The sequence below is a fragment of the Parasteatoda tepidariorum genome, chromosome 6 (assembly GCF_982258835.1).
Source record: "Parasteatoda tepidariorum strain Cologne lab strain chromosome 6, Ptep-v5.0, whole genome shotgun sequence".
Taxonomy (NCBI): domain Eukaryota; kingdom Metazoa; phylum Arthropoda; class Arachnida; order Araneae; family Theridiidae; genus Parasteatoda; species Parasteatoda tepidariorum.
In genome coordinates this window covers 27,973,084-28,549,799 of record NC_141760.1, presented here as the reverse complement: position 1 = coordinate 28,549,799, position 576,716 = coordinate 27,973,084, and the positions used below count along the sequence as shown (strand labels likewise).

At 29.2% G+C, this 576,716-nt stretch overlaps 3 protein-coding genes and 7 long non-coding RNA genes across 12 annotated transcripts; 2 read left to right on the top strand and 8 right to left on the bottom strand.

Annotated features, from left to right (window-relative positions):
- Positions 1–8,305: 8,305 nt before the first annotated feature.
- On the bottom strand, positions 8,306–34,528 carry LOC147807727 (uncharacterized). The gene is made up of 8 exons (XR_015434562.1): positions 34,375–34,528; positions 28,253–28,273; positions 27,529–27,543; positions 21,066–21,089; positions 12,811–18,932; positions 12,665–12,682; positions 9,477–9,524; positions 8,306–8,406 (listed from the first exon to the last, which is right to left on the bottom strand). It is a non-coding gene; the product is annotated as an uncharacterized LOC147807727 (long non-coding RNA).
- Positions 34,529–52,081: 17,553 nt separating this feature from the next.
- On the bottom strand, positions 52,082–54,477 carry LOC147807726 (uncharacterized). Its single transcript, XR_015434905.1, has 3 exons — positions 54,303–54,477; positions 54,090–54,200; positions 52,082–52,275 (listed from the first exon to the last, which is right to left on the bottom strand). It is a non-coding gene; the product is annotated as an uncharacterized LOC147807726 (long non-coding RNA).
- A 46,518-nt stretch (positions 54,478–100,995) lies between these two features.
- Positions 100,996–122,645, bottom strand: LOC107446723 (uncharacterized). Its single transcript, XR_001584424.5, has 8 exons — positions 122,522–122,645; positions 117,267–117,284; positions 114,928–114,942; positions 111,849–111,866; positions 110,524–110,538; positions 106,117–106,134; positions 102,330–102,377; positions 100,996–101,098 (listed from the first exon to the last, which is right to left on the bottom strand). It is a non-coding gene; the product is annotated as an uncharacterized LOC107446723 (long non-coding RNA).
- A 30,011-nt stretch (positions 122,646–152,656) lies between these two features.
- Positions 152,657–158,815, bottom strand: LOC147807725 (uncharacterized). Its single transcript, XR_015434561.1, has 2 exons — positions 158,466–158,815; positions 152,657–156,010 (listed from the first exon to the last, which is right to left on the bottom strand). It is a non-coding gene; the product is annotated as an uncharacterized LOC147807725 (long non-coding RNA).
- A 38,794-nt stretch (positions 158,816–197,609) lies between these two features.
- LOC107453745 (uncharacterized) lies at positions 197,610–220,063 on the bottom strand. Its single transcript, XR_015434560.1, has 9 exons — positions 219,914–220,063; positions 214,872–214,889; positions 211,592–211,606; positions 205,819–205,836; positions 204,337–204,351; positions 204,245–204,259; positions 200,848–200,862; positions 199,374–199,427; positions 197,610–197,704 (listed from the first exon to the last, which is right to left on the bottom strand). It is a non-coding gene; the product is annotated as an uncharacterized LOC107453745 (long non-coding RNA).
- Positions 220,064–246,890: 26,827 nt separating this feature from the next.
- On the bottom strand, positions 246,891–270,079 carry LOC147807724 (uncharacterized). Its single transcript, XR_015434904.1, has 5 exons — positions 269,998–270,079; positions 268,258–268,275; positions 253,293–253,304; positions 248,266–248,313; positions 246,891–246,993 (listed from the first exon to the last, which is right to left on the bottom strand). It is a non-coding gene; the product is annotated as an uncharacterized LOC147807724 (long non-coding RNA).
- A 12,942-nt stretch (positions 270,080–283,021) lies between these two features.
- On the top strand, positions 283,022–284,229 carry LOC139425272 (zinc finger MYM-type protein 1-like). Its single transcript, XM_087166778.1, has 2 exons — positions 283,022–283,303; positions 283,366–284,229. The coding sequence occupies exons 1-2, from the start codon at positions 283,022–283,024 to the stop codon at positions 284,227–284,229; spliced, it is 1,146 nt and encodes a 381-aa protein (XP_087022904.1).
- A 20,410-nt stretch (positions 284,230–304,639) lies between these two features.
- On the bottom strand, positions 304,640–316,094 carry LOC147807723 (uncharacterized). Its single transcript, XR_015434559.1, has 6 exons — positions 315,948–316,094; positions 315,108–315,125; positions 311,335–311,352; positions 308,462–308,482; positions 306,022–306,069; positions 304,640–304,740 (listed from the first exon to the last, which is right to left on the bottom strand). It is a non-coding gene; the product is annotated as an uncharacterized LOC147807723 (long non-coding RNA).
- Positions 316,095–335,023: 18,929 nt separating this feature from the next.
- LOC107453740 (uncharacterized) lies at positions 335,024–398,998 on the top strand. Of its 3 annotated transcripts, none has more exons than XR_015434557.1 (3): positions 335,024–335,482; positions 373,788–374,000; positions 395,455–395,586. XR_015434557.1 is itself a non-coding variant. In XM_087165575.1 (2 exons), exons 1-2 carry the CDS (start codon positions 384,622–384,624, stop codon positions 398,683–398,685), a joined length of 3,249 nt encoding a protein of 1,082 aa, XP_087021701.1. In that variant the 5' UTR covers positions 384,465–384,621; the 3' UTR covers positions 398,686–398,998. The 3 variants fall into 3 exon arrangements, 1 of the variants encoding a protein (XP_087021701.1); XR_015434558.1 differs by having other exon boundaries at positions 373,788–373,996; positions 395,455–395,583; XM_087165575.1 differs by lacking the exons at positions 335,024–335,482; positions 373,788–374,000 and adding an exon at positions 384,465–384,639 and having other exon boundaries at positions 395,455–398,998.
- A 10,271-nt stretch (positions 398,999–409,269) lies between these two features.
- LOC139425167 (uncharacterized) lies at positions 409,270–543,318 on the bottom strand. The gene is made up of 12 exons (XM_087165574.1): positions 542,946–543,318; positions 536,508–536,553; positions 424,429–424,659; positions 422,718–422,927; positions 421,394–421,510; positions 419,472–419,712; positions 418,281–418,442; positions 417,873–418,190; positions 416,458–416,902; positions 413,778–413,876; positions 411,412–413,272; positions 409,270–410,508 (listed from the first exon to the last, which is right to left on the bottom strand). Exons 1-12 carry the CDS (start codon positions 543,012–543,014, stop codon positions 409,847–409,849), a joined length of 4,461 nt encoding a protein of 1,486 aa, XP_087021700.1. The 5' UTR covers positions 543,015–543,318; the 3' UTR covers positions 409,270–409,846.
- Positions 543,319–576,716: the final 33,398 nt, after the last annotated feature.

Here is a 576,716-nt window from a genome sequence, read left to right as displayed (position 1 = left end):
TTATTATCAGTTCTTTATGTTTCTTATTGTTTGGATTTTTTCAGTTTTTTCTGTGAAAAATAATGAATTTAATAAAAGTTTCATATTTGATATAAAAATTATATTTAGGAAAGGAAAAATTTGGAAAATTTAGAATTATACTTGCTGAGTAGTTACAAAAGTCAAGACTGATCTGCGCAAGAAATTACAAAATATTCTTAAAGAATGTTGTCTTCAAATTTTTTATAAATTACATTTTAGATTTTTAAATTGCATGAAATGTAAAATTTGTTTCAAACGAAATTATAATTTTCTTTTAGTTTTAAAATTCGATTGCTGCCGAAAGCAATAAACATGGAGGAAGTGGATCATAGGGGCCGTGGTGGACTGTGCTCAGTAACTGCCGAAATTATAACCCTCACCCCTAACAGTATGCTGATTGCGCTTCTAGTTGGTTACGCTTCCATGCAGGTCTCTCTTCTCATTGACATGTGAGAGGTGCACTTTATAAAAGTCAAGCACTATTTTGGCAACTGGCTCCTACTTGTTCGAGAAATATATCAAAATATATTATGCAAAGTTATTAATTTTGAGACATTGCAATTAGGATTAGATTTACAATTAGAATAAAATGCATTTAAAAATGCTTTATTTAAGAATTAAACGAATTATTCTCAGTGAATTAAAAAACTGCTTTAAAAACTTACTCTTTTTTTTCTTTTATTATTTTTTCCCACACATGTTTATAGATATTTTTATTTCACGACTTTTCTCACTAATTTAGCATATGACATTATTTATGTCCTTAATTAATAGATACTTTCCCTCTGAATCGAATTTTTTTTTTCAATAAGAAGAGATTTCCTCATACGTAACTAACTACTTATCATTTTAAAAATCTTTTCAGTATTTTTATTTAATGATAATTTTAGGGCAAAATGACATTAGCTTAAATATTTTTATATCAATATGAGTGTTTGTATAAATGTTTGTCTAATTTATGGAAGTCAGTTAGATTTAACAGCTTTAAGAAAGAATTTTCAAAGAATTTTGTTAATTTATCCTTAGATGTATAACTATGCCTAAGAAAATGGATGCTTAAATATTTTTCTAAATATGTACTTTTATGCGTATACTTTTTTATTTTAAATGTAAGCCTTTCATGTAATTTATGATGCTTATAAGGAAAACGTTAATATAAAGTCGAATTATTTAATCTATTTTTAATTTTTTTCACGTTGGAAATGATTTTTAATTCGTTCTTCTTTATTCGTTGGAACTTTGTAGTTAATATTTGATTCTAAGCATCCTAAAATTTTTTTTCTATATATAATGAGAGTTAAATTTTTACTACAAAGCTACAGAAAGCAAATCAGAAGGAATTACTTAAAATCATTTCAAATGAAAAAAATGGACGAAATAATTCAAATTTAATGTTTTTCTTTAAAAACATCATAAATTAAATAGATAAGGTATACTGAATTTCTAAGTTTTTGATCGCTTCTGTTTGTGTTGGCATAATTTAAATCACTTGATTTTAGTCATGATTAAAATCGTAATAATATCATTCGAATTTTTTTAATGAAATCACTAATTTATATCAGCAGTAATTTTTTTAATAAAAACATTAACTTAAACAGACATAGTTTTTATAACATTAATTATGGATTAAATTTGAAAAAAATATTAATATATGTTTTAAATATTTTCATGCAATATAATTAATAAATACATGCGCTAATGCTTTTTAATTAATTTTTTTAAAGAATAATTTCTTTGATAATGTATATATTTATTAGGGAAGTGATTCTTTACTACGAAATAATAAAAGGCAAATGCATTGAAATTACTATATTATCCTTTTCATGATTTCATTATAAAATACATTAATGAAAATCAAAGCTTTTTTTTAAATAAATCAATAATTTCAATAAAATGATGAAAAAATATTAAACGAAAAAAATATTTCTTTTCAATTAAATAAATAAATTTATTACTTTGAGAGCTATTTCTGTAAATACGATTTTATTGATAACGAGGATATCTTCACTAAGAAATATCGAAAATGATATGCATGTAAGTTATTTTGTTTCAAGTGTGATATGAAACTTTTAAATAGTAGTTTTTCATTTAATATATTGAAAATAATTTTCTGACTAAAAACCTATTTGAATTAAACATATTTACTTTTTTGCTAATTAAAATGCAGTGCCTTTATATCTTATTGAATACGTAGTTAGAGTGTATTAAGACTTACTCAAACTAGAAAGATGTTTTTTTTTCAGATATGCTTTCTAATCTAAAGAAATAAATTTTCTTTAGGTATCTAGTTGAAAAACTGTCTCCCGATTTTTAACAATCATTTTCAAGTTGAGCCTGAAAAATATAACTGTGGTTGTTTTTTTAACTCAGTGATTAGTTTGCAATAATATAATAATTTTATCCCTTTTAGTAAGAAGTATAAACTATTTTAGTTCTATTTCGTTCACACAGTAGTATTATTAAAATCTTTTATCAGTTGTTTTAAATGGTAAATTTTAAAAAATCCCATAAATTTTATTTAAAAAAAATCCGATTCATATTTAATTTATACAATTTTGGAGTAAGAAAAAAATGTTTGTCAACCATGACTTCCGGTCAGAGTAGTAGTCATTAACAATCTAGTGTGTTAACGGTATAAATTCGAACATATAACGCGGAAATATTTTTTTAAAAAATAATATGTGGAAGTTTGGACTGGTTTAAAATTCATTAAAATCGAAGCTTTAAATATAAAAGTAAGGTTTTCACAAATTAATGAAAATTTGGAGCTGAACCTGGAACTTTTACTCTTTATTTAATTTAGAGGATAAATTGACAAAATTTTTTCCCAATATTTTTGAAAAAATTGCGTCAGTCTAATTAAAATTTAAACCGATTTTCAGAAATTTAAGCTCCTCGTCAGCTTAAAATGAAAAAACATTTTTTTTCATAGTTTAAATATAGTTTGCATTTTAAAATTACAGAAATATAAAAAATTACAACATATAAAAAACTAATTTTAATTTAAAATTACCAAGAGATGAAACTTATTGACATATCCCCCCCTCTAGCCTCTGGCGAAAAATGTTGCCGAGATGACGTCTCTATCAGAAATTGTTTTACTGCATAATTGAAGTACGGATGTCATAAGGGTTACCTTGAGCGCAGTACACAAACCTTTCTCAAGGGGCATATGATGTTAGCAGCACAGTCCACCATGTTTTCAAAACACATTAGAGCAATCTCCAATCACCGGGGTCATAGAACTTTCGTAAGTAATCAGACAGGAGTGGTGATTTGCCTATTTTTGCCGACAAGGGCAAAGTATCCACAATAGCCAAAAAAATAAAAAATAATTGTTTCTTATTAGAAGGACCTTTTTTTAAAATTTCAATTTAATTAAAAATGAAAGAACTTTAATATTAAAAACTAAATATTTTAACTGAAACTATTTACCTACCATGCTAAATAAATATCGCGTTTCATGAAAAAAAAATAAGAAAAGGTAAAATATCGTATTTTCCTAGCCAACTAAATTCTATAAAATGAGCGAAATTTTTAAAAAATATAGGAAATCTGCAACAATAAGCTTCAGTAAATTGTTAAGCTTAAAAAATTGAATTCGAACAGCATATTGAGTATTAAAAACCTAGGGTAGGAAATATGTCTAAAAGTATTACATATTAGTATATTTCTCCCCACAAATATATCACGATGGTTGAACTATTTTGCTTAACAAATGCTAATTATAAAAATACTTTACAATCACTATATCACTATATAATTATATGCTGAGTTTTAATTTGTTACAGCTGTTTAAACCACCAAAATATGAGGTATGTGGATCAAACTTGAGAGTGATTTTTCTACCTATATTCACACACTAAAACATTTATGCGCATCAAAAGTTTAAAAAAATTTAAACCAGTCAAAAATTAAAAGTAAAAATTATTACTTGAAAAAAATTATTTTAATTATTTTAATTTAATTATTTTAAATTTAAATTATTTTAATTATTTTAATTATTAAAATTATTTTTTTTATAACACGACGAGTAGTATCACGCAAGTAATACCCCAGACGAATCATCGGAACGACGAATAGTGTCTTCGATTAAACAGCCTGAATTTTGACCCACAAGAAACTTTTCTTTTGACAAATTGTTTCCACAACGAATTTTGGCAACAGCGAATTATTGCCGTAACGAATTATCACTACGACGAATAACGCCCACGTCGAATCGTTTCCAGGATGAATTGGTACCGTGACGAACTAATTTTCAAATTGAACTACTTTTTTTAAGTGTGTCATGAAATTTTATACAGAACTAGTCTATATAACACTCGATCTGTTATTAAATATTTGTAGAAGCAAATATCTCTGGGGAATGGTAATTGTATTAAAATAAAAGAGAAAAAATAAGGAAAAGAAAAAAAAATAAAGACTATTGTATACTAGTAAACTCTGTATTTTTGGGTCAATTATAGCATTTTCATATGATTAAAAAAATGTATTTAATTGTTTTTAAATATTACATCAATAGTAAATTTGAGAATTTCTACAATCTTCTGTCTAGTTTAAAATAATATGAAAAACAATAGACTAAAATCAAAAGTAAATCTACTGACTATATTTCTTTTACTTTCAAATATATATTTCATATACCGCATATTACGTAGTAAAAATATATTTTTACCTTTTTATGAAAAGTTAGTATAAAATAGTTTTTATCAATTGTTTTATGCGATGGTCAAAACTTTTAAATTTGAAGATTATTAATTAAATATAGTTTTCTACTGCTTTTCTATTTCTTATTAGTACTATTAGTATTAGTGGTATTATGCTGTTTCTAATAGTTGCCAAATATACTACTAAGTTCATGAGTAGAACGGCATGAAGTAGGATGCATTTACCTAAAATCTATTTTCATTATTAATAAACTGCTGTTTGTAGAAAATGCAACACCATGAAAGAATCATCAGAATCAAATGAAATTTAATGCAGAAACGACTTGTACTGATACAAATAAATGATGAAATTTTCAAAACAAAAGAAACAAATTAAGCGTCCGAAATCAGTATTTGGTGCAGCCACCACGCGCTGCAATAAGTGCTGCTATACGACGTGGCATGGAGTCAAACAGATGTTGAATATCTGCTTGAGGAAGAGAATTCCATATCGCTTGTATGCGCAACCAAAGTTCGTCTTTGGAAACTGCAGGACGCGGATCACGAGTGAGACGCCGACCAACCATATCCCACACGTGCTCAATAGGCGACATATCCGGCGAATAAGCAGGCCAAGGAAGCAGTTGCATGCGTTGTGCTGAACAGAAGTCTCTAACAGTCCGCGCAACATGTGGGCGTGCATTATCCTGCTGAAAGATAGCTCCAGGGATGCCTTGAAGGAAAGGAACGACTTCGGGCAGTAGCACTTCACGGACGTATCTGTTGCTATTGAGATTACCCTCAATTCGTATCAAATTGGATCGTCCATGATACGAAATCGCACCCCAGATCATAACTCCGGGTGTTCGACCACTATGTCGTTCAATAATACACTCAGGAAGGCAGCGTTGACCGGCATAACGTCTAACACGAACACGGCCATCATGGGTCCACAAATTGAAGCGTGATTCATCTGAAAAGACAACTTGGTGCCAATCAGCTCGCCAGTCTCTGTGCTCAAGAGCCCACTGCCGACGCAGCCGTCGATGATCCGCCGTGAGGGGAATCCTGTATAATGGCACCCTTGCACGCAATCCACGGCGCAGCAGACAACGACGAATTGACGAAGCCGACAATTGTACACCTGTAGCAGTAGACCAATGTGCTGCCAGCTGCCTGGAGGAAGCTGTGCGATCATTCACCGCCATGCGGAGCAGGTGTTGATCATCGCGCTCTGACGTCACCTTCTGTCGTCCAGGGCCTGTTTTTCGAGTTGTTCGGTGCTCGTCGGTCCACTGCTTCCAAACTCGCATCACTGTGGAACTGTTCCGCTGCATACGAGCTGCTATTGCGCGATAGGAAAATCCTCCTTCTCGAAGGCCGATTATCCTCCCTCGTTCAAACTCCGTAAGTTGCTTGAATTTCTTATTCTTCCGTCGTGGAGGCATACTCAGGTCTCACTAAACGTTTGCCACTAACAAATAATCATAGACTATTTTCAACGTCCCGCTACAGCACTTTATTTATACGCTTTCAGCATCAATTCAGAGGGCGCTGCGCGCGCCACGCACGCGCGATGGCTCTGAAACTTTATTAATTTGCATAATATCCTATAATTGACATTTGCTGCGAATTTCATTTGATTCTGATGATTCCTTCATGGTGTTGCATTTTCTACAAACAGCAGTTTATTATACCTCAGCTTCTACTGTAAAACTGTTATGTGCATAAATCTTTTCCATTTCCTATTTGTATTATTGGTCTTATGTTGTTACTAATAGTTGCCAAATTTACTGCTATAAGTGCTAATATAGGTGCTGAGGTGAAAGAGTTTATATGCAGGTTAAGGAATGGAGAAAATCGTTTGATTGAGGTAATTTTTAATCATTTCACTTCTATCAATAGCATCATGCCTAATAATGCGGATTTCAGTTAATAATGAATATTACGGAATAATTTTGATAAAAACGCTTTTTCTTAACTTGATTAAGTAAATGCATCGGTAAGGGCAACAAATAAAATAATATTTTGCTTTATTTTACTGATCTCAAATCAGGGATTACTACCGTACCATAGTTGCAAAGATGAGAAAAATTTTTGAAAAACATAATTCTAAATTCTTTTGTATTATGATTTACTTATAAATTATTTTGAAAGTTTTTAAAGAATTTCAGATTGAAATGAATGAAACAAAATTATTTAATTAAAAAAAAACTTTTCTATTGCTCTGCACAAAGAATTACAAAGCAAATACTGCATGTAATTATCATGGAGTTGTTAACTCAGTCAATTTTCCGAGTATTACGTTCCTTGCACTCAAATTTGATCTAACCTTTTAAATTTATATTTCACTCAGTTCAACTGCTCATCGAGCTAACTCAACTGTTGCTGCCTTAGAGGGGTGGATGAAATTAACTCTGTTTTCCCAACAATCCATCCTAGGATTTCTTTTATAAACATAGTCCGATTTGTAACAATTGAATCAGTGAGCTAGTTCAGTTTTTGTAGAAAAAAAACTTTAAATCCAGTACAATATTACTTGAAGACTATTCACTCTGACATCATCGTAACACTTTTCTAAAATATTTTGCAGACCAAACGAATCCCATTGGACTCTAAAAGCAAACATTTAATATAGTAGAATATTTTAAACAACAACTAATTAATTTAGGGTAATTAATACAGAAGATTTCCAAAGTTATTTTCATCTTTTCATTACAGTCTCTGTCTTCACTGATAAATGTTATAGAAAAAATATAGGTTTGCTCAAATTGACAGTAGTGTTACGAAATGCATCCATAATGTGTATTTATGCTGAAATATAAAATGTTCCATTTCGATTCAAATCTTTTACTTTAGATTTCAATTTTGTTATGTGTTGAAAATGTTTCTATGCTTTTTATTCACTTCTATTTAATTCTATCATATAATAAATTGTATTATAAAAAGAGGAAAGAAAAAATCTGCAGGACTGATCGTTTGGGGAATTATTTCTCTACTTGAGAAGATCGATTTTGCATTTCAATATTACAAAAATATATTTCTTTCAAAACTGAAATCAGTCTAAGATAAACGGTGCGAAATTGAAATATCTCAAGTAAACCGCAATTTACTTATTAAAAATATGCTATGTAATTATTTTTAGAAGCAAGTTACAACAAATAATCAAAAGACTCCAAACGTCTTTGCAAATTCCATTAAAAATTATATAAGGATACGATAAACTCATCGATCAAGCTAGTGGTTATTATCTATCTAGCTTCTTTCTCGCGCTGTGGTGCTGAAACCGTTTCGGCTATTTACAATTTTGCCATGCGTTGTAAAAAAAATGTGTCGCATCTATATATGCTCTAACATTAAAGTGGAAACTAATTACATTTTCCCTATTGTTTTTAACTCGTTAATTATGAGAAAATAGATGAACAATAATTAATAAAATCTCCTTTGGAACGAGTTGAAGGCTGAGTAAACAAATTAAAGTATAATATTAGTAATATTTAGATGGAACCTAAATGCCCTTTATTTCTTAAAAAAAATATTATAATAACTTTAAAACAGTTCTGAAAAATAATACAAAAAATAATGAACCCATGATTTACGCAAATATCGAAAATTTAAGTGAGCAAAAAAATTCAATCTCAAGGCAAACTACAAATTTTTATTTGCAATAACACAAGAGAAGGATCGACAGGCATACAGATGCAGTTGAACCTAGTTCATTGTAAGGGGTTGCCTCAACCTATAGAAAGTAGAAAATAAAGCAGTTGTAGAAAAAAAATTTTTTTTTGAAAACAAATCAGATTTATTTTTATATCATTGTTGAAAAAAGATATTTTAATTTATGACTAAAAATAATACAACGGCCCAAAATAATAAATGATAATCAAGCTCGATTGAGTTAAACCATTGAGAGTCAGATTGTGTGATGGGAGGCACAATATTGAAGAACTGAATTCAACAATGGTACACGTGAACTTTATTGAATTATTAAAAGGGAAAAACGAGCTCCTAACTTTAATACCATTTCTGCCTTCAGTAAAACTCCCACAGCTCAAGATGTATTTCAATTTAGAAATTTGTTTTCCTAACTTACAGGATTTCGCTGTTAGATGTTAAATTTAACTTTTTATGGATTTTGTCTTATCTCCATAATTTTTTAAACAAATTGAAAAAAAAATTCACTCTGATGTAATTCGTTTATCCAGTTATATTTCCAGGCAAAAAATATATTGCTTAGAAATATTTATCAATTTTTCATACTTTATTTTATAATAAACAAAATTTTTTTTAATTGTAATGTATGCAATTTTTTTCATAATTTTGAGAAATGTAATTTTATGTGTAAAATATAAAATTTCAACAAAATAACTCGACTGACATTCTCTAAAACTGTATTTTTTGTTTTAGACAACAAAAAAACGCAAATTTTTTTAGCTATTAATAGATACAAAATTATAAGATATTTAATTGTTATTAAAATTTGTTTGAATGGAATTATATTTGGATAAATGAATTTTTTTCAATGGATGAAAAAAAATTATGATTTTCTAAAAAACATTCTCGAGGTAGGGCGAAATGCGCAAAAAAGAAATTAACATTAAATGGTCTAAACATTTAATCACTCTCCTAACCAAACTATTAGGACCGAATTTCGAAACTTATGGAAACCCCCAATGTTGTGAGAGAGGCAAAAAAAAATTCGCCGAAAAAAGGTGTGTAGGGTAATTTTTTATTTTACTAGAATATTGCAAATTTAACCGTTTTTCTTAATCAGCATAATTTATTCTGTAAGAGAATTATTTAACTTACCATTTGTATCTGATGAAAATTCTACAATACTTCATTTGCCAAAAGCAGCTAAATTGACAAAAAAATGTTTTAAATTTTTTTAAATAAATATTTAAAATTCCTGTAAAAATAATTATTTACTCCTAAATTTCTTTTAAAGTTTTTTTTATCCAACTAGACTATATGAATTACCATATTTGATGTTTTTCTGAGCATTAACAAGCATGCAAGATGAGTCCAGTGGCAATGGACTTTGAAAAAACTGTAAAATTTGCTATTTTTTTAGTAGAAAGGTTTTCAGTGTTTGTTTATTTTGTTATTTGTTTTGCATCTATACATTAGAGAATATTTCTTTTTATGATCCAAAAGCTTACATTTTAATTGTTTTTTTTCTTCCTCTTTTAACCTTAATGAAAAGTTTTAGTTATAATCAATTTAGTTTTTACCTCACAGTTGTTGGGTTTTATCATTACTAGATCCGAAATTTATCGCTATCGCTGCTATTGATTTTTTCAAATAACTATATTTTGATGATTTATAAGATTCTTTTTTGCATGAATGAAATTATGTTAAGCTTATACGTTTAAAAATTTCCCATATTCTCATTAAAATTTTGATGAATTTATTTTTTCACGAACCAAATATATTTCAACATCTTTAAAATACATCTTTTTTCAGAAAGTTGTAGTTTAATTTATCAGCTACTTGGCATTATTCGCGAAAGTTGTAAATTTTGCGGCATCTGTTCCTCTAACCATGGGCGCCACTATCCGCATGCCCCATCTCTGGGATTAAGTAGTCATAAAAGATGCAAAATAGATGCACACAAGCAAAATTTCAAAATGAAATTTATGTAAATAATAAGGAATAAGATGTGAATATTTAGATAACTTTATTAGTTGGAATAACTGAAATATCAAAATTTGTGCTGATTCACTTAGATTATTAAAAAAATTATATCAACAATGAATCTCGTCATCAGCTTTCATTATTATTTTTAAGAGCTGTATGATAAACTTTTCAAAGAAAGAGTGCTTTCTAATATTGCATTAATATAGCCAAACTAAGCAAAATATATCAAACCAACGGATTTGCTTGAATAAAATTCGTACTAGGTGAAAGTATAAATTTAGTTAACAGAGAAATTTTTAATTATAATATTCATAATTATAATATTTCACTTAACGATTTTACATAGAATTTAACTACATTATTTTGAAATTCTTTTATTTTGTATTAAATTTTGTAAGAGTTCGTCTATTTGTTTTTTAAATCAATAAACATGTCTGCATATTTTTCTTATGATATTCAGTTGATTGAAAATGGTATATATAATTACTGTTTTTAAAAACATTAGAATACCATGTAATTAGTTTATTTATATTAAATTTAATATTATCTAGCAAATCCGTGACTAAAGTTCTGCCAATATTAACTAAATAATTTTTTTTAAACTAAAAAAATATATATTTTTTTACGAAGAGTTAATAATTTCTCTCAATATAAAACTTTTTAAAATTCAACCGCATCAATATTAAAATTTTCTAATTAAAATTCAATCTTATTACTTATGAACTTTAAATTATCCAGTATATTACGATAACCTTGTGCATATTCAGATTCGGGTCCATTCAGATACGAGTCAATCTAATACAACTAACAAATCAAATGAGCCTCTCTACTTCAATAATAACGTGTCATAAGTTGCTCCCATCATTCTCGATTGAAACTTTTAATTTCGTTTTTTTTTAACCTGGCAAGATTGTTATGGAAGTATTTTAAATCATTTATAAAAAACTGTGTTTAGGGTACATACATTTGGACGCGCTGTTGGCTTTATTTATAATAATTAAAGTTTTTTACCGTATTTTTTTAGTTTTTTTTTGCTTGATTAATTAATTTTGAATTTTTTTTTGTTCAGTTTCACATTTTTAATCTTTGCATGATCCCTACTTTATTGTATTGATATATTTTGATTGATTATTTTATATTAATACCATGTTCGAATTTAATTTTCTGGATAAAATCGTGAGAGTTCATGACAAGATTATATATTTTTCTTATCTGTATTTTTTCTTTCTGTCTCTAGGGAAGATCTGATTTTTTTAAAAATTTTTAAGTTATAGAGAACGTATACAGCAAATTGTTCGTCATCAAAATCCCTTCGAGGTTTGAAGTATTGATTATTTTATTGTACCTTTGGGAGCGAAATTCAAAGAGTTTCAAAAGTCGAAATTCAAAAAAATTCAAATTCAATAATAATCTGCGCTGAAAGTTTACAATTTTCTTTAAGATTTTCGGGTTCATATTTGACTGCACTCTTGCTTTTAATACGTGATTAGTTATAAGTTATTTTTTTTTTTCATTGTATATATACATTTTTTCGTGTCAGTTTTAGATAGACACTTCGTCTTCTTCCGAAGTTAAAGGTCTCTCTAAAAGACATAAGAAGGAAATTCGGAACTATATATAGTGGAATATCAATTTCGTGACTGGGAGAACGATCAGACTTTTCCTTCAAAGAGGAACAAGAACTCCTTTTCTTTCTTTTTAGATTGGTAGAAGATTCTATAGCTTAGGCTAGTTTAAAGATGTTATGTTCTTGTCGTGATTTTTACTTCATGTATTTATTTTTGTTTCATTAAATTTGTTGCGAAATTTAAAAACGGTATCTTCAATGATCCGTTTTAAGAATAAACACATCGAAATCCTTATTAATCGCTCCCCTGATTATGCCGAGTTAACTCGGTAATATATAGACTAAAAATATTTATTATAGCGAGTAAATTCAGGCTTAGCGAAATTCGTCATTCGTTTTGCTTTATCACGCCTTATTCGACAGGAAGCAATAATTATCTGCAGTGATTGGAAGTTAAACAATTTTTCCTTGAGAGTTTTGTGATTTGATGGATTTTTGACGGGCTTTGTACAATTCTATGTACGATGACTGATTAATTTACACAGAAACAGAAATGGCGTTCGTGATAGAAAGTAAAAGTAATGCAGACGATTTTTCAGATTATGAAGATTTGAATATATACAAAAGCTAGTATTTAACTTTTTTTCATTTGCCCGAGATAGTTTGGGATAGTAAACTGATGGTAAATTAATCATTTTTTGCGCTTAAAGAAATAACATTTTAACTAAGAACTTGTGTATTATATTTTGTTTTATATCCTTATTAAAACTCAATTTATAATTCTACTTACCCAAAGGAATATAGTTACCTGTAATGTTGCACCAAAAATAAGATACGTCACCATAATTTAATCACGCAAAAACAACAAGCAAATTCAAAATACTTATTCAAGAAATCAAAAAATTGTGGAAAAACTCAATTTATAATAAAATTTACCAGTATTTTGGAGACCTGAAATGTTGCCAATAAAAAAAAACAATGATATTATTAGCTCACATTACAATAAGTAGAAAAACATTTAATCATTTTTATCTATTATTGATTTAAATGTCTGTAAATTACTTTTCAAATATAATAAAATTACAAAACTCAAATTTCACTACAATAAATAAGAAAAGCATTTCCTCACATTTATGTATAATTTATTTAACTCTTGTAAATTAACAATATTGTGAATGGAAAATGGAAATAGAGACCTTATCATTACTATAATTAAAATGCGTATTTAATTTTTATGTTATGAGTTATATAGAAGTTTTGAGCAAATAGGATGTTAAAGCAAAGCATGGAAGCATGTTGAGCAAATAGGATGTTTGAGTAAATAGGATTTTAAATTTAAATCATTGGTGCGTACAAAACCGCAGCGTGGTAGAGTGAAAACTCTTTTTACGGATGATCTATCACAAGTAACAAACTCTACACGAAACGAATGAATCATTGTAGTTCCATCCAAAAGGCAAAAGCTCTTTTTAAAAATTCTTTTAGTTAAATTGATTTCTAAATCTTCCTTAAAAAGTTTTAAAATACTTCAAAATGGTTAGTGTTCAATGGTTAGCTTCAAAATGGTTACAATTATGCGAGTGTGCTTTATGGAGAATATGATAACCCAAGTAGAGGAACGAATTTTCCTAAAGACAGAAAGAGGATTAACTAATACTTCTTAATGGCAATTGAACAATGATTGATTGCTCTTTTCTGATTTCTTTATTGTATTATTGTAGTGTGAAATCCTATAGGGCAGCGGGTCGATATATTTAATAAGTGGTTGTTAGCACAGATTTTATAACTAAAAAGTACTTCCATCAGGTTGAGCTGAATACAGAACTCTTCATTAGTAGCTCATTCCTAAAATTTACAACAATAGTTCAAAGATGATTGCATGGTTTAAAAAATTATGTATACTTAAATAGCGATATTTTTCCGGATTTTATGCAATAAAAAGTTAATTCGTGTAGATGGTTTACTAAATGTAGCATCGAAGCGATATGTTTCCATAGACTAAATGACCACGGTTAGGAAAAAAGTTCTATTTCTCTAATTTGTAATTAAATTATTAATGCTGATAGTTGAGAGCAATGTTACCGCCGAAAACCAATAACAACAGGACAATGTGAAACTCGAATTAAGCGACAAACTTTTTCTTCTCATTATTTAAGTAACATGTTGCAAAACATATTTTTGCAAAAGACTGTCCACATTTTAAACATTCCAACGTTCTTTCTCGGGCCATGCAAAATTATTCTAGCATAAAATATTTATTTTCTATGAATTGGTAACTTCAAATAAAAAGATATTTGTTAAGTTTTTATATATTGTTTCCTTTTTCGCATTATTGTATTGAATTCTTTTTCGCCGAATAGGATATTTACAGATAAATTAAAAACAAGAATTGCTAGAAACGACATGTATGCAGTTAAAAACATAATTACTTACCAGACGTCACTGCAATTAAATTTGGTTTAATAACATACTTATGACATAAATGAAAGAAATAGTCTTTTTGTAACAATTATTAGATGGTTTTACAAAGTGAAATGCTGTTTAAGAGATCTTGGATAACAAAGATCACATTCTAAAAGTCACATATTTTAAACAGAAATATGTCCCTTTGAATTATTAATATGATTATAAATATATCAAACTTTGTAACATTGCTTACTGGAAAATTCGAATTATCTTATGTTTTTAATAATAATCCTTACTGAGCAAAGTTATTTTTATTTAAATAGATTGAATATCACAAGGATCTCTTGTTGTGTTTCCCTCCTTCACAATGAATATCAAATTGGTTGAGTATCAGATTTCAATGAATATCATCACTGAGCGTCGGATTTATTCAAAGTTTAATTATTTTTAATTTAATAGAGTATAGATATAATGTAAGTCTAGGCAATATGGCAGTAGAGGTGATATGGCTAATTTAAATATTCCCGATATTTCTTTTTTTTCTGTTACAACTGATGTGATTTAGAAGGGAGCAGTTTAAAATGTTTATCAATTTGGACAAGGTATTGTTTGTTTTGTCAATAAAAAATGTGTAAAATATAAATTTTTTTTAATTCAGGTGTATAATATTTTCTATGTGAATAAGATATTTTTTTGTTTTTTAATACGTTGTTTATTTTTGTTTTTAACTAGCTGGATTTTAAATGCACATGTATAGTCCAAACTTTACTCATGAGTAAGAGCAAAGGAATATAATAGCGGAATGCTGTTATAAATGGGTTATTCTCACGAAACATGATAATTCGGGCCAAAAAATTTCCTAAAATTAAAAGTCTTCAAAATAATCTAAATTTTTTTTCTATGCTTCTTTAGGTACACTTATTAATATCTTATAGACAGTAGTGTAGTTTATTGACATTTGCTCGAGAAAAAAAGTAAAATAGAAATTCACCAAATTTTGAATGCCAGGAAAATGACATATTGCTTTAGAAGTTTAAAAAACAGTCATTTTAAGTTAATAGTAAGTAACTCAACTTAAGCCTTTATGTCAGATGGTCCATAAATTGCTTTGATTAATTCTTTTTATCCACTGTAGAAAGAACTAAAAAATTTTTTGTTGCAGATATGAACAGAATGAAATTTTACATAATAATCAATAATTAAGTAAATAAATAACTTTGATTACATCCAAGCATAATACAATCATACATAAACTTGGCATTAGGTTAATATTTGCTTTCCCTCGTTACAGTATTAGCAGTTAAAAAGAATTTCTGGTAACACTTCAATGACCTGGCATTCATAAGCCAGGATAATGACAAATTCGCCATTTTATAGCATATAACTTTACTTTAATTTAATATTTTGGCCGAAGAAGTTTATATTGTGAAGAAAACAACAGTATTTCTTGAAATAACTCAGATAAATCTATGTAGTTTTTGTTATTAATGATTTCAAGAAGCCAGGAAAATGACAGCATGAAAACCTACTTCCCTTGAAAATTTTTTTAAATAGATTTTGAGCCAGAAAATTGGTTCTTTATTCATGCAACAGGATATGTTCAGATTGGAGGGTATCTCATCAATCTAGTAACATAAGATATTGATTCCTGGCGATATCTATTTTGGTTATAAATCACTAATTAAAAGTAGCCAGGAAAATGACAGATTTCCATGGGACAAACTAGTTATAGACAGAAAAAAATATTTTAAACGAAATTTTAGTAAACAATACCCTCTGCATATATTCTAGAAAAGCTTACATAGGATAAGTTTTAAAAAAGTTAGATTTTGAAAAATGTATGGGAAGTTTTGAAGCTAGTTATTATTGGAAATATTGTTTGGGACATGCCAGGAAAATGACATTTTGATATTCAATTAAATTTAAGTATACAAAACAGTCAATGCTAATGCAAATTCACTGTAAAATGCTAACAGCAATGCTATTTATTATTTTTTTTTTAAAAAAAGTTCTTTTAGTATTATAGTATAAGATCTTGGAGCAAGGGACAGTGAATTGTCATGCTTCGTGAGAATCACTCAAATATGGTGGCTATCACATCTTCAATTTTGAGAGAGATGACCACAAAATTTGAACAAATCTTTTCCTATTATTATTATTAAGTATAAACGTATAAGGGATCGAGAACCAAAATTAAAAAGTCCTATAAAGGTTCATTTTTTTAAAGTGATGGATAAAATAAGTACATTAAGATTTGTTTATAATGTTCTTTTCATTTTATTTCTTAGATAGAACTCTTAATTTGCAGCATATTTCAAGTTATACATGGTTAACTATATGTAATGCTTTATTTTCATTACTTCAACTTTCGATTGGATGACCAATTCACCTCGAAATTAAGGAGAGAAGACCTCTTGCAAATATTTTTTATTTCATGCATTTTTTTCTTCCTATTTTATGCTCAATATTTCGCAGTTGTTTGCCCAAAATTTGTTGATTGCATGAATGATAATTTAAAATATGCTTAAACAATTCTTGAATTTCAATTCTTACTACTTTTATTTCCACTTCAATATACTATAGCATACCTGCCATTTTTTTATCCTTTCGAGCGTGATTTTCCCAAGTGGTAGTAAAATGAAATTGAAATTATAATTTTATACAGATACATATTTTATATTTTGAAAAAGCTCATGCTGACAATCAGGATAGTTTTACATGTTAATATATATATACTTAAATTTTCTATAAAATAGTGGTGGTCAAAAAAAATTATAAACTAAGTTTATAAATGCCAGAAATATATGGAAAACATACATTTTACTACCACTTTAATGATAGAAGTAAAATTCTACGCCAAATGCGTAAGGGTTGGCAGGGGTTGTGCTATAGACATCTATTCTAAATTTATCCTATATTTTTTTTAAATAATATTTGCCACGAAAACAAAATATTGCACCATTATCATAACGATAATATTAATTTTAATCTCCTGAATTTAAGCTTTAAAAAGGAAAAAAAATTATCTGCATTGTTATTATCTACGATAACAAAAAATGATTTTACGTTGATCTTATGGAATAGAATTCTTATGTTTCAAACAAATGTTACAATTTATTATTACTATTTTAAAGAAAGGAATAGAAACAAAAGAATTTGTAGCAATAAAGTTTTATCGAAAAAAGAAAGAAACACACTTTTTCAAAATTTGCTTAGCAATTTATTCAACAAACTTAATTAAAATCCTCATAAAATCATTGAGGTAATTTCATATTGAAATTAATGGCGGTTATTTAAATTTTTAGTTATCTAAAACTTTAGTGATCTGAAAATTTTTATTTATCTAAATTAATATTTTTCCCTGTTGAAAAGCAATTCTGCCAAATCTTGTTGCAACCAAAAATTAAAATTCTGTCTGTACTTAATAAGCAATTTTAAATTTTATACCTAATTTACAAGGTTTTCCTATATTCGATTAAAACAGTAATATTATATAATAAATGTTATAATTTTTATGAAAATATATATAAAATTGAAGCATTATTTAGTAAAAAATAATTTTGAATTATTTAGTATAATATATTTCAATACGCAAATTTTAGGCGAATTAAATGTAATGGACAAATCAATTTCTGTTCTTGATTTCAGTATGAACGTGTATGTAAAATATATCCGTCTACCTCCAATTGGTGAATTTCCTCCGCTTCCTAGTTTCTTAATTTGTAATATGATAAATTTATTGCTAAAATATTTTTTAATTATTTTTGTAAGTTATTCATTAAGTTCATAACATCTTTCTCTGTTCTAACTATTTACGTTCCATGTTGTGTTTTTGTCCTTTTTTTTATTTTCACTTGAATTTTAGTGATAATGTTACTTGATTAAATAATGCGAACGAATCAGTCTCACTTTTAGATGATCTTCATAATTTTGGACTAGTGCTATAAAATTGAAATATTTTGCTTTGTTTCTTTTAATACGATGTTAGAAAGGAATCTTTTTATATCTTCGAGTACCTTCTTTGAATTTTCATTTCATATATCTAATGTTTTTTTTTATTAAATATTATGCATTTTATCACTAAAGAGTTAACTTCGCATGCAAATAAAAATTTAGGCAGTCATATTCCATTAGCTGATTGGGAATTAAAAAAAATTACTATACCTGATTATTATCTGTCAGTAGATATAATTTCTCGGCAAATAAAATTTTATAAATCAGACAGTTTTATAAATCCAAAATAGCTCAAATTGTTTCTGTATTTAAATATGATATTAATAAGTAAGTGTTTCTTCATGTCTAAATTTTCATAACTTGAGAATAACTTAACTTTCTCTTCATAACTAAGCAGTTTGCATAGTGATTATAACTCCTTACACGGAGTAGTCATGAACAGTTTAAATATCTGAAAGAGAAAAATGATTTTAAATATTCTTGCTGTTGGTTGTCTTTTTTTTTTTACTCTGAATAATTTGTCGATCCTGCGAGACTACCAGAAACTTCTTTTGTATCCTTTTCTTAAATAATTATTTTTCTAAATAATTTTTCAAAGTTATTCTTTGACAAATTATTAAAAGAAAAAATTTTTTCCAAACAAATTTGCAAAACATGATAATTAAGAAATTGCAAGTACTTACACTTCTTGCAGGCTTCTGAAATATTATTAGTTGTGAAAGATAAAAGTAAAATACAAAAACAAAGTTAGTTTTAATAAGTAAATGATTTTAAAATTGAACTACAGATTAAAATATTTAAACGTATCTATAAAACGTTAGTACTCAGTTTACCCTTAGCTATATTTGGCTTGCCAATGACGAATTAAAATTCGTTATGGACCTAATATGCGAAATATTTGTTACATAAATACTTAATTATTTATTAGCTGTTTTAATACAACTGTCCCGTTCATACTGCCCGTACTTTGATGATTTGAAAGTCAATTGTCACTGCCTGGTTTAAACTATACTACTGATTATTTTTAAGGTCAAGTAGCCCAATCTCTACGGTTGAGGCACCTATTCATTTCTTTAGGAACTCCGCAAGTAGATATACACATTGCAATAATGCCTAAAATCCAATTCATTCCTATGCAAATTGTATATATTTAACTATGCGCTTTATTCTCTTCAAGTTTCTTAGCTATATATTCTGGGGTCAACAAAAGTTCAAAATCTCTAGAAGCCAACGTTATTACACATGTTTTTTAAAATTAGAACTAATAAGTTTTGTCTTATAAAATGTTACTGATATAATAATTTTTAATATAATACTATCTACAAATAAATAAAAACTCCAATAATATATAATATATATTTAATATAAAAAGTTTCTAATTCAAACTTATAGAAGAAACTGACTTGAACTTTCGAAAAGGAATTGGCTCGAATCTGAAATTATTGCACTTTTTTTATTCTACATACTCTTAACCACAACATGAGAACTGTCCGAGAAATTTAGTACTAGCGTCGATGAACGCTAGAATTTATATTTGCTCATGCAGCATAGGTATATTTGTGTACTAATCACTTTGTTGTGCATTTTGTGCTAATAATACAGCATTTGCACCTTGGGCTGATTAACTCATAAAAGCGGTAGCTTAAATGCAATCATTGCTGATTTGACAGATTTATTTTGCTCTTAATTTAATAAATAACAGCCTGATCACTTATACGATTAATATCATTTCAAAAGTCAGCAATATAATTTTTATTTTGAACTGTGTTTGTCATGAATTGTGAATCAAACTATTGTAATCCCGCCATCAAAGAAACTGTTAATGAATTAATTATGTAACCAGTTTTATTTTATTCCTCTGAATGATAACTGAATGATTTCATGCTGGCGCGCATTTGTGACAGACGTCACGAAAGGATTGAGTTTTCGGTTTATTCTCAAGATGAATCGATTTTTGGATACGGTTAAATTAGATACCTGCAATTGACTTTACGCAGGCGATTCAAACTTGATTCGCTAACCCATCCCTGTCGTAACTTTTATTTATCTAATTGCGGATTTTTAAAAAAAAGTTTTGGTTAAATGGAGTGTTTGAAAACCATTCACTTTCACTTAATTTAATAATACTTAATCTTTCCCATTATTTTATTTTAAACGGGATTATCTGAATTTCTGATTAACTTTTACATTTCAAAAAATTAAAATATGGAACAGTAAGTTCAGATCTTAAGTTATCGGGAATGGTTCTGTGTCAATACTTTGTACACAATTTGTCGTGGTTCAATTCGTAGTGAGATTAATTCATATCAGCGGCAATTCAGTGTCATCACAACTCGTCGCAGTGACAAATTATAGTGATCTGAATATGTCGCTTTCACAATTAGTTGCAACGACAATTCTTCATTGATAAAACTCGTTGCCCCAACTTGATCGTCAGCACAATTCCTTACGGTTTCAGTGAAATAGATCTTTGTTTAGTAAATGAAATATTAAAAATGGTGTTTCTTCACTAAATGTTTAAATTTGGCAGCAAGCTTTGTAATATTATTCTAAATCTTATCTGAAACTCTTCTACGCACTGCTATGTGTTTCTCACATTTGACGGGAAGAATTAAAATTCGTCCAAACAAGCTAGCTCGACGACATTTTCTGTGATATTTTTTCTTTACGCTAAATTGAATGATACCTTACAAGATTCATGTGATTGAATAGAGAAAAAGTTAAAATCACTTTACTTTTCACATTGTTATAGAAGCATTCAAGGTACATTTTTCAAACTAGTTTTCATGCTAATATAAAAAGTCTACCCAATTAAAAACATAATTACTTACCTATAACAGTCTTAGCGTCTGCAACTAATTGAGACTTAAATAAATATTGATGTAAAAAATCAAAAATAATAAATTTTTTTTAGGGAAGATGTAGTAAGAAGTATGAAGAGATGTAGTAAGATGAAATGTTTGTAATAGAGATTAAATAGTAATAACAAATATTTGAATCAGAAAAACAAAACTAACCCTTTTTCTAACGTTCTAATATTTCAATATATATTTGTTTTCATCCGACGAGACCCAAAATATGTCCAAAAATAATACTTTTAATCCGAAATGTTTCTTTTTTTACATTTTATAGCATGTATTTTTTAAATGAATGAGCTATTTTAGTATGTGAATAAAAAAATTAGGTTACTGTAAACACTTTCCTTCTAGCAAGAAAACGCTGCCAATGAACTCTTGCAATTCAATGAAAATTGTGCGAGCGTTAAAAGAACATAAATATAAACCATGTACAAATTGTAGACAGCTAAATTTAGGGTAGCAAAATAATAATGAATATCTGTTAAAAAATCATACAATTATCAATCTGGAAGAATGGAAAACAATATAAACTACACAATATTATACCTACCAAAAAATTTATAAAAACCTAAGCATTTGTAGAAATCTTGAAGCATTTCGAATTCTCTCGCGTATTAATCATACGTGCATTAATCATAAGCATCCCTTGCTAAACAAACCTGCAGCTGATTGCTCCCCCTCTTATAAGAAACCTTTTATTTCTAAGCATATTTTGAACTCAGTGCAACCGATTTAAAATTCAGACCCAACGAAATTTCAGTAACCTAAATCCATCATTAATTGGTGATGATTCTTACTATAATATTATTCGCTGATTATATAGACATCCATATAGCTTTTAAACCCTACCTAAGTGTATTATGATAACTTTGTTACTATAGAGACTGACATTTGCGCCAATAACTCCTAACTAACTACTCTGCTAATACATAAGGAAATAAAAAGATTTATATAAGGTTTTTCTTTTTGGTTGTAGGTAATACAAATAAACATAACACTTTTTATCAAATTTTAAGCCGACAGGTCTGTATAAGTGTTAGGTAACTGGTCTTGCATCAGAAAGACTCTAGGTTTGAATCCTGGGCAAGGCATGGATATTCTTTCCTTCTCTATACTATCTGCCCTTTCCGTGCGTAACAACGTTGGATCACCTAATATGGCGCCTTTAGAAAAGTAGCCAACAATTCTGCGCTGCAGATGCCTGTAATGACGTAAGTCATTCCCCAGGAGGGCATTGGGAAAAAAGAATGTCGAATTTTACTTATCTATACTAAATTTATAAAAATATTGGGAAAAAAATCTTTTTAGAGTTGATGAATCCTTAAACGGAAAAATAAGAAATCATATAATTTTAAATATTTATAACAACTATTCTATGGTTTTCGATAAAAAATATCGAAATAAAATTTTGAGAGTTTAACTTCAAAGAATCTAGTTGATGTAGTATCAGTTAATTTTTCAAAAATAATGACCATATTTTTTTAAAGTTATCTTAAAATGTGTTGAAAGAATTTCCCATGAAAATTATAAAGAAAGAATTCTAAGAAAAGTTTCATATAAAATAAATTTAATATCTGGAAAATTAACAAAGATTAACATCTTGATTTTTATATTTTACACTCTATATTTTATTTGTTGCTTTTTCATAAAAGTTGATTTTCTATATTTTTAAATTTTATTAAACATTTTTCGACTTCTCTACATAGTTCATAAATATATAAACAAGTAATAAAACGGTAAGTAGCTATGTGGTTCATATCTTATTTCTTTTGCTTCAATTTGCAATTGATAATCTACGTAATTAAGCATCGTTGGTGTCAATAGTTTTTTAGGTGTCTCATAAACAAATAAATACCAATTTTTTTATTAATTTTGCTTACAAATACGAAAGAACTTTTAAAATTTTTTTATCACTAATTTTAAATTGTTTATTTTATTCAAACATGCTTTAAAAAATTACTATGAACAAAATACACATGCGATACCAGGTAATCACTGAATACTAATTTGGTAATGTAGCCTAAGCGGACTGATCTGATAATGCTGCTCATTAAATTCATCGGACACAGTAACAAAAAATATTTAGAGTTTATTATACTTGCAATAAACATATTTCGATTAAATAAAGCCTCAAGCTAAAAAATGTCACAGAAGTTATCTTTAAGATATTTGAAAAATTGAACAGCCAATTTAAATTTAAAGCAGTAACTAACTCTTAAACAATCAGAAAATTTCATTTCATCGTTCATCCTGCTCGAACTGTTCGTCATAGAATTTTGTAAGGAAGGATAAACCTTCTTTGTGTTAAATCATATTTGATGAATAATAAAATGAAAGAATAATTTTAAATTTTGGCATCCTGAAAGAAAATTGGAATTTAAAGAGAAACAATAAATTTTACGTTTTACGAGGATTGTGAGAAGTTGAATTCAGTGAGTTGAATCATAATTGATGGTTGAATATACGAAACTGTTTTTGGTCATAGCATCCAATCAAGAAGTTGAACTCTAAATAAGAATGTTTATAATTTTCTTTTCATTTGGGAATATTTTATTAATTTAAGAATATTTTTTTTGATGATTTTTATTAAATCTTTATTTAAATTTGCAAAACTGTCAAAAAAGTTGTTAAATTAAAATAGATGACTGATCATTCAAAACTCAAAAAAGTATTTTTTTGAATGTAAATAATTAAAAAAAAAGACATTATTTTAAACACATTTTTCATATTGCAGAATATGAGAAAATATTTTAATTTATGCGTGGGGAAATTTTTAAGGTACAAGTTCTGAATACTTTTAAAACTAGTTATGTATATTTTGAAAAAATGCAATTTTTCACTGCCTTTGTTATATTAACTATCACATAATAAATTTATATTTTTATGGATTGTCCTTTGAACAATCAAATTCGATTGTCACTCTGTTTCTCTTTTTTTTAATATGTGCCCTATAGTCTTAGAATTTTCATTCGAATATTATGGTAAAGAAATTTGAAGCAGATTGAACATCAAATTAAGTATAAAGTAAGGAAAACTTTAATTGTTTAAAATATGAACAATCAGCATTTTTAAAATATTGCGAATACTAAACAACAGTTTTGTAACCATTTTCAGCTAGTATGGTTTCAAAGCAATAAAAAGGAAATTTAATTGGACATCGGAATTAGCTGGTATTAAAATTTTTTCAATAAACATTGACATTAGGTTGTGGAAGAGATGTGTCTTGTCAAGTGAACCAAGGAATGTCATTTAATTGGTTTACCTAAAGTTGCTATTGTCAATCATGAAAGATGGAAAATACAATAGTTTTTTTTTTTTTAATAAACAGTTCTTTGGCACTCCCATCTAAGCAGTAATTTACTTTCGTACAATAATATTTCAGAGTTACCAATTTGAAAAGTGAAGGACACTGGAAACATTCTTGTGTGTTAAAAAAATAAAGGAAATGATGTTGTGTCAATGTTAGGATTTGAGGTCTAGCTCAAACCGTCATAAGATTGGCAAATTGATTCTCTCGTCCAAAGTATATAAAACAAATTCAAAATCCCTTATGCAAAAACCAAGTGGCTTCATAAGGTGTAGCTTTGCTCGCGAAATTTAAAATTCTGGTTGTTTAATCGTATTTGATAAAAACGACTAGCAAATTCTTTTTTATTTTTTTAACTGAAATAAACTTTTGAACACCAACTTTTTATCACTGACTGTTTCAAGATGATAAAATATCGATTTTGTTATTTAATTATTATTTAACCACTTTTTGGAAAAATTTCTAACAGTGTAATTAATTTCTAATTTAAGAATAACCCCTTTTATTGTGAATTTCTGCGAAAGTTAAGTGTTTCACTTTTTACTTTGAGCATTATGCATATTGCTTACAATTCTGAAAAGGTTATTGCAATTTGACAACGCTTAACCGCCATTTGACATCGTTTAAATTAATATTAATATCAAATAACTGGAAGAAAAAATTGTGAAAAAAATCACTTAAGCGTGGACTAGGATGACAAGTAAAACGAGCAACAGAAATACTTTATTAAAGTCATATTTTTAGCCTGAGCAGGTACTAAATTATGCAGATACTAAATAAGTATTCAATAAGTACGACTCTTTCCCTTTATATTGAAACACCGATACGATAAAATCAAGTAATTTTATAACTAAAAAGAACTAATAAAGAAGCAACACGAAGAACTGCACGAGGAAATAGCATCTTTACGAAATATTTTAAATAGATGTAGAAGAATCCACTGGACAAAAATAAAATATTCAAGCTCACTTAACTTATAATTTAAGTGTAGAAATAGCTATTTAGAAACAAATATGTAGGCAAACATAAGTTTTCGAAAATTCAAGACATAATTTTATGCCATTATGCCATATAAATCAAATTTAAAAACAATTATGATAAATATCATTTATCTTTATACATAAAAATAAATGTATGTTTCAGTGTGTCCTTTATTGGTTCTTATACCATCTAACCGAAATTGACTTAACTTGGTATACAGATAGTTTTAAGTTCGATATGTTTTGAACGAGGAAGCTCACAGTAGACATTAGCGACAAACCGCTCAAACTGGCAGAGCGAAAAACAAAATGGATTTTTCTGATTGGTTAAGCGTTAGCCATTGTTTTAAATTTAGCGATTAAATTTATCTTATATTTAAAAAATAACAACAGTGATAATTTTTTGCTTATAGCGCTATTTGTACAAAAAATAGTGTATTATACGTATTAAAATATTTAACTATTTATATTCGCAATGTCTATTAGCGATCGCAATCCCCGAGTGCGCCCTGTAGCGGGAGCCTGAAAATATCGGTCATTAGTTCCAGCATAACCATTGGCAATGACGGAAGCCATTTTCTTAGCATCAAATAAGAAGAAAAATTTCCCTGAAGAAAAGATAGAAGAACTTGAAAAAACTAGCCAGAATATGCCCATCATTGAAGCAGAACACGCCAAGCATTTGAAGAACAATTTCTCCATAATTTTTACCTTTCTATTACCAACAACATAACTTCTGATTTCATGATCACTTGCTGTTACAGATGTGAGTATTACGGTAAAAAAAATTTTTATGTATTCAATTCATTAAAAAATAAAGTGAAGTCAGCATTGCTTTCGTCATTCCAATGAATAAATGTGAGTTCAGAACGTACAGATCTGTAATAGTTATAAAATATTCTTCTTCTTTATAGAATAGTATATATTTCTGTATCCATATAATTTCGAAAACAACAATAAATATTCAACCAAATTACTTGAAATAGTATCATTTGTGCTGCTTATTAATAAACATTTACCGTTTTCTTGGTAAGTATTTTTTAGCTTGGAAAGAATAATTTCAACTAGAATTCAGCTATTCTGTTTTTAAGCTACATATTCAAATTCATATGTAGATCACACAATTATAAAGTTTTGATGTCTGGTATGTTATCTAAAAGAAATGAAGCAATAATCTATGTACATAATATTTGCAAATAAAGTTTTCAACCGAAGAACATTTCATTTGGAATTCTGCGGATTTATAAAGAAAGTAAGTGTTATGATTTTTATAATAAAACATTTTCTTGTAAATAATTCTTTTTCTTATTTGATGATCGTTCTCTACAGAACAGTTTTTTACGTCTGATCAAGAACTGTAAGAATAAAGAAAAGAAACAATATGAAAATTTTTATTTCAATACGAAAAATTTTTAAAATCGTTTTTTTTATAATAAGAATTGTCTATTTTAAGTTTTTAAATTTATAGTTTTTTGATAAAAAAAAATGTTGTCTAAATTCTCTTTTAGAAAAATTAAAAGGTATAACATTATGTATTTATGTATACTTCTTGCATATTCTAATGTCTGAAGTACTGAAGTAATATTATTCAGAAAAGTATTGAATAAAAACTCGGTACTTAAGTATTAGCGCCATCGCAGCTACAGCTTTGGCGGTTTTTAAGTGCCGCCAATCTACACTTAAAATTTTTGCGACAAATCAAAAAATAAAACACTTTATTTAAAATCAAGGTACTCAATCGGATTTCGGTGAAAAATGGGTAGTTCAAATCTTTTCTGTACACATATATCATATCAATAAGATATTTCTTCATGGATAAAATTTCATAACTTAAATTTTTCTTCATAACTATACACGTGAGCTGACGTGGCTCAGTTTGCAGAGCAATAATAATACTTAATAAAGAGTCGTCGTGGAGAGTTTAAGTGTGAAATGAAAAAAATGACTTTAAATATTATTACTATCCGTTGCCTTTGTCTTAATAAAAAATTTGCCGACTTTGCGAAATTAATCCAGATTTCTTTTGTATCTTTTCTTTAATCTTCCTTTGTATCTCTTTTTCAAAGTTACTTTAGCAAAATGTAAAAAAAGAAGCAATATTCAAAACAAATTTGCAAAACATGGTAATTAAGAAATTGCTACTACTTACTATTCTGATTAGAAACTGAAAAATTATTGATTATGAATGATAAAAGTAAAATTACAAAAACAAAATTAGTTTTAATTAGTCAATATTAAAATTGTCTTACAGATCAAAATCTTTAACTCTTGTTGCAAAACTTTAGTACTCAGTTCCTCTTTAGTTATATTAGTCTAGCCAATGACAAATTAAAATTCATAATAAGCCCAGTATGGGTAATATTTGTTAAATAAATATTTAATCCTTTAATACCTTTAATAGTTGTTCCAACTTCCCCTTTTATACTGCCCGTACATTGAAGTGTTTAAGATAAATTACCACTGTTTGGTTTAATATTACAGTACTAATGGTTTTTAACGTTAAGTATCACTATCTTTATAGTAGAGACACCTATTCATCCCTTTAGAACTCTGCAGGTAGATCTCACATTGCTCCTCTCCTGTTTTCATAGCAGCAGAGCGACTTATACTTCTGGTCGAAAGGTTTTCTTACGTAAGCTGCAGATTTTTTTTATTCACACAGTTTTGCTACCATATATATTTTTTAAATTCAGTTAAAATATGATAAACTCGTTTACAAAATAATACTCAATTAGTAAAAATTATAGACAAAGGATAGTCAATTTCAATGATTTTGCAACGTTATATAAAAACTGTGTGGTACATTCTCATTTATTACTACAAGACAAATTACTATAAACAATGTCTACCAAATTAAAAACATAATTACTTACCGGCAGCATCTACACCAAACTCTGCAAAAAATCGAAGTTTAAATAAATACTGATGCAAAACAAAAGCACAATTTTATCAAATATCTGATATATATATATATATATATATATATATATATATATTTATTCTTATAGTTCTTTCCTGTACTACTGGCCATTAAAATTGTTACACCTGGAAGGGAAGCAAATAACAGCGTGATACTTTTTGGGCACATATATTGTAGTTGGAGGAATAAGTGATTAAATTTTCAGGATAATTGTATGTATAGATCATGAGGAATCAGTACTCAGAACAGTCTACCCTGGCAGCAATAACAGCAGTTATTCTCCTAGTCATCGAGTCGAACATAGATTGGATAGCATGGATGGGTATAGCATTCTATGTAGCTTCGTAATTATGCCACAATTCATCGACCATAATGACTAACGAATGGAGGCATGCCAGTCGCTTGGCAACTATTGACTAGACGTTTTCAGTTGTTGAGAGATCAGGAGAACGTGCTGGCCAGGGCAACATGCGAACATGTTCTGTGTCAAAGAAGTTCAGGAGAGTGATGGCAACATGCTGTCGTGCATTGGCCTGCTGAAACGTAGCGTTATGGAGGATTCGAAGATAAGGCACAGTAACTAATCCTAACACATCAGTAATGTAATGACTGCTGTTCAAAGTGCCGGTAAAACGAACAGGAGGTGATCGAGATGTGTATGCAATGGCTCCCATGCCATTACCCATCGTGATACTTTACCAGTATGACGATGGGGAATGCTAGCTGCCAATGAGAATTCTCCACTATATTCTAAGCACGGATGCGAACTTTATGAGACTGCATACAGAACCTCAATTCGTCTGAAAACATGACGTCACACCATTCCTGCATCCAGGTTCGTCGTTGAGCACACCGTTGGAGGCGCTTCTATCTGTGAAGCAGCGTCAAGGAAAACCGAAGCCATGGTCACCGTGCTGACAGTCGACGCTGCTGCAAACGTCGTCGAACTGTTCGGAAGGACCATCTTTGTCTTGCAAATGACCCCATTTGTTGACTCAGAGTTCGGTAAATAGCTGCACTACCCCTTAAAACCATATGACTGTCATGAATTCGTCCATTCCGTATTTTTGTAATAGTCATGAGATCTCGACCAGCGCGAGTAGCAATACTTCGGTATAAAAAGACCGTAATCCTGGTAGGCCACAATTCGACCTCCATCTAACTCAGACACGCGCTGGTAGACATTTCTCCATCGTACACGAGGCATAACAATATTTTTTTACCCTAGAACAACACTCAAATTTAGTTTCTGTATGAGAATCTTACTGTAAAATATAGTTTCTTTTATACACATTGTAGACGTCGCTACCGTCACCTGCGCTGCATGAATGTGCTAATAAGCTAATCATTTGCATATCACAAGCATCCTTTATCCGTCCTGCAATTTTTACGTTCGTGGTGTGTCACCTTCCTGGTGTAGCAACAATTTATAATGACCAGTAGTGCATACATATATATAATTGGATAGATAGATTAGATAGTCATGACAAATATTTGAATCAGAAAAACAAAACTAATCGTTTTGCTAATGCTCTAATATTTCAATATATATTTGGTTTTATCCGACAAGACCCAAAATACGTCCAAAAATAGTATTTATTTTATCCAAAATGCTTTTTTCAACATTATACAACATGTACTTTTTGAACGAAAGAGCTAGTTTAGTATTTAAAGATAAATTTAGGCAACTATATTCACTTTGCTTCTCACAAGAAAGCGCTGCCAACTAAACTCATGCAATTTAATGAAATTTCTGCAAGTGTTAGAAGAATATAAAAATATACCTTGTACAAATTATTAGCTGTTAAATTGCTAGTAGTAAAGTAATAAAGAAAATTGGTTCATGGTTAACATATTCATACACTTATCAATCCCAGGTAATTTTTTAAAAAGTCTAAAAATAATGTGTGAAATAATTTCTTACAACTTTGATAGATGTTTCTGACATATTAATATTATTTTCCTCTTCTAGAGAATGTTTTTAAAGACTGTTCTGTTCTGATCAGTTCTTACGAACATTTTCATCTTTCATTTATGCTTAAAACCATTTTCCTGAAGCTTTACATGGTAATTAACAGGGGAGAATTGTCTACTCGCAAAGCAAAAAGAAGTAAAGTGATAATGCGTTCCGGGACATTCAATTATGAATTTTTTCCCCACATATATAAATGATCCATATTTTTGACAAATTTATACCCAATTTAAGCAGATAGTTACAGCAATATTTATTTACTTTTTTTCAGCAACTTCAATTTTTCCTTAAAATGAAATTTTTTCATGTTTTTCCTGTACAGACACTTTAGCTACAAATCTTGCATCAATTGAATTGCTTCTGGATTACCAAAATCCAAATCTTCAAACTCCCTTTTATCCACAGTGTTATCGAACTCATCGCTAAACATTTCGCAAATAGATCAAAATGCCTTCAAAATAATTTTTTTTCCAACAATTATTTCGTGTTTACAAGGTATTTTTTTTACTGAACGCTCTATCGGATCCAAGCGTATTAGTCCAAGCGTATTTCAGTCAGAGTTCGTATCAAAAGTCAATTCACAATATATCGCAAATTTCACTTTCTCACTCAGATATTTAAAATGCTAATGACCGAAATTTTTATTTACGCTGCCAAAATATCTGGAGGAATGAAAACGAGATGAACTTCTCAGTATGAAACCTACCACAAAATCTTATAAAAACCAAAACATTTCTCGAAAGCTTGAAGTATTTCGATTTCGGTTGGTCATACACACATAAATCATAAGCACCCCTTGTTAAGCAAACCTGCACTCGATTGTTCTTCTGTTAAAAGACTTGTATCACTAAACATATTTTTGATCAAATGCAGCCAATTTAAAATTCAGAAACAAAGTAATTTCGGTAACTTAAATCCATTATTAATTGGTGATAACCTGCACTATAATATTATTCTTTTCTCAAGGACGCTGATTAATTATGCATTCATATAGCCTTTAAACCGAGCCTAAATGTATTATGTTAGCATAGTTGTTGCGCTGGCACTTGTGCCAATAACTAACGAACTATCTAACTACTCTGCTAATATTTAAGCAAATAAATATATTTATATAAGCTTTTATTTTTAGTTGTAGGAAATACTAAGAAAAATTACACTTTATATCAAATTTTACTTATCAATGCCAAATTTATTGAAGTATTGGGAAAAAAAGAACAATCTTTTTAGAGTTGATGAATTTTTAAACGGAAAAGTATGAAATAATACAATTTTAAATATTTAAAACAACAACTATTCCATGGTCTCTGATGAAAAAGTTTGAAATAAAATTTTGAATATATCAGAATTAAGTTGATGCAGTAACAGTTAATTGTTCAATTATAATGACCATTTTATATTAAGTTAGCTTAAAATGTTTTGAAAAAATTTTCTATAAAAATTATAAAAAAAGGATTTACGAAAAGTTTTATATAAAATAAATTTCATGCCATTAAAATTAACAATTACATTTGCTCGAATTTGATATTTCACACTAAATATTTTATTTGTTGCTTTTTCATAAAACATGATTTTTTAAATTTTATAAAACTTTTTCCAGCTTCTCTACATAGTTTATAGGTAATAAAACGGTAAGTAGCTTTGTGGCTCATATTATTTCTATTACTTCAATTCTTATCAGATAATCCACATAATCAAGCATTGTTGGTGTCAATAATTTTTTACGTGTGCTCAAAAATAAATTAATACCAATTTCTTATTAGTTTTGTTATATTATTCTATATTTCTTATTTATATTTATTAATTTCAAGACAATTTCTTATTATCATTGAATTTGAATTATTTATTTTAATGAAAATCATTTTAAGAAATTACTATAAACGAAATACACATGCGAGACCAGGTACCTTGAGAAATACAAATTTGGCAATGTACCCCACGCGTGCTGATCTGTTAATGTTGCTCATTGAATTTATCGGACACAGTAATCGGACACAAAATATTTAAAGTTAAGTATACTTGCAATAAACTTATTTTGATGAAATAAAGCTTTAAGCTAGAAAATGTCACTGAGGTTACCTTTAAGATAATTGAAAAATTGTACCACCTATTTAAATTTAAAGCAGCACCTAACATTTAAACAATCTTTTCATTTCTCTTTTTGCTCATATTGCTTAAACGGTTCGTCGTAGAATTTTGTACTGTAAACATTAACTCTTCTCGTGCTATGAACTATTTTTATGGGTAAAAACTATAGCTTTCAGTTGGATGGTTTGGGAGTCCATAGAGGACACTCAGGCAGGCAGACTGTCTAAGTATTAACCTTATAATATATCTAAAAATATTTTTTGCTTATGGAAACAATGCTATAATATGTATTGGTATATGTTTAAAAATTATTAACCATGATAAGGATTTTGAGATGAAAAAACTGATTATCAATGATTATTTCTAAAAACAAAAAAAAATATAAAATTCACTTTATATTTCACTTTATATTTAGAAAACGTTTTGCTGTATGAAAGTTTTTTCTTTCACTTTTTCTTAGTTTTTTTTCATGAACCAGCTAACATACTGTAATTATTTTTCTCTCGTTTTCTTTTGGTCTACCACCTACTTCAAGCTTTGCATAACGTTCTATTGAACCTATAAGAGCAGAGGCAATTTTAATAAGTACGCAGCAATGATTTTGCTGCCACTTGCAGATTATACTTATTTGTAGTGCTGCACTTTTCAACAAAAATATATTTCCTCGAAACAAAACGTAAAAAAAGAGGATAAGAATTTTTTGTAGTAATTCATACTTGATACATGAATAAAATCAAGTATAATTTTTAAATTTTGTCATCGTATACAAAACTTTGAATTAATAAAAAATCAATTATTTCCTTTTATTTTTTGAGGTTAGAGAAAGATATTCATTCAATCAATTTATTTACATTTGATAAATGAATAATCGAAGTTTCGGCATGAAAAAAGAAGTTAAAATGGGAAAGAAATCTATAATTTTCTTTTAATTTTTGAAGACACTAAGATGTTTAGTGTTAATTCATATTTAATGGATGAGTGGATAAATAATGAAAAAGGAATAATTTCAAATTTTGGAATCCAAATAAGGATCTATAACTTGCTTTCAATTTCAAAGACAATGGGAGGGATAAACCTTCCTTAAGTTCATTCACAATTGATGGCTGATAAAATGAGAGAATAATTTTAAATTTTGGCTTCTATAAGGAAGTTGGAATAAAAAGATCAATAACTTTTTCATTTTATGAGGAATGTTGAAAATTAGGTTCACTGAGTTGTGTCATAATTAATGGTGGAATAAATGAAATTATTTTTGGTTTTAGCATTCCATCAGGAAGTTGAAATCAAAATAGGAATATTTGTGGTTTTTTTTTATTTGGGAATATTTAAATTATTTAAGAGTATTTTATTTTTTAAGGATATTTTTCTTAAATAAATCTTTATTTAGATCAGAGTTATCAATTGAGGAGAACAGTACCCTGGACACTTCTTATATGTTAAAAAACAATAAGGAAATAATGTTGTGTCAATGCTGGGATTCGAGACTTTGCTCAACCTGTCATAAGAATGACAGCTTAATCCGCTCAGCTAAAGTATGCAATACCAATTCGAAATTCCATCTGCAAAAACCAAAGTGTCTTCATAAGATATAGTGCTGAAGGCGAAATTAAAATTCTGGTTATTTAACCGTATTAGATAAAAACTGTCACAAACTTTTTTTAAGAAAGATAATTTTCATCATCACCTTTTTATGGTTGACTGTTTAAGGTGAAGAAGTAAAATAGCAACATAATGCATTGCTATTAAACCATTTTTCCAAAAAATTTCTAACTGTGTAATTAATTTCCATTTTAAGAATAACCTCTTTTATTACGAATCTGTACAAAATTTATTAATGTGTTTCACTTTTCTATTTTTTATTTTGAGCACTAAACATATTGCTTAGGTTTCTTAAAAGGTTATTGCCATTTGACAACGTTTAAACGCCATTTGACAACGTTTAAACTCCTTTTAACATCGTTTAAATGATCATTATTATCAAATAACTGGAAGAAAAATTTGAGTAAAAAATTACTTACGTGATTGAACTAGGATGGCTAGTATAACGAGTAAGACAAGTACTTTATAAAGAGTCATATTTTTAGCTTTTCTAAACTGCGCAGATAGAAAATATGCATTCAATAAGTACGACTCTTTCCTTTTATATTGATACACCGATACGATAAAATCTAGTAATTTCTTTATTAAAATGAGTAATAAAGGAGCTGGACGTAGAACTTCACGAAATAGATTAATATTATATTGATACATCCATAAGATAAAATCTAGAAATTTTATGATTATAATAACTAATAAGGAATCAGAAAGAACTACACGAAAAATAAATTAAATCGATTTCGTAGAAATTGCATTTTGATAACCATCGCATAACATTGATGACATCATGACAATTATGTTTCAGTGGAATTCTGGATGTTTCAAAAACTCTGTATGACAAAGTTTTGCTTCAAAAAAGACCAGGAATAATATCCAACCCAAGGTGAGGTTGATACTATTGAACAAGCTCCTTTGTTGGGTGTCCTCTATTATTTTTTAACTATTTGTAGCAAATAATACCTGTTGACTGCTTTGTAAACTTTACGAAGATCTTAACTCTCCATCTTGATACAATAAGCATTCTTGAATAAAAATTCAAGCGAATTCATGAACAAAAAGTTCGAAGATGATTGATTTAAAAAATAGGATTACATTTCTGATAAAAATATAATAATATTCATATATATTTACACTATTACACAAAAATTAAATAAATTTTAAGATTAAAAATATAGTTAGATTTATAATTTTTAAAAAATAAAGATATAAAAAATGGGAGTATCCTTTTTTATTCAAAAGCACATTGGTTCATTAGTATAAGTTACCCCTCTTCCCTCTACTGTCACAGGTTTGGGAGTTAACGCTAATCCATCGTAATTGACATAATATTTTTTTCATTGGAGTTGACAGTCATGACGCGTTTAACTCTCATTGGCGATGTTTCGTCATAATTTGGAATAATTTGAAAATATTTTTGTACACACCATTTTATAAAACATAAAATAAGGAACTTTTTCACAGAATTGTAGTGTGACTATTAAAAACAATATTTATTATTTACAAAATGTTATGATTTTACAAAACAAAAAGTAGATTAAATTCGGAATTTTTAAAGACGGCTTATTTGTCAGTTTGTTTATTTTTAAAAATATATTTATTGCAATTAAACTTGAGTTATTCGCTCTATTTAAACGTGTTACTGCTTTCAAATCATATATGTACAATAGAAAGTTTACCATTTTGAGTGACAGTAAACCGTTGGCACATTATCGGAAAATTACTTCCCCTGCTGATATAATTACACGTTGGCTTTTAGCGTTAAGTGAATATTCTTTTGATTTTATTTATGTACAGTCCGCAAAAAAAAAAAAAGATATCACCCTGAATAACTTTCGTTCTAATGATCGGATTTTCACGAACTAAGTGTTAATCTTAATGGTTCTTGGGGGTGACCTCAAATATGCTAATTAATTAGTGCTAACTATTAATTAAGTTACGAAATCAGACACAAAAACGTACTTTCTCTGAATAAACATATATTTTTTCTTACATATTTGGATTCTTAACATTCAAAATATAGGAGGTAGCCGCAATCTGGGAAATATGGTCCCTATAGTTTGGTCAGGAGAGTGATCCAAAGTTCGTACCCCTTAATGTTAATTTCACTTTTTACGTTTTTAGTCATATTTTACAAACTAATAAAGCAATTCGAAGAAAATTTCACCCAGTCATAAAACTCATTTACCCAAAGATAATTTCACGAAAAAAATAATTTTTAATAATTGTTAATTATTTTTTATTATTTAATTAAATTAAGGATGAAACATTTTTGAATTACAAGGTATGAATTTTTTTATACCATATTAATCTACATATTTTTCAATTGAAAAATCTAAAGTTTCAACTGTTTTTATTTATTAGAAGTTGAGAAAAATTAAAATTAATTATTTTTAAAAAAATAATTTGGCGACAATGAAGAAATGATTAAATGGGGCGATTAATATTAAAATGTGATAAACGTGCGAGGAACTTGACTTCGCGCGCTTAGCATAAAATTTCATTCATATTTTTTTCGCTAATAATCGTTTGCTTATCTTTTCATTTTTATAAGCTATAAAATACGATGTTTCTTTTGTAGTCGTCTAAAATTCTATTTGCAATTTAGTAAAGAAATTTGAATAAAACATTTTATTCAGAGAATGTGGAGTTTTATAAAAGCATGCTTCTGATAGAATATGATTATACAACAGATTGTGCTTCTTTAATGTGATTATTTTTCATTTTTTAGTTTTTTTTTCTCAATAACTGATAAAATTTCAATAATATACATACGAATTAATAAATTTGGAATAAAATATTCATCAATTTCTTGAATATATATTTTATAAATATTAATAAAAATACGTAGTCAACATTTTTAAGCATCTCTCACAACATCGCAAATTTCTCAAAATCTTATAGGGTAAACTAACCAGTGATGGAATACTTAAGCTTAGCTTGTCTCTAAAAACAAATCATAAAAATTTCAAAATTTGTAATTTTAGCTAAATGACATATTTGTTATTAAATGCATGTCGACATATTTGTTAATAAATGCAAATTATGTAAAAAAAATTTAGATAACTTACATAATATTGTTTTAAGCTTTTGGTGGTTTAAATAATAAGTAGTAAGATAACCAAGTGAAGGAACAGTTCTTAAATTGAATTAACACTAAATTTTCCAGTGAATGAACACTTAATTTTGAGAATGTTTGATGCTCGTTAGGAATCCTTAGGCCACACAGATATCTGTCGCCCTGTAGATGCCTGAATTGACGGATGTTAACACAGGCGGGCATTAGGAAAAAAAAATCTTTTAAGTTTTCGTGCCCCCATTTCAGTATCTTAAGGGCCTTACGAGCTCTGTTTAAAAAGAGAGTATCATATCAGATATATATATATATATATATATATATATATATATATATATATATATATATATATATATATATATATATATATATATATATATATATATATATATATATATATATATATATATATATATATATATATATATATATATATATATATATATATATATATATATATATATATAAGTAAGTTATGTTTTCTTTTTTGAACATAAATGAACTTAAAAATTGTCTATTGCCTAGAAAACAAAAATAATCATAGTAGCAGTATTTGGTGGTAAATGTAGCTTATCGTAATTGAAGAATATGCTGTGCGACGTTTTATGGTGAATTTGCGAACGTAAGTTTCAGAATGTATCGAAACATGTGAATGCTATTTGCTAATCATCTTTATCCAAAGAAAACCATGTAACGTAAATATCTAGCAAAATGAAGCAATTTTTTAAACAATGAATCATACAATGTCACTAAACATTCAGCAATTCATTGAGTTATAGAAAAAAGAAATATCGTAAATTATAGAAAACCTTGTGAATGTGCATTAGAATTACTATACAATCTACATTTTATTTTTCAAGCACTTTTTTTTTCTTCAAACTTTCATGCCTAGAAGACTCGATTAAAATTGTAAAAATCATTATCCCTAAAATTTTGTATATAGCTAAAATTTTGTATAAGTTATGTTAATTTGATTTTAGTATGAAATCCTCGAATAAACATAGCAAAAATAGTATAATTTAAATAATAGCAGATAAAAAGTTCATGTATTTAAATTCTAAAAACTTATAAATCGATTCAAATTTTCTTTTCAAAGGAGAATAAAATAATTATTATTTTTTTTTGTTGCTTTTTGGACATAAATGAACTTAAAAATTGTCTATTGCCTAGAAACTTCGAGATGTTTTCTATTAACTATTAATTAAACCTCTCAGAGCAATCACAAAACATTATTTCAATTTTTTACAGTCAGAAATTGGTTGCCTAGCAACCTAGTAAAATTAAGCGTTTCTCTTTTGAATCAGTCAATGGGTTATCTTAAAATATTTATTTGCGCAGGCGACTTTTTTTGGCGGTTTTCTGGACTATCGCCAAATATATAAACCTTTATTGCAACCCAATTTACGACCCAATTGTTTTAAAATTTTGTCTACCCCCCCTAATTCAAGTGTCTAGATTCCAAATATGTAAAAAAAAATATATGTTTATTCAGAGAAAGTACGTTTTTGTGTCTGATTTCGTAACTTAATTAATAGTTAGCACTAATTAATTAGCATATTTGAGATCACCCCCAGGAACCATTAAGATTGACACTTAGTTCGTGAAAATCGGATCATTAGACCGAAAGTTATTCAGGGTGATATCTTTTTTTTTTTGCGGACTGTACCTGGTCCTGACAATGTTTTTGCAGACTGGTTTAGTCGTTCTCCTGATCCTAATTTTCATCAAAATGCATTAAATAATAATGAGTCTGAATTAATTTTACCCTTTACTGATATAAATGATGACCATGTTATTAATAATTTAACTTGTAATGATTCTCCTCTAGAAATTTCCTTAAATACATTTAAAAAATGAACAAAGTAAAGATCAATACATTCAAGAAATTGCCTGTCTTTTAAGTAAACAAACCCTATTCATTCAGTCAAAAAGTGAAAATTTCTTTTTAATTGATGATATTTTAATGTATGCCACTCATATTCCCCCCCACAATCATAGAATAGTTGTTCCTAATTCTTTAAAATCTAAGGTCTTAAATATTTGTCATGTTTCTCATACTGGAATTCAAAAAACATATGAACTTGTATCTAATAGATACTTTTGGAAAGGGTGTTACACTGATACTCTTAATTATGTTAAATCATGTGAATTATGCATTAAACATAAACAGTCTTCGAGCAAGCCTGCTCCTTTAAAATCCATGTGGCTACCTTAAAGACCTGGTCTATTTGTTTAATGGACATTGTGAGGCCTATTAAAAATTGCAATTACATTCTAACTTTTATTGATCATTTTTCTCGTCATTTAATTTTAAATCAATTAATAAATTTAACTTCTGAGACGGTTTCTAAACACTTCATTAATTACATTTCCCATTATGGTAGAATGCTATATCTCTTAATCGATCTTAGTACTCAGTTTAAGGCTGAAGTGTTTGAATTAATCAATAAGAAATTAGGAGTTAAATTAGCCCATAGTAGTGCAACTCATCCTCAGAAGGAGTGAGAGAATTAATCAAGCTATTAAATCTTCTGTTTTAACTTTACATGAAAAAGGTGTGTCATTTGCAACCAGTTTAGCAATTCATTAAAATATTTATAATGGCACAATTCACTCTTCAACTAAATTTCCCCCTAATATGTTACATTTTGGTCGTAATTTGGCATTCATTTTTGATTGTTTTGAATCTGGCATAGAACCAGTACATTTAGATAAGTCCCATTATTTATTTGATACATTATATCAACTTAATATTGCATATGAAAATGCATACAGTAATTCGGAAAGGGCTCAAGTTAAACTAAATTCTAGACAAAGTGCAAAAGCCAAGTTAAGATCACTTGATGTAGGTGATATTGTTTATTTAAAGTACACTAATGTTTTTAAACCGAAATTTGACGGTCCTTTCACCACTGTTTCCAAATTTGATGATGTGGATTATGTTATTCAAATTTTAGACAACTCCAATGCACCTAAACAAACTGTGCATATTGATAGCTTACGTCTGTGTCCACATAGGAGATGCCGTGTTTAATTATGTCAAATAGACGAGAGAAAATACAAATAAGGGCTATTCAACTAATAGACAAGATTGTTTTCGGCAATTTTAGGTAACTCTCATCCTTTCAGCAGAAATAAGAAAATTACATTCCCTCTCACATGCTTACGTATATAAGAGGCTCGAAATAGAGGCTGTACCATAATAGTTCAAAATAAATTAAACCAAATGCTGTTTTTAAATAAGGGCATCAATAGAGAAGTAAGGGCTCAACAATTTGACAGAACTAAAAATTTCTTATTTTAACCCCACAAAGTTTCCAGGCACCAGGGCAAGAGGTCGGATCAATATGAGATAAGCTACAAGCATATGCTCTTTCTTACCAGGTCAAAATAAATGAAAACCAAATGCTGTTTTTATATTGATCATTAATACAAAAATGTTTTAGAATAATAGGTTTAAAAACTTTAAAAAAACTCACAAATTCTCTACTTTACCTATGCAAGTTTATTTACGCCGATAAGGTGAATCAATGCGAAGCGAAATGGTAGTATAGGTTAATAGGTCAAAATCAGTAAAGCCAAATGCTGTTTTCATATTTACATTCTAGATTCTATTCTATCAATATTCTAGAATCATAAGAAGTGAGGCATATTTAACTAATGTCGAATATATTGCAAAAAGAGGCTAATATTAAAAAAAAGTTCGTTTTTCTAAAGTTGCATTTTAAAAAGTAAATTTCAAATCTTAACGTGTGTAATGAACAAAAAAAAGGGGGGGGGAATGTCTGCCGTCCAAACGTGGTGAAAACTTTCTTTTTTTTTCTTTCCTCCAAGCCCTGAGCATGTACCTAGATTATGAAAACCCTTAACCATATAGCCCAGGACCTGGCCACTGGTCCAGCTCTACTCCAGCCTAAATAACATAATATTTAAAAAAAAAATTTAAAAATTAAAAAAATTTTTTTTTTACTGAAAGTGTGGAATTTAAGAAGAAATAAGACAAAAAATATTATACATGTGAAATGGGAAGTTATTAAAATTTTAATAGATAGTCATTATCCGCTAAGAAGTTCATTACTGTTATTAATATTTTGTTTAAAGTATTGTTTGTAATAAAAGTTTTCTGCCAAATTTCTAAATTTGTTGGGCTAGGTTGACGACTATGCCAGGAGACAGTGTAGGAACAACTAGTAAGATAATGTTCAGGCGAACCTTGTTGGCCGCAGGTGCAAAGATCAGTATCTGTTATATGCAGGTAATTAAAGAAGGTTGGAAATGGTCCATGACCCGTCAAGAACCAGATGACTTGTTTTGGAGGAATTGTTTTGAAAAAAGTAACATTGTTAATAATTTTGAATAGACGTCTGCCTCTGTCTGAATTATTCCATTGAAATTGCCATTTTGTTAGAAGAGAATCTTTAATACGTCGTTTAAGGTATGAAACTGGAAGTGGGTACACATAATTTTTCGGTTGTCTCGTAGATTGTTTAGCTAAAACGTGGTAAAAACTGGATACCCTTTATTGGGCAACTAAATAGCAGTTAGTTTTTAATGATGAGTCATAGAAAAGCTTGTGATACGGCATCATCCGTCGCGTCGGTTAATAAGAGATGCGTTCAGGAATTAGGCAGATGTTCTTGTTCGAAAAGTATGTTACGGTTTTCAAAAGCACATGGTAATCTTTTGGTGGAGCCCAGTGCTAATAGTTGCAGTCTACAGATAGTAATGCTGGTGATGAGAGGTTCAAAAGCATAGGTCTTGCTTCTGTTGGAGTTTCTGACCTTGGCCAGAGATACTCAGGAGACAGTATGCCTGGCGCCACTGGACTGTCCAAAGCCAGAGAAGGAAACAGAGGAAATATTGGAAAGCCTCTGAAAGAAGTGGTTTAGTTAAGAGACCTAGTCCTTCGTATGGCCTAGCAACCCCCTCCCTTAGTGTTCCGACCTAACTTGGCAAGAAACGAAAGGAGGATGTTACTCCTGGGAGAAGAGTCCAATCCGAAGAGGAGGCTCCACGTTGAGGGGATATCTAAATTCGGGAGGCTTAAATGCTTGATGAAATTGGGAGACGTTTCTATGCATTGCAATATAGAAGGTTAACAATATCATATTCAAAAATAAAGTCAAAAATGTACGGCCATTAAAGATCTCAAGTAATTATTTGAGCTAGGGGGGAAAGAAAAAAAATGATAGAGAAATATGTCGAATCACTTTTGTGGAATATGGGATCACAATGATGGAAGAAAGCCATCATTGTGATCCCATACCGGAGGATTTTTTTACAACCGGAGGATTTTTGCTGGTGTTTCTAGAAGTCCTCTTTCAACTTCTCTCAGTTTCTTTTTCAATCTAGCAGACTTTCATGTTTTTAATCACTCTTTTCTCGCCAATGATTCTTTTGGGTCTTAACAGTGATTTACTTACTTATTTATTTTCAAATACATTTTTAATATTCACTCAGTGTGGTTATAATTTGTAATTAAGTTTTGACAGGATTTCAAAAACTATAAATTGAGGTTTATGATACAACCTGTAGATAGATACTGAATAATTTAGGAGGATATTTATTCAAATAGTAGTAAATGCCAATTTTTTGATTCATTCCTTATACCCGTTTACTTTCTGTTATGTTTGTTTACTTTACGTTATAAAATAGAAAGAATATAGTAATTTGTTTGAAACCCTCCCTTCTTACATTGTTAACAATTCAATTTCATATGAAATATTTCAGCGTGTAATACTAATCAAGGAAATACATGCTAAATAAAAAAAGAATTTTTTTTTGCAAATATTTTTTTAACAAATATTAAATTCAAAGCTCCTTGAATAAAAGTAAAATTTAAAAGCGATTTTAAAACTGTGTTTATTTATGCTAAGTAGACGGGAAAAACACAAATAAAGGCTGTTCAAATAATAGACAAGATTGCATTTGGCAATTTTGGGCAACTCCTATCCTTTCAGCACAAATAAGAAATTTATATTCCCTCTCACATGCTTACGTAAATAGGGGGCACAAAATAGAGACTGTACCATAATAGGTCAAAGTAAATGAAAGCAAATGTTGTTTTTATATAAGAGTATCAATAGAGAAGGCTATTAGAATAACAGGCTCAACAATTTTACAGAACAGAAAATTTCATATTTTTACTCCACAAAGTTGTTCAGGTACTAGGAGGTCCGGGCAATATGAAGCAAGTATGCAAGTACATGCTTTTTGTTAGCAGGTCAAAATAAATAAAAATCAAATGACGTTGGTATCAATACAGAAATGTCTTAGAATAATAGGCTTAAAAATTTGAAAAATCTCAAAAATTCCTACTTTACCCCGACTAGTTGTCTACAAGATGAATCAATACAAAGCGAAGTGGTAGCAGAGTTGGCCAAAAATGTAATCGATTACATTTTTTGATTACAGTAATCAATTACTCATAATCATGATTACAATTTTCAAAAATTTTGATTACGGCTGTAATCATGATTACAATATTAATTACAGTAATCAATTACTTGTAATCGTGATTACAATTTTGATTACAGCTATAATCATGATTACATAGTCGTTTACAGTAATCAATTATTTGGAATCGTGATTATAAATTTCAAAAAATTTTGATTACAGCTGTAGTCATGATTACAATATTGATTACAGTAATCAATTTTGTTGTAATCGTGATTACAACTTTCAAAAAATTTTGATTACAGCTGTAATCAAGATTCCAAGTAATTGCGATTACAAGTAATCACAACAAAAACGATTACGGGTAATTATGATTAAAAGTAATCAAAATATATGATTACAAGTAATCATGATTACATGTAATTTGATTACATGTCATTATGATTACATGTAATATAAATACACGATTACAAGAGTATTGCATTCTTATAAATGATTATATCTTACAGTAGAATAATGTATTTTATAATGATACATTTTGCACGTGCTTACACGTATTGCATTTTGTGCGTATTTGTATACGTATTAATGAATGTAACTAAAATGTATGTACATATGATTTTATCTAGTGCATATGTACAGACATTTTAGTTTCACACGCATGTACCTACACTTATATTGTAAGTATAAAATATATGCATGTATGTATATAGCTAATAATTACGTATGTCTGTGCAAACAATGTAGACATGTACATTTATACACAATGAATATATGCATTTCATGCAAGTATTTGTGTATGTAAAATGTATATCTATGTTCATGTACGCATGTATATACAAGTACTTGTTGTTTGTACAAACATACACTGTCTGTACAATGCATGCCCCATGCATGAATGTAGTATTCATTTATGAACATTATAATATATGTTAACATGTACAATATAGATACATATGTAGTATGTACAATATATGTGGTATGTACAATATATGTATGTATACATGTACATGATATGCATGTCCAATGTATGGATGTACACATACCGTCATGTGGGGCTACTTTGTGCAAATTCGAATTTGGCACTTTTCAAGTGCTGCTATTCAGTACTATGTTTTTTTCACGTTAAAAATGAGTGGAATTCGAAGTTAGAAGTCTCCTCTATTACTACAAATATTTTTTCGAATTTTAAAACAATCTCAAAGTGTGTTTTGTTTATCCAATGTCAACAACTTTCCGAAAACGTAGAACGTCGAAAAGTGTGCGTGGAAACTTTAGCTGTGAAATACGAAGACGTTGATGAAACAATTGTTTGTAAGTGCAAATTTTTTTATTTATATATTAATAAACAATTATATCATGTTAGCGTTCACGTGAAACGTGCTGGTAAACTATTATTTTTCTTCTACAAAGATTTTTCGAGTGAATTAATCAAACGATTTAACATATGAGAATATATTTTATAAGACATTGGGTGATTTTGACAGAAACTGAAGAGCAAGTTTTGTCTAATTATTTTGTACTTCTGACCGAATGGAGCGTACCTTTGCAACTTTCTGATCTAAGGCTCATTATTATTATTTTTGAAATTCCATCCATTTCAATGTTCAAAAATGCAAATGGTTTCCTTTTGTTTGAACTCAAATGTTTTGAAATAAACATTCTTTTTAAGAAAAAATCCTTTATAAAAAATGTTTTTTTTAACGCTGAAAATTATTTTCAAACTAATATCTTTACATATCTTGATGTTTTTGTCATTAAAAATGTCAACAATTAACTTTTTTAACAATTTTATATCAATATTTTACTAAAAACATGATTATTAAACTGAATTCCTATCGCTGCACAAAGTAGCCCCACTTGTATGTGTATATTGTAATTACATATATCTAAATGTACGCATGTAATTATGTACATGTATACGTTGTATGTACATACGTACATTGTGCATAGAACTATTTCTTTTGTACATCCATACATTACATACGCATAAGTATTAACAAAGTATGTATTTATACAAGTACATACGTACGTTGTACATAAGTGCATACTTACGTTGTTCATAAGTACATACTTTGCGTGTACATATATCGAAGTACATATAAATGTACATGCATACATGTATGCATTTTATTTATGCAACTATGTGTATATATTGTACCTTTAAACAACATTTTTACATATTGTACGTAAATACTTATAATTTAATATACATACGTACATTAGAAAAAGCTACTTTTAATCGTGATTACAAGTAATTGATTACATTACTGTAATTCTCTGTAATCAATTACAGTTGTAATCGAATACTGTAATCGACGGCCAATTCTGAGTGGTAGTATAGGCTAACAGGTCAAAATTAGTGCCAAATGCAGTTTGAGTTGAGTTTGAAATGCAGTTCTTACAAGCTCAGTGATCAACGCGAATGGCTGATGGTGAATCGGTGCTATGCCACTTATTTAGTATTCCTGAAATTGTCTGAAGACTTTTATTTATTTTCTTACTAGTTGTACTTTTAAAACATGTTCCCTTGCAACTTAATACTTTTAAATCAGTGGTTGCTGAAATAAAGAAAAATAAGTTATTAATTAAAGAATAAAATCAATAGAAAAAGCTACTAATTCATTACGGGGAACTGTAAGCAAATCATGTATTATTGTCACAATAATGCATACTTAGTTTCTCTGATAATTAGTACTACACTGCAAAAAATCTGGGGAAATGTTTAACCAATACTTGGTGCAAAGTTTCTAATTGCACCATAAATTGGTTAAATAAAAAATTGTTCCAATTAGGTTGCCCCATAAATTGGTAAATATGGGCTCAACTTATCATATTTTAGAATAATTTTCACTGGCTCCAAATATCAGTAGAAGGTTGATCCAAAAATAATTGTTTTGAAGAAACAAAACATCGATTTTCATTCTTTCGTCTTTTATTTTCTTTTATAAAAGCAGAGGAAATTTGCACCATTATTAGATATTTTTAAAGCGCTCAAAAGCAAGCCAAGATTGCTATCTATAGGAAGTAGATTAATTTATAACACGCCTCTAATCCTTTTGTATCACCAACCAAATTTACAAAGGGAACTTTTATAAATGCAATATTTATTAATGATATATTTTGAACTGTAATTAAAGTAAATGAAACATCTACCTACCACAATAAGTTGAACTTGAAACGGCATGCATTAGTCTTCCCAATACACCGAGACCGAGTTCTAAAGAAGACATGGCGTCGTAAACAAATATTGTTTAGTTTACTGTCAACGTCAAAATTTTACGTCTTTTAACAAATTTTGGTGCAGTCAGTTGCACCATGGACATATTTATCGATCATACTCCACAATTTATGGTGTAACTAAAATAAAATGATCTTTTATATCTTCTCGCTCCCATTAAAATGACGGGGTGAGGTTTCGCCCTCTATTTCTTGCTCCCGTAAAATTTCCGGGCAGGAGTCTTCAGTAGTAACGCACCATTAATAATAAAACTAATTCATTTCTTTTGCCCAGAAAACATTTTATTTCTCATTTTACGCACCAGATGGCAGTACCAGGATATTTTTAAGGTAATTGTAGATAGTTTATTTCAAACCGAATGTCAGCACTAATCAAATACGTGTGTTTGGCAAAATAGGCCCTTTTATGACCATTTTCATGAAAATTAACCGATCGGGTTAACTAAACTTTAGGATAATGAGAAATTTTGCACCAAATACTGGTTAAAGATTTATCGAGTTTCTTTTCAGTGTAGTACTTTACACAGATAGAAATTAACGCAGTTAAAACATTCACTAGGAAAGGACTAATAGAAAAGAACATCTGAGTTAAGGTTCTATGTTTATTTATAACCTTTTTCAGGCTCAAACTCATCATATAATCAAAGTATTCTCGTAGCATGCACTCGTAGATGAAATCTGCTTTATATAAATGCGATCACAGTTTTTCCTCAACATAAATAAACCACAAATTTTTTTTAATCTAATTTCTTTAAACACTATATAAGAAATTATTACAGCCCAATTTAAGAATAAAATTTAAATGAAATGAACAAAATATATGAAAATTTAACTCAGATTTCATTAAGTCGATTCTTACAAGTTACACTCAATATTTTATTTCTTACTTTTACGCTCAAAACCATTGAAATTTTGCTTAGTAAAATTTTTTAAAACTGTTCAATTTTTCAGTTTTCTTTTGATTTTTAATCATTATAGTTTCATTAAGTTTGAATATCAATGCTACTCCCTGTTTCTTATTTGTATTTAACTATTATCTTTATTTACTTAAAATAGTTTTCAGCGTTAGATTTCTAAATTTGCAAGTGCTTCTTTCCAGCGGACACCCTTCTTTAGCGGACACATTTCTCTTTCTCAAAGGCGCCCGCTTTATCAAAGTTTCCCTGAGTTAAAATTCTGTATAAGATAAAAATGTGTCATGCATAAACCAGTTATTTCAGCATGATTATTAAGAAACTTAAGAAGCACGTGGAATAAGGATTTTGATGCGTTTATAATTAACACGGATCATTGAAGATACGCTTTAGTAACACAACAATTTTAATAAAACAAAAATGAATCCAAAAGTTTAAAAGTAAACATTATGAACACGACATTTCCATGCGAGTGCAACCTAGGCTACCAATAAAAAAAGGGAAATAATTAAAAATTTTCTCTTTTGAAAGCAAAAATTAAAAATAACTATCGAAAAATTGTATTACGGTAAATTAATTGAATTTTTATATCGCATTTATGAATTTATTTTCTTTCATATTTCTACCCAAAACTCATATTTTAAACCTTTATTTAAAATTTGCATCTTTGAAGGGCATAAGTCTCAAGTTAAATAGGAATAACTTTTCTCAGGTTTTGCACGAAAAAGAAAGGAATGAAATACTGAATGTAACCCATAAGAGCCGAGTTGAGTTGACAATCTTAGTTAATTTTCCAGTAATTTTATTCATTTTATTTAAAGTTATCTTAAAAATTGTTGCAAGAATTCCGTATAAAATTTTGAACGACATAAAATTAAAAGACGGTGATTCATTTGATATTATTTATGTTGTTCGGTAAATTACCGACTTTCCACATTTCAAACTATATCCCCTCAATTGTTCTCCTTAAAAATTTTACGGAAATTCCAGCAACAATTTTCAGGAAAAACTATAATTGAAATAAACATAATATAGTAAAAATTATCTGAGACTATAATATAGTATTAGTTCAATTCAATCGATCAATTCAATCCTTATTAATTAATCTCAATATTTTATTGCTCATATTTTTCGTGCAAAGAAAGTTGCTCTTTTAAACCTTTTTTAAAATTATTATATTTCATACTTTTCATCTTGAGATTCGTCAAGCTTTTCAAAAAATTGTGCTCATTCTTTTTAATATTTTATAACCTTTCTAAATTAAAACTAGATGCGAGTTCAAATCTATTTGTATAATTAACTAAAATATTAATTAAGCTGCGTTACGAAACAGATTATATCCTAACAACTAAGACTTTCCTGATATTAGTTGGAAATTTTAGTTGAGTATAGGTCGAAATAAGGGAAGTTGGTTTCGAACATTTCCGTCACAAATAATAAACCAAATATATTTTCGCTTTTTTTAAAAATATTTATTGCCCTTGCATATGGCTTTATGTTATTAGATTAAGCATAATACATTCTTAGAAGTTCATTTCATGAAAAGAAAGATTAACTGTAGTTTGAGTCATTTGGCATTTGCTTGAGGCCACCTCATGCAAGTCAAAATTTACCACAATAAAGCATTTTTTTAACGGTACCTATCCCTTTTAATGAACCTTAAAAAACCTTTTACAAGAGTGCAGTATTACCTATATTGGTATATTTTGAACCTATTAAAATCCGAACTAATGATACCAAAAGTAATAATTACTAAAAGTAAAGAATTAATGACGTCAGTAATGTATGACGATTTGTTTACATTTCTCCTTGACGAACAAGTACCATTTCGCTATTGATTTTGCTTTTTAATACACAACTCATTTTCCTTTTATTTCATTTACCTTTGATTTAAAATTATTTATCTCTATGGAAACACGTTTCAAAAACACGACTATCATCATATTGCTATAGAAGTATTTATTCAGTGACATAGCACCGATTCACATTGATTACTGAACTTGCAAAAAATTAATAAACATTAAAGACTATGCAATAAAATCTTATTGAATTGAATTTTATTGAACAGAATTGTTTATAACGATGGATAATATCAAACCGATGTAAAAAAAAAAAAAAATTCAACCTTTTATTTCAAACGGACAAGAAAATTTTTTTATTACAGGTGTGACATTAAGTCACAGCCTAATTTCTAAATATCCCGTTTTGTTAATCAAAATACTTATTTTTTCCGGCTTACTTTATAATTTTATGATACAATTTTTATTGTCTTCACCTTTTTCTTCTCGCCCCTTAACGCGTTAGCGCAATGAGGACATTTTCCCCAGGAAGTTCCTTGCACATTCCTCAGACACTCCTTTTCTTGGAAAAAAAGCTGTCGGCGACCTTTGATGTCAACACATGTTTTTAGTTACTGTACGGTCGCCGTTAGTATTTAATTATGCTTAAATTTAAGGGGTTAGTCAACTCACTTCAATTCGCTCCTTAAGCTAGATTCTTTTGCTTTTTCAGGAAGTTTAACTTCCACTTCTAGCTATTTCTTTAAATACCGCCCATTTCTGGGAGCGGGCAGCATTCGAAATTCATTCACAACACAAACTTACGATCCCTTAACAGGGATTTTTAATTTTTACCCCCTCCTCTCCTTGAGAGACGGAGATGTTGCATAGTTTTTCTTACACCCTCTCGTGGGTGTTTACGCTGACATTTCATGGCGATCATCATCATGTATAATTTCATTGAAGCAACCATCTCTTCTTGAAAAGTCAATTTATGTCTTTTTTGCTATAGTCAACACTCAAAAAGAATAATGGAAGTATTCCGAGATAACATCGACGCAGTTCGTGGTGTCTTCGATTCTTTATGCCTTGCCCACCGCTCCAGATCCACACCATTGTACCACTGTTGGTTTTAAAGAAAACAAATTCTCCCATTTTCCGGCTGTTGATGTGCTATCAAATTCCTGTTGAATAGTGTGACGTTGTGTTATGTCAGTGATCTACATCAAATAAAAAAAATTTTAGTGCCCATAACATGGACTCGCTCATTCTTATAGTGGACTAGATGTCTTTTTTCCTTGCAGCCTAAAAAAAAGGAGGACAACTTCCAAGGAGAGCAAGAGGTATGTCTTTTATGAAGTGTATTTCTTCAGGATAAGTATGAACATTTGCGGCATGATGTGTTGTGCAAACCTATACAGATTCGTTTCGGCCCCAATTTATCTCTTAAATTCTCATCATCATTAGTATTTTTTTATTTTTATAACAACCCAGCAACGAGCCAAGATAACAACAGGGGTCTAAAATTGCCCTTTGTATTTGATGTCCTAATACCAGAGTTTTAGCGCAAGTGGCTGTAGAGATATATGAGATTGGAAAAAGCGTTCCGATACTGATACCAAATGAAAATGGGGTTTGCCTTTAATTCTCGGGGGGGGGGTCTCTCTTTTGCGATGGCAGAGGGGAATCTGGCTTTCGTGAGTGGTGTTTATAGCTTATACTTACAGGCGTATTCTACTACAGCAACAATCACCAAGAGCAGTACTAAGTTCTTCATTTTCTGTTGATATCTGATTGCAGACGAAATCTGATCATCTCCTTTTATGTGTTTTGATAATAATGGAAGTCATTTTAAGAAGTCAATTTCAAATTATCAGATAAGTTATGATATATTTTGGAATCGTGACAATTTCAGCATGATTTTCAATCCTTTAGTAACGAGTGCTTTTCTATTACATCTCACTATGTCAATAAAAAGTTAATTTACCTTAACGGAATTGTTTACAGTACAAAATAGAAATCCAGACTGTTTTGAAAAGTTAACGAAGATCGCCGTTTTGTAAAATAAATTTGATATTAGAAACAACGCAAGAATCTTTTGAAAGTTTTCACGCAAACGATCATCGTTGAAATTTTTAATTTTACTTTGAAAACATGGCATTTGGAAGGTTTTAATGAATAGTAACAGTGGCATGCAGTAGTGTGAGACTTCCTGGACAAATTCTCCGATTAAAAGTCCCTGACTGAAAGTCATTTGATTTTCACCCAATGCAATCATATTTTCTCCGTTAATTATAATCGGATTCGATTTTACTTTTAAATTTTTTTTAGTTCTCAAATTTAGCAGGATTATAATTTATTTTAAAGTGATAAATATTTATTTAACAAAAGTAATTTATATTAAAAAATAAAAATTCATTAAAACTTTTAAAAAATTGAGTAAAATTTATTTCCCCTTGAAAAAAAAAACTTTTTCGCTTTGTTAATTTTTCCATGTGTGTATATGTATAAGAAATGTGCTATATAAAAATAAAAATTTTCAATTATGTATATACTTAGAGTTTTAAAAAAATGAACAAGAATTTTTTTATCTTTATTAAACGTATCTAAAAATATTCTTTTTGGTTATATATTTTAAGAATACACTTTTCAATAAAATAAAAATTACACAAATAAAATTGTATACATTTTATACAATAAATAAATATTTGAGCAAGTTTATGAAATAAAATGACATAAAATTAAAAAGATGCAATATTGGTTCATTGGAACTGCACTAGGAACAAGTCTGCATTATTTTTGATACATAATCTTTAATTTTAGAATGTCTTGAACACAATCTACATCTGTTGTGTAGTCAGTCTGTCAGTATCAACATTCCGTAACGATACAATTTTGCTGGCCTCTAATCATTTCGTGCACCTAATATTAAAAAAAATCACACAGTAAGATTAAAGTGCTAATATGACATAAGAATGCTGTCTAATTCGAGAACGGAACTTAAAATGTATGGCATTAATAAATTATATGTATTATTTTTCTTAAGTATTAATATTTTATTAAATAGTTTTAAAAAAGCAGGCAGTGTTTAAGGAAAATATTTAGAAAGGAAATTTAATAACAAAACAATTCATTGGGGGATTAAATAACAAAATCAATTAAATTTATGTTTTACTGGCAGTATCATCTTCATAGCATGCAGGGGCCCAGGGCACAAAAATATTTTAGACCTATAATGTGTCGTAATGCTTAAAAACAAACTAAAAAACTTCACATACAAAAAATAAATCATTTTTAAGATACAGTCCCTGGCCAAATTATTAGACGCACTTTAAGATTCTATGTAAAATTATAATTATCAGGTAATACTATACAGCTTTATTGTTTTTACATAGCTGAAACCGGTTTTCACTTCTTTACGTTAGTGTATCAGTTGGTTAACAATGAAATGAAATACGTTAAAAATAAATACAAATAGGAGGTGAATGAAAAATCTCCTGAATAAAAATCTATTTGTATGTTTAATTATAAAAGTATTAACATGTATATTAATACTTTTATAATTAAATACATTATATTAATAAATTAACGCGTATGTTTAATTATAAAAGTATAGTATGCAAACTCGTGAAAATTATGTCATTACTAAAAAACTACAGTGATTCTATTAATTTGACCTAATTATTATAATATTATAATATAGTACCTGATACAATAAATAATCTGTATTTTTATCACATTTTGTCGAATTTATATTACATAGCGCCTAATTTAACCAATTGATACACAAACGTAAACAAGTACAAACCGGTTTCAGCTATGTAAATACAATAAAGCTGTGTAGTATCACCTGAGTAATTAAGATTTTACATAGAATCTTATAGTGCGTCTAATAATTTGACCAGGGACTGTACAATGCATTAATTTTAACTAATTTTGATTACCACAAAAACTCAAATAAAGTACTTTTAAACTATGCATAGTTTAAAAAAAATTGATACTCTAACCAGTTGTAATCCTCATATAATAAAATAAGAAAAATAGTTTTCGGTTGACTTTTTAAGTTTTCTTGGTGATAAACTACTCCAATTATTGGTGTTTGATAATCAATGACCATTTGTAGAAAAAATATGCATACTCTATAAAAAAAAATTTTTTTTTAATATATAAGGTAATGTTTTTAGTCTTAAATTCTTTTTAATGCAATTTTTCAAAAAAGTACGATTCTCTAGGGCCCCCTCAGAAAATGGGGTCCCCGGGCATTGCCCTGTGTGCCTATAAGTAAAGACGGTACTGTTTGCTGGACATTTAGAGCTAACAGACAATAAAATATATATATCTACTATAAACCACTCTATAAATATTATATGAATAAAAAGTAACACTTTTTACACTTAACACTATTTAAATAATTTCATATATGTAATGAACATTCAAAAATTTAAAATGTCAAATTTATAGATCTTTTTCACATTTCTTGAAAAACATTTAAATTTTTACTTAGTTATATACATAAATTTCATTTCTGAATACTTAATTCCGAGCAAAAAAGATAAACGCACTTATGGAATTATACAGAATTTAAAAACCAAATGAAATTAAATTAAAGTCAGACACTATAAATTAGTCACACATTTAGTTGCAATTCTAAGTCAGTCTTATCTAATAGGTTCATATAATCAATCATTGAAAAATAATTTACCGAAATCTTCGAAAATGCTTAACAATTTACTTACATTTCGATATTTTGAGGAAAGCGAAACAATTTCAAATTTGGATAACCCGCTCTATTTACATTGCAGTAAGCACATCTATCATAATTCTTTGCTTTGCGCACAGAAGAATCACTGAAAAATATTGAAAGAAAAAAAGAGAATTAGAATCTTTATCAAAATTGAAAACAAGGAGAAAAAAATCAACAGAAGATAGGTTATACAAAGCGCTCTTACTTGTTAGGGATAATTGTCAAATTAACGTCCGCCATTGATTGATTTCTCATGTGCTTCTCTCTCCAAACTCTCCTTCCAAAACTAAGGATGATAATGCGCATGCGCTGCACTGTGCCCCTGGAGACAAACTTCTCCGCCGTACACGAAGCGCTGGCATTGTGCCAAATTTTGTTACGACTTTCGCGAATTTCCCATCTTTACACTTATACAATCTTTGCTATAACATTGGTTTCCATTAATGAAATACTGTATTAATCATTTGTCCAAAATATGCAAAGCCGGGAAATGGTCATTGTTTGCGAAATCCTCCATTAAAATTTGCCTCTCTGCAGAAAAAGCATTTTTATATTGAGAATATTATTTACATTTTTTTTTGGCTCAACCAAATTCATGATTATTAGAAGTTAAAATAAATATAAAATTGATTCTAATAATAATAATTTAAATGCTACAAGTATTAGGCACTTTTGTACAAAGTAAATAAGCAAGGTGCGTTAGGCAATTTAAAAGGGGAAAAAATAAAGCATATCATAACTTCAAACTAAAATCAAAAAAATTCTGTTTTTATTACCGAAGACAAAATTATCACTGAAATTAGTCTTCTACTAACAAAATTGTTTAATTAAATCAAATATAATTTATCATTTTAAAATACCGAAAATATATCTAGTTTCTTATGGAACTACTGCAATTAGACAGCCTTAATAACAAAAACCAATATTTTTTTTAAAATTGAATCAGCCAATTGTTGTAATATCACAAGATTCATTTCATTAACTTATTTCTCAAATTTGTATTCCATGTTCATGTTTTCAGTTCGAAGGCAGACTTAAAACAGAAAACAACATTTAACAGTGTTTGTAGCTTTGTCTTTGCAGCGTTAATCACGACAACATAATGTAAAGTTACGTAGCATCTAAAATGAACACGAGCATGCGCAATTGATTCAAAATCTTACGTACGGGTGCGTACGGAAGGTAACGTCAAAATGAGAAATCTCCTTAATAAGTAAAAAGGATATAAAAAACAAAATTTAATGTATGAAATTAATCATTTACTTTCGTATGAAGTTTGTATTTGATCCACGAAGCCATTAAGTGCACCTTGCACATCTTAAACAGTCTTCAATTTTTTTGTGATATTTTCTTCTTCTCCACAACTAATTAATATACTGATATTCATCATATTCTGAGTACGCAGAATGAGATAAAATGAAGGATTCTGTCGAGTAGGTTTTAAAATTATATAAGTTAATATGTTATTTTTGTGGAATCGGAACGTAAGGTGAACGTTTTTGTACAATTCCTAAAAGGAATTAAAATAGTGCCTTCCATATTATAATTAAAGAGTTGAAGAAATATTTTTATCCCTTTTTGTCATAAAATTTTGAAATCAATCCAAATGAAAACTTTGAATGAAACCAAAGACTTTGTAATTGGATTTCTCTTATGAAAATGTGAAGCGTTCTGGTGAATACGAATTTACTAAAATACATTTTATTTTCTTACCTATTTTACCAATTTTTAAACTTTTTAAGCTCCCTACGATCAATCGTATGTCTTTATACATAAATAAAATGTGTTAATCATCTAACCGAATTCATGTGGACTCTCCTGAAGATGAAGATGAGATGGCCACCGAATTGTTAGCTTCATTTCGCCATTATATTCCTTTTTTTTTACTTAAGAGCAAAGAGTAGACTATGAATAGGGCGAAAAAGAAACAGGACGAAAAAAACAATAATAACTTTTGATCCAGTGATCGAAGTTAATGTTCAGTGCTTAAATTTTAATGGTTAGTGAGAATGGCCACAAATATATTAATTATATCTTCTTCATTGGCCTGACAGCCCAGGATGGGCCCTTGCCTTCCGCGGAGTTAAACTCCAGGCTCTTCTACACTTGCCAGAGGCATTCACTTTGTGACTTTTAGAGTATTTAAATCACTTTCGAGGCAGTCGAGCCATCTAAGTCTAGGTCTTCCTCTTTTTCGAGTGCCTAATGGTCTGGCAGAGAAGATCTCTTCTGTAACGCGGTTATTATCCATTCTTAATAGGTGTCCTGCCCATTTGATTCTCTGAAATGCAATATATTTGACTACGTCAAGTTCTTTAAATAGTATGTAAAGTTTGGAGTTAGTTCTTCTTCTCCAGATACTGTTACATTTAAGGCCACCAAATATGCTTCTTAAAATTTTTCTTTCAAACACAGAAATAGTGTGCTTTACTTTTTCTATCATTGTCCAAGTCTCAGCAGAGTAAGTAAGAATGGGTCTTAATCAAACTTTTGTATATCAGAATCTTTGTGTTTCTGCTGGTGAAGTTAGATTTCAGATACTTTTTAAGACCGAAAAAACATCGATTAGCTGCTGTGACTCTACTACGGATCTCAGGCAGGATGTCGTTAAGATTATTGACTTCAGATCCCAAGTATTTAAAATTGTTCACGGTTTCAAATTTATAATCCCTAATTACAAGATAAGGGCTGGTATAATTGGAACAGGTCATATACTTAGTTTTGTCTTGGTTGATTACAAGATGCATTGTGCAGGCTGCGGCCTCAAGTGAAGTAAAAGCCTCTTTTAGTGCCTCAATAGTTCGTGCAACAATATCAATGTCGTCAACGAATGCAAAAATTTGGACAGATTTATTAAAGATTGTTCCGCGGGTATTTATATTCGAGTCTTTCACAATCTTTTGCAAAGCAATATTGAAAAACAGACATCCCCTTGTTTAAGTCTATTAGAAACAACAATAGGATCGGAAAGATCATTCTGAACTCTGACTCTGAGTTTTGTTTCAGTTAGGGTAATTGCTGTCAGATTGACGAGTTTTTCTGGTATTGCAAACTCTCTCATTGCTTCGATAAGTAGAGTCATAGGCAGTCTTGAAGTCAATAAAAAGATGGTGTGTTGCTATGTCAAATTCATTGGTTTTTTCCAAGATTTGCCTTATGTTGAAGATCTGTTCTGTTGTCGATCCTTCTCTACGAAAACCGCATTGGTAATCGCCTACAATGCTGTCAGCGTAGGTTACCAGTCTCTTGGAATGTATATTGGAAAAAAGTTTGCCAAATACACAAAGGAGACTAATTCCCCTATAATTAGAACATTCCAAAATGTCTCCCTTTTCGTGGATAGGGCATATAATGCTTAGCTTCCAGTCATCGGGCAAAACTTCTTGATTCCAAATTGATTCAATGAGGTTTTGGATTTCCTCAATGCTCTGATTCGCTGCACTCTTAATAAGTTCTGAGGGAATCGAGTCCTGACCAGGAGCTTTAAAATTTTTGAGTTTTTAATCCCTTCTCTGACTTCTTCCAAAAATGGTGGTGGGATATTCTCGATGTTTACAGAAGTATTAAGGTAGACTAGCGGAGCAACTTGTATGCGGTCATTCAACAGGTCATCAAATTGCTCATTCCATCGATGAAAAACCGAATTAGGGTCATTAAGGATGGTGCTGAATTTGTCTATGCAGGCAGTAGACTAAACGACTCTGCACTAATTAATTAGAGCAGATGATAATTTAAGTTATGAAATCAGATACAAAAACGTACTTTCTCTGAATAAACATACCTTGAATTCGACGAATTCAGATGTCTGAAATATATGAGGTAGTCACAATCGGAGAAATATGGTCAGAAAGGCGGTAAATCTTATTTTAATTATTTTTTAATTACGGTTGAAAAAATTTAAAATCGTAAGACATGCAATTTTTTACATAATTTTAAAATATTTAATTTTAATCAGAAAAATTCAAATTTTGAGCGAAATGTGAGAAATAGAATATTATAAAAGTTCTATTTATGAATTTAGATTTTTCAGGAACATTTCAACTCTTTTGGCTTAAATTTATTATTTGAAATTGCATTTTTAAATTGATTAAAAAAATGTATACCTGACAATAAAAATTTTTCTGCTGTGGTGAAACAAAAAAATGTGAATAATTTTTTTTTACTGAAAGGTTTATTTTGCATGAATTACACTTGAACAAAAGAATTTTATATTGGTGTGCAAAAATTGTTGGATTCAACTAAAAAGTTCCCGAAATATTGTGAAATACGCAGAAAGTTAAATTAATATCGAAACTTTTATCGCTCTCCTGACCAAATTATTGTGACCATATTTTCGACATTGTGGCTGCTCTCTATATTATGAAGATCAAAAATCCGAAATCCTGTAAAAAAAAAAGGTGTGTTCATGCAGAGAAAGTATGTTTCTGTGTCTGATTGCGTAAATTAAAATATCGCCGCATAAATTAAATAGCATATTTTATTTTTTTTATAACCGACATTGGGCAGGTGATCCAATTTTGGGTTTGCAATTAATGATGTTCAACTCCGTAGTCTTGTAATTTTAAGTTTAATCCAGAAGACAAGGGAACTCCTGTATTAAATATTGGGAGAAATCTGCCATCGTGGAGAATTTTTTGAAGGAACTTATCAGTATTTACGATACATGGAGAGGGAAAGCACGAAAATCTTCCCCGTTTAGTCTGTCAGCAAGGGGACTCTAATCCATGATCTATCTACCACTGAGGATATTTCACGTCAGCACTGTAGTCGGTGCAAGCCGGAATTCGTTTTGACCAGCCATCGCCAGGTTTCGAACGATTCGAATCCGAGACACCTCATTGGGAGAGGGGTGCTCTATCACCTGAACCACCACGGCTCTAATTAATTAGCCTACTTGAGGTCCGACTCACGAACAATTATGGAAGTGAAAATTAGATTATAAGATCAAAAGTTTTTTAGGGTGGTTCGGTTACTTCTTGCGCACATCTTTAACAGTTCATCTAGTTCAGTGATTCTCGACCACTGTGCCGCGGCACTTTTGTGTGCCGCCAAATTCTTAAAATGTGCCGCCAAATATTAGAAATAATACAATAAAATTATAAAGCTTTTTTTATTACGAGTAAAGTTTAAATTAAAGAAAAGTGTATACACAGTGGCGCTCACGTACTTAAGAACTGTGTTTTCAAAATAAATGCGTCATTATATTGGATGAATATTATGTTTCAATCAAAATATCTATAATGACGAATTCTACCTTAGTTGAACTTCAATCCTCAAATAATTCATTCGTGGTCACAAGTGCTTCATGAAAGTTTATTTAAAAAATATAGTATTTTGTTAAGTTTCTTATACTTAAGGACAGTTTGTCTAATCGTGAGTTATTGAATGATTACAATCAATTTATCGATCAATGTAAGTGTAATTTACTACATTATGTTTGTTTGAGGCTTCAAACAATATATTAATTTTTTTTTATTTTTTTTTAGTACAAATTTCAACATTATTAGGAGTAAAGGAAAAAATGTTTGCAATGAACAGAGATGCCGAATAGATACTCGGAGAAAAGAAGGTTTAATCATTAGAGAAATTGGTAGGCGGTTAAATTTATCAAAAACAGCAGTTTGCCAAGCATTGAAATCTATTCAAGTGACGAGAGTATTGAAAAAGCATGCCGAAAACCACGTCCTCACAAAACTACCGAACGAGAAGATCGAATTATTCATCGAATTTCTGAGACTGATAGTCACAAAACCGCCCCGGACATCAGAAAACAATTCGCTGAATTAACAGGCAAGCACGTAGGCCATAATACCATCAAACGTCTTTTAAATGAGTTTCGGCTTATGGGTCGCGTATGTAGGAAAAAACCGTTGATGTCAAAGAAGAATATAGCAGCTCGATTAGCTTTCGCAAAAAGACACCGAAATTGGACATCGGCTGACTGGAATCGAGTTATATTTACAGACGAATTGACGTTCAACAGAATGGGCTCAGATGGCAAAAGTTATGTGAGGCGTCGAGTCGGTGAAGAATTTAATGTACGGTGTTCAAAATCAACTGGAAAACATAGAAGCGGCTCGGTGATGGAGTGGGGTGCCATGACACGTTCACGATGTGGTCCAATTCTCAAAATCGAAGACATCATGGATCAGCATGTATGTGGACATTATCAAGACTGTTTTTCTGCCTTATTACAGAAAACATCGCTCAAGAAAACCGATCATGCAAGCCGATATTGATCCAAAGCACACGAGCAAAACTGCGAAGGCCTTCTTGTCAAGTAAGAAAATTGAGGTTTTGCAGTGGCCTTCCCAATCACCAGATCTCAACCCGATCGAGATGCTGTGGATAGAAATATTCATTTTGTTGTCCTTAAGTACGCGGAATGCATATTTTTCTAAAATGTTGCATAATTTAAGTATAACAGTTAGACAAATGATTTTCATAGTGAAAATATAATAAAAATAAGTTATTTGTTCCAATACATAATTATCAATTCAATAAACTTATGCTAGAACCTTAAATTTTGTATTTTACTTTTCATAAGGACATGTCCTTAAGTATGTGAGCGCCACTGTACATATAATATTATATATATATATATATATATATATATATATATATATATATATATATATATATATATATATATATATATATATATATATATATATATATATATTTATATATATATACATTTTAAAATTTTTCCACGCTTTAACCGAGTGAACATCTTTGCCGGCGAATGTCTTTGCTCTGACTATCTTAAAATAAGAGGGAAGTGTTTAAAATGTCATTGACAGTTTTGAAAAATTTTGAAATAAATAGGAAATTTAATGATTATTAAAATTATCAATTTACGGAGCAAAGCAAGCTAAATATTAACTTTCAAACGGAAATAAAAGCTAATCATTAAAGTAAGCTATGAAATTAATAGTTATAAAAACAAATTAACAAAGAATAACTAACAAAGAAATAAGCTAACAATTAATAATCATCAAAAAAACTAGTTAACAAGAAATCACAAAAAATAACAGTTATCAGCTATAGAAAACAAGCTAACAATTAATAATTAGCAAAAAAAGAATAACTGTTACTAACTAATAAAAAATTATTCGAAAGAAATAATTAATCCCTTAATAAACGTGCTTTTGTAGTACATATTATTTTATTTCACATTCAAAATTATTATCAAAAACAATTTAACACAGTGTATTATAGTTAAGTAAACAACTTTTAAACTAATTTTTTTCATTCTGTGTCGCCAAATTTCGAAATCGTTGAAAGTGTGCCACCCCCAAAAAAAGGTTGAGAATCGCTGATCTAGTTGAACATATAGCCTAGGCCTTGAAAAATAACAAAAAACTTATTTTACGAAAATTATTTGACTTAATAAAAGAATAAGATATTGGACTAAATAAAAGAAACACTTAAATTTTTTATTCAAAATTTTATTAAATTTTTATATTAAATACAGCTTTATATAAAAATTTACAGCTTTATATTAAATTTTTTAAAATAAAGCTTTCTCCAAGTTGATAAGCAAGATAAATTGCTTCCTATGATACTGCATTTGCTGCACTATATTTACAAATATCGGAGATATTTTAACTGGTAATTTTTCTCTCTTTGTCCTTCTAACCTAGACTTACCTTATATAGAGATAAATTCTTATTTTAAATTATAACTTTTGCTTAAGATTCGTTCCTTGAATTCTCGTTAATACGAGTTTAGTTAAATTCTATAACTTACTGCGAACAATTTCCTATTATAAAAAATCTTACGCGCACGATTTAATCAATGCTACTTATGCACTGAATAAATATTATTTTGAATGCATTACATTATAATTTCCTTTATAGAAACTGAAGCAATAAAAAGAAATTGCTGATTTTTATCTGAGCTGCTGTCTTTTATACGTAATACAATTGATCAGAACCGAATCTGAGTCGAAACACGGACTCAAAATCTCGTTGATTCCTTACTGCTTAGCCGGTAAACTTAGCTTGGCGCGATTTGTCACCGAGGGTTTATTGCCAATGAAATATATAGAACAAAATATGTAGAGAGAAAGAGCATCCTCATACTTGAGAGATTCGCTCGCAATCTTTTTGACAAATTTTTAGTTATAAGCCTTTCAACTTAGAAAAAAGAGTATACAAGATCATACACTTAGGATGTTTGAAACAGCAAGAAGAACTAGTAGAATTATCTCTCTATTCTAAAAAAAAGTTTTTGCAGTTAATTTTGTCCCCTGAAAAACTTTTTAACTACGTGATGAAAATCTAAGATTAAGGAATCAATTCATTCAGAATCTTTCAGGGAAGACATTTAGGGCATTCAAATCTTTTACATAATTTTAAATTTTTATTTATTTTAGTTTTAAAGCACGATTTTGCAGTTAATAATGAAGAATAACCGCCGTTCACAACAGCCAATCACATGTCTGAAAACGGCAAGCTTAAAAAAGCGATTTACAAGTCTGAATTTTCTTTTTCAGAGATGCAAACAATCACAAAATAGTTAGAATTTCATTCTTCAGTTTTACAACATCTCAACTTATTTCGTATTGATATATTGATTAATCTGATTATTTGTTTTCTAAAACGTTAATTCGTAAGTTTAATCTGGTTTTAAATCTTAATTCGATTTGTTTATTTACAAGTAATGCCTAAAAAGAAAAGACCTAACATTACTAAAAAGTCGCAACTCAATGCGAAAGCTAATCCAAAGCGGGAAAAACGTAAACTTCATAGTATAGAACATTAAAATATTTATTAAAGATGATCCTGTCATTAACAATATTGTATATAGAGAAATATTATAACATATACTATATATAATGTCAAATTTATAAATGTATTTAGCGTAAAGAAAATGCTATTGGTGCATTGTTTATTTTAATTCCGCAAAATTAATGTTTTCATTTATAGTTATTTTGCTGAATATTATTAAAATATTTTTTTAAAAATTACCCTGTTCTTAACAATATTGCTTATTGAAAAATATTATAGTGTTTGCATATATATATATATATATATATATATATATATATATATATATATATATATATATATATATATATATATATATATATATATATATATATATATATATATATATATATATATATATATATATATATATATATATATATATATATATATATATATATATATATATATATATATATATATATATATATATATATATATATATATATATATATATATATATATATATATATATATATATATATATATATATATATATATATATATATATATATATATATATATATATATATATATATTGAATTAAATGTGTTAAAAATATATTCATTTCTTTGGGACAAAGTCTGTATTATTGTGATTATCATTTTTTTTAAACAAGTTTCATATTAAGATTATATCTGCACATTGATGTTAATTTCTGACAATTTTGGCTCATTTAGAGAACAAATAGGACATAGAAGGAACTGTAGTCAACGAAAAAAAGTGACATTGATATTGACACACTGCTTATTCTGCATTTAAGAAAATTAATTCTTTTCGATGATAACAGTTAATATTCAGTTTAATATTGAAATATATGAAATCAAAGCATTCTTGGTTTTGCGAAGCAAACCAAGCAAGAATTGCGAAGCAATTCTCCGGGGGTTGGCGAGCGTCAGCGAGCAGGGGGCGGAGCCCTCTAGTATTTTAAACAATCAAAAAAGTTTTTGCACATTTTTCTTTAATTTTTTTTTTTCGTAGTAATATTTATTTTTGAAAAATGAATGTTAGTTTAATTAAAAAAGCATTTTTATAGGAATTTCTTGCTTTAAAAAAACATGCGTATTCTTCTTAAAGGGAATTCTTAATTTAAATAACATTATTTGTTTTTTAATGTAAATTCATATTAAAAAATTAATAAGTAAGTAAAATATATATAGGGGGCGGAGCCCTCTAGTATTTTAAACAATCAAAAAAGCTTTTGCACATTTTTCTTTAATTTTTTTTTTCGTAGTAATATTTATTTTTGAAAAATGAATGTTAGTTTAATTAAAAAAGCATTTTTATAGGAATTTCTTGCTTTAAAAAAACATACGTATTCTTCTTAAAGGGAATTCTTAATTTAAATAACATTATTTGTTTTTTAATGTAAATTCATATTAAAAAATAAATAAGTAAGTAAAATATATATATATATATATAGGTCATGTTACGTCTTTAAAGGCTAGATAATTGAAGAGACTTCGGCTGCTTCTGTTAAAAAGGCATTTTGTTAGATGGAGTATTGCAAACATTATGCGTGGGATATTTACATCAGGTTTCCCCCTTTACAGGGATTGTTTGGGTTTGGCCCAACTTTATCTAGCCATTGAAAATATGAGAAAGACATGCAATTTTGCCTGTCCTGAGCTTTTAAAGTGAGATTCTGAGAGGGCGTGGTTGCAAGGATCTTCTTATCTTAATGAAACGTCATTCAATTTATAAAATTTAAAGGTTTTGATTCGCTAAAAGTCTTACGCCACTCTGACGGTGGGAAGTTTCTGGGACTATCTTCATTGATGAATTATTGCCCATAACTTCAGAACATAATCTTTTATCTGACCTTATCTGGTTCATCTTGACTTTTTATGGCTCTTTGTGAGAGACCGACTTCTACATCTTAAACTTGATAAGAAACATATGTTTTAAGCTTACCAGTTAATATAGAAAGACTCAAATGAGAAATTCTATATTACATATATATATATATATATATATATATATATATATATATATATATATATATATATATATATATATAATCTCAAAAATAAAGTCTGGTTTTTAAATACATTTATAAGTAAAAATTTATATCTTTTCAATCTTATTATACTCTTCTTACTAGCGATTTTTCCAAATAATTTTATTAAAACGCACTTATTAAAGATGATTACCTCTTCTAATATTAGTATTTTTAGAAACTATCATCTCTAATTATATTAAAAAAAACGTAGCTAAATAGAAGTGATAAATTTTAAAAATAATAAACCCGCAACTCCTGCGGTGGGGGAGGGGGTGTATGATCCAGAAATTATACACTAAGATGATAGAGGTGCCAAATTTGCGGCCCATGTCAGGACCAGAATATAACGAGAAAAATTATAATTTTTTGGGGAAAAATTTTTTTTGGAAATTCTGAATTGCGTATTTTTTAATAAGCCAAATCTAAATAAATGTAGTCTTTCGATCGCTTTTTTCAGTGGTTATCGCATCAAATTTCCGACGAAAGAAGTTTAAAAATCCCAATATTTTTATTTCGACAAAATTATGATACTTGAATTTCAAATTTCAGTAATCACTTTTAAAGCTCTTTATTTGTGTCCAGTTTACAGTTAATCTGATTAATTTTCGAACGTGTTTTAAAAGCTTATCTTCGGATTTGCACTGTTTTTTAAAAGCCTGACCTTTTAAATGCATACATTATAACCAAATTTTATATCTTAAAAATAAGTATTTATCACTCAAAATTTCCTTTAATAAAATTGTTTTAAGAAAATTGTACTTACTTGTGTAAAATTGTACCACTTAAATTATGCTGAATATCCGTTCTTCGTACGAGGTGAACAAAAAAAAAACAATCTGTACTGAACAACACTACGAAATCATGCACAAATCTGAAACGCGAATGCAGACGCTATTGAAGAACTTAGTGGAAGAACCAGGCAAGTGACATTCTTAGAGGTAACTTAAGAATCAGTGAAAAAAAACAGGGTGGTTGTCTCAATATGAGTAAGTTAACTGTAGCAGAATTGTTTTTGATTTCACTTTAATCGAAACATAACTTATTTTATTTTATTTTATAACCGTCGTTGAACAGCCGATCCAATTTTGGGTTTACGAATACTAATATCAACTCCGTAACCTAGTAATTTTGAGCCCTACACAAAACAAGGGAGCTCCTGGATCAAACTAGCTTTCGTGAAAAACTTTTTGATAAAACTGACCCCTATTTGCTTAACGTGGTGTAGAAAACCACGAAAACCACCCACGGTTACTTTGACTGCTAGAGAACTCTAATCCATGATCACCACTGAGGATATTTTACGTCAGCATTGTGGTCGGTACAAGCCTGGGGCGGAATTCGTATAGATTAACTACATTTATCATCACTTGCCGTGAGGCTATTTCTCGCGACCAACTCACAGTCGAAATTTACTGCTATCAAGTAAATTCCTCCGGTTCATATATATATCCCTTTCAATAGTTAGAAAGACACTTATTTCCACAGTATCGATATTAAAACTGCATATAGTTTTAATACTATTAATTAATATTTGGTGTTTAAACTGCTCTTTCTTAGCGAATGAAAAATTATTAATTTTAAAGTACGTGCAATAAACTCTTTTCTTGATCAAATAGCAAGCAAATATCACACTCTTATTGGATAAAAACTTTAAATATCGATATCTCGGTTACTTTTTAAAGTAGGATAAAGTGATGTCAACCATTCTTATTATTCTTTTTACAAGGGGCTATTATAATACATTATTGTATTAACATTTGTCTCTTCGGGGTCCATATAAAAGTTAAAAAGTTTAATCTAAAATTTGAATTTTTACTATTAAAATGATTTTTAACTACAATGGATGTGTTAAACAATATAATTTCTTTTAATCTTGTAGAAATATGAAAAAATTACGAAAAAAAATGTCAAAAAATAATTTTATAGACACTTTTTTAGCGATTAATATGCTGACAAAAAATAGAGCAAATGTACAATTTAAAACGCATAAGGTTTTATTCATTAATTTATTATTTTATTAGATTTTATTCATTAATTTATTATAAATTTATTATTTTAAGCAAGCAAAGAATATTTCAAAATAATGCTTTTAATAGATATCTAGCATCTTTGGTACTCATAGACCTGCAAATTTGTGACTGGAAATTTATTTATGAGTAATAAAAAAGAACTCTGATGTATCTGTATCAGAGACAATCCGCACACCACATAGATCAAATAAATATCATAATTTGGAGTATAACTCTTGAGAAGAAATCCTTTAGAAACTCTTTATATTATGCTTCACCGTTTAAATATGAAAGTATATTTAAAGAAAAGTTTCCTTCAAATTTTAGTATTGAAAAATCAATAAAAAAAATGAAGAAAGATGAATAAAAAAATTTACCTTATATATGAGGTATTTTCATTATTATGTTTCCTTTATTGACAGCCTTAAAAATATATATAGTAGAGCGCCGATTATCCGAACCCTTATTATCTGAACGTACAATTATCCAAACTATGTCTGAATTTTTTTTTCAAGTTCAGAATACTTTTTAACTTATCAACAATTTTTCTAAATTTCTGAACCTTCCGGATGAAAAGATGCCAGGTTATGCAGCAGAAGAAAAAGAAGACTGGTGACGAGTTACACTGAAAACTTCTCAGGATTTCAAATTTTAAATGACGATGAAACTGTTGCTGAAATTTTGAACGAAAATCGGAACTCCACAGACGAAGAGGAAGAAATAGGTGATCAAGTTCAAGATAACAGATCTTCTCATATAGAAGCATGCTATTCAATACATATTGTAATGAATTGGCTAGAACGTCAAAGTGATGTTGATCCAGTTCAGTTGATTTATTTAAAAAGAATAATGAATGTGGCTGCTTAAAAAAAGCATCTTCTTTGAAATAAAAGCCTTTGCTGGATTTCTTTTGCAATGGAAAATAAAGAAAAATGTGTTAAAAGCAGTCATTGAAAAAATTTTTACAAAAAGCTGAAATATGTTTAAAAAAATTCAAAATGAAAAAAAGTTAAAAAAATAAATAAAAAATATTTAAAAATTAAAAAAAAAACTTTTAAACAGAGCTATTTTAGACATTACTGCCTGTCCTAAACCTGGAAAAAGTGTGAAGGGAAGTTAGTGCATAAATAATAATCATTTAAACTAGATTTTAAACAACTTTCCAATTATCCAAACTTTTCATTATCCGAACCACGTTCGGTCCCGAGCAGTTAAGATAATCAGCACTCTACTGTATATATATTTTTAATTCTTCAAGGTCTAAGAAAATTTAAATGGTTTCTCTACATAACATATATGTCAGTCAGGCATATGCCTTGAAAATATATCCAAACACAAAAATATAAAATCATAAAATATTACTTCAGAAAAAACAGTATTTTAGAAAAATTAAAAAGTAATGCTGTTCAGAAAATTAAAAAGTCCAGCTGTCTGGAAAATACCACAAAACCATCAAAGAATGCCTTTCCAAAAACAAAAAATTCCTCTTCGACCATATTTCATAACTGTGCGAAATACTCTAAATACAATGTCACCATTTAATATATCTATTAAACATTTTTTATTTTCACGGAACGCAACATCTGTTATTTTAAACTTGGTTTCAATTTTAAACTTCGTTTAGCTTCAATATGATGGTGAAAGTGGAGTTCTCATTCCCCGTTCCTTACAAGCAAAGTACACGCACAAAATCTAAATTAATTTTTCACTTTTTTTAGTTCTTTTTTTTCATTTTATATTAAATAAATTGCTAAAAATAAAGTACAATTTCTACTTATAATTAATTTGAAACACCAATTTTTTTATTAAGTATTTCTTGAAGTATCAAAAATTTCATTTAAAAATGTTATTTCACATCCAAAAAAATTGAATTTAATATTTAAAACATCATAAATTAGAATTAATTATGTATTCAAAAGCTGCTTTTTAGAACATTTATTTAAATTTGCTGCTATAGAATATGTTATTTTAATAACTGCATTTAAAACTTTAGAAATTTTTTAACAGAATTTTAAAGAATTTTCATTTATTTTACATCTTATTTAGAATTTAATAGTAATAAAACACAATTTTGTTTTATGTCTAAAGTTTTTGCCAAAGTGCAATGAATCTGTTACAAGGACAATCTCCACATTACAGTCTCTCCACACCTCATATTGATCTTAATTTTTTCTCCATTTTGCAGTTCCGATTTCGCGCAGTCAATTCGTTTAAGAGAAAAAGGGTATATTTTTACGTTATGTGCCGCCAAGTTGCGAATCCCACGTTAGCGGAATTTATACATGATCATTGGCACGCCAAGTGACCATAATCTTACAATATGCCCTGAGCAGCCACTCCCTTTGAGTGATTGGGAGGGGTGTGTGAAAAATTATAAATTATACATTTAACTATATTTTTAATCTTAATATTTTTTTGTTTAATAGTTTAATTATATATGTATATTACGATATTTTTATTAGAAATGGAATCCAATTTTTTAAATCAATCATCTTCGTACTTTTTATACAGAAAATTCGTTTGCATTCTTATTCAAGAATGTTAATTGAATCAAGATGGAGAATTAAGAACTTCATAAAGTTTCGAAAGCATTCAACAGGTAGCATCTGCTACATTTAGGTAAAAAATAATGGAGGACAGAGGAGCTTGTTCAATAATAGCAACTGCACCTTGGGTTGGATAATATTCCTGGTCTTTTTGAAGCAAAACTTTGTTATACAGAATTCTTGAATCACGTAGAATTCCACTGAAACATAATTGTGACGTTTTAGATGGCATGTGATTGTCATCAAAATACAATTTCTACGAAATCGATATAATCTATTTTCATTTATGTTTTCGTGTAGTTTTTCTTGCAGCTTCTTTATTAGTTCATTTAATCATGAAATTACTAGATTTTATCGTATCGGTGTATCAATATAATATTAATCAATTTCGTGAAGTTCTTCTTCCAGCTTCTTTATTAATTATTTTAATTATGAAATTATTAGATTTTATCGTATCGGTGTATCAATATAAAAGGAGAGTCGTTCTCATTGAATTCATATATTCTATCTGCACAGTTTAGAAAAGCTAAAAATATGACTTTTAATAAAGCAGTTCTCTTACTCGTTTTAGTAGTCGTCATCCTAGTCCAATCACGTAAGTAATTTTTTACTCAAATATTTCTTCCAGTTATTTGATAACAATAATTATTTAGACGATGTCAAATGGCGTTTAAACGTTGTCAAATGGCAATAACCTTTTAAGAAACCTAAGCAATATGCTTAGTGCTCGAAATAAAAAATAAAAAAGTGAAAGACATTAATAACTTTTGTACAAATTCATAATAAAAGGGGTTATTCTTAAAATGAAATTAATTACACCGTTAGAAGTGCTCAAAATAAAACTCTGAAATATTCTAGTACGAAAGCTCATTAATGCCAAATGGGAGCACCAAAGAACTGTGTACTAAAAAAAAGGTAGCATTTTCCATATCTCACGATTGAAAATATCAATTTTATATTAACTAAGAAAATCACATTCCTTGGTTTATTTGACAAAACACAACTCATCCACAACCTAATATCAATGTCTATTGACTAATGAAAATCTTAACATCAACTGAGTCCAATGTACAATTAAATTTCCTTTATACTAGCAGCATACTAGTTGAAAATAGTTACAAAACTGTAGTTTAGCATTCACAATTTTTTAAAAATGCTAATTGTGAAAGTTTTATACAACTAAAGTTTTCTTAACGTTATGCTTAATTTGCTTATAACTTTATTCTTAAATTCTTAACTTTATGCTTAATTCAAAATGCTTCAGATTTCTTTACGCTAATTTTAGAATGAAAATTCTAAGAGTATAGGGCACTATTAAAAAAGGCGAAAGGCAGTGACAAACGAATTCGATTGTTCAAATTGCTATCGTTAAAAATACGAATTTATTAGTACATGAGATATTTTAAATAACGAAAGCAGAGAAAAGTTATATTTTCCCTAAACAAACGAAACTTTTTTTAAAAAGGATTTAGAACCTGTACCTAAGATATCTTCCCCTCACATTAATTGCCATATTTTCCCATGCTCTGCAATATGAGAAATATGTTTAAAATAATAATGCCATTTTTTAATTTCGTATAAGAGTGCATGATACACATGATACAGGCTCTTAAAACTATAGACTTAAACAAAACGTTTTTTACCCTGTAATTACCATTTTAAAGATTCAGGAAAATTTCTCCAAGATTAAAAGAAATATGAAAATATTCGTAAGAACGGAATAGAACAGAACAGTCTTTAAAAACATGATCTAGAAGAGGAAACTAATATTAATATGTCAGAAACCTCTATTAAGATGGTAAGAACTTATTTTATATATTTTTTAAACTTTCAATTTCTGAAAAATTACGTGGTATTGATAACTGTATAAGTTTGCTAGCAATCAGCCAATTTTCATCATTATTTTATTATTTGAAATTTAGTAGCTAATAATTTTTACAAGGTTTATCTTTATAGTCTTCTAACACTTCCAGAAGTTTCATTGAATTGCATGAGTTTAGTTGGCAGCGTTTTCTTGTGAGAAGCAAAGTGAATATAGTTGCCTAAATTTCTCTTTAAATACTAAACTATCGCTTTCGTTCAAAAATTACATGTTATATAATATGGAAAATTGGATAATAAATATTATTTTTGGACGTATTACTGGTCGGATAAAACCAAAAATATATTGAGCATTAGAAAACCGGTCAGTTTTGTTTTTCTTATTCAAATATTTGTCCTAACTATATATATATATATATATATATATATATATATATATATATATATATATATATATATATATATATATATATATATATATATATATATATATATATAAGATATTAGATAAAATGGTTCTTGATTTTTCACATCGGTATTTACTTAAACTTTAATTTTTTGCAGAGACTGGTATTGTTGACGGTAAGTAATTATGTTTTTAATTTCATATACATTATTTATAGTGATTTGTTTTGTGGTAATAAATGAAAATGTACCACACATCTTCTTATATGACGTTTCAAAATCATTGAAATTGACTATCCTACGCATGGATAATTTTGTAAACGAGTTTATCATATTTTAACTGAATTTAATAAAAAAAATTATATGATAACAAAACTTCGTCAAATTTAATCTGCAGTTTACGATAGAAAGCCTTTCGGCTAGAAGTCTACGTTGGTCTGCTGCTATGATAACAGGAGAAAGACTATATCCAATTGGAACAATTGAATAAATGCCCGAGCTTTCTTTACCCAAATTAATGCGAAACATTAACCCTACACTCATAAGCGTTAATTTATTGCCTGTTTATACGGAATTGATTAAGATATAACTGGAATTGATAAGATGAACTGGTAAATAAGACTTTTGTGTACAAAAATTGCAATCGTATACTTGCATTTATTTACTCATCTCATGTTGAAATGCTGGTAAGTAAGGATTTGTTCTCTATGTTTTTTTCTCGCTAAATTGAATGAAAACAAATACAAATAAAAAGAATTAAAATTACAGTAGTTGGAGCTGTTGTTAATAGAATGCACTAGGTTTTATATTGTAATTATTATGAAAAAAATTCCTTGTAATTTCTAAGCTATACTATTGAAATTTTATATCCTTCCTTTTATCTCAGCGCGAAAAATTACTTTTGAAAATGTACCTTGCATGCTTCGATATCTATTTAAAAAGTAAAGTGATTTTAACTTTCAAACTATTCAATCAAATGAATCTTGTAGTGTCTCATTCAATTTAGAGCCAAAACAATAACCGGAAACTAGCTTGTTTGGAAGGAATTCAATTCGTCCCGTCAAGTTGGAGAGTTTCAGAAATCGTTTATAATAACATAACAAAGCTTTCTGCCAAAAAAATAGGTTTAGTTTAGAAACACCATTTTTAATGCTTCATTTACTGAACTAAGATCTAATTTCACTGAAACTACAGTAAATTGTGCTCTCGAGCAACGAGTTTTACCAATGAAGAATTATCGTTGCAACTAATTGTGATCTGTGATAAATTGTCACTGCGACGAGTAGTGATGACACTGAATTGTCGCTGCCACGAATTATTCTCACGACGGATTAAAACATGACAAATTGTGCCCGAAGAATTGTCACAGAACCATTCTGGATACCTAAAGTACTGAACTTACTATTTAATATTCTAGTATTTTAAAATGTAAAAATGTCTCAATTTTAATATGACTAAAAATTCAAATAATTTCCTTTTAAAATAAGTGAAAGATTAAGTTTGTTAAGTTATGTGAAAGCTTTTCAACCATTCAATCGAAACTCTTTTTAAAAATCCGCAATTAGATAAATGCAAGTTACGTCAGGTATGGGTTAGCTAATCAAGTTTGAAAAACCCGCGTGAAGTCGATTGCAGGTATCTAATTTAACCGTATCCAAAGATTGACTCAGGTTAATAATATTTTCAAGCCTTAACCCTTTCGCGACGTCTCTCTCAAATGCGTGATAGCATGAAACGTTATCTATCAGGGGGAAAAGATAAAGCTGGTTACTAAACTAATTATTTATCAGTTTCTTTGAGGGCGGGGTTACAATAGTTTGATTTGTTTAATTTATGACAAACTCAGATCAAAATAAAAATTATATAGTTTACTTTTGAAATAATATTGATCATATACGTGATCCAACTAACATTGATTAAAGTGAAAGAAAAATAAATGCCTGCATTTAAGCTACCGCTTTTATGCATTGGTCAGCCCTAGAGAGCCTAGAGTAAAAGAGAGTGGACAAGGGTGAAACGATTCCTGATTGGTGGACAGAAAAACTTTACCGCCGGAGGCGAGAGTGGAAAATTCGCCATTGAAATAACATGGAGTGAAAATTAGCTGCCTCAAAAAATTTATGTTCTGCATTAATAAAGGTATGTAATAAGTTCATTACTTACTTTTTTTCAATAAGAAACTTCACAGTTACAGTAAATGTAAAAATTATGGCTGAAAATTTGGATAATTATTAGTTATTTGAATTAATCCTTATTATTACTTACTTGCGTGCATATAAAGTTTTGTTTATCTCATTGTGAAGAGAACAAGGTGATAAAATAACTAATGATTTCATAAGAATAAATGTATTTAATTTTAATAAACGTAATTTCTATCTAAATTACCTATAAATTTTAAGATTTGCACATCTTTTATAAAAACTTCAGAAGTGCAGAGTTTGGCGATATTACTTTGAAATGTTGGCGCTTTACAATGTTCGCAAAGTAGCATTTGTTTACTTTTCGTTACCAACTTAAAATGCACGTTTGTTTTAAATTTCAACTAATTATCGAAATTTTGCTTACAATTTGTTGAAATAAGCAATACCTTTTTAGGTGAATATGCGATAATTTTTTCCTGAAAAAGTAATTAAAAATAATAAATTATGCAATTTGTTTTGTTAATTATTATTTCTGAAATGAATAACATAATCATATTAATTTTTATATTTTATTTGTAGCATTTATTTAAAGAAGTCTTTTCATCAGTCTTTTTTTTAACAATGTGAGATGCTAATTTTTCTTACTATGTTTCTTAAAAATCTGTAATAACATGTGCTTTCCAATCTTAAAGTTTATATTACTGATACTTTAGTATTTACTCTTAGGCAAATGGATAGAGTTAAATAATCAGTTAGTATATTCATTTAGGATTGAAATAACTTCAATATATTTTATATATTTTTTTTATATGAGATAATGTATTAAATTTTTATATTTTTGCTTATAAAAAATGTATTTTCTCAATATAAACTTTAAATGTATCGATTTATTTAATTATTTATTTATTCTTTTATTAGCAAAATGCCTGGATGCTCTGCATATGAATGCAGTAATAGGTCTGAACAAGGCTTTAAATTAAAAGTTTTTCCCAAGGATCCTGAACGAAGAAAACTTTGGGCATCTAAAGTTAAGCGCTTAAATTGGGAACCTACTGATTCTAGCTGTTTGTGTGAAGTAAGTTTTTATATAGTTTCTTTAAATTGAAAGATTCTACTTAACTTTTCAAAGAAAGTAAAAATTGGATTTTTAGATAATTAATCAGTATAATTTATTATCTTTAAATGTTAAGTGTTTTAAATAATAAATCTGAACTATTCTTATAATAAGCATTATTTCTCTTAACTACCAATATGCAAAATATCCAGGTTGCTTATAATTTTGTAAAAACGCCAAAAACTGAAAAATATTCATGTTGAGTTATGAATTTATTTAAAATTCTATTTATTTTATTTCTTTAAGTTTTATAAAATTGTTTGTCATTAAGACATAAATTTGTTTTGCTTACTTTTGAGAATGGTTAATGTGTTAAATATTTTGAAGGTTAGTTGTTTTATTAGTTTGTTTATTTTGCTTTGAAAGTTTGTTATATTATGTATGAATATGAATGTAAAATACCTTGGTTTTTGTAGTTCAGGTTTAATATCCTGTATTCACAAACATAGGTATTTATGAATTCAAAGAATATTCACATTTCAATTTCTCTATTTAGTTTTACTAATTTGTATATATTTAAAATAAAAGCAAATTTTGCTTACATTGACAAAAGTTAATTTGGTATTAAATAAAAACAAATATTTTCAACTGATTTAATAATTAATGAGACCAGTATATTTTGTTTATCTTATTTGACTGTTTCAATCACATTATAAATTCACATTACTCCCATAATTTCCATTACTTTCAGTTATTACATTTTGCAAAGTAGCTTAACTTATTTATTTATATGTTGGCTTAAATTATAAAAAGAAAAAAAAATCTTAATTTTAATTCATGGTTCATATGCACAGAGTTCATGAGTTTCTATGTGGTTTTTTGAAGAAAATAATAAAAGAATTTTTAAAAATACTTTAAGAAATTTAGTATTTATTTTGTATATTTTCAATATATGTTTTGAAATTTTATTGAAAATAAACTAGAAATATATTTAAAACTATCTAGCTATATAAAAGTTCTTTTAAAGTTTTTTTTTCAAATGCAATGCATTTTTAAAAGATGGACTAGAAAAATAATCTTATGCATAATGAAACAAATAAAAGAAATTTTTTTTGAAACTTTTGAAAAGCTATAAAAGGAGGATTTTTTCTATTATATAAGTGACCAAGTGAAGTGAATCAAATGATTTTATATATGTATATATATATATATTTTTTTTTTACTTTTTCTATCTGTCAACTTATCTGTAAATTTAAAATAATCACTATCTATTAAAAGTTTTTCTTCATTCATCTATTCTGGAAACTACTCCTTGTGTTAGCCTTTTAATATTTTTTATTTGTTTTCACATCATTCATATTTTTACATCATTTTTTACATCAATATTTGGATGATTTTTATGTGTATAAGAATATGAATCCTAACTGAAAATTTTCAATATTAATGAAAATCTATGTTATATTTATCGTATTATATTAAGCTACTCAAATCTTATTGCATTATTTTATTTTTTGGGTTCTTGTAGATTTTCCAGAATTCTGAAAACAATTTTTTTTCCTGATGATTATCTAGCTTTCAGTTTAAAGTACTCAAATTATTCACTAATTTAATTTAGCTATATAAACCATTTTGCTTTATTATCTCCCTAATTCTTATAGTTTTTGAATATTTTCTGTTGTGTTGTATAATATATGGTAAATATGTAAGGATCTAAAATATTTCTATTTATACCAGAACTATATTTTAGAGGAATTATGATTTTACACTAAAAAATTAAAGATAATTATAATAAGACTTTGAAGTTTATAGGTAAACGCCAATTTACAAATAACTGTCCTACCACAAGTGATCTTTTTTTATTTTAAGCATAAAATGCTAAAAAAGTTTTTTTGTATTTTAGGTTCATTTTGATGATGACCAGTGGGAGCTTGACACAAAAAATGACAAAAGAAAGCTAAAAAGGAATGCTGTTCCGACACTTTTTAGTTATTCTCCTTTGCATGTGAAAAGGAAGCTTCCCATTGTAAGACCACTCCCTCAAATTTTCACAGAAACTGTTGTTTCACCAAATGACACGATAAGTGAGGTGAAAACTGAGCTGCATAAGTCTCAATCTGAAAATAAAAAATTGAAGACTGCAAATTTACTCTTAAAAGCTAGACTGAAAAAAAAAATCCCTAGAGCTATTTAAACTTAAAAGAAAACTAAAACAAAACTTCCAGCCCCTGGAAAAAGTTTTTAACGCAGACCAAATAGAAGCTCTTGGTCAATCAAAAGTATCGAAATGGTCTAATACAACCATTCAAACTGCTTTGGGCCTAAAATTTTCTTGTGGAACTAGTGGCTATGACGCTTTTTTGGCGAATAATCTTCCCTATCCGTCAAAGCGCACGCTCCAAAGGAGGATTGAAAGCATAAAGTTTCCTTCTGGAATTTTGAAAGAAGTTTTGCAGCTCTTGGAAGTAAAAGTGAAAAACTTTAAGTATAGCCAGGAAAAGCTGAGTAATTTAGCCATTGATGAGATGGCTATAACTCCTAGCGTTGAATATGACCCTTCTTCGGGAACATACTTTGGGGATGTGACATACCCCTCTCAAGAAGGAAAAGCCAAAAATGCTTTGGTTTTTATGCTAGGAGGAATTAGCACGCGCTGGAAGCAGGTTATTGCTTATTATTTTAGCAATGGTAAAGGGCTGGGTATTGATTTTAAAAACATCATCATAGAAATCATACAAGAATGTCACAAGATAGGTATCTGTGTTGTTAATGTTACAACAGACATGGGGTCCTCAAATAGAGCCACCTGGAAAGACTTCGGCATAAAGTGCAGCCGAAACGGTGTTGATAAATCATCCATACCCCATCCTTGTGATTCCACAAAGATGTTGACTTTTATGGCTGATGTTCCTCACCTTATAAAGAACATCAACTCGTGCCTTCTAGCAAATAAGTATTTTCTTCTACCTGAATATTTTTTAAACAAGTATGATTTGTCCTATCCTAAGGTACAATCAAAGCATTTGGGTAAAGTTCTTTACCACCAAGAAAATGCTGAATTGAAATTAGCACCAAAATTAACGTTAGGGCACTTGGAAAACAATCATTTTCAAAAAATGAAAGTTTCAAATGCAACAGCTGTTATTTCACACGAAGTAAGCTGTGCATTGAAACTTATAGCTGAGGAAGAAAAAGATGAAACGTTAAAAACTACTGCATGGTTTTTGCAGCATGTACATAGATGGTTTACTTTAATGACATCCAGACATCCCATTATTGCCATCAGTAACTTTAATAAACAATCGTATTTTGAAACAATAACTTTTTTAGCCGAGACCATAAATTTATTCAAAAACCTAAAAATTGTAAACCATCAAGATAAAATAATTTGGAAACCCATACAGACTGGTGTCATTATATCAACTATGTCGATGCTGCAATTACAATAAGTTCTTCTTGGTGAAATGAATGTTAAATATATTTTAACTTCTCGTTTCACACAAGATTATGTAGAAAACTTCTTTAGCCTAATAAGATCAAAGCAAGTTATACCAACTGCTTTGCAGTTCAAAAATAACCTTAAGTTAATTTGCATTTCCCAGTATTTTAAAAATTGCTCTGGCAGTTATGAGAATGATGATCGGGAGTTGGTACCAGGATTTTTGGAATTGTTTTCCACATCCATAGTAAATAAAGAAAATAGAAAAAAATCAACTGACTTACAAAAAAACAAAGAGATTGTCTTACCAAAAGATTGGGACAAAATTCCTTCCAAATTAAGCAATTTAGAAATGAATTGTCTTTATAATATTGCAGGCTACATAATGTCCAGAATAAAAAAGTTGAACACCAGCTGTGCAGTATGTTTAAATCACATTGTTAGTGATGAAAATGTTTCCGCCTCATTTTCCCCATTAGTATACCTTAAACAATATAAATCAAATGCTTTAACTTTCGTCAAAGAGAATATCTTTCTAAACTTATTTTATCGAATGGAAATTTTGTTTCGGAGTCTTGAATCCCATTTAATCACTTACAAAGAAAATTGCTCTGTATTTTTACGAGAGAAATTTGAAGCTGATGATACCATTAAAGTTTTAAATGTACCCTCCTGCCACAATATAAAATTAAAGATAATTCAACGTTTTGTCAGCTTCAGATTAAAAATATTTGGAATGAAGAAAAATAGGGATTTGAGAAAAATAGTTAGAATGAGCAGTAAAAGTTGTGCTATGCGTGATATAGTTGGTAACGTATAAAAATTTTATTATTAATTTTTTTTACTATTCATTTTTATTTTTAATTTCTGAAAACATTTATTATTAATTTTTTTTCCAAATACTTTTTTTTATGAGAAATTTATGTGCTACTGATTTTTCTGCAATCTTCTATTCAAAATAAATTTGAATTAATTAAATTAATAAAATTATTTAAATTCAAATAAATTTAAGTTGAGTAGTATCCTGTGGTTTATACTTCAGGTTGGTTGAAATTAATATATATGTCTTCTTTTTTAAATGTGACTTCTCTTTGGTACTTTTAATTAAATTACTTGTGAAATATAACTGTTTTGAATCTGCTTCTCTTGTGGTAATTAAGGTTAACTGACTTTAAAATGTTTTACTAGTAACAAAATTATTATTTTTTTCGAAATATAGAATTTCTTTGAATTGGAAATTATGTTTTTTATAATAAGCTTTCCCAATGAGTTTTGGAGAATTAATTAATATTTCAGAGGGAAAATGTCAGCTGGAGAATTAGGTTTTATATAAATTTTAAAAACTATTTTTTACTATTATTAATTATTAAATTTGTCATTTTTCTTTGCCCTCCATTGTGCGAGACTGAAACATATATATTTCTAAATCTTAAAACAAAGGTAGAAGTAAATACTTATTTGAACAATTTTCATTTTACTTTTCACTTAAAAATACATTGAAGTAAAAGGTCAAGCTATTGATTGTACTGAATTAATTATTTTGTAAATAATGTAAATACTTTGTACCATTTCTTTAATATGTTATTAATATGTAATAAACTTTGATTTTATTTATATAATTTCACTTCATAATATTTCAATATTGTTGCTTGCTATTTCAATAAATGTGTAAATACTGGTAGTTGTAATAAATATAGTTTTCGAAATATAGAATTTCTTTAAATTGGAAATTATGTTTTTTATAATAAGCTTTCCCTATGAGTTTTGGAGAATTAATTAATATTTCAGAGGGAAAATGTCAGCTGGAGAATTAGGTTTTATATAAATTTTAAAAACTATTTTTTACTATTATTAATTATTAAATTTGTCATTTTTCTTTGCCCTCCATTGTGCGAGACTGAAACATATATATTTCTAAATCTTAAAACAAAGGTAGAAGTAAATACTTATTTGAACAATTTTCATTTTACTTTTCACTTAAAAATACATTGAGGTAAAAGGTCAAGCTATTGATTGTACTGAATTAATTATTTTGTAAATAATGTAAATACTTTGTACCATTTCTTTAATATGTTATTAATATGTAATAAACTTTGATTTTATTTATATAATTTCACTTCATAATATTTCAATATTGTTGCTTGCTATTTCAATAAATGTGTAAATACTGGTAGTTGTAATAAATATAGTTTTCGAAATATAGAATTTCTTTAAATTGGAAATTATGTTTTTTATAATAAGCTTTCACTATGAGTTTTGGAGAATTAATTAATATTTCAGAGGGAAAATGTCAGCTGGAGAATTAGGTTTTATATAAATTTTAAAAACTATTTTTTACTATTATTAATTATTAAATTTGTCATTTTTCTTTGCCCTCCATTGTGTGAGACTGAAACATATATATATTTCTAAATCTTAAAACAAAGGTAGAAGTAAATACTTATTTGAATAATTTTCATTTTACTTTTCACTTAAAAATACATTGAAGTAAAAGGTCAAGCTATTGATTGTACTGAATTAATTATTTTGTAAATAATGTAAATAATTTGTACCATTTCTTTAATATGTTATTAATATGTAATAAACTTTGATTTTATTTATAAAATTTCACTTCATAAATATCAATATTGTTGCTTGCTATTTCAATAAATGTGTAAATACAAGTAGTTGTAATACCAATTTAAATAAATACTTATTTCTATAGTTTTCTCTAGCCAAATTATTTTGTAAATAATGTAAATACCTTGCGCTGTTTGTTTAAAATGTTATTAAACTTTGATTTTAATGATAAAATTTCACTTCATAAGTATCAATCTTGCAGCTCGTTATTTCAAAGAATGTGTAATTACGAGCAATTAGGCTTGCATACTATGTAATAAAGTTTACTAGAATAAAAATTTGTGCTGATTTTTTTTTCCACTTATAAATTTGGAGCTTCATCATAGAAGGTAATGTTTTATATAAGATAAAGTAAGTTATCATTTATTAAAATATATCTTTTTTTGTCCTGAAAAACCCAGATGCAAATATCGCTAAATAATTTTTGTATGAAAATATTAAAAAAAAATTTATATTTAAAGAAACATTTCATAAGAAAAGATTATGGTATCGAATTGCATTACAGCTCAATTATTTTGCAATAATAAAATGCAATTAGGCTATCAAAACTAGATCATTGCATTTGGGAATAAAATTTAAAAAAAAAAATAGTGAAAATCATATGTGTTATATTTGATATGAACCCTACAGTACAGATTGCAGTGCTATTAAATTTAATTTCTTAAACTAATACAGTTAACAGGTTATAGATCTAGCTCTTCATTAAAATGCTTAACTTTGATTTCTAATTGAGTTGTAAAGTAACTTTTTTTTCACTCAAATATAAAAGAATGACTTTACATTATATTTTGTAGAATTTATTTTTAAAAACATTTGATAGAAAGTTTCAGAAGGAGACTTTCTTTTCATTCATTTATATATTAGCAATCAACCTTGGATTACGGACTAAATTCTTCTTTTTTTACAGTCATATGAGAATTATTTTAAATATTTAAGCAAATATTAAAACAATTTAAAACAAATTTGAGCAGTTATTAAATTATTATTATTTTCCATCTCTTCTTTTTTTGAATAGTTAAGATTTCTTCAATATTATAATTTTTAACAAGGGTTTCAGCGGTAAAATTTTTAAATTATTTTATTAGAAAATCTGAACTTGAATGAAATATAATTGCTTGATTTAAATCAAATTGATTGAATTCTATATATACAGGGTGTTTATAAATTCCCGGACCCATTTTGCTGTTTAATAACTCATAAAATAATGAAGATATAAACAAACTTATGGCATTTATTTATGGAATAACTCATATATTTTCCTTTTCAGGTTTGAATATCTTTACTTTTGTAAATATCGTCTGCGCGTGTGGTTAATTTCAGATAATTTCATTTTCCTGTCTAAATATCTGTACTTTTCTAAATATCGTCCTCTTATTAATTGCATTTTTTTGGCAACTATTGCAATGTTATGTTTACTTTCTATGTGATGTTTTATTCGAGCGAATATTAAGGAGAATGCATACATCGACATGCTTGCCGCTACCTGGCGTGAAATTGACTATCGACTTGATATTCTCCGTGCGACGAAGGGGGCACACGTGGAAGTTCATTGACAGGGGTCATGAAACTTTTTGAGTCTATCTAACGATTTATGTTATTAATTTTAATCTATCTTTATTATTTTACTAGCCGCCTAAGGCGGCCAGCTGTCCACCACGCTGAAAGTTTTCACAAATAAAGTTTTTTAAAACATAGCAGGAAATCTGAAGATTAGTGGACAATTAAAGTGTTCCTGTCCAGCAATTTTGTCTTCATATCCAGTTCTGCTGCAGATGTGTTATAGCTCTTGAGGATGTTTGAAATTATATAGCCACAACGCTTAAGAAAAAAAAAAAACTAAAATGCTAAATACATGAAAAGAACACGAAAACGAATAAATTTTTTATGGTATCAATTTCTATTTCTATATAATTTTTTATGGTATCAAATTCTATTTCTATATCTGTTACGTCAAGCACTCAGGTATTATAATTTGATCTAGTTGTGCTTGTATAATTTTGATCTAGTTGCGCTTTCTACGTCATTTTGTTAACATCGTTTGTTTTGTTATTTAACATCGTTTGGTTTGTTATTTCTAAGTTAACTTTCAAAAAATTGGCTGGCATCAGCATTTTTATTCTTTAAGTTGTTTATTTTTTCTTTTGGAATTCGTTCCTTTTTAGCGAAATGTTTTTCAACCTAATCGAATTCTTTGCCGACTGTTCTCTGTATATATAAAGAAAATAAAGTAAATATTTTTAAAGTGTTGTGAAAAGAATTTTTAGTTGTACAAAATACTACAATATCGCTATAAAAATTATCGTCTTCGCTTAAGAAAAAAAAATAGAGCGTGAAAAGAAGAAGAAAAACTTATTATAACAATTATGAACAGCGACAAATATATCAAAGCGAAGCGTTCTATTTACGTATCGAATATGTTGCCACATTTTTAATACAAAAGTTAAACTTTTCTCCACTTTAATAAATGTAAACTAATGCGAACTTTACAATTAAATTAATAATTCCTTCGTATATTATTGGTTTAAGATGTCGAAAATTAATATTTCAATTGTGAGGTTCGCATTAGCATTCATTTATAAGAGTGGGGAAAAGTATATGCATTTTTTAATAGTTTTTTGAATATGGCTCTTTGAAGACGAAAAAGCAGACGAAAAGCATAGACTTATAAAATGACTGATAACTAAATAAATAATCAAAATTTTTGAAAAAGAAAAAAAATACTTCTTCATAATGTCAAAACACAATTATGGGCCGAGTTTCGTGCCCGGGCGAGGCTTCTGGGGCGATATATTGTGATTACAGACACACACACACACAGCCGCGTTTATTATTATGTATAGATGAGTTATTAGACATCAAAATGGGTCCGGGACTTCATAAACACCCTGTATATTAACAATCAAGCTTGTATTACAGAGTAAGACTAAAACATACTAAAAAAATTTTTTTATTTAAAGAGACCTGTCTAATATGGCTTTACCTAAGCTAATTCTTACTCATACCTTAATCTTAACTTCATTTTTATCAGCTCTAATTCATTATCCAAATACTTATTATACATCCTTATTTATACTATATATTAATATTACATATTAATAAAGGCTTGTTTACTTGTCATGATTTTTTGATCTAAGAATATATTATTTCGAATTTCAATTGGGAAAAAATTTTTTGAGCTGGAATTTTTAATATTTCGAAACTTTGTAAAACACTCGTATATTTAAAAGTGCGTGATAAAAGCGCATGATGTTCATGGGTCAAGTATTAATTTTACTTTATTATTACTTGGTATTATTTTAGATTAATTCTTATTCACTGACTTATATTTTGATTGTGAGAATCAAGATATGTCGTAATATTTTAATAAATTCTTAATAAACTTCGTAATTTCTTAATAAAATTAGTAGGTTCAACTTTCATAATTTCACTTCATGAGTAGTACAATTTTCTTAGTTTAGAAATAGGAAGATTGGCGAAATAAATGTGTCAATAGATTTTTATTTTTTTAAACAGTTTTTTAAATAGTTTTTTTAGAGTATATTAATAAATAGTATTTTTTAGATGTCCAAATTGACTGATTAGGGGATTAATTATAAAAAAAAACTTGTCAAAATGAAGAAATAATATTTATTTTTATTTATTGCTAAAAATCCATTCGTTTATAGTTAAGAAAAAAGGATTAACTGATTATGAAACAAGATTAAAATTTAGAATATGATATAAAATTGTTCGATATTTTTTTAACTATTATTTATTTTAACCGAACTTTAATTTTAACTGAAATAACTTCAATATTTTCATACTTCAAAGTATCTGTAAAATACACTTTACAAAATTTATAAAATAGTTATTACTTAATTGAGATTTCAGTGTTTTAATTCTTTCTTATTTTCCTTGGGCAATTTTCATAAATATGCTTCATATTATTAAGCGAAAGTTTTATTTAAATATTTCAACAAAAAAAAAGTAAATAGAAGTAAAATTTTCATTATTTCTTTCAAATTTATGAAAAATTGCTAACTGCCAACCATCAACTTCGAGATAAACTTTGTAAAAATAATTAAATATTAATTATAACTATTTTCTTTCTATCAATGCATTTCATTTATACATTTTTCAGTGCTAATAGCTTTGGATAATTTCAACCAAATAAGAATAAATTTTATAATGCATTGCATTTAAAAATCTTTCATTCTTAGGTATTTCAATTTTAAACTTTTCATATGTTTAGTCCCACTTCAACTCCGTATCCTTGTTATTTTGAACCCAATCCAGAAGACAAGGGTACTCCTGAACCAAGTGTTGGGAGAAATGTGTCTTCGTCGAGGACTTTTTGATGGAACTAATCCGTATTTGTGTTACATGGGGAGGAAAACCGCGAAAACCTATCATGGTTAGGCTGACGGCAAGGGTTTTGAAACCTGTTCATCTAATTTGAAGGCGAGCGCTCTTTTCCTGAGCCATCATGGCTCTTATCATGAGATTAAAATATTCAGTTTAGTGAAGTTCAATTTAATTTTCATTAGTTTGCAGTTCAGTTAAGCTTGCAACCATGTTAGTGAGAAAGTTTTTATTGTGGTTTCTAAAATGTTATGCTCCTTTCTCCTATTTCTTTGTGAGAAAGTAATAAAAGATTTTTTTAATTCTTTTTTGGGGTAAATTTTACCATTTTTTTAAAAAAACTTTTTTTACAGACTATTGTATAAAAGTACTTAATGAGCATTTTTCTGATATTAGGTTTAAGCATTAAAACAAGGTTTAAAAAGGTTACTTTTCTAAAAACTTACTAAAACAAGTCACGCAATCATAACTATTATATGATACTAACTTAATTTGAAAAATATTTGCAATTTTAACCATGTTTCTATAACCCTTAGATCAAGAGGTATTCACTGCACAGTTTTTGACATCCCATGTATAGAAAACTCAAAGTCTAATTTGATTAAAAGTTTAAATATTTAACCACAATTTTTTTAAAAATTTATTAACTTAATTTAGCTGTGTTTCGATATAAATGAAGATAATAGTTTTTAAAAATATTAAGATATATATATATATTCATATTTTGAAAATATTAATATAAAATATTAATTAATATTAGAAGAGGTAATCATGTAATCAAATAAATGTTTGAATAAAATTTACTAGAAAAATCGTTAACAGGAAGAGTAAAATAAGATTTAAAAAATAAAATTTTTTACTTATAAATGTACCATGTAATTAAAATCCCCAAACAAGTAATAGTTTTAAAAAATAAATTATATTTTAAAATAAAGAATTTCTTTTAAGAAAAATTTAAATATAGAAAATAATGTTTTTAAATAGAAATAAGATTTTTAAAAAACAATTAAATATTTATAAAACAAAGAATGTTTTTTGAAAATAAATAATATTCAACAAAATAAGAATTTTCTTATAAACAATAATAAAAATTTGGTTTTCTTTAAATAAAAAAGCAATATTTATAAAATAATAATAATAATTCCCTTCAACCAGTAATAAAAATAAATAATGATTTTAAAAAATCAATTTAGATTTTTGAAATTAAGAATTTCCTTAAACTTATAAATAATGTTATCAAAAATAAAAATTCCTTCAATAAGAATGCTTATATTTTTAAAAACAAGAAATTCCTATTAAATTTCTTTTAAAAAACAAACTTTTATTTTAAAAAATATAATTTTTAAAAACAAAATTTAAAGAAGTATGTCTCTAACTTCTTGATTGTTGAAAACATAATACCGTTAGTTCCCCTATTAGTTTCAAACAAAGTAAGTACATGATCTTGTAATATTTTTTCCCCCCAAGAAATTGCTGAAAAGGTTACAAGCGCACCACCCAAATGTGAGGAGGAGAGTCATGCTCTTCCTCGTTATATATTTTATTCTATAAGTTTCATCGGCAATAAAGATTTGGTGTAAAAGCGGCGATAATCGCGCCAAGCTAGTTTACGGGCTAAACCTGGACCCGAGGATGAAACAACTACGACACTAATAATAGATGATAACTACTAGCTATACAGATGAGTTTATAGTATCCTTTATCATTTTTTAATTGAATATGCGAAGGTGCTTGGAATCATTTGGTTATTTGTTGTATCTTGTTTCCAAAAATATTTAGATAGCATAATTTTTTAAGGATGTGTGGTGTTATTGATAAAGAGAGTAAATTGCGGTTTACCTGAAATCTGTCAATTTCGCACCATTTTTCTTACATTTATTTCAGTTATGAATCAAATATATATTTGTAAGAATGAAATGCACAATTACTCTTTTCAACTAGAGAAATAATTCTCCAAAACACTGATCATTCAGATTTTTTCTTTCTTCTCTTTATAATACAATTTATTTTATGATGAAATTAAATTGAAGTAAATAAAAATAGCACAGAAACATTTTTAACACATAACAAAACTAAAATTTAAAATAAAAGATTTGAAACTGAAGAGAACATTTTATGTTTCAACATAAATACACAGCATGGATAAATTTCGAAACACTGCTATCAATTTGCGCAAACCTATCTTTATTCAATAACTTTTATAAGTGAAGACAAGACAGAGGGTGTAACGAAAATTGAAAAATTATTTTTGAAATCTACTATATAAATTAACCTATATTAATTAGTTGTTGTTTAACCCATTCTACTATATTAATTAGTTGTTGTTAGAGTTCAAAGGGATCCGTAAAGTCTGCAAGATATTTTAGAAAAGCATTGCGATGATGTCAGAGTAAATCGTCTTTAAATAATATTATACGTGATTTAAAGTTTTTCATCTAAAAAAACTGAACCAGCTCACTGATTCAATTGTTACAAATCAGACTATGTCTATAAAAGACATCCTGGAAAGGATTGTCATGAAAACAGTGTTGCTTTCATCCAGTCCTCTAAGGCTGCAACGGTTGAGCTAATTCGTTGAACGATTGAGCTAATTCGTTGAACGGTTGAACTGAGTGAAAGATAAATTTAGAAGGTTAGAAAAAATTTGAGCGCAAAGAACGTTATACTTGGAAAATTCACTGCGTTAACAACTCCATCCTTGTTAATTACAGCCAGTATTTGGTTTGTTAATTCTTTGTTCAGAGCTATAGAATTTTTTTTTAATTAAATAATTTTATTTCATACATTTCTATCTAAGATTCTTTAAAAACTTTCAAAATAATATATAATTAAATAATAACATAAAAGAATTTTAGCATTATGTTTTTCAAAAATTTTCTCATCTTTGCAAATCTGGCACTGGTAGTAATCCTCGATTTGAGATCAGCAAAATAAAGCAAAATATTATTCTATTTATTGTTTTTACTCATGCATTTACGTAATTAAGTTAAGCAAAAGAGTTTTTATTAAGTTTCTTCCGTAAAAACTATTAACTGTAATCCGCATTATTAGGCATGATACTATTGCTGGAAGTGATATACTTACATTAGCACTTATAGTAGTATATTTGGCAACTATTAGAAGCAGCATAATATCAATAATACTAATAGTAATAATAGCAAATAGAAGCGCAGTAGAAAACTACATTTCATTATTGTACAAATTTAACATTCTTAACAAATAACAATTGATTAAAACTATTTTATACTAACGCTTCATAAAAAGTAAAAACTATAATTTTATTACGTAATATGCTGGTATATGAAATATATTTTTGAAAATAAAAGAAATATAGTCAGTAGATTTACTCTATTGTCTATTGTTTTTCGTATTATTTTGAACTATACAAAAGATAGTAGAAGTTTTTAAATTTGCTATTGAAGTAATATTTAAAAACAGTTAAATATATTTTCTTAATGGTAGGAAATTGCTGTAAATTGACTCACAAATACAAAGTTTACTAGTATACAACAGTCTTTATCTTTTCTTTTCCTTATTTTTCTCTTTTTTTTGTAATACAAGGGCCAATCCCTAGCGATATTTGCTTCTACAAATATTTAATAAAAGATCGAGTGTTAACAGACAAGCTCTGTATGAAATTACGTGACACACTTAAAAGAAAATAGTACAATTTGAAAATTAATTCGTCACGGTAACAATTTAGCGTGGAGACGATTCGACGTGAGCGTTACAATTCGTTACGGCAATAATTCGTTGGTGCCATAATATGCCATAATTCGCTGTGGAAACAAAATTTGTGGAAAGAAAACTTTGTTATGGGCTAAAATACAGGCTGTTTCACCGAAGACACTTCGTCGTGGCGATAATTCGTCTGAGGCACTACTTGCGTGGTACTACTTTTCGTGTTAGTAAAAAGTTCCAAATTTAGTTTTTTCTTTTTAAGCAATAATTTTTACCATTATTTTTAACTCATTTAAATTTTTTTAAATTGTTAAGCGCATAAATCTTTTAGTATGTGAATATAGGTAGAAAAATCACTCTCATGTTCGATTCACATATCTCATATTTTGCAGGTTTAAGCAGTTAACGGCTGTAACAAGTTAAAACCCAGCATATATTATTTTGAAAAAAGTATAAATTGAGTGTAAAGTATTTTTATAACTAGCATTTATTTTGGTTAAGCGAAATAGTTCATCCATCGCAATATATTTGTAGGGAGAAATGTATTAATGTATAATAACTTTAGACATATTTTCTACCCACCGCTTTTAATACTGAAAATGCTGTTCGAATTAAATTTTTTAAGCTTAGTAATTTACTGAAGCATATTGTTGCAGATTCCCTATATTTTTTAAGGGGACAGTGAAGTAAAATTCTTTCAAAAATTTGATTTTTTGAATTTGACATCATCTATTAGCCTATACTTTTCTGATTAAGAAAATATATAGGTTTGCTAATTTTCATAAATTTAAAGTGCTTTAAAAGCAATAAAACAAAAGTAAACAAAAGTGCCACGCCCACATTTCAAGGTTTCGTTTTCTGTTTACTTTAGAATTCTACTGTTTTTTATGTTTTTTTACATTCTGCCTTGCGCCTAGAAACGAAATAAAGAAAGAAGCTCTTTTGTGGATCGTTAGTGACGGAATCTAACTTATTTATTGATTTATTGAAATTACATGCATTTGCTGACTTGTGTGCTCAATATAGGCTTATAAGTCATTGTCAAGTAGAAAATACAGATAGAACAATTCAGAGAAAGACATCACAAAGAATACATCCAGGGTTACGGTGGGATTCGAACCCGCTACCTCGAGATAAAACAAGTTATGGTGCTGGAGAGCTTTAAATTTATGAATTATTTTTAACTATATGTTTTTTTACCTTTAAATCTGTTTTTCTCGAAACATTATTTTTTGTTACTTAGGTACATATATCTCTTGTTCTATACAATTTAGAAAGATAAAACTTGGTAGGCTTATACATCATTGATTGTTTTATACAGTAAACCTCAAATTTAGTTAAAAATTTAAACATTCTGAAATCTGGAGTAAAATTTAGTTGCCGAAAATCAGCAAAAATTGGTATTTTGAAACAGTCAATTTTTTATTCTGCAAAAAATTTTGCATTTTAGTCTAATTTTAGGTATACTGTATACTCCAGGCTATATATTGTGTGTATAATTTTTTTCAGACAATTATATTGAGTAGTTGTAGTTTTATATGTACCTTACTGATGACATAATTTGAAAATTTAACAAAAAATTTGCCTATAAATTGTATGAATAAAAATTATTGTCTAACTTAATTTGTATATTTTACTGCAGAAATACATTAAAAAAAACCCAACAAATAAATATTAAAAAATTTAGAAACCTATCATTAAAATTAAATTTTTTGTAGCAGTTATTGCAAAAGTCACTTCACGCCGCATTTTCGTTCAGCGAGATGTTCAATGTCCCCTTAAAAATTTCGCTCATTTTATAGAAATTAGTGGCTGGGGAAATATGATATTTTACCTTTTCTTACGTTTTTTTAATGAAACACGATATTTTATTTACCATGGTAAGTAAATTATTTAAATAATAGTATTTAAATTTTAATATTAATGTCCACTTAATTTTAATTAAATTGAAATTTAACAAAAATGTCCTTCCAATAATAAGCAAGCTTTTTTTTTGTTGTTTATTGTGGATACTTTGCCCTTGTCGGCAAAAATAGGCAAATCACCACCCCTGTCTGATTACTAGGTTTTATGAACCCGGTGATAGCGGATTGCGCTAATGGTTTTTAAAAACATGGTGGACTGCACTGCTAACATCTTATCCCCCTTGAGAAAGGTTGGAGTATTACGCTCAAGGTAACCCTTATGACCATACTTCAATTATGCAGTGAAACAATTTCTGATAGAAGCGTCGTCTCGCCAATATTTTTCGCCAGAAGCTAGAGAGGGGATATGTCGATAAGTGTTCCTCCATCTTTTGGTAATCTTCAATTAAAAGGAGTTTGTTATATGTTGTAAGTTTTGATATTTCTGTAATTTTAAAATGCAAACTATATTTAAACTATGAAAAACAAATTTGTTCATTTTAAGGTGACCAGTAGCTTAAATTTCTGAAAATTGGTCTAAATTTTAATTAGGCCGACGCAGTTCTTTCAAGAATATTGGTAAAAAGTTTAGCCAACTTGTCCTCTTAAATGAAATAAAAAGTAAAAGTTCTGGGCACAGTGTCAAATTTAAATTAAATTGTAAAAACCTTAGTTTAATATTCAAAACTTTGATTTTAATGAATTTTAAGCCAGTTGAAACTTCTGCATATTATTTTTTAAAAAAAGATTTCCGGGTAATATGTTCGAATTCTTACCGTTAACACACGAAAAAGTTAATGACTACAACTCTAATCAGAAGTCATGGTTGTCAAATATTTTTTTTTACTCCAAAATCGTATATATTTAATTTGAATCAGACTTTTTTAAAAAAAAATTTATTGGATTTTTTGAAATTTACCATTCAAAGCATATGATAAAAGATTTTAATAAAACTATTGTTTAAAAGAAATAGAACTGAAATAGTTAATATTTCTTATTAAAATGGATAAAATTATTATATTATTACAAACTAATCACTGAGTTAAAAAAAACCACAATTATATTTTTCAGGCTCAACTTGGTAATGATTGTTTAAAATCGGGAGACAGTTTTTCAACTAGATACCTAATGAAAATTAATTAGTTTAAATAAGAAAACTTAAGTGAAGAAAAAATGTCTTTCTGGTTTGAGGAACTCTTGATACACTCTAATTACATATTCAAAAAGATATAAAGGCACTGCATTTTAATAAGCAAAAAAGCAAATGGGTGTAATTGAAATATATTTTTAGCTTTACCATTATTTTAAATGTATTAAATGAAAAACTACAATTTAAAAGTTTCATATCACACTTATTCACGTATGTTGTCTATTTTGAAACATAATAACTTACATGCATATCACTTTCGGTATTTCTTAGTAAAGATATTCTCGTTATCAATAAAATCGGACTTAAAGAAATAGCTCTCAAAAGAATGCATTTACTTATTTAATTGTATAAAAATATTTTTTTCAATTAATATTTTTTCATCATTTTGTTGAAATTAGTGATTTATTTTTTTAAAAAAAAAGCACTTTTGACTTTCGTTAATGCATTTTTTAATGAATTAATGAAAGGGATAATAAAGTAATTTCAATGCATTTGCCTTTTATTTTTCCGTAGTAAAAAATCACTTCCTTGATAAATACACATTATCAATTAAATTAGACATTTAAAAATTCCAACATTAACGGCTGTATTTATTAATTACATTCCATGAAAATATTGAAATCTTATATTAATAATTTTTTTCTAAATTAATCCATAATTAATATTCATTACTATGCTCATTTAAGTTAATGTTTTTATTAAAAAAATTACAGCTGATTTAAATTAGTGATTTCTTTAAAAAAATTCCAATGATTTAAATTGCGATTTTAATCATTACTAAAATCAAGTGATTTAAATTATGCCAGCACAAACAGAAGCGATCAGAAACTTAGAAATCCAGTATAATTTTTCTATTTAATTTATGATGTTTTAAAGAAAAACATTAAAGTTGAATTATTTCGTCCATTTTTTTTTCATTTGAAATAATTTTAACTAGTTCTTTTGGTTTTGCTTTCTGTAACTTTGTAGTAAAAATTTGATTTTTATTATGTATATAGAAAACTAATTTTAGGATGCTTAGAATCAAATATTTACTACAAAGTTGTAAACAATGAACAAAGAAGAAAGAATTAAAAATCATTTCAAACGAGAAAAGAATGAAAAATAGACTAAATAATTCTACTTTATATTAATGTTTTACTTAAAATCATCATAAATTAAATGAATGGTTTACATTTAAAATAAGAAAAGTATGCATATAAAAGGATAAGTTAACAAAATTGTTAAAAAAATCTTTCTTAAGGCTGTTAAATACAACTAACTGACTTCTATAAATTAGACAAAGATTTATACAAACACTCATATTTATATAAAAATATTTAAGCTACTGTCATTTTGCCCTAAAATTATAATAAAAATGTTTAAAAGATCTTACCGTAAGTAACCGTATGAGGAAACCTCTTCTTATTTAAAAAAAAAAAATTCAATTCAGAAGAAAAGTATCTATTAATTAATGGCATAAATAATGTCCTATGCTAAATTAGTGAGAAAATCGCGAAATAAAAATATCTATAAATATATGTGGGAAAGAATAATAAAAGGAAAAAAAAGATCAAATTTTTAAAGCAGTTTTTAAATTTGCTGAGAATAGTTCGTTTAATTCTTAAATAAAGCATTTTTAAATGTATTTTATTCTAATTGTAAATCTAATCCTGATTTCAATAACTCAAAATTAACTTGGCATAATATTTTTTGATATATTTTTCGAACAAGTAGAAGTCGGTTGCCAAAATAGTGTTTGACTTTTATAAATTGCGCCTTTCACATGTCAATGAGAAGAGAAACCTACATAGAAGCATAATCACCTTACTGTTAGGGGTGGAGGTTATAATTTCGGCTGTGATTGAGCACGGTCCACCACTGTCCCTATGACCCACTCCCTACATGTTTATAGCAATCGAACTTTAAAACTAAAGTAAAATTGTAATTTCGCTTGAAACAAATTTTACGTTTCATGAAATTCAAAAAACGAACATTTAATTTATAAAAAATTTGAACACAGCATTCGTTAAAAATATTTCGCAATTTCTTGCGCATATCAGTCTTGACTTTTGTAACTACTGAGCAATAATTCTAAATTTTCCAAATTTTTCTTTCCCTAAATATAATTTTTATTTCAAATATGAAACTTTTTCATTATTCTTCAATGAAAAAACTGAAAAAAAAAACCCTGAAGAAACCTTAAAAAATAAGCATATAAGAAACTGAAAATACGAGGATTTTTACGTAATGTTAATTTAGCTTCCCTGTATATACCTATGGTCTACTACGAATTGTGATTACGATAAATTATCTCTGTTAACGATCAATTGTCGCACCAACGAATTGTGCTTGTAACGTGTTGTGCTCTCGACAAAGAATGCGTAACCAATCGAAGTAAAAACTTTTTTACAAAGCACTTTGGTAATTAGAAAAAAATTCTATGTTTTATTGAAGTTCTGAAAGGATTGCATAATGTCAAGATTAGGAACACCAATAACAGGAAAATTTTTTGACCAGCATGCAATTTTGTTTTCAGAATTACCAATAGAAATTATTGCTTTCCAAAATAACAAATACTAAAGCAAACAGGTGTTGCGATTTATATATTTACGCATTAAAGTTAGTTTCGAGAGCTTATAATTAAATGACTAAATAATATTCCGGAAATGAAAGTTACCGATCGGTTGCAAAGGAGCTTTTAAAAAGTAGCCGTAGGCTACTAGTAACTATTTTTTTCTTTTTTTTTTTTGCGAAATATTTTTTTTTTGGTATTGTAGTGAAACTATCTACTCTATAATGGTAATTGCTGAGTAAGTTATAATTGTTTGCGAAATTTTATATTTACATTCTATATAGAAGGCATTGTTTTTTAAGGCATTTAATAATAGAAAGCACTGTTTTTCAAAATAACAGTGGAATGTTATATTCAAACAGATTATGCAATTCCTCTTTCAAATCCTTAGTATCCCTCGTTTAATTTTTCCGGAAACCTCACGCGTCACATGGAGTGCAATGTACTAATAAGAAGCAGCCAGTGATTTAAAATTATTTTGTGTCACAAAACATTTTTGCTGATATTGTAGTGAAGTGATTCATTCTATAACAGGAGCAACTGAGTAATACATAATCTTTTTCCGAAATTTTATATTTACAGTACCTATATATATGTTTTATAAGTTAAATTCAATATTGGGAGGATAAATTAGCTGCTTATATTTGATATCATATTAATTGCTTAAATATATTGCTTAAAACTTCCATTATTATTAATGTAATTTTTTCAATTTTTGTTTTAAATTTGCAATGAAACAGAAAGTTTAATCCACTGCTTTCTTTTTCTACTATAATCGCAATAAGTCTAATTATTTGTATTAGACATTATTAATTTTTAAAACAGAGAATTGGACAATACTAGAAAGCAAATTGAATATAATGATTTAAATAAAAAATATTATAATTAATTCAAAGTGGTGAACATAAGAAATTTGATCAGTTCTATTAAGCAAATTCACAAGCTCAGTTTATTCTAACAACATTTTTTATCTATGAACTATTCTATCAAATATCATTTTAACTTATAAACTTTTATGTAACTAACCAAACATCTAGGCATGAATTCTTAAAATTTTTTTTTTAATATTTGCACAACTTCTAAGACAGCAAATTATAACACTATTGACTATCTACTGTTAAAATGTCCTGAATTTAAAATGCGTTGAAAACTTTCAGTCAGAATAGCGCCTTTTGAGTTTAGTTTTGTAAATCATTTTATAATCTGTCTTAATTTATCACCTGCTTAAATTAGTGAGCTTATTAATGGTATGCTTCTAACTACTCCTATTTTTAAATTATATCAAATTAAAACAATTTAAAGTTGATTTAATTATTTGTGACCATATATGGCAGTACTTTTACTTTCGTTACTTGTACCGCCGGAACAAGTAAAAAGTACGTACTTTTACTTGTACTTCGTTACTTTTTAAATTTAGTACTTTTACTTGTACTTTCGTTACTTTTTTAGGGAAAAAGTACAAGTATTTGTAACGGAAATGTCGAATGAAATCGTTACTTTTTTCTGAAGCTCGGTAAGCTTTCTAAAAAGAAAAAAAGGAAGAAAAAAATTTAATTTAAAAAAATGCTTATGTTTCTTTGATTTATAAAATTAATGTGCAATATATATGCATTCACAGCTAACTTCGTGTTTAAATACCTTGACCTCCCGTGGAGCGCTTATTCAGCGTGGATAAGCACGTTCTGAGAAATTCTCGCAGTAGACTCAGTGACACCACTTTCGAAATGCAATTATTTTGCAAAATGAATAAAATATTAATTAGCAAGTTATTTTAATTCATTTTCGAGTTTTATGCATTTATTTAATACATTGTAAATAAAAAATGTTGGATTTTGTTATTAAGTTTTTTAATTTTCTTTTTGAACTCACTAATAATACATTAATGACTTAACACATTTTTTACTAAATACATTTTTACCTAGTACATTTTTTACTAAAATTATATTCATGCCCGACCTTGTCAAACAACGCCCAGTCAAATCTCTAAGAACTTCAAAACTATTTGAGCTATTGAAAACTATTATAATTACTATTTTAACTCTTGAAAACTCGAAGGTATTAATTTAGCCGCTGATACTAAAATTCGTTTACAAATTTTTATTATTCCACTAGGCAAAAATGTTCGGAAAATGATTTTCTCGCATGACTTCAGCATACAAATAAAACTGTAGACTGTTCTGTTTCAGCTTATACTGCACATTCAATTATTTTTTACTAGCTCAAACATCACAAAGGTATCTATCTGAAACCCCATGTTTGCTTTGTTTATGTTTGCGCTTTTAAAACGCGTTTCTATAGAGTAAAACAATTTTAAATCAATGATAATTTAAATAAATAAAAATAATAAACTAAAAATTAAAATCAATAGATAAAATTTCTTTTTCGTGCAAATCCATAAAAAGTTTGATATTAAAATCTTATTTGATTTTAAAATTATATTATACGATTATATTATAAGATTATATTATAAGATTATATTATAAGATTATATTATAATATTCTTCCGAATTCAAAAATAAATTAATGCCCATAACTTTCAAAATTAAAATTAATTAAATAAATAACAAAAATTTTGCAAAAGCATTAAAGAACATAAGAATATTATTCAATAAAATTTTAGGTTACTTTGAATTTTCGATTTCCTAGAAATGTACTTTTAAATCGTTACTTTTTTTGTTTGGTACTTGTACTTTTACTTGTACTTTTTACTCGTTACTTTTTAAAATAAGAACTTTTTACTCGTTATTTTTCTTAAAAATACTTGTACTTTTACTCGTTACTTTTTAAAAGTAACGTTGCCATATATGTTTGTGACTGACTGACTTCATTTTAATACTTACATACATCTCTGATTCAAAATTGAGCCTGTGTAAAGAAAAAACAGCTGTATAATAATAAGATAATTAAATTAGAACAGTTGATGGAAATTTTATGTACTTTGGTTGCACCAAAGTACATAAAATTTCCGTCTCACTTCTTCAACGAGGAATTTTAATGTATACATGTGAGACGTTAAATCACGCTTTATCACATTTAAGATTTCGACAATCAGCATTGATGTTATTTGAGTTATGGCAATTTTTTTCTCTAAATGAATCAGAAATGATAAATTATAAGTACTTCTAAATCAATTTGAATGGGATTGTTTTAAATCGAAATGCTTAGACTGAAAATCATTATTTTTAAGGAAATGGTGGTAAGGAAACTGATGTTTTGAAAGTTCGACAGCGTCAATCACTTAAAAAGTCCTAGAAGTTTGTTTGAGTTCATTCTTAACTTTAAATATGTATGCATATAATTCAGTACCATTTTGCAAGGAAATATTCGAATTTTATAATATCTGATTGTAATAATTGTTCACTTATGGTTTTATAACAAGTTTAACCAAACATTGTACACTCCAAAATCCTAGCTTATTGATTAGATCCACACTTTTCTTAATGATCATATTCAATTAAATTATGTCGAAAGAGGTAGGACAATTCATCAATGGAATGTATTTTCATTTGCAACATTGTAGGAAATTCTGGTTCAAATTTCGGCTTGAAATAGAGTGCATTTACCTGAAATCCATTTGCATCATTAAATATTATACGGCAGCTTTTACTGTAAAACTGTTATGCGCATAAATCTTCTCCATTTCCAATTAGTACTACAGTGAAACCTCGATTTTACGTCCCCCGAATTTACGTTTTTCCCGCATTTTACGTTTTTTTCATCAGGACCCAGTTTTTCCGTATACCTCCAATGTTAATTTTACCCGGATTGTAAGTTTTTAATTTACGGAATTTCCCGCATTTTACGTTTTTTGTGGAAAGAAAAAAAATAAAAAAACGTTTTAATAAGCAATATTTAAGGTTTTTTACAGAAAGCAACTTGTCCGGAAAGCTGTAGCTGAACTAGAGAACGGAAACCTAAATGACGCCTGCAAACTAAAGTTAAGCGCTCTGGAGGCTATGCATTTTATTTCTGCTGCTTGGAGAAGCGTTACACAAAAGTGCATTTCCCACTGCTTTGAAGAAAGCGGAATCGTAGCTTCTAATGAACCGTTAGCAGATGCAGGATTAGCTAGACTAGACCCGGAGAATGACAATGAAACAGTTAGCTATGACTTCGACGAGTACATCCGAGAAAACTTAGCAACATGCGAAGCTGAGAGAACCACTGCTCCATCCGTGGACGATGTTATGGACTTTTCATCCGCCAATGAAGATGAACAAGAAGGAACAGAAGCACAGCCCGTTCCTTCTTTCAACACAGCATTGAGAAGTTTGCTAATAGTGAAAGACTATTTTCTATCATACAAAGACCAGGAAAAAAATTTGCAAAAGATTTCAGTCCTGGAAGATGAGGCATTTACTTTGAACTCAATGTCTAAAAAACAATCTACTATTACGCACTATTTTGCACCTAAATTACATGATTCTTAACAAAAATTGTAAAAATGATCTTGAACTGGTATGTTTTTTTCTTTAAATACTAATATTCTTTTCGTAAAATATAGATTTTAATAGTACCTTTTGAAAGAGTCATCTTTACTACCTTTCGTTTGTTTTATTTTCCCATTATTATTATATGATGTTTTGCTATCTAAGTATTTCCCGTATTTTACGTTTTCCCGGATTTTACGTTTTTTTTACCCAGTCCCCTGAGAAACGTAAAATCGAGGTTTCACTGTATTAGTATTATTGGTCTTATGCTGTTTCTAATAGTTGCCAAATATACTACTGTAAGTACTAATGTAGGTGCTGAGGTGCAAGAGTGTATATGCAAGTTAAGGAATAGAGAAAATTGTTTGATTCAGGTAAGTTTTAATCATTTCAGTTCTAGCAATAGCATCATGTCTAATAATGCGGATTTCAGTAAATAATTATTTTTACGGAATGAACTTAATAGAAACGATTTTGCTTAACTTTGAAATTTTGCTCCATTTTACTGAGCTCAAGACGAGGATTACTACCGGTACCAAATTTGCAGAGATGAGAAAATTTTTGAAAAACATAATTCTAAATTCTTTTATATTATTATTTACTTTTATATAATTTTGAAAGTTTATAAAGAATCTTAGATGAAAATGAATGAAACAAAATTATTTAAATTGAAACAAAGTTTTTCTGTAGCTCTACACAAAGAATTAACAAACCAAATACTGCGAGTAATTAACATGGATGGAGTTGTTAACTCAGTTAATTATCCTCGTATTACGTTTTTTGCACTCAAATTTTATCTAACCTTTTAAATATATCTCTAACTCAGTTCAACCGTTCAACGAGTTAGCTCAACCGTTGCTGCTTTAGAGGGCTGGATGAAAACAACGCTGTTTTCGTAACAATTCATTCTAGGATTTCTTTCATATACATAGTCTGATTTGTAACAATTGAATCTGTGAGCTAGTTCAGTTCTTGTAGATGAAAAACTTTAAATCATGTACAATATTATTTAAAGACGATTCACTCTGACATCATCGCAATGCTTTTCTAAAATATTTTGCAGACCTAACAGATCCCTTTGGACTCTAACAACAACTAATTAATATAGGTTAACTAATATAGTAGATTTCAAAAATTATTTTCATATTTTCGTTACAGCCTCTGTCTTGTCTTCATAAAAGTTATTGAATAAAGATATGTTTGCGCAAATTGATAGTAGGGTTACGAAATGTATCCATAATGTGTGTATTTATGTTGAAACATGAAATGTTCGATTCAGTTTCAAATCTTTTATTTTAAATTTCAATTTTGTTAGGTGTGGAAAATGTTTCCGTGCCATTTTTATTTAATTCTATCATAAAATAAATTGTATTATAAAGAGAAGAAAGAGAAAATCTGAATTACCAGTGTTTTGAAGAATTATTCCTCTGGTTGAAAAGAGTAATTGTGCATTTCATTCTTACAAAAATATATTTTATTCAAAACTGAAATTAAAGTAAGAAAAATGGTGGGAATATATTATAGCACCAAACAACCTTAAAAAAATTATGCTATCTAAATATTTTTAGAAACCAGATTCAACAGATAACCAAACGATTCCCAACAACTTCGCAAATTCAGTTAAAAATGATATAAGCATACGATAAACTCATCTATCTAACTAGTAGTTATCATCTGCCTTGCTTCTTTCTCACAGGGTGGTGCTGAAACCATTTTGGGTATTTGCAATTTTACCACGCGTTGTATAAAAAATGAGTCGCATTTATATATGCTCTAACATTAAAGTGGAAGCTCATTACATTTTTCCATGTGTTTTAAATTCGTTAATTATGAGAAAAGTATTTAACAATAATCAGTAAAATCTCCTTTTATATTAGTAATATTTAGTTGGCACCTAAATGCCCTTTTAAATTATATTATTTTGATAAAAAATTAAATATTATAATAACTTTAAAATATTTCTGAAAAATTATGCAAATAAAAATATGATTTACGCAAGTTTCGAAATTTTAAGTAAGCAAAAAAATTCAATCCCAAGGCAAACTACAGATTTTTATTTGCAATAACACATGAGAAGGATTGATAGACATACAGATGCAGTTGAAGCTAGCTCATTGTAAGGGATCGCCTCAACCTATAGAAAGTAGAAAATGAAATTGTTGTAGAAAAAAATAATGTTTTTAAACAAATCAGATTTATTTTCATAACATTGTTGAAAGAAGAATTTCTAATTTTTGACCAAAAATAATACAACGGAGTAAAATAATAAATAATAATCGAACTCTATTGATATAAACCATTGAGGGTCATATTGTGTGCTAGGTGACACATTATGGAGTAACTGAGTTCAACAATGATACATGTGAACTTTCTTGAATTTTCAAAAGGGAAAAACGAGCTTTAATGCAATTTCTGCCTTCAGTAGAAAACTCCCACGACTCAAGAAATGTTTAAATTTAGAATTTTGTTTTCCTAACTTACAGAATTTGACTGCCAGATGATAATTTTACTTTCTGCGTATTTTGTCTTACCTCCAGAATTTTTTTAATTGTGATGTATAAAAATTTTTACATCTTTTTGAGGAACGTAATATTATGTGTCAAATTCAAAATTTGAACAAAATAACTCGATATAATTTAAAATATACGATTCTTTTAAATTTTTCTATTTTGCCATATTAAATAACATTCTTTAAAATTGTATTTTTTTGTATTAGACAAAAAAATGCAAAACGTTTCTAGCTATCAATAAGTAAAATATCAAAAAATATTATATTGTTACTAAAATTAATTCTGCCTGGAATTATATTTGGATAAATAAATTTTTTTAATAGGTGAAAGAAATATACGATTTTCTAAAAAACAATCTGGTTGCGAGGTACGGTGAAATGCGCAAAAAAGAAATTAACATTAAAGGGTCCAAACATTTGACCACTCTATCCTATCCAAACTATTAGGATCAAATTTCCAAACTTGTGGCAACTCCCTATATTGTGAGAGTTGGAAAAACATATTCGTCATAAAAAGGTGTATATAATCAGTGAAGGTATGTTTTCGTGGTTTGTTTTATTTCGGAACTTGAATTATGATCTGAATTAATTAATTAGCAAGTTAGAGATCTACCCTGCGAACTATTGAGAATAAGTCTTAATATTTGAAGATCCGATAATCAGAACAAAAGTTATTCAGAACGTTTTTTTTTTCCTTTTTAGCACTGTATGTCATATTCCGTTTATTATATTTACTAATTCAAAAATAATTCCAGAGTAATTTTTTTTTATACTAGAATATTACAAAGTTAGCCGGTATTTTTATTGTTTTGATTAATCAGCATAATTTATACAGTAACAGAATTATTTAACTTACCATTTGCATCTGAAATAAATTCTACGATACTTCATTAGAGTATCCCACCTGTATTGAAAACAAAAATAATGCTTTAAGTTTCTTTCTAAAACAAAAATTTTAAATGCCTGTAAAAATATTTATTTACTCTTAAATTTCTTTTTGCGATTTTTTTTCTTCTACTAAACTATATCAATTACCGTATTTGATGTTTTTCAGATCATTAACGAGCGTCTGTAAGATGTGTCTAGTGGCAATGGGCTTTCAAAAAACTGTAAAATTAGTCATTTTTTTAGTAGAAAAGTTCTCGGGGTTCGTTTATTCTATGATTTATTTTTCATCTATACATTGGAGAATGTTGCATTTTATGTAACAAAAGTTTATATTTTAATTATTTTTGCTTCTTTTTTTTCCTCTTTTAATTTTAAAGAAAAGTTTTGGTTTTAATCAATTTAGTTTTTAAGTCACAGTGGTTGGTTTTTATCATTACTAGATCTGAATTTTATCGCGATCGCTGCTAGTGATTTTTTTCAAATAACTATTTTTTGATAATTTGCAAGATTCTTTTACAAATGAACAGAATTATGTTAAGCTTATACATCTAAAAATTTCCAATATTCTCATTAAAATTTAACGAATCTATTTTTTCACTAATCAAATATATTTCAACATCTTCAAAATACAATTGTTTTTAGAAAATTACAGCTTAATCCATCAACTCCTTGTCATTAATCGCGAAATTGTTAATTTTTGAGGAACCATCCCTCTAACCGTGCGTGCGACTACGCACATCTCTGGGATTAAGTAGTCATAAAAAGTGCAAAACAGATGTGTACAAGCAAAAATTTTAAATGTAATTTATATGAATAATAAGGAGTAAGAAATGAATATTTATACATTTTTATAAGCTAGAATAACTAAAAAAATCAATCTCTTAGATTCTCAGATAAATCACGTCAACAATGAATCATTATATCGGTACCTTTGACCTTAATCCTTTATAGTAGAATTTTAGGTTAAGTAAGCGAAAATTTTTAAATTTAGCATTTTAATAATTTATGGTAATGAAATACAGTTAGAAACATCGGAATCTTTATTATAGCAAACGGTAACATTTATCAAATATGGTTCACTTCAAAGTATTAACTTTCCTAATTTGCACTTATTTGCAGTTTTTTAGAGCAATGAAAAATAGTTATTTTTCATTGAAATTACTAGGGTAAACTAACCAGTGAAGGAACACTTAAGCTTCGCTTGCATTTTTAAAAATCATAATAATTTTAAAATTCATAATTTTAGTTAAATGACAGTGTCAACATATACGTTACTAATTGCAAATTATGCAAAAAAATTGTAGAGAACTTACATAATATTGTTTTAAAGCTTTGGAGGTTCAAATAACAAGTAGTAAGGAGACCAAGTGAAGGAGCAGTTCTTACCAGTGAATGAACACAAAATTTCCCAGTAAAGGAACACTTAATTTTGGTTATTTTTTAATGCTCTTTATGAATTTATAAGCCATACAAATATCTAAAAACAAGACTATTCTTGAAATTATAACATACAAATACTTGGAAAATGTTAAAATTTTTTTATAATTATGAATTGGAAAGTAAAGTGTCAACATATTAGCACATACTGTTCTAATTTAGATATTCAAACAAATATTAAAGCAGGAAAAAATGATAAAATAGAATATATGTGGGTTTGTAAGACAGCACTTCTTCAGGTGACGCACTGTCTAGAAACACACAGGAGCCTTTCTGTTGTCAGTGGAAAAACCAAAACTGACAGTACCCCGAGGCCCCATAATGGATAGACAAATAAGGAAATTATTACCAAAATTGAAAAGCATTGAAAAATAATGAAGCAGCAAACACAAAGTAAGACTTAAAAATGAAACGCCACTTAAATCAAAATATAAATATAGTAACAGCTACAGTTAGATTAACCAAATCAAAATAGCATAAAACAAAATTAAATTGCCGAATCAGTAAAGAAATATTAAGTGCTGACACCTGGTGTAAAATCTTGAACAACGAAACGAAAATATCCAATGAGAAAAAAATTCCTCTAGTGCTGCCATCTACTTTCAAAAAGAAAATCCTTAATTTTCACCGCATAGGCCTATTTAAGCGGGCTTCAATATCGGCCAAACCATTTTAATGTATTTAAAATATTTTGAATTAAAACATTAAAACTATAGTAATTGAAAGGAAAATTATTATTCATTAAGGTGATCCAGAAAGTCCCAATAGCTAACAGAAAATCTGTTCTATTATTACAAATAAATTTAAATAAAAATAAAACTCCTCAGGGGACAGTGTGTCCCCTGAAGAAGTGCTGTCTTACAGACACATATATATTCTATTTTATTATTTTTTCCTGCTTTAATGCTTGTTTGAATATCTAAATTAAGATAAAGCAAATTTGGTTTTAGCTGGTTTAGGCACTTTTCCATTTTGATTTCATATTTTAATAGTTAATTTACTTCTTGGTCTCTTTTTTGCTTTTGTAAATTGGATTCATTTTCTGATCAGATTACACATACTGTTCATTCACTGGAAAATCTATGCCCAGTAAAGGAACATGCCTGTTCCCTCACTCGTTAGAAGTTTTTTGTATTTTTAACATACTTTTGATGCGTAACATTACTAAAGGTACAAGAAAATTAAAGTTTTAATTTTATTTCCATTAACTTAGAAGAAACCTAGTAAAGGAACACTTGTTCCTTCACTGGTCTCTCATCGTTTGATCTTTGCTTTGGGCAGTAGGGGGGCGGTGAACTTGTTTAGGGCTGTAGGGGGGCGATGAGTATGTTTTTTCATTCAAATTTAATATTAAAACTCCCAAATAAAATTATTAAATTAAGGTTTTTTTAATAAATAAAATTAATCTAAAATTAATATTAAAAAAATAATAAATTATTATAATAAATTTATCCGATTCACCATTTGTATCAGCAATAAAACGAACTTATTCGACATTTATTCTCCAATTCGAACCAGTGCATCGCATGAGTGAGTTGTTTTTGCCCCAGACTCATTCAAGCCATTTGGCGGAAATTGAAATGCATGTACTTTCAGTATGAATGTTTGATTTGAACGATGTTTCTTATGATGGTTTTCGTTCACTTCCTTTTAGTTTGCCCCCTTAGTTTCGATTCAATTTAAGTATTTATTTGACCAGGAACGTCAGCGAATTAGTTCTTTATCGCAAATTATTTATTAATTATGAGAAATAGTTGATTTTCTTTCATTGTTTACGTTGGCCAACAATGTCGATTAGCAAAAAGAAGTGCCGTCCAAACAGTGTCACGTGCTTGAAGTTCGGATTTTCTTAAATCGCCGTCGAACTCTTAACTACGCATGTGTTTAATTTGTAACAAAGTTTTATCTAATAAGGCAATGAAATCTTCCCGTTTTGCATGAGTATTTGCAAAAAATGGCAGCAATGAGCAATTGGCGATGGTGTGAGAAACATCCCTGAGGATGATCAGAAAACGCGTCATCACAATTTTGGATGGCACCCCCGCTTTGGTATCCCGATGACTTGCACGCGAAGTCGAGCACTTTACTGTAGAACAGTTTAACGAGGACCAATACCGCATACACTCGGTCCCTACGCAGCCTGATCCAAGTGGTCATCTCCCGCACAATGACCACAGCCAGTGTTGCTTGACTTCGGTGATCTGCTGGGAATCGAGTCTTAACGATCAGTCCACAGCAGGACAAGGATAATTAATGACTAAACGAAAAAGTAAATTGCTATAAATGAAACATATGCAATTCAAATCATTGTTACTTACCCTGTACGACGGTGTCAACTACAAATATATTTGGTTGAAGAAAATATCGATGAAATCAAAGAAACAAATTGTTATTTTTGTAAGAAGTAGGAGTTAATTTAAATTAAACATAACGAGAGGAATATATATATATATATATATATATATATATATATATATATATATATATATATATATATATATATATATATATATATATATATATATATATATATATATATATATATATATATATATATATATATATATATATATATATATACAAAGGAGTGTTTCCTTGTTCGTTAAATTCGGTTGGCCCGAGTCTGGATGTGCGCAAGGTAATCATAATATTCTGGTTAATTCAAAATTTAGAATTTTCATTATAAAATTTCAAAATTAAAAAGGTTGGATTCTAATTATGAAATTTTAACATTAATTAGGTTGAATTTTAATTTTGACATTAATGAGGAAAAAAATATTGATATTTTTAGAGAAATTATTAACAATTAGAGGAGAAAAAATATTTTTAAAAGAATTCTTTATTAAATAATTTGAGATGTTTGGAAACGGATTTGCCTGAATTCGATTTGTACTAGGTAAAATCATAAATTTAGTTAACAGAGAAATTTTTGATTATAACATACATTTAACTTAACAATTTTACATAGAAATTATTTACATTATTTGAAAATTTATTGTGTTTTTATTAAGTTTTGTTAGAGTTCGTCTATTTGTTTTTTAAGTAAATAAACATGACTACAAATTCTTTCAATTCTAATCATTTCATTGAAAATTGCATTTAAATAACTCTTTTTTAGAAACATTAGAATGTCATGTAATTAGTTTTTTCATATTAAATTTATTATCATCTAGCTAATTCGTGACTAAAATTCTTCCAATATTTACTAAAGAATTTTTTCAAAATGAAAGAATTTTTTTTTTCACAAAATGTTAGTAATTTCTCTAAAATCATCAATATAAAACTTATTAAAATTCAACATTATCAATATTAAAATTTTCTAATTAAAATTCAACCTTATTAATTATAAATTTTGAATTATCCAGTATATTATGATTATCTTGCACACATTCTGATACTGGTCCATCCAGATACGGGTCAATCCAATGTAACTAACAATTCAAATCTACTTCAATAAGAACGTGCCATAACTTGCTCTTATTATTGTCTTTTTACGTTTCTAATTTCATGTTTTTTAAACTGAGTTAACTGTATTTTTTAATTGCATATATATATATATATATATATATATATATATATATTTGTGTGATTAATTTATTTTGAATTTTTTTTCCGTTCAATTTTTCATTTTTTCAATTTTCTAGGTGATCCTTACTTTATTGTATTGATAAATTTGAATTAATTAGGTTATAGCAGTGTTTCTCAAAGTGTGGTACGCGTACCCCTAGGGGTACGGAAACAGCTTAGCAGGGGTTCGCGTTCTTATGCGAAATATCTTGCAACAAACGAAAATTTCAAAAAATTTTATTCTAAGGCAAAGCTAGCCATGAAAATTTACGATAACGTATATTTCTATTGGCTATTTTTTACAGAGTTAACAGTTAATAATTAGTGGTGTCAACAGCTAGCTGTGATTTTTAACTTTTGTGCAATTTCTTTTAGTAAAAAATACATTCATTTTTTTGTTAGTGGTACACATGTGTACCATTGCGAAAAATTTAGAAAGGGTACGCAAAAGTCATAAGTTTGGGAAACACTGGGATATAGTAATACAATGTTTGAAAGCACTCTTTTTTCTGGATATAATCGTGTGAGTTCATGACAAGATTATACATTTACCCTATCTTGTTTTTTTTTTTTTTTTTTTTTAGTTTTTTAAACAAACAACGCTTGATGTTCTAATGAAAATATTCAAACAAGCATGGTTTCCAAAAACCATTTATACAGATCAAGGGACAAATTTTACAACCATGTTAAAAAAAAGCGTTTGTTAACATTTTGGCTAAAACTCCAATGTTTACTACTCCTGGAGATCCTGAAAGTATAGGAGAAGTAGTACGTTGGAATAGTACTCTAAAAGACTTGTTAAATGAGAACATTCAAGAAAATGTCAGTGACCGAGACTCTCACCTCCAATATCAGGTGTTCGCCTATCGAAAAGTACCACATAGTACCACTGGTATCGAAAAGTACCACATAGTACCACATAGTACATCAAAGGAAAAGCAATTTAAAATTGCAGATCAGGTTTGGATCCTCATCTTCTCACAAACTGTTGAGAACATGGATGGGTCCAGAAGCGATTGTTCAGTTGCCAAGGCATCACACCGCACTAGTAAAAATGGACAGAAGAATCAGAAAACTACATTTTATCAAACTTCAACAGCATGTAGCGGGAGTTGGTCAAATAATATGATTTTTGACCAAGAAAAAGAATTTGAAGATTTACATCAGTCACCCTGTGATACCATAAAATTGATTAAAGATGATATTCGAAAACATGTACTTAATTCTGTAAATTTAAATTATTTGCAAAAACAGAGGCTAGTCAACAGATTGCAATATTTTGCTGATGCTTTTGATTACATCCCCAGATTAGCAAATGTGAATGAACATTCAGTGTTTTTATCTCCAGATTTCCTTCCAAAGAAAATGAAACCTCATCGAATACCTGTTGTTCCACAGGAAGAAGTGGATTAACAAATTCAAGAACTACTTTGGCTAGGGCTGATAGGAACGAGTAATAGTGAATGCGCTAAAAATCAATTTTCAAAAATCGGTGGATAAAGCTAATTTCCATCTTGCAAATACTATCGATCATATATCGATGATATTGCAATATTTTATGACTCTAGGAATGATAACCTTTATCATATTAACCAAGTTTTCAGAACCTTGAACGAAGTAGGGCTGAAAGTGAATCTTAAAAAATGTGACTTTGGAAAAAACTCAGTAAAAGTGTAAAGTCATATTATCGAATACGAACATCATTCCACCGATCCCGAAAAGGTTAAGGAAATACAAAAGTTAGGCCGACCATCCACTAAGGAGGAAGTCAAATTCTTCTGCGTTTGGCTAGCTATTATAGATTATATTCGGAAATTTTCAGATATAATCTTACATTTGACCAAATTTCCCAAGAAAAACAAAAACGAGACACAAACAATACTCTTTGAGACGACTCAGCTGAACAGTCGTTTTCTACACTCAAAGAATGTTAACTGAAATGCCTTCGCTGTACACTCCCAATATGGAACGACCATTTCAACTGTTTACTGACGCTAGTACAACTGTCTCAGGAGCCAGCTTATCATAAACTGATAAACATGGAAAAGAAATGTCAATTGCATTTTTGAGCAAGAAATTATCAGAAAGCAAAAAAAAAAAAAAAAGACTAACTTTCGATCGAGAGGCCTTTTCAGTGTTGGAGGCGTTAAAACAGTTCAATACATGAATTTTTAATTCCCAAATCGAAGTCATTTCCGATCATGAACCACTCACATATTTGACATACAGTGCTGAGCTGACAAAGAGGACCTTAGCATTTCAACGCTAAAATGTTAAAATTGCAAATGGGAAAGGTATTGCACATGCAACGCAGATGCCTTGTCAAGATTACCTGTCAAGTGAAATAATATAAGTATAATGCATATAATTTCATTTGTTAAAATGTTTAGAATGTAATCTTTAAATTTAATGATCTGTGCTTAAAATTTCCAACTTTGTTTAGGGTTTTCGGAGTCATATTTCACTGGGATCTTACATTTTATATGTAAATAGCTAGAAGTAAATTTTTTCAAACGTGTATATTTTTTTTCTTTGTAGCATTTTCAGTTAGACACTTCGTCTCCTTCCGAAGCCAAATGCTTCACCAAAAGTCATAAGAGTGAAATTCAGAGTTATATAAAGGGAAATATCAATTTTGTTATTGAGAGAACGATTAGACGTTTCCTCCTAGAGGGAAAAAGAACTGTTTTTCTTTCTTTTTAGATTGGTAGATGAGTCCATAGGTTGAGCTCGCTTAAAGATGATATGTTCCTGATTTCTGCGTTATGTATTTATTTTTGTTTTATTGAATTTGTTGTGTAATTAAAAAAAGGCATCTCCAATGATCCGTTTTAAGCATAAACACATCACAATCCTTATCAATAGTAATACTTTAAAACTTTAAAGAAAACTAAGACAAAAATTATTTTAATTAAAAACATTTACATTGAAATCATATTATCTCCTCGCCAATTCCCTTAATTTTATCCCCAAAAATACTGTAATCTGATATATTATTCATAAAGGCAAAGCAGAAAACATCATTATAATATTACGAGGAACACCAAAGAATGAGATACGTTATCATAATTTAATCAAGCAAAAGGATCAAGCAAATTCAAAATATTTATTCAAGGTATCAAAAATTGTCGAAAAACTCAATTTATAATAGAACTTACGATTATTTTGGAGATCTGAAATGTTGCCAATAAAAAAAAAACAATGATAATATTAGTTCTTATTACAGTAAGTAGAAAAGCATTTGAGCACACTTATCTGTTATTGATTTGAATGTTTGTAAATTACATTTCAAATATAATAAAATTACAAAAGTTAACTTTCATTACAACAGATAGGAAAAGCATTTCATCACATCTATATATAATTTATATAACTCTTGTAAATTAATATTATGGTAAAACAGAAATTAGAAATGGAATCCTTATCATTACAATAATTTTTAAAATACGTATTTAATATTTATGTTATGAGTTATATAGAAATTTGGAGCAAAGGGGATGTTCAACTTGCCTTATCATTTTTAAATTTAAATAATTGATGCGTACAAAGCTGCAGCGCGGTATAGTAAAACCTCCTCTTTTTACGGACAATCTATCAGAAGTAACTAACTCTACACGAAACGAATGAACCATTGTATTTCCCTCCAAAAGGCAAACGCTCTCTTTAAAATATCTTTTAGTTAAATTGTTTTTTAAATCTTATGCAAAAGCTTTAAAATACTTCAAAACGGTTAGACATAAATTTTACAATAATGTGAGTGTGCTTTATGGAGAATATAATAACCCAATTAGAGGAACGAATTTTCCTAAGGGAGACTGAAAGAGGAATAACTAATATTTCTTAATGGCTTTTGAACAACGATTGATTGTTCTATTCCGATTTCTTTATTTTATGATTGTAGTGTGCTTGAAAAAAAATTCTTTTCCTAAAGGACAACGGGTCGATATATTTTATAAGTTGTTGTTATCACAGAATTTATAACTAAAAAGTACTTCAGCCAGGTATTTTATTATGAACTGAATGCAGAACTATTCATTAGTAACTCATTCCTAGAATTTACTACAATAGTTCAAAGATGATTGAAAAAATTATGTCTCATAAAATAGAGATATTTTTCCAGATTTTATGCAATAAATGAAACCTCGAAGCGATGAGTTTCCATACACTAAATTACCACCGATGGTAAGTTTGGGAAAAAGTTCCATTCCCTTAATTTGTAATTAAGATATTAATGCAGACATTTCAGAGCAATGCTATAGAATACTAATTACAGCAGACAATATGAATCTTTGTTTTTGAACAAAGCAACCAAATTTTTCTACTCATTAATTTAATGACATGTTGTGGAATTGTTTTTTGGCTAGTGACTACCAGCATTTTAACCACTCTAACGTTCTTTCTCAGCCCATCCAAAATTATTCTAGCATAAGATATTTATTTCCCACGAATTGATGTGTGCGCTGTTAAAAACATAATTACTTACCAAACAGTCCATCCTTAGCTGCAATTAAACTTGGTTTAATTAAATAATGAAGACATAAAAGGAAGAAATAGTTCTTAAAATTATTAAAATTTTTAAACGATTTTACAAAGTGGAATGCTATTAAAGACATCTTGGATAACAAAGATCACATACTGAAAGTCTAAACAAAAATATGTTCTTTTCAATTATTAATATGATTATAAATATATCAAACGTTTTAACATGATTTACTGGAAAATTCGATTCATCTTAGTTTTTTTAATTTCAATCTTTACAGAGCAAGCTTTTTATTTAAATAGATTGAATATCACAAGCATCTGTTGTTTTTCACTTCTGGATAACATATTGAATATCAAATTTGTTGAATATCAGATTTCAATGAATATCATCACTGAGTATAGGATTTATTGAAAATTTAATTAATATTTATTTTAATTAATTATATTTCTTTTTTATCTATTACATTTGATGTGATTTAGAAGGAGGCAGTTTAAATTGTTTATCAATTTGGACAAAGCGTTGTTTTTTTTGCTAAAAAAAATGTGTAAAATTTAAATTTTATTTTATTTCGTTGTATAATATTTTTCGGTGAATAAGATATTTTTGTTTTTTTAATAGTTAATTTATTTTTGTTTTCAACTAGCTGGACTTTAAAGGCGCACGTATAGTCCAATCTTTATTTATGAGTAAGTGCAAAGGAATATAATAGCTGAATGATGTTATAAATACGGTGGCTATCACATCCTTCAATTCTTGAAGAAATGACCACAAAAGTTCAACAAATATTGTCCAAATTTTATTATTGAGTATAAGCCTATAAATGATCGTAAACACCTTCAAGAGTTTAAGAAAAGTTTAAAAAAAAGTTTTAAAAAAATTTATTTTAAAAAAAATTCTTATTCATCTCGATGCTTCATATTTTTAAATTTATAAATCTAGAAGCAAATGTTTTGGCTTTTTAATGGTTTTTATTTGGTAATATTCAAAATTTTAAGATTAATGCTTACAAAAAAGAAATCCTCAGCATTTTTTTAATACTATTGAATTTTTTCATAAATTTATAAAAACAGTACAAAAGCATGCATATTTGATACCGATTTTAAACATTTAACACATAATCCAAGAAATCCCTATGACCAACTACACAGAATCTTACAAATTATCGAATTCTATAGACTCAGAATTGGATGACTATCAGCGTGCTAGCTGTGGTGGAGAAGAAAACAGTATGCCATCAAAAAATTATGACTGGATAAAAATTATTAGTAGCGCAGTGGCCCCATAAAACTTGTACGAGTTTTGAAAACCATTGGAAAAAAATCTGACGAAGTTTTATTTTTCGAAAGTGATGGATTAAATAAATACATTATATTTGTTTAGAATGTTCGTTTTACTTTATTTCCTTGATAGAACTCTTTAAGTTCAACATAACTCAAGTTAAACACGGTTAACTGCATAAAATGTGCGAATTTTCACACTTCAACTTTTCTTTAACTCAGTTGGATGACTAATTCACCTCGACATTAAGGAGAAATGGCTTCTTGCAAGTTTTTTTATTTCAATCATTTTTTTTTCTTCATATTTTGTGCTCAGTATTTCTTTGTTACTTGCACAAAATGTGTTGATTGCGTGCATGATAATTTAAAATATTCTTGACATTTGATAATTTAAAATATGATTAAAATTTAATTGATAATTGATAATTTAAAATATTCTTGACCTCTATTCTTTGTACTTTTATTTCCACTTCATAATACTATGGCCATCTATCCTAAATTTATCCTATAATTTTTGAAATAATATTTATCACTGGAAATAAATATTGCACCATTAACAAAACGATAATATCAATTTTAATCTCTTGAATTAAAGCATTTAAAATGAAAAAATATCCGCATTGTTGATATCTACGATAAAAAAATGCTTTTACGTTAATCTAATATCATGGAATTCTAGTGTTTAAAAAAATGCTTATTTATTTACGATTTTAGTCAAATAAATAAAAATAAAAGAATTTGTATCAATATTGCTTTATCGAAAAACAAACACACACACTTTTTCAAAATTTCGTTAACAGCAGCATTTATCCATCAAACTAAATTAAATTCCATATAAAATCATTGAGGTAATTGCATATTGAAATTAATGGTGGTTATTTATATTTTCCGTTATCTAAAACTTTTAGTTATCTAAAAACTTGAAGTTATCTGAATTAATAAGTTGATTTATCAAACTGAATTTTTTTAATTAAATATTATGTATTTTTTCTTGAGAAAGCATGAGCAAGTTTTTTTTCATGAAAAATATTTCATGACAAAGTTTATACATGAAATTCAGCTTTAATATAAACGGGATTCAAAAAATTTCCCATTTGTTTAATCTTTCGGTATATATTTGACAGTCTTAAGCTGTTTTATTGATAAAAAAAGTTTAGCTCTGTTCTTCCCCCTATAATCATAAAGTATTTTTTCTTAAAATTAAGGTGAGATATATTTTATCTTTTTTCAAATAATTTGAATTATATTTAACGATTGTTTTTACTTTACAGAAATTATTTTATGGTTTAGAACATCATATGAATGAAATTGTGAATCATTTTAATAGTCAAATTGATATTTTATCAATTATTATCTGTCTTTAGAATAATTTTTCGGTCATTTGAATTGACAGACGATTTTATAAAGCCAAGATAGTTCAAATCAATGCTGTATTTAAATATGATATCCATAAGATCTTTCTTCATAACTAAATTGTCATAACTTGAATTTGTCTTCATAACTAAACACTTGAGCTGCCATGGCTCAGTTTGCAGAGCGATTATAACTTTTAATAAGGAGTAGTCATGGACAGTTTAAGTCTCTGAAATAGAAAATAAATTTAAATATTACTACTGCCGGGTATTTTTAATGAAAAAGTTGCCGACCCTGCAAAATTACCCGGGATTCCTTCGTATTTTTTCTTTAATCTTCTTTTGTATCTTTTTTTCAAAGTTACTTTAACAAAATGTTTACAAAAAAAAAACCCAACAAATAAAGACAAATTTGTAAAACTTGGTAATTAAGAAATTGCTACTACTTACTGTCCTTAACAGTGTCTGAAAAAATATTGATTATGAAAGATAAAAGTGAAAATACAAAAATAAAACTAGTTTTAATAAGTCAATATTTTTAAAATTGTACTACAGATCAAAACCTTTAAACATTGTAGCAAAACTTTAGTACTCAGTTCATGTTTATTGTTTTTAACTCGCCAATGACAAATAAAAATTCGTTATTAACCAAATTTGTGAAATATTTGTTAAATAAATACTTAACCCTTTAATAGTTGTTTTGATACAACTTCACCCTTTATACTGCCCGTACATTGATGTTTTTAAGGAAAATATTCCTACTGCCTGGTTTATACTATACTACTGATTGTTTTTCATGGTTAAGTATCACTATCTTTATTGTTGAGGCACCTATTCATCCCTTTAGGAACTCTGCAGGTAGATCTCACATTGCGATAAAACCTAAAATTCATTTCATTCATATGTAAAATAGATATATTTAATTCTGTGCTTTATTTTCTTCGAGTTGTATTAGTTATGTATTCTGGGTTCAACAAAAGTTCACAATCTCTAGGAGCCAGAGTTATGACACATGCTGTAAAAATTAGCACTAATACGTTTTGCTATAATGATATAAGAATAAGGATAAATATGTTAATGACAATTAATGTTTTTAATATAATACTATCAACAAATAGATAAAATATCTAAAAATATATAATATATATTTAATATAAAACGTTTCAAATTCGAACTTATAGAAAAAGCCAATATTAACGTTTGAAATGGAATTGGCAATAATCTGAAATTATTGCACTTTTTAAGAACATTAGAATTAATTTTTACAAGAACATTAGAATTTATTTTTGCACTTGCAGCATAGATATATTTGTGTACTAATCACATGGTTGTGCATGTTGTGCTAATAATACAGCTTTTTACGCCTTGGAACTGACCAATTCATAAAAGTGGTAGCTTAAATGCAGGCATTTATTTTGCTTTCACTTTAATCAATGTTAGTCGGATCACATATATGATCAATATTATTTCAAAAGTAAATTGTATAATTTTTATTTTGAACTGAATTTGTCCTAAATAATATAAATCAAACTATTGTAACCCAGCCCTCAAAGAAACTGATAAAGAATTAGTTTAGTAACCAGCTTTATCTTTTCCCCCAGATTGATAACGTTTCATGCCGGCACGCATTTGTGACTGACGTCGCGAAAGGATTAAGGCTTGGGTTTATTATCAGGCTGAATAAATTTTTGGATACGGTTGCAACGACAATTTTTCATTGGTAAAACTCGTTGCTCCAACAATTCCTCGAGAGCACAATATCTTGCCGTTTCTGTGAAATAGATCTTAGTTCAGTAAATGAAGCATTAAAAATACTGTTTCTTCTTTAATTTTTTTTTTGGCAGAAAGCATTGGTATGTTATTATAAATGATTTCTGAAACTCTCCAACTCATTTCTATACGTTTCTCACATTTGACGGAAAGAATTGAATTCCTTCCAAACAAGCTACTTTCCGGTGATTATTTTTACGCTAAATTGAATGAGACACTACGAGATTCATTTGATTGTATAGTTTAAAAGTTAAAATCCCTTTACTTTTTATATTGCTAGCGAAGCATGCAAGGTACATTTTCCTAAGTAATTTTTCATGCTGAGATAAAATTCAAGTCAATAGTATAGCTTGGAAATTACAAGGAATTTCTTCATAATAACTACAATTTAAATTATAGTTCATTTCATAAAAAAATTGCAACTTTTGCAATTTTTATTTTCTCTATTTGTGTTTGTTTTCATTCAATTTAGCGAGAAAAAGCAAACATAGGGAACAAAACCTTACTTACCTGCATTTCAACATGAGATGAGTAAATAAATTTAAGTATACGACTGCAATTTTTGCACACAAAAGTCTTATTTATCTGTTCATGTTATCAATTCCAGTTATATCTCAATCATGTCCGTATAAACAGGCAAGAGGTTAGAGTTTATGGGTGTATGGTTAATGTTTCGCATTAATTGGGGTAAAGAAAGTTACAGCATTTCTTCAATTTTTCCAATTGGAAATAATTTCTCACCTGTTTTATAGCAGCAGACCAACTTAGACTTCTACGCGAAAGGTTTTCTTCGTAAGCTGCAGTTTTTGTTTTATTGACGCAGTTTTGTTATCATATATATTTTTTTTCAATTCTGTCAAAATATGAAAAACTCGTTTACAAAATTATCCCCGCGTAGGATAGTCAATATCAATGATTTTGTAGCACCATATAAAAAGCTGTGTGGTACATGCTCATTTATTACCACAAGACAAATTACTATAAACAATGTCTATTAAACTTAAAACTTAATTACTTACCGCCAACTAAACCAGCCTCTGCAGATAATTAAAGTTTAATTAAATACTGATGTAAAATATCAAAGACAATTTTATCTAATATCTGATATATACATACACTACTGGTCTTTAAAATTGCTACCCCACGAAGGAAAGCAAATATCAGAATATATATTTATTGGGTATATACATTATAGTTGGAAGAACAAGTGATTGAATTTTCAGGATATTTGGATGTAAAGATCCTGAGGAATCAGTACTATGAACAGCCTCCCCTGGCAGCATTAACAGCAGTTATTCTTATGGGCATCGAGTCGAACAGAGATTGAATAGCATGGACGGGTACAGTATTCCATGCAGCTTCAACATTATGCGACAATTCATCGACAGTAGTAACTGACGAGTGGTGGAGTGGCAGTCGCTTAGCAACCATTTACTAGACGATTTCAATAATTGAGAGATCAGGAGAATGTGCTGGCCATCCTCATATTTTTTTAAAAACAAATTTTTGAATTTCGCGTATTTAATGCCTTTTATTTCCAGAATTAGGTACTTGCAAGTCCAGAAGAAGTAAAGTGATAATGCATAGTCAATAATTTAAATTAGATTTAATCGGAAACATGTGAGCAGCGTCACGCGTGTGTATCGAACCTGATTCGCTTCTGAATCCACAAATGCCATGATTCACATACGCTGATGTTCCTGGACATTCAATTATGAATTTGTTTTACTTACAAATATCAATGATGAATATTTTTGACAAATTTATACCTGTTTTGAACAGAATATTATGTGTAATATTTATTTTTTTACCTTTTTTCAGCAACTTCACGTTTAGCTTAAAATAAAACGTCCTTACTGTTGTGACTCTTCGCCTACATATCTTACACCAATTTAATTTCCTCTGGATTGTCAAAATCTAAATCATCATACTCCCTTTTATCCACCGTAGAGTTAAAATACAGAGTGCCATCTAACTCATCACCAAACATTTCACAAATAGATTAAAGTTTCATCAAAATATTCATTGTTTTATTTTATCACCTTTTCTTTTGTTGCAGAACACTCTATCGAATCTCTTATTAGTCCAAACCTATTTCGGTTAGATTTCTCATCAAAAGTCAACACACAATATAATGCAGATTCCACTTACTGACTCAGATATTTAAAATGCTAATGACTGAAATTTGTATTTACGCAGGCAAAATATCTGGAAGAATGAAAAACGAGATGAACTGCTCAATATTAAACATAACACAAAACCTTATAAAAACCTAAACATTTGTCTAAAGCTTGAAGTATTTCGATTTCGTTCACGTATTGGTCATACGCGCATAAATCATAAGCATCCCTTGTTAAACTAGCCAGCAACCGATTGTTCCTCTTTTAAGAAACCTTTTATTACTAAGCATATTTTTGACCTAATGCAGCCAATTTAAAATTCAGAGACAACGTAATTTCTTTAACTTAAATCCGTCATTAATTGATGTGATAATACTGAGTATAATGTTATTCTTTTCTCAAGAACGCTGATTATTTATGCATCCATATAGCTTTTAAACCCTACCTAAATATATTAAGTTAACTTACAAGGGAAACTAGGGAAGTCTGACTCGCCAATTTTGAAATAAACTAGTGGGATGTATGCCTTATGAGGAATAATTTTAGGGGGCAACATTCGTTTCGGCCATAGAAGGCCCTGTGAGAGAGGAAAAATAATTCAATATATAAAAAAATCGGTATTTCATTACTTCAATGCAGACTATTAGTTATCGTAATTATCTCGTACTCCAATTAATTTTGTGGTACTTTCACGTACTATATAATGCATATTTATTGTTAAAATTGATTTCGAAAATTTTATATATCTGTAATTTTTCAGAAGAACCTGTTAGATTAATTTTTGAAAAGAATTTGACATCAAATTTTTGTAAATTTATTTTCCCAATTAATTGGAGTATGTAATTGCAAATCAATTAATTAATAATTAATTAATAACTGATTAATTTGCTATTTAATTTATTAATTTGCTAATTTATTAATTTACCAATTAATTACAAATTAATTGGAGTATGAGACAATTACAATAACTAATAGTCTGCATTGAAGTAATAAAATACAGATTTTTCTATATATTGAATTATTTTTTATCTCTCACAGGACCTTCTATGGGCCGAAATGAATGTTGCCCCCTAAAATTATTCCTCATAAGGCATACATCCCACTAGTTTATTTCAAAATTGGCGAGTCACACTTCCCTAGTTTCCCTTGTTAGTTGTTGGTGCGACTGCCAATTATGCCAATAACTAACTAACTATCTAACTACTCTGCTAATATTTAAGCAAATAAACAGATTTATATAAGCTTTTTTTTTCAGTGTCGCTGGCAATACAAATAAAAATAACACTTTATATCGGATTTTCCTTATCAATACCAAATTTATCAAAATATTGGGGAAAAAAAGCACTACCGTTTTAGAGTTTAATGAATTCTTAAACTAAAAAGTATGAAATAATATATTTTTAAATATTTAAAACAACAACTATTCTATAGCTTTAATGAAGAAGTTAGAAATAAAAATTTGAGTATAACTTATAGGAATCGAGTTGATGTAGTATCAGTTAATTTTTCAAATAAATTGACCATTTTATATAAAGTTATCTTAAAATGTGTTGGAAGAATTTCCTATAAAGATAATAAAAAGGTTATTCCAAGATAAGTTTTGATATAAAAGGAATGTAATGTCTGAAAAATTAACAAAGTATTAAAATAACATCAACTCGATTTTTATATTTTACACTCAATATTTAATTTGTTGCTTTTTCATAAAAGTTAATTTTTAACTTCTTAAAATTTTATCAACCTTTTTTCAGCTTCTCTACATAGTTTATAAGTAATAGAACGGTAAGTAGCTTTGTCGTTCATAACCTATTTCTTTTGTTTCAATTTGCATTAGATTATCGATATTACTAAGCATCATTGGTGTCAATAATTTTTTAGGTGTTTCATAAACAAATTAATACCAATTTCTTATTAATTTTGTTTTCAATACAAAAGAATTTTTGAAAATTATTTATTATAAATATTAAAATTTTTATTTTATTGAAACATGCTTTAAAATATTACTATAATACTCATGCGGTACCAGGTACTTTACGGAATACTGATTTGGTAACGTAGCTTAAGCGTGCTGATCTTTCAATGTTGATGATTGAATTAATCCGACACAGTAATAAAAAATATTTAAAGTTTAATATAGTTGCAATAAACTTGTAATAATTTCCAACTTTGAAATTCAATAAGGAAGTTGAAATCAGAGGAAAAGATCAATAACTTTCCTTCAATTTTAAAGACATTGGGAGGGATAAACCTTCTTTGTGTTAATTCATCTTTGATGGATGATAAAATGAGAGAATAATTTTAAATTTTGGCATCCTACAAAGAAGTTGGAATTAAAAGAAAATCAATAACTTTTTCGTTTTATGAGAAATGTGAGAAGTTGAGTTCACTAAGTTGATTCATAATTAACAGCTGAATATATGAAACTATTTTTGGTTTTGACACCCCATCCGGAAGTTGAAATCTGAATAAGAATTTTTGTAATTTTCTTTTTATTTAGGAATATTTATTTATTTAAGAGTATTTAATTTTTTATTAATATTTTACGTTAAGTCCTTATTTTAGACTTTATTTAGATTTCTAATAGATGGATGACTGATCATTCAAAACTCAAAAAAATATTTTTTGAACATCAGTACTAAACAAAAGACATTATTATTTTAAACATGTTTTTCATGTTGCAGAATATGAGAAAATATTGCAATTAATATTGCAAGATTTTTGAGGTACAGGCCCTAAATCCTTTTTAAAAAAGTTAGCTATTTTTTTAGAGAAAAAACAACATTTCTCTGCCTTCGTTATTTAAAATATCACATGTATACTAAGAAATTTGTATTTTTATGGATATCCCTTTGAACAATCAAATTAGATTGTCACTATGTTTCGCTTTTTCTTAAATATGTGCCCTATACTCTTAGAATTTTCATTCTAAAATTACGGTAAAAAATATGAAGCATTACATGAAATTAAGCATAAAGTAAGGAAAACTATAGTTGTATAAAACATTCGCAATTAGAAATTTTTAAAAATTGTGAATGCTAAACTACAACTTTGTAACCATTTTCAACCAGTATGATTCCAAAACCGTAAAAAAGGAAATTCAATTAGACATTGGACACAGTTGAGACTTTCATTAGTAAATAGACATTGACATTAGGTTGTGGAGGAGTTGTGTTTTGTGCACTGAACCATGGAATGCAATTTAATTAGTTAACCTAAAGTTGCTATTGTCAATCATGAAATATGAAAAATACTATGCTTTTTTACTAAGCTGTTCTTTGACTCTCTAGTCTGGGCATTAATGACCCATCTTACTATAATATTTTAGAGCTCTATTTTGAGCACTTCTAATTAATTAATTTTTATTTAACAGTAGCCCCTTTTATTATGAATCTGTACTAAAGTTATTAATGTGTTTCACTTTTTTATCTTTTATTTTGAGCATTAAGCGCACTGCTTAGGTTTCTTAAAAGTTTGTTGCCATTTGACATCGTTGAAATGACTATTAATAACAAATAACTGGAAGAAAAATTTGAGCAGAAAATTGCTTGAGGGGTACAGGAGTGCAGGACTCTAGAAACTTCTTATATGTTAAAAAAATAATGGAAATAATGTTGTGTCAATGCTGGGATTCGAGGCCTTGCTCAACCTCTCATAAGAATGACAAATTAATTCTCCCTGCTAAAGTATGCAAAACCAATTCAAAATCCCATCTGCACAAAACTAGTTTCTTCATAAAGAGTAGCGTTATTGGCGAAATTAAAATTTTGGTTGCGTTACCGCATTAGATAAAAAACTGTCTTCAAAACCTTTTTTTTTTAAAAAAAAAAATTTGAACACCAACTTTTTGTGGTCGACTGTTTCAGTTGAAGATAGTAAAATAACAATATAAAGAATTGCTTCCTAACCATTTTTCCGATAAATGTTTAACGGTGTAATTAATTTCCATTTTAAGATTAGCACCTTTGATTATAAATCTGTATGAAAGTTAATAATGCGTTTCACTTTTTTGTTTTTTATTTTGAGCACTATGCATATTGCTAAGGTATTTTAAAAGGTTATTGCCATTTGACACCGTTTAAATACCATTTGACATCGTTTAAATGACTATTTATATCAAATGACTGGAAGAAACATTTGAGCAAAAAATTACTTACGTATTTGGACTAGGATGACAAGTAAAACGAGTAAGAGAAGTACTTTATTAAAAGTCATATTTTTTTCTTTTCTAAACTGTGCAGATAGAAAACATGAATTCAATGAGTACGACTCTTTCCTTTTATATTGATACACCGATACGATAAAATCTAATAATTTCATGATTAAAATAACTAATAAAGAAGAACTGCACGAAAAATAGATAAAAATAAATGTAATCGATTTCGTAGAAATTGTATTTTGATAACAATCACATGCAATTTAAAACGTCACAATTATGTTTCAGTGGAATTCTACGGGTTCTAAAAATTCGGTATAACAAAATTTTGCTACAAAAAGACCAGTAATATTATCCAACCAAAGGTGATGTTGCTATTATTGAAAAAGCTCCTTTGTTGAGTTTCCTCCATTATTCTTTTAACTATTTGTAGCAAATGCTACCTGCTGACTGCTTTATAAACCTTACCTAAGTTCTTAATTCCGAATCTCGATTCAATTAACATTCTTGAATAAAAATTCAAACGAATTTTCTGAACAAAAAGTATGAAGATGTTTGATTTAAAAAATAGGATTACATTTCTAATAAAAATATAATAATATACATTTATAATTAAACTATTACACAAAAAAATAAATATTAAGATTAAAAATTTAGTTAAATTCATAATTTAAAAAAATTAAGATATAAAAAAATATCAGCAAGAAAATTAATAGGAAAATAGTCCCCTTAAAAATTAAACATAACTCTTCTGTGATGGTAGAGTTGTCACATTTGATTGATGTAGTTACATGCAGTTTTCATCCTCATACCTGTGTTTGACACCAATCCAATCGCTCAAAAAGAGGAGCTAGTCTGAACCTTAGAGAAGAAATGAGGTAGAGATAGCCAGTCTGTTGTTTGGGCTCTGAAAACTTGTTCAAAGATGGGGGTTACCTTTTTGGCGAAAAATTTATAACTGGCGGTCGCATTGTACCAACACCTCCTAGATAAGAGCAGACCTCAGCATGGGTTACCATAAATATCCTTTAATAATGACATATTTCGTATTTTCAACCATTGCCCAGCTTAGTACCCTTAACGAAATGACATCTTTCTTATTTTTCATCTACTGCGCAGTTAACTTCGTTAGATTGGACTGCTAAATTGATCCGTGCTGAGGCAACACCTCCTGGATAAGAGCAGGCCTCAGCACGGGCTACCATAAATATCCTTTAGTAGTCCAAACGTAATAATGACATATTTCGTATTTTCAACCATTGCCCAGCTTAGTACCCTTAACGAAATGACATCTTTCTTATTTTTCATCTACTGCGCAGTTAACTTCGTTAGATCGGACTGTTAAATTGATCCGTGCTGATAGGCAATACCTCCTAGATAAGTGCAGGCCTCAGCACGGGTTACCATAAATATCCTTTAGTATTCCAAACTTAATAATGACATATTTCGTATTTTCAACCATTGCCCAGCTTAGTACCCTTAACGAAATCACATCTTTCTTATTTTTCATCTACTGCGGAGTTAACTTCGTTAGATCGGACTGCTAAATTGATCCGTGCTGAGGCAACACCTCCTAGATAAGAGCAGGCCTCAGCACGGGTTACCATAAATATCCTTTAGTAGTCCAAACGTAATAATGACATATTTCGTATTTTCAACCATTGCCCAGCTTAGTACCCTTAACGAAATGACATCTTTCTTATTTTTCATCTACTGCGCAGTTAACTTCGTTAGATCGGACTGTTAAATTGATCCGTGCTGAGGCAATACCTCCTAGATAAGTGCAGGCCTCAGCACGGGTTACCATAAATATCCTTTAGTATTCCAAACTTAATAATGACAGATTTCGTATTTTCAACCATTGCCCAGCTTAGTACCCTTAACGAAATCACATCTTTCTTATTTTTCATCTACTGCGGAGTTAACTTCGTTAGATCGGACTGCTAAATTGATCCGTGCTGAGGCAACACCTCCTAGATAAGAGCAGGCCTCAGCACGGGTTACCATAAATATCCTTTAGTAGTCCAAACGTAATAATGACATATTTCGTATTTTCAACCATTGCCCAGCTTAGTACCCTTAACGAAATGACATCTTTCTTATTTTTCATCTACTGCGCAGTTAACTTCGTTAGATCGGACTGTTAAATTGATCCGTGCTGAGGCAATACCTCCTAGATAAGTGCAGGCCTCAGCACGGGTTACCATAAATATCCTTTAGTATTCCAAACTTAATAATGACATATTTCGTATTTTCAACCATTGCCCAGCTTAGTACCCTTAACGAAATCACATCTTTCTTATTTTTCATCTACTGCGGAGTTAACTTCGTTAGATCGGACTGCTAAATTGATCCGTGCTGAGGCAACACCTCCTAGATAAGAGCAGGCCTCAGCACGGGTTACCATAAATATCCTTTAGTAGTCCAAACGTAATAATGACGTATTTCGTATTTTCAACCATTGCCCAGCTTAGTACCCTTAACGAAATGACATCTTTCTTATTTTTCATCTACTGCGCAGTTAACTTCGTTAGATCGGACTACTAAATTGATTCGTGCTGAGGCCTTCCTTCTTCTAGGAGGTGTTGATCGTACAGCAGTATTTTTAAAAGTACCTGAAGATTTTTCTCTCTTTTTATTTTATTTTATTCGTGATTGTAAAAGATAAGTTTTAAATCAGAATACATCATAATATGCACGCTACGTTTAATTATTGACTTTTAATTTCTTAATCATACAGAGCTAATGACACTAGTTAAATATGATTTTACCAGACAATGAAATAAAAATAATGATTGTTTGAATCGGAGATACAAACCGAATTGAACCAAAGTTATAAATTACGTGATTATAAGAAACTTTGATCAATACGTATTTTTTTTCTTATTGAGATTACGTATAATAGTAAAAAATGCATTAACAGGACAACTAAAATCGGGTATCACACACACGGGTATACAATTCATCCTTTGCATAACTTTTTTATGATTTTAGTGTTATTTATAATTTTTCGGATAAAAACAAAATATTTTTTTAATTTTTAAAATAAATATTAATATTGCTTAATGCTCCACAATTTGGGTTTCAAGTTTGCCTTTATGCTATAATAATTTATTTTAAACAATGCATATTATAAAAATTTTAGTACGTTAACGTAAAATTATAAAAGTATTTGAACTAAAATAACAAATTTTGATTTTGTTATTTGTCTCTTTATTTAAAAAAAAGTATTACTAAATACCTGATAAGAAAATACTATCTACTTGTTGCTTGAAACATTGATAGTCCTCGACCTCATTAGCATTCTATATTAAAAAAAAATGTAGTGACAATCAAAACGAGAACTAGTCCCTTATTATTTCAGAAATCAAAATAAAATACATATAATAATAACAAATGGAAACAGCTTTGACAACCTATAATAATTAGTTAATAATAGGACCTATTATTAGTAATAGAACCTATTTAATATTTTAGTTTATTAACCTATTTAATATTTAACTAGTTAATATTTTCCTGAATAAAAATATACAGTAATGAATATAAATATAAAATTTCCTAAATAGAAATCACTATCCAAAGAATTTTTCCTATATAATAAAATAATTTTCTAAATAATAAAAGAAAAGTATTCTTATAAATTTTATTTAAATATAATTTTATTTTGATCGAAAAAAAATCTATATTCCATGAAATGGACTTTTTACATTTTTAAGTTCATGCAACTAAAATATATAATTAAATTAGCTTGAAGTTATTAGAAAATATATATATTTTAACGCATCAATATTGGTTACAGAGCGAAAATAAAGAGCGATTTGATTGCAAAATATTGGTGTGAAAAAAATGCGCCAAATCCAATGCATGTGCTTCATCAAAAATGCAGTAAATATATCAGAATATTTATATCAATATGAAATTTAATTGTAATGAAAATATCTACAAATGTTAACTATTAATTTAAATAAAAAAATAAATAGGTATATATCGTATGTTCCGTGTGAAACATGCGCCAAATTGTGTTCGAAGATTTTCGCGAGAAAATGTGAGACAAAACTTGGCGAATTTCAAAATACGGCGCCAAAGAGGTGCCTGGGAGTCGACAAAGTGGAAAGTCGCTGTCAGGACTTAGGGGATAAGATTATGGTCTCTTGGCTAGCCAATAACCATTTATACATTCCGCTAATGTGGTGATCGCAACTTGGCGTCACATAACGTAAAAATATACCATTTTTCTCTTAAACGAATTGACTGTGCGAAATCGGAACTACGAAATGATGTAGAAAAAATTAAGATCACGATGAGGTGTGAAGAGACTGTAATGTGGAGATTGTCCCTGTGACAGATCCATTACACTTTGGCAAAAAATTCGTTTAATTACTTACGAAAAAAAACAAACAAAATAGCGTTTTATTACTATTAAATTCTAAATAAGATATGAAATAAATAAAAATTCTGTAAAATTCTGCTAAAAATACTAAAGTTTTAAATGCAGTTATTAAAATAACAGATTCTATAGCAGCAAATTTATATAAATGTTTAAAAAAAACACACACAGACGGTAGTGGACTGGTAGACCTAGCTGGTAGCGGCGTTTTCATTGAAAAATCTGGACAAAATTACTCCATCTGTCTCCGTAATCCTGATTTCACTTCAGTCTTTCGAAGTGAATTAATCGCAATTGAACAGGGCATCGATGCTATAATCAACGAGAGTGACTTTGGAGATCTTTGGATCCTGTCGGACAGTCGCAGCTCCCTTCAACACCTACACAATTGGACTAAAGTTGGAGACAAAACAAGCATCTCCATCCTTCTTAAACTTCAACTTATTTCAAAGCACCACGACGTTCATCTTCAGTGGATACCATTCCACGTTGACATTTTTGGCAATGAACAAGCGGATCGCTTGACCAAGGAGAGCTGCAGGCATTTAACATCTTCGTCCTCAGCCCTTACCTACTCAGAGTATCAGTCCGAAATCAAAAGCCATCTGTAGAAAAAGTGGAGGATCCCCCCCCCCTCTCATCATTGGTATGCGGCCAAGGAAGCGGACTCTTCATTTGCTCATATAGGTGATAGAGCATCTCAAACAACTATTTCCAGATTGGCAAGTGGACACACGAATAGTCTCTCGTACTTTGAAGGACTTATGCAGTCTGCTCCAAATGTGAAGCCCAGCAGGCCTCAGCCGAACATATCCTTGACTGCTTTGGCCTTTCCAAGGAGGACTTATATGCTACTCCACTTCTTGTCATCGACTTTTTGAGGGTGAACAACCTATTGGATCTTGTCTGACTTCGTCAGACAATTGGAGGATAAGAAACAACAACAACAACAAAGACAACTTTTAATTATAAAATTAATTCATTTTTATGATGTTTTAAATATTAAATTCAATTTTTTTTGTTTGTGAAATAAAATTTTTAAATTAAATTTTTGATGCTTCAAAAAGTACTTAATTAAAAAATAGGTGTTTCAAATTAATTATATATAGAAATAGTACTTTATTTTAAGCAATTTATTTATTATAAATTGAAAAGAAAGGAACTAAAAAAGTGAAAAATTAAAAGCGTTTTTAAAAATGTATTGTAAATAATGTTCTCAAAAATAAATACAGTTTTTTAAAAATAACAATTTTAAAAGATAAATCTTTCTAAAAAAAAACAATATTTTTGAAAATAAGAATTTTTTTCAAAATATAAATAATGTTATTTAAAACAAGAATTCCCTTTAAAAAGAATACGTATGTTTTTAAAGCAAGATATTCCTACAAAAATGCTTTTTGAAACTAACATTCATTTTTGAAAAATAAATATTGTTTCTAAAAATGAAATTTGAAGAAAAATGTGCATATACTTTTCGATTGTTGAAATATAATTCTACTAGCTTTTCTTGCTGTTTCAAACATCCTTAGTGAATGATCTTGTAATCTCTTTTTTCTAAAGCTCTAAGTTGAAAGGTTTATAACTAAAAATTTGGCGAGAAGATTGCAAACGAACCTCTCAAATATGAGGATGCTCTTTCTCGCTATATATTTTATTGGCAATAAATCCTTGATGATAAATCGCGCCAAACTAGTTTACCGGCTAAGCACTAAGGAATCAAAGAGGCGTTGATATTCCCGAAATTATTTTGAATCAAACCTTTCATAATATTGCAGAGTGTGCTCTCACCGATCGAAATTTGAAAAGTTCATTTCTTATTGACCAAGAATGAATGTCCATCACAAACGAAAATTCATAAAACATTGCCACAAAATTAATTTAATAAAACTATACTTTAAATTCATTATTTACGTATTACTAGTATAGATTTAAAATATTCAAGTTTAACATTCTATTTTTATATTCTATTGATATTCTACATTATTAATATTATTATATTCAATCTTTTATGTCTCATAAAAATTATACCTTGTATTTTTTAAGAACTGTGATATCTTTCATAAAAATATTCTCCTTATGAAATGAGTTTTTTTTCAAAGTAATTATTAAATGGGTACAATAACAAATAAAATATCACAATGGCTGCATATGCACTTATAGCCACGAAAAAGTTTATTGACTCGAACTACTTTTATGTGCTTACAACATTGTTTCCTTGCTTTATATTTAGCTAATTTGTTTTATCTACGTAAGTTTTTGAGGAAAATAAACCTATCTTCAATTGTTGGCTTTTCCGAAATTATGACGAATGTTTCATATTAGAAAAAGAATAAAAAATGTGACATTATTATTAGATGAGTAGAAAAAAAAATACTCTAGACAAAAAATTCTAGTCATTTTGTATTGTATTGTATCGTATTGTATTGTAGCGTATTGTATTGTATCGTATCATATTGTATCGTATTGTATTGTATTGTACTGTATCGTATTGTATTGTAACGTATTGTATTGTATTGTAGTGTATCATATTGTATTGTATCATATCGTATCGTATTGTATTGTATTGTATTGTATCGTATCGTATTGTATTGTATTGTATTGTATTGTATTGTATTGTATTGTATTGTATTGTATTGTATTGTATTGTATTGTATTGTATTGTATTGTATTGTATTGTATTGTATTGTAATTTATTGTATTGTATTGTATTGTATTGTATTGTATTGTATTGTATTGTATTGTATTGTATTGTATTGTATTGTATTGTATTGTATTGTATTGTATTGTATTGTATTGTATTGTATTGTATTGTATTGTATTGTATTGTATTGTATTGTATTGTATTGTATTGTATCGTATCGTATTGTATTGTATTGTATTGTATTGTATTGTATCGTATCGGATAGTATTGAGTGGCACGTCGTGGCATGGCATATGACCTTTTAAGTCTTCTCATATCATACCATCCCCTGTACAAGACCATTCCGTCGCTACTGCAACTGACCTTAACTGTGATGGCCAGTTTGTCAATAGACGTCTTCGTGCCGTCCTTTTTTTTCTGATTCAATTATTTTATTCTTCTCATCAACTGCCACGTACTGTTCATTGAATTCATCTGACATAGCGAATATAAAATGATTAAATACGTGCAATAAACTATTTTTTGTTCAAACAGAGCTATATGCTAGCAATTTTCACTGATGTTATCTCTAAAATATGTGACAAATTGAGTCACTAAATTTGAAACAATGGCTAATGCTTCGCCAATCAGAAAATTCCATTTCGTTTTTCGCTCATCCTGCAAGAACGATTTGTCGCAGAATGTTCTAATGTTGACAGCGACCTTCCTCGTGCTTGAAATTATGTGTATGGCAAATTTCATCGCTTTCTGTCCCATGGTTTAAGAGTCTATAGAGGACAAACAGACAAACACACATTCATTTTTATATATATAGATTTAATTAGTTATTGGACTTGTTCAACGTTGTAACTTTACAAGGTAACTATCACTCCCTGAAACAATTGAAAGGTTTCTTAAAATTAAATTTGGGTAATGGACTTGCCTGTTTACAATAATCAAAACCAAGTTCAGTCTTGCTCTTGTAAACTATAATACATTGAATATTATAAATTTTTATATAAAGAGAAATATGTTTTGTACCTTCACAGTTTCACATATATTAGTATATTTGGTACCTATTAGAAACAACACTTTTCATAACGCTAGTAGTACCAACTACAAATAGAAATCTCTCAGTTCTATAATAACCTGCAAGTATTAACATTTTAATGTAATATTTTTTTAAGCTTAATAAATTATACAAATTTTCATAGTAATTATGTATTCTAATAAATTTTCTTTGGTTTTTCAGAAAATAGTTGTAGAAAATATAAAAATTTAAAGTTGTTTAGTTTTTAAAATAAAATGAAATTTTTAAAAAAGAGTCATTTGAATGCTAAGCAAGCTTATTTTTGACAAAAAAAATTTTACGCAATAATCTTTTTTCAACTAATTTGTTAATTCAAAAAATATTTCTATGTTCGTAAGAGGTTAAGAATAAATTGCATAAAGTGAGGATTGGGAAGACCAATTAGTATATGACTGAATTTCAACCTTCAGGCATTTCTGTTTTTAAAATTATCAATAGAAGGCCTTTCTTTTCAATAACTGTATGGCGTTGTACGCAAATAGGTTATTTAATTCTTCTTTGAAATCCTTAGATTATAGTTAAGAGAGCTTATAATAAATTATTAAATAATATTCCGGAAACGTAAATAGTAGCTGTGTTACAAAGTGTATAATAAACTGATAGAAACTAACCGGTGGTGTGTCAACTGGCTTTTGCTGCAAAACAATTTCTTTGGTATAACAGTGAAAGGTTCTATTCTATAACAGGTGCAGGAGACATAATTGTTTTCGAAATTTTATAATTATATTATCGATGTGCGGGTAATTTTCTGACTTAAATAGAATATTGGGGAGATAAATTAAGGAAGAACGTGCTTGTCTTCGATATGAATTCGATTGTGTAAAGTGAAGATTGGGAAGATTTCTGCTTTTCAAATTATCAATAGAAGGCCTTTCTTTTCAAAATAACTGTATGACGTTGTACGCAAATAGGTTATTTAATATCAATAGGTTATTTGATATCAATACGGAAAACTTTTACTCAATTTTTTTTAAAATTTGTAATGGCACTGAAAAAAAAAGTTAATTCATTGTTTTCTGTTTTAATTACGCTCGCCATTACTCTAATGATTTGTATCAGACATTATTATTTGTCTCAACTGAAAATTGGACAACAGAGAATTAGACAATAATACAATGGGAAGGGAATGTAATGATGATGATGATAATAAAAAAAACTGTGGAGACTATAAGAAATTTTATCATTTACAGTAATCTATGATCAAATTTTATCTATCAGCACTATGATTTTTTATTTTAACTGATGCCCTTTAAAACATTCAATGAGCCTTCTAGGAATAGATTCATAAATATTTATTTTCTGAAGAAAAGTCTAACAAATACGAAAATCTTTGACACAGCAGCTACTATTGACTATTAATCCACTTGTTAAGTGTCAAGAATTAATATGTGGTGAAAATTTTTAGTCAGAATTAAAAAGTTTTTAGCGTTTAAAATTGTAATTAATTTATCATCTACTTTTTTGTAACTCTATTTATTAATGGCGTGCATAATTTTTAACTAATGCAACTTTATTTTGATATCAAATCAAATTAAGACATATTTAAATTGATTTCATTACTTTAAAAAGACTGACCTATCTTAATATTAATACACATCTCTAATTAAAATTTATTTTTTGTAAGAAAATAATAATAAAAAAACAGCCGTACTTGAGTTATGGTTATTTTTTTCTCTACTTTAGGCAGAAATGATCAATTATAAGTGCGTCTTAATCAATTAGAACGGCTTTTGTTTTTAATGCAAAAGTAAAAGTAAGGAAAAAAACAGCTGTATAATAAGAAACTAATAAAATTAGAGCATTTAATGAAAATTTTATAGACTTTTGTTGCATTATGCTCGTTTTTCCTGCCAGGAATTGTGATATATACTTTTGATACGTTACAGATGTTTTGACAATTTGTTTGTATCAATCTCTTAAAAAAGTCCAAGAAGCTTATTCGAGTCAATTCGTTACTTTAAATACGTTTTAATTCTAATGCAGTAGCGTAGTGTACGAAAAGCTACAAATTTTATAATATCTTATTGTAATAATTTTAGTTACTTAAAATTTAAAATTCATTTATATTAAAATTAACTAACAATTGTGTTCAAAGATATACCTCTGAAACAGAGGCTCCTTGATAGCGGTAAAAAATTACATTAAATTACTAAGTGGTTTAAAGGATTCGACCTATTCATCAATAGATTGTTTATAATTTGCTGCTCAGTTTAAAAATAATGTTGCGATACTACAATATTTTTCTCTAGTATCAACATGTCAAAATTTTTTGAACAAATTTAGTACCTTCAATTTCTTATGTTGTTTTTAGTACCAACGAAAGCATTTACACAAACATAGTGCATTGTAAACAAATAATAAAAGTACATTGAAGTTACGCTTTCGCTCTAATTAATAGTATACTTTCTAGAAACTTTTTAAAAAAATCTACTCATATCTTTAACATGATTTTTATAACCTGAAAAGGATTATTATTGTTATGAAGAGGAAAAATTTATTCATGAACAGAACAAAGAACGGCTGTCAAAACACAAAATTCATTATGCAAGGATCTTCAGGTCACGACATCATTTATGATGCTAACTAAGATTTGAATTCAATTTAAATAAAAGCCCAGTTGATTGGTTGCATTCTGAAAGCTGAAATAATAAAACGAATTCTCAAAGGAACTTTGTTGCCATAAACCTCATATCAAAATCCTACGAAATAATAATGTCAATAATAAATATATAAATGATATTTTTCATAGTAAATGGTATTACAGAAATAGGATGAGGGCAGCTAAGAAAGTAAATTTTTCTTAAAAAGTTTTTTTTTAATTCAGAAGGGATGTTTGAAATTGTTCAAAAACTTAAATTTTAGTTTGACGATATGTGGCAGGGTGGCGCAGTTGGTTTGTCGTCGGCCTTCTGAGCCCAAGCCTGCGGGTTCGATCCCCGGCCCAGACATCGGAAAATCCTCAGCCGCCATGTCGTATGATTATGCGGCATGTAAGAGATTCCTGGAGTGCCTTATTGGCTCTTGGCATTTCCGGCAAAATTAAATTCCTAGTGCACTTTAGCATCCAAATAGAGTCTCGGTGCTGCCATCTAGTGTGGCAGAAACTAGACGTCCAAATTAGCATGACCAACGGTATCTCACCCATTGTGGTGGTCCTGAAAGAGTGGTTACCACCTCTGGAGAATGCACTAGGTCTGCGCATCGGCAAGACTGATTGTGCACCTCATTGGAAATTTTAATAAATAAAAAAAAGTTTGACCATATTATGGGTTTGTTGCGCACATGACGTATGAAAATAATTATATTATTTTGGCAAAAAATATTTTATAAATATATAACTACGCGCGAAACATCTTGGCACCAAATGTGAATAAACCAAAAAAAAATTCATTTATATTCACAAAAAAGAGTGAAATTACAATTCTTATTTCCTTAGACCCATAATATCGTTGGAAATATTATTAACACAACATGGAAATATTATTTATAAATACCTTATAACATTCTGTCACGTGTTCACGTTTAAGTAATTCCCCCATGGTCAAATACAAGTCTTTGAAATTGTGATAAACAGTGAAGAAATGCGAAATTGAAGTATTGCTAAAATCTCAGTGAAACAGATTTTAGGTTAATTTCTAATTGCTGACTACAAAACACATGCAGGTTTGAACTTCTGGGGTCGCAAACTCTTCAGAGGATGTATAATCAAGTGTGCCACTCTCTGTTATATTCTAGTAAAAAATTAAATAACAAAAAATAAAAAAATATAAAAAATAGTCGTTTAGCAGAATTAGTTTAGTAGTTAAGTTTTTTAAACCTTCACTCTATGAATCTAACTAAACTAAAATAGGGGAATAAAAAAATAATGTGGCTAAAGTCTCAAAGGCTCTCATATTTATTATAATACAAATATTTTGTCCATATATCATCTGCTCATTTTTTGAACACAAAGAATAATAATCTTCAACAATCAAAGTAATTTAAGAACCTCTTTTTGAAACAATCAGGCAGGATGACGATACTTGACTTAGTTAATTTTTTTCAGTTTTTCAGGATATGTCCTTTATTCATCTATTTTTTATTTATGTGTAATTTTTTTCTGTCTATGGAGATCGAAACTGAAATTCATCTGAAATTTTTAGAAAAAACCATCCATTTACAAATGACAATAGTTTTATTGTAAAACGAGAGAATTGTAATACTTAAAAAAATTATACTACAAAATTAGTAAAATAATATCTTTTTATTCTGCACGGGTGGGTAAGAACTAATTTAAAAACGTATGTATTCCCCAATTTTATACGATTTTTTTTTTCAAATTTTAAAATGCTTGTTTTTTATGCTTGTCGTTACTTGAAAAATTTATATAAAACATTTATTTTATTGAATATTTTTGATGCTTTAGAAAAATAAATTGAAAGACAATCGTTTTTTTTTTCAAATATAAAGATGTCCATATTTTCATAAATATATAAGCTAAGCTTACGAAATATTACACAATTCTTACAAATAATAACGTGTCCTTTGAGTTATTAGGTTGATTGTTACATTCTCGGGTATAAGATGATACAATACTTGTTTTCGCTCGTAATTTATTGCCGGCCCCTTAGATCACCTCTGAGGTTTTTAAAATTTATTAAACTCTTGAGAGTCTTCTAAGTCAGTGGCGAAAGCAGAATTTTTTCAAGGGGGGGGGGGGAATTTTTTCAAGGGTGATTCATAATTTTCTGAAATTACTAAAAAAAATTCGAGAATGTTACAAAGCACTATTATTTCCCCAATTTAGACGGCTAGACAATTATGACTTTTTATTTAGACAACATTGTTTAGATAAATTTTGATTTTATTTTTTAAGTTTAAGAACATAATTTTTTTTATAATAAGGGCAAAATATTTTATTTTTATTAAAAAGTAGGAATTAATCAAATCAGAAAAAACTACTCAAAATGCAACAGCTACCTAAATAATAACCGTTAGAGAAAACCAATGAATTTGACCAAAAAATAAGAAAAAATAACTTACCAACAAATTGGGAATTTAACCAGTATACAGACACGCTAAATATTTATTGACTTATACAATAATATCCAAACGAAGGTTTGAAAATGTTTGGTGCTTTATCTTTATTGCACATTCCAAGAGCATCTGCCGCAGTTTTAGGAACACTACCTCAGTCTTCACTAATCCTTTTTAATCTTTTATGCCAGAGTTTTAGTTCAGGCTTAAGGCTTTCTTTACAGGTAACCAAATCTTGAGCGTAAAATTCCACTAGTGCTTCAAAAGCCTTTATGTTTGAAGGTTGGTAAATGAAAGGATCGGCAGGAAGAAGGCACTGAAATCCTTTCAAAATATGACGATGCGATACAACTATTAAGTCTAATTGTGTTTTCTATAAATGGAAAAAGTACACTAACTTTGAAATATGTTTCGGGTGTCGATGAGGGAAAATTAGCGAGATTTTTCTGTCTTCCCGTTATTCTAGGGATTTGTATGGAAGATCCAATGTTTGCTAGCGTAAGAGAAGAGGAGCTGAATATTTCAGAGAATGTTTCAGTGGCATTTTCACGCAATAATTTTAGTTCTTTAATAACAACTTCTGCAAGACTCACTGCCTCTATCATATCTATGCTTGTTTCTTCTAGGTTTCTACAAAGATGGATTGTTATGGTGAAAACCTTATAAATGCACAAAAGAGATATTACGAACTGGCAATTAGATACTATGCACAGTAAAGAATTAGCTTGAGTTGCTGATTCCTTATCCTTCCATTCTGATATTTTTTGAACAGTTTCAATGATAGGCTTGAAAAATTCCACCACAGCGGTTACTGAGTCGTATCTTTCCGTCCAAAGGGATGCACATAACTGTTTAATTTCTCCCTCTTAGAGCTGGTTTCCATCTCCTCTATTTCTGAAGATAGGACCTACTATCTTTTTGGCGTATTTAAAAATTCGTACAATGTTTTAATTGTCCCTGAGCAATTTCTAATGCCAGTTATTTCGCACGCCTTTGATACAGCCAAATTGAGGATATGAGCAGAGCAATGTACATAGAGTGCTGATGGGACAATACTTCTTTCTTGGGCTTGAGCACCATTAATTTTTCCACTCATTGATGCAGCACCATCGTACCCCTGTCCACGTAACTTTTTTATATCAACTTTTATAGATTGTAATTGGTCTAATATTGTTGTTGCTATTGCTTTTCCGGTTAAGTCATGCACTGGAATGAATTGCAAAAACTGTTCGGTGATGTTAAATTTTTTTTTATCGACATATCGAACGTATAACGATAATTGCTCTTTACCTGCAATATCTGTTGTTTCATCTGCAAGTATGGAAAAACAAGTTACATCATTAATCTTGCTGACTAGTTTTTGCAGTATTAAAATATTACAAACCTGAATAAATCGAGGGCTGGTACACTGAGCATTTCTTCTGCTTGACTTGGTTTCAATGTTTGGATTAATGTTTTTTCTATTTTCTAATTTTATTCTGCTTACTGCACTGTCAACTTGTTTATCCACAGGTTTCATCTTTCCAAGTAAAATATCGCTTTATGTCCCTGCAGTTTCGGTCGATTTTTTGTGATAAAGGCATTTCTCGTGTTCAGAAAATTGCTCTACTGCTTTTTTCCAGTTGTCAAATTTTACATTGCGTAGTTGGCCTAAATGTTGATTGCCAGAACCGGCACCACTTGGGGCGAAAAGTACACAAAATTTGCAAAAAGCACCACTCTTAACCTTTGAATAATCAAGCCATTTCCGGCGATAAAGCCATTTGTACTGAAATTTCAATTTTCTTTTTCCTTTTTCAGGAAAAAAAAATGCTGGATTGGGTTCACAAGCATTTTTTAGTATATCCAATTTCTTATCCTCGCATGTACTATCTTCTGAAAGTCCAATGTTATATGGGTGGGAAGTAGCATTTTGAGGGCCACTTTCACATTCATCAGATTTTGTCATGCTAGAAACGATTTTTTCAAGGGAAGTATCACATTTCTGTTCAACAGAAAAACTTACATTGGTACTAGATGCTGTCACCTCACTAATTTCAGGTCGTGATTTTTTCTCAAAATAATTAAAAATTGTTAAATTCCTGCGTTTTGATTTTTGATATCCTGAAGATCCAAAAACAGCAAAAAAGAAAAAAAAAAAAAAAAAAAAAAAAAAAAAATATATATATATATATATATATATATATATATATATATATATATATACATATATATATACATATATATATATATATATATATATATATATATATATATATATATATATATATATATATATATATATATATATATATATATATATATATATATATATATATATGACGGCATGAGTGATCGTCTTAAATAAAAGACACGTTCTTAAACAAAAACATATATATTGAAGATTAAATTTACATAAGGACGGACGATTAACAATCACACGAATAACAAAAATAATAATAAGTAAGAGTTCGTCTTTTAATGTTTGGTATAATCATAACTCCTCTTTGGAGTCCATACGTCTTTTTCGGTTCGTTGTCAACCCAGCTCTCTCGTCTTAGGGAAATTCCCATTGCTTCCTAGTCGTGCACAGGGATCAGCTTCCAGCTTACATTGACTGGCGGGACTTCTAGCTAAAGGCGACTTCTAGCTGTCGGATCTGAGAACTGGGATCAGCTTTGTATACAACAGTATCTCCAATGGTATTGTTACTTTGTTACTGATTTCTTCACTAGTCGAAATAGTGTCGCGACGACGGGTTCGGCGTTTGAATGGACTTTTTGTTAAGACAAAACAGAACAGATTTAGCGATGAGCTCCGAAAGACAAGCTTCAGATATAACTCTTAGTCCAGGGATGGCGGACCAATGGCACGCGTGCCATTTATGGCACCCGACACAATATTTAGGGCACGCCACCGATCACATTTGTTATTACACAAATGGTATTACACTATGAAGCATATGTAACAATTAAATTAAAATTCACAATAAACACACAAAATAATAAACAATTAAATTAAAATTCACAAAAAACACACAAAATAATAATTCTCACAATTAATGCTAAAAAAACAATAACCATAAAAAATAAGCTAACAATAATTAACTAGCAAAAAATTAACAGTCCTGCTTAAACTAGCATCTTACAACCTAATATAAGTTATTTGTCATCTAATCTGCAACAACAGAAGTCACTCTGATGTTACTTTAAGTTGAATTACGCGTATAACTGAGACATTGCAAAATGTTTTTTTTTTCAATGTAAATAAAGAGTTTTGAGTTGATAGTATTTAGTATTATTCTTTTCCCAATAATCACGAAGTCAAAATTATTTGACGGCACGTCTATGACCTCAAACAATTTTTTAGAAAGAATGGCACGTTGGTGTATAAAGGTTCGCCACCCCTGTCTTAGTCTGACTGCCTAACTCCAATGTACTCCGTTTCTCCTTTTATATAATTTTTCACCGTATCTCCAAAATTCTGGAATTGTCTCAAGGACGACAGAATGTCTAGGATTCCAGGATCATCGCGTAAAGACCTCGCGAATGCCAGCCAGTCTCGAAAACTATCGTGACTGGCAGGGCAGAAAGGAACCAGCGATCGGGGCTCGCCCGTGACCGTATCACTTGAATTTGGTTTCAAAAGTACACCCTATTACAGTAAATGTTTTTTCAGTATTCTGAGAAATACCGTGAGAAAAAAAAGTAGGCAAGAGGCAAGTAAAAGTATATAGTCTTAAAAAGTAATTGTCCGCATAATTTCTACTAAAATTTTTATTTTTGCTTTTTTGTCTGAGCTCAAGGGAGGTGTTTAAAAACCTAAACCCCCCTTGCGTAGGCCCCTGTTCTAGAAAATCTTTTGAGAAATTCAAAAAAGGAAAAAAAAGAAAGGAGTCAAAAACTGAAATTGTATTATTTATTATTTCATGGTAGTGTATATTTAAATTCTTTAGTTTTATTTCATAGGTGTTTTATCTGCTATAAAATGCAAAGTGCTTCGATGTTCCATCTAAATTTTAGAGACATGCAAAAAAAATTTTTTTCTTAAACACCACTCTTCGCTAGCTTTAAAATTTTTGTCAAGGAACAAATATTTGAGGAAGTGATAGAAATTCATAAAAGATTATCCTAATTCATCACAGTAGAATTAAATAATTAAAATACAATTTCATTATTCAAGTAAAAAGTGGTACATTATTCATCATTCAAGTAAAAAGAATCGAACGAAAAGCGAACAATTTTGAAATGCGTTAAAAAGGAATTACTTTTAAATATTTTTATGGTACATTTACTGTAATCGAAGATTAGTCAATCTTTAATAATTTTCTTTTTTAAAATGTCACTTTAAGACTATCTATGTTTAGTTTTTCTACATTGTCATGAATTCTAAAAATAATTGTCGATATCGCAATTACGAAACAACCTTGGTATAATTAAATTTCGTAATAAATTAATATTAAAAATTGAGTGATGAAAAGGATGCTGTTCTTCGTACAGCTTAGTTCCCAGTATGTCCCAATAATATGCTAATTTCGCTGTAAATGATCAATAAATAAATTTCAATAATAAACACATTAAAAAAATATCTAAAGAAATTCCATATTTAATTTACTTTATGTTTTATTAAATGATGTTAGCAAAGTTGATTAAAAATATTACAAAATAACTCCAAAATATGACTTTTTTAATTACAATAAATTTTTTTTTTAAAAATAAGTACACTGAAAAATAAGATGTCTCTAGAAATTCCGAATTTAATCTACTTCTTGTTTTGCAAAATCGTAACATTTTGTAAATAATAAATAATGTTTTTAATAGTCACTCTAACATTCTGTGAAAAAGTTCTTTATTTTATGTTTTATAAAATGGTGCGTACAAAAATATTTTGAAATTATTGCAAAATATGACGAAATATCGCCAATGAGAGCCAAACTCATCACGACTATCAACTCCAATGGAAAAAAAGATTATGTCAAGTACGATGAATTAAGTGTTAGGGAGAAATATATTAATGTATAATAACTTTAGACATATTTTCTACCCACCGCTTTTAATACTGAAAATGCTGTTCGAATTAAATTTTTTAAGCTTAATAATTTACTGAAGCATATTGTTGCAGATTCCCTATATTTTTTAAAAATTTCGCTCATTTTATAGAAATTAGTGGCTGGGTAAATATGATATTTTACCTTTTCTTATGTTTTTTTAATGAAACACGATATTTTATTTACCATGATAAGTAAATTATTTAAATAAAAGTATTTAAATTTTAATATTAATGTCCATTTAATTTTAATTAAATTGAAATTTAACAAAAATGTCCTTCCAATAATAAGCAAGCTTTTTTTTGTTGTTTATTGTGGATACTTTGCCCTTGTCGGCAAAAATAGGCAAATCACCACCCCTGTCTGATTACTTAATAAGGCTTTATGACCCCGATGATAGCGGATTGCGCTAATGGTTTCTAAAAACATGGTGGACTGCACTGCTAACATCTTATCCCCCTTGAGAAAGGTTGGAGTATTACGCTCAAGGTAACCCTTATGACCATACTTCAATTATGCAGTGAAACAATTTCTGATAGAAGCGTCGTCTCGCCAATATTTTTCGCCAGAAGCTAGAGAGGGGATATGTCGATAAGTGTTCCTCCATCTTTTGGTAATTTTCAATTAAAAGGAGTTTTTTATATGTTGTAAGTTTTGATATTTCTGTAATTTTAAAATGCAAACTATATTTAAACTATGAAAAAAAAATTTGTTCATTTTAAGGTGACCAGTAGCTTAAGTTTCTGAAAATTGGTCTAAATTTTAATTAGGCCGACGCAATTCTTTCAAGAATATGGGTAAAAAGTTTTGCCAACTTGTTCTCTTAAATGAAATAAAAAGTAAAAGTTCTGGGCACAGTGCCAAATTTAAATTAAATTGTAAAAACCTTAGTTTAATATTCAAAACTTTGATTTTAATGAATTTTAAACCAGTTGAAACTTCTGCATATTATTTTTTAAAAAAAGATTTCTGGGTAATATGTTCGAATTCTTACCGTTAACACACGAAAAAGTTAATGACTACAACTCTAATCAGAAGTCATGGTTGTCAAACATTTTTTTATACTCCAAAATCGTATATATTTAATTTGAACCTGATTTTTTTTAAATAAAATTTATTGGATTTTTTGAAATTTTCCATTCAAAACATATGATAAAAGATTTTAATAAAACTATTGTTTAAAAGAAATAGAACTGAAATAGTTAATATTTCTTACCAAAATGGATAAAATTATTATATTATTACAAACTAATCACTGAGTTAAAAAAAAAAAACACAATATATTTTTCAGGCTCAACTTGGTAATGATTGTTAAAAATCGGGAGACAGTTTTTCAACTAGATACCTAATGAAAATCAGTTAGTTTAGATAAGAAAACATAAGTGAAGAAAAGATGTCTTTCTGGTTTGAGGAACTCTTGATGCACTCTAACTACATATTCAATAAGATATAAAGGCACTGCATTTTAATTAGCAAAAAAAGCAAATGGGTGTAATTGAAATATATTTTTAGCTTGACAATTATCTTAAATGTATTAAATGAAAAACTACAATTTAAAAGTTTCATATCACACTTATTCACGTATGTTGTCTATTTTGAAACATAATAACTTACATGCATATCACTTTCGGTATTTCTTAGTAAAGATATCCTCGTTATCAATAAAATCGGACTTAAAGAAATAGCTCTCTAAAGAATGCATTTACTTATTTAATTGTATAAAAATATTTTTTTCAAATAATATTTTTTCATCATTTTGTTGAAATTAGTGATTTATTTTTTTAAAAAACAAAGCACTTTTGACTTGCGTTAATGCATTTTTTAATGAATTAATGAAAGGGATAATATAGTAATTTCAATGCATTTGCCTTTTATTTTTACGTAGTAAAAAATCACTTCCTTGATAAATACACATTATCAATGAAATCAGACTTTTAAAAATTCCAACATTAAAGGCTGTATTTATTAATTACATTCCTTGAAAATATTGAAATCTTATATTAATAATTTTTTTCTAAATTAATCCATAATTAATATTCATTACTATGTTCATTTAAGTTAATGTTTTTATTAAAAAAATTACAGCTGATTTAAATTAGTGATTTCTTTAAAAAAATTCCAATGATTTAAATTACGATTTTAATCTTTACTAAAATCAAGTGATTTAAATTATGCCAACACAAACAGAAGCGATCAGAAACTTAGAAATCCAGTATAATTTTTCTATTTAATTTATGATGTTTTAAAGAAAAACATTAAAGTTGAATTATTTCGTCCATTTTTTTTTATTTGAAATAATTTTAACTAATTCTTTTGGTTTTGCTTTCTGTAACTTTGTAGTAAAAATTTGATTTTTATTATGTATATAGAAAACTAATTTTAGGATCCTTAGAATCAAATATTTACTACAAAGTTGTAAACAATGAACAAAGAAGAAAGAATTAAAAATCATTTCAAACGAGAAAAACATGAAAAATAGACTAAATAATTCTACTATATATTAATGTTTTACTTAAAAGCATCATAAATTAAATGAATGGTTTACATTTAAAATAAGAAAAGTATACACATAAAAGGAATAGTTAACAAAATTGTTAAAAAAATCTTTCTTAAGGTTGTTAAATACAACTAACTGACTTCTATAAATTAGACAAAGATTTATACAAACACTCATATTTACATAAAAATATTTAAGCTACTGTCATTTTCCCCTAAAATTATCATTAAATAAAAATGTTTAAAAGATCTTACCGTAAGTTACCGTATGAGGAAACCTCTTCTTATTGAAAAAAAAAATTCAATTCAGAAGAAAAGTATCTATTAATTAATGGCATAAATAATGTCCTATGCTAAATTAGTGAGAAAATCACGAAATAAAAATATCTATAAATATATGTGGGAAAGAATAATAAAAGGGAAAAAAAAGAGCAAGTTTTTAAAGCAGTTTTTAAATTTGCTGAGAATAGTTCGTTTAATTCTTAAATAAAGCATTTTTAAATGTATTTTATTCTAATTGTAAATCTAATCCTGATTTCAATATCTCAAAATTAATAACTTGGCAGAATATATTTTGATATATTTTTCAAACAAGTAGAAGTCGGTTGCCAAAATAGTGTTTGACTTTTATAAATTGCACCTTTCACATGTCAATGAGAAGAGAGACCTACATAGAAGCGTAATCACCTTACTGTTAGGGGTGGAGGTTATAATTTCGGCTGTGATTGAGCACGGTTCACTACTGTCCCTATGACCCACTCCCTCCATGTTTATAGCAATCGAACTTTAAAACTAAAGTAAAATTATAATTTCACTGGAAACAAATTTTACGTTTCATAAAATTTAAAAAACGAAAATTTAATTTATAAAAATTTTGAACACAGCATTCGTTAAAAATATTTTGCAATTCCTTGCGCATATCAGTCTTGACTTTTGTAACTACTGAGCAAGCATAATTCTAAATTTTCCAAATTTTTCTTTCCCTAAATATAATTTTTATTTCAAATATGAAACTTTTTCATTATTCTTCAATGAAAAAACTGAAAAAAACACTGAAGAAACCTTAAAAAATATCTACTCTATAATGGTAATTGTTGAGTAAGTTATAATTGTTTGCGAAATTTTATATTTACATTCTATATAGAAGGCATTGTTTTTTAAGGCATTTATTAATAGAAAGCACTGTTTTTCAAAATAACAGTGGAATGTTATATTCAAACAGATTATGCAATTCCTCTTTCAAATCTTTAGTATCCCTCGTTTAACTTTTCCAGAAACCTCACGTGTCACATGGAGTGCAATGTACTAATAAGAAGCAGCCAGTGATTTAAAATTATTTTGTGTCACAAAACATTTTTGCTGCTATTGTAGTGAAGTGATTCATTCTATAACAGAAGCAACTGAGTAATACATAATCTTTTTCCGAAATTTTATATTTACTGTACCTATATATATGTTTTATAAGTTAAATTCAATATTGGGAGGATAAATTAGCTGCTTATATTTGATATCATATTAATTGCTTAAATAAATTGCTTAAAACTTCCATTATTATTAATGTAATTTTTTCAGATTTTGTTTTAAATTTGCAATGAAACAGAAAGTTTAATCCACTGCTTTCTTTTTCTACCATAATCGCAATAAGTCTAATTATCTGTATTAGACATTATTAATTTTTAAAACAGAGAATTGGACAATACTAGAAAGCAAATTGAATATAATGATTTAAAAAATAAATATTATAATTAATTCAAAGTGGTGAACATAAGAAATTTGTTCAGTTATATTAAGCAAATTCACAAGCTCAGTTTATTCTAACAAGATTTTTTATCTATGAACTATTCTATCAAATAACATTTTAAGTTATAAACTTTTATGTAACTAACCAAACATCTAGGCATGAATTCTTAACCATTTTTTTTTAATATTTGTCCATTTTCTAAGACAGCAAATTATAACACTATTGATTATCTACTGTTAAAATGTCCTGAATTTAAAATGCGTTGAAAACTTTCAGTCAGAATAGCGCCTTTTGAGTTTCATTTTGTAAATCATTTTATAATCTGTCTTAATTTATCACCTGCTTAAATTAGTGAGCTTATTAATGGTATGCTTCTAACTACTGCTATTTTTAAATTATATCAAATTAAAACAATTTAAAGTTGATTTAATTATTTGTGACTGACTGACTTCATTTTAATACTTACATACATCTCTGATTCAAAATTGAGCCTGTGTAAGGAAAAAGCAGCTGTATAATAATAAGATAATTTAATTAGAACAGTTGATGAAAATTTTATGTACTTTGGTTGCACCAAAGTACATAAAATTTCCGTCTCACTTCTATAACGAGGAATTTTAATGTATACATGTGAGACGTTAAATCACGCTTTATCACATTTAAGATTTCGACAATCAGCATTGATGTTATTTGAGTTATGGCAATTTTTTTCTCAAAATGAATCAGAAATGATAAATTATAAGTACTTCTAAATCAATTTGAATGGGTTTGTTTTAAATCGAAATGCTTAGACTAAAAATCATTATTTTTAAGGAAATGGTGGAAAGGAAGCTGATGCTTTGATAGTTCGACAGTGTCAATCACTTAAATAGTTCTAGAAGTTTGTTTGAGTTCATTCTTAACTTTAAATATGGTATGCATCTAATTCAGTACCATTTTGCAAAGAAATATTCGAATTTTATAATATCTGATTGTAATAACTGTTCGTTTATGGTTTTATAACAAGTTTAAGCAAACATTGTACACAAATATACACCTCCAAAATCCTAGCTTATTGAATGGATCCACACTTTTCTTAATAATCATATTCAATTAAATTATGTCGAAAGAGGTAGGACTATTCATCTATGGAATGCATTTTCATTTGCAACATTGTAGGAAATTCTGGTTCAAATTTCGGCTTGAAATAGGGTGCATTTGCCTAAAATCCATTTGCATCATTAAATATTATACGGCAGCTTTTACTGTAAAACTGTTATGCGCATAAATCTTTTCCATTTCCAATTAGTACTATTAGTATTATTGGTCTTATGCTGTTTCTAATAGTTGCCAAATATACTACTGTAAGTACTGATGTAGGTGCTGAGGTGAAAGAGTGTATATGCAAGTTAAGGAATAGAGAAAATTGTTTGATTCAGGTAAGTTTTAATCATTTCAGTTCTAGCAATAGCATCATGTCTAATAATGAGGATTTCAGTTAATAATTATTTTTACGGAATGAACTTAATAGAAACGCTTTTGCCTAACTTTAAAATTTTGCTCCATTTTACTGAGTTCAAGACGAGGATTACTACTGGTACCAAATTTGCAGAAATGAGAAAATTTTTGAAAAACATAATTCTAAATTCTTTTATATTATTATTTACTTATACATAATTTTGAAAGTTTATAAAGAATCTTAGATGAAAATGAATGAAACAAAATTTTTCAAATTGAAACAAAGATTTTCTGTAGCTCTACACAAAGAATTAACAAACCAAATACTGCGAGTAATTAACATGGATGGAGTTGTTAACTCAGCTAATTGTCCTCGTATTACGTTTTTGCACTCAAATTTTATCTAACCTTTTAAATATATCTTTAACTCAGTTCAACCGTTCAACGAGTTAGCTCAACCGTTGCTGCCTTAGAGGGCTGGATGAAAACAACGCTGTTTTCGTAACAATCCATTCTAGGATTTCTTTCATATACATAGTCTGATTTGTAACAATTGAATCAGTGAGCTGGTTCAGTTTTTGTAGAAGAAAAACTTTAAATCATTTACAATATTACTTAAAGATTATTCACTCCGACATCATCGCATCGTTTTTCTGAAATATTTTGCAGACTTTACAGATTCCTTTAGACTCTAACAGCAACTAATTAATATAGTAGAATAGGTTAAACAGCAACTAATTAATATAGGTTAATTAATATAGTAGATTTTTAAAATTATTTTTAAATTTTCGTTACAGTCTCTGCCTTGTCTTCCCTTATAAAAACTATTGAATAAAGATAGGTTTGCGCAAATTGATAGTAGTAATACGAAATATATCCATAATGTGTATATATGTTGAAACATAAAATGTTCTATTCCGTTTCAAATCTTTTATTTTAAATTTCAGTTTTGTGATGTGTTGAAAATGCTTCTGTGCTATATTACATCCAAGAATTTCTCATGCGAATCATTCTATATTAACTGATATGCTTGAAACATATGTTTCTTATCAAGTTTAAGATGTAGAAGTCGGTCTCTCACAAAGAGCCATAAAAAGTCAAGATGAACCAGATAAGGACAGATAAAAGATTATTTGCTGAAGTTAATAGGCAATAATTCGTAGATGAAGACACTTTAAGATAGTCTCAAAAAGTTCCCAGAATCAAAGTGGCGCTATCCTTTTAGCGAATCAAAACCTTTGATTTTTATCAGTTGAATGACGTTTCATTGATATAAGAAGATGCTTGCAACGCCCTCCCCTTCAGAACCTCACTTTAAAAGCTCAAGACAGCGAAAAATGCGTGTCTTTTTCATATTTTCCATGGCTAGATAATCAGGGCCAAATTCAAACAATCCCTGCAAAGGGGGACACCTGATGTAAATATCCCACGCATAATGTTTGCAATACTCCATCTAACGTAATAAAATGCCTTTTTATCAGAAGCCGCTTAAGTCTCTTCAATTATCTAGCCTTTAAAGGCATAACATTATATATATATATATATATATATATATATATATATATATATATATATATATATATATATATATATATATATATATATATATATATATATATATATATATATATATATATATATATATATATATATATATATATATATATATATATATATATATATATATATATATATATATATATATATATATGTAACATAAAAAGCTTTTATTAATCTTTTTATGTTAGTTTCTTTGCTATAAAACAACTCCTACTTTATTACTAATTAAATATTCTATTTGAAATACTTTTTCACACTTTTAAAAGCCACATCCTGTTTCTAAATCTATTTTTAGCCAAAGTATGCATACATTTAAATAAAGATCTTTTTTCCCTTTTAAGCCGTGGGAATCACTCGAGCAAGTTCATTAACCAATTGTAAGTTCTGAGATTTCCCTCTTTTCCCTAAATAGAGACATTTTAGGATTTTTTGCAAGATTTTCCCTACCAGAAAGACTGTTTGCTGATGGAGTAAACATGACTTCTTCGCTCCCACTCAACTAAGAATGTTCAAATAAAAGTTACTCTGATTTAATTAAAATCCTGTGTCTGTTTTCCTGCTCGGTCCGACTGCAACATTTTACAAGCCGAGCAGGATATTAAGAACTGATGAAACGGGCGCAGGATAATAATTGCTAAAATGCTTCTTCAAAATATAATTCAAAAGTGAAAATAAAAATACAATTGGCGGAATCATAAAATTGCTGCTGAACTGACATTGTTCGTGAAACACATATTATTCTTTTGAAACAGGACTAAAGGAATTTGATGCCAAAAATAATTAAAAGAAGATTTTTGGGACTTCTCTTTCAAGTATCCATTGGAGTGGTCTCAACTGTATTTTAACAGTGCCTGACGTCTTCGTTTCCGTTATTACAGAAGTGGATCTCAACGCGGCCTGGTTTGATTCTCCCCCACTTGAGTGCTAGAAGCACTTTGACGGAATCCCATTTGTGTATATCAACTTGATGGAAATGTCATCATATAAAATAATAAAAAAAGAAAATGATTTTACGATAGGTTTGTGCAACGCGTGCGTCGTCAGAGGTCAGATAGTCTGTCTGCTCACATGTTCAAAAACAAAACCTTGAATGGTTTTCAACACCCGTTAACAAAATCCTCAACTATTGGTGTTATGTGTTCAGTGTGTGAACTTTAGTGGATCGTGCTTAGTGATGAAATCTTATGAACAAAAATGGATGAGTGCCATGAAAATCTTCTTTGGGGGGGATTGATATTTTACACATTTTATATCAATTATACTTACTTGACAAATCGTGCTCTGATATTTTTAATGATTGATATTAATGATGAAATTTTTAATTGATTTTTAATGGTGAAATTTTTAAACGTGAATGCTTTCTAATCATTTACGTTCATATCTCGAAATTTAAACAAACAAATTTATGGCTATTTATATTTTGATAATATTTCCATTTATTGATATTATTATTCAATGGTTTACCATATTATTTGTTTAAATTAAATAATATTAAAATTTAGTGTTATCACATTTTTTTTTCCACTTTTGATTCAGTATGATTATAATTTTAATTATTTAAGGAATCACTCTTTTTATTGCATTATATATCACAGTGTATATTATATAAATTGTAGAAGAGAAATTTAAATTTTTATTTTATTATGGTGTTTAAAAAAGCAAAAGATGTGCTATTCACATACTTAAGTTTTTTTTCCCCTTCTAAATGTTATATTTAATTATTGAAATTTGATTATTATTTGAATGCCCTTACGGAGTGGCAAAAACTACAATTTTAACATGGATGAAAACGCTAAAAGCAATACAGATAATTCTGAAACAGAATTGAGTGATAATTTACAAAAATTAAGTATGGATCAAAGTGTACAGGATAAACCAGACATACTAGTCTTTGAGCCTGACATTGGTGTTCAATTCACATCCTGGCTCAAACACTTCGAAAAACAAACTCTAGATGCTAAATGTAATGACGAATGGAAAGTTAGAAATTTTCAAAAATTCATTAAAGGTTCAGCTTTGAAATTGTATATTAATAACTGCCTTAATTGTAATTCATATCAGGAAATAGTTGAAATTTTTCAAGAACATTATTTTTCACCTCTCTTTGGCTTAAACGATTTTCAAAATGTTAAATTTTCAGGCCAAGCTAAAGACCTTAACTCATATTTTACTGAAAAGGTAGAGTTAGGTAGAAAGATAGGTTTAAGTAATGAACATATAATTGAGGGTCTATCTATAGATTTGCCTCCCCAAATTAGGACACTTTTGGTTTTAAAAGAACCCAAAACCCCGATTGAATGGCTCACAATTGTTTCGAAAATAATTCATGATGTACCTACGGTCTTACCCCAAACTGAAACTAAACAAAAATTACCAGAATCCAAATTTAATGGGTATGGACCACAATATCAAGGCTGGGTACCAAGGCGGCCATTCTTTAACAACTCGGGTAATCCAAATTATAATCCTCAACAAAATCAAAACTTTTTCCGGTCTAGTCAAAGTTATAACCAACAATCCCAATTTAGACCTAGAATTCGAAATGAAAAGTTTCATATAAATGAACAACAAACAAGTCATTTCGCCCAAGCTTCCCAGGAGTTGCCTCCTAAGCCATGTGAATACTGTGATAAGCTTGGTATAACCAATGCTTATCATTGGGGCCAAAATTGTATAAACAAACCTAATATTTTTACGGCTGAGAATCAAACTCAGCCTAAACAGGAAAGTGACCAACAACAAAATTGTCAATTAGTGGTAACTGGATATTTACAAAATAAAAATGAAAACAATATAAGTGACAAAAACCCAATTTTGACAAATAAAACTATCCTGTTAAACATTGATACAGGAAGTACTTTAAATATAATTCCGGCTAAGCTTTTTGAAAAACTTAATGTCCTAAAAGAAAGAAAAGACTTTGTTAATGTAAAACAAACAAAAGGTATTTTGCAACTTAACCACTCTTGTACTTTAAATTTAAAAATTGGAGATATAGCTAGGTCAGTGGAATTTTATATTTTAAATACTGATCTACCTTATGCCATACTGGGTTTAAAGGAATGTAATGGGTTTAAATTAGTGATAGATTGTGTTGAACGAGTTGTAATGCAAAATCAGAGGAAGCTGATAGTTTTTTCGGATTATAAAAGCAACGTGTCTTTACACATTTCTCCTGAAATCCAGGTTAATGATTGCAACAAAAATGCCAATAAAGAAAATAAAGCTAAGAATAAAAATAAGGAAAGTAGAAATAAAAGAAACAATGTTAAATCAATTAAAAATAAACAAAATGAAATGATTATGGAAAATAAAATTTTGGATATAAAAGTAAACAAAAATAAAAATGTAAACAAAGAGAATTTAAAGAAGAATAAAATAAAAAATAGACTTAAAAATAAAGATTTAAATAGCAAAACTGAAAATAATCTTGAGTTTTCAAATGTTCTTGAGACTAAATGTGATAATGGTGCGCAACATTGTCAAAATCATGTTGACGGAATTATGCAAATTCAAGATGATGAAAAAAGTTTCCAACTTCAGGAAATTTTAGAAGATTTTTCAGATATATTTTCTAAAGATAAATATGATGTAGGGACAATAAGAATTGAACCTCAAAGGGTAAGATTAACATCAGACTTACCAGTATCCTTACGAGCATACAAAACTTCCCCAAAACAACAAGAGGAAATAGATAAACAAATTGAAGAATTGTTAAAGCATAATATAATTAAAGAAAGCTCTTCTCCCTATTCGGCTCCAGTAACTTTAGTTTCTAAAAAAGATGAAAATAAAAAAAGTAGATTGTGTATAGACTTTAGAAAATTAAATCAAATTACTAAATCAGATGCAGAACCGTTGCCTCTTATAGAAACACTTATAGATAAATTAGGGAACAGTGTTTATTTTAGTACACTCTAAAAACTGTACCGCTGATTTCAGAGGCACATTTGGATCGTTTGTGCCTTTGAATTTTAAGGGCACAACGTGCCTTTAAAAATGAAAGGCACAATGTACCTCTGATTTCAGAGGCACATTTGGATCGTTTGTGCCTCTGAATTTTAAGGGCACAACGTGCCTTTAAAAATGAAAGGCACAATGTACCTCTGATTTCAGAGGCACATTTGGATCGTTTGTGCCTCTGAATTTTAAGGGCACAACGTACCTTTAAAAATGAAAGGCACAATGAACCTCTGATTTCAGAGGCAAAATCAGATGTACCTCTTAGCTTGAAAGGTACATTGTACCTTAGATTTTGCTTTTATGAACCACTCATTGAAATAAGCATTTAGTGGTATCAAAACCTGTTATTTACCAGATTTGAACACACTTTTTTTTTACCCATTTGTAATTTGCTTGCACTTCATATAAAAAGGGGTTTACACTATTACCAAGATATTAATTATAATAATTCTTAATGAAAAATATTTCTGAATTCTTTGAATATTGGCCACTTGAGGTGATCATCTCAAGGGATTCCATCTAAGGCTTTTTCATAGGCAATTATAAAATATGTAAATTTACACAATTTCTTTAATCATGTAGCGTTTAATGATACTTCAACAATTACAATGATGTTTTTCTAATCAGATATAGGTATAAAAAATAATATTTATTTCTGTTTATTCCAAGTCAATATAATTCATGGATTTTTTTCCAAAAAGTATCCTCAAAATGGAAATTTCTTATAAATTTAGATATTTTTTAAATATTTAGAGATTTAATAAAATAGCTTTATAAGAATCAAAATTAAACACTAAATATCATGAAATCTAATATCTTTTATTTTCACACATAAAGAACAATATTACATAATTTAGTAACAGTTGCACACAAATATGGAAAAACATAGAACTTTCACAATATTTTAAAATTATAGATGTAGATTTTGAACAATTTGTATGTTTTATAACATCAAATATGTTTAATCAAATGACTTAACAAGTGTAAAATCAAAGATTTCTTTCTATTGAAATGAATTTTTTTTTTTAAAAGCCTGATTTTGGCGAAGCATATTAACCCATTAGGCGCCATCATTCCCATTTTGGGAACATTAGCTTTCAATTTATTTAGAACTAACTGTACTTAATATTATTTAATTGACAATTTTATTTGAGCTCTGAATATATGAAAAGCATTTTGCAATTTTTTTTGAAAGCTTGTTTCAGAATTTTTATTTTTTATAGTATTTTAAAAATCGTGAAATTCCGCATTTTTATCCCCAATCATTAAACATGCATTTGTTTTATAAATATTATTAAAATAAAAATTATTTTAACTTAAACTTGATTACAACAATCTAATGTACAAAATAAAACTAATCCATAGAGAAAATGTACAATGGCTAGTTTACAATTGAAGAAAAAAGACCTTGTTCCCTTTTGGGGGAAAATATTGGCGAAAGCTGTTTTCAAACGAAAAACAAGATGCAGATTATTTTAACAGAAATTTTTTTTTTCATGACAATAATATATGCACTAATTTAATAACGCAGCACATAGCGTCGATTCAGGTTTATCTTTATATTACTACACTAATCTAATACGTTGCCAAAAATAAACCTCAATCTATGTTTATTTCCTCCCCTCAAACACGATAAAACATCTGCATTTTTCAATCTCTCCCCCATTCATTACACGTTTACTCCTCCCCAACAGCAAAATGACTCTAAATTTCTATTTGCATTTTTATAAAATAATTAATTTATAATAAATTTGTATTATGTTTAAAAGTTTCCTACAGAAAAAATCTATCATAAAAAATTTCTAACATTTTCCTTTGGCTAAGAATTTTAAAATCTGGCAAATAATTTGAAACAGGGTTCGTGATTTTTTTGATTTTTTTAAAAAAAATCAAAAGAATCAGATTTTTTTGATTTAAATCGGATTTTTTTGATTTAAATCAGATTTTTTTGATTTTTAATAAATTCACTGTAAGAACTTCAATTTATGATTAAAAAAAATTTTAATGTTTAATCAAATTAACTTAATACTAAAACTATATTGTAACAATATTTTAGAAGCTCTAACTAAAATAATTTTTCATTATAATACATGACTTAGAATGCATAGCAACCATTTTGAAACAAATGCATGATTAAAATTTAAAGACTAGATGAAATAGAGAATTTAAAGAATACTTCAGGGGTCTGTCTGGGTTTTTCTGAGAGGTACCTATTTTGTGAAAATTAAAAATTATATTATAGAATCAACACAAATATAGTAAAAATATGGATTTATCGTTTCTTACAAGACAAAAAAATAAAATTTTAAGAAAAAGTATTTTGTGTGATTATTCTATCATTTTTCCTAAAGGTGAATTCGTAAAGGTACCATTAAACGGTAGTAAATTTGGCTTGGACAGACCCCTGTACTTTAACTATTAAAACAAAGTTTCAGTTAGCAAACCGTAACTTTAATTTAATATTGTGATTTCTTTTTTTTTCTCTTGATTTTTAAAATGGCAAAATAAATGAAGCAGATTGTGTTCATAAATGTAGTCATTTATCAAAAAATAAATAAATATTTAATCTATATATTTTTACATTAAAATATTCATTTTTAATTCTATATCAAAATAGATAAGTTAAGCTTAAAAAAAAAATTAGAAAATCTATGTACTCATTGGAATTTTTTTTCACAAAATTTCTTTATAGAAAATCAGATAATGTCAAAGATACTGTAAACATATTATGAGAAAATACCAGTTAATAACCCTACTGCATCAAATAGACTTTGAAAGAGTTTGAAAGGGAAGAATGACACTATATTACGAAAAAAACATCTGAATTCATCAGCCCTTTTTTTTTCTTTTTCTGTTTTTGGCATATTAGGGTAATTTCTTTTTAATATAACCTCAAGCTTCAGAAATATACATTTTCCACCAATAAAATATGATGTAGATTTTAATTCACACTTTTTCATTCAAAAGGTAGAATTTTATTAACATTATTTGGATTATTTTTTGAAAAAAATTCATGTTTATTAATTACTTTCTACAGCTATGCAAGTCTATATTAAGACAGCATTAAATGTTTACTTTAATCTGTGCTTTCAATCTCAAGAATCAAAATATTTTTAAAAATGTAATTTCAAATGTGTTGGAATTTAATACACACCAAGAAAGAAAGTAATTTCGTTAACTAAAATTAATTAATGCAGCAATTTATTTAAATTAAATTTTAATACTAAGAAAAGAAAATAATAAAAGTATCAAAAATTTAAAACACTGTTTTTTAACTTTTAAAATCAATATATATATCGATAAAAAAAATTAATTGATTTTAAATCAATGATTTTTTTAAAAAAATCATTTGATTTAAATCAAGCTGATTTAAATCAACGAACCCTGATTTGAAATACTTAGTATAGGCTATGTATATATATATAGTAATATCATAATTAAAGGTCAATAAAGAAAAAGTGCAGGTAAAAAAAGAAAACACAACACCAGAAGCAAAATTATAATGGTAAACATACTTAATACAATGAGTAATTTAACCAGTGAGAATAGCCTAAACCAAATTTACAAAAATTATAGTTTAAAATCAAACAAAATTAAAAAAAATTAGCACTATAATGAGAAAATAAAATATCATAGTAAAAAGTGATAACATATAGATAAATTTGCTTTACAGAGTGGAACAACTGTAAGTCAATTTTACTTGGAGATGGTAAGATTCGTTTAATGCAGACTCTTATAAAAAAAAGTCCACATGTTTCGCAGAGAACTTTTATTAAAACATTTTCCAAATTTTGAAAAAAATAAAATGACACACATTTTTCTTTCTTTTAGTTTTCACTAGTTATTAATACAGAATCACAATAATTCGGAGAAATAGCAACGGGCATTTAAAGGTTGTATCCGGAAGAAAAAATGCTCAAGTTAAACACTTTGCCGGGGGAGGTACATGGGCAAAGCATTTGCAGAGGAGGCCTGATCAAATCCTTCCCACAGCATCCACATTATTTATAGTTTAGCATTGACCACAGTGCTGATGTAAAATACCCTCAGAGGTAGTTGGATCATGGGTTTGAGTCCCCTGGACGCCAGACTAACTGTAGCAGGCTTAGTGGTTTTCCTCTCCATGTAAGTGTTTTATCATGCATTCAGCTCGGCTAGAACATTTAAAACAGGACTTATCAATGTAAGAGTATTTTATTTGAATAAGTAGTTAAAAGTTTCTATCACAATGTACACAAATACATTCATGAAGATTTTATTACATTAAGAATAGGTTTAGCTAAAATAATTTTTATATATAATATTATTGAACTAATTTAACACGTTGAATGCCATAGGGGTCACCGGTGACTGGTGCTGAGTTTTTTCGTAGCGCCACTGGGGTCACCGATGAACGGCGAAACCTAGATTATTCGAAACACATAATTCGAACAAATTTTTAATGCTCTAATTTTTTTTTATATTATTATTATTACTAAAATGGTTTATATACTGAAAAAATCATTTCGGCCAGACGGGCAAGTCATGTAAAATTAGTGTGGCATTCAACATGTTAAAGAAAAAAAATGTAAATCTATCTAAGCTTAAATACATAAGAAAGTGCAAGGATTGTTTTTAACACAAAACAAAATTGGAGTCAACAAAGAAAATTCAAATGTAAATCGAAAAGTTATTATTTATAAAAATAATTATTTACAAAAATATTTAATAATTAAAAACATTTTTTTGCATTTACTGGAACACAGTCAAGACAGAAAGTAACAGCAAAAAAAAAAAAAACTATTAATCATTTAGTTATAATAATAATATAAATTTAGATTACACAAACATTAAATTGCCTTTCAGAGAGCAAAAAAAAAAAAAAAATTTCACTGTATCAAGTTTATACACATATCAATCCTTACAATCAATATATTTTCTTTCTAAATATTGTTATCAAAATTGCTTCGCTTCATATTTTTTTTACTACAGTTCAGGAAAAGCATTAGTTATAGATTAATAAAAGTTTTTTGATAATGTTATTCTAAGTAACACAGGTAAGGTAGCAATAACAATAAAATAAATAAAGGTTTCTTAAAAATTATTATCACTGATGCTGAATTAGAAAGTTTTACTAGGTAGCTTTTGTAGCAAGAAAACATGGAGTATAAAGTGTTGAGCATTGAATATGAAGTACCAAATATTTTTTTAATAAATTATTCAGTATATATCGCTAAAGCATTAAGAATATATCTTGGAAAATGCCAGTGACACAACAGCGATTCTGCATATCTAATCCATTTGTGATCCAATGAATGTGATGCAAATAATTTTTTTATTTTTTATATATAGTTATTGATATCAAAATTATGTAAATTAAACTGCTCAAGTTAACAATACTTTAATATTTTTTAAAAAGTTCAAGCTGTTAAGTACTTGGCATTATATTATTTTAAACAAAGAGCAAGGTACTCATCACCGCCCATCACTCAACCATGACCAAATATCTTATTTCTAGGGCTTTACTTTTTAACGGCCATGGTTAAAATGCCATGTAATTTTGATACTGGTCAGATAAAGTGGACTCCGCTTGAGCTAGCTCGTTTGAATCTTCTGCATGATAACCAATGAGAGAACTTTCAGTTGTGGCAGAATTTATATGCAAAGTATACACGCCAGTTGTTTTATACATTGCCAGGATCTAACTCATTACCCTAGTTCTCTAATAAGCAGTGTGAAAGATAATTTAACCAGCTGTGCCACAAGAGCACCCTGGAGCAAGCTATTAATCCTTTTTAAAAATCAAATAAATTAAATTTCAATTTGAAATGTTAAAATTTTTAAAAGGAGTTTCACAGTCGTAAATAATTATATATCCCATGTTATCTATTTTGAGTCATAAATTCAAAACTAAAATTTGAAATTATACACTGAAAGCTGTGATGTTAGAATAAAACATTTTTAAACATTACTTTTTCAAAAAAAAAAAATAACTAATTAAAAATTTATAAATCATTAGAAGATTGCCTTTTTCGCCCATGCTTACACCATATTTAAAATATAAATAAAGCATAATCTTATTTTTTTCTTCAGGTTTATATTAACTGTAAGTTTAGTAACAGTTTGAAATAATTATAATTAGATATCAATGTCAATTGTTTTCTAAAATAGCTAATGATTGAAAGTATACTTTTCATAATTATAATAAAAATTCGAAAACATTCTTCGTTGTTTTTTAAATTATTCGATCATTCTGTGAGAGAATTTCTGTGATAGCTCTCGAATGTAAACTAAGATAAACAAAAAAGCAAATTGGTAGTTCAAATAAAAATGATTTCTTATTCATAGCAATCGCCTCATTGAAAACCTCATACAAAATTATAATCAAACACTACAGAACAAATATAGGGCACTTTAAAAACATTCCTCTTAATATTATAATGATAAAACATAAATAATACAACTACAACAGAAATGTAAACATAACTAGGGTTAGCTCTCTCGCTTAAACATTTTTATAAGATTTGTAGCATTAATAATTCACTAATAAAAATTGAAATGTATTAATAAAAAAGATGCCGTCGTTACTTAGGAATTAATATAAAAATAAGATATAAGTATTAAACTTACCAAATTCAAGCATTTTTATAACATCAATAGAACATATTTATAGACAAACTTCTTCCATCGGTAGCGTGGATGAGAGGGGACAGAAAACGTATTTCGTCATAAAATTTTTCACTGATGTGCGCATGCGCTTGTTCTCCGTTACATGATCGTACCGAAGAAAAAGAAATGAAGCGAATTTGAGAGGCACGAATGTCTTTTTGTACCGCGCATTGACTGGCGTTTGCTTTGGTGCCTTCAATTTGTTGTGGTGCCTCTCATTTTTAAAGGCACATTAGTTATGTGCCTCTTACGCGAGAAAATACACGGTACATTTAGCCTGTGCCTCTGAAATCAGAGGTACAGTTTTTAGAGTGTAGACTTGATATGGTAAGTGGTTATTGGCAAATTCCAATCAACCCTGAAGACACTGAAAAACTTGCTTTTGTCACCAACAGTGGCTTATATGAATGGTTAAGATTGCCATTTGGGTGGAAGAACGCCCCTAGTATTTTTCAAAGAACAATACGTAGAATACTCACTAAACATAAAGTTTCATTTGCAGCTAATTATTTTGATGATATCATAATTTATTCTAATAGTTTTGAAGAACATTTAAATCATCTAAAGGAAATTTTTGAAATATGTAGATTTGAAAATTTAAAATTAAAACCTTCTAAATGTTCTTTTTTGCAAACTAAAATTCAATTTTTGGGTTATGAAATATGTCATGGTGTAGTAACTCCTGATAACAACAACATTGAAGTAATTAAAAACTTGAAACCTCCAACTAATGTTAAATCTCTTCAACGATTTTTAGGTTCAATAAATGTGTATAATAAATTTATAAATAATTATGCTAAAATTAGAGAACCTTTAAATAATCTCTTAAAGAAAAATACAACCTGGTGTTGGACTCCCAAATGTCAAGAAGCATTCGAAATTTTAAAGAATGCTTTAGTTTGTAAACCAATTTTGAAAATATTTAACCCTAAATTACCATGTCATATTTTTGTTGATGCAAGTCAAAGTGGTGTTGGAGCAATTTTGAAACAGCCAGATGTTTTAGGTGTCTTACATCCAATAGCATTCCATTCTCGTTCTCTTAGAGACTATGAGAAAAATTATGCAATCACAGAACTGGAATGTCTTGCTATTGTTGATGCATTAAACAAATTTTATCACTATTTATTTGGAAATAAATTTACCATACATACAGATCATGCGGTTTTAGTTTGGTTAAAAAATGTTAAAAATCTGAAAGGTAGATTGTTCCGCTGGTCTTTACTATTAAGTATGTATGATTATGATATAAAATACACAAAAGGCACCTTAAACTTTGAAGCTGACATGCTATCCCGAGATATTCCTGACAATATTGAAAACAATAGTATTTTGAAAACAAATGTTGATTTAAATAATGTAAGCCATTTTTCACATCTTTTGCAATTAGACGAAATTCGCGAAGCCCAACAAAATGATAATTTAACTGGAAATTTTATTAAAATAGATAATGTTTTGTGTTTACGTAAAAAGGGTTTTACCAAAATTGTTGTTCCATTTTCTTTAAGGCATAAATTACTTGAAATTACTCATAAAAAATTTGGCCATCCGGGAATTCAAAAAACCATTAATTTGCTTACTCCTGTTTACTATTGGGAAAATATTACTTTGGATATTACAAGTTTTAACAAACATTGTCATACTTGTCAAATTAATAAAAAACCTAGACAGAAAAGATTTGGGTTACTTCAGGAAATGCCCCCAGTTGACAAACCTTTTGAAATAATTGCAATTGATAGTGTAGGTGGTTTTAATTATTACAATTCTACTAAAAAATATTTAACTTTAGTAATTGATCATCACACTCGATATATGTGGTCTTTTGCATCGAAATCAATAACTACGGAAACTTATGTAAATTTTTTGCACCAAATTTTTCAAATTCAAACCCCTAAAAGTATTTTGAGTGATAGAAATGCCGCGTTTACTTCTTCCCACTTTAAAAAATTCCTTAAACATAGCAAAATCAAAAAATTGTTAACTACAGCCCATAGACCCGAAACTAATGGAAAAGTTGAACGTTTAGGACAAACCATTGTAACACGTTTAAAATGTAAAATTAATGATTCTTCTAAAAGAATTCCTTGGCCTAAATTATTAAAAGAAGTAACCGAAGAATATAATTTAACTCCACATTCAGTAACTAAATTCCCACCAGCTTATTTAATGTTTGGCACTCTCCCATTTAATCATCCTTTATCTGAAGAAATTTTTCCACCAATAGAAGAAGCAAGGAAAATTGCAGTTGAAAGAACTCAACAATATCACGAAAAAAATAAAATTTATTATGATGCAAGGTTCACTCATATTGAATTTTCCCCAAATGATACTGTAATGTATGAAGATTTTAAATACCCCAATACTAGGAAACTTACCCCAACCTTTTCCGGTCCATATACAATTCTTGAAAAAATTTTTGATGTTAATTACAAAATAAATAAAAAGAATATTCATAATAAAGAAAATACAGAAATAGTTCATATATCAAAATTGCGAAGGTACCACCCACCTGACAAACTTAAATTATGTCACGAATAAAAAAATATGTAATAGTTTAAATAATAGAATTAATTATATTTTATATTGAAATTTTTTTTGATAAAAAGTGTCAATTTGTATTTTTATATCTCATATCACTTGCATTTTCATATTTTTTTTTTATCTTTCATGTTGTTGAATGTGAATATTTACATCTTTTAGAAAATTTTTATAGATTTTCTTGTCTTAAGTGAAAAGTTTATTTTAATTGTATTAGTATGAATAATAACTTTATTTACTGTGATTATCAAGAAAGACTGAAAAAACTTAATCACAAAAAATTATTGAAAATGGAGATCTAACACTTCATTTTGATAGTAGTGTGTGTTTTTTTTTATGATTCATGTTACTTTATATCTTGTTGATATTACAGATATTATTATTATTTTTTTTATTTTAATTGTGTCATCATAGGGAAAGTTTTGCAAAGGGATAATTTTTAAAATTTATTGATGTTGGTCAAAATTTTTCGGCGAGGGGGGATGTAACATAAAAAGCTTTTATTAATCTCTTTATGTTAGTTTCTTTGCTATAAAACAACTCCTACTTTATTACTAATTAAATATTCTATTTGAAATACTTTCTCACACTTTTAAAAGCCACATCCTGTTTCTAAATCTATTTTTAGCCAAAGTATGCATACATTTAAATAAAGATCTTTTTTCCCTTTTAAGCCGTGGGAATCACTCGAGCAAGTTCATTAACCAATTGTAAGTTCTGATATTTCCCTCTTTTCCCTAAATAGAGACATTTTAGGATTTTTTGCAAGATTTTCCCTACCAGAAAGACTGTTTGCTGATGGAGTAAACATGACTTCTTCGCTCCCACTCAACTAAGAATGTTCAAATAAAAGTTACTCTGATTTAATTAAAATCCTGTGTCTGTTTTCCTGCTCGGTCCGACTGCAACATTTTACATATATATATATATATATATATATATATATATTATTTTATTTGTATATTTATTTTTTAATACGAATTCACTTTAAGAAACAAGTAAACAAGCAATGCTTTTTAAAAATAAATACTAATTATATTATTAATATAAAGAATTTCATTTAAGAAAAAGGAAAAAAGCGTTTATGAAAATGTTTTATAAATAATATTTTTAAAAATAAGTACAGTTTTTTAAGAATAACAATATTAAAAATTAAATCTTCCTTAAAAAATAATATTTTTGAAAAGAAATTTTTTTTTGAAATTATAAATAATGTTATTTGAAATAAGAATTCCCTTTAAAAGGAATACGTATGCTTTTTAAAGCAAGAAATTCCTATAAAAATGCCTTTTAAGTGAAACTAACATTCATTTTTCAAAAATAAATATTGCTTCTAAAAATAAAATTTAAGGAAAAATGTGCATAAACTTTTTGATTGTTGAAAATATAATTCTACTAGTTCTTCCTGCTGTTTCAAACATCCCAAGTGTATGATCTTGTATGCTCTTTTTTCTGAAGTTCTAAGTTGAGAGGCTTATAACTAAAAATTTGTCGAAAAGATTGCAAGCAAACCTCTCAAATATGAGGATGCACTTTCTCTGTATATATTTTGTTCTATATATATTTTATTGGCAATAAACCCTTGATGATAAATCACGCCAAGGTAGCTTACTGACTAAGCACTAAGGAATCAAAGAGGCTTTGAGTCCGTGTTTCGGTACTCTCAAATATACTTTCACTATTCCTTTAAATTTATATTTCGCTTACTTCCTTTATATTTCCTTTATATTTTACTTCTTATTTTACTTTATATATTTCCTTTAAAGTGCAGCACCCATTGCAATAATTTGAAATGTCTCATCTATATATTTCTCTTACACGGTGACAAAAAAAAGCCTCATTACAACGTTGCCCCAAATGGCGACGCTAGAAAATCGACCAATGATTGCCGCTAAAAATGTCAAATGCCTAATCTAGCTGAGATGGCTCAACATATAGCGCTTTTAAAAACGCAAACTGAAATAGCCAGAGAGAGCATAAGCTAGGCAGAAGTTAGTAGTCTCTGTCGATAGATCTCTATTTTAGTATTTTGTCGAAAGTGCTTTTTTTTCACGAATTTATATATTACGAATTTATTTGACGATTTTTGATTTATATCGCGAATTTATTTGTTTTACTAGAATTTATTTGTTTATGCACGTTTTTCCATTGCAATTCACTTATTTCAATTTTTAATAGACTTAATTATAGCTAAAATTTTAACCTTTTTAAAGAGATATCAGTTTTAGAAATTTAATCTTAAGATTTTATACTATAGCACAGTTCTAATAGGTTTAACGAATTACATATCATTTATTTGAATTCAAATTTATTTTAATGACTTAGTATTTACTAAAAAGATGCAATTTTTTTTTTTTAAAAAAAAGTTGTTATATGGATTTGAATGATTGTTTTGAATTCTTAGAATTTTGTGCATTTGCAATGCACCTAAGTTAGCAACGAGCGAAGCGAGCTTGGTTTGCGAAGCAAACCATATAAGATTGTGCAGCAATTTTCAGGGGTTGGCGAGCGTTAGCGAGAAGGGGGCGCAGCCCTCTAGTTTATTATATTTTAATTTATTTTATTTTCAAATTTTTAATCGAAAATCGAAACTTGCGGAACAAATCAATTTTGTTACGTATAAAAGAGGGCAGCTCAGATAAAAATCAGCAATTTCTTTTTATTGTTTCAGCTTCTATAAAATAAATTATTTTGTAATATATTCGAAATAATATTTAGTCAGTGCATAAGTGGCATTGATTAAGTCGTGAACGTAAGATTTTGTATTATAGGAAATTTTTCTGCAGTGAATTATAAAATTTAACTAAACTCGTATTAAAGAGAATTCAAGGAATGAATCTTAAGCGAAAGTTTTAATTTAAAATAAGAATTTATCTCCATATAAGATAAGTATAGGTTAGATTGACAAAGAGAAAAACATGACCTGTTAAAATATCTCCGATATTTGCAAATATAATGCAGCAGATGCAATTTTATAGGAAACAATTTATCATGTTTTCTCAACTTGGAGAATAATTTTCAATAATAAGTAATTTAGTAATTTTAAATTACTTCTAATAATTAAATAAAATGATTTTCAAATAATTTTCGTAAAATAAGTTTTTTTTTATTATTTTTCAATATCTAGGTAATATGTTCAACTAAATGAACTTTTAAAGGAAGTGTAGTGCACAAGAAGTAGCCGGACTACCCTAAATATCCTTTGATCTTATAATCTAATCTTCACTTCCTTAATGGTTCGTTAGTTTGACCTCAAACATGCTAATTAATTTGAGCCGTGGTGGCTCAGAGGATAGTGCACCCCTTTCCCATTGAGGTATCTCGGGTTCGAATCTTTGCGATGGCTGGTCGAAACGAATTCCACACCCGGCTCGCACCGACTACAGAGCTGGCGTAAAATATATTTAGTGGTAGATGGATCATGAATCAGAGTCCCCTTGCGGTCAGGCTAAACAGGGAAGATTTTCTGTCTTTTCCTCTCCATGTATCGTAAAAACGGGTTAGTTCATGAAAAAGTCCACCACAATGGCAGATTTCTCCCATTATTTAGTCCAGAAGTTGTCTTCTGGAATAAGCTCAAAATTACAAGACTACGGAGTTGAACATCAGTCATCGCAAACCCAATATTGGGTCACCTGCCCAATGTCGGTTATAAAAAAAAATGCTATTTAATTTATGCGACGATATTTTAATTTACGAGATCAGACGCAGAAACATACTTTCTCTGCATAAACACACCTTTTTTTCTCAGGGCTTCGGATTTTTTATCTTCATAATATAGAGAGTAGCCACAATGTCGTAAATATGGTCACAATAATTTGGTCAGGAGAGCGATAAAAGTTTAGATATTAATTTAACTTTTTGCTTATTTCTCAATATTTCGGGAACTTTTTAGGTGAATCGAACAATTTCTGCACACAAATATAAAATTCTTTTGTTCAAGTGTAATTCATGCAAAATAAAACTTTCAGTAAAAAAAATTTTATTTACTTTTTTTTGTTTCACCACAGTAGAAAAATTTTAATTATGAGGTATACATTTTTTTTAAATCAATTTAAAAATGCAATTTCAAATGAGAAATTTAAGCCAAAAGAGTTGAAATGTTCTTGAGAAATCTAAATTCATAAATACAAGTGGAACTTTTATAATATTCTATTTCTCACATTGAATTTTTCCGATTAAAATTAAAAATTTTAAAATTATGTAAAAAATTGCTTGCCTTACGATTTTAAATTTTTTTAACCGTGATTGAAAAATAATTAAAATTAGCAAAGATTTATCAGCTTTCTGACCATATTTACCCGATTGTGACTACCTCATATATTTCAGACATCTGAATTCGTCGAATTTAAGGTGTGTTTATTCAGAGAAAGTATGTTTTTGTATCCGATTTCATAACTTAAATTATCGTCTGCACTAATTAATTGGCATATTTGAGGCCATTCTCACGAACCATTAAAATTTAAGCACTGAACATTAACTTCGATCATTGGATCAAAAGTTATTTTTGTTTTTTCGTCATGTTTCTTTTACGCCCTATTCGTAGTCTACTCTTTGTTCTTGAGTAAAAAACTATGGAATATAATGGCGAAATGAAGCCAACAATTCAGTGGCCATCTCATCTTCAACTTCAAGAGAGTCCACATGAATTCAGTTAGATGATTAACACTTTTTATTTATGTATATAGACACATAATTGACTTCTCTGCCGTTACTCGTTAGTCTAAATGAGTCCTTTAGTTTTCTAAGCGCTTTAAACATTTACCCCAAACGTTGCCATTCTCAGGGCTCGCTGGAGGCTAATGACTCGCTACGCGAATTTTTAAGTGCTCAAAACATGTCGACGTTTATTAACATTTTCAAATTTTTTGAAGATAATGAAATTTTTATATTCCCGCTTTACTTTCAAGGTATTATACATTAAGTGGGACTGTATATTAAATTGAAATACTTAATATGATACTAAAATTAGTTTGGCGTGAGATAACAGTAGCGGCTCTTAGATTGAAAAAAATATTAGAATCTATAATTCATCAAACTTTGTAAAAAATTCAAAGCAGTACATTTTAATTTATCCACTTTATTTTTATTTTTATTTTATAGTACTTTGCTTTATTTATTTATTTTTGACTGCTGCTCTGAAAAACATTTCTTATTTTATTTTATCTTTTTTGCTTAAATAACTCAAGTTATATGATGAAATGAATGAAAAATAAGTGTGATAGTAAAAGGGGTTTTTCACAACTTTTTCTTATTTTGCCTGTCTCTCTTAACAAAATGAAAGAAGAGGTAAATTTTTAATAATTTTAATAACTTTAATTGTTTCAAATTGTCTCACGCAGTTAAATGTTGCGTCCAAACAGATTTATATTCTGGCGCTACATGATTGCCATGTTTCAGTTAAGAATAAAAGAAAAATTAACATTCTTGCTTTCTTACGGCGAAATAAAAGAACAATTTCTAATTTTAATTTCTAAAAAATGTATATCATAACTATTTGCTAAACTTTTTAATTATATCTATAAAATAATTTGCTATCCAAGAATCTCTTAATATATCTTATTTTAGTATTAGGTAAAAAGAATAATAATTTTTTGATACAATGATTTTAAATGTACCAAAATTTTAGAATTTTTTTACAATTTTCTATATTTTAGTAGCTGTTTTACAAAATAAGGTACACCGAGCATTTTACAAATATTGCTATATTTCTTTGAATTGTGCTTAAGTTGAAAAATACTATTAACAACTTTTGAAAACAAACTTTTTCAACATTATCCTTTTTAAAAGGGCAATTTATCTTAAAGTTCATGGGCAAGAATAAATTTAAATGTCAAAATAAAATTGTGAAATCATAATTTTTTGCTCATTTAAGAAACAAAGCAAACTGTTGTATTCCTTATTGCGCACGCATACGCATTTACTTTTCATTACTCAAAAAAATAAGAAGCAATAAAAAGTACCATCAATAATTTATCCTTATTTTTTTGAAAAAAATGGCAAGCTTAATAAATAGTCAGCTGTTCTGCATCGTATAATCTTGATCAACAGACTATTTTTTATTTAATTTCTTAACAAGATTTAATTCTCAGCTAGAGAGAAACAATTTTAAATTCTCTCTTAATAAAGACTTAACAATAATTTAAAAAGAGAATTTTACTTTAATGGAAAACATAAATTAAAGTACTAAAATAATTGATTAGTATATTAATGTAAAATTAATATAAGTAGCGTAAAGAATAAGATGTTGAGAAATGTTAAAGATTAGTTAAGTAGTTGATAAAATAGTTCTGCGAAACACCCACGGTCAGGTAATTAACAAATTTATTTTAAGATTAAGACGATATATAAGACGTTGAGAAAATTTTAGATGCTTAAAAATGTTGATTATGAATTCGTATTAATAATTATAAAATATAAATTGAAGAAATTGATAAACCTATTATTCCATATCTATGCACACGTTTATTGAAATTGGATCATGGAGAGAAAAAACTGAAAAATAAAATTACAAGAAAACTAATGTATAATCTCATTATATAAGAAGCAAACTTTTATAAAACTCAACATTTGTTGCATAAAAGGATTTTTTTCAATAAAATGTTGTATTCAAATCTCTTTATTAAATTACGAATAAATTTTTAGATGATATTTATTCCTTAAATTCTCTACTTCATCTAGTCCTTAAATTTCAATCATGCATTTGTTTCAAAGTGGTTGCTTTGCATTCGAAACTAATAAAAAATTATTTTAGTAAGTTGGAGCTTCTAAAATATTGTTGTAATATAATTTTAATATTAATTTAATTTTTATTAAACATTTAAAGAGTTTTTTTAATCATAAATTAAAATAAAGTTTAGCAATAAAGTTTTTACTTACAGTGTATTTGACTAAAAATCAAAAAAATCTGATTTAAATAAAAAAAAACAATCTGATTTAAATAAAGAAAATCACGAATCCTGCCTGGTGGTGTACAGCCAAAAGGGAGTGCATCTCTTGGAGGTGATCAATCAAATGTGAAAGCTCTACCCATCACCGAATGGCTATGTTTAATTTTTAACGGGACTATTTTCCTATTAATTCTTTTATTAATATTTTTTTATATCCTAATTTTTTAAAAATTATAAATATAACTAGATTTTTAATCTTAATATTTATTTTTTTGTATAATAGTTTTATATTTATATTATTATATTTTTATTAGAAATGTAATCCTATTTTTTAAATCAATCATCTTCGAACTTTTTGTTCAGGAAATCCGTTTTAAATTTTTTTCTAGAATGTTAATTGAATCAAGTTGGAAAGTTAAGAACTTCATAAAGTCGATAGGTAGCATCTGCATGTGATTGGTATCGAAATACAATTTCCACGAAATCGATTTAATCTATTTTTATCTATTTTTTGTGCGGTTCTTCTTGCAGCTTCTTTATTAGTATTTTAAATCATTAAATTATTGGATTTTATCCTATCGGTGTATGAATATAAAAGTAAAGAGTCATTGAATACTTATTTAGTATTTATTGAATACTTATTTAGTATCTGCACAGTTTAGAAAAGCAAAAGATAGGACTTTTAATAAAGTACTTCTTTTACTCGTTTTACTTACCATCATAGTACAAATACGTAAGTAATTTTTTACTAAAATTTTTCTTCCGGTTATCTGTTATTAATAATTATTTAAGTGATGTCAAATGGCGTATAAACATTTTCAAATAGCAATACACTTTTAAGAAACCTAATCAATATGCATAGTGCTCAAAATAAAAAATAAAAAAGTAAAACACATTAATAACTTTTGTACAGATTCATAATAAAAGGGGTTATTCTCAAAATGGAAATTAATTACTCCATTAAAAAATTTTTCGGAAAGATGGTTAAATAACAGTTCATTATATTGTTATTTTACCATCTTCAGCTGAAACAGTCAATTGCATGAGTTTAGTTGGCAGCGCTTTCTTGTGAGAAGCAAAGTGAACATAGTTGCCTAAATTTCTCATTAAATACTAAAATAGCTCTTTCGTTCAAAAATTACATGTTATATAACATTAGCTAAAGATGGAATGACAAAAGATATTGTACACCCCATTGCACTAAGCGATTAATATTATTGACTAATATTTTCAGAATTCATTGTATATATAATTTATAAAAAAAAGTTTTCAAAAATTAAAAAAATTATTATTTTGTGGGTTGTTATTTTCACATTTCGTCATCGTTCACAGCGCTCCATGCCTCTTCCACTCATATACCACATACGCACATACTTGCAATAAATAAGATATATTTTCATATTCTAGAAATAATTCATATGGCACAACAATGTCCTGACCTTCCTTGATACAGAACATGTTCGCCTGCTGCCCTGCCCAGCACGTTTTCCTGATCCCTCACCGACAGAAATGCCTGCCGAGCGACTGGCTCGTCACCACTCGACAGTCACTTTGGTCGATGAATTGTGGCATAATGTTGAAGCTGCATGGAATGCTTTACAATCTCTATTCGATTCGATGACGAGGAGAATAACTACTGTTATAGCTGCCAGGGAAGGTTGTTCTGAGTACTGATTCCTCAGGATCTATATATTCAAATATCCTGAAAATTTAATCACTTGCTCTTCCAACTAGAATGTATGTGCCCAATAAATATCATTCTGTCATTTGCATTCCTTCAGGGAGTAGCAATTTTAATGGTCAGTAGTGTATATATATATCAGATATTAGCTAAAATTGTTTTTGATTTTTTACATCAGTATTTATTTAAACTTTAATTTTTTGCAGAGGCAGGTGTAGTTGACGGTAAGTAATTATGTTTTTAATTTGATAGACATTGTATATAGTAATTTGTCTTGTGGTAATAAATGAGAATGTACCACACAGCTTCTTATATGATGTTGTAAAATCATTGAAATTGACTATCTTATGCGTGGATAATTTTGCAAATGAGTTTATCATATTTTAACTTAATATAACAAAATAAATTATATGATAACAAAACTGCGTCTATAAAAAAAATCTGCTTCTTACGAGAGGAAACCTTTCGACTAGAAGTCTAAGTTGGTATGCTGCTACGAAAACAGGTGAAAAATATTTCCAATTGGAACAATTGAAGAAATGCCGTAACTTTCTTTACCCAAATTAATGCGAAACATTAACCATACGCCCTAAATCGCCAACCTCTTGCCTGTTTATGCGGAATTGATTGAGATAAAACTGGAATTGATAAGACGAACAGCTAAATAAGACTTTCATGTACAAAAATTGTAATCGTATACTTGCCTTTATTTACTCATCTCATGTTGAAATACAAGTAAAAAAGGTTCGGTTCCCTGTTTTTTTTTCTCGTTAAATTGATTGAAAACAAATACAAATAAAAAGAATTAAGATTGAAGAAGTTGCAGTTCTTTTTTTAAAATACACTATATTTGAAATTGTAATTATTATATTATGTTATAATTCCTCATAATTTCTAAGCTGTAATATTGACTTGAATTTTATCTCAGCATGAAAAATTACTTTGGAAAATGTACCTTGTATGCTTCGATATGTAAAAGGTACAGTGACTTTACTAGCTTGTTTGGGAGGAATTCAATTCCTTCCGTTAAATGTGAGAAACGTATAGAAATGAGTAGGTAGGTTTCAGAAATCATTTATAATAACATAACAAAACTCTTTACAAAAAAAAAAAATTCATTTAGTGAAGAAACACCATTTTTAATGCTTCATTTACTGAACTAGGATCTATTTCACTGAAACCGCAAGGAATTGTGCTTACGATCAACTTGGGGCAACGAGTTTTACCAATGAAGAAATGTCGTTGCAACTAATTGTGATAGCGACAAATTGAAATCATTATATAATTGTAGCTGCGACAAATAGTGATGACACTGAATTGTCGTTGCTACGAATTATTCTCACGACGGATTGAACCACGACAAATTGTGCACGAAGAATTGTCACAGACCCATTCTGGATACTTAAAGTACTGAACTTATTATCTAAAATTTTAATAATTCAAAATGTAAAATTGACTTAATTTTAAAATGACTCAAAAATTTAAATAATTTCGTTTGAAATTGAAGAAAATGAAAGATTAAGTTTATTAAGTTAAGTGAGCGCTTCACACCATTCAACCGAAGCTTTTTTTAAAAATCTGAAATAAGATAAATGCAAGTTACATCAGGTATGCATCAGGCTAACCAAGTTTGAAACTCCCGTCTGAAGTCGATTGCAGGTATGTAATTTAACCATATCCAAAAATTGATTCAGCTTGATAATAAATCCAAGCCTTAACCCTTTCGCGACGTTAGTCACAAATGCGTGCCAGCATGAAACGTTATCTATCAGGGGATAGAGATAAAGCTGGTTACTAAACTAATTCTTTATCAGTTTCTTTGAGGGAGGGGTTACAATAGTTTGATTTAATTAATCCATGACAAACTCAGTTCAAAATAAAAATTATAGATCATATATATGATCAGATTAACATTTATTAAAGTAAAAGCAAAATAAATGCCTGCATTTAAGCTACCGCTTTTATGAACAGGTCAGCCCCAAGGTGTAAAAGCTGTATTTTTAGCACAACATGCACAACCATATGATTAGTTCACAAATATACACTAATATAGCTATGCTGCACGGGCAAAAATATATTCTAATGTTCATTAACGCTAGTAATAAGAATCTCGGATTGTTCTCATACTGTGATTAAGAGTATGTAGAATAAAAAAGTGCTATAACTTCAGATTATAGCCTAATCCTTTTCTAACGTTAATATTGGTTTTTTCTATAAGTTGCAATTTGAAGCGTTTCATATTAAATATATATTACATATTTTTAGGTATTTTATTAATTTGTAGACAGTATTATATTAAAAATATTAATTGCCCTTATAGCATTAAAATTTTAATCCTTATCTTTATATCATTAAAACAAAGCGTATTCGTGCTAATTTTTACGATATGTGTCATAACTCTGGCCCCTTACATCTTAACCTTTTTAATCTTTGTCTTTATATCATAAAACAAAACGTATCAGTGTTTACGACATGCGTCATAACTCTGGCTCCTGGAGATTTTGAACTTTTGCTGACCCCGGAATACATAGCTAATTCAACTCGTAGAAAATAAAGCGCATAGTTAAATATATCAATTTTGCATATGAATGAATTGAATTTTAGGCTTCATTGCAATGTGAGATCTACCTGCAGAGTTCATAAAGGGATAAATAGGTGCCTCAACTATAAAGATAGTGATATTTAACCTTAAAAATCATCAGCAGTATAGTATAAACCAGGCGGTGGCAATTTGCCTTAAAAACATCAATGTACGGGCAGAATAAACAGGGAAGTTGTATTAAAACAACTATTAAAGGAATAAATATTTTTTTAACAAATAATTTACATATAGTGTTATTAACGAATTTTAATGTATCATTGGTGAGCCAAATACACCTAAAGATGAACAGAGTACTAAAGTTTAGCAACAACGTTTAAATATTTTGATCTGTTGTACAATTTTAAAAATATTGACTTTTTAAAATTAATTTTCATTTTTGTATTTTTACTTTTATCTTTCATAATCAATAATTTTTCAGAAACTGTTAAGGAAAGTAAGTAGTAGATTTTTCTTAATTGCCATGCTTAGCAAATTTGTCTTGAATATTGTGTGTTTTTTTTTTTAACATTTTGTTAAAGTAACTTTGAAAAATTTATACAAAAGAAGATTAAAGAAAGGATAAAAAAAAGAATCTCGTGTAATTTCGCAGGGTCGACAGCTTTTTCATTGTAAAGAAAGGAATCGGTAGTAATAATATTTAAAGTCATTTTTCTATTTTAGAGACTTAAACTGTCCATGACTACTCCTTATTAAGAGTTGTAATAGCTCTGCAAACTGAGCCACGGGAGCTCATGTGTTTCGTTTCGACAAAAAATTCAAGTTAAAAAAATTTTGCCTTGAAGAAAGATCTTATTGATATCAAATTTAAATACACAACGATATGAACTTACTTGGCCTTATAAAAATGTCTGGTAATCTACTTTACCGAAAAATTATTCTAAATACAGATAATAATTGATAAAGTATCAATTTGACTATAAAGGTTTTTCATAGTTTCCTTTATACAATGTTCAAACCATAAAATAATTGCTAAAAAGTAAAAGCAAGCATTGAATAAAATTAAATTTATTTGTAAAAAGATAAAATATATCTTACATTAATTTTAAGCAAAAATACATGGCAAACTTAGAATTTGAACTGACGGTTTTCATCTATTTATGATTAGGGGAAAAATAGAGCTAAGCTTTTTTGTCAGTAAAACAGCTTAAGACTTTCAGATATATAGAGAAGGATTGAAAAAAACAGGAATTTCTTGAATCCCGTGGCTAACAATAGGAAACAGTGTATTTATCAATGTGTATTTATCGTTACAGAGATTTTTCCGAATTCGCTTAAACAGGGTGATTCTAAAAAGATGGGCAAAATTTTAGGAAGTGATAGTACTCACCCAAGCAAGCAATTTTTATCAAAGAATGCAAGGTCGAAAACAAAACGCAAAGGTGACGGCGCATTTGGAAAGTTGTTTGATGCAAACGTGAAAGCTCCAATCCTGTTGCGAGTTACTGCGCTGCGTTATTTGTCACCAAGCTTTCGGCCGCTGCAGGGAAAGTTCGTGATATGCCTGGCGTGTTTCAGAATATTCACCTATCTTTTCTTCGCCGTTGTACTGTGCGTAGCCGCTGCCGGACTCTGTTTTGAACACTTATTGTAATCACATGCCATTAAATTTGCTTTTATAACTTAACTTCATCGTTCTTTGTGTGTTTCTGAATCATATAAGAACATAAACTTTGACGCCCTCTACGGGTTTTGCGTTAAAAAGGATATGACAAAATTATAAATTATGTTGCAAATATTACATTGCCCGGTCATTATGTATAATGCTAAAAGTCAAGTGGGCAATTTAAAAATCAATAACAAATAATAAATTTTTTTTACATACCTAACTGACAAAGTAACAAACGAAAAATAACAAATAAAATTTCACATGCTGACAAACAATCCGGTGGCGATGAAATAAGTACAAACAAAACTTAAGTCCAAATAAAAATAATGTATTAGATATGTACATAGTTACAAATTTATATTTACACAAAATGTCAATATGCAGCAATACATAGAGGGTCTATTTATTAGAGCAACTTCCACTTTAGTGACATTTCGAGTTAGATAGCTTTTTTTCTTTACGACACTTGCACTTGTCGGATTTACAGCCACCTTTACAGCAACATCGACTATAGCCTTGGCCCCCTGTCTTGGATGACAATCTTGCACATTCTCTTAGTGAAATCTCTGTCTGTGGAATATCTTTGCCATATATAAACTTCTCCTTACATATTGTAAATTGGTTCGTAAGCCACAGGTACAGGCACAGGCGACAAGCGACTGAAAATGAATGCTGATTGGCTCGCCAGAATCACACCACACGCACGTGGTTGTCCCATTGCTGTCAATTAATCAAAGTGCCCAAAGAAATAATAGCGGTATTTATAATGACCGGGCAATGTGAGAATTTATCGTAAAGTAATTCAAATTTATCAAATTGCCCAATTTTAATGGTCATTATTCATAATAACTAAGCATTATGAATACTGACCTAAATAATTACATTGCCCGTAACATATATATATATATATATATATATATATATATATATATATATATATATATATATATACATACATGATGTATATATATATATATGATGACTCAGTGATGATATTCATTATATCATCCAGAAGTGAAAAACAAGAGATCCTTGAGGTAATCAATCTATTGAAATAAAAAATAATTTTGCTCTGTAAAGATTAGTATTAAAAAAACTGAGATAAATCGCATTTTCATGTAAACCATGTTACAACGTTAGATATATTTATAATCATATTAATAATTGAAAAGAAAATATTTTTGCTTAAAATGTGCAAGTTTTCGTATGTGATCTTTGTTATCCAAGATCTTTTTAATAACATTCCACTTTGTAGAGCCATGTAATAATTTTCACAAAAAAACTATTTATTTCTTTTATGTCATCAGTATGTTATTAAACCAAATTTAATTGCAGCTGTGGATACAGTTTCGGGTAAGTAATTATGTTTTTAATTTCAAATATATCGTTTCTAGCAATTAACGTTTTCAATTTGTCTGTAAATATCCCATTTGGCGAAAAAGAATTTAACACAATATTGCGAAAAACAAAACAATAAATAAAAAATATACAAATATTTTTTTATATGAAGTTGCTAATTCATGGACAATAAATATCTTATTCTAGAATAATTTTGCATAGCCCGAGGAAGAACGTTAGAGTGGTTAAAATGTAGGCTGTCACTAGCAAAAAACAATTTTGCAACATGTCTGGAAAATAATGAGTAGAAAAATGTGGTTGATTAATTTAAAAACCGAATTTCATATTGTCCTGTTGTAATTAGTATTCGGTAGCATTGGTCTGAACTTTCTGCATTAATATTTTAATTACAAATTAAGGGTATAGAACTTTTTCCCAAACTTACCATCAGTGGTATGTCAACCACCTATGCAAATTCACTTTTTCACAAATTTGTTACACAAAATCTGGAAAAATATCTCTATTTTATGAGACATCATTTCTTACATCAAGCTATCATCTTTGAAGTATTACAGTAAATTTTAGAAATGAGTTACTCATGAACAGTTCTGTATTCTGTTAATAAAAAAATACCTGGCTGAAGTACTTTTTAGTTATAAAATCTGTGATAACAACAACTTATAAAATATATCGACCCGTTGTCTTTTAGGAAAATAATTTTTTTCATGCACACTACAATCATACAATAAAGAAATCGGAATAGAGCAATCAATCATTGTTCAAGACCCATATAGAAATATTAATTAATCTATTTTCCTCTATCAGTTACTCTAAGAAAAATCTAGTCCTCTTATTGGGTTATTATATTCTCTATAAAGCACACTCGCATTATTGTAAAATTTATGTCTAACCGTTTTGAAGTACTTTAAGGCTTTTACAGAAGAATTAAAAAACAATTGAACTAAAAGATTTTTTTAAAGGGAGAGTTTGCCTTTTGGAGGGAAATGCAATGGTTAATTTGTTTCGTGTAGAGTTAGTTACTTCTGATAGATTACCCGTAAAAAGAGGCTTCACTGTAGCACAATGCAACTTTGTACGCACCAATACTTAAATTTAGAAATGATAGGTTAAGTTGAACATCCCCTTTGCTCAAAACTTCTATATAACTCATAAACCTAAATATTGAGTACGTATTTTAATAATTATTGCAATGATATATTTGATTTAATATTTATTTCCGTATTTAAATTTATTAAGTTGACTGCTCTACTGGATCAAAAATTATAATTTTACGAACATAAGATTTTCCAAGTAAACAAATGAAATGGTAAATTTGGTTAATATATTTTTTTCTTCGTGTGTGTGTTAGAGTAAATTTTAGTCAAATTTTTTAAAGCAGAAAACTAAAAAATATGCATTTTTTAAAAAAATAATAAACCTGAAAGCATTTTGGAAGAGTAGATAATTTCAAGCAAACAGTTTGGAAACATGGACTTAGAGAGAGCAGTAGCGCAGACTTCTTAATTATTAATTTGAACTGAAAAAATATCATATCTCCTCCATAGGGGTTGTGAAAATCATGTAAGTATTGAGTAATTTTTTCTTCTACCAATTCTTTATAATACAAACTTTTAGGCATGAAAAATTTTAAAAGTTCTTGAAGTTACTTGAAAAACCTTTTATTTAGTGTACTTTTCCCCGTTCTCTTAGAAGTATATTTTCCCAGCTAAAATGGGGCTAAATGTTGAGGCTTTTACTTCATATATAAATGTAACTATGATTAAAAATGCACATTAAAAAAGGTGTACTAGAGACATGAAACTTCGTAAATAAACTGCTATGTTGCCATGAAGAGGTAGAAAGATTTGCATTCCATATTCGTTGAGTTATAAATTGAATAGTAAAAATTTACAAAAAGTGTGAGATTAAAAACATAAATCTTTATCTAGGAATCTAGGAATCTTAAAAAAAGCATGAATATCAGCTATTTTCCGTTTAAAATGAATTAAAAAGTTTTTTTCTTTAAATAAAAAGCAAATGCTATATATTTTAGTGTAATTTAGGCAGCGTAAACATTAAAATACGGAATGGTTTCTTTCCTTCTTAGTTGAAAAAAAAACCTTTCAAAATACGTAATTGTTAACAATTTGGTTAAAAATACGTTAAATGGAAATTAATTTAGCTAAATTTACGTGAAAAATTAATTAATTCACCAAACTCAAAATAAGCGTTAAAAATATTCATGGTAATAAAACGTTAATTGTATGGATAAAGTACGTTTGTATCTTGGTTAAAATAATGTATAATTTACGCTAAGAGTATTCCCTATAGTAAAAATAAGCGTTAAAACATAAATATTCATGGTAAAAAAACGAATTTATATAACCGGAAATAAACGTAAATAGTTTGGTTAAAAAAACGTAAAATTTACGTTAAAAGTCTAGTACGAAACTCCCTATCATAAAAATAAGCGTTAAAAACAGTAAATATTCATGGTAAAAAAACGATATTTATATAACCGAAAATAAACGTAAATAGTTTGATTAAAATAACGTAAAAAATAAGTTAAAAAAAACCTGCTTGGTTAAAATAACGGGAGAAATTTGTTACGAAATTCACTATAGTAAAAAAAAGGGCAAAAAAATAACCCAAATTTTAACGTTTATATAACGAAATTCGAGACTACCACTTGAAACGGAAATAAAAAGTTTGGAGAAAACGTTTTTTTGTTCTTAACCTCGCGGGATTTTAACGTTATTTTCACGTTATTAATACTTATCTCTACTGCATGGGAAGGTTTCTATTTCTAATTTCTGTTTTATCATAATGTTAATTTATAAGAGTTAAATAAATTATACATAAATGTGACGAAATACTTTTCGTATCTATTGTAATGAAAGTTAACTTTTGCAATTTTATTATATTTGAAATGAAATTTTCAAACAATCAAATCAATAATAGATAAGTATGATTAAAAGTTTTTTTACTTATTGTAATGAGAAATAATATTATCATTGTTTTTTTTTATTTGCAACATTTCAGATATCCATTATAATGGTAAGTTCTATTACAAATTGAGTTTTTCGAAAAATTTTGATTTCGTAAATAAATATTTTGAATTTATTTGATGTTTTTGCTTGATTAAATTATGATAACGTATCTCATTCTTTGGTGTTCCTCATAATATTATAGTGATGTTTTCTGCTTTGCCTTTATGAATAAAATATCAGATATCACTTTTTTTGGGGATAAAATTGAGGGAATTGGCGAGGAGATTATATGATTTCAATGTAAATGTTGCTAATTAAAATAATTTTTGTCTTAGTTTTCTTTAAAATTCTTAATTATTACTATTAAGAAGAATTGTGATGTGTTTATGCTTAAAACGGATGATTGAAGATGCTTTTTTTTAAAAACAAAAAAATAAATACATAACGTCAAAATCACAATAATAACATCTTTAAACGACCACAACCTATGGACTCCTCTACCAAAGAAAAACAGTTTTTGTTCCCTCTAGGAGGAAAAGTCTAATCGTTCTCGAAATAACAAGTTTGATATTTCCCTTTATATAGCTCTGAATTTCACTCTTCTGACTTTTGGGGATGCATTTGGCTTCGGAAGGAGACGAAGTGTCTAACTGAAAATGCTGCTAAGAAAAAAACGTATATATATATGTAATACAAAAATTAAATACTTTTGTATTAATAAAAGCATTAAAACTTTATTCGTTTTCATAAAATATCTTTAGTAAAAGATAAGGGTAGAAATTCTATTTTGGGACTTCAAGGCTAAAAACATGCCAATGAATAATAATTAGATTTATACTTCAAAAGAGAAGTTATTTTAAGATCTTTCACTTCCATATATGGAAAGATTAAACGATTTGCTATGAGTAATAAATAAATTGATGAGGCGTAAGAATACACAGAAAAAGGCAATATGACTAACCTCTTCACAACCTTTAATCATCCTATATAATGCAGGAGCAATGTTTTAGCTTGGCTTTTTGGTGTATAATGTTTACCAACTAAACTCCGTCGGATCTGACTGGAACTCTGTCCCCCCCCCCCTCTCCAGCCGGGAGAGCGGGGATGTGACTTCGGCTTCACGATCTATTTAGTAAATAAAATCTTGTGCACAATATGTTCTCATTATTCCTGCTTTCTTGACAAATAAATCCACCAAAATATAGGGGTTGTTGCCCTTATATTAGAAGCCGGCAGGATCAGTTGCTTGCGGAGGAAACTTACGCATTTCTATCTCAAAAACTAAGATTAGCGGAGCCCGGCTGGGACTTCGGAAAAATCAGCGGTGACAAAATGCATCGAAAATATCGAATATCTCATTCGCATGGACAGTTGAAAATTTATCAAGTCAAATTTTTCTGCAACTCATGGTAATCAATAATTCATCGAGTATCTTCAACAAAAAACAAATTCTTCAATCGTCAAACTTTTCATTTGTTTAAATGATACCTACATCCAGTGGTACTTTCCGTTCGTGTACTACCTTCCGTTTGTGTATGCTGCATTTTATGACTAACGTTCTGAAGGCGAAGGATGCAACTAGAGAGTTGAGCTTCAATATTTCACCACCCTTGGACTCCCCACTGCTTTGGATTTAATCGTCGATGAAGTGTTATTACACTCGGGAATGGTTTACGATGGTCTACTTAGATGTTCGACATTCCCTACTCAGAACTCAAAGAAAAATAAGCTTCAATTTCTCCTTCTCTCTCGGTGAATTTATGAACTATTTTCACGAAAAGAAAAAAAAAATGTATAATTCTTTCCTATCAACTTTAAATTGATGTTGTGGCTTTCAAGATATGTTTTGGATTAATTCGAACTTTATCAAGCTATGTATCCTTTAATTTTTTTAAAAAACATTTATTTCTTCGTTTTTTAGTGATTAATAAGAAAAAGAAAGTAAAGTGCGCGAATGATTTTTTTTCCCTCTTCGCCGAATATTAAAGAAGAAAAAGTGATATATAAATTAATTTTTATCTTTTTTCTCAAAATTTGTGATACTGTTATGATTACATATTTTAGTGATCAAAAAATTTTTTTTTATTCTGATTAATTGAGTATATTATTAATGTTGGATTGCATTTCTTATATTTATATTCGTTTTATTTTTAAATTATGATATATATTTTTTTTTCTCTTCAACGAAATTGATGAAGGTCGACGTTGGAGAGTAGGGTGTTCATATTTTATTGAAATTAGATATGAGTAATGATAAAACTTTTTATTATGAATAATTGAATAGAATGTTTTTAAGAGTTAGATTGCATTTCTTGTGTTTATATTGCTTTTTTTTAAAATATGATATGTTTTCATATTGCATTTAAAATGTTTTTGAAGGAAATAAATGCGGTTCAAACGTCAATTAAATTAGTAATGGCAAACAAAATTAAGTTTTTTTTTAAACTTTTGTTTCCTAATGAATTATCACGATTAAATCGAAAAAAATAAAGAAATAAAAAAAAAAAAACTTAAAGAAAATTTGTAAAAATTTTGCTTTTTCGGACTTGGTCAAAACTAAATGTTCCTATGAAAAAAAAATGTAAGGAAATAAATGTTACCCAAACAAAAGGACGTAATACAAAAATTAAATACTTTTGTATTAATAAAAGCATTAAAACTTCATTCGTTTTCATAAAATATCTTTAGTAAAAGATAAGGGTAGAAATTCTATTTTGGGACTTCAAGGCTAAAAACATGCCAATGAATAATAATTAGATTTATACTTCAAAAGAGAAGTTATTTTAAGATCTTTCACTTCCATATATGGAAAGATTAAACGATTTGCTATGAGTAATAAATAAATTGATGAGGCGTAAGAATACACAGAAAAAGGCAATATGACTAACCTCTTCACAACCTTTAATCATCCTATATAATGCAGGAGCAATGTTTTAGCGTGGCTTTTTGGTGTATAATGTTTACCAACTAAACTCCGTCGGATCTGACTGGAACTTTGTCCCCCCCCCCTCTCCAGCCGGGAGAGCGGGGATGTGACTTCGGCTTCACGATCTATTTAGTAAATAAAATCTTGTGCACAATATGTTCTCATTATTCCTGCTTTCTTGACAAATAAATCCACCAAAATATAGGGGTTGTTGCCCTTATATTAGATATATATACGTTTGAAAAAAATTACTTTTAACTATTTACCTATAAAATGTAAGAGCCCTGTGAAATATGACTCCGAAAACCCTAAACAAAGTAGGAAATTTTAAGCACAGATTATTATATTTAAAGATTGCATTCTAAATATTTTAACAAATGAAATTATATGCATTATACTTATATTATTTCACTAATAGGTAATCTTGACAAGGCATCTGCGCTGAATGTGCTCTACCTTTCTCACTTGCAATTTTAACATTTTAGCTTTGGAATGCTTATGCCCACTTTGTTAGCTCTGCACTGTATGACAAATATGTGAGTGGTTCGTGATCGGAAATGACTTCGATTTGTGAATTAAAAATTCATTTATTGAACTGTTTTAACGCCTCCAACACTAAAAAGGCCTCTCGTTTGAAAGTGGATAATGTTTTTTTTCTTTGCTTTTTGATAACTTCTTGATAAAAATGCAATTGGCATTTCGTTTCCGTGTTAATCAGTTTATGATAAACAGGCTCCAGATGCAGTTGTACTAGCGTCAGTAAATAGTTAAATTGGTCACTCTCTATTGGCATTTCAGTTAACATTTCTTTGAGTGTAGAAAACGACTTTTCAGCTAAGTCTTCTAAAGGGCAAAAATGCAACTAGCATTTCTTTTCCGTGTTAATCTGTATAATAAATATATATATATATATATATACTCCTACTTTCCACAAAAATAACTATTGGTTTCTCTGATTTCATCTATATTTTCTTTAACCAAATATATTCGTAGTTGACACTGTTGTAATGGGTAAGTAACTATGATTTGAATTGCATATATTTCATTTATAGCAATTTACTTTTTCGTTTTGTCATTAATTATCCTTGTCCCGCAGTGGACTGATCGTTAAGACTCGGTTCCCAGCAGATCACCGAAGTCAAGCATCACTAGCTGTGGTCAGTGTGCGGGTGGTGACCACTTGGATCAGGCTACGTAGGGACCGAGGGTATGCGGTATTGATCCTCGTTAAACTGTTCTACCGTAAATTTCTCGACTTCACGTGCAGGTCATCGGGCTACCAAAGCGGGGGCGCCATCCAAAGTTGTGATTGCGTGTCTTCTGATCATTCTCAGGGATGTCTCTCAAACAGTCACCAGTAGCTCATTGTGCAGCTCTAGTTCGACGTAAATGAAATACAAAAACAACTTTAATTATCCTTTTTAGCAATAATTCATTAAACTTTTTGTACAAGAAAAAACAAACAAATAAGGGTTGAACGGATTGTTTTAATAATTAATTTGCGAAATTACAGAAACTGAATATCTTATGGTGGGATCATTTTGCATGGCCTGAGAAAGAACGTTATGGCAGCTTGCAATGCTTGGTAGTAATTTTTATTATCTAAAATAATTAAAACAACTTCCAAATGTAATTATTATTACTTCCAATGTAATAATATTTACATTTGGTAGTAATTTAAATGAAAAATAACTATTTTTCCTAAATCAAAATAACTGATGCTAATAAGTGCAAATTAGGATAATATTTTGAAATGAGCCGTTAGGTTAATATTTTGAAATAAGCCGTATTTGATAAATGTTACCTTTTACGATAATAAAGATTCCGATGTTTCAAACAGTATTTCATTACCATAAATTATTAAAATGTTAAATTTAAAATTTTTCTCTTATTTAGCCACAAATTCCACTTCAAAGGATTAAGGTCAAAGGTACCGATATAATGATTCATTGTTGACGTCATTTTTCTGAGAATCTAAGTGATCGATGTTTTAGTTATTCTGACTTATAAAGTTGTTTAAATATTCATTTTTTGCTCTTTATTATTCATATAAATTCCATTTTAAATTTTTGCTTGAACATATCTATTTTGCATTTTTTATGACTACTTAATCCCTGAGATGGGGCATATGCGTAGTCGCGCACATTGTTAGAGGGATAGTTCCTAACAATTTCGCGATTAATGACAAGGAGTTGGTGGATTAAACTGCAATTTTCTAAAAAAAAATTGTATTTTGAAGATGTTGAAACATATTTGATCAGTAAAAAAATAAATTCATTAAATTTTAATGAGCATATTGGAATTTCTAGATGTATATGCTTAGCATAATTCTATTCATTTATAAAAGAATCTTGTAAATTATCAAAAAATAGTTATTTGAGAAAAATCACTAGCAGCGATCACGATAAAATTCAGATCTAGTAATGATAAAAACCAACCACTGTGACTTAAAAACTGAATTGATTATAACTATAACTTTTAATTAAAATTAAAAGAGGGGAAAAAAGCAAAAATAATTAAAATATAAACTTTTGGATCCTAAAATACAACATTCTCTAATGTATAGATGCAAAATAAATAATAAAATAAACATATCTCCATATTGTGTCACCTAACACACAATATGACCCTCAAAGGTTTATATCAATAGAATTCGATTATTATTTATTATTTAACTCCGTTGTACTATTTTTGGTCATAAATTAGAAATTCTTTTTTCAGCACTGTTATAAAAAAAAATCTGATTTGTCTAAAAACATTATTTTTTTCTGCAACAGTTTCATTTTCTACTTTCTATAGGTTGAGACGATCAGTTACGATGAGCTAGCTTCAACTGCATCTGTATGTCTATCAATCCTTCTCTTGTGTTATTGCAAATAAAAATTTGTAGTTTGCATTGGGATGGAATATTTTGCTTACTTAAATTTTCGAAACTTGCGTAAATCATCGGTTCATTTGCATACTTTTTCAGAAATGTTTTAAATTTACTATAATATTTCATTTTTTTATCAAAATAATATGATTTAAAATTGCATTTTGATACCAACTAAATATTACTAATTTTATACTTTAGTTTGTTTACTTTGCACTTAACTCGTTCCAAAGGAGATTTTATTGATTATTGTTAAACACTTTTTTCATAATGAAAGAATTTAAAGCACAGGGGAAAATGTAATGAACTTCAGTTTTAATTTTAGAGCATATATAATTGCGACACATTTTTTTAACAACGAGTGGTAAAATTGCAAATGCCCCAAATGGTTTCAGTACAACGCTGAGAGAAAGAAGCAAGGCAGATGATAACTACTAGTTAGATTGCTGAGTTTATCGTATCCTTATATCATTTTTAACTGAATTTGCGAAGTTGCTCGGAATCGTTTGGTTATCTGTTGAATCTCGTTTCAAAAAGAATTTTGATTGGATAATTTCATAAGGATGTGGAGTGTTATAGCATATTCAGACCATTTTTCTTACATTTATTTCAGTTTTGAATAATATATATTTTTGTAAGAATGAAATGCACACAATTACTATTTTCAACTAGAGAAATAATTCTCCGAAACACTGGTCACTCAGATTTTCTCTTTTCTCTCTTTATAATACAAATTATTTTATGATAGAATTAAAGAGAAGAAAATTAAAATAGCACAGAAACATTTTCCACACATATCAAAATTCAAATTAAAAATAAAAGATTTGAAACTGAATAGAACATTTCATGTTTCAACATAAATACACACCTTATGGATACATTTCGTAACACTACTACCAATTTTCGCAAACCTATCTTTATTCAATAACTTTTATGAGTTAAGACAAGACAGAGGCTGTAACGAAAATATGAAGATAATTTTTGAAATCTACTATATTAATTAATCTATATTAATTAGTTGTTGTTTATCCTTTTCTCCTATATGAATTAGTTGCTGTTATGGTCCAAAGGGATCCGTTAGGTCTGCAAAATATTTTAGAAAAGGGTTGTGATGATTTCAAAGGGAATCGTCTTTAAGCAATAATGTACATGATTTAAAGTTTCTTCTCTACAAAAACTGAAATAGCTCACTGTTACAAATCAGACTATGTATATAAAGGAAATCCTAGAATGGATTGTTACGAAAACAGTGTTGTTTTCATCCACCCCTCCAAGGCAGCAACGGTAGAGCTAACTCGTTGAACTGAGTTAAAGATAAATTTAAAAGGTTCGATAAAATTTGAGTGCAAAAAAAGTAATACTTGGAAGATTAACTGAGTAAACAACTCCATCCTTGTTAATTGCAAGCAGTATTTGGTTTGTTATTCTTTGTGCAGAGCTATAGACAAGTTTTTTTTAAATTAAATAATTTTATTTCCTTCATTTTTATCTGAGACTCTTTAAAAACATTCGAAATAACATATAAGTAAATAATAATATAAAAGAATTTAGCATTATGTTTTTCAAAAATTTTCTCATCTTTGCAAATTTAGTACTGGTAGTAATCCTCGATTTGAGATCAGTAAAATAAGGCAAAATATTATTTTATTTATTGTTTTTACCAATGCATTTACATAATTAATCTAAGCAAAAGAGTTTTTATATAGATACTATTAGTACTAATAGGAAATAGAAAAGAAGTTGAAAACCACATTTCATTAATAATTTACAAATTTGACATTTTTAACCATTACATATAACAATTGATAAAAACTATTTGATACTAACTTTTCATAACAAGGTAAAAATGTATTTTTGCTGCGTAATAAGTAGGCACATGAAATATATTTTTGAAAGTAAAAGAAATATAGTCAGTAGATTTACTTCTGATTTTAATCTATTGTTTTCATATTATTTTAAACTAGACACAAGATTGTTACTATTGAAGAAATATTTAAAAACAGTTAAATATATTTTCTTAATGGCATGAAATTGCTATAATTTAATCTCAAATTCAACGTTTACCAGTATACAACACTCCTTACTATTTTTTCTTCTTTTCCTTATTTTCCCTCTCTCTCTCTCTCATTTTTTTTAAATTTTTTTTTTATTTTTAATACAAGTATCAATTCCCTGCGATATTTGCTTCTACAAATGTTTAATAAGGGATCGAGTGTTACAAAGACAAGCTCTATAAAAATTGCATGACACACTTAAAAAAAACAGTTCAACTTTAAAATTAGCTCGTCACGGTAATAATTCATCGTGGGGACGATTCGACGTGGGCGTAACTCGTCGTAGTGACAATTCGTTATGACAAATAATTCGTTGCTGCCATAATTTGTTGTGGAAACAGTTTGTCGAAAGAAAACTTTGTTATGGGCAAAAATTCAGGCTGTTTCGCCGAAGACACTTCGTCGTGGCGATAATTCGTCTGCATGGTACACTACTTGCACGGTACTACTTGTCGTGAAATTAAAAAGTTTAAAGTTAAGTTTTTTTAAGTAATAATTTTCACCATTATTTTTAACTCGTTTAAATGTTTTTAAACTTTTATGCGCATAAATCTTTTAGTATGTGAATATAGGCAGAAAAATCACTGTCATGTTCGATCCATATTTGCAGGTTAACACCTATAAAAAGTTAGAATCCAGCATATAATTTTTTGAAAAAAGTATAAATTAAGTGTAAAGTATTTTTATAACTATAATTTATATTATTTAAGCACAGTAGTTCTTCCACCGCAATATATTTGTGGGGAGAAATATATTAATATATAATAATTTAAGATATATATTGTACCCACCGCTTTTAATACTCAAAATGCTGCTCAAATTAAATTTTTTAAGCTTAATAATTTGCTGAAGTTTATTGTTGCAGATTTCTTATGTTCCTTAAAAAATTTCCTTCATTTTATGGAAACTAGTGGCTGAGGAAATATGATATTGTACTTTTTTTCTTTAATTTTCTCTTTGAATGAAACGCGATATCTTAATTACCATAGTAAGTTAATAATTTAAATAATAGTATTTAGTTTTTAATATTAAAGTGCTTTTATTTTTAATTAAATTGAAATTTTTAAAAAAGGGTACTTCACATAATAAGCAACTTTTTTTTAATATTTTTTATACTCTGCTTTTGTCGGCAAAAATAGGCAAATCACAACCCCTTTCTGATTACTTAAGAAAGTTCTATGACCCCGGTGATAACGGATTGCGCTATTAAAACATGGTGGACTGCGCTGCTAGCATCTTATCCCCCTTGAGAAAGGTTGGTGTACTACTCTCAAGGTAACCCTTATGACCATACTTCAATTATGCAGTAAAACAATTTCTAATAGAAACGTCGTCTCGCCAATATTTTTTGCCAGAAGCTAGAGAGGGGATATGTCAATAAGTGTTCCTCCAACTTTTGGTAATTTTCAATTAAAAGGAGCTTTTTATATGTAGTAAATTTTGATATTTCTGTAATTATATTTAAACTATGAAAATTTTTTTTTAATTTTAAGGTGAAAAGGAGCTTAAATTTCTGAAAATCGGTCTAAATTTTATTTACACTGACGCAATTCTTTCAAGAATATTGGTAAAATGTTTTGCCAACTCATTCTCTTAAATTAAATAAAAAGTAAAAGTTCTGGGTGCAGCACCAAATTTTAATTAAATTGTAAAAACCTTACTTTAATATTCAAAACTTTGATTTTAATGAATTTTAAACCAGTCCAAACTCTGCATATTATATTTTAAAAAAAGTTTTCCGCGTAATATGTTCGAATTTTTACCGTTAACTCACAAAAAAGTTAATGACTACAACTCTGACTAGAAGTCATGTTTGGCAAGTATTATTTTTTCATTCTAAAATCGTATATATTTAATTTGAATCAGATTTTTTTTTAAATAAAATTCGTTGGATTTTTTAAAATATACCATTTAAAGCATCTGATAAAAAATTTTAATAATACCATCGTTTAAAAGAAATATAACTGAAATACTTCATATTTCTTACTAAAATGAATAAAATTATTATATTATTACAAACTAATCACTAAATTGAAAAACAAAATCACAATTACGTCTTTCAGGCTCAACTTGGTAATGATTGTTAAAAATCGGGAGACAGTTTTTCAACTAGATACCTAATGAAAATTAATTAGTTCAGATAAGAAAACATAACTGAAGAAAAAATGTCTTTCTGGTTGAAGTCTTGATACATTCTAACTACATATTCAATCTATATATATATAAAAGTGAATGTGTGTTTGTTTGTCCTCTATAGACTCCTAAACCAACCGACACAAGGCTATGAAACTTGGCATACAGATAGTTCAAAGCACGAGGAAGGTTTCTGTCGACATTAGAACATTCTGCGGAAAGCCGTTCCGGCGGTATCAGTGAAAATCGAAATGGAATTTTCTGATTGGTTAAAAGCTAGCCATTGTTTTAAATTTTGATATAAACGATTCAGTTTTCAAATATCTTGAAGATAACAACAGTGATATTTTCTATCTTATAGCCCTGTTCTTTTAGAAAAGTAAGTTACATATACCTTAATATTTAATTATAATTAGCGCAAGTTTCTTTATGCCAGGTGAGCACAGGCACGTAAAATCAACGAGAATAGATTTCGTAATTATTGGTCGTATCACGGATTTAGTATTCGCGATCGCAACGCTTGAGTACGCCTTCCAGCGGGAGCCTGAAAATATCGGGCATTAGTTCCAGCATGACCATTGGCAATGACGGTCGCCATTTTATTAGCAGCAAATAAGAAGTAAAATTTCCCTAAGGAAAAGATAGAAGAACTTAAAAAAACTAACCAGAACATGCCAAAACTTTGAAGCAGAACACGCCAAGCATTTGAAGAACAATTTCTCAATAATTTTTACCCTTCTCTTACCAACAACATAACTTCAGATTTCATGATCACTTGCTGTTACAGATGTGTGAATTACGGTAAAATAATTTTTTCTGTCTTCAATTCATTACAAATTAAAGTGAAGTCAACATTGCTTTCGTCATTTCAATGAATAAATACGAATTCAGAACGTACAGATCTGTTATAGTTATATAGAATACCCTTCTTTCTTATAACATAGTAAATATTTCTGTATCTGTATAATTCGGAAAACAACAATAAAGAATCCTCCGAATTACTTGAAATAGTATCATTTGTGCTGATTATTAATAAGTTTGAATCGTTTTCTTGGTAAGAATTTTTTAGTTTCGAAAGAATAATTTCAACTGGAATTAGGGTATTCTGTTTTCAAGCTACATATTGAAATTCATATCGAGTTCATACAATTATAAAATTTTGATGAGTGGTACGTTATCTAAAAGTAATGAAGGAATAATCTATGTAGATATTATTTGAAAATAAAGTTTTCAAACGAAAAACATTTCATTTGGAATTCTCCGGATTTATAAGGAAGATGAGTGTTATGATTTTTACAATAAAAAATTGGCTTGTAAATATTTTTTTTTCTTATTTGAAGATAGTTCTCTACAGAATGGTTTTTTACGTCTGCTTATGAACTATAAGAATGAAAAAAAGAAGCAATATGACAGTTTTTTTTATTTCAATATGAGGAATTTTTAAAATCGTTTTTTATCGTAAGAATTCTTTGTTTTACGTTTTTTAGTTTATGATTTTTAAATAAAAATTGTAGTCCAAATACGTTTTTTGAAAAATTAAATCGTATAACATTATGTGTTTATGTATACTTCTTGCATATTCTAATGAAGTAATATGATTCAGAAAAGTATGGAATAAAAATTCGGTACTTATGTATTAACGCCACCGCAGCTACAGCTTTGGAAGTTTTTAAGTGTCGCCAATCTGCACCTAAAATTTTTGCGACAAATCATAAAATAAAACACTTTATTCAAAATCAAAGTAGTCAATCGGATTTCTGTAAGAAATGGGCCGATATAAAGTGTAACATAGATTCAAAACAAACTCTTATTTTTGTTCACCTGATGATATCGCCATATTATATCTAATAGGATTCCAAATGAGATAACATTTTCCAAAACGTACGCTTACCAAGATAAAATTTCATGTCATGGGAATTGGTACATTTTCGTTTTTTTGGAAAAATATTTCGCTCCTGAAAAAATAAAATTGCATCTTGTTTTGAGTTTGGCAAATCTCAAAGGCGAATTTTCGAAGCACTTAAAAATAGCGACAAAAAATAATTGTTTTTTTGTTTTTTTTTTCTTGTTTGTTTGTTTCGTAAGCATTCTTCATTTTACTTTTTTTAATTTCTAAATAATTATTTTTATTGAAAATTAAAATTTTTTGATAAAAATTGTTGTCAAAAAACTTTTTTTATTAAATTTCATTCAAGATTAAATTTCATAAAATTATGAGGCTTATGTATACTTTTCGTTCATTTTAATTTTTGAAGTAATGTTTTTCTTAAACCCATGGAATGTAAAGTTTAAATAAGCCTTTCATGTTATATCTATAAATTTAGTAAAGCTATTTCTCGGGCTTGGACTTTAACTCTTATAAGAATATACATATTTTTTTTCTGTTAATTTACAAATATTTTTCCGATGTGTTTTGAATGTTCCTACTCTAAATAAAAAGAGATACCATTTTGTTTTCGTTTGTATAAGAAAGAATATCAAACATTCTTCTTTTTTAAATTTAATGTGCCACAATAAAGAAGGAACGTTATAATGCTACCAGCTACATTAAAGACATCTCCAGACTAACTGAATGACTGTTCATAAAGAAATCGCAGGTATTCGTCTCATACAACAACGCCCCCTATAATTCATTGCGATCGCGAATTATGAAAACTGTTTAATAAGAATATAGGCAAAGCAAATTTCCTTCAAATTGCACGTTTTCAATAATGATTTATGCAATTTTAGGTCGGCACAATTAGATATAGTTTTGTCTGTTTTCTGTTCATGAATAAATTTTTCCTCTTCATAACAATATTAATCCTTTTCAGGTTATATAAATCATGTTTAAGACAAGCGTAGGCTTCTTTAAAATAGTTTCTAGAAAGTATACAGATATTGTAGCAAAAGCTTAACTTAAATATACTTTTATTATTTAGTTATATGCACAATATTTGTGTAAATGCTTTCGTTGGTACTAAAAACAACATAAGAAATTGAAGGTACTAAATTTCTTTAAGAAATTGTGACATGTCGATACTAGAGAAAAATATTGTAGTACCGTAACATTATTTTTAAACAGCGCAGCAAATTACAAGACAATCTATTTATGAATAAGTTGAATCATTTGAACCTCTATGTAAATTAATGTAATTTTTTTACTGCAATCAAGGAGCCTCTGTTTCAGAGGTGTATCTTCTTTGCACGCAATTTTTAGTTAATTTTAAAATAATTAATTTTTGAATTTTAAGTAAACGAAATTATTACAATTAGATATTACAAAATTTGAAGCTTTTCTTACACTACACTACTGCGATTGAATCAGAACGTATTTAAAGTAAAGAATCGACTCCAATAGACTTTCAGGACTTTTTTAAGAGATTGATACAAACAAATTGTCAAAACATCTGTAACGTCTCAAAAGTATATATCACAATTCCTTGCAAGAAAGTGAGCATAATGGAATAAAAGTATATAAAATTTTCATTAACTGCTCTAATTTAATTAGTTTATAAGATGTCTTTTCCTTACTTTTACATTAAAAGCAAAAACTGCTATAAAAGATTAAGAAACACTTATAATTGATCATTTCTGCTTGAATTAGAGAAGAAAAAAAATAGCCGTAACTAAAATACAGCTGTTTTTTTAATTATTTTCTTACAGAAATTAAATCAAATATGTGTACGAAATATTAAGATAGGTCAGTCATTTTAAAATGATGAAATCAAATTAAATATGTCTTAATTTGGATTTAATGTTAAAATAAAGTTGCATTAGTTAAAAATTATACACACCATTAATAAGTCGAGTTAAAATAAAGCAGATGATAAATTAATTTCAATTTTAAACACTATAAACTTTTTAATTCTGACGAAAAAGTTTCAACACATCTTAATTCTTGACTTTTAGCAAATGAATTTATAGTCAATAGTAGCTACTCTGACAAAGATTTTTGTATTTGTTAGACTGTTGGCCAAAAAATGATTATTTATGAATCTATTCCCGGAGAGCTCATTGAATATTTTAACGGGCATAAGTTGAAATAAAAAAAATCATAGAAGTGATAATAGATAAAATTTGATCATAGATTACTTTAATCGATAAAATTTCTTATATTCAGGACTTCGAGTTTTTTTATTATTATCATCATCATTATATTCCCTTCCCATTGTATTATTGTCTAAATCTCTGTTGTCCAATTTTCTGTCGTGACAAATAATAATATCTGATACAAATCATTAGACTAATGGAGGGCATAATTAAAACAGAAAACAATGATTTAACCGTTTTTTCCGTGTCATTACAAATTAAAAAAATTGAATAAAAGTTTTCCGTATTGATATAAAATAACCTATTGATATTAAATAACCTACTTGCGTACAACGTCATACAGTTATTTTGAAAAGAAAGGCCTTCTATTGATATCTTGAAAAGCAGAAATGCCTGCAGGTTGAAATTCAGTCATGTAATTGATCTTCCCCAATCTTCACTTTGCACAATTTATTCTTAACCTCTTTAGAAGTTTGAAATATTTTTATAATTAACAAATTAGTCGGGAAAAAGATTCTTGCATACAAATATTTTTGTCAAAAATAAACTTGCTTAATATTTGAATAATTCCTTTTTTAAAGAATTTCACTTTAATTTAAAAGCTATAAAACTTTAAGTTTTAAAACTAAATATTATTACTAAATATTATTGGTACACTAGCTTTTTTTCTGCACTTTCTTTAAGTAGTTTAACCTTTTCTTGGTACTGGAGGAAATGTTTTGAGAAATCGTTTTTTCATCTTTTTGTACATTGTGCTCTCGGGTGTTATGATAATTAATAATCAAATTTTCCTAGCAGCTCTCTTTTTTTATATTAAAATTTCTTTTTTTTATTGTAAAACCTTTTCTCCATATTTATCCCTTCTGCTAATGAATAAGGGCTTTTCAGAGGGTAAAAAGTCTTTAAAATTTCGAAATAATTTACGAGGCTTTAATTTTTTTTCTTTCTTTTCTACACACTTTCGCTTTTTTCCTTTTGTGACTTTTTTTTAAATTATTTTTTTCTTCTAAAATTCGATGATTTACACAAATGCGCCTCCGGGATTCGAACCCTTATCATTCTGTTAAAGAGCGAGTACGCTAACCACCATACACAGACAGCTATTGCAAAAAATCCTTTATACGCTATTGATATATTGTTTTCAGACAAAAGAAGTATGTTTTATACCGTTTTCTACACATTATTTTGGTTATTTTAATTTTGTATCTAAATGGATTTATTTTTATAATCTCTACCGTTTCTTTAATAATCTTTACTGAAGGTTTTTGAAATAAATTTAAACCATTCAGACGCTGAAGTCTTGTTTGAATATATTTGAATAAAAAGCTTATTTTAAATATAGGAAATTTTTGCTCTGATATACTTTGTGAACATCGTGGTAAAGATCAAAACTTATAGCGCTGAAAGGAGGTCTGATTTCAGTGTTCAAAGAGAATTTTAAATGTTTTAAAAGACAGTTTCCCTGAACATTTTAATTAATCTTTTTTGAAATTTCTTTAATAGTACTAAAATAATATATGTTAATTAGCAATTAAAATTATATTTTCAATTCTAATACATATTATCACTCATAATATATATCTTGAATGATAATACATATTTTATATGAAAATATACATTTCACACGATAATATATATTTTATTGGATAATATATATTTGTTGTAAAATATTATTATTTATGAAAGGAAAAATGATCCAAACCCAATAGTAATTAAAAAGCAATTGACGTTATGACAAAAAAACTGATTTGGCGTTAAGATAAGTATTGTGTGCTGTCCACGGTCAAAATTTGATTTAGAATATAATCTACATTTCTCAAGCAATGCGATTATTAACAGAGCGTTATACACCTTGTTATATAAATGAAATATATAAAAGAGGAAGTAAGATAATTAAGAGGAAGTTCAATTATCACTAAATGATATCAAGTATTTATCTATTTTCTTTATAGACATCATATTGAGTTCCAATTTTTTCCAATTTAATTCTAGTTTTGTCTATACTATACAAGATTCGGCAGTTCCGATTTATAACAATGCTATAGATTCAATTTTCTTTTCTTTTTACTGCCTTTATCAAAACTCTTTTTACTTACACTTTATTCAATTTGTTTAACCTTTTCTTCATATTCAAGAAATTTTTTTCAGAAAACGTTTTTTCACATACACTTTTTGACTTTTTGTTCATATAGGTTTCGATGGCCATGATAATTAATGATCAATTTTATCACTAGCTCTCTTTTTTGTATTAGAATTTCTTTTTTTGTTTTTTTTTTTGTTACACCGTTTATTTATGCTTATCCCTTCTACTAAAGAATAAGGGTTTCTCAGCGGGCAATAATTGTTTAAAATTTGGAAATAATGTATGAGGTTTTGATTGATTGTTTTTTTTGTATTTCTTTTATTCGATCTTTTCTTTTTTTACACATATTTTTTCTTAAAAAGTATTTTATTTCAAAAAATTGATAATTTTTTAATGTACAAAAAAGCACCTCCGGGGTTCGAACCCTCATCTCCCTCGTTGGTGGGCAAGTATGTTATTCATCATACACATAATGCACGTTTAGAAACATGTTTACACGTTATTGATAGATTGTTTTCAGAAGACTGAATTGTGTTTCATAACGGTTTCTGAGAAATTTATTTCAAATAGATTATTGGACATTTGTTACTTGCAACTATTTCAGTGCTGCCGGTGACAGCGCGTGGCATTCGATTTTTGTATTCTTGATTCTTGATTTTTACTCCTCCGTTAAACGGAGCCCCTTCCTTTTTTCTACTACTTAATGTTAAATCAATAGAATTTGGAAGTGCTTAAATAGCTTTTTTTTTAAGGAAAAAAGCATACTTAGCATAATATGATTCGTAAAACAAAAGCGAATTCTGACAAGTACGTTAACTATTTCTAAATTGACTACACGCACAAAGAGCTGAAAAATATTTTGATTTCATTAAAATAGCAATTCAGATATTTCATGCTGTTTTAAGCAATTATTTTCATTATCCTGAAATTATGCTTAACCAACAAAAATTAATTACAACAAGTGTAACAACTATTTTTAAATTCTGTACTCCCACAACGAGTTGAAAAATATTCTGCTTTGTTTAAAATAGCATGCCTATAGTCCCGATTTCGATTTTAAATTCTACTTTTAATTGTTAAATTTTATTTTAATTTAATCCATAATGACTGACTCATATATTTTGATTGTTTTAAAAAACATTTATTGATTTTTTTTCAAAAATTTATCAAATTGTTTTCTTTTTTCCCCTTTTTTTTTATTTTAACTTATCAGTGCAATTCTGTCTCAGGACCGTTTGCAAATCATCCAGCATGGCTTTTTTTTACTTGTGTAACTTTACAATCAAGCGCAAATATGACTAGTCAAAATTTGAAAAGATTTTTATTAGACAAACAAATGCAAAAAATAAACTCGTACTCACAGTGCACAAAGGAATAAAGAACTGAGTAAATATTTTACTAACTTTTGATCTGATTATTTGATTTTCGCCTATTAGAAGTTATTCTCAATGATTTGATGAATTGTCCTTAACTATGTTATAGTTAATTAATATATGCGACGTTTAAAGTTATGAATTCATAAAAAAAACATACAATCTTTGAACAAATATATTTATTTTCTTCAATGAATTAGGATTCTTAGTTCATACTATTTTTAAAATAAGAGAACTTCTTTTAATTTATGCTTCTATCTATGTATTTTAATTATGGTGATTATTTTAAAATAACAGGAGAAAAAGAAGTCAAAGATAAATTTGCATGTTACTGGTCTACATAGCAGCATCGAAGTATGGTAAATTTTTAAATTTTTGAAAACAATATAATTTTTGTTAATGTATTTATTTAATATTTATTTTTATTTTGTGAAGAAAAGCAGACTTTGTGAATAACTTTAGTTAACACGGAAATGACGAATATTGCGTCGCTTAAAAATTCCAATATTATTTTCCATGACATTTTCGTAATATGTGAAAAAGCTCCCTTATGTAAATCTTTTTTTTTTACAATAAAAATATTCAATGACACTTTATTACAAGGAGACTAAGTTGTGGAAATAAAACTACACGTTTAGTCGTGCATTTCGTTGCTTCCTCATATTCGTATATGAATCTAAATTCTAATACTATTGTCCTGAATATTCAAATAAACCCACCTGATTAGAATAAATAATGACCGGACCACCATAAAAATTTTCGATGCAAAACAAGTTGGAGCCCGAAAAAGGGGAAAACTAATAATCCGGAGGATCAATTGCTTAGATAAAGATTTAAGAGTTCTCAAAGCAATAGAGTGGAAGAGTTTGACCAAGAAAAGGGCAGCTTGGTACTTGTTTCTGAGGAAGGCCAGGCGCCATCCTGGGCTGACACTTAATGAAGAAGAAGAAGATTCAAATGAAATTCATGAATTACTTAAAAATGAACAATTTAATAATTACTGTACAACTTTCATTAAGAAGCACAGAGTAATTTTTTATCATAAGTTCTCTTTTTTAAATTTAAAATAACGTTTTAATAATAGGTATTAACAACATTCTTAAATACCCTTTAACTACATTCAAACATGCAATGCATTTTTTTATATGGAAGTCAGTTGTAGCAGAGAATAAAAATATGTTTTCTATGCAAACAAGAAGGTTATTAACTAACCATGGTATGATTATTATATTATTAACCATAAGTTTATTAACTAACCATAGTAATTAAAATAATGCTTGTCGTTAAAAAAAAAGTAAAATATCGTATTTCCCCAATCACTCATTTCTATAAAATGAACGAATTTTTTTAAACAAATATAAAATATCTGCAACAATAAGCTTAAGCAAATTATTTAGCTTAAAAAATTGAATTTGAACAGCATTTACAATATTAAAAGCGGTGGGCTGAAAATATGCCTTAAGTTATTATATATTAATATATTATAACACCCCACATCCTAAAAAATTTATGCTATCTAAATATTTTTAGGAACAAGATACAACAAATAACCAAATGATTTTAAAAATCCTCGTAAATTCAATTAAAAATTATAAAAGGATACGATAAAATCATCTATCTAGCTAGTAGTTATCATCTATTATTTGTATTGTCTCTTCTCGCGACATTGTGCTGAAATTGTTTGGACCATTTGCATTTTTTCCTTGAGTTGTAAAAGGAAAAATGTGTCGCATTAATATATGATCTAATTTTAAAGTGGAAGCTCATTACATTTTCCCTCGTGTTTTAAATTTGTTAATTATGAGAAAATTGTCCAACAAAAATTAATAAAATCTCCTTTGGAACGAAATAAATGCAGAGAAAACAAACTGAAGTTCCTGATGCCTTTTTAAATTATATTATTTTGATAAAGAAAAAATATTATAATACCTTTAAAATATTTCTGAAAAATTTTCGCAAGTTTCGAAAATTTAAGTAAGAAAAAAAATTTAATACCAAGACAAACTACAAATATTTATTTGCATCAAGACAAGAGAAGGATTGGTAGACACACAGATGCTCACTGTATGGTACCGCTTCAACCTGTAAAGTTGAAAAAAAAAGCAATTTTTGTAAACAAATCAGATTTATTTTCATAACATTGTTGAAAAAATAATTTCTAATTTATGATAAAAAATAATACAATGGAGTTAAATAATAATTGAACTCTTATTGAGTTAAATAATTGAGGGTCATATTGGGGTGATGGGTGACACAATAAGGAATAACTTAGTTTAACAATGGTGCAAGTGAACTTTATTGAATTTTCAAAAGGGAAAAAGAGCACCCTTACTTTAATACAATTTCTGCCTTCAGTAAAACTCCCAATACTCAAGATATATTTGAATTTGGAAATTTGCTTTCCTAACTTACTGGGTAAGGTTAATTTTTCTTTTTGCGTGTTTTGTCTTATCTCTAGAATTTTTTAAACAAATTGAAAAAAAATTACACTCGAGATAATTCGGTTATCCAAATATAATTCCAGGCAAAAATTATATTATTCATAAATATTTATTATTTTTTCAGACTTTATTTGATAATAGACGATTTTTTTTTTAATTGTAATGTATAAAAATTTTTACATCATTTTGAGGAATGTAATTTTGTGTCCAATTTAAAATTTGAACAAAAAAACTCGATTAACATTCTATAAAATTGTATTTTTTGTATTAGACAAAAAACGCTATTTTTTAGCAATTAATAAATAAAATAAAAGATGATTTTAAATTGTTTCCAAAATTAGCTTTGCCTTGAATTATATTTGGATAAATAAATTTTTTAATGGGTGAAAATTTCTCAAGGTAAGGCGAAATGCGCAAAAAGGAAATTAACATTAAAGCATCAAAACATTGGACCACTCTCCTAACTAAACAATTAGGACCAAATTTCCAAGCTTGTGGCAACCCCCTATGTGATGATTGATGATAGTCGGAAAAACAAATTGGTCAAAAAAGGGTGTGTATAATCAGAGAAAGTATGTTTTCGGGTTGTGTTCGGAAGTCAAATTATGATATGAATTAATTAATTAGCATGTTAGACATCAACTCCTCGAACTATTAAGAATAAGTCTTAGTATTTGAAGATTTGATAATAAGAACAAAAGTTATTAAGAACGTTTTTTTTTTTTTTTTTAAGCACCGTACGTCTAGTGTTTGCTGATTAAAAAAAATAATTCCTGGTTAATTTTTTATTATACTAGAATTTTTCAAAGTCAACCATTTTTTTAAAAATTGTTTTGATAAATCAGCATAATTAACCACAGCTAGTGATGTTTGACTTCGATGATCCACTGGGAAATTTTTCTTAACGATCAGTCAGTCTACTGCGGGACAAGGATAATTAATGACCAAACGAAAAAGTAAATTGTTATAAGTCCCGCAGTGGACTGATCGTTAAGACACGGTTCCCAGCAGATCACCGAAGTAAAGCATCACAGGCTACGGTCATTGTGCGGGTGGGTGTCCACTTGGATCAGTCTGCGTAGGGACCGAGAGAGTGCGGTATTGGTCCTCGTTAAACTGTTCTACCGTAAAGTGCTCGACTTCGCGTGCAGGTCGTCGGGCTACCGAAGCAGGGGTGCCATCCCCTCTGCAGAGCATCAAAATTGTGATGGCATGTCTTCGGATCATCCTCAGGGGTGCTTCCCACACCGTTGCCAATAGCCCATCGAGCAGCTCCAGTGCGACGTAAATTAACTACAACAACAACTTACCATTAGTATCTGAATTAAATTCTAGGATGCCTCATTTGCGTTATAAAGCTACACCTAAAAACAAAAATAATGCTTTAAATTTCTTTTTTAAACAAAAATTTTAAGCGCCTGTAAAAATAATTATTTACTCTTAAATTTCCGTTTGAGGTTTTTTTTCGTCTTCTAGACTATATCAACTGCCATATTTGCTGTTTTTCTGAACATTAAAAAGCATATAATATGTGTCTAAGGGCAATGGACTTTGTAAAAACTGTTAAATGTGTTACTTTTTTAGTAGAATGGTTCTCAGGGTTCGCTTGTTTTATGATTTATTTAACACCTATATATTAGAGAATGTTGAATTTTATGACCCAAAAGCTTATATTTTAATCATTTATATTTCTTTCTTTTTCACTTTTAATTTAAAAGAAAAGTTTTTGTTACAATCAATTTAGTTTTCCAATCACAGTGATTGGTTTTTAGCATTACTAGATCTGAACTCTATCGCGATCGCTGATAAAGAATTTTTTCAACTAACTATTCTTTGATGAAAAGTTTCATGAATTTATTTTTTCGCAAACCAAATATATTTCAACATCTTCAAAATACAACTTTTTTCAGAAAATTATAGTTTAATCCATCAACTCCTTGCCATTATTCGTGAAAGTGTTAATTTTTGAGGAACCTGTCCCTCTAACCATAGGAGTGATTACGCATATGCCTCATCTGAGGGATTAAGTAGTCATAAAAAATGCAAAATAGATGTGTACCAGCAAAAATTTAAAATGAAATTTATATGAATAATAAATAATAAGAAATGAATATTTAAATGATTTTAAAAGTTAGAATAACAAGAAAAATCAAAATTTGTTGATTCACTTAGACTTTCAGAAAAATCACATCAACAATGAATCATTATATCGGTAACTTTGACCTTAACCCTTTGAAGCAGAATTTTTGTTTAACTTATTTTTCAAACTCTTTTAATTAAAACTTAAATTAGGTTAAAATAAGAGAAAAATGCTAAATTATGGTTATGGAATACAGTATGAAACACAGGAATCTTTATGATCGTAAAAAGTTAAAATTTTTCAAACACGGCTCACTTGAAAAAAATAACTTTCCTAATTTGCACTTATTTACAGTTATTTAGATCTAAGAAAAAAGGTTATTTTTCATTGAAATTACTACCAACTGTATCAATTATTACATTGGGAAGTAATTTTTATTATTTTCAAACAATAAAAATTATTACCAAGCACCTGCAAGTGGCCATAATGTTCTTTTTTAGGCCATGCAAAATGATCCCAGAATAAGATATTCAGTTTTTGTGATTTTACTAATAAATTATCAAAACAATCCATTCTATCCTTATTTGTTTGTTTTTTTGTACAAAATGTTCAATGCATTATTGCTAAAAATGATAATTTAGGACTAAACGAAAAAGTAAATTGCCATAAATGACATGTATGCAATTGAAATCATAGTTACTTACCCAAACGTTCCGAAACTACAAATATAATTGATAAAAGAAAATATAGATGAAATAAAAAAATATAGTTTTATTTTTATGGAAAGAAGAACTTAATTTAAATTAAAAATAACGAGAAGAATGAAACAAAATATATATAGCACAATTTTTCCATGTTTTCTCTACATTTTGAACTACATTTAGGTATATACGTATCGAATATTTATTTATATATGAAAAGATATAATCTCGTCATCAGCTTACGTTATTATTTATGAATGCTTTCTAATAATTTTTAAAAAAAAAACGAGTGTTTTCTAATATTGTATTAATATAGCCAAACTAAGCAAAATATATCAAAACAATAGTTTGAGGAGACAGTTCAACTTTGAAGGAAGGTAAAACTTGTTAAGCAAAAAATGCAAAATGAGGCAAAAAATTCAAAATAGAACAATAGATTAAAAAAAATGAACTTTAAAAAAAAAAAAAAAAAAAAAACTTCAAGAAAATGCAGAATTGAAATCAAAATTTTATATCTAAAGCGAACAGCAAGTACAGATGTACTTACAATTAACGGCGTTTGTCAAAAATGTTTAAAATGTATCAGAAAAAAGTTTGTCAGATAACAGAATATGATAATGGATGCATAAATTCAGAATGATGGCATCAACTTTTGACAAGATCTTAGTGAAGTACAAAGCATTTATTTTTTAGTTTCTTTGGGTAGGCTCGAGTTTGGATGCGTACAAGGTTTTCATATTATACTGGATAATTAAAGTTAAGAATTAATAAAGTTGAATTTTAATTATAAAATTTTATATTAATAAGGTTGACTTTTAATTGCGAAACTTTAACATTAATAAGGATGAATTTTGATTTTAATATTAATAAGGAAAAACAATAATTGATATTTTTAGCGAAATTATTAACAATTAGAGAAAAAAACTATCTTTAAAACAATTCTTTGTGAAATAATGGAAGATATTTTGAAACTGATATGCCCGAATTGGATTTGCGCTAGGTAAAAACATAAATTTAGTTAACAGAGAAAATTTTAATTATAACTTACATTTAACTTAACGATTTTACATAGAATTTATTAACATTACTTGGAAATTAATTGTTTTTAATTAAATTTTGCAAGAGTTCGTCTTTTTGTCTTTTAAATCAATTGACATGACTACAAATTCTTTTAATTCTATTCATTTGATTAAAAATGGTATTTAAATTGCTGTTTTTAGAAATATTAGAATGCCATGTAATTAGTTTATTTTTATTAAATTCAATATCATCTAGCAAATATGCGAATAAAATTTTTCCAATATTTACTAAAGAATTTTTTTTAAATAAAAAATTATTTTTTTCGCAAAATGCTAATAGTTTTTTCTAAAATATTCAATATAAAACTTTTTAAAATTGAATCACATGAATATTAAATTTTTTTAATTAAATTTCTACCATGTCACTTTTAAACTTTAAATTATCCTGTAAATTATGAATAACTTGCTCATATTCAGATTCGGGTCCATCCAGATACGGGTCAATCCAATGTAACTAATAAATCAAAAGCGTATCTCTACTTCTGTAAGAACATGCCGTAAGTTGTCCAATCATTCCCTATTTACGCTTCTAATTTCATATTTTCTGACCTGGCAAGATTATTACGGAAATATTTTAAATCATTTTAAAAAACGATGGTAAGTGTACATACATTTGGATACGCTGTTCGCTTTATATATTAAATAATTTATATTAATAAAATGTAAGTTTTATATCGTATTTTTTTATTATATTTTTTTTCGTGATTGCTTTGTTTTGAATTTTTTTTTTGCTCATTTTTATATATTTTCACTTTTTTGGGTGATCTTTAACTTATTGTAATGTGTTTTAATTAATTAGGTTATATTTATACAATGTTCGAAAGCACTCAGTTTTCTGGATATAATTGCTTGAGTTCATGACAAGATTATATCTTTTCCTTATCTTGTCATTTTTTTAAAAAAACATTTCTGATTCTAGGATAGATCTGATTTTTTAAAAAATTTCTAAATTATAGAAAACGTATACTCATACAGCCAATTGTTCATCATCAAAATTCCTTCGAGGTTCGAAGTGTTGATTGCAATGAACCACTTGGGAGAAATTTAAAAGAGCTCATGCCTTATTTGTGCAGTTGATCTTAGCACATGATAAGGAAGTCAAGTCTTCTTTGTTTGGCTAGCTATTATAGAGATTATATTCTGAATTTTGCAGATATAATCTTACCTTTGACCAACCTTACCATGAAAAACGAAAACGAGAATCAAACAATATCCCTTTTGAAGACTTAGCCGAAAAGTCGTTTTCTACACTCAAAGAAATGTTAACTGAAATGCCAATATGGAGTGACCAATTCAACTATTTACTGGCGCTTGTACAACTGCATCTGGAGCCTGTTTATCATAAACTGATTAACACGGAAAAGAAATGACAATTGCATTTTTTAGTTAAAAGTTATCAAAAGGCAAAAAAAACTGAATATTTAATTCACAAATTAAAAACAATTCCGATCATGACCTGGTCACTTATTTGAAATATAGTGCAGAGCTGACAAAGTGGGCCTTAGTATTCCAGAGGCAAAATGTTAAAAATGCACGAGGGAAAGGTAGAGCACATGCAACGCAGATGCCTCGTCAAGATTACCTGTCTTGTGAATTAATATAAGCATAATGCATATAGTTTCTTTATATAAATGTTTAGAATGTAATAATCTGTGCTGAAAATGTACAACTTTGTAAATAGTTATCAGTTATTTTTTTCAACGTATATATTTTTTTTCTCTCTAGCATTTTCAATTAGACACTTCATTTTCGTGAGAAGTCAAGTGCTTCTCCAAAAGATGTAAAAGTGAAATTCGGAGCTATATAAAGGAAAATATCAATTTCGTGACTGGGAGGACCTTCTAAAGGGAACAAGAACGCTTTCTCTTTATTTTTAGATTGGTGGAAGAGTCCATAGGTTGTGCTCGTGTAAAGATATTATGCTCCTGATTTTTACTTTATGTATTTTTTTTGTTTCATTAAATTTGTTGCGTAATTAAAAATGGTATCTTCAATGATTCGTTTTAAGCAAAATAGACATCAAAATCCTTGTAAATATCAACAATCAAAAACTGAGACAAACATTATTTTAATTAAAAGCATTTGCATAGAAAATATATATTATCTCGTCTCCAATCCCCTTTATTATATCCCCAAAATTAGTGTTATCTGATATTTCATTCATAAAGACGAAGCAGAATCATCATTATAATATTATGAGAAACACCAAACAATGAGGTACGTTATCATAATTTAATCAAGCAAAAACATCAGACAAATCCAAAATATTTATTCAAGAGATCAAAAATAGTTTAAAAAAATGCATTTATAACATAGCTTACGTTCTTTAAAGATATCTGAAATGTTGACAAAAAAAACAATGAAAATATAGTTCTCATTACAATAAGTAGAAAAAACATTTAATCGTACTTACCTATTACTGTACTGACTGTTTGTAAATTACATTTCAAATACAATAAGTTACAATAAAGTTATCTTTCATTACAATAGATAGGAAAAGCATTTCAACACATTATGTATTTAATTCTTGTAAATTAACATTATGGTCAAACAGAAATTAGAAATAGAAACCTTATCATTACAATAATTATTAAAATACGTATTTAATTTTTGTGTTTATGAGTTATATAGAAGTTTTGACCAAAGGGGGTGTTCAACTTACCCTATCATTTTTAAATTTGAATAAATGGTGAGTACAAAGCTGCAGCGTGGTATGGTGAAACCTCTGTTTACGGACAGTCTACCAGAAGTAACTAACTCGACACAAAGCGAATAAATCATTGTATTTCCCTCCAAAAGGCATACGCCCTCTTTAAAAAATCATTCAGTTAAATTGTTTTTTAAATCTTCTTTAAAAAGCTTTAAAACACTTCAAAACGGTTAGACATCAATTTTACAATAATGCGAGTGTGTTTTATAAAGAATATAATAATCCAATTAGAGGAACGAATTTTCCTAAGGGAGACTGAAAGAGAATTAACTAATATTTCTTAATGAACGAATTTTTCTAGGGGGGACAGAGAGAGGAAAATAGATTAATATTTCTTAATGGGTTTTGATCAATGATTGAATGCTCTATTCCGATTTCTTCATGGTATGATTGTACTGAGAATGGAAAAAAAAAATTCTCTCCCTAATGAACAACGGGTCGATATATTTTATAATTTGTTGTCATTGCAGATTTTACGACTAAAATAATGTTGAACGGAATACAGAGTTCTTCATTAGTAACCAATTCCTAAAATCTACTTCAAAAGTTCGAAGATGATTGCATGATTTAAAAAATTATTTCTCATAAAATTGAGATATTTTTCCAGATTTTATGCAATAAAATTGAGAAGAAGTGAATTCGTGTAGATGGTTAACTAAATGAGACCTCGAGTTTTCAAAGATTAAATGACCACCGATGGTAAATTTGGAAAAATGTTCTATTCCTCCAATTTGTAATAAAATATTAATTCAAAAGGTTCAGAACAATGCTACCGAATACCAATTATATCAGGACAATATGACACTTTGTTTTCGAAATAAGCAACCAATTTTTTCTTCTCATTATTTTAATGACATGTGGCAAAATTGTTTTTTGCTAGTGACTGCCAACATTTTAACCACTCTAACGTTCTTTCTCAGGCCGCGCTAAATTATTCTAGCATAAGATATATATTTTCCATGAATTAGCAACTACATATAAAAAGATATTTGTTAATATTTTATTTATTGTTTTTTTTTCGTTTTTATTTATTGTATTGTTTTGTTTTTCGTTTTTATATTTATTATATTGTTTTGCTTTGGTTTGTGTTAAATTCTTTTTTCGCCAATTATAATATATACAGATAAATTGAAAGCGTTAATTGCTAGAAGCGATGTGCATGCAATTAAAAACATAATTACTTACGTTGAAGTGATACCGAAACTGCAATTAAATTTGGTTTAATAACATATTGATGGCATGAAAGAAATAGTTCTTTTTTTGTGGAAATTATTAGATGGTTTTACAAACTAGAATGCTATTAAATAAATCTTGGATAACAAAGATCACATTCTAAAAGTCACACTTTTTTTTAATAATAATCTTATTTTTTACTTAAATAGATTGAATACCACAAGGATCTCTTGTCTTACACTTCTGAATAACATATTAAATATCAAATTCGTTGAATATCAGATTTCAATGAATACCATCACTGAGTATCGAATTTATTGAAAATTAATTATTTTCAATTGGATAAATTACAGATATAATGTAAGTCTAGGCAATATGGCAGTAGAGGGGAGATGGGTAATTTGAATATTCTCGATGTTTTTTTTTTTAGCTATTACAACTGATGTGATTTAGAAGGAAGCTGTTTAAATTATTTATCAGTTTGGATGAAGCGTTGTTTATTTTCGTGTCATTAAGAAATGTGCAAAATTTAAATTTTATTTTATTCAGGGTTATAATATTTTTTTGTGGATTAGATATTTTATTTTTTATTTTTTTAATACTTAGGTTATTTTCGTTTTCAACTAGATGGACTTTAAAGGCACATGTATAGTTCAATCTTTATTTATGAGTAAGAGCAAAGGATCGTAATAGCGATATACTGTTTCAAACACGGTGGCTGTCTCACATCTTCTATTTTACGAGAGATGATCACAAAAGTTCGCCAAATGTTGTCCAATTTTTATTATTAAGTATAAACGTATAAGGGACCGTAAACACCTTGAAGAGTTTTAAAAAAGTAAGAAAATAAAATGTATTTTAAAAAAATTCTTACTCATCGCGACGCTTCATATATTTAGGATTATTTATAAATCTAGATGTTGGCTTTTTAATTGTTTCCAATTAGTAAGATTCAAGATTTTAAGATAAAGACTTACAAAAATTAAATCCTGAGCTATTTTTATATTAATATGGAATTTTTTTTAAATTTATAAGAAAAGTAGAAATGCATGCATATTTGATTCCGATATTAAACATTTAACATAAAATCCAATAAACTCCTATAACCTACTACGCAGTATCTTATAAAAATTACCCAATTCTATAGACTCAGAATTGGATCACTATCAGCGTGCTAGATGTGGTGGAGAAGAAAACAGTACCACATCAAAAAATTATGACTTGATAAAAATTATTAGCTGCACTCAGTGGTTCCATGAAACTCTTACGAATTTTGAAAACTATTGAAAAAAGATCTGATAAAGTTTTATTTTTTGAAAGTGATGGATTAAAAAAATACAATATATTTTGCTAAGAATGCTCTTTTTACTTTATTTCCTAGAAAGTTTTGTGATCAATATTTCATAGTTGTTGACACAAAATGTGTTGATTGCGTGTATGATAATTTAAAATATGCTTAAACAATTCTTTAATCTCAATTCTTAGTATATTTATTTCCACAAAATACAATAACCATCAATCCTAAATTTATTCTATATTTTTTTAAAATAATATTTATCACTAGAAATAAATATTGCACCATTATCATGACGATAATATTCATTTTAATATCTTGAAAAATGGAAAAAATATCCGCATTGTTGATGTCTACGATAAAAAAATATGATTTTAAGTTAATCTAAAAGCGTGGAATACCAATCTTTTAAAAAAATGCTTATTTATTTACTATTTTCAGAGATGCCAACGTGCTCCGGACAACGAACTAATATTTTCGAGTGGTATTTTATTAATTGTGATTATTTGCTTAATAAATTCAATTTATTAGGTCATTATCCACCGCTATTTTTAAATAATTCGGAGACTTATAAAATTCTCCTCTTTATTTCAGCTTAGTCATGCTGAACGTATTAAAAAGTGAGCAAGATTTATCAAATATTTACAAATTTTAATTTGAAGTTATTTATCAATTTTAAAATTATTTTGACGTGTTCGGAGCAGTTGGAATCTCTGTATTTTAGTTTAATAAATAAAAAAATTAAAAAGAATTTGGAGCAATATTATTTTATTGAACAAACAAACAGACATACTTTTTCAAAGTTTGGTTAACAGCAACATTTATTCAATAAACTTAATTAAAATCCATATAAAATCATCAAGGCAATTGCATATTGAAATTAATGGTGGTTACTTATATTTTCAGTTATCTAAAACTTTTATTTATCTAAAAATTTTAAGTTATCTAAATTAATATTTTTTCATGTGGAAATCCAATTCTGTCAAATCTTGTTGCAACCAAAAATTAACATTATGTCTCTACATATTAAACAATTTTAAATTTCATACGTAATCTACAAGCTTCTCCAATATACAATTAAAACATAAATATTATACAATAAATGTTATAATTTCTATAAAAATGTTTGATCTAAAATTGAAGCATTATTTAGTGAAAAATTATTTTGAATTATTCAGTATAATATGTTACTTTATGCAACTCCAGTTTTTAGGCCAATCAAATGAAAGGTATGAAGCAAATGCTGTTCTTGACTTCAGTATGAACGAGTCTTTAAAATATGTCCGACTACCTCCTGTTTGTGAATCAAACAGCTTTCTAATTTCCTATTTTGTAATATGATAACTTAATTACGAAAATAATTTTTAATTACTTTGGTAAGCTATTCATAAGTACATAACATCTTTCGCTCTTCTCCCTTTATATGGTCCATATTTTGTTTTATTTTAGCTTCTGCTTGAATTTATATTAAACTTTTACTTGATGAAATTATGCTGACGAATCAATCTTACTTTTTGATGATGTCCATTACTATTGTACTGGTAGTATTGAATTGATATATTTTGCTTTGTTTCTTTTAATACAATATTAGATAGAAATATTTTTTCCGGTGTAATCATGTGAGTTGATGACAAGAATATATATTTTCATTGAAACTTTTTCTGAAGTTTACCGAGCAATTTTATTTTAGTTTTTTTTAATCTTTTATTTTTTATTCTTCCTCTTTTATACAAATTCTTTTTTTTCTTTTACTTTTTTGCATTATTTTCTCTTCTTATTTTATATTATGTGTTCAATGTACTTGCAGCTTATGAGCAGTAAATAAAGCTTAACGCGAAATAAAATCCCTAACTGTTAAACACTATCCTCCATTTAACGCCTTAATTTTATATTTTGTAATCTAACTACGCAAACTAACGACGAAAATATTTTTAAATCGTTTTTATAAGTTATCAGAAAGTAATTGTGCGTCTGCTCTAGCTTTATATGTTGCTATCCGTGTTTCATTTTGAATTTTTCTTTTATTCTGTATTTTCTTATATTTTAGTGTATTTTGCTTATTATGTTTTACTTTTGTATCAATATTTTGGCACTCCTCACATTATTTTATTGATATATTTTTCTTTGGCAATATCAATACAGTATTAGAAAGCACTATAGTTTGAGGATATAATAGTGTGAAATGACAACAAGATTATACATATTTGTTATTTTTTATAGCTTTTTAAATTTTATTTAAATTTTAAAAGATTTTTTAAAATAAATGTATTACTTTAGTAATTTTTCTTCCACGTTTTCGGTTTTGCTTTTTATTTCTTCAAGTACTTTCTTCGTATTTTCGTTTTATATATCTAATATTTTTATAGTTATATATTATGTATTTTTTCACGAAAGCATGAATGCAATTCTTTTGTTGTGATAAAAATTGTATTCCATTTATTGATAATAAGCAAGCTGTAAATATTTAAGTATAAGTTATTTTATTAAATTGTCACTTGCTATCATAGGAAGTTATCTATTTAATACTCTGATACGACGTAACATAATTGTCCGACAATCTGGTGACCCTTAAAATGGCGCTTGCAGATGATTGCGATAAGGAAAAAAACACGGATAGCAAACAGGAGCTAAACAAAGTAAGTGTAAAAATTCCGTCATCTTAGATTGAAAAACTGGAAATACGAGGCCTGTCTGGAAAGTATCCGACCTTAATTTTTCCCTCACAAAGTAGTGATTCTAAGGCGGCGTAGCAGTGCACGGTGGAAGGAAGAACCTTAATGCACGTGTTTGAATTTTTTCACCGCGTTCGCTTGTGCAAGTCGCTGGATGGTGGACGCCAAGTAAGGTGCTGTTCGTAGTGTTCGTCGGATTTAGTTTTCTCACAAGATGACTGAGCGAATTGAGCAAAGATACTGCATCAAATTTTGTCAAAAGCTTGGTGATTCTCAAAGCCAAACAATTCGTAAGATTCAACAGGTGTTTGGAGAAGAAGCGATGGGTGTAACACAAATTTAGGAGTGGTTCCACCGATGAACAACTGGCGAAGTGGACGGCTAACAACAGGCACTTGCATCACGACAACGTCCCTGAGCATTCTTCCCAATTGATTCACACTTTCTTAGCCAAACATGGAATTACAACCATTCACCAACCTCCCTACTTCCCAGACCTGGTTCCCTGCGATTCCTGGTTGTTTCCAAAATTGAAGACGCCACTGAAAAAATCCCGTTTTGAGAGTAGAGAAAATGGCTACTCAGGAGCGATGTCATCGTTCCGGTCCTTTTAGTGCGAATCAAGTCATTGCAAGTACAAATTTCGAAGTTAAGCTGTATTCGTCCATCAAGAGCAACATTTGAAGATGCAAAAATCCAGATTTTGAACGTTCCCGGTCAAGAAGTCAAAATCACAAGAAGCAATTCAATGAAAAAGGAAAATATTAGTTAAATTAGTTGGTGCAGGCACCACTGTAGTCTCTTGAAAGCATTCCGCGCTGAAACTAGCGGTTTTGGAATAGCTACTCTGCCATGAATGTTAGCGGCATGCAACTCCCGTTGAATAGTTTTCATAGATACTGGGTTCTGAAGGTGGGTATTCATCTCGGACGTTATCAACGGCAGTGAAGACTTGCTTTTTCGAGCGAAAATCCTCTTCAACACCCGTCTATCACGGTCCGACACCTTCGACTTACTGAAGCTCTTGTGCTTGACAGAAGACACCTTACCCAACTTTGTGCATGCCAACAGAGTCCTTGATACAGTGGTCCTTTAAACATCCACAAAATTTGATTTTCTGGACATGGACGCTCCAGCAAGGCAAGCTCGGATTATCATGCATCTTTTAAGGTCAGAGAGGGCGGACATAATCTCTTTTCTCATGCAACTCTCACACAGCCAAATGCTAGACTGATACCTTTCCTTTCATCACCACTAAGTGGCACACTCTTGCGACAAGTGCTTACCGGTTATTAGAGGGTCGAAGGACGAATCCACTCTTTCACAGGTATTCCTATTTTTTGTCCTAAACTTGTATATATATATATATATATATATATATATATATATATATATATATTGGTAAGTTGAATTGCCAGACATTCTGATAAAGCCAAGATAGTTTAAATCGTTTTTGTATTCAAATATGATATCAATGAGATCTTTCTTCATGACTAAATTTTCATAACTTGAAAATTTCTTCATAACTAAAGAGCTGCCGTGGCTCAGTTTGAAGAGAGATAATAGCTCTTACTAATGAGTAGTCATGGACGGTTTAAATTTCGAAAATAGAAAAATATTTTGAAATATTCTTACTGTCTTTTTTTCCGGAAAAAGTTACCGACTCTGCGAAATTAACAGGAACGCCTTTTGTAACATTTTTTTTTTAATCTTCTTTTGCATCTTTTATTCAAAGTTAATTTGACAAAATATTAAAAAAACAGTCAATATTTAAAACAAATTTGCAAAATATGGTGATTAAGAAACTGCAACTACTTACTCCGCTTAAAAAAGTCTGAAAAATTATTTATAATGAAAGATAAAAATTAAAATAAGAAAACAAAATTATTTTTAATAAGTCAATTATTTTAAAATTGTACCACAGATAAAAACCTTTAAACATTGTTGCCAAACTTAAGTACTCAGTTCATCTTTAACTATATTTGTCTTGCTAATGACGAATTAAAATTCGTTATTAACCCAATAGGTTAAATATTTGTTAAATAAATAATTGTTCCTTTAATAGTTGTTTTAATACAACTTCCCCATTGATACTACCCGTACATTCATGTTTTTAAAGGTAATTGCCACTGCCACGTTTATGCTATACTACTTACGGTTTTTATGGTTAAGTATTGCTGTCTTTATAGTTGAGGCACCTATTCATCCCCTTAGGAACTCTGCAGGTAGATCTCATATTGCAATAAAGCCTGAAATTCAATTCATTCGAATGCAAAATAGATGTATTTAATTTTGCGCTTTATTTTCTGCGAGTATTATTAGCTATGTATTCCAAGGTCAACAAAAGTTCAGTTTCTCCAGGAGCCAGAGTTATGACACATGTTGCAATAATTAGCATTAATACGTTTTGTTTTAATGTAATAAGGATAAGGATCAAAATGTAATGATATAAGAACGATTAATACTTTTAATATGATACTATCTACAAATGAATAAAATATCCAAAAATATATAATATAAAACATTTCAAACTTCTAGTTTATAGAAAAAAAAACAATATTAATGTTCGAGAAGGAATTGGCTGAAATTATTGCACATTTTTATTCTACATGCTCTTAACCGCAGCATGAGAACAATCCGTGATTCTTAGTACTAGTGTCAATGAACACTTGAATTCATTTTTGTTGTGCAGCATAGATATATTTGTATATTAATCACATGCTTGTGCCCTTCGTGCTAATAATACAGCTTTTACACCTTGAGGCTGATCAATTCATAAAAGAGCTGCAGCTTAAATGCAAGCATTGCTGATTTGACAGATTCATTTTGGTTTTACTTTAATCATTGTTAGTCTGATCACATATATGAACAATATTTTTTCAAAAGTAAGCTATATAATTTTTTTTGAACTGCGTTTGTCATGACTTAAATAAATCAAAATATTGTAACCCCGGCTTCAATGAAACTGATAACGAATTAGTATAGTAATCAGCTTTATCTTTTTTCCTCGATTGATAACGTTTCATGCTGGCACGTATTTGTGTCAGACGTCGCGAGAGGGTAGAGGATTGGATTTATTATCAAGCTGAATCAATTTTTGGATACTGTTAAATTAGATACCTGCAATCGACTTCACGCGGGAGATTAGCTAACCCGTACCTGACGAGGCTTCCGTGATATAGATCTTAGTTCAGTAAATGAAGCATTAAAAAAAATTCAAAGTAAAAAATATTTTTAAAAACCACATTTTTATAGTGGAGAATAATAATTAAAAAAATTGAAAAACGAAAAACGTGGGGCGCATGAAGTACATAACAGTAATGTTATATTAGTGTTTGTATGTGTGCTCTTGAGAATATGTGTATGTATATCTGTAATTGCAATTGTATCTGAATGTGGATGCGGAGTATGTTTGTGTATATGCATATGTATGTGAATGTATATGTGACTGTGCATGTGTATGAGTAAGAAAATGTGTATATGTACTGTTATGTATTTCATGCGCCCCACGTTTTTCGTTTTTCAATTTTTTTTAAAAATTATTATTCTCCACTACAAAAAGGTGGTATTTAAAAATATTTTTTATTTTGAATTTTTTTATTTTAAATTATAATTTTTTTAATTTTTATTTTATATTTTATTTAAATTATTACTTTTCAATTATTATTCTTCACTACAAAAAACGTGGTTTTTAAAAATCTATATATTTTTATTTAGATTATTTTTCTGAGTCAAGAGTAGTCAAGACTACTACAAGACCACTACTAAAATAATAGAACTTTTATTTTAAATTAGGGATACAATAGGGAAAAGAATTTGATACCTACAATACCTTTACGACTTTCATTAGTTTTATGCTGATGACAACCAAAACAATCTGGAAATGAATGAGGAAAAACTGGATCCTGCCACGTGATTTTTCAGCCAATAAAAATACTCCGACAATAAAAATCTTTTCACCTGACACGTAATACTAATTTGAGATAATGGAATCGACAACAAAAGACAATCTCGAAAATAATTATTTTTTTTTAAATTTTAATTTTATTTTACTTTGTATGTCTTTTTTCTCTTCATTTTCATGCATTGTCATCCAATTCTGAACTATGTGCAAAATTTGAAGTTTGTAGCTAGTCGGGAAGTTAGTTTAAAATCGATTACAAAATTCCACCCGGACAGACATACACGAAGGCAAGTTTATATAAACGTGGTAAAATAAAATGGTGTTTCTTCACTAAATGTATCTTCTTTTTTGGCAGAATGCTTTGTTATGTCACTGTAAATGATATCTGAAACTCTCTTACTCACTGCTGTGCGTTTCTCACATTTGACGGGAACAATTGAAATCCTTCCAAACAAGCTAATGAGGCGATATTCCCAGTGATTTTTTTGGAACCAAAATTGAATAATACTCTACAAGATTAATTTGATTGAATAGTTTAAAAGTTAAAATCACTTTACTTTTTACATTGCTCTTGAAGCATGCAAGGTACATTTTCCCTAGTAATTTTGCATGATTAGATAATAGCATAGCTTAGAAATTACGAGGAATTTCTTCATCATAGTTAAAATTTAAAATATAGTGCATTCTATAAAAAAACTGCAACTTCAGAAATTTTAATTCGTTTTATTTGTATTTGTTTTCATTCGATTTAGCGAGAAAAAATATATAGGGGATAAAACCTTACTTACCTGTATTTGAACACGATATGAGTAAATAAATACAAGTATACGATTGCAATTTTTGTTTACAAGTCTTATTTAACTGTTCATCCCATCAATTCCATATAAACAGGCAAGAGGTTAACGTTAATGGGTGTATGTTAATGTTTCGCATTAATTTGGATTAAGCAAGTTACGGAATTTCCAGCTGGAATTAGTTTTTCTCATGCTTCCATAGCAGCAGACAAATGTAGACTTAAAGTCCAAAGGTTTTTGACGAAGTTTTGTTATTCTATATTTATTTTTTAAATTCAGATAAATTTAATAAACTCGTTTGAAAAATTATCCCTGCATAGGATTGTCAATTTGAATGATTTTTTTGTTGTCATATAAGAAACTGTGCGGCACATTTTGATTTATTACTACAAGACACCTACCTGAACCTTCATCAGCCTCTGCAAATAATTAATCTTTAAATAAATAAGGATATAAGGATGTAAAAATCAAAAACAATTTTATCATATATATATATATGGGTCATTCTCACAAAAACAGTCATTTTCATGTCCCCAGTATATTTTATGTTTGTTTTACAACTTACGAAAAAAAAATTTTCATGGAAAGTGTCCTTCAGAATGCAAGCTAACAAAAGAATAAAAATAAAATTATAAATTTTTATTTTTTATTAATTTTAGGTAATAAAAATATACCAATATGTCATTCCCTCACTTGTCCCCACTGCTGATTTAAAAAAAGAAAAAAATTGTTTCTGAAATAAAAAATTTTTTTTTACAAATTTGTGTTTTTTATTTGAGAATATTGAAATACAGAATTCAGAAAATAAATTTTAAATTTAATTTCTGATAAAAATATTAACACAGCACTATTTTAAACTTTGTCCCCAGTGTTTCGCGTCATTCCCTCACAACAATGTTCTTATTACCTGTAATCATCTTAGAATAAAAATATTTTAATAAAAACTTCAGAAGTTAACAACTGGCATCATAGAACAAAATTGCAGTATGTTTCCATCTTCAACTTAAAGAAGCTTTGCTGTGGAATAAATTTGAATGAATCAAACCAGGTAAAATTTTTTACATTTGTCATTCCCTCATGTCGTTTTTTATAGTAAAATAAAATACAACTTCATCGAGAAAGTGGATAATTATATGTTGCTTTCTTGTATGAATATAATTGTATGTGATTGACTTCAGAAATTAAGAAAGCCTAACTGTTATTTTTAAATTTTATTGAATTCGTCATTCCCTCACTAGTGTATAAAGTGAGGGAATGACGCTGAAGTGAGGGAATGATTCAAGATGATTATATTATTAAATTTTTTTTTGTTCAATCGTGCCAGCCAATTTTATTTCCCAAACCTGTAAAAACTATTAAATATATAAGACTAAATTATAATAAATATTAGATATACTTAGTATGTTATCATTTTCAAACTTTAGGTAGATGTAACTTAGATAAAAACATGTATTAAAATAAAATATCATTCCCTCACTATTAGTGCCAGTCCCTCACTTTTTAAATAGTGAAAATAATTAATTTACTTATTAATTAATTTGAAAAATAAATTAATAAATTGATTTATTAAACTAATTTATTTATTTATTAAATTAATTAATTAATTATTAATTATTATAAATTAATAATTATAAATTAATTATTTAAGAAATTAATTAATATAAATATTAAGTATAATTTATAGGATATATACTTTCTTTATAATGCCATTACATATTTCTATTAATATAGAAAGTTTCAGAGCTTTTTATTCACTTTACTTTTTTGGGATTTTATGAACTGAAAAATGACAGTTTTCGTGAGAATGACCCATATATATATATATATATATATATATATATATATATATATATATATATATATATATATATATATATATATATATATATATATATATATATATATATATATATATATATATATATATATATATATGCATATATACAGTGGTGGCCGAAGGTGTGGACATTTTTTTAAAGTTTCATGTTTTTCAACTTTGTGTTCTTGTAGAATATTTTAATTTTCACTTAAATACAAACGTTTACGCATCAAATTGAAGATAATTTAATGTAGAATTTAGTAATAAATACAGTATTACAATATCTGTATTACAAAGAACGTTATGCAACTAATAGTCAGATCTAGCTTTAATTTGCATTTTTTAAAGTGATACTTCCACAATCAATACTTAGTAGGATAACCCTTATTTAAGACAGCTTCACAGCGTCTTTTCATCAAGTGAACGAGTGTTTGCAATTCATCTTTCGTAATCACATGGTGCCTAGAATCAATTATAGCTTCAATAAGTTGTCTTTTATTGGAGGGACGTTTTTTTTCGTACAGGAATTTTCTAGCGCAGCCACAAATTTTCAATTGGATTGAGATCAGGACCGTTTCCTGGCCATGGTAATATATCTACGCCTTTATTTTGAAACTATGCTTTGCATACTTTTGCTGTGTGGCTTGGAGCTGAATCCTGCTGAAAAATAAATGGTGCGCGGTTGGGGAAGAGGTTCCTGATGGAAGGTATCAATTTTGGTTTCAGGGCAGTTTCGAAATATTTTTTGGTATTCAGTATGCCATCAATCACTTGAATTCGGCCCACACCATCTGCAGACATACATGCCCAAATCATGACATTTGTTGGATTTTTTGTAGTTGCTTCAATGCAATCAGGATGAAGTGCTTCCCCTACTCTACGCCTCACGTATTTTCTACCATCACTACCAAAGAGCAATATTTTACTCTCATCTCTCCAGATTACTTGCTTCTATTGATTTTCTGACCATTTAATGTGTTCTTTTGCCCAATTAACTCGTTTTTTGCGTTGCTTTTGATTTAAATATGGTACTTTCCTTGTAATTCTTGCTTGTAGTCCAAATCCCGAAAACCTTCTTCTTATTGTTCTTGAACTTACTGCAATACCCGCTGCATTCATTTCACATCTAATGGCATCTGATGAAATTTTTCTATCTTGAAGGCATAGCCGTTTAATTTTTCTATCGGTAGTAGCACTTGGCCTGATTTGGCATCCTGAATTCCAAAAAATACATCGAAATTATCCTGAAACCAAAATTGATACCTTCCATCAGGGATCTCTTCCCCAACAACGCACCATTTATTTTTCAGCAGGATTCAGCTCCATGCCACACAGCAAAAGTATGCAAAGCATGGTTTCAAAATAAAGGCATAGATATATTACCATGGCCAGGAAACAGCTCTGATCTCAATCCAATTGAAAATTTGTGGCGACGTTTGAAAATTCTTGTACGAAAAAAACGTCCATCCAATAGAAGACAGCTAAGTGAAGCTATAATTGATTCTTGGCACCATGTGATTACGAAAGATAAACTCCACACACTCGTTCACTCGATGAAAAGACGCTGTGAACCTGTCTTAAAAAATAAGGGTTATCCTACTAAGTATTGATTGTGTAAGTATCACTTTAGGAAAATAAAAATCTAAGAATGATCTTACTATTAGTTGCATAACTTTTTTTGTAATACAGATATTGTAATACTGCATTTATTATTAAATTCTACATTAAATTACCTTCAATTTGATATGTAAACGTTTGTATTTAAATGAAAATTAATATATTCTACAAGCACACAAAGTTGAAAAACATGAAAATTTCAAAAAATGTCCTCACCTTTGGCCACCACTGTATATATAGGGGTTTGATGGATGAGTGAATAAAAATGATCGAAAGAATCATTTCAAATTTTGGAATCCAATAAGGAAGTTAAAATTTTAGGAAAAGATTTTACTTTCTTTCAATTTTGAGGACATCGAAAGGGATAAACCTTCGTTATGTTTATTCATATTGATGTCTGATAAAACAAAAGAATAATTTAAAATTTTGGGATCCTATAAGGAAGTTGGAATAAAAAAAAATCAATTACATTACCGTTTTATGAGGAATGTGTGAAATTGAGTTCACTGAGTTGATTCATAATTAATGATTGAATATATGGAACTATTTTTAGTTTTGGCTTCCCATCAAGAAATTGAAATCTAAATAAGTATTTCTCTATTTTGGAATATTTATTTATTTAAGAATATTTTAATTATTTTAGATTTTTATTTATTATCCTTATTTAGATTTGCCAAACTAGCAAAAACGTAGTTAATTTATAATAGGTGGATGACTGATCATTCAAAATTCAAAAAAATATGATTTTGAACATAAATATTTAAAAAAAAGACATTATTTTAAACATATTCTTCATATTGCAGAATATGAGAAAATATTGCAATTAATGTGAGGGGAAGATTGTTTAGGCACAGGCTCGAAATCTTTTTAAAAAAAAATTACGTTTGTTTAGAGAAAGTACAACTTTTCTCTGCATTCGTTATTTAAAAGATCATATGCACTAATAAATTTGTATTTTTAAATATAGCCCTTTGAACAATCAAATTCGGTTGTTACTGTGCTTCTCTTTTTTTTAATATGTGCCCTATAGTCTTGGAATTTTCAATCTAAAATTACGGTAAAGAAATCTCATGCATATTGAACATCAAATTAAGCATAAAGTTAGGAAAACTTCAATTGTATAAAATATTCACAAACAGCATTTTTTAAAAATTGTAAATGTTAAACTACAGTTTTGTAACCATTTTCAGCAGGCATGGCTTCAAAATCGTAAAAAGCAAATTTAATTTGACTTAGTTGATGTTAAGATTTATTCAACAGACATTGGCATTAGGTTGTGGATGAATTGTGTTCTGTCACGTAAACCATGGAATGTGATGGAATTAGTTTACCTAAAGTTGCTATTTTCAATCGCGAAAGATGAAAAATACTATACTTTTTTTACAAAACAGGTTTTTGCTGCTCCCATCAGCGCGTTAATGAGCTTTCGTACTGTAATGTTTCAGAGTTACCAATTTAGGAGTGCAAGATACTGGAAACTTCCTATGTGTTAAAAAAAATAAAGGAAATAAAGTTGTGTCAATGCTGGGATTCTAGGACATGCTCAACCAGTCATAAGAATGACAAATTAATTCTCTTGGCTAAAGTAGGCAAAACCAATTCAAAATCCTAGGTGCAAAATCCAAATGGCTGCATAAGGTGAAGCGTTGCTGACGAAATTAAAATTCTGGTTATTTAACTGTATTTAATAAAAACTGTCAGCAAACGTTTTTTTTTTCGGAAAAAATTTTAAACGCCACCTTTTTACGGTTGACTGTTTAAGTTGAAGATGGTAAAATAACAATATAATGAATTGTTATTTAACCATTTTTTCGAAACATTTCTAACGGTGTAATTAATTTCCATTCTTTTATGAATCTGTGCAAAAGTTTTTAATTTGTTCACTTTTATATTTTGAGCACTATGCATATTGCTTATGCTTCTTAAAAGACTATTGCCATTTGACATCGGTTAAAAGATTATGATATCAAATAACTGGAAGGAAAATTTGAATAGAAAATTACTCACGTGATTGGACTAGCAGGACAAGTAAAACGAGTAAGAGAACTACTTTATTAAAAGTCATATTTTTCGCTTTTCTAAACTGTGCAGATACTAAATAAGTATTCAATAAGTACAATTCTTTCCTTTTATATTGATACACCGATACGACAAAATCTAGTAATTTCATGATTAAAATAACTGATAAAGAAGTTTTAAGAAGAACTACACGAAAAATAGATAAAATCTATTTCGTGGAAATTGTATTTCGATAACAATCGCATGCAATCTAAAACGTGACAATTATGTTTCAGTGGAATTCTACGTGTTCCAAAAACTCCGCATAACGAAAATTGTTTTCAAAATGACCAGGAATATTATCCAAGCTAATGTGTGGTTGCTATTATTGAACAAGCTCCTTTCTTGGGTGCCCTCTATTATTTTTTTAACTATTTGTAGCAAATGGTGCCTGTTGACTGTTTTGTAAACTTTATGAAGTTTTTAACTCTACATTTTGGTTCAAATAACATTCTTGAATAAAAATTCAAACTAATTTTCTGTACAAAAAGTACTAAGATGATTTATTTAAAAAATAGGATTACATTTCTAATAAAAATATAGTAATATAGATATATAATTAAACTAATATACAAAATAAAATCAATATTAGGATTAAAAATATAGTTAAATTTATAATTTTTAAAAAATTACCATATAAAAAAAATGGGAGAATCCTTTTTTATCCAAAAGCACAGGTGTTCAACAGTAGAAGTTACCTCCCTTCCCTCTACAGTCAGCGTATTGACAAAACATACCGTAGATTGTAAAGGGGTTGGCGAAAATATCTATCGGCGTTGAAGGAGCGTCTCGCAAATAGCCAAACAGCTGTGTGCTTATGTTTTTGTTTTGTTTTCGATATCACGTATCTATCATTCACCAAGTTATATATGGGTGTCACATTTCAGAGTTTCAAATAAGCTGATCTTCATTAGATTCTTCTGCATTAAATGAAATATAAAGCGTATTTTTTTGTTATAGCTCCGACATAATCGTTTGTATTTGTTAACATAATTGTGTTTATTAGCGTTTTTTAGAAGATCGTAATAAAACTAAGATTAAAAAAATTATATATTATTACCTCCATAGCCCCCTTCTGTATTTTCATAACTTTCATTAAATGTATACGCGTATTTCGAATAGTGAACTTCTTTACCTACTCATCCACTTATTAAAATTAATAATTTCACAATAACCTCTAATCCTTAATAATGAAATGATTATTACAATAAAGTTTGTTTACTTAAAGAATTTTTTTTTAAAAGATTAAAAAAAAATTATTGTTCAGCAGTGACTTTGTTACTAATTCTATATTCATTAATTAAACTTAATGGTTCTGCTCGATAACCATTTTCAATTTTTTTTAAATTTTATTTAATTTTCAGTTATTATGGAATTCCTTAAATATTTTTTGACGTAGAGGTTATTTAGCAATAATGCGAAAAGCTGAAATTTATAAATGTTTAAGAGAATTATTAGCAGCTATTTTGTACTAATTTTTTTAGTTGAAATGTTCATTATACACAGTTTTATAAAAATAATCGTAAAATTCATTGAACGATGGATACATTGACATTTTAAAATGCAAGTAGAATTCAATAATCATTTCATTTTATAACTGTAAAACGGTAGATATGTAACTTCGTTATCAAGTTTTACATGATACGAGAATATTATGCTATTGCTTTATAATGAAAGAACAACATTTTAAGTTCTAAACTTTTTGTGGAAAAGAAGAAAAAAAACGAAATTTTTTTCCTTTGATCGGTGTTAGCGATTAGAGAGTGTTTTATCGTATAAATGTTAAGTCAGTACCGTTCCATTTTAAATAAAAATGCATTTTGTTCCGGAAAAAAAATTACTTGAATTTGTCAATAGAAATTCCAAAAATTATTAAAGCAAGAACTTTTAAATTTCTAATCAAACTTTCCTCTATTATAATTTTGTGCAAATAATTATTATTAATAATATAAATGACTATTAAAAGGAATTAATTGAGAATGTTCAATTTTAATAAATTAACTGTTTACGCAATCAGATTAATAACTTTTTTCATAATTTACAAATGGAGAAAAAGTCTTTTACAGTTTAAAAGTGAAAAAAAAAATAAAGTTGAGATGAAATTTATAAAGTAAGCATAACTCGAAGGAGGTTGAAGTAAGGGCATTAGACGAAGTGATTGTGTTTTTTTTAAATATTATTTAGAAAGAATTTTTCTAAAAGTATTTCTTTTAAAGTTTTTATCAAACTTTTCTTTTTTATTTATCTATAGTTATTGAAAGTTAAGTTGATGATTTTTAAGTTGAAATGAATGCCGCCCTGAATTGCATATTTCAAATATTATTTCTAAAGAAATGTATAACTTAACATTAAACACCCAGGACCTTACAATTGTAAATCAAACTATCACTACATTTATTTATTAAAAAACACTCTTATGACCTGATAATAAATTGATCTAAATCTTAAATGTGAGTTTTATAACATGTAATTTATTTAAACTCAGCACATACATCTAACCTCGGTTGTCGCCAGTGTCTCAATTTTAAAATATAGTTTTTCTTTTATAAATTTTCTGATATTTTCATATAAAGGATAGTATTAAGTTCGAGAATTAAAAATTTGTGCCCAAAAAAGTTGCTAAAAATTATAATTATTATTAATATATATGACAACAGGAAGTTTTTAATTGAAGGTTGAATTTTTTTTTAATTATGTTATTTTTTAATTATGTTATTTTTTAATTATATTTTTAATTACCAAACTCATATAACAGTATTTAGGAATCTATAAATTTATGTTACATTATAACCTGTACGCAATGCGTGTAAATAAAATATATTTTTAAAATTGTGCATTTTCTATTAATTGCATTTATTATTCTTATATTGAAAAGGTATCAAGTTATCTATGACCTCCATAATGAATGAAGTATTTACCGACTTTTATATATATTAAGGAATTGAATCAATTTTTCACAAAGTTTAAAATCTCATCTCATTCCAAAAAAAAGTTATTTCATAAAATTATGCAAAAAAGTAATTTAATATATATATTTTTTTATAATGAATGCTTCTAGTAATGAAACAAACACTTTCAAACTTTATTTTAAAAATATTGATTATTTCGTTTACAAGAAACTATTACTTTAAAGCGTGATAACATTTTTGAATATTTTTTTTCTAGTAAATAATATGTCTTTGTTAATTTCTAAAAAAATAATCTTTATAAAAAAGCTTACATTATTCTTTTATAGAGAATATTGATTTCATAGAAAATATCACTAAAATAAAACTGGTTATGTTTTCTTACAATGAAAGTTAAATAGAATTAATTCTTCAAAATAGCGTTTCAATAAAACATAGTATTCAAATGTTACGTTATTTTTTGTGATTGGTTCATTAATAAATTATTTTTATTTCTTCGCAAACACAATTCTTGTAAAAAAAAATTAAAAAATTGAATCTGTTTTATCAAAAAACTAGATCGTTTTATAAAATATAAATTATAGCGCTTAATAAAATATGAATACAGTGTATTTGTAAAGTAATCCTGACAATAAAAAGGTGTTATTTTCTTTTTTATTATCTCTGCTAAAAGGAATTAATGAGTTATTTTTATTCATAATGGCTAGTCGAGGAGGAGAAGAAAATATCGAATTACACTGCTTAGGTTAATGTAATTTCGTTCTCCCACCACATTTACGCGTAATCCATCGCCATCTCCACCTGCAATCGCCACGTTTACAATCTACGGTATGTTTTGTCAATACGCCTACAGTCACAGGTTTGGAAGTCAACGCTAATCCATCGTACTTGACATAATCTTTTTTTCCATTGGAGTGGATAGTCATGATGCGTTTAACTCTCATGGGGCCATTTCTTCATATTCTGGAATAATTTCTAAATATTTTTGTACGCATAGATAGTCTTAAACTGATATTTTAGAAATAAAAATTATTAAAGATTGACAAACCATCAATTACTGTAAATATAGCATAAAATTATTTAAAAGCAATTTCTTTTTAGCGCATTTTAAAATTGTTCGCTTTTCGTTCGATACCATTTTTCACTTGCAATAATAAAATTGTATTTTAATTATTTAATTCTACTGTGATGAATCAGGATTATCTTTTGTGAATTTGCATCATTTTCTAAAATAATTACCTTTTGACAAAAATTTTAAAACTAGCAATGAATGGTGTTTACAAAAAAAAAAAAAAGAATTATTTTGAATGCTTCTAAAATACAGATGGAACAACTGTGTTTATCGAAGTACTTAACATTTTGTAACAAATAGAACACCTATGAAATAAAACTAAATAATTTAAATATACACTACTATGCAATAATAGATAAGACAATTTCAGTCTTTGACTTGTTTTTTTAATTTTTTTTTGGAATGTCTCAAAAGATTCCTAGAAGATTATTTTATTACTTTCAAGAGTTTAATTAATCTTAAAAACTTCATAGATGATCTAAGGGTCCAGTAATAAATTACGAACAAAAATAAGTATTGTGTCATCTTATGCCAGAAAACGTAACAATCATCTTAATAACTAAAAGGGCATTTTGTTATTACTTGTAAGAGTTGCATAAAATTTCGTAAGCTTAGCTTACATATTTATGAAAATAAGGACATTTTTATATAAAAGAATGATTGACTTGTGATTTTTTTTTTCTAAAGCATCAGAAATGTTCAATAAAGTTCAACAAAACAAGCACTTTAAAATTTTAAAAAAAAATCTTTAAAATTGAGGAATACAAACACTTTTAAAGTAGTTCTTTCCCACCCGGGCAGAAAAAAAAATTATATTTTATTAATTTTGCAGTATGATTTTTCGAAGATATTCAAATCGGTTTTTCCTTCACAAATACTATTCACGCTAAATACTATTCACGACGAAATTCTTCAAAAAAAGTTTTCATTTTAGTACTTTTTTTCCTGATCATATGCAATATGAAAAAAAAATACTTAATACGCTCATATCTTGCGCAATTTTAACGATTTTTTTTTTCAATTTTAGAATCATAATCTTGTAATTAATTAAAAACTGTTTCAATTCAATTCCATTGAATTTAATTCATTCAATTTCATTGAATATTTTAAAGCATTCACTCCTACTTATTTTTTTATAGTTACTTCTGATTGATATATATTTACAGAAGTATATTTAATTTTTTAATAGATTAAGAAGCACTTAATTGATCATTTCTGCTTAATTTAGAGGTGGGAAAAATAGCCATAACTACAGCTGTTTTTTTTTTAAATTTTTTTTTATTTTCTGATAGAAAATAAATTTTAAATTAAATATGTGTACGAAATATTAAGATAGATCAGTCACTTTAAATTAATGAAATCAATTTATATATGTCTTAATTTGATTTGATGTTAAAAGAAAGTTGCATTAGTTGAAAACCATGCACACAATTAATAAGTAGAGTTGAAATAAAGTAGATGATAAATTAATTACAATTTTAAACGCTAAAAACTTTTTAATTCTGACTAAAAATTTTGGAACACATATTAATTCTTGGCTTTTACCAAATGGATTTATAGTCAATAGTAGCTGATATGTCAAATTTTTGTATTTGTTTGATTGTTGTTCAAAAAAATAATTATTTATGAATCTATTCCTAGAGCGCTCATTGAATATTTGAGAGGGCATAAGTTAAAATAAAAAATTATAGAAGCGTTAATAGATAAAATTTGATCATAGATTACTTGATAAAATTTCTGACATTCACCACTTCGAAATTTTTTATTATTATCATCATTATTGTATTCCCATTGTATTATCGTCTGATTCTCTGTTGTCTAATTTTTCTGTCGTGACAAATACTAATGTCTGATACAAATCATTAGACTAATGGTGACAAATTAAATAAAAGTTTTCCGTATTGATATCGAATAGAAGTACGTGCTTCGTTAATTTATCACCCCAATATTGCATTTAAGTCAGAAAATTCCCCTCTCATCGATAATATAATTTCAAAATTTCGAAAAAAATTATGACTCCTGCACCTGTTATAGAATAGAACCTTTCACTGCAATAACAAAGAAGTTGTTTTGCAGCAAAAGCAAGTCGACACACCACCGGTTAGTTTCTAACAGTTGATTACTAACGTTTCCGGAATATTATTTAATAATTTATTATAAGCTCTCCAAACTATAATCTATGGATTGAAAAGAATTAAATAACAAATTTTCGTACAACGTCATACAGTATTTTTGAAAAGAAAGACTTTCTATAGATAATTTTAAAAACAGAAATGCCAGCAGGTATAACTGTGCACAATTTCACCGTACAAAGCAGGAAGTCAGTTTGCTCCATTTCTTGCCATTTCAATTTTTCCTTTATTATTATAACAATGCTTAAAAAAATGTATGAGATTTTGATTGATTTATTTTTTTAGTCTTTTTTACGCACACATTTGCTCTTTTTTTAACATATACTTTTACTGAAACCATTTTCTTATTTGAAGGAATGGACGATTTATCAGCATCTTTAATAGTAATTTTTTGAATCATCGAATGACAAGATCTCTCTTTATAAATGGAAAATACCTATGAAATTGGGAATTGAAAAATGCCACGAAATGCAGAAACATCAATTAATTTTTCCTATTCTAAAATCTTTTATAAACTTCTTTCATTATTATACATAAACGCTACCACGGCTCCTTCCCTTATTATTGTTTTTGGTAGTCGAGTACGCTAACCACCATACACGATGAGAATTCTTAAGAATTTGTTTATACAATTTACACCCTATTCATTTATTATTTTCAGAAGATTGGATTGTAGTTTATAACATTTTTTTAGATATATTTTCGTGTTTCTAATTTTGTATGTATATGGATTTGTATAGCTTGATATTTGTATAATTTGTATTTACCTAGATAGTAGAACTGCGAGTAATTTAAAATCTTGTAAAAAAGACGACATTTGATGGAATTTGAAAGACTTTCAATAGCAATGCAGCATATTTTCAAAAAAAAATTATAAACAAATAAAATAACTATGTTCACTATTATTGTTCATGTTGTCTTTCGTAAATTGTATAAAATTTATAATTAAAACTATTCTTTGAATAAAATCAATCAATCAAATAGTACAATAGTTAAATTAGGTTTCAGAGATGATAAATTAGCAAGTAAATTTTCAAAAAGCTCATACAAATGTAAACTATTAAATAGTTATTCCAAATTCTATACGATCTATTATATTATCATTTTATTAAAGGACATTATAGGTTAAAATGATCCATGAAATTAAAAATAAATTATAACCACGATTACGAACCAATATATAATTTAAATATAACCCAGGTTAGTTTAACTTTCTTTAAATATAACAGTATAAATTTTTTTATAAATTATACCTGAATTTCTTTTGCCAACACTGAATACCAATTTTTAAGTTATACCTGGTTTTGCAGTATAATTATTATAATAAAAAATAATATTTTTGTAATTTAACACTGAATAAAATAACTATATTTTTTAAATATAGCAGTTTCTATTTTTAATAATCTTTATGATATACACTTTAGGAAAATGGGTACATTTAAAATGTTTACTATGATGGATAATTACCAAATTTTATGGTCAGTAGTTTAACTTTAAATAAGTTAATTAATTAGTTTTGGCTATTGATTAGGTTACGGAATCAGACACAGTTTCTCTGAAAAAACATATTTTTTTAACTTTTTTCGTTGATAGATGCGTTTTTTTTCCTTCTTTTTTTTCTTTCTTGAAATCAAAATATAGGGAGCAGTCGAAATTTGGAAAATATGATCCCAATATTTTAGCCACGAAAGCAGTTTGAAGTTCTGACCCTTTTGTGATAATTTCTCTTCTATCTTATTTCGCCATAGTTCGGTAGATTTTTGATGGAATCTGAAAACTTTTTCACTTAATTATAAAATTCTCTTGTTAGTAGAGAAATCAGGCTTCGTGAAAAAATAATTTTAAATATCTATTTATTAGTTTCAATCGTTTTATTTAGTTATGTTCGAAACATATTTAATTTCAAGGGTGCAATATTTTTTCAATTATTTTAAATATGTAAAATTAAATGACGAAAACATTATTTTAACAAAATCGGCCAAATAATTTTTGAGTTACAAAATTTCAAAAGAGTTGTATCTTTTAATATTCATTTTCGAAGAGCCATTTGGCCGACGTGTATTCTATACTTTGTCATATCTATACTTTGTCATATAACAATACCTGTTATAAATATAGTTATAGGTTTTTATAACATGAATTGAAGTGTTCTACTGTTCCCTGAGAAATAAGAGATTATAAATTTAATCAAATAAAAGGTATAAGATGGGACATCAATCGTAGAAAAAGAACAAATTTTCTTCTTTGTTTAAATTATTTGTAAATATTTAGCATAGATAGCAGCACTACAGTTTCCATTTCTTATTCTTAAAAGACATACTACCATTCCCGAAATTATTTCGAATCAAACCCTTCATAATATTGCGGAGTGTGTTCTCACCGATTGAAATTAGAAAAGAAGAGAGTTCACTTCTTATTGACCAGGAATGAATGTCCATCACAAACTAAAATTCATAAAACAATGCTACAAAATTTATTTTAATTTAGTAAATCTATATTTTAAATTCATTATTTGCGTATTACTAGCATAGACTTAACATATTCAATTTTAATATTCTATTTTTATATTCTATTTATATTCTATATTATTTATATTATTATATAAAATTTTTAATGTGTTATAAAAATGATACCTTGTATCATTGTGATATTGATGAACTGTGATCTCTTTCATAAAAATATTCACCTTATAAAATGAGTTTTTTCAAAGTAATTATTAAAAGTACATATTAACAAATGAAATGTCTGCATATGCAATTAGAGTCACGAAACAGCTTAATGACTCTAACTATTTTTATGTGCTCACAACATTATCTCCTTGCTTTATATTTAGCTCATTTGATTTATGTACGTGTATTTTTGATGAAAATACATTATACCCATTTAATAATTCCTTTGAAAAACTCATTTCATAAGGAGAATATTTTTATAAAATTAAATGATATCACAGTTCTTGAAAAATACAAGATATAATTCTTAAGCGACATTAAAAATTGAATATAATATTATAAATATTATAGAATATAAAAATAGAATATAAAAATTTAATATTTTATGTCTATACTAGTCATGCGTAAATGATGAATTTAAAATATAGATTGTAACAGTGTGACAACTGAGCTAAAAGCATCAATTCCTCGAGAGGTAATGCTAAAATGATGTTGCTTGAGAGACACACACGAGAAGTGATGTTCTTTTTTTGTTGTTGAAGAAGAGAGTTTTTTCTGAGAAGAGATATTTCGTTTGGGTAATATTTTGTGATTTTTCGTGTGAATGTTTAAATAAATTGTTTGGTACAACTCACGTCTTATTTCTGGTTGTTGTGACACAACAAGATGTACTAAATTAAAATAAATTTTGTGGCATTGTTTTGTGAATTTTAGCTTGCGATGAACGTTCATTCTTGGTTAATATGAAGTGAACTCTCTTCTTTTCTAATTTCGATTAGTGAGAACGCACTCCGCAGCATTTTGAAGGGTTAGATTCAAAATAATTTCGGGAATAGTAATAATGTCTCTTTTGAAAATAAAAAAAAGAAACTGTAGCTCTGCCATCTGCGCGAAATATTTTCAATTAATTTAAAGGAAGCTTAAAATGTGTTCTTTTTCTACCATTGATCTCGTTTCTTATACCTTTTAATTGATTAAATTAAGAATCTAAGATTCTCAGAGGTCGTTAGAGCAATTCAAACTATGTTTAAAAACCTAAATATACATTTAAAACATGAATTGTTTTATGACAAAATATAGATTTTGTATCACGTCGGCATAATGGTTTTTCAAAAAGGAAAATTAAGAGATACAGCTCTTTTAAAATTTTGTAAATCAAAAATTACTTGACATATTTTGTTAAAATATTGTTTTCAAAGAACAGTTTTAACTATCAATTTTATAAGATTTACGAAAACCGACATGAACATTTATTGAGCACATATTTGATTTATTTGTTTATGCATTTTTATTTGAAAACATTCTGCATTGCTATTTAAAGTCTTTCAAATTCGTTAAAATGTCGTCTTTTTTTCAAAATTTTAAAAACCCACAGTTCTACAATCCAAGTACATAAAAATTATACAAATACCAAGTTATACACATCCATATACATAAAATGTTAGAAACATGAAGATGTATCTAAAAAGATGAATAAGAAATGAAAGTAGAAGCGTAAATCGAGAATGAAGGGAGCAACTTATGGCACTTTCTTACTGAAGTAGAAGCATTTGATTTGTTTGTTACATTCGATTGACTCGTATCTGAATGGACCCGAATCTGAATATGAGCAAGATAATTAAAATATGCTGGATAATTCAAAGTTTATCAGTAATACGGATGAATTTTGATTAGAAAATTTTAATATTGATTAGGTTAAATTTTAAAAAGTTTATATTGATGATTATATATTTATTTTATTAATTTTAGAGAAATTAACATTTTAAAGAAAAAAATTTTTTCTATTTTTAAAAAAATTATTTAGTAAATATTGGCAGTAGTAAAACAGGTCATTGACTATTAAATAAAATATATCACGCATTTGCTGGATGATATTAAATTTAATATAAATCAACTTATTACATGAGTTCTTATGTTTCTAAAAACAGTATTTTAAATACCATTTTCAATCAAACGAATAGAATTAAAAGAATTTGAAGTCATGTTTTTTGTTTTAGAAAACACGAAGACGAACTCTTACAAACTTTAAAAAAAAATAATTGAATTTCCAATTAATGTAACTAAATTCTATGTAAAATTGTTAAATTAAATATATGTTATAATTGAAAATTTCTGCGTTAACTAAATTTATGTTTTTATGTAGTACAAATCCAATTCGAGCAAATCCGTTTTTGAACGTCTTCCATTATTTAATAAAGAATTCTTTTAACTATAATTTTTTTCTCTAATTGTTAATAATTTCTCTAAAAATATCAATAATTTTTTTTCCTTATTAATGTTAAAATTAAAATTTAACCTAATTAATGATAAAATTGCACAATTAAAATTCCACCTTGTGGTGTGGCTAAATCAAAAAAGGGGGGTGACTAACATTAAGTCAAATTAAGATTGAATGCAATTTAGAAAGTAATTATGTAAAGGCTGAAAAGGTGATAGTGGCGAACATTGGAAGTGGGTGCAAAATTTCAGGTAAGTGCGACAATGGAACATGCTGAAAAAAAAAGGAAGAGAAAACAACTTATACTGTAAAATTACTCACCAGATACATTCTCTAAGATGCAAAATACAATTTATTTCACAGCTGAAGACATTATTAAAAAACTGGACAACTTAGCAAACATGCCAACAAAAAATAAATCGGCTTCAGCCGAGTACAGAGATAAACATACAGTAATATTAAAAAAAAAGAACTACTGACTATTTCTTCGTTATAAGGATAGGGGAAAAAACTCTCGCCAAAAAATTAAACTTTTACGAATAGCGCCTTGGTTGGTTGGAGAAGGATCAGAGGGGCAAATCACAGAGCTGCAAATATTGGCCAACTGGCGAAATTAATTGTTAAGCTCCATGCCAAACATGAAGCAGGGTTGTCTAAAGTGGTGACACACCTGGTAAAGAATTTTGTGGAATGTTCTGGAACATTCTCTACGCCATCATAAAATCAAAAGGGGCGCTTTGCATTTGATGCAAGCCGAATCGTGGGAAAGCGGACTTGGTGTCACTCCTTCTCGATCCAACAATGGGGTTTGCTGACTGGACATACATCTTGCTGTCAGCAAGTAACAAAAGGAGGAATCTTCTTTTAAAGGAAGAACATAAATGCAGAGAAAGATTACTTTCCCAAGGTTGCAAAATAAATTGAGGCTTAAAACTTAAATATTACATGAAAAATATTGCAAAGAATTATTGAATACTGATAAATAAATAACATTAATTACAAGTGTAAAAAGAAGAAATTAAAAAACATACAATTAAAAGTTTATCACAAATTTAACAGTTACAATTATTTAAGCGTTTAATACATTATTAACAAATTATCAATTAACAAATGATTATTAAATTAGATGAATGATGATGATTAAATAAATTAAGATGATAAGATATTGAAATTAGATAATTAAATTAGAATTAACAAATGATTTTACTTAATATGTAGTATACCATACTACACACCTTATTAATTTTAAAATTTTATAATAAAAATTCAAATTTATTAATTCTAAACTTTGAATTATCCAGAAAATTGAATCATCCCAAATTTTTTTTTTTTAACTCATGAAAGTTTTTTGTCTAGTAAGTTCAATCTTCGTTCCAAAGTTGAACTGTTGTCACACTATTGTTTTGATATATTTTGCCTAGTTTGGCCATATTAATACAATATTAGAAAGCACTATTTTTTAGGATATAATCCTGCAAGCTGATGACGAGATTACATTCTTCTCTCTCTCTCTCTCTCTCTCTCTCTCTATATATATATATATATATATATATATATATATATATATATATATATATTTAACTCTTTCATTCCGGTAGGGTCTGAGATTTTGAGTTCCCCTGTTACGGCAGTTTTCAGAAGGAAGGTTTTTCACTTGAACTCGACCACGGTTCCCACCCAGTGAGATAAGTAAAAGGGGTGTAAATGATTCTCTTTTCTCTTCATTGAAACTCAGTCAAGTGGGGAAAAAATGCATGCAGCAACAAATTGTTGGATAAGTTTAAAACACCCCATTTACCAAAACGTTAGTTCAGCACTTTTTTGGGGACGAATAACTAGAATTGTAAAAGTTCCCTTCCTTCTTTTTTTGTTTTCTTTTTGCATCTTTTCTATTGTTTTTTTTTACTCGATTTTTTTCACAAAATCAAGAAATGTAAAAAGTTTAGATAAAAATTGCTCTTCAATAAATTTTTTATTACATTGCATTATTTCCAATAATTCCTGAATAATTAATTTAGCTTTAAATAATATGTATACCATACCTCACAAATTTCTCTGTTTTACCACTTCCGACATCGAATCTCGAGACTTCTTTACTCAAATTTTATTTAACTTAAAAATAATTTGAATAATCTATTATTTTTTATTAAATGGAGATTTTTATTAAATAGTTTTTTAGTAGTATATTGCATTAAATTTTTCAGAATCTTAAAGATTAAATTACAAAATTTTGCTCAATCTTAAAGATTAAAGTTTAAAGATTAATATTTTGCAGAATCTGAACGATTCAGCTATCTTAGTTTTGTAAATGAGAATACCCATGGCTCGAAATGATCAGTTGAATAGTCCCTAAAAAATACTAGATTTTATTTTTTAACCGTTTGACGAAGATGAGACACCGGTGTTCCTTTTATATATACTTTTTCTTGCACTCAAATTACCATTTATAACTTATTTCAGTATTTTTTAATTGTAAAAAAACAGTATGATAGTTTCTAAAAAACTCTGTTAGATTATCAGAATTAAATTTATACTAAAATATGAAATATGAATATAATAATTTGAACAAAAATTTTATTTTCATACATGTAAAAAAGTTATCCGAAATTGATTTTCAAAATTAAAGAAATTGTAAAAATTGAAAATTAAAGAAAATTGTTTCTTTTAGATCAAAATAACTGTGTGTGAAAATAAAGGCAAACTTTAAAAAAATATATATATATAATGTTTGGAAGTGATCTGTGTTTGGAAGATTTTATCTAACTCAGAAAAAGATACGGGTGTTTCATGCTCTATTTCATAACCATAAATTATTAAAATGCTAAATATAATATTTTTCACTTATTTTCAACCAAATTATCTTAGTGTAAACAAATTTTAGACTATTTGAGTAATACTTTTTGATCCCCATAATTAGATTCAGAGAGAGTAATAGAAAGGCATAATAGTTAAACGTATAAGTTTCAATCTTTCTCTTTACTGATCTATGAAGGCCATATATTCCAAATTATCTTTTCCTTTCTGACAACAATATTTTGAAAAATATTTATTTTCATTCTGAGGAATCACCTGTGTATTGAATTTTTCATAGAAATCAATAGTTATATGAAATAATATGCATATTCTAAGTGGACCTCTTAAGACAAAAATATTATTTCTTTTCATTAAATAGAATCATCACTCAAAATTATTAAATTTTGAGTGATAATATTTAGAGCAGCATTTTATTGCAGAGCACATCTTATATTGTTCAATAAATTAGTAATAAAACTGAATGATATCAAGACCTGCGTTTTCATCTTTAAGAACTAAGCCTTTACATAACGTGCTCGCTATCTTGTAGGCAAGAACATTCGGATAGTGTCATCGGCTTCATTAACTTTAAATTAAATTATAACAAAAACTATTCCCGCATCTGGTGGCCACAAGTTATCACATTTTATTTGTGTGTATTATTATAGATATATGGTTAGTTTATAATTGAAGAATCAGAAAGATGGATTAGTCTGTTTAGTATCTTTTTTTTTTCAGTGAAAAGAAATCTGAAAAAATAGAATGCTATCATCTTAGCTAATTTGTATATAATTATCAGGCATAATTTACTTTTAACGGTATAAGTGTAATATTAAGCAATTTGTTGACATTAATATTTGATAATGGAGAATTTCAAAGTTGTTAGAATTCCTTAAATTCATATTTTAATAAAAATAAAAGAATTTTCTTTTGTAGTTTGAAAGTATATTATTTAGTCTAAGTTTTAAAATACAAGTCTAGTTACAGATTCTTTTTTTTTTCTCCCAATAACCACTTTTGACGTCGAATCGGAATTTGTTTGCGTAAACGTTCAACAATAAATTAAAAAATGTGGTTAGTTCTTCACGGTTAAATGAAGCCCAACTGTTATTTTTCTAAGAAAATGTTTCTTGCTGGTTGCAATCCTTTTCAGCAAAAATGGCCAAAGTAAAATAAATATTAGCTTTTACTATCTTATGTCAAGAAGTGTTTTGCATAGTATATTATTATATTCTCATTGCGCAGCAGGTATTCGTCTTACACGTCTCAACTCAGTACCCTTTCCAACCGGCTCAATCATTCACAACACACATCGGGAATTCTTTCCCTATTGTATAGCGATTGACACCACTATATTCTTCGATCAAGGTGTGCTGGCCTCCTTCTCCGAAAAAAAAAATAAATAAAACGGAAACTGTATGTGAATCCTTCTTGCTCGTATATTTTTAGAAACATTTCGCCCTAGATAATTTTAAAAAAAAATAATTGCTGTCGTAATTTTACAAATGTTATTAATTTATCTATTTAATTATCTTTTTCTTATTTATTTCTTACGTTAGAATGCTTTAATAAGTCACATAGGTGCTAAGCATTGTTTATTGTTGCAAAAACAAAAGTTTATATAAAACAGAACTAAAGTAATTCAGTTGTTTTTAAATTTTCTCTATAGAAAAAAAGTATAAACGATAAAGAAATTAATACAATTAAAGATACTATCTGATTAATTTTAATATTTTGGAAGGCTTTTTCTAAATTTTAAAAGTATTTTTTATTACACTCAGTTTTTTTAAAAAATTAAATAAATGAATAAAGTAAGCAGCACATTGGAGCGGGAAGCGGGAAGGTGATAATGCCCATTCCGTTATATTAACATTTTAAATAAAACCTGTTGATACTTGAGTTTTTTTAAAAGTAAAATGTTTCATTTGTTGCGAAAATGACCAAAGAACATTTGTTCAATGTTCTTTTTTTAAATATTAACGTGGATAATTTTAATAAATAGAAATAGTAGTAGTATGTTGCATGGTTAATAGCATTAAAATAACTTAAATCTTGAAAGAAAATAATAATAATAAATAAACACACTGAATAATTTTTTTTTAAATTTAATTAATGAGGTAAAAACATTTCTAATTTCTTAAAACAAAATAAGAAGAGATGCATGCAATGTCAGAAAAATCAGTGCAAGATTAAATTTGCTACAACCGCAAAGAAACATCAAGTTAAGCCATATTTTCTATTCAACTCTAGCCAAAGTATTGTGCGATTCAAAATTTGATTGACGCAAAATGAAATTCATTTATACGTTGCAAAAAAGAATTACAATTTTTTTATAGAAATATATCACTTTTTAGTCTTAGACTTACTTTGAATAATTATTGCTAAATTATTTGAAACATGCACCATTGTTTTTTTTCGCAATAAAATTTAAAACATAATATTTACTTCACTGATAATTTGAATATAAATTATTATATTATACTCGATATGATTGTTTTAATGCAGTCATGTTTGTATATAATAATATTTTTTTTTTATATTTTGCTATATTGGAGACAATAGTTACAGACAGAAATCATACGTTTTGGGGCGGAAAAAAAATAAGGCACAAATCGTTAGTCTAGAAAACTTCTATAAGTTTTTATTTTATACTTTGGTTGATTCCAGGCGAAAATAGTTTAATATTTGAACGCGTAGGTAATGGGTGAAAGCCTTTATATAGCAAGACGGAAAAGAGAAAAACCTGGTACGTAAAACATTTCATTCCAGCATTTTTTCGAAAAAAATGAAATATCTGTAACTATCAAGATTTCTTTTATAATTCTGGCATATATATAAAACTGCTACTTTTCCAAGAAAAAGTAGATATTGATGAAAAATTTAAAAAAAGAATAAGTAAACTCCTCCCCAAAGCTAGCTATAACTGGAAAGGTTTTACTACTAGCCTTTCCTCGTTTCCGTCTCGCTTTCATCCCTGGCGTAGTTAGTGATTCTAATCAATGACATAGCAAGGTTTTTGATTTTCATTCACAGATAGGTAGCGTCTTAGGTACAAATTGTGGATTTTTATTAGATAGCTCAGTTCTTGTAAGTATTGCGGCAAAACTTTTCGTGAACATTGTATACAAATTCAAGAAAATTCAGTTGGGAGCAAAAAATAATACACTGAACTCAGCAACCACCAAAAAATAAAATGATTGGTAGAACAAACTGGAAGATATTTGGGGAAATGATTAAACGTCTATTGGTGATGAAGGAAAATGCCCAAATATCATTTTAATTACTCACAAAAGGTAGATAAGGACAGAATAAGATAGATAGAGGAAGCTACGAATAAGAAAGGGATGAAAAGGTTCCTTTCCTAGTTTTTCAGGAATACGAACTTATAGAATGCATGGTGTCATAAAATTATCCCCGCTCGTTCTTCCAGGCTAACAGTAAATACTTTTATACGTCGTCTAGAACAATCAAACTTTCAAAATATTTTTGAAATAGAAACGATTTTTTAGAAATTTTATCCGTTCTTCATATAAGAAGAAAAATTATTGCACTTTCTCCTAAATTAGAACACATAGAAAAACGGCAGACCACATTCAGTCATAACGAAAATTACTAGACTTAGTCCCCCTCGTTTCCTCTCTCGTGAAACAGTTGATTTTTATTTATTTTTTAATTTAAGCATACATAGACAAAGAGGTTATTCAAAAGAAAATAAAAGGAAAATTATGACTGACTAGAACTAAAGTCTTTTTAAAATTGTATTCAAATGATTAATTTATTGACAAAATTTGAAATTTATTAAAATTGCTAAAATCGAAGCAGAACAAAAAACTTAGGTAACTGTTTCCAATTGCGTTATTAGAAAAAAAAAGAAAATTTAAAAAAGAGAAAAAAAAAGCTGAATAGACAGCAAAACAACTATTGTTTTCTTTTTAAGAATTTTCTTTAAGAAAAAAAAAAGATTTGATTACATAAAATATGATAGAGTTTTCTTATGTCTACCAATATTAATCATCATATTTTGAATAAATTGTTTTGAATTAATTTCAATTGAATGGTACCATTGAAATAAATTTATTTTATGAATATGCTTACATTTATTTAATGGTTGATTTTGTGAAGTGATTTAAAATTTAAATATAACTATACAATGTAATTTCTTATATCATTGAAATCTTTAAAGTTTTAAATTATAATTTCTGCGCAATTAGATTTTTTTGAACAAGTATTTTAAATTCCATAAAAGTTCTGTTTTCAAAATCTTTATTAAATATTCCAAATATTGTTAAATCTGTTTTAAGATTGGCTGCCAGCAAAAAAAAAAAAATGCCCACAATATTTAAAATCTTTTAATTTTTAAGTATTAGTTTTTAGACATTAAATTTCATTATTTCTTATAAAAATCACATTTCTTATTTTGAAAAAAAAAAAAATTTAAGAAGAGAGAAAAATAACTAAGTAGAGGAAGTTTATTTCTTATAATTTTCTGTTTCTACTTTGCATTAGTAACAATATATGTCTCTGCTTAATTATTTACTTACTTAATTATATTTTTTTTTTTATGTGTGGATAAAAATTTTTTCTATTTGTTTTCTTAAATCTATGGGAAACACCATAAACTAGGGTACGTAGTCGATCAGAGAAGGTATATATATGAAATTGAAAATGCATGAAAAATTTGCACTTAATAAATTGAAGTATATATTATTTTCCCCTGATTAAAACAATTAAAATTTAATTAACTCATGTTATTGTTTAAAGAGAGAGAGACTAACAGTTGAATTATTAGACATTATTTACTAAAAGAAACTAATTAAATACAATAGAAAAAGTGTAATATAAAAAAGGCTAGATATCTTTAATTTTATCACCATAGAAAAGCCAACAGTACTTAGTTAATATTATATTTATAAATCTGATGAAAATTGCACGACCTTTTGGTGTGACAATGTTTGAATATGAATTTCTCTAACTTTTTTTTCTCCAATATCAGTTTTATCTATATCTTTTTCTTAAGGTGTTCCTTTTTCTTAAGGCTCCCTTATTTTTTACGATGATCGCTAATCTCTCTCTCCCAGAAAAAAAAAATAGTATAATTTTTTCTTGAATTTTAAAAAAAAACCCAACAGAAAATGAAGTGGTTGAATTTTGTGTATTTTTTTTTTGGTGACGTTTACTGTGTGCAATATCTTACAATGCCTTTCCGCTTCTATTGTAATTCCACAAGTAACAATGAAGAAGGAATAGACAAGTATTGAAAGAATTTCTGCCTCTGGTAACAGTGGGTTAGCGGGATAGTTTAGATGTCCTGGGGTGAAGAGGAGTCAAAAAGCTTTGTGAAATTTTTCTATGTAAAGCAAATAGTGGACAACCGTATTGTGCAAATCATTACTCAGAATACTTACAAACATTAGTCTTTCCCTTGCCGCGAAAAAAAAAGAAAGAAATATTCCTAAGGGAGTACTACCACAGTAATATAAATTTGAAATAGAACACTCAATGATTTTTATGAAAAAAAAATGATTACGCATAGTTAAGAAAAAGAAAAAAAAAAAAGAAAATATTTATTATTTAAAGTTAGTAAAATATTAACACTAATCATTAGCATTTTGAATAACATTAAAACGGTTTGATATCAATGAGGTTGAGAATCAATGAGAAATTAAAGTAGTATTTTGATCGATAAAAACTTGATTTTTGTATGACAAATGAAAGGCTTTCAAATATTTTCGAAAATTTGTTAGGTCGTCTATTTCTAAACATTGTCTGAACAAAAATAAACGAAAAAGATATTCAAAAAAGTAGAAATACTGAAAATTCCTTAGAATAAATTCGTATCTTTTCTTACATTGAAATAAATTTGTAGACATTAATGTATTGTACTTTCAATATTTTTACGCACCATAAAATATTAAAAGATAATGTCTAAGTTTCTTTATTCGCGATCAATATCGAGTAACATAACGACGCATATCATAATGAAAAATATAAGTTTTAATGTTGTTATACATTTTTAAATTTAAAAAAGTAACTAAAACAAGAAATCAGTCCTTTTTCAATTTCAAACCTTTTTTTTTTCCTTTATCGATTTATGCGGCGTATTATTATTTAACAATAAAGCATTGATCTTTATCATTCGAAAGTTTTTTGTAAGTGTTCCTGAGGTTTCCTTGTGTACCTGCTCAAAAGCACATTAATTCGTATATGTACGTATAAAACAGTACATTTCCTCTGTATACTAGATATATTGTTTTGAAAAAAAATTCCGCGAGAAACTATGTAATTAAAATTTGATTCCACTTTTTAATAAGAAAAATTAAGTATAAAGTAATTGCTCAAGCATCATAACCTCCAAAGACTTGAGAATAAGAATTGTATTAGGTAATTAAGTTGAAATATCAAACAAATTTCTGTATGCGCTAATAACAAACGCTTTTTTTTTCTATTACAAAAGTGTTTTTTTTTTCCCTTCCTTCTTTTATTTATTCATTTTTTTTAACCACGGATGTATTTTAACAAGTGTAAAAGAAATGTTAATCAATGTTTGACAGAATTAATTAAACAACTTTCTTATTCCTATGAATAGCGAATATTTAATGTGGTTAGAGTGAAGTACAGTTTCGTCAGTTTAGGCTATTTTGTCAGTAAACTCGACATGGAAATCCAATATGGCAACAGTTTATTTTACGTTTCAGTAAAAAGAAAAAATTTTAAATTCATATATACTTATATTTAGCACGATTTTAACAAGTCAAATTGCCACAAATGAACATAGCCGTTGATTAAATGGTTCTTCTTCTTTTTTTTTTTTTTTTTTTGCTTCAAAAATAAAATTCTATTATGTGATATGAAAAAAATTATAATTTCGTTTTGAAGTTTATAGTGTTAATGCAAAGAAAAATTATTAAACCGAAGAAATTAATATATGTTCCATAATTATTCGAAGTTTGCTTAACGGTTGCACTATGACAAACTCTTGTGGCTAAGAGAAAAGAATTATTAAAGTATAGCAGCTCTTAGGAATTCCCGCGAAGAATAAAAAAACGCTATGCTTTAGTTTTAATTGTAATTTGACACAATTATAAATTCTTATTGATTAAATAATTGTAAATACTTTAACATCAATTCTGAAAAACATTTATTTATTTATTTATTTTTTATAAAAAAGGGCTGTGAAGCATTTCGTTATAGCCACAGGATACGTCCATTTGTTGATTTAAAACAGTGTCTTTTTTGTGAAGTTTGCATTAGAAGATAAAATTTGGTGTTTGGCGTTTTCTCTAAGAGCCATGCCTGCAATTTTTAAAGTTAAGAATAACAACCTTAGGAGAAAACTTTTCAACAATGCATAGGGAGGGAACTAATTGATGTTAACTGACAATCCTATTTTCTCCCCTCCCCCAATGAACCCCAACAACGGCGAACGTTGGAACGTTGGAAATGTATAGTAGCTCAGTATTCGGCGCGAAGCGCCGCTAACTGATTCATCTAAATTTAATAGGCATAGATTAGGTAGTCATAAATTGAATAAGGTACAATGATATGATTGAGTGAAAAAGGGATTGGAGAGACTCCATTTAAGAGATAAAACTATATACAAGCACTAGCACAGTTAATTAGTTAATTATTTACAGGATGAATAATATTAATATGCAAAAATATTAAAGTCAAGATAAACTATATACAAAATTATTTACAAATTACTTGAATAGATACGAAATTATTTACATTATAATACATGGGTTAATCTAGGTATCAAATAATCATTGGTGTTATTGTTAATATAGTGACCCGGCCGTCCCGGCAAGTCACCGCTCGTGCCGGGTTGCTCACTATTCTTAGGCTTACAGATCTCTGGCTCCCCCAGATCGGACCCTGCGAACAAGGTTGCTCCTTCACCAGGTTTACCAGAGTTCAGGTGTAAATGTGTTGTTTGCGTGTGTAGTGTGTATTGGGAATCATGAGCTGTTATAATACTTAGATAGAATGCAATCTGATGAGAGAAATGCAGCGAGTGGGCTGAAATTTGAATTTTCACTGATAATATCTGTGTCGAAAATCTTATTGAAGTTTGCATCAGTGCAGTCCTGGGCTTTGTTGTAGAATTTCGTATTAAGGGTGGCCATATAGTTAGCAATATCATCTATTTTCATGTCTTTTTTCAACAATTTATTACTTATTGCCCTTGGGGCCCCGAGCATGGTCCTTAGAATTTTGCCCTCAAAATTTGAGAGTTTCTTTTTTAAGTTTTCAGACATGGTCGTAAGGGCTGGGCATGCGTATGTTAAAATTGGCCTAATAATCTGTAGGTAAATTGTTCTTTTATTATTCAAGCTAAGTGTAGAGTTTTTGTTCAGTATTGCATAAAGAGCAAAAAATGCTCCTCTGCCTCTTTTTATTATGTCGTCGATATGCTTACTCCAACTAAGGTTTTGTGATATTATAATACCTAAGTATTTAACTTGTGTTGTTGGGGTGATAGTGACATTGAATAGCCTTAGATTGGAGATTTTGTGGGCTTTAATTTTGGAGTTTATGATCATGAATTGACTCTTGTCGGGATGTAATTTGGTTCTCCATTTGGCACACCAGTTTTCTACTGTGTGGAGTTTATCTTGAAGTAAATCAACTGCCCTATTTGTATTTAGCGATTTAGTAACGATTGCCGTATCGTCTGCATAAAGGGCCACTAGTTCATTATTTCTGTTGTCCTTATTGATGGGAAAATCGGCAGTATACAGAATATAGAGGATGGGGCCTAAAATTGACCCCTGGGGTACGCCTGCTCTGATTAACTTGTACTCTGAGTAGTTGTTATTAATTTTGATTCTGAAATATCTATTATTTAGATATGAGTTCAGGAGAAGCAGTAGATTACTTTCGAGATTCATCTCATTTAGTTTTACAATGAGACCCTTATGCCATACCCGATCGAACGCCTTGGCGACGTCGAGTAGGATAAGGGCCATTGTTTCTCTTTTGAATTTTCCGTTGCTTATAAATTCCATAAGAGTACAACAACGGCGAAGCTACCTTCCCCACCTTATATACCTGGAGAGTCACGAAACAACACCTATCCGGAGTTTGCATGTAGATGTTTTTTCGTGACGCTTTTTTTTGCTTCAAAAATAAAATTCTATTATGTGATATGAAAAAAATTATAATTTCGTTTTGAAGTTTATAGTGTTAATGCAAAGAAAAATTATTAAACCGAAGAAATTAATATATGTTCCATAATTATTCGAAGTTTGCTTAACGGTTGCACTATGACAAACTCTTGTGGCTAAGAGAAAAGAATTATTAAAGTATAGCAGCTCTTAGGAATTCCCGCGAAGAATAAAAAAACGCTATGTTTTAGTTTTAATTGTAATTTGACACAATTATAAATTCTTATTGATTAAATAATTGTAAATACTTTAACATCAATTCTGAAAAACATTTATTTATTTATTTATTTTTTATAAAAAAGGGCTGTGAAGCATTTCGTTATAGCCACAGGATACGTCCATTTGTTGATTTAAAACAGTGTCTTTTTTGTGAAGTTTGCATTAGAAGATAAAATTTGGTGTTTGGCGTTTTCTCTAAGAGCCATGCCTGCAATTTTTAAAGTTAAGAATAACAACCTTAGGAGAAAACTTTTCAACAATGCATAGGGAGGGAACTAATTGATGTTAACTGACAATCCTATTTTCTCCCCTCCCCCAATGAACCCCAACAACGGCGAAGCTACCTTCCCCACCTTATATACCTGGAGAGTCACGAAACAACACCTATCCGGAGTTTGCATGTAGATGTTTTTTCGTGACGCTTCGGAAATAAGGGGATATATATATATATATATATATATATATATATATATATATATATATATATATATATATATATATATATATATATATATATATATATATATATATATATATATATATATATATATATATATATATATATATATATATATATATATATATATATATATATATATATATATATATATATATTTGTGTGTGTGTGTTTAATTTTTAAAAATATTTTCAGCATGCTCCATAACAAGAGTTATAATACATGCATTGAAGAATAAGAATAACAAATTTAGATCAAAAATACAGAATGAAATAAAAATATAAAAGATAAAAGCAGACAAATAAAACCAAAAAGAAAGAAAAGGAATATTATGAACAAACTTTTGAAAAATTGGTAGACAGTCAGTATTGATCAGAGTTTGACAGTTTGGTGGCCATTGTGTGCGTGCGTGTGTGATTCCAGCCTCCACTGCAGCAGCGCCATACCACTTTTGTAACACTTCAGCCAAAACGCTCAGACGGAGCGGTTGTTTCATATCTCTTGTTTTTTTATTAAATTTGTCCATTATAAACCCGTTATGATTCCTCTTATACCTGACGCCAACCTCCACATGAGAGTTCAGGCCGTGACCTTGGTTTTGTGAAAGATAATTAGCACAGACGGTGCTAATCAACCAAAAAATAATTAAGAGCAGACGGTGTTTACCAAACTTACCAGACGGGTTAGTACAGCTTTCGATTTGAACTGTCTCTCTTAAATTTTATAAATAATTATACAATGACGTCTCTTAACGATATTGAGTCAATTGCAAATTTTTTGAAATCAGGAAATATAAAAACTGTGAAATTGCCGAATAGAATTATATTTAACGATGTATTTGATCGTAACTCACGTAAGAAATTGCTATCATTTTCTTCTTTCCCCCCTGACGTAAACATTGAAGAAAGAAAAAAGTTAATATCTGATACTTGTTCCGAACACGAATTAGTATGTATGTTAAATGTACTAGATATGGATATTGAAGGGACAAAGCCTGAATTAATTGATAGAATTTATCAATCGCTTATGAACTTAAAAGAATTAAAAGCTTTTAATACACAATTGAGCGAAGAAGACAAATACGAAAGTGAAACTGAAGTACACGTACTACATGACCCAGAAGCCCGCACCCAAATGCTTATCCAGTAGTAACAAAATAAAGAATGAAGAATTTGATTCTTCGAATTACTTTCTTTTAAAAGAAATATCAACTACAATGAAACATTTCAATGCTTCTTATTCTTATGGGATACATTTGTTTTTTAAACGATGTTGAGGACGCGTTTAATTTCATTCCGCATTTAAGTGATACACAGAAAATAATATTTTGAAAAACTTTACTTGATGGTCAAGCAAAAACTTTAATTTTCACACAACGTAATTTAACATCGTGGTTTTTTATTTTTATTTACACGACTTAAAACTCCTCATGCACCACAAAGGATAGCATGAGGCTTACAGTTGTAAGTAGAAAACAAAAAGAAGAAAAATTTACAAATTTTCATTAAAAACAAAATTCCGCAAGGCCGCAAGACTTTCAACAATTTTGACCAGTTCTGATAAGACAGGTGGCCAATAAATAGAAAGACGTCTCAAATCAGTCTTTAAATTCATTCGGGCTCTCGCATACAGACTACAATGAAGAAGAATATGTTCAGCATCTTCATCAGCATCACCGCAAGCACAAATTCCACTGTTCCGTGGTTTTTGTTTAAGAATGCTTTATTAAATGAGTTTAGTCACCAATTAAATGCCGCCGAAATTCATCGTCAATTAAGTTATCGTAAAAAAAATCCACACGAATTTTTTTTATGAACTATTTTTTTGCCGTACGGGAACTCGCGTGTGATTGTAAAAACCCAATAGACGATTTTTCTTTATTTGATTATGATTTTGACAGTATTCCAGATTCCTCCGCTAATAAATCCCTTTTGTAAAGCGCGAAAGTCTATTCCTGAATTTAAGGATAAATTGCGTATTTATGAAAAATTAGTTAACGATGGAAACAAAAAATCCTTTTTCCGTGCAAATCCTCGCTTCCCCCCTGAATTTCCCAAACGAGAGCGTAGTAATTTAGTACTTGACAATGTACGAGGATATGATTTTCAGAATGATATTAAGTTTGATAAACAGAAAACTTAATATAATTGTGGTGTGACTGGACTTATTTCAAGTTTGTGTCCTAATAAACAACGAGATTTGAAATGTAATTTATGAAAGAAGTTTGGACATATTGCTTCTAAGCGTAGTAATAACCAATTAACCAAACTGATAACATTGTAAGCGCAATTACACATTCACCTTCTTTGATGTATAAAACTGTTAATGTCAATGATACTTCATTTAATGCTCTTATAGATACTGGAACTATGGAAGCAATTTTGCGGGAACAAACTTATCATAAAATAGGCTCACCTCCATTAACTTCTTTTTAGGGTACACTAGCAGCGTTTGGTAACGGACATATTAAACCAATAGGTAGTTGTATTCATGAATTTGTAATAGATGATAAAGAGTTTAAAACAAATTTTTGTATAGTTAGAGATAATATTATGTCATATGATGCTATAATTGGCATGGATATTGTAACACAGGCAGAAATAAAAATTAATACCACTGGTATCACTTTAACAAAGCTAGAAGATAGTAGAACGGAACCCGTTGGTCAATTTTCCATTTCAAATATTTCCATTAAAAATTATTTCCAATTCAACGTATCTTCCCACTAGAAATTCAGGCCGATGAAAAGAGCATCATTGCTGATAAGAAACTTGATGTAGAGGAATCGAAAAATCAAAGAATGTAAAATCAAAGGTGGCTCAACTCCTGATAAGACGATAATGCAGCAATATACTTCATCTGGAAGATGTGTAAGAGTTCCCAAAAGACTTGATTTGTTTAATAATGTATTTTATGAGCTTGAGACTCTGTGCTTGGCGTTCTTTTCTGTCATTCAATGCTATGATTCCTTCGGAAAAGTACGCTCTGACTTTGGAGCTGTTTATTTTTGCTGAATAAATGTTCTTTTGTGTTTCGAGGGACTATGTGTCATTTTATTTCCTATGCTCCCAGCATCTGGTAGATGCAGCCCAAGAACAATCTGGATTAATTATTCTCCTTTGGTTTCTAACAAGTAATATTTAGTTGTCACCTTAATGCAATTTTAAATTACATTAATTTGATCGGAAATAAAATATTATAATAGCTTTAAGACATTTCTGAAAAATTATGCAAATGAACCTTTGATTTAAGAAAGTCAAGTTTCGAAAACTTAAGTAAGTAAAAAAATTCAATTTCAAGGCAAACTACAAATTTTTATTTGCAATAACACAAGAGAAGTATTGATAGACATACAGATGCAGTTGAAGCTAGCTCATTGAAAGGGGTTGCCTCAACCTATACAAAGTAGAAAAGAAAACAGTTGTAGAAAAAAAAACGATATTTTTAAACAAATCAGATTTATTTTCTTAACATTGTTGAAAAAAGAATTTCTAATTATTGACTAAAAATGATATAACGGAGTAAAATAGTAAATAATAATCGAATTCTATTGAGTTAAACCATTGAAGGTCATATTGTGTGATGGGGGACACAATATGGAATAACTGAGTTTAACAATGAACTTTATTGAATTTTCAAAAGGAAAAAACGAGCATCCTAACTTTAATACAATTTCTGTCTTCAGTAAAACTTCAACTACTCAAGAAATATTTAAATTTAGAAAATGTTTTCCAAACTTAGAGGATTTGACTCCTAGATTTTCACTCTGATATATTTCGTTTATCCAAATATAAGTTCAGGCAAAAAATAAAATATTTATTATTTTTTCATACTTTATTTGACGACGAAAATTTTTTTAATTGTAATGTATAAAAATTTTTACATCATTTTGAGAAATCTAATTTTATGCGTCAAATTTAAAATTTGAACAAAATAACTCGACTTAATTTAAAATATACGATTTTTTTAATATTCTTTTACTATGCCATATTAAATTACATTCTTTGAAATTGTATTTTTTGTATTAAACCAAAAAATGCAATTTTTTTAGCTATTAATTAATAAAATAATAAAAGTCATTAAATTGTTACTGAAATTAGTTGTGCCTGAAACTTTATTTGGATAAATAAATTTTTGTAATATGTGAAAGAAATATAAGATTTTCTAAAAAAATTCTCGAAGTATGGTAAAATGCACAAAAAAGAAGTTACCATTAAAGGGTCCAAACATTTGACCACTCTCCTAACCAAACTATTAGGACAAAATTTCCAAGCTCGTGTCCCCCCCCCCCTATATTGCGAGAGTCGGAAAAACAAATTCGTCAAAAAGAAAAAAGATGTGTATAATCAGAAAAAGTATGTTTTCGAGCTGTGTTTGATTTCGGAACTTGAATTATGATCTGAATTAATTAATTAGCATGTTAGAGATTAACCCCTCGAACTATTAAGAATAAGTCTTAGTATTTGAAGATCCGATAATTAGAACAAATGTTATTCAGAACGTTTTGTTTTTGAGCACTGTACGTTATATTCCGTTTATTATGTTCACCAATTCGAAAATAATTCCAGGGCAATTTTTTATTATACTAGAATATTGCAAAGTTAACCATTTTTTTATTGTTTTGATTAATCAGCAAAATTTATACTGTACCAGAATTATTTAACTTACCATTGGCATTTGGATGAAATTCTACGATACTTCATTTGAGTATCGCACCTGTATTGAAAAAGAAAATAATGCTTTAAATTTCTTTTTTAAACAAAAATTTTGAATGCCTGTAAAATTACTTATTTACTCCTAAATTTCTTTTTGAGATTATTTTTTCTTCTACTAGACTATATCAATTACCATATTTGATGTTTTTCAGAACATTAACAAGCATGTGTAAGATTTGTCTAGTGGCAATGGGTCTTGAAAAAACATTAAAATTTGTTATTTTTTTAGAAGAAAGCTTCTCAAGGTTCGTTTATTTTATGATTTATTTTGCATCTATACATTAGAGAATGTTGCATTTTATGTAACAAAAGCTTATATTTTAATTATTTTTGCTCCTTTTTTTTCTCCTTTAATTTTAAAGAATTAATTATGTTAAGCTTATACATTTAAAAATTTTCAATATTCTCATTAAAATATAATAAATTTATTTTTTCACTAATCTATATATATATTTCTCTTACACGGCAACAAAAAAAAGCCTCATTACAACTCCCCGAATGGCAACGCTAGAAAATCGACCAATCATTACCGCTAAAAATGTCACATGCCAAATCCAGCAGAGATGGCTCAACATATAGCGCTTTTAAAAACGGAAACTGAAATAACCAGAGAGAACATAAGCTAGGCAGAAGCGAGTAGTCTTTGTCGATAGATCTCCATTTTAGTATTTTGTCGAAAGCGCTTTTTCACGAATTTATATATCACGAATTTATTTGACGATTTTTGATTTATATCACGAATTTATTGGTTTTGCTAGAATTTATTTGTTTATGCAGGTTTTTAAATTGCAATTCACTTATTTCAATTCTTAATAGACTTAATTTTCGCCAAAATTTTAATCTATTTAAAGAGAGCGCATTTCTTATAGATTTAACGAATTACATGTCATTTATTAGAATTCAAATTTATTTTAATGACTTAGCATTTACTAAAAAGATGCAATTTTTTTAAAAAAAAAAGTTGTTACATGGATTTGAATGATTGTTTTGAATTCTTAGAATTTTGTGCATTTGCAACGTACCTAAGTTAGTAGCGAGCGAAGCGACTTTGGTTTGAGAAGCAATCCATATAAGATTGCGTAGCAATTTTCGGGGATTGGCGAGCGTTAGCGAGCAGGGGGCGCAGCCCACTAGTTAAATATATTTCAACATCTTCAAAATAATTTTTTTTTAGAAAATTACAGTTTAATCCATCAATTCCCTGTCATTAATTGCGAAATTGTAAATTTTTGCGGAGCCATCCCTCTAACCATGTGTGCGACTACGCATATGCCCCATCTCAGGGATTAAGTAGTCATAAAAAATGCAAAATAAATGTGGACAAGCAAAAATTTAAAATGGAATTTATATGAATAATAAAGAGTAAGAAATGAATATTTAAACAACTTTATAAGTTAGAATACCTAAAAAATCAATCACTTAGATTCTCAGAAAAATCACGTCAACAATGAATCATTATATTGGTATCTTTGACCTTAATCCCTTGAAGTAGAATTTTTGGTTAAATTAGCAAGAAATTTTAAATTTAGCATTTTAATAATTTATGGTAATGAAATACAGTTTGAAACATCGAAATCTTTATCGTAAAAGGTAACATTTATCAAATACGGCTCACTTCAAAATATTAACTTTCCTAATTTGCATTTATATGCATCAGTTACTTAGATTTTGGAAAAATAGTTATTTTTCATTGAAATTATTACCAAATGTAATTATTATTACATTTGGTAGTTGTTTTAAGTATTTTAAATAAAAAAAATTACTTCCAAACACTGCAATTTGTCATAACGTTCTTTCTCAGGCAATGTAAAGTGATCCCACCATAAAATATTCAATTTCTGTGATTTCGCAAATTAATTATCAAAACAATCCGATTAATCCTTATTTGTTTTTTTTTGTACAAAAAGGCTAATGCATTATTGTTAAAAAAGATAATTAAAGTTGCTGTTGTATTTCATTTACGTCGCACTAGAGCTGCACTATGGGCTATTGGCGACGGTCTGAGAAACATCCTTGAGGATGATCAGAAGACACGCATCACAATTTTGAAAGGGACCCCCGCTGTGGTAGCCCGATGACCTGCACGGTTCTGCTTTACAGTAGAACAGTTTAACGAGAACCAATACCGCATACCCTCTACCGTAAAGTGCTCGACGACTTCGCCTGCAGGTCGTCGGGCTACCGAAGTGGGGATGCCATCCCCTCCGCAGAGGATCAAAATTGTGATGGCATGTCTTCGGATCATCCTCAGGGATGCTTCCCAGACCGTCGCCAATAACCTATTGTGCAGATCTAGTGAGACGTAAATGAACAACAACAACAAATTGTTATAAATAAAATGTATGCAATTCAAATCATAGTTAGTTACCCAGACGCGCTACTCTGGCAACTACAAACATATATGGTTGAGGAAAATATAGATGAAATCAAAGAAAAAAATAGTTTTTTTTTTTGTAGAAAGCAGGAGTTAATTTAAATTAAACATAACGAGAAGAATATATATATATATATATATATATATATATATATATATATATATATATATATATATATATATATATATATATATATATATATATTATATTAATTTGGGTTGGCCCGTGTCTGGATGTGCGCAAGGTAATCATATTATTCTAGAATCTAGATAATTCAAAGTTTAGAATTAATAAATTTGAATTTTCAATATAAAATTTTAAAATTAATAAGGGTAAATTTTAATTGTGAAATTTAAACATTAATAAATAAAAAAATTATTGATGTTTTTAGAGAAAGTAGTAACAATTAGAGAAAAAAATATTTTTAAAAGAGCTCTTTATTAAATAATGGGAGATGTTTAGAAATGGATTTGCCCTAAATGGATTTGTACTAGGTAAGAACATAAATTTAGTTAACAGAGAAATTTTTAATTATAATATACATTTAACTTAACGATTTTACATCGAATTTATTTACATTATTTGAAAATTTATTATTTTTTCATTAAATTTTTTTAGAGTTCGACTATTTGTTTTTCAAATAAATAAACATGGCTACAAATTCTTTTAATTCTAATCATTTGATTGAAAATTTCTTTTAAATAACTCTTTTTGGAAACATTAGAATGTCATGTAATTAGTTTATTTATATTAAATTATCATCTAGCAAATCCGTGACTGAAATTCTTCCATTATTTACTGAAGAATTTCTTCAGAAAAATTTTTTTTTTTCGCAAAATGTTAATCATTCCTCTGAATTTATCAATATAACACTTATTAAAATTCCACTTTATCAATTTAAAAATTCAACCTTATTAATCATAAATTTTGAATTATCCAGTATATTATGATTATGTTGCGCATATTGTGATTCTGGTCCATCTAGATACGGGTCAATCCAATGTAACGAATAAATCAAACGCACCTCTCTAATTCAATAAGAACGTGCCATAACTTGCTCTTACCTTTCTCTTTATACGTTTCTAATTTCATGTTTTTTAACCTGGCGAGACTGTTTTGAAAACATTTTAAATCATTTTTTAAAAACGGTGGTAAGTGTACATACATTTGAATACGCTGTTCGCTTTATTTATTAAAATTTAAGTTTTACACTGTATTTTTTTTTCCTGCGTGATTGATTTATTTTGAATTTTTTTCCGTTCAATTTATCATTTTTCTTCAATTTTTCGGGTGATCCTTAACTTATTGTATTGATGTATTTGAATTAATTAGATTATGGTAATACAATGCTCGAAAGCACTCTGTTTTCTGGATATAATCGTGTGAGTATGACAGGATTATATTTTTTCCTTATCTTGTTTTTTTAGGTCTTTTTAAACAAACAACGCCATTTTTTATGAAAATATTCAATCAAACAGGGTTTCCAAAAACCATTTGTACAGATCAAGGGAAAAATTTTACTGCCGAGTTAACAGAATCGTTTGTTAACGTTTTAGCTCTATCTCCTGTGTTTGCTACTCGTATACTAGTATAGGAGCCGCAGAATGTTGGAATAGTACTCTAAAAGACATGTTAAATAAAAACATTCAAGAAAATGTCAGTGACAGAGACTTTCACCTCTAATATCTGTCTTTCGCCTATCGAGAACTACCACATAGTACCACTGGTATTTCACCATATCAACTAGTGGATAGATCAAAGGAAAAGCAATTTAAAATTGCAGATCTGGTTTGGATCCTCATTCCCTCATCTTCTCATAAACTGATGAAAACATGGATGGCTCCAGAAGCGATTGTTCAGTTGACAAGGCAACACACCGCACTGGTAAAATTGGGCAGAAGCACCAGAAAACTACATTTTAACAAACTTCGACAGCATGGTATTTTATTATGAGCTGAATACAGAAGTATTCATTAGTAACTCATTCCTAAAATTTACTACAACTGTTCAAAGATGATTGCATGATTTAAAAATTTATCTCTCATAAAATAGAGATATTTTTCCAGATTTTATGCAATAAATTTGTGAAAAAGTGAATTCGTATAGATGGTTGAATAAATGGAACAACAAAACGATGAGTTTCTATAGACTAAATGACCACCGATATTAAGTTTGGGAAAAAGTTCTATTCCCTTTATTTGTTATTAGAATATTAATGCAGGAAGTTCAGAGCAATGCTACCGAATACTAGTTACAACAGGACAATATGAAACTTTGTTTTTGAATTAAGCAACCGAATTTTTCTACTTCTTATTTCAATGGCATGTTGCAAAAATATATTTTGCTAGTGATAACCAACATTTTTACCTCTCTAACGTTCTTTCTTGGGCCATGCAATATTGTTCTAGCATAAGAGTTTTTTTTTTCATGAATTAGCAACTTCATATAAAAAGATATTTGTTAATTTTTAATTTATTGTTTTGTTTTTCGCAATATTGTGTTAAATTCTTTTTTGTCAAAGGATATTTACAGGTAAATTTGAAACGTTAATTGCTAAAAACGATATGTGTGCATTTAAAAACATTATACATTTAAAAACATTTACCTGAAGGTGCCGCTGCAATTAAATTTGTTTTAATAACATACTGATGACATAAAAGAAAGAAATAGTTTTGTTGTGAAGAATATTAGATGGTTTTACAAAGTGTAATGCTATTAAAGAAATCTTGGATAGCAAAGATCATATTTTAAAAGTCGCATATTTTAAACAAAAATATGTTCTTTTGAATTTCAATTCTCAGTACTTTTATTTCCACTTCAAAATACTATAGCCATCTATCCTAAATTTATCCTATAATTTTTTAAATAATATTTATCATTAAAAATAAATATTGCACCATTATCATGACGATAATATAAATTTTAATCTCTGGAATTGAAGCATTAAAAAAGATATCTACGATGAAAAAAATGATTTTACGTTAATCTAATATCACGGAATTCTAATGTTAAAAAAAGTGCTTATTTATTTAGTATTTTAGTTAAATAAATAAGAATAAAAGAATTTATAGCAATATTGTTTGATCGAAAACAATGAGACATACATTTTCAAAATTTGGTAATTGCATTTTGAAATTAATTGTGGTTACTTATATTATCAGTTATCTAAAACTTTCAGTTATCTAAAAACTTTAAGTTATCTAAATTAATATTTTTCCAAGAGGAAATCCAAGTCTGGCAAATCTTGTTGCAACCAGAAATTAACATTATGTCTGTACCCATTAAACAATTATACATTTCATACTGTAGGAAGCGTATTCCACACTTCTTGCGTACGCACATCATTGCGCACCTCATCACGCATCCCATTGCGCTCATCCTAATCCTAAACAGAGGTTGGATTATCTTTCCTCTGATTCTTCCCATGCAGCGAATGCGATGAAAGCTGACGAGGCAGACGGCCTCCTCTTATATGTTTAATGTCCTGTATTATGTCCTATATGTTAATAAATTGCTGTTAATTAAGTTAAGTTTCTCCAGTATACAATTAAAATATAAATATTATATAATAAATGTTATAATTTCTATAAAAATGTTATATCTAAAATTGAAATAATATTTAGTTTAATATAATACTTTCGCGAATCCAGTTTTTAGGTCAATCGAAGGTATGGGACAAATCAAATGCTGTTCTTGATTTCAGTATGTACGCGTCGTTAAAATATATCCGACTACCTCCTGTTTGTGAATCCACAGCTTCCTAATTCCCTATATTGAAATATAATTTTATAATGAAAAATGTTTGCAATAATTTTTTTTAATTTATTTGTAAGTAAATAGCATCTCCCTTTACATGTTCCATATTCTGTTTTATTTTGGCTTTCGCTTGAATTTATATTTTAATTCTACTTGATTAAATTATGCTAAAGAATCAGTCACACTTTTTAATGATCTTCATTACTATTATAGTAGTGCTATTAAATTTATATATTTTGCTTTGATTCTTTTAATACAGTATTAGATCGAAATATTTTTTCAGATTTAATCATGTAAGCTGAGGACAAGAATATATAGTTTCGTTGAAAATTTTTCTGAATTTTATTAAGCTATTTTCATTTAGTTTTTAAGCTTTTATTTATTATTCTTCCGCTTTTATTTATTATTCTTCCGCTTTTATACAAATCCTTTTTCTTCTTTTACGTTTTTTGCAATATGTTTTTTAAATTTTATTTTATGTGTTCTATGTACTTGCAGCTTATGAGCACTAAATAAAGCTTAACACAATTACGAAACAAAATCCCTAACTGTTAAACACTATCCTCTATTTAACGCTTTAATATTATATTTTGTAATCTAACTACGCAAAATAACTACGAATGTATTTTTAAATCGTTTTTATAAGTTATCAGAAAGTGATTGTGCTTCTGCTCTAGCTTTATATGTTGCTTTCCGTGCTTCATTTTGCATTTTTCTTTTATTCTGTATTTTCGTTTTTGCGTATTTTTGTTTATTTTACTTATTATGTTTCACTTTCGTATCAATATTTTGGTACTCCTAGCATTATTTTATTAATATACTTTGCTTTGGCACTATTAATACAGTAGTAGAATGCACTTTAGTTTGCGGCCATAATCGAGTGAACTGACAACTATATAATTTATATTTGCTATTTTTTATAGCTTTTTAAATTTTCTTTAAATTTTGAAAGATTTTTTTAAAAATATATTTGTTTTTTTGACAATTTTTCTTCCTCGCCTTTGCTTTTCCTTTTTTTTTCTTCAAGTACTTTTCTTGAATTCTTATTTTATATATCTAATATTTTTTTAATTAAATATTATGTTTCTTTTTTCATGAAAGCATGAGCATGTTTTTTCATGAAAATTATTTCATGAGCACGTTTATTCATGAAATTTAGCTTTAATTTCAACAGAAATTTTAAATTTGGAAAAAAAGAATATTTTTCTTTCTTTCTAACTTTTTAAGGGAAGTTAACCATCTATTTTTTTTAATGTAAAATACTCAGTGTTAAAAATATATAAATCTAGCTATATATGGTTCTATTTTATGGTTTTGAACATCGTATAAGGGAAATTGTGTATCAACTTTATAGTCAAATTGATACTTTACCAATTATTATCTTTCTTTAGAATAATTTTTCGGTAAGTTAAATTGCCCGACATTTTTATAAAGCCAAGATTGTTCAAATCGTTGTTGTATTTAAATATGATTTCAATAAGATATTTCTTCATGGCAAAATTTTCATAACTTAAATTTTTCATCATAACTAAACACTTGAGCTTCCGTGGCTCTGTTTGTATAGCGCTTGGCCAAAGAATACCTAAAGAGGCCTTTTCATTTCAATTCTAACCTTCAGTAAGGATAGGTTCGAAAAGGGACGAAATATATTGCACCTCCAAAACCCGTTCTACTGTCTCCCCTACATTTTTTGTGGGGGTGCATGTGTGTAACCCGAAACTAATCGACTAACCACTGTCGCAGAAGGGGGATTGCAACCTGCGGGGGTCAACTAGCTTTCAAAAGATATCAGAAGAAACTCACTCTTCATCTTATATTATGCTTTTTCTCTTTCTAAGAAAAACTTAAAAAATATTTTTTTAACTCTAAAACGACTTTATTTTCAAAATAGTTTTATCATTTTATTTAACATGCACTTTTTCTAATTATATCTTGAATTGTTTATTATTTTGATTTGATTATTTAGAGAACTAATAATAACCAGGGTATTTAAATTTATAAAATTTTACTATGTAGTCATATGAAAGTAATTCATATAAAGTAACTACATTAAAAATAAATTTATATTTTCTCTATAGATCAAATAAAGTTTGTTAATTTTTTTAAAATTGATTTGCTAATTTTTAAAACTTTTTATGTTAAAGTAAAACCTTGAGTTCAAGATTTTATTTTTTTATTACGTATTTAATTTTCTTCTTTCAATTACAATTCAAATACAAATATTTTTCACAATCTTTTTTTAATTTTAATTATTTTTTTCAAAGATTGTTACACCGTTTTGAAACTAATTAAATTCTACCACTTTAAAAAACTATGTTAACATTTAATCCATTGTTTAAGCAAATATGGTTGCTTACTATGTAAATTTGATTTAGACTTAGATATTTGAATTTCGCAATTTGAAAAAACTAAATTAACCTTCACTAAAAACTCACTTCATTTTAATTATTACTTTTGCTAACTACAATTATTATTGTATAAATAACTCCGAACTGGAATTATGATTCGATCTTAAAAAATAAACACCGGGGTTATTTGTCACAAACAAATTGAAACATCAAAATTGAAAATTATTCGATTTAATTATCACAAAATTTTAAATCATATTAAGACAGATCTAGTTTCCGATTATATCACTTAACTTATTCAAATAATTTAGCTCGGATACATTTAAAACTTCACCCATAAACTCATATTCATCATTTTTACTTACATTATTTCTTCTCAGTTATAGTTACTTAAAAAACTTATCGCCAGAGATATTATTTAACAATAATACAAAAGAAATTCCTTATTGATCTAAAGCAGTTATTTAGTATAAATTTATTAAACTGCATATTTTGAGAGCGCAGTTTTATATGAAGTTTATTTTAAAGGAATAAAGGAAAATATATCTTATTAAAAAGTGAATATATTTTATTTATCAGCTTTTGCTTGTTAAAAGGTATTTATATTTTATCAAATAATTTTTATCAAGTAATATCTTGTGATTACTTTATATAATAAAGGAACTTCATTTTTAATTAAATTATTATAACCCTAATAACAAAGAATAATGGTAAAAGGGGGTAATGAACGCATTTTATTTGTAAATGTCGTAAATAAAAGGACAAATAAATAACTTACAAAAGTATAACTTATTTCTAAGAAATTCCTTAAAAACTATCTTTGATAAGCTTTATAATTTTCTAAACGTAGAAGTAATATTATAAGAAAATTGATGTAACTCTTTCATTTCAGTTATGAGGATTCATAAAAAAATACCATTATTTCTGTCGTAAAAATAAATTATAACATTTTCGACTAATAAGCTGAAGTGACAGTTTAAATTTATTTTTCTAATAGATCATTTCGATGGATCATTAAAAACAACAAAATAAAACAATTCTATGTTATTTTACATTTTAGTACATAGATTTGTGAGACTGCTCACTATAATTAATATAAAGATTTATCAAAATAATCGAAATTAATTTATAAAAAGTACGATAACGAAATTTTTGAAAGAAAAGGCATTTATTGGTTTTGATTAAAACTTACAACATAACAACAGATTGAGACAAGTTTACTTTACAAAATTTTATCAAATACAAAAATACAGAAAATTATGGTTATCTAGGAGATATATTCATATAGATGGCATGCTGGCTAACCCTGGGAGGTTTTCGTGTTTTTCCTCTTTATGTAATGCTAATGACGGTTAGTTTTCTTATATTTTAATTAACTATAATTACACTAATTAAAGTTTGCAGTATAGAAATTTCTACTAAAACTCTTCTCCATGAATGGCAAAAGAGGGTCAGGGAAGAGAAATTAAAATAACACATTGATTACATACTTTGTTCTAGCAAAAAGTTATGAATAAAAATTACATTATACACTTTTAATATGAATTCGAAAAATTTCTCGTTATTAAATACATAAGATATTGCATAATTACTACTCTTAATATATATTTTTAGAATATTGCGAAAAAAAGTTTTAAAAAGTGTATTAATTAGGAACTACAGATCAGGGAATCAACTAAGGAATCAGGTCTGAAAACATCAAAACCAGTTTGACTGTCTGAAGTAACAAAGAGTAGCTTAACTCTAAGTATTACAGCTTATTTTTATTTTTTAATTTATCGTGATGAAATTTCGTGGTGTTTATAATAATCACATTTCTCATTCTTTCTATTTCATCTGGCAATCAAACTGGTTTCAATATTTTCAGTGTTGCGTTCCTAAGCATCGATTCATTATATTTTGATATCGTTTGTATTTTTCTCTCGTGAATATTAATTATGACCACTAATGTTCTTTTACTTCCTTTTTTTTAAAAAGAATTTTACAATACATGCGTGTATTTTCATATTTTTCTTCATTTGCTGATTAAAATGAAAATTTCATAATACTTTAGTGTTCTTCTGTATTTACATTAAAGCACTAAAAACAGGGTTAAGTGCTTGTTCATGTTTGGATAATGCATGGTCTTGTGTACTAGCTATTTTTTTTCCTTACCGTGAAAAAACATACTATCCCAGCTATTGGAGTAATTAAAACTATTTACGGAATGAAAAAATTGGAACCTTTTAAATTTTTTTAATGTAAATGTTTTTTTAAACCTACAAATGAGTGCACGATATATTTTTTAAAAAAAAAAGGAAAACTGCAGTTTTGTGATGCTTTATAGTATATTGGAAGATCTTTACGTCATTTATTCGATTTTAATTAATCTCACTTTATTCAGCAGCTAATTTTTTTAATTCTGAAACATCTCTAAAAAACAAGAAACAAAGTTTAAAAAAAGGGGAATCATGTATTTAAAAAATGAATTCCATTCTCAAAATAAATAAAAACAAGAAAATTATTACTACTAAATAAATAAAATGTATATAGAATGAACGAATTATCAGCAAATATAATTTTCATAATAAATTACAAGCTTATAACTAAAAAGAAAGCTATCGGTTTTTAAAGCGTTCCCCATATCAGTTTTTCAGGAGGAGAGAGAGAGAAAAAGATTTTCAAAAGGGAGCAAGACCTCCCACCGAGAAGATTAGTGAACTTGGGGGTGGAAGTTGCCTTCCTCCCTTACTCAAAGGTAGAAAGTGACTTGTGTTTCAAAGGCAATATTACAAAAATTAATAAAGATTAAAAAAATTAACCTACATTTTTGTGGATAGGAAAGATTGAAAAAATTATTAGTATTTTTTTTTAATTGATCACTCCGATTCTTGAACAAGAAAAATCGATTCAAAGTATGGCAAGCCCGCCATAGACTTTACATGTTAAAAGCAGAATTGAGGAGTCTGCTTGGTACAACACTTTTCTCCCGGCAACCACGATTGTGGACCCGACTTTCTGATCATTTGAGCACGCCCCTTGTTTTTTGTTCGCCAAGGTATAGCGATAATAACTCTTAATAAAGAGTCGTCTAGGAGAGTTTAAGTCTCAAAAATAGAAAAATGGCTTTAAATATTATTACTACCGGTTGCCTTTTTTTTCTATGAAAAACTTGCTAACCCTGCGAAATCACCCGAGACTTCTCTTGTATCCTTTCTTTAATCTTCTTTTGTATCTTTTTTTCAAAGTTACTGTACTAATATGTTAAAAAAGAACAACAATGTTCAAAACAAATTTACAAAGCATGGTAAGTAAGAAATTGCTACTGCTTACTCCTCTTATCAGAAACGGAAAAATTATTGATTATGAATGATAAAAGTAAAAATACAAAAACTAAATTTGTTTTAATAAGTCAATATTTTTAAAATTGTACTGCAGATCAAATTCTTTAACTGTTGCTGCAAAACTTTAGTACTCAGTTCATCTTTAACTATATTTGGCTCGCCAATATCAAATTAAAATTCATTATTAACCCAATATGTAAAATATTTGTTAAATAAATACTTAATCCTTTAATAGTTGTTTCAACTTCCCTGTTTATACTGCCCGTACATTGATGTTTTTAAGGAAAATTGCCCCTGTTTGGTTTAATACTACACTACTGATGGTTTTTAAGGTTAAGTATCACTATCTTTATAGTTGAGGCAAATATTCTTCCCTTTAGGAACTCTGCAGGTAAATCTCACATTGCGATAAAGCCTAAAAATCAGTTAAATCACATGCAAAATGGATATATTTAACTATCTTTATTTTCTTCGAGTTGTATTAGCTACGTATTCCGGGGTCAACAAAAGTTCAAAATCTCTTGGAGCCAGAGTGATGACACACTTCGTAAAAATTAGCACTAATATGTTTTGTTTTAATGATAAGGATTAAAATGGTTATAATATAAGGACAACTAATATTTTTAATATAATATTATCCACAAATAAATGAAATATCCAAAAATATATTATTTTTAATAATAACGTTTGAAATTCAAACTTATAGAAAAAACCAATATTAACGTTTGAAAAGGTATTGGCTATAAACTGAAATTATTGCACTTTTTATTCTTCGTACTCTTAACCACAGTATGAGAACAATACGAAATTCCTAGTACTAGCGTTAATGAACACTAGAATTTATTTTTGCCTTTGAAGCATAGATATATTTGTGTACTAATCACATGGTTGTGCATGTTGTGCTAATAATACAGCTTACACCTTGGGGCTAACCAATTCATAAAAGCGATAGCTTAAATGCAGGCATTACTGATTTCCCAGATTTATTTTGCTTTCACTTTAATCAATGCTAGTCTGATCACATATATTATCAATATTATTTCAAAAGTAAACTATATAATATTTATTTTGTGTTTGTCATGAATTAAATAAATCAAACTATTGCAACCCCGCCCTCAAGAGAACTGATAAATAATTAGTTTAGAAACCAGCTTTATCTTTTCCGCCTGATGGATAACGTTACATGCTGTAAATTGCAGCAAACAAATAAATTTCACGGACGCCTTTTTAATGTTATTCAAATGAACTACTAGTTCTACAGATGAATAAACAGATACAAATTAAAACATAATAAACATTTATTAATTCTAAAGCAATCTCAATTTAGTGATATTTTCAAAACCTAACTAATTCGAACACTAAATAATCAACACAAAACATTTCAAGAAGGTTGCCAACATGAAAACCAAAGTTAAAGAATAAAAATTAAATGAAAGCAGCAGCAGTCAGAGTCACGTGACACCAACTATAAAAACATATTACAATCTCTAACACATGCTATCACGCATTTATGAGAGACGTCACGAAAGGGTTAAGGCTTGGGTTTATTATCAACCTGAATCAATCTTTGGATACGGTTAAATTAGATACCTGCAATCGACTTTACGTGGGTTTTTCAAACTTGATTGCCTAACGTAACTTGTATTTATCTAATTGCGGATTTTTTTAAAAAAATTCTATTGAGTGGTATGCTTGAAAAACTTTCACATAACTTAACAAACTTCATCTTTCACTTTATTTTATTTAAAAGGAAATTATTTGAATTTTTAGTCATATTAAAATTGAGACATTTTCATAATTTAAAATACTAGAATATTAGATAGTAAGTTCAATACTTTAGGTATCCAGAATTTGTCGTGGTTCAATCCGTCGTGAGAATAATTCGTGGCAGCGACAATTCAGTGTCATCACTACTCGTCGCAGCGACAATTTATAGTGATCACAATTAGTTGCAACGACAATTCTTCATTGGTAAAACTCGTTACTCGTGAGCACAATTTTCTGCGGTTTCAGTGAAATAGATCTTAGTTCAGTAAATGAAGCATTAAAAATGGTGTTTCTTCACTAAATGAATTTTTTTTCTTTTTTTGTAAAGAGTTTTGTTATGTTATTATAAATGATTTCTGAAACTCTCCAACTCATTTAAATACGTTTCTCGCATTTGACGAAAAGAATTGAATTCCTTCCAAACACGCTAGTTTCCGGTAATTTTTTTGGCATTAAATTGAATGAGACACTACAAGATTCATTTGATTGAATAGTTTAAAAGTTAAAATCACTTTACTTTTTAAATGGATATCGAAGCATGCAAGGTACATTTTCAAAAGTAATTTTTTGCGCTGAGATAAAGGAAGGTGCGCTGAGCACTTGAGTTTCTGCTTCTTTGAATTCTTCATAGCTCAAGTTACCTTTTAATTTATTTTCATGTGATGTGTTATGTATGAAACGAAGAATCCATGACACCACTCTGATGTTTCTACTGTAAGAGGAAAAATGATCGCTCCATATTTCTGTAACTTCAATATTTACAATTGAAGATACGATCGTTCTTCTTTTTTCTCTAATCACTTCTTCTTCATTGACATCTTCCTCTGAGTCGTTAGTTGGCCATTCACGAGATGGAAGGTACAACCAACAGGGACCCTCCCACCATTTTGACTGGCACAATTGCTTAGCTGAACAACCTCTACTTGGCCGATCCGCGGGATTCAAGGATCCAGGTACATGTCTCCATGCTTGAACTGGTGTCAGTTTCCTAATTTCTTGAACACGGTTCTGTACGAATACACCCCACGTTTCTTCTCTTTTCAACCAAGCTAACACTGTGGTGGAATCTGTCCAAAAATACACATTGTGGGTTTTAAACTCTTTTCGTACCTCAGTGGATAGACGAGCAGATATTGTGGCACCAAGAAGTTCTAATCTTGCAATTGTTGTCTCTTTTTTCCCACAAGGGGCAATTCTTGTTTTACTTTGTACCAGCTGTACATAAACATTAGTCATATAACAAACTCGCAGAAAGACTACTGCCGAATAGGCATACTTGCTTGCATCACAAAAAAAATGAAGTGAAATATTTTCAACTCCCTTATCGCAGTGCAACCATCTTGCTACCTTCACATTCTTCAAACATTCAAGCTCATTTAACCATCTTAGAAATTCTTCGCCCGTTTTTTGATCAACTTCAGCGTCCCAACCAATTTTAGACTTCCACAAATTTTGTAACAAAAGTTTTGGACGCATCATCACTGGACAGGTTATCCCTATGGGATCAAAAACTTTGTGTGAAGCTGATAAAATATTTCGCTTTGTGATCACTTCATTCTTTGTTTCATTAACATCAGGAATATTTATGGAAAGAGTATCACTTTGTCTGTCCCATATCATTCCTAGAATGTTTGTTGACCTTACAGTGGATTCAGCGGGATTAGTGAACTCCCACCCTCTTAAATCAAATTTTCTTTCAGCCATAATTTCTGTGGCAACTTCAATAAACTGTTCTAACTCTTGCTCAGTTTCAACACTAACTAAACAATTATCTACATAAAAACTGAGTAGCAGTTGGCGGATAATGCCTTCAGGATATTTTCCATTTCCTTGTGTGGCTTCATCTAGTTTGTTTTCTAAGTGGTATCGTATGGTTGACGCAAGCAAAAAGGGACTACAAGAAACACCGAAGACAACTCTTCGATGACGGTAATGTTTGAGCTCACCTTGTTCGTCGTGCCATAGAAAACGTAGAAAATCTCTATCTGGCTTATGGAGACCTATTTGCAAAAAAGCTTTGCGTATATCTGCTGTTATGCCGAACTTATGGAGGCGAAATCTTGTCATTATGGAAGGAATTAATTCGATCAAATTTAGGCCCTTTTCAACACAGTCATTAAGACTGGGATGTCCCTTTTGTTTAGACGAAGCATTAAACACCGGCCTAATCTTTGTTGTACTGTTCTCCTTCACTACGTGACGATGTGGCATATAGTGACAAGTCAATTTCAGTTCTTCTACAGGAACTTCTTCGATGATGCCTTCTCGTTCCCATTCTTTGAAAACATTTCCATATTCCTCAAACAAATTTTCTGCTTTAAGCTTCCGAGTTGTTACTTGCAACCCTTTTAGTGCTAAATTAAAATTGTCGGGCAAAGGCAAATGTACGTCAAGCCAAGGTAGACTAACAAGGAAACGTTGATCTTCAACTTTAACAGTCTTTAAGAAATGATCTACCGAAGCGTTATAAAGTTCTTTTTTAGTCTCCTGTTCTGATGGATCCTGTATCCCTATGGTATCCAATGTCCACATATCTGATATATCCATTTCTTTCACTAAAAGAGAAGTTACCAACATAGAATTGCATAAAGATGTATCGCTTTCAGGCACTTTTCCCGACAAAGTCCAACCAAGTAAAGTTTCTATGGCGACAAGTCCACAAGTTAATACTTTACGCTGACCTGTCATAAGCTTCCCTATCACGTCAGCTCCAAGAAGTACTTGTACAGGTTGCAATTCATTACCAATATCTGATAAAGTTATCTTCATTTCCTGAAGCTCCTTGATCCACGGACCTGAAGTTACAGGTGTAATGTTATCACATATAGAAGACTGATCCAAAGCTTCCATGTTACAAGTTATGCTGCTTTTAGGATTTCTTAATCGAATTCTATAACATGTGTGTTCATACTTATCAGAGTTAATACCACCAAATAAAGAATGTATAAGTGTTTCTTTTCTTACCGGAGTATATCCCATTTGTTCCACGAGACTTTTCAAAATATACGTTTTTTGGGATCCGGAATCTAATACAGCTCTCACTAGAATTTCCTTGTTATCTGAAACCAGTTTGATTTTTAATGTCTGAAGAAACACTTTGGGACCATAAGTAATGTTAGACATGTTAATCTCAGAACTTTCACATTTCTCACCACTTTCTCCTGATTCTTCACCTTGGGTATCTAGCTTCTCACACATAAGTGGCACATGTCTTTTACCGCATACAATACATTTGATAAACATTTTGCACTTACGTACTGGATGACCAGGATTCAAACACGCAAAACAACACTGGTTTTTTCTTACTATATCTTGTCTCTCGGCTAAACTCATCCTTTGAGCGGTGAAACAGTCTGAGCTGGAGTGCTTTCCAGAACAAAAAACACATAATTTCTTTACCTCTTTTGAAGCCACAGTAAGTAAATTGGCAGCTGTAGGCACTCTACCTGAAATCAAAGGCTTTCCTTTTTTCTTAAAAGTTTGGAGATTTTCACTTGAACCCAAACCAAACCCAGCCATGGCTAAATTTATTCTTTCCTCTCCTTCAGTTTCGGTTTTCAGGAAATTCATCAAATTGTTCAGTCGTTCTTTAGCATCAGTTGAAGCTGCGTAAGAAGGACTTCTGTTCCATGCTTTCAGGAACTCTTCTTGAAAACAAGATTCAACCATTGGATAAAGTGTTGAAGCACATTTATCAGTTGTTACTCCTAGTGTCTCTAATGCTCTAAGGTACGATTCAAGCTTATCATAGAGAGAAGTCATTAAAATTTTTTCATTTTTCTGAACCGAAATTATTAATCTTAATAGTTCGCGAACATAAACTTCTACCAAAAGTTCATCTCTTCCAAACCGAGCTTTCAGACTATCAATTACCTTGGCGTAGTTAGCTCCGGTTGGCGGAAAGCTCTCTACAACTTCTCGCGCTCTAGATCCGCTTACAGTAGCTTGAATAAGGTACTGAAATTTATTTTCGGGAGCAATATCTACATCTTGATGAATCTGTTGGAATTGGCTCCAAAAAGGTAACCATTCCTTGATATCCCCACTGAATTGTCGAAACTCTAATTTGGGTAAATTAAATTTCCTCCTAGCACTAGTAATCATAGAATTTTCGGACTCACCTGCTATTGCCACTGGCGAGTTTACTTGAATTCGCGCCAACTCCAGTTCATGTAATCTTATTCTTTCCCGTTCTTCATATTGCTTTTGCTTTTCATCACATTCTAACTGTTTTTGCTTTTCTTCATATTCTAATCGTTTTTGATCCGCCTCTGCCAATTCTTTATGCTTCCGGTCACTAACAGTTGTTACCAAAATATCTTCAACAAACTGTGGATCTTCGGAATACTGCTTACTTTTCAAAATTGCTTCTTTCAGTTCCGATATTGTGACCTTTTGTGGTAATGTTGCGCCAATTTCTTCAGCGACGAACAACAAATCTTCTTTTTTAAATCCTTTTGCTGCTTGAAACATTGTTTCGAATCGGAAAAAATGTCCTGTCACGTACGCCAGAAAATGTAAATTGCAGCAAACAAATAAATTTCACGGACGCCTTTTTAATGTTATTCAAATGAACTACTAGTTCTACAGATGAATAAACAGATACAAATTAAAACTTAATAAACATTTATTAATTCTAAAGCAATCTCAATTTAGTGATATTTTCAAAACCTAACTAATTCGAACACTAAATAATCAACACAAAACATTTCAAGAAGGTTGCCAACATAAAAACCAAAGTTAAAGAATAAAAATTAAATGAAAGCAGCAGCAGTCAGAGTCACGTGACACCAACTATAAAAACATATTACAATCTCTAACACATGCTATCACGCATTTATGAGAGACGTCACGAAAGGGTTAAGGCTTGGGTTTATTATCAACCTGAATCAATCTTTGGATACGGTTAAATTAGATACCTGCAATCGACTTTACGCGGGTTTTTCAAACTTGATTGCCTAACGTAACTTGTATTTATCTAATTGCGGATTTTTTTAAAAAAATTCTATTGAGTGGTATGCTTGAAAAACTTTCACATAACTTAACAAACTTCATCTTTCACTTTATTTTATTTAAAAGGAAATTATTTGAATTTTTAGTCATATTAAAATTGAGACATTTTCATAATTTAAAATACTAGAATATTAGATAGTAAGTTCAATACTTTAGGTATCCAGAATTTGTCGTGGTTCAATCCGTCGTGAGAATAATTCGTGGCAGCGACAATTCAGTGTCATCACTACTCGTCGCAGCGACAATTTATAGTGATCACAATTAGTTGCAACGACAATTCTTCATTGGTAAAACTCGTTACTCGTGAGCACAATTTTCTGCGGTTTCAGTGAAATAGATCTTAGTTCAGTAAATGAAGCATTAAAAATGGTGTTTCTTCACTAAATGAATTTTTTTTCTTTTTTTGTAAAGAGTTTTGTTATGTTATTATAAATGATTTCTGAAACTCTCCAACTCATTTAAATACGTTTCTCGCATTTGACGAAAAGAATTGAATTCCTTCCAAACACGCTAGTTTCCGGTAATTTTTTTGGCATTAAATTGAATGAGACACTACAAGATTCATTTGATTGAATAGTTTAAAAGTTAAAATCACTTTACTTTTTAAATGGATATCGAAGCATGCAAGGTACATTTTCAAAAGTAATTTTTTGCGCTGAGATAAAAGGAAGGATATAAAATTTCAATAGTATAGCTTAGAAATTACAAGGAATTTTTTTCATAATAATTACAATATAAAACCTAGTGTATTTCATTAATAAATGCTCCAACTACTGTAATTTTAATTCCTTTTATTCGTATTTGTTTTCATTCAATTTAGCGAGAGAAAAACATAGGGAACAAATCCTTACTTACTAGTACTTCATCGTGAGATGAGTAAATAAATGCAAGTATACGATTGCAATTTTTGTACACTAAAATCTTATTTACCAGTTCATCTTATCAATTCCAGTTATATCTCAATCAATTCCGTATAAACAGGCAAGAGATTAACGTTTATGAGTGTAGGGTTAATGTTTCGCATTAATTTGGGTAAAGAAAGTTCGGGCATTTATTCAATTGTTCCAATTGGAAATAGTCTTTCTCCTGTTATCATAGCAGCAGATCAACGTGAACTTATAGCCGAAAGGTTTTCTTCCGTAAGCTGCAGATTTTTTTTGACGCAGTTTTGCTATCATATAATTTTTTTGTTAAATTCAGTTAAAATATGATAAACTCGTTTACAAAATTATCCACGCGTAGGATAGTCAATTTCAAAGATTTTGCAACGTCATATAAGAAGATGTGTGGTACATTCTCATCCATAGCCACAAAACAAATTACTATAAGCAATGTATATGAAATTAAAAACATAATTACTTACCTTCAACTATACCAGTCTCTGAAAAACATTAAAGTTTGAATAAATACCGATGGAAAAAATCAAAAATCATTTGATCTAATATCTTATATATATATATATATATATATATATATATATATATATATATATATATATATATATATATATATATATATATATATATATATATATATATATATATATATATATATATATATATACTCTTCTGGCCATTAAAATTGCTACAACAGGAAGGAATGCAAATAACTGAATGATATTTATTGGGCACATGCATTATAGTTGGAAGAACAAGTGATTATGTTTTCAGGATATTTGGATGTGTAGATCTTGAGAATCAGTACTCAGAACAGCATCCCCTGGCAGCAATAACAGCTGTTATTCTCCTTCTCATTGAGTCGAATAGAGATTGGATAGCATGGATGGGTACAGCATTCCATGCAACTTCAACATTATGCCGCAATTCATCGACTATAGGGACTGTTGACTGATTGGTAGCAAGCTTATACAGTTATTAATATCACGTAGTTTTTCAACAATTGAAAGTTCAAAAAATGTATAAAATAAGCTCTTACAATTTTTATAGAGGTTTCTGACATATTAATATTATTTTCCTCTTCTAGAGCATGTTTTTAAAGACTGTTCTGTTCTGTTCCTACGAACATTTTCATATTTGTTTTAATCTTGGAGCCATTTTTCCGAAGCTTTAAAATGATTATTACAGGGTAAAAAACGTTTTTTTTAAGTCTATTGTATTAAGAGACTGTATCATCTGTATCATGCACTCTATGCGAAATTAAAAAAAGGCATTATTATTTTAAACATATTTCTTATATTGCAGAGCATGAGAAAATATGGCAATTAATGTGAGGGGAAGATATCTTAGGTACAGGTTCTAAATCCTTTCAAAAAAAAGTTTTGTTTGTTTAGAGAAAATATAACTTTTCTCTGCCCTCGTTATTTAAAATATCACATGTACTAATAAATTCGCATTTTTAAGGATAGCAATTTAAACAATCGAATTCGTTTGTCACTGTCTTTCGCTTTTTTAAACATGTGCCATATACTCTTCGAATTTTCTTTTTAAAATCAGTGTAAAGAAATCTGAAGCATTTTGAACATCAAATTAAGCATAAAGTTAGGAAAACTTTAGTTGTATAAAACTTTCACAATTAGCATTTTTTAAAAATTGTGAATGCTAAACTACAGTTTTGTAACCATTTTCATCTAGTATGGTTTAAAAACCGTAGAAAGGAAATTTAATTGGACATTGGACTCAGGTGATGTTAAGATTTTCATTAGCTAATAGAGATTGATATTAGGTTGTGGAAGAGCTGTGTTTTGTCAAATGAACCATGGAATGTGATTTACTTAGTTAATCTGAAATTGATATTTTCAATTGTGAAATATGGAAAATACTATACTTTTTTTACTAAACTGTTCTTTGGTGCTCCATCTGGGCATTAATGAGCTTTCGTACTAGAATATTTCAGAGTTTTATTTTGAGCACTTCTAACGGTGTAATCAATTTCCATTTTAAGAATATCCCCTTTTATTATGAATTTGTGCAAAAGTTATTAATGTGTTTCACTTTTTTATTTTTTATTTTGAGCACTAAGCATATCGCTTGGGTTTCTTAAAAGGTTATTGCCATTTGACAACGTTTAAAAGCCATTTGACATCGTCTAAATAGTTATTATTATCAAATAACTGGAAGGAAAATTTGAGTAAAAAATTACTTACGTGATTGGACTAGAATGACGACTAGTAAAACGAGTAAGAGAACTGCTTTATTAAAAGTCATATTTTTAGCTTTTCTAAACTATGCAGATGAAAAATATGAATTCAATGAGTACGACTCTTTCCTTTTATATTGATACACCGATACGATAAAATCTAATAATTTCATGATTAAAATAACTAATAAAGGAGCTGGAAGAAGAACTTCACGAAATAGATTAATGTTATATTGATACACCGATACGATAAAATCTAGTACTTTCATGATTAAAAAAAACTAATAAAGAAGCTGCAAGAAGAACTACATGAAAAAATAGATAAAAATATCGATTTCGTAGAAATTGTATTTTGATAACAATAGCTTGCCATCTAAAGCGTAACAATTATGTTTCAGTGGAATTCTACGTGATCCAAGAATTCTGTATCACAAAGTTTTGCTTCAAAATGACCAGGAATATTATCCAACCCAACGTGAGGTTGCTATTATTGAACAAGCTCCTTTGTCCTCCATTATTTTTTACCTAATTGTAGCAGATGCTGCCTGTTGAATGCTTTCGAAACTTCATGAAGTTCTTAATTCTCCATCTTGATTCAATTAACGTTCTTGAATAAAAATGCAAACGAATTTTCTGTACAAAAAGTACGAAGATGATTGATGATTTCTATAGACGGCTTTTTTTTCTGAGTGATTATTTTTAAAAATTTATTTAATGTAAATGAAAAAACTCATTTTTTAGAGTTATTTCGTAATATTTATAATCACCTTTGCGCACAGCATTTCATAAAACATGAAGCAAATTAAATGTGGAATTTCTTTAGATATTTTTTTAATGCGTTTATTATTAAAATTTATTTATTGATCATTTACAGCAAAATTAGTACATTATTGAGACATGATGGGAACTTAACAGGACGGGGAACAGCATCCTCATTTTTTAATATTAATTTATTGCGCAATTTAATTGTACCTAGGTTGTTCCGTAATTGCGAGATCGACAATTTTTTTAAAAAATTCTTGACAATGTACAAAAACTACACATAGATAGTCTTAAAGGGATATTTTAAAAGAGAAAATTATTATATATTGTCAAACCATCAATTACAGTAAATTTAGCATAAAAATATTTAAAAGCAATTCCTTTTTAACTCAGTTTAAAATTTTTCACTTTTCGTTCGATACCATTTTTCACTTGCAATAATAAAATTGTATTTTAATTATTTAATTCTACTGAGGATGATCTTTTATTTCTCAAATATTTATTTGTTGACAAAAATTTTAAAACTATCGAAGAGTGGTGTTTACGAAAACAAATTATTTTGAATGTTTCTAAAATATAGATGGAACATCGAAGCACTTAATATTTTATAGCAAATAAAACACCTATGAAATAAAACTAAGGAATTTAAATATACACTACCATACGATAATAAGTAAGACAATTTCAATTTTTGACTTCTTTTTTTTATTTTGAATTTCTCAAAAGATACTTAGAAGATTATTTTATAACTATCAAGAGTTTAATAAATTTTAAAAACTTCAGAGGTGATCTAAGGGGCCGTCAATAAATTACGAACGAAAACAAGTATTGTATCATCTTATGCCAGAAAATGTAACAATCAACTTAAAGCTAAAAGGACACTTTGTTATTATTTGTAAGAATTGCATAAAATTTCGTAAGCTTAACTTATATATTGATGAAAATATGTACATTTTTATATAAAAAAGTTAATGTCTTATGATTTTTTTCTAAAGCATCAAAAATATTCAATAAAATAAAATTTTTGATGCAATTTTTAAGTAACAACAAGCATAAAAAACAGACATTTTGAAATTTGAAAAAAAAAAATTAAGGAATACATACGTTTTTAACACTAGAAAGACGGAAAATTAGTATATACCTATATTGCCTAAAAGCAGTCAAAATGACTGGATTGTGAATGCGTAAATAAATTTGTTTAAAATTAATTTTTAACATTTTTTATATTATTTACAGTTATATAACAAGTTATTAGTAAATATTAACAATAAAAAATTATATGTTGTACAAAAAGTCACAAAATTTTAAGAAATTGTGTCATTAAATACATCATTGTTTTTCTAATTGAAATTAAAGGCAGTCAAAATGACTTCCTTAGGCAATCTAGTGTTAAAGTAGTTATTTCCCACCCGCACAGAAAAAAATTTTTTTAAATAATTTTGCAGTATAATATTTCGAAGTATTGTAATTCTCTCGTTTTACAATAAAAACTATAGTCATTTGTAAATGGATTAGTTTTTTCTGAAAATTTCAGATGGATTTCAATTTTGATCTCCATAACAAACAGCAAAAAATTTCACATAAATAAAAACATATGCATAAAGGACATATCCTGAAAAACTGAAAAAAATGACTAAGTCAAGTATCGTAATCCTGAATGACTGTTTAAAAAAGAGATTCTTTAATTCCTTTGATTGTTGAAAATTATTATTCTTTGTTTTCAAAAAATGAGCTGATGATATATAGACAAATTATTTAGAGTATAATAAATATGAGAGCCGTTGAGACTTCAGTCTAATTATTTTTTTATTCCCCTTTCTTAGTTTAGTTAGATTCATAGAGTTAGGGTTGAAAAACCTTAACTGTAAAACTAATTCTGCTAAACGACTATTTTTTACATTTTTTATTTATTGTTATTTAATTTATTACTAGAATATAACAGATAGTGACACATTTGATTATATATCCACTGGCGAGTTTGCGAGCCCGGAAGTTCAGGCCTGCATGTGTTTTGTAGTCAGCAATTAGAAAGTAACCTAAATTCTGTTACTCTGAGATAGATTTAGCAATATATCAATTTTACATTTCTTCACTGTTTATCACAGTTTCAAAGAATTTGACTTGACCATGTGGAATTACTAAAGCTTGAACAAATGATAGAATGTAATATGGTATTTATAAATAGTATTTCCATGTTATGTTAAAATTTTTGATGTTTTTCATGATCCCTGATATGTGTCGTACGTAATAATGAAATAAATTAATTTTGGAAAATTCGAATCGGTAATTCTTTCCATTTAAATATTAAAAAAATGTTGTATGTCAATTTACTTGTCTAAGGAAATAAGAATTATAATTTTGCTCTTTTTATGAATATAAATGAAAATTTTTTAGTGTATTTGATGTCAACATATTTCGCGCGTAGTTATATATTTATATAATTTTTTTTGCCAAAATAATAGAATTATTTTCATACGTCATGTGCGCGACAAACCTATAATATCGTCAACTAAAATTTAAATTTTTGATCAATTTTAAACATTTTTCCTACATTAAAAAACACTTTTCAAGAAAAATTTACTTTCTTAGTTACCATATTCCAATTTCTGTAATACTATTTACATTGAAAAATATTATTTATATATTTATTATTGATATTACTATTTCGTTGGATTTTGATATAATGCTTATGGCATTTAAAATTATTTTCAGAATTCGTTTTATTATTTCAGAATGCAACCAATCAACTGGGGTTTTATTTAAATTGGATTCAAGTCTTAGTTAACATCATAAACAATGTCGTGACCAGATGATTCTTGCATAATGAATTTTATGTTTTGACAGCAGTTATTTGCTCTGTTCATGAATAAATTTCTCCTCTTCATAACAATAATAATCCTTTTCGGGTTATAAAAATCATGTTAAAGATATGCGTAGGTTTCTTCGAAAAAGTTTCTAGAAATTATACTGATATTGTAGCAAAAGCTTAACTTAAATGTACTTTAATTATTTGGTTACAATGCATTATGTTTGTGTAAATGCTTTTGTTGGTACCAAAAACAGCATAATAAATTGAAGGTACTAAGTTTCTTTAACATTTTTTGACATGTATTAAATATTGTAGTATAGCAACATTATTTTATACAGCGCAGCAAATTATAAGGCAATCTAATAATGAATAGGTTGAATCCTTTAAACCGGTATGTAATTTAATGTTATTTCTTTACCGCAATTAAGGAGCCTCTGTTTCAGAGGTGTATCTTTGCACACAATTTTTAGTTATTTTTAATCTAAACGATTTTAAAATTTTAAGTCAACGAAATTATTACAATCAGATATTACAAAATTGAAAGCTTTACTTACACTACGATACTGCGTTAGAATCAAAACGTATTTAAAGTAAAGAATCGACTGTAAAATCTCAAATGTATATATCACAATTCCTGGCAGGAAAAGTGAGCATAATGCAACAAAATTTTCTTAAATTTTCATTAACTGCTCTAATTTAATTAGTTTATTTATTATACAGCTGTTTTTTCCTTTCTTTTGCATTAACACCAAAAGCCGTTCTAATATATTAAGAAGCACTTATAATTGATCATTTCTGCCTAAATTAGAGGAGGGAAAAATAGCAATAACTCAAATACAGTTTTTTTATTATTTTCTTACAAAAAACAAATTTTGAATTAGAGATAGGCAAGTCACTTTAAAATGATGAAATCAATTTTAACATGTCTTAATTTGATTTGATATTAAAATAAAGTTGCATTAGTTAATAATCATGCACCCCATTAATAAGTAGAGTTAAAATAAAGTAGATGATAAATTAATTACAATTCTAAACACTGAAAAGTTTCTAATTCTGATTAAAAATTTTCAACACATCTTAATTCTTGACTTTTTACAAATGGATTAATAGTCAGTAGTAGTTGCTATGTCATGGATTTTTGTATATGTTAGACTGTTGTCCAAAAAATAAATGTTTATGAATCTTTTATCGAGAGGGTTCATTGAATATTGTAATTGAATTAAATTGAATGTAGGGTTTCAAGGAACAAAGTACACAGGAGGACATGCTGCACCAAACAAATGGTTTTAAAATAAATCGTATGTATAATGCAAATTTTTCTTATTAAAAATCACATGGAATTTATAAAATTTAATACAATGAAACAAGCGTTCTCAAAAGTGAGTAAAATAAGATAAAATTTAATTATAGTTAAGCATCATAAAACAGTTGCATTTAAAGCTGAATAAAATCAGATAAAAGTGTAAATAGGATAAAACAGTTGTATACAGTATAAAAGGCTAATTGAGCGTAGAAACGAAAATTCTTTGAGAAAAGTTTTTTCATCTTTGTGTACTCTCGGGTGCCATGATAATTAATAATCAAATTTTCCGTGTAGCTCTCTTTTAAGTATTGAAATTTATTTATTTTTTATTGTAACACCTTTTCTCCATATTTATCCGTTTTACTAAAGGATACTCAGCGGGTTCATTATGATTTAGAAATAAAGTATGAGATTTTTATTTATTTATTTATTCCTTTTATTTCTTTTATACTCACATTCGATCTTTTCTTCTTTTACATATATTTTTTTTCCAAAGAATGGAGGATTTTTTTTAATACACACATAAATGCCTCCGGGAATCGAACCCTTATCTTTCTTGTTGGTAGGTGAGTACGCTAACCACTATACACAGAAAGCACCTTTAAGAATTCCTTTATACGCTATTGATATATTGTTTTCAGAAAACTGAAGTGTGTTTTATAACGTTTTCTAAGAAAGATTTTTGTTGTTTTAATTTTTTATCTAAAAAGATTTATATAACTTGGTATTTTTATAATCTTTACCGTTTTTTCAATATTCTACACAGAAGATTTTTTAAATAAGTTTAAATCATTCACTCGCTGAAGTCTTGTTTGAATATATATTAGTATAAAAAGCTTATTTTAAACATGAGAAGTTTTTGCACTCTTATACTTTGTGAATATCACGGTAAAGACTTGAATTTATAGTGTTGAAAGGACGACTGATTTCAGTGTTCGATGAGAATTCTAAATGTTTTAAAACCGTGATTCCATGAACATTTTAATTAATGGTTTGTGAAAAATTTTTAATAGTAATAAAATATTACATATTGATTAGTAATGAAAATTATAAATTCAATTCCAATATATATTACCATATATAATATCTATCTTATTATATAAAACGCTAATACGTACGTATGTATCAATAAAACCGATGATATTTCTTTTCTCGCGCTGGCAACAGTTTTCATTTTTATTTGATTGGATTCGGCGCGCAAGAGCACGTAGTGAGCATCATATGGCTAATCCATGTTATATAAAACGCTAATTCATTTTAATTGATAGGCTTCGGCGCGCAAGAGCACGTAATGAGCATCATATGTCTATCTATCTCCGATTGTCACCGAGAAAAAAACGGTTGGTTGGTTGGTTATGAGTACTGAAATAGTTCCTTTTCATTGGCAGAATTGAGAAGTGTTATGCTATTGCTATTTTATAATATATAAAACGCTAATACGTATATATCAATAAAACCAATGATATTTCTTTTCTCGCGCTGGCAACAGTTTTCATTTTTAATTGATTGGATTCGGCGCGCAAGAGCACGTAGTGAGCATCATATGGCTAATCTATATTATATAAAACGCTAATACGTTTAAATTGATAGGCTTCGGCGCGCAAGAGCACGTAGTGAGCATCATATGTCTAATCGGGTGAATTCTCACAGAATTAGCAAAACAATTTTCACAAAATAATCTTCATCGAAGCCGATGCTTTACATCCGGCTTTCAATACTATTTCATATTGTTTTACAACACATGGTTTTAGCTCTCTGGTGGGAAAGACTTTAAAACAAAACTTACAACAGTTACTTTTCGCAACAACTGAAATTTAGAATAGTGTGATTAAGAAAAATATGCGAAATGTTTGCAATTTCAAATTAATATTAAAATGCACAGATTTAGAATTTTCTACAGTGAAATGTTTTCGGAACTTCAGTGTTCAAAACAGTATACAAAAGCTAGACGTTAAGAACGTATCCAATGAGCGAGCAAAGCGAGCATCGGATTGCGAAGCAATCCGAAATGAACTGCGAAAGCAGTTCCGGGGATTGGAGAGCGCCAGCGAGCAGGGGGCGAAGCCTCCTAGAATTTTTTAAATGACAATACATATTTTATATGATAATATATATTTTATATGATAATATATATTTTATATGATAATATATATTTTATATGATAATATATATTTTATATGATAATATATATTTTATATGATAATATATATTTGTAGTAAAATATTATTATTTATGAATGGACAAAGGATTTAACCCCAATGATAATAAAAAAGCATTTGACTTTATGCCAAAAAATTGAATTTATGATGATAAAATAAGTATTGTGTACTGTCCACAGTCAAAAATGCTTTAAGAAGATTTTAGAATTACAATTTTCTAGTGCTCAATTCAACCGTTCAAAGCAGGAAGTTCAGTTTTACCGTCTTAATTATTATGTTAATACTTAATGCTGTAGGACCTGTTTAAGTTGTACACTCTAGGTACATTTTCTGGTCATTTTAAACTGGTTTTCAACTTAATGCAAGGAATGAGACTTTTTTTTCTTTCTCATTTCTACCTTACATATAAACAAGTTTTTGGTGTTACTTATATACTTCTTATTATGTTATTCACAAAATTATAAATAAATGGCATCAATGTTGTTTTTTAAACATGAACTTCAAAATTTGATTTAGAAAATAATCTATATATCTTAAGCAATGCCATTATTGACAGACCGATATACACCTTGTTATGTAAATTAAATATTTGAAGATAGAGAATTAAGAGAAAGTTAAATTTCTCTAAATGCTATCAACTATTTTCCTTTTTTTTTTTTTTTTTTTTTTTTTAAAGACATCATCTTGAGTTCCAATTTTTCCAATTTAATTTTATTTTTGTCTATACTGTTCAAGATTCAGCAGTTTCGCTTTATAACAATGCTATAAAGTTCATTTAATTTGCTTTTCCTTTTACTGCCTTCATCAAAATTCTTTTTATCTACACTTATTTCAATTTGTTTAACCTTTCCTTCATACTGAGGAAATTTTTTCAGAAAATTTCGCATTTTTCACACATGCTTTTTAACGTTTTGTTCATAGCTATTTCGATATCCATTATAATTAATAATCAATTTTATTACTAGCTCTCTTTTTTATATTAAAATTTCTTTTCTTTTTCTTGTAACTCCTTTTCTCCATATTTATCCCTTCTACTAAAGGATAAGGGCTTTTCATCGGGTAATAATTCTTTATAATTTAGAAATAATGTATGAGGTTTTGATTGAGTGATTTTTTTTCTATTTCTCTTTTACACACATTCGATCTTTCCTTTTTCTTTACATATATATTTTCTTAAAAAATTTTTTATTTCAAAAAATTGATGATTTTTTCAATATACAAAAAGGCTCCTCCGGGGTTCGAACCCTCATCTCTCTATTAACAACCTCCTCGAACCTCCATCTCTCCTCACCTCACGCTATTGATATATTGTTTTCAAAAGACTGAATTGTGTTTCATAACGTTTTCTAAGAAATTTGTATCAAATTGGTTATTGGACATTTGTTATTTCAATTTTGTATTTAATTGGTTAATGAACTTTTGTTATTTTAATTTTGTATCTAATCGGATTTATATAACTTGGTATTTGTATAATTTGTAAGGATTTGGTTTATTTAACTGTGGATTATTTGAAGTCGGATTTGTGTTTGTCGGAATTGTGGATTGATTGAAGTGTAGACGACATTTGATTGAATTTGAATGGCTTTAAAAATGGCGATGTAGCATGCGTTGAAATAAAAATATGTAGACAAATAAAATAAAAATGTTTTCCATTAATATCCATGTTAGTTCTTGTCAAGCTTATAAAATTTATCTTTAATACTGTTCCTTGAATAAAATCAATTCATCAAAAATTTGGAAGAGTTAAATTCTGTTTGAAAGATGCTAAATTATCAAGTTACTTTTCGAAAAGCTCATAAAATTTAAAATTCATATAAGTCCATTTAAGTTTTTTTTAAATATTACTATGTGTAAATTGGTTGATATTGTACTGAATGAAAGTGTGACTGTGACTATGAAAGTGTGATATATTATAAATATTTTCATTAGATTTGACGCATGAAAAATTTGTAATTATACAATTTTTTTCATTAAGAAATGCCATTTTGATCATGAAATTGAGTATATTAAGAATAGTTAAATATTAGTGACTAGGAGGCTTTGTCCCCTACTCGCTGGCTCTCGCCAATCCCCGGAACTGCTTTCGCAGTTCATTTCGGATTGCTTCGCAATCCAATGCTCGCTCATTGGATACGTTCTTAACGTCTAGCTTTTGTATACTTTTTTGAATACTGATGTTCCGAAAACTTTTCACTGTAGAAAATTCTAAACCTGTACATTTCAATATTAATTTGAAATTGCAAACAGTTCACATATTTTGCTTAATCACACTATTCTAAATTTCAGTTGTTGAGAAAAGTAACTGTTGTAAGTTTTGTTTTAAAGTTTTTCCCACCAGAGGGCTAAAGACATGTGTTGTAAAACAATATGAAATAGAAGTCTGCCACTGAACGCCGGATGTAAAGCATCGGCTTCGATGAAGATAATTTTGTATTTTTAATTCTCTGAAGGGCACCACCCTAATAATATGGAATTTGTAAAATAAATGTATATATTTTTGATTGTTGATGAAGCCCATCATTTTGGGTTTTCATCAGTGTTCAGAAGCAGAACTACTATAAGTTTTTTATTTTATCACAAAAATATAAAATATATAAAAAACAAAGAAAAGAGTAAGAAAATGAGTATAGTCAAAGAAAAAGTTAAAATTATAATATAGTATTTGTCAGTTAAAATATAACTTTTTGTTTAATTCATTGTTAACAATTCAAATTTCTCCGAGGCAATTCTAAACCTTAATTTCGTTCTAAATGTCAGTATTCAGACACACAACAGAAGTTTAATATGAAGTTCTAAAATGCATATATATATACATATATATAAAAAAAAGGAATCATAGTAATTATATAAGTAAAAATTAAGGTAGTATTGTTGAGTTGAAACACAATATTTTTAGTTTAGATGTCAGCAATACAATTCAATTTTTCACGAAAATGATTGTTTCCATTATTAAATTCAGTGTCAACAATTCAAATTTTTCTGAGGCAACTCTTAACCTCTAAATATTTTTTTTTATGTATACATTTCTAAATGTCAGTATTCAACCACAAAACAACTTAAAGTCCTCAAATTTAGCATAAAGTTGTAAAATGTAATGAAAGAGGGTCATAGCAATAATGTAAGTAGAAGTAAAGTTAGTACTGTAAAATTAAAACAATATTTTTAATCAATGAGCCAAGTTCTTCAAGAAGCAGTTGTAGAAGTAGCTGGATAGAAGTTTTTTTATTTAAAACTTTTCATAGAATTTCTTTAAAAACACAATTGTTAATCTGGGCATTTGGCGATACAACACTTATAGAATTGAAGGATTTGTTACGTCAAGCGCTCAGGTATCATAATTTTGATCTAGTTGCGCTTCTATGTCATTTTGATTTTTGTTGCTAAGTTAACTTTCAAAAAATTCCATGGCTGGCAACAGCATTTTTATTTTTTAAGTTGTTTATTTGTTTTTCTTTTAGAATTCGTAATTTTTTTAGCGAAATATTTTTTAACCTTACAGAATTCTTTGCCGACTGTTTTCTCTATAAATGAAGAAAATAAAGTAAATATTTAAGTGTTGTGAAAAGAATCTTATTTACTTGTACAAAGTACTTCTTTAAAAATGAAAACTGTTGCCACCAGCGGAAAAGAAATACAGCCAAAATTTGGGAGCCACGTAAGAGAATTATATATAATAGATATTTAATTTTTTTGAATAATATTGTAAAATGTTGTATCGAAACTATAGTTATCATACGCATGATATTTGTTTGCTTTTTGCATGTAGTCTTATAGATAATAGATAGATATTATTCAATCATGTTTGGTTTTTATTGCTTACAAAATAAACGGGGCAATTTTTATAGAAATGTTTTAAAATTTGCTCCTTTTTAACAAATATTCAGTAATAATTCTTTTAAAGCAGTTCAAATAAAAATTTCAACTTCGCTGAAGTGAACGTGTTATTTTTATAACACGATTATAATATCCTGCTATGTTTGTTTTTGAAGGTATTTCGCACCTATTATATCAAAAATTTATATATTGCTGCGATCTATATTCAAAATTTAGGAAAACAAAAAATTTTTTTAAACATGTTCCATTAATTTTTTTGCATGTACTATTGCCATGATAACAGTTTTTAAATGTGGTTTTTGTGTATGGCGTGATAGTATAGTGGTTAGTACATTGCGTTGTGGACGCAATAACCCAGATTCGAATCCTGCTAACAGCAATGATGGTTTTTAAAATAACGTTAAAATATTCAAATCTGTAGTCTCATTTGGATGCATAAAGTCTTTTTTGAAAATATTTGGATTCAAAGATTAATTTAATCATGAGAAGTATTGTTTTTGCGTAAACATGCGTTTCTATGTGCATGGAAAAGATTTGAATTTATAACTTTGAAAGTACGATTGACTTCAATGTTTAATAAGAGTTTTTAGAATTGAAAAACTGAGCTTCCCTGGAAATTTGATTAAAACGTTTCGAAAATTTTTCATTAGGATTAGGTATTATATATTAATAAGCAATAAAATATGATATTTCAAATAGTTGAGAAATATTATACATATATGTAATGCAAAAATTATAAATAATTTTGTATTAATAACAACATTAAAACTCTTTCGTTTTCGTAAAATGTCTTTGCTAAAGAATATGTGCAGAAATTCTATTTTGGGACTTCAAGGATGAAAACATACCATGGAATTATAATCAGATTTATATTTCAAAGGTGGAGTTATTTTTAGAATCCTGTGCCTCTTTCAATTCCATATCAGGAAGCATTAAATGATTGTCGATGATGCGTAGAGTTTCAAACTATGCAGTGACTGAGCATTTTCACCTCCATATCTGTTAGTATTTAATGCGGGAGTGATGGTTTTCGCATGTCTCCTACTGAATAACGTGTTCCGTAAAAGATCTGCCGGAACCATCCGGAGTTTTATCCTCACCCCCTCCCTTGTGGAGTGGAGATGTGAGCTGTTATAACCACCAGCCTACCTTTAAATAAATCTTTTGAGAACGTATTATAGCTTGCGACTAAATTATGCAAGCTGAATACAACAATGATAACAGGGATGTAGCCTTGTTATATATATATATATATATATATATATATATATATATATATATATATATATATATATATATATATATATATATATATATATATATATATATATATATATATATATCAGTGACGTGGCGTCCGGTCATCGCACGATACGGCGATGACCAAGCAATATTTCAGAGAATTAGATAGAGTATTTTGAGTTTAAATATAATTTTAAAAATATGATTTTTCCAAAAAACAAAAAAAAATCCTGATAAAAAATGTGTGAAAACCAAAGAGAAATCTCGTGCGATCCGCAAACTTTAGCGCATCCAAATAACGTTTTTGTTTTCCCTGCCTTAGTCATTCATCTCCAGTCCCCACCCACTCCGCGCATCTTTTTGCCCAACTAAAAGTACGCTACTCACCGCAGATTTTTGCGCTTCTGTTGAACAGAAGCCAAGAAGCTCTCGCACTCTTCAAGTGAAGAGGTTAGATTTTAAACAAAAACAGCGTTGCTGTTCCGTTATCCACTGTACTTCCCTGCTGTTATGAAATGTTATTCAGTTAAAATTTCTCCTTTTTTAAAGGGTGTTTTTTTATTTTGCAGGACTTCTTGATTAATTTTTCTCTTTCATTATATTGTATATTCTACTTTTTAACTGAGATGGTTTAGTTAATATATTGAAAGTTTTGTGAAGGGAGTTAGAACAGCCAACTTCCGATATGCACGTGTTGTTTTTTTATAGATATTTCTGCTTGTTTGGCTGGTTTGTTATTCAGCGATTTTTGTGTCTTGCTGTGTCATAGATATTTTCATTAATTCAGATGGTGTTTTAATTATTTTTTGGTAAGTTTTGGCATCGTCTTTGAATATTCGTATGTGATAATGCAGTGTTTTCCTTGAATGATCTGAAATTTTTTCCCAATTGATGCTCATTTTACTGATTCACTGATTCGTACATGGCTGAATCGGGTATTATACAAGAACTCCAGAAAAAACCTCTCTGTTCTTTAAGATTTGAGGATAAACTGCATATTGTCCAAAATGTTAGACTTTGTCCATCACTCAAAAATTTATCGTCTAAAGTAAAAGAAAGAGGCAGAGAATATACCAGACACTTTACAGTTTCTAATTATGATTCTCATACTTGGCTCTGTGGCAGTGAAAGTTTGTCCAAACTTTTTTGCTGGCCCTGTCTTTATTTTCCAAATCCAAAAACGTTTGGAATTTTAGTGGTTTCAGTAATTTGAATAGATTAACCAAATCAACCAAGGCACACGAAAATTCTGAATCACATCTTCAGTCTGTGGTAGACCTGTATAATTTTGGAAAGCAACGAATAGATGAATTAATAGTCAAAACCCTCAAAGTAAATAACAATTTGCACAACCAAAAAGTTAAGAAAAATCGTGAAGTTTTAAAACGACTCATAGATGTGACATGCTTTCTTGCCAAACAAGAATTACCCTTCCGAGGGCACAATGAAAAAACCTCCTCTTTGAATCAAGAAAATTATGTTGAAACTTTAAATCTTTTAAAACTCTACGATCCAGTTTTAGCAGAACAATTTGAAAATTCCACAGTTTTTAAAGGCATTTCAAATGATATACAAAACGAACTAATTAGTATTATTAGTGAAGAACTGATAGAAACTATTAAACAAGAAATAGAAGAAGCAGATTTTGTAGCTTTAATGTTAGATGAAGCGTCGGATATTAGAAGAAGGTCACAGCTCTCTACAGTTTTGAGATATGTTGTGAAGGGAGACAGCAGTGTTACAGAGAGGTTTCTTGGATTTACCGACGTAAGTGTAAACCGCACATCTAATGGTTTACTCAAGCACGTACAGAAAGCAGTAAGTGAATATAAACTGACTGATAAATTCGTTGCTCAGACGTACGATGGTGCTGCAGTAATGACAGGCCATTTGTCAGGTTTACAGAAAAAGGTTACAGATATATATCCAAAAACTCTATTCACGCACTGTTATGCTCACTGTCTTTTTATTAAATCTGTTTTCACCTTTGTTTTCCCGAACAGATTTATTATTTCAAATGTTGCAGGCAGACAGTATCAATATATTGTCCTGCTTAAATGTTATCAGAGACTTTCAAGAAGTCTTGGAGAGTCCAATGCGATGAAAGTGACATTATCAGATTTCCCGTAATTTGGGAAAAAACTGTTTCAGTGGCAGGATTACCAAAAAATTCAAGAAAAAGAAAAGTTCGTGCTAACAACGAAAGTTCAGTGACTTTAGAACAACGATATAGAAAGCTGTTTTATGAAGTAACAGATAATTTACTTAACAATTTAAGCAGCCGGTTTTCTTCTCTGAATAAACTGGCATTCTTTGATTTACTAAATCCTAAACAGTTCAAGAATTTTTCAGAAAAAAATGGCTTCCCTACAACTTTTAACTAATCTAGGAGAATTATATCCTCAAACCTTTGATATGACAGGGTTGAAAAGTGAACTGATTGTATTTCACCGGACTTCTACATTTAACGACAAATCACCACAAAAACTAATAAAATTTCTGAAAGAAGAAAATTTACACTGTTCTTTCAGGGAGATTTTTAAACTCTCCAAATTAATTTCGACCATTCCTGCAACAATAGCACCAGTAGAAAGGAGTTTTTCCGACCTTAAAAGGATTCATACATACAAGAGGTCCACACAAACAGAAGACAGGCTCAGTAATTTGGCTTTGTTGTCCATTGAAAAGGAACTGTTGATGTCTTTGAAGGAGAAGGAAGACTTCTGCATCAAAATCACAAACAAATTCGCTTCAAAAACAAGAAGGCTGGAGTTCATGTATAAGTGAAGGTAAGATTTAAAGTTTCTTTTTTGAACATTCAACCATTGCATTTTAGAGTTACTAATTTTTCACCACAAGCTTAAATAATTGCGATGACCACCGAAAATGTTCACGCCAAGCCACTGATATATATATATATATATATATATATATATATATATATATATATATATATATTTATATATATATTAACCGTCCCCAAAGATAACAAATAAGTATTTGATTTGATGTGAAAACTTGAATTTATGACGTTGATGTAAGTATTGTGTACTGTTCAGAGTCAAAACTACTTTCAAAAGTTTTTAGAATTACAATGTTCTTGTGCACAATCCCACCGTTCATAGCAGGAAGGCAGTTAGCTCCATTTCTTGCGATTCAAATTTTTCCTCTATTATTATTACAATGCATAAATAAAGTAAATGAGATTTTGATTTATTAATTTTTTTAGTCTTTTTTACGTATATTTTTACTGAAACCATTTTTTTATTTGAAGGAATGGACGATTTATCAGCATCTTTAATAGAAATTTTTTGAATCATCGAATGACAAGATCTCTCTTTATAACTGGGAAATATCTATGAAATTGGGAATTGAAAAATGCCACGAAATGCAGAAACATCAATTGATTTTTCCTATTCTAAAATCTTTTATAAACTTCTTTCATTATTATACATAAACGCTACCACGGCTCCTTCTCTTATTATTGTTTTTGGTAGTCGAGTACAGTACATGAACCACCATACACAATGAGAATTCTTAAGAATTTGTTTATACAATTTACACCCTATTCATTTATTATTTTCAGAAGATTGGATTGCAATTTATAAAATTATTTTAGATATATTTTCGTGTTTCTAATTTTGTATGTATATGGATTTGTATAGCTTGATATTTGTATAATTTGTATTTACCTAGATAGTAGAACTGTGAATAATTTAAAATCTTGAAAAAAAAAGACTACATTTGATCGAATTTGAAAGACTTTAAATAACAATGCAGCGTGTTTTCAAATAAAAATCTATAAACAAATAAAATAAATATGTTCACTATTATTGTTCATGTTGGCTTTCGTAAATTTTATAAAATTTATAATTAAAACTATTCTTTGAATAAAATCAATCAATCAAATAGTAGAATAGTTAAATTAGGATTCAAAGATGCTAAATTATCAAGAAAATTTTCAAAAAGCTCATACAATTTAAAATAGTCCTTTAAAAATTTAATAGTCCCTAAAAAAATAGTCCCTAAAAAAATTTAAAATAGTCCTTTTAAATTTTTTTAAAAAAATATTACTATACTTAAATTGCCTTAGAGGTATGCACCTGATGCACCTTAATCAGAATTCCATCATTATGTTTTGAAATTTATTTTAAGAAATTTGGCAAATTAAACATATTTTGTTCTCTTTTAAAATAATTGTCAATCTATATTTACTTTTGAAACATATGTCGAAAACGAGGGTGAATTCGAAATGTTTAGTTTCTATTTTTAATAATCTTCTTGATATACTCTTCATGAAAATTGTTATATTTAAAATGCTTACTATGATAGATAATCTAATTACCAAATTTTATGGTCAATAGTTTAACCTTAAATATGCTAATTAATTAGTTATGTCTATTGATTTAGTTACGGAATCAGGCTCAGTTTCTCTAAATAAACATATTTTTTATTTTTTTCGCTGATAGATATGTTTTTTTTTCTTCTTTTTCTTTCTTGCAATCAAAAATATGGGGAGCAGCCGAAATTTGGAAAATATGATCCCAATATTTTAGTCAGTAAAGCAGTTTGAAGTTCTGACCCTTTTGTGATAATTTCTCTTCTAGCGTATTTTGCCATAGTTCGATAAATTTTTGAAGGAATCTCAAAACATTTTTCACTTAATTATAAAATTCTCTTGTTAGTAGGGAAATCAGACTTCGTAAAAAAATAATTTTAAATATTTATTTAATAGTTTCAATCGTTTTATTTAGTTATGCTCGAAGCAAATTTAATGCCAAAGGTGTAATATTTTTTCAATCGTTTTAAATATGTAAAATTAAATGACGAAAAACAATATTTTAACAAAATCGGCCAAATAATTTTTGAGTTTCAAAAGAGTGGAATCTTTTAATTTTCATTTTTGAAGAACCATTTGGCCGACGTGATTTAAAATCTATACTTTGTCATATAACAATACCTGTTTTAAATATAGATATAGGTTTTTATAACATAATTTGAAGTGCTCTAGCGTCCCCTGAGAAATAAGAAATTATAAATTTAATCAATTAAAAGGTATCAGAAACGACATCAATCGTATAAAGGAACACATTTTTGCTTTGTTTAAATTACTTGTAAATATTTTGCATAGATAGCAGCACTACAGCTTCTTTTTCTTATTCTTAAAAGAGATATTACGATATCCGAAATCATTTTAAATCAAATCCTTCATAATATTGCGAAGTGTGTTCTCGATGATCGAAATTAGAAAAGAAGAGAGTTCACTTCTTATTGACCAAGAATGAATGTCCATCACAAACTAAAATTCATAAAACAATGCCACAAAATTAATTTTAATTTAATAAAACTACATTTTAAATTCATTATTTACTTATTACTACTATAGACTTAAAATATTCAAATTTAATATTCTATCTTCATATTCTATTTTTATTGTACATTATTTTTTTATTATATTCAATCTTTAATGTCTCATAAAAATGATATTGTATTTTTTTTTAAACCTGTGATATCTTTCATAAAAATATTCTCCTTATGAAATGAGTTTTTTCAAAGTAATTATTAAATGGCTATAATAACAAATAAAATATCGCAATGGCTGCATATGCACTTATAGTCACGAAACAGATTTTTGACTCGAACTTTTTTTATGTGCCTACAACATTGTTAACTTGCTTTATATTTAGCTAATTTGTTTTATGTACGTAGGTTTTATATGCGTTTTATGTACGTAAGTTTTTGAGGAAAACAAACCTAGCTTCAATTGTTGGCTTTTCCGAAATTATGGCGACTTATAAAAGAATTATACTTAGAAAAAGAATAAAAAATGTGTCATAATTATTAGATGAGTAGAAAAAAAGATACTCTAGACAAAAAATACTAGTGATTTTGTATCGTATCGTATTGAGTGGCATGGCATGGCATATGGCCTCTTAAGTCTCCCAATATCGTACCAACCCCTGTACAAGACCATTCCGTCGCTACTACAACTGACCATAACCGTGATGGCCAGTTTGTCAATAGACGTCTTCGTGCAGTCCTATTTTTCTAATTTAATTATTTTATTCTTCTCAACTGAGCATAGTATCCGGCAACCACGATTTATCCTAACAGATAATAATTCCTTTAATTTTCCACTCTTTTTAATGCCTCCACCGCTTGTGCCGCGTTCATTGTATTTTTTTCGCAGGATTTCTTCCAGTTCATTCCCCTTGGTGACAGGAAGTGGATGGTTTGTCAGAAATCTTGCTTTCATCTTTCAGTAAGATTTTCCTGTATCAATCACAATCCAGAACATCATGATCGGCCTCCTTTTATCCCTTTGATTTTCTTTACTCGCATTTTTCGGTTGTTAACAATTAATTTCAATATATATCACATCATATCATATCGTATTGTATCGTATTGTACTGTATCGTATTGTATTGTATCGCATCGTATTGTGTCGAATCGTATTGTATAGCATTGTATCGTATCGTATAGTATCGTACTGTGTGGCATGGTATATGGCCTCTTAAGTCTCCCCATATCATACCAACCCCTGTACAAGACCATTCCGTCGCTACTACAACTGACCGTAACCGTGTAGGCCAGTTTGTCAATAGACGTCTTCGTGCAGTCCTATTTTTCTAATTTAATTATTTTATTCTTCTCAACTGAGCATAGTATCCGGCAACCACGATTTATCCTAACAGATAATAATTCCTTTAATTTTCCACTCTTTTTAATGCCTCCACCGCTTGTGCCGCGTTCATTGTATTTTTTTCGCAGGATTTCTTCCAGTTCATTCCCCTTGGTGACAGGAAGTGGATGGTTTGTCAGAAATCTTGCTTTCATCTTTCAGTAAGATTTTCCTGTATCAATCACAATCCAGAACATCATGATCGGCCTCCTTTTATCCCTTTGATTTTCTTTACTCGCATTTTTCGGTTGTTAACAATTAATTTCAATATATATCACATCATATCATATCGTATTGTATCGTATTGTACTGTATCGTATTGTATTGTATCGCATCGTATTGTGTCGAATCGTATTGTATAGCATTGTATCGTATCGTATAGTATCGTACTGTGTGGCATGGTATATGGCCTCTTAAGTCTCCCCATATCATACCAACCCCTGTACAAGACCATTCCGTCGCTACTACAACTGACCGTAACCGTGTAGGCCAGTTTGTCAATAGACGTCTTCGTGCCGTCCTATTTTTTCCAATTTAATTATTTTATTCTTCTATCAACTGAGAACAGTATTCGGCAACCATGTTCTTAAAAGACAACAAACTCCCCAATTTTCCACGCTTTTTACTGGCGTCACCACTTCTGCCGCCCTCATTGTATCTTTTTCGCAAGTTTTCTTCCAATTCATTCACCTTGGTGACATCTTTTGGCAAAGTTTGGTTTCATTCACAATCCAGAACACCATGATTTTCCTCTTTATAATCCCTTTGTTTTTCCTTGCGAGCATTTTTCGGTCGGTTTGATGGTTTTTCGGTCTGTCATGGTTGGTTGGTCGGTCGGTTGGTTGGTTGGTCGGTTGGTTCGTAGGTTGGTCGGTTTGTCGGTCTGCCGGTCGGTTGGTCATACGGTCGGTTGGTCGGTCGGATGGACCGTCGGTCGTATTGTATCGTATGATATGTTATCGTATCGGTATCGTATAGTACCGTATTGTATTGTATTGTATTGTATTGTATTGTATTGTATTGTACTGTATTGTATTGTATTGTATTGTATTGTATTGTATTGTATTGTATGGTATGGTATGGTATTGTATTGCTTGTATTGTATGGTATCGTATGGTATCGTATGGTATCGTATCGTATCGTATCGTATCGTATCGTATCGGTGTCAGTATCGTATCGTATTATACTGTGTATGATCGGCCTCTTTATTAGGCCTTTGATTTTCTTTACTCGTATTTTTAGGCTGTTAACAATCAATTTCAATATATATCGTATCGTTTCGTATCGTATTGTACTGTGTCGTATAATATCGTATCGTATCGTATCGTTTTGTATCGTATCGTATTGAGTGGTATGTCGTGGCATGGCATATGGCCTCTTAAGTGTCTCCATATCGCACCAACCCTTTTACAAAACCATTCCGTCTCTACTACAACTGAAATTAACTGTTTGTCAATACACGTCTTCATGCCGTCCTATTTTTTCTAATTTAATTATTTTATTCTTCTCATCAACTGAATACATAATTCGGCAACCACGATTTATCTTAAGAGATAATAAACCCGCCAATTTTCCACGCTTTTTACTGGCGCTACCGCTTCTGCTGCTCTCATTGTATTTTTTTCGCAAGTCATCTTTCATTTCATTCACCTTGGTTTCGAAATGTGGATGGCTTGTCAAAAACCGTATTTTCATCTTTTGGTAGGATATGGTTTCAGCCACATCCCAGATCACCATGATTGCACGGCCTCTTTATTATCCCTTTGTTTTTCTTTGCGAGCATTTTTCGGTTGGTTGGATGGTTGGTCGGTCGGTCGTGGTTGGTCCGTTGGTCGGATGGTTGGTTGGTTGGTCGGTTGGTTGGTCGGTTTTTTGGTCAGTCGGTCGGGCGGTCGGTTGGTCGGTCTGTCGTACTGTATCGTATGATATATTATCGTATCGTCTCGTATCGTATTGTATCGTCTCGTATCGTATTTTATCGTATCGTATCGTATCGTATCGGTGTCAGTATCGTATTGCGTTATACTGTGTATGATCGGCCTCTTTATCTTTCCTTGATTTTCTTTACTCGTACTTTTAGGCTGTTAACAATCAGTTTCACTATATATCGTATCGTATTGTATCGTATCGTATCGTTTCGGATCGTATCGTAACGTATTGTATTGTGTCGTATAATATCGTATCGTATCGTATCGTTTTGTATCGTATCGTATCGTATCGTTTTGAAGCGTATCGTACCGTATTGTATCGTATGATATGTTATCGTATCGTATCTTATCGTATCTTATCGTATCGTATTGTATTGTATTGTATTGTATTGTATTGTATTGTATTGTATTGTATCTTATCTTATCTTATCTTATCTTATCTTACCTTATCGTATTGTATCGTATCGTATCGTATCGTATCTGTGTCAGTATTGTACCGTATTATACTGTGTATGATCGGCCTCTTTATTATGCCTTTGATTTTCTTTACTCGTATTTTTAGGGTGTTAACAATCAATTTCAATATATATCGTATCGTATTGTGCTGTGTCGTATAATATCGTATCGTATCGTTTTGTATCGTATCGTATCGTATTGAGTGGCATGTCGTGGCATGGCATATGGCCTCTTAAGTGTCTCCATATCGCACCAACCCCTTTACTCTACTACAACCGAAATTATCTGTTTGTCAATACACGTCTTTATGCCGTCCTATTTTTTCTAATTTAATTATTTTATTCTTCTCATCAACTGAATACAATATTCGGCAACCACGATTTATCTTAAGAGATAATAAACCCGCAAATTTTCCACGCTTTTTAAGGGCGCCACCGCTTTTGCCGCTCTCATTGTATTTTTTTCGCAAGTTATCTTTCATTTCATTCATCTTGGTTTCGAAATGTGGATGGTTTGTCAAAAACCGTACTTTCATCTTTTGATAGGATATGGTTTCAGTCACATCCCAGATCACCATGATTGAACGGCCTCTTTATTATCACTTTGTTTTTCTTTGCGAGCATTTTCCGGTCGGTTGGTTGGTTGGTCGGACGGTCGTGGTTGGTCGGTCGTGGTTGGTCGGTCGTGGTTGGTCGGTCAGTTGGTCGGTTGGTCAGTTGGTCGGTCGGTCAGTTGGTCGGTCGGTAGGTTGGTCGGTTGGTTGGTAGGTTTGTTGGTCTGTCATTCTGTTGGTCGGTCGGTCGGTTGGTCAGTCAGTCGGTTGGTCGGTCAGTTTGTCGGTCGGTCGTATTGTATCGTATGATATGTTATTGTATCGTATCGTATTGTGTTGTATTGTATTGTATTGTATTGCTTGTATTGTATGGTATCGTATGGTATCGTATCGTATCGGTGTCAGTATCGTATCGTATTATACTGTGTATGATCGGCCTCTTTATTAGGCCTTTGATTTTCTTTACTCGTATTTTTAGGCTGTTAACAATCAATTTCAATATATATCGTATCGTTTCGTATCGTATTGTACTGTGTCGTATAATATCGTATCGTTTTGTATCGTATCGTATTGAGTGGTATGTCGTGGCATGGCATATGGCCTCTTAAGTGTCTCCATATCGCATTAACCCTTTTACAAAACCATTCCGTCTCTACTACAACTGAAATTAACTGTTTGTCAATACACGTCTTCATGCCGTCCTATTTTTTCTAATTTAATTATTTTATTCTTCTCATCAACTGAATACATAATTCGGCAACCACGATTTATCTTAAGAGATAATAAACCCGCCAATTTTCCACGCTTTTTACTGGCGCCACCGCTTTTGCCGCTCTCATTGTATTTTTTTCGCAAGTCATCTTTCATTTCATTCACCTTGGTTTCGAAATGTGGATGGCTTGTCAAAAACCGTGCTTTCATCTTTTGATAGGATATGGTTTCAATCACATCCCAGATCACCATGATTGCACGGCCTCTTTATTATCCCTTTGTTTTTCTTTGCGAGCATTTTTCGGTCGGTTGGTTGGTTAGTCGGTCGGTCGTGGTTGGTCGGTCGGTCGTGGTTGGTCGGTCAGTTGGTCAGTTGGTCGGTCCGTCAGTTGGTCGGTCGGTTGGTTGGTTGGTCGGTTGGTTGGTAGGTTTGTTGGTCAGTCAGTGTGTTGGTCGGTCGGTCGGTAGGTCAGTCAGCCGGTTGGTCGGTCGGTTTGTCGGTCGGTCGTATTGTATCGTATGATATGTTATCTTATCGTATCGTATTGTATTGTATTGTATTGAATTGTATTGTACTGTATTGTATTGAATTGTATTGTATTGTATTGCATTGTATTGTATTGTATGGTATGGTATGGTACGGTATCGTATTTTATCGTATCGTATTATACTGTGTATGATCGGCCTCTTTATTATGCCTTTGATTTTCTTTACTCGTATTTTTAGGCTGTTAACAATCAATTTCAATATTTATCGTATCGTTTCGTATCGTATTGTATTGTGTCGTATAATATCGTATCGTATCGTTTTGTATCGTATCGTATTGAGTGGTATGTCGTGGCATGGCATATGGCCTCTTAAGTGTCTCCATATCGCACCAACCCCTTTACAAAACCATTCCGTCTCTACTACAACTGGAATTAACTGTTTGTCAATACACGTCTTCATGCCGTCCTATTTTTTCTAATTTAATTATTTTGTTCCTCTCATCAACTGAGTACAATATTCGGCAACCACGATTTATCTTAAGAGATAATAATCCCGCCAATTTTCCACTCTTTTTACTGGCGCCACCGCTTTTGCCGCTCTCATTGTATTTTTTTCGCAAGTCATCTTTCATTTCATTCATCTTGGTTTCGAAATGTGGATTTCTTGTCAAAAACCGTACTTTCATCTTTTGATAGGATATGGTTTCAGTCACATCCCAGATCAGCATGATTGCACAGCCTCTTTATTATCCCTTTCTTTTTCTTTGCGAGCATTTTTCGGTCTTTTGGTTGGTCGGTCGGTCGTGGTTGGTCTGTCGGTCGGTTGGTCAGTTGGTCGGTTGGTTGGTTGGTCGGTTTTTTGGTTGGTTGGTCGGTTGGTTGGTAGGTTGGTCGTTTTTTTGGTCAGTCGGTCGGTTGGTCGGGCGGTCGGTTGGTCAGTCGGTTGGTCGATCTGTCGTATTTTATGGTATGTTATATTATCGTATGATACATTATTGCATCGCATCGTTTTGTTTTGTATCGTATCGTATCGTATTGAGTGGCATGTCGTGGCATGGCATATGGCCTCTTAAGTCTCTCCATATCGTACCAACCCCTTTACAAAACACTCCGTCTGTAATACAACCGAAATTAACTGTTTGTCAATAGACGTCTTCATGCCGTCCTATTTTTTCTAACCTAATTATTTTATTCTTCTCATCTACTGAGTATAGTATTCGGCAACCACGATTTATCTTAAGAGATAATAATCCCGCCAATTTTCCACTCTTTTTACTGGCGCCACCGCTTCTGCCGCTCTCATTGTATTTTTGTCGCAAGTCATCTTTCATTTCATTCACCTTGGTTTCGAAATGTGGATTTCTTGTCAAAAACCGTACTTTCATCTTTTGATAGGATATGGTTTCAGTAACATCCCAGATAAACATGATTGCACGCCCTCTTTATTATCCCTTTGTTTTTCTTTGCGAGCATTTTTCGATTGGTTGGTAGGTTGGTCGGTGGGTCGTGGTTGGTCGGTCGGTCGGTTGATCAGTTGGTCGGATGGTCAGTTGGTCGGTCGGTCAGTTGGTCGGTCGGTTGGTTGGTTGGTTGGTCGGTTGGTTGGTAGGTTTGTTGGTCAGTCGATCGGTAGGTTGATCGGTCGGTTGGTCGGTCGTATTGTATCGTATGATATGTTATCGTATCGGTATCGTATAGTATCGTATCGTATCGTATCGTATCGTATCGTATCGTATTGTATTGTATTGTATTGTATTGTATTGTATTGTATTGTATTGTATTGTATTGTATCGTATCGTGTTGTATTGCATCGTATCGTATCGTATCGAATTTTATCGTATCGTTTCGTATCGTATCTGTGTCAGTATTGTACCGTATAATACTGTGTATGATCGGCCTCTTTATTATGCCTTTGATTTTCTTTACTCGTATTTTTAGGGTGTTAACAATCAATTTCAATATATATCGTATCGTATAGTGCTGTGTCGTATAATATCGTATCGTATCGTTTTGTATCGTATCGTATCGTATTGAGTGGCATGTCGTGGCATGGCATATGGCCTCTTAAGTGTCTCCATATCGCACCAACCACTTTACAAAACCTTTCCGTCTCTACTGTTTGTCTGTTTGTCAATAGACGTCTTCATGCCGTCCTATTTTTTCTAATTTATTTTTTTTATTCTTCTCATCAACTGAATACAATATTCGGCAACCACGATTTATCTTAAGAGATAATAAACCCGACAATTTTCCACGCTCTATACTGGCACCACCGCTTCTGCCGCTCTCATTGTATTTTTTTCGCAAGTCATCTTTCATTTCATTCACCTTGGTTTCGAAATGTGGATTGCTTGTCAAAAACCGTACTTTCATCTTTTGATAGGATATGGTTTCAGTCACATCCCAGATCACCATGATTGCACGGCCTCTTTATTATCCCTTTGTTTTTCTTTGCGAGCATTTTTCGGTCCGTTGGTTGGTTGTTCGGTCGTGGTTAGTCGGTCGGTCGGTCTGTCAGTTGGTCGGTTTTTCGGTTGGTTGGTAGGTTGATCGGTTTGTTCGTCAGTCGTTCGGTAGGTCGGGCGGTCGGCTGGTCAGTCGGTCGGTCGGTCGTATTGTATCGTGTGATATGTTATCGTATCGTATTGAATTGTATCGTATCGTATCGTATTTTATCGTATCGTATCGTATCTGTGTCAGTATCGTATCGTATTATACTGTGTATGATCGGCCTCTTTATTATGACTTTGATTTTCTTTACTCGTATTTTTAGACTGTTAACAATCAATTTCAATATATATCGTATCGTATCGTATCGTATCGTATTGTGTCGTGCAATTTCGTATCGTATCGTATCATATTGTATTGCATCGTATTATATCGTATCGTATAGTATCGTATTGTATCGTATCGTATCGTATCTGTGTCAGTATCGTACCGTATTATACTGTGTATGATCGGTCTCTTTATTATGCCTTTGATTTTCTTTACTCGTATTTTTAGGCTGTTAACAATCAATTTCAATATATATCGTATCGTATTGTACTGTGTCGTATAATATCGTATCGTATCGTATCGTATTGAGTGGCATGTCGTGGCATGGCATATGGCCTCTTAAGTCTCTCCATATCGTACCATCCCCTTTACAAAACCATTCCGTCTCTACTACAACTGAAATTAACTGTCTGTCAATAGACGTCTTCATGCCGTCCTATTTTTTCTAAATTAATTATTTTATTCTTCTCATCAACTGAGTACAATATTCGGCAACCACGATTTATCTTAAGAGATAATAAACCCGCCAATTTTCCACGCTTTTTACTGGAGCCACCGCTTCTGCCGCTCTCATTGTATTTTTTTTCGCAAATCATCTTTCATTTCATTCACCTTGGTTTCGAAGTGTGGATGGCTTGTCAGAAACCGTACTTACATCTTTTGATAGGATATGGTTTCAGTCACATTCCAGGTCACCATGATTTTTTTTACAAAACAGGTTTTTGGTGCTCCTATCAGGGCGTTAATGAGCTTTCGTACTATCATGTTTCAGAGTTACCAATTTAAGAGTGCAAGATGCTGGAAACTTCCTATGTGTTAAAAAAAAAATAAAGGAACTAATGTTGTGTCAATGCTGGGATTCTAGGACTTGCTCAACCAGTCATAAGAATGACAAATTAATTCTCTTGGCTAAAGTAGGCAAAACCAATTCAAAATCCTAGGTGCAACATCCAAATTGCTGCATAAGGTGAACCGTTGTTGGCGAAATTAAAATTCTGGTTATTTAACTGTATTTGATAAAAACTGTCAGCAAGCGTTTTTTTTTTCAGAAAAAATTTTGAACACCACCTTTTTATGGTTGACTGTTTAAGTTGAAGATGGTAAAATAACAATATAATGAATTGTTATTTAACCATTTTTTCGAAAAATTTCTAACGGTGTAATTAATTTCCATTTTAAGAATAAATCCTTTTATTATGAATCTGTACAAAAGTTTTTAATGTGTTTCACTTTTATATTTTTAGCACATGCATATTGCTTATGCTTCTTAAAAGGCTATTGCCGTTTGACATCAGTTAAAAGATTATGAATATCAAATAACTGGAAGAAATATTTGAGTAGAAAATTACTTGCGTGTTTGGACTACTAGCAGGACAAGTAAAACGAGTAAGAGAACTACTTTATTAAAAGTCATATTTTTAGCTTTTCTAAACTGTGCAGATACTAAATAAGTATTCAATAAGTACCATTCTTTCCTTTTATTTTGATACACCGATATGATAAAATCTAGTAATTTTATGATTAAAAAAAACTGATGAAGAAGTTGGAAGAAGAACTACACGAAAAATAGATTAAATCTATTTCGGGGAAATTGTATTTTGATAACAATCGCATGCAATCTAAAACGTGACAATTGTGTTTCAGTGGAATTCTACGTGTTCCTAAAACTCCGCATAGCAAAAATTGCTTTAAAAAGACCAGGAATATTATCCAAGCCAAGGTGTGGTTGCCATTATTGAACAAGCTCCTTTGTTGGGTGTCCTCCATTATTTTTTTAACTATTTGTAGCAAATGATGCCTGTTGACTGTTCTGTAAACTTTATGAAGTTTTTAACGCTCCATTTTGATTCAAATAACTTTCTTGAATAAAAATTCAAACGAATTTCTTGTACAAAAAGTACTAAAATTATTGATTTAAAAAATAGGATTACATTTCTAATAAAAATATAATAATATACGTATATAATTAAACTATTATACAAAAATAAATCAATATTAAGATTAAAAATATAGTTAAATTTATAATTTTTAAAAAATTAAGATCAAAACATCTGTGCTTTTTATCAAAAAGCACAGATGTTCAACATTAGAAGTTACCTCCCTTCCCTCTAAAGTCACAGGTTTGGGAGTCAACACTAATCCATCCTACTTGACATAATCTTTTTTTCCATTGGAGTGGATAGTCATGATGCGATTAACTCTCATGGGGGCCATTTCCTCATATTCTGGAATAATTTCTAAATATTTTTGTACACATAGATAGTCTTAAAGTGATATTTTAAAATTGAAAATTATTAAAGATTGACAAGCCATCAATTACAGTAAATGTAGCTTAAAAATATTTATAAGCAATTCCTTTTTAACGCCCAAATAAATTTGGTGGCATTGCTTTGCGAATTTTAGTTTGTGATGGACATTTATTCTTGGTCAATACGAAGTAACTCTCCTCTTTTCTAATTTCGATCAGTGAGACCACACTCCGCAGCATTTTGAAGGGTTTGATTTAAAATAATTTCGGGAATAGTAATGTCTCTTTTAAAAAATAAGAAATAGAAACTGTAGTTCTGCCATCTGTGCTAAATATTTTCAAGTAATTTAAAGGAATCTTAAAATTTGTTCTCTTTCTACTATTGATCTTGTTTCTTATACCTTTTAATAGTTTAAATTACGAATCTAGGATTCTCAGAGGTCGTTAGAGCACTTCAAATTATGGTTAAAAACCTAAATATATTTTTAAAACATAAATTGTTTTATGACAAAATATGGATTTTGTATCACGTCTGCATAATGGTTTTTTGAAAAGGAAAATTAAAAGATACAGCTCTTTTGAAATTTTGTAAATCAAAAATTACTTGACAGATTTTGTTAAAATATTGTTTTTTGTCATTTAATTTTCTATATTTAAAATGATTCAAAAAAATTATTAAATCTTTCAAATTAAATTTGCTTTAGACAACTAAATAAAAGGTTTGAAAATAACAAATAAATATTTAAAACTATTTTTTTACAAAGCCAGATTTTCCTACTAGCAAGAGAATTTTATAATTAAGAGGAAAAAGTTTTCAGATTCATTCAAAAATTTATCGAACTATGGCGAAATGCGCTAGAAGATAAATTATCACAAAAGGGTCAGAATTTCAAACTGCTTTCCCGACTAAAATATTGAGATCATATTTTCCAAATTTCGGCTGCTCCCTATATTTATATATATATATATATATATATATATATATATATATATATATATATATATATATATATATATATATATATATATATATATATATATATATATATATATATATATATATATATATGTATATATATATATATATATATATATATGTATATATATATATATATATATATATATATATATATATATATATATATATATATATATATATATATATATATATATATATGTATATATATATATATATATATATTATATATATGTATATATATATATATATATATATATATATATATATATATATATATATATATATATATATATATATATATATATATATATATATATATATATATATATATATATACATATATACTAACATACATACTAAACATACGTACTAAACATTTTAAATATGTCAATTTTCATGAAGTGTATACGAAAAGGATTATTAAAAAGAGAAACTAAACATTTCAAATTTGCCCTCGTTTTAGAAATATATTTCTAAAGTGAATTTAGAATGACATTTATTTTAAAAGAGAGCAAAATATTTTTAATTTGCCAAATTTCTTAAAATAAATTTCAAAACACAATGATGGAATTCTGATTAAGGTGCATCAGGTGCATACGTCTAAGGCAATTTAAGTATAGTAATATTTTTAAAAAGAAATTTAAAAGAACTATTTTAAATTGTATGAAATTTTTGAAAATATTCTTGATAATTTAGCATCCTTGAATCATAATTTAACTCTTGTAATATTTTTTTATTAATTAATTTTATTCAAAGAACAGTTTTAATTATCAATTTTATAAGATTTACGAAAACCAACATGAACATTTATTGAGCACATATTTGTTTTATTTGTTTATACATTTTTATTTGAAAACATGCTGCATTACTATTTAAAGTCCTTCAAATTCGTTAAAATGTCCTCTTTTTTTCAAAATTTCAAATTACCCACAGTTCTACAATCCAAATACATAAAAATTATACAAATACCAAGTTATACAAATCCATATACATACAGTGCTAGAAACACGAAGATATATCTAAAAAAATGAATAAGAAATGAAATAAAGAAGCATAAATTGAGAATGACGGGAGCAACTTCTGGCACTTTCTTACTGAAATAGGCGCATTTGATTTGTTAGTTACATTCGATTGACCCGTATCTGGAAGGACCCGAATCTGAATATGCCCAAGATAATTAAAATATACTGGATAATTCAAAGTTTATTAGTAATAAGGATTATTTTTGATTAGAAAATTTTAATATTGATTTGGTTGAATTTTAAAAAGTTTATATTGATGATTATATATTTATTTTATTAATTTCAGAGAAATTATTAACATTTTGAAAAAAAAAAAATTTTATTTAAAAAAAAATTATTTAGTAAATATTGGTAGTGGTAGTAAAACGGGTCATTGAGTGGTAAATAAAATAAATCACGAATTTGCTGGATGATATTAAATTTAATATAAATAAACTAATTACATGCATTCTTATGTTTCTATAAACAGTAATTTAAATATCATTTTCAATCAAATGAATAGAATTAAAAGAATTTGTAGTCATGTTTTTTGTTTTAAAAGACAAGAAGACGAACTCTTACAAAATTTTATAAAAAATAAAAGAATTTCCAAATAATATAACTACATTATATGTAAAATTGTTAAATTAAATATATGTTATAATTCTGTGTTCACTAAATTTATGTTTTTACCTAGTACAAATCCAATTCGAGCAAATCCGCTTCTGAACATCTTCCAGTATTTAATAAAGAATTCTTTTAAAAATGATTTTTTTTTCTCTAATTGTTAATAATTTCTCTAAAAATGTCAATAATTTTTCTTTCCTTGTTAATGTTAAAAGTTAAATTGAACCTTATTTTTGTTAAAATTTCACAATTAAAATTCAACCTTATTGATATTAAAATTTTATAATTAAAATTCAACTTTATTAATTCTTAACTTTGAATTATCCAGTATAATATGATTACCTTGCGCACATCCAAAATCAGGCTAACCCAAAGAAACTAGCAAATAAACGCTCCTTTTTACTTCGCTAAGAACGTCCCAAAAATTGATGCCATCATTCTCTATAACGTCTTTTATGACGTATTCTATTTCATATTCTGTAATCTGGCAAACTTTTTGCCGATAAATTTTAAGCCTTTTTGACAAATGCTGTTAAGTGTAAATACATCTGTACTCGCTGTTAGCTTTATATATAAAAATTTGAGTTTATTTCTGTATTTTCTAAAGTTTTTCCTTTCTTTTTTTATTAGTTTCTTTTTTTCCCCTCGATTGTTTTATTCTGCATTTTTTTGTTTTATGAACTTTGTTTTTAAAAAATATATACAAAAAAATATTTTTTTTTAAACACATGAAAGCTTTTTGCTTAGTAAGTTCAACCCTCGCTCCAAAGTTGAACTGTTTTCACACTATTGTTTTGATATATTTTGCTTAGTTTGGCCATATTAATACAATATTAGAAAGCACTATTTCTTAGGATATAATCCTGTAAGCTGATGACGAGATTACATCCCTTCTCTATATAAATAAATATTCGATATATATATATATATTCGATATATATATATATATATATATATATATATATATATATATATATTATATATATATATATATATATATATATATATATATATATATATATATATATATTATATATATATATATATATATATATATATATATATATATATATATGTATATATATATATATATATATATATATATATATATATATATACATGTGTGTGTGTGTGTGTGTGCGTGTGTGTGTGATTCCAGCCCCCGCTGCAGCAGCGCCATCCCACTTTTGTAGCACTTCAACCATAACGCTCAGACGGAGCGGTTGTTTCATATCTCTTGTTATTTTTTTTAAAATTAAATTTGTTCATTATAAATGCGTTATGATTCCTCTTATACCTGACGCCAACCTCCACATGAGAGCTCTGGCCGTGACCTTGGTTTTGTGAAAGATAATTAACACAGACGGTGCTAATTAACCAAAAAACAATTAAGCGCAGACGGTGCTTACCTAACTTACCAGACGGGTTAGTACAGCTTTCGATTTGAACTGTCTCTCTTAAATTTTATTAATAATTATACAATGACGTCTCTTAACGATATTGAGTCAATTGCAAATTTTCTGAAATCAGGAAATATAAAAACTGTGAAATTGCTGAATAGAACTATATTTAACGATGTATTTGATCGTAACTCACGAAAGAAATTACGATCCTTTTCTTCTTTCCCCCCTGACGTAAACATTTAAGAAAGAAAAAAGTTAATATTCTGATACTTGTTCCGAACACGAATTAATATGTATGTTAAATGTACTAAATTTGGATATTGAAGGGACAAAGCCTGAATTAATTGATATAATTTATCAATCGCTTATGAACTTAAAAGAATTAAAAGCTTTTAATACACAATTGAGCGAAGAAGACAAATACGAAAGTGAAACTGAAGTACACGTACTACATGACCCTGAAGCCGCCACCCAAATGCTTATCCAGTAGTAACAAAACAAAGAATGAAGAATTTGATTCTTCGAATTACTTTCTTTTAAAAGAAATATCAACTACAATGAAACATTTTAATGCTTTTTATTCTTATGGGATACATTTGTTTTTTAAACGATGTTGAGGACGCGTTTATTTTTATTCCGCATTTAAGTGATACACAGAAAATAATATTTTGAAAAACTTTACTTGATGGTCAAGCAAAAACTTTAATTTTCAAACAACGTAATTTAACATCGCAGTTTTTTATTTTTATATTTAAACGACTTAAAACTCCTCATGCACCACAAAGTATAGCATGAGGCTTACAGTTGTAAGTAGAAAACAAAAAGAAAACAAATTTACATTAAAAACAAAATTTCGAAGAACGCAAGACTTTCAATACTTTTGACCAGTTCTGATAAGACAGGTGGCCAACAAATAGAAAGACGTCTCAAATCAGTCTTTAAATTCATTCGGGCACTCGCATACAGACTACAATGAAGAAGAATATGTTCAGCATCTTCATCAGCATCACCGCAAGCACAAATTCCACTGTTCCGTGGTTTTTGTTTAAGAATGCTTTATTAAATGAGTTTAGTCACCAATTAAATGCCGCCGAAATTCATCGTCAATTAAGTTATCGTAAAAAAAATCCACACGAATTTTTTTATGGACTATTTTTTTGCCGTATGGGAACTCGCGTTTAATTGTAAAAACCCAATAGACGATTTTTCTTCATTTGATTACACTTTTGACGGTATTCCAGATTCCCCCGCTAATAAATCCCTTTTGTAAAGCGTGAAAGTCTATTCCTGAATTTAAGGATAAACTGCGTATTTATGAAAAATTAGTTAACGATGGAAACAAAAAATCCTTTTTCCGTGCAAATCCTCGCTTCCCCCCTGAATTTCCCAAACGAGAGCGTAGTAATTTAGTACTTGACAATGTACGAGGATATGATTTTCAAAATGATATTAAGTTTGATAAACAGAAAACTTGTTATAATTGTGGTGTGACTGGACTTATTTCAAGTTTGTGTCCTAATAAACAACGAGGTTTGAAATGTAATTTATGTAAGAAGTTTGGACATATTGCTTCGAAGCGTAATAATAACCCTATTAACCAAACTGATAACAATGTAAGCGCAATTACACATTCACCTTCTTTGATGTATAAAACTGTTAATGTCAATAATATTTCATTTAATGCTCTTATTGATACTGGAGCTATGGAAGCAATTTTGCGGGAACAAACTTATCATAAAATAGGCTCACCTCCATTAACTTCTTTTTAGGTTACACTAGCAGCGTTTGGTAACGGACATATTAAACCAATAGGTAGTTGTACTCATGAATTTGTAATAGATGATCAAGAGTTTAAAACAAATTTTGTATAGTTAGAGATAATATTATGTCATATGATGCTATAATTGGCACGGATATTTTAAAGCAGACAAAAATAAAAATTAATACCGCTGGTATCACTTTAACAAAGATAGAAGATAGTAGAACGGAACCCGTTAGTCAATTTTCTATTTCAAATATTTCCATTAAAAATTATTTCCAATTCAACGTATCTTCCCACTAGAAATTCAGGCGGATGAAAAGAGCATCATTGCAGATAAGAAACTTGATGTTGAGGAATCGAATTCTGGCGCTGAATGTAAAATCAAAGGTGGCTCAACACCTGATAAGACGATAATGCAGCGATATACTTCCTCTGGAGGATGTGTAAGAGTTCCCAAAAGACTTGATTTGTTTAATAATGTATTTTGTGAGCTTGAGACTCACTCTGAGTCACAAAGGGGGAAGGATGTTGTGAAATGAACTGATGTGAAGAAAGAGTAGGCGATGCGTGCCTCTGTGCTTGGCGTTATATTCTGTCATTCAATGTTATGATTCCGTCGGAGAAGTAGGCTCTGACTTTGGAGCTGTTTATTTTTGCTGAATAAATGTTATTTTGTGTTTAGAAGGGCTATGTGTCATTTTATTTCCAATGCACCCAGCATCTGGTAGATGCAGTCCAAGAACGATCTGGATTAATTATTCTCCTTCGGCTTCTAACAAGTAATATTTAGTTGGCACCTAAATGCAATTTTAAATTATATTATTTTGATAGAAAATAAAATATTATAATAACTTTGAAACATTTCTGAAAAATTATGCAATTGAACCCATGATTTACGAAAATTTAAGTAAGCAAAAAAATTCAATCTCAAGGCAAACTACAAATTTTTATTTGCAATAATACAAGAGAAGTATTGATAGACATACAGATGCAGTTGAAGCTAGCTCATTGTAAGGGGTTGCCTCAACCTATACAAAATAGAAAAGAAAACAGTTGTAGAAAAAAAAAACAATGTTTTTAAACAAATCAGATTTATTTTCATAACATTGTTGAAAAAAGAATTTCTAATTATTGAATAAAAATAATACAACGGAGTAAAATAATAAATAATAATCGAATTCTATTGAGTTAAACCATTGAAGGTCATATTGTGTGATGGGTGACACAATATGGAATAACTGAGTTTAACAATGGTGCAAGTGAATTTAATTGAATTTTCAAAAGGAAAAAACGAGCATCCTAACTTAAATACAATTTCTGTCTTCACTAAAACTCCAACTACTCAAGAAATATTTGAATTTAGAAATTGTTTTCCAAACTTGGAGGATTTGACTCCTAGATTTACACTCTAATATATTTCGTTTATCCAAATATAAGTCCAGGCAAAAAATAAATTATTCATAAATATTTATTATTTTTTCATACTTTATTTGATGAAGAAAATTTTTTTAATTGTAATGTATACAAATTTTTACATAATTTTGAGAAAGGTAATTTTATGCGTCAAATTTAAAATTAGAACAAAATAACTCGACTTAATTTAAAATAAACGATTTTTTTTTTAAGCCATATTAAATTACATTCTTTGAAATTGTATTTTTTGTATTAGAAAAAAAATCAATGTTTTTTAGCAATTAATTAATAAAATAATAAAAGTCATTAAATTGTTACTAAAATTAGTTGTGCCTGAAACTTTATTTGGATAAATAAATTTTATTAACAGGTGAAAAAAATATACGATTTTCTAAAAAAGTTCTCGAAGTATGGTAAAATGCGCAAAAAAGAAATTACCATTAAGGGTCCAAACATTTGACCACTCTCCTAACTTAAACTATTAGGACAAAATTTCCAAGCTCGTGAGCCCCCCCCCCCTTATATTGTGAGAGTCGGAAAAACAAATTCGTCAAAAAAAAAAAGATGTGTATAGTCAGAAAAAGTATGTTTTCGTGCTGTGTTTGATATCGGAACTTGAATTATGATCTGAATTAATTAATTAGTATGTTAGAGATTAACCCCTAGAACTATTAAGAATAAGTCTTAGTATTTGAAAATCCGATAATTAGAACAAAAGTAATTCAGAACGTTTTGTTTTTGAGCACTGTACGTCATATTCCGTTTATTATGATCACCAATTCGAAAATAATTCCAGGGTGATTTTCTATTATACTGGAATATTGCAAAGTTAACCATTTTTTTATTGTTTTAATTATTCAGCATAATTTATACTGTAACAGAATTATTTAACTTACCATTGGCATCTGAATTAAATTCTACGATACTTCATTTCAAAATCGAAGCTGTATTGAAAGAGAAAATAATGTTTAAATTTCTTTTTTAAACAAAAATTTTAAGTGCCTGTGAAAATATTTATTTACTCCTAAATTTCTTTTTGAGATTATTTTTTCTTCTACTAGACTATATCAATTACCATATTTGATGTTTTTCAGAACCTTAACAAGCATGTGTAAGATTTGTCTAGTGGCAATTGGCTTTGAAAAAACATTAAAATTTGTTATTTTTTTAGAAGAAAGGTTCTATTTATACATTGGAGAATGTTACATTTTACGTAACAAAAGCTTATATTTTAATTATTTTCGCTTTTTTTTCCTCTTTTAATTGTCAAGAAAAGTTTTGCTTATAATCAATTTAGTTAAGTCACATTTAAGTCATATTTTTACCATTACTAGATCTGAATTTTATCGCGATCGCTGTTTGCGATTTTTTTCAAATAACTATTTTTTATTGATTTACAAGATTCTTTTACAAATGAATAGAATTATGTTAAGCTTATATATCTAAAAATTTCCATTATTTTCATTAAAATGTAATGAATTTATTTTTTTACTAATCAAATAGATTTCAACATCTTCAAAATACAATTTTTATTAGAAAATTACAGTTTAATCCATCAACTCTTTGCCATCAATCTCGAAATTGTTAATTTTTAAGGAACCGTCCCTCTAACCTTATTTTGCATCTATACATTGGAGAATGTTGCATTTTATGTAACAAAAGCATATATTTTAATTATTTTTGCTTCCTTTTTTCCTCCTTTAATTTTAAAGAATTAATTATATTAAGCTTATACATCTAAAAATTTCCAATATCCTCATTAAAATTTAATGAATTTATTTTTTCACTAATTAAATATATTTCAATATCTTCAAAATACAATTTTTTTTTTAAAAAATTACAGTTTAATCCATCAACTCCTTGTCATTAATTGCGAAATTGTTAATTTTTGAGGAACCATCCCTCTAACCATGTGCGCGACTACGCATATGCCCCATCTCAGGGATTAAGTAGTCATAAAAAATGCAAAATAAATGTGTACAAGCAAAAATTTGAAATGGAATTTATATGAATAATAAAGAGTAAGAAATGAATATTTAAACAACTTTATAAGTTAGAATAACTAAAACATCGATCTCTTAGATTCTCAGAAAAATCATGTCAACAATGAATCATTATATCGGTACCTTTGACCTTAATCCCTTGAAGTAGAATTTTTGGTTGGATAAGCAAGAAATTTTAAATTTAACATTTTAATAATTTATGGTAATGAAATACAGTTTGAAACATCGGAATCTTTATCGTAAAGGGTAACATTTATCAAATACGGCGCACTTCAAAATATTAACTTTCCTAATTTGCATTTATATGCATCAGTTATTTAGATTTAGGAAAAATAGTTATTTTTCATTGAAATTACTACCAAATGTAATTATTATTGCATTTGATAGTTGTTTTAAGTATTTTAAATAAACAAAATTACTTCTAAACACTGCAATTTGTCATAACGTTCTTTCTCAAGCCATGTAAAGTGATCCCACCATAAAATATTCAGTTTCTGTGATTTCGCAAATTAATTATCAAAACAATCCGTTTAATCCTTATTTGTTTTTTGTACAAAAAGTTTAATGCATTATTGCTAAAAAAGATAATTAAAGTTGTTGTTGTATTTCATTTACGTCGCACTAGAGCTGCACAATGGGCTATTGGCGACGGTCTAAGAAACATCCTTGAGGATGATCAGAAGACATGCATCACAATTTTGGAGGGCACCCCCGCTGTGACAGCCCGATGACCTGCACGCCGTGTCGAGCACTTTACGGTAGAACAGTTTAACGAGAACCAATACCGCATACCCTCAATCCCTACGCAGCCTGATCCAAGTGGTCACTACCCGCACACTGACCACAGCCAGTGATGCTTGACTTCGGTGACCTGCTGGGAAACGAGTCGTAACGATCAGACTTCTGCGGGACAAGGATAATTAATGACTAAACAAAAAAGTAAATTGTTATAAGTCCCGCAGTGGACTGATCGTTAAGACACTGTTCTCAGCAGTTCACCGAAGTCAAGCATCACTAGCTACGGTTAGTGTGCGGTTGGGTGACCACTTGGATCAGTCTGCGTAGGGACCGAGGGTGTGCGGTATGGGTCCTCGTTAAACTGTTCTGCCGTAAAGTGCTCGACTTCGCGTGCAGGTCGTCGGGCTACCGAAGTGGGGGTACCATCCCCTCTGCAGTGGATCAAAATTGTGATGGCATGTCTTCGGATCATCCTCAGGGATGTTTCCCAGACCGTCGCCAATAGCCCATTGTGCAGCTCTAGTGCGACGTAAATGAACAACAACAACAAATTGTTATAAATAAAATGTATGCAATTCAAATCATAGTTACTTACCCGCACGCACTACTCTGATAGCTACAAATATATATAGTTGAGGAAAATATAGATGAAATCAAAGAAACAAATAATTATTTTTGTAGAAAGCAGGAGGTAATTTAGATTAAACATAACGTGAAGACGTGAAGAATATATATATATATTATTATATTATGTTAATTTGGGTTGGCCCGAGTCTGAATGTGCGCAAGGTAAACATATTATTCTAGAATCTAGATAATCCAAAGTTTAGAATTAATAAATTTGAATTTTCATTATAAAATTTTAAAATTAATAAGGTTGAATTTTAATTGTGCAATTCAAACATTAATAAGGAAAGAAAATTATTGATATTTTTAGAGAAATTATTAACAATTAAAGAAAAAAATATTTTTAAAAGAGCCCTTTATTAAATAATGGGAGGCGTTTAGAAATGGATTTGCCCGAATTGGATTTGTACTTGGTAAGAACATAAATTTAGTTAACAGAGAAATTTTTAATTATAATATACATTTAACTTAACGATTTTATATCGAATTTATTTACATTATTTGAAAATTTATTATTTTTTTATTAAGTTTTGTTAGAGTTCGTCTATTTGTTTTTCAAATAAATAAACATTTCTACAAATTCTTTTAATTCTAATCATTTGATTGAAAATTTCTTTTAAGTAACTCTTTTTGGAAACATTAGAATGTCATGTAATTAGTTTATTTATATTAAATTTATTGTCATCTAGCAAATCCGTGACTGAAATTCTTCTAATATTTATTAAAGAATTTCTTCAGAAAAAAAAAAATTTTTTTTCACAAAATGTTAATAATTTCTTTGAATTCCTCAATATAACACTTATTAAAATTCCACTTTATCCATATTAAAATTCAACCTTATTAATCATAAATTTTGAATTATCCAGTATATTATGATTATGTTGCGAGTATTCTGATTCTGGTCCATCTAGATACGGGTCAATCCAATGTAAGGAATAAATCAAATGCTCCTCTCTTCGTCAATAAGAACGTGCCATAACTTGCTCTTACCATTCTCTTTATACGTTTCTCATTTCATGTGCTTTAACCTGGCAAGAATGTTATGAAAACCTTTTAAATCATTTTTAAAAAACGGTGGTAAGTATACATACATTTGGAAGTTTTATACTGCATTTTTTTTCCTGCGTGATTGATTTATTTTGAATTTTTTTCCGTTCAATGTAAAAATTTTTCAAATTTTTGGATGATCCTTACTTTATTGTATTGATATATTTGAATTAATTAGGTCATAGTAATACAATGTTCGATAGCACTCGGTTTTCTGGATATAATCGTGTGAGTTCATTACAAGATTATATTTTTTCCTTATCTTGTTCTTTTTAAAGTCTTTTTAGACAAACAACGCCTGATGTTCTAATGAAAATATTCAATCAAACAGAGTTTCCAAAAACCATTTGTACAGATCAAGGAAAAAATTTTACTACCGAGTTAACAGAAGCGTTTGTTAACGTTTTAGCTCTATCTCCTGTGTTTGCTACTCCCGGATATCCGGAAAGTATAGGAGCCGTAGAATGTTGGAATACTACTCTAAAAGACATGTTAAATAAAAACATTCAAGAAAATTTTAGTGACAGAAATTTTTTGGTCCGAATTGTCATGTTTACATTTTTTACACCCACATACATTTTTTTCTGTCTGGCATTTTTAGTTAGTCACTTCGTCTTCTTACGAACCCAAATGCTTCACCAAGAGACGAAAGAGTGAAATTCGGAGCTATATAAAGGGAAATATCAAACTTGTTATTGGGAGAACGATTAGACTTTTCCTCCTAGACGGAACAAGAACTGTTTTTCTTTCTTTTTAGATTGGTAAATGAGTCCATACATTGTGCTCGCTTAAAGATGTTATGCTCGTGATTTTTACGTTATGTATTTATTTTCGTTTAATTAAATTTGTTCTGTAATTAAAAAAAAAGGCATCTTCAATGAGCCGTTATAAGCATAAACACGTCACAATAAACAGATCCGTTTTAAGCATGAACACATCACGTAATTAAAAATTTTAAAGAAAACTAAGACAAAAATTATTTTAATTAGAAACATTTACATTGAAATCATATATTCTCCTCACCGATTCCCTCAATTTTATCCCAAAAATAGTGTTTTCTGATATTTTGTTCATAAAGGCAAAACAGAAAACATCATTATAATATTACGAGGAACACCAAAGAATGAGATATGTTATCATAATTTAATTAAGCAAAAGTATCAAACAAATTCAAAATATTTTTTCAAGAAATCAAAAATTGTCAAAAAGCAAATTCGTCAACAAAAAAAAATCAGAGAAAGTATGTTTTCGTGTTGTGTTTGATTTCAGAACTTGAATTATGATCTGAATTAATTAATAAGCATGTTAGAGATCAACCCCTCGAACCATTAAGAATAAGTATCAATTTATAATATAATTTACAATTTGTTTCAAAATCTGAAAGGTTGCCAATAAAAAAAACAATGATAATATTAGTTCTCATCACAATAAGTAGAAAAACTTTTAATCATGCTTATCTATTATTGATTTGATTGTTTGTAAATTACTTCTTTCTTCTTATTTCAATGGCATGTTGTAAAAATGTTTTTTGCTAGTGATTACCAACATCTTTACCACTCTAACGTTCTTTCTAGGGCCATGAAATATTATTCTAGCATAAGATTTTTTTTTCATGAATTAGCAACTTCATATAAAAAGATATTTGTTAATTTTTAATTTATTGTTTTGTTTTTCGCAATATTGTGTTAAATTCTTTTTTGTCAAAGGATATTTACAGGTAAATTTAAAACGTTAATTGCTAGAAACGATATGTGTGCATTTAAAAACATTTTACATTTAAAAACATTTACTTACCTGAAGGTAGCGCAGCCGCTGCAATTAAATTTGTTTTAATAACATACTGATGACATAAAAAAAAGAAATAGTTTTTTTTGTGAAAATTAGTGGATGGTTTTACTAAGTGGAATGCTATTAAAGAGATCTTGGATAGCAAAGATCACATTCTAAAAGTCGCATATTCTAAACAAAAATATGTTCTTCTGAATTTCAATTCTCAGTACTTTTATTTCCACTTCAAAATACTATAGCCATCTATCCTAAATTTATCCTATAATTTTTTAAATAATATTTATCACTGAAAATAAATATTGCACCATTATCATGACGATAATATCAATTTTAATCTCTGGAATTGAAGCATTTAAAAGGATATCTACGATGAAAAAAATGATTTTACGTTAATCCAATATCATGGAACTCTAATGTTAAAAAAAATGCTTACTTATTTACTATTTTAGTTAAATAAATAAGAATAAAAGAATTTATAGCAATATTGCTTAATCGAAAAACAATGAGACATACATTTTCAAAATTTGGTTAACAGCAACATTTATCTGACAAACTTAATTAAAATCCATATAAAATCAATGAGGTAATTGCATATTGAAATTAATTGTGGTTACTTATATTTTCAGTTATCTAAAACTTTCAGTTATCTAAAAACTTTAAGTTATCTAAATTAATATTTTTCCGTGTGGAAATCCAATTCTGGCAAATCTTGTTGCAACCAGAAATTAGCATTATGTCTGTACTTATTAAACAATTATACATTTCATACTGTAGGAAGCGTATTCCACACTTCATGCGCATGCACATCATTGCGCTCATTCTAACCCTTTAACTAAACAGAGGTTAGATTATCTTTCCTCTGATTCGTCCAACGCAGCGAATGTGATGTAAGCTGACGAGGCAGGCGGCCTCCTCTTATATGTTTAATGTCCTGTATTATGTCCTATATGTTAATAAATCGCTGTTAATTAAGTTAAGTTTCTCCAATAGGCAATTAAATTATAAATATTATATAATAAATGTGATAATTTATGTAAAAATGTTGTATCTAAAATTGAAATATTATTTAGTTTAATATAATACTTTCGCGAATCCAGTTTTTGGGTCAATAGAACGTATGGGACAAATCAAAAGCGATTCTTGTTTTCAGTATGTACGCGTCGTTAAAATATATCCGACTACCTCCTGTTTGTACAAAAATGTCGCCATGCAATGGGTACCAGCGCATTGTGAACTTCAAGGTAACGAAACTGCAGATTTCTTGGCCAAAAAGGCCGCCAAGATTCTACAAATATCTCTTAAGCCAGTTCCTTTCCACACCGCGAAAAGGCTAATAAAAATCTCTCTGCGAACAACATTTGAAGCAAAACTCCAAGAAGCAAATAAAAATAAGGACTGGTTGGAAGGAATTAAAGATATTCCGTCATGGCCAAGAGAAAAATCTGTGACCCTTTTTCGCCTCGCTACTGGCCATGACTGTTTATCAAAACACCTGTATAAAATTAAAATCTTTTCAAGCCCCCTTTGTCCATTATGTAACCAACAAGAAGAAATGGACGCTAACTATCTAAGACATTGCCCTGCACTTCCTCCTGGGCCCTTGTGGGAACGATATTGGCGGGCGAGATGCATTATTACAGACCTATAGACTCTTTATTTTTGTAGCTCTTGTTTCCGTTTTTTGTTCTTTCTTTATATTGTTCTTGGCTACAAATTTGTCTTTCATGTCTGCCATTGGAAATAAAAAAATAAAAAAAACCCTCCTGTTTGTGAATCCACAGCTTCCTAATTTCCTATTTTGAAACATAACTTTATAATGAAAAAATTTTTAAATAATTTTTGTAATTTATTTGTAAGTAAATAGCATCTCCCTTTATAAGTTCCATATTTTGTTTTATTTTGGCTTTTGCTTGAATTTATATTTTAATTTTACTTGATTAAATTATGCTAAAAAATCGGTCGCAATTTTTAATGATCTTCATTACTGTTGGACTGTTGGTATGAAATTGATATATTTTGCTTTGTTTCTTTTAATACAGTATTAGATCGAAATATGTTTTCAGATGTAATTATGTGAGCTGAGGACAAGAATATATAGTTTCGTTGAAAATTTTTCTAAATTTTACCAAGCTATTTTCCTTTAGTTTTTAAGCTTTTATTTTTTCTTCTTCCGCTTTTATACAAATTCTTTTTTTTTTCTTTTACGTTTTTTGCAATATGTTTTTTAAATTTTATTTTGTGTGTTCTATGTATTTGCAGCTTATGTGCGGAAAATAAAGCTTAACACAATTATGAATCAAAATCCCAAACAGTTAAACACTATCCTCTATTTAACGCTTTAGTATTATATTTTGTAATCTAACTACGCAAACTAACTGCGAATATATTTTTAAATCGTTTTTAGTTATCAGAAAGTGATTGTGCTTCTGCTCTAGCTTTATGTGTTGCTTTCCGCGTTTCCTTTTGTATTTTTCTTTCATTCTGTATTTTCTTTTTTGCGTATTTTTGTGTAATTTCCAAATTATGTTTTACTTTCGTATCAATATTTTGGTACCCCTCACATTATATTATTGATATATTTTGCTTTGGGAAAATTTATCGTGGTTCAATCCGTCGTGAGAATAATTCGTGGCAGCGAAAATTCAGTGTCATCACTACTCGTCGCAGTGACAATTTATAGTGATCACAATTAGTTGCAACGACAATTCTTCATTGGTAAAACCCGTTACTCGTGAGCACAATTCCTTGCGGTTTCAGTGAAATAGATCTTAGTTCAGTAAATGAAGCATTAAAAATGGTGTTTCTTAACTAAACGTATTTTTTTGGCAGAAAGCTTTATTAGGTTATTATAAATTATTTCTGAAACTCTTCTACACACTGTTACATGCTTCTCACATTTGACGGGAAGAATTGAAATCCTTCCAAACAAGCTAGTTTCCGTTTTTTTTTCTTTTGGCACTAAATTCAATGAGACACTACAAGATTCAATTGATTGAATAGTTTAAAAGTTAAAATCACTTTACTTTTTGCACGGATATCGAAGCATGCTAGGCACATTTTCGAAAGGAATTTTTCGTGCTGAGATAAAAGGAATGAAATGAAATTCAATAGTATAGCTCAGAAATTTCTAGAAATTTTCTTCATAGTAATTACAATATAAAATCTAATGCATTTCATTAAAAAAACTCCAACTACTGCAACTTTAATTCTTTTTATTTGTGTTTGTTTTCATTCAATTCAGCGAGAAAAAAAACATAGGGAACAAATCCTTACTTGCCTGTATTTCAACATGAGATGAGTAAATAAATGCAAGTATACGATTGCAATTTTTGTACACAAAAGTCTTATTTACCTGTTCATCTTATCAATTCCAGTTATATCTCAATCAATTCCGTATAAACAGGCGAGAGGTTAACGTTTATGGGTGTAAGGTTAATGTTTCGCATTAATATGGGTAAAGAAAGTTACGGCATTTGTTCAATTGTTCCAATTGGAAATAGTCTTTCTTCAGTTATCATGGCAGCAGACCAACTAAGACTTCTAGCCGAAAGGTTTTCTCTCGTAAGCTGCAGACTTTTTTTGACGCAGTTTTGTTATCATATAATTTTATTAAATTCAGGTAAAATATCATAAACTCGCTTACAAAATTATCCAGGCGTAGGATATTCAATTTCAATGATTTTCCAACGTCATATAAGAAGATGCGGGGTACATTCTCATTTATTACCGCAAAGCAAATTACTATAAACAATGTATATGAAAAAAACATAATTACTTACCGTCAACTATACCAGTCTCTGTAAAAAATTAAAGTTTCAATGAATACCGATGTAAAAAAACAAAAACCATTTTATCTAATATCTAATATATATATATATATATATATATATATATATATATATATATATATATATATATATATATATATATATATATATATACACAGAGAGAGAGAGATAGTTATAACAAATATTTGAATCAGAAGAACAAAACTGACAGTTTTTCTACTGCTCTAATATTTCAATATATATTTGGTTTTATCCGACCAGACTCAAAATACGTCAAAAAATAATATTTTTTATCTAATTTTCCATATTATATAACATGTAATTTTTGAACGAAAGAGCTGGTTTAGTATTTAAAGAGAAATTTAGGCAACTATATTCACTTTACTTCTCACAAGAAAACGCTGCCACATGCAATTCAATGAAATTTCTGCAAGTGTTAGAAGAATATAAAGATAAACCTTGTACAAATTATTAGCTGCTAAATTTCAAGTAATAAAGTAATAATGAAAATTGACTGATGGCTAGCAAACTCATACAATTATCAATCCCACGCAATTTTTCAAAAATTGAAAGTTTAAAAAATATATAAAATAAGTGTAATTAACCGTGTAGTTAAGTTCCATTTTAGGAATAACCCCTTATATTATGAATTTGTACAAAAGCAGTTAATGTGATTCACTTTTTTATTTTTTATTTTGAGCACTAGGCATATTGCTTAGGTTTCTCAAAAGGGTATTCCCATTTGATAACGTTTAAAAGCCATTTGACATCGTCTAAATAGTTATTAATATAAAATAACTGGAAGAAAAATTTGAGTTAAAAATTACTTACGTGATTGGACTAGGATGACGACTACTAAAACAAGTAAGAGAACTGCTTTATTGAAAGTCATATTTTTAGCTTTTCTAAACTGTGCAGATAGAAAATATGTTTCCATTAAGTACGACTCTCCTTTTATATTGATACACCGATGCGATAAAATCTAGTAATTTCATGATTAAAATAATTATTAAAGGAGCTGGAAGAAGAACTTCACGAAATAGATGAATATTATATTGATACACCGATACGATAAAATCTAGTAATTTCATGATTAAAAAAACTAATAAAAAAGCTGCAAGAAGAACTACGTGAAAAAATAGATAAAAAATAGATTATATCGATTTCGTGAAATTGTATATAGAAAACAATCACATGCCATCTAAAACGTCACAATTATGTTTCAGTGGAATTCTACGTGATCTAAGAATTCTGTATCACAATGTTTTGCTTCAAAAAGACCAGTAATATTATCCTACACAACGTGAGGTTGCTATTATTGAACAAGCTCCTTTGTCCTCCATTATTTTTTACCTAATTGTAGCAGATGCTACCTGTTGAATGCTTTCGAAACTTTACGAAGTTTTTAATTCTCCATCTTGATTCAATTAACATTCTTGAATAAAAATGCAAACGAATTTTCTGTACGAAAAGTACGAAGATGATTGATTTAAAAAATGGGATTCCATTTCTAATAAAATTATCATATTATACATATATAATTAAACTATTACACAAAAAAATATTAAGATTAAAAATATAGTTAAATGTATAATTTATAATTTTTCAGACACTCCTCCTAATCACTCAAAAGGAGTGGCTGCTCAGGGCATATTGTAAGATTATGGTCACTTGGCGTGCCAATGATCATGTATAAATTCCGCTAATGTGGGATTCGCAACTTGGCGGCACATTAAAAATATACCCTTTTTCTCTTAAACGAATTGACTGCGAGAAATCTGAACTGCAAAATGGTGGAGAAAAAATTAAGATCAAGATGAGTTGTGGAGAGACTGTAATGTGGAGATTGTCCCTGTAACAGATTCATTACACTTTGGCAAAAAATTCGTTTAATTACTTTAGACAAAAAACAAAATTGTGTTTTATTACTATTAAATTCCAAATAAGATGTAATATAAATAAAAATTTCATAAAATTCTGTAAAGAAAATTCTAAAGTTTTAAATGCAGTTATTAAAGTAACATATTCTATAACAGGAAATTTAAATAAATTTTCCAAAAAACGACTTTTGAATATAAAATTAATTCTATTTTATGATGTTTTAAATATTAAATTCAATTTTTTCGGATGTGAAATAACATTTTTAAATGAAGTTTTTGATACTCCAAGAAATACTTAATAAAAAAATTGGTGTTTCAAATTAATTATAAATGGAAATAGTACTTTATTTTTAGCAATTTATTTATTATAAAATGAAAAAAAAAGAACTAAAAAAATGACAAATTAATTTAGATTTCGTGCGTGTACTTTGCTTGTAAGGAACGGGGAATGAGAACTCCACTTTTACCATCTTATTGAAACAAAACAAAGTTTAAAATTGAAACAAAGTTTAAAATGTGCGTTTGGTGAAAATAAAAAATGTTTATTAGATATATTAGTTGGTAACTAACATGTGTAAATTACTAGTTTGTTCGATCTGTTAGGCTGATAAAAAGATAGTCAACCAAGCATATGATATTATAACTGGTTGTTTACATTTTTATCCGGAATTATTATCCCTTTATTGGTCAATCCATACATTCATAAAATTCAATTATGTAGTTTAAAAAACTTAAATAAGTGTAGAAAAACAGAAATCCCTGGCCGCAGTAATTAACTATGCGAAAACTTATATTTTTATTAAGTTCTCTTATGATATTGTATTTAGATTATTTTACACAATTATGAAATATGATCGACGAGGATTTTTTTGTTTCTGGAAAGTCATTCTTTGACCGTTATGTGGTGTTTTTCAGACAGCTGGAATTACTTTTTAATTTTTCTGAAATGTTATTTTATGATTTTATATTTTTGTACTTGAATATGTATTCAAGGCATATGCCTAACTGACAAATGTGTAATGTAGAAAAACCATTTAAATTTTCCTAAGCCTTGAGGAATTAAAAAAAATATATATATACATATTTTTAAGGCAGTCAATACAAGATTCATAATTATGAAAATAACTCCTATATAATGTAAATTTTTTTATTCATCTTTCTTCATTGATTTTATTTATTTTTCAGTGCTAAAATTTTGAGATAACTTTTTTTTAATTATATTTCCATATTTAAATGGTGAACAGTTCTATGAGTAACAAAGATGTTAGATATTTATTAAAAGCAATATTTTAGAATATTCTCTCCTTGCTTAGACTTAATGCATTTGGATAAAATCTTATGCTTTTTAAATTGTACATTTGCTATATTTTTTGTCAGCATATTAATCGCTAAAAAAGTGTCTATAAAATTATTTTTTGACATTTTTTTTCATTATTTTTTCATATTTCCATAGATTAAAAGAAATTATATTGTTTAACATATCCATAGTAGTTAAAAATTATTTTAATAGTATAAATTTAAATTTTAGATTAAAATTTATAACTTTTATATGGCTCCCGAAGAGAAAAATGTTAATACAATGATGTATTATAATAGCCCCTTGTAAAAAAATAATAAGAATGGTAAAAATCACTTTATCTTACATTAAAAAGTAACCGAGATATCGATATTTAAGGCTTGTATCCAATAAGAGTGTGATATTTGCTTGCTTCATTTGTGATATTTACTTGCTATTTGATCATGAAAAGAGTTTATTGAACGTGCTTTAATATTAATTATTTTTTATTCGCTAAGAAAGAGCAGTTTAAATAATCACCAAATATTAATTTATAGTATTAAAACTATACGCAGTTTTAATATCGATACTGTGGAAATAAGTGTCTTACTGATTTTTGAAAGGGATATATATATGTACCGGAGAAATTTACTTGATAACAGTGAATTTCGACTATGAGTTGGACCGAGAAATAGCCTCACAGCAAGTGATGTTAAGTGTAGTTAATCTATACGAATTCAGCCCCAGGCTCGCACCAACCACAGTGCTGACGTAAAATATCCTCAGTGGTAGAAGATCATGGATTAGAGTTCTCTTGCAGTCAAACTAACCGTGGGAGGTTTTCGTGGTCTTCTACTCTACGTTACGCAAATACGGGTTAGTTTTGTCAAAAAGTTTTTCACGAAAGTTAGTTTGATCCAGGAGCTCCCTTGTTTTGTGTTGGACTCGAAATTACTAGGTCACGGAGTTGAAATTAGTTGGCGTAAACCTAAAATTGGGTCGGTTGTTCAACGGCGGTTATAAAATAAAATAAAATAAGTTATGTTTAGATTAAAGTGAAAGCAAAAACAATTCTGCTACAGTTAACTTACTCACATTGAGACAACCATCCTGTTTTTTTCACTGATTCTTAAGTTACCTCTAAGAATGTCACTTACCTGGTTCTTCCATTAAGTTCTTCAATAGTGTCAGATTTGTGCATGATTTCGCAGTGTTGTTCAGTGCTGATTGATTTTTTATATTCACCTCTTACGAAGAACGGGTATTCAGCATAATTTGTGTGGTACAATTTTACATAAGTAAGTTAAATTTTTTTAATTCAGGACAGGGAAATTTTGAGTGATAAATACTTATTTTTGAGATATCAAATTTGATTATAATGTAGGCATTAAAAAGGTCGGGCTCTTAAAAAACAGTGCAAATCCGATAATAAGCTTTTAAAACACGTTCGAAAATTCACTCAGATTAACTGTAAACTGGACACAAATAAAGAGCTTTAATAGAAAATGAAATTTGAAATTCAGGTATCATAATTTTGTCAAAATAAAAAAAAATTGGAATTTTTAAACTTTGTTCGTCGGAAATTTGTTGCGATATCCACCGAAAAAAGCGATCGAAAGACTACATTGATTTAGATTTGGCTTATTAAAAAATATGCAATTCTAAATTTCCAATACATTTTTTTTTTTTCAAAACATTTTTTTCCCAAAAAAATCATAATTTTTCTCGTTATATTCTGGTCCTGACATGGGCCGCAAATTGGGCACCTCTACCATCATAGAGTATAATTTCTGGATCATACATCCCTTCCCCCACCGCAGGAGTTGTTGGTTTATTATTTTTAAAATTTATAACTTTAATTTAGCTACGTTTTTTTCATATAATTAGGGATGATAGTTTTTAAAAATAATAATATTAGAAGAGGTAATCATCTTTAATAAGTGTTTTAATAAAATTATTTGGAAAAATCCCTAGTAAGAAGAGTAAAATAAGATTGAAAAAATATAAATTTTAACCTATAAATATATTATGTATTTAAAAACCAGACTTTACTTTTGAGATTATATATATATATATATATAATTTACCTTGAAAAACAAATAATGCTTTTAAAAAATAATATATACTATTAATATAAAGAATTTCTTTTAAGAAAAAGGAAAAAGCATTTTTAAAAATGTATAGTAAATAATATTTTTAGAAATAAATACAGTTTTTTAAAAATAACAACATAAAAAATTAAATCTTCCTTAAAAAAAAAAAATAATAATATTTTTGAAAAAAGAGTCTTTTTCAAAATATGAATAATGTTATTTAAAATAAGAATTCCCTTTAAAAAGAATACGCTTGCTTTTTAAAGCAAGAAATTCCTATAAAAATGCTTTTTTAATTAAACTAACATTCATTTTTAAGAAATAAATATTACTTCAAAAAAAATAAAATTTAAAGAAAAATGTGCACAAATATTTTGATTGTTGAAAATATAATTCTACTAGTTCTTCCTGCTTTTTCAAACATCCTAAGTGTATGATCTTGTATACTCTTTTTTCTGAAGTTCTAAGTTGAAAGGCTTATAAATAAAAAGTTGTCAAAAAGATTGCAAGCGAACCTCTCAAATATGAGTATGCTCTTTTTCTCTATATATTTTGCTCTATATATTTCATTGGCAATAAGCCCTTGGTGATAGGCTAAGCAGTAAGGAATCAAAGAGGCTTTGAGTCCGTGTTTCAGTTCAGATTCGGTTCTGATCAATTTAATTACGTATAAAAGAAAGCAGCTCAGATAAAAATCAGACATTTTTTGTTATTGTTTCAGCTTCTATAAAAAAAATTATAATGTAATGCACTCAAAATAATATTTATTCAGTGCATAAGTAGCACATTGATTAACTCGTGAGCTAAGATTTTGTATAATAGGAAATTTTTTGCAGTAAGTTATAGAATTTAACTAAACTCGTATTAAAGAGAATTCAAAGAATGAATCTTAAACGAAAAAAGAATCTTAAGAAATAAATAAAAGAACACGTTTTTAAATTATAATTTAAAACAAGAATCTTTCTTTATATGAGATAAGTCTTGGTTAGAAGGACAAAGAGAAAAAAAATGACCAGTTAAAATATCTCCGATATTTGTAAATATAGTGCAGCAAAGGCAGTTTCATAGGAAGTAATTTATCTTGCATATCAACTTGGACTTTATTTTCCGAGACAACAAGAAGTATTAAAAATTTAAGTGTTTCTTTTATTTAATCCAATATCTTATTCCTTTTTGTAAAATAAGTTTTTTGTTATTTTTTAAGGCCTAGGTTATCTGTTCAACTAGATCAGCGATTCTTAACCTTTTTGGGGGGCTGCACACTTTTAACGATTTCGAAATTTGACAACACAGAATGAAAAAAATTAGTTTTAAAGTTGTTTACTTAACTATAATACACTGTGTTAAATAGTTTGAGATAATAATTTTGAATGTGAAATAAAATTATATGTACTACAAAAGCACGTTTATGAAGGGATTAATTATTTCTTTCGACTAACTTTTTATTAAATAGTAACAGTTATTTTTTTTTCGCTAATTATTAATTGCTAGCTTGTTTTCTATGGCTATTAACAGTTATTTTTTTCTGATTTCTTGTTAAATTGTTTTTTTGCTGATCATTAATTGTTACCTTATTTTCTGTTAGTTATCCTTTGAAAATTTGTTTTTATAACTATTGATTGCATAGCTTACTTTAATGATTTGCTTTTATTTCCGTTTCAAAGTTAATATTTTGCTTGCTTGGCTTTGTAAATTAATAATTTTAATAATCATTAAATTTCCTATTTAAACACTTCTTTCTTATTATAAGATTGTCAGAAACAAAACAATCGCCGATCGATGTTCACGCGGTTAAAGAGTGGAAAAATTATAATATATATATATATATATATATATATATATATATATATATATATATATATATATATGTGTGTGTGTGTTTTTTTTTAATTTTTTTTTTTATTTTTAATTTTTAAAAAATATTTATTTTCAGCATGCTCCATAACAAGAGTTATAATACATGCATTGAAGAATAAGAATAACAAATTTAGATCAAAAATACAAAATGAAATACAAATATAATATATAAAAGCAGACAAGTAAAATCAAAAAGAAAGAAAAGGAATATTATGAACAAACTTTTGAAAAATTGGTAGACAGTCAGTATTAATCAGAGTTTGACAGTTTGGTGGCCATTGTAATCCACTTGTGATTACATATTTGAAAAGTTCACTACGATGAGAGTCTAATTCAGGGCAGAAGAATAAAATATGTTCAATACTTTGAATTTTATTTTGGTCACAACTGCAGAGTGGAGAATCTACGTGCTTGAATCTATGTAAGTATTCTTTACAACGAGCGTGTCCGGATAAAATTTGTGTTAATTTGAAATTGGGAATGAAATTTTGGGTCATTCTTTCTAGCACTGATGGAAAAAACTTCTTTGTTATATTGCCGTTTTGTGTGGAGTCCCACTCACCTTGCCACATATCCCTGGTCTTTCGAAGAATATCATTTTTAATAAAAGATTTAGGCAATTTACTGAAGCTGATGGTGAGATCTGATTTGGCTGCCGCTTTTGCAAGATCATCAGCCTTATCATTTCCGATTACTCCAGAATGGCCCTTGACCCAATTAATGGTTATATTTATGTTTCGTGTAGAGAGTTTCCAAATCATGAAACGGATATTTTCAGTAGTATCGTCATGGCACTTCCTATCTTGAATTTTAGATATGTTGACTTGGCTATCTGTGAATAGTATGATGTTATTGAATGAGAAGTCATCCCTGGAGTTCATCCAGTTCAAAGATTGGAGAATAGCAAAAGCCTCTGCTGGTTATTAGAAAAATTAGGGTGAAGCTTAAATGATCCTTCAGCAACAATATTATCATTGTAATACGCCACAAAAGCGCAGCCTGTGCAATTATTGATTTTGCTTCCATCTGTATAGATGAGAAGATGATCATCACTATCTAAATTATTGTTAGTCGAAGCGACCCTTCCAGGGTGCAGCCAATATCTTGGGGCAAGATTTGACTCCGTATCACTCAATGTATCTGGTTGCACCTTAAAGTAAATGTCTGCACATTCCTGTATTTTAATACAGATTGGTACAAGTCCAGCTAGGACACAAGAAGCCTCATATGAGATCGTGCGAAATCCTTTAGTAATTCGTAGGGCTATTAGTCTCTGGATCGATCTTAGCTTGCGCGTGTTATAATTATAGCGGATGCCATCAAACCATGCTGGTGCAGCATGAGTTAGCTGAGGCAAAATTACTCCATCATAAATAATTTTTAAGGCCTTTGAACCCATGCCCCAGTTCACCTTTGCCAATCTGGCAAGGGCATTGAGGGTGTAGCTAACTTTTTTGAACATATTTGTAATGTGCGCATTCCAGCAAAGTTTCCTATCAAGAATCACGCCCAGATATCTCATCTCACTAACACTATTCAATATACTGCCGTTCATATATATTTTAATATCTCTTCTAATTCGTTTTTTTTATAAAAGCAAGATATTAGATTTTTCTGAGTTAAATGTTATTTTATTTTTGTTTGACCAGTCCAAGATTTTTGACAGACTAAAATTACCGTCCGCTTCCAATTCTAGTGCAGACTTTGCAGTAATAACCATGAGCAGATCATCGGCGAAAGCAATTATGTGAACATTTTGTGGGAAACCCAGCTTCAGTTAGGAGTCATAAATCCCGGACCGCAGCAAGACCCCTGAGGGCAGCCCATTGTAACTTTTCTTCTGATGCAATTCGTTGAAGTACGTAAGCAAGCCGAATGTTCGGAAAAATAGCTTCTAGCAACCAAGTAAAGATTATTGGGACATATAAAATTTCTCAATTGATTCAATATCGCCGACCACCAAGCAGCGTCAAATGCCCCTTTTACATCCAAAGAAACAGCTAAAACCTGGAAATTATTCCGTAAGTTTTCTTTTGCAAAATTGGTAACATTCAAAACAGCATCAGTAGTTGACTTTCCCGGTGTGAATCCAAACTGATTTGAGCTTAATTTATCATTTGAATACAAAAAATGCATAATTCTTTCAATAAGCAATTTTTCGAGTATTTTTCCACTGACAGGAAGCAAACTACTAATTGGTCTAAATTTTGATACGTTGAAGGATGTTTCTTTACCAGGCTTTGTAAAGTATCGAAGGCAAGAATGTTTCCACTGGCGCGGAAACTCTCCTCTAGATAAGCATTCATTATAAATTGCTGAAATAAATTTAGGATAACGCCTAAAAACTTCAGACACAATTCTACTAGATATCCCATCTTCTCCTGGAGTCTTCCCCGGGTTCATGCTAGTAATAGCAAACTTAATTTCCTCTTCAGAGAAGTTCAAATCATCTTGAGTATTCATGGGAATATCTATTAATGTTCTTAAATTAGCTTGGTACGAATTGTCTAAACTGATATCGTCCAGAGGCACGAATTGTTTGGCAAGAGTCTCCAAAGTTTCGTCAAGATCCGATGTATATAAGCCAGTTGGAGTGTGAACAGTTGTTAATGTTGTTGGATTTTTAAGCTTACCTGAAGCGATCTTATGTAGAATAATCCAAGGTTGTGAGCCAATATCTGTGCAAAACTCCCTCCATGACTGAATTTTTGCAGCCCTGAGTTTTCTACCATAAATCTGTTTACAACTAAAATAGTCAATTTTCCTAGCATCTCTTAGAGTCAAATTGTTAAAAGTCCTTTGGTACAGTCTTCTTTTGGAATTAACAAGTTTTCTCATCTCCGTAAGTTCATTGTTCCACCACGGAACTGTTCTCTGTCTATTTTGTTTAGAATTCAGTCTCTTAACTGGCATTGACTTGAAACAAGCAACCTTAATACAGTTAATATATTTAGAAACAAAGCTATTCAAGTCACACACTTCTCTTACAATACTGATTAACTCTGTATCGAGATCCTGGACATGAGTGTGCTTCAATCTTGGATTAAAATTGATCAAAAGTTTAGTGAATTCTCACTGTAATTAACAAACTGGTCCATGAAAAGTGGACCAGTTTGCTTTATCAAAGTTAAATTTTAGCGTAGTATTAGCTGTGCATATAGTTGAATTATTATTAAAATTGATGGAAAATTCAATAATTCTGTGGTCAGAACAGCTTTCCTCGTCCAAAACAGACCAGGAACGAATACATTGCAGTAATGAGTTAGATGTAACAGTCAAATCAATAAAACTCTGTCCATTTGGTGAGCAAAAAGATGGAGTATTCATATTGTCATTAACAATCCAAAGACACTTTGAAGATAAAAAAGATTCCAAAACTCTACCGCGAGAGTTTGTTTGTGAATCGTACCATGAAAGTGAGCGAGAGTTAGTGTCCATGGCCAATAACAAATGTTCACGAGCACAGAAGTCAGTGATGAGATCAATTTTTGAAACATCTAGATTGATATCTCTATGATAGTCCATGTACACACTAGCAGCATAAAAATGAATGTTATTAATGATGAATTCTACAAGAATCATATCTTCACTGGAATGTTGACTAATTAGGATAGCATCAATATTCTTGTTAGCAACAAGAATAGCAGCCCTCTTTAGACCAATGCCCATTTCAAAAATTCTGAAAGATCTAGAAAATCCAGCCACCTTTTTATTAATACAATAAGGCTCCTGAATAAAAACAATGTCAGTGTTATTGTTCTGGATTATAGCAGAAAGATTAATAGCAGCCTTACGAGATTTCTGAAGATTGATTTGTAAGCAACGAATATTAACATTATTTGCACTAGTTACCATAGTCGATATTCTGTTTTTTTTCTCTCAATCTGTTTTAAATATGTAGGGCATCTTCTATCCAAGGCCGCGTGCTTAATATCAACTCTCATTTCACCTTTGACATACTTATTATAGTTTATGCAATTAGAGCAATTTAATTCATTCCGCGATGAGCAATCTCTCATTAAATGAGTACCAAAACAAATTGGACAAGTGGTCTGAGATCTACAGTTAATTGAATCATGATTAAATTTGTTGCATTGGAAACATTTCTTGACACTAATGTAATCTGAACACCTGCACATTGACCCCTTCAATTTGATTCCATATTCAAGAAAATATTTCCTAGCTCCAGGAGAAACTTCAGCAACTAAGAATCGTCTATTTATATTTTTTTTCATTGCCCTAATAAACTTGACATTAAAAGTTTCCCCTTTTAAATTATCTTGATTTTGATTTTTAGCAATCATTTCAGCATTATTTATGTCTATTTCTTCCGGTATATCAAATATAATAATCTGAGGTAGGAATATGTGTGTGTGTTTGTGTGTGTGTGTGTGTGTGTGTGTGTGTGTGTGTGCGTGTGTATGTATATATATATTACTAGTGGGCTCGCTGACGCTCGCCAACCCCCGAAAATTGCTACGCAATCTTATATGGTTTGCTTGGCATACCAAGCTCGCTTCGCTCGCTACTAACTTAGGTACATTGCAAATGCACAAAATTCTAAGAATTCAAAACAATCATTCAAATTCATATAAAAAACTTATTTTTTTAAATTACATCTTTTTAGTAAATACCAAGTCATTAAATTAAATTTGAATTCAAATAAATTACATGTAATTCGTTAAGCCTATTAGAAATGTGCTATAGTATAATTCGTGATATAAATCAAATATCGTCAAATAAATTCGTAATATATAAATTCGTGAAAAAAGCGCTTTCGACAAAATACTAAAATGGAGATAAAATAGTATGAGATTGCCGCAGCTGATGCTCTCTGATTATTTCAGTTTCCGTTTTCAAAAGCGCTATATGTTGAGCCACCTCAGCTAGGCTTTGGCATGTGGCATTTTTAGCGGCAATCATTGGTCGATTTCCTAGCGTTGCCATTCGGGGAGTTGTAATGAGGTTTTTTTTGTCGCCTTGTAAGAGAAATAGTATTGAGTATTGAGAAATAGTAACGTAAACAAAACAAAGCAAACGTTGCCACCGGCGGAAAAGAAATGCAGCCGAAATTTGGGAGCCACGTAAGCGAATTATATATATTAGATTATTATTATTTGTATATACACTTTCCTTTCTTTAAACTTTACTCGTAATAAAAAAAGCATTTTAATTTTTATTGTATGATTTCTAATATTTGGCGGCACATTTTAAGAATCGCGGCACAGTAGTTGAGAATCACTTTAACTAAATGAACTGTTAAAGGAAGTACAGTGCTCAAGAAGTAACTGAACAACCCTAAACAACTTTTGATCTTATAATCTAATCTTCGCTTCCTTAATTGTTCGTCAGTCTGACCTCAAATAGGCTAATTAATTTGAGTCGTGGTGGCTCAGGTGATAGAGCACCCCTCTCCCAATGAGGTGTCTCGGATTCGAATCGTTCGAATCCTGGCGATGGTTGTTCGAAACGAATTCCGGCTTGCACCGACTACAGTGCTGACGTGAAGTATACGCAGTGGTAGATGGATCATCATGGATTACAGTCCCCTTGCTGTGAGACTAAACGGGGGAGGTTTTCGTACTTTCCCTCTTCCATGCATTGCAAATACTGGTAAGTTCCATCAAAAAGTTCTCCACGATGGCAGATTTCTCCCAATATTTATTCCAGGAGTCCCCTTATCTTCTGGATTAAACTGAAAATTACAAAGGCTACGGAGTTGAACATCATTAATCACAAACCCAATATTGGATCACCTGCCCAATGTCGGTTATAAAAAAGAAAAAAAAATATGCTATTTAATTTTTTGCGACTATAGTTAAATTTACGAAATCAGGCACAGAAACATCCTTTTTCTGCATAAACAAACCCTTTTTTTACAGGGCTTCGGATTTTTGATCTTCATAGTATAGAGAGTAGCCACAATATCGTAAATATGGTCACAATAATTTGGTCAGGAGAGCGATAAAAGTTTCGATATTAATTTAACTTTTTGCGTATTTCGCAATATTTCGGAAACTTTTTAGGTAAATCGAACAATTTTTGCACACTAATATAAAATTCCTTTGTTCAAGTTTAATTCATACAAAATAAAACTTTCAGTAAAAAAAATCTTATTTACATTTTTTTGTTTCACCACAGTAGAAAAATTTTAATTTTAAGTTTTTTTTAAAATCAATTTAAAAATGCAATTTCAAATGATAAATTTAAGCCAAAAGAGTTCAGATGTTCCTGAAAAATCTAAATTCATAAATCGAACTTTTATAATATTCTATTTCTCACATTTCGCTCAAAATTAGAATTTTTCCGATTAAAATGAAATATTTTAAAATTATGTAAAAAATTGCATGCCTTACGATTTTAAATTTTTTAAACCATAATTAAAAAATAATTAAAATTAGTAAAGATTTATCGCCTTTCTGACCATATTTCCCCGATTGTGACTACCTCATATATTTCAGACAAAATATGTTTATTCAGGGAAAGTATGTTTTTGTATCTGATTTCATAACTTAAATTATAGTCTGAACTAATTAATTAGCATATTTGTGGCCATTCTCACGAACCATTAAAATGTAAGCGCTGAACATTAACTTCCATTATTAGATCAAAAGTTATTTTTGTTTATTCGTCCTGTTTCGTTTTCGCACTATTCATGGTCTACTCTTCGTTCCTGAGCAAAAAATAATGGAATATAATGGCGAAATGAAGCTAACAATTTGGTGGCCATCTCATCTTCAACTTCAATAGAGTCTACATGAATTCGGTAAGATGATTAACACTTTTTATTTATGTATATAGACATACTATTGATCTTAGGAAGCTTAAAAATTGGTGAAATAAGTAAGAAAATAAAATGTATTTTAGTAAATTCGTATTCACCAGGACGCTTCATATTTTCATGTGCGAAATCTAACCAAGGGTAATGGAATTGAAAAAAAAAGTATTTATGTATTCAAAATCATAATTCATGGGAAAATGGTACTGATTAGTTTACGAGAAACATAAAAAAAAACACGTCGATGAGACTCAGTTACACCGATAATGCTTTATTAATAAATGTAAAATATGCATATTAAAATAAAAGAAATGAGCTATGTACTAGAAAGCAAAAGTAATGGAGTGAAGGTTTTTATTTGTCTAGAAGATCTATAAGAAGTCGTCATACTATCATTGACAATAATGAAGCTTAATTAATGCTGGTAATATGTATTGATTGAAATAAAAAAAATAACTAAAAAGCAATAATAAGGAGAAAAGATACTTATTCGCGCTCTGAGTAACCGTAAAATATATGCATATTATTGCTGACACCCATGTTCAATTAATATTGATAATGTGTATTATTGGAAATAAAATAAAATACCCTATGTGCTAAAACGCCAAGCTCATGGAGGAAAGATAAATGGAAAATTCGTTTAATAAAAAGTTAACCACATTTAAATATTAATGGCCCCATTAAATATTTCTTCCTTCTCGCTAAATTATTTTTTTAAAAACAAATAGTTTTAACTTTTCTTGGATTCTACCAATTATAAACTTTTGAAACTTTAGATTTTGCAATGGCGAAATACTTATATCAATATGGCATAAAAAACTTATACCTCATAATTCAAAATTTTTTAATCATTAATTAAATTAAATAATCCAAAAAATCATACAAAATAATAAATAATTATTAAAAGCTGCTTTTTGCATGAAATTATCTTTTGGTAAACGGGTTTATGAGTAGGGGCAATATATTAAGGTCAAAGGGGCAATATATTAAGGTATATAGTAGGGGCAAATTGCTTAACTAGTTTTAACAATATGACTTAGAACACAAAAAGAAAAATAAATATTAAGGAATCCGAACTTTGGATCGCTCTCCAGACCAAACTATGGGGACCATATTTCCCAGATTGCATATACCACCTATATTTTGAAGGCAAAGAATCTAAATATGTAAAAGAAAAATATTTGTTTATTTGTTGTTAGCTAGCACTACATAATTAGCATATATAAGGTCACCCCTAAGTGTCATAATTTAGGTTGACACTCAATACGCGAAACTTTGATCATTGGAACAAATGTTATTCAGGGTGATTTCTTTTTATTTATTTATTTATTTTATGATCACTATACGTAGGGATGGTAAAAATCGTAAATTAAGTTTGTAATAAAAGGAATTTATCAAAAAAAAAATTATAGTAGTGATATTTGAAAATAAATATAAATAATCATAATTCAAGAAAATGTTGAGAGACATTTTATGGCAAATTCACGAACATCCTTATTAGAAAATATCGAAACATCATAACTCTATATGCAAATAATCTTTATACACATAACTCTCATATTTAACAAAATGAAACGATATTTAAAAAAAAAAATTCCAATGCCCGCCTGGATAATGACCTAGGTCATACAGGCACCTGTAGGGTAGATTTGTTGGCCACTCTTCCATGGGCACCATATTAGTTGGGCCAATGTTGCTCCCACAGTAAGGACAGATAGTATAGAGAAGGAAAGATCATCCATGCCTTGCCGAACACTGAACCTTTCTGATGCAAGGGCAGTTCCCTAACCCTTACACAGTCACGTCGACGCGTATTTAAAAAATGAATCATTCAATATTCTAAAGACATACAAATTTCAATATTTTCAAAACGCCACTTAACATTCACTAATTTCTTTAACTATATAAATTACAAATAGAGTAAATTATATAAGACTTTGTGAATAGGCATAATAATTATAATTTCTCCCAGATACTCAACAATGTTTTCGGTATTTACCCTACAACTCTGTATACAGTTAAAATATATAATGCAAATTCGGTTTTCGCGTAAAATATTTCAAATATTCTTATTCAATAATTTAAAAAAAACTTAAAAATAACAATGAATGCTTTATAAAAAGTTCATATGTTCCATTACTAATGTCTTTAAGAATCATAAATTATTTGTTAACCGATTCTAATTTTATTTTCAAAAGAAATGAAAACGAAAAAATGTTTTGCTTTTAAGTTTGAAATCAGTCCAAAAAATATTTATAGCCTAGAAACTTCGAAGGTTTTACGAACGTAATTAACATATTTAAAATCCCCACCAGAGAAATTAAAGATTGACACTTAGTTCAAGAAAATCCAATTATTAGGAATGAAAGTTATTCAGGGTGATATCTTTTAATTTAAGTACTGCACAAAACTGCATATTTATATAAGTTTTAAAACTTTTGATATATTGGTTATATCGACATGGTTGAGGTTTTATTCACTGTTAGAGTTTTCATTCTAAAATTAAGGTAGAATAACCGGCAGCAGTCTGTCCATATAATTAACAGTAAATTTTACAGTAAAGAGCATTTTTTACCCTTACGGTTTTGAAACCGTTTCGGACTACTAGTATAGTTATAAAACCATGAATACAAAACTATACGGTTTTTTAACCATTTAGAACTGACACGGTTTCAAAGCAGAACAAATGTATATGTAACTGGCTTTTCTTTTTTGCTAGGCATTTCATTAGATAATGGACATAGGAGATTGTAGGACACAAATAAAATAGTGCAGGACACTGAAAAGTCTTCATATGTTGAAGGGAATAGGGGAAATAATGTGGTGCCAACGCTAGGACTCGAATCCATTTTCTGTCGATAATGGGATTGACAGACTAGCCTTCTCGGCTATAATATGTACGTAGTTACAAGAAACTATGTGGTTTCATCAGGTGGGCTTAGTAGGTACGATAAAATTCTGGTTGTTTAACCGTATAAGGTAAAAACAGTTAATAAACTATTTTTCTCACAGTTAACAATTTTCCTACCATCTTATTTATCATTATTTGACTGCTTTGTTTAAATATGGTAAAATAACAATTAAAGAAAATGATGTTTAACTATTTTTTTTTCGAGAAAATTCTATTAGTGTTCTATTCAGCGTAAAAAAAAAATATATATATAAATAAATTACAAGCAAAGTCTCCTGCCTTGGACCGGAACATCTAGTAGAAAACCAGTTTGTTTGATGTAAATGAAAGAAAAGGAAATCACGAGAAATCGTAAAACCATCTACCCCATTACACAAAATAAAGAATAAATTTTCATATCATAAATTTACATATGACCATTTACTGGTTTTTATTTGTATTACTATTTTTTTTGTCGTATGCCTGTTTATCAGTGGGGGTACGATTGTTGCTGTTTTTCAGTGGCGCCATCTATGGCCAGGAATTCGACTTCTGCCACGCCATTCACACAATCACAACCCGTTCATAGGGCGGGGCACATTCACACACAAAGGAGAAAGGATATAGAACACACAGACAGAGAAAGAAACATCCATGTCTTGCCCGGGATTCGAACCCAGGACCTTTCCGATGCAAGGGCAGCTATTAATTCTGCTATTAATTCTGGTATAAGGGAAGTATAAATGAAGTATAAATGAAGTTGCGTCCTCTCTTGTAGAAAGTATTAGATTGAGACTACAGCTCACCTAGGAGGAAGGTGTTCATATATTTAAACTGCTGTTTGTAGAAAATGCAACACCATGAAAGAATCATCAGAACCAAATGAAATTTAATGCAGAAACGACTTGTACTGATACAAATAAATGATGAAATTTTCAAAACAAAAGAAACAAATTAAGCGTCCGAAATCAGTATTTGGTGCAGCCACCACGCGCTGCAATAAGTGCTGCTATACGACGTGGCATGGAGTCAAACAGATGTTGAATATCTGCTTGAGGAAGAGAATTCCATATCGCTTGTATGCGCAACCAAAGTTCGTCTTTGGAAACTGCAGGACGCGGATCACGAGTGAGACGCCGACCAACCATATCCCACACGTGCTCAATAGGCGACATATCCGGCGAATAAGCAGGCCAAGGAAGAAGTTGCATGCGTTGTGCTGAACAGAAGTCTCTAACAGTCCGCGCAACATGTGGGCGTGCATTATCCTGCTGAAAGATAGCTCCAGGGATGCCTTGAAGGAAAGGAACGACTTCGGGCTGTAGCACTTCACGGACGTATCTGTTGCTATTGAGATTACCCTCAATTCGTATCAAATTGGATCGTCCATGATACGAAATCGCACCCCAGACCATAACTCCGGGTGTTCGACCACTATATCGTTCAATAATACACTCAGGAAGGCAGCGTTGACCGGCATAACGTCTAACACGAACACGGCCATCATGGGTCCACAAATTGAAGCGTGATTCATCTGAAAAGACAACTTGGTGCCAATCAGCTCGCCAGTCTCTGTGCTCAAGAGCCCACTGCCGACGCAGCCGTCGATGATCCGCCGTGAGGGGAATCCTGTATAATGGCACCCTTGCACGCAATCCACGGCGCAGCAGACGACGACGAATTGACGAAGCCGACAATTGTACACCTGTAGCAGTAGACCAATGTGCTGCCAGCTGCCTGGAGGAAGCTGTGCGATCATTCACCGCCATGCGGAGCAGGTGTCGATCATCGCGCTCTGACTTCACCTTCTGTCGTCCAGTGCCTGTTTTTCGAGTTGTTCGGTGCTCGTCGGTCCACTGCTTCCAAACTCGCATCACTGTGGAACTGTTCCGCTGCATACGAGCTGCTATTGCGCGATAGGAAAATCCTCCTTCTCGAAGGCCGATTATCCTCCCTCGTTCAAACTCCGTAAGTTGCTTGAATTTCTTATTCTTCCGTCGTGGAGGCATACTCAGGTCTCACTAAACGTTTGCCACTAACAAATAATCATAGACTATTTTCAACGTCCCGCTACAGCACTTTATTTATACGCTTTCAGCATCAATTCAGAGGGCGCTGCGCGCGCCACGCACGCGCGATGGCTCTGAAACTTTATTAATTTGCATAATATCCTATAATTGACATTTGCTGCGAATTTAATTTGATTCTGATGATTCCTTCATGGTGTTGCATTTTCTACAAACAGCAGTTTATATTGTGCCTAAACCACATTTTTTATAAATAATTTATATTTTTCCCAGAACTACACCTATATTTATTTATTCAGGTATGGGTTTAAACTTTTGCGCCATATTATTAAAATGTTGAATCAGTAACCATAATGTCTGTAAATTGATTTTGTTTCTGCTAGACTCACTGCTTCTTTCTGGCAAACTTCATTCAACTTTCCGAATTTTGGCGAAGGCAGTTAATGTCCCTGAAAGTTCTGCAAAATTACAGTTTCTTGCTACTTTAGAGTCAAATTCATGATCAATCAGATTTATTTTTTTTAGTTACTACTGATTGATACATATTTATAGAAGTATAAATATCTTGGTGGTTCACTGTTGGCACTAGTAAATTTTGACGGTCAGAAATCTAAGAAAATAGTCTTTTTTCGAAGATTTTTAAATGACCTTTGACGTTCGATTCAAAGGTCCTCTGAATGTGTTTATTTCCTAATAGTTAGTGTAAAAGTAGTAACGTATATGGTAACGTAACGTAAATAACGTAAATAATAATCACTATTACAATTTTCTCGTTTTACAATAAAACCTTTATTAATAATTTTTGCCAAAATAATATAATTAATTTCATACGTCATGTGTAAAACAAACCCATTATATCGTCTAACTAAAACTTAAATTTTTGATCAATTTCGAACATCCCTCCTGTATTGAAAAAAAAGCTTTTTAAGACAAATTTACTTTCTTAGTTACCATCATCCTATTTCTGTAATACTATTTACTTAGAACAATATCATTTATATATTTATTATTGATAATATTATTTCGTAGGATTTTGATATAATGTTTATGGCAATAAAAATTCTTTTGAGAATTCGTTATATTATTTCAGCTTTCGGAATGCAACTAATCAACTGTGCTTTTATTTATATTGGATTCAAGTCTTACTTAACATCATAAACAATTTCGTGAACTGAAGATCCTTTCGTAATGAATTTTGTGTTTTGACAGCAGTTGTTTGTTCTGTTGATGAACAAATTTTTCCTCTTCATAGCAATATTAATCCTTTTCAGGTTGTAAAAATCCTGTTAAAGACATGCATAAGTTTCTTTAATAAAGTTTCTTGAATGTATACTGATATTGCAGCAAAAGCTTAACTTAAATGTACTTTTATTATTTGGTTATATGCACTAAATTTGTGTAAATGGTATAAAAATAACATAAGAAATAGATGGTAATAAATTTGTTTAAAAAAACTTGACATGTTGATACTAGAGAAAAATATTGTAGTATCGCAACATTATTTTTAAACAGCGCAGCAAATCATAAGACCATCTATTGATGAATAGGTCGAATCCTTTAAACCGGTATGTAATTTAATGTAATTTTTTTACTGCAATCAAAGAGCTTCTGTTTCAGAGGTGCATCTTTGCACATAATTTTCAAATAATTTTAATATAAGTGATTTTTAAATTTTACGTAAACGAAATTATTACAATCAGATATTACAAAATTTGAAATTTTTCTTGCATTACGGCTACTGCGTTAGAATTAGAAAGCGTTTAAAGTAAAGAATCTACTCTAATAAACTTCCAAGACCATTTTAAGAGATTGATACAAACAAACTATAAAAACATCCGTATCGTCTCAAAAGTATATATCACAATTCTTTGCAGGAAACTGAGCATAATACAAAAAAAGTATATAAAATTTTCATTAACTTCTCTAATTTAATTAGTTTATAAGCTGTTTTTTCCTTACTTTAACTTTTACATTAAAAACAAAAACCATTCTAATAGAATAAAAAGCACTTATAATTGATCATTTGGGCCTAAATTAGAGCAGAAAAAATAGCCATAACTCAAATGCAGCTGCTTTTTTATTATTTTATCACAAAAAATAAATTTTAAATTAGAGATCTGTACGAATATTAAGATAGGTTAGTCACTTTAAGATAATAAAATAAATTCAAATATGTCTTAATTTGATTTGATATTTAATAAAGTTGCATTAGTTAAAAATCATGCTCACCAATATGAATTAGAGTTAAAATAAAGTAGATGATAAATTAATTACAATTTTAAACACTAAAAACTTGTTAATTCTGACTAAAAAGTTTCATCGCATCTTAATTCTTGACTTTTAACAAGTGGATTAATAGTGAATAGTAGCTGCTATGTCAAAGATTTTTGTATTTGTTAGATTGTTGTCCAAAAAGTAAATATTTATGAATCTATTCCTAGGGGGCTCATTGAATATTTTAACTGGAATAAGTTAAAATAAAAAATCATAGAAGTGTTGATAGATAAAATTTGATCATAGATTACTTGAATCGGTAAAATTTCCTATAATCACCACTTCGAACTTTTTTATTAGTATTATCATCATCATTATATTCCCTTCCCATTGTATTATTGTCTAATTCTCCGTTGTCCAATTTTGCCGTCCAATTTTCTGTTGTGATAAGTAATAATGTCTGATACAAATCATCAGACTAATGGCGAACACAATTAAAACAGAAAACAATGATTTAGCTTTTTTTCCGTGTCATTACAAATTAAAAAAAAAAAATAAAAGTTTTCCGTATTGATATCAAATTCAAGCACGTTCTTCGTTAATTTATCGTCCCAATATTCCATTTAAGTCAGGAAATTCCCCTCACGTCGATAATATAATTATAAAATTTCGAAAAAAGTCTGATTCCTGCACCTGTTATAGAATAGAATCTTTCACTACAATACCAAAAAAATTGTTTTGCAGCAAAAGCTAGTTGACCCACTACCAGTTAGTTTCTAACAGTTTGTTATGCACTTTGAAGCACAGCTAATACTTTCCAGAATATTATTTAATAATTTATTATAAGTTCTCTAAACTATAATCTAAGGAATTAAAAGAATTAAATAACCTATTTGCGTACAACGTCATACAGTTGTTTTGAAAAGAAGGCCCTTCTATTGATAATTTTAAAAACAGAAATGCCTGCAGGTTGAAATTCAGTCATATAATTTGTCTTCCCAATCTTCCTTTTATACAATTTATACTTAAGCTCTTTAGAAAATAGAAATATTTGCATAATTAAAAAATTAGTTGAAAAAAAATTTTTGCGGACAAAAATTTTTGTCAAAAATAAGTTTGTTTAGCACTTGAATGACTCTATTTTCTTAAATTTCACTTTAATTTAAGAACTAAACCACTTTAAGTTTTAGAACTAAATATTATTACTTACATTGCTGATTTCTTCTACCACTATTTTCTGAAAAATGAAGGAAATTTTTTAAAATATATAATTACTGTAAAAATTTGTTTAATTTATTAAGCTTAAAAAAATATTGCATTAAAATTTTACTTTTGTAGATTATTATTGAGGAGTGAGTTTTCTATTTTTAATTGGTACACTAGCTTTTTTTCTGCACTTTCTTCAATTTGTTTAATCTTTCCTTGGTATTGAGGAAATTTTTCGAGAAAAGTTTTTTCATCTTTGTGTACATTGTGCTCTCGGATGCCGTGATAGTTATAAATCAAATTTTCCGAGTAGCTCCCTTTTTCATATTAATTTTTTTTTTAATTGTAATACCTTTTCTCAATATTTATCCCTTCTACTAAAGGATAAGAGCTTATCAGAGGGTAATAATTCATTATAACTTAGAAATAATATATGAGGTTTAGATTTTTTTTATTACTTTTATACACACATTCTATCTTTTCTTTTTTTACTCTTTTCTTTAATTTATTTTTCTCCAAAAAATGGAAGATGTACATAAATGTGCCTCCGGAATTTGAACCCTTATTTTTCTGTTGGTAGGCAGGTACGCTAACCACCACTTAGCTCCAAAACTTGACATTCCAATTTTCCTTTTTTTTAATTCTTAATTACTATATTAATACTTAATGCTGTGGAGCCTGTTTAAGTTGAACCTTTTAGGTACATTGCTGGCCATTTTAAAATGGTTTTCAATTTAATGGAGTGAATATGTGACTTTGTTTAATATAAACATGCTAAATGAGTTATTAATATATTTCTTACTATGTTATTATAACTTAATATAATAATAATTCCTTCAATAGATATGTGATGCCAATACCAGACAAGGAATACATTAGAAAATATTTAGCTGCTATGTCAGCATTAAAAATAATCCATTTAAATGCTGATAATTAATTTCTTATTGCTGGTTTTGCACAGTATTCTATTTTGAAGTCTGCTGTTTATTCTTGATGACGATATTTTAAGAAGGATTTTTCATTGAATACATTGATTCTTATGATTCGATTTATTTTGCTTCTTAAATACCGTTGCTTCAAAGTAGAAAATTAAAGATACTACTAAAGAAGCTTATGCCTATCATTGTACTTGAATGATAATAACGTCAAATATAACAAGACGCACAGCCCTGTATATCTTTGTGTACACGTTAAAATTGATATTTTTCATTAATAGCCATCTTTAGCGACCAGATTAATTACCATTCAGAATTATCATGTACAATATATAAATTTAATGGTAATCAAAAAGAATGCTTAACACAGCTGTTTATTTAAATATTCTAATTCTTCTACCAGGATCCTCAAATCCAAGTACCTTGAGCATAAAAAAAAAATTATGGTTACTTTTGCAAGCAATGTCCAACCCTCTATGTCAATTTTGATTAAGGTGCTATGTATATCCTCTATGGCTAAAAATTCAAAGCTGCTGTTAAAGATGTAACAAATAATGATAATAATATCAACAATTATAAAACTAATAATAATATTACTTTGATTTATTAGGCGAAAGACAGCAAATTAAAGCAAATTCTCTATTTTTCAAATCTATTACAATTCTCTATTTACAAATTCTCTTATTTTTCTAAAGTCATTGCTTCAATGTCGAAAATATGTATGCAACTTATTCCTATCATTGTACTTGGACAATAATCACGTAGAATATGACACGATATGCAACCCTGTTTATATTTGTGTACACGTTGAAATTGAGATCTTTCATTAATAACCGTCTTTGGTTGTCAGCTTAATTACCTCTCAAAATTTTCTGCGCAACATATAAACTGTTATGGTAACTAAGCCGAATGCTGAGAAAATGATAATGTTAATGAATGATATGCTTAATGATATGATAATGTTTATTTAAATATACTAATTTCTCAACCATGATCCTCAAAATCTAATAACTTAAGTGTCCAAAAAATATGGTTGCATTTGGAGGTGGCATCATACCCTCTATGTCAATTCTGTTAAAGGTATTATGTGTACCCTCTATTGTTGAAAATTCAAAGTAATTCAGAGTGAGCTTCTGATCAAGGAGAAGCGCATATATTTCTTTCATGCATAAAGAATTGCGTAATTGGAATTGTACAAATATAAGTGCTTTTTGAAAATATGTCGAATTTTAAAAGGTATATCGTTTTCAAATTGCAGAGGTATTTTTAAAAACTCAAAGGAATTAAGTTTTTTTAATCACTTTCATAAAAATATTTTTTAAAATAAAAAAATTTTGACTTATGATTGAAAAGTGGGCAGATTCCATAGGTTACTGGAATTGCGTTGTCTAGAATATCTTTTAGAAATACCAAATTATAAAATACAAATTCGAAAAGAAAAAAAATGATTTCAAGAAAAATAATATTTCTGTCATTCTAAAATTTGGACACAAATAACCTGGCGAAACATTTAGTGATAAAAGTTATACAGTAGTGCTGCCTCTATTACCTAAAACAAAACAATTTTAGAGCATGCAAAGTGGCTTCTTGCTTTAATAGTTAAATAATAAAAATTATTTAAATTTCTTCTTAGAAAACAACCCGCACCTTGAAGAAGTGTTAGTATAGTGGTTAGTTCATTGCGTTGAGGCGGCAATAACTCAGGTTCGAAACCTGATCCTTCTTTTTCAACAATTTGGCTTTAAATCATTAAAATCCATTATTGTAGAAGCATTTATTTTTCTCCCAGAGAGACTTAATTCAAAAAGCTCTTGCTTGATTTGATATTAAAATCAGCCGAAAGTAAATAAATATAACGTAAAATAAATAAATACTAGATAATAATAGGAAGAACTCTTTCCTATTTGACTTACTAAACAATATAAGTTTATTATTATAAAGTGTAAAGAAATAATAGCTTCCTACTTAATATTTTTCATTCCGTAACACACTTTGTATTACTAAGTAAAAAAGAAATTTCTAATACAGTTGGGTTTTTCCCTCATAAAGGTAATCTCTTATTTCGTTACGATTAACATACTAACGAAATGATCTCTCTTAAAAATGTAATAATTATATACTTTATAAAAAAAATTTTATTCATTTTTTTAAAATAACTACTTTAAAGGGGGGGGGAAGCAGCAGTCATGTGGGATGGCGAGTGGAGAGGGCAGAAGATGGGGGTCTCCAAGCCTTAAAAATAACTGCAGATATTCCAAATCAATTTACATTTTTGACATGCTTGCAATACTAGAGGCAAATGACTTCTTTTTTGTGGTAGTCATTAACGTAAATTTTTTCTTTTATATTACTACAACAAAATTAATACATGAGTTGAGTTCGAAAGAATAGTAAATCTGACCGTCGATAATTGCTTAGACACGCTGTATTTTGAACTTTCAACCGAAATAATTGACAATTCAAGAGGATAATTCTGGCACAGAGACAAATAAATAAAATAAATAAAAAAATAAAATAAATAAATAAATAGATAAATAAATAAATCATATAGCTCGCTCTATCCTCAACGTCAAGTTAAAATTTAATTTCGCCTTTGAACCAAACATTATTAAATTTTTTTTCCTTCCATTTTATTTAGCTGAATTAGTGTCATTCTATCCTTGTGTTGTGAAATTTATTTTAAGAAATTTGGCAACATAAAAATTTTTTAAATAAATGCCATTCTATATTTCTGAAACGAGGGTAAATTCGAAATGTTTAGTTTCTCTTTTTAATAATCCTTTTGATATACACTTTAATTTCATTTATATTTAAAATGCTTAGTAGGATAGGTAGTCTAATTACCAAATTTTATGGCCAATAGTTTGACCTCAAATATGTTAATTATTTGGTTCTGATTATTGATTAGGTTACGAAATCGGGCAGAGTTTTTTTGACTAAACATATTTTTTTTTTATTACGAGATTTGGAATTTATTTTTTTTGCAATCAAAATTATAGAAAACAAGAAATAATGATTTGGAAAATATGATCCCAATAACTTAATCAGAAAAGCAGTTTGAATTTGAGACCCTTTTGTGATAATTTCTCTTCTATCGTATTTCACCATAGTTCGATACATTTTTGAGGGGAACAGAAATTTTTTTCATGCAATTATAAAATTCTCTTGTTAGTAGAAAAATCAGGCCTTGTAAAAAAATAGCTTTAAATACTAATTTATTAATTGCAATCGTTTTATTTAGTTATGTTCGAAATAAATTTAATATGAAAGGTGTAATGTTTTTTCAATCATTTTAGATATGTAAAATTAAATGACAAAAAAACAATATTTAAACAAAATCTGCCAAATGATTTATGAGTTACAAAATTTCAAAAGAGAGATTTCAAAATTTTTGTATCTTTTAATTTTCATTTTTGAAGAACCATTTGGCCGACGTGATTCGAAATCTATATTTTGTCATATAACAATATTTGTTTTAAAAATATATGTAGGTTTTTATAACATAATTTGAAGTGCTCTAACGTCCTCTGAGAATAAGAGATTCTAAATTTAATCAATTAAAAGGTATCAGAAACGAGATCTATCGTAGAAAAAGAACACATTTTTTGGCTTTGTTTAAATTACTTATAAATATTTAGTATAGATGGCAGCACTACAGTTTCTATTTCCTATTTTTAAAAGAGACATTTCTATCGAAAAAATTTTAAATCAAACCCTTCAAAATACTGCGGAGTGTGTTCTCACCGATCGAAATTAGAAAAGAAGAGAGTTCACTGCTTATTGACCAAGAATGAAGGCCCATCACAAAATAAAAGTCACGAAACAATGCCTCAAAATTTATTTTAATTTAGTAATTCTATATTTTATATTCATTATTTACGTATTACTAGTATAGATTTAAAATATTCAATTTTAATATTCTATTTTTATGTTCTATTTGTATTCTATATTATTTATATTATTATATTCAATTTTAAATGTCTCAAAAAATGATACCTTGTATTTTTAACGAACTGTTATACCTTTTATAAAAGTATTCTTCTTATGAAATGAGTTTTTCCAAAGTAATTATTAAATGGGTATAATAACAAATAAAATATCACAATGTCTGCATATGCACTTATAGTCACGAAACAGTTTAATGATTGGAATTATTTTTATGTGCTCACAACATTGCCTCCTTTATATTTAGTTAATTTGTTTTATGCACGAACATTTTTGGGGAAAATAAGTCTTTCTGTAATTGTTTGCTTTTCAGAAATCATGAAAATGTCTCATATTAGAAAGAGAATAAATTTTTTTTTACATAATTATTTGATGAGTAGAAAAAAAAAAAACCTGTAGACAAAAAGTACTAGTCATATTTTTTTAAATGTTGACCTTAATAAATTCGGAAAATTGGAAAATTCAATTAACATAGGCATGCATATTTATCTGTTCGTGCCAAGAAGTAATTTTCAATCATAGTAACAGGCCACGCGTTATAGGGGGCGGAAGTGACGTCATCATGGAAAGTAAAAGGGTGCTTATTTCTGCGGAGATTCAAACGAAAGTTTTTCACATTTCAAAGCAAAGTATTTGTATCATAATAAATTTTATTGAAAAAAAATAAGACAAAAAAATTAGTTTTTCATGAAAATGTCCTCATCTTGATAAATATTTAAGCTAGGCTTAAAAAATTTTAAAATCACATGGACTAAACAACTCTACAAATACAAAATAATCCTCTGAATTTTCCTTCAGAAATTTAAAAAATTTTCAAAATCTAAAAATGCCTCATCCATTACAGTATGCAATGTAACGTATAAACCACAATAATGATGGCTTGATATCATTGCCAATAAGAAATCTGAATAGAAATTTTTATTTTACAATTTCATTTGACGTATTTACAATTTTTTGTCAAACCTTTAAACATAGATGGCAGCACTACATTAATTCTTTCATTTTAAAGTTGCTATTTCTATTCTACAAAATGGTCTTTTTGAAGAACTGTTTTTAATTTGAAAAATTACTGTGGTTCATGTTCAAAAACAACAATGCACTTAACATTGTAGCATCAGATTCTACCATATTTAATGATTGTAATATTTTTTTTAAAAATTAAGCAAATTATTAAATTAAGCAAGGAAATGTCGAATTCTAAATTCTATAATATTTAATAAAATTAACTTTATAATAGTTTATTCATGCATTTCTAACCACATAAAATTTTGTAATTCTTGCTTAAATATTTATTGAGCTATGGACATTTTTATAATAAAAAAAAACTTTTTTTTTCTAACGTTGTTTTGCTATAATTTTAAAAATATTCATTAAAATTAAATAAAATTTGCAATCAAAATTAAAAAAACAAAATTAAAAAAAATTTTAAAAAAAATTTGTGAGTGGATAGCTTAAAACTATACAATCTATGAATATTTAAAGTAATTCCATTGCACTGCGCATGCTCGAAAGTTTTTTTAAAATTTTTTTTCATAATTTTGCAGTAAATCTTATTTGGCAATTAATAAAAATAGTCTTATTTGAATATCATAGAAAACGTAAAAAGTTTCAATCAATTAGCTATGTAATTTGTGTACTTTTTGAAATAAAGGTCAAATTGATCAGGGGTTTTTCAGAAATTTTATTTTGTTGTTGCTGTCCGGTTGTAAGGTAGTGTCATTTGCAATTCTACACAACAAAATTTGTATAAAACCCCTCATCCCTTTGAGCTTTAATATGAAAAATACAAAAACTACATAGAAAATTGCTCGACACTTTTTACCTTTTTAAGATATTAAAATAATAATTTTTCATTACTTTTCAAATACAGTTCTCTACAAAATTATGGGGTGGGGGGGGGATATTATCTTATTTTATTTATTTATTTATTTTACCATGCACAGTTATAAAAGAATCACTTTCAGTAGTCAGTTCTTGATTAGTTTTGAGAGAGCCTTTTTCAAATTTTAAGCCAAAATTTTTGTATTCAAGTTTAAATTGCTCCATAAATTTTGTTTAAAACAGACATAAAAATTAGTTTTTCATAAAAATGTGCATATCTCGATAAGTATTTAAGCTAGGTTTACAAAATTTGACAAATCACATGAACTAAACAACTCTACAATTAGAAATTAATCATCTAAGTTAAAAAATTTTAAAAATTTTCGAAAACTGAAAATGCCTCTTCGAAGAAATTATAAATTAAAATGATGGAGCCCCTAAGGTTTTATACTACTTTAAAAAGCATTATTGCCGTAGCGGGTTTGGAGCTTGCGCCAATGTTATCTGAATGTAAAGTATAAACCACAATGAAAAAGGATTGATTTCATTTCTAAAAAGAAATATGAATAAAAGTTTTAAAATTAATTACGGTGCTTAAGACAAGGTTATTTTCTTAAAAAACACTAAATATAGATGGCAGCACTACATTTATTCATAAAATTAATTACGGTGTTAAAGCCAAGTTTCTTAAAAAAAAACTTTAAATATAGATTGAAGCGCTACATTTATTCTTTTATTTAAAAGTTCCATTCTACAAAATGGACTTTTCTAAGAACTGATCTAATTTTAAAAATAACCGTTTTTCATGTTCAATTTTTAAAACGTTTCCACACTTCACTCTTAGTTGTAGCATAACATTCTACCATAATAAATCATTGTAATATTTTTTTAAAAATTAATAGTATTTAAGGAAGTGTCAAATTATAAATTCTGTAATATTTAGAAAATTATCTTTATAATTGCTGCTTTATGAATTTCAAATCTATTTGTTTTCTTTACTTGAAAACATACTGTATTGTATTGTATTTTGTCTTTCAAATCGATCAAAAGATGTTAATGTTCCAAGATTTTAAATAATCCATAATTAAACAAAAGTGGAAATATAGAATAAGTATCAACTTGCCATAAAAATAAAAACTTCTAGCTGTTGACGGTAACAATTTAGAACCTAAAGAAAACGACGTCAAACTTTTAAAGCTTATAAACAAGTGATATCTATCTTAAAAGTTGCCCATACAGTATAGTGGTTAAGCTGCCACGCTTCCATCCTGGAGGTCCTGGGTTCGAATCCCGAATGGGCATCAGTAAACCAATTTACTATTAAATTAAAAAATTTCATAGATTCCTGAGATTCAGATTCTGCTAAGATTATAAAATTAAAATTTAAATTAATAGATTTCAAAAGTAAAATAAATGGTTTACCTTGTTAAAAACGCGTTCAGCATAATAAAATTAATATATCTTGAAAATATTGTTAATAGACATAGCAGCCGAAAAATGCGATTAATGATAAATAAAGATATAATAATGTTGGCGTGCAATCAATATGAACGTCTGGATTGTGAATGAAACCACAACCTATCAAAAGATGAAATTACGGTTTTTGACAAGCCATCCACATTTCGAAACCAAGGTGAATGAAATGAAAAAAGGCTTGCAAAAAAATACAATGAGAGCGGCAAAAGCGGTGGCGCCAGTAAAAAGCGTGGAAAATTGGAAGGTTTATTATCTCTTAAAATAAATCGTGGTTGCCGTATACTGTACTCAGTTGATGAGAAAAATAAAATAATTAATTTAGAAAAAATAGGACGTCACGAAGACGTCTATTGAGAAAACTGCAGGGGTTGGTATGATATGGGGAGACTTGTAAGGCCAAAAGAATGGCATGACATGATGTGGCATGGCGTAGCGCAGAATAACGTATCGTGGCACAACGTTGCATGGCGTTGCATGGAAAATATTGTTAATAGACATAGCAGCCGAAAAATGCGATTAATGATAAATAAGGATATAATAATGTTGGCGTACAATCATATGAACTTCTGGATTGTGAATGAAACCACAACCTATCAAAAGATGAAATTACGGTTTTTGACAAGCTATCCACATTTCGAAACCAAGGTGAATGAAATGAAAAAAGGCTTGCAAAAGAAATACAATGAGAGCGGCAAAAGCGGTGGCGCCAGCAAAAAGCGTGGAAAATTGGAAGGTTTATTATCTCTTAAAATAAATCGTGGTTGCCGCATACTGTTCTCAGTTGATGAGAAAAATAAAATAATTAATTTAGAAAAAATAGAACCTCACGAAGACGTCTATTGACAAACTGCAGGGGTTGGTATGATATGGGAAGACTTGTTAGGCCAAAAGAATGGCATGACATGATGTGGCATGGCGTAGCGCAGAATAACGTATCGTGGCACAACGTTGCATGGCGTAGCATGGAAAATATTGTTAATAGACATAGCAGCCGAAAAATGCGATTAATGATAAATAAAGATATAATAATGTTGGCGTGCAATCATACGAACGTCTGGATTGTGAATGAAACCACAACCTATCAAAAGATGAAATTACGGTTTTTGATAAGCCATCCACATTTCGAAACCAAGGTGAATTAAATGAAAAAAGGCTTGCAAAAGAAATACAATGAGAGCGGCAAAAGCGGTGGCGCCAGCAAAAAGCGTGGAAAATTGGAAGGTTTATTATCTCTTAAAATAAATCGTGGTTGCCGTATACTGTACTCAGTTGATGAGAAAAATAAAATAATTAATTTAGAAAATATAGGACGTCACGAAGACGTCTATTGACAAACTGCAGGGGTTGGTATGATATGGGGAGACTTGTTAGGCCAAAAGAATGGCATGACATGATGTGGCATGGCGTAGCGCAGAATAACGTATCGTGGCAGAACGTTGCATGGCGTCGCGTGGTATAAAACTGATTAAAAGTTAAAATGTGCTTGGCTCCTTCATTATATTATGCATGATTAGTAGTAGGCCACGCGTTATAGGGGGCGGAAGTGACGTCATCATGGAAAATTAAAGGGTGCGTTTTTCTGCCCGGGTGGAAAGCGGAAATATGTCGTAAACCGGAAGTTGCTTATTTCTGCCCACCCGTAAACCGGAAGTTGCTTATTTCTGCACACCCGTAAACCGGAAGTTGCTCTGTTCTGCCTGCTTTCAAACCGGAAGTTGCTTTTTTCTGCCCGTATGCTTGTTTCTGCCCGTATATAGTTGTCGATTTTAGTTCCGGTTTCTGTTTATTGTTTAATTTATTAGTTTTTTGAGCGTGGCAACACTTATGATTTTTAATATTAGTTTTTAAGGATGGCAGTACTTATAAACTTTGTTATTTTGGGGTGAATTCGTATATTATGAAGTATAATGAAGTAATGACATCTTTTATTACATAATAAATAAATGATATCACGCACATGCTTTTACTCTAATGGCGCCATTTATACTTAAATGTTAGAAAAAGAATATATTAATAACTCTTCATTTTAGTTATTTCTTAACGTAAATATAGTTGATATAAATAACTATAATTATTATTATCCTAATCAAAATGAATTTATTAATATTCAATAAATTGAATTAATATTAAAAGAAAAATTGTATTTATTAAGTATGTCTACTGTGAATATTAAAATTATTAGAATTAAAGGTATATTAATTTTAAATCAATGAATATTAGTTTATAAGATTAGATATTTATCAATTGTAGATTTAATTTATCACCGTCGTTCGGATGTACGGCTATCAACGTAGTCTTGTCACTTTTGAACCCCGAAGAACGGAACTCCTAGATCTTGAGACAATACATGTCTTCGAAGAGGACTTTGCGAGTGCCCACGTTATATGAAGAGGAAAACCTCCTAGGCTTCGTCCGACGACAATTAGGGAGCTTGGTTTTGTTAAATGCTTCATCATTTTGAAAAATTCTAACATAAATAGTAGACGCGAGAATTCGTTATTCATGTGAGAATTCGTATAGTATAATGTCATCTGCTTTTAATAAAGGAAACTGTTACATAATTAGTTAAATTACGAATTTATTTATCTAATGCGTAATTTGTAACATAATTAATTAATCTATGATTTAATTATTCTATTACGCAATCACACTAATGAGGGAAAAATTCATTTGATATTAGTAATGATTGGTTTTTAGTTGAAAACTGGACAGATAACTTTGGTTACTCCAAATATTTAGTTAGCCGCTATTTTGCATGATTTTCAACACGTATTAATATAGATATTTAAGAAATATAAATTATATTGATTTTATTTTTATTTTTATATAAAAAAATTATTATTTAATTAAAATACTGATATATAACAGGATATCTATGGTGTTCATTCAATCATATTTTTAAATACATTAATAAACTTGTCGTATTTTTAAACTTATAAATTTGTCAACTAAACTAATTTAATTATATTAAAGTATAAAATTACTTATTTCTTAGCATCTTGAAAACAAAAAATACTTGAATTAACATTATTTTCTGTTAGAAAAATTAATAACTACATGTTTACATTACATTATCAATTATAGATTAAATTATTTTAAAATTTGAAATGGATTATTTTAAATTTAAGAAACATATAATAGGAATTTTGGCAGCAATAAACATATTCATTTTATCATTTAATACCATAATAATGCAAATAACTTACTTTATTTTGCAAATACGAGTAAATTCCAAAGTATATTACCTTTAACGAATACGTTTGGGCTTATCCACGCTTGATCAATTAGTCATATTATAAAGTACAACATAGTGCTTCATACTTACTATAGAACGTGGGAGTAGTATACTGCGCGGTTCGTGCTACGAAAGTGACGTCATCACACAAAGTCAACCGGAGCTTATTTCTGCCCTAACCGGAAGTTGCTTATTTCTGCCCTAACAGGAAGGTGCTTATTTCTGCCCACCTTTATACTGGAAGTTGCTTATTTCTGTCCATCTATAAACCGGAAGTTGTTTATTTCTGCCACCTATAAACCGGAAGTTGCTAATTTCTGCTCTCATGCTTATTTCTGCCCGCTTGCAGTGTTAGTTTCGGTTTCTGTTTTTAATTTAGTTAGGTTTGTTAAATATTATTTTCATTTATTACTTTTTTAAGGGTGGCAACACTTATTATTTTTAATATTGGTTTTTAAGGATGACAATACGTATGAACTTTGTTATTTGGGGAAGAAATTGTATATTATGAAGTAATGGCGTTATCTTTTATTACATAATAATTAAATGATATCATGCTTTTACTGTTGTGGAGCCATCTATGTGGGAATGTTAGAAATAAAATAACTTTAAATCTATTTTAATATTTAAATCTGCTTTAATATTATTTATTAAATATAATTAATGCTGAAGATCGAACTCACGCCAATCAAAAAGCCTTCGTGGGTCAGTAGTTGGATATCATAACTCCTGACCTACGAATGCTTGCTAAGATATGAGTAAATAAGTTGAACTTTTGCTTTCTGAACACGTGTATAAATGAAAAGGATTTGATATCGATATCATCCTACAATTTCATCGATATATTTTCCGTCGCTCCTTGACAGTTATTAAATAATTATTTCTGCCCCTCTTAATGCTATTATAACTTTCTCAGGATGGCAACGGTACTGAACACACACGTGCTAAGATTTGACGTGTTTTGTGTGATAACACAACTACTGATTACCGAGCGAGTCATTCTGATAAGATATAACAAACTAGATCTTGGTCTATGATGTGTGCGTTGAATTCAGTTCCTTTCACTTGCGCTGGTATATAGTTAAGCGTGTGACAGTTTAATATTTTTCTGATTGGTCGTTAGAGTTCATGGTTTGGCAACTAGAAGGATAGAGTGACTTAATTCCCCCTCTTATATTAGTATTTCACTTGTTCTTCTGTTGTGTCTCGATTAAGTTTTGAAAGTTTTTTGACTCACCAGGTCGTTATGGACAGATGCTTAAAAAGAAAACATGCTGAAACTGAAGTAAGTACTATTGATTTCTTTGTTATTTACTATGCTTTTAAATTTATTGTTAATAGAATTGTTTTATTGTAACTTCCAGCACTTATTCGTTGCTAAGAAGAGCATGTGACAAAACTTAGTTAACTTCAAAAATTCTTTAATATTATTTTAATCGAAAGGTGTAATTAAGTTAAGTTTAAAACATAATTATATTCCGTTAATAGTTGTTACTTATTTTATTGTTGTTCTTAGTGACTCAAAAATGTTTCTTTTTATTTTATTAGGATGAACTAAAGAGGAAAGGTTTGTTCCAGGAGGTAAACTTTCCAGAATATTACTATCCAATTGCTGAGGACTTATTCGTTTTGGCCAGCACGTATAACAAGAAATCAGCCATTCAAATACGAGGGTTTAACTGATATGGAGACTCATACTATCCTTCAGGATATGGTATAACTCTACAGCCTGAACAGTATAATGCTTGCTTCTGTCATGGTCCACCGACTTGTATCCTCGGCATTGCAGACATCAACATGGCTTTGGAAGAGATCCCTCCAGCTAATCCCCGTGAAAAATTTTATGTGCTGATGAATGACGAGAGAAAGTATCTACTAGTGGACGAATATACCTGCAGAAGTGGCCGCGTATACAAGCACGAGACGGAAATCAGTTTCAAACAATGGAGAGAACTACAGAAGTGTCGAGATAGTGTGACATTCAGGTATATAAGTTTAAAATACAGGTCCGTGGACTTTTTGAGCATTTTTCAAGAAACCACCCATCAACAGTGTCCAGTGGTTGCAAAGAATTCAGACATCAACTAAGCGAATCCTGTTATGAAAGATTGCCTGCAAATTGTGTTGTATAAACATATTGGACTGAAGAAAGTTCTGAAGCCAGTAGACAGGTCTGGTGACTTTCTTGACTAGATTGTGTGCAGTGTTCATGATTTCAATGAATCTTGCTTGGACTTACGTGTGGAGAATATTGCTCAGGATTTTAATAATGAACAAAATGAACGAAGGCTGTTTAGACAACCGCTTAAAGACTTTTTGTGTGAAGCTTTTTTAAAAGAAATTAAATTAGATGCTTTATTAACTGCTGCTAAAAATGATTTTTGCAAATAAGATAACTTAAGCTTTAAAATATTTTGTTTTTATTTTGTTGTTATTAAGTTTTAAAATATTTGTTCGGATGCGTTTCATCAAGGAATATAAGTAAATATCATGATGCTACCTCACTTGGAATAAGAGTCCCTTTCTTGAACACTTCTAATGCATTTTCACAATTCTTTTTCATCTTTTTATTGTTATTTGTGGAATGATCTATCTTCCTTTTTTCTTGAACAAGACGGTGCGCGAATGGATCGGATATGATTGAGTAAATCAGATTTTAACTTAAAAGATTCACTACACAAATTAAACTTGTGCGAAACTAAATGAGTCAGTAAGTGTCTCTTTAAATTATCATTTCGAAAAAAGGTCTTTTTACATTCTTCACATTCGAAAGTTTCTCGACTTTGCATGAGTTTTTAAAAGTCTATTCAAGTTACACTTTCGATTAAACGCCTTATCACATAAACGACATTTAAAGTCTTTTTTCATTAGAGTGAATTTTCAAATGTTGAACCAGATTTTTTTTATGCGTGAATATTTTTCCATTATGTCACATATCTACAAAGTAAAATGAACGCTGATTGAATATCACTCTACATTAACTCAATAAACTATTATAAAAAAAGTTAAAGTATTCTACAGAAAAAGATTATTTTTTTTAAATTGCTAGGGTTTTAAAGTTAATATCGATTTTTTCCATTGTTCTCTGTTATTACTTAGAACAAAATAAATAAATGATCTTTCTGTCAAATAGCAATTTTATATCACAAACAGTAACAATTTTAACTATATACGCATATTAAAATCATCAAAAGTTTTCAAAAATCCTCGAAATGTTAATATTCAACTAGTAATTTAAAGTTATACAAAATTTAACTAGTAAAATTTCAAAAATGAAATTTGCTATTTTTAACAAAAAGCAGAAATATTTCCTTAAAAGAGAAAATTTTTTGTAAAAACATAAATATTTTCTTAAAAGATAGAAAATTTTGTTAAAAAGTTTGAAACATGCTTACGAAAATAAAAATATTTTCTGAAAAAAATTTTTCGTCGAATAGAAATAAAAATGTTACAATATTTTCTGCCTAACAATATTTAAATGTAAAATTTTATAGTAATGACATGAAAGACACTAGATTTAGTTTCATACTTTTTATTTTTTTCTAAGCACAAATATGAACCACATATATATAACGCAAATATATAACACATGTATATATAACACAATATATATAACACATATATATAACACAAATATAACATTAATATAAACCACAAGTATAACACCATTTTTTTCATATAATTGATTTGAAATATGATACATAGAATAGCTTTGACAGTATTTGAGTAAATACAATATTGTCCACATACAATGGAATGAAACACTTTGGAATTCCATTGTACTTCCGTGTAGGAAGAGGTATTCATGTTGTAAAATCCGGGAGGCTTCCATTTCAGCCCGGGACTCATTGGCTAGTGTTAAATTGTGAATGATCAAAGACAGAGTTTTATGAGTCATATAGGAAGTCTCTCGTTTAACCACTACAATGAAGAGGCAATATTCGATATATGCCGTTTATTAACTATTTTAAAAGTATATAGTCTATTAACTATTTTGCAAGTCTTATGTGGGTTTTAGGCTCTAGATTCTTACCGTCAACAGTTCGAAGTTTGTCTTTACATAAATTTTTTTTTTTAAATTCTATATTTCCACTTTTGTTTCATTATGGATTATTTAAAATCTTGAAATATTAACATCTTTCATCTTTTGATCAATTTGAAAGTACAATGCAGTATGTTTTCAAGTAAAAATATATAAGCAAATAAATTTGAAATTCATAAAGCAACAATAATAAAGTTAATTTTTCTAAATATTATAGAATTTATAATTTGACACTTCCTTAAACACTATTAATTTTTAAAAAAAATATTACAATGATTAAATATGGTTGAATCTTATGATACAATTTTAAGTGAATTGTTGAAACTTTTTTAAAATTGAACATGAAAAACAATAATTTTTAAAATTAAATTAGTTCTTCAAAAAGTCCATTTTGTAGAATGGGACTTTTAAATAAAAGAATAAATGTAGTGATGCCATATATATTTAAAGTTTGTTTTGAGAAATTTTGTCACTAACACCGTATTTTTTTAAAAAATTTTAGTCGTATTTCTTATTAGCAATGAAATCAAACCGTGATCATTGTGATTTATACATTACATTGAGGTAACAATGACGCAAGCTTGAATCCCGTCACGGCAATAATGCTTTTTAAAGTAATATCAAAACATTAAGATATTAAAATGCTGCACCAATATACTCTGCCCTACAGTAATGGAAGAGGTATTTTCAGTTTTTGAAAATTTTTAAAATTTTTGAAGAAAGCTCAGAGGTTTAATATATAATTGTTTAGTTCATGTGATTTTTTAAATTTTGTAAGCCTAGCATAAATATTTATCCAGATATGCAAAAATTTAAGAAAACTAATTTTTTTTGTCTGTTCTAAAAAAAAATTTATGGATCAATTTAAAATTGAATCCAAAAATTATGTTTTAAAATTTGAAAAAGTTCTCTTAAAACTAATCAAGATCTGGGTACTAAAAGTGTTTTTCCCCATAATTTTGTAGAGAACCGTATTTGGAAAGTAATGAAAAATTATTATTTGAATATCTTAAAAAAGTAAATTGTTTCGAGTAATTTTCTATGTAGTTTTTGTTTTTTTTCAAATTGAAGGTCAAGGAACTAAGGGGTTTTACACAAATTTTGTTTCGCAGAATAGCAAATGACAGTACCTTACAACTTGACCTACAACTTGACGTGGACACAGTGCAACAAAATAAGATTTGTGGAAAACCCCTAATCATTTTGTGCTTTATTTTAAAAAGTACAAAAATTACACAGGTATTTGCTTGAAACTTTTTACATTCTCTAAGATATTCAAATAAGACTTTTTTTTAATTAATTGCCAAATAAGATTTGCTACAAAATTATGAAAAAAATTAAAAATTTTCAAGCATGCGTAGAGTACAAAGGAATTACTTTAAATATTCATATATTGCATAGTTTTAAGCGAACCTTTCTCAAATTTTGAAAAAAAGATTTTGTATTTAATTTTAAATTGCTCCAGAAATTCTGCTTAATTTTAATGAATATTTTTAAAGCTATAGCTAAACAACGTTAGACAACAAAAAATAAAAAAATAAAAAAAAACAATTTTTTTTTTTTATAAAAAAAGTCCATATCTCTATAAATATTTAAGCAAGAATTATGAAATTTATGCGGTTAGGAATGCATGAAGCAGCTATAATAAAGTTAATTATATTAAATATTATAGAATTTAGAATTCGACACCTTAATACTATTAATTATAATAACTTCCTTAAATACTATTAATTTTTAAAAAAAATATTATAATGATTAAATATGGTAGAATCTGATGATACAATTTTAAGTGTATTGTTGTTTGTGAACATGAAAAACAGTAATTTTTAATATTAAAATCAGTACTTCAAAAAGACCATTTTATAAAATAGAAATCACAATTTTAAAATTAAATAATTAATGTAGTGCTGCCATCTATGTTTAAAGGTTTGATAAAAAATTGTAAATAAGTCAAATGAAATTGTAAAATAAAAATTTCTATTCAGATTTCTTATTGGCAATGATATCAAGCTATGATTATTGTGGTTTATGCTTTGCATTGAGATAACAAAGACGCAGGCTTGAAATTTGTCACGCCAATACTACTTTTTAAAGTAATCTCAAAACGTTAAGATACTAAAGGGCACTATCAATATACAGTAATGGAAGAGATATTTTTAGTTTTTGACAAATTTATAAATTTCTGAAGAAAAACTTAGAAAATTATTTTGTAATTGTAGAGTTGTTTAGTTCATGCGATTTTAAAATTTTGTAAGCCTAGCTTAAATATTTATCGAGATAAGGACATTTTTATGAAAAACTAATTTTTTTGTCTTAATTTTTTTTAAATAAAATTTATGGGGAAATTTAAAATTAAGTACAAATATTTTGCTTTGAAATTTGAAAAAATTTCGCTTAAATCTACGCAAGATATGAGTACATATAGTGGTTCTTTTATACTGTGCATCTAAAAAATTTAAAAAATTCTCGAGTATGCGCAGTGCAAAGGAATTACTTTAAATATTCAAATATTGCATAGTTTCAAGTGAGTCTTTATCAAATTTTAACAAAATAGAATTTGTATTTAATTTTAAAACGCTCCAAAATTTTTTTTTATTTTACTGAATATTTTTAAAGCTATAGCAATAAAAAGAAAAAAAAAGTTTTTTTTTAATAAAAATATCCATTACTCTATGAATATTTAAGCCAGAATTACTGAACTATATGCAGTTGTTGCAAATAACAATTAAAGTAGTTGACGGAAGTTACAAACTTATTGCCTGAGTTTTTGGCATAGGGTGTATCATGATGTATGTTCCCTTTAGTAATTTATCGTCAGCCCCTAAAATCACTAAAAGCTCTTAACCTTATAACAAAGTATGAAAAATTGCTTGAACTAAATAACTTTAAAGTCACAAAATATCATTTCTAGTATTTGTTGCGAAATAAAAAAAAAAAAAACGTCAAAACGTGAAAGTGCCTCTTCCATTAATGTAGGGAAGTGTACTTGAATTACCGAATTAATTTAAATGTTAGAAATGTTCGCAAATGTTGCTTTTTTTTTAACATAATTTTTGTTTAAACATACTTTTTTTGATTACTATTGAAAAACAATAAGGAAGTAGTTTCTTAAAAGTACTATACATTTCTAAATACCCGTCTCCGGTGATAATAAGAGAGCAACTACTCGATAACATTACCATAGTTCTCTCGGCTCAGTTGCGAATAAGTTATGAAACACTGTTATCCCTTTATTGACTGATTGTACTTTCATTATTTTTATTTATTTTCTTTTAAGATCTTCCATTTAAAATAAAATCTCTAACTTACTAACTGTACTTTAAATAAAATTAAATAAATATTTAAAATTCATAGATTTTTTGCATTTAAAATTCATCAGTCAAAATATTGAGAAGACAAATGTAAGTGCTTTTTGAAAATGTGTTGAATTTAAAAAGGTAAATCATATTCAAAGTATAGTTTACTTTTGAAAGCACAAACAATAAAGTTTTTTTTTTATTCACTTATATAAAAAAAATTTGGTAAATAAAATACTTTCAACTTATAATTGAAATGTAGACCGATTCCATATGTTACTGGAATTGCGTAGACAGGAACATCTTTAGAAACATAACATTATTACATACAAATTAAAACAAGGAAAAAGAAAAAAAGAAGAAAAAACGATTTAAGGAAGAATAATATTTCTATGGTTCTATAATTCGGACACAAATTACATGGCGAAGTATTTATTTACGAAAATTTTACAGTAGTGCTGCCCTCTATTATCCAAAATAAAATAATTTTTATAATTAGTAGAGCGTGCAAAGCGACTTCTTCCTCTCTTTAATAGTTATACAAATTATTTAAATATTTTCTTAGAGAACAACTCACACACTGAAGCCGTGATCGTATAGTGGTTAGTACATTGCGTTGTGGCCGCAATAACCCAGGTTCGAATCCTGGTCACTGCAGTACATTTTATCAAAACAAAGTTCATGAACGTTGTCACAAATATAATCCTGAAAAAAATTAAAATTATTGTTCACAGACACGAAACTATACTGTTGCTATGACTGGTTGTTTTCTTTAAAGTAAACTTAAGACATGAAATTGCACAGTTTTTTTTTAGAAAGAAATAATTGGACAAAGACCAAATAAAGAAATTTAACAATCGATAATTAATTCGTGAATCGTTAAATTTTAAACTTACTTTAAAAAGTACTATGCGGAGCAATTAATTTTGATCATAAACGCATTGCGAGCTTTTTTTTTTTTTTTTTTTTACTTCGAATTTCTAATGTGTTTGAAAGTTATTGCAATTTTTAGCGTTTTTCACCTTTTTGGCTTTAAATCATTCAAATCCATTGTTGTGGAAGCATTCATTTTTCTCTCTCTAAGGCTTCATTCATAAAACTCGAGCTTGACTTAATATTAGAATCAATAAAAAATAAATAAATGAAATGAAATAAAATAAAATAAATCAATACTAGATAATAATGAAAAGAACTCTTTCTAAATTAATTTATTTAACAATATATTATTATTGTTATATAGTATAAAAAGAAACAAACTTTCATACAATTAAGGGAAATATTGACTACAAAATTCAATATAGTCTAAATAAGGGTAAAAACGGGTCATTTTTATGGCAAAAAGCAACGAAATTTTAACGCTTATTTAACGGATTTGAAACTACCACTTCAATCCAATAATAAACGTAAGCTTGAAACTTTAAAATGCTTGTAGTCTTGCAGTCTTTCCCAAAGTGTGGTACTCGTACCCCCAGGGGTACGGGAACAGTTTCGCTGGGGGTACGCGTTCTTAGGCGAAATATCTTGCCACAAACAAAAAATTAAAAAAATTTTATTTAAAAAAAAAAGCTAACCATGAAAATTTACGATTACGTATTTTTCTATTGGTTATCCTTTGCAGAGTTAACAGCTAATTATTAGTGGTGTCAACAGCCAGTGTGATTTTTTTTATAATGAAGGTTTGTCTTCAGACGGATTCTAGAAAAATAAACATGAGGAGTGTACTTTATCATCATTCTGGTTGCAAATGCAAAATATGTATCCATTCTTAACAGAAAAGGTAGTGAATTATATTTTGTCTTTTCCGACTTCATATTTATGTGAAGTCGCTTTTTCAGCATTCCTGGACATTAGGTCGGAAAAAAAAAATATTGGACGTGGAATCGCTTCTGAGACTAAAACTGACCACAAGAGAACCGAATTACGACGAACTGTTATCACAGCAAAAACAATATCATCCTTTTCACTGTTGCAAATAATCTTATTAACAAAACTTAGTACCAAAAAAGAAAAAATAAACATATTTTTTAAAAAATACATTAATTTTTTTATTAGTGGTACACAGCGTTGCGAAAAATTTAGAAAGGGTACACCAAAGTCATAAGTTTGGGAAACACTGCCTAATGGCATTATAACTTTATTTTCACGTAAATTTTACTTTTTTCTGCTGCATGGGGTATAACTCATTATTTTTCAGTCGTGACTATATCAAACACCAAAATCTATTTTTAATTACTTTATTTCTCTAACCACAAAGAAGTTTTAGTTACAGGGTACAGTTACAGTTATTAATTCGCATGGTTTTTTAGGCGATTATGTTATAACCAAATTATTTAAATTTTTATGTTATTTATGCGGTGTTGGTTTTGTTTTTGACTATTTTATCTTTCGATAAATAGCCAACTATGGATATCTTCCCATGTTGTTCGTTGGGAAAACTGTACGTTAGGAACCATCACTTTTGGTTTTAAATTCTTGGCTTTGGGACCGAAGGGTTTCTTTTGCATTCCATATTAATACGCACGCATAATTAATTATGAGTAAGTATGTAACGCATAATTAAGCATAAGTATAACGTGATATAAAGCACTGTATAGTCGCGTGGGTAGGTTAAATAAAGAGATTATTCATAATTATGTACGTGAACGTAGGTACGTAATCATAAGCAAGTATATGACGTGTAATTTATCATTAGTATAACATTACATGCAGCACTGTATTAGCCTTGTGCATACGTTAAAAAAGGAGATAATTTATAATTATGCTCGAGTTAACCATGAGACAAATGCAAGAAACTTGAATCTTTTATCTGCAATATTTTAAGAGAAAACTAAAACACATTTTGATTTCATTTATAACATCAAATGGTATTTAAGTTTAATGCAGTACAATTTTAGCTCTCGTACCTTTAGTCTCATAGACATCACATGAGTTTCAGCGCCCATCTTTTTTTCTGAGAAGTTTAGAATGATTTAAATAACAATGTTACTTTCATATTTTGTTAATAAAAACTTATTGTTAAAACTTTATTTCGAGCAATTTTTCTACCTCTCTCCCCTTTTTACAATCTGTCAAAAATATATATTGGTATGAGGTAACAATATACTTTCTAATTCTTGTAAATGTACGAAAAATCATATTTATTTTTCATTCATTTATTAAAAATAAAATAAAATTTACTTTCGTAAAACTCAGTAATTTTTTTAAAATCAAAGTATTCAGTATTATTCATAAAAACATCTTTAATTATGATGAAATGCAGCGCCGATTGCAAATGCACGTACCGATTGCTAAAATTTCATTAGCATGTGTATCTTCACAGTTCAATCGTAAAAAAGTAAATGTACCAAACACTATACGAACACGGGTGAAGTAGTCAAATATTAAAATCTTTATGTTTCTAAATTTATGCTAAATTAAATCTTGTGGTAAAGTAAATTGTTATGTCTTCAATTACGTTGCCTGAATAAATGCTAATATCAAATTTGAAATAGATTATTTATAAGCAACTAACATTTTGAATGTTACTGCAGCATGAAGAACAAACGTACTCTCAAACATATATTCTGTTTTATTACTATTTTATAGTCAGAGCTATGTTGTGAGAGTTCTGAAAATATGATACAATATTAAAATATAGAAAGATGTTTAATATATTATATTTCTACTTTTATCATAAATAAAACTTTTCACTTTATTAAGATATGTTTAAATGATATAATAAGATATGTTTAAATGTGGTTTATTAATAATTAACGCTATAATTCAATGCTACTGATTTAAGTGCATTTAACAGAATTCTTCAAAAATTTAATACATTATGTAGTGCTGCCATCTAGTGACAAAATTAGTAAAAACCTACGGAATAAAAATTTTCAGAGATTGTTTGGTATTATATGAGACAGATGGCAGCACTATGCTTTGTTTTAGGCTTATTTAAATGACAGCACTAAATCTTTTTCCATTCTTAAATTCCTTTTCTAACAGACCGTCCGAGATTAGGTAATACAGTATCATAAACATTACAACATTAAACCTAATAAATTAATAAGTCTAATTTACAACACTAGAGTAGAATACTTCTTTTTCTGGTGGGTATTATAAAGTTTTTACAAAACAATTATAAAAATTGTATAATTTTCTATCGGACAAATATTATACAGGATAAGTTTGAAGGAAATATATTTCATGCCTATATAAATAAAAACTTTTAGATTTTTTTAAACTGAAATTTAAAAAAAAACTTTTTCTATGATCTTAAATTTCATGTGATAGTTCGGATTTAGAAATTAGTTAATTTTCATTTGATTTACTTAAATTTTCAATTACTTTTACTAATGTAGTATTTATTAAAAGCTGGATATTATCAAAATACTTCAATAAAATGACTGATGAATTGAATGAAAAATGTGTTAGCTATCATTGTTTAATTTTTTAATCCCCCGATAACTACAAATGTAATTTACGTGCAATGGGATCTACTTCAGTACAATCTCTTAAACTTTCTAATTCTACTTTATGATAATTTTAAATGACATTATGTTTGTAGTCTTATATATATATATTATATATATATAAGTTCAAAATGAAGAATAAAACAAAGAAAAGTATAGAAAAATAATAGACATATGAAAAAAAGGGGGGAAATAATAAGTAAAAAAATAACAAACAACAGTTTAAAAAAAAAGAAAGAAAAAAAAAAAAGGATGAAATTTTATTTAAAAAACCGGAAAAAAAGATATAATCTTTTCCTCGTGTTTTCTTGTATTTATTTATTATATATATATATATATATATATATATATATATATATATATATATATATATATATATATATATATATATACAAATAATATATATAAATATATATATATATATATCAAATATGTGAAAATAGTCTCTCATTGAATATATTTTAAAAGCTATCACCCCATCTACTGTTGACAAGGATCTAACTCTTAAATCCTGAATATGAAACACTATTTTTTATTGCAGATTTGGATTCTCCAGAATAAAGTAACATTGTTTACGCATTTTGCTTCTAGGTTTATGCGTTACGTTCAAAAAATTTTGATCGATTTTTTTTTTATCTATTTACTTACTTATTTACTGTTATTATTTTTCTTTGTTTGAGAAAATGCAGGAACATTTTTTATTTTATTAATACTTGCCTTAAAAATAGACACTTTGAATTTTTTAAAAATTTTTTTTCGAAAAAAAATTCTTGTTACATTTTTAGTTTTACTTTTTATCATTTCATTTATAATCTGATGGGCCCCGAGTTAACACCTTTTTTAAATAGTCTGTACCTTTTTTTGATTTTCTTGTTTATGCCACCATCTGTGAAGCAAAATACATAAGCCTGTCACTCAAATAGGGTTACTTTTTTCTGGTGAATCCGAATCAGCAATACCTTTAATAAAAAATAAAGGTTTATATTTAAGAATTTTAACTTTAACCTCGCTGAGCCTCAGTTTGTTATCATTGGATAGCTTTTAAAGAATATGGAATATGCCTAGTTTCACTTTTCGATCTGATATACATTTCTCGAGATCGTTTTCAAACTCTTTTTTTTACACTCTATTGGTAATCTCAAAAGGTAAGTGGGATTTAGGTACTGTGTTTAATTGTCAAGCAACAAGTGAAACGCATTTTATTCTTCTCTATGAAATCGATATTAATATTTTTCTTAGTACACACATTTTATATTTTCCATATGTGGAGTGTAATAATGAAATCTCACTCAAAAATATAAAAATAACCCTAAGTTGGTATAAATTTGCGTATTGATTTAACCGTTAATAGGATCAATAACTTTTTTTTCCTATCAAATCAATAATAATTTACAATTTTGTGATATTAAGCATTATGTAAATGTAAAAGACATCAAAACCACGATTAAACTGAAGGTGTTGTAACTAATCTGCACATGAAATCCTTTTTAACTAGTAATCTAATCAAAGTTTCATTCAACGGAAAAATCATTAACATAATACTAACTATTATAACAATCATAACTATTAACATAAATAAAAAAGTATACTTATTAAGCTATAGTAAACTGATTGTACTTGAATCAACATTATATTTTTTACTTCAGTGTCTTTTGTTGGGTCTCTGTTATATCAAACAGACGGTCTTTTTTTTGAAACAATTTTCTTTTCTTTAATCTGCAAATTTCTCAACAAAACAAAACAATCAAAATAAGGTTCTTTCTCCATCGATATTATGAAAGATATATTCGATCTGGCTTCATCGATATCATATGTACCTGAATTTAAAAATGTGATTTCATAGGTCATATTTCAGGGATGTCATTTCTAATGAATATTCCCAGAATGTTTACGAAACCATAAGACTGGAGAAGGAATCGGAGATTCCAAAGTTATATACAGATAAATATTGAAAATAAAATAAAAAGGCGACATCAAAATCTGACGATAACTTTTCGAGCTTTAACACAAATGGGAATTTGTTAAATGTTAAAAATCTGTTAAAAGTCTGTTTATATGAGTATGAAGGTGAAAGGCGGTACTTAACAAAAAACAACAAATAACTTAAATGTACTTTGATAATATTAATTCGGATTTATCTCGATAATGATTCGTAAGCAATTGACAACATCTTTTCTTCACTTCCCTATTATTATGTGTCTCCTAATGTATTTCTTTCTTCATGTTTATGAATGTTCTAAAAAGTGTACCAATTGCAATAATAGTATCATAACATCTTTTGGCATTAAATTAAATTACAATAGAGTGTGTTACATAAACCATTAACTAAATTACCATAGTACATTTACCATATAATTACCATAACTTACATCTTTAAGTTTGTAACTTGAGTCTATTAAAGAGAGGTATCCGATAACAGCAAAAGATTTTGCTCTGACATTTAAAAATTCTTCAAAATAAAAAGTGTTGTTATAGTATCTAAGAAAAATTGCAGCGTGAATTAAAAATTTTTTGTATGCTTGATATATAAATACACCAGTTTCAATTTTCGTTGACTAGATAATTTAAGTAATGAATCATATCACAAGTGGTAGAGCCTGATTATAACTTTTGTCACAAAATTTTGTAGATTCTGGGCAAATGGTGAATTTTTCCTGGTCAAATTCTTCTTTCTGACAAAAATTGTTTTTGTCAGCTTGAAATATACTTGTATCTGCATAAACTTCCGGTTACTAGATCATTTAAGTAATGAATCATCTTAAAAGTGATACAGCCTGGTTAAAATTCCTGTTTCTTTCAAAATCTTGCAAACCCCAAGGCGAAATTTTTCATGTTTATGCTCTTATAAAACGCAAGAAAAGAATAAGTATAATAAACATATCAAGGAGAAAAATGCATCAGGAAAATAGAACAAATTTTCTAACGAAACTTTAGTGATTTTTCTCAAATTCTATGATATTTTTTACAGGTTGTCTGCCAAGTTGCCTTAATGCCAAATTGAGAGTTCACAGGTATAGATATCGGTAGTATAGTTTCTTTCTTTCTTTACTTTCTTTCTTACTTTGCTATCTTTTTGTGAGTAAGTAAATTGTTTTACCACACATAAGTTTAATGAATGTCAACACGATAGGCATTGATGGCTCATTTAGAATACACAGAGAAAAAAGTATGGCCAATTTATTAGGAAAATAGAATGGTAAAATTTACCGTGTTCCTGGCTCTATGGGGACACCAAAAAACTCGGTAGTGTTTATTTACCGAAGCGCTTCGGTAATGATTTTGGTAAAATTAACAATAAAATGTGGTTTTAAAATATGTGATACATTTGGTAAATGTGATAATTTTTTCATGATATCTTAGAGAAGCGGTTCCCGAATGGTTATGATATCTCAGAGCAGCTGTTCAAAACTCTTCCTCGGAACTGCATGGTTCCGCGGAAGAGTTGAAGGGGGAACCCCTTCAAGTGAGTCAGTACTTTTTACTACCAATGATGAATTTTAAGACCTCTGATTATATTTAGATACAATCTATAATTCAAAATTTATTTAATGTTTCGTTTAAATTTATGAAATTATTTCAAGTGACAATGGAATAAAAATGTTATTTTATTAAAAGAGAACATGATATTTCCAATAACAGTATATTAAATAAATTATGAAAACAGCAAGCCGTTGCAAAATATTATATTAGTGTTTCCTAGCGCGCTTTTCAAATCAAAACAAAACGATAAAATTCTTTAATAAAGTTTCCTTAATACCAATTTTCAACGTTTATGGCAGTTTTTTTAAGTTGTTGTCTCGAAGTAATCCATAACTAGGTTTATTTTTTTCAATTTGAACTTATATATAACAAAAATAAATTCATAACTATACTCGATACAGCACAAGGGCAGTAAATTTAACTATAGGACATAAAATCTAGTTTAAGATTATTCATAATACGATAGGAAACGATAAAAAATTTTCATTCCTCAAATTAAGCATTTTAAAAACAGTCTTTTATAGGTTATAACATTCATTAATACCTTAATAAATTGTATTAATTTGCTCGGTGTTCCGTCGAAGGAAAGTTGATTATTTAGCGTTCCCAAGCCGAAAAAAAAAAAAAAAAAATTGGGAACCGCTGCCTTAGAGCATGACATTAGACAAAGCCAATAAACATTATAGTATCACGTGTATACTTGATTTTCTGAAGAAAAAAAAACAGAGCATTTAAGGATTAAAGATTATTTTAAGTCGCTGATAAAATAATAATTTTGTAGTTAAGATTCCCATATTAAAGTTGTATTATTCATAGTTGTTTAATTTCCTTAAGTAGTTTTAAATAATTATTAGAATAACAGTACAAGAAAAACATGATACAATTTGACAATACTCTATATATTATAAAAATTTCATATACATTATAATAATATAATATGATAAGCAATAAAAGGTAGTAATATGCTTTTAAAAAAGGGCATTTAAGGATTAAAGATTAGTTTAAATCTCTTATAAAATAATCATTTTGTGGTTAAAATTCCCATTATAAAGTTTCATATGTATCATTCTTAGTTGTTTAATTTCAAGTAATTATTAGAATAATAATTACAATCAAATAATAATCAAATAATTATTAGAATAATAGTACAAGAAAAACATGATACAATATGACAATAGAATATTTATTATAACAATTCCATATACAATATAACAATAGAATATGGTAAGAAATAAAAGGTAGTAATATGCTTTCTTAAGTATTGTAAATATAAGCATTTTCTGATCGTATCTCACGAAATACTTATTTCAAAATTGAGCTGTTTGCCTTCTGGAAATATTTTATTTACAAACCAAGATACTTATAACTTTATATTTGTGTGATATATTCGGTACGTATTCAAAAAGTAAACATAGAAAATTCTTCTTACGATAACAAGATAAATAGTTAGGGGAAAAAAAGAACTAGTTTGAAGAAAAACGGAAAACAAAATTCGAACGTTTCGTTTTTTTACCGTAAATTTACCCCTTTTTCCTTCCACTTTACTTTTTCACCATTCTCAAAATGACCAACATTGCTCATGTATTTTTCCACGGCCTAGATGGCAAAAATATTCCTTTACATGTGTTCAAGCTGCACGAGAGAAAATACAATTCAAAACCGATGGAAAAACATGTATTATTGATAGAGAAACGGAGAAAACGAAATTTTCGCAACGTTGGCATTTCGAGTTTGATTCTAATATTTTCCCTCTTCTTCTTACCGCCATTTTTTTTGCCGATATTTTTCATATTTTTTTTTCTTCTCAAAAGCAGACGATAAGAAAAAAATGCGAATAGAAGCGATGCCAGAACAAAATGCATAAAACAAAGGCTGTAAAAATGGAATATTGAATGACTTTTTTGCTGATGGTGCAACAAAAAAAAGGAAGAAAAAAGAAAGATTTCTGCCTTTAAAGTGAAATAAAAAATGGAACAAAAAATATATGTCTTTTATTGTTTGCAAGCGATTTTTTTTTCGTTCTTTACTTTTGGTTTGAGACAAGTTACTTAAAACCGCAGTATCGGTTTTTAAACGCGAGTTATAAATCAACAGTTTCGAGGCATCTGTTTTAAATAGAAAGTTCACAAAATGTTCTTTTCCTTCGTCAAAGTTTCGAATATATCTGAGTTTTTGACAAAGTTGAATGTCTTTCAGCATGTGGGAATGATAATTCAATTTTCATTCTAGAAAAAAGATGAAAGCAATTTCTTCGATTTAAACGGCTATTTTTCTTATTTGCTTCATGCGAAGTCAAAGAGTTTTGCATTATTTTAAAAAAATTCTTTTATTCTTCTTTTAAATTTTAAAAACAATTATTTAAGTTTTCTGAGTAAGCCAAGTTGAAATAATCTATTTTATAAAAAATTAATATATGGTGGGAGCAATTTTTATCTATTGCTCCCATAAAAGCATTTTAAGGAGCATATTACTTTAAAAAAGGAATCAGAAAATTCTAACTTAAAAATGGCTTCTCTACTATGAGAATTAGAAATTCTTCAATTAAATTTTTTTAAAAACTTTTTGCTGTAAAAAAATATTATGTTTTTGCTTAAATGGGTGCGATTTTTTTTAGAAAACGTATGTACATTTATTATATCCTGTTGATATGCTATGTCAATTTAACGCTTTTCCTCATTCGGAAATAGAAAAGAGGCATAACAAAGATCTCTTCCTGATGAGAAATTCAGAATTCCGCATAACTTGGAAGAGATCTATCTATAAGAATCCTAAGTTGAAACAGAAGGCTACCAACCTAATTAATTTTTGAGAAGAATACGAAGAAATCCTTGTGCAGTTTTTGTGAAAAAATGACAAATTATGCAATGGTGAGCCCCAACCACTACGAAACTTGATCAACTAGCTCTGGATACTTTCTAATCAAAATGCCTTAACTAAAACAAAAATCCTTTCTTTTTTTCATTTTTTGTTCTTTTTGTCTTTGTTTTTTTTTTCTTTTTGTTTTTTTGTTGCCATTTGCTATTTTTTCTCTTTTTTTCTATCTGTCTTGTCCTCCAACCTTAACCAATAACCAATAAAAGCTCTTTTAGGGGCATGAGCTCTGAGTTAAATGTTGGAGCGTGTGTGCAGCATTAGTCTTACTTTTTGCGTGAAGTATAGAATAAAAAAATTCAAATTTAAAAAATGCCGAGCCCCGAACTAGCTCTCCTCTTCTACTTAGTTACACAAAATAAAATTATTCGGAAATCTGATTTTCACTTTCTTTAAGTCAGTTTATTTAGTCATTATTCAGTTTAATAAGGATGCATTTAAATGCATTGAAAATAACTGAAAACAATCAGTTCTAAAATGCATGTTACAATGATATTACCCAACTAAGTGACATTAAGTATAAGCAAACTGTAGCCCAATATGGTACCAAAAATTGCACAAGTCATGCTTCGATTAAATGGTACTACATAACATGCGGATAGAACAAAGTCTGATTTACTCACGACGTTTCTTGTTTGACTTATTACAGCATCGCAAAGCTTTAAACGTCTTGCATTTTCATCAAATGACTCTAAAGCACGACGGCATAGTAATTTATTACGAGACATTTCTATGGAAACTTGAGAACCAACAGCCATAGCACAAAACAAATAAATAGCAGGCAATACAATTAACTTTATGTCGTTGAAAATTGTTGAACGTTCAAAAAACATTTTGAATATGAACGCATAAGATAATCCAATGAAGAGGTGGAGTGATATGCTGATTGTGAACAGAAGAGAAGGTGCAGAAAATATTTTTTGAAGATCTTCGACGTGCTCCAAAAGGATGGAATACCTCTTGAAGAAACGCGGGGTGATCATTTCTAAGTTATCCGAGATCAATACAAAATTCAGTCTCTTTCTCCAACCAGATAGCATTCTGGAGAAATGAAAACACACGGTGCAGTACAAAACAGTAAACAATCCAGTTATCACATGGTGCATTGTACAGTATTCAACCAACTTAAAATACAAGTATCCGTTTAAAACAGATTGGGATGTGGTAATGACTGAAAAATACTTGAAGTAAGCATAGAATGTTTCATTTCGCTCAGATACTTGAAACACTATTAAAATAGCGAATAGTTGAGTCCATATGAATATTAAGATAATGGCGAAAGTTGCGAATGGTATTTCGCATTGCCTCATTGAACTGAAAGTCCGGGAGAACGGTTGCATGCGTGAGATAAGATCTCTTATCTTCTTTTGATTTCTTATTACAAGCAACCACATAGCGAAAGTTACAGTGGTGATAACTATGTTAGAAAGGTTTGATAAAACAAGCCAAGGGTCAAGGTACCACAGACACACGTGCATAGTAAAATAATCGATATATATAAGACAAAAGAAAACGATGAAGCACTTTTTAAAAAACAGCGCAATGAATTTTCTGAATTTCGATTTTTTATAAGCGAAATTTACTCCAAACAGCAGGTAAGTTATTTTGAAGCAATTACTTAGGATCATTTTATCATATGGTTGATTTTTTGCATTGAATACAGATCATGAAGCCTTGAAAAGCTATAAAAAAACTTTGTAGCCAGCAGACTAGTTTTTATTTCTAAAATCAATCAATATCATTGCTAGAATTTTTCTAAATCTCAATTTTTGAAAGGTTCTCCTATAATGAATTTAAAGCATTATCCACAATGCCTGGAAAAGTCATGAAAAATTATTTGCTGGCCAGTTGATTAGCTTTACTTCTAAAACCACCAAATACCATTGTCGAAATTTTTCTAAGTCTTAATTTTCGAAAGGATCTCCGATTATGAATTGAAAGCGTTCTCCTTGGAAAAGTCAGCCTTGAAAAAGTAATGAAAAAATTATTTGTTATCCAGCAGATTAGCTTTACTTTTAAAACCCACAAATACCATTGTCGAAATTTCTCTAAATCTCAATTTTCCAAAGGGTTCTCCGATTATGAATTGAAAGCGTTCTCCTTGGAAAAGTCTGTCTTGAAAAATCTTTGAAAAAGTAATGAAAAAGTTATTTGTTATCCAGCAGATTTGATTTACTTTTAAAACCACCAAATACCATTGTCGAAATTTCTCTAAATCTCAATTTTCCAAAGGGTTCTCCGATTATGAATTGAAAGCGTTCTCCTTGGAAAAGTCTGTCTTGAAAAATCTTTGAAAAAGTAATGAAAAAATTATTTGTTATCCAGCAGATTTGCTTTACTTTTAAAACCACCAAATACCATTGTCGAATTTTTTTTAAATCTCAGATTTTGAAAGGATTTCCCATTATGGATTGAAAGTGAATCCACAATGACTTGAAAAGTCATGAAAAAATTATTTTTTGGCTAGCATATTAGCTTTAATTTCTGAAATCACAAATGCCATTGTCGAAGTTTTTCTAAAGCTGGAAAATATAAAAACATTTAAATTCCAGCCAGGCAGTTTTCAGCATATAGTATAGTACAAGAAAAAATATCTTTATAGTTTTATCTAAACATATAATTTTAATTTCAGAGACATCCAGTTCTGTTATAAATATATTACACATTTACGTGTTTCAGAATTTGAGTGCCAGTTAAATATATCGTAGAACAACATATTTTGTTTTTCTGACAACCGCCTAGAAACAGAAATTAAAAGAACGTGTTCTAGCTAGTTTGAAAAATACAAATTAAATACTAATATAAGCCGTAACTAACGAAGGATTTTTAATTGCTTCAGTGGTATTGATAAAACTTAGGTAATAATTACCATAAATTTGCATAATACTTGTCATTATATTGTACGGTCCTTATTTTTCTTTTACTGAAAGAAGACTGGAATAAACTGAGAAATTTGTCAAAAATCAATAAAATTTCTCGTTTTGACGTGTAGTTTTATTATGCAAATTAGCTGTAAAACTAGATAAATATTTATATTATCGTAACTAGTCGTTCAGACACTTTTTTGCCCTTTAAAAGTTAATAAAAACCTGAGCACAATATTTATTCTTTTGTATGAATAGTGAAAAGGCACGAAGCTTTTTAAAAAACTTAGGACAAGTTTTTGTAATCGATATTTGAAGTTGCGTGAGTCAGTTTCACCGACTTTCAGTTAAAAAATTTTCCTAAATGTTAAAAATGTTGGTAAAGTTTATACTTTCCCCTACCATTATTATTTTTTTAATAAATATGATCAAAAACTATTTGAATCTAAACGGTTTATAGATAATTCAAAGGTAAAGATTGAAAATCCTAAATTATCATATTGTGACATTAAATGCTCCAGGGAAGGAATTTAAAAAAAAAAAATCTCAACTCACTGAATCGCTTACTATAGAGGAAAAAGATGTAATACTAGATAGATGATGTTCGAGTTGGAGCTAAACTGTGTGACTTTGAAATTGTCTGATTCAACCTATATGTTAATTGATTAATTGTGTACAATATATTATTTTCGGAAAGTGATAGATGTATTACTTTCTTTACAAATAGTCCCGCAGTGGACTGATCGTTAAGACATTTCCAGCAGATCACCGAAGTCAAGCATTGTGCGGGTGGGTGACCATTTGAATCAGTCTGCGTAGAGACTGAGGGTGTGCGGTACTGGCCTTCGTTAAACTGCTTTACCTTAAAGTTCTTGACTTCACGTGCAGGCCGTCCGGCTACCGAAGCGGGGGTGCCATCCCTTCCTCAGAGGATCAAATTTGTGATGGCATGTCTTCGGATCATCCTCGGGATGTTTCTCAGACCGTCGTCAATAGCCCATTGTGCAGCTCTAGTGCGACGTAAATGAACTACAACAAAGTACAACAACTTCTTTACAAATAATTTTTTTTCTAGAAAAGTCATGTAGTCAAGATTTCGCACTTAGGGAAGGGGAGGGGAAAGAGAGGAACAATTGTGACTGGGCCTGGGTCGGCTGTGAGTCCAACCAAAATGTTTTTAAAAAAAATATAGTTTTTACTGATGTGTGTGTTTCAAAAGAAAGTGTCAGAGATTTTTTTTAATATCTGTATAGAAACTACAATTTTATACAAAGGGTCTTCAAACATTCTACAAAATATAAAAATAAGGATTTTCTTTTAAGTTTAAGATGGGGCCCCGCAATAAATTGTGTCTTGGGGTCCGTTATTAAGCCTTGGATATAGTTATCTTCTTCTTCCGCTGCACTGCAGCTTTCGTAGGGCTGGAATAGACACACATCAAGGTGTGTGTCTATACCAGACTGGGTAATTCCCTATTTTACCCAATGAGCAGGGGTTATCAAAACGAAACAAAACCGTGATACTTATCGGGATAAATACTTATTGTTTGTTAGGGTATGAGTCTTTAGTAAACGGATACTAAGCTGAACTAAAAATTAATTTTATAACTATAATGACCTGTTAATAAGGTTAGTTTATAAACAAGAGAACATTAGACAGGTGGCAAAATAAAGCAAACTTATCTACACAGACGCAGTGAATTAATCAACAAGAAGTCAATATGCCAAGTCCTTCTTTTTGACCAATGGGGGACTGAAGTACAATGCTGAATTTAATCACTAGAAAACAGAACTAATTTCGCCAAAATCGAGGTACCTGGTTTTACCCCACTTGCCGTTTTCACCTTGCTCTCTCCTACGTATTATTTCTAATGATGATTGTTTGTTTTGACAAGCAAATGTTTTTCGTCAATTATTGAGGTCTTTTTATTATTTTATTGACATAATATGAATTTATATTTTAAAAAGGTTTAAGATATTTTGGTGTTTTTCGCCTAAACAAATAACAGATAAACAAATAATGTATAACAGAAAAAAATTTTGATGTAATGATCGAATTTTCATGCACCGAAATACAGTTGTTAAGATTTAAGGAGCCCATCTATGCTCCTCAAATTATAGTGAGATTCCCTAGATATTTTCAAGATTCTACATTTTATTTCAAATGTCTGTAGATATTTTGAAGACATAACTTTTTCTTTTTAAAGTATTTGTGCAATCCTGGCTTCATTGCCACCATCATGCGTTTGTCTTAATTACTGGCTGTATTGCGATTACTATACTTTTTTGATAGTATTATGGGCTGATTTCTGAAGGAAATAAATTAGGAAGTAAATTTGAGGGTATTTTTCATGCGTTTTAACCATACATGTTGCAGAAAGTTTTCCGAATTCCTTCTAAAGAATTTATATGAATTTTATCTACAAATAAAAAAAAAGTTTAAAAAAAAAAATTCGAGGCTTAGGGCTTAATATCTTCAGACTTTCCGTAAGACTTTTTTAGAAGAAAGCTTTCAAATTATTATTATTCGAGATTTTAAATCTTTAAATATTTTTTTTTCTAGACTGGTTTAAAATTTTGACACTCGTACTCTCAAGGCTAGCCACAATCTGTAAAATATGGTCTCGATTATTTAGTTAGGAAATCGATAGCAATGTTGAGATCCCAATGGTGTTTTTTCTTTATACGTTTATAGACGATATGTAGAATTAATTTTGAGAATATATACCACGTTTCATACTCACTTAGAATAAAGCGTTCTATAACTTGGTGTTTGTTTGAAATTAATTTTTTATGAATACATTCTATAACAAAAAAAATCGACTCATCAGGAAGGAGTTGTCCGATTGAAACGAAAATTGGTGGATATGAAGACAATGTACAGAGAAGTAAATAATTAAAATTTCAGAACAATTGAATAATTTATTGCAGAGTTACAATAACAAGTTCAAAAAGGTGTTGACCCGTCTCTAGCCTGGATACAAGCTGCCACACGGCTTGGCATAGACCGATAAAGCTACCGGATGGTCTCTTGCGGTATTTCCTGCCAAATTCGATCCAATTGTCGAACGAGGTCATCAACATTCTGTGCCAGGTGCAATCACCTTCCCATCATATCCCATACATGCTCGATAGGAGAGAGATTTGGTGATCTGGCAGGCCAAGGAAGAATTTGACAAGCTTGCAGACAGTTCATAGCAACACGTGCCGTATGTGGTCTGGCATTGTCCTGCTGAAAAACCAGTCCAGGGCGCTGCAAAAGGAACGGTAGCAAAACAGGTCTTAGGATGTCGTCGATGTACCGCTGTGCGGTAAGTGTACCTCTAATGACGACCAAAGGGGTCCGGTTGTCAAAGGAAATGGCACCCCAGACCATAATGCCTTGTTGAGAGCCGGTGTGGCGTGCAATAGTGAAGGCAGGATCCCCCCTCTGCCCTATGCGTCTCCAAACACGCTTTCGATGATCGTCAGGACACAGTGGGACGCGGGATTCGTCGCTAAAGACTATACGTCTCCAGTCGGCATCATTCCAGCCTGATCGAGCCATGCACCACTGTAATCTGGCACCAAGAAGCAATCGCATGATTGCTTCTTGGTTCGTCGATTTTTTTGTTATAGAGTGTATTTAAAAGAAAATGCAAAAAAATATAAGACTTTGGGTTACGTAATATTGGAATATTTATCTGGAAGAAATACTATACAATAATTTGATGCAAAAAAAAAACAATAACATCATTTTTGAAAGAACTTCGTCTTATGACTATACAACCCAAAACATTTAATATTTTTAATGTAAAGTTCCCTTCGTTACCTACTTGCTAAAGCTACTTGAAACCTATCTTTTATTGAATCCCACTGTATATTAAATTATAGTAAAAGAAAACAAGAATAAGCTATACTTGTTCTTGGATTTCTTTTACCATAATCCAACCTTTACCAATAAGATTATTTTAATTTGCTAAACGTTTTAAACTAATAATTTGAAGATTAAAAATCACAGGTAGAAACTAACCGAATAATAACATACTTTTATAGGATTAACCTTAAATGAAGCCTTAAGGAAATGAGTGACAAGTTCGTTCCCAAGTCTTCTCAGAAGATCAAACTTCAATCCATCAAAAGAAGGGGTGGACCTCCATGGAACACGTGATTTCCATTACACGTCGATAAGGAGGGAAAAAGGTCAAGACTCTGACAGCTGACTGGACTGACCGATCATTTATCCATCAGGGAAACTATAAAAAGTAGGTACGTAATAGATATCGAAGGAGCTAGTTATTGGAATATAGATTGAATGATAGTTGTTGTAGTTGTATTTAACATGCTCAGACCGTGAGATATTTCTTATGTAATATTTGCATTATAGTGTATCAGTGGCAATGAAATTGTGGCTGTTTTTGTTGTTTGCGCTCGTGGACACAGTTACGAAGCCTAAGGCAATATTTGTAGTACTCAATTATCGTTTTTTCCCTTTTTTTGCGATAAAAGTATTAAAGTTTCTTGAATCATAAAATCATGCAAATTTATCACTGCTTTTGTAAGATATCAATTTGAATTACATTACTAAGCGAATTACTTTTTCTTAAACTTGACTTTATGATGCAATGTTTACACTTGTACTGAAACATGGTTAAATTTAACACCTTATTAAGGTTTCAAACAGAACTTCACCTAGTTCAAAGTCCTATCGACGTTTTTGAGAGTGTTGAATAATTAAAAATAGTTAGTTTTCTCAGTTAGTTTTGAATCATAAAATTATGCAAATTTATCTCTGCTTTCGTAAGATATTAACTTGAATTACATTACTAAGCAAATTACTTCTTCGTAAACTTGACTTTGTGATGCAATGTTTACACTTGTACTGAAACATGGTTAAATTTAACTCCTTATTAAGGTTTCAAACAGTTCGGCACCTAGTTCAAAGTCCCATCGACGTTTTTGAGAGTGTAAAATAATTTTAAAAAAAGCTAATTAAAATAATAATGGAAAGGAAGGAAATAAAAATAAAAATATGACCACCGAAGCCGACGTCTTCAGGGCGTACCGGCCCCGGTAGCCAAAAAACAAAACCATTTCTAATTGAGGGAGAAGCAAATGCCTAAATTAACTCCCTCAGTACCCCGATGGTTTTCTATAGAAGTCCAGGAAAAAACATGAAATACAAATAACAAATTTAGAAAAGACTTGTTAGGGAAAAGATTTCCATTATTGCTATTTTTTTAAAAATTTCTGCTGCTTTTTAGCGCGTTTTTTTCAAAGAAGTTTTATCTATTTAGAATTAAAAATATTTGTGTTTTCTTTTAGTATACTAATTAAAAAAAGTTAGTTTTCTCATCTGCGGTAGTAATATAAATTAATCAAAAACGTAATTCCTGAAAAACTCAGGCATGCTCTCCTGTGATCTGGAGTGCAAGGCACACTTACTTTTTTAAGGTATTGAGAAGAGTTTTGAGATGCTACTGTAAAATTGCCCAGAGGAGCTATTGGTTGCTAGTTTCTTTTTAATCGATGATGACTCGAGTTCACACAGGGATGGATGTTCGAGGAATACTTTGAATCTAAAGAAATATAGGAGATGAAGGGGCTAGTCAGATGTCCTCACCCGAATCCCTCCTATCAGGTGTAGAAGTTTAGCATTGTTTTAGTAAATTCGCGTTGATCTAAGATCTATTGCTTAGGAGGAGGGAATGAAGATCATGTTTATCTGTTTACCTCTGATGCCAAACTTTTCTAGTTTTTTTTAACTCGATTTATGTTCATGAGGTAAAAAACTAAGTTAAAGCGTAAACTGGTATCTCAAGGAAAAAGTTTTAGTTACAGATTAAGTGGTGCAGCAGAAAAGAAGTGAACGCTACTTTATTAAACGAATCAGGTTCGAAATTTTTGAGTAGTTTTATTTAGACGCAGAAATATTCACTTAAAATATGATTTCGATGCAATCGTTTTCATATGTAATTATACACCGAATTTTTTCTTAGACCTACTGCAAGGAATACCTGCCCAACCGATAACCGTTGTTAGATTGTAACTTTTATCTTGACATCTGAGTGATTTCGTTACTTAGTTCTTTCATTGTGACACAAGAGAAAATAAATCTAGTCTGGAAACACGTAACGCATTGTATATGCCAGCAGAAAGCTCCATGCAATATTGCTCCAGATATTAGTCACGTCATGTGGACGCCGCTAAAGCTCAATACAGTTGTCAGTTTTAAATTTTTTTCCACGAGTAACAAATTACTAAATGAATTGGCAATTTAGACAACGTGTGCAACACACACGCATATGTTTACGACTGAATAGTAAGTAAATTTAAAAAAATTCTTCGAGCTACTGAAAGACAACTTATAAATGAATTCTGGATGTGTTGCTCCCAAGTTTTAACAAATTATCGCTTTATCTATAAATGTTTTTATGAATAAATTATTACAAACTACTTTTTGACTGATTTTTGCACATGAATTCAGTTACGCGAAGTTTTCTTCATTAGCACCTATTTAAAGAAATTGTTTGAAGCACATGGGATCTATAGAATCAACTAAAAATGATTGCAGATAAACTATTTTTCCTCAAAATTTAATAATATTTCCATTATAATATTTCTAGTATAGTATTATGATTTTTAGATCAGTCAAAACACAAATAAACATCAAGTAAAGAGAGAGATAGGAGTTTTTATTTTTGCATATGAAATAAATCAAAAATGATCAACCATTTTTTTCTCGGTGGGGAGAAAATTTCCTCAAAAAAGATTAATTTGCATGCTTAAAATAAGTAAAAAAAGTTATTTCATTATTTTTTAAATTATGAAAAATAAATCCCGTTGAATTCTGGGATTCTTATCACGTTCCTTTACGTTTTAAAACTCATGCGTGGAATTATAATGCTTACAAAAAACACGCGATGTAAACGCATTCAATATCAAATATCTATGATATAAAGATTAGACCAGTAAGAATTTTTTTTTTTTTTGAAAATCTATCTCATTTTTCTTCAAGACATTTAAATCTCCAAACAAAAGAATTATGCCTTATATAAGTTCTTTACAAACGCTAAGATACATTTGTGCAAACTTTAATTGAAATTTTGAATGGAATTAATTCAGCTACGACATTTTAGGGGGATTTTCGAACGAATCCTATCAGAATCTTCTAAACGAATCTCGCTGTATCACTCCTACTTTTCACCCACCCATCTTGCCCAAGTTTCTAATACTCATCTTCCCCATTTCATTTACTCTAAGTTCATAACCCGAGACAAAATCTAACCCATTATAAAACTCCATATTCATCATACGCTTCTTCTTCGCCATACCTCATTAAGAAAGGGGGGAAGAGCATATTTACGCTTGGCTGGGGGGCTTTTTCCACTTCGTTAACGGCCCGTGCTCGGCCCAGTTTTGGCAGAAGGGCACCATGGCTATATCTCCTCATTTTCTTGCCAAAATTGCCGATATGTTTTTGACACTGACAACGCCTTACGCGAGTGTTTCCCTTTTGCTATCTACTTTTCCCCATGTTTTTCCTTCTTAAACGTGCCGTAAAAGAGGTCTTTTGCACTTGATATTTACGATGTGTCAATGGCAATATTTTTCCATGACAGAAAATCCAGAGGCAGTTTTGTTAGGGAGCTGTTAGTTTCGGAAGACGGGCAAAATATTTGGGTCATAAATGGTGTGTAAATGACGGTGCGTTTATTGGTGGCTATGTTTCGGTTTAATTATTTGTTAGTAAATCAAACGGTGTTTTTTTCTTTTTTTGAAATGGAAAATGTAAGCTATGGCTATTTATTTACCAATTAAGTTAATTTCTCTTGCTGACTAGTTTTTGTTTATTTCCTTTTTTTTAGTTTAAACTTCTGTATCATACTCAGTTATTGCAAAAAAAAAAGAAAAGTAAGAGAAATATTATCAAAGGCTTTTTGGAAAATATGAGGCTAATTATCGTGAAATTAATGGTTTTTGTTGTCTGTTTTGTAGATCTGTCGCTTATTTGGTTTTTTCAAGGTTTTTTGGAAAATATGAGGCTAATTATCGTGAAATTAATGGTTTTTGTTGACTGTCTTGTAAATCTGTTACTTCCTTCTCATACACTCTCAGAAATAAAACTCTCACTTTTGACGATTTCGCAATCCTTCAGCTATATTTCGCTAAATTTAGAATAATTTCGTCACAAAATTAATTGATTTGTGACAAAACGCAAACTCTCAAATATATGACGAAAATATTTTCCTAACTCGGAAGCTCAGCGTGGTGCATTGTGGGAGATTGTTAACTGGAATGACGAAACTAGAATGAAGACTAAACGATCAAGAATGAAGTAACGAAACAAGCCGATCAGCTTGTATGGTGGTCAAGGAGGTGGTCTTGTACCAGGAAGATCTCGGGTTCCAATCCCACTTTGGGCATATGTGTGTAATTTAGTTCTCTGTTCTAATGGGTTTTTGGGGACATTGTTCCCCCTCTATAATGTCCACTTTAAATTGATTATTAGAGAAGTTAGAAACATTAGGCACTAAAAGTTTTTTTTTAAAAAAAATTGAAAGACTAATTAATATCTCTTTAATTTCGTCGAAATTTGTTTCCTTGAAGAAGTGACGATAGTTAATTCGTCACTTTGACGAAATTTTTTCTCGGAGCATATAACAGAAAACGGTTTCGTCAAAAACGTAGAAAGTTACGTGAAATTTCAGCATCCATTTTTTACAGTGTATAATTCTAAGAATTAAGAGTTCTCATACTTATTCAAAAAACGGGATAAAGTTCAAAACCAAAACATTTAGCATGACCCTAAATTTATTTTAAAACTTTATATATTATTAGAAATATTAATGCGAAGAATAAAACTCCAAGCGCATTTCCTTAACTCTCACCTACATTCAAGTGAGATTTAGATTCCTTAAACTCAAATTCAAATCATGATTTTCTAAATCGGGAGTGAGGTTTGATGATCAGCTGAAAGTTTATTTATAGAAGAAATATAAAGTTATTTGATGTAGAAAACACTTGCTCTCATGTTTAATATGGTTCAAACTCTTCCAGGGAGAGAAATATTAAATTTGAGAAACTTTCTTACGAAAACGATTTATAGAACTCAGCTTTTAGTAAAATGGCACACCAGAGTACATAAGTTGAAAACATTGTAAGGAAAATCATCCATGAGAAAATCCTCGAAGTTGAATAGCAATTACAAACCTTATGAATACAATCAGAACTGGTTTCATATTCGTTGCATATTTACTCAGTGCAACTTGATGTGTAACGCGATGTATAAAGCCAACATTGTTACAGGCATAGTTTTGATTAAGAAGGCCAAGAAATCCATATTTTCCCTGTGTTATTAAGTACTTCATCGGTTGCATTATTGCATGCGTTAGTTATAGGTACCTTCAAAGTTGAAACATTACCGTAATATGATTCATCATGAAACATATGGTTTTCTTTATTGGTTTGTATGCATGCCTGTTTAGCAGTCATTTTTATTAGTTTTATTTTATAACAGTCGTTGAATAGTCGATACAAATTTGGATTTATGACTAATAATATTCAACTCCTTAGCCTTGTAATTTTGAACTCAATTCAGAAGGATAGGAAAGTCCAGGAGCAAGTATTGGGAGAAATTTTGAATTCGTGGAATGCTTTTTGAGGGAACTAACACGCATTTGCGTTACGTGGAGAGAAAATCCACGAAAATCTCCCACGGTTAGTCTGATGGCAAGGGGACTCTAACCCATGATCCGTCAACCATTGAGGATACTTTACGTCAGCACCATGGTCGGTGTGAGCCTCGTTTGGAATTCGTATCGACAAGCCATAGCTAGGCTACGAACCCGGTCGGTTCACTTCATTTTCGCTTCATTTAAAAGTTTTTATATCTCTCATAAACTTGGTTAGTTGATTGTTAGCTAGCATTATCGTTACGATCTGTATTTTCATTCATATGGAGCAGATTGAAATGGATTTAGTCTTAATTTTAACTATGATTATTCGAGTCTATAACTATTTAAATACAATATATCATTTCAATTTGAGTGCGACAGCTCATATTTTGCCATCCCGGCATTTAACAATTATTTTTTTCTTTCCAACCATGACAATCTCCCAGACAGAATATATGAAGGTTTTGAAAAAAGACAAAACGTGTTTTAAAGAATTTTGTTTAAATTTAAATGAAATGAAAATTATTCATTTCCCTTACTCAAGAAATCTCTTTAGAAAGAAATACACTCAAAATAATGTGAAATTAATTTGCAGATTCACCCCTTTGTGTTTTCGTCTTAATGCAACTATAGGAAAAAATAGACAAGAAATGAAGAAGAATGGCATTAACCACTTCCCCGTGTATTAGAAACAGATCTGCCCTCACATTTTTCTCCGCACAAACCTTTCTGCCTTTTGGCAGTTTTACTTTTAGTGCTCCATTTCTCCTCTAGGACTCACGGTTTTGCGGTTCCCTATTGATTTGCTCTATTCCTTGATATTAATATTTAAATATGCACTTAATTGAAAGTGTCCAAAAAATCAAAATATTTATTTTATCAAAGATTTTAAACTTTCTGTATATTGGTTTCGGTGAAAACATGACATGCATGTGAAGTTTATAGACACAATAAGCCAAACGTAACCTAGTTTGAAGAGCCAAATATTTTAAATAAAGAGGATGAATAAGTATTTTGAAGAGGGATTTGAATGAAATGAAATATCAATATATTAATATTAAAATATATCTGTATATTAATACCTATATGTTAATATTAAAAGCAAAATTTTGAATTCTTCCACTAGAATCGAAGTTTGTTTTGAAGTGCATCCTACAATTTTAATGATGTTTTGCTAGAAACCGAAATTATTTATCGGTAATTAATTCTTTGATATTAAGTTTACTTAAGCTTATTAAATTGTATTCGTTATTGAAAGATTTTTAAAATAGATTTTTTATCTATATTAATAGATATTTTTATCTATATTGATAGATATTTTTTATCTGTATTATTAGATATTTTTATCTATATTAATAGATATTTTTTATCTGTATTAATAGGTATTTTTATCTTTATTAATAGATATTTCTTATCTATATTAATAGATATTTTTATCTATATTATCTATCTTAAACTGGTTTGAAGAGCCTAATGTTTGAAATAAAGAAGATAAATAACTCTTTTGAAGAGGGGAAGAGTGATTTGAATGAAATGAAAGGCTGTCCGTATAATGCAGGTTGTTTATAAAGTCCCTTACCCATTTTGATGTTTAATAACTCATAAAATAATAAAGACAGATTAAAATTAATATCATAAATGGTTAGATTAACTCAAAAAGTTTCATGACCCTTGTCAATGAACTTCCACGCGTGGCCCCTTCGTCACACGGAGAATATCAAGTCGATAGTCAATTTCACGCCAGGTAGCGGCAAGCATGTCGGCATCCACAGAGGCTATTGCGGTTGTAATTCTGGCTTTCAGGTCATCAATATTCGACACGATCTTCATGTAAACATTGTCCTTTATAAATCTCCAAAGAAAAAAGTCCAGCGGCGTTATATCAGGTGATCTGGGTGACCAAGGAATGGGACCTCCTCGCCCAATCCATCTTCCTGGAAAATGGTCATTCAAAGAACTACGAACGATGATACCCCAATGAGGTGGTGCACCATCTTGTGGCAAAAAGACATGTGGCTGAAGCTCTTCTAGTTGTGGAAATACGAAGTTTTCCAACATGTCTAAGTATACGACTGATAAGACCGTCTTTTCTGTAAAAAAGAAAGGCCCAATGACTCGGTCGTGCATTAGTCCACACCACACATTAACCTTTGGGAAATCCCTTTGTGTCTCACGGTATTCATGGGGGCTTTCAGATCCCCATATGCGCACATTATGGAGATTAACAATATATATCATATATAAACATGAAAGGATGGTTCGCTGGAGAGCATCATGTGCTTCAGAAAATCAGTATAATCTTCTATCCTTCCTACCATATCTGTTGCAAAGGCCATCCTCCTAGCCATCCCCTTGGCCACCCAGATCACCTGACATAATGCCGCTGGACTTTTGTCTTTGGGGATTTATAAAGGAAAATGTTTTCAGGAGGATCGCGTCGAACATTGATGACCTAAAAGCCAGAATTACAACCGCAATAGCCTCTGTGGATGCCGATATGCTTGCCGCTACCTGGCGTAAAATTGACTATCGACTTGATATTCTCCGTTCGACGAAGATGGCACTCGTGGAAGTTCATTGACGAGGGTCATGAAACTTTTTGAGTCTCTCTAACCATTTATGTTATTAATTTTAATCTATCTTTATTATTTTATGAGTTATTAAACATCAAAATGGGTCCGGGACTTTATAAACACCCTGTAATATCAAAAATAAAATTGCAAATTCTTCCACTAGAAGAGAGGTTTATTTTGAAGTGCATTTTACAATTTTAATGATGTTTTGCTAGAATCCGAAATTATTTATCAGTAATTAATTCTCTGATGTTAAGCTAATTTAAGCTTATTAAAGTGTAAATGTTATTCAAAGATTTTATGAAATAGATATTTTTATCTATACTAATAGATATTTTGTCTATATAAATCTATATTATCTATCCTGAACTAATTTGAAAATTAAAATGTTTGAAATAAAGATTACAATTCTGAAGAGAGATTTGAATGAAATGAAAGGCTGTCTGGATACAAAATTTCGAATTCTTCAACTAGACTCGTAAATGATGTTTTGCTAGAATCTGTAATTATTTATCAGTAATTAAATCTTTGATATTAAGTTTACTTAAGCTTATTAAAGTGTACTCGTTATTAAAGGATTGTATTAAGCAAATATTTTTATCACGATAAAATTTAAAGCATTTCATCACATGTTCCAGAGAACTTCTGTTGAATTCCAAGTAGTTTAAGCATAGTACAAAATTTACAGAACCTTATCTACTTGGAATGCTTTTCTGGACGGTTTTTAAATGATGTGTACAAAAAAGTTATGCAACTAATAGTAAGATCTATCTCAGATCAGTCCAAATCCTGATAACCTTCTTCTTATTGTTCTTGAACTTACTGCAATACTCGCTGCATTCATTTCACATCTAATGGCCTCTGATGAAATTTTTCTATCTTGAAGGCATAGCCGTTTAATTTTTCTATCAGCAGTAGCACTTGTGCATTTTTATCGGCCTGATTTGTCTTTATTTTCCACTGATTTCGTTTTTCATAACGTAAACAGAACTTTCGTACACCAGAACAAGTCACTGAACCACCATCTTGTCTTGCAATTTCAGCATAAGAGAGGACATTTTCTCTCAATATGACAATTCGGCTTCTTTTTGTATATGTTCAATTAGTTCTTCTTGTTGAAGACATTGTTTGAAATTAGTTTAATTAAAAAAAAAGGACTTTAAATATTAAAAAACTGCAATACTCTATTTAATTGTTCTAGTATGCATCATTCCGCAAAATATTTCCACAACAATAACTCTTTTACCATCCAAGTAACCTAAACTATAGTTGCAGACATTTGATTGGTCCTAAGAACAGTGTTTGTGATTGGCTAGTACGCTTTTATTACAAAACACGTCCTTATTCAAAACCATTTGTGTTTGTTTGTTCTACTAAAATGAGCATAACTTTTTTGTAATACAGATATTTTAATTCTGTTTTGTTATTAAATTCTACATTAAATTATCTTCATTTTGATATATAACGTTTGTATTTAAGTGAAAATTAATATATTTTACAAGCACATAAAGTTGAAAAACATGAAACTTTCAAAAAAGGTCCACACTTTTGGCCACCACTGTATATTTTGTGCTGCGAAGACTAAAGCAAAACACTCTATAAATAAAGTACAAATGAAAATAAATAAATGAACATGTATGTACGTTTATGTACTTTTCATGAGTTATTCTTTGTTTTAATTCTAATAAAATTGGTTTTTATAATATATGATAAAATTTGGTAATTTTAACATGATACCTTAGAGCATGGCAGAAAAACCGGTTATTAGGTTAAATTAATTTTTTAGTTTTATATTTTTTATTATATGTGTGGTAATAAGAACATAAATTTGGAAAACTGGAATTTCCAGGAAACCGTCACCATTTTAACTGAAAAAATATCAAATGAATGATTTAAATTATGTATATTTTGGTTTTTGCTACCAAAATTATGGTTTTATTATTTTTTTAAATCAGAAATGTCATTATCATGCCGTAAGATAATTTTATTGGATTTTTTTCTCGATGTATATTACAATGAGAATTCTTGTTCTTATGAGATTTAATTCTACAAAATAACATTAAGCTTAGTTTGTTTAATTACTTTTGGCTTGAATCAACTACAATAGATTTGAGTTTTTTTAATTCTTTTTATAAAAAAGTAGGTGTTAAAACGTGTAAAGTTCTTTTAGTTTAACAGATTTTATCTTTTCATAACTAAGAAAAGTTGTTGACTTGCGAGCTAGTTATTATTACATAAACTTTTTGGTTAAAAAATATTCTGAACGAACGATAATTTAAAAAAAGAGCAATTAATTATTAACATAAGAAAAATCTTCAACAACATGCTGACTCATTTAGAGCAACTTTGATCTCTAGTATTGGAAAAATGCAGCAGACGATGACGATGTTATCGTTTGGTACTTTTCTAAATGTTCGAACATCCCTTGAGGACGGCTTCGAAGTCTTGCACGCATGTATGAATTTTAAGGGAGGGGCGCGTATATTTAATGGTGGTTCATCTCGTTAGAGAAATTTTTTTTACCTCTATAATTTCTTAAGACTCTTATATGGAAGAGAATCTTTCAACCAAAGAACATATCGGAAAATTCGAAAGAAACGTTCTATTGGAGTTAAAAATTTGTTCCTGGCGGGGTTTGATATGTATTTTATTTCCTTGGTAAGTTCGTGGTTACGTTTTTATTTGTTGAATTTATGTTTTTTAAGTTTTCCTTCGTTGATTCTTATTTCAATGAGTGCAAGGGTTTAAAATTAATATTTAAAAAAAAGTGGCATTTTTAAAGGGTACTATATTTAGAAAAAAAAAATTTGCAATTTATTTTTTTATTCTTTTATAAAACTATTTTATTTTGAAGTAAGCTATAAAAAGTATATGCAACTACATATTTTTAAGAAAAGAGGCGTTTCATAAAGCAAGTATTTTTCATAAAGCAACACGTTATTTAACTGCTGAAGAGCTGCTCTAAAATTAAAATAATAATTAAATGATTCAATTAATAGAACGTTTTCGAAATAGTTTTAAAAATTTCAATTTTAAACTTTTTTAATTAAACTTTAACACTTTAAGACGCTATTATAGAACAAAATATTTAAACCAGTTTTGAAATACTTCTTATAGAAAATATAAATTGTGTGTTTTCTTAAGCTTTAACATTACAACGTGTCGGTCTAATGCAGGAGCTTCGATAATACTTAAAATTATCGTTTGTTTCTATTAAAAAAAATACATATTATTGGAGTGAGACAAAATAAGCCACACGTATCTACAAATTTTCATTAGAAAGAATCACCGTAATAAATCAAGCATTTTTCATAAAAAAGGGATTTAGTTTCAGTGGTTTAGAACTGCTTCAAAAGTCGAATAATAAGCAAATGATAATAGTAAGGCATTTCCGGAATCTTTTTCAAAACGTTTGTTTTGAACTTTTGAATTTGATTAAAATTTAGCATATTTAAAGTAGAATATTACTCTACATCAATGGTTTAACTGTTGAAAATCTGTAAGTAAGTCTTACAATATTTCTTTAGAAAAACATCAATCTGAGTATTTAACACAAAAAAAACACAGCCTTATGCTGATAATTGGAAAAGAATAGAAGCTTTTATTTAATTTTTACGCAAAAAATAAATACTCATTATTAAAGTGAGGTATAAAAAACGGCTGTAAGTACTTATATTTCAAAAATAAATTATTATAGTGAAGACGTAGTAGGCATTTTTCAAAACAAAAAAGCGACTTAGTTCCACTGCTAGTTCTGTTTCAGAATTAGAATCTTAGGTAAACGATTTTAGTTAAAATACATTTTTGGAATCGTGTTCAAAACTTTAATTCTCAACTTTTGGATTAATATTTAACACATCAAGACCCATTTAAGATATAATAGTATTCTATAACAATATTTTACCTGTTCAAAACATATAAGCTACTTTTACGATATTACCTTAAACATATAATTGAAGAAAAAAAAGATTCTTTATTAAAGCGTCACATAAAAAAAGCGCTTGTAAACATATATTTTTCTAAAAGGAATTGTTATAGTAGGGCATAGTAAGCACTTTTCATAGAGAGGGACTTAAGTTCATCGTGTTAGAACTGCTTCAGAATTAAAATCATAAGGATACGATTCTAGTTAAAATACATTTTCGGAATTGGGTTCGAAACTTTCATTATTAACTTTTGTTTCTGATTAAAATTTAGTACACCAAAACTTATTTAAGATGTAATAATATTCTACAACAATATTTTAACTGATTAGCTAGTTTTACCATATTTCGCATGGAAAGCATTAAATGTGCGTATTTTCATGTTTTCACAATACAAAAACTCGGCCTAAAAGAGAAAATTTTTAAAAAAAATTGAAGCTTTTATTTTTTTTAAAGAAAAAATGCTCATAATTAAAACGAGTTATAAAAATCCTATTTAACAACACGTTTTTCGTAATTTCAAATTATTATCGTTAATACAGATTAAGCATTTTTCATAAAAGAAAGATTTAGTTTCGCTGTCGTAGATCTACCTCTAGAACTGTAAAACTTAAAAATTCTAGCTATTATTCATTTTTGGATTAATTTTAATTTTTTCATTCATAACTTTTGTTGTCGTTTACAATTTAGCAAATCAGAACATATTTAAGATAGAATAATATTCCTAAACCATATTTTAACTGTTAAAAATAAAAAGTTGGCTTTACAATCTCGTATGCTCATACATTACAAGACAACAAATATTGCAGAAAAATCGAAGTATATTTTTATTTTTTTTATTCCGAAAAAATACTCATTATTGAAGAGATATATAAAAAAACGCAGGTAACTACACATTTTCACTGAAAAGAATCATTACCGTAAAGAAATATTAAGCATTTTTCACAAAAAGAGACATACTAAGAAGAGCAAAAATAATTGCTCCTAAAAAAGAACTGTTTCTTTAGCATAAAGTTCGGAGATAAACTTAAAGTACCCATAAAAATGCAGTAAAAGTCTTTCTTTACGCCTTCAAAATGTTGGATGGATATTTTAGATTCATGCTAATTGACTAGAGCCATCGGCGATCAAAATGCAGTTAAACAGTAGACCATAGCCGTGCCCAGCCTTTGACACGGATGAAAGCGCATTTATAGTTCATTTTGTAATGAAAATAAATATTTATTTTGGTGATAGAGAGATCAAAGTTATAGGTTCCTGAATTTTCGAGCACAAAAAATATAATCAGCGACTTAAAGCTCATTTCAATAACTGTTTTTTTTTTTGGCTTCATTTAGGGTTATTTTATGGAATGAAGTATCCAAAATAATGAAGAGAAATAGGAGTGCCTTCCCTAATGTTGTACAGAAAGTGTTATGTTTTAAAAGATAACATTCAATTCCGATATTGATTTCTTTGGGAAAGATCTTTGATGAAGTCCACTTTTTCTGTCTCAAAATTATGGTTTAATATGATTTTATCTGCTATCTGTAGACAATTGTCCTTAAAGAATGACGCAGTTAGATCCGAATTTCAGTTAAGTAATAGACGGCTTCTTTGCTTAAACTTTTATATGGATTAAGATGCATTTATTGTTTACTATGAAAAAAAATATTTGTTTTGGTGATAGAGAGATCAAAGTTTCAGGTTCTTGAAATTTTGTGCGCAAAAAACGTAATCAGCGACTTAAAGCTTATTTCAATAACTGCTTTTTTTCTTTACTTAGGGCTACTTCATGGAATGAAGTATCCAAAATTATGATGCGAAATAAGAGTGTTGTTATCTTTTCCTCCCTATTGTTGTTAAGATAATGTTATGTTTTGTAAGAAAACATTTAATTCCGATATTGATTTCTACGAGAAAGGTCTTTGATGAAGTCCACTTTCTCCGTCACAAAATTTATGGATTAATTATAATTATTTAATAATGATTTTATCTGATGTCTGAAGACAATTACCCTTTAAGAATGACTCAGTTAGAATGACTCAGTTATAAAAGAGAAGTTTAGCATGGATTAAATTGCATTTATGCGTAGTTCATAGTGCAATCAATATTCACTTTCATGATGAGTTCAAAATTAGGGTTTCTTGCAATTAAGTAAGCAAAAGGATGAAATTTAGAGACTTGAAGTTTATTTCATCAACTGTTTTAATTTGGTTTTATTTAGGATTGCTTTATGAAATGAAGTATTCAGAGATAAAGTATGAAGAGCAATATTAGTGTTGATCTCTTTCCTCCCCTAATATTGTACAGAAAGTGCTATGTTTAGACATATATCGATCATTCCGATAACGATATCCATGTGAAATATTTTTAATAAACATACCTTCTCTGACTCTTCAAAATGGTTTGATACGCTTTTATCTGTTATTCTATGAAAATTGTCTAATAAGAATTACGTAGTTAGATCCAAGATTCTGTTAAAGATTTCAACCTTTTTGGTTCTGCGGTCTCCAAATGGGTAAGAAATAAAAAGAAATAAATACAAAACCTCAGTGACCGATACTGTTTATAAAAAGAAAATGGAAAGAATTTTTTTTTAATATTTTTTTTTCTAACATGGATCTACTTATGGGGAAACTTTTAATGAAAACTCTAGTGCAAATTGTAGCCAATGCTCCTTCTTTAACGGATGAAGGTGCATTTTATAATAAAACTAAATATTCACTTTGGTGATAGAGATATGAAATTATTGATTTTTGCAATTTAATACGCAAACGAAATCAAAACCTTGAATCTCATTTCAATAACTGCTTTTGTTTGGGTTTATTTACGGATATTTCATGGGATAAACTATTCCGAGTAAAATTAAAGTTAAAATTAAAGTTTATGTTAAAATTAAAGTTAAAATTAAAGTTAAAGTTAAAGTTAAAATTAAAGTTTAAAGTTAAAGTTAAAGTTAAAATTAAAGTATAAAGAGAGATACATTATGCAGAAAGTATTATATTTTACAAGGCAGAACCTAATTTTGAAAGCGATTTCAGTTTGTATGGTGTTTTAGTAAATAGAGTCGATTTGACCGAAAATAATTGTCTCTTTTCGCTTTATACTTTATTTTATTTTATACCGTTGGTGAACAGCCGATTTTTATGTTTACGACTACTAATGTTCAACTCCGTAGCCTTGTAATTTTGAACCCTATCCAGAAGAAAAGCGAACTCGATAAGTTTTGGGAGAAATTCGCCTTTGTGGAGGACTTCTTGATGGAGCTAATCCGCATTGGGATTACATGGATAGGAAAAGCACAAAAACCTTCCACGCTTAGTCAAACTGAGGAGGTTCTCTAACCCATGATGGGCCAACCACTGAGGATATTTATAGGTCAGTATTGTGGTCGGTGCGAGCCGGGTGCGGAATTCGTATAGACTAGCCATCACTGGGATTCGAACCCGGTTCACCTCATTGGAAGGCGAACGCTCTATCTCCGCCACTCCACTTTAAAAATATCGTTAAAATTAAAATTTTGTATGTGTGTTTATGAAGTATAAAATTAATAACGAACTAGCAAAACAGACGCAATTTAAAAATGTTAGTTTAAAACCAAACAAAATTACACGCTAAGCTTTTCCTTTTTTAAATTTAAGCTTTCAAACTTATCCGCATTTTGAAATTCTACGTAAGCTATTTATTGAATTTAAATAACTGATCCTATCAGGTATTTTTCCTCCTTTTGCCTCGTGATGCAACCTTAGACTCGATTCGTTAAATTTTCAGTAAAATTTGCTCTTCAAGATCGGTGGAAGGAGTCTAAAGGTATGGGAAAGTACACGAGGAGTCACGTGATAAGATAAAGTCGTTTCGGAATTTCTTTTTTATCTTGATTTAAGTTTCCAAAAAGTATTTTTGTAATAGTATTGAAGAGCATTTTAGGTTATGTTCAGAAATGGTACAAACTGGCTCTGATTATGTTGAAAGTCATTTGTGAAAAGGAATAAACAGAATTCCTAACCTAAATTAAAAATAATTCATAGTTTGGTTGTGAATAAGATCAAAATTTTTATCTGAATTTTTTTAGCAAAATTTTCAAATGTAGTTTTTAACAAAAGTTTCGTATATTAGAGATAAATTAACAGTTTTATTAAAATGCTACGATGGAAAACAACAAGCATGCATCGGTGTATAATTAACACGTTGAAAAAAGTATTCCTTTACTATAAACTAATTTTCCTCTGAACTCAAGTGATTTTTAACCCAAATTTTGTAAAATTCAAAGACAGCAATCAAAACTGAAAAGTTTTAAGTACTTCAAAAATACTGGTTTAAAATCTCATCATAGAAGCTAAGAATTTCCTTTCGTTTTACAAGTTACGGTTTTTAAATTTCTCCACATTTTGATTTTCTAGGTAAGTTTTATAGTTATTTATAGATCCTAAATAACTGACCCTATCAAAAATTTCTTCTTTTTTTCTCTCCGAATGCTACCTTAACTTCTATTCGCTAAATTTTCAGTAAATTCTTTTTTCGTAGAACGGTGGTTAAAGGTATGGGCTGGAATAACTGGTAAGAATCACGTTATAGAATAAGGTTTAATCTGAATCTGTTCTATTTTACTTTTTTTTTCTTTTCTTCCAGACGTGGACACGTACCTAGGTTTGCAAAACCCTTAACCGTATAGTCCACGTCTGGCCGACAGTCTAGCTCGCACAATACACAGCACATAAGCATATTGTTCTATTTTACTACAATTTGAATCCTCAGCATCTCATAAAGTATTAAAGGAAGCTATTTTTTATGCATTTATTTACTTAGTTGGATGATTAAGTACGGCCATTAAAAATGACGATATTTTTAGGGGATGAAATAACTAGCAATGGTTTATTGTAGTATAGTTGAAGGATTTGGAAAGAAATGGCCTGAAATTATCGTAAAGATTGCGATTGAAACGGTAAAAAAATACATATCCATACTGGTGTACCTACTACTTTAAAAATAGCCTTCCTATACAGTAAATATTCTATAATTATTTTCCAAAACTTAAGCGATTTTTAAATCATGCTCTGCATGATTTATAAATAAATTATTATTATCAACAGAAACGCATTATTTTTATTCATAATTTTTAAAATAATTTGCAAAACAAATATTAACATGATTAAAGCAACTTAGCAAGTAAACTCTGGTTTAAAAACTTACTTTATTACACGTTTTAGTAAGCTAAGATTTTTTCTTTTTCTAAATTTCATCTTTTAAACATTTCCGAGTTCAGAATTTATGCGTAAGCTATTTATATAAAATTTAAATAACCGATCGCATCAGATATTTTTTTCCTACGATGCCACCTTAACCCCGATTCGTTAAATTTTCAGTAAAATACGTTCTTCGAGAATGGCGGAAGGAGTCTAAAGGTTTGGGGTGGAACGTGAGGAATCACGTGATAGAATAAAGTCATTTTTGCATCTCTTTTTTACCTCGATTTAAATTCCAAACGTCTCGCAAAGTATTAAAGGAAGCTGCCGTTTTGTATATTTTTATTTATTTAGTGGGATAACTAAATAAGGCCATTAAAAAAAAGAAGATATTTAAAGAGATCGCTTCAGGGGATGAAATAACAAACAATGGTATTTCGTCACGTAGCTGAAAGACTTGAAAAGGGAATGGTCTGGGCCTGAAATTATTTTTGGAAATGGAATTTTATTGTGTTGAAATGTATATATTAAAGTCGAGGTTTTATTATTGTGTGTTTTTAAGAATTGTTTTATTACCTCATGTTTCTTTTACGGCTCCAAAAGAAAGCTGATTTCAGTAAAAATCTGTTACGCTGATATCAAAAGAAGCATTGTCTTACAGGAAATTATATTTTCGGAATAATTTTGTCTCAAAGTATGAAACTCAAGTAGAAATATTGGGTAACTGACATTTTCATTTGTATAAGATATTCTGAATATTTATCTGTTACTGAAATTTAATGAATTTTTTTTTCTTTCAAAACAAATAAATATGTTAAATTTTTTTTTAAGTGTCAAGAGTAATAATGCATGTATTAAATTGTCTAAAGTAAGAACTCCCTTAGCTATTTGTCTAGATCCGTAGCAGAGACTATGCTAGCGAAGTATAAGAATTTCAAGAAGGTGTGTGAGATCACGGTTTAGGACAGGTTTTGCTCGGGCAGACGAGAGAAAGGGAATTTTTTTCTTCGGTTTACTGTGTTAGCCCTAGAGTGAAGAGAAGCTACCCTTTTTGAAATGAACTATTCTTGTTTCCATTGCAGATTTGCGGCGGGGGGAGTTCTTACAGTAGACAAACTATATATTCCTCACAGGATCAGCTATTAGCGAAGTGTAAGCACTTAGTTCTATTTTTCAAAATAAAATAGTTACTAAAATTAAATAATTTCTTAAAAAAAGAAACAACTCGAAAATACGAGTATATATTTATTATAAAGTGGGACGAAAAAATGCTGCTCGCCGAAAGGTTTCTCTCCCTTTTATTTCAAGGTTTAAAAAATTATAATTGTCTATGTTTTCTTTTCTTTTTTGTACGTCTAAGGAGGATATTAATTAGAAATTTCAAGTGAATTAATAATTTTTTATTCATGAAAAAAAATTGTTTTTTGTTAAATATTTCTTGATATAGCGAGTAAGTTAAAAAAAGTAGCAAATTAACTAATCGCTAAATAAGTGAAACCATGAATTAGATAATAGTCCCACTAGTTAACCAGTTCAGCAAAAAAACTGGATGCTTAAAGAGGAGGTTAATTAATCAATCAGCGAATGAGCAAACCAGTATACGGGTTAATAAGTAATAAGTAAATTGTTAAATAGGCGAATCAGTTAAGTACGTATGATGTAGCATTTAAAACCACATATTAGTCTAAACACGTGGTTTTAAATTTTTTGCCTAAACTGTAAAGATCTTTGCAGATCTAATTCGTTGCAGATTTTTGAAATAGATTTAAAACAATCTTTATTCTTATCTAGTATTTTATTTTAATATAGTTCTTAAGCAGACGATATAAATTAACCATTTCGTAGTCTCGTAACCGTAAGCTCAATCCAAAAAACAGGAGAACTTCTAGACTAAACATTTTACTTTTAATTTTTTAACAGTCGTTGAACTGCTGACCCAATTCTGAATTTTTGTTACTATCACTGTTCAACTCCGTAATCTTGTAATTTTGAACTTAATCTAGAAGACAAGGGAACTCCTTGATCAAGTGCTGGGTGTTGGGAGAAACATGCCTTCGTAGAGGACTTCAGGATGCAGCTAAACCACGTTTGCGTTTCATGGAGAGGAAAATCACGAAAACTTCCCATGGTTAGATTGAGACAAGGAGACTCTAAACCCTGATCCATCTACCACTGAGGATATTTCACGTCAGCACTGTAGTCAGTGCGAGCCGGGTGCGAAATTCGTATCGGCTAGCCATTGCTGGGATTTGGTTTCGGTTCACCTTATTGGAAGGCGAACGCTCTATCCCCTGAGTCACTAAGGCTCTCAGACTAAGCCTTGGAGTAGACTCGCCATCATGACGACATTTTATGTGAAAGTAATTTACTTTTTCTCTAAAAAAGTTACCACAGCTACCCAAACGACAAAGATATTCAATTATTTTTTCCAAATTATTTTGCCTGTTTACCAATGGGAATGTTATATTGTTAACATTGTGGTCAAAGTGTACCGGCGGCTGAATTAACCAGGCATCACTGTGATTCGAACATGGGTCCCCTAACTGAGAGGCAAACACTGAATAAGTTAGAATAATAGAATAGCCAAAATTAAGAATTGTCAATAATGAATATATTTTCAATTTTTTGCCAAATAAATAATTTTTATGTAGGGTAGAGTGGGGTCAATTGTAACATTTTTTATTTAACTATTTTTAACTGACAAAAAATCCAATATATAATTAGTATTAATTGACAGACGAGTAAAGTAGACTATCTTCTACTAGAAAAAAAATAAATAACTTATTTTAAATGTTATTATATTAGTTATTAAAAATTTTTGACAGTCGCGCACTTGTTACAATTGTCCCCACTTGCGGGGTCAATTGTAACAGTTCATAAATTCAACTAAAACATAGTTAATTATATGCAACATAATATGCAACATGCAACATAATATAAATGATATAGGAAACTATTGGTGGTTCTCAAAGAGTTAAGTAATGGTTTGTAAACATAAGATTATTTATTTTTAGCTGTTACAATCGTCCCTTTACTTATTGTTCAAATCGTCCCCAAGACGCCATTTCTGCTTCATTTGTTAAATAATGCTAGTTAATTAACAAAACTAATTTTTTTTTTGAAATGTCAATTAAGGTGTCCACTTACATATTCGGTTAATAATTTTTATTTGATTAAGCAAAATTACTTTGTTACAATATAATATTCTAATTCCAAAAAAATTACTGACGTAGCTTGAAAATATCCCTTGTGATGTAACTCTTTCAAATGTACATAAAAATGACTGCCAGCAGGGGTATACATGTAGATTTATTAAATACACCTTGTGCGCCACCTTGGAACCAAATCTAGAACCCTACACTCGAAATTTTTGATCTGTTACAATCGTACCCTGTTACAATTGACCCCACTCTCCCCTACACATCATTTCGAATTTTTAAAGTTTACTTAATTTCTTGAGTGTGCTTATATTTCGTGTTTCTAACGTAAAATAATATGTACTTTGCTCCCAAAACAAACCAATACTTCTGGGGGAATTGGAAATTGATCGTTTCTGATTTAGGTCAAAATTATGATCTGTGGATGAATAAACGGGCTGTGACGTGCGTGTGGCAGAAGTCGTATTCTTGGCTACAAACAGCGCCACTGAAAAACGGGAAATGCACCCTTTGCCTTCAATTCGCTTAGTTTCCCCAAACAGGCTTGGTGGTAATTGGCAAGTGGCATTGGAAACAACAACGACAAAATAATAATAACATCATCTGTAATAACATCTTTTTTTTGAACAAATTCCCTTTATCATGTAAAAGAATGTATTATTTTAGGGGTGACTGTTTATTTCATTGTTTTTGTATTTAAGTTAGTTTATTGTTAGAAAAATAAAGAAAAAGGTTATTAAATTTAAAAAAATTGTTTTTCTATTTTGATTAACTATCATACAAAATATTGTTGCAGAATGTATTAAAGTAATAGTGTCTTAATGCAACCAGTTTTGCAATAAAATAAAAGAATAATATTTCATTCGAAGATGATTAAAAAATTTTACATAGTTTACCTCATTTTAAAAATGTTTTTTGCAATAAAATAAAACATATGAACTTACTATTTAGAAAAAAAATTATTAAAATTACTTTATACTTTTTACTGATTTTATCGTATTTTACCAGAAAATACTATACTTTAATATTGGGAAAAAATATCTTCGTCTAACTTAAGTATGATTTCAATAAAATGTATTTAAATTTTCTGTTATGAATTTCTTGTAAATCAAGTTACTGATGAAAAAATGGATTTTTTCCAGATTTCAATTATAAATCAAACTCTTTTCATTTTTCTTTCCCTTTCAATAATATTTCAACTTGATAGTAATGTTTACACTTTTCCAGGCTCTACTTTTGCATCTAAATTTCGATACTATTACATCTTCCTTGCAAAGCTCCATTATTGCACCAGGAACCAGTTGCAATTCTCTGTCTGGATGTTTGCGGATATCATCATACAGACCAAAATCACAACAACCGATAGAAAAAGATGGAAGGTTGTCTACATCAAACACCTGGTCTCCAGTTGAAAATCTGAAGGTTACATTAAATGATCAAAGAAATAAAAGCAAAAAACAGTTTGCAGACAAATTTAATAAGCCCGATACAGGAAACGCAGGTGTTTCAGTTTATGCTAACGACCACCTTTTTGATTCAAGCACTGTGGTTGGACAAGATACAGTTGCGAATCCATGGATTAGATATTGGTCTTACCAACCAACAACTGCGGCAACACTTACTCACTCAAGCATCAAGCGATTGACACTTTCTGAGAATAAGAACTTAGGCTATAGAACCATAAACTCTGAAGACGAAAGAAATGGCACAGTTTCTTTTGGTAAACAGAATATAGATTCGAATTTGAAAGGAAAATCATTTGAAGCATTCAATACAAGGAAAAAAAATAAGGGTTATGTAAATGCGAACAGAAATGGAGTAAACAAGGAATTTTTAAACGCGCAGCTTCAAAGCAATAGTTTTCCATATGTTGATACCAAATACAATCGCAAACAAACTTTTGGTACTGAATCAATAATAAATATATCAAATGGATATCCAGATAGGAAAAGTTTTGGAAATATTTTAGGGAACTACAACAGAAAAAATATCGACAATTTTAACAACGAAACAGATAAAATTCGCGATGATGACAGGCATACCAATGATAAGAATATAGGAAAACAGTTTGATCAATACAATAAATTTAACAAATTTGGATTCCAAAAGCATAATATGCAGCAAACAGTTCTCAATAAAGAAAAGAAAAACACTGATCAAAAAGAAAAGAATAATTTTTATAATATAAACCTACTCGCCAATTATATAAACAGAAGAAATACATCTGATCTACGCAATAATGATAACAAATTCCGAAACCAAAACAATCTACAGAACACCACCACAAGCAATGAAAGGAGAAATAATAGTAGAGTTTTAAATAAAACAAGCATCTTTGATTACTTAAGAAAACTATTCAATGATGCAGAGATATTGTTTCGAATTCCTCAAATCGAATCGCGAGAATCAGACCACAAAAATTTAAATGTTTTATCTGAGAATCACTCAAACGATTTAAATTCTAAGTTTCGTGACTTAGTATGTAAAATAATGCATTGTCAAAGATCAAATGAATATAATATAAATAGATATAAAGAAGTTAGAACAGACCAACAAGCTAATCAACTTGACTTACAGGTTTTGAGAAGTTTAGATGGCGGTAAATCAGGGGACTATTCGGAAAATAATTCGAATTCTCTCCCGATTATATCATCGACATCTTTTAAAGAAAGAAAAAGAAATGAATCGAGTGGTGTATCCATTCCCCTAGATTCATCAGATAAAATCTCTGCCATCAATGGGTCTTCGAAATCGAATCAAACTGCTTTAAAAGAGAGCGACGAATTCACTCCTGCAGGTTCATTAAAGTCGAGAACGAAATCTCGAGAAAATGATTTGATTCCTGGGGACCTTGCCAAGAAACGTAAAAAATCTGCATTGCAAATTTACAGCCAAGATTCGCATGATAAGAGACCGGGAATTCTAAAAAGGAAAAACGCAGCCATTTTGCAGTTAAACTTCGACATTAAGGTACCAAAAGAGAGAGAGGAGAACGTTTATTTCAGATTAAAATTCCCAGAGGAGAGTTTAAGGAAATCGCAAGATCAATCTGAAAGGAACGCTGGCGATGTAAATTATAAAAAAGCTGCAGAGCCCTTACAAAATAAGATTACTCTAACGTTCTTAAAAGAAAAGTCTAATGATACTAGTGCTACTACTAAAATCAACAGATGGCTTGAAATAAACACATTAACCAACGAGAAGGTTAATTCAATAGAAAACAAAACAAATAGTGTTTTTAAAATAAATGGAGTTACTAAATTGCTACAAAATATATCTTTGTTTTTTATACCTTCATTGCGAACTTCTTTTTCTGGTATTTTTAAGCTTCCTGTTGCAGATCGTCCAATTCCAGAATCAAAAAATAAATCAGGAATTTTAAATGTAAACAGGATAACAGGGAATGGTCAAAATATTGAACATTTATTAAACAGAAGAAGAAGACACTACAACTCTTACTCACAGGACAAGAATTTTAGACCCATCAACAGGCCTAATATTTATCAGGGTTTCAAACAAAAGCATGAAAGTCATTATAATAATGAACGATATGGAAGACATGGGCCCTTTACTCAGTTTACTAAAAGTTCAGATACGAATTATGTTAAACATTACTCTCCCGGGATTGGTAACAATCCTCCAAAGTATAACCAAAATATACCACCTAGTTACGCTCGCCAAGAGGCTTATACCCCTCGCATACAGAGCAACACCCAAAGCTATTCTCCAAGAGAGTCGAGAACTTTTCGTGGATATATGAATGACTTTAACAGCTATGACGTCGAAGCATCTGAACCACAATCACAAGCAAGTCGTAGAGGTTCTCTAAAATCTATCATAGATAAAGATATTACACCATTGATCAACAGCATAAACAACAATGTATCAAATCATACCAGTAATGCCCAGCACATTATTCACTGGTATTTCATTATTCCCAATCAAGCAAATGGCGATCCATTTTTTGTGTGGAAAAACACGTCCGTTCCAGCAGCGAATGGGGAAGCCGAGGATAGCCCAGTATCTGATTTGAAGTCTCCCATCTTGACCGCGCCTGCCCAACTATCTGAAAACGAAACTTCAGCAGAAAATATAACCATGGACAACTCAACAACTACCACAAATACATCAATAGAAAATGATAAACTCATATGGAATTCCACTGAGTATGAGTATGATGATGAAATTTGGCATAAAAATCAATGGGCTTACATTTCACCACCAACAATACCCAACGGGACTGTGACAACCAAGAGGCCAAAAGTTCCATCGAAGTGGCCGTGGAATATTGTTCACCATCATCAGCACCATAAACCTAATAAATATCCAAGGAAAACTTGGCCCTGGCCAGAAACTGTATCTTGTTCTTGCAACAAATGGTACGTACCTAGTCGTGGATGGTGGCCCAGCCGAACCACTCCTATGATGCCAGGAATGAGTGGATGGGACAAAAAATAATATTTGTTGAGCACATTTTTTTAAAAAAATAATTGAAGAGAGTGTACCGATATATTGATAAGCACAAATTTCAAACTTTTTATAAGTGCGTTGCTCGTGAAAAAGCAGCCTTATTATCATATGGGCAATAAGATGCATTGTGCTGCTATCTATTGTGAGTTTAAAAAACTTATGAACAGTTGGATGTAAATATGTTACATTAAGAAAAATGTGGTTTATGAATATATTGCCCAGAGCCCTTCAATGTTTTGTTTTTCATCTCCTTCCATAATGCCGAAATAAAAAATAAATAAATAAATAAAAAAAAATAAAACTTGTTTCATAATTTTTTCTTTCATCGAAAATTAAAACATTTCTGCAATATCCTTACAATTTTATAATACAATGTATGGATATTGTAGTAAAAGCACTTATTTTATGCTCTGTTTATGTTGTTTGGTGTCTTAAGCAGGATTACAATTGGTGATAAGAATTCCGAAATATGCAGTTTACATTCATTAATCGAAAAGAAATATTATATTTTTTAGAAACTTGGTTGCGTTTTTGTGTTTGTATATTTTTATTATCGTGCAGGGCATTTTTATAATCATGTAATCACAATATTTTAATTCTCAAAAGCTCTGTTGTTTAATTGCAAAAACTTAGTTTTATTCTTATGTAACGCACTTATATCTTTTTAATATTTAAGAAAAGTGGTTTAATATGAAAAACCTCAGTGACTATTTTCAAAAAAATTATTATTTTGCTTTTTATTTTTACACGCTTTAACAAGATTCACGTCTTATAATAATGTCCGAAAAGATAAACGAAGATGTAGAGAGTCTTGAGTTAATAAAATATGCTTTCAAAAATTTCAAGTGGATTTTTCATATCCGAGAAACACTAAAACCTTTTTCCATTTCATTCCAATTAACTTCAAAATTTAACAGTACATATGTTAGTGATGGGTAAGTACCAACTTTTTCATTATCAGATATAATTTGATACTGATACTACAAGTTATCAATTACATGAATCTGATGCTTTTTATATTTTACTTTAGCAATATAGTCAGTGCGAGTCGGGTGCGGAATTCGTATCGACCAGCTGGGATTGAAACCTGAGCCATCTCATTGGTAGGCGAGCGATTTATCCTTTATGCCACCACGGCCCTGAGCATTGTGTTTGAGCGAGTCAAAAGTTATCCGATATTGTTTATGATTACTCCACGCTGCATATCAATTAAGTTTTTTATTTATGCATGCAATGCGGCGCATAATAAACAAAGAAAGAAAATTACGCATTACATAAAAAAGAAAAATATGAAAGAAAATAACGCAGAATATAAATCCTTTCTTAAAAAACAATTAAAAATTAAGTTATTTAAATAAGATTAGATAAAAGCAATTAATATTTTCTTCGTCAGCTGCGGGATTTGACTTTGCAAATGTAAGGGCTTTAAATTTCATTGTTCTTAAGTCCTATCAATAATACTTGTAAATAATCATAAGTACACAAAACATAAAAGTTTTTAATATTACATGTCGTATGCAAGATTTCATGTGTTTAAAACCCACAAATAATTCTGATTCAAAGTGCACAATAGTTTTGGCTTAAGTTACGCTGTCATTTGACACATTGAATGAAATTTGAATTAATGTGTGGTTCACGAGTAATAAGCTTGGTTCACTTAATCTGCATTTCGCATCGTTCGATAAGTCCGTCAAACTAGATTTACATTGGATTAATGCTTTAATCTTCTGAGAGTTTAGAAAATGAATTCCATTATTCTTGGTGACGTATTGTTCGAAGAATGGGAGAATTCGTGAATTGTCATTATTTGGAGATTGTGTACCAATTTGAGTTATTAGCTTTTCTTCTGTTATGAAATAATCAGTAATGGAAAAAATCTAAACATATTGTTTACAAATTGTTAACATTAATTAACACATTAATCTCATAGTCTTCTCACGAATTTGTATTTAAAAATCTAAAAGAATTCTAAGAGAAATTAAAAAAAAGTCATTTCATTTGTACTATCATTTAATATTTAGAGTAAAAAGCAGTAATAAAATAACTGAATTGTCTTGAGAAGAGTGTATTTTTTGTAAAAAAAAAAAAAAAAAAAATTAGTTTTTGCTTGATGAAATTTCACATGAGTAAAATGAACCCTAATATAGAGTTATTTATTAAAGAAAAAACAGCGCTTGGAATTTTTGAAAATTAAGGTTTCATACAAGACTGTACACGTGCTCTATTTTATACTCTATTTTTTAAATACGTAAGATTAGCATCATGCAAAATTGATATTGATAATGCTTTTATAATTAAAAATGACACTGAACAGTAATTTTTTTTCTCTGTTGCATGAGATTTTTTTAACAGATCTGAGATACTTTCGTATCGCAGATTTCAAATCTGCAATTGGTTTCTCTCTCCTAGCTAGTTTATTTTAGTCTATTTTTACCGAAACTCACAAATTCAAAAAAATTATACAGTGGGTTGCGTAAATGTTGAGATAAACTTCTTGGAGAGTTAAGGCACAATCATCATAGTTAAAACTGCATAAGAACTCGTGCCCGCAAATGTTCTGATACATCACTAGGAGCGCTTCCATACTATGAACTGCTCATAATAGGAAGCGCCCACTAGCCGCGTACGACGACGTTCGAGGGCAGGGGTTCCTACGCAGCTTTAATCCTGATGATGCACCCCAATTCCCAAAAAGTTTGTCTCAACATTTACCCGACCCTAATGTTAAATATAACGTTTTTAGATTCGTACATTTAGACAAATAATAAACTAAAAATGTCATTTTTAAGAAAATCTCTAGCTTTAAGAGGAAAACTAATTTCAGATTTGAAATCCCCACACCCGAATTAGGCAAGATCAAATATTTATTTAAATGCAACAAAAAATTTTCCTCCGGTGTAAACCATTCATTTTAGTGTTTAAAAACCCTTCAGGGGTGCTTCCTTTTTTCAATGATATACAGAACCTAGAGACTCTCTAGTGATTATTCAACTTTTTCCACTATTTCACGCAACTTAGTTTGAAGTAAAGTAATTTTACTTTATTTTATAATCATCGTTGAACAGCTGACTCAATTTTAGGGCACTCCGTAGCCTCGTAAGTTTGAGCCAGAAGACAAGGGCAGTCCTGGTTCAAGTGTTGGGAGAAATTTTGCCTTCATGAAGTACTTTTTGATGAAACTAACTCTAAATTTGTGTCGCATAGAGAAGAAACTAACTAAAACTTCTCACGGCTAGTTTGAAGGCAAGGGTACTCTAACCCAGGACCCGTCTACCTCTGAGGATATTTTAAGTCAGAACTGTGGTTGGTGCGAGCCGGGTGCAGAATTCGTATCGACCAGCCATCGCTGAGATTCAAACCCGGTTCACCTTATTGAGAGGTGAAAGCTCTATCCCCTGAGCAACTATGACTCCTTAGTAGAGTAGTTAAAGGAAGCACTAAAAACCCTTTAAAGGTGTTTCATTTTTCAATGAAATACACGTGCCCTAGTAAACATTTAACTTTTTCCAATATTTTGTCCGACTTAGTTTGTAGTAAAAAAATTGAAGGAAAATATTGCATGGATAAATGTTCTGTAATCAAGCTTATATGTATTCATGACAACTTACTATCGAAAGTGTAATCGTTATAAGATCAGATTTAATCATATATTTTTGTGATCTTAGAGCAGTATGATTTGTAACGACGATTACAATTGCAATTGCAAATTATAAAGGCTACTTTAAAAATTCCAGTCAGTAGCAACTGATAGCTTTCAACAAGTTATGTTTCGCACAATTCTGGTTATATGAACGAATAGTGAGCTGACTTAGATTACTTAATATCGTTAGCGTTTTGGTGTAGTATAGCAGTCAACGTTTTTTTTACCAATAAACACCAAATCAAAATACACTTTAGGAAGCAAAAGTAGCAACCATTAAAATGCAATACTTTAATAGTTTTTATAATATTATGATTGATATATATTATATATAAGATTATATATAATATTGATAGGTATAGATTTGTACCAATGATATAGAAAACGCATTTTTGAAATTTAAAATAGACTCTAGGTTTAGTGTAAATTTATATACTAGAAATTTCTCTAGATTGAAAAATATAGTTTAGGAAAAAAAGTTTAACACTTAAAAGTGTGATAAAGTTTTGCTATCTTCAATAATTTGGACTCTTTTTGCTACAATATAGTTTTAAAATTTCTATAACAGATCTTATCAAATCGTTAAAATAAAAAATTTTCAAACCGAACAAGAATGCATTTTGACGAGAGATGATTTTAATTTTTTTTAATTTTTCTGCTCTTTGAGTAACTTTTAAAAAATTTTCTTCATGATATAACGGGTAAAAAATAAAACAGAGATAAAGATGCTATTTTTTTTATTTAAATTTATGTACAAAACTTTCATTGCATTCAGGAAAGTCAGCATTAAATGATATACACAGCACAGAAATAATTGTTAGCTAATAAATTAATTGTTTTGTATTATTTCCATTAATTCACACACAAACACATTACAAAAAATCTTATTTTAGAATTTGCATTATTATTTAAATAATTTCATTAGTTACGTCTAAAAAGCTCGTCTATATTACAGCGATTTGTTATGAAACTATTAGACCAATTCTCAGGTCTGGTATTTAAATTCACCAAAGAAATTTTCTCCAAAATGACGTCAAATAAAAGAAACATTTTCAGTTATTGCCGAATTTGCCGTCATTATGATGCTTTTTTCCTTGGTGAAACTTTTTTCTAGGGGCGAAAATTTACCTTTTTTGTAATAATTCGATTCAAGAAAGGGAAAGTTACATTCGATATGATTTTAAGTACAATGACATTTCATGAAAGAAAAGTTCATCATTTTGAAGCACCAAGTTCATTTTAACAACTTTATTATTTTTTTTCCTTCCTCTCGATTACCCAGAAAAATTATATACGTCTTTATTTGAAGGCATTTTAAATTCTTTTCAAGTAATTTGGATTTTGATTATAGAATATTTGCATACCCGTAACGATAATTAATAATAATTGATAGTGATTGATTGAAGTAACGATAATAATATGTACGCTGTTAAATTTTGCACAAAAAAAAAATCTTTAAGTAGAAAAAAAACAATACTTTTAATGTTTTAAAATTCATCCTCTTCATATACAGTTATTTTCATCATTTATTGCAATTGGAAGACTAATCATACTATTTGTTTTCACTAAAAAAGTTTTAAAAAAACATTACTTTAGTTAACTAAAAACTTTAGTTAGAGATAAATCAAAATAACATAGAATAACATATTTGTCAATTCTTATTATTAAGAACAAAGATTTCGTCAATTTCTATTATTATTCCTTACAAATAAGATTTTTTTAAAAAAAAACTCAGGCCCATTAGCATACGATATCATGCTGACATTTGTATGACAAGCAGCATTTTTGTTTAACACAAGAAAAATATAGCTCAGTATTTTGCGATATTTTAATTGAATGATTAATAAGATCTATACAAAGAGTTATAAATAAAATGGGAACTAGCATAAAGAATAGACATTTTTTAATTTGTACCAATGTTTCACTAATTTGCATATGATTTTCAACCAAATTATCGAAACAGAATATTCCCAGTGCATCTCATTATGTAAGTTTAAGGACATTTTAAAGTGAAACTGAAGTTAAAGATATTGAAAATGGACAGAAATTACAAAGATACTTATTAAAAAATGTATTCACATTAAAAATGTCCGACACTTTTTAAGTTTTATTTCTTGTAACGCAAAAGTTTGGTTTTATTTCAAAATTTGTCAGATATGCAACTTATGTATTATGATACAAATTTGTCAATGGTATTAAAACAAAGTATTTGAATCATCAGCAAAGACAGATTAAAAATTTAAATTAAAACAGAGGGAAGACTAGATAAGTTGAGGGTTGACTTTCAGTACCTAGAGTAATTGAAAGGGGTGTAGAAATAATACCAATCATCTTTGCTTTTTTAATTACAAGCAGTCTCTGGAACAATAAAAAAAATAAATCTTTGAAGTTCGGATAGGTACCAGGAACATGAAATTAATGCGAAAGAATGCGAAAAAGGAATCACTCAGCATTAATATAAATTGAAATTTGTAAAAATTCATGTTAATTGGGTTGATTCAGTACTCCAATATACGAAGAAAACAAAACCAAATTTTTTGGTGCTTTCATTAATTATTTTAAAAATGATTAGGCTCTGTGAATAAACACCATTTTCCAAGAAACAATCAGTTACGTTGTATACTATAATTTAAGGCCGACCATCACCAATTTTCTAAATCTTTAGTAGCGAAGCCAACGACGGTAGGGGAGTCGTGCTTTGGCCTTTAACTTTTAGCATGGCTTAAGCCAGAAGATATGAGCAAGAAATAACAGAGGTGACAGAAGTTAACAGAGCTTTAGAGTAGATGAAACTACATGACACACGGTTACAAAATCTGTGGTTGTTACCATATCCCCATATTTGAAACGTCACGAGTATATTTGATTGCTCTGTCTTATGTCACATGGCTGAAGATAGCCTTTCGCATGGAAGAGAGATAAAGCTTGACAGATTTTTGTCCATTGATGTAAAAAGCGTTATCTTTCAATTAGGTTTCATGGCATTTTAATGAGGCAAATTAGTCTGGTTTTAGCGCTAGATCTAGGCAGGCCGTAAGTAAATTTTCTCAATTAGGTGAGTGAGTAAATTTTCCCAATCAGGTCTCGATTAGGTTAATCTGAGACCTGCGCACAATTGTGACGGCACATATTTTTGACCACAAACTCGTATCTAGTTTCTTACATAGAAAAAGACTCAAGCCGGGTTGATAGGGTAAGTGGCCGATTGTTCACAGCTGACAGGGATTTGCAGATTTATGTGTACATAGAATGTAGACTTTATCTTTTAATTCGCTTTCCTAGTATTTTAATGCTATATAAATTTACACCACAGCTGTGACTATTTTTCTAGTGCTCGTGGTCTGCCTTATGATAGAAGAGTGGTAAATGACCATCAAGTCTGTGAAGGGTCATAGGGATAACATTTGGGTTTGCTCAAATTTGTTTTCATGGATCTCTACCATAAGACTACTCTCTTTGAGTCACGAGGATTTTGATGCTACCTGTACACAACATATCGTTTTAGAGGAAGAAAAATATAAATGAAAATAATCGAGGACAAAAATAACACCAAAGAAATAATATTGCTGACAAAACTGTCTTGTAATTATTGCCAAAATGCAGCATTAATAAATCTCTAAATAAATTCTGTTTCGATAAGTCAGTATTTAAATCACTCAATTCAGACTTTTATACTGTACAATTTTGTTTTCCAACACATTCAACTCTGCATGGGAGAAATATCTACACTTTACAAATATAATTTTTACAAATAAGGAACTACTGTTATAATTTTTATAACAATTTAAGCACTTGTGTCAAGAAAAATCACTTATTTTTCTTCATAACTGCCTATAAACGCTCTTTTTTTATTTGCTAACCAGCTTATAAATTTGATAACACACTGCTAAAGATATTTTCAGTAGGTTAAGGCTAATGGTTTTTCTACAGACATTGTAACAACTTTCAGATATGAAGAATTTTAGTATAATAGTGTAAATGATAATGACTACTTTTCTACGTCATTTGGTCCCAATTTGCATAACTTTGGGGTACTCGGATAAATTCATTTTAATACGATAAGTTCGCATAGTTTTTCAATTAAATTTTATTTTAACACATCAAATCTACATTTTTCTACTTTCCAATAACAAGCCATATCATACACACGGAATGAAATATTTGAGCAATATTAAGAATTTGGGTTTAAATTTTTTTTAAAAATGTAGTATTTGATTTTAAACTTCAAAAAATAAATTGATACTCCAAAAGTATATAAATTATACCATTGATAAAAAAAGGCATGTTCTGAGAGTTATCGCTTTTTGCACTGAGGTAAAAAACAATTTTTTTTACAGAAAATACAAAAAGAGTTTAAAGTAAAAAATCAAAAATTGCTTTTCAGAATTTAAATGTTGGAAACTATAAAATATTGACAAACCAAAAGAAAACATGCTTAATGTAAAAATTATACTTGAAATATTTTTAAACACGGTGCTTCCAAGTATACGTATCGATTAAAATGTAAACTAAAATATGTTGCCTTTTGACTAAATTTTGGAGCAAATTCATGCAATTTAACCAATAAAACTGAAATTAAGATTAAGCAACGATCTTGTAAAAATCGCAGGTAATTTAATATTTCGTATTTATAAACTGCAAGGCAAAAATGGTTTAGATTTAAAACGCAAATGGATTTGTATTCCATCGCATCAGATTTAATATTTAAATTGATTAACTTCAATGGATTTGGTTATTTAACTCAATGAATCTATGTGCAGATTTTAAATTCAATTTGTTAATTCGTAGATCAAATGCAAAAGGAATAATATTGATTTTAAGTAGTTAGTGTGTTCTTTCCAACAGATATTTCTAAATACCGATTTATTTAAAATCACAAAAAATTCGAACCGAATTTTCTCATGCAAGTTTAAAAACGTATTTAAAGGTGTAGCAGACTTTTTTTTAAAAAAAAAATACTGTAAGTAATTCCCTATTATTTGCATTTTGTCGTACCATCAATTTTAATCCTTTATAGTCATCTACCCTATGCAACGACGATAATTTATTGTATAAACTTTACAGGTTATATAGAAATGATAAAAAGCATAAAAATTCCGGAAACATTTTGTATATAATTTTGTATATACTTCCTGGGCTATTATTTTGAGAATAATTTGAAGTAAAAGAGTAAAGCCATATGATAAAAGGTATGATATTTATTAAATATAGCGCAGGGAAGAATTTAAATTCTGAAGATAATTATTAAAGGTTCGTGTAAAAAACATTCGTGTGTATGATATTCAGACAGGAACACACATATAATCACTAGAAGATCAATTTAACAAATCCATGACTTCGCTGATTTCTCTATGATCTTAGTTAAAACACTTATCAAGCAAATCTTTTGAATACTCAACAGACTTACTTTATTTCAGCAAGCTTCATGTTGACTTCTTCTAGTGATAATTACACCTTATTTACAGTTTATCTATTAACAAAAAATTTTTAATATAGTTTTGACAATATGTACCCAATATTAGAATATGTACCCAATGTACTTTTAATATGCACCCAATATTAGAAATAAAAAGCGATTAATGAATTATTGTGAATCAAACTGTTAAACAACCCTATAAATTAAAAACTATTAATGATCCCATAAAAATTAAGCTCAGATTCAAAATTCGATTATGGCAAGATAGCTAATTATTACTTGATATGCAACCATTAACGAAGAAATACTAATAAATTATGCTTCATTGTAAAACTGATATGTTAGAATCACTGATGTCTAAAATATGATCAGCTACAAACATCCGAGAGGAAAAACTAGATCTTCATAGTTTTGTAACTTATTTGATATTAGCAAATCAAAATATTTAAGCACTATAATTTATTTTGATAACAATGAGTTTTTTTTTACTTGTTTACTTTTGATTATGAATTATGAAATGCACTTTATTTTAAATCTTAAAACATATTTTTAAGAATAGAAAAATGTAGAAGTAAACAATGTTGAGTATTGACATATTTAAAAGAATAAAAGAATAGAAATAAACACGAGTATAGAAATAGTCCCGAATAGCGTACGTTTACTTGAAATTCAAAGCATTAATACGCCAGATATATATTTGTACAATTTATGATATGGGATATGTAATGATGCATATTTGATTCTTGCGATAAAATGTAATAAGTTAAATAAATTTTCTAAAAATGTATATTTTAATTTCTTAATAAATTATACTGTTTGGAAAAACGTCTCAATGCTTACTATTTGTGGTAGTTAAGAAAAATTCCATTTCATCAGAATATAACAATCTTTTTTATGAAAGAAATATAGCTTTATTCAATGAACTTTGTTTATTAATTGTGAAATAAATATTAAATATTCCTCATAGTTTCCACAATTTCTTTCTCCAGATTTACTTCTTATAGTTCAGGGCAATTGGGTGCTCAATATACGGAAACCATACTTAAAATAAAGCATGTTCAACTAAAAAAAACTAAGCTTGGTTATTTCAAAGCGAAACTCTTAATTTAGGACTTACCATTTACTGTTAATATGTAGACAGCTTTTGAAAGCTAAATAATATTCAAAGAAAAGCTACAAAACCAGTTCGAAGGATAAAAACACTTGAAGACTTCGGGAAAAAAGTGATAACCCATTTTTGCTTGTTTAGCAAATAATTATATCCATCAAAAGTTTTCATTCTAGCTCATACTCTTGCTTCATTCTGGCTATAGTAACACAAATCTCCGTCAAGAAATGGTAGCATAACAGTGGCTTACTTTAATAAGGAGTCATACATAACTCCAGTAATCTATAGAAAAACTGTTTATCATTAAAATATAAAATTGAGAGATCCTTTTTTACCCCCAAGGTCTTCATTTATGAATGCATTTCAAATCACTTAAAAAAATTATGTATTAAAACAGGAATAAATTCATTCATAAATAAAATATTTATTAAATCAACTAAAATAACACAGAAAATTTGATTTTTAGAGTTGAAATAGAATAAACTTATATGCTATGAAATATTCTCAGTAAATTTATAAAATAAATCAAAGATCATTAATGAAATAAGACATAAAAATAGACATCTAACTTTACATATGCAATCAGGCTCGCTATGTTCGATGTACATTACAAAAGGAACCATCAAATAATTTTCAAGCTTTAGATAAGTATTAAAAATTGTATAACTGGAAACGAAAGAAATAAATTTTAAAATTATTAAAATTTTCTAGAATAGTGTTCTATTCTATGTCAAGTATAAAATCAAGGAGTGTTTCATGAAACACTTAAAATATATCTTTAAAAATCTACACAAAATTTACAATTTTCCATGTACACCAATCACAAATTGGAAAATAGGATATTAAAATCCCTCCCAAAATATATTTGTTTTTAAAAAACTACATTATAATAAATATTAAATCACAAGCTTTTCAAAACCATTCATTCACATACACTGACATCTTTCTTTCGTCTTTCACAGCAATAAAAAGAAAAAAAAAACGTTCATGTAGGTTTTTTTGCTCCCACTGAAGCAGCAGTACACAAATGATTCTTGTCATACGTTTTGGAATCGTCGGGATTCGTTCCTGGAATTTTGTTATCAATGTTTTTGATGGGGAGCTGACTTTGGCGTGGAGGAGATGAAGACGTCGAAGAGCTGTAGTCTGTTACACTAGGTGACGTACTTAATGAACTAGTTGATGACGTAGAGGACCTAGAATCCCTGTTTCCTCTAGAACTTGTACCAGGTCTATCATTCGTCGCATGGTAACACTTTGGGTTCTGATATGAGCACGAAGAACTAGTTCCAGAGGAAGAGTCGTCAATGAAATTACTACGATGATTAGATGGTTGACTAGATAGGTCGATTCCGTTAATTTCCCCCGAATGGCGACTTTGATGCACATTTGGAATCCCACTGTTAATGCTCAACAGATTTGATTTCGGTGGGGGTCTGGGAATAGTTCTCATGTTGTACAAGTCTTCGGATCGCATGTAATCGGCACTGCCGGTACTACCACTGCTGCTGCTACTACTACGGGATATGAATGATAGGGACTCCATGTAGTCACTTATGTCTGAAGAGCTACAACTGCTTGTGGCACTGCGGTAATTGTCCAGGGATGTGTTGCGATCTGAGTGCATATGGTTTCTTCGTAACACACCTGTGGAATAAAAAAATTAATAAAAGTCACTGTAGCACAATAAAAGAAAATAAACCTAAAAATACTTTTGATACTCAGTCACTATCTTCAACGTTTGCTACTGAACAGAAATAAATAAAAAAAAATCATTGAAATATTGCATCAGAATGTTGTAATAGTTGTTATAATGTTGCATCGAGTCATTGTTCATTCCTGATACCATATAAATCTTGAATTATGATTGTGAAAATTTTTCAACGGGTATAGTATCAAATATGTTTTACACATTTATAATACATTTAAATAGAAAAATTCAGTTTTAAGGGCTTTCTTCAATGGCAGTTAGGAAATAGCGTTATCCAAAGGAGGGTAAAAGTCAACTGTGTTCATCCCAATTTTGTCAATCTTGAACTCAGGGATGCAAGAGCAGATGTTTCGGTTGGGTGGTCCGACGAGCGAGGAATTCCCAATGTTTAGTCCCTAAGTATGCTTGGTACTCATTTTATCGACTCACTGAAGGGAAGAAAGGCTGAGTCAATCTTGCGCAGTCCAAAGATAGACCCCGGACCAGTAGCACAAGCGTTACCAATCGGGAGTCTTTATTATCACTATACTTTTACCACTGTTAATTTACGTAGCTATTAGTAAAATATTTTCCACTATTTTTTATCATATCTACCAAAGTCTTAAATCTGCAATGAATTCAAGGGGGTGCAGAGTTTTCCTAGTTAGATAAAAAGATGTAGTTTATGGGTTGTAAATTAAAACTTTGTCAGAGATGTAAAAAAAAATATATATGCGAACTGAAACTTTAATTTTACGGTTATCCGCATATTGGGAATTTCTTAATACAGTTACAGAGTACTTCTAACAGAACGCTTGGAAATAAAAACAAGAGAGACAAAAGAGATTAAAACTAATTACCTTGCATTTCCATAACAGTATCACACTCATCCAAGCTCTCTTGTCGGTACATATTATCACAGTCTGATCCAACACCGTTGAGAACTCGCTTTGACCTTTCATGGCTATCCAAACTATATTTCCTCTGTGTGATTTCTTGGCAATCATTTACCACTTCTTGGTTACACACAGTCCCACTTTCTTTATTTAAATCATTTAATTCATCAATAGTACCATTAGCTCTAACAGAACCGGCCGTTGTCACTGATGGCAACGCTGCTCGACAAGGAACACTTGATGATCTCTTCATAGCAGTCGAAGGTGCAAGCTCCTTCTGAGTGACGAAATCACTGTTGTCCGAGTTTAGATCATCATCTGAGTTTGCATACTCTTCGCTAAGTTTCAAACAATCTGCGGACCGATGAAGACCACTTTTATTGCAATTCATTAGAATGGAAGACGTACCATTAGAAATTGGAAGAGGCAATGCTATTTCGTTGGTACTCATGGATTTTTCTTTAGAACGCAAGCTCAATTTTGAAAACAAAGAATTTTTACGTTGTATAGATGGTTTTGGGCTACAAACTGGTGATGCCGGTACAGATTCAACTCCAGAATCTTTTCCCTGGTAACCATTGTTCTTTCCATCAACAGAACTCGATCTTTTTCTCATGAGAACTTTCTTCTTTAGTTCACTTAAAGAGTTGGATCTCATGGATCGAAGGAAATCTTCATTAATTAATTGATTTTTTCGCGAAGCAAACTCTATAGCATTATCTTCCAAACTAATAGAGCTCATATTTTCTGATATAGGGTAAGAATAGGGCATGAATGGTCTTAAAGGCAAAGCTGACTGAGGTTCTGGTTTTGATTCTGATCTATCACTCTCAACAGAATCTTGAATTTCAAGATCAGCTTCACTTTTACTTGGATTTACTTTTAAGGGGGAAGTATTTTCTTTGGTGTAAAGAGGCTGCATCATTAAGTAGTCTTCATCACTTTGCCCATGATCTGGATCTTTCTGGTAGCACATCATCTCATAAGCACTTCCATTTACTTGCTTCGATTGAGATTTTTTAGGACTTTTACGGATATTAGATTCTTGGCATTTGCACTTGTCTTTTGGTTCTTGAGATTCAGACGTTTTCTTGTTCAAATGAGAACGGGGTGGAAGCGGTGGCTTGTTCGGAGAGACAGATTCTGTTTTATTATCACTTTCTAAACGTGATAAGACTAAACTTGAGTTTTCGTAAAGTGATAGAGTCTCTGCAAATTCAATGTTGGCATAGTTCGTCGAAGTTTGATCGTCACTTACTTTTACCAACTTTTCGCTAGAATTTGAAGGAAGTTCGATGTTTGCATAGTTGAAAGATTGACAGCCCGTCTCTCTTGAAAGAGAATAAGAAACTGTATTTGATCTAGGACGTTGTAAAAGTCTATTATTATGAGATTGATTCATTTCCATACAGGTATCTATTGTTGACTCCCTCACTAAATGTTTTACTTTGCCATTTTTCATAATCACTTCAGTACTTTTTGGTGGCGCCGTGCAAATAGCAGAATTACAACAGTTTTTCCTGTCTACAGGAAATGATCCATTGTACTGCCACCCTGTGTCCAAAGCTTGCGTCTGTGGCCCTAAACAGGGTACAAGACTTCCTGCCCAAAGCATGACTCGCTGGCAAGCACACATTTGTAAAGCATCCATAGTTGTTGAGCTCGTAGTTCCATGTTTGTGGGTATAGGAATGTTTGGAAGCCATTTTGAAGAATTCGATATTATGAACAACTTTGCAAGCGCTCATGCAGGAACAAGAAGTACCATTATTGACAGATTTCATTGCTGGAACTTTTTGAGTCGTATCACAGTTTGGCAGCAATTCCTAAAAATGAAAGCAATTTACTTCAATTTCCAAGCAAAGAAACACCAAACAAATAAATAGCATATTTAATAACTAAATCTGAAATCATGTTTAATAAAAATTTAAAATTTTTATTCAAGTTTTACAAAATATTTACATTTTCCGAAAACGTTATTTGAATTATAAATAATTTGAAAGGAAAATGTAAATATTTTGTTAGAACTTAAAAAATTTGTCTAGCAAAGACTGAAAAACAGTTTATAAAAATCTTTTATAAAACCACATATGATTTTTCAATCACTAACATTAAATAAAAGAAATTGCATTTTTTTTTGGAACGAAATTCAACTTTTTAAAATTGTGCGGTTAGAAATAGTAGCAATTCTTATGGAGAAATGTAATTTCAATTATTTTGATTTATTCAGTGAATAAGGTATACTTCTTAATATGTATTATGAATACATTTGAACAAATTATGGTGTCATTTGAAATATTAGACTGGTTGAAACTTTTAGAAATTTCTTACCGCGAATTTTTTAGGAACATCATACTCTTCTGAAGGATCCACCGGCATATGCTGTCTTGCAACCTTTTCAGCTGTAGATGAAGTTGACGGCACCGCCATCTGCATAATAATATTTTCCATTACTTTTTTAATCATGGTATTTTAACAATAAATATGTTTATAAGGTAGTTGAATAATCCAGCTCTTTGCAAACAACCACTGTCATTTTGCAATCCACTGGCTTACTATAGCTTAATATTAACTAGGCTAATTGGAAAGATTCAATGTTTTCTAATCTGCATGTCAGTTTTTGGGCTTATTATCGTTAGATCAAAATATTATTTTCCTAATTAGAAAATACATAATTCATTAGTGAATTAGCTTGCGCTGTTTTAGGCATTTTACATGAAGTCTAGAGCAGGGATCGAGAGTGTATATAAAATAGCCCTATGAAAGCTTTATTGTAAATAGTTTCCGCAAATTCAGTTTGAAAAAAATCTTCAGTGATTTCTTAGTCAGTGTAAAAGCATATAAGCCTAAAAAAAAGCTTATGCTGAAATACGGAAAACACTTCCAATTAACTTGGCGCATTGCAAAATGCGAGCGAGATTAGCAAAATGTTAGATTTGAATTATTTTACCATCGGATTGTTAAAGGCATGCAATGATGTTTATTACAAACTATGGAGGTGGATAAAATATAAGCAGAACTGATTTCTTTAGGCTTTCCAGAGGCTTAAGTGATCAGAGAGAGTTGTAACGACCTCATTATCTCTCTTGGTGGATCAAAATCTCAAGTTCGGTTGCAAATCAATTTGTTGAGTTGTACGACAATTGTTATTTTTGTTATGAACTAATCTTATTTCGCGGGAATGATCCTTTCCAAAGTCTTTGAGTGGCGTGAGAAATTTTATGAAGCTTTTGGAAAAGTTGAAACTTTGTGTCTCTATTACCAGCAAAGCACGATTTCGTATAAAGCAGGGATCATTCAGACCAAACTCTAATGGAAAACATTCGTGATTCCGATTCATGTTCCTCTGAATATTGCTGATAATTTTCTGAAGATAGACATTTTAGAGGGTGATTCTTTCATACCAAGTCATTAATCTAATAATTTTGTATGATGTTTCTTCTCCAAAAACGAAATAGTTATCGGGTGGCTCAATGATTAGTTATTTACTATAATATATGCTATCGCTTGCACTAAAACACAACATAAATTCAAAATATAACCCTTTCGTTGAGTCGTTAGAAGCCTATTTCCACAATGTCTAAAATAGGTATCTTAGGAACAATATTATATTTATCACTAAAAACGCACCAATTAACTTAATTGAAGTAAAACCTGTCACCCGAATTAAATAAGCATCATGGGCGTTAGTAATAGAATGTATATTTACTGTTCTTATAGACGATTAAGCACGAAAAAGCAAGAATTCTTTATTAATTTAACTTTTAACACAAAATTCATTTTATTTATTGTAATTTACACATTTTCTTTCTAGACATTACACCTTCATACAGGCTAAGGCTGTCCCAAGCAAATATTGCTATCTGGTCCTATGCTATCTTCCAGTTTTTCAGACTTATCATATTAAAGCCCTTTGTGACCTATTACCAAAATTTTATTAATTGTTATTCTCGAAAACAATTAGTAACGTCAGTAATATGTAATTATTTTTGGTGAACTGATAGACTCGAAGGTAGCAAAAATCACAAACTACTATTGACGCTAGTGATGCTTAACTAAATGCTGTTTTAAATACTCTAATCATGCCGTTATTAGCAGCTGAGGTAATGAGATCCTATTATACACCAATGAAGGCATCTAATATAGGAACTGTGGAAATAAGTTTTCTACCACATTCAGAAAAGCATAAGTACTCTAATATCACCATACTACATAATCATAATTTTATTCTTTTGTTATTTGTTGTATAATTGGTTGTGGCTTTATATTATTAGATTTCGTATAAATAAGTCAGAAATTCTGCTAAACAAAAGAAAGATATACTATACATGTAGTATCATTTTACCTATGATGAGCAGAATTTACCACCATATATCGAAGGTTTAATAGATTAATTTTACTTTATTATCGTTGAGTTTCCATTTCTTAGGTTTATAGAGACATACTTTAAGAGCGTAAGTATCAATACAAAAATCTCGTGGTTTCTCATATCTAAGGCTACTATAGTAGGCTAATTCAGGGGCTCTACTCATATCTCTTACCAATTCGTTGACGTCATCATCACACGTCACGAAATTAGTAACGTTGATTTTACTTGTGATAACCTGTGTGAGTTATGTTTCCTTTTGGCAAGTGTGAGATCGTGAGTTCTTGAAAACGGACTAGCTGAATTCCGCAGGCTTCCAGTTTGTGTATAAAATAATCTAGCTAAGACAAAACACTCGAATCGGACTTATTCTTCACTAACTCGAACCAAAGATAACTTTGACAGAATGAACACCGAAAGCAAATGCATTGATACTTATTGTATTCTGTACGAAAAGATTCAAAAGGAATTTTAAAAATTTCTAATCGACTCGCCATTCATGATGTAATTAACTTAACTGATGTAATTAACAAGATAAAACTTATGACAATCTTTAAATAGATGGTTTACATTTCAAAACCAAATTGCCTAAAGTGAAAAACACTACTAAGATAAATTCAAAAACAAATTTTAAAGTGAACATACCACAGGAGCTCCTGGCCTTGGAATGGCATAATTTGCATAAGGATCATTTCTTCCACAAGTGCAAGGAAGGATCGGATCTAATAAATCATTATTGGTTGCAGGCCTCATAGTATTTGCTCCTGTATTGTACTTAGTTTTCTTGGGCGAAGAAGAAGGCGATGCGTTGGCACTTGCACTTTTCCTACTGTTCATTGCTCTAACATCCATGTCGCTTCGGACAGACATCGTCAGCTTGTTCCAGCAAGCGCAGTCTTTATGACCTATAAATTTTTCCTGAGTATTTGGTGCAGTTGCTGACATCCAATCCTTAATAGGTTCATGACAAGGACACAACATGCAATTTTCTGGAGGAATGCGAGAGGCCTGCTCATTTGTACCATTTGTGCGACGGGTTTCTAAAATTCCGTTAGAATGACCATTCACAGCGTGTTGCATGTTTTTGGGCCTAGAAGGACAAAACATCGATTACGTTTTAATTGATAATTTCACAACTTACTTAAATAATAGTTGCAAAACTGAACTAATTTAATGTAAGGTAATATGAAAAATAACTATGCAGTGAAAAAGTTAGGAAAAAATGCAAATACTCGGTGCAATTTACTTTAACAATCCTCCAACAAGTGTTAAGATGTAAAGTGTAACGTGAAATTGAATCCAGACAATTTTTGCATGTCATTCAGAAACAATTGTACTACCGGAAATATAATTCAAAGTTTAAAATTGCCATTTCCGTTAAAATCATGTGTTGAAGATTTTACAGATAGCCGATATATCTGTAACCCTATACTTCGCTATGTTCGACTAAGATTCAAAACTATCACTTACTTCTTATAACTTTAAGTTCCTTTCCAACGCTATCTCACTAACTGCTTGTTAAGCCACAGCGAATTAAATACCCAGAATCTTTTATTTATTCGTCAACTAATTATTTCTATTTAAGTCTGGAAATATTCATGATTATTGCTGAATATTACTCATATTACTCATCTTTGAATAGGTTTTGTGTTCTCTATTCATCTGAGTCATAAAGTTTAAAATTTTACGGCTGCAATTATCCTGAAAGTTTATAAACTAAAGTTGTACTTTAAAAATATTTACAATCCAAAACATAAAAATTCAGTAACTAATTTCAATGTTCAAGTTTCATTAAAAAGAAACAAAAATTTCTCAAAAATATTAATTAAATTAAAAATAATTAAGTAATGGGTCAACCTAAATTCTCTGTAAATCCCTTTTATCTGAAGGGGAATTTTATAATTAAATTAATTTAAAAGTAAAGAAAAAAAATAGAACTCAAGAATAAATAGAATTCAAGACTAAACAGAATTCAATACTAAATAGAATTAAGTATAAATATAACGATTATATGCAACGATTATTTCCATTTTTAATTCTATGAATATTGAATACATTACTTGTCATATAGGGCTTCCAAGAAATTCTTAGGGACAGAATATTCAGAACCACTGCTACTATGACTAGCACTGCTACTATGACTAGCATGGGAACATAATGAAGCCCGATCAGATAGTGGATTCATCAGCTGATAAGTGGAATCTTTTTTGGACTGTCCATAAATAGATGATCCCACCAGAGAGTCCATCGTCCACTGAGGACTAAAACCATTGGTGTCTTCATTAGCTGTGGGTTCGGGTGAAACTTTGCCTTTGCAACTTTGAAAACTATTTCGGCCATAAAATTGCCGACCACACTTTGTACATTGGTTAAAAGGCCTATAAATAAAAACAATGCTTAAACTTTAGTGTTTCTGACGAAAAATAATGTAGATTTTTTTCCATTATATAAAATGTTTGTCTTCTTACCACGTTCCTTGTGTGTCACAAAGACAGGACAGAGACTGACCATGGACACTTGACTTTGACATAGTGGCCGACTGAGAAGAGCCTTGGCAATCACTAAGAATAACAGAAACAGTATCTACACTATCTACATCACTCGCCGTTGTAGTAGAGCTCTGACCCCATCTAAAATAATGAATTTTTAATAACGTTTTTTTATGGAATTTTTGCTGAGATATCTTGATTTCACTTTTTTAAAGTATACTACAGATACTTTTTACGCACTTTACAGATAATTTAAAAAAATAATGATAATTAAAAAAAATAAAAAAATAATGTTTTAATTATGACTTTTATAAGTAGAGATTACAATATGCATTTTAAATTAGTTTTTCTCATATTTTATTAAATAAACTTAAGCCTAAACAGAAGATATTTTTACATAAGCTTCAGCTAAGAACTAAAATTTCCTGAATTCAGACTTGTGTTGGTAAAAAAAGCATGTATTAAAAAATGATGTCCCGAAAAAGAGAACAGATAATAATTAGAACAACGAAGGTTTTCTTTCCTTCAAAATTTAGTTAATAATCATTGGTTGCTATTTATTATTAAATATCACTTAGATTTTAAAAATGCCACACATATGGAGTCATTTATAAGTACTGCGCCTTCGTGATAAGTGTTAGGTATGCCATTTATTTACCACTAAACCAAAGATGCCAACAGTTTGTGGTATCGAAAGTAAACCTTTTGGTAACAGACTCAAAAGATTTTAAATTTTTACATACGCAGGGCAAAGTTTCAATTAATCAATGAAAAGGTGATGTAAGGAATAAATTTATAATAAATTGCTTTCGCAATAAGAAAAAATGAAACACTAATCAAGAAAAAAGGTAAAAATGTTATTTTTTTCCTTTTTTCTTTTTTTAATTTTAAAAATGCTTCATGCATGTATGAAACTGCTAGCAAGGATGCATATTGGTGGCCAACCTATTCGAATCCACCGACATGTTGGTTGGTGGAAACATATTAAATGATTATCAAACTCTTAAAGAATGCAAGTTTTATTCAAATATTTTCGTTACAAGAATCAGTGGAGGAGCATAAGCCAAAATGAAGCTAGGTTTTTCTTATCAACAAAGACTTCAACTATGTGAACCAATTTGTCGGCAGACATGAAGCATGTTAAAATAATGCGATTTATTGGACAATTACCTGGAGAGGCAGGATGGCCACCTGTAATGAATTCTGCAAGAGGAAGCTTTAACAGAAACGCTACCAGAGTAGATGAGATCGTCGCAGTTGTCCGTTGGTCTCAGAATCTCGGAGCACGCATCACACGTGCTGCCCTCAGACCCTGAGCTTAACAAAGGACGGCAGCTGGAGTCCCCTGTACTACCCTTCGAATCCATGTGACATCTTTTATGCAGAGGATACCTGGATGATGTTTCTAGAACTGAAGTAGAACAAAAATACATTAAATTAAGAATACAATGAACAATGTAGAATTCGAATATAATATTAAAAAATTACATGCACCAGAGAAAAAAAACTCATTTGCTCAACATGTTAATTCATATTTTCAAAATATCTCTCAACATTGCTCTTCTACGGCATTCTTAAAAGGTTAATTTTTTTCTTATATGGCCATAAGTGATACCATCATGTATGCATGGAGCGAAAAACAAATGAGATGACCTAAATAACTTTTGATCTTACTATCGGATTTTCACGTACTGGGATACAAACTTCATAATTCGAGGAATAGACCTCAAATATGCTTATTAGTAAGAACAGATGATATTTTAAGTTACGAAATCAGAGATAAAACTTACTTTCCCTAAATAAACATAGCCTTCTTTCGACGGATTAGGATTTCTGATCCCCAAAATATCAGGATGTGCAGCATTTAGGGAAATATGGTCCCCATAGTTCGATCAGGAGAATGGTTTAAATTTGGACTCCTTAATGTTAAGTTTACTTTTTGCGAATTGCGCCACATCTCGAGAACTTTATAAGTGAATTGAAAGTATTTGCAAACAATTGTATATTCGTTTATTCAAAGATAATTTGATGCAAAAAAATTTTTTTAATAGTTATTTTATTCGATGATAGATGAAAAAATTTTTAAAACGATTTTCTAAAGAATGTGTTACGTGGCTAAACCCAAATTTTGAACGAAATCGGTCGAATATTCTCTGATAAATTGAATTTGAAAATATGACTTTTTTTTTTAAATTTAAAAATAAATGAATTTTATAAATGTGTGCAGAATTTTTTTAATTTCCTTTCAGAAGACAAGGGAGCTCCTGGATCAAGTATTAGGATAAATTTGCTTTCGTGGAGGATTTTTTGATGGAACTAGTACGCATTTGCGTCATGTGGAGAGGAAAGCCACGAAAACCTTGCAAGGTTAACCTGGCGACAAGAAGACCCCATGATCCGTTTACCCCTGATATTTTACGTAAATACTGTGATCGGTGAGACCCGGGTGCGGAATTCGCATCGAGGTTTTGAATTCGTATCCAGCCAGGATTCGAACCTGGTTCATCTCTCATTGAAAGGCACGCGCTCCATCTCCTGAACCACCACGGCTCGAACTATCTAATTAGCACATTTGAGGTGACTCCCTTGACCCATTAAGATTGAGTGAAAATTCGATCATTAAGGTCAAAAATTATTCAACGCATATCGTTTTTTTTCCCTCATTGTGAATCTCGGCCAAAATATTACGTTCATTCTGAAATGTTCATAGATTATTTTTTCACAAAAAGAAAACAAAAAGAACGAAGCAGTGAATTTGTTACTTTATCAGATTACCACATACATCGTTCAATTAAAATTTAAAATTTCACTTATGTTTTTGTTTCGCATTTACTATATAATTTGTGGGGAGAGTAGTTACAGACCATGTCAACCTTCATCTATGAAAAGGTACCCCGACATAGAGTCGAGTTAACATGTCTTATATACTAGTGAATTGTAGTTGTAATTTTGTAGTGGTAGATACGCTACAAATTCATTCACAAAAGACATTCAGGAGTATCTACCTTTTTTCACGCTATTACGTTTAGACTGTAAGTTTTTTTAAGGAATAAATTTTTAAAATGGAAAAGTGCCCTTTCACGTAACCATACCTGAAGCTTTCCTCGACAGTGTTTTTCTTTTTCCCATTAATTTTCCTTTAGATGCCAAGTCCATAGACTGAGAAAGCTCTTCAGATTGATTGGTAAGAAGAACATGAAGCCCTTCTCCTGAAAATACAATTTCATACTTTCACTAAACAATCACTTTTTTTCATACTTTTATTAATAATTTTATATAACGTGCACTTTAAGTAATAATCATAATTGGTAAATTATACAACAGAAGTATTTGGGTACAAAACCATATCAATCAATTAGTTTTTTGGTCTGTATATCCATTTTTTGACTTATACAGTTTTGATAGACAAAAACATACACAATATTTTTTCCATAACATTTCAGGGAAAATAGTATAAATGCTGAACACCAAGCAGGGCTTAGGGAAAAGTTTGTCAACTTAGTGAAAAACTTTTCAAGTTTTTTGATTTCTTCAAGGAATTTTTTCTATTTTCTTCATAGATACCAGATTTTTTTTAGCGGTTGCTAAGCAACTAACTTTGCAGAGTATAAATATCCCGGTAGCACTATGGACTGGTCTATAGTAAATTAAACTTATTTGAGATGCATTTTTCCTTTCTTTTTTTGTGAAGAAAAATAGCATAACTACAAAAAAAAATGTACTTATTTGTTTTTGTAGAAAATTAAGAGTAAAAGTTGCAATTCAAGTTAACACAAACTTAATTCCATACATTTAATTTAAAATAAAAAGTTAAGTGTTTTTAAAAATATTTTAAAATGATAGTGACTATTCGTAAGAACTATAACATTTACTCAAAATATTTCCTTGACACTTCATTACATTAACATTGCATTAATGTAACATTACATTCTAGCATCTACATTAACATTACATTCTATTATTTACATTAACATTACATTCTAGCATTTACATTAACATTACATTCTATTATTTACATTAACATTACATTTCATTAAAATAGCATTGCATTGCATTTCATTTCATTAGTATAGCATTACATTTTACAATGACATCTTCTCAAAATTAATAGTTTTTTTTAGAAACCCAACTTCTGAATTTTTTATATATTGATGCACCATATTTCACTCTTTTTATGAACCCAAACTCTCAAAATAAATAAATTTTTTGAGAAGGGTACTCCTGTGGTACTCCATCTTTGTCAAAAAATCCATTACCTAAATGAATATTAGCAAGCAATCTAATCTCCAGCAGTTTTTTTCTGAATAGTGTAAGATATAAATTAAATTTAGGTAAAGAATTTTCAAAAATCAATTATGACTGTAGGAGACAATAGTTCCCTACACAATGGGAGATTTTAATTAACAATGCATTTACCCCTGCCGCATAGTGAGCCACCTTCAAAACAGAACTTTCCATCTATGACACCGAAACGCCTGAGTTCCTTGAGTGGCCACGTTCCTAATAACCTTGGTGGTACTCCAGAGACGAGGCAAAAAGAATGATCTTGGAGGTGGAGACGTGCTGGACCGCATGGGAGTTTGCTTTTGGGTGGTACGTGAGCTATTTGCACCAGGAACTGTTGCTCTGAAAATAGATGAGAATAGGACTTATTTAGAATGAAGTAATCCATAATAAGGATTTACGCTGGTTAAGTAAAGTTTAACAACCAGGAAACGAATATTTCGAAAATTCACTTATTTAAGAACACGAACTTTGTTGAAAGCAACATATCTATTACCAAAATAGAAGAGGAAGTACAACATTACATAAGTAAAAATGGGTGCTCAATCATTGCCAGGGATCAAACCTGGGAAATCTGATTGAAAGGACAGTGTACTAACCCTTGAGCCTTGTACCATTTCATTTTAGAGAGCAAACCGATACCTGAAAAATGCTCTGAGAGAATAGTTCACAAAATTTTCACTTTCTTGGCATTACAAATTTCGTCGGAAGCAGCATATCGATTAAAGAAATTGATGTTGAAATACAGCATACGAGTAATTGAGTACTCAGTCATTACCAGAGATCAAGCCTGGTTTAAAAAGGAGCGCACTTACCTTTGTAGCATTCCGTTATAGAGAGCAAACAGTTAGGAAATCAGATAAAAATGATGGACAACACTCAGAATGTACTAAGGTATCACACAAATGAGGAATTTGTTTCGTCAACAATTTTAGAGTTCGTGTTGCGTTAAAAATTGGTGATTTCATGATGAAACAAGAGTTACCCCATCCCAAGAATTAGAAAAATCATCAAATTCAAAGATTGCAGGCATTAAATACACATAAAAATATTTAAAAAAAAAACTCATTGGCCTTTGAATATTATTTTGAATCTAATTAATGTGACAATACGAATAAATTAACGACAAAAATCAGTTAAACTACTAAGCTAATACCATTTGTTTGAATATCATGAAATTAGGTAAAATCTCCGACACGCAAATCTTGCTATGATTAAATCTCAGGCAAAATAAATCACATTCTGTAACGAATTCTTTAAGCATTATTAACTATTTTTGCAATATAATTTTTTCATAGGCATCACATCTATGTGCAAATTTGCAGAAATTCACATTATTGCTTATGACTAATAAAAATTTTGCACAGAAAATAATTGTCTTTTAATGCATTAAATTAATAATTTTTATTAAGTACTTATTTTATTAAGTACTTGTAAGCTCATTACAAAGTACAGTCTATAATCTCTATTCTAGTTGAAAAGACATTAAAAAGTTAAAGGTCATCCAGTAATATGGAGGGATTCGCACCATAGAGTTGAAAAGTCTTTGTTTCGCACCCCCTAGTTTCACGCTACAAAGCATTTAATGAAACAGAAAGACCGCTCGGCCAGGGAGACCCTTAAGATTGTGGTACTCAATCGCTGTGGGGGTTATCAGGAAAAGCATTTTGATTACTATTATATGCTGTTATGCCATTGTTATACTCTAGAATTTTTTTCCCGAAATTGTCCTCACATGCAATTTCTCTATTGAAAATTACACAACTTAGAACAGGAAACATATTGTCCTTGGTGAATAAAAATCTTTGCAAACCGAAACATTTTTTTACTATAAATATCTTACCTTCTACAAGGTTGGCTCTTATCTTGACTTGCCATTGGATGAGGAGTTCTCTGTTGTCAAATGCAAGCACCACCACCAACTCTGGACAAATGAGAGCCATGGTGTTGCTCTCCTTGTCCAAAGTAAACCCAGTCTCCATACCCATAAAATCTTCCAATGAGAGAGAAGCCTTGGTTGGACCATTTTTACACCGTTCTTTACTATCCCGGTAGAGCTGAATGTGGAGGCAATCTGAAGAAAGAAAAAAAAAGCATTTTAGTGCTGTGCATAATTTATAGACTGCAATATCGAACATTAAAAAGTTTTGTTTGATCTTCAATTAACAACTGTATCTTAAACGATATTACAAGCCCATAGATATTAATTGTAATTTTACGAAGCCACAAGCTAAATAATGTTGTTCGAAAGAGGTGAAAAGGAGTGCATCAATAAATCGGTATTTATCAAAGCTACGAAATCGTTCATACTACTGAACAGCGTATACTATCACAGTTAATAAAATTAAAACTATTCCAAACGTATTATTTATTATTTGTTCCTCTTTTCGGTGGCTTTGCGTAATTATATTCAAGGAAAAAAGGCTTTTAGAAGTTCATTCCATCAAAATAAAGATGAACTATATTCAGTATCTTTGAGCATGATGCTGTTGCTTGATGTCAACTCGTCATATTCAATATTTATTACAATCAAAGTATTTTATCCAGTATTTATTAGCTTCAGGGGATGTAAAAACATTTCCACAGTATCTATGTACCTTGGTACATATAGTTGCGTGTTTGCTATTTATTAAAATAGCACCAATTACCGCAACATCAGTAGACAATAGTTCTGAAGTTGAGAGAGATACGCACAGACACACCCTTTCTATATTACAGATAGTGAGAGTTGACTTTATAGACAGTGATAGGTAACTTTCTATATTATAGACAGTGATAGGTAACTTTCTATATTATAGACAGTGATAGATAACTTTCTATATTATAGACAGTGATAGATAACTTTCTATATTATAGATTTTAGATAGGAGAAATTAGATTTTTTTACAATGTTTAAATAAATAAAAATATTTTAACTCTGAATTACATAACATAGTTTTATGATGAGTTCAATAAAAAATTCAAACAACAATACGTATTTAAAAGGAGGCTAAACATTTAACTTCCAATAAAAATCAATGCTAAAAAAGAAGTCATTATTAACTACCGTGAAAGAAATATAAACATATTAGAAACACTTCAATAAATCTTAGTAGCAATTAAGCGTTAATGTATTATTGATTATTGATATCTCAGAACATTAATTTATATTTGGGTGAAAGTATTTGCAATTTTAAACAGACAGTTTTCGCTAGTTTTTTTCTTATAATTTCAAGGGTTTTAAATGCTTTTTTTCGGACACTTCTTGAAAGTTATTATTTACTTGGGGAAAGTTCATTGAGAGAAGAAGCGCAATTTTTCCGACTGTCAGGGCTTATTTGGGAAGAAGAAAACTAAACTAAGAGATAGAGAGTTGGTTGACTGTTTTGTTAAGAGTGTCAGTCGCTCTTAGAGTAACAATTTCATCCGCTTCGTGTGAAGAGACTCTCTCACAAGTGATTAATCACAGGTTTCTTTCCTCTCTTTGAATGCAACGCCACTGCCGCTCTCTTTCTAGGGATCGGAGGCATATTGCACCTTATAAGACTTTCATCAGAAAAAAAAACAACAAACTAACAATAAATAAAATAAATAGGTGTGAATAACTAGTGAGACCTAAGTGAAAATTTGTGTAATAATGGAAATCTAAAAGGTGCCGGCCTAATGATGGAAATCTAAAAACGCTTGCGTAATTACGGAAATCTAAAAGCATTTGCGTAATGATTGGAATCTGAAAGTGATCACGTTTAAATCTAATGGAATGCGCGCAACGATGAACATCAAATGGAATGCGCGCAACGATGAACATCAAATGGAATGCGCGCAACGATGAACATCAAATGGAATGCGCACAACGATGAACATCAAATGGAATACGCGCAACGACGACATTCTAATGGAATGTGCGTAATGACGACATTCTAATGGAATGTGCGTAGTGACGACAATCTAATGGAATGTGCGTAGTGACGACAATCTAATGGAATGTGCGTAGTGACGGGAATCTAATGGAATGTGCGTAGTGACGGGAATCTAATGGAATGTGCGTAATGACGGGAATCTAATGGAATGCCTGGAACTGTGGAAGTCTAATAAGAATAATCTATTGGAATAATGGAAATCTGATTTTTTTTTTCAGAATTGAAAATGCTACAATGGAATGTGCGTAGCGATGGAAACCTAATGGAATACATCTAAGGATAGAAAACTAGTGGAATACGTGTAATAATGTTTATTTAATAAGAATAATGAAAAAACTAATGGAAAAATATGAATCTAATTTTTCTTTCGAAAATTTAAAATGCTGCAGAGATTTCATAAACAAGCTAGTTTAAGACATATTTATGAAAATTGTATACCTAAACACAGAAATACTACTGTTTCAGATTTTATCAAACTATTTGTACTGAGTATTCTGCAATCACCGCTCCTGAATTTCAAATCTTTGTACAAAAGTAAAAAATATACATATCTGAGGTAACAAACGAATACTTCAATGAAATGTCATTGACGTTCCGAGCGATTTAAAAGCGGTATTAAAAATGGTGGATAAAAATGGCGGGCTTAGAAACATCGAAAACAATTTTATTATCAGGAGAAATTTGAATGTCGGTATAGTAATTGCCTTTCTCCACTATTCAGTTTTCTCGTGAAATTGAACATGTCTTGATGTTTTCAGTCTCGTATTAACCATTAATTATTTGCAAAGTTTCGGGAACATTTTTCCTTTTCCTAGTTTAAATATTAAATTAACGCACATAAGTATTGTTATTAGTATTGGTTTAAAGAAATAAGCATTAAAGGTGGTGACTAGGGATCATTCAAAATCAGTTAAAAAAATCTGGCATTGGGGAATGCTTATTGTAATATTTTCTTCGCACAAAACATTACTACACAAACTTTACACAAAAAAAAAACATAGGTAAATTATTGTCAAGTTTTTAACTGAGAATATAATGTTCAACCTTCTTCTCAGACAAGAACTCTATTTCAACACTAATTCTATTTTCAACACTAATATTTCCAGTTGTAGAGTTTATTTTCAGCATGTAGTTGAAACAGTAACATTCTACAAGAGAAATGACTTTCAAATTTTAAAGTCTCTCTCAGATATGCTTAATTTCAAGCAAGATTTTAATTGGCCTAAAGAGTAATGCAAAAAATTTTTTCTGACGATCGTAGGCATGCATGCATACATACGCTCCCCTAACAGTATTTAAATCTGGAATCGATAAATACTGGCATGATTTATATGCCGTCAATGGGTCAAAAAAAATATCTGCAATGTTGATGGAAAATAGTGTGGGAGTTTAAGATTTTTTCCTTGAAGGGGTGGAAAGGTAAAACAAATTAGAATAAGCAATCATTGCGCAAAATATTTTTTTGTCCTATGTTAAGTTGGAAATCTTTGAAACTTCACTGATAAATTTATTTTTACTGTTTATGCTCTTTTCTTCCATTATTGAAAGAAATTTCTGATTTTGTCAGTTGTACTATACACGTTTTGAAAAGTAAAGAAAATTGCCTTGCATGTCGCAAAAATATTTCTAAACCAAGTGCATTTTTAAAAATGTACATATAAAATGGAAATTTGATTTTGTGAATTAAATTTCTCTTTGAACTCAGATATTTGAACTTTTGTGGCAACTTGAGTAAGAAAAAAAATCAAATGCGTGACGAAGCAAAAAATAAATGAAAAATGCATACAACATGAAAATGTGCATGTTAAATCAAGCAAACTACAACAAAATTGTGCTTTATGAAACAGAAATAGTCCAGATAAAAATGTATAGTATAATAAAATTGTGCAGTGAAAAAGAAACCCGGACCATTCTGAATCATTTTTGATCTAATGGTACGAATCTTCGCGTTTTAAGAACGTCCAATATGGAGAAATTAAATTTTACACTTACGGATTTTTTAAAATTCGATTTTGCGAGAAACTATTCGAAGGGGATTTCGCTTCTGTATTTTGTTGTGGAAAATTACTTTCTTTAAAATGGTTTGCATCTCAGAGTTCAAAATTTTTTCCACCATTGTTAAATAAAATAAAAAAATAAATATTTACGGAAAGTTATTTTTTGCATCTTTGGATAAACGAATTTTAAAATTGTGGGCAAAAATTTTCAATTCCCTTGGGTTCCACATATGGTGAAATACGAAAAAATAAAATTAAGAGGACTTACGCTCTCTTGGGTTTATATTTCCCAGATTGCGGCTACCCCCTACATTTTGGGTGACAAAAATCCGAACCTGTTGAAATAAACGGCATGTCTATTAAAGAAAGTTATACTGTCTGATCTTGAAACATAAAAAAAAATATTGTCCGTACTCGTTAATTAGCATATGTTAAGGTCATCCCCCTAACCATTAAAACTGAGTCCTAGAATGTGAAGATCCGGTCATTAGATCAAAAGTTCTTTAGGATTGTCCATTTTTTTTGAGCACTACACAAGAAAAAAGAATACAAAGTATTACATTTGAACCTTATAAAACACAAAATTTAATACACGATAAAACGTAATGAAGTTGAGCCTGATAAAACATTAAATTAAAATGACAAAATGGACAACATACAAGTATGTGCCAGATAAAATGTTAATACCAGAATTGCATCTGTTAAATTGTTATTTTTCTAAAACTAATTTTTGCGAAAACTATTAAAAAATTCCAAAAAATAAAAAATAGCGTCTTTCTTAAACGTTACAATAATCGAGCCTTGTAAATTTTGACCAGTAAAAACTGTTTATCATAATTAAATTTGGGTGGAAACAGTTATTAAAAATGCATAACTCTTTCGCGTCAGAACAACAGCAGTTTATATTAAAATGCGAAGAGAGAGTAAAGTGCATCGTGTCTTGACAAGAGGAATGAATATTTTAATAATCTTTGAGAAAGTTTCGAGCGTTTTAAATTATTAAAGATCGTGCAAGGGATCGAAGAAATCGCATAAAACTTGATTAATGATTTTATGAGAAAAATGTAGAGATTTCCTTTTTTTTAAATATTGATCAAGATCTGATGTCTCGTCAGCTATACGACAAAAACTGAGAAAAATAATTTACTAAAATTAAAATACTTTTTCGCGTAAATTATTCTTTTAATTTAGGAGTTTGAACTTGCAAATTATTATGAGTTAACATGTTTTGTTTCGGAAATAAAAATATTGATATATGCTTATTAATTTTTTTAATTATTAGGTGAAACTTACTTTTTAAGTATTTGTAATTATGGTATTTTACGAATCCCGTTTAGATTTTAGCATAATTGCTAATATACTACTATAAAAAAAACCTAACATATAAAAAGCATCAGCACGATGACAAAATATTCGTCATCATTTAATTTCAGATACCGAAAAAAGCTAGTCAGGTTCATATTTCGAAATTGTACAATTAATTTTTCAAATGAGATAGCCAAGAGGCGTTGGGGTTTCATTGTAAAAGACTAGAGTTCGATTCTCAGTGGTGACTTGAAGTCAACCTGTTTCAGATTGATGGGCATTTGCGTACTGGGAATGCTGACCACATTTTCTCAATAAAGTCATTGGTCAAAAAGCGCAGAGCATCAAAAGTCTTGAGGATTAGCCTCTATGATCCCCTGGTCATAACAAACCGTTACGTGTACAACATATATAATATTAAAAATAATTGACATAAAATAAGAAAATAAGTATAAAAAAAAGAACTAAGTAAAATAAGATCTAAGAACTCGTAGGGATTATTATACATAATTTAGAATTGCTAAACTTTCAGAATTATTATGCTCCTAGTTTTTCATACAACATGGTCGTAACAGGAATTATCTCAACATCCAGTCAACTATTTTCAGTCGTGGATGAGTGTTGAATGATGGCACAAAAGTGGTGAACCGATACGTTGTTAGTTACTCAACGTATAATGCAATCAACAGATGTTATAAGATGAATCCGACTCAAAAATAAAAATGAAATCGAACGAAATAACAAGGTAGGTCATCTCAGTGCTTAAGGAAACGTAGAATTTTTGCTTAGCTAAAAAAAGTAAATTTCTCAAGAAGTAGTGGTAAACAGTTCAAAAGTTTGAATGCTATTTATATTGAGCAAAATACATGGAGCATTTACCTTGGGGTTAATTGAAAACGTTTTGCTAGATTGATTTTAAGAGCAAAAGCAGGATTTGATTTTAAAGTTTAAACAGTGAAATCTGAGGAAGTATGTAATTTAATGATGTTCCCTCACAAAAATGACGAAAAAGAAGATCTGAAGAAATTCCACACGAATGGACAGACATATGCCATATTTTGCGGAGTCATCTTTTTTGTGCTCTAAGTACCTGTTAAGGCTACGGCAGATAAGCTTTACCCCCACTCTCCTCAAGCCAAACTTTCGGAATCGTTTGCGCTTTCCACACACGATTACGATGATGACGATGAGCTTTAATCGAAAAAACGGAGGGAATCACCACAAAGCCTGAATCCATTTTGGCGAAAAAAAGAAAAGAAAAAAAGACGCTTGTGAAAATGAAAAAGAAACACAAAAGGTCGCAGCTAGGAGAAGAAAAATGCGGGGAAATAATTTGGTTTCTTTTGAAGATAAAAACATTTTGCGAATTTATGAATTACAGAACGCGAAATAAAATTGGAAAACTTCCTTAAACGTCTTTTAAAATTCAAGAAGTAAAATAAGCAACTTGAAATTAAATGATTAAATTATAAATTATGTCTATGGAGTAAAGCAATTACGTTAAAGTAGTTTCAGCAAATCTCGTTTTTTTATTTTAAATTTTATTTTAATCACAATTAAAAGATTTCGTTTAATAAAATGGGGAGAAATTAAAATGTGAGTAACATGCGTGTTTAAAAAAAAAGACATAGCTAGATATAAACTTTTGAAAAATTGGATGTAGAACATTCTATTTTGTTTTAAAACTGACGATGAATAATAAACAGATTCTGAGTTTACAGCTATCTGTGTTCATCTCCGAAGGTTTGTAAATTTGAAACCAGCCCAAAAAACGAGGGAACTTTCAGATCAAGCATCATCTTCTTTTGAGAAGTTTTGGAAGTGGAAGTCTTTTTGATGGAGCTAACCTGCATTTGCGTTGCATCCAGTGGAAATCCATGAAAACCTCCCATGCTTAGCCCGAAAGCAAAGGGATTCTAACCTTTATCTGTCTACCACAGATCATATTTTACGTTAGCACTGCGACCAGTTCAAGCCGTTAGTAGAATTCGCATCAACTAGCCATATTTGGTATTTGAACCTGGGTCCCCTCATTGAAATCATCATGAATCAATGACAATGCATCCATGGAAGACGTTGCAACTTGGTACACACTAAAATCAAAACAGATGAAGAGGGGATTTGAACTTGCCGATATTTTATAGAAGAGACGAACTAATTTTTCTCCGATGTTTACATATATGGTCATGACATTTAGTATTTTTTAAAGGGTTATTTATAATCACCTTTATGCAAATTTTTTAACTTTTGCTATAATCCACACGTAATGAGTCAGATAAATATTTAAGAGGTAGAAAAAAATAATGCTTTCTAATTCAGAAAGATCATTAAAATCATTACAGTGAAGATGGAATTTGAATGATGAAAATCAGTTTACTTTTTGAATGAACTATAGGCGCAATGATTAATTATTCAACCTGAAAAAATTGGAAAGCTCTTAAGTTTTGTTCTTTATATTAATTATTAATATAATAAAACTGGTTTCGTTATTTTAAATAACTGGCTATTTCATTGAAATATAGAGGTACTTTATTTTTTTTTAACATTTTTATTACGGTTTTCATTCCTTTACTCTTAAATAAGAATTAGCGTGTTGATCCTAAGGACAATTTTCAACAAGGATTCTGTACCTCAGCTTCGAGAGCCACGCTATACTCTATGTGGATTTACATTTTCAATAGATAAGTAACCTATCAATATTTGTTCCCTGATGCAGTCAATATTATTGCAGATGGTTAATTCACTTCGTAGATAGATTATACAATGATGTTTTACTTAATAGCTTATAAGCTCTATTCCAGTGACCATCTAATTCCAAAAACGTCGGATGAGTAAAAATTAAAATTTCAACAATGTATTCTTTACAAAACACCACTTATCACGGTGATGCAGGTGGCCCTCTGGAAAGCACAAGATTAGAAAACAAAAAGCGTGCAATGCTATCGATTTAATTCTAAGATGCTTCCGTAGATGGAGTGGACTGTTGCTTACCTTAAGCATTACCAATTGCTTACCTTAAGCATCAGTAAGGAATGCATGAATGCATAGTATTCAACAGATGTTTTTTTAAAGGCAAAGTACCAATGACTGGTATACACTTGCCTTCCTTTCATTCCTTATACTGATTTTCTATTTTATTTTTAGAATGTCTTTTCTAAATCTAAATTGTATGAATTTCTGATTACAAGACAAAATATAAATCCCAACTACTGAAGAAAAATAAATATAACACTATAATGATAACTAATACAAAGTGCTGCAAACTCGTGAAATCGTAAAAAATACTTTAAAATGTAATTCGTTTTTAGAAAGATAATTTTATTATTTGTTTCGAAATTCTGAAATAGAAAATAATTCTTGTCTAATACTTCTGTTATAGGAAAGATACTGACATGCATCCCATACATTTCTCCTCCTTAAAAAAATATGAAGCAACCCTCCCTTTATAGGTAGGCAGCTTGTAATTGAACCAGCACTGCTTGCTGTGTTTCGTAATTTTGGCTAGAGTGCTCGTTAGGAAAAGTTCTTTAGCCCCACTCTTATAAAAAAGATCCATAGCTTTGGATTCATAATTTAACCATAATATCGTACAAATTAACTGAAATCTTAATATCGTGCAAATCCAAACCCTATTAATGTGCAATCTTATTTCTCATAAGCTTGATAACCCATTACTATGTTTCAACTTGAGAAAAAAATGATTAAATTTAACACTTTATAAAGTTGCAGCAAAAGATGAACGAACCAGCGTTGAAGAGATTTTTCTTCTGACTGCAGTTTAATTTTTTGTTGTTGGTAAAAGTACTCTGAATAGGAAAGTTCTCTTTTTAAATAAATAAATAAATACATTAGTTGATTATTGAGACTTAAATATTATTCCAAAACTCAACCTATTATTGAGACTTATTTTATATTTGTTTGCTTCATACATGAAGGACTTGTTTGAATAGTGGTCAAAATTCATTTATTTAAAAAAAAAATAGAGTTAGCATCAATTTCCCGTTCATACAAATCATTCAATCTTATTTCTACTGCTTATTTCTCTTTCCAAAAAGAAGACACCAAGAAATTCAATGTATTTTAGGAAAAATAAAAGTGTCTATTCAAATAAGACCATGATAAGTCAATTTTTAAACTTCCAATTTCAAGATGCAAATTTTCATTAACAATATAAAATAACTTATCTCCGGACAAAACTCCCTCGGAACATCTAGACTTTAATTAAATATTTTACCGTACCACAAACCTCGTAAATAACCTTCCATTCTCCCAACCATGCGAATCTTGGAAGAATTCTGTCAACAATCAACCTCAAGATTGCCCGACGGGATTTCTCTCTCCGTAGATAAAATAATTCGGTATCTAATACCAATGCTTTCATCTGTGTCTGCTCACTCGTTCACAAAGAACAGTCCAACTCTCTTGGTTATTACGTCAAGGATCAATAAGATTTCCAGTCCGGCAAACTTTTCCAACCGGACAGGGCTCGAGAGGGGTTTCCGGATAAAAGCCAGGAGAGGATTAAGATTTGTTGACTCATTACTTCCCTTGATCACTCCCACTTTGTCAGCTTCGGAAGCTTAACATGTAAAGTTCGAAGAGACGGAAGGTTTTTCCACTCGGGAAAGGACAACCAATCCAGCCAGGATTTAGCTCTTGTGGGATTAGAGGAAAGGAAATTGCCGATAGACTTATCTTCGGTGCCTCTCATACACGTTTCACTACGTTGGATTGGATTAAATAAGGGCATTTGCTCATTAATGAATTATTAGTTATTAAATTCCGTCTGAAACATGCTAAGAAGGCTAGTGTTGAGGTGTTGTATTACTATAAAAAGATTGGATTGAAAAAGGACAACTGGCTATTAATGATTTGTACCAATGCCTTAAATGAAACTCTCATTTAGATATAATAAATTTCGTTTCTGTTGGAAATAAACTACGAAGCTTATTGTCGAAATATTCTTTTGGTAAAGACTGAATGCAAATAATTTAATTTGGTACAATATTGTATATTTTGGCATTTTTTCAACATTAAGATAAAATTATATGATTAATGTTATTTGAAACTAATTCTTTTAGGCATTACTTTTAAATATTTTGAGCGTTTGGCTTGGATTCAATAACCACCGTTAGCAGAGATTAACGGTATTTGGTAGTGTAGCAATACTCGTGAAACTTACAAACCCTTAGAATAAATTAGAAAGGCTAATCTCTATTTAGAGTAAGATTTTGCTGCACACTATAATAATAGTTTAAGTGATTGAATTGTCATTGTGAAGAACAAGGGTTCGATTCTCGTGGCAGCTTGAAGACTATCCAGCTCATTGAATTCAAATTGTCTCATTGAACCCTTCTTAAGGCTATAAGAGTTCAAAACCACTTTTGGATTACTCTTTTGCTTATGTACACTAAACTTTTAAAATGTACATTTATTCAATTTAAAGTGGGTGGAGTTTAAATAAGTTGCTTGATTAAAATGAAGTATTTTTTTTAAACGTAAGAAACTTGAAGGCATTTCGAACTTTTTTTAAATTAGACGAGTATGCAAATTGTAAAAGTTTCGCTATCCTTATGCACCATACCTATAACATAATTTTCTATCAGGAAATAATGGAACTAGTAACTAGCAACTAAGAACTAGTTTGTTATGTGGAAAAAAATGCAAAGTAAATAGGCTTCTTTATATGAAGAACCGTTAGAGGGCAAAGAACAATATTATATGTAAACTAATAAATTTTTTTTGCTTATTTCTGGAAAAAAAGTATACTTTTACTTATCTATATACCTTTAAATAAATTTTTTAAGAAAATTACTGGACGATTTTTTAACCTTGAAAGCAAAAAACAAAGTTAATTTAAAAAAGTAACAGTTAAATACGATGGGGAATCAGTATCAGTTATTCAATTCTTATTTATTGTAGAAACTAGTAGAATACTCACTCTTTGTAAGAGGTAAAAAAAAAAATTCTAAATACTATAATTTAACCCTTTAACACAGAATTTTTCTTAAGCATATTTTTCGTACTTTTCATTGTTTTGTATTAATTTAAGTCAAAATAAGCGAAAAATATTATATTTAGCATTTTAATGATTTATGTTTATGAAATACAGCATGATAACGGTATTTTATTCTGCGTTAAAGGTAAAATTTTTCAAACACGGCTCACTTCCAAACAATTTTTTAGATTTGCACTTATTTGTAGCTATTTATCATTGAAATTTCTTAAATTCCCCAAATTAATTACAAATTTTAAATAAGGACGAAATTTTTCTTTTCAAACTACATTTTTTGCGTTTTACATTTCAGTACAAATATAATCTAACAGATATTTTCTAGTAACTATTTGACTGTTTTTATAATTAAAAAATGCCAAGAGAAATACATTGTTGCGCGTAATTAAGGCCTTAGAATGAATTTTTATATATATAAATATATATATATATATAATCTTCCATCTCGTCGGTCGTCCTATCGGTGTTCCATTTGCGTCAAAGGGTTAGTTAGGAGGAGGAGTACATTAGGAGGGGGAAGAATTACCTAACTCATGAAAATGCAAGAGATAAAAATGCAAATCTGACACAGCGCTACCTTAATTTAGTTTTACTGAACATCAGTTAAACAACTCAATACTTAATCAGTCTAATACCATTGTAAAGTTTATTATCTTTTATTCTAAAGCGGAATTACATTTTTTACACACGCACATATTCTAATATTTTTAAGATTATCTCTTTTGCAAAACTTTGTTCTACTAATTTTAAAGCGATAATAAATCGTAAGTAAATTCAGCACGAAATGAAGAATGTTACTTAACTCAAATTTTAAACGATGAATACAAGATCAAAGGAATACAAATCCACATCAAACAATCTAAACGTTGAATGGGAGAATTTATAGCACCGTATACTCATCAACACAGGCGAATAAGGATTATTAGGGAACATGTACTAACATCTAAGTAAAGCTATTGTAAATTTTGGTTTAATTTAAACCCGCAAACGCATTTTGCCTGTAGACACGAACTGAAATAAACATTAATCCGGCTGTCCAGGCTCCCATTTGCATGCTGTCACTTTCGCGCGCTTCAAGAGAAACGGAAACTGCTTAGAGCCATGCTACTGAGATGGCCACTAGAGAATAGCTACACTCTAATCAGGACGCAATTCACTTATTGACCGCAACCGTGACTGAGAAACTCTAGCCAATTAGCGACGCTTGGTTGGTTGAAGGAACTGAATCTAAGCAACAGCACAAGATGATTAGGACTGTTCTTGGTGGCCGACAACGTCCTTAGATGCTGATTGGAGAGAGGGGCACAACACTCATATTTAATTGATGGTAGGAAGCAAAAAATGGAAATTGAGATTAACACTATTAAGCCTGATACATTTAAGTGTTGTTGAATGGCACTAATGAAGTGCTTTGATTTTTTCTTTTTCTTGGTTGTTTGAGTTAAAATTGAGTTACCATCAAATCAGTGGTATTTAATCAAGTGTAAAATCAGAAAAAAAAAATCCTAGCAATTGGTAATAAAGAGAAAAAGTGTAGCATTTAATACTTTCACACGCATGAAAGTAAATTAATAGCAAATGATAAAAATGTACTTTTTTTTACATAGACTAAATGGAATTATTTAATTTTATTTGTTATTTTATAGGTTGTACAGTCTAAACATTTTTTCAAATATTTAAAAAATTAAAATCTTTGCTTGTACTATATTGGGAAATAGCTATAGAAAAACGAATATTATATTGCTTTTGCATAGACATGAATGAAAAGAACCAAATGTGAAATGGATTTATTCACAAAAATGAACACAAATATGAGGGTATCAGCACAAAAAAATATAATTTCACACATTCCTGTAGTATTTGTTCGAGAACTCTTCTAGATCTTACTACAGCATAAATACCAATGTTGATGCGAGCTGTTGCTTCGTTACATACGGTCAACTAGATTATGATTGATTGTTTATAGACTGCCTACAGATACTAATATACAGATAGCGTCTTCGTTCTTCAAGTAACAAACACACTGGTCTTGGCAAAATTAATTTCAAGTCAATGAAAATTTGCCCCAGTGACATTTTCCCCAAATTCTTCCGAAATACTTCTTAGTAAAATTGAAAAATATCGAGGCTTCTCAAATTTTTCCTAAAGCGTAATTTTTGGTGTCTCAAGAAACATAGTTAATTTCTTTAAAAGCATGAATATAAAACAAATTTAATTTTTTAAATCATAAAATTAGAAATTGACAATGGCAGTACGGGGTCTCCCGAAATCTACTACACACACTAAATTTTTTAGGTCACACTGATGACTTCGTATTAATATGAAATATTGAGAAACAGTTGTTGCAGTGCACTCTTGTCCTGATGTCTAAATTTTAGATTACAAATAGACAAATTTAGGTGTTTCTCCGAGAAAAAAATTTTAATGAACTGAAATTCGGTACACTTACTGAATGTAGTAGAGAAAATAAGGTTAAAAATAAACAAGAACTGAATTCAATGAAACGCAACAACGCTACATATATAATGCTATAACGCATAAAATTTGTAGCAATCTCTTACAGCCATACGAGGACCAAAATGCATCCTTATACTTCATACTGAGACAGATGAATCCATTCGTCAAGAAATTACATTCATACAAGATGCACAGTTCTTTTTGCATCACCTAATACTTGTTCAATAGTATTGCTGTTTAGTGACCCTGCTGGCCACATTCTACATCCATTTTGGTGATTAACATCCAAGAAAGAGTGCCCACCGAATTGGTTTCGATAAATCTCCTCCAAACTGACATTTCATCGTGAAAATCAGTAAATTTGCACATTAGATATGTGACGTTTAAACAAATACACCAAAAATTAATCACTCTGGTAGCATGGACATGCGCAGACATGCTGGAATCACAGCTAATAAATTATCAAACTGTTGATTAACATATTAATACTGTGGGTGTCACTATATTCGTATATCGAAAGTTAAGGATTTAAAAATACGAAAAACTATCCAAAAAGGTAACCCGATTCAAAATTACTAACTAGGTGTAATAAAATTAAATATATTATTGTGGCAATAATATAGTGGTCGGATGCAGAATAAATCTAAATATATTTGGACGGGTTATTGCACATATTTCTACAGACAGTATCTTCTCATAAATGGATACTGAGGTACAGAGTGTACGTCTCATTTAGCAAATACAATTATCTATTTATGATATTCAGCTACAAGGGGAGTGCTGCAATTATAAATGCTCATTATTTTATTGTCAAGCTAATGAGACTATAGGACAGGAGTAGCTTGTTCATCCCCTCCTCTCCTAATGTTAATGATTTTCATTATCTCAGTATCCTTTTGTTGAGTGTTATGAATTCCCATGAGCTTTGTATTCTAGGTGAATGGATTTAGAGTTAAAGCGGTGCATGGTCAGTGATGTATTACAGCGCATGAAAAAAATTCTAACAACTACCAAGCTCTTGTTTTTGATATTGCTTGAAATAGAAATCGATGTATTCTTTTTCCATAAAATTGAGCTATTATTTGAGCTTTGAATATACTTGTTCTGAAGCATTTAATAATTGAAGTACGCGGCTAATTTGAAAATATTTAAAAGTTTTGATTTAATATATGGTCCTTAAAGTTTTTATACTGAGCTATTAAACTTGTTTGATCATAGATTTCATGTATAGAGTAGAGTGGATCTAGGCCACATAAGTTAGCGTTTGACTCTACTTATTATTTTTAGCGTTTGAATTTCTACTATATTTGCCCTTCAACAGTACAATTTCTTATACATTTAAAGATACCATTGCTACTGAAAGAGCATCTGATGGTGCTTCACGAACTAAAGTAGTTTGAGTGTAGTGGCAGTTTCCAAAAAGAAATAGTATCAAATCCATTTTATTTGCCAAAAGAATATTTTTGATTATGCTGTATTGTGAAGCTTTAAAATATATTAAAGAGCTTACAACAGCATAGTTTATATAAAACAAACTCTCCATGCCAGTCTTCTTGTATGCCATCTGTGACTATGGTTAAGTGGTTGAACTATTTCAAGTAAAGGTGTAGGATAAATAATTAGAACAAGTTTTGACAGGGGTTGGTGGGAAGAGAATCAAAAGCTTCCCTCCCTAAAATGTACTCATTTTAGTTTCCATAACAGCAGACCACTTCAGACAGTGTGTTGGGAGGAGTTGCTTAGATCGGTAGATACTTTATTTACGTCACTCTAGAGCTGCACAATGGGGTATGAGAGACGGTCTGGGAAACATCTCTGAAGATGATTCGAAGGCAGGCCATCGCAATTTTGATCCTCTGCATAGGGGAGGGCTCCTCAGCTTGAGAAGTCAGACGACCAGCACGCGAAGTCAAGTACTTAACGGTGGAACAATTTAACGATGACCAATACCATGCACCCTCTGTCCCTAAGCAGACTGATCTAAGTGATCCCCCACCCTCTTACTGACCACAGCCAGTGCTGCTTGACTTCAGTGTTCGACTGGGAACCGTGTCTTTACGATCAGTCCACTGCGGGACTTATTTAGATAGACTATAGAATAGGTTACAAAAACAACATTTTTATACTGAAGTGATTGAAAACTGTTTTAAAAATTAAGATCACCAATTTTATAAAACAGTGGTGTTTTGGGGGTCAATGTTAATTTTTTTCATACCTTAATTTTTTAACACCTAAATTAAGGCATCAAAAAGTTTTGAAAGAATAAATTGCACAACGACGGACATTAATATATTGTATTCAAATAAAAGAGAAATTTTAATTTCTTTATTGAATGAAATATTTGCAAAACTGCTGAAAGACACCAACTTCTTTGCTAAATTGCAGCCTGTTCATAATTCATATTTAAATATAATTTATTCCAAAAACTTTTATCGCTTTTTTAAAAATGAATTTTTTGAGAGAAGCTGTACGTAGACAGACATATTATGTATAGTGACTAAAGCAAAAAACAACCTAAAGCAAAATGAAAGTACATAAATTGTCATAGTATAGTTTGACAATTTAAGTATTTTAATTCGTCCTTTATTTACATTGTTTTTTGCTTTGATCTACATAGCACATTGTTTCACCCTTTTCTTTCTTGGGCAATTTTATGTTTTTTGGAATATAGAAATTTCGGACAGTAAAGTATAAATTTTGGGAAGTATAAATGTTTTTCAATTGTATTTTGTCTTATAAGTTAAACAATACTATCAAAAACCAAACTAATAAAAAAAAAGAAAATATCATTCAAGTTCGGTATAAGAATGCCGGCATTTAAAAAGAATGCCAAACCAAAAGAAAGCAAAAATCAATAACAGCTTTTATGAATGCTTGCATAATAATCTATCACTTTTACATGGAAATCGAAAAGAGGTTGAGAAAAAGGAATGGAAGTTTAGAATGCAATTTTCTTTCATCTCAAATCCATTAGAATAAACCACCTGCTTTTCACGATCAAAACAATCACTGCACGTTTAATTCATCTATTCAAAAAAAAAAAAATCAATTTTGGTTTCTTGAGAATTTATTCGATACTCTAAAAACGAAGGGAAAAAAATCTAACATCATTTGCATATCTAATTCCAAGCTAAATTTATCGTAACTTCAAGGAAACTCTTCCAAGTTTCTTTGAAGTAAAGTCACATCAGCGTTTTCAGTGTTTAGGAGATGGATTTAGTTAATTTTCGCAGGAATAAGTCAACAGATTTGGACGTTAAATAGCAGTTCGATTCCTTCTAAGCATTATATGCTTCAATGAGACCAATATTTATCATATTTACACGAGAAATATGAATAGAGTTAAACTATAACATGTCAAAACATCGAATCTTCTGATGGAATCTTTAAAGTAACAAGAACAGGAATCAGTTTATTGCGACTAATTTAAGCTATACTATGTATTCCGATTAATGATCTTAAATGGTGTTATAAATGAACTAAGTACGATTAAAAGGTAAAAGAAGGACTAACAGTTGGAGTTTAATGGATAGTATTTTATTAAAGAAGGCAAATCCCAAGAGGGATGCTGCTTCTGGCAAAGTATAATTGCACAAGCAACGGAATTGGATACCGTTCTAAATACTAGCAATATTGATTGCTTGATTAAAAGCTTCATTAGCTTCAAAAATACGCAAATTGGATATAACAGCAATGTTTTAAACTTTCAAAAATAGACACCTATTTTCAATACTTGCCAGAAGTGTATAAGAAGCAAAAATGATTTTAAATATAAGTTACAAAGATGTCAATAAAAAATTGAGAAAAAAGGTGTGTCCCATCACTAGAAAAACCACAATAGCCGAGAGAGTAAAAATAATGAAAAACAGAACAAGAAAACCACAGTGGTTGAGAAAGGCGAATCAGGGTAAAATGCAGTTCCATGTGCTAAGGAGAAATGGTGAGAAACTATTGTCGTTAATAAGGGAATAAACATTCAGATTCCAGGGCATCAAGATGAGCTGATATGAAGGGGGGAGGGGCGAATTATCAAAAAATTGGCATTATCGAAATTTAATTTATGCCCAAAATTCCAACAATATGCAGCATTTGATATTACTCTTGAGTAAGCTGATAAAATGATATTGTCTGATTCAAAGTAATACGATGCCTTCTTTTAACCAATCAACAGGGTTCAATCAACCAGTTTGATTTAATATCACTTTGATAATTTTTCTTTGACGATCTTGAAAACTTTAATTTGCAATGAACGAATTCTTAATTCATTCTTGATTAACTCATGATTGATGATTTGAAGTACAGTTCTAAACAAAACCTTGAAATTAGTTGGTGTGAAATTGGAATTGAAATGATGTAATTCGAATCAGTAATAATGTAAGACTTATTAAATAGAGATAATTACTTAAATCAACTGAAAAAAAAGTCAATAAATTATAATCGGTTTGTGTTGTTTTGATTTCAAAGAATTGTTTAAAGAAAATAAAAAATATATAGATAAAATGACAAAGAAAACTAATGGACGCCAAAATAAAAAAAATCTACGAGAACTGACTTAGGAATTCAGAATGGAAAAACATGAATCTAGGTAACCTGATTTAAAAATTTATAATGGAAATATGCAAATCAGTGAGACTTGCCTTAGGAATTCAGAATAAACAAATTTTTCTGTCCAGTACGTTAAGTTGTTTACATCGTTACGGAAAGAGTTGGATTTGAAGACAAAACGAAATGAATGTATAACAAAGTAACAGCAGAAACAAATCAACGAAGATAAATTAACTAAAAGTTGATTTATTCAAAAATATTATGAAAAAGAAGATTTCATTAATTTTGCAAACAAATTTAGCAATTCTAACCTCACGAAAATTTTTATTTTGTTCACATTTGAAAGCGTTCTTGAAATCTGCATCTATTGTTAGAATCTTTCTTAAAACTGCGTTAGGCGTATAAAACTGATCCTCATGCTAAAATGTTAAATTAGTTCGATCACTATTCAAATTTACCATTTTCAACCTCTTCTGGAATAAGCTGCGCCTATTTTTCCTCTCGGGATATGCAAATGAAGCTATTTTTCAATGTCCGGGAATCGTGGAGGAAAATGCAGCAGTCATTTTCTAGAGAAATTGAAGAGCCACAAAAGGTACAAAAGCTCTTTTCCACCCAACATCAAAAGGAAAACAGGAAAAAAAAAGAAGAGGACAAAGAGGAAAACCAAACAAACGCTCAGGCACGATTCTAGCGTTATTCTTGAAAAGCTGAGGCTCAAGACGTTTATTAACGTTGCTCATTATTTCGTATTTGCGTTCACACTCGCCAAAGACTTCGCCAAAGATTTCTGCAAGGAAAGATTGTTTCAAATTAATCTCTAGTGTAGTCTAAGCTTTAGAGTTAAAATTTCTGCAGTTAAACAATTCCGTTCAAAATGGGGTTCCAACAATGTTTGTCATTATGGAATAAGTTACCGGATTTTATCGAAAATTTGGTTGCACTTGAAAATATTGGAGGAAAATGCAATTAAAAATGGAATAAATTAGTCAAATCTTTAATTAAATATCTAATTATTCATTTTAGTCTTTATAGTTTACAATTACTTTAAAGCCAATATGGTGGTTAACAAATTTGTCAAAAAAGTATTTTTTTTTAATAAATACAGTTTTATGTATTCGCGTTATAAATTATGGATAAATATGTTAGCGTAGAAATAATTATATTGCGAGAACACCTAAAGCATTAATACAGACTTTCTTTTATAGAGGCTCTTGCGATGGAATTAAAAATCAAATAATATGCACCACCAAAAACAGTTTAATAATTCATATTTAGCAAACGAGAAAATACTTTTAGAATTCTACAGAGAGCATTACATATTTAAACCCGCAATTAACCACACGAATGACATTGCAACAGAAATTAAAAGAATAATAAAAGGAAATGGATACCTTAATGGAATACGGAAACATACAAAATCAAATGTAATCCAAGGAAAAAATAAAAGTTCTGCATTAAAGCTATTAAAAGTCTTGTAAAATTAATTTTAATGCATATGAGACTTGACTATCAATCGAGCTGATGACGATATGCTAGGAGCCTTTGAGAGAAAGATCTTGAAAAGTACATTTTATTTTATACAAAAAAAAAGTATTTTAAAAAAGAAAAAAAAGCAAATTAGCACTATAATGTTCCTATAATGGACTGGATATAATTAATTTAATTAAACTGCAAACAATAAAGTAGGCAAGCAACATCATCAGAATGCGTGGAGTAACAAATCTGTAAGCAACGACCAAACAAATCCAGACAGCCAGACCAACAGGCACTCGAAAAGGTTGACCAAATTTGAGATTGTTTTATGACTTAGAAAACTATCTTCTAGTATTGACTTGCAGGTAGAGGACAAACCTGAAAAAACTTCTTTAGATAGCTAGGATCCTCTAAAAAATATTGAATTAATGAAAAAGAATAACCTGGCCTCCCAGTTCCTTCGATATGTTCTTTTCTGTAGGGACATTTTGAAAATATCGTTTATGTGGTGTCCATTGAATTTCCAGAAGGCTTAGTTGACGGAATTGGCGTCGTAGCTGTTTAATTTCAGACAACATTTAAAGTCTGTGTGATCCATTCTGTCACCGATATAAATCCTGTAATGCAACTGGCAGTTACTTTTAGGTTTACTACAACAAATATTCTGTATCCTAACTGAATTCTCACTTTTCACCAACTAGACACCCTCTCAAGGATCACCCTTTGCTTTCTGATCCTACAAGAGATGGTAAGCATTTGTTTTCTCATGTCCTATCACCTCTTAGAGTTTTGACCATTAATTTTGCTGTTACTTCTATAAATCAGTTTAACAAGTTGTAAGCCTCGATAATTCTACTCAATGGCTAAAATATTTTACCTGCAGCTGATGCTCATGAAATCTCAAACAATTTTTTTAACATACACATCGAAAGAACGAAGTTTCAGAGTGTACACAAGTAAAAAATATTAAAAACAACATGCTTATATATCAATTACAACGGTCTTTATTCATATATCAATTGCCTCAAAAAAGTAATATTTAAAATTCCAAACATTATACATTATAAATCCTAGTAACGCGTTGTCCATGAATATCATTGATGAATTACGGCACTCTTATTATTACTCAGAGTTCCGAAATTTCCTTCCGGCAGGCCTGACTACCAAACAACTCGTAACTGTATCAAAAACCTGGACCCCCTTGCATTTTGGGGCGCTAGGTTTCAATCAACCTAATGGCAGTCGAAACATCGCCTGGTTGGTGAGGGAGATAAGAAAACAAAACTATCGCGGAAGAAAAATCCTTACTGTCTCGCACATTGGAGGAAGGAGGAAGAAAAAAAATCTTGTTGCAATAACAATAATACTTGCCCAATACCTTGGGTTGGGGGAAGAGTTTTTTTCAAGGGTGTACAGGGCATGAAACAGGAAAGAAACGAGTGTTTAAAAATGGATGATATTTCTTTCCTGCACAGGATCTAGGGTCGTAAAAGAAAGTGACTCGGATAGTTTTCTAAGTTTCTCTCCCCCGGAGAGTATATGATAGGCTTTATTATTATTGTAGAAGCACAAGACTGTTCTGCAACAAATTACCATGAGACACTTCGAACTGGACTTAATCATTAATTAAGCGTTAAGCAAACGTATAATGATTTGCTTGACAATACGCATGAACTGTTTTATTTTTGCTTAACAGACTATTACACCATTAGCAATTTTGAAACAGGTCAGATCATTATTTCCTTCTATTCAAATTAGCTACTACCTCAATATGGTGAGAAGTTGAGCCAGAATATAGTTCAGTTTTGCTACAACTTTAGTATGGTACTGAACAGAACAAAATTATAACACTTCTTAAATTGGACTAAACAATGTTATAGTACAATTTGAATGGAAAAATAGCTCAATTTAGCATCTAAATAAAATTTTCACCGTGCTGAGGTTCAAGTTACAAAATTTATAGTTCAACATTGACTTTGATTTTTCTGATGGTGTTTAAATGTGTTTGTTTTACAAATATGGATTTAGTGTAGCCTAAAAGTTAAATTTGTAAATTATGTGTCCACGGGATTTCACATAATTATTGGTCCATGCAAATTTTCCCGATAGGAAATTTCATCCAATCTTTTTATTCAAACAATTGATTTAGAAATTATTTGACTCGCAAAAATATTAAGTAAAATAATAATAGTATTAATAAATTGCGTTAACTTAAGATAAATTAGCTGAAACATTAAATTGTATTAAACTTTTCAGTGACCAAATAAATTTTTTAGCGACGGTAATTAGAAATTTTTTCAATTTGTTTAACATGTATCTCTTGAATTATAAAAGTTAATTTTTATCAAACAAAAATACATTAAAAAAATTGTTAAAATAATTGGTAACTTTGTTTCAAGCACAGTGCATTTACAAAAAATTCCATATAAATTGCAATTTCAAATAGTTAATGATCCATCATTAAAATAGAAATAAACTTGATAAAACTATCTGAAGTGCTTGCAATTTGAACTAAAATGTTTTTATACAACATTTTAAAAACTGCACTCCATATTTAATTGCAAAATGTTTTAGGAAGCGTAGTTTAATCATCGTGAAATAAGCAAACCCATTTTGTTCTTCATTATTAAAGAAAATGTTCATGACATTCATATAAATTACTTCGTTAACTTTGGCGATTACAGTTGCCAGGCAAATACTCATTAACATAACAACTTTTAGAATAATAAGTGCTCATACTCTCCGTTGAAGATGTTATCTCGTTATCGGAATCATCAGCGAAATAATTTAGTGAAGGAATAGTCCAGACTAGACTTTTGTCATCGCGAATCAGAAATTAGCTTTGTTTTAGAGATCCTTTAAAGCTAAATTCGGTTCATTTTTTTAATGTAAGGCATCAGTTGTTCCATATCAATCACATTGGCGTCAGTTAATTCACATTATTCATATTGGCTACAATAATTTGCTAATATTCTTTTTTCTTCTAATATCGGCGTTAGAGCCGTGGTTGCTCAGGGTATAGAGAGTTCGACTTCCGATGAGGGTTTGAATCCCAGCTATAGCTGTTCGATACGCAGCTCACACCGACCACAGTGCTGACGTAAAGTATCCTCAGTGGTTGACGGATCACGGGTAAAAGTCCCCTTGGCCTGAGGCCAACTGTAGGAGGTTTTCGTGGTTTTCCTTTATGTAACGCAAATACAGGCTAGTTCCATCAAAAAATTCTCCACGAAGGCAAATTTCTCCCAATTCTTGATCCAGGTGTTCACTTGTCTTCTGGATTGGGTTCAAAATTACAAGGATACGGAGTTGAACATTGGTAGTCGTAAATTCAAATTCGGGTAGGCTGTCTAAATGTCATAAAATAAAATGAAAAATACCGGCGTTAAACAACTCTTCCACCGAGTGGAAGAGCAAAATTTCAATGCTAAGCTTCGTAGCCGAGTAATTTTGACCTTAAACCAGAAGACAGTAGAACTCATATTAGCTAAAATGAAACTGGCATTTTTCAATGAGCTGATTTGAAATATTTCTGGTTACTGAAAGTCTAGGCTGAAATTTTGTCATCGCAAATCAGAAATTAGCTTTGTTGCAGAGAATAATAGATTTTACTTATATTTTGTATATTGGCAATAATTTGCTATTTTTTAAATTACCGGTCTTGAAACGCTAATACAAAATGAATTCAAAGCGCTCGAAGTTCAACCTTGTAGTCTAGTAACTATGAACTTGACCCGGAGAACACAGAAACTTGTAATATTCGAAATAGAATAGAGAAGAAAAAAAAACGCACGCCTTTGTATGAGATAAACTCGAGATGCTCACTTAACACTTTACCGACCGGCCGTCGATTAATCGACGTTTTGTTCTCAGCGCATACCGACCGGCTGTCGATTATTCGACGTTTGCTCCCCAGCGCTTACCAACCGGCCGTCGATTAATCGACGTTTTGTTCCCAGCGCTTACCGACCGGTCGTCGATTAATCGACTTTTGACCGATCTGTGGTGACTACGTTTTCCACCAATTCAGCATGCCCTGAAAAAAATTCAGCTGTCGTTTTCTCGAGTGCAGCTGGGTGCGACCAGATTTTCCTGCGAAAAGAGTCGGGATTTTTCATCGTGCAGCTGGGTGCGACTAGATTTTCCTGCGAGGAAAGTCGGGATTTTTTCATCGATATGAAGGTTGTATTATGCAAATTCCCAACCTTGGACGGGGATAAAAGCCCACCAGCAGTTCTCCAAGCAGCGCAGTCAGCCAGCGGTTCTCAACCAGTCAAGCAGGCAGTTCCTTAGCCCTTAGAAATGAATGGAAAGGATTGTCTCGGCGAGTGTTATCTCGACGACCTGTCAGATTGTCTTGACTGCCGTTCAGCAAGTAGTTCTGATGACGAAAGTGATAGCAGTAGTATAGTCATTCGAAAGCGACGTCCTGTACCGCTGATATACAGTGATTCAGAAGACGAGGACATGAATAATAATGTTGAAGACAACAATGATACATGGTCAACGAACGACAAGAGTATAATTTTGGAGCCTTTCGAAGGCAGCTCTGGCGTAAAAATTATGCCAAGTTCCTCTGAAAGCGTAATGGATATTGTGAATTTATTCATTGGAAGTGACCTGATTGAGCACTTCGTGAGGGAGTCTAATAGATAGCATTATCAAATTGTGGAAAAATATAGAATTACATCAAAAACGAAAAAATGGAAAGACGTCACGGTGACTGAAATGAAGAAATTTTTGGGCCTGATCATTCTCATGGGACAAGTAAAGAAGGACATTCTCTACGATTATTGGTCTACAGACCCATCTATAGAAACGCCGTTCTTCTCGAAGGTTATGAGCAGGAACAGATTTTTACAAATAATGCAAAGCTGGCATTTTTGTAATAATAACGATATGTCTCCCAATTCGCATAGGCTGGTGAAGGTCCAGCCTGTCATTGATTATTTCAAGGAAAAATTTAACAATGTATATAAACCAGATCAACAATTGTCTCTAGACGAATGCGTAATTCCGTGGAGAGGTAGACTGTCAATCAAAACATATAATCCGGCAAAAATTACAAAATATGGAATACTGGTTAGAGTGCTGTCTGAAGCTCGTACAGAATACGTATCCAACTTTTGTGTGTATGCCGCTGATGGAAAAAAATTAGAAGAGACAGTATTATCGGTCATTGGACCGTATAAGAACATGTGGCATCATATATATCAAGATAATTATTACAATAGTGTCAAGATAGCTAAAATTTTTTTAAAAAATAAATTGCGATTGTGCGGGACGATTCGAAAGAACAGAGGTCTTCCTCAAATACTTCAAACGGTCAAGCTTTCAAGAGGCCAACATCAATTTCTTAGAAATGGCAATATTTTATTACAAGTATGGAATAATGGCAAAAGAAATGTAAACATGATATCGACAATACATTCTGCACAAATGGTGGAATCTAGAAACAGAAGCAGGACATCACATTGCCCCATACAGAAGCCTATTTCAATAATAGATTATAATAAATATATGAAGGGCGTAGATCGCGCAGATCAATATCTGTCCTATTACTCCATTTTTAGGAAAACAAAAAAATGGACGAAACGTGTCGTAATGTTCTTCATCAGTTGTGCACTTTTTAACTCCTTTAAAGTATATACAACTCTGAACGGACAGAAGATTACATATAAAAATTTTCTGCACAAAGCGGCACTTTCATTGATAGAAGACTGCGAAACTGAAGAACAAGGTAAGGATCTACCTAATTCCGAACCCACAAGAACCACATCCCGATTTGATCATCCCGGAAGACTCGCAAATTTCGGGAAGCATAAACTAGTAAATATAGTGACCAGCGGTCAATGTAAAAAACCCCTACGACAATGCAGAGTTTGTGCAAGTAAAAAAAAACTAAGCAGAACAGGTTTCGCTTGTAAATACTGCAACGTCCCACTACACAAAGGTGACTGTTTCGAGCGCTATCATAGTTTAAAAAAATATTAAACAACCTCTTTTTTCGACAAATATTGTTATATGGATTATGGCATATTTTATGTAAATAATAAACTGAAAACGATTGTAATAGATAAAATAAATATTGTTTAACACTAATATGATTAAAGTAAAAGATTTTATTAAATTTCGTTACCCTACAATAACACGAAGCGTACAATTTTACCAGAGTTTAAGAAAAGCACATATATTCCCGCGCGTCAGTCTAGGCCGAAACCGAGCCGGTGTCTCGGACGATCTGCAGCTGAGCGGGAGGTGAAAGGGCATAGTATGTTCGAACCGCTACCGGTCGGTAAAGTGTTAAAATATTTCTTGTTGTAGACGAATCACAGGTTAAGCCTTGCTTGGCTTCTTTTATTTTTTTCTATTTTAGTTTTGGTGACAGATGTTTGCTATTGTGTTTTTTTTCATAAAACATAGACTAGAGTTTGTTTCACTCTATAAACTCTCTCTCATTAGTCCTAGTGCTTGATACAGGAGTCTTCTGTGTTCACTTTAAATTCATAATACTTGCGCATAAAATCAGTAGCAATATGGATGGAATGACTTAATCTCCGGCAACAGAAATAAAAAGCATTTTACAGAATGAATAAGAGAAGACACTGTAGATTAAACTTTTAAAAAAATGTCTAGTTGATATGATAAATTACACATTTTTATTATCCATATGTAAGTCTCGCATAAGTTTAATTTAATCACAGTGCAGAAAAGTTTAGCATTTATATGAAACGGTGGCAACAGATCAGATACAGAAATAGAACTCTCCGCTTTAAAATCTTTGTCGCTGTTTATTATTGTTTATTAAAATATTTCTTTAAAATATTTACTCACTTCCTAATTATATTCCATTTAAACTAAATTCCTTGCCTTATGCATAGCTATAAGTCATAAAACTCTTAGCTTTGATCTTAAAAATAGATACTGATCTCAGAGGTTATGCTCAGAGTATCTTTACTCTAGAGTCAGAAAGGGTTATTTTCAAGGAACATTATCTAAAATTTGACAATACAAATTTGACATTTTAAGACACGTGGACACAATAACACACTTTTTATTCAATTTAAAGCGAGCTTTCTTTGAAAATTTTGATTAAAACCTTTACAAAGAATATTTTTTTAATATGCGAGGAGTATTATAAGAACACCAAAAAATAAGCCTCCAATCATATTGATAAAATTATTTGAATAAATATGTTGACAAACAATTTTACTAAATTTATCTAAATAATAATAGAAATGTTTTGAAATTTAATATAGCAGTAGCTATCTATAAAATATTTCTTTTGTGATGAAATTTGCAACTATGAGAAAAAGCTGCTTAAAAAGAGAGGTGGCAATGTTTGCGAATAGTACAAAGAGTTGTTAAAAAATTATAAAATACTTCAAATGCAACTAGAATAAGATAGAATAATATGTATATATATTTTGAAATATATTTAGTAAAAATTGAGTAGTTATTTTGGAGTTTAAAGCATGGAGTGATCTTTTTAAATAAATCGAAATTTTTTTAAATTCGTAAATAAATTATTATTCATAGCTAAACATCAGTGGCTTTAAAATATGTTTTGAGAGCGAAAAGATTAAGGAAAATTGAACTTTAAAAAAAAGAAAAATGACAGATAAAAAAAGGACAAGTTGACAAAGACAACATCACAAGTTTGTTAAATATCAAGCACCAACAAAAATCAGGAATTAAAATATTGAAAGTTAAAAATTTAATCCCATAGAAATGCTGTCAAAATATTCTTTTTACCTAATATGGTACATTTTTACAAATTTCATCACTGCTAAAACGAACAACATTTAGAATCTGTCAGTTGCAAGCATTAAACTTCATTAATGTTGCCAGATAAACGCGCAAAAATAAACATCTCGTTGCTGTTAGTTAAGGCTCAAATGAGACCAGTCGAAATCAAAGTGAAAAAAGAAAAGAAAAAGAAATATTATCGAAAGTGGGATGGACGCCTATAATTAGCCTTCGAATAAAAAAAGATCATTGTTTATTTCATGATTCTCCTAATTACCATGGGCAACCATTTCCTTATAAGATTTTTTTCCTTTCATCGGCTAATGCTGAAAAGAAAAAAAAAGATTAAAAAAATCGAATTAGACTATGCTTCTTTTCTTTGCAATAATTATTTAGCTGGTGACTTAGTTCATTAGATGTATCATCACAAGAAATACAGAAGGTCAAAATAAGGAAGGGTCATAAAAAGAGCCATACAATCTCGCCAAGAGATTATAAGCAATTTTTTTTTTACACATCGTCAAAAATAGGATGGAAAAAAAATAGAAATACATAGGAAAATTAGAATGGCCCAGGAAAGCAGCGTATAAAAAGCAGCGTGGCTCGCAATTTAATTAGCTTAGCAAGCCTATTCGGTTTCTTGAGTGCTGCAGAGGGAGATGGTTTACTGGACGTGAGGTGCCATTACGCAAACCATTTTTTTGTGGATGGAGCTGTGAAAGGATAAGAATTGGCGACTAGATTTCGAAAATAGTAAAGCGTCTAGCCAAACTCAATCAAATTAGGAAAATTGTCTTACGCGTTTAAGTTTTTTTTTTTTTTTTTAAACAAGCAACTTGAAAACAAAATCTGTTTTAAAAAAGGCTTTATTGCAGGATTGCACTGATCAAATTCAAACGTTGATAACTGGGAAAAAAATCATTTTATAGCCGTCTTTGAACTGCAGACCCAATTTTTTTATGTTTATGGCTGCTAATGTTCAACTCCGTAGCCTCGTATTTTTGAACCCAATTCAGGAGACAAGGAAACTCCTGGATCAAGTATGGGGAGAAAATTGCCTTGGTTGGGGACTTTTTTAGATAGAACTAACCAGCATTTGCGTTACATGGTGAGGAAAACCACGAAAACCTCTCGTGGTCTCCTTACGGCAAGGGGATTCTAACTCATAATCCGTCTAGCAATGAGGATATTTTACGTCAGCACTGTGGTCTGTGCAAGTTGGATGCGGATTTCGTATCGACCAGCCATCGCTGGGATTCGAAGCCAGTTCACTACGTTGGAAGACGAATTCTATCCCCTGAGTCATCCCGGATCGGAAAAAAATCATTATCATTAGAGTAAGGGTTTTGATAGTCTAAATAATTTGTAAAAGTGACCTTAAAAATAGATAAGTTTTCATTAAAACTAAAAAAATGCCCTTAAAAATGAAAAAAAAAAAGTCTTTTATAATAAAAAAAAGTTATATTAAATTAAAAATGTCCCTTTGTAATCAAACAAGTAATGCAATCGTACCTAAAACTTAATTTAACACATGTACTTTAAAACTAAATTTTGTTTAATTACAAGAAATAAGAGTTGCATTGAATAAATTATTTGCTTTTGGATATTTTCTTTGTATCTGAAAGTGCATTTTTATATCTGTAGAAGTTTCTTTAAACATCATTTGATGTTATTGTTTATTTTTAATTTTCTCAAAAAAAAAAAACTGATTAACTAATCACACTCTAGAACCAGCCGGTGGCTTAAATACGTCACACTACGTTTTAATAACGCTTATTCTAATCAATTTCAAGAATAAATTCGAGCAATTAATAGCAATTATAAACAGATTAAAGAATGAAAGATATATTGGGTAGAATATAAAGTAGAAATGTTATAAATAACAATTATTGGATGTTATTCAAAGTGCTTTATGAGGAAAAACGCAGGTTGTATGTCAACTTCTATGTAAAACTATGGTTTTAATCATCAAATATACTTTTTTGCGGTAATAAATTATATAGACGTTAAAACAGAAAATCGGGTTAACTATTTAAGATATAAATCTTTATATATATAAAAAAATTATAAAGTCATTCAATTCTCTGAATTCTCATTTTTTTAAAAATTTAACGAGTCCCATTAAAATAGTCTTAGAGTAACTTCTCAAAAATCAAAAAAGCAGATCTAAAACACTTTTCATATTCACAAATCTATGACTTTTTCATGTACTGATATTTTGAGCCATTTTCATAATATAGGGCGCTGGGTGAAAATCACAGACACTGTATTTAAGTCATGAATTTCCATTACAAATTCATAAAAATTACATGTTATTCGCTAAAACACGAATAACATGACAGAGCTTAGAAAGAAAAGTTTTTAGAGAGCAACTTTAATAAAAGAAATGTCAGTTTAAAATGTATTACAAAACTCTTTCATCAAGAAAAAAAAAGCCACAATCAAAGCAATTATTTTAAATTTTACAACACAACTTGCCATTTAGAATTATCAGGACTTTAGAAAGGACAGATAGCTTGAATATTTTAAAAATGACCAAATGTCTTAAAAATTGCCAATCTGGTAAGATTTTTATTCTTCAATAATATCAAAATCAATAAATAATCCCCAATTTTTAGAAATTTTTATGAGTCCAGATAATGTAGGATAGGAGTAACTTAAAATATTTAAAAATTAGAACACAATTGCTCTTTATTTTATTTTAACTGTAGCCCTTTTCTATATTGACCTTTTTGTGCCATTTTCAAAATCAGCATAGAGGGAGCTGGCTAAAAATAGGCCTAACTCGATCCAACAATCATGAATAAATTACTGTCAATTCACAAAATTAGGAGAATAGCATGTTATTTGCATAACAGCCTTCCAAAAACATTTGCAAATAGTGATCAACTTGCGTAAACTCTGTCACCTGAATCAAATTATAGATAAGATAATAATCTTCATACATCTCTTTGGAGAGAGGTTAAGAAACAATATGTACAACGAATTGTATCAAAACAGGTGAACCTATCGTAGGTGAATACCGAGAAATATAAATAGGACCTCCATCATGAAACAACGAAGTCAGCAACCTAAACAAACCCGATAAATCAAATGTTAGCTCATGCTTCCTTGTTCAGGATAATGAAAGAATGACTATCCCTTCACGTTTTTCTGTTACTGAAAGGGGGTGGACGAAGGGAAGGTTACGTACATACAATTCATCATCTGATAATCTGTTTCCTTTCTTTCTGGATCATACACACATTTTTCATCTATTTTTGCCCCACTGCAGAAAATGAAAGTGGGGAAAAACGGGGCATAAAAAGTAGGATCTCATCAATTCAACGCATATGTTTCGGGGAAATTAATATTTTTTTATATTTTTACCTCCTTCTTGGTATTATACGTATGTAATAGGGTAAAAACAATGCTTGTTAGATAATGAAAAAGGGGTAATTTTTGCTGTTCTCTATGATGAATAATTAGATGTGCATTGAGTCATGGAATGAATGTATTACTCAACGTAATGATTTCGTTCAGAATGGAATGAAAATTCATTTACTGGTGTAAATATTTAAAATGGAGTATTAATGATTACATAAATAACTACAAATTTTTACGAAATAATTTTTTATTTTTATTTTAGCAGGGAGACGTAATGGAAGAAATTTTCGTACTATAGTAAGCCGTCCATTAACAAAGCATGAGTTATGCAGTTAGCTAATTATACATAGCGCAATTTTTTTATAAAAAAGATTTTTCAATGATAACGGTACAAAATATATTACACGATCGAAAAGGGGTATGGTTTTAATGACGAAAGTTAGTAAACATATAAGAAGTTCTATTTATGATATTTTTATCTCATGACGAAGGGAAATGACAAACTCTGATAAAACAAAACACGAAACACAACAAAACTGCAAGAGAATAAAGTCTGTATCATCAGCAAGTATCTAGCACTCCAATATCTAGGCACGTCGAAGTGTGAAAAACCACTACCTCTACGTGATGTCTAATAAGCGTTTCATACAAGTATACTACTTACCTATACTACTTGCTGTACTACTTTAGGTTGAAAAAAAATCTTTCAAATTCGATTCCATTTTGATTTTTTTAAACTATATTAATGTTTTGAAACATGAGAGATATTGTTTCATGAGACAATTCATGAGAGATATTGTTGAGATATTGTTGAGTAAAGCTTCGAGTAAAGTCTTCGAGTGACATTTAACGTTTTGTAGTCAATATTCCATATAAATATTTAAAATTATGCAATTAACTATAATGCATCAGTACCAGATTCACAAGATGCTTCTCCATTTTCAGCAGCCTAAAGTGCTAGTCTAGCTATTTTTCCTGTCAATCTACCATCATGTGACTCCTCATATGCTTTTAAAGAAGCAGCCAAAATTCTTCAGTCACCTTCATTTTCAGCATGTTCTTTGGATGTGGTTTCTACATTTATTTCGAATTGTTAAACATTTTTCAATAACCCTAAGCAACCTTCATTAAAAATAAATACAATCTAATAAGTGGCAAATTAAACTATTTATATTGAAAGTACAATAATTTTTTTTTTTTTTACATTATAAAAATATTTCAATAAAATAGTTAAAATGATACTATTTCACTCAAACGTTTTGAGATGATTGCGCAAATCGATTAATCAACTGAGCTTAAAAGTTCACTTGTTCATTCATGACACAACACGTCCTGCATTGCACATGGCATTTTGTGCTGTAAATTTCAAATTTTCTCGAAAATCAATCGAATAATTTGGTACTATTATCGTGAAATGATAAATTATCAAGAATGCAATATTTTTTTTTCACTTTCTAAAAAAATCTGCTTTTTTCTTCTTAAGCTATGACGTCATATGTGGTCATCTTCGTGGGTTTCAACAACACACTCAACCCCGGCTCTAGCTCTGATATCTATATTTTCACAGCCATTGAGGCACAACTCTCACATGAGAGCCTAATTTTACTGAACAGAAATCATTTGATAGGATGTCCAGTTTTTTCAAAAGCATTTTCTGGTAAAGATAGATTTAATAAATACTATATTTTAAACGTTTTTAAATACTATTTTTATAATTTTAGATCATCCGTGCTTCAAGATTTCCTGTGTCATCCTTATTGGGCTTTCAACTGGATGATCTGGAGCGAAAATATTTGAACTCATTTAGGATTAAAAATATTTTTTAGAGAATTGGTAAAATTAATAGAGAAATAAAATATTTGCTATTAATAATTGGATAACACTTCAATAAACGAAGAGCATAGTCGTATAGAACAAGAACTAAAGTTATAAAAAGTGCCTAAGTTTGGATTTAAAAATATGTTATGTTCCGCTGTATATGCATTTATAAAATAAACTTGGTTACAGCATGCATTTCAACATGATACTATTTTAAGGAAAAAACGTTAAATGTTTTTTTCCAAATGTGTCTAGCAAAAAATGTGTTCATACTGTCTTTTAATGGAAAGTTGTTTGCTAATCGATTTATTTTGCTTATTAGATATGAAATAATTTTTAAAATATATTTCCCTATAGTAACTAAATTCAACTGCAGTAGGATTAAAAATTAAAAAAATAAAAATGAGTGAATAATTTTTTTCTTTTGAAATTACAAAAGAAAGCTTAAATTGTGATGTATTAATTTTATTAAACAGTAAGATAAAAAAAATACCGGAAAAAAGAACGCTTAGAATAATTTTTTCTAAAAAATGGTTTCATATAAAACATAACATCCCATCTCCCCGATTCATATTTTAATGAAGTCATGAAATAGAGATAAAAATTAAATCGATATTCTTAGGTATCGTCAGTGGAGGAAGAATCGATATAGCTCCCCCACCCACAGAGAACGTAATAAAAACCCTACCTCTTTGCATCATCAACTTATGATTGATGTTAAGGTTAATAAATGTACATTTAAAAAAAAAATAGTGATTTATACAGGACTGGAAATGGAAGCACATCATCAAAAGCTGAATGCATATTGATGATTAAAAACAGATTGCACCACCAATATGCTATTCAGGATGAAGACTCATATCTCATGCAAGATCGGATGTTTTTTAAAATATGATTCACTTTATAGATATTTCTATCTGAGAATCACTTGTTAAGCTAATGGATTTTTGTCCAGATGTTTTAAAAGATAATTGTGCGACGAATAATATGGACAGTTAGTGGAATGATAGAATTTCGATATTTTTTTAATTGTCAGATTATTATTCCAGTTATAATTAAACCGCAATTATCAATATAGCCAAGCCATTTAGTTAGTATTTTATATTTAATAACCTGAGTCAACTTTACTCATTGTCGAAAAATAAAAGAAATGAAATTTTGAGGAAATACTAAACATTTAACAGGAACTTTCCCGATACGTAAATACAGTTTTCCGTCATTACAGATAATTACTGAAAAATGCAAATTATTTTTGAATTTATAATTTTTGCTATCTGATAACCACATAAAAATAGATAAACATAACTTAATAAGCTTTAAATCTGCACGTTTCCATTTCAAACTGCATAAAAAAAGGAATTAAAAAACGATTACCGATAAAAATAACTTCCATATTGAATAAGCGGTTTTTCTTAAATTTTAATAGACGTTTTTATACTTCAATGAACTGTAATTATTAAACAGTAATCAGTAAAACTTGTTTAAATATTTTATAGTATCAGCAAAATTTTGAGTAATTTATTATTCCATGCATTCAAACTTATCTGTAAAATAATTACTTTTGAAACAATGTTTATCAATGTTAACATCTTTTATCTGTTTATTTACTTAGAACTGAATAAAGAAAATTTACTTAAAAAAAAAAATTTATCTGCGATGAAAAAAAAAGAGACCTTGTTTTGGGGTTGAATGCAATTCCTAACTAAGCATTCAGCAAAAAATTTCTCCACATGCCTTTAACCGTTGTTATAGATAATAATTACTGGTAAACAAAAATTATTATAAAAAAAACAGTCATGGCAAAATAACCAGTTAACACAAAGATTAACATGATTTAATAATCTACAAATTTCCACATGCAAAAAAAAAAAAAAAAAAAAAAAAGTAAATTTAATTCACAAATTATTTTCCTTTGATAAAGAGAGGTCTTACTTTCTAGACTGAAACACATTGAATGCAATTCCGGGAGAAACCTCAACATTCAATAAGAATTTTCTCTTGGCCATTTAATACACTTTACCGTTGAAATAGACAGCAATTATTGATAAATGCCAACTATTATTGAAAAATACTAACCAATAAAAGTACAGATTAACGCGATTAAATAATCTTTAAAGCTGTAAATTTTCACATAAAATTGAATAAAGAAAATTGAATCAAAAAACAATTTTCCCAAGATAAAAAAAAGAGGCCTTGCTCTGGGGTCAAAAACACAATGAATGCAATTCCGGGAGAAAACTCAACAGACTTCCATACTAAATAAGAAGCAGTTTCCCTTGACATCTTAATAAATACCTTTTTCCGCCGCAATAGACAGTAATTACTCCTGGATTGCGAGAACCGAGAGAGAGCATCAATAAATAAAAGAGCCGCACAACTGGAATAAATAAGTTCACTCCTTTTTCCCGAATCCCGGAAAAATAAAGGTTCTCGTAAATATGGCACACTGTGTGTTTTATCTCCGTTTCGTATTTGTTTTTTTATTTCTTACGTTTCCCGCCTTCTTGACAAAAGAATATGGATTGGGAACTTATGGATAAGGAAATCACTAAATTTTCGAATTGAAAAAAACAAACAAACTTTTGGTTTGAGATTACAGAGTTCTGTTTTAATTACACCCCTTTACGTATGTGTCATCGATTTTTCAATCGAATTTAATTTGGGAGTAGTTTTCTGTTTATTTTTATGTTTATTCTAGCTTTTGCACGTAAAATTGATTTATTATGTAGAGATAAAGACATAATAGAGGAAGAATACATGTACCACTTTTTTCAATGTATCGTGTTTCGAAAAAACAAACGCTGTATTAATATTAGTAAATTTAAGTTTAATATTTTTTAAATAATTCATTAAAAGTGTCATATTTATATGCCTAGCTATAGTAAAAGTAGAAAAAATAGGGATGACAATAGTATACCCACAATAATGATACCCACTTTCTATACCCACAATAATGAATTTAGAACTTTGAGTTAATTGAGTAAATGTTTTTTTAAACGTTATTTTTTATATCCCGCTCTGAAAAGCCGATCAAATTCTGAGTTCACGCCTCCGTAGCTTTGGAATTTTAAACCCTACCCAGAAGACCAGGGGGCTCCTGTATCAAACATTGGTACAAACTAGTGAAGAACTTTCTGTTGGAACCAACCCACATTTGCGTTACGTGAAGTAGAAAACTACGAAATCCTACTGTTAGCTAGACGGCAAAGGGATTTTAACCCATAATCCGTCTGCCATTGAGGATTAGGATATTTCACGTCAGCATGGTGGTTGGTGCGATCAGAGAGCAGAATTAGTATAAACAAGCTCCAGTTGGTATTAGAGTCTGGTTCACCTGCATTGGCAGGCGAATGCTCTATCACCTGAACCGCCAAGTTTTTGTTTTAATATTTTTACCTAAATTTATGAAAGATTTTAATTACTGTTATTATATTATATTTACATTATAATATTATAAGGAAACTGTAAGACCCGACTGCAGCTAAATTTGTGATCCAAAAACTACCAATTGATAGTGAATTACTAACAAAATTATGAACGATAAACAATTCATAATGATATCAAGAAAATAAATTTAAAACACTAATGATAACATAACGTAATAAAATAAATTTTCTGAATTCGTAAATAGTGTAATTTCTGAATAGTTTTTAGTGAAATTTCAACAATGGACTAGTGTAATTCAGAACATTCTGAAAGAATTCTCATAATTCAACAAAAGGGAAAAATGTCCAATAAGGTAAATTATTTAACTTGAATTATTATAAAAAGGAATTTTTTCTTTCACTATCAGAGAATTCTCGTATATTACAGGTACGGCAGTGGAAGAATTCACGTAATATTACAGATACGGCAGTGGAAGAATTCACGTAATATTACAGATAAGGCAGTGGAAGAATTTACGTAATATTACAGATAAGGCAGTGGAAGAATTCACTTAATATTACAGTTGTTGAAGAGGAAGAATTCTGGTGATACATACACTAGAAAATTAATTTTCACAGTTAACTGGTTCAAATGGCTGTGTCAATGGTTTGCTGGATTACGTGGTTAATGTCACCAAAACCACATTCTACTGTACTGCAACAAGCATACGACTGCTATGCCATATTGCTATACCTGACTTAAAAACCTCTACATACTCAGTTAAACGAAGTTTTTTTAGAAGAATGGCACAAATATCAATATGAGCGAAACCAAATGATTAAAGATCTCTGAGATATCTTGAGGATATGGATACCCCTCACATTATTAAACCTCTGGTGTAAATGAATTTTTTTAAATATTAGAGAAAGCAATTGAGATAGTAGAAGCAGCTGAGATTCTCAAAACATAAATAAATAAATAAATAAAACTTCGAATGCAATGTTTATTATTGTTATGAGACTAAACCATTTCAGATCAATAATCATAAATCCTATCTGAAATAAGTATAGTATCTCTAATAAATCGTATATCGTATCTCTAATAACCTATTTGCTCTCAGTTAATATCACATTCACCTAAACATACACGCACGATGCCCTTTTTTTTGTTTTATTTTTGAAGCTATATCAATTCAATATGCACATCGAGTAGACTTTCCTCCCCCGATTGCGTTTCTAACGTAGACTCACACAATACTTGCGAAAATAATAAAATGAAAATGCCATTACCCCTCGCTCTCTTAAGTTAAAGCGAGAAATGTCTTTCCCATTAGGGGAGTGGGGGCCCTTTCTCCATTTAGATGGTCCCCACTGCACGAGATAGAAGGAAGGGCCCCGGAATGGGAAGTGTGGCCAACTTAGCGTGACTACTTATATTGATGGCCGTGGACACGCATCTTCAGGGGTTGCCTTGTCCCTGAAGTGCGCCAAGTGATATCTGACCGGTATTGATATTGTTTCATTGTTTTCAACAGAGTATATAATGCTAGAGAGGGGATTTTCGAGAAATATTTGGGTAATGCAACAATAGTAGTATAGTGCTCTAGAATCCAAGACACTGTTTAGAATTAAATATTATATCTAAGGTATTTTTGTTAAAGAGTTGCTTCAAACTTTTTTTTTAACATTTACATTTTTTAATCCTTTTATGCCAGATTAAACCAAAATAATAATAAATGCATGATGCAATTGAACAGGAGATTAAAAATTCAGTGTGGGTATTTTGGAAATATTTTTTTTTTAATTCAAGGTTAAGTTGCGTTTGATTGGATTTCGATTGGAATCTATGTATAGATTCGTGATGCGATAAGTTTAAGTAGCTATTAAAACTAGTTTATGATTAACTTTGATTTCAGAAGGGTGAATCTTTATAACATGATTATTAGCTTGATGAGTTAAAAACCATTTAATGTACACATTTTAGTTCATGAATGGTCGCAAGGTGTCCCTTTAGAATTCTAATAGACATCTCACGGCTTCTTAGAAGTTTTTTTAAGCATGTTTAATAAAGTTCAACGTTATACTTCAGTATGAATTTATTCGAGAGCTAAGTGTGCTAAAACTTTTGCACACTACAGTTGTATTCTTCGATAGTATGGTGCGTGTTCTTGAGCTCAAAATATACCATAGTGTAGATATTAAGTTTTATATTCGTCACTTTTATTCAAACCTTCAGCTTATAAAGATATATTTCGTAGTTGTAAGCAAACGAGTTTTATGCTTTAGACATAATAGTGCAAGGCTGCTGACTTCTACGCTTTGTGCAAATAATTTTTTTTTAGTGTAAACAATCAGATACAAAAGCTTTCAGTATGTTGATTGATTTTGTAAACCTCTTAAAAGCTTCACAAAGGGAAAACTGGCGAAAAATGGCTTCTTAAATTGAATTAACTTTTGAATTATTTGCATGTGGTGATGTGGAAAATAATTTCAAATCAAATTTACTGAACAAAGAATCAGACATTGAAACATAAATTTTGCTGCAATAAGCAGAAATTTTTCCTCAAAGAATAGAAAGTAGGTATTTCTGACAGGGAATTAAAAAGTTCTTATTATGGTTTAAGATTTAACATTATTCAAAATAAATAAAGTAAAAGGTTTGACGCTAAGCCTGTAGAAGATACAAAAGAGGCATTATAGATGCGTAATTTACTTCTTTTCATCCCTTCATTGTGATTTATAATTATATGCAAATATTTTAGCTTAATACATTTCGTTTTGGACGGCTGAACAAATAAGCAAAAAGTTAAAATATTAATTGAATCGTACGTTAAATTTTTCCTTCGGCTTTTCCAAAACAATTACAGGTAAAATTCATTATGTGAATAACAACAATTGACTTCGCATTCCAATTTGATATATTAAGATAGAATGGTAAAGATTTAAATAATTGATCGTTGTTCAGAATATCAGATCCCAACCTTAATCTCTCCAGTTCCAAGACTTCACTAATAATTCACTTAATCATTTAAATATCGTTTTCATTACTGAGAGTAAAGGCACCAGAAGAAAAAATTAAAACGTATAATAATAAAAACTTGTTGCTGCAAATTAAATAAGTATGAATTTTTAACAATTAGTATCAATTAGATTAATTGTAACAAATAAGTGGAAGATCCATTAAAGCGCTGTAAATGCATTAAGCGTACATTCTTGTTATTGAGTGTTGCGGTTTTATAAGGACAAACCGTATTAAACCGTAGGTCAAAACATCAAGTACTAAAACAAACATTACCAAAATATTTGCAGACGTCCATTCCATGCGACAATTTGTATCCAAATCAGAATAAAATGAAAATTTTAATGAATTACTTAACTGATAATTATTCCATTTTCTAAAAAATTTTCTAGAAGCATTATAATTTTTCCTATTTTACCAATAGCTTTTCCAATTCTACTAATCACATAAATTTAGCTGATGTAATTTTAAAAAAAGCATAAATTTATGTAGTAAACATTGCATACATGTTTGTGCTTAATTTGTTTTCGTATCATTATTTAAGAGTTTATATGTGTTTTACTTTAGATATTTTATGGTAGTTCATTTTCGAAAAAAAAAATTCTTTCCAATTCTTTCCCGAATGATATACACTCGAATTTCTTTTAGAACGAAAAAAAAGATGATATTCCGAGCATGAGAAATGATATTTACTCAAGAAACCGAAAATTCACTTCGGTATATCGATTTCGAATCAACTCGAGCTGCTTAGCCAAATATAGCAGTCCCGATGAACTCTCGTAGGCAAATTAGGAAAAGTGTGGGTGATTGGGGGTGGACCACGAAGTAACCTCCCCTCCTCCTCGTCACGATCACGTCGTACTACATTATGAAACGCTCATGATTCATGCATTTGTTACATGTTTAGATTTAAAAAAGGTTCTTCACGTTTGGAGACATTAAATGCGTCTCGTTGGGTCATTTCCTATTAGGGTGTTCTCCGCAAATCTTCGAATTCGAAATGTTACAAACGCTGAATAAAAATATTCACCGAATTTTTGAACCAGAGCTGATGCAGTAAAAAGAAACAGTAAATTAAATTTAAAGAATATTCGAGGAGCATTTGAGGGAGGATTTGATTTAGAGGGACGAAATAAAAAGAATCTTTGGAATATAGAAGTTAAGTAAATAATTCCAAGAAACTGAAGTGGAAAGATTTTACTTGATTAAAAGATTAATTCGCTTCAAAAATACACAAATTGGAAGTAACAGTAAACATGTTTCAAGATCTCAAAAATAAAAGCCCATTTAAATCTTACCAGACCTAAATGAGAAGGAAGAAAAGTGATTTGAAGTGTAATACGTAAAGTTGCCAACAAAAAATGGAAAAATAAAGGAGAGAAACAAAAATAGAAAGCCCACAGTAGCCGAGAGAGCTTAATGTCATTAGGGAATCGTATGTAAATAAATTTCCTTGTTAATGACATTAGTTCCTCACCACGTCTCCATAACGCGTGGAAATGCATTTTACCCTGATTTGCCTCTTTCGGACACTGGTTTTTCTTGTTGTATTTTTCAACATTTCTTTCTCGACTGCTGTGCTTTTTATTTCATAGTTTTGTTTCTCACCTTTATTTTCTCATTATTTAGTTGAAACTTTTACCGCAACATTTTATAATCTTTTTGGTTCTTCTCATTCACATCTGCAAGTCTTAAAAATGTGTGCCTTTCTTGAGCTCGTGAAACATTTCAACTGTAAAATATGTCGGTTTCCAATTTGTGTATTTTTGAAGAGAATGAAGTTTTTAATCAAGTATTAGAAATTGATTGTATTATTCAGAAATTGTATGGGGTAAACAAACTCTTTCTACTTGAGAGTTGGAAGAGTAGGAAGGAGAGATAAGCAACAACACCCGAAATAGATAAGCTAGTTTCTGTTATCGTTAGCATTTTTTCACGCATTTTTTATATTTGTTACTAGTAGAATATCCAATATGAAGTCATTCTACTCCGTAAGAGTTTGAAAATTTACAAGCAAAAATTATGAAAATAAAAAGTTATTCAATTTTAAGAAGACAAAATGTAAGTTGCAAACTACAAGAGTTTTCAGAATAACTGCGGTTATTATGTAAATTTTGAATCCTTGTCAAAAATGTATAGACATTGATTGTTGAAAAGTAATATTCAAGTGAGAAACAATATAAATCAGATGAATTACTGAGAAAAAAGTCGTTTAAAAACATAACCAGATTGAAAATCACTTTCATTTTTACTCATTATCCTCTGTCATACAAAAATGCTTTGAAGTTTTTAACTCCCATTAAGTTTTTTTTTGACGCTGTAATTACAAGCAAAAATATATTTTGGTATTTTTAAATTATAAAAAATCAGTCCAATAGTAACTAAAAAAAATTGGTTAGATTATCTGAATTATTTTTTCTAAAATATTAACTCCCATAAAAGTAGTTTGAAATATTTTCTCTTTATTCATATTCAAAGATTTATTAATATATAAAGAAATTTCAATGATGAATGTTTCCCTTTGATATAAATATCTGCAAATTATTGTTTGGAAGTGAGCCATGTTTGAAAGAATTTAACCTTTAACGCAGAAAAAGACCAGTGATTCATGCCGTATTGATAACCATAAATTATTAAAATGCTAAATATGATATTTTTCACTTTTTCCGACCTTAATACAAAATAATGTAAAAGTATGAAAAATAAGTTTAATAAAAAATCTATTTCAAAAGGTAATTTATCAATTTATAACTTCGGATGTGCTTTATTCCCATATTTTTCCAATAAACTTTAAAAATACATATTAAGAGCAATGAATCGGAAATATCTAGCATATTCTGAACAGAATTATTTACGAGATAAATTTAAAGGACGGTTTTGTTAATTTTCATTCGTAAAAGTTAATGAAATCTTGCATAAATGTCGCCAATAAGCTTTGTGTTCAAAAAAATATCTGAATTGACTGAAAAGTAAAATTTGGACACCGGTTTGATAATTATACTAAAACATAATAATCTAATCCTTAAAAAGGTATTGATAAAATATGATATTTATTATTATGATTTTAGATTGATGTACTAATCTGAAGTAAAAAACAAAATCTTATTTTTTAAAAATTAACTGTATAATTATTAGTTGAAAAATAAACTAATAAAAAACTTATTAAAGCTACTTTTACACCCAAGATCAAATAACTAGTTTTTTTTAAAACTGATATCTATAATGAGATAATAATTAAAAATGTTTAACGACCAAACATTTTTGAATTTTATTGAAAAGAAAAGTTTTCTGTACCCTTAGGCTTAAGAATTTCAGAATCTTATATTTTTCTTTTGAAGACGATTGGAGGCCCAATTTTAATAACTCTGTCTTCGTTAGATAAGAAAATAAAGTGAAAGAAAATTCAAGAAAAACTCCCCTCTGTTGTTTTTATTGATAAAAGCTGCTCTTATTTCTTGCGCTGATTTACATATCGATTTAGTAAAGATTGGCACAAGTCTGCATTTTTTATCTTTATTTTCATTTTCTTTACTTTATGCATTGCCGCCAAATCATCATCTTCCCTGACTAAGATATGTTTATTGTCTTTGAAGAGGAATTGAAAAAAATAGAAAAAGCATGCCAAATAAAAGAACCAATGAAAATGCATATATTTTTTTAAACTCAAATGATATGAGTCTTCCCTTGCAATAAGATCCTTTCAAAACAAGTTGGCATATTTTTATTTCATTTGAGAGTGAGTTTGTTTATTCTGTTTGAAATAATTTTTATTCAAGTTAAGATGAAATCTAATATGAAATTTCTAAGTTCTATAAGTTCAAAAGTAAGAAGTTAGAAGAAATTACGATTTGGGAAAACATTTACAAAAAAATGCATGTTATATTTTAGAAACAACAACTTAACATTTTCTTAAAATTTTTCTTATTAAAATTGTTTAAAATATAGTTCTAGTAATAAAACTAAATCTACATTTAAACAAATTTTGCAAAATTTCCAATACAACATATTCCAAAAATTTTATGTAAAAAGAAATTTTCTTTTGGGAATAGAAATCAAGTGAATTATGGATTCAAAATAAGTGATTGTGACTTATGGATTAAATTAATTTGAGTTTCTTTAAAATTTCAAAATTATGATAATTCATTGCGCAACAACAAGGCTTACATGAAGTCTATTTTTAGTGAACCTGATGAACAAATACATATTGTTCGTAAATTGTTTTGATGCGAGAAAGTTTCAATAAAAAAATTTAAGTATTTAAAATATGTAATATAAATGTAAATTACCTAAATCTTGAAGATCAAGCAATAATAGATGGCTCGATTTTTGTCGAAAACATTAAAATACTTTTAATGGTTAGAATTTGCCAATTTTTGAAACGAAGTAAGAAAATTAGTTTAATTTAAAGTAATTTGATGCATTATAAGACTCGTATAAAAAGTAAACCATGTAAACAAAAGGATAAAGGCGTTTTAATTTAAACTTATATCTATCTTATTTCATTTTATAACTAGCTTAATCTTGAACCAAATCCAGAAGACAAGGGAATTCCTGGATCAATTATTGGGAGAAATTTGCCTTCGTGGAGGACTTTTTTGATGGAACTAAGTCGCATTTGGTTTACATGGAGAGGCAAACCGTGAAAACCTCCCACAGTTAGTCTAACAAGGGAACTATAACACTTGATCCATCCAATACAGAGGATATTTTGGGTTAGCACTGTTGCCAGTGCGACGGGCGAGGATATCGTATCCACTAACCATCCACAACTGCTCTATATCTATCCTACAGAAAAAAAGCAGTTTTAAAACGAAAACTCAATTAAAATAAATACTTGTATAAGGAGTTATACTAAATATAAGAAATACATCGATCGTATAATTTAATTAAAAAATGTATGCTTAAACTATGAAAGGTCCCCTTATTGTTCCCAATAAAATAAGTCAGAAATTTTTTTCAATTATGTTAATGAGAAGCAACTAAATAACCATTATTTGTGCTTAATAACAGTTCTGAATTGAATATTTCATACATTTCTACACTAATTGTACACATTATAGTGTTGAAAATCATCTAGTTCGAATTTGACTAATAATTCATATAATCGGTTATATTATCTGATGGCAGCACAGCGCCGTCAGCTTGAATCGTGTTAGAATACACAATTAGAGGAGTGGAATTATAACGATCACATGTTTAATACATGTATGCTATTAAGGTTTAAAATTGCTACTCCATGTAGGTTTAGTTTGAAAGGAAACTAACTCTTATAAATATACCAATTCCCGTAAAAGTTATTCTAAAATTTTAAAACCATTAAATTTTTGCGATTGAAATGTAAAGCAGATAGTGTTTATTCATTTATTATTATTTATTTTGCAGTTTGCGTAACGTTATTGAAGATCAAAGCTCACAATTGACTAATATTAGGTTTGTAACAGATTTTTAAGGTGTTTACCTTAATTTTAAGTGCAGCTTGAAAAATTTAAATAATGCATTTTTGTAATTGTATAAAATTTATAATTTGCATCTTAAAGATTTATTCTGTTATCTTTACATTTATTATCTTTCATATTGTTTTATAGCAATTCGATTTTGCTATGTGCAGTGCGCAAACTAAAAAACGGACCACCCTAAATAACTTGATGATCAGATCTCGCCTTCTATAACTGGTTCGAAGGGGTGACCTCAAATATGCTAATTAATTGGGTATTTTAGATTACGAAATCAGACAGAAACGTATTTTCTCTGAATAAACATACCTTTTTTTTGACGCATTCAGATTTCTGATCCCTAAAATATAGGATGTAATTGCAATCTATTCATACAATTTATGCTTATTGAAAAAGTTTTGCACACAAGTGTAAAATTCATTTATCTAAAGATAATTCCATGCTAAAAATAATTTTTAGTAAATATTTATTACTTTTTAATATTAGTCAAAAATTTTGAATTATAAAGTAAGCAAATGTTTATATTATTTTAAAGAATATAATTTTCCTTGACAAATTACAAAGTTTGGGTGAATTTGATCGAATAGTTCAAGATATCTGATTCCAAAAAGTTACATTTTAAAAATTCGATTTCTCGGGAATTATTTGACCGATTTCACTCAAATTTTGTATTTTACCATGTAAAATTATTTTCTTTAAAAGGATGTAAAAAAGTTCATTCCTTACGATTTAAAAATTTTTTGATTTATATTAAATTGATTTATATTAAAAAATAATAAATATTTATAAAAGTTATTTTGCATGGAATTCTCTTTGGATATATAAATTTTCCAATTGTGTGGAAAAAGTTTTCAATTTTCCTTAAATTTTTTCGAGATATGGCGAAATATGCAGTAAGTAAATTTAACGTTATGGGATCCAAGTTTTGGACTGCTCTCCTGACAAAACTTTTTAAACTATATATTCCTGATTGCGGCTACCCCCTATATTTTGGGGGTCAGAAATCTGAATCCTTTAAAAAAAAAGGTACTCTTATTCAGAGAAAGTACGTTTTTGCTTCTGATTTCAAAACTTAAAATATCATCAACCCTAATTAATTAGCATATTTGAGGTCACCCCCTCGAGTTATTAAAATGGAGTCCTAGAACATGAAGATCCAATCATTAGATCACAAGTTATTCATTGGTGTCCGTTTTTTTTTTGGCGCACAGTACATCAGCATATTTTAAAAATATATTTGAATTAAATATTAATTCAATTTATTTCTCTGAATTGGAAATATAGCGCTTCAAAAATCTGTATATACTACACTACATTTTATGGTTTTTATTTTTCTTTCAAACTAGGTTTTTGAAATTAAAACCATTATTTAACATCAAGTAGCCAATCCTGATAATAATTTATTAAAATTATATAATTACTATAGTGACATGATGCTGGATTAAAATTAGAAAATTCTTACATAAATTAGTCATACAATTTATTGGTTTTGAAACTAAAATACAGAATTGTTTGATTTCAATTTAATTTTAATTTAATTTAATTTAACAATTCAATTTATTTAATACAAAGAAGTCCTTTCAACAGTAATTTTATTTTCAAAAACTGGAAAAATCTTAAAGTGACAAAACACTTTGTATATGTAAAAGATTGTTCTCATGAAACGCAAAAAGCATAATATTATCATATTTGTTTTTTAATCTCGTTCCCAGTGGTGTGAAACACCTGAGGCCAAAGCTCAACAGCTTCCGTTTCACTCACAAAACTGGAAAAACGCATATAACTGAAAAAAAGCTCGAGTTGACACGAATAAGAAAAAAAAATTAATTTCCTTGTATTAAAATGAAAGAAATAGTAATTCTTGTCCTTTTCATATGCGTTTCTAGATTTTTCCCCCCACATTGCGTGCGATAGTAGAAATGAAACTGAAACCAAGCACGATACACAAGTTATACTAAAAAGAACCAAGGAACTCGTAAGCATGTCAGCGTCAATTCAGCGCAAATTTTATACGTTTTCTTTGCAATAATTTACGTTTATTTCACAGAAATTTCACAACAATTGAATTTTAAAACAATTCGAAAACGATAAATAATGTTACCCACTCATTTTAAATAGCTTAAATTTTTTTAAAAGTAAGTTGTGTATATTAAAGGCAAATTAAATAAATCGTGTCTTTGCTAACAGCCACCGTCATTTTGTACCTCGCCAGGTTAATTGGAAAAGTCTCCAGTACTTTTCAATGCGTCTGACAGTTTTTAGGCTTACTGCAGTGATTTCGTATATCTTTAATCTACACTGGTTATCATAAATTAAGGAAAATTCACAAAAATCGCGATAACTCAAGAAATTACACATGGAATTTTATGAAACTTACCCACAATATACAACACATAGTAAGGTATTAAACAACATAAAAAGAAATTATCAGACATTAATAGTAGTATAGAAATTAGCACATGTATAAAATAAACAAATTGGAAGTATTGGTTTGCAATAGAAAAAGTACCTTTAATATGGAATATGATTGCCTCTAGAAGCAATACAGCACAAACAGCGATGTGTGATGCTTTCAATTATGCGGTCTATCAGTTCAATAGGAAGTGAGAGCCATTGCTCTTGTAAAGCAGTTGCAAGCGTGGCAAGGGTCTGAGGGGGCGGATTGATGGCAGATACACGCCTCCCTAGAGCATCCCAAACGTGCTCGATAGGATTCAAGTCCGGGGATCGAGCTGGCCACTCCATGCGAGTAATTGTTTCCTGTTGAAGATAATCATCAACAATGCGAGCTCTGTGTGGTCTTGCATTATCGTCCTGTAACAGGAAGCAATCACCAATTGCCCCGGCATATGGGCGCACATAAGCATCAAGGATGTTGTCTCGATAAACCTGAGCATTCACGGTTCCCCTTGGAAAGACATGGAGGTATGTGCGCCCTCCTAAGGATATGCCTCCCCAAACACAGACACTGCCTCTTCCGTATGCATCTCTTTCACGGATGTTTGATGGATGATAACGGGTCCCAGGTTCTCTCCATATCAAATAACGTCTACTGTCACTTTCTAGACTAAACCTGGACTCATCCGTAAAGAGAACAGGCCTCCATTGATCTGACGTCCAGTGGACATGTTGTCGGGCCCACTGCAAACGGTCTCTCCTATGGCGTGATGTGAGCGGCACGCAAATGGCTGGTCGTCTCGCATACAGACCACCTTCGTGGAGCCTTCTGCGCACAGTTGACGTTGACACCAACCTTCCGGTGGCTGCAGCAAGAGAGGATCTAAGATGTGTCGGAGTAGCGGTTCTATTCCTGCGTGCACTTAATGTCAAATATCGGTCATCGGCACTGGTCGTAACAGTTGGCCGTCCTTGACTGAACCTCCTAGATGCCGAATCTGTGGTTTGAAATTGCCTCCAAAGTCTATGAACCACAGATGGACTCACATTTAGCCATCTGGCCACTTCTGATTGACTCTGCCCTGCCTCTAGTCTCCCGATGGCTCTCCATCGTAGTTCTTCAGGCAAATGATGCCTAGAGGTCATTATTACGAATTGGCTATCTCAGATTTTCAATGTCGCAATCACAGTAAAATTTGTGTGCTTTCTCTCAAACTTGGACTTTTATGCTCCAGGCAGATGACGTAAGCCGAGTGCAGCGCCACTAATTTGCATATTGCAATTTTACTCAGCTACTCTTAGTGGACAACATATGCAAATTTTGCACGGTTTGGCTTACTTTTGAAAGAGTTATCGCTATTTTTGTGATTTTTCCTTAATTTATGATAACCAGTGTAATTGGAATATATACCAGTCCTTATAAATTAGCCTGATCTATTTTAGGCAATTTGGAATAAACCCAGAGTAATAAGAAGTAGTTTCAAATAGCTTTAAAAGTTAACTGCAATAAGTCAACGAAAATTTCGTCGGATTCAGTAATCTTCCTATAATTCACAATTAAAAGGAATAAGCGTTAATTGTAATAAGCCTAGAAATCAGGCTGATTAGAAAATTCTAAAGTCTTTCCCAATTAGCCTGATGCAATTCAAAATGCAGGCGATTGGTGGAACGAATCGAACTTTACAATTTACACACGACGTATATAACCCTGAAATATATAAAACTTTCAAATTGAGTGAATAGTTTAAAAAAATCTAAACGTTAAACTTGTCTGAAATATTATGTCATTACATAGGTATGGCTGAAAACGTTTTTTGTCAGATGCTCCCAATTAAGTTTTGAAAAGCATTCTAATATGTCATTTTTTTATGTTATTTTTTATGCTATTTTTTTAACCAAAGCTTTCAACTTTTCCTTAAATATGAATTTTCAATAAGCTACATAGTTTTAAAAAAATGCGAAATGCAATTTTAAGTTCTTACATATCTGAAATTACTGTACATTATATTGATGAAAACTTTAAAGTGTAAAAATTTACAAAATTAATTTCTTAAAAGGACAGGGCTATTTAAACGCAGCTAAACCGGTTTCGCTGCAACAAGATAAAATATATCTATAATTGTTATGTATAAGCAAAGCGAGCAAAAACGAAGCTTCCTATTTGTATAAGCGATACTTAAATAAATTACATAAATTCTCGACAATCAAAGAATCTAAAAGAATCTAGCTTGGTTCAATAAGTTGTGTTTTACACACCACCGGGGTTCTTACCACTTTTAACTTTCTTTCCCCCGTTTCCAATTCCATGTTGTTTTTCTCCCATTGTCACTGACTGCTTCACCATTTTTCGGTTTTAATGTTTCACTGCATCACACGTACAGGTTCCCTGTTCTTTATAGCTTTCTTCTTTTGCTAACTTACAGTTAATTCTCCATGTTTTTCTGCAGCGCATCGAGTTTTTCTTTGATCTTTAGTATTTTCCTTCGCTAACTTTGACCAAGTTTTTCAGTTTCACAGTAACAGGTTTTCTGCTTTTTAGTTTTTCTTTTTGTTAATTTTCAGGTCCTTTCCATAATGCTTTTCTATATTATATTGATTGGTTAGCAGTCTGAGTTTATTTTGAACATGATTTTATTTATCATGCCAACTTAAAAATTATAAAAAGTGTTAATGTTTTCATTTATTTAAAAATGAAAAAAAAAATTAAAAACCGTCACATGTTAAGAATTAGAAAATGATTCCGAGAATCTACGTACTACAGGCACAATCATTTAGAAAAATATTTCTTACTTAAAATCAATTTTAAAAAAAGAATATCAATCACGGCAGATTTAGAAAGTGAATTAGTAAGCATCAATTCCATTTTACTATTCATAATTAAAAACTTGCCTATACACGGTATTTATTTCACCCACGAAATGTTTATAGGAGTAAAAGTTATTAAGAATATTACATTTGCAAAATCACTTTTTACATATTAGTTTTCTCATTTTCTTTAGAACAAAATGAAATAACATACTTAGAAGTAAAAAAAAATTAGTTTGAGAAAAGTAGCTAAAAGCTCATGAGATTTCTTTTAACTCAATGTTTATAAAAATGTTTATTTTTAGAAACTTCAGAACAGTAGCATTTAAGAGAAATATTTCTTTTGTTACGAGCTATTGTTACAATGAAAATCAAAATTATTTTTCATTACAATAATTATCACTACAATAATTAAACTTCCCGAATTGACTTTTAGAATTTAGTTTTCAGATCGTCCTTTTCTGCAAATTCGTATCATGATGCACGCCATTTTCGGAGAGTGCATTATATATAAACAAGAAGACGATAAAAATGGAATGAAAAAAAAGAAATATGTGAGAATATTTTATGCCTTGCGAGGTACGATAACAGCGGGAGATCTTAGAAGAAAACTACCATCATGACGGATGATACGCGATATTTTCTTTTCTGTTTTCATTTTGTTGTTTCATGACAAATGGAAGAAAGTTGAATTTCGTGACAAAAGCTTGTTGACGAATGCTTTTTCTCACACATCACATTAGAATTTTTTTCTTACCTTTTGTCTATTTTCTTCCACTATCTCATGTGATTAAGAGTAAAGAAATTTGGAACAATCGATGGAAAATAAACTTGCACACTTCTTTTACTAAACAATGTATAATGCAGAGATATTTTGAATAGAAAATAAAGACTCTAGATTCACTTGAAGAACTATTTAAATGCTTTTTATTTTTTACTTAGTCATTAAAATGATTAATTATTCCATTTTAGAAAGAAATATATCCTCGGAGTGCTTTAAAATAAAGTTCACGAAAAGGTAAAAAATTACTAAATGCAATGAGTTTTTAAACACCGTTCTTGCTTTGTATATTCACAGCGCTTGTTTAAAATAAATTATAACTAAAAAATAAATATAGCTAAAAAAACTTTAAAATAAATTAATCATAAACAAATATTTAAGAGTGAAACCAAAATTAAAACTATACCAATATTGATAATGAGTTTAAAATGAAGCAAACATAAAATCGATTTTTTTTAATTGTATAAGTATTCGTAAAAATCTATTTTAGTCTCTTAACCATTTTTTATCATTTATACTGTAGTTTGTAAGCAAAGTGTGAGACACCTTCAGTGTCCCATTGCTTAGACGCAGTTTTCAGAAATATGTTGAGCATTTGTATATATATGAGCAAAAATTTATTTTAATTTCTTAATTATTTATACTGTAGTCTCTACGTAAAATGTGAGAGACTTTCAGTGTCTGTTCCATTATTTAAGAGGAATTGCAGCGTTGTTCAAAAACATTGAGTATTTTTAATCGTCTTAGTAAAAATTTATTTCAATCTCTTAAATTTTTTTAATCATTTTTACTGTAGCGTGCAAGTAAAGTTTGCGATACTTTGTTGTTTTGTTGCTTAGACGTAGTTTCAGTGCTATTCAAAAATATGTTGAGCAACTGCTGAATTTCTTTGTATGCTTTTATGCAGGTTTTGATAGTTTGTCAAAAACAAATGTGAGTGAGAATGTAATTTATTAATGGTCAATCCATAAAATGATCAAAATTGATGCGAGACTCAAATTCTACTAGTGAGAAGTTTAAAGTTATAATGTATTAGTGAGAGGTAGTTCTGAAAAAACTGTTTACAAGAATACACTGAGTATTAATACCATGGGCGGAAGTTTTTAATTGTCTGCGTGCATTATATCAAATCATTTAATAGTTTTCGTTCCCAGAAATGATTTAAAAAAATGGATTGTGTTAAATTTTAAGCAGTAGTTTGCTAATTCAGTATCAATTTTATATCACTCAGCATAGTTATTCCATAATATTTTTTGTGATACCTTTTATAACAATTTAAAAACAACCGAAGTGGTCATTCTCCTGATAGTGTGACATTTAATGTAGTTTACTTTTATTCAATTTACTTTTCGAATATTTTCTTTCTTTTTAAAAACATTAATACAGCCTTCCAATATCACTTTTTAAAATCACTAAATTAATTTTGACTTATAATAATATGACTGCAGTATATTATGCTGACTACAATATATTATCTTGACAACAATATGTTATGATGATTACAATATATTTTGACAACATGCTCAATTTTTAATATATTCTCTGTATGTTTCTAATATATTCATATTTTAATTATTTTAAGATGCTTAGACTATATTTATTCCCTCCTGTCAATTACCCCATACCTTTTAAACAGTTTAAATGAAAAGATTGTTTACTTTTCGCTTAATTTTAAGATTATTAGTATAGTATTAAGATTATTAGTACAGTTAGTATACTAAACTATTTCTTATTCATATCTATATTTTTCTAAATTTTCAAAAGTTTATCGGAAAGCTGCTGTCTTTAAGTTGTATACTTGTGTACCTTACTACAATTATTAAACTGACCACTAGAAGGTCACATATTAAGTAAAATAAAATTCAATACCTTGTATGTATCCTTGTTTTTCATGTGCAGAGGAAATATGGTACTTTTTAGACTTAATGTTAAAAAAATTTGCGTCGAATGAGCTTAAAGTAATATCTTTATTGCTTGTCATTACTGTTTCTCCTTCTATGTTTTATTTTACTAGGTTAAGGTAGCATATTTTTTTAAAGGTTTTTCATTTCTGTATTAAAATGTAAAAAATATTTTTTTCTTGCCTTAACATAAAGATAAATTTTTTAAAATGTAAAATTTGTTTAAGAAGTATGATTCATGATAGCTGATACTGTGTAGATTTTTAAATTAAAAAAAACAATCAGGTTTTATATTCTTGAATGACACATTTTGAAACAAATGTTTTGAACCATGAATACTAAATTATTCTGTTACTGATTATTATAAAATTGTATCATGAATGCAGTTTAGTTCCTGAATAATAAAATTTTGCATGCATTTTTCCAGGAAGCACTGAACGTTTTTAGTATTGAACAATGTAATTTTGCTTGCTCTCATTAAAATAAAAAATATATTGTAACAAATAAAATCAATACAATGATATATCAGCTTATATTATATGAATATCTGATTTTAACATTTTAAAAACAGTTCAACAGTTAAACTATGCAAACTAAAAAATATGTAAACAATAAATATCTCAAACAATCAATATAAAAATGACTAAAATAACCCACAGTTCGTGAATAAATATGAAAGCATTTGTTGGTGAAATAAATTATTCTCTTTACATGTTCAATATATTTCACATATTTTCAAACATATTTGATTTTTGTTGAAAAAAATACATATAAACAATAAATATTGAAAAAAAATATATGAAAAAAAATTGCAATCAGCAAATCTGATCATCTAAAATTTTAAACGAAATTAAATTGTTTTTAAAAAGATTTATTTAAATTTCTAAGAAAAAAAACGTTTAGAAAGAAATTTGAGGGTTCGAAGAAGAGATGATCAAAGTTAAAAATGAAATATAAACAAAAATATTATTACGAGACAGAATTGGATGCTTTACAAAAAATTTAAGCTTCCACTACCAATTCGTTAGCAATCGATGTATAGATTTTTGCAAATATGAAAAAAACACAGTTCATCTTATATTAGAAATTAAAATAGTTTTTATAGTACATAATTTAATCTTGCTTAAAAACACTTTTAATGCAATATTCTTTATAAAAATGTCCATAATTAATAATCTTTCAATTTATATCACTAAATAATAAATAATTAACCACTTTAAAATTGAACATATTTCAAAGGATTCCTTTAAAAATAATCGTATGATTTTAAATATTCATGAAAAATGAATATTTTGCTGCAGCTAATAAAATTACGATTGTTAATGTTGTATGACTCATGAGTTATAAAAATAATTAGTATAATGGTTAACGATTCACTAAACAAAACTTCTGTATTCTGAATATTTTAGTATTTAATTTTGCGTGCATTGAACCAATCCAAATACAAAGCAATGAAGGCTAAAATAGTTATACGTAGTAACGAAAAAAATATAAATCGTAGTTTGCTTTAGCTTTAAAAGTTCAGAAAGGAATCAAACTTTTAAGAGAAGAAGTCACGAATAACTAATGCACAGCAGAACTTGTATTTATGGCGAAAGTAATTTAGTAATCAATAGCACTTATTCAAATAGAAATACCAGCTAATGTGGTGATGTTAAAATTCTGCAAATAAAGTATGAAATATGGTTTTCAGAATGACGAAAATTGTGTTTACGTTAATTTCATTATTTTACGCAAATGTAAAAGTAATATTTCTGACAGAAAGTAATTTAAAATAATTAAATATAACACGTATCTCTTAATAAATATTTCTTTTAAAGATTTGTTTTTTTTTACTGCCTCTTTGTTGAGTGTATAGATATATATGCTGAGAAAAACTGTTTTATGTAAAATCTGCTTTATTTCCATATTTCTTTAAAAGAAACTGTATTTTCATGTCTTTTCAAAAAAAGTTGTACTATTTATGTAAATGATTGCGCGAAAAAAATTGTACTGAGTATAGTTATACGTTAACAAAAAAAGAAAAAAAAAACTATTTGATAATTCTGAGATTTTGTGGAAATGTCCGAGTTCTTCCATGCTTTTAACCCCCTCCCACGATTTGCCTTTTTATGGTTTTACCATAAACAAAAACTTTACTAAGCATGCTGAATAAAACTTTTCATTTTTCAAACTATTTGTGTTTTAATTTCAATTATTTGATCTTATCAAGAGTGTTCATGGGTCAATAGACTTCGCAACATTAAAATTTACTACATTAAAATTGGCTGCAATAAAGTTGACTGCATTAAAATTTACCAAAAAATACTAATTATAAGAAGTTCAATCTTCATTATAAAGCAGTGTTGATGGCAATTTGCTTATAACAAATTACTAAATGTTAAGAAAATGTATTGAGAAAAAAGAGAAATTACTATTAAATTAAATAATTGTAAATAAATAATTGTTTATTAGGCTTTTTGTTTAGTAGGTTTATTGATTACTCTAACCTTATGATGAAAACAAATATGCATACCTAAATTCAATAACAGATTAAAAGTATTGTAAGAGCTCTGGTAGTTCAGGAGATAGAGCACTTCTCCTAATGAGGTGACTCAGGTTCGAGCCCTAGCGATGACTGGTCGATACGAATTCAGCATCCGGTTCGTACTGACAACAATACTGGCGTAAAATATCTACAGTTGTTGACGGATCATGGGTTTGAGTCCCCTTACTGTCACACTAACCGTGGGACGTTTTCGTGGTTTTCCTCTCCATTCAACGCAAATCAAAAATTACTCCACAAAGGAACGTTTCTTCCAATATTTGCTCTACAAGTTCCCTTGACTTCTGAACGGACTACAAAATTATAAAGCTATGGGGTTGAACATTGATAGTTGTAAGCTCAAAATTTGATTGTTTATTCAGCTACCGTTATAAAAACGCCTAGTAAAACAGAAATTTAAACGATTTTGCATCAAAGACATCAGTTTTCAATATCGAAACGAACTAAATATCGCTAATATAAAGTAAATCAGTTAAAAAGGTTATTTCATCAGGAACAATAACATTTTAATCAGTAAGAAAAACAGTTTCGCAATTCCGTTCTTTACCGATAACAATTTAAGAGAGTGTTTGTTAGACAAACATATGCTTTTATTCAGTTTTCATTGTTTATTCGGTTTAAAAATATCTCTAGCCTTATGATGAACAAAAAAAATATGCAGACCGGAGTTCAAAGAAAGATTAAGAACATTGTAAAGCAGGAATTAAAACTATTTTGCATCAAAAACATCAGTTTTCAATATTAAAACGAACTAAATATCGCTAATATAAAATAAATCCGTTAAAAAGGTTATTTCATCAAGAACAATAACATTTTAATCAGAAAGAAAAACAGTTTTGTAACTCCTTTCCACTTTACCAACAACAATTAAATGGAATATTTGTTAGACATTACTAAGTTATGCCTTCATTAGAGATTTAAAACTCATGAAAGATATCTAACTCATTAAAGCTTACAATATCAGCTGAACGAGGTAATTAGTGCAAAAAAGTACTTTAATCGGATTATGAAACACTTGCATCTGAAGAAGAGCTGATTGCAAAATCTAAAGTATTTTATCTTTGAATTTTTATAAAATACAGGTTTATAAGGATAATTTAATTTACTTTACGAACTTAAACTGAGGATTTGTTAAAGGAAAAAATTCTCTGTCGTTAAAAATCACCAAAAAGTTTAAAAGATCAGCAAGAGGCTTGAATATATCCAATTTTCAAAAAGAAAAAACTTACGGTACACAAAGATTAATTTAATTATGAGATTAAAGTAATTTATCTTTAAGAGAAATCTTTTTAATTGTAGTTATCTTTGTATTCAAGTAATTGATTCAATGTACTTGTATTTTTGTCTTTCCGTATCTTTGAGGAATAATTATTTTAATTTTTTGTTTGATTTAGCTTGAGGATGGAATTGAGATATTTAATTACTTTAAATCACTTATTTTGGAAGAGATTAATTAAAGAGTTAATAAAATTAGAACTATGGGAGAAAATTGAGTATTATAATTTTCAAGAATTGAAATGAATATGTTACACGCTTAATGCCTTAATTACATTGATGTACTTTTTCAGATAAAATCTTTCGAAAATGGCATTTTGCTGTTTTGTACCAAATTTAAGGAACCCGAAATTTTTAAATACCACGTTTTTCAAGTTGATTAAAAAAGCGATAATAATTTGTGAAACTTAAGAAAAAAACGTTGATGAATCACTTTCGAAAAAGTGAATATGATTAAGTGCGACGAAAGGCTTACATTTTAATCTATTTGAAAAACATAGTTTAAGAGTATTTCTTAAAAAATATTTCCTGAATTTTATTTACGTCTCTTGGTTTAGGATCAAAAAAGGCTACTACTTCGCCTTAAGATAAATTATGTTTAAAGGTTTTGTCAGAAATGATTGAAGCTTGCATTATTATTCAGAATGGAACTAATAAGAAAGTTGCCGAGAATACATAAGAAAGTTGCCTAAACTTTATTTAAACAAGAGCCAAATAAACTGGCAAAGAGTGGTTCTTGATAAATTAGGTAAAATTACTGTTCAACGAAAAAAAGTTATTGATGTTTAATAAAAAAAGGCTGATGTTTAATAAAATATTTAAGTATATTGTTATTGATCCTTAATGAAAAAGCTATTGATATTAAGCTATTTGAATTGAATCATTACTTGCTATATAGACCTTAGAAAATATAATGACAAGGCAGCAAAATAAAAGAATTTTAAAATAAAATTCCTTTTTCCCCATTCAATTAGTTATCAAAAGTGTAAGTTTTGATTGAAACAACATAATGAATAATAGAAACAACATAATAAATAATATTAAACTGAAGGTATTGAGACAATATTGTGATAAATCTCAAGTTTATCATTCATAGTTGACATTTTTACTTTATAGTCATGTTTTAGTATTATTTCTAAATATTTATTAGTTCCTGTAGTTTTCACCAGAAAATATAGAACTATGCTATTGCCTACATGAATCAGAGTTTTTCAACATAAGTGCTCTCCTAAAACTGTAAAAGAAGGTTTACAATCATATCTTCCTAAGCTTTTCGATTATTACTTCAATCTTTTGACAACACCATGTTCAAGTCTTAAGGGACCATCCAGAAATGTCAGACTTGTAGGGGATGGTTCATGAAATTGTGAGATTTTGAGACAAGGGGGTAGAAGAAATGTAGCATCACACGTTTCGGTTAAAATTAAAACATTTTAAATCATCAATTTTAATATTTTTATTATATTATTTATTTTTTCATATTTTTCATTAAAATATGTATATGCATGCATAATCATTTTTATTAATATGTCTGTAAAATATAAAGTTTAAAAATAAGATTTGAAACGTTGCTCAAAATGTGCTTTGGTTCTGAACTTTAAGCATATGATTATGTAATGTAGCACGACCTGTAACAGAAAGGCTCCAATACCAGAGATCAGTCATCGCTGAACCCGGGTCACCTCTGAGAGGCGAGTGCTCTATCCTCAGTGTCACCACAGCTAGTAGGAATAGCAATATGTTATTTTATAATTTATAACAGCCGATGTAATTTTTAAGTTTACGACTACCTATGTTCACCTCCGGAGTCTTGTAATTTTGAGCCCAATCCAGAAGACAAGGGAACTACTGGGTTAAGTACTGGGAGAAATTTGAATCCGGAGGATTTTTAAATGGATCTATTACGAATTTACGCTACATGAAGAAGAAAACCACGAAAACTACCCATGGTTTGTCTGATGGCAAGGGGACTCTAGCCAATGACATTTTATGTCAGCGCCGTGGTCACTGCGAGCTGGGTGTGGAATTCGTACCGATCAGCTATCGCTGGGATCGAACCGGGATTACCTTATTGAGAGGCGAGCACTACATTCACACTGAGCCACCACGACTCAGTAATAACAATAGAGGAGAAAAAAGATTTATAAAGGAAATCTTTGTTCTAGGAAGTCGAATTGTAAGAGAAGATGAAATTATTAATTTATAAATATAGCCAACTGAAAAAAATTATTCCAAATTATGAAATTAAATAACAAGCACATACATCACTTTCCTTCTTAGTATAGAACAGCTCCGCCCATTGAATAGAACAATACCAAAGCCCAAGTCATAAAAGGAGAAGCACACCTACTCATTACAGACGTTAATTACATTGCCGAATATCAAGAGAGTGTGGTCCACCAAAACTCTTTCCAGAATGTCGCCATGGCGCACACACGAAAAGAAAATTAGACGAAAAATTCCGACGGCTAATGAGTAAAATGGATATTTAATGGCCGGAAGACTACGGAGTCGTAACCTGACTAAAAAGAGACATTATTCCTCCATTTAGAATGTCCCTTCTCCCATTCGTTCGGGAAACTTGTCACGTGCCTGTCCTTTCAGGTGAAGACTCGGATGGAGATATCTGGAGAATGACAAACGTTGAAAACAAAATGAATTAAATCAGACATGGTTTGGAGAGTTTGGTAAACTCGTCGTAACTGTCATGGCTCATTATTTATTAGATTGGGAATCCAGCCAAAGGTCGTAAAAGTTGGTTTACTCTGTAGCTATTAATGGGATTTGATATGAAATTTAACCGGAGTACGTGGTCTTCAAACGAACCGGCCATCATTCTATTTAAAGGATTTGAAGTTTTTAATTTTACCATTTTCAGTTCTTTTGGAAACATTTAGTTTATAAGATGATTTAAATGAAGAGTGCATGATCTTGGTTAAAGTTCATTGGACTAAATGGAAAATTGTTTTCGAAGAATTTAAGTAAAATGTATCTGTTGATCATTTTTACTAGAAAATTTACTTAGCACCACATAATTTGGAGCATATATTATACATAGCTATATGCTTGAATCATAGTATTTCAAAAAGGCTGAATGGTGCATCAAAAGATACATAATAAAAACGAATTTAATATTTATAGTATTGTAAATTTAAGGTATCCGACTAGTTTTGACAACTTTTCTTTCTAAATATAAAATTAAAAAAAAATAGTTTATTTTATTATGTGTAAAAGTTTACGAAACTAGCAACCATTTTTAGGTAAAAATAAGGCATTTTTGTTGCATATACACTAATCACTATAAACAAATTTCTATCGCTTAAAACAAAAAATCCTTTGAGGATTTTGTTCAGAAGGCTATCAACTATGATTTGAACTATTCTCTTAAAAGCAAGTGCATATGCAACGGAGATCAATGTAGTTTTAAAATCTAAATTTTTAAAGTTTTGAAAAACATGCGTGAAAAATGAAATTTTACTTTCTTCTCTCAGTCTGTAGTTCAAAACATGTAAGCTATAATCATAAATACTCTTGAAAAATTATAGACAATTATTTTAAAAACAGTGAGATATCGTGTTTAAGGTGCTGTAAAACGAGTAAAAACCCGATTTAAAGAAACGCATTAAAAGACCTAAAATCACAAGTTTTTATACTGTTATCTCCTTGCACAAAAACTGCTATAACTTCGTAAATAATAGTAGTAAGAACAAAAGTAAAGTATTTTTAGAAAGCTAAGAGGATAAGAATTTCAAATTTATAATGCTTTCATTTTCAAAAATTTGTCCCAAAATTGTGTTTTTGCACTAGTTAGAGCCCTTAAACATTTGAATAACATTATTCTAGTTGTGCACAGTAGGATCGAGCTGAATTATTGAAAACAATGCTCATTTCTAAGTAGGCTGAATTCTCTGTCTTGCGCTGGGGTTCAGTTAAGACGACGACCGATTAAAAGTTAACTACATGTGGTTAATTTCAGATTAAGATATATTTTCCTACTCAGATAGTTAATTCTCAGATTACGTATCAATACCAAAAATCTTGCAGATTCTAATTTGAAGAAAAAAAGGTCATTGAAATGTTCAGCGTTACCGACACACGAAAAATTCTTTTTGCTCCTAAATATCTCAGTGTGGTTATTAAAGTATTATTGCAACCACCCGTTGTGGGCCATGGACGAGTCAAAATTTTGTGATCACCGGTGTAGTCATTATTACGTACTGACCGCCTTTTTCTTCTCAGGCAACCTGCATCCATAGATTTCAAGCCAGGTGTCGATTCTAGGATTCTTCACAGGACCAACCACGTGCCTTTACTACATTGCCCTCTCTGCCCATTGTTAAACTTTTTGATAAAATGAGATTATGCTCGCCTTTTTGTATAAAATTTCATTAAACCAGATGGCAAAAGAGAATGGTCCCAGACAACACTACTGAATTGATGTGCACAGAAGGATAAATCTCAAATCGAAAGAGTATGGATGTAGTTTAACGGAAATAGTAGGCCTGTATCGACTATGTTGCGCCGAACAACCTTAAAAGTAAGCTGATCAAATGGCCCTTTTGACTAGCTAAAACTTTTAGAATGGGAAAAATGTTGCAAAACTATCTAAGGGTCGAACCAGACGAAGCAGTAATTTAATATTTCATTAATTATCGGTACTAATGAGTTAAATGTATTTGAGAATTACGTTTGCGTTGCTATGTTTTAAACTTTTATATTAAATAATTTTTAAATATATGTTTACAAAATTAAAGCATTATTTAAACCGTAAGTACTTTGTAGTTCGGTTTTTATAAAATTCGGAAACTATAGGTACATAATTAAGAACTAAAACTTAGTAAAAACATTCTATTGTAAATGTAAACATTAAAAAAGACTAAGAAAGGATTTAAAAGTAATATGAAATAATTTCAAATATTCAACCATTTACATCTTGTAAAATATTTTGACTTTTATGCTTAAATACTCATTTTGGCAATCAAAAAATAAATTGAACAGCAAAAACGTATTATCTCGAGTATGGATTAAACAATTATCCTAATTTAGTCATGCTCTGGGGAAATAAGGTACCTAAGTGAGAGAGGGGGAAACGAATAATAGCGTGTCGCGAAGTTCTGATTAATACGAGTCAAAACGCCCTTTTGATTGGCGAAAAATTAGAAAAATGTGAGAAACAAAGAAAATTGTTATAAATCGAAGCACGCAACAAGAACAGAATTCCAACTTTTATTATATTTATTCGAAGTGAGAGCTAAATGGAATATGTTGTCTTTTCAAAAATATTTTACTTATCAAGCTTTCGACGCAACATTAAATATTTAAGCATGTTTCAAATTTTTTGTTTAGACTATATTAGGTTATTTAGGAGAAAACAAACTATTCTAAGAAAAGATAAATATATTTAGGCTCCTTAAGATGTACAAGACTAGAAAATTTGCAAAGTTACATGTTTCGAAAGAAATCTCTTCAAATATGGAAGACAATTTTGCATCTGAGACTCATAGCTTCGTATGTTGTGCAGTTAGACGTATTTTAAGAAGATACTAATTTATTTATTCTTAAGATGTTAAAATGACTAGCTTTTACAGAAATTTTTGTCACACAACATAAGGAATCTGTTTTGAAACTTGTTTCGATTGGAATAGTGAATATTTTAATGCGGTTTTTGTTAATATATCCCAATTAATGTGTACGTTGCAGTAAAAGATAGAAATTAGTTAAGGTATCCGACTCGCTCCGACACACGCAATTTTTTTTAAAACAGCCTTACTTTAAATTGTAATTTTAATTTTGGTAAGCGGGGCTCTAAAATTATTAATCTAAAGTAAATTTATAAAATGCTTTTTTCATACTAAGGACAAACATGAGCATAAAAATTACTACTTTTTATCTTACGCTAACAGCTCTACAAAAAAATTTAATGCATAGTTAGAGTTAAGCTTTTTTTTTGGAATAATAATATAGTGATCTGTGTTCATAAAATAAAATCTTTGAAAAATTAAAAATGTGCATTAAAAAATAACTAAATGTATTGTTCAATATTTATTTTTTAACGAAACATACTAAACATAGTTACTTAAAGCGTGATTAAAATAATAAATTCACGCTTAGACCTTCACTTTTAGTTCAAAACATAGTTAACATTATACAAAATCTACAGTGGTGGCCAAAAGCGGACATTTTTTTAAAGTTTCACGTTTTTCAACTCTGTGTGCTTGAAGAATATATTAATTGTCACTTAAATACAAACATTTATATATCAAATTGAAGGCAATTTAATGTAAAATTTAATAACAAAAACAGAATTAAAGTATTTGTATTACAAAAAAAGTTATGCTCATTTTAGCAGAGCAAACAAACACAAATCTTTTTGAATAAGGACGTGTTTTGTAATAAAAGCGTACTAGCCAATCACAAACACTGTTCTTAGGACCAATCAAATGTCTGTAACTATAGTTTAGGTTACCTGGATGATAAAAGTTATTGTTGAGGAAATATTTTGCGGAATGATGCATAATAGTACAATTAAATAGAGTATTGCTGTTATTGAATATTTAAAGTCCTTTTTTTTATTAAACTAATTTCAAACAATGTCATCAACAAGAACTAATTGGACATCTACAAAAAGAAGCCGAATTGTCATATTGAGAGAAAATGGCCTCTCTTATGCTGAAATTGCAAGACAAGTTGGTGGTTTAGTGACTTGTTCTGGTGTACGAAAGTTCTGTTTACGTTATGAAAAAACGAAATCAGTGGAAAATAAAGCCAAATCAGGCCGAAAAAAATGCACAAGTGCTACTGCCGATAGAAAAATTAAACGGCGATACCTTCAAGATAGAAAAATTTCACCAGATGCCATTAGATGTGAAATGAATGCAGCGGGTATTGCAGTAAGTTCAAGAGCAATGAGAAGAAGGTTATCAGAATTTGGACTACAAACTAGAATTCCAAGGAAAAACCACATTCAAATCAAAAGCAACCGGAAAAACGAGTTAAGTGGGCAAAAGAACACATTAAATGTCAGAAAATCTATGGAAGCAAGTAATCTGGAGCGATGAGAGTAAAATATCGCTCTTTGGTAGTGATGGTAGAAAATACGTGCGACGTAGAGTAGGTGAAGCACTTCATCCTGATTGCATTGAAGCAACTACAAAAAACCCAACAAATGTCATGATTTGGGCATGTACGTCTGCAGATGGTGTGAGCCGAATTCAAGTGATTGGTGGCATCCTGAATGCCAAAAAATACATCGAAACTGTCCTGAAACCAAAATTGATACCTTCCATCAGGGATCTCTTCCCCAACAACGCACCATTTATTTTTCAGCAGTATTCAGCTCCATGCCACACAGCAAAAGTATGCTAAGCATGGTTTCAAAATAAAGGCATATATATATTACCATGGCCAGGAAACAACCCTGATCTCAATCCAATTGAAAATTTGTGGGGACGTTTGAAAATTCTTGTACGAAAAAAACGTCCATCCAATAAAAGACAACTTATTGAAGCTATAATTGATTCTTGGCACCATGTGATTACGAAAGATGATCTCCGAACACTTGTTCACTCGATGAAAAGACTGTGAAGCTGTTTTAAAAAATAAGGGTTATCCTACTAAGTATTGATTGTGTAAGTATCACTTTAAAAAAATGCAAATCTAAGAAAGATCTTAGTATTAGTAGCATAACTTTTTTTTGTAATACAGATATTGTAATACTGTATTTATTATTAAATTTTACATTAAATTACCTTTAATTTGATGTATAAACGCTTGTATTTAAGGAAAAATTAATATATTCTACAAGCACACAAAGTTGAAAAACATGAAACTTTCAAAAAATGTCCACACTTTTGGCCAACACTGTATATAAATTTCCAAAGAAATATGTAATAAAATTTTTTTGCTATAGCGCAAAAAGATCTTCTCAAAATCAACGTTTCTCTGAAAAATGCATTTAAAGTAGGTATAATTGCTATTATATTTCGTTTGTCAGTATTTCTATATATATTTAAAAAAACAACAACTTCATTTCTAAAGACAGAAAAAAAATTTAAAGAGATATAGAAAGCTAAGAAACAAAAGTTCAAACATAAAAAATAAAAATATTTTAAAAAAAAAATTCCTAATTTTCGTCAAAATTGCCGATCTTCCTGCCGAATTGCCGATTCTCTTTAATTTTTATACTGATGCAGTAAATGTTCGAATTCAGTATCTCTATTTAATTTTAGTATTTCTCTTTTATATTAGATAATAATCAGCTTTTTATATTGGACACAGTTCAAAATGCATACTTAAGAAATTAGACATAGTTCGAAATGAGATTTAAAAATGGTCAGAGCTAAAAACGTGTGTTAAAATATAACATTAATTTGAAAGAATGTTGAAATTTGAAGAATTGAAATGCTATGTTTTTATAAGAATCATAATTAGTTCAAAACGCACAAATCTCTTTGTAAATATTTAAAAAAATGTCTTTAAAAGATGAAAACTTTTAATAACAGTTAAGATTATTTCTGCGCACAAAATTTTCAGAAAACCCATGGTACTAAGCCGACAAGGATTTCTTCAAATCCTGAAAATGTTTAAATTTCTTGTAGTAATCCAAACCTTAAAATGAACCCTTTACGGCGTAAGGTCAGCCACTAATTTGTTTTGAGTGTCAACATATGTTTTTGAGAATTGAAACGTTTTAAAGGAAAAACACTGATTTTTTCATGGATTTGATAACTCAATGAGATCACCAATAAAGGTACATAATCAACCAATTTAACTATTCATTCGTAATTACTACCATATGTTAGCATTATCAATGGCACATGAGGGTTGTTGCTTAACCGGAAAATGGCAGAAAAAAAACAAGTATTTCATTTTTACCTGCTTTCTAAGATAAATTATTGATGTCCAATTTTTTATTATAACCTATACTTACTTATGATATTTATTTCAAGTTCACTGGGATACTTGAAATTGATGTAGTGTGGGTACCTCGATCCTGATTGGCTGGTGAAACGTGTCATTTGTTTACGTTATCAACTGTTTTCATTGTAATTCGAGTAAGTAAAGCTTATCACGTGTCAATTCTCTTAAGTGGCCCCTTCTATTTTCTTTCACAAAGATTTCAATCTTTTCATTATCTATTTCTTAACACAAAAACAGGCATGAAGCTCACGTAGAACATTAACTATGAATCGAAATTTTCCAGGTAAAACATCAAAAACATATCACGGTTGCAATAAAATGCATAAAAACATAATAAATCTAAATTAAGTAGAAGACGCAAAAGAGAAATAACTATATATTAACAGATACGGTGTTGTATTTAATTAAATTTAATGTTAATTAACATTCTAAGTTGTGTGGAGTAGTTGTCTTGACTTAAACGTGGCATCTTTTATATAAACTATCAACTGGCGCTGAGGTCAAAGGCTAGGTGTCTGTGTATCAGTTATCTTCTTCTCCAGTCGCAAGTATCCATTTATGAAGTATTTTGAAGCATTATACTGGGTGTATACAGTTTTATCCTATGCTTAAAATAATTTTGCAATAAAAGCGCTAGAATATCTATTTTCAAGATTTAAAATTCATATCTACCGAGTATTTATTGTGTATTAACCACTCTCGTTCAAATTTGAATTTACTATTTAGATTTATTTTGATTTCGAGTAATAATATTCAAAAGCAATAAGTAAAATTTCAAATAAAAAATGTACAAATATATTTTGTCAATTGAAGATACAATATTTTGACTCACACTTCTCTGAAAGTTAAATATTTCACGTTTAAAATCCCTAGCATAAATGAATAAAATAATACGAAAACATTGTCTTAAAAAAGTATTTTTTTTATTCTACCATAGCACTAATAGTTGAGATAATACAAAATGTAAACATTTATTAATCAAAGTTGCGAAATTTAAACACTTAACTCGATACACGAAATAAGTACACGTTCATACATTAAATCAAATTTTAAATCTCATTTATACCACTAGATAATTATGGCGAAACCTTGTCATAAAACTCATTCAGAATCAGGGAAGTTGTAATTTAAGGGTATTCAAGCCCTAAATACCTCCCGCTCCAATTAACACGTACTAAACCTCCAAAATAGCCATTTCCCCCCTATATAAGCCGTAATAATCTCCATCTCCCATATGTTCTTTCTTTGGGTTTAATCCGAAAACACTCTAAACCTGACGTTAGCAAAAATGCTATAATAAACCACCCCTAATCATAAGACTTCTTTGTGGTGGGGACGTTGTGTCATTGTTCTTCACAATTTCAGCGACATCTAATGCTTGGCGACAAAACAGTTCAGAACATGCATGGAACTTCCTGGGCGCACTTTAAGACTTGCAAAGTCACGTACTTTGTATTCTATTATTGGTAACCGGTAGCAAAACTGCATTTTTGTCGCCAGAAAAAGGTTTATGATACCGTATGTATAGTCTGTAACCTCCCAAATGTGGTTTTTGTTTTAGAAAATTGGAAAGAGTGAATGTTTTTTTTCTGAATATATTTATGAGATATTGAAAAAGGGCGGTGTGGGCTTTAGAATTTATGAATGTATTTTGGGGAATCGTGCCAGCAGTAGATTTTGTTGGAGGTTACCTCGTGTCACTGGTATTAGCTTCACACGTGGTATATTTTTGTTGCTTAAATAATAAAATAAAAGTTTTCAACGAAGAGATGCAAGGAAAAGCCATAGAGTAAATTTAATGTGTTGATTAAAGTTTCTTTCAATGGAAATTAAAATGATTGCTAAAATAAGGCTGTTATAGAAACTGTTATTTAAATAAAAGCAAATTGTGATATTTGGACACTATAATCGAAACGTTTCGGGAATTTTTAGATATTCTGATATATTTTACTCAAAGACAAAAAGTGAATAGTATTTTTGAGTCTTGTTAAAAAATGTCTTCAAAGATACTTCTGGAGTTGTTTTAAAATATGCACATGCAGTGTATATAATCTGACTATTGAATTTAAAATATTTCTTAGAAACCTTGTTAGAAGTCGTAAAATGCCATAAGCCAGAGTAAAAAATAAAAATATCAAAAAATTTGCGAACGTTACAGAGGTCAATTACATCCTAGATGGGATTAAAATAACCCAAAATCTGTAAATTTCTTTGATGGAACTAAAAAGCAATTTTCCTTTAGATTCATTACATAAATTGTATAAGATCTTATTTTACTCCATTTTATGATTATGCCTGATACTAATTCGTAATTTTTTTTTAAATCTTGAAAAATTCCTTACATTTTAAACTCTTTTATTACAGTGTTATAATTTGTTTTTGTAAGAGTGTAGGTAAAAATTCTTCATAGAGTGACAAACTGCAAGTGTTTCAAAAACTGTTGCAGTTTTAAATTGCTTTCAACATCAAAAGTTATTCACAGAGTGTATTGTGATCCAAATTTAATTGGTGGGTACAATCAAAACTTACTTATCAGAGTAGTAGAATTTAAATCTACTTCTAATATAGTCTTAATTTTCTAAAGATGAAACGAAGACTCATATGGAGTACGATTTAAACTTACTTAGAATTTAATTCATATTTAGTTACTATTAATTTTTTTTTAAATGATACGAAGAAAAAAATCTCTTTAAAAGTGTATTTTGCTTTGTTGCACTGTATATTCACTTTCAATAACAATAAAACAATGTTAATTACTTAGAGATTAATAACAGTAAATAATGAATAAATCATTATGGAGCGATTTAGGCTAGGAAATTTACTGCGTCATTGTAAATAATTCCTGATTTTAAGGAAAAAAATATTTTAAAAAATTGGAAACTTCGATTTAACAACAATTGTTGCATAATTTTGTTTCTGAAAATAGGCAGATTGTTACATCATAAAATACAGTTTTAATTTTAAACCTTTAATACTGAATAATGAGATTGTGAATAATACGATTGTAAATAATAATGTTGATATATTATAATTGGGTATAATATAAAAAAAACATAACTACTTCCACTTAGTAGGAATAACATTTACCATGACGCAATACTAAATTCTATGCCACTGTCCACATAAATGCCACTATCCACATAAATCAATTATTAATCAAAAATCGAATATCAATTATTTTTCTTTATAATGCAATAAAATCTGGCGAGATAAAATCTGGTGGATCTAATTTAAACGATCAAACACTTCGTTTGTTTATTTGTGGCTTGAAGTTAGGCTCGCAGAAAATGCCGTTCATGGGTTAAATTTAGTAGGTATTTTAGTTGAACAGCAGATCCAATTTCTGGGTTTACGACTACTAATGTTCAACTCAACTAATGTAACCTTGTAATTTTGAACCCAATCCAGAAAACAAGGAAACTCCGAAATCAAGTATTGGGGCAAACTAGCCTTCGTGGAGGACTTTTTGGTAAAACTAACCGGCATTTACGTTACATAGAGAGATAAATCATGAAAACATCCCACGGTTAGCCTCGTGTCAAGGGGAATCTAACCCATGATCCGTCTGCCAATGAGGATATTTTACTTCAGCACTGTGATCGGTGCGAGCCGGGTGCGGAATTCGTACCGACCAGCCATATCTGGGATTCAAATCCGGTTCACCTCATTGGGAGGCGATCAGTCTATTCCCTGAGCCACCACGACTCATGATGGTGATATAGAAAAATAGAACTGAATGTGCCAAGAATAGATATTACGGATAACTACCTTAAAATAAGGGATAAATAAATAATTTACAAGTACGCGTCGAAATAAAATTGTAATAATGACTATCAAATATATATGGATCTCTTTTATTGATTATGATAATATTATGCGAATTAGGATTTTGGTGTGAAGCGATAAGACAGCTTTTTTTTAAAAAAATATGGAGAAAACTATATAAAAATTAACATAAAAAGATTATTTTTTTTAAAAATATTTGCTGCAAAAATCTTTAAAACTATAGATCAAAAATCTCAAGTACACGCTATTCAAGTTCGCAATTAGGTATTCCCCCCTTCATTACATGTCATTCAAACGGTAATTAACGTTTAGTTACAACCATTTGAAATGAAAATTCAGGTAAAAAAAAAGAAAAAAAAAGAATACATTTATATTACACCCAGAGATGAAGAAAAATTTCTCCACATTTTCCGTTTCACACTCCCATTAACGAGGCGAGAACTCCGTGCGCAGCGACCAAAACGGTAAAATTTAAGAATACGATAAATGATGTGCCGACACTCTATCGGAGAGAGAAAAAAAAAACGGGAAAAAAACTGGAATAAAATAACACTGTCTCATTCAGATACGACTCCCTTTTTCGGGATAGCCTGGAGTTTCATTTTTTTTCCTGCTACTGCTTTCAGAGTTGAAGGTTTGGCGCTGAAAATGACCTACCATTAGAATACGCCAAATGGAGACATTTTTTTTTGTAAGTTTTCCCTTTCTCGTAATGATGTTTTCAGGCAACAGCTTCACGGGGATTATGATTAAAAACGATTGCAAACACGAGTGGTAATGATACTTGTGATATAAAAAGCTATTTGTAACAAATAGCTACTCTTTACCCTATTGCCACCGGAGAGCAATCGAAACTTCAAAACGTTTGTTGTATTTTTTATTAAAAGGTAGAAAATATTCTTGTTACATTTTACATCAATGTAATCCTTTTATCTATTGATAAAATATTAGAAGTATTTTTTGAATATTTCAGTAGATAGCCTGCATTGTTTTATAGAGTTTTTATGAAGTATATTTAGAGTTTATGAAACTCAGAATAAAATTGATGGTTGATTTGTTTTTTAAATAAATAATGCTGTTTTTTACGGATGGTGTTTGTAATGCAATGGGTAACTGAAAACATCTTTAAGTAATAGGAGGATTTACATTCTGTGCGTCCAACTCACCAACCTTTGTGATTATATTTCATCTTTGTTTATTTCTAAAAATTTGATTTTTTTTTTTAAAAAAAGGCCAGTTTGTAAATGTATATATAATTATTATAATGTTTTTGTATGTAACTAAAAAAATGAAGGATTGCTAGATTTGAAAAATAATCTGCATTAAAATGAGAAAGTATATTTAGAAATACAGAATGCGTGACTCAATATAGAATGTGAAATATAGAATATAAAATAGCAAATGTATAATTTATATAGAATATAAAATATGATATATAGAATATTGAATATGAAATTCTAAATTAAATATAGAATGTGAGACACAAGAAGAAAAAAATGAGAAGTAATTTCACTCTTTAACGATGTATTCCAATAAACTTATATCATCGCGTTAGTTCAAACTAGAAGAGATTTTAGTTTCAATATAAAATTTATGTCTGGCAGCATTTAATTTATCTTATCCCTTTTTCTCCTACTTGAGACATCAATTTGAGAGCGAGCTTATAAAGTAAAGATAATAAAATGGGAGAGATAATAAAATTGACTAAACAATTAACCTGGCTGAATCCAAATTTGTAATGCATCTTAGTCAGTAAAATTAGACTTTTAGTCCGAAACAAATAATAACAAAGGATTTTTTAATTCAAAGTTTCTCTATGTTTATTATAAATGATACTTGAATACCCCTACTCTTCATTGTATGTTTATATTTATATGTGGGAAATAGGGTAATTTGAGGATGGGCAAGTGTGAACAGGCAAGTGTGGCATTGTTTCCGACGTATTTATTTTTTCCACGTTGAATTGAATGAGGCCAATCCCGAGACGATCGGATTAATAGTTTAGAAGTTGTAAGGGTCTTACGTACAAAAAGTACAATTTGTACTTGTACCTGTTAATGCATCGGATATTCCTGTCGAAACATGAAGTTTTTTCATAATTTTATTTATCCGGAATAAAAAGGAAGCTATACACAAGTCAGTATAACAAATAGTTTAAAAATGATAAGCGTTTTTCTGTACGAATACTTTTGACTTGCACTAATGTACAAAAATTTACATTTATATCCAGAGTCTATTTTAAGACATAAAGTATAATTTCTGATGAAATTCTTCAAGTTGAATTGAATGAAACCAATCCAGAGATGTCCAGACTAACAGTTTAGAAGTTATGAGTGTTTCATGTACAAAGAGTACAATTTTGTACTTAGTTACATTTGCTTGCTGTACATTGCTCATTGATATACAGAGAAATGAAAATCCTATGCATTGTTTCACGTTTATTCAAATGGGATAAAACCCGAATATTTCAAAAGTTTAAGTGACTTTTGTGCGCAAACAGTACAAACTTTGAATTGCATTTATGAAGAAATGCCTTTCAGCTTCTAAACTATTTATTCTATCACCAACTTTTATTTTATTCAAATCAATGTAGAAACTTTCATCGAAAAATTTACCCCACAATTTTAGAAAGCTCCTATATAGGCAAAGCAAAAAGTGTACTAATTCATGCCAAAATATTACATTTTATGAATGAAAACGCTTGCAGATTTGTGTATAGTATTTCGATGCAGCGTAAAAAGAATATAGGAAACAATGCCTCACTTGTTTCGATAGCTATGTCAGATGCGTTAATAGGCACATGTACAAATTTATACTTTTTGAACATAAAACCCTTATAACTTCTAAACTATTGGTACCATCGTCTTGAAATTGATCTCATTTAATTCAGCGTAAAACAATACGTCGGAAGCAATTCATCATTAAAATTTTCAATTCTCTTCAAATGACAATTTCCAAAACGGAAAGCATACAGAGGAGAGTTGAGGAGTATTCAGTTAACACTTAAAATAGCGTAATAAAGCTTTTTTCAATACATAAGCATACATATAGTATATGCATATACATATATACATGTATATACATGTAACATTATTTCGCTGGGCAATTTAAATTTGAAATATTTGAAGTGGATTTTATAGGAATTAAAAAGCATACTTAGAATTATATTCAGAAATTTGTGATATATTTTACATGAGAAGTTCTATCGCCAATTTTAAATGGAATCGATTGTTCACATATGTACATTGTGTACATTATCATTAAAGGAATTGCACAAATTTTTCATGCGACCATATCACTTTTTGATATTTTAATCTTTTTTGTAACAAGCGAGATTTCGAATTTAATATATTTTATAACGATAAATAAGAAAAAAGTATAAGTGTAGTGCCTTTGAAATTTGTATACTTAATATACCATCGTAAATGTCAACTTTACATACACTTTTTCAAATATTAAAAAAATACAGAACAGTTAAACACCATCAATAAGTAAATGCTTATGAATTTATTACTTAAACATTAATTGTTTTAATATAAATTTTGAAGTTTCCTAGGAAATTTGAACAACATGAATGAAATATGCTTTTAAACAACTAACAAAATGTTTAAGACCTTAAGTGCCCCTAAACGCGTGTTCTTTTTTATGAATGAATTCTTTTACTACGTCTTTGTTGGAATAAGACTATCGTATCACTAGCAAAGCATAAGATAATGTCGTTATGAATGGAATACTTGTGTGACGTCATTCGTTGATCTTAGACACTCAAAAGAGGCTCTAAGACTGAAGATTGTTATTTCTCCCATATATTACACTACTTTTTTTAGTTCCTACTTAATGAGGTTTATGTTTCGCATTAAAAGTTATAGAACAATATTTAGATACTAGTTATGCTTCCTACAATAAGTAGGATTTCGTGGAATCAAAAATTTGATTTTTAAATATTTTTAACTTTTGCCTTTACGTATTACAAATTACAAATGTTTCAGGAACAAGAAATTTATATATTTTGAGTTAGCATTAACTAAAATTTCTTCAATATTCATTTGAAGGGCATGTAAATAGTACACAATTTAAATACGTTAATACATTATTTAGTCTGTAACAATTCCTAATACATAGTCTTGAATAGAATACACATTTTATTGGTGAAAAACTTCGTTCTTATTAAAATATCTGGTGAAATAGAATTAAGTTTAGTTTTATTTTTATAAATTTTATTAGAAATCCCCGAAGTCTCGATAAATTAGACAAAATTTTGAGCCCTTTCACTAAAGCTCACAATTTGTTGCTCTTTTATTAAATTCATTATTTACTTGAGAGTACAATCTCTTCAAGCTTATCGTTCCTTCAAGCTTATCACTCCTCAATAATGACCAACGCCCTGCTTTTTAGAAAGATTTACCTCTAAACATGAAAAAGCTTTGCGTCGAAACATGAGAGCTTCCCCTCAATAAATTAGAACGGATAACTTTTAAATATTGCATAAGAAGCAATAAAACCCAATTGCCGAACACTAAATATTAATAAATCAAACGTTCATTAAATTTTGGTATCGAAAGTTACCCATATACGTACCATATAACTCGCGAGGCACATTTATCTTCATTAAACGAAAATACTTGCAACGGAAGAACTAACTCAAAATGTTTTGTATTTAAGTTTTTAGTATAAAAGTTTCATTGTGCACTATGTAGAAATATGAACTAAAATAGCTTGATAAATTATAGTATTTTTTAACAAATGTTTTTAAATTATTTCGTTCAAATTAAATATTTGATAATAATTGTAACCGGTAAGTTCGTAAGCTAGACAAACTAAGCAGTTAATTTCTTAATCAAAATTAGCACTTCGTTTTTTTTATCAACCACACATTTGAATCCACTATGAGAAAATATCTATGAAAAAAAGCAAATATGTATAATATTTACTTCCGAGTACATATTTCAAACTGTATTTCAAAGGGTGCTCATTGGAACAAAAACCTGAAAAGAACCTTAAAAAAAATCTATAGGGAGAGGGAAAGCTTAAACAAACTAAACCCTACAGGGAAGAACACTCCAGCTGCGCAGAGAAGTGGAGTTGACAGGGGTGAATCAGACCAACACGCCAAACGCTCCACTGATATCGGTAATTGGTGCCAACACGTGCTACATACTGCCTCAGATAGGGGTGGTCATGTGCCGAAAAGGTAGGAATAAAAGTGTGGACAACGAGCTATCAAGATAAGAAAGACCATATTATTAATTGTTAACTACGTTTCATCAATATTAAACAGATAAGAGTTAGAATATATGAAAAGCAGCTGTCAATTAGCTTATGAAGTGTTAATTTTTGCAATTTTACCATGTTTAATTTTAAAAAAACCAATGAATGCATTTTGTGCAAAATTGAAGCACTTTTATGAAATTTTACTCATAAAATTAATTTAAAAGAATAAACTAAGAGGAGAGAGTTACTTAGTATGAAACAGATATAAATAATGAACTAGGATTGTAATTTAAAAAAAAAACGTTTCAGAAAATATATTATGTGGTAGTTAGTTTTATTTAGCTAAAAATACAAATTTTTATATCAATTTAAACTAAAAATACCCCAACCTACACGCTTAAGTGGCATCATGTATTTTTTTTTCTATATTTCATGCATTAAGTACTTCCTATTTTCTTTTCGCTTATTCAAGATTTTTCTTCACTAATTTGGTTTCTGAGTATTATTTTTTTCCTTAAAAAATATAAGTAACATAACCATAGATGCAAACCAATAGTTATTAACGGAAAATTTTTTCCTTTGTAAAGTTAAACTCAAAATGAAAAAAAAATTTCATAACACAAATTTTTTTTCAACAATGAAATGGAGTACAATATAATTTAATTATATAACGTTTTGATCAGAACTCATAAAATTTATTGAAGAGAATAATTTTAATAAACATTTAAATTTACTATAAAATAAAACGTGATCTATAATCTCAAAAAATAAGGGCTAAACACTTTTACTCAAATGGAATAACGGTGCACATATTTTTCATATATTTTTTGACGCTCTAATTACCCGTAAGAAAATATTTTGGTAATTTTTAATTATAAAAAAATTCCAGCGGTTACTAAAAAATTCTGTCAGAATATCGGAATTATCTTTGTACTAAAATATAAAATTAAAAAAAAAATTTTTTTTCATTTATTTACATGATTTTTAAATTAAAAGAAGTTAAATCATGGAAAACTGTTTCTCTTAGATCTAAGCAACTAAAAATAAGAGCAAATATGGAAAGTTATTGGTTAGAATTAAGCTGTCATTGGAAGATTTTACCTTTAACGCAGAAAAGACAGGTGTTTCATGTTATTGCTTAACCACGAATTATTAAAATGCTAAACATATTTTCTCATATTTTGACCAAAATTAATACAAAATAGTGAAGAAATATGAAAAATTTGCTTAATAAAAATTCTACGTCAAAGAGTTAACTAAAAATTTAAAAAAACTGAAAAACAAAGGACAGTTTACAAGTGATAAAAGTGCCAAAAAACAAAAGACGAATAGGAGATTTTTTTAAAAAAAATCAGAAAATGAAATTTTCCATTATTTTAAAGGCATTTCGAAATTTAACAGCTAAAAACGGAAAATCCATTAAAATTCTGTCGAGAAATTCGCTGCACTATGTAAACCTGCATAACTTAATTGTCGTTAGTTTTTAACTAAAAGTTTTAACGCCCAAAAGTAGGTCAGATAATTTAAATTCATTCTTCTATAAAACGAAATAAGAAAGTGTTCCTACAAAGTATTAGAATTTTACTTGTCAGTGAAACATTTCTAGTGCTTTTCAAAATATTAATCGTATGCTTACCAACTATTTACAAAATAATAATCTACGTTAGCATCACAGTAGTGTCGTTCTTCGCTTTTCAGATATCAATGCAAGGAGTTAAAAAAGACGCATTTCAAGAGTGTAACCTGCATTGAAAAGCTTCGCATAAAGACCTGAATTGAATTTGTATAATCATTACACAGAAAGTGTTTTATTCCGCTGTGACCAACTTATCCATATCATTCAAAATACTAAGATATAATAATTCGAAAGTTCAGTTTGAAAAGCGGGATAAACTCACTTTTTTACATCGAGATACAGAGATTTAAGGGCTAATGAATGTATTAAATAAATAATCTCAGGAAGCTGAAGCAGTTAGATATTACTTTATGAGAAACTTCATTCGCTTCAAAAATATGGGAATTGGAAATAATAGTTGACATGTTTCAAACATTCTAAGACAGTTGCCCATTTTCAAGACTTGCTGGAACAGAATGAGAAGATACAAAACAACACTTTTGTTTCTTCTCATTCACGACTGGCAAGTCTTTGGAATGGGCGCTTTATTTGAGAGCTTGAAACATATCTTCTGTTATTTCCCATTTGTATATTTTTGAAGGGAATTGAAGTTTTTAATCCAGTTATATTGAATATTTTCTTCATATCTCCTCTGAATTATCAAATCCTTTTTTCTCTAGCATCAGAAGCTGGCGGTGTTCCAACTTTAAAATAAAATACAAATAGCTTGAATAAATTTGAAAGTGATGTTAACACCATTTTTTTTTACCAATTGTCAAATGAGGTCTGCTGTCAGTTTCACAAAAGTTTATTATTAAAAACAGATTTTTTAAAATATTAAAATAAACTTTGTCTCGTATCACAAAATTATGAGTTTTTTTAGTTGAAGATTTATGTTTAAATGGGGATATAGACTCTTAAAATTATTAAAATAATGAAATAAAAATCTAATACTGTTTTAAATCAATTTCAATGTATGTTTTTCAATTTTTATAATTGAAGACGATTTAACAGGTGCTAAACTCTCTTAACCAATAAAACTGTTAAAAAAAGAGGTATAATTTGAAACTTACTGCACTCTTAATATTCTCTGTTTTATAAATTTCCAAAAGCTTAAGAAAATTTTAAGTCAGGGTTTGTTTGTTTTTCTATTTATTAATTAATTATAGTACTACAAGTTTTTCTATTAATTATAGTTAAATGTGTAGGAGTGAAAAGAAACCCAAGAATACTTATTATTGTATACTTATTAATAATACGTATTAATTAGTTGAAGTAATATTAATATTAAGTAGTATGAAGTTGATTAATATTATATTAATATTAATCAACTTCAATCCCCAAGTTTTTTAATACTTATATTTAAAAACAAATTAAATGTTAAACTACTACAACCCGTAAAATTATTAGAAAAGCGGTACCATATGAAACTTATTGCCCACTATTAATATTCTCTATTCTTATAAATTTCCAAAAACTTAAGAAATTCTCTATCAGGTTTTATTTGCTTTTCTATTTATTAATTATAGCAATGTAAGTTTATACTTATTCCTTATATACGTAAACACATTACAGTATGTGCAGGTTAAGATTCATTTGCCCAGGCGGTCATTATACTGCGAATGAGTAGACAAGCAGAGTTGCGCAGGGGTGGTCTGTATTCATTACTTTAGAGTAAGAGGACCTGAATAAAGACCGGAGCTATTAGCTACAGGAAAGCCTGCACTCGAATACAGCTCACGTCAGGTGTTAGAAGCATTAAACAGAACCGAACATGACCATTAATTTGGGGGTGGTTTCCTTTTTTTTTTTTAATGAATTACGAAAGTTCGGTGTAACGCAGGGAAAAAGCCTGTTGTTCTGCATGACTCATGGCAAAAAGGGAGGTAAGTATTGTTACATTCACCCCTCTCTGCTTACCAATTTGTTTTTAGATTGGAATATCAAAAATTAGCAGTGTTTTTGTAAGATTAAATTAAAATTTAGTTCTTTGGAAGTGTTTTGGTCTTAAGAAAAATGATTTTTAAGAAAATACAGTATTCCTTAAAAGTTTGTGAGAAATTTCTAATTATTAAATTTATTTTAAAGGAAGAATCGATTATTCCAAGAATCACTTGTAAAATCGATTAACTTCATAAAAATTAATCCAAATTCTTATTTTAATAAGTAAATAAATATTTTAAAATATTCTCATTGGCTAAAAAGATTGTCATTGAGTGCTATTAACATTTATTATTAAGGTTTGTTTCAGATCTATAGAGTTGAAAGTGAATCAGGTTGAAATTGAAATAAAAAAAATAAGAAAAGAAAGAAAGAGAGGGAAATGGAAAAGATTTTATCGATTTAGATAATGAAGCATTGAAGTAATTTAAGTAAAAATTTATTTTAATATTCAGTATTATTTTTATTCATCTAAGTAAATTAGGAACGAAAAGTAATAATAAAAGTAAGTATTTAAAAGTAAGCATTGAAAGTATTAAGCATTGAACTATGAACTCACAATTATATTCATCAATACAGAACATTTAGTTTTTTTCTCTCATTAAAATATAAACTTAAATTTTACTGCCAAAAAGAAAAATGTTAGTTTTTTTTAGTTTTTTTTTAAAGTGGCAATTTCGTAAACTTTAAAAATGGTTTTGTGATTATTTTCTTCAGATTTGATCACTGAAAATAAAACCAAATCACATTAATCATTATAATGAGCAAGAACAATGGTATGTTTGAGTAACATTTTTAAGGATCTTCAGGTAAAAAAGAAATTTTACTTTCTCCAATTGTAACTACGGATTTTTAAACATGGACTATTTGAGGGCGACTTTCTTCTTTACAAAGTAATATACTGGACTACTTCCCAATTCACTTAAACTTTAAAGTTGCGAGATTTTTTCAGGAAAAAACTTAGAAGCTTTTCATGAAATTTTTTTAAAATTATTTATGGCTACGTTAGGAAATTTTTTATTTCGGAAGTTGCTCACTTTTCTTAAAAAATAGAATGAATCTAGTGTTTCTCTGACTGACACTGTTTTCAAAACTTTGGTTTCATAGTTTCCTCAGAAATAGTTTTTGTTTTTGAAGAATATTTTTTAATTTTTTTTTCAAATAAGGAGAGTAGGGGAGAGTGGGGTCAATTGTAACATTTTTTACTTAACTATTTTTAACTAACAAAAATCCAATATATTATTAGTATTAATTGACAGACGAGTAAAGTAGACTATCCTCTACTAGAAAAAAAATACCTGATTTTAAATATTATTATATTAGTTATTAACAATTTTTGACAGTCGTGCAGTTGTTACAATTGTCTCCACTTACGGGGTCAATTGTAACAGTTCACAAATTCAACTAAAACATAGTTAATTATACATATTATCATAGTTGTGATATATTTTTTTATTGATCAAAATAGTAGTGATATTTTAGGAGTAAAAATAATAATGAGCAGAAACCTAAAGGGTTAAACTTTTAACTTTAAGGGGTTAAAAATTTTAATTTATGCTGTGAAAGGTGACAAATAAAATAATGCACATGCAACATAATATAAATGATATAGGAAACTATTGGTGGTTCTTAAAGAGTAAGTAATGGTTTGCAAACATAAGATAATTTATTTTCAGCTGTTACAATCGTCCCTTTACTTATTGTTACAATTGTCCCCAAGACGCCATTTCAGCTTCATTTGTTAAAAACAATGCTAGTTAAGTAGCAAAACTAATCTTTTTTTTTATTGAAATGTTAATTAAAGTGTCCACTTACATATTCGGTTACTAATTTTTATTTGTTTAAACAAAATTACTTTGTTACAATATAATATTCTAATACCAAAAAAAGTACTTGCGTGGCGCGAAAATATCTTTTGTGATGTAACTCTTTCAAAAGTACATAAAAATGGTTGCCATCAGGGGTGTACATGTAGATTTATTAAATACACCTTGTGCGCCACCTAGGAAACAAATCTAGAACCCGACACTCGAAATTTTTGCTCTGTTACAATCGTACCCTGTTACAATTGACCCCACTCTCCCCTACCATTGCGAATTACTATCTACGTTCATTATTTCTGCTAAGAGTTATTTATAACAATTTTTAACGAGGGTTTAACATTTTAACGAGGATTTCATGTACATTTATCGAACTAAATTATTATCCATCTTTTAACACTTATTTTTATCCCGGCAAAGGTATTATTTAGCAGGTATTGAAATTATAGGTATTTTTTAATAGAAAACATTTAGTGGTTACAGTTAACCTGAATGTTTGGATAGCTTAGTGCACGAGACTTATTTTTTTGTGAGAGAGAAAAGAATAAAACTATATTTAAACAAAATACATTTATTTTATGAGCAAAGAACTAAGTCTAGAATTTATTTTCCTTTCTCTAACTGGCAGAGATATAATGCACGCAATTTTTACTTGAAGTGTTAAGAAATGGGCAAAGTAGATTTTATGGTTATTTAAAATATTTATACCAATTGACTCACAAAAACTAAATTTCATCAAAAAAAATTCAACTAAATTAAAACGAAATTACATGAATGATAAATAGTAAAAGTATTCTAACTTCGAATAATAAGTAAATAGTTTTATTTAAAAAAATATTAGAATCTTAATTGTAACAATATGTGGAAGGTCCCTGTCCCTAATGTTGTATAGGTAACAAAATTACGCATATTAATTTTTACGCCAAAGTAGTAAAATAAACAGAAGCTGTTCCTACAACTCCCTTTTCGATTCTTCCATCCCACCCTACCCACATCCCTCACTTTATTCTCATCCATTCTAGAAACCTTAAACTATGCGCATATTTTAAATCTTTTCAGAAATAACTTTTACCGACCAGCTTTCTCTGTTTTGGCGATGAAAATCCTCGATATATTTATTAAATTTGGGTAAACGAGTGTTGCACTTTTGGCTCTTGAAAAGGTGAAAAAAAAATATTTCTATCAAGACAATAAAGCAACTTTTTTAAATAAAGAACGCAACGCTCTAAAGATACTCATAACTAAGACTGCAAAGAGAAAAGTTATTTTTAAATAGTTAATTCCACATGAAAAATGTAATTATTCCATTGAGATTAATTTTCTATAAGACTTTCTGCTTAAAACTCAAATTAAGTAACTGTTTAATCTTGAGAATTCGTTGTTAGAATAAATTCCTCTAAGGATAATTTAAATAAACAGCCTTTTGAAAACTTACTAGTGTTTATTCTTTAAAATTTTATTCGAAAACCTTATCAGATAATTTTTAATAGAAACTGAATAGTGTAACTTTATTTTTTCTTTACAATTTCTAAAGATGTTATAAAAATAATGTTAACATTACAGATGTCATAAAATATAATGATTAAACACACTATTTGGAAGGCGGTGGCCGCTTTATGGAAAAAGGGTTCACATAATTTATAAAAAAGGGCAGTCAAAAGTTGGGGCCTTTTAATGTTTATTTTACTTTTAATAGAGTACAAAACTTTTTGCACATAAAAATTGAATCATTAAATCCTGATTTTTTTAAATGCAGTGACGCAAAAAAAGGAAGCTTCTATTATAAAAGTTATTATTTTTTTTAACTAAGTGAATATTTTCTTCTGTAAGCTACAGCTCGATTTCTTAAAAGAATAAAAAATCATTTGCTTGATGTGAAAAAGTACTTTTTCAAATCAGGAGAATTCTCATAGCATTCTCGCAATTTCCGTGACGTATCTGTGAGGCTAGGTCAAAATGGGTTTTAAAATCATTTTACAAAATCAGTTAAAAACATTTTTTTAAAGTGAAAAAAAAAACTATTGAAATCTTGATCCATGCACTATTGGGAAGGGGGTGGTCGCATTATGGAAGAGGGTGACAATAGTTAAGGAACAAGGGCAGTCAAAAGTTTAGGCCTCTTAATATTTTACTTTTAAGAGAATGCAAAACGTTTTGCACATAAAAATTAAAATAGTTTTTTAAGAGATAATTAGTAAAAGATAAATTTTATTATTAATAATTTTCAGAAGCTATGCAAATTATTACGTCACTTATGCAAATTATTTCGTAACTTTAAACCGCGTAATTTAAGTGTCGTAATCCAAAACTTGAACGGAGTGGGTCAAGTAATTCTGAAATAAGTATTTAAGAATAAAACTTTAAGGTAAGTTGTTTGAATCATTAAGACTGTATCTTAGTACTAGAAAAGCCAATCATGAGATCAAAACATGTTAAGGTGCTCCTTTTTTTTGTACGCTGTGCAATGCACAAAATGAAAACGCTCAACCCTAAACGACTTTTAACCTATAACGTTTTTAGGTAATAACGCAGGGTTTTTTTTTAAAAAAAAAAAAACATTGGGTCTATACAAAAAACTAGTTTACCTTAAGATAGATACAGGATAGATGCAAGATATGTAAAAAATATTTATTATTTAGATCTATAATGATTGGAAAAAAAACCGCATTGCTAGGTAGGAAAATGTTAATATACATTTCTACCAACTGTGAAATTGCCTTGCAAAAATCTAAAATTGGAGCAGAATTAAAGAGAAATAAAAATTCAAAAACTTATTTTTCACCCTTACGTAGTTGGAAAATATTCCATTTAGTTTGCTGAACTATCAAATTTGTATTTATATTTAAAAATAATAATTTTCGCCACAAATTTAATCTAGTAGGAATAGTGCCTTTTCAGTAACCGCTTTTGTTAAACTATCAAACTAATGAACATTTATGAAATTTTTTCTTAAAAGTTTCCTTGAAAAGTATTATGTTAAGTATAAAAATCCTTGTAAGGCAATCATCGTACTTTTTTCAGCTATTTTAATTTTCCTTTATTATATTTAAAACTTTTTGATCTATATAGTGCTAACGTACGTTTTTTTAAATAAAAGAGTCACTATAAATTTCACATTGAGTTACTAAAATCCACACCTGTATATGAAAGGTTTAATTCGTTCTTTAAAAATAGAAATTGTATAGAAAATCTATGAACTTAAGGGTAAAAAAAATTGAAAAACGCCTTAGAGATTGCGTTTTAGAAAGACGTAGAAAAATAAAATAATCAGTTGTGTTACTTTCTCAAAATACTTAAGCAGCCAGATGGGCAATAATTTCATTAGATGTATAATTATGTACATAGGATTCGTAAAAAGGCAAATAGGATTCGCTCTTATATTCCGCAGTTGCATACCTAATATCTTTGCAACGAATTTTAACATAATTCTGGCATTTCATGGTAACTTTCTAAAAAATACAGTAATTTGAGTATTAATACTTTTTTTTTAAAAAAAACTTCCAACCCATTTTTTCAGAAATGGATATTTATAGAAAGTTTTTAATCTTCCTTGGACATAAAGAATGGATTAAATAATTGGTTCAGATAACTTTCAATTTTTTTATTAATTAATTCATTGATTGAATGAAAAATTGAGTGATTGATTTAATAGCAAAAGAGACGGAATCCACTATTTCACTCTAAATTTAAATGATTTTGCCAAATCAAAGTAACAAAAATCAAGAGCCAAGAATAAAAAAGATTTGGATGGCATAACAACTAGCACTTTAGATTTATGAAACATACACTTATTTAAAAAGAGCATCTTGAAGTGATCTATTTCTAATAATTTAAATAATTGATTGCAAAACTGATATTCATGATTTTATTTAAAAAAAAATAAATAAATCAAAAATTATAAATTAAAATAGGTGAAAAATTGCTTAGGTTTCAAATGTCTCGTAAAATAAACAGGAGAATAAGTGAACCGTGATTGTAATGAATATTTTTGAGCTTATAAAAAAGTATTCAAAATAATTTCAATTTCATCTGAAAATCTACACAGCTGCAAATTAATCCAAAGTCATTTTTGGTTGAAAATAAACATTATCAAAATTCCATTATTTCTACTAAATAAATAAAAATAATTACAAAAAATCTGGAACAATTTACTTTTTGTTAACACGAAAGGTTTCAAACAGAGTCAAATATTTTTACTGGCGTATATTTATTTCTCCATTAATAGAGAAAACAACAGGGAGTCGATGAGAATTTTCTCTGCCTATAATAAAAACAATCCAATATGTTGCTGTGAAGAATGTCAACTCTTCCGGTGGACAGTCCAAAGCATTCTTTAAAAAAAATGCAATTGATAGAAAATAATCAACAGTCTTGGAATCGTCAAGCATTTTGTAAATTAGATGCTAGTAAATTTTGTAAAATAGATTCTCTAGAGCGTAGCGAGACAGATTCAAATCAAAATTTTAATGTACAGTGAATTTTCACTAATGTTCCGCCTTAAGGAACCAGCAGAGAAAATCGCATAAGTGAAAAGTTTATTCAAAATTCTGCTTCTAATGCCACTTGTCAATGCTAGCAAGCCTGCTTGGTGAAACCAAGGGAATAAAAGACAGAGGGTGCGTTTCTTGTTTCGCAGTGGCGCCATCTATTGCTAAGAATACAAATTCAGCCTCACACACGTCACAGCCCATTTATAGGGCGGACCTATTCATACATCTATTCATTCATTCATCCAAAAAACGCAATTTTTAAACCTGAACTGGAAAACAATCTTCAATTTAGTACCCTCAGAGGTATTGATTACTTTGGGGGGAACTTTGAGGACTTTGTGACCCGAGAGATTTAACGTACACCAAATTACTTCAAAATTCTAAAACGCAATATAAATTGCAACTAGAGTATGAATGAAAATGTTTCCCAAGATTAAATGTTAATATTCATAATATTTACTGTAACTATACAAAGAAAAATATGTAGCATACCAAATAACAATTAATTTTCTTACAAAATAATTCCTAATAGATGTTTTTTTTTTCTGACAAATTTGCAGAGCAGTTTTTTTTAAATTCATACAAAAGGGAAAAGGGGGAACTTTTTTTTTCCATTTAAAAATTTTTTTGTTGTTTTTCCTGAAACAATTTTGGCGCATAATTGATGTATGACGCATAAGCAAATAATATTTATTATTTTCCAATATGATGAGCAGGGATATAAATATAAATGAAAAAAGTCACATAAAACATGGTGAATTAATAAATTAATCTGTAAGAGTAAAATTATATGCAAAAGGTCAATGTATTTAAGGTACTAAAATTGAAGGGGATCAAAACTATGTCTGGCTCAAAATGAAAATGGAGAAAAGACGCAAGGAAACAAAAAAAATATTTTTTCAACATTCAGGGGTCTTGAAATTTACGTTTATCAGAAGATATACAGATTGATTTCAAAATTTACCTCGTACACATACCAAAATATGATACTCAGAATACGTTTAAATGCTTACAATTAAGTTCTTTATTAATGAATGACCAATAATATCCTTAAAAGTCTTTTGTTTTAAAAACAAATTAACAAAAATATTCATAATTACAATATTGAAAAGAGCTTTAAACATTTTATTATTATAAATAGAAAGCTATTTTATACAAATATAAGGATGAATTTAATGTAAGCTAAAATATAGAAACCTAATAACTCGTAAATTTATGCTACTCAAATAACTTTATTTTTACTCCATCAAATTTATTATTAAAGAACGATTCAACTCGAAGCTGCGAAAAACAAAAGTTTTATAAATAATTATACAATAATAATTAATATCAATAATTGTACTAGTTTTTTAACGTTATTTGTCTAAATAGAATCAATAAAATTTCGAAATTCGAAATCCGAATTTAAATTCAATATGCCATACGTAAACTATGAATTCATTAATAGTTGCTAAGTTTTAACCATCAGTATATTTGGTAAAATGTTTAGATATTAAGTTTGTCTGACCAATTTTTCGTGCTCACTTTTAATAGACGAAATCAAAATCAAATTCTTTAAAGGAATAAAAGAAAAAACAGTCACATAATACAAGGTATTATGTCAAATTAAACAGAAAATCGAAGCTTTTACTATCACATTACTAACAATGTAGAAAAATGTCATCAAGTCAGTCAATCCATCATTTCGTAGTATTTGGCGAAGAATTCTATCATTCTTTCCTTCCATCCATCCATAAAAAATAGTCGAAAGAAAAAGTGACGATCGCCAACTACTTGTTAAATCCTTCTACAAAGTCAAAACCCCGTTATAACCGTCCTCTTTTGACATTCTTTCTGAAAAGAAAAGATGTCGACAGTCATAAGTTGGCGCTTCTTTATAACTTTTTCTGGCATCATTCTCATTTTTTTGTGATATATAAGAAAGAGAAAAACTGATGGATGGACGAAATGCGGCGTGAAGTATTGTCGACGGACTTGTCAAAGAAAAGTCGACTTCAATTTCGTTTTTTCTTTACCATCTTCTGCAAGAGGTAAGGGTCTTTGGCTACTTTAGTTTTTTTTTTCCTACACCCTTTTATTTTCTAGAAGAAAATATCTTTAGATATAAGGAAGTAGAAAGAGGAATAAAAGAAAATGTCGAGGTGAATCTTCGATAACACTTCCCTAAATTTTGTGAAAGAGTCACTCTATTTGTGCTATCGGACTCTCTTCTCTGTCGGCTTCTGTCTATCCCACATCCTCTTTATGAAACCTATGCCTTTCTTCTTTTTCACTTTCCTTGCTGTTTATTGCATATAGGGTGTGTTAGTATTGTGTTTGCACAAAAGCTACCGCTGCATTGTTCGAAAGTTTAGAGCCGCTTTGGTACCCAAAATTGAAATGTAGGTAAATGTTGGAACTTTGACTTAAGTAATTTCCTTTTCTTCATCATGCGACTGTATATGAAAGTATACATTAGCATATTAGGTTTTTTAAATATATCATGTTGTATCGTAATAGATGCCTGATGTTTTAGAAAATAATTGCAAATAAAAGAAAGGTTACTGGGTCACCTTTGGGTTCAGAAACGAGAATCTTCAGAAGTAAGATTCTGATTCTTCAAATAAATCAGTGTGTGAGGGATTAAGGTATGATAAAACGCATTTTTAAACAAATTTTGCAGCAAAAATATTTGTTTTTGGTGAAAAAAACCACAATTTCTTTGTATGCGGAAAATGTTTTTGAGCTGTTCATGAAAATTCGAGACAATTGTGAAGTTTGGATACAATGCCAAAGAAAACTATGTTAAATTTATACATTAGGGGAAATGTATGGCACCCGCTATATTGTATATCAAATATATCTGGGAAAAAAATTTGATTAATTCATAAAATGTGAATTAGCACAATTTCGCATCTAAATTAGTCATTAATTACACACTTTTACGGTTAACTCTTTTATACCGTTATTTTAACAAATTATATTTAAGGATAAAGAATTAAAGATTTTAATTAACAGAAGATATGCTAATAATTATTTTGAGTAGGATCTCCAAATATAAGGTTAAGTAAAAAAAAAAAAAAAAAAAAAAAAAAAAATTAAGAACTAAAAATATCCAATTAACAAATTAAAAGTATGAATTTTTAGTTGCACAAATAACTGGTATTTTCATAGGCATTTTCAATACAGCAAATTTTTGTCATAATTTATTCAAGTTTTTACATATGATCAAGTCTTTTTTTAAACCCTAATTAAAATTTTAATAACGAAATTAAATATATTAAAAAATTTATGATAGCTAACGTGTTCTACGAATATATTTTAACAATTAATAATCAATGCGATTGTTTAAACGAACGAAAAAAAAACTGATAATTCATTTTGAAGGATTTTTGTACGCGTGGTTGTAGTTAATATGCATAAAAAAGGCCAATAACGGAAACTCGCAAACAGTTTAACGATGCTCATTTTTAGCTATAAAAAGCAACTGGTATTTTCGCGATCATTTTTCAAAAATTACATCTTGGTCATAAAACCAACATTCCTAAATTTTCAATGTTTGCTTATGGCTATTTAAGTATCGAAGCCATTAGAATTAATAGCCATCAAACACCATTAAACTAAAACTCATTAAGTACGCATTACGCGCTTAACGAACTCCAATTATAAACGCAAAACATTTTATTGCATTTAAGACATCGGTTACGATTTCCTGGTTAATTAGCAAAACGTATGCATACTTAGCCAAACTCACCGCCAACTTTTATCGATGACTTCTGGCGACAGACTTGTTTGACATAAATAAAATGCTTGGCAGTAAAAACGAATTAAACATGTACCAAACTCCTCGCCAGAAACAAAATGTTAACGACGATGTATCGAGATGGTGGGGAGAGAAGTTTAAAATTTGATGTAGAATTAATGTAGCGGAAGATAACTTGGAACACATTAAATATGCAGCTAAGTTAGAATAAGCTGCGGAAAGTCGATACATTTGAAAGTTTTGGCGAGATGAAGAAAGGAAAGTGTACTTAGGTCCTGAGGTTGCGGTTTTGTGAAAAAGTGGCTTTTGACAAGAACCGATGGCTACAGAGCTTTTAGCATCGTAAAATTTATTAAATATTGCTGTTCCTTAAAAGTTTTGGAAGTAGAACTTTGAAGAATTATTTTAATGAACTCTAAGTTAAAAAAGGTAGAAGAGTGTCTAATGTATAGTCCTTAAACATTTTGTTATGCGAACATCTATTTAAATTTCGGATGCTTTTTAAAACACTAAATTACTTTATTTAGCTTTTTAATAAAACTTGATTTATGACTTAATATTTTAAACTCTTTGAATAAAACTAGTACCAGCAGTAATATTTGCTTTTGCTTTTTATATATTAACTTGGTTGTAAAACTAGCATATATTTAAAGATCGCGAAAGGTTTCACTTTAGAGACTTCAGTCACTATGGTCCTAAAAAAGGAACCAAATTCATAGCCAACCGGCAAGAAACTATTGCTGAAATATCTGGAAGAAAAATCTATGCGACAAGCAGATTTGCAACTGGATGACTTTTAGATTACGATGAATTTTTTTCATGAATCTAGAAGCGATAAATTGTACATTGTTCCAGTGAATGTCAAAACATTAAATCCAGTTTTGTAAAAGGTGAAGTAGATTTAACAGAATAGAAATTATTATCATTCGAGAATATTACATTGAAACATCTCAAGAAGAATCTAAATGTGACTCTCAAAGGATGCTACTAAATTTTTGATTACATCGACCAATTTGAATCTGGAAATAATTCTAACTTTAATATGGTTCCAGTAGTTCTATTGTGCTCAAATTATTAAATCCAATTTGCCTAGAGGGGATATAAAATTATTCTGAGAAACGTTCCTGAAGCGTTGTCATTCGACACTGTTGCATTGAATATAAATCTGATGTTCATTTATGAAACAATGTCTCAGTTTTCGAGTCTGAGAAGAACAATTTAAAAGGGTATCATTATTGGGCATAATGTATGCTTGTGGTCACAAAACCAACGAAATTTCTTTTAGTGATGGTAATGAAGTTACTGAAGCAAACAGCTCTAATAGCTAGGTAGAAGAGAGAATTTTGAACTCTTTACTTCAAAATAAATTGAGCTATTTTTTTTAAAAATAAATTTATGCAGGTGATAAGTTAATTCATGTGGAAGAAAGAATTCGTTCAAATGAATCTGCAGAAGAACAGAGTGGAAAGTGCAAAAATACTAATATATATATATATATATATATATATATATATATATATATATATATATATATATATATATATATATATATATATATATATATATATATATATATATATATATATATATATATATATATATATATATATATATATATATATATATATATATATATATATATATATATATATATATATATATATATATATATATATATATATATATATATATATATATATATATATATATCAACAAGGTCTACACAAACGTGAGACAACTTTACTCTCTTTTCCATGAGAGTATAAAATAGAGATAGAACTTCCATAATGGCTCTTAACGGAAGATAAGAGACCAGCAAATGTTTTTGTCCAGTTTTTGCTTCTCGAGATGTTATTACCGCTTGTTCACAAGTATTAATCATATTTTTTCCTTTTCTTATGGGGTATCTTCCAGCGGAACAAATGACATGTTCAACTCCAGCTGATGTCAGTTTTCAATTTTCATTTCTTAACGAAAAGAAAATAACTTCACTTCTTCAAATTAATAAATATCTATATAGTTTCTAAATTAAACTAGTAGTTTTTTGATATCTATGATTTTTAATGACAATACCAGTATTTTTTTAAGCTTTTTTTCTTCTGCTGTTTCATCTAGTGGAACAAATAAGATGTTAATCCCAGCTGATGTAAATTTTTAATTTTCGCTTCTATTTAGCTAATAAGAAAATAAATTCACTTCGAATTAATAAATTTTTTTATAGTTACTAAATTAAATGAGTAGTTTTTTTTAATATCTATGCTTTAAATGAAAATAAATAACACATATTTTTAGCATTAAGTGAAAATTAAAAATTGACACCAGCAAGGATTGAATCGGCATTCTCTCAGCTATGAATTTGATAACTAAAACATTTGGGAACCATATTCTCATATTTTCTTTTCTTTCTTCTTTTATTTACTAGTTCTTTATTCTTCAATATTCTTTTTACTAGTCATATTCTCAATATTATTATTAAGTAAATTAAAACTTCGAAGTGTAAAATCTCGACCCAGTGCGGCAAAATTTTTATACTATCGTATGTTTTCGACAATGCTCTTTAATTTATGTTAGGTTTCGTTTCAATAAAATTTTACTATAGACCACTTTCCTTTATAGTAGAAAAAAAATTAAAATAACAAAAATTAAAATAATATCAATGTTTGCGTAAAAATCTGAATAAAACAATGAGATGTTGAAAAAATACCAATGTACTTATTTAACTCAACTTTCTACATCTAAAATAAAATTGCTTGAATTCCTAAGGGATAAATATGTAACCTTGTAATATTTTTTTAAAGTGGTTCTTAAAATCCTAACCGTGTTATAAATGCTATGAGTGATTTAGAATTCTGTTCAAATTCAGAACTCTAGGGAACAAAAACGAAATGAACTGAATCTCTTTTAACATTTTCAACGATGTACAGCATTTTGTAAGAAGATGCTGAAAAATTTAAAACCAGTTTTGGAATTCCCTTTTACCAATCAGGGTTCTTAGGGAACAATCTCTAAAAAATAAAATAAAAAAAACCCCGAAAGAATAGAATTCAGCATGAAAATTCTGATTAAACTATTTATGGAAAAGAGGTGAGTTTCCCGAGAAAAGGATAGGGTATCAGGTGTCGGTAGGGCAAATCCGGGATTTTCCCGTTTTCGAACTGATTGGAGTGGAATAACTTCGATTTTGAAGATTGTCCAAGTACAACGTCTCAGCGGGATTACGACGCAAGGAGAAGTTTGAATTTCGCCAGTTTCGTCGTAAAATAGAGTTTGTAAATTTAAATAAATAACAAAATCCTTTCTTTTAAGTTTCGATATTGATAAATTTGGTGAATGCAATGTTTTTAGAAACAAGAATGTATACCTTTATTCATAATGAATATTTCATAAGCTTAAAATTTTCTTAACAGATATTTTATTTGGTAAAGGAAGAAGATAATTAAATTCCTGAAACATTTATAATTTAATTCGGGGACAAAGTATTTAATGTTATAAAATTATGTTGCTAAACATTTATTAAAATGATGGATCTAAAGTTATTAATTTTCTCTCATACGTATATGTGATGAATATGTGATCCCCTACCATTAGTTAAACTTAGTGAAGTTTCTGTTAATTTTTTCTTTTCTCGTTTTGTTTCGTTTTAGCGTATTACGTAGTACTGTGTTTTCATTTTGTCAACTTAAGTTCCACATGCTTTCCGTATAATCAAATAATCCAGTTTTTATACCATTATACATGAAACTTTGATCTAAAAAATGTTGAAAAAAATCATTTTACATAATTTTTGGTCATATTTATGGTTCCTTGTTATTTTCTCTCATATGTATCATTTTATTTAGTTTGTTATGTAATAAGTTTCGTATTATTTCTTTCAGAATAATATCTCCAGAAAACGTCACACGTAATCCCCCCCCAATAGCGTCAGCTAGGTTATTTTGTTCCTTTACAGTTTCATGTTTTTTTTCCCGAAATTGCACAGAAGACGTTATTTTATTCCCTGCACAGTTCTATGTTTTTTCTCAACAGCATTAACTACGTTATTTTGTCTCCATACAGTTCTGCGTAATTTTTCATCAATACCATGAACTGCATTATTTTGTTTCTAAACAGTTTTAGTGTTTTTTTAACTAATGACATCAACTACGCTATTTTGTTTCAAACTAACTAGATTTTTTCCCTCCCAACAGCATCAACTACTATGTCTTATTTTTTGTTATCATTCATTTCTTTTACACAATATAGTCTTAGCTGTATTTTTTTTAAAAATAATGCAAAAGCCTTAAAAATGACTTATATTTTGTTTCTAATTTATTGCCTCTTAAGTTCAACTTTTTCCAAGAGCTTGAGCCTTAATTACAAAATTGAAAATATATTCCTTTTTTATTAAGTTTGCTTTCAAAAATAAATAATTACATCTCTAGAAGGTTTATTTTTGACTCTACTCTGGGCTTGACTTAAATGGATTAATCTATGTGAACGCATTCGTCTCACTTTCCGTGCATATTTTCAAAAATACGACACATATGGTGCATCGTCATACACCCCGAGACCATTAAGTATACATCAGCTATTAGATTTTAGAGAATGACGAAGATATATTACGCAAGTGGGGGTGGGAGCTTGAGACCATGGACATGGTTTTCAGCCCGACCCTCTAAGGACCTCTCAAAACGAGAAATTTTTTATGCAACAACTCGGGTAAGGGGAATGAATATGGATCAGCAAAGGGGACAGCATTATTCTAACGAAAATGTTTTACGCAAATACCCGGGAGGTGGGGTTCAAAAAAAAAGTTATAGCCACCAAAGATCCCAGGTATTATGCCCGACCCCACGCTCTTTATTGTCGGCTTCAATCATCCTGAGCAAATAGCCTAATTGTGTATGAACTGATAGTACGAAAAAAAACGGGTCGTTGTATTATCGCCTTAAAACAGTTGTGAGTATAAAAGCTTTTTTATGCTAGCTGAGTGCATAAAAAGCATTGCCAAAAGTACAGTAGAGGGGAAAAAAATGCGAAGTATTAAAAATTTGCCTGACAGCATCTACCTACTTTTTGAAACTTTTTGTTTCATATTAAGTATTTAAATAAGTATTAAATATTCATTGCTAAATAAAATGAGAAAGAAAAATATTTAGTCCAAAAAACAGAGTATTTTTTCAAATAAAATACAGAAAGTAATTTTAGTCTTCGTATTATTTCTATTGAAATCAAATACATTCTTTAAATAGTGCAGCGACTATGTAGCATTCTTTGCTATAAAAACCCTGGATAATAAACTGCGTATTTCATTCTCTTAAGAAACGCATTTTTAATCTTTTTTGAAGAAAATGAAGTTAAAAAAATCTACATTTTGGGGATGGCAGAAAGAAAATCCAACGAAAGATTATCGACATTTATTATCACAACAAATTATTATTAACGCTTTAATATAACCCTCAAGATTCTTGTAGTTATCAATGGAATTGAGCAATTAAATTAAGTTTTTAAACAGCAAAATTTTTATGCCTTATATTGAAATGCTCTTTTCATTAAAATTAAAGAAAATCGTTAATATTTAGTGCTCTATATCTACCATTCCTGGTATGTATTTTTTTGAATTCCTCGTCAGCTTGTTGAGGACAAAAATTAAATATCCACTGAAACCACAAATCAATATTTAAGATATGAAAAATATGCTGTTAAATTCTGAATAATTAGAATCTAAGAAGGCTGTTGTAAAATCATATAAACCTTTTTGGTTGCAGGTTGAAGCTTTGATTGTTTTAAATGCTCACCTTTCAAATTATCTTTCAATTGAAGAAATAAATTAGCTGACAGTCATCTTTCAATTGAAAACCGTTAATCTTTTTTTTTTCTCACACGATCAGGCAGAGAGGTTCTGATTTTATTAATCACGATTTCTTCAACAGTGATTCTTCACTAGCAATCAATAAATATTTCAAAAAGATTTTAACAAAATAGATATATTGCTTCATTGGATTCAGCAACTTTACTGTGATGGTATTAACCTATTTGCCAGCAAAATATCACGACAACTGACGTACCCATAGAAATATTATCCTCTAAGATATCTAATTGAAAGTGCCAATAACAGAGAATGAAATTCTCATCAATTATTTAATGAAACTATTCCATATCAGAAACACTAGTTTTAAAAATCAAAATCCTTGCTCTTAAAATTTGAGATTAAATTCAGAGAATGAGATTTTCAATTTTCCGATTTAAACCAAGCATGAAATTAATAAAAATTCCAGAAACATTGCTTATTGAATATGCCTTTTCTAACATGTAGAAATAACTTCAATTTCTCTGACGTCACTTTACTTTTTCGGGATCCATACACATTAGTCACTTTAACTGAATCTGAAACAATTCATTACCAACATTTTATCTCTATATTTCCGTTTCGATTCACGTTGAATGTTTCAGAAACCCATCATATTCACGTTGCTTGTTCCAGAAATACATCATATTCGCGTTACTTGTTCCAGAAACCCAGCATATTCACTCTACTTGTTCCAGAAACCCATCATATTCACGTTGCTTGTTCCAGAAACCCATCATATTCACGTTGCTTGTTCCAGAAACCCATCATATTCACGTTGCTTGTTATATTCATGTTCTAGAAACACTATCCTATTCATTGCAATTTATATACTTCTTCATATTCCATGTTCCCGAAACCCTTTCTACGATAGTAAAAATTAGTTACAGAATGCCCGCCAACTATCTCTTTTCAGATTTATAAACTTATTAAATATCTGAGATTGAACTTTCGACGCAATAATTTACACCATGCATACGATTAATCAAAATTCCAGAATCAATTTTAATTTGCATTCATGTTTCAACATGCAGAAATAGTTCCATTTTTCCTGACGCAACTATCCGCTCTTTCTGGATCCAAATTACCAATTAATCTATCTTCGCCGCTTTAACTGGAGCCTAAAACACTTCATTAGCTACATTATACCGCTATGCCCCCGTTTCCGATTCGCACCTCACAGCGATGGCCGTAGCAAGCAGTCAAATCAATTGCACATGCTAAGGCGAAGAAAAATAGTCCCTTTTCGACAGAGATACGTGGAACAATTCAGCTGTACTTATCTAGATTTGTTCGAACGGAAGATATCTGGATTGTTACAGATACTGAGTTTTGTAATTAGGAGCCGGATTCTTAACTCTTCAGGCATGAATTGTCGGCAAAATAGAGGGTGGAGCAGCGTTATTAGGACTTCCCTGTCATGTGACCATTTGCATTTTAATGCCTCGAATAAATGATGCAGTAAAGAAATGCTTCGTACTGTAATTGAAAAAGGAATTTTAGTACTCTTAGTTTTGATATGTTTTCTTAATCTCATTTCTAATGATGATTTCACTGCGATTCGCAAAATGAAGTTTTGTTGCAACGAAATGGGGTGTTTCTTACTATTTAAGGTAACTGCTAAAAAAAGTTAACTTCATCTCACTTGTTAGGTTAATGCAACGTTTTTGACATACTTTTTTCTTGGTTAAAGAAAATAAAGCCTTTACCGACTGCTACAATTTTTATTCAGATTTATTGCATTTTTTAAAAATTACTAAAGGAGATAAACATTTTCTCGCTTCGCTCCTCAAACCCTACAATTGATTCGCATATATATTTGCTTCTGGGCGAGCGTTACATCGAAGTTAAAAATGATACAATTAAATGATTTCTAAGTTTTTTACTGTATTTATGCAGATTTAGAACCTCAGATTTAGTTTCAGGTTCTAATTAGGTGGTATGGTAGACATTGAAACTTCATCTGCAAACTAATTTCTTTCAATTCTTATTTAATTTTTGGTAACTATAAAAACTCAAATATTTGTATCTAAGAGATTTAGCAGCACTGAGCGAAAAGTTAATTCGTTTATTTGCTTCAGAAATTTAAATAGTTAATTTGTATTAGTCATTTGATAACTTAGTTGTGGAAACAGTTTTAAGTAAAATTTATTGAGAAAGAAAACATAACTTTTTAAATAAATAAAAGCTTATTTGCCGTTAAAAATTGTAAATGGTAATTCAATATCTTCATTACAAACTGCGGGAAAAAGATAATGCTCTTACTTACCAATATAATAGAGGAACAATAGTTTTAGTGTTGAACTTATAATTTTAATGATCAAAAACGTAATGTAAACAGAGAATATTAAAAGAGGGGATGAATATTACTGTTATTGCCGTTAAATTAGGAATAAAGTTACTAATAAACAAAGTTATAACTTATTGAATTTTTTGCTGATGAAGGCCAAAAAAGCTAGATCTCTCCAAAGAGAATGACCAAAACGCAAAAATTTATAAATAAGGATGAGCTATTAATGCGAATATTATTTAAAGGTTTAAAAAATATCTGGGATTTAGGTTTTTGCTAGAGTTAAAAAGAGTGTGCCATTAAAACGTTCATGCCTGGAGAAATTAGGTACAAGAAATATTCAGTCGTTACGAACCAAAATGATTTTCAACTTACTCCAAGCAAAATTGTTTTTCTATTATGAAAGAAAAATTTTATTTGAATAAAATATTCGTAAAAATCTTTCGATAAAAAAACTTGATGTCGCAGCAACCAATGGAAATATGTAGCGTTGTGACGCATTAGAAATAACTTTGGAAATCACATACTTCATGCAAAACAGCCAATCATAAAATAATTGTCTTATGTTATGCAACAGAAAAATATGATATAATCATTAATGTACAAAAAAATATGTGGCTGTCATCAGCATAAAATTAGAAAAAGTTATAACTGTATTTACCAGTAAATTATTAGCATATCGCTTATTTAAATATAAATATCAGTAATATTTATTTATGATTTTTTCGATATATTATTTTATTTATATTTTATAACGGTCGTTGAACATCTGACCATGTTGAATCTGGCTTTTTTAAAGCGTCATACATGTCAGGACAATATTTTATTTATTTTTTTTTTAACTTTTTCAGAAAGGCAAATAAGATTTGCGATTTATGTGTTATGCAAACGTTTTACGACAATAGCTAGTACAAAAGTGCTGAAAATTGATTTTAAAGCTGGTTCTACCAAGATTAATTTCTAATTCCTTCCGATAGAAGTAAATTTGACACTTTCTCATCTTTTTCCCTCACATTAAACTTAATACTTCTTTGAAATTAAATCAAAAGTAGCTCTCAAAAATTCATCTCCTTCCGGATAAAAGGATATATCTTCCAACTTTATAGAAGAATTCCTATCATTTTCCCTCTCCCTTCTCAACACCTCACCAACTCTTGATATCTTCAAAATTTCAAACCTATTTCTTCCATAAAAAAAACTCAAAACCAAAGTCATATATCAAGCCCTTCTTTTAGAAAGACTCAAGTCGTCAGCTCTTGTTCAGTGAGATAACCCCTATAAAATATGGGGGCACCACCCTCTTTCCCAAGGTCCTCAAAATATCTACTCTATCAATGGAAAAATAAGAACAAAAGAAAAAAAAAGAGGGATATTTAAAGGGGTAACAGCCCTACGCTGTAACCGCCAGCCATATTATTAATGCATTCGTTATCGGCAAATTCCGTTACAGTTACAACGGTTATTAATGGTACCAGCACAGCTTCAGAACATGACACTTAAGTTGGGCAATGGTGCAATACAAGAACGCGATTTGTCTGGAAGGCTAGGTCCTTATTGATTGGTTGATGAACGTGTTGCCAAAGTCGAAAGCCTTTATATGTTGAGTTGAAGAAGGGTGGAGAGAAAAGAATAAAAGTTCTTTTAGCACCGCGGGGTTATTTGGAAAATTGTTATTAAGAGGAAGGAAGAACAACCTTCGCATTGTAGGGGGTGGCAGTAGGAGGTGGTAGGTTAAAATTAAGATGCCGTTCTATCGATTGGAAAGATTGAGGTTATTAACTAGATATGAGATCAAGTTTGTCGTTTCTAGAATGAGAAACGAAAATGTGTTTAGTAAGGAAAACGATCGCTCTGTTTAACGAAGTCATTCTTAAAGCTATTTTCTTAACGTGATCGCTAAATTTATTTCAAAAGGTTTCAAGCGTTTTTAAAATTCGGCAAAAAGAAAATACTTTCTAGTTCTTGTTTTAATAACATTTCATAAATTTATGAATTCAGTCAAAATATAATACAAATATCACCCGACCATGGTCAAGCACCTATTCCATTATATCAGGGATTTTCTTTTAACGACCACGGTATGTTGGACCATGGATCTGGTTTGATGACTGGGATAGAGACTGAACTGGTTTTCATCCCCATAACGAGAAGACTAAAAAACAATCAACGAGAAGACTTTCAGCAAGAATCGAACACACGACCTTCCAAGTGGAGTGTCAACTTATATTAAATAAGAGTCTCTAAGAAATAAAATAAGCGAATCGATATAAGAAAATTTTTAAAAACTTATCAAAATAGAGCAATATGTTTCAAGTACTATAAATAATGAAAGGGAATAATTAAGTTTAAATTGAGGGATTTTAGCTGAAATTAATCAGCCGAATTAAATTATGTTATCGTAAGCTATGTTAAATATAGATGTGCTTAAATTAATTCCAGCAAGCGTTGCTTTATATTGCTAAGTTAGACGAAGTTCGAGTTTTAACGAAATTAAAAGAAAATTGATTAGTAAGTTTAATTGAAACAAATGTTTTAAAGTCCATATTAATAATTGCAAATTGGACTGAATTAGGGAAAGGATAATTGTTTCAAAGCAACAAAGTTTAGAAAAACGATTAAATTTTATTCGATATCGGAACAAAATTGAATGCATAAATATTTATGTATCATCATATGAATACGTTGTGAATTGTATGGCTATAAACTGTACAAAATTAAAGCTAAATTAACGTTTCAAAATTTCTTGAAGGTAAATCGTAAAACTAAAAAATAAAAAAATAAAAATAAAAACAAATAAGATTTGAAACTGAAAATAAGTATAACTAAAATCAGAAAATAAGGTTACAGCAAATAAAATTTATCATGCAACAGTAACAAGAAACAATTGCATAAGTAAAACTTCAAGCTGTTACGCTATAACTACAAATAGCGTGACGACATTTTTTCTCAATTTCCTTTTTTTAACATAAAAATTAAATAATTGGGAAAATTATGAACCTGAAAAGCAATTAAGTAGAAAGTATTACAAGTGCAATAAAATATCTATTGAAAAATTACAGAAAATTAAGTATTTTCTAATAAATCTATCCTTTCTCCCTTTAGAACTACAGCAAAAATGAGAAAAAAAATCTTAGTTCTTAAAATTTGGCTTTCAGAATATTTTTTTCCCCTAAAAAACATAATGTATGAGCATCATTTAAATAATTGTTCCATTCATTTTTAAACTTTAGAAAACATAAAAAGCAGGAACTCAAAAACCAGATTAAAAAGATTAATCAGCGTTTCGATGTGGGGAAAAATGAAAAATTTTCCCCTCATAAAGCCGGATTCTCTTTTCGAATTCCATTATATTCCCTAATAAATAGGTATAATCGCTATAAGTTTTTCCCCCTATTTTTAAAATCCAAATACAAAAGAATTTAATGAGGATTGGGGATAAATTAAAGTTTATTTATTCGATCAGAACAATATGGCACTCCAATTTCCAATTCATTATTTTGTGGGATAAAAATTACACGCATTTTTCATTTACTAGATGTTCGAAGTTTTTTTGGGGGGAAAAACGAAATGGAATGCCATTTTGTAGGGAGTAAAATTTTAATTTTGCCAGAGTAAGATTAAAGCTTTATTTTTTTTCTTTCTGCGGAATGTTTATTGCAAGTAAGATACGAAACCTGGAAACTGAAATATCAATTAGGAATGCAGAAAAGGAAATTTTAAAAGATAAGTCATTTAATACAGCAATTCAATTAAAAAAAGAATTGGAAGTTTAAAAATTAATGTCGTTAATAGATTTACTTTGAAATTAAGAAGCTGTGAAGAATTTTTAAACAAATGATTATGATTAAAATAAGTTGATAAAATTAACATAATGGAACACGATTGGAAAGTCTTGCAAAGATTAATTATTAACGAAACGATCACTTTCAATATGTCCTCTACAGCTGCCTCAGCGCCCAATGCTGTTTTCATCAAAATGCTACTTTTAGTTAATCGAATCAGGGTAACTTATTCTTTTAACACCAGATCCAAAAATTAAATTTTTTGGGAAATTTTTGGCATTTTTTCAAAGTGAAATTTTTATTTGAAAAGCTAAAAATTACTTTTGTAAAGTGTAATCAGGTATTTTTGTTAAGTATATCCCAGTATTTACGTAAAGTGTAACCAGGTATTTACGTTAACTGTAACCAGACATTTACGTAAAGTATAAATCGGTATTTTTAAATAGTGCTAATATTCGTTTTTTTTTTATATCTATAACGTATTTTGGAAAAGTGCAAATCATTCCAAGTACCTAAGAATACCGTAAAAACATTTTGATGCAGTTTTTGTTTTTGTTAAAGTTCTGAAAATGTTGCACTTTGTGCATCGATAGAGATTAAACATTTACAAAAAAATTTGGAATTAATTTGAGAATTGCATTTTTACGATTGCGTTAAAAAACTTTTTTTTAATAATGAAAATCATTACTATGGGCAAGTTAGAGTTGTATACCAAAAACCGTTAAATTCTACTGAAAAAAAAATTCTTAGAATACATATTTTAAACTTCTCTAATATATAATAGTCACAGCCAAAAATAAAACAGACCGTATGTATTATTCTAAATATAGATAAGTTTCTATCTTTATACCATTAAACTAAATAAATAATCTTAAGAATTTCCTTTTATCAAGCACTCTCAAACATTTCCTTTTAAATAGGATTAACTTAAATGAAAGACTGGATCTTTTGTTAAAAAAAAATCAATTGCAATACCAAACTAGAAGAAAAATGTAACAAAGGTTTATTTCTGTTACAAATGTACGAAGTGTGATATTTTCGTTACGCGATAAACATTTTAACTTCCGGTGGTTCATAAAGAGTGTCTTGGGTGTGCTGACGACATGAGATTTCCACCTTACATTCATGACCCCCGTACTGTAAGCCAAGTGTTTACTCTTCACGTAGTTACGTCAATGAAACTGTTTATGAACTACCCCATCGACAAAAACGCATATCATTATTCTTAAAAATGCTTATCCATTATACTTACGTGATTTAGAAAGTGTTTATTACTGTTACTACGAGATTTACAAAGTGTTTATTACTGTTAGTACGAGATTTACAAAGTGTTTATTACTGTTATTACGGGATTTACAAAGTGTTTATTACTGTTATTACGGGATTTACAAAGTGTTTATTACTGTTATTACGGGATTTACAAAGTGTTTATTACTGTTATTACGAGATTTACAAAGTGTTTATTACTGTTATTACGAGATTTACAAAGTGTTTATTACTGTTATTACGAGATTTAAAAAGTGTTTATTACTGTTATTAAGATATTTACAAAGTGTTTATAACTATTGTTACGAGATTTACAGTTTACGCATTACAATTCGTATTCAATGAGGTTCGTATTCATCATTCATTCAATCTGATAATTTTATATAGGGCCAATATTGGAAAATTACAGACCTTTGAACCATTATTTTGCAAATATTTGTGAATATTGGTGTAATGAGGGTTCAAGTGTTTTTGCTGCTGGGGATGTAATTGCCGGAAATTAGTTATGGATAGCTTATTTCTAAAAATAAATAGAAATAAATATTCCTAATAATTCTTAAGCTTCGCTGAATAAAGTAGTAACTCTGTAATCGTAACGCACCAGATAATCAAACGCCTTGTGTAATCAGGCATGAGGTAATTGAAGTTTCATAAAGCTTTTAGACATAGCATTGCATCCAATAAGACACATAATGCAACCATTATTTAAAAACAATGTGCAAGAGGAATGCTAAACCATTACAGGAAATAACTTCTTTTATAATGAAATTCGTGCAGAAAAAATGAGTTCAACGAACTATTTCCCCAAAACAACTTCGAAAACTACATCAATATATTATTGTCCCAAGCAGTTGCACAAATAATATTTTATTACTTCTAAGTAATCAATATATGTTGCCACAAATTAATATTTAAGCATTCAGTTTTGCCATGATCTTTTTTTATCCAAGTAATTTACCTGATGCTTATATGAGATTGTACTTAGGACGTTTTATATTCATTACGCAAAAATGCATAAGTACGTAAACAATCCACGCTATCATATACTTGTCAATGCATACGCAGGCAACATGTTCGGCCTTTAGTTTTAACAAATTTTATGCTTTAACGCTTAATTTACAATTACATTTATTATGATGTTTAAATAGTTCAGAGAATCTGGTAAGCGTAAGTTTTTAAGTGCTGGGCACATTTATAAAAAATGTGCTTACTTTAATTTTATTTCAGCACTAGTTTGTAGGGTTGGAGCTTCTTGGTTAACTTTTCTGTGTACGCTTTACTTACGAGTAAATGTAAATACATAATAAATATATGTATCAGATTTTTAAAGTTATGACTTTCTCTAAACTTTTTAAATTAACCATAATTAGCTTTAAATTACGCATTTTTCTCAATGATTAATACATTTTAAAATACTCTAATTTTATCTAAAACTTATTCCACTCAATTTGTCAGAAACTTCGGAATTTTATCCTGCTGTTAAATTTAATCGCTCTTTTTTCAAAGTAAATATTTAAAAAAATATTGAATAATGCAGAAAAGAGTAAAGAAAATTGAAAACTTTAGTATACTGCGCTGTCATCACGATTTTCCTAAGTAATCATCATGATTCACCTTTTTTACTTTTTTTCGCGTGTCTGATTCCTTATGAATATCACTGAGCGACTGTAAGGATTTATCAGTGACAAAAGAAACGAACAAAGTGGAAATTCAGCTCTGCTATACAGAGCTACTCTAACTCTGAAGGCAATGGAGTATGGATTAGACATTTTAAATTTGAGAATGTTAGGAGCCTTGCAGTTCATCGTACTACCTGAGCAGACTGAGAAAGCAATAACCAGCCCTGGGCTGTGGTGCTGATGAATTATTTGACTTGTGCTGTTTAAATACGCAAGTGTAATAGTGTAATGTAAATTGTTTATGTATACGTATAACTGTAACAGGATTTAGATACTGATTTTGAAAAGCAATGTTACTCCGTAGTTTTTTTTAAATAAACATTTCAAAACAAATGAATCAAACAAAATGATTTTTGAGAAATAGCGCAGGAGCATATTTAGTTGCATTTATTGATTGTGCATTATATTTGAAAGTAGAATTGGTCTATATTTCTATATCGATGTATTTATGAACATTTGAATTAATTTAAAAATATTGGCAAAGATAAATTAATTTGGGTTTTTGCTTTCAATACAATCATTTGATTCAATATTCAAATGTAATGATTATTAAAATCGCGAAAGGAAATAAAAAATGTTTTAAATGGAATTATTCCACTTTCAAAATTAACGACTCATTTGTTGATGGTTTAATAACATTGCTCAATTTTAAATCATTGTAAAAATGAAACTCTTAGAGTGATTATTTCACATTTTCTTTAGATATATATAAATGTATTATTATTTTAGAAGTTTCTGACCAGAATTTATTTTACTTCCTTTACTTCCCAGTTTATATCAGAAGCATAGCAGAATCCGACTACTTTCTATGCCTCTATTTTTTCTTCTTCCAAATAGTCTCATCCCTATTTATCTTTATTTCTAATAGTCTATGCACACAAAATGGATTATTTGGTACCTGGGTGAAAAAATTTTTCTTCATCCTAAGTTCTTCTTAAAAAAAGTTAGTTCGATACAATTTTTTTCTTGTATTTTCAATATTTCTGGTGAACTTATCACACAAGCGCAGCTGCTACATAACAAAAAAATAATTCTAAAATTTTTATGGAAAGAAAAAAAATCTAGAGGTAAAATGTATCATTCATGTATAGCTACAAATAGATATTCCCTTCAAAGCATTTGTTTTGGACACAGCATGTGGTCGTAAATTCAAAGAAAAAATATTTTTCGTAAAAAAAAGGGAATCAATATCTGGAATTTGAAAAAGAATGTTACCGTCTTCGAGGGATAAAAAAATTAAAGTTAATTTTAAGTTAAAAAAGAAAAATTTTTTCAACAATGAAAAAAATAAAATGTATTGTGTAGAATTAATTTTAAAAAATACGCACCATCATTTTGGCTTAAAAAAAATTTATTGCACAAATGGATTTCGTTCTTTTCGTCTAAATATTTTTTTAATCCCTATCATTGGTTTAATAAAATAGAAAAGATGTTAGGAAGAAAAGATTTATTTCAAAAATAATAATATTTTATAACATATTGCATGATTGTACAATATTGTAAAATTGCATAACATTGGGAAACATAAACTGAAGTTGTTCTCCATTATTATTTTTTGATTAAACTATTTTAGCGATTTACGATAACTATTGCAACACTGTTTTTAGGTGAATAAAATTTAACAAAATTAAGTAACAACTTTTATGTAAAACATAAAAAAGGATAGTTTTAAAAAAACTAAAATACTTTTTCTGCGTCTAATAACTTCGCTTTTTTTTATTTTAGCTTATAGGAAGTATCCTTAAAATTTAATAATTCAAATTAATATAATACTAAAATTTATGTGTTATAACATTAAGTGTTATAATACATAAATTTTAGTATTATAACACTCAATAGATATATAAATAAAAATATTCACAATTTTTGACTTCAATAACATTTTAAAAATAAATTACTCACACGGCAAGCATTAGAGGGTTTTTAAAGAAAATATTTTTCAAGTAAAGCTGAAAGTAAAAAATAAGCTTCTTTTAAAAATATCTAACGTATTCTTATGTGCTCCCCGCTCCAATCTTAAGAAGCATTCAGCCAGGAATTTGCGTAATGCTCCCCTTTAAAAGATGTCAAAGAGGAGAAAAAATTAATGTTCTTTGTAACCAATCACGGCCTGTCAATCATACTTATTTCAAAAAGACCAGAGAATAACATTCTGGTAGCGATTGACAAAAGAAAGCAAGTTTTTTAAAAGAATTTTATCTTTTTTTTTAATTTTCCAAACATAAATTTCTTATTTTTTATGCTGTTAAGTATAAAAGAAACAGCTACAATGGAGGAAATCTGGTTATAGTGATTTTTATACCTTAAATTTAATATACTTATTAAATTACTTGAAGTAGTACAATATTAATTATATTTGTAATTAATAACATTTTGTTTAATTTCGTAATTACATAATTTTATAAGTCATATGAAACCTTAAATAACGAAATTTTTTATCCTTATAATTTCCAAGTACTAATAAAGACACTGTTACTCCTTTGTTTCTCACAATCCTGTTTCTTTGCAATAAACTTGATTTTTTTAAGTATATAAATTGTTTTATCAAAATTAAATTTATTCAATTCAAAGATTCACAAACTTTTTCGTACTAGTGAGCTCCACCCCTTGATCGATGACGTTCCCCATCCCCCGATGATTGCTATGCAGTTTCATATGGTTTGCTTTGCAAACCATGTTCGCTACTAAGCTAAATCCATTTGATATGTATTCCATCACAAAATCTTAATTTAAATAAATTAATAAAATTTTTAAAACTAATCCCTCTTTGAAAAGTTAAAATTGTTAGTAAATAAATTGCTAAAATAGAAATTTTTAAATTGAAATAGTTTTTTGGCGCAATAGATGAACTTCTAAAAACAAGACTATAATAATGTCTTGTGTTTAAAAAAAACATGTATGACGGTATGTCTCTTACGTATTCTTTCAATGATACGTCTTTCATAACTTTCATCTACGCTTTCTTCTGCTCTTCAATCAAAGAGTTGAGGCTAATATAATGTTTATGTCAGATTTATAATGTGCCATTTATTTACATTATTAGACAACAAAAAATCTGTCCGAGCATGTAATTCATTCAGCCACGTATTTTGAATTAATTGCCTGTCAGGGAACGTAAAAAGTGTGAGGTTTTTCGAACCATGATGTTTCCGACCGTTTTCGGAGGCTTCCTTTATATTTCCGGTTTATTGTATCAATTCTATTGTTTCCATATTTATTGTAATACGTTAATTTTATACAATTTATTTATCTTTATAAAATAAATATTATCGAACGTGCAATCTTATTTATCAACACGTGCAGACAAATTAGGACATAAATCACAATGCTCAAAACACTTGTCTGACAAAACGAATTAAAAAATGCAAAAACTGAATTTCCTATCCCAACACAGAAAGACATTTTGAATCGACTTGAACCACATTAAGCTAAAGTGATGAAACCTTATTAAGCTGTACCATGTTATTTTATAAATCAGTGTTTGTAAACTTTATTACACAATAATATGGTACGGCTTTTAAACATAGAGCAAAATAATGCCTTATATTTATGACAGTGCAGCAAATTATGTTCTAGGGTACCGATATTACAGCAAATTCACATAATCTAACGGTTCTAAGTACTAATATTATGGTTCAATAGTGATATATTTACCCCTAAGTGTAAAAGGGTTACTATACATACTTTCTTTTTAATTATATCAAAGTAAATAGAGAGAATATATATTTGGAATCTTATCAGAATGAAATAAATTAATAAAAAAATGAAGAATAAAAGCGATTCAATTGTTCATTTACTAGCTTGTCTTTATAATAAAACATTATCCGCAAGAAAATATAGGTTCGGTCGACCTATAACTGTACTATAGTTAATCTGCAGTAAAATTAAAGAAAATAATATAATTTTGTAATATTACGTAAAGGTGTTAAAAATATTGTATTCTAGGGATAGACATTAATAAATTAGAAAAAATTAACAAAATTATAGTTAAAAGAGTTCGTTAAACTTGTTATTTTAAGTTTAAAAAGTTCATTGAACTTAAGTTTTCTTTCAAACTTTATATGAACAAAAAGATTGAAATATACGAATGTTGCTTATTGCTAGAATAAATATTTTCTACATTAAAATATTAAACATATAATTTGTAGACATGAATCTAATAAAATGTACGTGTGGTTCGACAAGTTTTAGTCTTTCAGCTCTAAAATTTTCCTATTTTAATTAAAATTTCAACTAGGCATAATGGTATAAAATAAGCAAACAATACATTTCTCACCACTAAAATTGCAAAGACTATTTAAAAAATTAAAGATTTGTGTCATGATTTTCTCTATTTTTTCACAAGTAAAACCGTTCTATAGTAAATCCAATTCTGCACCAGAAAAAAAAACTCCCACCCTCCTAAAGGTGCAACAAAGAGGGAGCAAAGCACTTTAAGAAAGGGAGGAAGTACACAGAAGATGGCTTTGATTGTGTGTACATTCATGACGTAATGCGGTACGGACCGTCGCCTCTGTACAAAGACAATTTTCACAAGTAACTTTTTTTCTTCCGAAAAGCCGTCAACTTTTTTTTTCTGTAGAATTTGCTGAAGAGTAAAACATCGCCAAAAGAAATCTGGACAAAGGGAGATTTAAAAAAAATGTTATTGGAAATAGTTTCGCTAAGGTGGATTGAACAGATATCCAATGAAATGTCATTTGGTGATAGAGTTTAAGACACGGAATAGAAGAATCATTGAGAACTTTTTATTTTTATTTTCTCAATATGCTTTTCCAACTTTCATGGGGAAGTTTTAGAAGATTTTCAAGGTTGCAATGAACTAGTGAAAAAAAAGTTATCTTGAAAAGGTTAAGATTTAGCATTTAATACTTAATATCGCACATAAGTAAATTTTGCTCATAAAAGAAAAAAAAACTTACGTGGACTTACATAGTTCTACTACCACTACCAATCATAAGATGTTCTGCGAAGTAAGTCGCACTTTTGAGCATGGGGCCTACAATAGGTTTGGGTAAAAACCAATTATTTTGGAGCCTAATTAAGCGATATTCGAAATATCATTTTTTTTATATTATGAAAATGTATGTCAATCATGTTAATGAAATTTTCCCATGAAAATAGAAATAAAATTATAGAAGCAAAAATTAATTTGAAAAATAAATTTTTCCAATTAAAACTGTTGATAGGAAAGGAAGAAGATGCAGAAATAGGGGCAAGATTTTTAAACGCACAATTTTTTGCTTCAAAAAACTTTCAAAACTTTGGAGGTCAAATAATTAATGCCAAAGACTAAAATTAACATTTCTAAATCAATGAAGTGTACTGTTGTATGGGTCTGAAACATGGAAACTATCTAAACTTCAGAGTACAAAACTAAATAGTTGGCAGAACAGATTTTTAAAAAAATATTCTAAAATATTCCGGTCTCAGGCCATATCAAATTTAGAACTCTGCAGTAAATATAAGCGATAACAAATCACCAATAGTATAATAAGAAAAAAAATTTAAATGGATAGGACACTCATTGAGAATGCCTCCTACTAAAATACCATCAGTAACTAAACGTGGGCACTAGAAGGCAGACGAGATAAAGGCAGGTCCATGCTTACATTGAGAAGAACGGAGGTAGAAGAAAGAAAACAGGTGAAATGGACGAGTTTGTCCGGAGGCGATATCTTGTGCAAAAGACCGAGTGGGTTTATTACAAGAAGATAAGGCCCGCAGTAAGTTGAGTAAAGTAAAAATATTAATTTAATATCAACAATGAATATTGATATTTATTTAAATTCACTTGATATTAAGCAGTTAAAAATAAAATATTTGATTTATGAGTAGTCTTCAAATGTTGAAGCATCTTAGGTTGACTCTTGTTCACTTAATCTTAGGTTGGTTCTTGTGAGCAAGGATAAATATTTTTGTTCGAATGCGCACATGGAGAATGACATTTCGTCATACAGGTATCTGAAGGGCAGATTTGTTGGTCACTTTCTCAGCGCCACCATATTAGATGGGCCGACGTTAATCCCACAGAAAGGACAGATAGTACAGAGAAGGAAAGAACATCCTTGCTTTGCCCGGGATTCGAACCCAGTACCTTTCTGATGCAAGGCTAGTTCCCAGACCTCTACGCGCAGGCCGGTTGGCGCTAGGATTAATGTTAAATAATATTCCTTAGTAATACCTCAATCAGGAAATAAAACCATTAAGTGAATTGTATGAATACTAAATCTTATTTTTTACAAATATACACATACATTTCAAATAAAAAAGCTTATTTAGAATAATTTTTTAATATTAATGAATTTAAGATTTTAACGTTTTTTATGCTACAAGTGAAAAAGGAAATTAGGAGACTATCTATTTAAAATTCTACTTTAGATGTAAATATTAAACAATTTGCCAAAAATGAAGAAACTAAAGAACAAAGTAACAGTAATTAAAAGCATTGCACCGGAGAAAAAAAGCAAAAAAGCGATATAAGTAATTAAACAGGTCGCGAATTAAATTTATAAAAAAAAAAACAGGAAAATGAATCAATGTATTTAATTAAAGTTCAAATCTTTCTTTTGTAAAATTCTTCAAATAGGAAGAAACCAGAAAAAACGAATATCCGGTAACTTTTTAAAAATATTGTTCGTCTTTTTAAAACTAATTAGAGATCGGGTACGCATAATTACGACGTAATAATAGAAGAATCGATAGTTTACAAAGAATCAAAGTAATTAAGAATGAAACGAAAAAAAAATCAATATCAAGTTCAAAGAAAAGCGGGTGTTGCCATTTTTAAAAGATAAGAAATGGATTTAATTCGCTTTGAAAAATAACTGATTATTCAAACGATAAAAGTTTAAAAGTCTGCGTTTTGCAACTTGCGATGATAATTAACTGAGAGGAAATATATTTTATGCAAAGATTTAATTTATTGAAAGGCAAACTACTAAATTTCAATAAATAAAAATTCTATTAAAATTTCTTTCCTCCAAACCACCAATTGAAAAACGTGCTAGATTTTATACGTTTTTAATCTTCTTTGCAAATAACTTATTCTGACAGAAATAAGAAATTGCTCAAAAGTAAAGGTTTAATTTTAAGCTGAATTCACTTTCTGCGCTGGGCAATCATATTATGGATTTGGCAGAAAAGTAAAGTGGTGGATCATGTATATTTAAAATAATTCTAAAACCAAAGTTTAAATTCTTTAAAAATATTCTGCCAGATCAATTATTTCTAGATTATTTTTAATTCTTTTTTACTGCAGTTCCATCTGTAATTGTTTTTTTAGAAACCTATTACAGATGGAACTGCTGGAACTAACTCAGAATTATTATTATTTGTTTTATTAAAAAATTAGCATAGTGAATGTTACGTGGATTCATTATTGCGCTTCACAGTATTTGTTGCTTCAAGTGGAATTATGGACATAAATCCAATATTTGAAGCTAACCACACTCCTTAACTAATAAAAAATAGGATTTGGCGAAAGAACAATCTGCTTTAATTACAGAAAAAAAACATTTTAACAGGTAATAAACAAGCATTGGACAGTAAAATTGAGAACATGTAATCAATCGGTTGTAATAAATAGAATGTGCATAATTGGATAAAATTTGCAATCTTAAATCATCATTGCTTGCATTCTTGTAGTCCATTTTAAGTACAATTGAAAATGTAATAGTTAATTATGATACTGATTATTTGTTATGAATTATATTTTGTTAATTCAGGAAAATAAAGCTGAAGCTGCAAAATATACAATTTGACGTATTTACTTTATTTTTTCTATCTATGAAATTTATAAATGTAAAACATTTTGTATCAATTTCCTGGGAGATGTTTTTTTAAAGTAATGTTGTGTTGCAATATTGCTATGAAAAGAGGGCGGGAATTGTAGAAGAAACTATTTACCAAAACTTAACTACAAAAAATATTTTCAATCTAGACTTCTGCAGTAGCTTAAAATAACTCAACAATCAGTAATTGCCATACCTAGAATTCAAGAATTGTAGGAAAAATGCCAGTTCCTGGTAATTTTTTCCATTTTCTCAAGTTTACGAAGTCTATTTTCGTTAGAAGTTACAGTTAAGAAACAATTTTTGTCAGGAAAGCAAAACTACTCCTCTATCTTGAAAGTGAAAAACCTCACCCATAACTCATAATCATCAAGAGACCAGAGAGCGAAGTAGACTTACTACTATGAGAACAAGACGAAAAAGGAATATACCACCCACCAACGAAAAAAGAATGAAAAAAAAATCGATTTTCGCTTTGGACGTGACAAGGAGGTTAAACCACCTACCAGACGGTTCTAAGGGATCTACAGTCCCTGATGGTTATTTCAGAAGAAATGACCAGCTAGTCTATATACTTCATCTTTTCTCGAGCTGCTTTACGACCCACAAAAAAGGTGGAATTGGAAATTGTAAGGGATAACCGTGTGGATCAATTCAAATAGACTGTGTGGGTTTGAAATAAAATCACCATGATATTTTGTCTGCACTATAGAATTTTGAACTGGCAATTTGGTGGCTTGACAGGGCATGAGATAAAGATATATAAAATATTTGCTTGTAATATCAAAATACAGTAACTTGCTGAAATGCACAACTTGATTCCAAAATACATCTATATATTACTTTTATAGGTAAATAAAAAATTAAAGGCGTCTACCGAAGTAGCATACACGACAAACCACTATTTTTATATGGTAATTTAATATTTTATTTAATTTCATTGATTAGAAATTTACAAGCAAAATTAAAAATCATCTATTTGGATGAAAAAGGCAAAAATGCATAAGAAACCACGAGTACTGTCTAAATATATTTTGTAACAATTCCACATGAATAGTTGACAAATCCTTGCCAAAAATAACTATAGTCTTCTCCTGTCATCATATAAAAAAAGTCTGCCTCCTTTTGAAAAGATTTTGTATTTCTTTCCATCTGTATCCTATCACTGAACTATAGTTCATTACAATACAAGCGTTGGCATTATCTAGTACCATCAAGTAGAGATAGCTAAAAGTTTTGCATAAGAATCTAATGCATTTTCAGTATATCAAAATTAAGTAGTATTAAGTAAGTAGCGGAAAAGGCTTTATATGAAATTTTTCACAGAAAATTAGATTAAAAGTTATAGCTTCTTACATTCAATAAACACACTGACTATCGTGTTTTGAAAACAAAATGCTGAAATTTTGTTAAAAGCATAAAAATATAAACTCATTGAAATATGCGTGTTACATACCTGTTTTAAATGATTATTATGTTTAGATATACTAATATTATATGAAATATTGCGTGCTAAAAAACATTTTTCAGAAGTAAAGAAATACGCTAATATATTCTGAATTTAATATTAGATCAATACGTGAAAGTTGACTAACCTGCCACTGGTGACAGCTTGCTAACAACAGCCCACCTGGATTTCCACTGCAAAAAGGGAAAAGAAAATTAAAAATCTTTAAAGTAATCACAATTACAGAGTTGCAAATTACAAAACTTTTTGAAAAATATTTTATAGAAAGCTTCACTACTTCTGGAGTTGCAAGTACCCAATTATTTATATTTTAATAATTACAATAATCCCGATGTTTATGCCACTTTTTATTAGTATGCATTGGAAAAATCTGCGCTGTTGACAGCTTGGTAGTCACGAAAATAGTATTTAAAAGCTATATAAAATCACGTGTTCATTATGTTCATAAATGCGGTTTTGACATGTTGCTCATGGGCTTCAATAGCGGCACAACTCAAAAAATCAAGTTCTGAGATAAGTGGGCTTAAAGTTTTCATTGCTAAGCAAAATACATAAGAAATACTTTCGTTTGCTTAAACGAAAATTACCTTCAAGTTGAATTACGAGTTGTACAAGTATTGTCGTTGAAGGAATGTGTATTTTCCTATTTACTCCTGTTCTTAGTCCAAAACTCGTGTTTTTTGAATTGTGCCACTATTGTTGCCCATGAGCGATGTGTGCTCCTAATAATAAATCTAAATGTAAAGCCAATGATAATTAAAATAAAGAAACACTCAGTGTCAATGTATTGAGGAAATTGCTTGGTTGTGTGAAAATTGGACTATTTCGTACTTCAACTTAAGATTTATTTTTGGAATATATAACATGACGAAAAAACACCTAAAATTTGTTAAATTGCGTCTATTTTTGATAATTATGAATGCAAACTATACAATAAAGAAAGACAATAAACGTATGCCTATTTTTCCAAAAGTTTTTACGATAGAATGTATAATTAATTGAGGCAAGAGTCAGACGCGGCTATGCTGTGCTAAACGTAATTTAAAATAATTACTTAAAAGGCACAATCAAATGAATCGTAAAGAAACAATGCAAAATGAAAGAGAATGAGGAAAATGATGGAATAAAAGTTATTGTGGATGTGGAACCTGTGTTTATTAAGATAAGTTAACAAAAAAAAAGAAGGTTTCCCAGAAAGTTAGCCACGCTATTATAATTCATGACAGTTTTGCTTACATTTATCGCAAGTCACATAATTTGAACATCAAGAACATGGAAAATTATCGCTATATAAAAATATATCGCTTACCTCTAATCTTATCCTTTCTAAAGTATGCCAATTTATCGCATTATATTCGCAGAGTCATCATACGAAGTCATAACTTCTTAAAGATAGTTTTTCCATGTTGTATAAACAAAAACAAATTAGCATAATTTGATGGCCTTTTAATTTCTTGAATATTGATTTTTGGTTCCAAATACTTCACTTCTTAGCACTCAATTTTGACAACAATTGCAAACATATTTAGTAGAGAATGTAAGGACAGATGTTTCGCTAGTTAATTCTAAGTTGATCGAAATAATCAAAAGCAAAGCCCCTAAAGTACTCACAATTATTTTTTACATTAATTATAACAGGTTCTTTTTTTAAACTGAGACACTCATTTGAATGAGACATTGACAAATATAAATTGCCGGGAATTTCATAATTTCACGAGGAATAAAATTTTTAATTTATGGACGTCACTTTTACTGTTTCTTCCCCATCACATTCAGCGTTTTATAAATATTTGATCTAAACCTGCATGTAGACAGAATAGCCTCAGTAGGTATGAAATGCACTAAATTGTTTGAAAGGAAACATGTTTTTTTGGTGATACATAATTTCTTAATGTTTCTCTTATCAATCGGCATACAATTTTCGAATTTAATGGAAAAAAAATTATGAACTGAACTGCGAATTTATGAAGCGAATGAAATTTCTACGATAGCTGACTTTTTTACCGGTTCGTTTTCATTAATATAATTTCGAAGGCGCTAACGAGAAATTTCTCTCTTAAATCAGAGATATGCTCTTAATAACTGGAATTTGACCAATACCAACTTATTAAAAACTTTCTCGTGATACCAAGTATTTTGTTAAATCCCGGCTAGTAATAAGAGAGTTCGGCAGTATGTGGTTAGTACATGTAGGACATATTTCAAATCCTATATCATTTTAAATTTTTAGGTCATGTAACTTTTCTAAATCGATTCAATTGCTCAATTGCCAATGAATTGAACCGGGTACGGATCGTAACGAATCTACAACTGGCTCGCACCGACTACAGTACTAACGTAAAATATCGTCAGTGGTACACGGATAATGGGTTATAGTCTTCGTGCTGTCAGACTAACCGTGGGAGGCTTTCAAGATTTTCCTGTCCATGTGACGCAAATGAAGGTTAGTTTCATCAAAAAATCCTCCACGAAGGGAAAATTTTTCCCAGAACTTAATCCAGGAGTTCCCTTGTCTTGCAGATTGGGTTTAAAATTACTAGGCTACGGAGTTGGACATTGAGTTGAGCAATGTTTATTCTAAATATGTTCATTTTGCATAACTTTTAAAATATGTTTATTTTGCATACGTCACTTTTCATCATATCTATTATAACGTGAAACAACTTCAATAATTGCGTTAAAGTTCCACAGAAAGTACCATACTGAGTACTTGTATTTCTTATACATATAAATTTGAAAAAAGCTTCTTAATTAAAAATTCCTTTACATAATAATGCACTTTTACAATAAGAGACCCATATACATACAGATTTGCAAAGAGCACATTGTTTAAAAATTTTTTTACATGGAGATAATGCACTTTTACAACGAGCGACACATATAACATGTAAATTTACCGAGTGCTCGTTAACTCAGAATTCCATTTCACTGAAATAATGCACTTTAACAATTTACATCTCCTTATTTAGAAAAGAATAATCTTATTAGAAAATGCCAGATAATAAATAAACCAAACATACTTAGCATTAATCTAAAGTAGCGTAAAGAAATGTTTATATTCTTCCAACTTATTTAACCACATTCTTTATTTTTTTAAATAAAATAAGAGGCATCAATATTCAGAAACAAACCTCGAAAAAAAAGAAAGAAGTGTAAACATTAAGCAGTTTCCTGAGAAGAAAAAAAAGAAAGAGACTATCCCTATTGAAAAGAAGTCTATTGGAATGGTGTGAGTGGTCAATATCATGTTTGAAACACCTTTTTTTCCTCCTTCGTGATCAATAAGATGCTCGCCAACTTGAGAGAGAGCGGGTGGAAAGTAGTTTCAGAAATCGCGTAAGAGTTGCTTCCAGGTAACGTATAGGGCCGTCAAACTTTATTTCACCCTTCGTAAGGCTTGCTTTACGACCCATTTTCTGCTGACATCTACAAAATACGGCCTTTACAGCAGTTTGGGCCGCCAAAGAAGGCTTCCACTATTGTTTCACAAGTTGCCTTTAAAGATGTATGGTATACCCGTGAAATGCTTAGCTTTTCCCCTCTTTTTATTATTTATTTTTTGTTTATCTATTATATGAATTTCTTTTTAGTGTTGCTTATAAATCTTGTTTTTTTACTTACAGAAATGTAAGATATATTTTACTTCACTTTTTGCAACATTACTTTTTTTAATAAAATATTGTTGGACATTAGTTTTGTTTAGCCAAAATTGTAAAGTGTCATGATTGGAAATTAAGAAATATTTGCTATATTATTAAATACAATCTTGATTAGGTAGGATATATTTTTTTAAATTTATCATGCTTTTACAAGTTCTGAACTTAAACTCAAAGTTACAAAACTTATTTACAGGAAGTGCTCCATTTCTGGGAGAAATGTTTCCTTCAAATTGAAAGTTATTGGGATTTGAAATTATGAATGGAATTACAACTGATTTTAAATTGAAAAAAAAAATCGAAAACTAAAATTTTTATTTTTGCAAAGCATTTTATTAGATACATTCAAATAAAGTTTGTATTTTTCACTGAATAGTTTGCGATCGTATTTTTCAAAGTGAACCTTAATTGAAAAATTACCATTATAAATAATAAATATTTTATCTGACACTGAACAGTTTATTTTGTATATTTAATGAAAAGCATTTTTTAACGAAGTAAAATAATTCTAAAAATTTTGTTTTATAAAGTTGAAATCAAAAAATTCTATGTTTAATGATATGATACAATCTCCTAGTTTTTGATTTTTAAATATTAAATTACATTGAAAACTGATTACTCAAACCTCTTTCTACTTAACAGTTAGTATAATAAAGAAAAATGCAAATTACTTTTACGCTGCAAACATTTTAGAGTTAAAATATAATATTTATTTCTTTTTTCTACACCAAATGTGAAAAAAAGCCTATAGGGAATAGATAAATAGTGATACAGTAGTTTAGAAATTTTGAATTAATTTGAAACAAATTGTAAAATATTCCAAGACTGAATGAAATAAATTATTCCACGACTGAATGAAATAAATTATTCCACGACTGAATGAAATAAATTATTCCACGACTGAATGAAATAAATTATTCCACGACTGAATGAAATAAATTATTCCACGACTGAATGAAATAAATTATTCCACGACTGAGTTAGCACGAATGAATGAAATTTAAATATTTATTTTAAAACTATTAGACATATTGCAATCAGCAAAACACGAAATTTACAGAATAAATCTTATTTTTCAATTATAAATATTCCATACGTTATCTTTTACAGAACGCATCTAACTCATGTAATTTCGCATTATTTGTAGTTCCCCTCAATCCCTGATTTCCAAAGTTGAGCCAAATGCGTTCTGTAAGCTCTTGATGGTGTTTTAAGTATTTAAGGAGGATAGATCACAAGTGATTTTACCACTACTTGAAGCCACCACGATTGTCGGACATTTTGTCACGTTTTTTAGTTGATGCCAAATTAAAAAACGTGAATATTTTTTTTCACTAATTGCATGACATACCACAAATTTATGAAATATTGCTGAAATATTATATTATAAAACTTAAATGTTTACATTTTGAGGTTTAATGTTTTTGAATTAAGTCAAATATAAATGTGCTAATTCTAATTTTATTATTTTTAAGAAATGTTATAGTTTGCAATAACTAAAATAAGATAATTTTATATGAATTTAAATGTAAAAATTTTTTCGAAAATACTATGTTTTTACTGCAATGCTTGTTACAAAAAATAAAAAAAAATTTAAGTTGGTAAAAAATTAATTATGTACCAAGCATATTCCTAAACTTCATTCATTACTTTAATACAGAATATTACTTTCTTGTACTGAAGTAATATTCTGTTTCTAATTTTACATCTCTTTCTTTCTGAAGTCAGACTTCTTGGAAATAATTTTTCAAACACTGCATACTAAATATCATATGAAACTAAAACTGTCTAAAAACGGTATTCATAGTTTATGTTGATATATGCTGTTGAATTTAACGAAAAATAGCTTTTAAGTTACAATATATACAATTAAATAGACTCGAGAAAAAGTTTTTTTCCCATCACTATGTTGCACATTAGTAAGATTTTCTATTTAATACTTGCATTCAAACTAATGCATTTATGAAAATTAGTCGCGTATTTTTTGAAAAAAAATCAGAAACATTTTTCATGATTTCAATTTCAAATTAAAATAAACTAACTTTTAAAATATAAGACGTTTTTAGTTCCTTTTCCTATAAAATTTATTTGCAAAAAAGTTTCAGAACTTTGCAACAGCTAGTTTAATAAAATAGTTTAAAAATAAATATATTGTTCGTTTATCTATTATATTTAATGAAATTAAATCTGCTTAATATTGAACAATTTTGACGTCACACCAATAATTGAGCAGAATATTTGCACAAATTGTCTAATTTTGGTGTGCAGAAATATTGCAATTTCTTCATATGAGTCTAGCGAAACTTTTATGCATATATTTGATGAAATTGCAATATGATCATAATATTTTGTTTAAAATTTAATTCAGATTTTTATAACAATTTATGTTTCAAATATATCTTACATTTCATAACTCTCTGCCTTACGTAACTGTATATTATTAACTTTGAACTGTAGTTCAAACTAACTTCGATGATTAATTAACTTAATTAACTTCGATGTATATTTGAATTTATTTCAATTGTATTTTTCTATATTTAAATTCTTAAATGTGAACCTTTCAAAACATATCTGTTCATAACTTTTATTTTTAATGCATTCAAGATTATAATTTGCTTTTGCCTATTATTTGCTGCTGTTGACAGCTGCACATTTCGTTTAATTAAAAAATCAGCTTTTATTTAAAAAAAAATATATTTTAAAAACTTGCGAGAACACATTTTAAATAATTTAAAATGTGCAATAAAAATTTAGATTTCAAATTGAGATTTTTATTAAATTTAATATCTTTTCAATAATTTTAAATTAAAAATAAATAAAATTTCAAATGCACAAAATATACCCTGCACCTAAAAGAATAATTACAAACTTTTCTTACGAACAGGTGCAAAAAGTCTTAAAAGAATTACCTTTTTCTTATCCCTGTACTTCACACTTCCTTCCAAGACTGTTTTCGGATCCCCCATTACACTTGACATATGCCAGCACAAAAGCACATTATTCCATATTGCAAAAAAGAACAGCACATGCAAGATGTAATCCAAATAATCCGTCTGCGAAAATTATTCCAATTATTCCCATATGACATAAACCACGCGGCTCCAAACTTCCACGCCTAATCCATGGTTTCAGGTCAAGTTGAAAAAAGAATTTTTATTCAGCCAAACTTTCGCGCACAACTCCTTTCGATCCAGCTGATTTTGATGTTGAGCTTTGTCATCACTTGCGTCTCGATTACGAGTTTCCACTCACCGTTTGTCGAGTGATGCGGAGAAGCAAATGACGGGAGGTTCCCACAGTCGCCATCACACCGCCAATGACGCGCCAACTACTTGGAAATCTCGCCGTACTACTATTCTCGATTGAGGACTTGCTCGTGAATGATGGATAAATGATGTAAGAATGGTTATTGTGTGAAAAGTTGTTCATTCAGAAATGTGTTATTTATAGTAAGAAAAATTCTATTTTTACTCTTTAGTTGGGATAACTTTATTAGAGAGAAAAAAATATTTTTATGTATACAATATATGTTTGCTTTGCCGATTTTAAGCATACATTAATGTATAATAATTAATTAATAATATAAATTAATAAAGTAAATATATATGTTTATGAATTTAAAACACTAATGCATACATTTCAGGAATTTATTAAAGCATCTAACTTATATGTTTATACATTTAACTGACTTAGGCGCACTTTTTGAAGAACTTTTATACGCTTATAAACATTTAAATACGCTAACTCTTTTAAAGAACTAAAGTATACATTTATAAATTTAACGAAATCATGAACATATTTATAAACTTGAGAGATTCCTGAATGCATGTATGCAATCTGGAAAATTCATTTACGTAAGAAAAATATTAACTTCTATATCATATTATAAAATAATTACAAGTTAAAAGAAAATGAAAAAGAATAAATAAAAAAAAAAACTGTGGTGTTAAATTTCTATTTATTTACAAAGAATAGTTTTTTTCTTAGTGTTGAACAATTGTTTCGTGAAAAATATTGCTGTAATAGGCTTAAATTGATAATATACTTTTCTCATTATTATATTAAAAGTTGATTTTAAGATTTTGTTACACCAAACATGTCTTTAAGTTGGTCCTTCTTCAATAAAAATTATCCTATGAATTATCTTCTGAAAAATTGAAGCAGCAGGTTAGATATTTCAGCAATCTGGTTTGCACATTTTATTCTCTTTTTGAGATATTCTTTATTAATTTGAGTTATTAGTTATTTAATCTCTTTTAGAAGCCAAGTTATCACTCAAGCAGATTTAAGTAGTATCTATAAATGAAGTCTATTTCAAGTAGTATCTATGAATCAAGCTAAAGATTCCTTAATGACTTCGGAGCATGTATCAACAATCTCTCTTCGTCGATAACTACGTACCGCAGTTTACTGTTCTTTTTTTTTTTTTTTTTTTTTTTTTTTGGTCTATTTCCCATTGGCCTCAGAAATGCCAGAATTGCTACTCTCTTATCATTACCCAGTGAGCACCTATGGCTAAGTCACGGCGGTGGAATAGCCTCTCCCACCTCTTACAACCACAAACCCGTTTATAGGGCGGATCATGCCCTGGGCGGGATTCGAACCGCAGTCAGGCACGCTAACCACTCGGCCACCTGGCCGGCGGTTTACTGATCATTAAGACGCGGTTCCCAGCAGATCACTGAAGTCAAGTATCACTGGCTGCGGTCAGTGGGCGGGTGGGTGACCACTTGGATCAGTCTGCGTAGGGACCAAGGGTGTGCGGTATTGGTCCTAACTGTTCTACCGTAAACTTCGACTTCGCATGCAGGTCGTTGGGCTACCGAAGCGGGGGTGCCATCCCCTCTGTAGAGGATCAAAAGTGTGATGGCTTGTCTTCGGATCATCCACAGGGATGTTTCCCAGACCGTCGCTAATAGCCCATTGTGCTGCTCTAGTTCGACGTAAATTAACTATAACTATAACTAGCCGTCGATAACTACAACATAAGTATCAAGAAAACTCCAGTCCCAAATTAACCTGTAATATTATTTGTCACCAAGCTGACGTTCTTTAGTGACTCTGGAATATGACCCTCTCAGGGATCCTGAATTTGTTATTTTGCCCAACCCTTCCTAAGTCAATTTATTCATTGCATATATACATTAAGTTCAATATAATATCCAAATAAATTCTTAGAAATCCGTATCAATTTAAGAGGCATACAGTACAAAGGACAGAAGTTATTACAAATTATTAAAAAGAAAAAAGTATTTGGGGCTACATTGAAAATCGAACTAACCACGTAATAACTTTGAACCTATTGAGTGAAGTATAATAATATAAGAGTGAAATAAATAAGCATACCGTCGTTTAGTTATTGAAAAATAATATAAATGAAAACAGACACCAAAACAGAGAAATGAGAATCATTCAAGTGGGACTCAAACTTGCGACTGCTTATTCCTGAGAGATATTGCGGAAGCAAGTTACCACCACCGAAACAATCACGCCAGAAAATAGCTGAATAATCAAAGCCATAGGGCTTCTCTGATCTAGAGGTATCATCGTTCCACCAAAAATTTCGAACAAAATCTCGTATGTATCTTTATGCAGTCTTTCTCTAAGTTGTGCGATTTGAAAAGGGTTTCTATTCTTTGTATTGAGTACTTAAGCTATACTTGAGATTCGATAAGCAGATCAAACTCATGTTCTGGAATGTATGGAGATTAATTTTGTTCCTTATACGATCTTTTCATTTGGCAAGGGATTGGCAAAATTTGACTTATGAATGTAAGGCTTGAATTTTGAAACATATCTCACGTAATCAACGTAAATTTAAAAGAAATTAGTATTATAATTAATTTAAAATTCTTTGAGATCTAGAAATAGAAATTCCTATCTTTCATAAAAGAAAATATTCGCAGTAAGAAAGGAGTTTGTCGATGTCTGGGGACCATTTTCACCCCCCCCCCCAAATATTCTGAAGCCTGGAGTAAGCGGGTTCGAGTTTTCCCCTTTGATTTATATACGTTCATATGCATGTCCTTAAAAATAAAAAGCTATTAAATATGTACAAAAGAAAGAGAAATTTAAAATTTAACTTTCATCAGAGCTAAAATATGCGTTAGATAGCTGTATAATGTGTAATTATTTTGAAGAAAATGAGTCAAAAGAGTCACTGAAGGTCAAAATATTTAAGTGCCCGGCAGCTAACTGATCGTGTGAGTAGAACCCAGTAAAACACCGAAGTAAAGCATCATTGGTTGCGGTCAGTAAGCCGGTGGGGAACTACTTTGATCTGACAGCGTAGGGAACGAGGGTTCGTGGTATCCGTCCTCTTTAAACTGTTCTACCGTAAAGTGCTCAACTTCATGTACAGGTCATCACGTTACCAAAGAGGAGATATTCCCTCTGCAGAGGATCAAAATTGTGATGGTATGTCTTCGAATCATCCTGAGGGATATTTCCCAGACTGTCGCCAATAGCCCATTGTTCAGCTCTAATGCGGTGTAAATAAAGTAACCACCTGCCTATCAAATACATAAGTTAAGCTCAAAACCTCAGTTTTCGGTAAACATATTATTATGAAATCATGTTTTTTCCACAGATGAAAAATTCATGCGTTCTATAATCAAGGTCTGAAAGTATAAGAAAATTTCAAATTAATGTTGAAATATTTTGCTGCTTTTTTTATTTTTATTTTCAACAAATTGAATTAGTCTTTTACATTGCTATTGCGTAATGATTCTCAGTAAAAAAATCGAATCCTTCTTCTTATCAAAATGTCATTTCGAATCACTAAAATGAAAGTGTCTTAGTGCCGTGGGTTTATCAACAAAAAAAAAAAAAGATAAGTTAGTTTAACTTTTCATTGAAGCTGATAAAAATTACTCAAAGATTGCGTTTAGAGCATTAAAAATATGCAACATGTACTTAAAAACATCTATTGATAAAAGAAAAAATGTTCGACATTGAACCAATGACAGATAAAATTTGAATTCGGTTCGTTTTTTTTAAACAGACAATAGATTTTACCGGAAGTTCATCTTATGAGCTTATTTACCGCAATTGCAAATTTATTTAACAAAAATATTTTAAACATTTTACAGGTATTAAGTAATGTGTCATTTGCCAATTTAAAAACAAATCTCTGACTAATAATTTTAGAGCAACAATGAGAGCAAAAAATATAGACTTTTATATTCTTTTAACCCTTTATGGAACAGTTTGTATTCTAGATGCTATGAAAAAAAATTTTGGGGTTTAATATTGTTTTATAGAAAAACCATTTAGCTTATTAACTAAAATTAATATGATTTTTAAGATCATTTCTCATTCGGCAAATGTAGGTAAAATTTTCAAAATTTTTTTGAAAAGAATTGGCATTAAACTTGAAATTTTGTTCTTATAAGAAACTGAACTTATAAATTCTGTATTTATAACTAGAAATGAACTCGATGAGAAATTATCAAATAACAAACGCATAGCGCACTGGAGAATATCACTCATTTGGTGAAACAATGACGTAACTAAATATTACTTTAACTATCAGATACGTCATTGTTTCACCAAATGAGCGATACAACTTCCTAGTGTTGGCTTCTCTAGTTGACCCCCATTAGCGAGTATTATTTCCCAAATTTAAATAAACTAAACCCTATTTTTTGTTCTTTTTTTGTAAATGGTTGTGCAAATCATACATTAGGCATGTAGCAAGACAATTTAATTTATAGTTGATTTTCGAAAGGCGTAAAATAAACCTTTACTGTTCTTAATTTTAAGTAAAGCCCGGACATTTTAAATCTTTTTTTTTCATTTTTGGTCGTTTTTCCTATTTTAGGAATTTTTTTTAGATTTTTACAGCATTTTTCCTAATTTTGGGGTGTTTTTGCATTTTTAAAACATTTTTTAAGGTTTTGAGGTATTCATTTTTCCCTTTTTTCAGTTTTGGGGTTATTTGTATTAAATTAAATGAAAGACAAAAAGAAAATGTTCAGGAGTCAATATATTTTGCTTTTTTGTTATTTTAGTATATAGCATTTACTTTAAACTTTAATAAACGCAGAACATGCATTACATTGCTTTTCATGTATTTTGACATGAATGAAAGTATACTTAATTGCATTTTTTTCTTCATTTCTGGTCATTTTTCCTATTTTAGGATTTTTTTTTAGATTTTTGCGGCATTTTTTCTAGTTTAGGGGTAATTTTTGCATTTTTTAAAAAAAATTTTTAAGGTTATGTGGTATTCTTTTTTCCCTTTTTTTCTTGCTATGGGGTTATTTGTATTAAATTAAATGGGAGACAAAAAGAGTCAATATATTTTGCTTTTTTGTTATTTTAGCATATAGCATTTACTTAAAACTTTAATAAACGTAGAACCTGCATTACTTTGCTTTATATATATTTTGACATGAAGTAAAGCAAATTTAATAAGAGAGACATTAGTCCATGACTTACTTTGGTGAAATATTTGGTGAATAAAGCAAACACAGGAAATTTTTTAGCAATTGATTTAGACAATTTTTGATAATTTAACTTTTATTACTTTTTTCGCATTGTTTTAGTTTAATAATTTTTACTTAATGCGTTATTTTTGTATGCGACTTTTTAAAATCCGGGTTCTAGTAATAAGTTATTTAGTACAACAGCAGAAGTTCAATATAAAGAGCCTGATATGTTACGAGAAGTTCGTTATAACGTTACAGAAACTTCCTAGTCACCCTTAAAATCCGATTATTAAAGATGGAAATACTGTGTCTTCATAATGAATTAAAAATGACTAGGCTCCCACTTTTACAACAAATAAATTTTGTCTGCAGGTAAAGTGAATAATATCATCCAAAAAATATTTAAAACGTAAATATTTCTATTTACTTCTGGTATCAATATAGAAAAGCAAAAAACGAGCAACATTTCCTTGTTACTATTTTTACTCCTTATTTCTATAAAGCAATGTGCGGGTCCTTATTTACCAAACTATCTATTTCTTGCAAAACAAAATTTCTTCCTCTATTTTTCAAAATCCTATCACACACTTCAAAAAAATTCGACTTTTGCTGATCTTATACCTGCTATTTTGAATCTTCTTTACAACTTACTATTAAATCAACATTCACTGTTATTAATGACGTCAAAGGGTAATGTGCTTCCTTTTATTTTCTTTTTACAGAAAATTGTTGCAATTTGAAAACTAAGTGTATAGTTGCCACAAAATTTGGTATTCAGGTAAAGTAAATACACATTAGTACAGAACTGTAGTAATAACGAAGGAAATTATGTAGAAATAAAAGAAAAATTGTTTGAAAGAATTAATGCCGATATATTGCGAAAAATAAGCTTGCTTTTTAATCGAAATGTTTTTTTTGCAATGAAGCAATTAAGGGGAGTCGTCAGGGCATATAACAATGATGCTAAGACTGGCCTTTTTCGATGTATTTTTTCTAAGAAGCTACTTATGATATCGCTTTGAAATTTATGGGGAATATTTGAGACTATATCAGTTGTATACTGTGATAATGCTTTAACGTTAACAGTAATACTTTTTTAGTTATGAAAGATTTTTCTTAAAAATTATGATGCCTTTTAAAAAATAAAAAGTTTTCAGTTCTTAATTTCTTTAAAAAATTTCTGCCAAACATTTGTATCAGCAGCTATCACAGTGTAAACATGTATATATAAATATTTTGTAAAAAATAACTAAATCAATATCTTTTTTATATGCTGAGAAAAAGTTTAGTTTTAGCATTATTGGTACATATGCCCTACTGACTCCCCCTAATTTGATTATACAGCGCATGAAAATATTTGTTGTCAGTAAACACGCAAGCAAAAATTCAAGAAATGAATAAACAAATGCCTATAACAGTTTAGTTCATAAAAATGTAACTAAATGCAATGCAAAAAATTTTAGTTCATCTCAACAGCAAAAATGAGGGTAACTATACAATGAATTTTTTACAGTGCAATCTCAAGTAGTTTGAGTTACGAATGATAAATATATCGTATTGAACTTGCTTTAAAGAGGTAAATTGATAAATAAAAATCAAGTTGTACTGAACAGAATTCTCTTAAAAATTCGGTTCAACAATGAACCATCAAAAACTTGATACCATAATGCCATGCGAATTTTCCGGGACCTTATTTAGGCATTAAAATTGAACCATGATTCCATTGAAGTTGATCCATAGCAACATGTAATAGTGTTTAAGAAAAAGGAATGTGCATGATAATATTTTTCAACAAGTCATTAAATTAAAGTTGTAGCTAATTGGAAAGATATAAAGGTTTATCACGATCTAAGTCTTCTAGAAATAAAACTGGCAGTTATTTTTTTTCATAAAAATGTTTAAAAAAATCACAACAAATTTTTTGAATAATTATTCTTATATTATTTCTAATATTATAATAATTATTATTATTTATAATTATATTATACTAAGAATAATTTGAAAAAATGTCTTAAAATATCTTACGATATATTTTTAAACAAACTTTAAACTAAATAAATTAATTAAAACCAGAGATTTTTTTCTTGTTAAATATCAAATATTTAATCAAATAATTTAAAAAATGATTAAATCCATATTGTATTTGAATATGATTTGTATGCGATAAAAAGCAACATGTCGAAAAAATTTCTCAAAGTATGATGTGAACATACTAGCAATTGAAAAATAAAATAGCATTCTAAGTATAGATTTCAAATCAGCAGATTAAGTAAATACATTCATAAATTCATTAAAGGGCTTTAGTTAGGAAGAAGTAATTTCTTTTGTGAAGAGATATCTTTATTCAAACAGAATGTCTATTTTATGCCAACATGTTAGTCTTTAATAAATCCTTAATTAAATTAATTAATTAATTTATATATCTAAATTATTAAAATTTATGTTTGTGAGAAAATATCTTCAATCAATCAAAAATGTAATAAAAATAATTATGGAAATAATTTATGCCTACTTGTTAGTTTGAATTAGGTTTCTAATCAAAATAACTTAAGGGTTATAATTAACATTTGTTGTATTTTAGTCTTGACAGACATTTAAGCTGATACGAAATCTAATGAAAGCTAAATTCACCATTTACATATGGTCAGTATTGTTGAAATTTTTCATTCAGTAGACAAAGATACTCTTCACTTTTTAATAACACGTTCAGAGAGAGTATTTTGAGTTCAAAAAGAAATATTTTTTAATAAAATTTTTAAGATTTGCATGAATAAAGTGAACTGTTTTTAGAATTAAATTTAGTTTTTATTGCTTTTTTTGCATTTGAAAAAATAAGAAAAAGTTACCAAAATGGCATGGAAGATAAATTTTTGCTTCTATAAAATTATATTTAAAAGTAAAGAAGTAATGGGGATGTCGCACATGCTAAGACATTAAAAGTTTTAATGGTTAACAGATATAAAAATTAAACAAACTGCGAAATCAGCATATTTCCCTAATGTTCAGAATATTAAAAAATTTGACCGATAAACTGAGTTGACTGATAAAAGGTATCAAGTCGGTGAAAACTTTCCTTTGAACATGGGGTTACAAACCACGTTGAGAACGTGAGAATCGCAGTCTCGATATCATGTTAGAAATCAACTGTACTAAAGATACCAAAATTTTGTTTACCACAAAAAAAAAGTAATTGAAGTTGCACCTTTTGATGCTATTTCACTATCTACAACGACTTAAAAATAATTAAACGACGCATTCGAAGTTCCTAAGTATAATTTTGAGGTCTCCGAGAATCTTCTGGCTACAGAGGAGACAGTACAGGTACAGAGGCTATAAAATCGTCCATTGGGTCCGCAGGCGTCGCATAAACTAGTGGTTTAAGAATCATGTGAAAACGTCACACGAATTGTGATTCCACTTCCTTTGGTATGTTACATCAAAGTGATTACTCCCCTGAAAAGAATAATCAGTGATGTGAAGGCATCAACGCTTTAACACTAAGTTGCCTAAAGGAAAGTCATTTTGACTGCTTTTTAACTGCTTTCTCATTTGTAAAAAATGTACATATAATTATGCATAAATTAATATTTTCTTTCCAAGTGAAGTAAATTTTTTTATTGTTAATATTTACTATTAACTTGTTATATAACTGTAAATAATATTAAAAATAATAAAAATTAATTAGACAAATTTTTTTTACACATTAGTTATTCTTCCACAATGCAGTCATTTTGATTGCTTTAGGCCAATATAGGCATAAACTAAGTTTCAGTCTTTCTAGTGTTAAGGAAAAAAGCATAGAAGTGTTTAATTTAAATTCAGAGTCCTTTCTAGATTTAGAGCCAGCGAGAGGGTTTCATTTTCGCTACATAGTTTCCCACCCAATGCTTTAAGATAAAATTTTATCCTCTTGATGCCTTTTATCACCCATTTCAATTGGACGGTAGAATTTTGGAACAGCTTATTGATAAAAAAAACACGAGAACAAGGATTTAAGTATCAATATAATTGTTCAAATAAAATAAATAAAAAAAAATATTTTTTACGAAGTACCTTTATGAGTGTCAAGACATGAAATGAATAGAAAAACAGATTGAAGTTTTCTTTAAGAAACTTTTAAAGATTAAGATAACCAAACAAATTAAGTAAATTAGGATGTAATCGAACACACGTTGCAGTTTTTTTAAACATTCATAGAAAACAAAGACAGAAGGAATTTGCAAAGTATTTACGTCATCTATCTTATGAAAGGTCAAGGATATTCAGAAAGTTATAGTCTATAAAATGCGTCAGAAATCTCAGTTTGAGCATTGCTTCTGATGAAGAGGGATTTATTATTTTCCCAGTTTCATAAAAATTATGGCAAATTAACATAAATTATACAATTTATTTCACCGATATATTATGGGTGAGGCTTTTGTGCAATCATGACATATTTAGGTTTACTTTTGTTTTTAAAAAGGAAAAATGCCAATAAAAAATTTCTAATCACAATCTGGTAATATGATCCCCATAATTTATTCAAAAGAGACATCTTAAGTTAGGACGCAATAATGTTAATTTTACTTATTGTGTATTTCACCATATTTGAAAAGCTTTTTAAGTGATTCAAGAAATTTTTGCACTCAATTAGAAAACTCGCTTATCCAAGGATAATTCCATGCAAACTATAATTTTAAGGGAACATTTATTATTTTTTATTATTTTATTTAATAGCAGTCGAAAAATTTTTGAATTGCAAGGTAGACAAGTTTTTACATAATTTTGAAGAATGTAATTTAAAATAGCAAAATACAAAGTTTGAGAGAAATCAGTCTAGTTCTAGAGAAATCGAATTTAAAATATACGACTTTTTCAAAATTCATTGATTTCTCAGATTTCACAAGAACTATTCTCCCGATTTCGCTAAAATTTTGGCTTTAGCCATTTAAATTTGCAGTTTTTAAAATTATGTAAGAAATGTATATCTTACAATTCAAAATTTTTTTCGACTGTTATTGAATAAAATAATAAAAAAAAATTGTAAATATTTACTAAAGGTTATATTTTGCATGGGATTATCTTTGGATAAAACAGTTTTATAATTGCTTGCAAAAATGTTTTAATTCGTTTTAAAAGTTCTCGAGATATATCGAAATACGTAGAAAGTAAAATTAACATTAAGGGGTTCAAGCGTTGGACCGCTCTCCTAATCAAACAATTGAGACCATATTCCCGACTTTGCTGCTACCCCTTATATCTTGGGGGTTAAAAATCCAAATCCCCCCAAAAATTTACTTTATTCAGAGGAAGTACTCTTTTGTTTCTAATTTCTAAACTTAAAATATCGCCTGAAGTATATTAGCATATTTTATGTCATCCCGTTGAACCTTCAAGATTGAGTCCTGAAACGTGAAGATCCAATCATTAGATCAAAAGTTATTCAGGGTGGTCTGTTTTTTATTTTGCCCACTGTACATTTGAAAAGAGTGTATATTGTTTACTATTTCAAATAACTAATTTTTCTAGATTGAAAAATATTCGAATATATTTATAACAGAAGGGGACATCCTGCAGATTAAAGTTAGTATTTTATTTGTCTATTTTATGTTCTAAATCAAACAGTGCACAGCTGTTTTTCGTTTTATGGTAAACAAACATTCCAACTGAAGCTAAAATTTTTATAAATAGTAATTAAAATATTTATTTTTTTAAAGAAAATATTTTTTCAATGCCTCTCTATTTGACACACACATTAACTGTTTCGCTTTTGTTCCGCAAATACTATAATGATAACTGATTAAAAGTAGAAGTAAATATTGTTAAAATTAACTACTCAAAAAACAGAAAAATTAACCAATCAAATGCAAAATTTTTAATAATAATATCGCTTAAACGACATTCATGAAAATAAAAAGCGAATAGCGTCATAGAAACAGAAAATTGAAAGATATTTTTTTTCAAGAGTATTGAACATTAATATTTAAAAAGTGGTCCACCATACGAAAGTCTATAATTATTGGAGAAAAGTGGAACCAACCAACTGAAAAAGTTACATTATTGCTCCGATTAAGTATTGCATTTAGTATTGAAAAAGGGATGTAGTGGCAGATAAAGAATTTATTCAAAGAGAATTTATGCGATAGTTGCCTGGTCTTATGAAATAAATTCAATATTTTGGTTAAAAAAATATATTTTATGGTTTTAAATTACTTGTCGGTTTTGAATCTACACATTCTGAAGTGTAGGTGTGATTGACATCTCATACAATTCCCATGCGATTGAAGTTCTGTTGTAGATATACAAAACTGAGTAGCTGCCAAAATATGATTGGATGCCGAAACCTGACATGTTTGGTAACCATAGAAACCAGGCATTAAATTCTACGTTTGGATTAGCTTCAAAGAAGCAATTTTGAGTGAGTTTGTATTAAAACGTTATGCTTAATTCCTCGTTTATTATTCAACCACCATGAAATAAATATATGAATTTCGAATTCAAATATGTTTTAAAAGTCGCAGAATGAATTGTATGGATTTAAGGTTTTAAAACTGCCATTAGGGATAACTTAAGCAAATTTTTAATTTAAGACATCAGACAATTTAAGAGCATTTAATTTAGAGATAAATTTAATATTGTAAAAATGTGGTCTACTGCTACATTTTATGATTACATGTGCAATATTTTTCTAGAATATGCATGTAGAAAACAAAGAAAGCAAGGGGGTCTTAAGTTACACCTCAGTCTAGAGTAGCTAAAGCCATTAATAAGATTTCAATATTCGACTTTCGTTAGTAGGTGATAGGATAAATAAAAATGACAAATAGTAAAATGTACGCAAGAGTGCTACGTAAATATTAATGCAAGGCGAAAAAATTCTGATTTTATCACACTTTAAGGTAATGACATTTCTAATTAAAAAAAGACATAATTAATATAGTTAAAATGCACGATATTTAAAACATTGATTTGATTATTTTTCCACTCATACGGTCCTGGTTCCGGGTTTCAAAATTATAATTCAAAATTATTACCACACATATAATAAACAGTTCAAAACTAAAACTCAAATTTAACCACACACACACACACACACACACACACACACACGCACGCACGCACGCACACTTTATATATATATATATATATATATAAGTTCAAAATGAAGAATAAAACAAAGAAAAATTATAGACATATGAAAAAAAGGGGGTGGGAAATAATAAGTAAAAAAAAAACAACAAACATTTTATTTAAAAAAAAAAAAAAAAAAAAAAGTGAAATGTTAATTAAAAAACCGGAAAAAAAGCCGGAAAAAAAAAGATATAATCTTTTCTTCAGCCCACACGATTATATCCGCAAAACAGAGTGCTTTCTGATATTGTATCAATAAAGCCAAAGCAAAATATATTAATACAATAGTGTGAGAAGCACTCAAAAAAAAAAAAATTTTTATAAAATAACTACATAAAAATAGATCATAAAAAGTAAATACAGATAATAAAATAAAATAAAAAGAAAAAATAAAATAAAAAGAAAAAACATTAAAAAGGGGGGACTATAAAGCGAGTAGCAAAATCATAACAACTTACATGGACAATTATTTTTCAAGAATGATTTAAAAATGTTTTCGCAGAAAGATTGCCAGATTACAAAATATGAAAACAAAAGATGAAAACAAAAGCGCAAATTGAGTGTAACAAAAGGGTTCTAAAGTGTCGTTCTTACTGCACTGCTGAAGTGATTTGTTATTCTGAGTTTTGATTTGTTAGTTACCAAGGATGGGCCCGAAATTATATATTTACTTTTTATGATCTATTTTTATGTAGTTATTTTATAAATTTTTTTTTTTTTTTGAGTGCTCCTCACACTATTGTATTAATATATTTTGCTTTGGCTTTATTGATACAATATCAGAAAGCACTCTGTTTTGCGGATATAATCGTGTGGGCTGAAGAAAAGATTATATCTTTTTTTTTCCGGCTTTTTTTCCGGTTTTTTAATTAACATTTCACTTTTTTTTTTTTTTTTTTTTTAAATAAAATGTTTGTTGTTTTTTTTTACTTATTATTTCCCACCCCCTTTTTTTCATATGTCTATAATTTTTCTTTGTTTTATTCTTCATTTTGAACTTATCTAATGAGTGCTGTTTACTTGCAGCTTAAGCGCAATAAATGATACTTATTGTTTTTCTTAACTTTCTTAGTGTTTTCTTGTTTTTATTTATTTATTATATATATATATATATATATATATATATATATATATATATATATATATATATATATATATATATATATGTGGGGACGGCATGAGTGGTCGTCTTTGAAAATAAGAGGCACTGTACTTTAACAAAACATATATTAAACGCTAAATTTACATAAAGATGGACGATAAACAAACACAGGAACAACACAAAATAAATGAGTTCGTCATCGTGAAGTTAAAAGAAAATCATGATCGCTCATCCTCTTTCGGAATTCATCAGCGTCTCCTCTTTTGTTAGTTCCATTACGCGCTCCCGTGTCTCTCGTGTCTTTGGGAAATTCGCACGGGGTCTAACTTGCAGCTTACATAATCTGTCATAATCTGGTTGGATCTCTAGCTAGATCAGCTTACAGCACAGGAACTGGTATTATAGATTGGAACTGGCACTACAGATAGGAACTGGCTCTACAGAATCGGCCGTCCTGCATTTCGGCTGGTCCTCCAGCGACTCTAAAAAGAATAAAAAGAAAAAACAGAGCAGACTGACAAATAAAATTAATAACTGAAAAATAAATGTTTTAGGTTAGTATCTTTCATAAAAAAAATCTTTCGAGTAAGAGTGTATCAGTTCAGGCACGTTCACTCTTCCATCTTTGCACGTCTTTTCTCTTCTTCAAAGGCTTCGTCTTCTTTTCTTTTCAACGTCTTTGGTCTTTTTTCCTTAGCGTCTTTCGTCTTTTTTTTTTAACGTCTTTCGTCTTGAACTTCTTCGTCTTTAAATTCTTTTGTCTTCTTTCACGTCTTTCGTCTTCTTTTACGTCTTTCGTCTTTAAATTCTTTCATCTTCTTTTACGTCTTTAAATTCTTTCGTCTTCTTTTACATCTTTAAATTCTTTCGTCTTCTTTTACGTCTTTCGTCTTTAAATTCTTTCGTCTTCTTTCAAGTCTTTCGTCTTTAAATTCTTTCGTCTTCTTTTACGTCTTTAAATTCTTTCGTCATCTATTACGTCTTTCGTCTTTAAATTCTTTCGTCTTTCTTTACGTCTTCTTCAAAAATCAAATTCTTTAACAACTAATTTTTCATCTTCAAAAATTACAGTCTTTATTTTTTTTTGTCTTGGCAAGTACTAAAATTCTTCTTGGCAACCGCTAAAATTCTTCTTGGCAACCGCTCCATGATTTAAGATACTCCGCACACGTTGTCGAGCAGTTGGGTCCTTCGTGATTCCCTTCTTTTACTACATCATAGGTATTTCCTCCTTTTACTCTTGTTATTTTGTAAGGGCCAAGGTACTTAGGTTTTAGCTTCAAATGAGGTCCAAATTGGGTTCTTTTGATGGCGACCAAATTTCCAATTTCGTAGGATTTTGGCTCCTTTCTTCTTAAATTATAGGTCTTTTTATTTTCTTGTTGAATTTTAAAAATTTGTTGCTTTGCGTTTTTTCTTAGTTCCTCTCTTTGGGTGTCAAACTGTGACTGAAATTCAATGTCGATCATTTCCTTTAGTTTTCCCAGTCCATTAGTGTTCATTTTTGTCCCAAAAAGCAATTCAAATGGAGTAGTGTCTATGCTTCTTTGATAGGTTGAATTTATCGCTTGTTGAACTTTATTTGTATGCTTGTACCATTCAGCTGGATTTTCTATGGATAATTTTGAAAGAATCGATATGATGGTTTGGTTAATACGCTCTACTTGTCCGTTAGCTCTTGGTAAACCTGTTGTTATTAAATGATGTTTAATATTTTCTTTCGAGCAATAATCAGCAAATTCACTGGAGGTAAATGTTGTACCCCTATCTGAAATTATCTGGGAAGGATTTCCAAATACAGCTTTTTGGATTTCTAATTTGGCTAAAGTTTCAGCTGACGTAGTAGTCTTCGTGGGATAAATCCATACAAACTTGGTAAAAGCATCTATTATCGCTAACACATATTTATAATTTTTATGGGTGCTCTCCAAAGGTCCGAGATGATCAATATGAAAAGTTTTCAAAGGCATATCTTCTTTATGCAATGGATGTAATAGTCCCTCTTTCTTTCCTCTTTTATGATTCATCAGTATGCAATGAACACAATTTGTTATGATGTTTTCTATTTTCTGTCTAAGTTTGGGTATGAAATAATATTCCTCGATTTCTTTTTCCGTATATTTAATTCCTGAATGTCCTTTCTCATGAGCTGTTCTTATAATTTCGATTTGCATATTTTCTGGCACAACCACCAATTCTTTGCCATCAACAAATTTATACAAAATTCCGTTTCTATTGCAATAATCTTCATAATTCGAAATTTTAAGTAGTTCTTTTATAGTCTTAATTCCAGTATCTTTATCTTGGGCTAACAAAGATTTTAATTGATTAAACGCTTTCTTTTCTTCAATGCTAAACTTAAACTTATGATCTTTTTTTAGCAGGTCACTCAGCGGTCTAGCTATTATAGAATAGTTCGGAATAAATTTTCTGAAGTATCCGGTCAATCCCAAAAAACTATGAATTTTTTTCAAATTTGTTGGCTCCGGAAAGTTAAGAACTGCTTTGGTTTTCAAGGTAGATGGGAATATTTTTCCATCCTCTATCACATGACCTAAAAATTCAATGCGCTTCTTTAAGAAATGGGACTTCTTGAAATTAATATTAAGTCCATATTCACTAGCAATATTTAAAACCCGATTAAGTCGTTCAATACCTTCTTCAAGGGAGGAAGACAGAATTATAATGTCGTCTAAATATGGTAAAACTATACCCTCATTAATCAAAGTTCGGAAAATGGTGTTTATGTATCTTTGAAATACAGCGGGAGAGTTGCATAGTCCAAAAGGAACTTTAAGAAATTGATATTGTCCTTCATGTGTCACAAATGAAGTGTATTTTCTACTATCTTTATTTACATCGACATGTAGGAATCCGTTCTTAAGATCAATTGTACTGAAAATTTTCGAGTCTTGTAGTCTATCTAAAATGTCTTCAATTAATGGGAGGGGAAATCTATCTTTGACAATTATCTTATTTAATTTTCTATAATCTATGCAAATACGAGGAGATCCGTCTTTTTTCTTAACTATTACAACGGGACTACAATATTCGGAAGAACTAGGCTCCACTATTCCTTGTTTTAACCATTCAACGACTTGAGCTTCAACAGTCTTCTTTTCAGAAAACGGCAATCTACGTGGCTGGTGAAATATCGGTTCCTGACTTTTAACCAAAATGTTCATTTCCACATTAGTTGTCTTAAGTTTATCTGGCGCATAATCGAAAACTAATTGTTGTAACTTATTTTTTAAAACATTAGGAACACAAGGATCTATGTTAATTTCAACTTCATCAGATATAGTAAGATCGATTGGTAACATAGACAAATAGTTTACTTCATCAAAACACGGAATTTTATTTTTAATTGTGATACCATTTTCATTGATTATTGTTTCACCGTGCATTAAGACATTAAGGCCTATAATAGCGTCATACGGCATCATATCATTTTCTACGACACATATTTCAGCCAAACATTTGAAATCGTCAATTTTAATACTTTCTTTAAAATAACCTAACGGAGTCACTTTTGATTTACCAAATCCGTTTAGAGTACAATTAAATGGAATTAGTTCTTTGGAGTTTAAATTATTAAAAATTGATCTTTTGATTAAAGTGGCTTGACTTCCTGTATCAATCAAAGACTTCACAGTTAAGTTATCAACCGTTACCATTTTAAACAACTTTGGCTCTACACTAACATTTAAAGTAGGAACTTCCGTTTTTGCATTTGATTTTGGACATTGCGAAGCTTTGTGTCCAAACGCTTCACATTTAAAACACTTTAAACCCTTATCTTTATGTATGCAATATTTTGAAATATGATTTCTTGAACCACAATTGTAACACAATTTATTATTAAAAGTTTCAACATCAGTATTATACCTTATCTTTTCATTATTATTTTCATATTTATTTTTATTCCTATTTGAAACATCTTTTCTTACATTATACCTATCATCATATTTTGCTTTTGTTCTATCATAAGAATTATATTTACTATCAAAGTCATGTTTTGTTCTGATTTTATCGAAAGCATTTTTACTCTTTGCGGAATCACTTTTTATTATTTCATAAACTTTAAGTTTCTCTTTAAATTCGGACAAATTTTTGCAGCCGTACAAAACAATTTTGTTTTCATGCTTATCGTTAATCCCCTTAATTACATAATGCATAAAAGCAGCATCGTCTATTTTTCCGAAATTACATATCTCTTTCATCTTTAAATAATATTCTTGAGCCGATTCACAATCCTTCATTTTTCGTCTACTTAAAAGATCATGCAAATTGGCAGAATTAATTTCAAATGAAAATTCGTCATTCAAAGCTTCTTTTAATTTTCGCCATGAATTTATTTCCGGTACAGTTCTGACAAATAAAGAGGCGATACCACCAAGAGATCTTTTGGCAAAAATAAATTTTTGTAAATCTGACAAATTAAACAATTTTGAAATATTTTCGAAATGTTCGATCCAATGAACAATATTTTCATGCGATCCTGCATTATACTTAGAAATAGTACTTTCGATATCAGAATAATTAATAGCAACATTTTGAAATTCGAAATTTCTACAGGAATTATTTTTATCTTTTAAACACGAATTACTGTTTTTATTTTCATCATTTCTCTGCACTGGAAAATTGTGTTCCTTCTCTTTAATCAAAGGTTCAGTTTCACTTTGAGGATTGCTTATGTCGTCGTCCGACTCTGAACTAGACGCGTTGGCGCTGTTGGCGAACTCTGCCAGTTTATTCAAATCCATTAATAACGTCAACATGTTTATAGCAATTTCGGTTTCATTGCCTTCGTACGAAATATTTAGAATATTAGAAAGAGTTATAAGTTGGTTAAGAGTGAATTCTTTTTCAATATTTTTTAATTTATTTTGAAATTCTTCGCTGTCTAAAGTAAAATTGAAACCAGTAAAATTTCTTAATCGTTTTCTGTTTGAACGATCGCCTTCTACATCGAAAATAAATTTATGTAAAAGTCTTATTTTGTCTTTTTTAAAATTTTTCAGTGCTTTGCTTACTTGCTTAATATCGTTAAGAATCATTTTTGATTAATGAATAAAAGTCTAATAATAAATGTAGATGTCACAAATGTACGATACGTACCCCAATTGTAGTTGCAGAGATGAAATAAAAAAAATGAAAGTTTCATCACAACGCCATTCCGTTACTAACTCTCACAAGAATGAAACCATTCGGCATCCAATTTTCTTCGCCAATAATTTTCTTTTTACTAGCAATTTTTTCTCAATCTAATTTCTTCACCATCAATTTGTTCTTGAAACCACTTCTGATTATGTGGGGACGGCATGAGTGGTCGTCTTTGAAAATAAGAGGCACTGTACTTTAACAAAACATATATTAAACGCTAAATTTACATAAAGATGGACGATAAACAAACACAGGAACAACACAAAATAAATGAGTTCGTCATCGTGAAGTTAAAAGAAAATCATGATCGCTCATCCTCTTTCGGAATTCATCAGCGTCTCCTCTTTTGTTAGTTCCATTACGCGCTCCCGTGTCTCTCGTGTCTTTGGGAAATTCGCACGGGGTCTAACTTGCAGCTTACATAATCTGTCATAATCTGGTTGGATCTCTAGCTAGATCAGCTTACAGCACAGGAACTGGTATTATAGATTGGAACTGGCACTACAGATAGGAACTGGCTCTACATATATATATATATATATATATAATTTTTCAGTTTTATAATTTCAGAAGTGTCAATAGCAAATAATACTTATTAAGCATATTAGTAGCCAATATAATTTATTAAGCATACATAATTTATTGAAAATGAATAAGAAATTATTATATATAAAGTATAATATTGGCCGTGTCAAAATTTAAAAATATCATTTTTTTAAAAATTTTAACTTTGAATTTATTTGAAATATTATTCTGATGATATTTTAGTAATTTTGTGTAATTTTTAAATGATACAGCTGCACAAACATTTTCAAAAGAATGCAAGCATTTTCAATAGGCCTGAAAATTTTAACTCAGCTTGAAGTAATATTTTTGATGGTTCTCATTAGTGACCTCACACAAGAAACTCTCTTTTCTACTACAGTTAATTTGTTTCTACTGTTGATTTGTTTACATTTTTATTTACTACAGTGCTCCAAAAAAAAAAGGACCACCCTGAATAGCTTCTGATCTGATGATTGAATCGTCACGTTTTATTACCCAATCTTAATGGTTCGAAAGAGTGACCTTAAATGTACTAATTCATGAGAGGGGACGATAATTTAACGTATAAAATCAGAAATATGCACATACTTTCAAAACACAGAAATATATTTTCTCTGAATAAATATACCATTTTTAACGAATTCGGATTTCTGACCCCCCAAAATATAAGGGGTAACTGCAATCTAGGAAATATAATCCCCCATAGTTTGGTCAGAAGAGCTATCCAAAATTTGAACTCCTTAATATTAATTTTACGTATTGTGTATTTCTATATCTCAAGGACTTTTTAAAGCAAATTGAAAAACTTTTGTACACAGCTATAAAATTCGTTTATTCAAAGGTAATTCCATACAAATAAAACAAGTATTAGTAAGTATTTATTAGTTTTTATTATTTTATTAAGTAAGGGTCGAAAAATTTTAAATTGTAACATATACAATTTTTTACATCATTTAAAGCATTAAAGTATGTAATTTTATATGGCAAAATACAAAATGTGAGCGAAATCCTTTTAATAGTTCTTGAGAAATCAAATTTTTAAAAAGTCGCATATATAACTATATTAGTCGTATTTAGTATATTAGTCGTATATTTTTACAAAGGCATCATTTCATATGATTACAGAGTTTTCGAAAAACATGCTTAATACTGATTTATTAATCATTTACATTTCTCACCCCTCACAAAGAACGGACATTCAGCTCAGTTAAAATAAAATGGAAGTGAAATGATCAAAAAACTGCAATGATTAAGCTAAATCACCCTGTTAGTTGCAATGCAAATAAATTTGGAAAATGATGGAGTTCAGGATAAAATATTTTATCCCTGAAACAAATGTCATAGTTTTTATTCATTAAGCGATTTCATTACGGAAAAAGCAATGATTTTTTTTTATTTAAGCGAAAAATACGGCATGATCCAATAAATCGTAATCAAGAATAATTTTTTATTCAATGAAGCCAAATGGCATTATTAGGAATCTAAAAAGAATCTTGGTATGTCGTATATCAAACTCCTAAATAGTTCGTGAATCTTACAGAAATGTCACGAGCTCTTATCCTTGATACAGAGTCATGGAAAAAAATATAAATAAATAAAAAAGAATTAATTTAGCGTAAGGCAAGAATATCATTCAAGGTCAGGTCTTGCATAAAGAATAACTGTAGTTACAACATGAAACTGTCATCGAAAGTTTTTCATAGAGACTTTAAAAAAAACATAAAAATATATTTTCTTTCAGCTTTTCAGCGGAATATGTAAATTTAATACGAATGCTATTTGGTAGAAAATAATATATATATTTGTTTTAAATATGTTCTTTTGGTATTTCATTCACTTTTATCTTAGTATAATATTCTTTTTTATTTATTATTTTGTTTTCGTTTTCGTAATAAGAATATCAAATAACTTTGATATGGCTACAAACTTCAATTTTGTTTTGTTTATTTTTTGCATATAAGGCTCTTTCTTTCAGCAGTTTAAAAAAATATTGAACGTTTCTCTGAAAGTTTTTATTTTCTAGATATTACTATTTTTAACCAGAAACCAGTATTTCACAGAAGAAATAGCGAACTTTTTGCCGAAATTACTTTCACGGTTTCATATAATTAGAATATATTTTAGAAGCCTATTATTAATTGAAAAAAAATTATTCATGGTAAAACTTAAATTTTTTTTGCCAAGATTTTCATATTTCAAGAATTATTTTTTCAAGAACCAGTTTTTCATGCAGACTAATAAAATACAAGACTTTCAGATTGATTGAAAAGTGGAAAATTTCGAAGAGCAAATCTTATCATGAATGGGCTGGCAGTTTATTTTGCTAACCCTAGAGTTTTCATGAAAATATTTCATGAAAGAAGATGTGGAACATCTTAGAAGATTAAATGAGAGCAGAGTTTTATTTCGTGAGACAGTCCTTGGATGGCAAGATTATAAACATAGAACCAACCTTTCACAGAAACAAAGATTGAGATCAGATAAGAAAAGACAAAGGAACCACTGAATCATGCAATGAGACAAACTACCCTTCATGGAGGACTTTTTGATGGGACTATCCCGCATTTGTGTTACATGGAAAGGAGAACCATGAAAACCTCCCTTGGTTAGCCTGACAACAAGGGGATTTTTACTGAGGATCCATCTACCTCTGAGGATATTTCACATCAGTACCGCGGTCGATTCGAGTTGGTGGAGAAATTTCTATCGATCAATCACCGCTGGGATTCAAACCTGGGCATCTTGGGTGGCGAGTGCTCTATCTCCCGAGCCATCACAGCTCGATATGAATCAATTAAAAAGTATGACTCTAGAAAAAAGTAATTTTATAAATAAAATTTTGATTTGTTTTAAATTTAAAGGGGAACAGCACACTAGAAACTTGTAAAAAATAAGGATTTCGTATTGACTTGAAAGACATCTACGATTAGCCCGACGGTAAGGGGATTCTAACCCATGATTCGTCTATATCTGAGGAGATCTCTGTAAGGTATTTATTTTATTTTATACAGCCGACACAATTTTACGTATGCGACTACCAATTTTCAATTCCGTAGCCTTTTAATTTTGAACCCGACTCCGAAGACAAGGGAATTCTTGGATCAAGTATTGGGAAAAACTTGCCTTCGTGAAAACTCTTCGATGGAACTAACTCACAATTGCATTACTTGGAGAGGAAAACCACGCAAATAAAATCCAGCGAATAGCCCGACGGCAAAGGAATTCTAACCCATGATCCATTTATCACTGAAGTAATGTGTAAAAATTTTGAGATTTGTCGAACCCTAGTTTCAACAGTATAAAACATGTGCACATCATTACTTTTCAACTATTCTGATCATCCACGGCAATCATTAATTTGCGGTTGTCATGTCTTTCTTCTTCTTCCACAATTTAGCAGAAAATCGGAATTTTCCATCCCTTGTGTTCATTCATAATAGAAATCTGCGGAGAAATCCAATCCTTCTAGTCTTTTCTTATTCCTTTCTAAAATTGTCATAGAATAAAGTTTTTTTCCTAAAGATATATTCCTTAAAAAATATCCCATTCTCCGTAACCCTCGTAAAGAAATCAAATGAGTAAAGTCACGGATATTTTTTTATTATATTTTCGTATTTTTGCGGAAAAAAAAACTTGTTTGTTTACTGTTGGGGTGTTACAAGTAGCACTCAACAAGTAATGTCGCGCGGTGGTCGTAAATCAGATAGAAGTATCACTTTTCACATTCTTCTACTGAAACAAGTCTCGACCTAGTTCTCTCTGATATCTCTACATTGCAGAAAGATTTTCACTCGGATCTTAACTATATCTCTTTCTCGACTGGAAGAACTGCAGAAGATTACGGCTTCGTAGAAGATTGTTTTTGAAAAATATTATGCCCTTTTTTACTATTGTACTGCTATAATTTTTCAGGTTTTGTTTTCTAAAATTAGTTGGAAAATATGTTTATTTGACTTTTTTTTTTGTTTAAAATGATGTAGGGAGATAATTTAAGTTGAAAAATATAAATATGGAAAGGATTTTTAGCTCAAAAATCTTATTATTTACTTATTATTTTAATTGTATTTGTTATTGTACCCTTATTTTAGCGTCATTTTATCTTCATTTATCTATATTAACATCATATATATTTTAACTTTATTGAACAAAAGATGTCTTTGGGGGTATAGTAATCATTAAACTTTCACTTATATATATATATATACAACAAAATAAATAAATACAAAAAAACACGAAGAAAATTAAGAGAAACAATAAGTTTCATTTATTGCGCATAAGCTGCAAGTTAACAGAACTCATTAAATAAGTTCAAAATGAAGAAAAAACAAAGGAAAATTACAGACATATGAAAAAAAGGGGGGGAAGAAAAATAATAATAAAAAAATAAAAAGCAACTGGGAAGAAAGAAAAAAAAAAGGATAAATTTTTTTTAAAAAATCCGGAAAATAAAAGATATAATTTATTTTTTTATCAGCCCACACGATTATATCCGCGAAAAAGAGTGCTTTCTGATATTGTATCAATATAGGTAAAGCAAAATATATTAATACAATAGTGTGAGCAAACAAAACTTTAGACAGAACTCCTCTAGTTACGCTCAATTTGCGATTTTGTTTTCATATATTGCAATCTGGCAATCTTGTTAGGAAAATAATTTTTAAATCATTCTTGAAATATTTCCCGTTCATGTAAGTACATTTGAATTCACTACTCGCTTTATAAATTTTGTTTTATTCTGTTTTTACTCTTTATTTTATTTTATTTTCTGTTTTTACGTGTTATTTTTACTTATTGTGTTCTATTTAATTTGCTGTAATTTTTGTAAAAATTTCTTTTTGAGTGCTCCTCACAGTATTGTATTAATATATTTTGCTTTGGCTATATTGATACCACATCAGAAAGCACCCTTTTTTGCGAATATAATCGTGTGGGCTGATGAAAAGATTATATCTTTTATTTTTCCGGACTTTTTAAAAAAAATGTATCCTTTTTTTTCCTTCCCAGTTGTTTGTTAATTTTTTCATTATTACTTTTCTTTCTCCCTTTTTTACATATGCTGTAATTATATATATATATAGTTTTATTTTTTGATTATGTTTGTGTGACGCTTGGACAAGCCAACAATCACGACAGCTATTGGCCTTTGTGAATTTAAGTGAGAAGGTGCGCCTATCATTTGACAAGAGAACACCATAAAATAAAAGCACGTCTTAGCTCAAAACCTCTACGATAAAAGGCTGTACCATTTGTGAGGTCACATCCACAATTTTGACATAGATCTGAAGGGGAAGGAGATTTTCACCAGATCCCGGTACGCATGACACTGAAAAGTTTCCGACCACAGGACTTATCATACTCGAGGATCGAACCTCGGCCCGTACAATCAAGAGTCCAATTAGTTGTTTTATTAAAACTAATGAATAATATATATATATATATATGTTCAATGATTACTTCCTATAACTGAATAAATAATGACCTAAACTATATTTAATTTAAATCAGTATATTTCTTAGTTTAATAGATTAGCTTATAAGTTTTATATGTGCCTGTATAAAGTTAGTAAATAAAGTGAAAAAAGCTGTCTATTAAGTTAGCAAACTAATATTTAAACATTCCAATAAATGTTTAAAAATATCGTAAAATAACTACGTGATACACACAAATTTTGAAATAATTGGTTTAAACCGGTTGTTATCCATGTTATATCTTTTAAATTAAGAAAAGAAAAAGATTTTTAAGAAAATTGCGCAGTTTTAGATTCGAAAATAGCGGAAGAATAAATATGTGTAATGTCTCGCAAAAGTTTTCTAATAAATTAGACTCATAAAAATTGAAATAGAGTCAATTTTATGATTCTTACTGTAGAATACATCCCAGAAACTCTGCAAGAAGAAACTCTTGGTGTATTTATTTATTAGGAAAACAAAACACAAATAAAAACTTAGGTAGCTGAATTCTAAGAGCAAAATTTTCTCTTATACCTGTAACATAAATCACTCGAAAGATAAAATAAAATAAAAAGATTGCCCGTATACGTGCTCTATGTTTACTCTATTAAAGGGTGGTCACGTTATGTATCATGGACATCACGTGATTCATATCACGTGATCTCGGATGAGTGGATTATATTCAGCTCAACATTTTTGTTCAATTTTACAAAGATGGATCACTTGTACCAAAAGAGCATCTTGAGAACATTGGTTTAAGTGTTAAACAAAAAATTGAATAGATGTTTACTTTTATGAAGTTTATTCAAGTTATCTCTCAAATTCAAGTTTTCTCTTTAAATATTTCAGTTTTTGACATCATTTGCATTTGATGATATGTTCAGAGAATTATTTTGAAAAATTGTCAAAATTATTTTTAAAAATTGTTAATTATTGCTTTTTTGTTTAAAAATGCACTTCGAAAAAAAAATTTTTCGTGAATCATTTTTGACATAATTCCTTTAATTTAAAGATTTTCAAAAATTGTTGTTCTGCTGTGAATTATGAGTTAAAGAAAATTTCTTATTTCTTATATTAAAATTCTTTCGTTTTTATTCGACTTGCAATTCTTTTGATTTAAATATTTTTTAAAACCTGAAAAGTGTAGTAGCGAGTTTTGAGTTCATTTCGCTTCCTATTCTATTTTCCCTTTATTTTCATTTTTCATATAAACTTCTAACATAAGCAAAAATTAATAAGTTTTGTGGGGGAATATGCAATCTAGTAAAAACTCTCCTTCTTATTCCATTGTTTTCTTTGCATGCCTCCTGTAAATTTCTTTATTTAAACTTTTTCAAAAACTGGCTAGCTAGCTGTCGAATTATGAATTTTTGTAAACATTCCACTTTTTGTTCTATAATTCTTTTATTTTTCATACCAAATTTTGAAATATACAAAAATTAGTAGGTTTTGTTGCAGAATATAAGTTCTAGTAAAGATCCTGTTATTATTATTAGTTATTATGTTTCTCTCTGTACTTTTTTTAAAACTTTTTCAAAAACTGATACAATTTCTAGCGAATTATGAGTTTTAGTAAACATTCCGCTTCTTATACTAATTTTTTTCTTTTTTATTTCCCGTATAATTCTTTCAATTTAAACTAATTTCAAAAACTTGTTTTATAGCTAGTTATGATTTGAGGGAAATATTCTGCTTTTTATACAATTTTTCTTTTATTTTCATTTATCATATTTAACTTTTAACATACGCGAAAATTAATAAGTTTTGCTTCGAAATATGCATTCTAGTAAAGACCCCGCTTCTTATTGCATCATGTTTTACATTCCTGCTATAATTTGTTTATTTAAACACTTTCAAAAATTGCTAAGTTTCTAGGCAGATTGTGAGTTCGAGTTAACATTCTACTTTTTATTCAATTAATCTTTTATTTTCATTTTTCATATTATCTTTTAATAAATGCAAAAATTAATAGGTTTGTTAAGTATTCAGACTAGTTATGATGTTTTCAAAAATTCTTTTATTAATATTCAGTTTACAATTCTTTTTAGTGAAACATTTTCAATGATAACTCTTGTGTTGAATGATGAATTTAAGTTAACATTACACTTAAAAAATATTTCAAAAAAATTGATACTAAATCTACTTTAGTTTTACACAAGAGTAAAAGAGTAATATTAACTTATTAGTGCTAAAATAGTAATTATTGAAGATAATGAAATGACCAACATCTATCCAATAATGTAAGTTATAAAAATTAACGTTATGAAGCAGTCACAATTACTAGTGGTGTAGTTGTTATGACTAATTATAAAAAACCATCATCTAATAACGTAATTTGGTAAACATTATGCATAATAAATATTGCTTACGAAAAAGCTTTATTAGAAGTCCACTGTTTAATTTTCATTTTTATCTCCAATGTGGCAAGTTCATTAGTTATAAATTTCATATTAATGTTCATTATACATAAAGTCAAACAAAATATCTTAAATATATGTATTTCTTTTTTAGATAAATGTTATTTTTACATAAAATATTTCTTTCAAGAAATGGATTAATTTTTGAAAAGAATTGATAGAGATTTTTCAGAAAATAATTTCAAATTATAAATTATATCCTAACTGTTTTTTGAATTTCAGGAAATCTAACTTGATTTTATTCTTGAGCATTTTTTGGGGAATTTTTGTCAGATATTAAGCGTCGCTTTTAGAAAGTAAGATATTTTTCTGAATATTTACATAAAAGTTTAAAGAAAACAAATTCTGTTTACTCATTGTTTTCCATATACGCTATTCATTCATTAAATGTTCCTTTTAGAAGGTGAATTTTTTTCATAAAATTCAGGGAAGGGGTTAATTCATGTCAAGTGAATCAATTGTTAATAATTTCCAAATTGTATACAATATAGACATAAATTTTTTGCACCTGATAAACAGAGTAGTTAAATTTTCAAGTTGAGAAACTTCAAACTGTAGTAGTAATTTAGAGTATTCAAATTTCATTTAAAAGCAATGGGATTAATTAAAAAAACTGCCAGATTAATTCAAATTACTACAACCAAATGAGAAGTATGCTTGTGTATAAAAATTTGTATATGTACCTAAATCGCTGTTGCACTATATTTGCACTTGAAATCGTTTAAATATTTGAAACGTATAACCAAAAGGTGTAATATCAGTTTAGCAAATTTTTATACACTGCAAAAAATTTTCTATGAAATTTCGGTATAAAGTACCGGATCTAAAAATAATGGAACATTAGATTTTTTGTTCCGAAGCATGTTTCGATTAAAATCGATTTTACCATAAAAACCTCGCCCTAAATTTATCCGAGGCTTGGTAAGTCGCAGTTAACTATTTGTACTTACCAGTATCGATAACTCATCAATATAGAAACAATGTATTGATAAACTTTTAGTGCCTCTGGTTTCAAACAATTTTCAGAATCACGTTCAATATTGAATAATACAATGAAGCATTTGAATTCCCTCTCATTTTATTGTTTAATGTTTATTCAATTTTTTTCAGGTTCCTACTTGAAGCATTGTTAAAGGGTTTGGGAATTACAAAATGGCTTAGCAATAGTTTAGTTTTATTATACAAATTTCAGCGTTTATGTTATTTATTTTTGGTTTACAACCGAACATAAATATCAGTGCCAACCAATACTATCGAAAAATAGTATCGATAGTATGGAAAGAGTATCGATAACATCGATATTCTTTCAATGTCACCAATTTAGACTATTTTCAAAATTAGCCTTAATATTGTCTGACGCAATATAACATTTGTTTTTTCATTTGTTTCCTCGATCCTTATTGGCTTATTTGTTTCATTTTCATTTCTAATTTCGCCAATGACTTTCCTTTAAAGTATTAATGTAAAACTGTTGTTTGAGAATTCTGATACCCTCTTTAAATAGTATTGGTATGTTTGCTCAAATCAATAAATTATTAAAACTTGCATCAAACTTTGGCGAGAGTTTATTTTAAATTTAGAGACAGATACTGACTTTTATTTTTTTATTTTTGACAAATCGTGCATTTTCAAGGAATTCTTGGCATCAGACGATGCATTCCGGCCATTACATGAATTTTTGATGTGAATGCCTCTCGTTTAAAAGCTGACGTGACCTCATTGTTTGTAAGCACGTGACTTCCGATCATGCTTGCAGTATTTACGTAATTTACCAGTGCATTTTTTATTCAAAAGATGGTACTTATAAAGTACTTACTTCACCAACAGGTAAGTGCAAATGCTTCGTAGCATCGTAATCAAGTTAATTCTTCTTTCGTTAAGTTAGTAAGGTATATATTTCTTAGAATTTTTTTTATTGGTGCTTTACAGCAGTAAAAAATGCTGTTTGCAAGACAACGTTATGACTTTTGGTAAGAGTGTGAAATTTTAACACACATTTGAACATTCAAACGAGGCTTTCTATTAAAAATAGTATTGTTATTTTTGCAGTAATGAGGACAATTTGCAATTGAATTACGTAAAAATATGGGGAAATTATGGGGAAGCAACACAGGAAAAGTTTCAAAAAAATGAAAACGAATTGTACTATTTTTTAATAGTTTATCCCTTAAAGATTTTTTTTACCAAAATACTGAATTGATTTTAGTAAAAATGTAAAAGTTGCAGCATAACATGACGAATATGGTGTGTGATTTAATACACGCTGTGACATGAATTAACAAGTGAACTTGCGAGATCAGATTATTAATGAATTTGCTCAGTCTTCTCAAAACATTTTAGCAAAAAGCTATGATTAAATTAAGTAAGAAGAAGAACTAATGATACTTTCAATATAAATAGTTGAAATTGCAAATTAATTAACTGTAATAAGTTCTAATGAAAGTGGCAAAGGACTATTGATTGATTTGGAACAAAAATAAATAAATTTATGCCGAGCAGCCAAAGAATATGCTCAAAACAAAGATAACTATAGAATTTTGGCTGCAACTCTAAAAACATAGGAAGTGTTACATGAGGCCAGATCTACAAGAAAAAGGGATAGACTTGTACTTAAGACTACTGAAAATGCTACAGAAGAAGCATCGTATGGACCTTGTATAAATTAGTTGTAGTTAGTAATTTTATATATTTATATGGATTAATGATCACAGAACTTTAAGCGCAACTTATTCGGAACTATAGCATTTTTCGCAACCTATTTAATACTTCAAATTCAAACACATTATTCACAACAAATATAGTTTTCACGCATTCTGCAAGTAGGGAATTTGCTTATTGGGTTGACTAGTTTTGAGTTATCCTCGAAGATGTAACTTATTCTAAGAATCCTAAAGAAAGTTTCAAAAGATCTAAACAGAATTAAATTTGGAAGATTTTTTTCAACTTATAAGTACTGCAAGTTATGGAAAAGTACAAAAAAAATGAATTACACGTTACTCAAGGCATATATTTTGTTGTTAAAAATATTTTAACGTCACATATTACTAAAAAATATCCTATGTAAGAGATTAATGAATTAACGTATTGAAATCTCTAAAACAGCTGTATACTCTTTAAAGTGTTATTAAATAAATAAATAAAAAAGGAATTACGTTTTACTCAAGGCCTATATTTTGTTGTTTAAAATATTATGACAGTTTACGTAAATAGATTTGCGAAGTTACAAATGACATACATTTCACTCCACATATTAATATAATTAAACATTTGTTTCATTTCAACTTTATTTCTTTTTCAAGATTAAAAACAGTAAAACTCTCACTACCATATGTTCATTGAGGTTGTCAACACATTCCCGGTGGAAAACAGAACTCATTGTTATATTGTCATTTGCGTGAACAAATGCGTAACGTATCGAATGACGACCTAGAATTCGAGGAACGCATTTTTCACAGGTGCAAAACAAAATCCTATAAGGGATTGTAGCTAATCCTTGTTTTAAGAAAATTACTCAGTTATGTAAACTATATTAGGGGGTAATTTTTTTGGAGTAGATCACTAGAAATTCTACTGATTTAAAAAAATCTTTTCTTATGCAAATTTTTCTAATTTTTTAAACAATGTTTGAAGTTTCGTCTCCCAAAAAGAATGCTCTCTTTAAAAGATTTTGTTTTGGCGAGATGTCAGAACAAATGCAGATACAAGTCTTACATTTATAAAATTAATTTTGTTTTCTTTTTATATTTAGAATACAGAGTTATCGTGAATAATAAATCTGTGAAAAATCCAAATATTTTTTGGTTTTACTATATTTAAATGCTTCAAACTAATGGAATTCTCGAAAAATTATTTCAGAAAATAAATTATAATTCAGTATTTGTTTTATTTTTTGGTTAGTATTTTATTTTGTTTTATTAAGCAGATGAAAGAATGCTTGATTAATTGAATTATAATAACTTTAAAGCAGTTAAAAGGGTTTTAATTTTATTAAAAACTTTCTAACTTTGATGAATAAACATTTTGGATACTCTATTATCCAGAAACTATAACATGATCAAAGATTGTTTCAGTCTTTTGCAGTTAGTATAGATCAGAGATTCCTTATTTTTAGAAATTGTTGAAAAAATATTTCTTAAGCGAATTATCACTTAACATAAAACTGATTTTAATCCACACAACAGATTTTTTTTCGGTTCAATTTTTTTGTTGTTTTGCATAAATCTCCAGCTTTTTTAAAAAATTTTTTAAACAGGAACGAAAATAAATGTTATTTTATGATCTTCAAAAACAGTATGGGTGTAAATATGGTTATAAATAAAATACGATTATTAAAGAATTTTTGTGATGGAAAATATGCGTTAAGACTGTTCAAAAATATTGTTCAGGAACATTTTTCGCTATTAATTTTAACTTTTCCTAATGTGCATGGTTCTGAGAAACTTTCGAAAGCTGGAACCGTTGTCTTGAACATTTGTGGGAGATAAACTATATCATCTTATCAGAAAACTATTATTTTTTCCTTACAAGAAAATCAATCCCTATAACAAAAACTGAAAGAAGCCTGAAGTACTCTGATTTATTGTAATTCAATATAATAATATTTAATCAACTAGATTTCATTTATAAATAAAAGAAAAAAAACATAAAAAAGGAAAGTAGAAATATATTTTAAATATCATTCTAGTGGTTTTAGAAACATTAGCTTCAGAACTATAGCGGAAGCTGGAAAATAGTTACTAAGCATATTCTTTCATTAAAAACGAATTACATTCCTTAATTTAATAAATCATGACTGAACAGATTTAAGTTCTGTACATATTATTGACCATAAATTATTTTTGATATTTATTTCAAATATATTTATGATAGAAAGTAATAATTAAATTTTTTTCGTAAAACTTAAGTTTTTTATTTTTTGAAAAATATATTTTTATGTTTTTATTCTCTCGTTTTCGCGTGTAACAGGGAAGAATCAGATAAGTGCAATGTTGACCACAATTAGATTAGCTGCTGGATTCTCTAGTGGTATTGCATGCCTGATAAAAATGCAAGTTTCAATCATTTCCAAAGCAATACAAGTTGAGAAGATAGCCATATTATCACCTAGAAGAATTTAGTATCAGTTGTAGCCCCTTCTCGACCAACTTTCGGGCTTTAATTTTAACTAAAGCTGGATGGAATTAAAAAATCATCTTATTTCTTGTTTGCTTTAACAGAATTTATCTTCATATGAACTTCGAAATCTTTCTATTATAAAACAAAATTTTATCCATTGATGGACTAGCTAAAATAGTAAATCTTTAAAGTCATTTTACATTTTTTTAAATTTATTTCTTGGTTTTATGAAGGAATTTATAACATCATTTTATTTTCAAGAAGAATTTATCATTATAAAATTTTAGACTAATTTTGAGACTTTTTCTGTTAAAATTATTAAAATTCTGTGTCAGATATGAAAACCTGTAGCATTTATTTCCTAAATAGTGAAAGCAAAACTTATCATGAATCGAAATTTTAGACTTAAATTGATTTACAGATCTAAGAAGACGAAAATATCAAAATTTTATGAGCTAAGAACTTTTGCATTGCTATGCTCAAACATTGCTTATTTTTATTTTCAGCAAACTTAAAATGAAATACACAGGCTATATTACATTCCATAAAAATTTCTATCCCCAACTACATTCATAACTTTAGGAAGTGATGAGCTTTCAAATTTTTTTGTTTCCTGCTTGACAAAAATAAAATTATTATCTCTATTTCTGTCTACTTAAGAAGCTCAGTTGTTAAAACTTTGATTTCGTCATTTGCTCTCGTATTTTTTGTCATATATTGAAATTCGTATCCATTAAGAATAAATAAGCGAACTAAAACTGAATATTTCTTATGTAATGGTGCAGGATTAAATTTTAAAAAAAATTTCTAGATGGAATTCGTGTTCGTAACGACCTTAATAAACAATCTAAAGGAGAATATTTCTTAAAAAATGGTACAGAATTAAATTTCAATCATTTATCAGGATATGTGTTCATCAAAATATGTGCTCATTAGGACTAAATAATCAAAGTCGTGATTTCTTAACTAATGTTGGAGAATAAAATTTAAAACATTTAACTAGATGAAGTTCGAGTTCATTATGACTCAAATAACAAACTTAAAGTGGAGATTTCTGAACCAATAGTACAGAAGAGTCATTCTCACAAAAAGGTGATTTTTTAAGTCCCTGAGTAATAAATATTAGGAAATACAGCAGATTTCTTAATATTTTTCTTTATCATTTTTCGTGAAGTTCTTAACTAACAAATCATATGCATTTCTGCTAAATGTATTAAATATTTCATTCTTATTTTTTAATAAACATGACTTCAAAATCCTCTCCGTGGACGTCCCTACGTCTGTGGCACAAAATAATTTTTAATGCCTGTTAAAAAATTTAAATGTTATTTTAATGATTTTT

Coding starts and splice junctions, on each gene's coding strand:
- LOC139425167 (XM_087165574.1), bottom strand. CDS start 543,014: ATGTCAAGTGTAATGGGGGATCCGAAAACAGTCTTGGAAGGAAGTGTG. Junction 418,443..419,471: donor TGGCCATCCTGCCTCTCCAG/GTAATTGTCCAA, acceptor TCATTATTTTAG/ATGGGGTCAGAGCTCTACTA. Junction 413,877..416,457: donor CAAGGCCAGGAGCTCCTGTG/GTATGTTCACTT, acceptor ATTATTATGCAG/ATGGCGGTGCCGTCAACTTC.
- LOC139425272 (XM_087166778.1), top strand. CDS start 283,022: ATGGCTGAATCGGGTATTATACAAGAACTCCAGAAAAAACCTCTCTGT. Junction 283,304..283,365: donor TTGGAATTTTAGTGGTTTCA/GTAATTTGAATA, acceptor TCACATCTTCAG/TCTGTGGTAGACCTGTATAA.